Source organism: Manis pentadactyla, chromosome 6 (genome assembly GCF_030020395.1).
Source record: "Manis pentadactyla isolate mManPen7 chromosome 6, mManPen7.hap1, whole genome shotgun sequence".
Lineage (NCBI taxonomy): Eukaryota > Metazoa > Chordata > Mammalia > Pholidota > Manidae > Manis > Manis pentadactyla.
In genome coordinates this window covers 8,978,231-9,554,946 of record NC_080024.1, presented here as the reverse complement: position 1 = coordinate 9,554,946, position 576,716 = coordinate 8,978,231, and the positions used below count along the sequence as shown (strand labels likewise).

At 42.3% G+C, this 576,716-nt stretch overlaps 2 protein-coding genes across 2 annotated transcripts in view; both read right to left on the bottom strand.

The window, feature by feature from the left end:
- The window catches only part of PID1 (phosphotyrosine interaction domain containing 1), a 225,872-nt gene extending 28,477 nt beyond the window's left edge, over positions 1-197,395 (bottom strand). Inside the window, exons 1-2 of the mRNA XM_036913027.2 lie at positions 197,056-197,395; positions 84,940-85,086 (exon numbers count right to left, since the gene is read on the bottom strand). Coding sequence (XP_036768922.1) covers positions 84,940-85,086; positions 197,056-197,085 — 177 coding nt within the window. The 5' untranslated portion in view covers positions 197,086-197,395. The remainder of the gene's footprint in view (positions 1-84,939; positions 85,087-197,055) is intronic.
- Positions 197,396-255,358: 57,963 nt separating this feature from the next.
- On the bottom strand, positions 255,359-540,901 carry DNER (delta/notch like EGF repeat containing). The gene is made up of 13 exons (XM_036913020.2): positions 540,514-540,901; positions 411,915-412,214; positions 409,602-409,696; positions 407,243-407,409; positions 384,087-384,232; positions 351,970-352,123; positions 330,300-330,413; positions 312,113-312,337; positions 289,274-289,396; positions 279,105-279,218; positions 270,254-270,385; positions 262,118-262,364; positions 255,359-256,369 (listed from the first exon to the last, which is right to left on the bottom strand). Exons 1-13 carry the CDS (start codon positions 540,787-540,789, stop codon positions 256,258-256,260), a joined length of 2,205 nt encoding a protein of 734 aa, XP_036768915.2. The 5' UTR covers positions 540,790-540,901; the 3' UTR covers positions 255,359-256,257.
- Between the last annotated feature and the right edge of the window lie 35,815 nt (positions 540,902-576,716).

The window sequence follows — 576,716 nt, the reverse complement described above, 5'->3', positions numbered from 1 at the left end:
TTTTAATTATAAAGCATATCTATTCATAAATAAAATACTGTTCTTTATTCTCAAATGAAATCTCTGTGGCTACTCTCTCAGCTTCAACCTTCTCTGGGGGAAGAAGAGGATAAGAGAAACAAGGGTAATGTCACATGTTTTAAAGGCCTTCCTGTGCCCCACTAAGCCACAATTTAAAAGAAGGAATTAGAAAATAAGCAGACGAGAGAATATTATCAGGAAAAAGATAAAAGGCAGAGTTGCTTAGGTTTGTTCCTATTTGATTGATCTATATTTGGATAATTAGAAATTGACCAAAACTATGGCTTCTCCTAGTCACTGATTCCAACTAAAAGAAAACCACATACTGGTGTCTTTAGGTTATCTGTATATCTAGTGTATTTTGGGTTTGATACACAAAATATAGCTTATGATAAATTGAAAACAACATTGTGCTCATATCTAAACAAACTTATCAACACATCTACCAATGTTCTAAAAACCAGAATAGAGCCTGCGAATCCAACCACAGATTTGAACTCTTCCAGACATATAGCCTGACTTCAGTAATGGTAACCCATTTGCAGCACTTTTGCAAAGCATTTCCATGTAGGGTGTTATATTCAACTCCCACCTTGTGAGTCAAGATTCTTATTTCACAAAAGAGCAAGTTGAGGCTGAGAGGTTGGATGGCTTGCTCAAGTGGACAAAACTAGCTATTAAGAACTGGAATTCAAATCTAGAAAATCTCAAATTTCAGTGAACTCTTAATAAACCAGAAACTTGGTTATTTCTGTACTGTACACAATCTGGTTATTCTGAGTGGTAAAGCATATCTATTCATAGATATTGTTCTTTGTTCTCAAATGAAACCTCAAGTGGGTGCTCTCAGGAATCCTTTCAAAGCTCTTGAATCCCGATTAGCCAAACGATGTTATGGGAAGACAAAAGCCACAGAGAAAGACCCACCGTGAGGGAAACTGATTCATGGCCCCAACTAATGGCTAAATCCTTTGCCATGTATGTCCATGATATTGCTGCATAACCCGCCACTGAGTTTTAGGTGATTTGTTATGCCACAGGGTTGTGGCTACAGGTAACTGATACCTCTGCCTTTTGTAAGGCACACTATCTACCTGCCTTTGAACTCCGAACGTATCTTTCTGGGAAGAAGGAGTAATTTAGATGATTAATTCATCTCTCTTTAGGACACTGGACCTTGCAAAGTGAAATGTAGTACATTAATAAGGCGTCAGCATGATCTAATGTAAATGAGCCTCATTAAAAAAATAAAAATCCAGCCTTGACTCCAGCCCAGAGCAGAATTAATCCTTCTCACCTGATTTGCTTTTGCTATTTCTTTCTCAATAAAACCAACAACCAATCTGAGAATCAAGAGATGTTCACACACTTCTTGCTAAAATCGATTTCTAGGCTAATAAATTACAGCGTGGCATGATTAAATACATTTGCATAAGTGTCCCTCGTGGTCCATCCTCTAAAATATTCTGATCTTAGAGCCCCATATTTCCTGATTGCTCATGAGTTAATGTGAAGAAAAGAGAAAATTGCCTGCTCCCTATGTAATAGAAGAGGAGCTTTTCTTTCCTTTTGAAGAAGAAGAGACAAAGTTGTCTATTTAGCCAAAGGTTCAATGCTTCACTGGACATGGTATTTTTCCAAGATTTTTTTTCCAACTGGAAAGCAATAGCCACAACTTAACATATCAGACAGAAATTATTATTTTTGCTGTCCCCAAGATGTGCTGAACACCGCTGTGGCAACACCAGAAACAGACAAACAAAAACAAACCAGAAGACAAAAGCTATTAAAAACACTCATTTTTCATCTCCGGTCTGGCCAGGGCTCTTTCCTCCTGCAAACAAGCCATTGCTTTTTGCTTCATCTAAATAAAAGCAAATATTGAAAATGGAATTAAATGGAGTGAAATATGCTTGACAGGTAAAATCAGCAATAGGAAAAAAATCAGAATTTAGCAAGTAAAATACCTAAACACCCTATTAGAAATAGTGCCAGTAAGTGAGAGTCTGGTTAAAATGATATTGCTCATTCTGTTAGTCAGTGGAATTTGGAATTGGTCAGCCTCAAGAACTATCTGTGGACCTTCGTCTCAGTTTTCCAGAGAGAGAGGGTGAGGACGCATTGGAGAATTCACACACAGAATAATGCTTTTCTCAAAGTTGTCATTGCATCGAGAATGGGCATGGCCTTTTCTACCCACATTAATTAAGAGCTGGATAGGAGCAGAAAATACTTAAAATCAGTATTCAGCATGTATCAGAAATGGGGCAATGATGCTTTGCTGACTTAAGTTGACAAAAGAATTACAAGGCAATTAGAAATGTGAAGCCTTTCTGCCTTGGTGAATGGCTACGTGTCCCCTCGGGAAGGGGCAGCCAGAATAAACTGAATTCCCACGGGCTTGGGCGGGTTGCTCCTCTGCACGGACACCTGAATACTAGGGAACTATTTCCGGGCCCCACTCTACATCATCTCAGGATGAATACACACTAGAATATTGTTCAGCGTCTCCTTAGGAATCAATAAAAGCACCTCTAGCATCGTTACCCACCACATTCAGAGTGTTCTATTTCTTCAGTGGAAAATACCACATTCTGAAAAGGAGAAAGAGATGAGTTCACAGCAGAAAAAACCCCCCAGTGGAATTCCTTTGGTGCTTTGGGCTGGTTCCTGAAAATAGCTGTTTGTTTTCCACAGAAAGGGCACCTAGCAGTATTACTGACTGTAACTCAGGTGAGCGCTGGCGTGGAGAAGATAAGTTCTCTCCTGATTGTATGGATGTTCCCTGAACTGGGTCACACTGTGACGATGGCCCTATCCCTATGGCAGAGGCTCCTGCTGACCGGCTCTCCAGAAGGCTCCTGGTGGTTCTCTTGAGTGTGTATTTTAGAACTACATCTCTTTGCCAGTCACTCCTCTTCATCCTACCTCAGTGCCATTGCACTTTCAAAGAGACTTGATAAGAATGCCAAGTCAATAGATGTGCCTTTGATCACATTCATTCATTAAATAGAAAGTTTTTTAAAAAAGAAGTAAGCTCCATGAAGGCAAGGACAGAATGTCTTTTTTTCCTACCATTGACTGTGTCATATCCTTAAGATATTTTTCAATCATGAATGAAATACGCCTGCAGAGATAAAGCTCCATTACAACACTTTAAAACTCCATGAACAGCCAAGTAGCCAAAAAAAAAAAGGGGAGATAATACTTCAAAAAGGGAATATGTGAAATTACTGTATAGGTAACAACACTATTGTTTTTCTTCAGTGTCAATGTAATTTTTAAATATGAATTTGAAGTTGTTTTAAGATTCCTTAGCTCAAAACAAAGCACACAAAACTAAACTAAACTAATTTAGGAGCAGTTTTTCCCTTCCTTGAGGCTAAACTGTGCATTGTCTGTAGCATAAACTACAAAGGGAGAAATGAATGAGAAATGAGGTCAAGTGGATAAACAAAACAGAATTGATGAAAACAGTGGGACTATACATGTGGGTAACTTTGTTAACGTTGTATTACTAATTTTTAAAGTACAATGAGGACAGCAAGACAGGATTGGGAAATTATATCACACACAGTGACTAGAATTTGTGAAATAAATACCAAAACATACTGATCAACATAAATGTCAGTATCTCTTAACTGTCGCTCATGACAATACATGAAACTCACATTTATTGGACATCTACTATGTCCTACGCTCCAGGATAGGTATTTTCTCGTATGATCACAGTGTACATTTCAGAATCATTATCATCTCCATTTAACAGAGGAGGAAACTGAGTCTCAGAACAGTCAATTAATTTGCCCAGTCCCATAGTCTAAGGGATATCTCTAGGGCATGGACCCAAGCATTTTCTGAATCCAATTTCAGTATGTCTTACAACTGAAGGACTTAAGAACTGAGCACTAAATCAAATCAACAAGTTAATGTAAGTGGCATGATGCTTTCACTTCACATAGGGAGTCTAACAAATATAATCTGATAAGCCCACTCAAAATCTTTTGAACATTTTTATCTCACCTCGTAACATCACCAAAAGTGAGATTGCCTTCATTCAACAGATATTTGCTGAGTGAATACCATGTACCAGGCATTTTCCCAGGTATTAGGGATGTAACGGGGAGCAGAGTCCCTGGTTCCATGGAGCTTCTGGTCTAGAGGATATACAGAGATGCCAACACACACTTACAATCACTGTGTTAGGTGTTGTGCTAGGAGAAACACTGGGTGCCAAGGGGCTCAGAGGAGGGCTCAGACTCACACTCAAGAAATCAAGAAGGCAGCCCCATGAAGAGATCCAAAGCAGGGACCTGAAGACCTGAAAAGGGTCAAGGAAATGTCGGGGCTGGAGAAGAAATCAGCGTGCACATCACGTAGAGAAGTCTGCACTCGATCCTGAACTCCGTGTACAGCCATTCAAGAGTTCCATGCAGGGAAACAGCCTTTACAGATCTTCTTACTTGAGAAGGATCCTTCCAACTGCAATGGGGTGAACTGACTAGGAGATTGGCAGCAGGCAGGCAAGGTCAGAGGCTACTGCACTAGGTAGAGCAGTGGTATGAATTCAGGAGGATGAGAAATTGATGGGAAGTCAAATCAAGCTGACTTATGATTGACTAGATATTGGCAGTCATGGGATGATGGCATCGGGTGAGATGTTCTCTAGGGCACTTGACTGAGTTGGGGCATGTATAGTGCCACACAACAGAAAAAAGAACAATCTGGGAAGGAAAATGATGAATTAAGTCTTGGATAAATTGACTTTGAGTATCTACCAGGCAGTTTAGGGGACAAGGGGATGGTCTGGGCTGCACATAAGTTATTATACTTTTCAAGAAACTCTTTTGAACAGCAGTAAACATTGAACTTTCTTTCAGCTTCTGCAAAGCATGAGTAATTGTCTTAGGAGTGATTCATTAAATCTGCAAATTCTCTGATTTTTAACAAAAGAAAGTTGTGATGTCAGCAGGAGAAAAAAAGCTACATATTCGGTGTTTTCCAAGAGCCACATAGCAACAGCCCACTACCATTAATGGCTTGAAACTATTTAAACTGTGATCTTTCTTGCTCTGATAAAGAGAAATTTTGGAAAGTCATGGGATGCGATCATACTAGAATCCTCTACACTAATCTTTTACTTCTTGGAGTAAAAACATAACTAGAGAAGAATAAAACCTACTATACTTGGATGCTGATGGCAAAGACAGCCTATAATCTAGACTTTATAAAGCCAGCATAATGGAAAACATGCAAGAGTCATGGAATGGTGCGGCAGCTCCATGCAGTGAACAGATGATGGCCACGAAAACTGAAATGTCATGAGTCTAGAGTTGCCTTTTAAGCGATCCAGGCTCCAGAAAGCATAACCAGATGCCAATCACTGGCCCCATATTGATAATTTGCTTTTTACTTTAATAGCTTGCACAGAATAACAGCACATTCTCAAGGTGCTCAGGAAAAAAAGACATTGGCTGACTGGTAAGTACCCAAACTTTCAGAGACTTTGCTTTCAATTTAACTACTCCTTTGAGGGGAACATGACTGCCAGCAAGAATCCACGATTCTAGAGCTGCCTTCCTTTGCAAATAGTAAGTTGCCCTCATTACAAATAGTAAGACCTAGTCTAGTCTTTAGGTCAGGCAGGAAAAAAAATATTTTTCCAAAGCAGAGAGCTACAACATATTCATGGTTGGTGACTATTTTTCCTACTTTTGTGACCGATTAGATCTTGCACCAAGATTCTGAGAAAAGTAGAAAGATGTACTGAACGTACATGTTGTCACAAGGAATATTAACTCTAGTATGTTACAGTTTCTTAAATCCTTCCCCACTTTACACCCCCATCCAAGTAAAATCCAAAAACATGTACATGCAATGAAGGCAAACAGATGCACACTTGCCCAGCAATTTTTATATTAGAAGAATTAAAGCCATAAGGAGACTTTTTTCAAGTTTTACTGTGGTCATAATTTCCTCTTGAGAAAAGATTTTTTTCATGATATGTCTTTTTATGAAGCTACAAATAGATCATTTGTGATGAAAACAAAACTGAACAGCAGAAAAAAATTCAGAGAATCACGTAAGGCATTAACCTGGATGGTAAATTCAGCAGGCTGTGGCTACCATCCTGACCCTCATAGTCTCTTCCAAAACATTTCCAAGGGTTCTGCTCCCATGGTCACATGTAGTCGCCACTGGTTGATGCAAGTAATATGTATGCTTGACAGTGAGCTATTAACGTAGGCATAGGCCCCAACTAAAGTATTTCATGAATACAGAAACAGTGTAATTTGTACTTTCTCATGTAACTCAAAGAAATTGCACATGGTTCATGAGCAACCTTATTACCTCTAACTAAAGTAGCTTAGCTAAAGGGAACTTCTAACTAAACTAAATTGGCTAAAGGGAAACAAGCATATGTTTTCACACACACACACACACACACACACACACACACATACACAAAGGGGAAGAAAAAAACATAAACAGCACTGGATTGTCCAACTGAGCACAGTAGGAGCTGGCATATGGTAGAACCCAAGGTTCTGTCCATTCATTCACCTAGGGAATGCCTCACCTATGCCAGACACTCTCAGTGGGTCTAGAGAGGTCAAAGGAAGCCACTCAGAGCGGAACCCCCTGACCTGAAATTTGAAGGATATGCAGGAGCTGGCCAAGGACTTAGGAAAGTCACTTTGTGAAAACCATTCCTGTTTTTATATATAAAAGAATAGTCTAAAACACTGGCAAAACGATGGTGGCCTTGGTGCCCTGGCTGAAGCCAGGCAGAGTGACTGCTCCTTTATGCACAGTCCACAAAGTGTGATGACACTCGGGCTGCACTTGAACATAGGCAGAATTTTCCAGCTCTGATCCTCTGGCCCTTCAGAGACAAACACTTGAAAAAGAGCAAGTTTCTATTCTAGGGCTATATTACATGCACATTGAAAACTCCTTGCTGAATATGAAACTCTAATCCCTTCTCCATTAAGTAATCAAATAGCTGAAATTTCACTGCAGCATGCCAGTGAGGAAATCACTGTGGTAGCACTCAGTGTGGTCGGCCCGACCCGCCTGTATCAGGCCCATTAACACCCACAGATCTCTCTGCAGGCTTTCTTCTAACTCCACAGGAACCATTCATAACTGAATTTTACATATATACCATCATCACCTTTAAATAACTCTTTTGGGGGGAGTTTAATATTATTATATGAATGATAAGCTTAAAAAAGACCTGCAAGGGTTTTAATTTGATGTGTCAGGTATCAGATGCGGGGTAGCAGGAAGGGAGGAGTAGCTACGTTAGATTCAGTTCTTCATATGTGAACGTGAGGCCGCCAACCCCCGCCATTGCAACACGTACAGTCTCTCTGCTGCCACGGCCCTATTCCAGGTCCTCAATGGGCCTCATGTGGAGGACAGCCGAGGTTTACTGGTCTCCCTGCCTCCTTCTAACCCCCCGCCTTCCCTAACCAGTCCTCCCCAAAGTCATCAATAAGACAGATCTAAAGTGCCTTCCCACCTAGAGGATAAAGTCTAAGCTCCCTGTATGGCAAACTAGACCTTCCTTAACCTATCCACAACCTACCTCCATTTCCTCTCCAAACCGGGGCCTCATACTGGGAGCTCTGTGATGTTTTCCTACCCCCTCCCCTGCCAGTACAATGCGTGCCATCTGCTGAGCCTTTGACCATGCTGCTCCACATGCTAGAATAGCCTTCCTCACTTTGTGCAACAGGCTTTCTCTACTCATCCTTTTGAAGCAAAGGTCAGTTTCAAGGGCTTATCAAAGGCTTCCCTGAAATCCCCAATGGGACTCAGTTCTCCTTGCCTATGGGCCCTCCTGGGCTCACCGCTCCTACTGCACTTAGCTCATTCTGTGGACAGTCTCTGTCTAGATGCGTTTCTTCCATATTTTACTGGGAGCATTTGTCAGTGTCCAGGCCTTTGTCATCTGCGAGGCCCTCCACCATGACGACCACCCTGCCATGTGCTTACATTGCCATGCCGACTGCTGCGCGGGCTGTGAGATGGGGGCAGCACAGGAGAGGACTCCTGGCAGGGCGTGAGGGGGCCTGGGGCAGGTGCAGAATGTCAGGGAACGTCTCTGTGGTGTCAGGAGCTACAGGGCTTTAGGGCTTGTCATTAATGTTTGGCATGTGAGGGTTCCCTCCACCTGCCACTTTCATTCATAGCAAAACCCAAAATGTTTTACAAAATTACATTGTCCAGCTGTAATGAATACAGCAACTTGTCTCTGACTCAAGATGATTTCCTCTGGAAGTCAAGCTCCTTTATAAAAACTGACAAATAATGAGATCTGGGTGTCTCGTCACCTTTCCACTACATTACTTTGTCAGTTAGAGACAGATGGGATGGGTGTCTTTGTTTCTTTTGTATATGGGTAAACTGAGTAACAGCTTTCTGACTTTGCTGAGATCAAACATGTGTCTAGGTCTGAACACGAGCTGGCCCCCAAGGCATGCAGTCAGGTTTCCCAGACATAGGGACCGGCTCCAGGCGTGGAGGGACTGTTGGCAGAAGGCTGGCTGTGGAGAGCAGGGGCTTTACAGGCACCACTTCTCTTCCTCCTCACAAGCCCCCTGCAGGTGGGAACTAATGTCTCCATTTTGTGAAGACAAAGAGGAGACCCACAGACGTCAAATAACCTGCCCAGAGAAGGGCCTCCGGCTTTCAGTAAAATAAAGGCTGGGACCCAAACCCAGGACACCTGGCTGCTAAGTCTAAACACGTTGTGTGGTGTGGGCAGCCTAAACCAGCACCCCCCTCTCAGAAGGCCTAGAAGTTCTGCCTGGAAGCCCACTGGCTTTGTCCTCTTTCTTTTCAATGAGGAATCTTTCTCATACTAACCAGCCCTATCTACAGTTTTAAATGCCTTTAAAATTTTATCCCCTAAAAAAACCCATAATCAAAATTTCTTTCCTTCCTTGAATGAGAGGGATTTAGATGAGACCAGGGGACAAAGAGGGCCAGGTAAGGAAATGACATGATCTTCTCCACATTCTAATTTTTAAAAACAAAGCATTTTCAGGTAAGTTTATCTTAAAAATGCAGCTGAAACCTTTCAAAATCATTCTCTCCAGGAACAGTAAGGGTTCCAAGACTCCAGCTTTCAGTAGGAAGGCAGAATGGTTTCTGCACAAGCACAGCAGCAGGAATGGGTGTCGATATGAATCTGTTGATGGCTGGGGATGAGCTGCAGCTCTAGAACTCACTGCCTGTGAAACTCCAGGCAATGGGGAAAATAGTCTTATCTCACTGTAAGCACAACATGTTGACATGCATGAAGCAAATGGAACAGGATGGCACCCAGTGGCTATTTCTCTGAGGCACAATCTATGCATGTTAGACATAGTTTGATAATTGTTCAATGACTTAACCAACATTTACTGAAAATGCCCCTGTTATGGGTGATGCAGAACTCAATAAGATGCTGGCTTTGTCTTCATGGAGCTCACCACCCAAATGGGAAATTACACATGTATGCAAGTAGGCGTCATACCAACAGCCAGTAATATAAGCTCTCGTGGGACTAAAATATCATAACTGCTTTCTCAGGCAGATGACATATTCCTTTAAGGACATGATTTTTCTAAATGGCTGCTCTATTATTCAAACTGATTTTTCTAAAAGCAGTTCACCCACAAACATGAATCAATACTTTGACAAGAGAAGTCAAGAGGAGAAAAATACAGAAGACAGGAAGCCCTCATATCTAAACTTCTGCATATCATTTCACTTCAAGAAACATATGTTGGCTGCCTGCTCGGCACAGAACCAGAGTTCACTTGGGAGAAAATGACCTGCTCTCAGTACATGGTGATTTGCTTGAAATTACACTAGAGCTTCAGATATGCGCTATGATCTTTTTTCAATATGTGAGGACTGAAAGGAGGCAATGCAAGGATGACTCCCCCAATGAAGTGCTTTAAAAAATGGAATACTACATTTATACGAAAGGGAATACAACCTAGCAGGTGGTACTGAACCCACACTGCCCAGGTTCAAATCCTAACAGAGCCACTTACTAGTTACGCGGCGTTGAAGTTACATGCTCTTTCTGTGCCTCAGTTTTGTCACTTAAAGTGGGGCAAGAAGGATCACATGGCTGTTGCGGGGATTACGTGAAATAATCCATGTAAAGGCTGAATATCATACTTAGCAGAAAGTAAGGACTTTATTGTTAGGAATATTATTTCCTTCTGACAATACTTAGAACATACAAATAATCTATAAAAGAAGATGAGAAGCTTTGATAATAAACCTGATATCCAATACTGTGGTGGCCTGTCCACAGGATGCGTTAAAAAAATGTGGTCGAAATTTGGTTCGGATGGGCCCCCACACATACCAAGAGGGTATGAAAAGGCTTTGTGGGGAGCAGAGGGCAGGTGTCAAAAGCAGGTCCAATAATGGCTTGAGAGAGTGGGGAAAGGAGACTGGCTTGAGGCTTTTCCAATGGCTAGGGGCTGGGACAGGGGTGAGGATTCTGACTGGTTTTCTGCTGGGCTTTCTTACCAGTTTACCCAGATGTAGGCAGAAGATTTAAAAGCTATCATCAGTCAAACATCAAAAACTGGAGTCAGACCCTTCATTACAAGTATATCCAAACCTTCCCAAACAATCCACAGTGAAAGGATCTCCACTCCAGTACTTTTCATAGGTTGCACGTTTCAGAAATCTACATCTACATTGAGACTCACCAATTCCCCGAAGGGAAGTAAATGCATCTATTAATGATTAATTTCCTTGGGTTCCTCTGTTTGAAAACAAACAAATATTACTAAAACTAAAAAAGAGTGGAAAATTGCGTTCTTTAAATGCTTTTTCCCTGTAACCGGAAACAAAAACTTGGAGCAAGAAGCACCTCTGAGTTGAAGAGTTTCATCAGTGGCCTTTTAGATGGCTTGTTTCTAAACTGACCAGAAAAAAAGTTACAATTCCCATCTGCAACTGTCCATTCTACCAATTCAGAATCCTGGAAGCAACCTGACATTTAAGTGACTATACCACACTTGTTACAAGGGAAGGTACCTATCTCTGTTGGGGTTTTGTTGTTGAAAAACACGTTTTAATTTGTTGCAGTTATTGTTGAATGTTGTCTGATCACTTGCTAAGTACCAGGTCCCCTGTTAAGGACTCTGCATACATTATATCATTTAATAATTACCCTATCAGGTACTTTAACTATCCCACTTTACAGGTGAGGAAAAACAGAGCAGATGGAGTGCCGCGGGCCATTCTCAACAGCACTATATACATAACCATTGATGTTTTATCTTGTTCTTCGAACATATTTCTGCCCTACATTCAGTCTTAGACATGTTAAGTTCTATCTGATGTGATTAAACCCCCAAGGAGGAAATTACAAATCCAGCATTAAAATAACATAGGTAGAAAATTAGAGGGAAGACCAAAGAAAGAGAAAAGTCTTCAACATCTAGTTTATAACCATACACAAGTTTTTGAAACTACTGAAATCTATGCGGAAAAAGATGTTATGATGAAGAATAAATAATGGCCCATTATAAGAAGTCTCTGTTTTATTTCTAAACATTTCTCAAAGAATGGAAATATTTTCCACATCATCCTTAAAAGTAATTCAATTTCTCTAAAAGCTGTAATATTGAAATTTTTCATTTGATATTCTCAGTTGGCTAGGATCACTCTTTATAGTGTTGAACACCCCCAGGATCATATACAATTCTACATAAATAATGATTACATTCTTCTCTTGTCAGTTGAATATATGTTTTCAAAGGCACAATATGACTGAGTGCATCAATCTAGCATTAGGAATGTCAAGGAGTCAAATAGAGCAACTATTTCATTATGAACCAGCCATGTTTTCTACATAAAAGTTCACAAATGGTAATAAGCTAAGAGAAAATAATATATAACTTTTTAATGGGAGGTTTTAAAATATCTTACAAGTTTAACTATTATAACTTCAGTGTCCAGATGTCCACTAACTCTGTAGAAAACTATAAATGCTTGCTCCAAACTAGTGACAGACTTTCAGATTCATCGGTATTTTGCTTGCCTTTTAAGTTGCCACACTAGGAAGATAAATTCTTCTGGATTTGGCAGTTGTGCTTCTGCTATTTTCAAACCAATGTACTCATCCAACTTGATGTGGGCTTTGTACACACCACAAACACTGAGAAAGGAATTTAATCCAGCAGGAAAGATTATAACAGGACACAACAAAGATCTTCTGGGAAAATAAAGAGCTTCTAAAAGGTATCAGAGAGCTTGAAAAATTGGAATCCAAGCATGAAAGATGCTCCATCACCCGGGCGCTGTAATGCGGACATCACAGCTTAGCAGGTGGGTGCTTCAGCCAAATTGCAGGGGCCCCAAATGGGCTCATCTTCACAAAGTGGGTAATTGCTGGCATCTTCAAACAAGTGTTTGATCAAATCACTACAGGCAGCTGAAAAGACCATTTATCGTGAAAACTATACTTCATCCCAAAATGGAAGGACTAGGTTGTGGTTTTGTGCACTGCCCTGCTCTATATTGCTGGAGTTTGGAGTAAAACTTGTCTTCTCACCAGATCCATATTCTCCTCTCTTTGATAGAGGACTTGACTGTCCTAACTTGTAAATATTCAGTAGGAAGTCCAGACATCATGGAACACAACAGAACTGGAATCACCTTTTAAAGAAATCAAAAAACTTCTACTGGGTATTGCAAAATGGAAAATAACCTAACTTTCCCCAAATTGGTGAATAAGTTTTTATCATTTAAGGCAACTTTGAAGGAAGCCAGAGCATTTGAGTTCCTAAAGACTTTGGCTCTTGATAATAGAGCTGAAAGATAATAAGTTTTTCTTAAAACAAGCCTTATTTTCCTATTTTAGGGGCTGCAAAATGACTCAGGGCAATCAGTATGTATAAGTATATACAAACAATAGTATTTCTACACTATTACAAAATAACACCCATTCCTTTGTCACAGGGCTATCTTATCTGCCTGCATCATTGAAATTTAATGTATTGTGGTTAAGCCTCCTCCAAAATAGAAATCATTAAAGCATAAATTAATGGCTGCAGACTGACAAAATAAGATTTACCTTTAAGACTTAAAGGGCTATAAATGGCAAATCTGATGGTAAACTCTGTTTATGAAAACACTGCAAAGAGCTTCAGCAAATGCTACAGTCTGTTCAGTTAATTATGTTTACGATATTTCATTTCCATCAACAACTACTCATTCTTCTAAGTTTTCTGGGACACAGACCATCCCTGAAAATCCAAAGCAAAGTACACCTAAAGAATTACTGAGAAGAGAATTAAAACAACAGAAGAGTGGAATAGCAGCAATAGAATGGACTTAGAATTGGAGACAAGTGGAAGTGTGGAAAAGAGAGGAAGGGAGGAAAGAGAGAATGAGAAGTAAGCGATACAGTATCAGCAAACATGGAAGGTTTTTATAATAATTTTAAAAATATTATGTTTATTGGTAAAACTGACATACATTTGTACAAAAAACTACTGGACTTTGGAGATGATAATTTTCCATATTAAATACAATCTCATGATTTTTCATAATCTGCAGTTAAGTACCTAGATAGGTCCCTAGAGTTAGAAGGCATGTTTACCTATTTTTAATTAGTTAGGGTAGAAGAGACTTGATTCTCCTGGTCTAAAACATGTCCAGGAAGTCAAACACCTTTCAGGAATATAATCTTGATGATAGACTATACATGGATTATGAGAAAAACCAATTAACAACTCTATTTTCAATCAATGACCAATAGTCTGTACATAGACGGTAAAACATAGAGGGATTTTAAGGTGATCTGAGCTTGCTATTGAGAAAATCTAAGAAAAAACAGGGACAAAACTTTTGTTCAACCACTATTTGCTGTTTAAAAATTTTTCTGTCCATGTACTAAAAGTGTAGAATTTGTAATCACATAATATATATGCACTGAGAGATTTTATCTATATTAGTATTCTCATAAAACAGACTAGTATAATGTTTAGTCAATTTCATATTTTTCACAAAAGCCTAGCCCCTCTGTCCTCCCTACCATATATCAGTACACACTGATAGATAGCTTTTATAGGAAAAAACTCATAATTTTCAAATGGACTTCAGAGTATAAATGCAATGAAACTCTAAAAAGTGACTTGAATCACATCTGTAATCAAGACAGCTGCATGGAGTTGGGAAATGTACATAATGAACTCTAGAAAAAAATACATTCATGAGTTCCTCAAGGTATTCCGGAATACCTACTCCATGCAGAGTACCATTCAGCATGCAACCTATCAGCAAAGAGCCTTAGATCTTGACCTTGAAGGCTAAAGGTTAGAGTAGAAGATACGCTAGAAATACAGTATGAAGACAACAGAGATTGGTGCATACTCTGACTAGGACAAACGCTATGCTAGGAACTTCAGAGGCAGAATAAATACAGATCCAATCAAACAGTCCCAATTCATATGGCACAATATGAAAAGTAGTAATACTGAGCCTAAGTTTCCCAGGGAGGTAAAACTTGAAAATCCATCTTACTGGCTGGTTGCTAAATTAAATGTGCATTGATATCAGGCCAGAATGAATTTTTACTCATTTCCCAAATTTTTGCCAAAAAAATGTGTGTGTGTGTGTGTGTGTGTGTGTGTGTGTGTGTGTATAGTTACAGAGAAAAAATGTATGCATATATTTATTTGTTTGTTTGTTTTTACAGAGAATAATGGGGAAAATGCTGCGATAAGTATAGTTCAAATAAAAATTCTTTTATAATATGGATTAAACAAAACAGGCTGTTAAGTTTCCAGGTGGAATTGCTAGCAGTATCAAGGGGAAAAATAAATTGAAAATTACACAAGTGAGTTTATTTAAAGGACCTGTTTCTGGTTCTTTTTTCAAATTTTTATAAATCAAAAACCACAGCGTATTAATAAATCAGAGGCCAGAATGAGCACGAGCCCAAGTGAGGGGCTGTGGAATTCTATTTTAGCTCCAGAAAAGCCTCCTGGGGACGTTTCTTATTTGTCAGACTGCTATAACATTTGCTTTGTTCAAAATATTTATTCATTATATCTATTTTTCCCTATTTCAAAGGACTTTTCAAGGAGATAGGGTGTTTTGTTAATCAAAAAGGAAACATCTCTATTAAATAGTTTCCAACTTGCCAAGAGTACATCCTCCGAGGAGCCGAAGACGGGAAAGCTCTGGAAGGTTCCAGAAAAGGCTTCCTCAAGCCCCTTGCCTCCTGGGCTGACCCTCCGTCATGGCATCTTCTCTGCTTCCAGTTCGGTTTTTATAATTTTTTTTTCCACTGGGCCACAGGCACTTCCAGAGGGCCTATGACACTCCTGGCATGTGAGGGAAGGTTGAGAAGATGCTTCTTGTCCTTCCCTTAAGTTCAAGAACTGTATTTTTCGCATCTCAAGTTGTTCCATTTGAGGAGATAAGTAATGGCGTGGAAAGAAATCAGATGAGACAAATCTTCCTCTCGAATTCTTTCAAGAATCAATAAATTCAGAAGTTGGAAGAACAGAGCCCTGGACCAAGTGATTGAATCTACCAAGTATTTATAGTTCCCCAAATGTACTGTGGGAAAAAACAAGATTTTTAAACAGAAACTGTAGCAGCTATTCCAGAGCGAGGCGGTGAGGTTGAAGCCATGGAGGCTCAGAGGAAGGAGGTGGATAAAAAGTGGGCTGCATGGAAGCTGCAAGGTGGCGGATCCAGGCAGGTGGCTTGCCTAGGATTCTGTGGGCCAGAGGGAGAAGGGAACTGAGAGCAGGAGCTGTGCAGCCCCGGGAGGGCAAGGCAGGACCTGTCTCCAGTCCATCCTCTGTGGGCACAAGGCAGGGGGCACGAAGGAGCAGCGGTGCCTCCAGAAGGCTCCCTGGCCAGCAGTGCACTCAGGCAGATTTTCATCTTCCCGTGGCTCATGTGCAAGAATAAAGAAAGAAAAATAAAACACTAATCTCATCACGTCACTTCCTTCAAACCCTTCATGGCTGTTCAATGTCTACTGGGCATTTGAGGCTTTTTATGATGTGGCTTCCGCCACCCCTGCAGGCCTATTTTCAGCCCTGCCTCTCAGGCCCTAACACATTAAGCATGTGACCTTGCTGCCCCCACCCCCTTACACACCGCTGTGTTCTTGCCCCGAGTGGCGCTCCCATCCTATCTCCATCACTCACTCCGCGAATGCCCTCTCATCCCAAGACATGGTACAAATACCGCCACATCCGAGGGGCTTACCCAGCCTCCCCCTAGCCCGCATGGTGGAGGACGGTGCTTTGACCTCCGTGCGCATGCCTCACACACACCTCGATGAGGGCTCTCATCACAGAATCATCTAGTCCATCTCTGCAGGAACCCACGATCTTCTCAAGAGCAGGAGTCACACCCTCCTCACCTTCAGCGTTCAGCCATCAGCACAGGGATGGAACCCAGTGGGGACTTGATGTACATTTATTAAGTAAACTGTTGGCAGGTGCACTCAAGTCACTTTAGCCATTGTTTTCTGAGTACTTACCACATGGCATCCTTATACAAACCCCAAAGTTATAAAGGGAAGTGAGGCATGGTTACTGTGCCTAAGAAGCTTTGAGTCTTGCAGGGGAGAAGAAACACGATAAGGCATAATTATAATGCAGCATAAGATGCCCAGTGTTAAGGCACTGAACAGACTCAGAGGTAATGCATGAGAGAAAATACTGAGATAGAAGCTGACTGTAGTCGAGGCTTTAATCTAGGAAACAGGGCCAGGAGGCTTTGAGCTGATTTCACAGCCAGCAGAGAGCCACTGAAGGGCACGGCATGCTGATGCGAAGGGTGTTTCAGGAAGAACCATTTGGCAGCAGCATGGTGGAATAACTGGAGCAGGGAGAAGGTGCAATATGAGATCCCCTAAGCTTCCTTGGCCTGAATTGCAAAATAAGACTTTCTACCTGCCATTAAAGATGTTTATTTCACCAAGGTGCACATGTCATACCAGGTTCAATGCTGGACAAACAGAAGGTGGTTGTGTCTGCAGAAGAGGGGGTATATCGGCATTTACTAGGCCATGCAGCTAAAAGCAGGAACATTTGCCAAATAACCCAGGAAAAAAATACCATAGAATTCTCCAAACAAGGAGAGTTCGGTGAGAGCAAAGGGCATCAAATACTACTTTGTGGCTAGTATTTCCACCTGGCTTTTCAGAAAAACTCCTTCACCTCAGCCAATACTTAAGTCAAATGAGAAAAACACAAAATTATCAACTTGACCTAATAGGAAATGTGCATGAAAGCTCAGTATTCTTTAATACACCACAAAATTTTATTTCCAAGTCTAGAGCTTTCACAGAGTTAAGACCAGGAGTTCGTAAAAATGTCACCATAACACTCAGAGTATCTGCTGCACACAGAGGTCACAGCACCGTCCATCGCCATGTGGGCTAAGGGAGGGCTGGGTAAGCCCCTCGGATGTGGGGAGATTTGTACCACGTCTTGGGATGAGAGGGCATTCACAGAGTGTCTGTAAGGACACAGAGACTCTTTTAGACCCTGGAAGCGAAGAGGAAGAGGCAAATGTGGGGACTGTGATACTGAAAAGGAAATGATCCTAGGAATTTACCCTAAGAACGCAGCAATCAAGTTTGAGAAAGACAGATGCACCCCTATGTTTATTGCAGCACTATTTACAATAGCCAAGAATTGGAAGCAACCTAAATGTCCATCAATAGATGAATGGATAAAGAAGATGTGGTACATATACACAATGGAATACTACTCAGCCATAAGAAAAGGGCAAATCCAATCATTTGCAGCAACATGGATGGAGCTGGAGGGTATTATGCTCAGTGAAACAAGCCAAGCGGAGAAAGAGAAATACCAAATGATTTCACTCATCTGTGGAATATAAGAACAAAGGAAAAACTGAAGGAACAAAACAGCAGCAGAATCACAGAACTCAAGAATGGACTAACAGGTACCAAAGGGAAAGGGACTGGGGAGGATGGGTGGGTAGGGAGGGATAAGGGGGGGAGAAGTAGGGGGGTATTAAGATTAGCATGCATGGGGGGTAGGAGAAAAGGGAGGGCTGTACAACACAGAGAAGGCAAGTAGTGATTCTACAACATTTTGCTATGCTGATGGACAATGACTGTAAAGGGGTTTATAGGGGAGACCTGGTATAGGGGAGAGCCTAGTAAACATAATATTCGTCATGTAAGTGTAGATTAGTGATACCAAAAACTAAGCAAAAAAAAAAAAAAAGGGGCAGTTCCTGTGTGGTAACCTCCAACAAGTTCTACACAAGGGTATAAAGGGCATATAAAAGTGTAGGCAAAGGGTCTGTTTGTGTTTATACAGAGGATCAAAGCCTAATTGGGCTACCCCGAAAATGAACTAAGATACGATATGAAAAAGAACTTCCAACATCAGCACTCTCTGGAAGACTCATGCCAGAAGATGATCATCAAAAAACCCCAACAAAGATCCACGCACTGCTACAGCTGTAGATGCACTCATCCCACCGTTCCTGGACTTGCCATGGGAATGAGGAAGGAGATACCTAAGCTGGACTGTGCATACAGTAAAACAACAAATTTGACTGGATCTATACTGTTGGAACTCAACCAAGAATTTGGAGAAGTGCAAATTGTAGCGCTCCAAAATCTTACAACTACAGACTATTTACTGTTAAAAGAACATATGGCATGTGAACAGTCCCCAGGAATGGGTTGTTTTAATTTGTCTGATTTTTCTCAAACTATTCAAATTCAGTTAGATAATAACCATCATATCATTGATAAGTTTTCACAAATGCCTAGGGTGCCTAACTGGTTTTCTTGGTTTCACTGGAGATGGCTGGTAATTACAGATATGCTTTGGTTATGTAACTATACTCCTATTATGTTAATGTGTGTGCGCAATTTAAGTAGTAGCTTAAAACCTATTCATGCTGAAGTTACTCTACAAGAAGATATGTCAAAGAAATAATCAATCTTCCCATGTTTTCTTCCGCCTGCTACTTCTATAGCTTTTCTTCTTCCCTCCTAATTACAACCCTTAAATAGAATTCGTGCCTCGTATCAAATTTATCGAGTATCATAATTCTTCCAAGTGGTAAAGATACCTCAAGACAAATGCTGGGCATAGAAGCCACAGGGCATAAATATGCAAAGATGTAAAAAGCTAACCTTTTCAAAGAATATTGCTTCTCTCTCACTTACCAACTTTACATTTCCCTGTATGGCCCCAGAAGATGGCTGGTTAACCAGAGACGGGTAAGATTCCTCAAGGGAGGAACAACCTAAGATAGGCACAGTCGCAGGGGGGCCATCAGGTGAGAAATTGGGGATCAACAGAGGTGAGGCTTAGAACCTCACCCCCCCTGTTCTGAGAGAAATCTTGTGCATACGTGGATGTTTTATTGCCCTTGTCTAGCTTGGATTAACACATAGTCTACAGGCACACACCTGATCATCTACATTTGCTCTCTTACAACACTAAACTATGTTTTCTACCTTTATCTTGTATCTACCTACCACTTCAGCATTTTATTAAAAATAATAATAATAAAGAGAGAAATGTAGTATCCACACATAAATCAAGTATAAAAACCAAATGAGTATTCATATTTGAACTGACTGTTTAGAGTTCATAATGCATGAGCAAAACTGAAAGTTTCTGTGATGACTGCCCTTGTACTGTTCACTATGTAACTTATTCATTATGTAAGAATTTGTTCTCCATGTAAGAACTTGTTTGTTATGCCTCAGAAGATTGGAGACTGACGAAAATTAGGCTTGGGGTGGACTAATGATTGTGCATTGAGCATTGACTCCCCTATACAGAATTTTATTGTCGTTAACAATCATTTGATCAATAAATATGAGAGATGCCCTCACAAAAAAAAAAAAAAAAAAAAAAAGGACAGACTTCCAATGGTAAAATAAATAAGTAACCGGGATGTAATGTATAGCATAAGGAATATAGTCAAGATATTGTAACAGCTTGGTAGGGTGATAGCTGGAACCTCGAATTATGTATATAAATGTTCTACCACTGTGTTGTACACTTGAAACTAATGTAATGTAATACTGTGCGTCAACTACCCTTCAATAAAAAATAATTAATAAAAAAAAAAAAAAAGGAAATGATACTGTGCAGAGCCACGTACACCACTGCCAGTAAGTTAAATGGAAGCAACTTTCTGTGCAGCTAATCTGGCATTGACTCCACCTCAGCCCCCATGGCAAGCAGAATTCTAATTCCAAGATAGACCCTCTGATTTCACTCTTGATGCTGTTCCAGTGATCATGTTACAATACAGGGCAGAGGACTTTGCCAGGGACATTAAGGTTACTTACTAGTTGACCTTAAGAAAGGGAAGGGTCTAGTCGCATGAGCCTTTTAGCAGAAACTTTTCTCCCACTGTGGTGGAAGGGAAAGTCAGGGACATTTGCAGCATGAAAAGGATATCAACACCACTGCTGGCTTGGAGGAGGAGGAGGCTTCATGAGAAGAAATGCAGGTGGCCTCTAGGAGCAGAGAGCAGAGACTGACCTCTGGTTATAGCCAGAGAAGGAATAAGGATCTCAGTCCTACAACCACAAGGAATTGAACTTTGCCAATAACCCAAATGACCTTGGGGTGGACCCTCCTTCAGGTCTTCCCGATGAGAATGAAGCTTAGCCAACACCTTCATTTCAGGTTTGTAAACCTAAGCAGAGGGCCCAGCCAAGCCACCAGAACTTCTAACCTATAAGCCTGTGGGATGATGAATGGGCAGTAATCTGTTATAGCAGCAATGGAAAACTAATAAAGGCCCTCCAAAAATTATTGTTAAATTGATACATACTAATTGGTGTACACAAAGGTCTGGAAACTAAATGAATGCTTCATCCAAATACGATTTCATAAAGCAGGTGAATGGTACAGGAAACAAAAACCCTGGGGTAAGAGAGGGAAAGGGCATTGATGATGGCAAATTTGGAAAAAGCACACTGAGGGAATGTGACCCCACAGGCACAATCTCTGCCCTGCTGTTCAGAGAACCCATTCTTTTCCAGGGCCAATTTAACACCTTGTTTTCTCATAACATGGGCCCATTAGTCAATCATTCATTCCCCCAATCTGCAGTTGAGTGCCTACATTATACCAAGCACTGGAGCGACAACCACACCCGTCCCGAGAGCATCAGGGCAGGGAAATTTACTCTGCCATGCTTCCATTCACCTCTGCCCAGGCAGGTAAGGAAGGGAGCCGATGAGACCCACAAACAGGCATTCAATTCAATAAGAGAAAGGAGTCTTGAAGTCTCTGCCCCAAAACTGAATCAATGCTGGTGTAAACACTAGTATGAAGGTAGAGAGCTTAAGGCAACCAAAATTAATGTGAAAGACAAAAGGGTTATTATTTAAAATATATGTGAAAAGCATGCTACCGGCAAACAAATCCTCGATTCAGAACCATCTCTTTGGTTAAGCAGTCAAAATCTGTGGGTGTTTTGCCAGCCCTCGGTGATTATCAGAAATGATTCTGCTTTGAATGGATTTCCTGGTCCAGTGAAAGTGAACGTGACCCAGGGAAGCTATTAGAACCCGAAGATTATCTGTTCAGACCTAATGCGTTTGTTCCAAGTACAATCGTTGCCTAGAAACCTAAGCAAACAGTCAAAGATAATGCAGATCACAACACCCTTAGGAATGTGCATTAACTCAAAAAGCCAGCAACACATAGGACCTGCCACAGGGGCAACCCTATGACAGAAAGATGTGTTGGGTTGGCTGAATATTGAAGTAGCCAAGGCATTCAACACTGCCAGATTTTTGCATTCTTCATGTTACTTTAGCCAGGCAGTGAAGTTCAGTAACCTACCACATGCTGTCGGTGTAATAGGAAACATTGACTTCAGTGAATGATTTTAAACAGAAGGCTCTTGAAACAGCTCACTGTCAACCAGACCCTTTAAATATTTACATTCTGTTGGCTGACACAGACCCAGTGTTTATTCCTGTGGTCACTCCAAGCAAGCTCTAAACTAGATCTACATACAGTTAGGGTGTCTGGCTTCTCTGCTCATGCCGTCCTATCTCAGGGTAGAGAGAGCACAAAGTCACACTTGAAGCCAAAGAGTACGTATCAAGTATGTTGGCCACCTCCCATGTTATTTATTATTATTTGTTTAATGCCTACATGTCCATCTCTGCAAATGAAGTAGAAATATTATCCTGGCATACCTGTACAGGACATTTTCACTGCTCATCACGCCAGTAAGTGGAGAAAAAAAGGTTTTCTTTCTAACTGGTAATAGTGTTGACAGTTCTCCATTCTGCCTCCAGGTTAACCTAAAATGATTGAGCTGGCATTAATGATTTGACTCAGCTGGGAGGTTTACAGCCATATGAATTGGGACCGTCTCATCCTGGCCTGCCATGATAAATGATTTCTTGTCCTTGCTCCAAATATAATTATGTTCCTGATTAATACCAAATGTGCAGAGACAGACTCTGAAGCAAGTGGAAGGCAACTGATTCTCAACTATCACCACATATGTTTTATAAATAGCACATTTAAAAAAGGATTCACCAAACTCAGAACAGAGATGGCAAACCTTTCAAGAACAAAGAGCAAGATGGAGACTTCGCTGGCAACCTCAAACCTAACATCGCGTGCTCGATGAAGTGCAGACTCAAGTCACTTGAGAAAAGCAGTCTCTCTCTAGTGCATTAAAGCTGCATAATTCACGGCGAGAAAGCAGTTCATTTCTTTCTTAGGACACAGCCCAAGAAAAATATTGCCTTATTTTCCTTAGGAGTTCAAAGGAGATGGCTCGTGCCAGTAGGAAGTCAAGTCCTCTTTTTAAAAAGATGTTTTCTTCTTCCTCTTTCCTTATTGTTTCTGGGTTCTGAGTCTCTCTGTCTTTGAACAACTTAAGACAGAGCTTCCTAGCAAATACAATGAACTAAAATAATGTACCAAATTCTCCCTATAAATAAATTATGATACTTGCATTTTTTATTGTGATCATTTTAATGCTACAGAAAGCTTTTAAAAACTGCAATAAACCTATTGCATACACATTTCTCTCATCTTCACTCTATCCATTTGAAAAGGAAAGATCAAGGACTGTCCCCCTGCAAATAAGAGAAAGAAACCAAATCACCCACATTTGATGTGATTTCCTCAGTCCTTTAGGAAATTCATGAAAGATCTTGATTTTAGATTTTTCTGACCTCCATGAGAATGGGGTCTGGAACATCAGGTAAGCTATCGCATTCATGTTTGCATTCTTGCCATCAATGACACACCCTGTACTTTGAAGAGGTGTTCAGTAAGGTGTGTTAGACTGAATTGAACAAAGATGACCGACCAACCCACCATGGCATTCAGGATCTGAAACATTTTAGAAGCTTTAGGATCATTTGATTGACTTTTGTGGAATATCAGCCAAACGGCAATTAGAGGATACCCGTAAAGAAACATTTGGTTAGAAATATATACTTGTAATATCTTGACATAAATGGAAAAGAAACTTTCACCAACCAACCATGCTCCTTTGTCCTTCAGTTAGTCAGACACATGGTTCCTCAGACCACAAAATTCATTTCGATTCCAGTTGATCTGCATTATACTAAATCGCATTAATCCTTATGCTCCTGTACATCAGGCAAACTTGATATTACTGGGAGCATGATGAGGTTCTCAAAAGAAAACTGATTATAGCTTCTAAAAAGTCAATTAAGGGGAAAACTGTCTTTATTTCAAACACATAAATTATAATCAGATGACAAAAATAAAAATGAGAGCCAGTATTTATAGGCTTTTTCTATCATATACTTTTTGAGCTGCTTAATCATATTTAAATTCAGGACCTATTCAAAAACATAGCAGACATGGAAAAACAATACGTGTTTATGCTTAAAAGATAACTGATTTGGAATGATTTCTTGTATGTATTTTCTATAAGCTCATCTTTCTATTATTTTTAAAGGTTTTGTAAAAGTAAAAGAGAGAAAGAATGAAATGACATACATGGAATGCAGCAGAAACTTAGATTCCACCTCTGTAAAAACTGAACTGAGGTCTTCCTGGGAATAAGATGGAGGTGTAGGTAACAATTTAAAAAGATACAGTAGCTAAAGATGATGAAGTCTCCTGGTACAAGAGACAGCAAGGTATACCCAATATCTGTAGAGCTTACTCTTTTAAACAGAACTGCCATCTTTCAGGGTAGCATACTTCCTATCTGCAGAGCATCTGTGTACACTCACACACACACCCAAAAGCATGCTAAGATGGCAGCTAATGCCATTTCCAACCACAAGCTGTGGTCAGAATGAATACCACATTGTAGCCTTTCAAATGACCTAGAAGTAATACCGGATTAAGTAAGGAAGACAGCTGATGCTTTTAAGGTTTCACAGTCTGAGACACACACATTGAATTCAACACGGATTAAATTCACTAGATGACCACTTATCACATGACATTAGGTATTTTCCCCCTGTGGGCAGAGTCAAAGATCATAATGTGGTTATCACACCAGACATCTGACCTCCCCACTAAAAATGGTTATGATCTAAAAAATGCATGCATTCTTCAAACCAGGCACCGTGGAACCCAGCATAATTGTAAGAGTCACTGCTAAGGACACAGTGCTTCATAGAAGAAACCAGACAAAGAGAGTACGTGCTGTGGTTCCATCTACGTGTGGTTCAAAAATAGATAAAGCCAACGTGTGCTATTAGAAATCAGGATAGTGCCTATCCTCAGGAGGTGGTGACTGGTAGTGACAAGAAGGGACATGAAATGGCTCTTGTAATGTTCTGTTTCGGGATCCCAGTGCTGACTGCTGGGTGTGTTCATTTGGTGAAAATCCATCAGGCTGTACACTTGTAATTTCCATACTTTTCAGTATCTAGTTTTATACCAGTAAAAAGTTCCCCAGAAACACTCACCATGGAGTAACTGAGTTGCTATCTCTTAACTTTCTCATTCTCCTTAAAACACACACACACACACACACACATCTGTATGTTCTCATGAGCACAGAGTAAAGAAAGTAAATACAAAAGCGTTTTGTCCTTTACACCCTGATTCTCAATTTGTCATGGCCTGAAACATTTACAGTGGAGATACATTCAAAAGCCAAGTCTTCACTCCTTATTGAAATTTTGTGAATGTCCTAACAATAGCTGTGCAGCCACAGAAGGCAGACAGGGAGGCCAGGAAAACCGCAGTGGCCTCACCGCCAAGAGGAGGAGGTGGATTTGGACCTCAGATGTTTTGTAGCGTTCTTGACAGCCCACTGGCTACCCAGTGTGAAATTTAACCTCTGCTCAGAAGGGAGAGCTACAGAATCCTGAGGCCAACAGACTAATGTCTCACTCTGTGCAGAAATCCCCAGGTAGAACCTGCTGAGGGCTCTTCTCTTCCAGGAGGTCCAAGACAAGAGCCAAGAGTGAAACAAACCCCCCAGAGACAGTACTGAGCTCCTGTCATAAACAGCTCCTTGCCAACACTTTGGGGAGTTTGTAATCATTATATAATCTGAAGGTTACAGATACTTAGTGAAACAGGTTGGGTCCCTGTGAGAGGAAAGGCAATCTGGGGAAAGTGGGTAAGGATATTTATTTTTCCTCTTGTACATGTCGTCATTTTGAAAATATTTCTTGAGCAACTACTATATGCTAAGTCCCGAGGATGCCATGATGAAGGAGACAACACCCTAGCCACAAGGAATTGTCCCTAATAAGTGGGCGACAGAAATGTAAAGACATCAGATAATAGAGTGCTCCTGAAGAAACAAAGGTACGGACAGACAGAATACAGCCTCCTAGTATAAACAATAGCCCTGAACAGTAAGAAATAGTTTCTTGTTCTCCAGTTTCCAATATTGGAGAAAGGAATTTGATACCATGGAGCTGAAATGAAACCTAAATATATATATATCAGTGATAAAATACATGGGGATTCTTTTATAGTTTTCAAAAACCACATCAAGCCCTTAATTCCAGTTGCTTTCTATTGTCATAACCTATGAAAAATAAAAAAAATCACGGGTAACAAATATGCTGGAGCCCTGTGCGTCCATCAATTACCAAAAGCCAGCTCACTATTTCCCATGAATAGTGCCTGAGATTTTCTTGTTTTTGTAGGAATTTACCTTTCTCCGGGCTCTCTTCAGTTCATGTTTCTAAGCTTCACAGTAGCTTATAATATTAGAGCCATCAAAATAAATTATTTTGTCTTTAAGATCAAAGTGTTGTTGGCAATGGGGACTTCCATAATTTTCTCAGGAAATTCTTAATTTTTGCTCTTGAGACTCTCATATCTCAATTCTAACTTCAAATTAGCATATATTAGACAGACAGGAAAAAGAGTCTTGATTTTCAGACTCTAAGACATTCAAAAGTAAAACAAAGGATCGAAGGGGAACAAGAAGAGCTTTCCTAGCTGTTCATTCTTTCTTAGTTTGTCAATGACCATGGCTGGTCATCAGTGACTTTCTCTTGCTGCTGGCCCACAGCTCTCACTTGACTGACACCAGTAAACCTCCACAAATTCAAAGGTGTCTGAAAGCTATGGCTTATTTATAACCCATGACAGGCACTGTTTAAAATCTATTTTGGTATCTCATGCTCCTCAGAGTTACATTCAGTCCTCAATCATTTAAGCCCTATGTGTTTGGTTCTCCTAACATTTCACTTATATCAACCTTGACTAGATTGGACTCCTTGAGGAAGAAAGGTAATAATCAAGTCACCGGAATAACCTTGATCCCTCGATTCTGGAATTTCCCTCTAGTGAGCGATTCTTACTGTCACACTAGTTAAGTAAAAACATAAAGGCTTTCCCAGTGCTTTCCACAAGGGAACTCTTCTTGCAGATTTTATTTCATGAAATCTGTAAAATGCTAGGAGGCATATTAATTAACAGCAGCAATGCTAAACATAGATGGAATATATAATTAATTACCAACTCTAACACACTTAATACTTGAAATACTAAAGAGCCAGTTCTCAGCAATCTGTCTAAGAAGGGAGTTTTTGTCAGTGAAGAAAGGCAATAGAGATTGGAGACTGCTCTTTAGAGAGGTGATTTCTGCTTTGCCAGCTGGAAAATGTCAGTTAGCAGCAACCAAAAGGTATATTTCTGTCTAGATTCCAGTAAAGCACTCCACAGTGGAAAAATGGGAGCAGAGGGTAGAAAGAAGGGAAATAAATGAGAGAGAGGGAGACTGAAATGGAGATTGATTGTGGCCTGTGGTTCTCGAGGTAAGTCAAAGACCCATTTGGTTAAAACTATTTTGCACCCCAAATATGTAACATGCATGAGTGGTTCCCACTGCTATTTCCTGGCCAAATGTTATTATTTAATTTATCCCAGTTAAATCTGATCTCAACTGTAATTACCATGCAAAGCCAAATGCAGTCCAGACCCTTCAGTTCAAATCTCCCTAAAATAAAGACAATGTCCCCAGATAGTTTTTTCATGTGGGCCCCAATCAGAACACCTAAGTGCTCCCTGACTAGTAATGCATTCCTTGTTGTTATTTGATGTCAACTCAAATAAGTTAATCAACTTAGAAATAAAAGAACAGGATCTATTATAAACAACAGAGTGAGATAAAACTGAATCTGTGGAATAACAGACTAATTTAATTATATTCATTTTAAGCAACTTTTATTCAACACTTGAGTACCTACAGGGACCTGAGGAGCATTAGGTCCCACCACTCATTACCCTCCTGACATGTGGAAGGGAGGTGGAGGTCCTCGAACTGCCTCCATGGCTGTGTCTCCCGGCCAGGTCATGGGAGAGGGTAGCTGTCCAGGGGCGATTATAGTATCAGCAGCCTGTAGCTTCCAGCTTCCAGATCTCTAGCTCAGAGTGTTCTTGAACTCGACAGCGAAGTGGCCTGCTGAGGCTTACACCACCACCCCTTCCAGCAGTTTTTTAAGTACCTAATTCCCCGTATTAAATCCATTTCCACTTAAAATACTTAGTGCTTTTTGTTCTCTGCAAATAACTCTAATGGATGCACAAATGCACTATTTCAGTAAACTAGGGCTGAAATGGAAGCCAGGAAAGGAAGGAGAGAAAAGGCCACGATGGGCTGTCATCACCTATTCCCTCATGCATGCGTTTGCTCCATGACTCATTGGCACAAGCAGTTACTGAGCAGGTACTGCGTGCCAGGCACTGTGTTTCTGCCCAATAGTCTTGACCTTTAAAGGAGCCAGGGTGGTGATGGCAGCGAAAGAGAGAACTGGGAGCATTCACTAGTGCTGAACCCTCCTGCCAAGGCCCTTCTGTTGTGTACCCACTTTGAAAGCTCTGATAACTGATTGGGGCGTCTTCATATCTATATTTTTTTACCCATTCTGTCTTTTAGCTACTGCAGTTTCTCCTGTGCAACATCTCACAAAGCCAAAAGCCCTGTGCAGGACTTCCCAGAGAGCTCTCTCTTCTACCCTGCTTATCTGTAAATAATCACTTACATTACATATTTCATGATACAAACATAAGCATACTCCTATTTGACACAATTAACATAGTATTTTTACTCATTAGGGATAAAATATATCATGTCATTCTAAAATGAGGATTAAATTATTTTCTAAAATCATGCACTAAGATCCATATGAATGATTACTAGCAAAAATGGCATGCAGTTCTCTCTAAAACAGCAAGGTGTTTAGGCCGACATGGATGAGTAAAAGAGAATCTATTCAAAGTATGAATCACAGAAACTCCCTCTGATGAAAAAGAGCTGATGAGTTATTACATTTTCAGGAAATATCAACAAACTCCTCAAAATTTGTCAGATAGTCACATTAATCAGACAGCTTGAACATCAGCCTTGATATTCACAGTGAGTGGCAATCGTAATCCTCTGACTGGAATCCATTTGCACTTTTCATTGGCACCTGTGAGTAGCGAGTGTCTGCTGCCCAGGAATTATCCTTATCTTGCTGACTTGCTCTGTCCCTCATGAACCCATTACTCCTGGTACAAACAACTGTTGGAGAAGCATAATGCCCCAATGCACATGTAGCTAAATTGTATCGAGGCTGGAACGCTCATGCACGTTCAATCTTCTTGAAGCTAATGCCAATTATCTAGGGCAGGACTGATCTCTCGTCGATATGAATGACATGCATTCACAGACAGATCAAACAAGTTTACCAAGAAGTCGTTTCCTCCTTGTTCAAAGTACAGGTTTATAATCCTCAAACCTAGGTTTTTATATTGAAGCATCTATTTCGTGCCTCATCACCTAAGGGTCTCCACTGCAAAGCTGAAGGTACAAGGGTGGAGAGACACAGCACCATGACGTAAGAAGCGCACAAACTAGTAAGGCAGTCGGCCCAGCATAGTTTCTGTCCAAAGTGAAAAACAAGAAAGAGAGAGGCTTTGGGAATTCAACAAACCATGCAACTATTATGTTTCCACACTGCAAACAAGAAACCAAGGGGAACACAGCACAGGAGGGAAGAAAGCCACCACGAGTTCAGGTGACCATCTTTGAGTCCCATCTGCCTCCCGCCCAGCTCCTGAGGAAGGGTGGCACCCTTACCGTGGTCCAAGCTAAAAGGCCGAGTACCCAGCTCCTCTCTCAGCTGAACCACCAGGGGCCGTGTGTGACAGGTAAGACTCCGGAGGGCTGCCAATACACAGGCCAGCCTTCTCTCCCTTCTCCCAGTGCCGAGTGGAGCTCCTGAAGTCGCAGGCAGCTTCAGCTCACGTGCCTCCTGCTGACATGGGTCTCACCAGTGCTCTCGGGAAAGCCCAGAAAGCCCAATCACTTAGACGCAGGCCTAAACGTGTCCTTGGACAAATACAAATCGATTATGTTGCCCATGATACCCTTTCTTTTCTTAGTAACAGCTCTTTGCCTGTGTATCTTTCTGAAATCCTGCTGAAACCACATCACCATTTGTTCTCTCTTTTGTAACCTGACGTTTGCTCCAGCCCCAGGGCTCAACGTCATTAAAAATGATCTCTACCAAGGTTAAAAATGAAACCCCAGTAGCACACCACAGGTCCTCTTCTTATTATCAGCCCCCTTCTGAGGGTTTGTGGCGTTCTCTCTCCCAATTCTCCTTTCTAAATTGTGTTTCTCCCTCTGCTTTCTGGTCTTTTTCTCCTTCCCTTCTTGTATTAGTTCATTTTTGTGGTGTAATAAGAAAGTCAGAAGCACCAGTGGACTGCAATAAGAAATAGTTCTGTCTTGCACGTCAGCTGGGGGTCTGCAGAGCTCAGCTGAGTTCATTCATGTGCCTGTGTGTTGGCTGGGGACCCTGTTCTAGGCCAGGCTTGGCTCGGGCAACTTGGCGAGGCAGCTCTTTGTTCTGTCCCTCCTCCTCTGCTCATCTTTGCATCCCACCACGCTCTGGGCACTCCCTACTGCTTACAGGAGCCACTTGTTCTGGTCATCCTTTTGCGTTATGTAATTGTACCTTCTCCATAAGATGGTTGTGAGTATAAAAAAAAATGGTAGAACAGCAAAGAGGGAAAGAGTAAACAGTAAGCATGAGCTGCTCTAGTGTTTTACTCACATTATTATATGTTTCTGTTGGCATTACAGAAGAAAAGGCCATAAAATTGGCATTACAGAAGAAAACCTATAAAATTACTTTGTTTCAACTTTTTGAAGCACTATCTTTTGAAGAAGATTTTAGTCAGGTCACCATTTACGATGTAAAAGCCCAGGTCGTATATTGCACACATTATGCTACACATGTTATCTGATCAAATCCCCACGACACCCTGATGATAACATCCTACAGACAAAGTCCACGGTGATTAAGTAATTAAGTAAGAAGCCGGAGCCACACAGCTAGCGAGTCACGGAGCTGCAATTCCCTCCACTTTTCCATGATTGGGTATGTAACCCTCATATTAGGTTTTTGTATTTCAAGGTCAAGGGGAGAGAAAAATGCTTGACCCAAAGACAGGAAATGTTAATTTTCTCATAGTGGAACTGAAAGCATCACTGAGTTTACACCGTGTGGTAGGTAATCCTCCCTTAAATTATAATATTTAGGGGAAATGTACCTCTTTGTATTTTAGGACAAAGGCTACGTGTCTTCATTTTTTATTGCACAAATTCGGAGTAATTCTAATTACCATGTTACTCTTAAATTGCTTTCTATGCGTGTTCCTTCAGAAATCCAATTACGGTTCCATTATTGGGAGGGGTGAATTAGAAAGTGAAGAGATGCTTGCATAAAATTAACATACCAATAGTTTCCCTTGCATTGATAGGCAAATTTCCTTTCATATCAAAAACCATTCATACAAAGATGCTCATTATAGACATTAGAATCTGTCAGTACATCACAAACTGCGTACCCATGAAGCACCCAACACCCCCAAACAGACCCATCAGCCCTCTGTGGAAGCCCACAGAATGGAAAATACTTCTTCCAGATGTAGGCACGCTCAAAAAAAAGGCTTTGAGTTATAGCCATAAAGTTACCTCTCACCCTTAAATATGTGAGAATTACGGGGCTTTTCTGATTTATTTGGGCTTTTCTTCAATTTGATTTCCAAGTGTTGAGATTGAGAAGCATAACATCTTTCTATCAGTCCGATATGACAGAAAGTAAATTATAATAGCTCCATCTTAGATGTGACTTTTCATACCCAGGCAAAGTAAAAGTATGTCAAATGATGTTGGAGAAAATTCACGTAAGTACTAGAGAAATTTCTAAAAGTAAAGTCTCTAATTGTGTCTAGAAGCAACACTGTCTAATTATCTACAAGCCCAGTAGCCATATTTGTAGAATTACTAAAATTACTCTAACAAGTTCAAGCAGACATTCATTTAGAGGCTGGATCTAAGGAAATGTGGTGATTTTTCCTCCTTTGCTTTAGAAAAAAAACTGTGATTAATTAAAATTAGGAAGGGAAATCACAATGCCAGCATTTGCTAATATATTCCTTTAGATTCTCACTTTATTGCATAAAGGGGTATGGCACTTTTGGGACAATGTCAGCAGTAGAGTAAATAATTTGTCTTGGAGGCAATATCCCCTGCTAAATGGAGTGAAGATAATTCGTAGTCTTCATTCAAAAGACTCTTCATTCAGCAATTTTCCCTTAACGTATCATCAATAAAGATCTTGATTTCACCTACTTAAGGTCCATGTCATGGGGTAATTCACTAAAAGTTGACCACATGACATAAAGAAGACAGCTTTATGATTACACATCTGACTCATGACTGCATTATGGCTCTTGACTTAGGCTTTAGAATTCTTATTTCTCTCCCACCTAATGGTTCAGCTGGATGAGAATGAAGTGAGGCTCTCGAAAGAGGATCAGACAGGCATATCAAAAGCACCAGAATCCAAAGTACTCAAAGTTTTCAGAAATTCAAGTCTGGGTTGTATCGCCATGGGAGGAAAATAGCATGCATACGTTTGGTCAGAAAAGAAAATAATTTCTAAGCCGTGTCTCTTAACCCCTCACTAAGAACCCCTGTAATGTGCTCTTGTACTAATAAACCACAGTTGGATCTCAAGAAGAGGGTCCTGCTTACAAGAAGACATTCAGATGTGTCATAAAAAATATACAAGTCCAGAGTGGGGCACAGAGAAGGAACACGTGAGAAACACCGTAAATCTCCAGCCCTGGGAGCTCAGCTGTGCAAACAGTTTGCTAAGTCACCCTCTGTGTGATTAAAAAATACGACGTTTCTACAAAAACAATCATGTTTGAAGTCCACCACTGCTGCAAGACAAAATGAAGCCTTGAAGGAGCTTTTGCAAGAGAGAAATACCTCAAGTGTTTGTGAAAACAAAGTTCTGTTGACCTATTGTGCGAAACCTGTCTTGACGCTGCTCTACAAGCGCCAGACTGAAAAGCTCACGTTGACAAGTCTGCTTTGGTGGGAGAGCCATGGAAGTAACAAATGCCCCCTGTCTTGTATATTGTCCACTGTTCTCCATCACCAGTAGAAATATTGAGCTTTGAGGGCACTGAAGAAAGTCGGACTAGACATAAATCAGGGCCTAGAACATTTTTGACTAAACACCTGAGCATATTAACTTCAGGTCTCATTGCCAGCATAGCTGTCTCAGGTTGTTTTTCGGATATGCAGGAAAATATATACCTGGGATTGAAAGTCACTATATTTCTTTCTTTCGCAATTACCTCCACCTAAAGCATCATAATCAGATATTATATGAAACCTACAGTTTATTTTATTTGAGGGGGGTGATTCCCACAAAGAATTAATTTAGTTGACAATGTCAAATACAGTTCTTCTGAAAAAATAAAATAGCATCTTAAAGAAGGCAACACAATTAGGAATGGTTTCTTCTAACGAATTATTCAGTCTCCTTAAGCTCCATCCTGTAGAAGTACCTTCCAGTCACCCTTTCCCCCTACAGGTAACATTTAAAATTTCTTTCTTTTCTTAACCTCATAAGCCTAACACTTTCCCCCTTTATTCTTACTGAAGATGTAATGAATGGGACTTGCCTTGAAACCGTAACGGTCAGATTCTACAGAAAAGAGAAGAAATGGGAAGCCCTTAGATTTGTTTTCAAAAAGCAGAAATTTTGCTATGAGTTGGATGAAACATAAAATTTATCCGAATCTTTCTGAAATGAGAGCTAGAGATTGTGTGAGGTCAGGCTCTCGTTACACTGTCAGGGTTTCTTGGGTTTCTTAGCCCAGGCATGAGCTCTGGGTCCAGGTTTTGCTCAGTGCAAAGCCACCCTTCAGGGCCCATTGAAATGAGTCTGGATTGAATGGCATCCAGGGGTATTCTTGCTGGAGGCATGACTCAGCCTTAGAGCCAACAGCTAACCATGGCTGGGTTCCGTACAGAACGCTGGGATTCTAATCTCAGCTCTCTCCTTCCACAGTGAGGAATCTTGGACAATCACATTTCCTTCTGGCCTATTTCCTCATCTGTGAAATGAGATAGACAGACAAGCATTCCTCTGAAATTTGTTTCCCCACCTAGTGGTTCTGAAAGAGCAAAACATCAAAGGAGGGGAAGGAAGTATCATGGTTAAATAAGAATGAAAAATGTTGTGAAGGGGAACCGTTTCTTTACGACAGGACTTCTCAGAGCCTTTAAATAAAGTTTACGTGTCCCATGTGCTCAGTTACAAAGCACATTCAAACATCCCTAAGTAATTCCCACATCTGAAAGCTGAAGTACCCACTATGTGCTCCGAATTTTCTATTTCTTTCAGACAAAAGCCTTCTTTGTGGCTAAAACATATAGTAAATGTTCTTTCCTGGGGTTGGCAGAAAAGAAACTGGGATAGTAACATATTCCAAAAAAAATTTAATATGCCAGAGTGGAGTTCTTATCTCTGTTCATTCCTCCTACAGCCACCTCCTTGGTCTCCCGATTCTCCCCTGTTCTGAGATCAAGTTCATTTGGCCTTTCAAAGCTCCCCTCCTTCATTCTGTCTGAGACGGCAGCTCCCCCATTATTTCTCCACCGGTTTCCTACTCAAAGTGAGTTAGGAATTAACAGACTATTTTCTCTGGCAGCCTGGGGTACTTTGCACTCACCGTGTTCATGCTTCTTTCCAGTATTCGTTATTCATTTTCCCGACTGAATCTCATTTTTTCGGCTTCTGCTCCACTGCATTTCTCTGATGCCAAAGGGATGCCGAGGACTTGCTCTCTTCCTGCCAGAGCAAACAGCTAGAGGACCACGTCCTGCCCAGGACACCGTGGCCGCACTCAGCAAGTCAGCTTGTGTCTGGGATCTTTCAGGAACTCTTTCCCAATAATTTTTGTATCATTCAACCACGGACACAATTTAAAAGATCAACGTCCCTCTTGACCCACTACCCACTCCCTAAATCGTGCACTATATGATCAATAATTTAGAAACCCAGTGAAGAATTCTTAGAATGTATCTACAAGAGAATAAAAAGTTAATCTTAATTCAAAGAGAAGAAAAGGACCAGGTGAGGGTTCTGGGGTGGGTAAGGGTAGAAACACAAAACTGATTTCTACATTACTCCCCACGTGCCCACATATTAGGAAGCAGATGTGGCGTTTATTAACCACTTTACATGGGCACATTCGCACCCATTGGCTTGACACAGACCGTTCTGAGGCAGGAAATTCAATAGCAGAAGACAGAGCACCAATAGGTTAACTTATTGCAGGATTCCATGAGTACTGAACTGAATGCATATAAAGAAAGATACATAAGAAATTCAGAGAAGTGGGAAAGTGCATTTGGTTAGAGACTTGAATTTAAATCCCATTTGGGAATGGCGCACTGATTGAACATGACTGCCCCACTGTGAATTAAAATCCAGCCCCAAATGAAGTGACGCTGAGCAGCACACCATTTGACCAGAGCTTGAAATGTGAGGTTTCTTTCTAAAAGAGCTGCCTCTTGGCCAGGAAATCCTTTCATTGCCTAAAAGGATAAAATTGAAGACAGTATAAAATGAGATCATCAATCTCATCCACATTTCAAAGTATATAATCATCTCCTTTCCTTTTTATGGAAGTTTTTCTTATATTGTAAAACTAAAATAGCACATGTCCTTGTATTTATTTTATACTCAAACTCAATTTCCATAGGATATAATAGTTTATAATAAGGTCATGTATGTTAACAGTTGAATTAAATGCTTATGTGCAGTGGTTTAACATCGCAGGTAAAGAGAATTAGAAAACTACAAAAGAAATGATGACTCCTTAATGAGCCAGTGCATTTTTTTCAGAGGATAAAAACTAGGTTTCTAATATTTTACAACAGTGCAACTCAGGTAAAAAAAAAAAATCATTGCCTTCTTCTTGCTTCTGGCACATCCAACAATTTAATCTTTAAAGACACACACACACCAGATTCTCTCCTCTTCCACCAACTACTACTATAAAATTTAGAGAAGTCACTTACAAAGAAGTAGATCCATGATCCAAGATCCAAGATCCTCTGCCTCCCCAAGGAGGTTTACTCCAGTAAAAGCACTGGTGCTCCGATAAAATCCATCCCAGGTCTGCTTCGCAGATGAACAATATTAAAATTAGAGGCACAGTCAGGGACCCCTCTGCTAGAGAGTCAGCAACAAAAGGTTCCAAGTAGGAATCCTCTCCCCATACTTTCCTTGCTCCTTGGCAAGCCAGAAGCTCAGGGCAGTCTGACAGCACAGGACAAGGTCTGGCAACTATACACAGCCATTCGTTGCACCAGGTAGACCCACCGCACTAGCCACTCCTCAGAAATACGGCCAATCTCTTCCTACTGAATAAAGCCTCAAGTGGTCTGTTCCTCAAGAGAGAGTCTGTGTTTTGCAAATCCAAGCAACAGATGAAACTGACCAACAAAGGTGTCCTCCCCACACAGAGACTTGGGAGGATGGGGAAGAGACCTCCACCCTGGTGGGAGCACAGGATACTGGACTGGGGTGAAAGGCATCAATCTCCAGTGTCAGGACATGGCAGCAAATACAGTTTCTCCTTCTAAAAGGGCTTTCACGCTCCCTTGTAAGCAAACTTGAAAAACAACTTTGCCTCCACACAGAGAAAGCAAAAGCCAATGGATGCATATGCATAAACAGCCTCACAGGACACAGCCATGTCCTGGTGATCAACAACACTAACTCAGTAAGTACTAAGAGCTAGCATGGTAGGTAGCCTTGACTATGGCCCAAATGCTGCAAAATGCTTGCATGCATCATCTCATTTAAAACCACAGTGACTCTAGGAGAGCAGTTGCATTATCATGTCTATTTGATAATTCAATGAACAGAAGCACAGAGAAGTTAGAGTTTGCCCAAGGTCACAAAGACAGAAACTTATAAAGGCAAGAAATCCCAGGCCCTCTGATGCTAGAGACTGTGCTCTTTCACCAGCTTCCAGCACCCCCTCTTAGTCTCAAACTGGTGCCCTAAGCCCATGAGAAAAGGGGTTGTGGGGCCTATGGTAGGCGGAATAATGGCCTCCGAAGATGTTTGCATCTTACTCTCTGGAACTTTAATTCCATCTGTTAACTCCCCTCTACCACGTAATGTTACATACCTGTAGGTTCTGGATTTATAGGTTGCTAATCATCCAACCTTAAAGTAGGAAGACTACCCAGGATAACATTTATTACACAGGCAAGCCCAGTGTAACCATAAGTGTCCTTTAATGTGGAAGAGGATGGCGGAAAACTGAATGTCAGATGGATGCACTGTGAGGAAGACTGGCTTGGCCATTGCTGGCATAAAGACAGAGGAAGGGGACACACACCCTCAGATGCAGGCAGGCTCTTGAAGCTGGAAAAGGCAAGAAAACAGGTTCTTCCCTAGGTCCTCCAGAAGCACCATCTCTTGCCATCAAGCTAAGATGGCAGGAGCTAAGATGGACCCTGGAAGTAAAGCTCTTATTGACAGACCATAGTGGACTCTGCTGGGTCTAAGAAATAAAGACTCATTATGTTAAGGTACTGGGGTTCCACTGGTTACAGAAATAGCCTGGACTAATAGGCTACATTTTATAAACCAAGGAACTTGTCCAAGATGGATGATTGGGCAATCACTTGAACCACTGCCTACCCTTGGGTCACCAAAGAAAGCAGGCGGCTCTCCTGCATCAGGCTGAGATTTCCTATTAGGATTTTTACTCCATGTTCAAGCAACTCCATCTTAACTGGTTTACTTATCTTGTCTACAAGAGTCTGAGCTCCTAGAGGCAGCTATCTAATTCATCCTTCTACATTCTCCTCTGAAGCAACATTACCAAATGAGCTAGACTTGCTCAATAACACATACTTTATATATCTATGTATATTTATATTTATATATACCCAATACAGGCAGCTCACTCAGAAATGCTCTGCTGAGATTCTGAGGTTCTCATTTTGTCCCTATTCCTTCCTACATATGGAACCAGGGAGACGTCACTTACCTCTCTGAATTGACTTCCTTACCTATGAAATGGGTATAACTGATTAACTCCCCAGGATGGGATGAAAAGAGACAAGCCATGTGCAGCCTTGCACATCCCACCTGGCTAAGGAGGCCATCTGCAAATGCTGGCTGTAACTATTGTGGGTGCCTGGTTGTAAGTGGGTCCCCAACTCTCTATAGGCCTGAATTTCTTCACCTAGAAAAGTAAACAGAGACGCAGACACAAAGGTCTCTTCGGCGTCACAGAACCAAGTGCAGCTCTCTGACAAAATCCCCAGTCAATAAACAGAATTTGTGGAAAGCCAACCAGGTGATCACCATGATGGGGGCCCTCATATTTTGGGTGTATTTTGTAGAACAAAGGCTTTTTTTGTATTGGCCAATAGGCTTTCAAACATCTTTGCACAAGAAAGCCCACATGTTGTAAGGTGTTACTGCCTGATTTATCTCAGTTCCATTAACCAGGGAGATGGGGGCACTTCCTCTGGCCTGGACCCCAGTCTCATCTGGGCCCACTTCACTCCAGCAGCACGAAGTGGAAAGACAGAGTCCAGCCCTCCCACGCGGAGATTCAATCAGCAATCGAGGGTTTCCCCCAAGCTGCCTGCAGTTCAAAGCTGAATAACCAATTCAGGCACACCGAACCCAATCTCTGCCCTCAGGACAGAGGAAACAGTCCATTTGAAAATGGATTAGGCCATTTCTCCTGGGATCTCATATACAGAAAGGGAAAAAGACTTCCTACATAAATGTGTGGGAGAGGAGGCCAAGGAGCGTGGGCTCTGGGGAATGGGTGCTCACACGCCATTGTGATTGTTAAGTCCCACCGCTGCAAGTATTGCCAGTTCCCTGAGTCACCCAGAGCCACACACAGGTAGACTGGCCAGCAGAATGCCTGGGAGGGATGCCAGACCCCAAGCTCCTCACAGAGGCCAGCCATGTACACATCAGGCCAGTTACAGACAAGGAAACCAAGCCGCCGGGAATGCTAGGGAGCAGGTGGAGGTGGGACTAGCCTCTAGTGAATATCACTTCTAGAAACATGCTCTGTCCATTATCCACCCCACCTGGCAAAAAGGGACTTCTCAGTAAACATCAGTTTCAGCAAACAGAAAAAAAAAAAGGTGCCTCCTTTCAAGGAAAAGACAGAAGTTGGAATCAAAGTAAAGACTACATAGATCCTTAATATTTCTCCAGGAGGAGATTTCAGTGGGATTGTCTTCCTGCCATATTTTGGCATAATCACTAATAACTAATAGCTCTTCCCTTCCTGGAGCAGCTTATATAATACATTTCATGATCAGTATCATATTTGATTCTTAGCAGTAAGACTGCACAGTTGTTATTACCGATGTGTGTTTCCATTGGACGGAACTGCCTTAGGGTGAGTCCATGCTTAGCACTTCACATGCATTTCCTTATTTGACCGTCCCGTCTTCCCTATAACATGGAGACTCTAAATAGCACTTTTGACAGAAGAGAGAACTGAGGCACAGAGGCAAAGTACTTTGCCCAGAGCCACAGAGCCCGTGAGAAGTGGAGCCTGGACTAAATTCCAGGCAGAGCCCAGTTTACACTGCATTCTCTTTTTTTGTGTGTGCAATGACATTTCTGTAGGTTGGCTACACAGAGAAGTACCTAAAGAAATAAATGGCTGTCCATTATTTTGCTAAAGGATCTACTACCTAACATATATTCAAGTTCATATATTAGGACCAAATAATCTGAAAACCCAGAGTAACACATTTTCTTTGATGGTGTTGTATTTCAATGGTAGTAAGTCTGGCCTAAGATACATGCTCTGATCTCCAAAGGCAGCCACTTAACATCATTTGATTCTGGTTTAATTCTCATCATCCACCAATGAATAGATGGTATATTCCTTTCTGTGGACACAATGAGAGTCCTGGAATCCTATCTGTGCCATGACATTGATTTGGTTTCAACTGATTCCAGATCCTGAGACGAAGACTGAAATAAACCAGCTAAATCCTGTGGGACGTTCCGGGGCTGCCTGGGGCTCAGTGTATCAGGACACAGTGAACCACCCGAGAGGGAAGGCCCTGGGCTCCTTGGCCTCCATGGTTTTCCAGTAGCTGCTTGTTAACTCATTTGTTAACTAGCCATTGCTTGGAAAGATAAGACCAAACTCCCTATCCATCTAATGGCAAACAGCCAACCAATTATTTATATATACAGGACACTTTAGAGAAATGATACAGTGAAGAATTTACTGTACATCCATTATTGTGTCCTGTAAAACTAGCTAGCCAAGGAGATAGGGGGTGCAATAGGAACCTTAATTTATGCAAGGGGAACACATCATGCTTTGTACAATCAGATGGCAACTGAAAAGCTGTGCATAAACTGTATTTTTGATCAATTATATGATCTTAGTCAGCTGTCTTAGAAACACTTTATTTCACATTAATCAGTGTTGGCTTCTAAATTATTATCTAAGTAATCAATGAACAACAAATTATGACTTACAGACATTGATAATCAACATTCTTGAAAAATGTCTTAATTTACTGGAATGAGATAAAGTAAAAATAACTGAAAAGGTCTTTAGACAGTTGGGTGGACAGTTAGGTAGCATGGTCGATCAGTCACAAAGAAAGAAGAAAAGAGGAATAAAGAGGTTGATACAGAAGCACAGAAACAGATAAAAAGCTGGAAGAGGAAGAAACAAATAAACAAGAGCCAGTTATCTAAAAGGAAACTTCTTATAAATGAAAGAACCCATCTGTAACATCACCCAGTAACAGGTATCTCATAGTTACAAAGATGAAATGAAAACTTGTAAAAAGTCCTACACATGGCCTCTGCCATATATAAAAATCCAATTCCTGTTCATTGTTGTTTCTGCAATTATCATTAAAATTGCTTGGAGGGCTGGAATGACCATGCAGGCACCCTAACTAACCCCCTCCTCTGACACAGGCACAAAGCACCTCCCACTCCCCTCCTCACAGAACAGGGTGTTTGCACCACCTTTACAGCCTGGATGCACAACGGATTCAGGGAACTAGGGTGCAGCTCCCCAAAAGATATGTCCAGGCTTCAACCCCTGGTACCTGTGAACATGATCATATTTGGAAATAGGGTCTTTGCAGATGTAGTAAAGGATCTAGGGACAAGATCATCTTGGATTTAGGTGTGTGCTAAGTCCAGTGATCGGTGTCCTTAGAAGAGACACCAGGGAGAGGGACATTGGAGACGTAGAGACACACAGGGAAGAAGGCCACATGGGGATGAAGGCAGAGACTGGAGTGACTGCCACAAGCCAAGGGATCCCAGGAGCCACCAAGAGCTGAAAGAATCAAAAAAGGATTCTTGCCTGAAGCCTTTGGAGGGAGCATGGCCACATAGCCTTGGCTGCTAACACCTTGATGTCAACTTCTGGCTTCCTACAGAGAATAAATTTCTGTTGTTTAAAGCCACCAACTGTGCAGTATTCTGTTGTGGCAGCTCTAGGAAATTAACACACAGGAGTTTTCTAGAACCAGTGGCTTCCCAATCTCTGGGCACAGGCTTTCTCTCTCCTACAGGGACATTCTACTCCTCGCTTAATGGGAACGGGAGACAATGAATGTGTTTGGGGAACTCCATAAAATGACCAGCTACTCTTAGTAAAATTTTACTAAAGACAATGCTAAGATGTGCCTCCTTTCCCTCGAACACATCTTGATTATGTGACGTCAGCTTGCCCAGACTCCCAAGACACCCTGCACAAGCCTAGACAGATAACACATGAGTTTTGCTCAGGTTTCCTATAACCAAGTCATCTGTGATGCTTTTTAATTTGAGTGCTTTGAAATACAAGGAAACAATTTTGCTTTCAAAGTCTCAGCAGATGAACTGATTGAGACACCATCTGAATGCTACTTCCTCGCTACAACAAATGAGGTCCATGGACAGATGGCACTGACGCTCCCCAGGGAGTTTGCTAGAAATGCACAATGGCAGCCCCCCCTCACCAGATCTACTGAGTCAGAATCTGCATTCTCAATAAGAAGCCCCAAGTGCTTGGCTGGCACATTAAAATCTGAGATACTCTCCTCTAGCATATCTGTTGGACAACTTTTTCAATGGCCATGAAATTAAGTCATCTTAGAACAAGAATGACCGGGAGCTCATGAAACATACCCGCACCCACAGATGCCTTACCCTTCTCAGCTCTTTTCACTTTGGCAAGAAGAACTGTACTCAGTCTTGAGATTAGAAAACAAAAGAAAGAAACAAAGAAAGAAAAAAATAAAAAAAGAATGTCTTAGGTGTTTCACTATATTTATCAAATGCAGTATTTTCTAACTGAGTTAGATTCTGAGGAAAGAGACCCAGAAATCCAAGGGCTCAGAAGCAATACATTTTTTAATGATCTTTTCAGCTATGGCTTTGATCTTTTATTAACTCTGTGTATTAGAAGAGCCCTATGCTCCTGTGATGGGTTGGCGGATGATCACCCTCTGCAGCCACCACTTGGGAGCACACTGTACCCCGTGACAGATGACAGCAGTGCATGGGTGAGCAAATGGTGGCCCCACATCACACAGAGCCGAGGAGACAGGGACACAGCCTGTGTCAGCATGAAGAGGTAAATGCTAGGTAGAGGGAGGCCCTGGGTACAAATAGGGCGCCCACCTGGGGCTACCAGGGCATACTTCCTGGAGGAAATGGTGTCTGTGCAGAGTCTTAGAGCATGAGTCAGAGGGGTCTTGACAAAGAAGGAAAGGAAAGGCAGTCTAGGGAGGAGGGAACAGCATAAGCAAAGACACAGATGTGTGAAAGAATCTAGGGTTCTAGCAACTATGAAGCACAAAATACAAGTCAGAGAATGATGGAAATGGAGCTGGCGAGACAAGCAGAGGCCAGTCCATGGGGGGGCCAGGTTGTCCATGCTTAGAAGCCAGGACATTGTTACATGAGCACTAGGCAGTTTATCGTCCACTCCTGGTGGTGGGAAATAAAAGCTTCTAACAATTACATTTCATGACAACAATGTATAAAACATGGGAAATATTCAGTTCATATCTCATGGCTAATTCAGTGTAATAATAATAATAATTCATTGCAATAAAATGTTATGGGAGGAAGCTAATACCAAAACTTACAGGTCTTGGTGATTGTACAAGAATACATGTGGACAATGGATTTCAATCCTTAAAAACATTGGCTGCTGAAAAATCATCATTATGGTAATTTGGCAGCCAAATCACCTATTTGAGGCGACTCTTTGAACCTTCTTTAAGCTAAGGCCCTGGAGGCCTTATGGGACATGTGCCAGCTCAGATTCTTCAGGCTGCAGAAAACCCTAAGTTCTAATACAGTCTGCATTTGTGTGTTCATGGCAAGGAGTCAGAAAAATAACATGGAATGTTTCAGGCAATTGGGAAGTAGAAAAGCTTGTGTGTCAGCCACACACCGGTTAGTTAGCATGTTAATGTATGGAAGGCTTGGTGCTCAATCCCATGTGGGAGTCCATGGACACAAACTGCTTCATTACGTCCCCCCCAGCTGCCTTACAAATGCATGCTCCCCAACACACAAGGCATCAGGCAGGCGAGGATGGATGATTTAGGACCTCTGTTCGTATCACCCCCATATCACCACTAGGTGAGTTTCTGAGCCACTGGGATAATCCTCATGAGCAGCAAACTGCAGTAGGATCTATTTTTGTTATGATTACTTGAAATACTCATATTTTAACCAGAACACATTCATCCAAAGGACACAGATGTAATACCTGGAATCTTCGACATCATGGCGAGGATTGGCGTCCTGGGCAGGTTACGGCATGGGAAAGCAATCCAAGCCAGCCCTGCCTGGTGCATAAACAGCAGCTGCATGCTAGTCTAGCCAGGGCTGAAATGTACCACTGAAGGCAGATTCAGCCTCTGCAGCTGTCCTATGTTACAAAACAAATTCTTTTCCTCTGAACACCCAAGCTGTTGAAGGTATTCCACCTCTGCCTACAGAACATACCAACAGGGATGCCAGGTAGCTGCCCTATAACTGGGTGAGGAGTCACTCCACCCACTGTGCTCCTGGAAGGATCTGTGGGAGTGTCCACCTCACCCGCTGGGCAGATGCCCGGATCCTCATCCTGCAAGACAACCTCCAACCCGAGCACCTTTGGGACGCAGCAACACTCTCGGACAAGTCAATTTTAAAGGCTTTCTAGCTGCAGCAATAAAGCCTTTGGTTTCACCTGCTCTGTGTCGCTGTTTCTCACACTACGGTATGTGCCAGTGACCTGGCACCTTCCAGGCCAGGGGCGTGGATGAGAACTCAGTTGGGCTGGAGAGCCTGGGATGCTGAGTATGAAAGTGACTGCGGCCCACCGGCCACTGGGAAAGACGGGCTGCCCAGAAGCAAAGGCGGGAGGGGTCGGGACAAGGATGAGCGCCCCATCTAACACGAAGGGTCTGCATCGAGGGAGGCAGGGTGAAGTGAGGTGGAGGCAAGGGTGGTTCCCTGAGAAGATGAGGGTCAGAGGCAAGACCACAGCAGCAGCAGGACATTCTAGAAGGGGGAGACAGGGACAGCTCCACTCACTGGATAAAGCCACAGACCTGAAATCAAAAAAGGCGCCAAACCTTTTTTCTGTTCATTTGTCAGAGATGGCAACACAGCAAAAATCCTTACCCATAGGAGATAAATAAGGAACCCTAAATCCCTGAATGAAATGGCTCTGTTATAATCATTATAAATAATATATGATATATATAATGTTAAATATAAGGTATAATAAGGGGATGGATAATTTCTGTAAGAATTGAACTTTCAACTTTGTCAAAAAATTTCCTAACTAGCCTATCTTGTTTATTGTCTTTGGGAATTAAGAAGAGAACCACCGTAAGTACACTCATGCTAAACACATTTTGGGAGTGGTCTAGTCCTTGCTGGACTATAAGAAGTAATACCAGGGGGACAGTGAGGTGGCCAATGCGCTCCCACCACCCCTTCCGCCCGGCAGCCCCTCCGTCCCCCTCCCCGCGCAGTTCCCCTGAGACTCGCCTGGATAGTCAGGAGGGAGCCCCAGACAGCAAAGGAAGACAGCGGATGGAGCAGCAGATGCCAGCAGCAGGGCCAGAGCCAACTCATCCCAATATTGACACAGATGGGGTTTAATGGAGGTTTCAAATAAAAGTACTGAGGCATCTCCCATGACTCTCCATTACAAAACTGACATCAGATTAGACTGGAATTTTTATTGCCTCAGAAATTAAATCATGAGATGATAGAGTGATATTTTCTGACCCAGAAATCCTCAACTAAAATGAAGTATATTTACTTGGATTCTGCCTTTTAAAAAATAAAAAAAGAATGGAGGAAAAATGCAGGATTAAGGCAAAGGAATTCAAACAGTGCCACTTCGGATTCCTAACTTAAGTAATAGAAAATTAATTCTTATCTTTCTTTTCTGCACAGATGGAATACTTTGCATGGATGAAGCAACAGAAACAATATTCCAAAATGAGACAGAGGCTTAAAATTGTTAATGGATTTATTTAAATCCTTTTAAGCCTTTTAATTAAAAAAAAAAAACATTGAGAAGTAAAATAGATTTAAAGAAGCCTATCTGAGGGCGGCAGTGAGCCTAAGGTCCTAATTATATGATAAATTAAATGACACTGAAATAGGAATGAGAAAGTAATTTGAAATAACTTAGAGATGATCTTTCACAAATTGTCTCAAGATGTCAAGAGACAAAATTCTAGCGAGCTTAGCAAGCAAGCAGAAAATCTGGCTGAATTCTTCAGAGATGAATTTCATGTTTGAATTGCTGTGATTGAAAAAAAAGATTAGTGTCTGAAGGTCCTAAAATCCTTAGAGTTGTATGACAGTAAATGCACATTGCTCCAGCAACTGGGTGGCAAGTGATAACGAATTCAGAAATGTCCACTGGTTGTGTTAAAAGTTTCTCATCTATTATTTCAATGCTAAAACTATTTCATCCATACAAAGCTATCAGCCCATACTGGTCCACATACACGTTTTGCAAAGCAAAAGGAAACAAATTCTCACCGTAGATAGGTAGGAAAGAACCTCTGAGTCCATTCGACACTTAGTTTCTCCGCTAACAAGAACATCCTTCTGATGATTATTTTTCCACTAATGTTAGGGTTCACAGACAACACCTCTAACCCTCCCTAGCAATATGCTCAGCAGTATCAATGCTGTAAACATGTAGAAACGCTCCTCTTAAATAGACGGGGTGAAGCGTTTCTACCATGTTAAGAAAAACAAGCCATTCTGTCCATGTCTGACAGCCTCACACCTGGAGGGGTACAAGAGAACCCTAAAGTCAGGTGCCATGGCTGCACAAGAAGCCCCCCTCCCCTGCAATCAATTGATTCAGCCTCATAGCATGAACAATATTTTGCTTTGTTTGTGGTCTTGGGGGATTCCTTCTCCATATCAAGGATCTCTACCACCCCAAACTCAAATAATGTAGGCTAGTATCTAAAGGCCCACCAGAATCTGGGTGGGGGTCTTTTAAGCAAGAAAGCTTCCTAGCACATTTCAAACATGGTTTAAGCTATGGAGCTGTGATTTCGTGCCCTTAGGCAGAACATATCTACTGTATAACATGGCATCCTGAAATGTATGGAGCCCCCCATTTGTCTGAATTAAGCAAGTCACCCTACATCCTCATCCATTATATGAATGAATTGGCAAAGAAGCCAAAGGTAGCCTACAGATCTAAAACTCTAGATCTTAAAATAAATTAGGCAACACCCATCCTTAACACCATGGCAAAGATAGAATAAAAGTGTTTCATTCAAAGCTAAAATGGATCTTAAATGGGATCTAGTCCAGTGTTATACTTTTATATATGAGGAAGCTGGGAGAGGATCCAGAAATTGAAAATAATTTGCTTAAGGTCACCTAAACCCTTAGTTACTGCGGTGGTGACATCTATATGTCAACTTGGCTGGGCTATGGTACCTAGATATTTGGTCAAACATTATTCTGGATGTTTCTGTAAAGGTATTGTTTTAGATGAGATTAAGATTTAAATCGGTAGGCTTTGAATAAAACAGATTACCCTCCATAATGTGGGTGGGCCTTGTTCAATCAGTCGAAGGCCTTACTAATAAAAGACTGACCTTCCCCAATCAGGAAGCAATTCTGCCAGCAGATTGCCTTTGAACTCAAACTGCAACACCTCCCTTCCCTGGGTCTCCAGCCTGCCTTCCAGCCCACCCTGCAGATTCTGTACTTGCCAGTCTCCACAATCTGTCAGCCAATTCCCTTAATTTCTCTCTCTTTTCTGGGACACTCAAATACCAAATTGAGATTAGAACCCAGATCTTTTTTTCCACTCTTTCGGGGATGCTTCTGAGAGGTGCAGCCATTTTTTTCGCTGCTCATGTTCTCCTGTACTGAGACTTTCTATACTGCACCTGGACCACTGTGATAGTATCTTTTTCACACACACCCCCTCTCTAAACCTGCTCCCTACTCTAAGTCATGACATGGGTGACCTCCCATAAAACATAAATTACCTATCAAGCAACTGCTTGAAATTCTCCCAGCCCCTTAACTTCACTTGCAGGTCCTTCCCAACCTGGGTCCTTTCTACCTTGACATCTCCCTCCATTCCCCTGTCAAACATGCCAAATGATCCCTTCTTCTGGGTCTTTACTCTTTGCTATTGACTGTGCAATGGGACTTAGTTCACATTGTTATGTCTCTGTGAATCTGTCCCTATACTATTGCATGTTCCTCCCAAGTCCCTAAAACACATCTTTGCAAAAGACATTGCCTCCTGTTTCATATTTCAGTATGCTTGTTTTCCCCCCATGGAACTGTGAGCTCTCTGAAATCAGGACCTGTATCTTCTGAATCTCTAGGAACTTGCACAATGGATTTTCCATAAATTTTTGTTACCTCTATAAAAAACAAGTATCCTGACTCTTAGTCAACAATACTTAATTTACCTTGAAAGGTAAAATTTGGTTATTCCCTTCTCTATTATTTTTTATGTGTTATTATTGAGAGAGAAAAAGTACCAGAGTTTAGATTTGCAGCCATCTTAAGTTTTGAAAGGATAATAGATTATCTAGAATTTATAGCCAAGTGAGAATCCAGTTGCTTATTTTATGCTGCTTTTTTATGTGAAGAACTCAAATCAAGCAGAGCAAGCAGCTACACTCTTTTTTCACATGTAAGGACTTTCTTAAAGTAGGTTTTGTAAGATCAACCAAAAAATTTACTGTAAACTACACTTTTCAAAGTAGAAATTAAGAAGATGAAATATATAGTATGAGCCCTACGAGTAGTATTGTTTCTGTATTTTCAAAATTTTTCACCTAAATCTTATTGTTTAGATTCTTCCAGGCCTCAAAAGTCTGTTGGGAAAGCATGGGAACATCAGTTCACATTAACACACCAGACATCTCCCCCCATCATCTGGTGATACTGGAAAGGCTATTTTCAAAACTTTACCTTGTCAAGGTTTTCAACTGAATAATTGAGAAACAGCAGTTGCAAAAAGTTACTACATAGATTTTTCTGCTGGCCCCAAAATCCAGAGGCAAGTCAACTGAGTTCAGTGTTCAATTGCCTCATGTGTTGCGTTCTACCTTCCAACTGGCATCCAAGTGAAATGAAAACAAATAAATCATTTTAATCATTAGAAATATTCAGTAGGGAGTATGTTACATAGCTTTGTAATGAGCCATTGAGTTATTAGAGAAAAATCAGATCCTGAGACTTTGGGCATTAGCCCAGTCTGAGCTGCGTTATCCACTATCCTCATGGTAGCACGTCCTCCCCAAGCACTCAGCGGCATCCATACATGTCTTCACTAATATCAGGCTCTCCTGGCTTTTCGCCTACCACTCTGGTTGCTTGTCCTCAGTTACCTCTTTTAGTTTCTCCCCCTGATCTCTAAACAGTGCTTCTGTGACTGCCGCTCCTGCCCTAGCCCTTGCCAGAGATGATCTCCTGTAACGCACATCTGAACAGAACAAGCAGCTGTTCCTTGAGAAGTGTCCTGGGTCCTTTTCTTTCCTCATCTGTGACCTCATCCTCCCACATGGTTTGATGTACCATCTGTAAGTGGACTACACAGATGTGTATAATTTCAGCCCAGTTCGCTATTCTAAGTCCTGGATCAATACAGCCAAAATTGACGACTCTCATTTTAATGGCCCACATATCAAATTCAGGAGTAGGTCCAAAAGATAACTTTTATATTACTGACTGTCCCACCAAAACAAAACAAAACAAAACAAAAAACTTGTTCTTCTTCTAGTCATCTGCCCTCCAGTAAATGGAGTCATGTGTGTCAACGGTCTCCTGTATGCCAACCCAAGGGGCTATCACCAAACCTTCCTCTCCCTCAGGGCTTACTTCCAGTCAAATCTGCCTTTGCAACAGAGCTCTCATAGGTCACGCCTCTCTCCACTGCCACCTCCCCAGTCAAATGTCACCACTCACATGGATACTGCAAAAACCTCTTAACCAGCCTCTTAGGCAGCCTCATCTTTCTTCCCCCTTGGTGTCTCTGCAGCCAGAGTGCTGAGGACCCTGTCTGCTCAGAACGTCTTAATAATTTCCTGTGCTCTACAGCAGAGGTCAAAACCTTTTGCATCATCACGGAAGCTCTTCCAAGACCAAGATGGAAGATGGTCAGTGGCTCTTACCTGCTTACCTCTGTCATCTCCTTCCACTTGCTCTCCCACTTCAGCCTCTCTGTATCTCAAACATGCCTCCGGATCTTTGCTCACCCCCTTTGCCTGGAATTTTCCCACTCTCCCTGCCACCAAGCCTCCATCACCTGCCACATGCCTACTCAGATTTCTAGTCTCAGCCAACAAGCAGCAGACTTCCTGCACTCCCATGCATAGTTGAGATGCCCTGTTGTGGGTTCATGGTACCTGTTACTCCCCTTTGAAGCATTAACCCTCCCTGCAGTCACAGTTCTTGAGGGTTAATGATGCACTACCTGCCTGTCTCTCTCAATAGACTGCAAGTTCCTTGAGGCTAGAACAGCCCCTATCTTCCTTACCCCTGTACCTTCAGTGACTAATACAAGGCCCCACACATAGTAAGCACTCAACAAATGCTTGATGAGTAAATCAATAAATGGATGATCAATGGGAAGGGAAAGAGAGCTGTTTAATTTCTTTTTCTGTTTCCTTCTACATTCAAACTATCCATCTCTTTTCATCCACCCAATCTAGACACAGTTTAACAAAAAGTACAAGAGGTGGCTTATCTGGAAAGTCTCCCCCACTCAGGCTTGATGGTAACAAATTATTATTTTAGAGGAGCACTAGATTATCATTCTCCATTTCTCCAGGCTTCACACAGGATTCTTTGTTCCTACTTACTCATATGCCTGTGTGTCAGAAGAAAGCAGAAAGGATGTCATTACTAGCATATTAGGGAAGAAAAAAATCGTAGCTCTCTCACTAGCCAGCTCTGAGACCAAGGGTAAGTCATTTAATAGCTCTATACCCCAATCTCTCTTTTGTAAAGGAGAAAGGCAATTCTGCTGATCCCATATTTTAAGATGCTATTTTGGCAATGCTTTGAAATAGCAAAAGAAATAAGGGAGAAAAACCACCATCTACCCAGCACAAATAAGAAATCGAAAGCCACATGTGTGTTTGCTAGCCTATTCGAACAATACTAGCATGTTGTTTCATTGGGAGAAAGTATTAACATAAAAGGATTTCGGGTAAAATATATGCACAAGGCAAACTACATTAATCTAGCAGGAAAGGGCAGCATCTTTGCCAATGAAATGCTGTCTTTTCAAGTCAGTAAAAAATGAAGATCTTGACCAGAGTAAATATGAAAAGAATCTCATTTATCTCAGGGGCAAAAAGAGTGTTGAACACAGGTATTTAGCTAATTTTATAAGACTACACTTACCTGCTCAAAAAAATCCAACTGGGTCAGGCTATTTCTCGAGTTACTTTCTAACTTACTATGCATAATTCATTTTCTTTACCTGAACCACCCTTTTCACCCCAGAGGGAATGTCATTTTTATAGTTTCAGCTATGGAAAAATGTCTTTGGACAGGAAACTTGGGGAACTTGTGTGGTCATTTTCTGAAGAAATAAAACTACCATAAAAATGTGTGCTATGGAATGGTGATACTCTTTGCATGAAGCCTTTTATTTAAAAAAAAACATTCTGACATACATGACTTCATTTAATTCTCCCTGCCCTGTAAAGTATTACTTTCCCCATTTTATAATAAAAAAACTATGACTTAAATACATCAATTAATTTGTCCAAAATTATGTTGTTACTACCTGGCAAGGCCAAGATTGCCAGCAAACTCTGTGTATGTTCCATTGTACCACTCATCTCTATAAGAGGAATGTATTATGTTATCATTAAATAATGATGAACTAAAACTGAAGAGTTTAGCACCCTGAAATAGTACTAAAATAGTAGCGGTCAGTGGGTAAAAATAATTCAAATGCTTAACCTCATGGTTTTTTTTTTTAATTTTGGTATCATTTATATACAATTACATGAGTAACATTGTGGTTACTAGATTCACCCCATTATCAAGTCCCCACCACATACCCCATTACAGTCACTGTCCATCAGCGTAGTAAGATGCTATAGAGTCACTATTTTTCTTCTCTATGTTGTACCGCCTTCCCCATGTACCCCTCCCACATTATGTCTGCTAATCATAATGCCCCTTATTTCCCTTCCCCCTCCCCTCCCACCAATCCTCCCCAGTCCCTTTCCCTTTGGTAACTCTTAGTCCATTCTTGGGTTCTGTGAGTCTGCTGCTGTTTTGTTCCTTCAGTTTTTTTCTTTGTTGTTATACTCCACAGATGAGTGAAATCATTTGATACTTGTCTTTCTCCGCCTGGCTTATTTCACTGAGCATAATACCCTCTAGCTCCATCCATGTTGTTGCATATGGTAGGATTTGTTTTCTTCTTATTTCTATTCCTTACCTAAAGTCATCATTCATGGAAACCACTCTTGCCTCCTGAGAGAATAATATAATTTCTTCCTTGGTTTAGCAAAATACCTAGGGAGGCCACTTGGGAACAAGGTGAGGTGGCAAAGGAACAGCATATACAAGAAAAGTCAATGACCTTGAACTGACTGGGGAGAAGCAGGCATACAGAGCCACCTCTCCCTACACCTACAAATCTCTGAAGAGGGTGCCACACAGGAGACGGGGTCTCAGCCAGTTGGTTTGGAATCTCAAAGGAGCAGGTCCCCAGCTGACTCCTGAGTTGTAGTTATAGTATAAGCTTCATGGTTAGTAAATATTAGAAGGGCTTCAACATTTCAGTGTAACTTAAGTGTTTTTCTGCACCTCCTAACCTCAGGAACCATGCACCCAGGAATACATCATCCAAGGAATAGTCTTTGTTCTGTCACTCACTTTTGTTGAGACCAGTGGATGCCTCTTTAACACTTGGACCCTCAATCTCTTCATCAGGACAAGGAGTTGGATAAGAAGTCCCTTCCAAACTTCTACATTCTCTCTCCTTTTCCCTGCATGGTCCTAGATTTCTGGAAGCTGGGTAATGAGTAGTTACATTTGAGAAATGGGCTTATTCACTTGCTATGTGCTCTGTAAGGCCCTCTTTTCTAAAACTACATTTTGGGGAGAGGAGTGTGTGCATATGCATGTGTGTGTGTGTGTGCATGCTATTTGCTTATTTAGTCAGTAAATATTTACTAAGTATGTACAAGAAGTCACACACTGACCTAGGAGCTAGGGACAGAACAGCAAGCAAGATTAGCAGTCCTACCTAAAGAGGATTACATTCCTCGGAGGAGATAAATGATAAAGAAATAGACATAGTAGAAAACAAGGCACGATTATGGCTACAGAGAAAAACAATAGAGGGCAAATGCCTAGAGAGTAATGGGGACCCTGGGGTTTCTGATGGGGCAGTGAAGGCAGGAGTCTACAGAAGAGAAGGTCCCATTCGAGAAGAGGCCTGAAGGCAGTTAGAGAATGAGCTCTACAAATAGCTGAGCTATCATTTCTAATAAAAGTACATTCCACAAACATCTCTAAGAGAATCATTATTTACTTTCCTTATAGTTTACAGTAAATTCTCATTGAGATAATGAAGAGCTTCTGTAGCTGAAAAGTTAATGGGAAAGTTTACATAATTTATAGCAATTTAGGTCTCTTTTGCATAAAGTTAGGAGAGAGATGGTTTCTACACAATTATTAATTCAAAAAAATGCATCCTATTGTGCCTATAATGTTTAAGTAACTGGAGTCTCTACAGTACATACTTGCATGGCTCTGCTAGGGGAATGTCCAGTGGCATTGCATCGCGAGTACAGCGGCACACAGCGACGGCTGAGTGGTTCTCCACTGGAATCCCAAGCAGGAAGATACTCTTCCCTCTAAAGGGTTTTGCAACTCCTTGCTCCAAGGCCACCACGCCCAGAGAGTTCTGACTGACCTAGGCATGTGTGCCGCCCGACAGAGAAACCAGGTATTGCCAGCATCACATAGCCAGCTTATTCTCTGGGAAAGCAAGCAGCCCAATCAATCCTGGCAAGGAAAGCCAGACTACCACAGTACTAGTGGCTATCCCGATAGTGAGCTTACATACTGTATTTATGTACCGTACTTAAATACTGCTTTTAAACAAGTTCATTAGCAAATTTTATGATCTTTTAGCCAATCTTCTGTCTTGAAGCAAGACACGAGACATCTCAAAGCAGATAGTGTGAAACTGAATCAGAGAGAGGCGCTGAGGTTGTGATCCTTGGAACAGTTAAGGGCTGTTACCAGTTCCTTAGCAGGTGACTTGAAACCAGAAATCGGTACATACCATAGAGCATTATAAACTACTGAGCCAGCAAACCCTCCCAGGCAGGGTTGTTTCAGTTTTGGAGCTGAGGAAATGCACCTTATTTAAAAACAAAAAACAAAAACAAAACCCAGCTTTATTGAGATAAAATTCACATAACATGCAATTTATTTAAAGTGTACAATTCAATGTTTTTTAATATATGCAGAGAATTATGTAACCATCACCAAATACTGATTTTAGAATATTTGTGTCACTCCCAAAAGAAACCCTGTTCCTGTTAGCCATTGCTCCCTACTATCCCCCACCCCACCCCAGGCTGTCTCATCTATCTGTCCATTCAGAACATTTCATATAAATGGAATCATGTAATATATGGTCTTCTGTAACGGGCTTCTTTCACTTACGATGTTTTCAAGATTTATGCATGTTGCAATATGGATCAATGCTTCATTTCTTTGCATTGCCAAATAATTTTCCATTTTATGGCTGTACATTTTGGTTATCCATTCATCGGTTGATGTATATTTGGGTTTGCATTTTGGGCCTATTATAAATAATATTACTCTGAACATTTGTGTACAAGTTTTATGGGGATGTATGTTATGTTTTCATTTTGGGGGGAGCTTTTTCTCTTGGGTATGTATTCCTAGGAATGGAATTGATGAGGGATATGACAGCTCTAAATTTTGAAGGAGTTTCCAGAGCATTTTCCAAAGTGGCTGAACCATTTTACATTCTCACCAGCAATACATGACGGTCCCACCTTCTCCAAATCCTCACCAACACTTGTTTCTATGTGTCTCTTTAATTGCAGCCATCCTAGTGCCTGTGAAGTGGTGTCTCCTGGTAGTTTTGATTTGCATTCCCCAAGCATTGAAAAACTTTGTGCATCTCTTCATGTGCATATTGATCATTTGTAATATTTTCTTGGGAGAAATGTCTATTTAAATCATTTGTCCATTTGTAAAATTGGGCATTAGCTTTTTTTTATTACTTAACTGTAAGATTTCTTTATCCATTACAAATACAAATCCTCTATCAGCTAAATGGTCTGCAAATATTTTCTTCAAGATGAGTGGACAAAGAAGATTGATGCCAGGTAAGGAACACCCCTTAAGGAATGCTGTCCTGGCAGGTCAGACTCTGTCAGGCTCTGCTACATGTTAAATAAAACACAGCCAGATCATGGCAGCGTGAGGCCCTTCCGCTGTACGTGTTTGGTAAATTAAATTCTGAGGCAAAGGTAAAGTAAAAAGAAATGTTTGTTCTTCAGTAATCATGCTGAGTTAATTTTATTATTTTCTTTTTGACCTAATGAGGAGTTTCAAAAGAAGTCTGGAGTTTTGTTTTTCTCGGTGGCTGCATTAGATAGATATTAGCCAGTCTACTTCCCTCCATTAATCTCGCCACCTGTCCTGGCCTCCCACAACCTGGGATGACTCCATTATATTGCTGTGATGTTCCTTTTGACTTTTCCCAGGCAACCAGCATTTTACTTATTTGGAATGAATAAAATTTTTTAAAATTGTAACCAAATAAAGAAAGAAAAAACTGATTTGGCTATGTTAACACTGTGAACAGTTATGAACAAGAAAGAACTGAGGTTTTCATGTGAAAGAGAATTCTGATCACATCACCTTTAATTCTGTACAATTACAGGTTTAAAGTCTTTTTCTCATGCTTCACATTTGCCTTTCGTCTGTCCAACAGACCTTGTAAATAAGATTCAGTGAGTATGTGGCTCACAACTGGGGACATAGTCCTCACTGATATTTGACCTACTGTTTAAAAAGAAAAAGAAAATGGAAAGAAAACCCAAAATTTAGTCTGAGTTGTTTAATTTCATTTTTGAAATGAGATTATTGAATTCAATATTCTCAGTTCAGAGATTATACTGTGTTGATTCAAATTGACTCCAGGATAGAGGAGTAGCCACTGAAAAAAAAATGTCCTTTTAGTCCAGGATTCCTGAATCAGGAAAAGAATGGAACTATTTGTGCATCTCCTATTGTGAAGTATGTTTCTAAAATTGCCCCTGAGACTTCAGTTTTTCCCTTGGAAAGCCAGTTTCATAATTGGGATTAGAATTAAATATCCATATATGTGTGAGTGTATGTCTGTTGGGCAATAAAGTAAATATTACTACTGCTTACTAATATCCAGTTTCTGTTTTTGGTATTCAGGATAATCATAGTTCCCTGTCTCTTTGAAGTTAAGTTTGGCTATAAGACTTGCTCCGGTCAATAAGATTGAGCAAAAGTAATGTATATCTTTTTTCCTGACATATTGAAGAACCCTTGTGTGGTTCTCCATGCTGTACATGCCATTACTGTGACCTGGGAGATTCCACATGGAGAAGCCTCCATCAGGTTGGGTCTCACAGTCGAGATTCCCGGAATCAGAGCCCTCCACCAATGGGTATGTGGTATAAGCAAGAAATAAACCCATACTGTTTTTGGTTACTGATACTTGGGGAATGTCTGTTACTGCAGCATAACATTCCACACCGACTAATACAGGTAGCAAACAAGAGCTGCTTTCATTTTTTGGTCCAGCTCTTCCTCAACACATCTGAAAATTCTCTGTGAATTACTGAGGCAGCCGATAACTCAAATCAAACTTGATCTGATCATGTTGCAGAACCTCTCTTGACCATGAATTTAAACACCAAAAAAAACTGCCTGGAATTTAAGTTCTACTGTACTACAGTATATAAATGGCTCCCCCTTTCCTTCCCCTATCATGCTCCAGAAACATACATTGGAGCCCTATATCCATGAAAATAAAAGAAAAGATAGAGAATAGATAATTTTGCTGAAAATCATCCCATTCCTTCAATATTTAAATGTGGGATACTGAGTATTTACTATGCTTGATATTTACACTCATATGTATTGTATGTGTGCAAGGCTAGTCTTCATGCAGGCAGATGGTATACCATTGAAGGCTTTCTCCATAGACATATATTGAGTGTATTGAGCAAAATTTGAACCTTCTGCCTCTCAGCAACAAAGCCCCTGCTAGGTTCTGAAATGGCTATTGACTGCACATTCTTTGGGTGCTAGTAAGGGAGCAATAGAGGATAATCCACCTTTAATGTGTTTACCAGGTCAATTTTCTGCATAGTTACAAAGCCTAATTTCTCCTTAGAGTCATCTCACAAAGATCTTAAAATATGACTACATCACGAGTTTGAAAGACTCTCAAAAAGAGCCATACCACCTGCCAGATGCAATGGCGAATGTCTCTGAGAAATCACAGAAAAACAAGAAGTTTTCATAAAAAGATGTTCCTGCCCAAAGTTTCTATGAAGTAATGATGATGCAGCCCCAAAGGAGGTAGGATTTTGAAGAGAGAAAAATAAAAGGGAAACACATTTGGAGCCAAAACACTGAGCTTTTCCCGTTGTGCTACATGAAAAAGATGGGTCTGGAGGCAATTTAACAAGTTGAAATTACAACTTGGAAAGCAGTAAGTTTTGGCTCTTGAGACACACAACCAACTGGGAATGTTCTGGCAAAAAGCTTCGTATTCCACATTTCTCAGCTAAATCCCAGACTCACATGCAACACTTAGCATTTAGGGATAGTATGTGAATTTATGAACCTTCACACAGAGTTTAGGAACCCGAAGTCACTAAAATGACTGCCTGAGATAAAAATAATATAAAAATGAGCTTTTGCCCATCATGTAAAATACTGATAAAGGGGTTCTAATGGATGCTTTGATTTTAAAACATGCTTCCGAAGAGAGCATGTACTAATAAGAACACCAATATATTCACAGGCATCATTAATTCTGTACCTTTGTACATTTCAGTTGAGATGAATGTAGTCCCAGACAGGTGGCCACAAGCCAAAGTATCCCTTCAAGTCTGCACTTGTCTGTTTCATTGTTTTATTCATCATAGCACACTAACAACTTCTTTAGTAGCCAACATTTTAGTGGCTTAACAAAACAAAGGTTGATTTTTGCTCATGCAACACCACAGGCTAATCTTCCTGGTCACACAGCTGTCTTCCAAGCCATAGTCCAAGAACCAAGACTCCCTCTTCCTGTGGCTCCATCCTCTCGGAACTTGGAAGCTTCTCCATTTGGGTGGCAGGAGGAGAAGGAGAATGGTAAATTATCTGCACAAATCATGGGCCAGGCTTAGAAAAGGAATGAATCACTTCTGCCCACATTTCAATGGTCAAAACTCAGTCATATGGGACACATCCTGGCAAGGAGACTGGGAAATATAATCTAGCTATGTGTCCAAGTGGGAAAAAAGAAAAGATTTAGTGACTCCTTTTCTCGCTTGCTTGCTAAGACATAACATCTCTGTTTTCTGTTCTATAAAATAGAAACAGAAATTGTACCTATTTATTATTATTCCTACTCCATTTTTTTTTCCCCTGGGACCCAAAACTGGCCAGACTTGGAAGTGACTTGGATTTTAAGAGATAGATGAATGAACAAGATTGCCAGTTTATTTCTATCAGAGGCTAGAACTTATAAGCCACCAATCATCAATTATGACACCCCTGTTATGGACTGAATGCTTTGTCCCCCAAAGTTCATAGGTTAAAATTCCCAATGTGACGGCATGTGGAGGTGGGGCCTTTGGAAGGTAACTAGGCCATGAGGTTGGAGCCCTCATGAATGGGATTAGTGCCCTCTTCTGGAGAAGAGGCCAGGGAGCTAGCTCACTCCTTCCACCAAGTGAGGACTCAGTAGGATGGCAGCCATCTGCACCCAGAAGGAGAGATCTCGTCAGACACCAGATTGGCTGGCAGCTTGACCTTGGAAATATCAGCCTCCAGGATTGTAAGAAATAAATTTCTGTTGTGAATAAGCCACCAAGTTTACGGTATTTTGGTATAGAGTCCGTGCTAAGACAAGACAAGCCCTTTCTTCAGTCAAGGTGTGTAATATGCAAAACAAGCCATCAGAGGAAGACATTCTAAACAGCAGGTAAGAGACAAGGACATGAGCCAATCCAAAGGGGATTTTTGCCTTGGCCTGGTGACCATGGTTCTCAGCCTGGGCACAACTGACATTTTGGGCCCCACAGTTCCTTGCTGTGGGATGTCCCACACATCAGAGGGTATTTAGTGACATTAGCAGACTACCCACTAGAGGCCGTCAACACTTTCCCAGTTGTGAAAACCAAAAATGTGTCTAGACATTGCCATATGTCCCCTGGAGGGCTAAATCACACCCCTCATCTTTGGGAACCACTATTCTAGATCATAACAAGTATACACAATCCACTATGTGGCGGGAAATCTCCTATACTCCAGAGACAGTGTCTGTCTGTCTTTCTGTCTCTCTCTACCTCTCTCTATTGGATAGTCTGGAAAACACTGATCTTCGGGTCCCCTTTGTCTGACCTCTGTGTGTCTCATCTCCTCTGAGGACAGGAGATCCCTTCAAGTGTGTTGGTGCCAGTCCAATTGATGAGGCTATACCTCCTTCCTGTGCAGTGAGGGCTCTGCCTATACCTCCCATTCCTCCAGGACATCAATATTACACCCAAGTCCCTCAGACTCCATTCTCAACAGCTAAAGGTGTTTCCAGTGGGTGACAGAGAGACTCAGCAGTTGCGACCTCATCACAGAGTACTTATTCTAAGTATAATCCAGTTTAGGAAGATGCATTCCCTTTAAATTTCTTATAAAAACTCAATCTTTTTAAAAAGCAGCACTGAATTTCTCCTGTTAACTAGCTGCTGCATTTCAGCTATTAGAGAAAGGCGCTCTGATGCTGGTGTAACTGTACAAAGTTCAAAGTGTTTCAAGCAGAAATGTGCAAAGGGTCTTATTTATTACTTTCATTGCTTAAAGGAGAACCTTTGATAAGGCAAAAAAAATCTGTTCAAAGCCAGAGACTCCTTCTATTTGAATATAGTTGATTTACTCCATGAGGATAAAACGTGGAAAACCCAAGCTATGTAATGAATATGACATCCATGTTGAAATAACAACTGTGAGCTTTTCTTCATTTCAATTTATTTTTAAGCTGAGAACTAAAAATGATAATAATAATCAACACCATGCTTTGAGTGTCTATTTCCCAAGTCACATACGTCCATTATCTCTAATGCTTCAACCCTATAAGTAGATATTTATATCACAGGTTTTAAGGATGAGCAAATTGAGGCTTCCAGAAGGTGAGTGATTTACCCAGGAATGGAAATAGCACAGACTTGATGGGCTTTGGGGTTATGGGGATTTGGGTCCAAGTATAGAGGTGGGACTTGAACCCAAATCCCTGTATGTCTGTGCCATTTCCATCAAGCCATGATGCTTCCATAGGACGTTAATTCATTGAAAACTCCATATTGACAACCACAGGCACTTCTACACACTAAAATCTAAATGTCAGTATAGTACCAGGTATTTCAATTTTCATTTCATTGCCCTCCAAGTCTCCTCAAATGGATGACATCTTGGATTCTGCCTAAGTGTATTAAATTGAATCCAGATCTTTGGAAATATATTCATTACTATCTTGGAATACTAGCTTATGCAAACCGTTTGATTAAGAAGCACATTTCTAACAAAAATCTGACTTGTCTTTATCCCCCCAAAGTGAGTCGTGGTCTCCTCCCCAAGAGCCTGAGCACAGCGCACAGAAGAAAAATCAATGCTTCCCTTCCTCTTGTCACCCGTGCCGTGACTACGCGAGCTAATGAGGGAGGTAGTCCCTCTGAAGAGCGGCACCCACGGCGGGGTGTTCACACTCATTACAATGGAAAACTGTCCCACTGCCCAGTGGGCTCAAGTAACCATGGCAACCTACCAGTAACATCTCTTACACAAACGGCAGCAGAGAGGCTGTGACGGGCTCCACCCGGAGACTGAAGCGGTCACACAAAGAAGGAAATATTTCTCAAGGGCACTCTGCTCTTACAGTGCCATTGGCAATCTTGCATCTGTTTGGCTTTATCAACAAAATAAATGTCAGTTCACTTTTACTGGCTGTGGTTAAAAGTTGTTAAACATGGTACACTTGAACCATAGTTCTAACTGTGCTGTCAGTCAAAGCTCTGAATAACTATGTCATGAGAGGCAGGATAAGGACTCGTCTGCACAGCCCCCAGCCCACAGGGGGTCCTGCAGACACACACACACCCTCATGTTTCCACAGCGGCAGGACTTTCACTACTGAGTGTGCAAGTCCCAGCAATGCACCCCAGGATGAGAAGCGTGGTGTCACAACAAAAAGGGGCAAAGTGACTCTTGTGTGATATTGACAGCAAGAAGAGCAACTCTTGTCTTTCTGCAAGGTTCCCATTTTCTTTCTTGAAATAAAATACAAAATGTCTTTTAAAATGCCATCTTTAAGTGACATCACAGGAGAAGTCGTAGAAAGTTACCTGTTGAGTGGATCTGAGGACAGTGGTGATTGGAACGATCACTGTGGGATGTGGGTAAGTTCATTAGGGAGCTGGTGGGCTTCTTGGGTAATTGCATGGGTCTACGTGAAGTTGGTGACTGTGGACTTAGAGGGACATCAAACTTCTTAATTCATTTCTGGCCTCCTCTCCTATGAGACTGAGTTCCTGGAAGGCTTACTTCCCCTTGTGTCACTAGCACCTAGGTCAGCTTCTGGCACAAAGCAGATGCCCGTAAATGTCAGTGAACCTCAACCAGAAGTGGCAATGCCAGTAAGGTCTGATGCATTCATTTCCTGGAGCTGCCATAATGAAGTCCCATGAATGGAATGGCTGAAACAACAGAAGTTTAGTCCCACATTCAGGAAGCCGTATGTCTGAGATTAAGGTGTCAGCAGGGCCGTGCAAGGGGAGATCTGTCCCAGGTCTCTCTCCTGGCTTCTGGAATGTTCTTGGCCCACAGAAGTATTGATGCCAATAGTCACGAGGCATTTTTCCTCTGTGCACATCTGTGCCTAAGTTCCCCCCTTTTCATAAGGACGTCAGTCATATTTGATAAGAGATTCTCCCTGCTCCATATAACTTCACCTCCACTTAACTAAGGACACTCAGAACAACCCTATTTTCAAAGAGGGCACGTCCAGAGGTACTAGAGGTTAGGAATTCAACATACTAATTTTGGAAGGGGCACATTTCATACCATAATATGTGAACATAAACAAACTTGAAATAAATACTAAGTGTTCTATGAAAATGAAAATAAAACATCTTACAAAAGGCATAAAGAATGCCCATCCACCAAAATACCAAAATTACCATGACAGCCACACTGCAGGAGAGATTTATGTCCTATAAACACCAGCCCAGGCAAAATGTCCACTCTCCGAAAAAGCACCACAAAATACTCATGCCAGACATGAATTCCACTCATGAACCCTGCTTAGCAATTAAAAGCCAAGGCCTCAAGAGTCGACACAGTTCTGAATAAATCACACAGGTCAGGCAGGCACAATTCAGTTCTTAAAGGGGCCCAGTGTTTTCTGAAAGAAGCCACGAAAGTCGGCCCACGTCAGCTTCTATGTGAGAGTGGGGAGAAGGTTAGTTATGATCTTATAACATCATCCTAGGGTCTGGGAGCAAACCCGCTCCGGAGGGAGGTCACACTGCCTTAGAAAAGAACAATTCAGATATTGGCATCTGTACTCTTCTTGGGCCCGGTCCTTGCTCATTAACTTCTGTGCTTCCTGGGATTCCAGATTGTGGCCTGTTTTTCTTCTATTTAATGGCACTTAGTAGGACCCCCTTCATTTAAAGGTGCACAGACTGCTCACTTCTAAGGGAAGGAAGGCGTCAAATCAGCTTTAGGAAAGGAGGGATACATTTCATCTCAGAGAATAAGAGATTCGTGGATGAATAAATCTTTCCCATCTTCTTAGAGTCTTGTCTCTAATAAACGGAGAACCTCACCCCACTACTTCCACATACTTCAGAAAAAGGGAGCCCCCTTTCAGTTCCTGCTCCTCTGTGACTACGTGACAGTCGTCATTCTAGAGAAATCCAGTGAAGAGTCACTGTGATAAAACTGGCTTTTGAACCCACAAGTCAATATAAATAAATAAATATGAGAAATTCAGCCTGCACTGTCGGTGTCACTGCGTATTTTTCCAGACTTGAAAATTGTCCCAAATCCTCATGTTCACTATTGGCATATATAACAACAGCTTTGAAACAAAATGCTAAAAGTTCTTAGTTTCTCCCTGATACATAACATTTTGAATTTTGTATGCATGAGTTTTAGATTCAGGTTACAAATTAGTCCAAGCTCATTATGTAGTTAACTGTTTGATTAGAAGCCAGAATTAACATATTACACAGAGGCATATGAATTTATGAGTCAAACTATTTAATTCCAATAAAGAGTTTTACCATGGAAACAGATTATCTAACCTGTCCAATTCAAGATGTAATTCAAAATGATTTTTCTAGTTATCTAAAAATGTAGTTATTAAATAGTCATATCAAAATTACACACTGCACTGTAGAACTTTTCAAAAATACCTAGGCAGAGGATGAAGGCTTTTAAATGTACATTAAAAATACAGAAAGCAAAGATCAAAGCTGAAATTCAGAAAAAGATGAAACATTGACAATTTGTTGTGGCAAACACCATATGCTTAAAATTTTTTTTTTACACTTGGTAACGTGGAAATGGTACATTTAATGAATTTTAATCTTTCTGATACCTTGGTAAAATGAGACTGGCTTGGTAGCATTCATACTGGAAATGGATTTGTCTTAACTGCCAAATACAATCTCTATTAATCAATCCAAGGTCTTCAACTACAATTTCAAGTGCAAGTTTGCTACTTCGGGAGCTAGATGGCACACCATTGCTCACAGCTGTTTCTAATTACACCTTGATCCAATAATAACTAAATATTGTTTAACATTCTGACATTAACTACTTAAGAAGATGCGCAAGATCAATAATTGAAGGTAACACTCCCAGGCATAAACCTGCATAAACTAAAATCCGTAGAAAAGCCAAATACAATTCAGTAGGTGGCACTATTCCCTCATTCAGAACTCTTCATTACGCCTGACTTGAGCACTCTCAATATGGCAACTACTTTCATTAATTTCTTCCACAGAATTCTGTGACCTAAGTCAGTCAACATATCAACCTCAAATACATTGCCTGGCTTCTCCTCTTTGACATCCACAGCCCATGTGAAAAACACGGCGCTGATAGCAGATGTAAGAGTAGAAAAACTGCGATTTCATCTCAGGTCCTTTGATAATGAGGCCAGGGTATTGTTACTTAAAAGTAAATTAATTCTCTATACCCATTAAAAACAACCCAAGTGACCTGACCTCTTCCACTGATATTGTCTAATGAGCTCATTTGAATTTAAACCAGCCAATGAGCAGGTTTCTCACCTTCAGCACTATTGACATTTGCTCTGGATAATTCTTCCTTGACAGAGGGGAGGTAGGAGGAAAATGTCCTGTACATTTTAGGATGTTTAGCTGCATCCCTGACCTCCACCCACTAGATGTCAGGAGCACCTCCCCGGTTCTGACAGCCAAAAATGTATCCAGACAATGTCAAATGTTCCTGGGGAACAAAGTCATCCCAATTGGGAGCTACCGGCCAATGAGAGTTCTTCCTTTATACTAAAGATAGATCTCTGGCTTCATGGTCCAGGACTGAGCCATTCCTCTAGCATACTTTCAACAACAATGTTTATTTTCCCTTTTACCTGACTTCAAAGGTTGATGCCCATACATTGTTGAAATTTTAAGGAAACTGAAAGCCCTAGTGATTGTCCCATACAAAAGCTGTTACAATTTTAAGTGTATCACCTTTATTTTTCTGCAAAAAGATGCACATATAGTATATGTAATAATTATTTGATTTATTAAAATCCAAGGACCACAGAGTAGTACTATTTTGGAAAAAAAAAAGGTGTTTTTAACCCTAAATATATATACTCTGTCATTAAATACTCAACTAAGCAGGATTTTTCATGGCTATAGGGTATTCTTTCTAAGAGATATGCCATCATATTTTTAACCAAGGTCTTATATTGGACTTTTTATCTGATCCCGAAAAACATCAGTTGCTTTTACTATGTTCTTGGGATAAATCCCCACAAATAGAAATGTGAGGACTAACCTATTTGAGTTCTGCCTTCACGGAAAGAACCTAAGAGGGAATGAAGATATAAAGAAGGTAGAAAATGAAGAGGGGAGAATAAAGAACAGAAGGAAGGGAGAGAGGGAGAAGACAAAAAATGAGAAGAGAAGGGGAAGAAGGGATGGGGAGGTCGGAGAAGGACAGGCGGGAGCAAGGGAGAAAGGAGGGGTGGCTTAAGGGAAGGGCAGCTGCTGCAGAAGCCGATTCAGAAATGGACTTGGCTGGTGTCCTTCCCGCTTTTATCACCTCCCAGGTTTCCGACGGCGCACACAGTCGGTCCTCCGACAGCGCTGATTCCGTTCCTGCCCTCTGTTCAGAGGGCAAACCCTTTCAATTATTTTTCCTCATTCAGTTCTTTCTATGACTAGCATACCCTGGTGAAATGGCCACATGAAATAAAAGTGAGAAACCCTGAAAACGCCATTATGCTCTGTGAAAGATGCCGGACACAAAAGGTCACATACTGTATGATTCCATTGGTATGAACTGTCCATAAAAGGCAGATTCATAAAGACAGAAAGTAGATCATGGGTGGCTGAGGGCTGTGGTGTAGAGAATGGAGAGCAATGACTTAACTGGTTTGAGATTTCCTTTCGGGTGATGACAATGCTCTGGTTCTAGATGGAGGTGATGGTCGTTCAACACTGTGAATATACTAAATGCTGCTGATACACTTCCAAATGGCTAAAATGGACAATTACATGATACGTGTTTTTAAAATGTTCTGAGTGAAACGAATCATAAAAGGATCTCTTTTTTAAAGCATTTGAGTTGAGTTGAAGGGATTTCAAAAAATAAGAAAAATGAAAGCAAGTAAAGGAGTAGCTGCCCTATTGAGCATCTGCTGTTACTCTAACCAGGTTGTCACAATGACCTTGTCAGTTGAAGATTATTCCCATTTTACAGAAGATGTAAGAGACTCAGAAAGTTAAGTTGCTCAAGAATAGGCAACGACTCAAAGTAGAGTTTGAATTTGCTTCTGACTCCAAAACCTGTGACTAGAAAACAAAACCAGGTTAGCTAGGTGGATAAAATCCTTGACTATGGCCTTACACATGCATTAGCCTAGCAAGTTAACTAGACACACAGCATTCACATAAGCAGCATTTAGGAAAGGAGAAAAGTCCCTTCAGTGCCTTGTTGAAATTTTTCGTCTTAAAGGAGGTACTATTTCTCAGCAGAAAAAGAAACAGGATAAAAACAGAGAACACAGTATCAATGATTCCTTCATAAAAATAAAAAAAAGCGAACACAATTCTAAATCCATATCCATGATGATCTCATAAGCACTTTAAAGCCTTAATCTCCCACTTCTGCCAAATGAAATGTAATAAACCAATTAACTAACTAGGTCATCTGGGCTGGGAGCAAATACTTTGAAAAAAATAGGAATTTTATGCATCTATAACTGACTTCGTAAGTCATCTCTTTTCTCTGTTTTTTCCCCAGCTTTACTGATATATAATTAACATACACCATTCTGAAAGTTTAAGGTGTACAAAATGATAACTTGGTACATGTATATATTGCAAAATGTTTACCACAATAAGGTGAGTTAACACATCCTTCACATAATTACCATTTTTGTTGTTGCTGTTATGGTGAGAACATTTAAGAGCCACTCTCAAAGCAACTGTCAGGTCCACGATACAGTTTTGCACTATATAGTCACTACATTAAATCCACAAGACTTATTCATCTTGAAACTAAAAATTTATACTCTTTGACCTACATCTTCCCATTTCTTTCATTCCCCAGCCCCTGATAACCATCCCTCTACTCTCCATCTCTTTGAGTTTAGTTTTTTAAGCTTCCAGATATAAGGGAGATCTGATAGTACTTGTTTTTCTCCGTTTGGCTTATTACACTGAGCATAATGCTCTCTAGGTCCATCCATGTTGTCACAAATGGCAGGATGTCCTTCCTTTTTATGGCTGAGTAATGTACGATTGCATATATACATATCAACCACATTTTATTTATCCATTCAGCTGTCAGTTGACACTTTGGTGGTTCCTGTGTCTTGGCTATTGTGAATAATGCTACAGTGAACATGGGAGAGCAGATACCTCTTCACAAAAGTAAATGCATCATTTTCTAATGATATTCACAGCCAAATGGTGGACAGAGAGGAATGACTGATAAGCAAACATACCTCACATGCAAAACTTTTGTTAACATTTCATGAGCATTCATTAGCTCACAATGAGTCATCATCACCTTAGTCATTTGCCTATTTTTTTGTCTTTGTTAACACAGAGAAAGTAATCTAGCCAATTACCCCAGCAGTGACTAGCTAGTTACACACACACCAATATCTGCTTCTCATGATTTGCACAGAGCTCTCCAATGCGGTTCCTGTTGGGTTCAATCCATCAGAAAATACACTGGCACCTCCTTCTAGCCCTTCTGGGGGTGAAGGGAGCTCCACTTATAGGAAAACCTGGCACACTATAGTTTCAGAGGATGAGTTATATGTTTGTGAATTTATACCCAAACAGACTAGCTTATGAAGAGGTGGCATCCTCTCTGGTAGTACCTGACGCAAAAGTACCATACAAAACGCTTAGGATGTAAATACAGAAAAAGCAAGGGCTCTGGTAAGACCAGGCACCAGCACATCCAGCTTCTCAGAACAACACTGAACTGCTGTGACAGTCAGGGAATAGTGCAGACATTAAAGCCTCTCACTGAGTCAAAAAGGAGCCTCAGTGAAGCAAAGAAGACCTGAAGCTAAGGATGAGCATGTTCTCAAGAGAAAGAAGGGCAATCATGTGAAATGCAGAATTCAGATTATTATAATTCAGATTGTGAGCAACAAGCTCAACCTGTGCTTGTTGATTAGTTAGTGGAATGAGGTCTGAAAATTTGGCCAACAAATGTGGTAGGCAGTTTCTAAGATGGCCCCAGCAATCCTCGCCTCCTGGCATTCATACCCTTGTATCATCCTCTCTTCTTGCGTGTGTGCTGGACATTGCTGTGACTGGCTTCTAAGATGCCATTTCCAAGTTAAATTACAAAGAGACTCCATCTTCTGTCTTGCTCATCCTCTCTTTCTCTCTCATTTGCTTGTTCTGATGGAAGTTAGCTGCCCTACGGGGAGGCTCTTGTGTCAAGGAATTGAGGAGGTCTCTAGCGGATATCCAGTGAGGAACTGCAGCCCTCAGTCCGACCACCGTCTGAGTGGGCTTGGCCAGGGAACCTCTCCTGGCTCAGCTTTCAGACGAGCCTGGAGCTCCAGCCAGTGGCTTGCTGGCAAACGCAGGACAGACCCAGAGGCAGAGGCAACCAGCTAAGTTGTACTCATATCCCTGAACCACAGAAACTGAGATAGTAATGCTCATTGCTTTAAGGCACTAATTTGGGGGTAATTTTTATGCAATAGATAATGAGTGGAATAGAGTTTTCTGCTATTTCACTGGTTAACAAGGAGAATCATTTTAAAAATGTAATATTCCTTCCTCTTGGGCTTTGCTATATGTTAATGCCCCCAAACAAATCTACACATGAAAATAGCTGCTTCTCCCTCTTTAAGTGAATTAAGGAAAATGGTCTCTTTACCCTCCATTAAAAAATCGATTAAGGATTGGCACTTATTCTCTTTGATTTCAGTCTATTGGCTGGCTATCATGAACTTCAGGAACATAAATTGACTAAGGAAACTATTAGTACTATTTGACTCCCTGAGAAAATTCAGACAAATATTCCCTGAAAATTCTCAGCCTTATCTTAACCCAAAATTATACACTGCAGTAATGGAGAACATTAAGTAGCAAGCTCATACATCCTATTCCAGAACTTATCACATATCTTTATGATAAACATGTTTCTCTTGTAGAAATGAGCCATAAATTAGTTATAATATAGCAGGGAAGTTCAACTCCCTTAAGACAAATGAGTATTTCCTACTATTAAGCTTTACTTTGCACATAACAGTAAAGGAAAAATGCAAAGGGAAGATGATGATTTTTTTCTTTACATTTAAGAGCTTTAATAAATTAAGTTCATGGTCCTTTTACTTTAATCACAAACCTTTGCATATATCATCAATTTCAAGTAATACACTGCACAAATTAATGCCCTTTTCTGATTCCTCATAAACCATTGTTTTTATTTAATACATTTGAGGAAATGCCAGGAACAAAAGAGCAGAGAGGATAGAATGATTTCTGTTGAATGCACTATGCATATTTGAATGGTTAAGTGGCTTAATCGTGACATATGTGTTTTAATGAAAAGAACTGGGAGTGCTGGGTGTGGAAAATAAACATCATAATTTATCCTTTTATCATTCTTTACCATAAAACATATTTAAGTTAATTTCTAACATTAAAAATGACTTTTATCTCTTATCAGAGGACTAAATTTCAAGTCAAGGACACTAAATACAGTCTGATGTTTCCAATTAGATGTTAATGCCTTAAATATAATATTTCCTGAATGAAGACAGAGAAATGAACAAAGGTTTGAACGCAATTCACTGTAAAGTAAATCAATCTTCAAGTGCTGAAAGACAAAAAGTAAACAAAGTAACAAAAAGATAGCAGACACTTCTATCCAAGATGGATAGAGTAGGTGGACCTACGTCAAATGCATCCGCCTGAATTATGCACACAGTTGAAGCTCCATAAACCAGCGCAAAGAGTTATGCTTTCAATAAATGAAACACTTTACTTGGCTGATTCATAAATATATATAGATATATCTACTTCAAGGCCATTGAAAGCTGTACTGGTCAGTGTCCCCATTATTCTAAGAAACTGGAATAGAGCAAGGACATTTTGGGAGAGCACAAGGAAATGCATCAGCTGCTCTCTACTTAGGGCAGACAAAGCTTTTCCTTTGTGCAGATGTGTAAAGAGGGCCACCGCAAACAAAGGGGCATGCATCTCCCTCACGCGGTACTCCACAGCCAGCATCGGACCTTGGCTGGTAGAAATGAGAAACCATAGGCCTGGAGTAGGGTAAACAAGTTCTCAGAACCTAGAGTATAACTGACAGCAAAAGGCCCATGGCCTCCACTGTCAAGTCACAATGGAAAGTAGTTCCTGCCCTCTCTCCTGGGCCCTTGCAAGGGAGAAGGAAATGGGGGTATGTTTGCACCAGCAGGTGCAAAGACTAGTGCGACTGTTATACAAGCTTTCCAAAACACCGCAACACTTATAAAAATATTATTAAACTTTTCTAGCTTTGTTGAGGTACAGATGACAAATAAAAATTTTATATATTTAACGTATGCAACTTGATGCTTTGATATATGTATGCATTGTAAAATGATCACCACAATGATATGAAATTAACATATTCATCCCCTCACATAGGTTATCTTTTTTTGTCTGTCATGAAAACATTTAAGATCTATTCTTCTGGTAAATTTCAAGTACACAATACGATATTTTTAAGTATAGTTACCAACTGCACATTAGATCCCCAGAACTTACTCATCCTGAGTAAACGAAACTTTGTACCCTTTGACCAACAACTCCTCATTTCCCCCCACCTGCTTAAACCCCACAGCAATCACCAATCTACTTTCTGCTTCAATGAGTTTGGCTATTTTAGATTCCACATATAAGTGAGATCATGCAATATGTGCTGTTCTGTGACTAGCTTATTTCACTTAGCATGGTATTTTCAAGATCCATCCATGTTACAAATTTCTCAAGATTTCTCATGCAGTTTTTCTCCTCTATCTGTCCACCACCAAAACTCAATTGAAATTCCTACTCTTCAAAATAGGTTCCAAGAGCCTTGCAGAATTCTCTGCATATCCCCTCAGCATTCACTAAAATACCCACTGACCATTGAGTGATCACTGAACCAAAACAAAACTGGAGGGGAAACCAGACACCCTGTGGCCAACAGGGGTCTGTGTTGTCATCTTACTGGGTATAATTGTAGACATTGATTTCCTCCTTAGCAAAAAAAAGGATGTTAGGTTATTTGCTGTAGATGTTTATACTGTTCCACAGTGTCCATTTTTCTCTTCCACTGTCCTAACATACCCAATTTCCCTTCGGGAGTCCATGTGGTTCTGACGGAGCTGCACCACCCCCAGCTCCACCACAGGAGAAACACCCAGGCTGGCATATTCCACCCATAGAGTGATTTGTTTGGGCTGGGCAGGTGATCTGAACCTATCTAATCAGAGGACTTCATGCTTTTGCTGGGCAGGTGAGATCTGGGTATAGGAGCAGGAATCAGGGAGCCAGGACACAAGGAGCAGCAGTGGGTCATGGGAAATGGTGAGAAAGAGGAAAGAGGGGGAAGAGACTGAAGAAAAAGGTGGAATGCAGCAAAAAGGGAAGGAGAAGGGGAAAAAAAGAAGGGGGAAGGGCAAATACAGCTTCCCTGTACCATAGACTCCCTGGGAAGACATGTGCCCTCAGTCTTGCTGCAGCATTATTGTCACGGCACTTAGCCTATCTTCAGTCACACTTACAAGAGAAAGGATACAGTGTCCCAAATGCCACCTTCTTCACAGTGATGAAATAATCATCAGTTAACACATCAAATGCTGAAGACTAAAGACAAATCACTCAAGATTAATGAGCAAGGTGTAGAATCCATCTTGAAATACAGTTTGCTCCTTTTATAGAATCTAGAATTTTCCATATTTCAGAGAGGGCTGATCAGGACTTTTCTAGGAACTTGTGCTATGACTTACTGAAAAAGAAAGAGGGAGGGGAGGGGAGGGGAGGGGAAGGAAGGAAGGAAGAATTCCTAAGTCTAATACAACAGGCATTGAGAAACTCTTCTACTTGCAAAAAGAAATCTTGATCTACAAAATGTAGAGTCTTCCCTAGCTAGTGAACCGTCTTGTCTGCAGTAACTGGCTGCTAGATGTCAATAAATGTGAGTTTGGCCAAAGCTAGATGAACTGCATTTCATTTTAATGTCTCTAACGACCACACAAATGATTATGATTTCCTTCCTCATCCCTCCCACGATGCTGTAAGGAGGAGAGCGTTATTGGTCGAGAAGTGAAGAAAGCTAAACGGTCCTCCTGCTTTTCCATCCCTCTGTTAACAGTGTCACTCAGCCTGACAGGTCTAGGCTTTCTCATCCACCACATGGGGTCCAAGAGAGGAATTTGGTTTAATCTAAATATCCGACACTAACCCATCACTTTCTCCTCCAGAAGCAGCAACATACATCAATCAATGATGGTGGCATGCTTTTCTGCAAAGCCAAGAAAATGCTTTAGGTCTGTAGCACAGAACTCCAGGTCCTTTGTCTCCAAAGCTAAGTTTTGTATGCTCCAGGAGGCACACAAGGGAATCCCTCAGTTTGGGGATAGACTACATTAGAATTTCTAGTTACGGTTATTTTTATCTTCAAAACAATGAAATAAATTCAGCATTACTCACTCTTAATGTATAGACTGACACCAGCCCCCTCAGCCAGCCCATATGTCAGGTAATGTTTGATGTGTGGCATCTACAGAACTAGAAGTCCTGTAAAGATGAGAGTTTGGCAGTAAAGAGGGGTTAATGGGGCACCTCACTTACGTGAGTGCTCACTATGACTCACGAGAGTTTTACAGTTCACATTTGCCCACCTCAGTGGATTTGTGGGTTATATAATCTGGTTTTAACAAAACCTAGCTGAGATTCCTACAAATAAATGTGAGACCAAAGATAATGCAAACACAAGCAGACCGTAAGAAACGACAGAGCTGACACATCTTGTCTTCTGGACATGTGGTCTTTTCTGCCTCACTCTGGGGAAACACTGATGATCCCACTGGATATGACAAGACCAGCGGAGCTACACTGACATTGTCAGGGCCGCTTGCAATCCGGGTTCACATCGACCATTACTAAAGAGCCTTGCCTAGACTAATGACAACATGAAGCCATCGTCATCAACAAGATAGACATAAGGTATCATTTCAGATTTAGCTCATTCCTCTAAAATGTCCATTATGTATCTTTCTTAAATATACATGTGTTAGTAACCAGTACATAGATTTAACATATATATGAAAAAATCTGTAGTTATCAGTAGTGAACATTTATTTTGTTTGGGATGTGTGATTTAAAAAGAAAAATGGGTACAGTCCCTGTGAGGAGATTTTAGTGCCATGAATGAATAACATAATTTCTTCTTTGTCCTAACAGTCTCTAAATTCCCTTTGTTTGACTTTTTCTCAGTGACTCACTGGCCAGATGCTCCTGATAGACCAGAACCCTTAGGGAATGGGGCTGTAAGGAAGGGTAAGGAGTGAGAGGACCTTAGGGAACCGCTGGAATGAGATTAAGGAAGACAGAACAAAGAAGGGATGCTCATTCACAAGCAAGGAGGCCTCTGAATGAACTGGTAAGCTATCTGGGGAGAAAAAAACAAAAACCGCCTGTTTTGTACCATCCCACCAACAGACTAATAGTACAATGTCTTTGTGACAATGGACAGCACCTTTCCTGCTCTTAACAAATATTCAAGGCACAACAGCTAGATGGTGACATGAGAGCATTCTAGCACTGCTCATGAGTGTCACAAAACCAAATTTTAAAGAGAATGCATTAATCCATCAATGTGTGTGTTGGGGCTGGGGGGACTAATATCAGTAGGATCTTTAGCTCACAAGGTAGTTTTCATGTTTCCCAGGATGGTAAATTTCATTTGTCCCCCTTATTTCCTGAGTAAATTACTTCCTAATTCCTGGATTTGGCTTACGAAGATGCCTGGTGACTCATAAACGCCAACCTGACTAATGTCTCATTTAAAGATCTCAGTATGCATGGAAGTCCAGGTGGTTCTCTTGCCAAGAAATGAATGTATAATATTTTCAGTAAAAACAGAGAAATGAACAACCAACACACCAAGGAACACATAACTGCACCTGTTTGTCACAGAGGTTTTTAAAATTTACTTGCTGTGTAGTCAGGAGTTGAAACACTCAGAGATATTGTAAGAAATAGCTGTTCATCTTAAGGGAGCAGTTCATAACCTTTTTATGATGTGGGTTATTTATTCTCACTTTAACATCTTTACCTCATTTGCTGCCCTGCCCTTCTGTCTATAGTTCATTGACCTTCCCAGTCAAACCAAGGAAAGCTATATTTGAATAACAATGGTACTTTATTTATACAGCTCTGTGCTTGTGAAAAGTTTAGAGCACTTTATAAATATCTCTTTAAACTTAAAAATAAGTTAAGGATCACCATTCCCATCTTAAATAAAGATATAAAGCAGGGAAAGTTCAGACAGCTAAAATTAGCAATTTAGAGAGACTTTAATAATTCAGAGAGGACTTCTGGATAAAGATGGCAAGGTGACCTTATCTCGTCTCCAAATTGCATGGAATTGATCATAATGGACATTTTTAAGCTATAAGCACAAAAGGATAGAATGAATCGGAGAGGAGACAGAACACACTAGAGGTTTCAACAAAGATTGGGAAGCTTTAGAACACACAGTCAGTCTACACACTTAAGCCACACCCTCCAGAGCAAGTTCTATAAAACTGGTATTTTGATCTAATCTATCTGTATCACATTTTTCATTCCTCAAATGGTTCAAAAATTGGGAGGGGAAATAGGGATTTTAACTAAGGTTCCCTAAAATATCAAGAAACAAGAGTCTCCAAATTGGAAAGATCCATAATTTTCCAACTAAATGGACTGGAGGGAAAATTCATACCAAGGCACATAGTCATGAAATTTCTGAGCACCAAGAATATAAAGAAAATACAAAAAGCTTCTAGAGAGTGGATGGGGAAGAAAGTCACATACAAAGGAACATTAGAATCTAAATCAAATGGGATCAGATTCCTCAACAGTAACATGGGATAGTAAAAGTCAATGGGCAGTGCCATTGCAATAGTAAGTGAAAATCATTTCCAATCTATATTTCTATACCAAGCCAAACTTTCAAAAAGGTGAGGGTAGAATAAAGAAATTTCAGACTTACAAGGTACACAATTTTTACTTCCTGAACATGTTCTCCAGCAAAACAAAGGAGCAAATCAAAAGAAGAGGAAGAAAGAAGAGGCATATTCAGCACTTTCACAGAATTCAGGAAAGAAGTTCCAGAGTTATAGCAATGAAGACAGCCTAGAGCCAAAGAGTCTAGTCAAGGTGCAGAGAACACAGGATTCTGGCAGAGAGAATCCCAGGAGGAGATTAAAAGGAATACACTATCTTGATGATCGAGTAATTGAGTAACTTATTGATAGGTGCACACCAAATCTGAATGTGCATTTGGAAAAAATTAAGTATAAGCATATATAAAACAAATCCAAAAAGAATAAATTATTCATTCAAAAATACATTGAACAGGAAAAGAAACAAAATCATGGTGCATCAATTGATGCTGCAGTAATAATCACACAGGTATTAACTAAAATTTCAGAAGTCACTCTATTAGGATGATGGAGGAGGGAAGGTGGAGAGGGTTATGGAATGAGATAATAGACCTAAATATTTGTCTATCAAAATAGATAAAAGATACTACCTATAATGGGTAAAAGCACAGTATTTGAAATATGAAGGTAAACCTAAGAAGAAACTGCTAAAATAGTGACAATTGTCCCTGTGAGGAGGGCTTGGGTATAAGAAAATGATGAAGGATACAGATAAATATATTTTATGTTTCATTTTTCATTATCATTTGATTTTTTAAAAAATCTGTACAGGTATTGCTTTGATGAAACTTTTTAACTTAAGGCAAAAAGTCACTTGCAAAGAAAGTCTAGGTTTATCTGAGAGTACAGTCATAGTCAATATTGTCGAATACCTCCTTACTTAGTGCAAATTTTTCCATTTAACAATGAATTAAACCAGTCTTATTGTAGCAGGTAGATTGTTGCAGTAATGTGTGATATTTTTCTGTACAGATGGCTCTAATGTAAAAGGTGAATGGAACACCCAAAAAATGAAATAACAAAACCTGTTGAGTAGAAAAATATATATAAACTTGAGAAAGTCTTCTAAATATTAACTTCTTATACTTAAGCACTATACTTGCATGAACCAGGTTTTAGTTTGAAGTCATCATGACCTAGTGACCATCTTTAACAAGTTGTACAACCTGTGGGAAACCATAAAACATCATATTAATGAGTTTTTACCAACTTTATTGGTTTTTGGTCTTCTGTATACTGTTTCTATAGGCTGCCTAACAAATAAAACCTATCACAGAGGAAATATTATTTTACTGTTTTATATTTAGAGGAACTAAATATTTTCCCCACAGAATTAAATTCAGAAAAGAATGCAGAATAATGAACATATTTCATAAACAAGTGATCCCTAAGTTCAGAAAACAATTAAACTCTATTTTCAGAACTAAACCAACAAATTGTTTCAGACAAACTGTCTAAACAGGAAGCCAAGAAGGGAAAATAACTTCAGAACAAGATACTTCTCTCAGAAACACAACACATTATATTCATAATATTTTCCGTATCAGTTTCAAAATTTCAAAGTTGTCCTTAAAGCTTTACTGGGAATAGGGAAAAAACATTATTCACATTCCCAGTGGTAAAATTGTGAGGTTCTTTTTTTTTACAAACATTGTTTTATAGGCCCACTGCATTGCATCATAACAAACTACTAATGCTCATGACTTTGTGGTTCCACTGAAAATTTTAAGATAATGTTACTTTTCCAGAAATTTTGATAAAGTAAATGAAATAAGGAAATTTGGCTCAAAATAAGAGTAAGACAGTTCTACAGACCAATCTTTCTCAATCTATTTTTCAAAATAGTTTTCTGAATTCCAATGAAAGCATTTTTGTAGGCTCAACAAATAATAAGCACAATAAACATAAGCTGACCAATTGATGAACTATGAGCATTGTATTTATTTTTGCTTGGAAATCCTTGCATTTCTAGAATTCTCCACTTATAAAGAAACTATGTACAGAAGGCTGAATAGGAAACCCAAAGTTACGAGGCCCAGGTCGCTGGAACTGGATATATAAAAGGTTTGATTAAACTGAGGGATCTTGAGGTAGGGAGATTATCCTGGATTATCAAATAGGCACTAAATCCAATTGCAAGTGCCTTTCTAAGGGAAAGGTAGAGGAAGAATTGATTCAGACAGAAGAGAAGGCAATGTGGCCAAGTAGGAAGAGATTGGACGGATGAGGCCACGAAATGCCTGCAGACACCATAAGCCAGAAGAGGCAGGGGGCTGAGACTGCCCCAGAGCCTCCAGAGGGAGGGGGCCACCGCTGACACCTCGATCTCTGCCCAGGGACATGGAGTTTGGACTTCGAGCCTCCAGTTCTATGAGACAATAAATTTTTGTTTCAAGCACTAAGACTGCACCATGCAGCCCTCAGGAAATCAGTACCATCCTCGCAAAGGCACTTGAGTAGGTCTACAATTATTATGCTGAGCAGACAGACAAATCTGACCCCAGACAGGTCACATATTGGATGGACAAATGTCACTTTCCCTGGAGCTACAGAAATTCTGATTTGGGCAAAGAGAAGAAACAAAGTCTAAATTGGTGAATTACATGAAGTTATTTCCCAAATGCTACATTTAGAATGGAGAGACTTCCACATAACTTTCCAGTCAAGCTTTCTCATCCAAAGACACTTGTCTTTAATAATTAATTTTAAAATTAAAGTCATATTTGCTCATTGTTGCAAATTTAGAAAATGAAAAAAAAGCAAAAACTAAGAAAATCAGAAGTTTTACCCATAAGCCTACTACTCAAGGATTATTTCTATTCATATTTTAGTATGAGCCTTTTATTATGAATGTTGGCATATAATTAGTTTACTTTTATTTTACAAAAATAGGATCCTAATAACATTTCTAACCAACTTTTTTATTTGTTTAATACATTATGAACATTTTTTGCATCAGTATAATTTCTACAACAGAATCTTAAATGACTGCATGTTGTCCACAGTATCATGGAGAAAAATGCTGTAATATCTCTTTCAGATGTTTAGATTGTTCTCCCATTTCTCACTAATGAATCTTTAGTGATCTCCCAAGAGTCTGTAAAGGCAAGAAATAAAGAGATACAAGAAGATACAGTCTTTGACATTAGCCCAGCGGTTACTCTTTAATGTGAAATCTGGTTCCCCAGAGTAAAATGGCCATTTCAGCCACAGCCTTCCCAGTGTGGGACAATAGGAAATAAATTATTTGAAGGTGTCAAGGATCCCCAGAAAATCCTTCAATGGGGAAAGCAGCTCTACTGGGCCCATCCACATGGGAAAGAATGACTCTATTAAAGAAGGTCAATCTTACTCAACAAGCATTCAGGCAGAATGGTATCCACACTCTCTACAATTTTACTAGTTGAAGTGAAGACAATTTGCAACAGCTAAAGATTTTCATCATCAGATATGAAAAGTGAGCCACAAGGGATAAAGAACTTCAACGAGGCCACCACGGGTGTCAGTGGGAAGACCAACATGTAGAATTCAAAGTCATCATGAGTCAGGACTCATGGCCAGTTTACATAAAAGCCACTAACAGAACACTCCTCCATGCTAGGTAAACAGCAGGAGCATAAGTGGTCTGTATCTCAAATGTATGCACAAAGACCAACCCCAGAACAGCACTCAGGATCCTCAGCTGTCCTCAGAGTTGTACCTGTTTTCTCCCCTTGACGCTTCTGAGACGGGAGCAGGTCCTTGGCAGAGTGGGCCCTGTGAGTTGGAGCAGAGGGAATGAGGCTCAAGGCTGAGGACAGCTCCAGGCCTGGGGGGGTGGAGTCACCTCTGCTCTCCACCACACGCCTTTGCTAATGATGCTTCTTTCTCTGGTGCTTAAATACTAGAGGTGGATCCACGTTTGCATGTGTGAGCTTGTGTGCACGCACGTCTGTCCCAGTCCTTCCTCTTCTCATGCCCTGTTCTCTCTGAGGCACCAGACATCTACGAAACTCCAAACCCATCTGACAAGGTATCCTTTGGGTGGCGCCCAGGGGTGGCCCCACAGACATCTCAAATTTCACTACCCTGAGCTCATTACCTCTTTGGAAATCTTGCTCCTCTTTCTCTATCCTAACCTTGAATACTGGGGTGCCCAAAGAGAAACCCAAAGTGAAAAGCCTTAAAAGGAGGACCCAGGATTTCTCCAGGGAATGAAAACCCCTCCCTACCAGTGAGACAAAGCCCTTTGATGCAGAAAGTCAAACCACATGGTAGGGGATGGCCATTACTGACTGTCCGCACTCGGGCCCTGGAGGGTCACTTGTACTCAAGTGGAGGCTCATCTCATCTGAACAAAAGCATCTCTGGTGCAAATTTCAGGGAATGGTCTGGGTCCAACCCGGAAGGACAGTCCTCCCTCTGCAGCCTGAGGACCCTGCATCTACTTTCACTGTCACTGCTCGTCCTGTGAGGCACATCTGACCCCCCACATCATGAAGCCTACCTTTTCTGCAGTACGCACTCTTTCATTGCCTCTCTGGCATCTCCTTTCCCTTCCCTCCTGTTGGAATTTGCAGATTCAAAGGCAAATAAATTCAATGATTCAAGTCAATGCAAGTTAGGTTTTCTGTTATTTCAACCCAAAGCATCCAGAACCATTGTTAATCTTTGTGTCCTAATTTATTAATACCTGGATCATCCTGAGAGTATGGAACATGTTCTTGTGGTTAAAGAAAGAAATGAAAGAAGAAACTTAGGAAGGGCAGGAGGGGAGGAAAGAAAGGAGAGAGGAAAGGAGGAAGGCAGAAAAGGTAAAAGCCAACAAAAGTAAAAACTGCAGAAAAATAAAAGCTTGTCCCTGAAACAACAGGTGTTAGCTGCTCATATCAACTTTGACCTTCCTACATTTAAAGAGACGGGCAGAATTTGTGGTTTGATTTGTTTATAGAGAAGTCTGAGAAAGAATGAAGAGTAAACAATTAGAATTACGTATCATCCACTGTAAATTTAGAGGAACATAGATAACCAATAGTGAGCATGTACCTGAATCTTAATTTATATATTACTATTCTTTATTTTGTCTGTATTCAGTCTTCATATCTAACTCAGAAACTTACTTTGCAAGGGAAAAGTCTGCATAATTAGATTCATGCAATCCCCAAATGACCTACACCAAGAAAGGGCTGCAAAATGCATTTGATAAGAATGACAACATAATACATTGTTTCTCCCTTCTGTTAATGGGTGGGAAAAAAAATGGACTCAAATGAGAAAACATGACTATATTTCTAATTAAATACATAACTGGTCAAATAAACACACAGATATAAATGTAGAAAACAGATACGTGTGATGCTAATTTTAAATACATTTAAATTCAAATCAGGAGCTCTTCTGAGAAGGGGTGTTGGTGAAATCCACTTCTAAGCCTGGCCATTTTACATGCACGTGACGTGGTAGGATGAGGGTTGCCTCAAAGCTTTCAGCTCAGAGATTTCTCTTCTCAGTCCTAAGAAACTGGAAATCAACCACATCCTTCCTGAGAGCTAACAGACTCCTAGTGCCACCCCTGGGTGCCGAAGTTCTCCAAAAGAGTAATATAAAAATTGTGATGGTTTATGAGTCATGAATTCCTTCTTGGCAACAAGATTGTTGCAAGGTTTCTGGCTTCACAAATGGGAAGAGGAGAGCAAGGGTCTTAGATGGAACTGACACCAGGCCTAGTACCCCTCTTGGGGAGGTGGGATCTGGGAGCTCAAGCCTCCTGAGTGAGACAGGCCCAGGCGAGGTGCTGGTGGGCCCACAGTGAAGGCAGCTGGGTGCCCACCAAGCTGCATTAGGGAGACAAGGGCACCCGCAGCTTGAGCAAGGAGGGAACCAAAAGGGAGGCCACGGAAGGAAAAACCACGTCTCAATTGGCCCTATCGGCCCCCATCTCCCACAGGCTGCAGACGGCCAGGAAGAGTGTCACTCCCAGGCACCATCCTTTAAGGCCTGCCTCGGCTTGGCCCAGTTATGCTGGAGGGTGTGGAGGAAGGACCACCCCATGAATCCAGCATAAAGGCCCACAGAGCCAGGCCCAGGCGGGAGGCCTATATACGTAACTGCCAATTACCCTGTTTGGGTTCCCACATCTTTTCCTATATATTATCCTTTGGCCTTTCTCCTCCATGTTACATTTCTTCAATTCATTGAAATCCTGACCCTCAGAGATTACCTCCAGTCACACACTTTATAAAAGGTTTTAAATAAAAAACTATATGTTCTAAGATGTGCCAGACTCCCAACTGTGTGTCGGTTTGTTATAGTAGTGCTGTTATTTTGCTTTAAAACTATGAACACCATGAGCCTGGGGACCATCTCTGCTGAACGGGTTTTCTACAGTGCCCATGTGGGCATACAGGAACCCACTGGACATGCCATGCTTTGTTTCATACACAGTTTTCACAAGGCATGACTTTTCATTGTAGACTGCCCCTCTTTATTTAAAAAAAAACAAATTTGAGCACATGAGTGGAATATCTGGTATAATATTAGATGATACTTTTAGTATACTCCCCCATGCCTCCTGGTGTTTGTAAGCAAAGACAAAATTCTAACCCAATAAAACAAGGTAAATCCTTGACTTGGACTTTTAGACGAGAGAGGGCCTGAAATACACGACTATGAAAGGCACAGACGTGAGGCTTGCAGAAGCAAAACCACTTGCTACCATCACATGACACAGCCAGTTTTCTGAGCTGTCTCTGGACACATGTGGGAGCCACTCAGTGGGGACTGAGAGATGGGGCAGTCTAGTGGAGACAGCACAGACCACGGGGCCAGACCTCTGAAGTTCAAATCCAGGCTCTGCCAATTACTCAAGGGGGTGCCCCGGGACAGGAAGGAACCTCTCTATGCCTCAACTAGCCCAACTGTGAAATGGCACTACAGGTGGCATTTATGTCACTAATGTTGCTCTTCTTACACACCACTCTAGTTCAGGTCCTCACGTTCACAGCACGGCCTGGCCCCTCTGTCATGGAAATTACAGTCTACTTTAAAGTACCCAACACTAAACTAAGTGCCTGAATCAAAATTTCTGGAAAGAAGGTCCAGAAAACTGCCTCCCAGGAGGTTTCTGATACATAAACTAATTTCAGCAGCACTTGCAATTTATCTATTTGGGCATTCATCTTACATTCCTTCTGCTGAGCTCTAAGTTGCATTCCCACAATACTTACTTGATTCCTTTCTCCCCAATTCCCTGTAAACAGAAGGTTTTTGGTGGCTGTTAATTAAATAAATCTTTGCTAAACAGCCAAAGCCATCTAGGATCCCATCGTGCTGGGCAGGAAAACTTCAGTGTGACAAGCCATTATTGCCTTGCAAAATCAAACACAGCCTCTGATACTCCAAACATCTTCAAAAAGAATACTGGTGGGCACATAATAAATGATATGCAGTGGGTTTGTACAGTTAAATAACTACACTCCAGGGGGAAAAAAACAATGGCAGCAGTAGAGGAAAACAGCACAAAGACCCAGCTGCCCACGACATGAATAGCCTGGCAGGGCAAGCCCGTCGGGACCCACAGAGAATACAGATCAGAGGAAAGCGGGAAGTCTGAGATCAGCCAGGGCCTCGATGGTGCTAACCGTCACGCATTCTCAAGCCCCTTGTCCTTTGCCTCCTCCTGCCTCTCTCCCTCCCAAATCCAAAGCGATGCAAGCACAACTTGAGGGCTGTTAGGCAAAAAGAACGGGCACTGTGTGAAGCGGAGGGTCCCCGGGCGCTGGCCCTGCAGCTGGGCCCCGCTACATTGTGCCCATTATTCCCGGCAGGCAGGAGTCCGAGAGCGAGCTCCTTCTGCAGCTGCCATTTTGTGAGCTAAGTTACTTGCAAGAATCAGAGAGGAAACACTGCACTTTGTTCCTGGGGATGCTCGGGGGAAAAAAAGGGGGGGAAGTCTGGAGATTCTAAACAGAAATCTCAAGGCTCAAAAACCTAACTCTGTTTTTTAACAAAACAATAGGACCCTGGACACAAATGTGACATTGTCCTTGAGAATTAAAGACTGTGACTCCAGTCCCTTTAAGTTAAAATTTAAATGTACAAAGTGTAATGTAGTATACAATGTGAAGAATGACACATTAGACATTTTTCCCCCTCACAGAGAATCATAAAGCTGGAAAGTTCCTGAAGAGCTGTTGGCCCCAATTGCTGATTCCAGGATTATGATTATGTATGCCTAAAATCTCCTCTCCAAGATTTCCAGGGAGGGAGAGTTCATACACTTTGTAGAGCCCGGTGGGATGCGTTTTTCACCTTGAATGCAGAAGCTCTTCCCTGTGTCCAGCTGAAATCTTTGCACCTTTCCCTTTGTCCAGCCCCAAGATTGACGCCAGGACAACCCTCGCTCACTCTGGTGTGTGCTTCTGAATTTCTTCTACGTTTTTCAATATCCTTTTAGAAGAAAAATAAATGAACACAACCTAAGGTGGCACACAGAGAACAAAATTACTCATGAGTTTTGAACCCTATTCTCCTTTTCAGAAACATGATGGTTTTAATTCTTTTAGTAAATACCTCTCTCTCTCTGTACACACACACCTTTTATAACCAGATTGGAAGATTGGATTGCTAGGTTTTTTTTTTTCTGTTATTGCTTTTTCCCCTCCCATTTACTCTGTAGACTCCATCAAAGTAAACTCTCCTCCTGCCTTTCCCACGGACTTAATCTTGCTTTCTGAGGGATCATTTATCCTACAGGAGCAGAATTCAAAATGATTAGGAAATCTCAAAAGGATGGATCACCCAATTTGATCTCATATCACTTTCAAATGTCATGAGCATTTGTGTAATTCCTTTCTACCTTGAATTCACCAAAAGCCCGAGATACAACGGGCCCCAGGGCCAGGTCTGTGGGTCCCCTTCTCTAAAACTGAAGTGGGGACACAGCAACTACTCTTTGGAAGCTGGAAGCTCACCTCAGCAGTTACCATCAATATCTCTTTTTACAATGGAGTCATATAACTGGCTTGCTTAAACCTCTCTGAGGTTTCCCTAGTAATTAGGACAAACCTAAACTCTTTGCCATGATGACAAGATTCTTTCTATATCTGGACTCACACCCAGCCCCATCAACACATCCTTCTCAACTTCCTGGTTACACAGGCCCCATTCCTTTCCATTCCAAACTACACCAAGATCATTTCCACGTCAGAGAATTAGCCCTCCTTTTCCACAAGAAAATTCTTCTGGCTTTCTCACCAGCCAATGCTTGTTTGCTTATATTTTCTCCTCTTTCCTCCCCCAACTACCAGTGAAGCCCCAGAAAGATGCTGGTGGGTTTTGCTCACACTCTCCCCAGTCCCGGGCAGCCAGCGAGCACCCAGTATTTGTGGAATGAATGGGCCTGTGTGAGGCTCCATGCAAACGGCCATCACTCAAGATTGCTATAGGCTCCAGTCTGGCCGCAGCTATGCAGGAACTGGGAAGGGGATGGAATACCCCAGCCAGAGAGATCAGTGGACCTTTACTTCCCCAACCCGGAAAGCGAGAAGGAAAGGAGAGTATCTACAAGGTTATAAAAGAAACCCACATGCAAATGAGCATTTTATTTTATTTTCACTACTCGAGACAAATCTCTGATGACAAAGTATTCAAAAAAACATATTTTCTTTGTTACCTCTAAACCAAGTATTATATTCATCAACTCTCATAGAAAAGAATATCACGTGAGAAGGAATTCAGGAGTTCACCAAACTGTACATTTCACGTCTAGTTTTCTTTCCATGTCGGCCTTAGAGTTTACAAAAGATAAAAAATGTTTTATAGTGGATTCTGAAGCATGAATATTAGTATACATTTGGTGAGCTGAAGGAAAACAAGATGCAAAATTACCCCCAAAGGGCTCAAAATAACACCACTGATAAACTTGTTTGATTTTTAATTTTTTAAGATATACATTTTATTTAGATTGCAAATACAAAAGGAAGAATTGTCATAAAAGACAGAAATTTTCTTGCAAAGCTCAAAGTTCCATCGGGCCACAGAAAATACGGTGAGAATACTGTTCTCTTCACACCTACTAAAACTGATGTCTTTAATGTGTCCCCCAAATGAGAAAGTGCTATAGCATTAAGAAAAATAAAGCAGGGTCTGGAGTCATACTACCTTCATTCAACAAGCTTATTATTTGTCACTCATTTTACATTTTCATTCTTAAAAAGTTACTACTGTGAAACAATTGTCTTAAGGCTACAGGTTCCTTTGTCTGCCCCTCCCAGGGGGCCCCAGCTGGCCATGTGCCACGTACCTTGCAGCCACCGTGAGTCCTGGTCTTCATCAGGGGCATGGTGGTGCACAGCTCGATGGCCTCGGGCTCGTGGAAGATGACCGCTGGGAGAGGTTCCTTTTTCAGTGTTAGGACATTCAATTTCGACTTCAGCATGGTCTGAAAGTGCTAAAAAACAACAACAAAAAAAAAAAATGTCAAATATAGTTAGATCATTTGGAATTGTACATGGTACAACTGTACGTCAAACCTTGTAGCACCATCTCTATTTTATTAATTCTACTTTCCTAGGAAGGCCACGAAATATTTAGTAAAATCGAGGGAAAGAACTGTCAGGACTCCACTAAAATGAAACAAAGAAAGCCGGCCATGCCCCAAGACCATGAAAACATGGGGTGGGGGGCGTAGGGCCACCCAGGACCTTGTTCCGAGAAGTTCTTCCAAGGTGATACGTACAGATGAAATCCTATGTTGGAACCCATGCTATATTCCACTATATAAGTGAGGGTGTTCAGAAGAGGATGTCATAGGAGCTTTCTGGGGAAAAGTCTAGAGATATCGGGAAAGGCGAAGAACTGATGATAATGAAAACAACAAGACTTCTCTGCCCTCCCCAGCTCGGCCATGCATCACTGGCTGTAGAACTTTAGGAAATCCTCTACTTCTCAAGGGCCATTTTATCTGCTGTCTCAGATCAGGACTCTAAGTAAATGTCCATCCAATATGCAACTCCTGGTGGCACTGGTTTTGAAATATGCCCAGAAACCAACCATATTGAATCACTATTATCTATACACCCAGTCCGGGGTCCACCTTGTTTGGTTTATTATAGCAGCTAATCCTACCACTCCCAACCCTCATGCGATGCAGAGAACTGCCACATGCAACCAGAGGGATCCTTCAAATATCTAATCATGGTGTGTCATTCCTCTGCTCAAACTCTCCCAAGTCTTCACCTCTTCTCATGAAACACCTCAAGTATTTGCCTTGGCCTTTGAATCCATGCGCAATTCATGGACAGCTGCCTCTCTGATCCTGTCTCTCCCACCTTCCCCTCTCCCCTACTTGGATTCAACCACAGGGGCCTCTTTCCTCTTCTGAGAATAAGGCAAAGACACGTGTGCCTGGTACCTTTGAACGTGCCAGTCCTGCCAGATTTCTGCAAGTCTTGCTTCCTCACCTTCTTGAGGACCCTGATCAAATGTTCCCTTATGAGACAGTCCTTTCTTATCTACATTATTTAAAATAGCATGTACACACACACACACACACACACACACACACACACACACCTGGCTTCATGGGCATGCAGCCTGTGCAATCACATCGGGTCCCATGCCCAGGGGGGTTCCATGCTTGGTTTAATGTCACCATTTTGAATCCTTAACAACTTTATCTTTGAACTTGAGTTTTGAAAGCTAAGTCTGATGGACAGTGGAGACATGCATGAGAGGATATATGCACAATATGTGCATCCCCTGATGGGGTGGAAGTGAGCAAGACACAGAGCAAGTACAAGCATGTTAAGTCTATGACACAGCAGCAGGTGTGCGAACAGCCCCAAGAGCCTACGCTCTAGACCTGGGGCTTGCTTTAAATGCAGAAAGAAGTCGGTTGTGTTCAGAGAAACATGAATGATCAAGGCACTCTATCACATCCTGTTCCCTTGTACGACTTCCCTGTACCAGGCGACTATTTACACTGAAGAGGACAATGCAGAAGGAAAGGGACAGAAGGAGAACCACAGTTCCTCCACCCTTCAGTCCCTCTCCACCAACCAGTAAAACGTCAGGAGAGTGTGCATTCAGTAGAAGTGAAATTAAAACAGGTGCGCTCGTTTTCTGGAGTGTTTCTACTGTTCTGGTAAGAAGAAAATTCAGGTGCACGTATGAACTAGGAAATGCCAGTTGTGTCACTTCAGTGATTCCACACTTACCCTTGTGTTTAAAGTGGGCATTGCACAATATAATGGTGAGTTATAATCATAATCAGTTGAACTGAAGTAAGGGGAGATTATCCCAGACAAACTGGGTGGGCTTGATGCAGTCAGCTGAAAGGCCTCACCAGGTAAACTGAGGCTCTGCCAAAGAAGAAATCCAATCCTTGGGCAGAAGCTTCAGTCCACACCTGAGCATCTAGCTCGCCCTTCCCGGCAGCCCGCCCTGAGGATTTCAGACCTGCCTGGCCAGTCCCCATCATCGCGTAAGCCAATCCCTTGAATGAATCTCAATGTCTGCCTCCTGCTAGTTCTGCCTCTTGGACTTAACCCTGACTGACAGAGCCACCCTGTGGGATACAAGGTCACTGGCCCTGACACTTTGTTAAATGGGGGAGAGACTTGCCCTTACATTTCCAGTGTTCACTGATTAGTATTTTTTTTTAAGTGTAAGGGCAAGTCTCCATATTAATCTGGAAGTTTGGCTTTTTTCTTAATTGATTCCAGTCTAACAGAATCTGGGGGTGTCAATAGTCTGGGGGGTCACAAAAAGGTCTGGGAGGGGCAACATGGATCTCTGACAGCGTGAGCCACAGTTGAGTTGCTCTGTGGGAAAGCAACTGAGGCCACAGGATGCAGAGGATACAGAGCTCAGAAGACGAGGTAATGAACAAGTGGGGACACTCCCCCACCTGCCATGTTGCTGGGGCTCTTTGAGACACAGCTCGACTCAGCCACACAGTACGCTCCTGAAGGTGGCCCTGGAAGGGACTCTATCTCATGAGGGCTGGATAACCACACCGCCCAGGGGTTCTGAGACTGCCTTCCTGTCCCATGTGGGGCCAACCACCATCGCTACTGGTTCAGTCGCTAAGCACAGAGAGCGACTGGGAAGTTGCAGACCGACACACACAGCCTGGGGAGCCAGTAAAAAAAAGAAAGAAAGAAACATATTAAAAACCCTAAATTGGGGACAGGAAGAGAACGGAGTTCAAATTCCAACTTGAACCCCGTGTGCTGTGTAACTTCCGCTACCTAACTCTTCAAAGGCTTGGCATCTCCAGCCAGGCAGGCGTGCGCCATTCATGCACCTGCCAGTCCTACCCACACACCTCTGCTGAACACCTGCATTCAGCCAGACACAGAACAGAAATAAAACATTAGTCTCTGCTTGAAGGGCTTTCTCTCTGTAGGAGGAGAATGGTAAATCAACGACCACACAGATCTACATGCGAGGTTTGTTAGAAGAGCCAGAGAGAGGCTAAGACAATATTTGAAAGAGCAAATGATTCCTTTTTTTTAAATAACCTTTTTTCCTTTAATGGTTTTGTCCTTCTGCCGCTGTGAAAGGATGAAGATAAAGAAGGAAATAAAACGTGGATTATTTGATGGATCGTTGAGTCTACAATAATACATCCTTTTATAGAAAATTAACATTTTTATGTAGCCCTGAGTTGCTCTTGTAAATCTTGAGGTGGTGGCACTGTGACAGCTGTAGCCGCTTCTGACAAAAACACTCTTCTGTCCCTTTCCCTGGGGCGACTTCTCCAGTACTTTACGCTGCTTCGTGGAATGGGGTTGCCGTCACCGTTCCCCGCCCCTTGACACTGGGAGAGGCTATGTGACATAGGCTGACCATCTGAGTATTGCATGTCCCCAGCCAAACACACTGGTTCAGAGAAAATAGGCCAAACAGATTCTCTTGGGAGATCGACCTACAGGGTTGCTAGGCAGGGTGACATGAGTATAGAGCTACTACTGACCTTCTTAGCCATCCAGATATGAGAAAGAGACCACAGAGACCAGGAGGGCAGAGAGATGGGGAATCATCTTGCCCCTGACATCACAGAGCCCCTGAATCCAGTTGCATCTGGCTCAGACCCATCACGGACTTACCAGAGACATCCCGGAGAATATGAGCGAATGGATTCCCTTTCCTGCTTAAGCAAGCTTGGGAGAGGTGTGTGATCCCAGCCACTCAAAGAGTCCTGCCAGTGCACACTACTTCATAGCGGAAAACCTCCCGTGCAAATAAAACAGAGCCACTAACAAAAATTCTAAAAGGACTTCATAAATGTTAAATGCCAGAAATGAACAGCAATAGTACCTTTGAAGCAAAGTAAATCATGTACTTGGTTATTTAAACAGGCTGAGCCTTATTGACAAAGCACCAAATAATAATCTAGAGAAGGTATTAGAGTCCCCAGGTTATTTGTGTCTGTGATAAAGCCTCTGAGCTCCCTCCAAAATGAGATGAATTCCAAGTCTCAAGAGATCACCAAACAGTGTACGAGCAATGACACCCAGTTTGGGTGGCAAGCTATCTTGCTGGGCACCAAAGCCCAGATGCCATAGCCAGCCCTCGCAGACTGCATGGCCTTGTCCTCCCTGGGCCTCCGTTTTCTCTTATCAAGTTTACAATGCTATGTTACACCATGTCAAAAATGATATTGCTTGTTCTTTGCAGGGACAAGCGAGTGTAATAAAGACAATGCAATTTAACATAATCCAGTGGCATTATAGCAAGGCAACAAAAGAAGAATCTAATAGAGGAGCTTGGAAAAGCAATTGCTCTCAAGTGAAGGATGCACAGAGTTCCATAAAGAAAATGTGTTATTCATTCTTAAAGAAGGGAAATGGATAGTGTGGAAAATTAGGGCACTGTCCTGGACAAATTAAACAAAGCTCGGCTTTCTGCATTTGGTTCTTTATGTGCAATCCTAAAATAGAGCCTCTAAATCAAGCCCCATTATGCAGATGGGGTAATCGCCGTGCCCTGTATAATTTTACAGTTGGCGCTTCCTACTCCTATTCAGACATTAATCTCTGAGTTTAGCAGGCAAGGATTTACATATTTTACCAATTCAAATTGGGTGTATCTCACCTTTGTATTGATTCTGTATCCACAATATAAAGCGTCTTTGGAAAGCAAATCCTGCTTCCTCGTTTTCTAAACTATTTGGAGCACTATCCTCACTCAAATTAAAGGGAAGGCTTTAAAGTTTTAATCCCCAGGTTCATCCTTGCATTTTGAAGGCGGGCTACAATGATCAGTTTTAACTTGCAAATTACTGATTCAGGAATGCCCTAATCAGGCTCTAAAAATATTGCAAATGTCCTTAAGAGAACAAGGAACAAGTGGGTGAATCAAATGAATGGAAAACTTTAGTACCCTAAACACATGTTAATTTCTACAGTGTGCAAAATTCAGTAGGGCTTTGAAATTTCACTCATATCCACACTTCACTTTATTGCTTTGGGGCTATGTAAGAATAAATGGAACTCAGTTGTGGTTTCCTTATATTTTATGCCACTTATTTTTAAAAAGTTATGTTCTGGCCCAAATAAGAGAAAAGAAACAATTTTGATATACTAATGCAACCTTTAAAATCATCCACTTATCATTTTTAATGTAAATTCTTAGATTTCTGCTTTTAAATATTTATTCTAACATTTTCAGGAAAAAATATATATAAAAGCAAGAAAAATACTTTCCTGCTAAATAAATAGCAAATGATTTGTCATATAAGAATAATTCTATGAATGAATAAAATACAATTTTAATTCAATTCAACTTTCATTTAAACATGCTTTAATGCAAAAGGGTTTCTGTTTTGGTCCCTTTTTAAAGCAAACCAGGGTTGGATAATCTCCCCAATCTAGCAAATAAATGCAAAATTGCACTATTTGATTTCAAGGATTAATTTTTTTAACACAGTTTATGTTGATCTGATATTTCAAGAAAAGAAAAGACTTACACCAATTTGCCATTTACCTTCTTGTTGTAAGTTACCCTAGTAACTGCCTTATTCAAAAAAGTTCCAGCTTCATTTTAGAGGCCTCCATCCAGACACTCAAAAATTCAAAAGGCTGTCTATACCTGTTAAAATGATAACTATTATTAAACTTAACTGAAAATACTCATGTTCACACACCCATATTTATTCATGCAGTTTTAATTATGGAAGCATTTCTTCTGAACATCACGGATTCTCTCAAAAGATTATGTGGGAGAAGAACAAAAGTAACTTCATGCCCACAGGGTATGCAGAAAGCCCCCCAGGCTTGTGAAAGTCTAATGCAGGGGAGTGTATGTGTGCATATGTATTACACACACACAAGTACAAAGGTCAGCAAAGCTGAAATGGAAGTATAGTCTTGTAAGGATGTAGCCGTGTATGTGACACAGTTCAATAGCATTTGAAGGTAGATTGTGATAAGTCAAAGATGTGTACTATAAACCACAAATCAATGATGAGACAACAAACCAAAGAGTATCTATACTAACAGAAGATAAAATCGAATCCTAAAAAAGAAGGAAGAAATAGAGGGAAAAGTTAACAACAACAACAACAACAAAAAAAAAACCGATGATAGATTTAAAAATCTACAAAATTAATCTGTTAGTGGTATTAAAAATAACCCTAATGAAAGACAGATATGGTGAGATTTGATTTTAAAAAGACCCAATTCTATATTGCCTATAAGAAATTCACTGTGAATATAAAGAAGCAAATAAAAACTGGAAGACCACAAGGATAAACAGACTGAAACTACAAATATGGCTGGAGATTTCAATATCACTTTCTCCAAAACTGATAGAAAGAGAAAATCAGCAAATGTATAGGCAGTTTGAACACCACCAACCAACCCAACATAACTGACGTTTAGAGACCAATGCACTCAAAAACAAAAGAATTCAAGTATACATAAAATTTACCAAGTACACATAAAAATTACCAAATTCTGGGCCATAAAAAGACTCAGTACATTTAGGATTCAAGTCATATAAAGTAACAACAGAAAAACCTCTGTAAAATTTCCAAATATATGGAGATAAATAAATAACACACTTCTAAAACAAAAATCCCATAGATGAAAGAATAAATCAAAAGTTAAAATGGAAAGATTTGAAACTTAATTAAAATGAAAACCTAACATCAGAAATTCTGGGATGCCACTCAAACAACATTGAAGGGAAACTTTATAGCATAAAATGTCAATATTAGAAGAGAAGAATGTTCTCTATTCAATAAGACTCAGCTTTAACCTTAAAAAAAAAGGAAGGAAGAATAAATGAAACCCAAAGTGAGAAACCAAATAATAAAGATCATAGGAAAGCTCAGTGAAATAGAACATAGGATATCAATACAACCATCAATCAATACGGTGGCCTGTCTTCTAGTTCACTTATTTTTCCTCTGGCTGTGTTGAGTCTACTGATGACCTCATTAGAGGCTGTCTCCATCTCTGCTACTCTGTTGTTTTTATTTTTTGTTCTTGTTTCCCTTAGCAATTGTATTTGCTTCTTTCTTGTGGTCTCTCTCTCTTTGCTGCAATTCCCCATCTGCTTATGCTTGCTCTCCACTTTTTCCACTAGAGCCTTTAATATATTAATCTATATATTTTTAATTCCATATCTGAGTCATTTCTAAAACTGGTTCTGTTAAGCGTTTTGTCTCCTCACAATGAATTGTTTGTCTCTTGATTTTTTTATGTTTTGTATTTTTTTTTATTGAATTTTGAACATCACGTGCAGAAGAATCTGAGATAAGGAGCATTTACACCTGAAATGGACCACTGCCTTCTGCTCAGCCGTCAGGGTGGTGCGTCAGGTTGATCTAGCACCGTTCTGGTCCAGGTTTGGGCTTCATTGCTGTTCCACAGATTTCATTTCCTCTAGAACTGCCTTGTCTTTAGGGTGGAGTCTGGTTTCCTCAGTATTCCTGTTCCAACCTCAGTTTTCGAACTTCTCTGCACACCTGAGACTCACAGGTGGCGTCTCTCCTCACTCCTTCCCAGCCCCCAGAGGTTGGCAGCCGTTGCTTGGTACTTAATGCTTTCCAGCCTGGAAGTGTGGGGGGCAAGGCAGGGAAGGGCTCTTTCCTCTTGTTCCACCTCAATCAGGCAAGTCCCGTGTCCTTGGGTCTTAGAAGTCAGGTTTGCTTGGTGACCTTGACTTTGCCTAGCTATAAGAGACCTCTTCTTGTCTGGATCCAGGGTGGTTTCCTGCATGTCCTCCAGCGGTAGATAGTTTTTTTCTTTACTTTTCTGCAAGTTACAATGAGTCTTCACCTATGCCCAGAGAGCCACAGGACTTTTTGACTCTTTTAGCTGTCAAGCCTTATGTTCCTTAAGAGAGCAAAGCCCAGGTGGGGCTTTGTGCAAGGTGACCACACTCCTTCTCCAGGCCTATAACGTCAAAGGAAGCTTGCTCTGGCCTCAGGCCTGGCTCTCAATCTTTCTCCTGAGCCCAAGCAGTGGTCTTCTTAGAACGGCCTGTGTTAGTATGAATTCCCCTGGGGTATACAGTAATCATGGGCTCTATACTCTCGTGCTAGCCCACAATTGACCTTTTAAATTTTGTTAATAGTTTATAGCTGAATTTCTCTTACCCTCTTGCATTGCAGGCCCTCTGTTTCCCACGCTGCACCACAGGTGAACCATAACTCTCATGTGATCCCTTTTTGGAAGCCTTGTTTTTTGTATCTTTCAGGCTAGTTGGATGAACTATGGCCCTGGCTCTTTGATGGGTTCATGAGATGGTTTGATTTCATGAACTGTCTGGCTTTTCTCATGGATAGGATGAAAATGAAGCTCTTTCCAGCTAATTGTATCCTTGGCAGAAGTCAGAAGTCAAATTCATATTTTTAATCAGTTAACAACGAAATGTGCTAAGCAATGCTTTGTGTTTGGGAGAGACACACAAAACATTATAAAGTACACATTAAGCATTATCTATAATTTTCAAAGGTCCTTTTCCCCAAAACCCTGTTTCTTCCCAGCCCAAGTATTTATGTCTTCTTGGATGCTGAGGACTATCTGGTTGTGCTATGTCAAGTCAATCTATATCCTCTTATAAATATTTCGGCCCTATTCTCCCTCAGAAATAATTTGTGGAAACATGAATTCTGAGACCCTCTGTGGGAGGAACTATGCAGAAATGCAGAATATTAAGAATAGAAACCTTCCAGATAAACTAAAATAACTCCCTTATTTTGTAAAGAAGTGAAGCCCAAAGAAGTGAAATAACTTTGCCCAAGGTAACCCCAAGCTTCGGGCTTCAAGGACAACCAGGCCCAGAAGCCCAGCCACCTGATGATGTCTGGTTCAGTTCTTGGCCCAGCATGCTACCCCAGATCACATCCACACCACCCACTAGAGACGATAAGGTAGCTGCCATATCATCTTTTAGAAACTGCACAATGAGCCTAATTTTGTAACAAATAATATAAGGCATATAATGAAATGAATGACTTTAGAGTCAGAAAAGTCTAAGTTCAATCATGAGTCTAAATATATGACTCATCATAAAATAGGATCAATCATTGATATCAGTGCCTGTATGACAGAGAGAGAGAAAGATTGAGATCTATACCTCTCATCAAATGCCAGGTACTTTATGAGTATTATCTCATTTACCTTCCAATAGTCTGAAAAAAGCAGACAGATTCACTCTAAGTCATTCTGATGTCAAAGCCCACGTTCTCTGACACCCTGCAGCATGTCCCCCCAGGAGGTATTCAGTACCTAGAAGAGTACCTGGCACCCACATGCACACACACACACACACACACACACGCACGCACACATACACACATACGCATGCACATGTGTGCACACACACACATCTTTAGTCTTTTCCCTTCCTATTTCTGCATTTAAATTTAGACACCCATTTTAAAATGTCTGGAAGCATATACACAGAAGTATTAACAGTGTCCATTTGCAGGTTGTTGAATTACATGTGATTTTTTAAATCTTTTTTCCTTTGTTCTCTTTTTGCTCATTTGTGTTTTCTATCATTTGAAAAGTCAACTTCTATGAATTGTATGTAAAGTTTCATGTAAGTTATTTGTGATTAAATAGATGAGACATGGTTCCAGTGATGTGCACGTGAACATGAGCAAAACACACGGGAGCCTTTAAAAACCTGCCCGAAACAAGTGGGTGGCAAGAAACCCCCCCGAGTGCTTATCTTCCTCCTCAGCAACACATGAGGGCACAGGGCAGAAAAAAAAAAACAAAAATGGTGAGAACACACTTCTAAAAGATTGAAAAGAAAACAAAACGATGTAACATCTGAAAATCAAACTCAATGTCACAAGTTGAAGATTCCAAAGACTGTTTCTCCTATTCCCCCATGAGACTTCATTCAGTCCCTGAGAACAGTCCAGGGGCACCTTCAAGTTCTAGTTTGAAAAGCTTGGCATGATGGTGCAGTGAACACCCTGCTCATCAGGACACAGCAGATATAGGTTAGGAACACACATGTGTTTATATCCACACACCTTCGGTTTTATTTTCGCTTCACTTGCATTAGAAAGTTCCTCTGCAGGACTATGTTTTGGTTGATGCAGGATTGAACATTATCTTGGCAGGTTGGAAGGAAACTAAAAATAATTTTGTCCCCAGGCTTCAAGTGGTCAGAAAGGTAACATGTTAGAGCTTCGGCAAGTTCACTTTGATCAGAGCTAAGCAGAGAGCGTTCTGCTGCAAAGTCATCCACAAAGGAAAGAGAATTCATTTGGTATGCAGGATACTTTCAGGAGAACTTTTTAAATAGACAATAAAAAGTCTGCATCAAGAGAGACAGCAACTCTAAATCTCTGTTGATGTGCCTCTCAATTATGATCATACCTATAAAGGTTTTTCTGAAATTCCTCACCTCCCAGCCCTGGGAGAACTGCCTGCTTTATGCCTGAATAATACTGTGTACAATAATCAGTATTTTCACACACCCTGAATGTACAGTGCATAAGTCATCTCTTTGTATCCCTAGTCCCAAGCAAAGTGCCCAACACAGAGTAGTCATTAAGTAGAAGTTTAAGAGAAAATGAATGATTGAGTGCAGAAAAACAGCATCCCTGGAATTAAAAACCAGTTCTTCCAATCTAAACACATGCCTGAGTCACCGTTCTCATCTTACCTCACTCCCTTCCATTCCTTGACCCCCCACCACTACCCACTGCCATCAGCCAGACAGCTCCATTTTGTAAATCACCTTGGCAACAGTCTCTGGTCCAAGTCCACAACCAGAAAAATATCCAACCTTGCTGGTAGGGTACAAACAACTCTCAGCCACAGGATGAATGGCCACACATGGGTCCACTGAAATCCCACAAGTTTCCTTGGCAAGAAGGGCTTTGTGCCTGCAGCCCACAGGAAGCAGCATGTAGGAGACGGAGGCCATCACCAGCGACGACAGTAGAAAAGGCTCCTTCCCACCTGATCCTGGCATAGATGGCAAACCATTTCAATGAGGAGAATGACTCCCTTTGGAGTAACAGGCAAGGGGTCCAAACATCAGAAAAAAGACTTATCTGCTGTCCCCCAAATGGCTGAAGAATGGAATACTCTTCTTAACCTGAAGGAACCCACGGGTAAATGTCACCGAGTAAGAAACACAGCTATGTATCTAAATACATAAGAAAACAAGCAAAGAGTAGGAAGAAGGGAGGGAGAGACGGGATAATCGTTTGGACAAAGTCCATCAAGAAACAAATAAAAGAAAGTGCACTATTTTCCTAGGGCTGCAGTAACAAAGCACCAAAATCAGGGTGGCTCAAAACAACAGAAATGTACTGCCTGGCAGTTCTGGAGTCTTGAAGTCCAAATGCAAGGTGTCAGCACACCCATGCTCTCTTTGATGGCTCTAGAGGAGGATCCTTCCTTGCCCCTTCTAGTTCTGGTGTCTGCCTGCAAGACAGGAGTTTCTAGCTTACAGATACATCACTTCAGGCACATGGCTATCTTCTCTCTGTGTGTCTTCACACTCTTTCCTCTGTGTATATCCGTCTCTGAGTCCAAATATCCCATTTTCATAAGGACACCATATTGGATTAGTCATTGGAATGACTTCGTTTTAACTAGATTACCTTTACGAAGACTCTATTTCTAAATAAGTTTACATTCTAGGACACAGGGAGTTAGCACTTCAACATATCTTTACTTTGGGGGTGGCGGATGCACAACATAGCACATAATGGAGAGGAAAGGTATTCACCATGTGAACCCTCCATGGCTGCAAGCTCATCTGAGCACAGACATTGCATCAACATTACTTGTTTTCATTGCACCTGAACCCAAGAATGTTAAATGACCCAAGAGTAGACACCAAAGCAAGTAGGCAGGACCTGGACTGGGCCTGCTGAGTTCAGTAGACCTGGATCTGAAACCATGCTGCACAGGCACAAAAATGCCAGTGCTCCAGTTAGCAACTCCCCAAGCCACTACCAGGAACAAATCTACCTTGTGGTTAATCTACTTGTTTCCTAAGGGCTCTTGAAGGCAAACCAACCTGAAAGTTGTCAGTTTTCATTACCAGCTTATGTATGACCTGCTCTCACATCCCTTGAAATGCGACACAATAAAAACACATCTCTTTAATCCTAGTGCTGGTTTACCCAGCTATTTGTTCATTAATCCTCTTACACATTGAGTCAAGGACTCTGTTGCATATACAATGTTGGATAAGACAGACATGCTTCCTGTTTCATGGACCAGTCATCCTCTTTCTTCTCTCTCAGTTATAAAGTGCATTATAACTCAATTCACTAGATATTAATTATAGGCATTCTACAGGTACATGCATGACATTATGCATCTAAGAAGCTCACCATAAGTTAATGGAGAAAAGGGCATCATACCAGCTTAAACACATTACAGATATACAATGACATGTTTACAAGTGTTTAAAAGGTAACAGTTAAGTTTGCTGGGGTTGTGTTGGGATAGGTTTTCTGGAAGAAAGGATAACAGATCTAGGCTGGAAGCAAGGCAGTGTTTCTCTAAGTTTTTGACATTCTCTCTTCTCCAAGGAGACTTTAGCCTTTTTTTTCCCTAACTGGCTCTCTAATCTCCATGAAATTTTAATACCACAGATATACTGTGTATCTGAATGTCCTGTGGTATAGATATTCTCATTGTAATATCTAAGAATTTTCTGCCACTCCAAGAACCAATTTACCCCCATTGAAAATGGATGGAACAAATTTTTTTTTTTAAGTTCAGACAGCACAAGTAAAGAAACACCTTGACAAATGGCAAAAGATATGAAAGTGAACAGTTTATAGAAGCAAAATAAGTAGTCTAATATGGTCTGTGGTAGATTAAGATGGCTACAAATTCTTTGACACCCCTCATATCAAGAAGAAGGGTGGCCCTTTCAACTCAACAAACAGTCTTGGACTCAGTGCTAAATCTTAGAATCCAGCCACCATGTTGTGAGGAGGCTCAAACAGCCCCAAAGAGAGATGCATGTGGAGAAGAAACAGAACACCACCACTCAGCTCCTGGGTGACAATCAGCACCAGCTTGCCAGCCACATGAACAAGCCATCCTGAAGTGGATCCTTCAGCCCCTGTTGGCTGCCTCAGCTGATCCAACGGAGCCCTGTCCAAATTGCATATTTGTGAGCAAAATAAACTATTGTTATTGTTTTACACAGCCAATTTTGGAGGTGATTTGTTATATAGCAATAAATAACTGGAACACTGTGCTTGTAGACACAGTATAGCCACAAACCTACCAAATCTTACAGCAAAATCACTACAAATTCACACTCCACAGTCTTATCCAACCTTTATTCATTGCTTTTGATGGTGTCACATGTGAAGAAATTCAAGCAAACACTGGGTAAACAAGGAGTTAAGTGGCTGAGTCATTAATAGGATCAGAGGTCTTATTTGCTTGTCAAATTTTTTTTTATTTAAGCAATGCTGTTCTTTTGTGTGAGTCAATTAGCTTGTCAATAAAAACTATCACAAGTCTCTATGAACAACATTATTGTGTTTCCAAGAAGTAGAAAGGTACTTAGTAAATACTTTCAAATAATAAAGAAAATAACCAGGCAGCCCTAAAAGAGTAGTTTAGAACAGAACAGAATCAAGTGGAAAGCGTTTCAAATACTTTCGGTAAGCGAACTCTCCCACTCCCATCCTGCAATATAGCATAAGGAGTGACGGGGCGAGGAGGAAACAGGCAATACTGACACACTCCCCCCCTTGCCATGCTGATCTCTCTCTGAGGATCAATTGTCTTCAATTCTCTTTTGAGCTAAAACAAATAAGACCATTTCTTATCATTGCTTCCACTCACCACCTTCAACCAAATATTGACTTAAATACAGGCCACTCAATATTATGATTTACGATTATTAGAAAAGAAATTTTTACAGTGTTAACATGAATAACAATGATATTACAACCACAAGGTACTATGGCACACATTTCATTCATTTTCTCTCTTAGGAAACAGATCCAAATGGACTTTGCTGTACCCGTAGTCACAAAGGTAAATTTGGGAAAGTCCAGTGCAATTTTTCCCATAAAATCTACTGACGCCCAACTGGACTTTCAGGGTCGGGGGAATACTGTGATTGTGTAAGATCAATTTCACTATCCTCACGCCTGCTGCCTTTCATCATCTGCCTCAAGTACAACACAAGCTCCCTGCATGTATTCCAAGAAGTATCATCTATTAAAGCTACAAATTCAAAACAGGTGCATATTTAGCATGTAAATTTAGAACTTTATATTTCCTTAGTTGCATTCAACATGCTCATAAAATCTGAATTTTTGCAATTTCATCCAAAAGTTCTTACAACCTTTTTTTTAAAAAGACAATTAGCATATTAAATTACAAACAAGAAGGATAAAGAAACTTGACTCTCCACCAGTGAACAGACGTGGTAAACAACCATAGATCCACATCCCAGTGCACATTAATTGGTTCCATTTGGCTCAGAGCTCCCCTGTTTTGCTCAGCTCACAGTCACACACCCAGTGGAGCCTGCCCTGGGGGCACATGAATTTTAGTTCCTGGATTCTGCATACATTCCAATACAGCCTGTGCTATATGTTGTTTCTATTAGGTAACTAGACCCCCAAATTCAAAGGCCTATATTTTGGCAAGTTTCAAAAATTCTAGTTGACACTGATGGTGCTGATGACACTTAATATAAAACCTTCTCGTGTACAGATTAGCCATGCCTCATTCCAAGGATTCTTGATGGATATCTACATTTACTATGTCATCTGTTGCCATTAATGGTTTTTTTCAAACCTATCATGAAAAAGATAAAGGAGTTAAAAGCACCTAAATGTTTCATTTGTAGGATAGGTTCATATGCTTTCTTCTAATCATGCAATTAACAAAAGGAAGCTAAACAAACTCTTATGGGACAGGAAGAGTCCACCAGTAGGGCAAGAATGCATTTAAGAGGCTCCACTACTTCCACAACAGCAAGGGTTACTTGAATTTGACTCCTGGTTCCACCTCATATGAGATGCATGAACTTGGGAGTTCACTTAAAGTCTCAAGCCACAGTTTGCTCATCTGTAGATGGAGACAGAGGACTTTCGCTTCATGGGGCTGCATAAGGATTAACTCATAAATCTGGTACAAGCAGCGAGAGCAGGTCCTGACACAGGCCGTAACTGTCATGCACATTATTGCTACACAGTGAGTGACATTCATTCCTAGAATTGTTATTTTCTTCTTTTCTTCCTTGGCTTTTGTTTCGTCTGTTTTGGTTTTTGCTTTTCTCCTCCTCCCATTTACCACCTTCCTTTTCCTCTCTTCCTTATTGCACTGATTTCAACATTTCTTCTTTTTATCTCTGAACTACTAACTGACCTATTTCCAGTAGAGACCTGTTTACTGATGGGTGAATTCTGCAGATGACTGTGTTTGACTTCTGATGAGGAAAGGATTAACATGAAAAGATACTGATGAGACGGACCAGGGGGAACCGCCAGTCAGTCAATCCCCTGGCAGCTGACATCACTGTCATCATCACCACTGCCATTTTCTCTTCTAACATGTATTCAGCTGTGTCTCAGTATTTCAGGTGTAAAGACTCAGGAGACGCTCACAACAGCCCCCTAAAGTGGAAACCACAACGGAATCCACTTCGCAGAGCTCAAAACTAAGGAACAAAGAGGCTCAATCACTTAGCCCACAGGCAGCCCAAAGTCAAAAATGTCCAAAATGGGCTACTTGTCTTTCCCAGGGCCCCACCCCAGGAACTTCCCCTCCCTCTAGGTGCCCATCTCAGCCCCAGCCTCAAGGTAGACTACGGTCAATGTCAGATGCTGGGGCTGCATTTTTACTTCTCCTTCTTTGTTAAACTGCATATCCACTGAATCAAAATATCTAACCAATCCTTTTTATCAAATCCCTCCACAACTATATATGCTTTAATATTACCAGAAGCCAAGGAAAAATGCAGAGGCCCTCCTAGTGGAGGTGATCATGAATTCACATTGTGATTCCCCCTCAGGGTTCTCTAACTGCAGGGGAATGGCCACAATGAATCACAACCTCAAAGCAAGGAAGGCCGGTCCTAAGGCTGAGCATGAGGGGCCGTCCCTTGTGTCATGCCCCCTTGGCAGTGACTAGCCCCTTGTCTAGCCCAAATGTGAGCTGATGATCTTGACAAACATCTTGATGAAACGGTGGTATAGAAATTTTCTAGCGTATTTTTTCAATTACTTCTTTTGAGAAAATACATAGGTAAAAGTTCTTGTGTTCTGATCACTCTATTTTCTCACCTTTAATTTTTACTGTCCATCCACCTTTCTCGGCGACTCAAATCCTCCTTGAAATCACGCCCTAAATTCCACACTTCATTTTCTATAATTGGCCATGAAGAAAACATTCCATTCATTTCTTATGTATGCTTATTAATTATATTAAGTTAAGTGGATTTTATTATTCATAAAGGCATTTTGATTGCCCACACTGAAATTAATTTTTACCATTTCAGTTTCAACTATACAGAGCCAACTATGTGCTGAGACTGCATGTCTAAAAAATCAGCAGAGGGAAGGACCTCTTGTGGTCTGAAGGCATCGGAAAGTGATGTGAAAGAGAAATAGACCATCCATGTGCACGGGCAGGAATCAGGAGATGGAGAGACAGCGGGAGACGTGCACTGACCGTGCAAAGAAATGAGCCAACTCAGGGTGAGGCTCAATGTGACTTTACAGAGACGAAAACCCCATCCCAAAGTTAGACCTTCTCTGTAAAAGTCACATGCAAAAACTCTACCCAAAGAAATTTCATGGAATCCCTTGAGCCCCTGGATCACTCACACCCTTCCTCCTCTGGTTTGCACATGTTTGGAAAAAGAGGGTGAAAATTCACTCCTCACTTGGTCCCAAGACCTTCAGGGACTATTGCATCCCCTGATCTCAATCCTGCTTCCCCTCAGGTCAGGCTCTGTGTCCCACCCTATTCCCACAGGGAAGATCTGCAAGTCCTGAGTTTCCTACGAACTAAGGCAAATAGTGGGGAGCAGAGAAACTGATAAAGAATAGTTGGCCCTCGAAGATAGAGCTGGCAGACAGGGACCCTCAGGGCTCCTGTCAGCCCCCACCAGCCCTTCAGAAACAGTTAATTCACTTCTATTTCTTCTGAGACATTAGCAGAAGTCTGGGCTCCTTGGGCTGCTGATCTTATGCTCCATTAGAAAAACATTCTCATTCAAAACTATGAAGCCAAACTGCTAAAATGGAGCAATGAATAGGAAGCAGCCAGGAGAGAGAAGTTGAGGGAGGCAAACGACTCAAAAGGAAGTTTTAAGTAAAAGACACCCTTACATTTTTACACCATTTCTATATACTGATGACAGCATCCCTTTTAAAACTGAACCATTCCCATCACTGATCTATTGGACATTGTATTTCCCTTTAATGCAACATTATTATCAAACTCAATCATGCAAGATTCCCAGCTTTTGTTTTTAACTCTCCTAAAAGCAAAGGTCGCTAGATACAAAGTAAATGCCAGATTTCATCTGGCTGTATGAGAACAGTCCGCTGAGCCTATTTAAGCAAAGGCAGCTGTGTGTGGATCATTTGTTTGTCCTGGACTTAGGCCTGAACAGAAAAGCACAAAGCCACAAAAGAGGCGGGACTTTTGCTCAGACACAGCCTGATCTGCCCAGGCTTAACCTGTCCCTTTTCTCATCAACAGAGCCCCTCAGAGGACATGCCCCCCAACCAGCCCAAGTCCAAATCTGCACCAAACACAAGAGCCACAGGGTCTGAAGGATCGGCTAAATCTCCTGTAGTTCTACTAAATGCCATTAATTACATCCACATGCACTGTGTATACACAGTCCAAATCTGAAGTCTCCTTCGTCTTTTAGATCTCTGCTTTATGAGCTTTTGCAGAAATTTCAAATGACCTAATATTTCCTAGTGTACCATAAAACTGGGATTGACATGTATAATGATACACCTTAAGCAATGCATGGAACAGAGGTACCTCTTAACTTACCCAAGATTGAATTACATTCAATGTAATTTCAAGTGTTGTAAATAAGGTAGTTTACTGGAAATGAGTAACCCATCCAATGTGCATAATTTATGTGCACATGGACAGCATTAGATAAATAATTATTGCTTAATAACTGTGTGCTAATATTGTTTGCAATGTGACAGAAGGAAACTTTAGAGGAAAAACATCTCAAAAATGTCACGGTCTCTAAGAGAAGACTTTAAACTTTAAGCACGGTGGTTTTCAAAGTGTGGCTGCCAGACCTGCAGCATCCCTTGGGAATTCATAGGAACTACAGGTTCCTATGCCGCCCCTCAGACAGTGAATCAGAAATTCTGGCGATGGGGTCAGGTCGTCTGCCTTTTAGCAGCCCAGCCGGGTGATTCTGATATGCACTAATGGTTGAGACTGACAAGGCTAAAAGGAAGCCTCAGGAAAGCGGAATCCTCTGATCAGGGCTTTGAAGGTCAGATGAGGTAAAATAGACAAGGTCAAGGACAGGAAGAGGTAAAACCCAGTGGCAAGAGGCAAACCTTGCATTTAGGAACCAGCAGGTAGACTAGTTTGGCTGAAATGCATGATACCAAAGGTGAACAGAAGATGATGCTGCTGAAAAAAATAGATGAGTCAGGTCAGAAAAGACTCTATTTTGTAGGTCCTGAGAAGCCAGTGAGAATCTGGGGGGAAGGGGATGGCAAGATCGAATCTACCCGTCAGTAAATTTCTCTGGAAATCAGATTTGCTACCACATTGTAAGTAACAAAAAAATGTCAGTGAACCCAGGAAGTTCTGCTGATGCCTCATCTCCAAATACTCCTCCAAGGAAGGCTCCTCCAAGGATAGTCAAAGGATCCCAATTCATAATTACAATATCCTTTGCAGCTTACCTTTTACATTTAGAAGTCATGAACCATTGAACTGCAATAGAACATCTCAAAAGAGATTCTCTCCCCTAAATGATGCAGACGAGAAATCCAGCAAGCACCGCCAGTACGAACAGACTGCTTTGTTATAATGACAATTAATAACCCTCTGAATGTGCCGAGGGCAAGGAGATTGAATGCCATAGTTAAAAGTAATAAAAGAAGCTTCCTAGAAGAGTAGTGGAATGATTTTAGGAAGTTCATTTAAAGTCTTAAGTATGTGGAGACCACCAGTCCATGGCTCCATTTTTAAACACAGAACTTTCTAACCCCAATCTCTTATTTTTTTTAGCTCATTCAGATGAATACCTTGGACTCCCATCATCTTCAAGCAGACAAGGACCTCCGCCCATTCATCTACCTCCTGTTCCCTGTAATCCACCCTTTCATAAACTCTCAGCCTTCCTTACCCAGCTTCATATCTAAGGTCAGTCATTACAATTCCTTTTCATACACCTTTAATGACCACTTCATCAAACTCCCTTGGGAAACTAAACCTAGTAAAACTAACTTTCTGCTCAAATCGAGGCTGTATGCGCAGAGATGCATGAGGCTTGAAAAGCCCGCAAGATCACGCTGGGTGGTGTCACATGCAGCTCATGGTCATGAACCTCAAGCAGGCATTTCAGGCGGCTTGGTATTCTCTCTGGATTTCATTAATTACTCACTCTCTCACTCTCTTATGATTTTATACCTTCTCTCCTCTTCTCTAGCCCCGTCCTCAGCTGAGGGTCTTGCTTTCTGTTATATTTTGAATTCTGTCCCCCCAAAGATATGAAGTCCTAATCCTGGAACCTGTGGATGTGACTTCATTTGGAAATAGTCTTTGTAAATATAATTGGGCTAAGGTGAGGTTACAACGGATTAACGTGGGCCCTGATCCCATGACTGGCATCCTTCTAAGAAGAGGGAAATTCAGACACAGATACACATGGCAGTATGCCACATGGCAACAGAGGCAGTTTGGAGTGATGTGTCTACAAGCCAAGAAATGCCAAAGATTGCCAGCAACCACCAGGAGCGAGGGAAGGAAGAGGCATGGAGGAGCTTCTCCCTCAGGAACCAATCCTGCTGACACCTGGATTTCACACTTCCAGCCCCCAGAACTGTGAGAGAATAAATTTCTATTGTTTTAAGCCACTGTGGTGGTTAATTTCATGTGCCTATGTAACTGGCCATGGGATGCCCAGATATACAGTCAGACATTATTCTGTGTGTTTCCAAATGAAATTATTACTTAAATTGGTGAGACCAAGTAGAGCAGATTGGCCTCCCCAGTGTGGGTGGGCCTCATCCAATCAGTTGGCCTTAATAGAACAAAAATGCTGAACTTCCCTCAAGTCAGGGGGAATTCCTTCTGGGTGACTTTCTTGAGCTAAGACATCAATCTTTTTCCACCCTTAGACTAAGGTCAGTCATTAAACTCCCTTGGGAAACCAAATCTAGTAAAACTAGCTTTCTGCTCAAATCGAAGCTGTTTGCACAGAGACTCAAACTGAAACACCAGTTCTTCTTGGGTCTGGAGCCTCCCAGCTTTCAAACTGAAACATAAACCATCGGCTCTCCTGAATCTCCAGTTTGCCAAATAAATAAGTAAATCATAAATACATACACATAAATATATTCACACACACACCTATACACGCACATCCTATTGGTTCTGTTTCCCCGAAGAACCCTAACACAGCCACCTAGTCTGTGGTTCCTTGTTACAACAGCCCTAGAGAATCAGTACACTTCCCACCTCCCCAGAGAAGTTGATGCACAGCAAAATCAAAATATTGGTAATTATCAGCAAGTGTAATACTGCTTTGAACTTACAAACCTTTATCTGAAGCATACTAAGTCACACAGAAAATACACATATACCCAAGAAAAGTCCAAATATTTTAATGTATTTTCATGTATATGTGTGCAATCATGTTTTTAATCAATAAAAATGGAATTTCTCATAAAAGTGAAAAAAAAAAAAAGCACCTCTCTAAGCTCAGATCCCTCAGCATCCATCCTGTGAAGCACGTGTTTCCATAGATGCCCACCTACACCCCCAGGCAGGGCTCATCAGTGCACTGACCAGCACACCGACCCCACCCCCTCCTGTCCACTCAGGGATGTCATTCCAGCAATCCTCCCCCCTTTACATCATAGACGTTCTCCTCTCTACACGATCATTTCCATAAGCTCTGATGTCCTCTGGCAAAAGAAAAACCCTCTGAACGCACCCCAACAGCTGTTTTCCCATTTTTCTCATCTCCTCTACAGCAAACCTGAGTTCCCTCAATTCACCCTCCCCTCCAGTTCTTCTCTGTCCATTCTCTCTCAGGCCTACTCTGTGTGTGATTTTGTCCATCTCTCTATTGAAATGGCTCAGAAAATATTTGCTGAGTGACAAACTGATACTGTGTCATCCCTGGGAAGATTTTTACCCTTCAAGTTCCTATTCCGACTTATGTCCATTAGCTTTTAGAAATATACTTACATCAGTCATGATACATGCCACAAAATACACATGATCACAGCCACGAGAGCTGTGTGGCTGAGGGGAGTCATCTATCTGCTCTCTCCAGGTTTCTTCATATTTAAAACAGAGACATCAAGAGCAGACGCTGAGCCCTTCCTACTTCAACTACATTCATCACCTGGGGGTCAGCGATGGTCTATCAGTGGCCCTGGCCCAACAGGGAAACAGCTGCACAATTGGAGACTTGGGGGTACATTTACTGCTCCCCTGAAAGGGAAGGGAAGGGGAGGCAAGGGGAGGAAAGGGGACGGGAAGGAGGGAAAGAGGGCAGCACCACTCACAACACTCTTCTGTTAAAGACATGATTTTTACATGCTCCTCCCACAACAGGAGGTGACTGTATGAAATGATTGCTTCCTAAATTGTCTTGGTCTTTGGGAAGCATGCTTTTAAATATTTATGTAAAGTCTATTGCTCTCCCATATCAGATTTCTCCCAATGACAACCACTAGTAACCGTCCCTTCAGTGCTCCTGAGAACAAACAGAATACACCTAAGGTAGACCTGGGAGAGTTAGCTTCTGTTTACCCCTTCAGCATGAGAAGAACCTGCGAAGGTCCCCTCCTCACCTCTCAGCCCGGATTTCCTCTCACTCTGTACAAGCAGCTGGGTGGGGTTGTGCGATGCTCCTGCACGAGAGCACCTCTCAGGCGACGGCAGGTGGAGGCGGAAATCCACCCGAAGCTCACGCACACCTAGGGAGCCACACTCACCCCCACCCTGCAGCGCCACCACCAGTGGACTACCTGGGGCCGTGCAAAGTCAGTGAGGACACAACTTCGTTCAATCATGACAGTGGCGGGTAAACATCCAGCTGCTGCTCTGTGCCAGGCATGTGCTTGTTACTAAGAACACAAAGGAAAATCGGAAACTGCTGTTGGTGATCCTGCATGGGGCAACAGTCAAGGGGCAGAAAGGGAGGGGTACAGAGTTAACTGGGCTGAGCCTGACAAGTGTCCCCCAAATGTGAGAGACCCTTTCAGCACATGCAATGATTTTAGGTAACACACAGGTACAACATTCCATAGAATTCAAATAGTATCAGGATGGGTCTCAGCTTGGTACCATCTTGAGCACCTTTCTTACTATAAATTTTCCTTCTTAGACCAAAGGGTACTGGTTCTGAGCTCAGAGCCTTCACATAGTAATAATATCACATGACTTTTTGCCTACTTTATTTGTTTGCATTGTTTTGGGGTTTTTTTGGTATTTATGGCAGTGACCCTGATTTCCCATGCAAGGCAATGGCCTAAATATTCTTTTTAAACAAATTTATTCCCTAATAAGGTGTGTCAATGTAATGACAATAGAGAGTGAATACTTCAGTTAGCATCCATTCATGTAATAATCGTGGAGGCAGCATTAGTTGTCAAAGTGCTGTCGACTGCAGTTTGGAAATGACTAGAGTGGGGCCAGCGCGGCCCGACATCACAGGCTGCAGGTGGCGCAGGCCCACGTCTGTCTGCCCCGGCGGCACCCTCAGCATCAGGCACACTGCCAGACAACCAATAGCCGTCACTGAGTACAGGCGAGATGAATTCAGGGAAACAGGGCCGTTCACTCATTGACCAGCTAACTACAGGGGAGGTGGGCACATCGAGAGATTGAACATCGAATTCCCGTCTGTAGATGGTGTGGAGGGCATGTACTCTCAATGGGGACCATATTACTCCCATAGGGCCAAAACTGATTTTGGGGGCTGAAAAAAAGTCTTACTTTTTATATATAAAGCAAAAATATAACTATAGTATCTAAACTATTATATAGCATAATATATTAAAATTCATTGAAGAAGGTGTTAAGGAACAATTGTCTAAAATGTCTCCTCGGCAGAGAAATTTTTTTCAAAAGGGTCTCCTCTCAACCTTGGTACTACTGACACCTGGACTGCAGAGTTCTTAGCTGCTGGGCTGTCCTGGGGTTGCTGGGTGTTCGGGAGCATCCCTGGCCACTGCCCACGAGACAGTAATTGCATCTCCCAGTTGTCTCCAGACATTGCCACATACCTCCAGAGAGCAGGGCAAAACTGCCCCCAGTAGAGAAAACAACTGGGCAAGACAGAACAGTTCATATGTACCAAATGAAGGTGGCCAACCACTCAGCCACAGGGCCCAGCGCTCTGAGAAGAGGGAGCTTCCAAGGATGTGAACATCCTCACTTAATACAACAGAAGAAAATTCTTCTATAAGCAGGTTTCTCTCCCAGAGCTTGTTTGGCGTGGTGCAGAGCCCAGCTCCACATGCAAAGTAATTCCCACTAGATCACATGGAAGGATACATCCATTGGTGCACCTGAGAGATCTTCCCCATGAATAAACAGGAGCTCAGGAGCTAACACCCACCCTGAAACTGAGGCCCGGAAGGCTTTCGGGTACTCTGCAGTGCACTCGGCACGTTCATTCATGTGCTGGTACTCTGACACTCTCAATACTTCAGCTGAAATTACTAGGTTCAGAGCATCTGTGATATGTGCATGCTCTGCGATACATGAATCAGCAGTCTTAAATTGGATTAAGATTTTTGAAAGAATTTGTAAGTCAAATGTAAGCAAAATAAATCTCACCAGCTAAAGAGGAGGCTAAGGAGAGATGATGTAGTATATTGTGGATCAGAAAAAAAGGATTTAGAAGATGGATTCAAAATCTAGCTCCACCTTTTACTAGCTATGTGGCTTTGGAAAACCAAATCAGTCTCAAGAATTTAAATGTTAGATGCTTTAAACTTGAAACCTGGTAGAACATATGAGGCACGCTAGCGGCACAGGGGCTAACTCCTGAGAATGCCTGACAAATTAGAGGCACCAGTGAATATGAGTGGCTTCCCTAGTTTCCCTCCTTCCTTCCCTCTTCTTTCCTTCCTTTCTCCTCACTCCTTCCCTCCATCCTTTCCTTCTTTCAAAGAGGATGAACACACATTATATAACTATGAATATAAAGAAAAAGAAAAAATATTAGAAGAAAATTATGGACATAAAAAATGAAACAGAAAATGTAGGGACATCTAGTTTTTTACTAATACGTAAGATGAAGACATAGCTCTTCCTATACACAAACCAGTTGACTGTCCCAGGAATACTCTATTTATCCTCTCTGCTAAGATCCATTTCAATAGACTATGTGTCAACTGCTGTAGCCAGTGTGTTTCCATGTGTAAGGTGTGCCTCTCACTTTCTAGGGTGACTTCCTCACAACATGAACAAAGACCAAAAGAAAGAACTTCTTGACATTTCTGGTTCTTTCTATTGTCCCAACCTATCAACAGTATGGGGACAAATTGCACTGCAGACTCTTACAGTTGCTTTACATAACTGATTGTGTACTACTTTATAACTATGGCATTTCAATAAAAAAGAAATTATTGGTGCAATAAAAAAGAAATTGTTTTTGAACTACCCAAACATGAAACTAATCCATAACCAAATTTGAAGAATCTTAGAATATGGAAGACTAGAAGTTAAAAAATACAGAGCATATATGGGCAGTTTCCTGATTTATCTAAGCCTCATTTCCCTATCTGTAAACTGGTATTAATAATAATAATAATAATACCTATAAGTGACAGGCTTGATCTGGGGATTAAATTAGTTAATGCATTAAAACATAATTTAGTGCCTTGCACAATTCCATCTAATAAGTGTTTGCTTTTATTATTACATCGAGTTACATTGAGATTTATTCTTGTCATTATTGTCATTGTCAGTTCTCTTGTTTTATATCTGAAAAAATAAAGTTCACAGAAATCAGATAATTTGCTCACAGCCCTACAGGCAAGGAAGAAAACTGGAACTTAAACCTGCATCTCCAACTTCCTAATTCTATGCTGCTTCTTTAACATGCCCTTTATTCATCATATTCAAACTGTATTAAGAGATGGGTGTATAATATTTTATTCAGGTTTCTCTTACTGTATAACAAGTCACTCTAAAATTTAGTGGCTTAAAAGATCCATTTTTTATTAAATCTCATGATTTTGTTGAGTAGGAATTTGGTTCAGGGTTCAGCTGGCTGATTCTTGTGCCCTACCAGTTGCTGCCTTGGGGAGCTCGGTGACGCTCAGCTGGTGTGGAGGGGCTGGTTGAAAGGCTTCCTTCACGTGTCTGGTGCCTGGGCAGGGATGACAGGAAGGCTGGCTTCAAGTGGGACTGTTGGCTAGAACCCCTGCACATGGCTCCTCCAGGGTGGACTTAGTGTAGTGAGACCTCTTATCTGGGGGTTCAGAGCTCCCAGAATGTTCAGGAAGGCCTGGGCAGAAGCTGCCACTGCATGGCTTCTTCTTACCTAGCCTCAGAAGTCTCAGAAAGTTCTCTGCCACATCCTGTGAGTCGAGTCTCTGAAGCCAACCCAGATGCATAAGGAGTGGAATTAGGCTCCATCTACCAATGGGAGAAGAAGCAACAAATGAGCAGCCATGGTTAGTCTACCCTACAGACTACATGCAAGCACAAGTGATAATATCGCCGCTCTTTAAGTCAAATCTCTGGGTTTTTACAGAAAAGGACCACGTTTTGTTATTTGTCATGTCACATGTGAATGTGTGTGTGTGAACTTAACATATGATACTTAAAGAGTATGCACTTAATAAAATTATATGGTAGCCTTACTGGTGTGAAAATTGATTAAGGGAAGCCTCACAGACGTGGAGTTGGGAGGCCTGCAGGGGAGCTCCCAGGCCCTACCACTCCCACTTCCGGTCCGTTGCAGACCCCACAGGAAGGAAAAGGCCTACAGTTTACAGCACATACTGTTTTGGCCAGTTTATCACCCAGTAGGAAGAGGGAAGAGTTTCTGCTTTTCCCAGCAACAGCTTCGCAGCAGCTCAGCCAATGAGCAGCCACGACACATGGGACTCCCAGTGTCCTCTATGGACTCTTTGCTTAGGACAGTCCCCCAACTCTCCCTGTTCATTCTATAAAGGAGCCTCCTCTCCTTGTTGTCTGAACATGCTTGTGGTTTCTCCATGCTTGTTTGTCCTGAATTGCAATTCTCTGCTGCTCCTGAATAAACCCATTTTGCTGGAAAAATAACTGACAGCTCTATTTTTAAGGTTAACATTGGAAAATAACCTTTCCAAGTCATTTTTCCAGAAATAAAAACAAGTAAAATTAATGTCAAGTACAATTTGTTCCCAGCCAAATGAAACACTAGTTTTACAAATGAAAGGGAAGCCACATGTTATTTTCAAAACGGCTTCCCAAGAGGCCATGCAATAGCATGAGGAAGGACTGAAGCTGCAAATGGAAAGGCACTGTCAAAGGGGACTTATTACCTCCATGCATAACAAGAATAATCTCCAGTCCCTTGCCACTGAGCTATGGTCCAGAAAATCTAATGAAAATTCTGGGAGGGAATTAATTTAATTTGTTGTTCTGGGCTTAGAACAGGCCCACAGCTATTCCAAGAGAATAGTGAACCTTCTGCAGTTTTCAAACAATAATTTCAAAGTGGCTAGTTAATCTCAAGGTTAGAAGAGGAAAAGAAATGACACACACACAAAAAACTAATTGCTTTAAAGCAACCGAAGACCTAAGATTTATCACTAGCTCAATCTTTATGAATTTAGGCGTTTCTCTTAAAAAAAGAATAAACCAACACAGATCCTTTGAGAAATATCCCAGAGCAAGAGAAAGAGAATGTCATTCTAAAAACTTAGACGAAAAGGCAAGCTTTCATGTATTGCTTACTATTGGAACTTCAAGAAATGTTTAGAAAACCGTTTTGTTAGTTCAATAGTAGATAAGATGACATCACTTCTAAGAAACAGAGAATTTAAAAACTTAGAAGAGTATGAATTGAAATGACAATAGGATTACATCAAATACAGAGCTATCTCAATTCAAATTTAGGATTACAGGCTTTACATTTATTCTTGGAATGTGTTTTTAGTAAAATTTTGGTTCCTTAGTGACATTAACCATATCACAAAGTAACTTTATTTTATAATGTATATAGAATCTATATAATAGAATATAACACATGTCCTACTACATATCTGTTAGTGTATGTGAGGGTGAGTGTGTGACACACAGGAAAAAGTAAATGAGTAACACAGGATATATCTATAATATATATATATATATAATATAATACAGGATAAGGTATTATATAATAGAATATATTAGAATAAAATAACAATGACATATATGCATTATGAATATATGCATATACACTACACTGTAGATATATACTTATGTATTATACACACTCATATATACATATATACATGGAATCAGCTCAGAATAACTACGTAATTTCATTACTATAAAAAAAGAAAATGATTACCAAAAACATTTTAAGATATCCTTGCAGATTTCTTTGTTTTTATGTTATATCTCACTAGTGATGAACAGTCAGGTGAATGTGTCGTACAGTCATTTGAAATTAATCTTCTTCACAAGGTTAAATCACCCACTTGACACAGCATTACCTTCACTGCTTAAATTCTGCTGTCATTTTTTAGAGATCATACATATTATTGTGCTTTAATTTTACATATAATGATGTAAAATATTTACATGGTTGCACAAAATTTTTCTGTATTTAGAAAATTCTAGTTTCTATCCCTGATTCCTCGACCCTACCCTCTTTCCCCCAAAGTAACCCCATCTTTTTAGTTCTTTGGTTTATACACACACACATATAGTAACTATATATACATATATATACAACATATGCATATATACATATATAAATACATAAACACACATGTATTCATATTTCTCCATTACTTTTTTAAACAATGGGATACTATATCCCTAGAGATAATTCTTCATTTCTTTTCATAAATGCATAGTACTCAGAGCATAGGTGTTCCATAGTTTGTTAAACTGGTCCCCTCCTTGTGGATTTTGAGATATTCCCAGGCTTTTGCTAATACAGTTTTATGATTTAACAGCCCTAAGATTATGTCTTTTTACATTTTCACCCAGAACATTACAGATAAAAACAATAAAGAATCCATCCAAGAGGCAATTTATATAGATTGCAAATGTTTAGAATATATTTCACTCACATATCCTCCTTTTCAAACATATGTACTAAAAGATAAAAACTGAGAAAAGTACCAAATAAGAATCAAGGATAGCAAAGCTGTAACACAGGAGGACTGAATAAACCAAATAAACATCCATGTGAATCTAAAGACTTAGTAGGATATAGATATAACACTGAAAATAAAATCCAAAACTGTATCTTGAAAGTAAAGATGTGCAATGCAAAAATAAGAATTCAATAATAAAAGCCTGGGTATAAAACCCTGGGTATAAAAGTAGAAGAGGAGAAGAAAATAGAAGTTTGCTGAATTCCATTTTAGACTTGGAGGAAAAACATAGTTTCATTTTTTTTTTTTTTTTCCCACGCAAGAGACTTTATTATCTGAAGGAGAGAGTGGCTGCCCCAGATGGGGGTGGGGAGAGAGAGAGAGGGAGCAGCAGAGAGAGCAGTGGGACAGAGAGAGGGGGTGGAGAGAGAGAGAGCGCGCGCAGGGGACAGAGAGACAGAGACAAAGAGAGAGAGGACAGCAGAGAGACAGAGAGACAGAGAGAGGCAGAGAGAGCAGACAGAGACAGAGAGGGAGCAGCGAGTGAGAGGGACAGAGAGCCATAGTTTCATTTTAACTTTGATAAGAAAAGAACTGTAGGTTAAGCTTCTCAAAAACCCTCTTCAAAGATAACCAAAGGATTTATACCTTCAAAGATAAAAAGTGATCTATATTTCCAAATCACTGGAGAAAACAAAATTAAACATAATTAATTAAAATGTGCCGCATAAGAAAGGATGTAAAAAACAAAGCTCAAAATAAAATGATCAAGATGGTTATGAATACCTCAGTTGTAAGAATAAATGTAAGTGAGTCAAAGTACCTTGTTAGAGTATCTTGCACTGGGCTACATACAGCTCAGTCATACTGCTTATAAAATACCTGAAGAGACAATGCAGGGAAGACTTTGAGGTCAGACAGACCTAGTTTAAAACCCTATTATTAATTATTTAATTCTGTGTAAGTCACATTCACTTTGGGGTTCACTTCCTTTACCCATATAATGGATTACCTACCTTCCAAAGTTTTGGAGGGATTCGGATGTGTATTATGGGCCTTGTTTATGGCTAGCAGAGATCGTTTATTGAATCCTTATTATTAGAATGACATAGTAAATAACACTGATATGCTATTATACAAGTGAGTTAAAAACACAAGGATGGGAAAGCAGACAAAAAGTAAGATAATATAATAAAAAGTAAGTAGAACACAAGACAAAAACATCTATTATTCCACATTGATTTAAAGAGCACACTTTTCGGCTCTTGGCAGAAGATGGCGGCATGAGTAGAGCAGCGGAAATCTCCTCCCAAAACAACATATATCTAGGAAAATATAACAAAGACAACCCTTCCCAGAATAAAGACCAGAGGACACAGGACAATATCCAGACCACATCCGCACCTGAGAGAACCCAGCGCCTCGCGAAGGGGGTAAGATACAAGCGCCGGCCCCGCGGGAGCCGAGCGCCCCTCCCCCCAGCTCCCGGCGGGAGAAGAGCAGGCAGAGCGGGAGGGAGACGGAGCCCAGGACTGCCGAACACCCAGCCCCCGCCATCCGGGACAGAGTGCAGGGCCCTCGATACTGGGAAAACAGGGCAGCAAGAACAGTGAGCAGGCACTGGAGGCTGGGCGACAGAGGGCATAAGAAAAGCGCGCGACCATTTTTTTCTTGCTTTTTTGCTGTTTTGTTTTGGCGAGCGCTTTTTGGAAGTCTTAAAGGGATAGGGACCCCAATACTAGGGAAACAGGGCAGCAAGACCGGTGAGCAGAGGCCTGAGGCTGGCACCGGAGAATAAAGAAAAATGAACGACCACCTTTTTTTTTTTTTTTTTTTAATTAAAAAAATTTTTTTTTCTTTTTTTTGGTGGGCGTTGTTTTGTTTTGGCGGGTGCTTTTTGGAAGTCTTAAAGGGGCAGGGCGGGACACTTAATCCAGAGGTAGGGAATCCGGGGATCTCTGGGCACCCTAACCCCTGGGCTGCAGGGAGCAGGGAGGCCCCTTACGGAGATAAATAGCCTCCCAGCAGCTCCTGCTCCAACGCGACTCCACCACTTTGGAGCAGCTGCCCGAGCCAGGCCACGCCCACAGCAACAGCGGAGATTAACTCCATAGCAGCCGGGCAGGAAGCAGAAGCCCTGACTGCGCGCAGCTGCCCAGCACAAGCCACTAGAGGTCGCTGTTCTCCCAGGAGAGGAGGGCCACAAACCAACAAGAAAGGAAGTCCTTCCAGCCGTCACTCGTCCCAGGTCTGCAGACTATTCCTATCACCATGAAAAGGCAAAGCTACAGGCAGACAAAGATCACAGAGAGAACACCAGAGACGGAGACAGACCTAACCAGTCTTCCTGACAAAGAATTCAAAATAAAAATCATAAACATGCTGACAGAGATGCAGAGAAATACGCAAGATAAATGGGATGAAGTCCGGAGGGAGATCACAGATGCCAGAAAGGAGATTACAGAAATGAAACAAACTCTGGAAGGGTTTATAAGCAAAATGGATAGGATGCAAGAGGCCACTGATGGAATTGCAACCAGAGAACAGGAACGCATAGAAGCTGACATAGAGAGAGATAAAAGGATCTACAGCAATGAAACAAAATTAAGAGAACTGTGTGACCAATCCAAAGGAACAATATCCATATTATAGGGGTACCAGAAGAAGAAGAGAGAGGAAAAGAGATGGAAAGTATCTTGGAAGAAATAATTGCTGAAAACTTCCCCAAACTGGGGGAGGAAATAATCGAACAGACCACGGAAATACACAGAACCCCCAACAGAAAGGATCCAAGGAGGACAACACCAAGACACATAATAATTAAAATGGCAAAGATCAAGGACAAGGCAAGAGTTTTAAAGGCAGCTAGAGAGAAAAAGGTCACCTATAAAGGAAAACCCATCAGGCTAACATCAGACTTCTCGACAGAAACCCTACAGGCCAGAAGAGAATGGCATGATATACTTAATGCAATGAAACAGAAGGGCCTTGAACCAAGGATACTGTATCCAGCACGACTATCATTCAAATATGATGGTGGGATTAAACAATTCCCAGACAAACAAAAGCTGAGGGAATTTGCTTCCCACAAACCACCTCTACAGAACATCTTACAGGGACTGCTCTAGATGGGAGCACCCCTAGAAAGAGCACAGCACAAAACACCCAACATATGAAGAATCGAGGAGGGGGAACAAGAAGGGAGAGAAGAAAAGAATCTCCAGACAGTGTATATAACAGCTCAATAAGCGAGCCAAGTTAGGCAGTAAGATACTAAAGAGGCTAACCTTGAACCTTTGGTAACCACGAACTTAAAGCCTGCAATGGCAATAAGTACATATCTTTCAATAGTCACCCTAAATGTTAATGGGCTGAGTGCACCAATCAAAAGACACAGAGTAATAGAATGGATAAAAAAGCAAGACCCATCTATATGCTGCTTACAAGAAACTCACCTCAAACCCAAAGACATGTACAGACTAAAAGTCAAGGGATGGAAAAACATATTTCAAGCAAACAACAGTGAGAAGAAAGCAGGGGTTGCAGTACTAATATCAGACAAAATAGACTTCAAAACAAAGAAAGTAACAAGAGATAAAGAAGGACACTACATAATGATAAAGGGCTCAGTCAAACAAGAGGATATAACCATTCTAAATATATATGCACCCAACACAGGAGCACCAGCATATGTGAAACAAATACTAACAGAACTAAAGGGGGATATAGACTGCAATGCATTCATTCTAGGAGACTTCAACACACCACTCACCCCAAAGGATAGATCCACCGGGCAGAAAATAAGTAAGGACACGGAAGCACTGAACAACACAGTAGAGCAGATGGACCTAATAGACATCTATAGAACTCTACATCCAAAAGCACCGGGATATACATTCTTCTCGAGTGCACATGGAACATTCTCCAGAATAGACCACATACTAGGCCACAAAAAGAGCCTCAGAAAATTCCAAAAGATTGAAATCCTACCAACCAACTTTTCAGACCACAAAGGCATAAAACTAGAAATAAACTGTACAAAGAAAGCAAAGAGGCTCACAAACACATGGAGGCTTAACAACACGCTCCTAAATAATCAATGGATCAATGAGCAAATCAAAATGGAGATCCAGCAATATATGGAAACAAATGACAACAACAACACTAAGCCCCAACTTCTGTGGGACACAGCAAAAGCAGTCTTAAGAGGAAAGTATATAGCAATCCAAGCATATTTAAAAAAGGAAGAGCAATCCCAAATGAATGGTCTAATGTCACAATTATCGAAATTGGAAAAAGAAGAACAGATGAGGCCTAAGGTCAGCAGAAGGAGGGACATAATAAAGATCAGAGAAGAAATAAATAAAATTGAGAAGAATAAAACAATAGCAAAAATCAATGAAACCAAGAGCTGGTTCTTCGAGAAAATAAACAAAATCGATAAGCCTCTAGCCAGACTTATTAAGAAGAAAAGAGAGTCAACACAAATCAACAGTATCAGAAACGAGAAAGGAAAAATTACGACGGACCACACGGAAATGCAAAGAATTATTGGAGAATACTATGAAAACCTATATGCTAACAAGCTGGGAAACCTAGGAGAAATGGACAACTTCCTAGAAAAATATAACCTTCCAAGATTGACCCAGGAAGAAACAGAAAATCTAAACAGACCAATTACCAGCAACGAAATTGAAGCGGTAATCAAAAAACTACCAAAGAACAAAACCCCCGGGCCAGATGGATTTACCTCGGAATTTTATCAGACATACAGGGAAGACATAATACCCATTCTCCTTAAAGTTTTCCAAAAAATAGAGGAGGAGGGGATACTCCCAAACTCATTCTATGAAGCTAACATCACCCTAATACCAAAACCAGGCAAAGACCCCACCAAAAAAGAAAACTACAGACCAATATCCCTGATGAATGTAGATGCAAAAATACTCAACAAAATATTAGCAAACCGAATTCAAAAATACATCAAAAGGATCATACACCATGACCAAGTGGGATTCATCCCAGGGATGCAAGGATGGTACAACATTCGAAAGTCCATCAACATCATCCACCACATCAACAAAAAGAAAGACAAAAACCACATGATCATCTCCATAGATGCTGAAAAAGCATTTGACAAAGTTCAACATCCATTCATGTTAAAAACTCTCAGCAAAATGGGAATAGAGGGCAAGTACCTCAACATAATAAAAGCCATCTATGATAAACCCACAGCCAACATTATATTGAACAGCGAGAAGCTGAAAGCATTTCCGCTGAGATCGGGAACTAGACAGGGATGCCCACTCTCTCCACTGTTATTTAACATAGTACTGGAGGTCCTAGCCACGGCAATCAGACAAAATAAAGAAATACAAGGAATCCAGATTGGTAAAGAAGAAGTTAAACTGTCACTATTTGCAGATGACATGATACTGTACATAAAAAACCCTAAAGACTCCACCCCAAAACTACTAGAACTGATATCGGAATACAGCAAAGTTGCAGGATACAAAATCAACACACAGAAATCTGTGGCTTTCCTATATACTAACAACGAACCAACAGAAAGAGAAATCAGGGAAACAACTCCATTCACAATTGCATCCAAAAAAATAAAATACCTAGGAATAAACCTAACCAAAGAAGTGAAAGACTTATACTCTGAAAACTACAAGTCACTCTTAAGAGAAATTAAAGGGGACACTAACAGATGGAAACTCATCCCATGCTCCTGGCTAGGAAGAATTAATATCGTCAAAATGGCCATCCTGCCCAAAGCAATATACAGATTTGATGCAATCCCTATGAAACTACAAGCAACATTCTTCAATGAACTGGAACAAATAATTCAAAAATTCATATGGAAACACCAAAGACCCCGAATAGCCAAAGCAATCCTGAGAAAGAAGAATAAAGTAGGGGGGATCTCACTCCCCAACTTCAAGCTCTACTATAAAGCCATAGTAATCAAGACAATTTGGTACTGGCACAAGAGCAGAGCCACAGACCAATGGAACAGACTAGAGAATCCAGACATTAACCCAGACATATATGGTCAATTAATATTTGATAAAGGAGCCATGGACATACAATGGCGAAATGACAGTCTCTTCAACAGGTGGTGCTGGCAAAACTGGACAGCTACATGTAGGAGAATGAAACTGGACCATTGTCTAACCCCATATACAAAAGTAAACTCAAAATGGATCAAAGACCTGAATGTAAGCCATGAAACCATTAAACTCTTGGAAGAAAACATAGGCGAAAACCTCTTAGACATAAACATGAGTGACCTCTTCTTGAACATATCTCCCCGGGCAAGGAAAACAACAGCAAAAATGAGTAAGTGGGAGTATGTTAAGCTGAAAAGCTTCTGTACAGCAAAAGACACCATCAATAGAACAAGAAGGATCCCTACAGTATGGGAGAATATATTTGAAAATGACACATCCGATAAAGGCTTGACGTCCAGAATATATAAGGAGCTCACACGCCTCAACAAACAAAAAACAAATAACCCAATTAAAAAATGGGCAGAGGAACTGAACAGACAGTTCTCCAAAAAAGAAATACAGATGGCCAACAGACACATGAAAAGATGCTCCACATCGCTAATTATCAGAGAAATGCAAATTAAAACTACAATGAGGTATCACCTCACACCAGTAAGGATGGCTGCCATCCAAAAGACAAACAACAACAAATGTTGGCGAGGCTGTGGAGAAAGGGGAACCCTCCTACACTGCTGGTGGGAATGTAAGTTAGTTCAACCATTGTGGAAAGCAGTATGGAGGTACATCAAAATGCTCAAAACAGACTTACCATTTGACCCAGGAATTCCACTCCTAGGAATTTACCCTAAGAATGCAGCAATCAAGTTTGAGAAAGACAGATGCACCCCTATGTTTATTGCAGCACTATTTACAATAGCCAAGAATTGGAAGCAACCTAAATGTCCATCAATAGATGAATGGCTAAAGAAGATGTGGTACATATACACAATGGAATACTACTCAGCCATAAGAAAAGGGCAAATCCAATCATTTGCAGCAACATGGATGGAGCTGGAGGGTATTATGCTCAGTGAAACAAGCCAAGCAGAGAAAGAGAAATACCAAATGATTTCACTTATCTGTGGAATATAAGAACAAAGGAAAAACTGAAGGAACAAAACAGCACCAGAATCACAGAACTCAACAATGGACTAAAAGGTACCAAAGGGAAAGGGACTGGGGAGGATGGGTGGGTAGGGAGGGATAAGGGGGGGAGAAGTAGGGGGGTATTAAGATTAACATACATGGGGGGGTAGGAGAAAAGGGAGGGCTGTACAACACAGAGAAGGCAAGTAGTGATTCTACAACAGTTTGCTATACTGATGGACAGTGACTGTAAAGGGGTTTATAGGGGAGACCTGGTATAGGGGAGAGCCTAGTAAACATAATATTCGTCATGTAAGTGTAGATTAGTGATACCAAAAACAAAGCAAAAAAAAAACAAAAAACAAAAAAAAGGGCAGTTCCTGTGTGGTAACCTCCAACGAGTTCTACACAAGGGTATAAAGGGCATATAAAAGTGTAGGCAAAGGGTCTGTTTGTGTTTATACAGAGGATCAAAGCCTAATTGGGCTACCCCGAAAATGAACTAAGATATGATATGAAAAAGAACTTCCAACATCTGCACTCTCTGGAAGACTCATGCCAGAAGATGATCATCAAAAAACCCCAACAAAGATCCACGCACTGCTACAGCAGTAGATGCACTCATCCCACCAGTTCCTGGACTTGCCATGGGAATGAGGAAGGAGATATCTAAGCTGGCCTGTGCATACAGTAAAACAACAAATTTGACTGGATCTATACTGTTGGAACTCAACCAAGAATTTGGAGAAGTGCAAATTGTAGCGCTCCAAACTCTTACAACTACAGACTATTTACTGTTAAAAGAACATATGGCATGTGAACAGTCCCCAGGAATGGGTTGTTTTAATTTGTCTGATTTCTCTCAGACTGTTCAAGTTCAGTTGGACAATATCCACCATATCATAGATAAGTTTTCACAAATGCCTAAGGTGCCTAACTGGTTTTCTTGGTTTCACTGGAGATGGCTGGTAATTACAGATATGCTTTGGTTATGTAACTATACTCCTATTATGTTAATGTGTGTGCGCAATTTAAGTAGTAGCTTAAAACCTATATATGCTGAAGTTACTCTACAAGAAGATATGTCAAAGAAATAATCAATCTTCCCATGTTTTCTTCCGCCTGCTACTTCTATAGCTTTTCTTCTTCCTTCCTAATTACAACCCTTAAATAGAATTCGTGCCTCATATCAAATTTACCGAGTATCATAACTCCTCCAAGTGGTAAAGATACCTCAAGACAAATGCTGGGCATAGAAGCCACAGGGCATAAATATGCAAAGAAGTAAAAAGCTAACCTTTTCAAACGATAAGGCTTCTCTCTCACTTACCAACTTCACATTTCCCTGTATGGCCCCGGAAGATGACTGGTTAGCCAGAGACGGGTAAGATTCCTCAAGGGAGGAACAACCTAAGACAGGCACAGTCGCAGGGGGGCCATCAGGTGAGAAATTGGGGATCAACAGAGGTGAGGCTTAGAACCTCACCCCCCCTGTTCTGAGAGAAATCTTGTGCATACGTGGATGTTTTATTGCCCTGGTCTAGCTTGGATTAACACATAGTCTACAGGCACACACCTGATCATCTACATTTGCTCTCTTCCAACACTAAACTATGTTTTCTACCTTTATCTTGTATCTACCTACCACTTCAGCATTTTATTAAAAATAATAATAATAAAGAGAGAAATGTGGTATCCACATATAAATCAAGTATAAAAACCAAATGAGTATTCATATTTGAACTGACTGTTTATAGTCCATAATGCATGAGCAAAACCGAAAGTTTCTGTGATGACTGCCCTTGTACTGTTCACCATGTAACTTATTCATTATGTAAGAATTTGTTCTACATGTAAGAACTTGTTTGTTATGCCTCAGAAGATTGGAGACTGAGGAAAATTAGGCTTGGGGTGGATTAATGATTGTTCATTGAGCATTGACTCCCCTATACAGAATTTTATTGTCGTTAACAACCATTTGATCAATAAATATGAGAGATGCCCTCACAAAAAAAAAAAAAAACAGACTTCTAATGGTAAAATAAATAAGTAACCGGGATGTAATGTATAGCATAAGGAATATAGTCAAGATATTGTAACAGCTTGGTAGGGTGATAGCTGGAACCTAGAATTATGTATATAAATGTTCTACCACTGTGTTGTACACTTGAAACTAATGTAATGTAATACTGTGTGTCAACTACCCTTCAATAAAAAATAATTATTAAAAAAAAAAAAAAAAAAAAAGAGCACACTTTTCGATTCAACTGTAAATATATGTGTCTTTGTGTGTCAAATAATATATAATCAAGAGGTATTTTTAATATTCAAAATGATTAGAATGCAAAGGAAAAATGACAGATAAATAATACTATGAGACACTATCAAGTCACTTTCAGAAACTAAGTAAGTAGAAAAAAAGGTACACAAAGAATTTGACTTATATAGTTAATAATGTGTATTTAATTGATACAAATCAAGATTGGTAGCCTTTGAGGGTACATGGAAATTTTGCAAAAAAATTTTAATACAATTCCTAAGGAAAAGAAAAAAGGGTTTTGGACATTATTTTTGTTTTAAAGTCCCCTGGGAATTACACCCAGTATCCAGTGAAAAACCATTAAGTATTAATATGCTAATCTGACACTAACAAACTCAAAAAGAAAAGATGTATTATAAGAATGTGGCACCACTCAACAACGATAATTAGGGGTTATGCTTTACCTATCTTATGTAATTCTATACTATGAATCATATATTTCTTTTTTTAGGGAACAGATAAAACAAAGTTTGTTATTTGATACATGTCAAAAGCAACACAATTAAAATTATAGAAACAATGCACACTTAGTGTTAAATATATTGTATTGGGAGGTATTCCCTTACAACCTGATACCATGACAAGATGAAAATTTCCTACCATAACAGCATATAACCAATATAACTGTTGCTTTTATTTCTGAGATTCACATAGTGAGGTATGAGAACACCGGTGCCTCACCTAAGCTATACATTTTCTTTGTAATTCTTCAAATAGTGGAATGTTGGTATTTATTAAATCATTGCTTTTCTTTTTATGACTCTTTTACTGCCATTTCAAATGCATTTCATTCTTTTATTAAAAACAAAAAGACAACTCTGAAAAACTCAATCACTTCAACATCTAGTATTCTGGCTCACAACCCAGGGTTATAAAGTGGTGGTAGCACTGAACAACTGAAATGAAATATTTCTAAGTTCGTGGTAGAAATCCAACCTTTTACAGATAAGAATCATGATAGCATTCAGGTTTAAAGTAACAGCAGGCTATAAAACACTAGCACAATGAGAAGGTAATCTTAGATTTTCAAAACAAATATTTCTGGGAAACTATATGTACAAATCCTCCCCAAGTTCCTTATCTTTCCCATTGTACTAGGAAGATACAAAGTCAAACATATGAGGATTTTGCATGAGGATTTCACAATTTATTAGGGATTCATATGTGCAACATGAAAAGCTTTCAAAAATTTGCAAAGTGTAAGGCAATAATCTGTTCTCAACATCTGTCCTCAGCAGCATTTGATATGGTAGTACCACATTTCAAGGTCTAATAAGGAGTAGCCAGCCAGCAAAGGAACTCTGTTCTCTGCCCACCTCTCTGCTCTCACCCTCCTGGGTAATATCATTCTGCTCTATGGTTTTAAATCCAATAGCTCTCAAACCCATATGCCCAGACAAGCCCTCTCCCCTGTGATCTACATTGGTTTATACACTCACCTTCTCAGTATCTTTCATTTGATGTCTGAATGAGTATCTCAAAATCAGTACGATCAAAAAAGAATACACAGTTCTTTCTGCAAAAAATATGCCATCTCCTCCCTGGAACCTTTCCCATCTCAGTGAATGGTACCACCATTCACCTTTGTTTAAGCTAAAAATCTGAGGAGACACTCTTGATTTTTCTTTTTCTCTGAGAGTCCACTCCCTATCTCTTGATAATTCTACTGGATCTATACACTCCAAATAGATCCCAAACCCACCCATTGCTCATCAAGTTCCCTGACACCATATCATCCCTCCCCTAGATTTAGTGCTACAGCCTCAAAACTGCCCCCACTGCCTTCACTTCAGTTTGCTACAATCCATCCTTCAAAACAACAGACAATGCTTTCTGAAAGACTAGATCACAGGTCAACTCTGTTTAAGCCCCCCCCGCCCACCTCCCCATCACTCATGGGATGAAATTCCACACACCCTGCCATGCTGACAAGGGCGAACTCCTGACTGCTTCTCCAACCTCATTTTCCTCTTCTGCCCTGTTCCCTCACCATATTCCAGACACAGTGTCCAAGCCTGCTCCTAGCCTAAAAGTCTTTGCGGGTGCAGTTCCTTCTGCCCATAAAGCAGCCCCTAAAATATTCATGAGACCACCGCCTTCTCATTACTCAAGTGTCAAAGCACGCCTTGCCGGAGGCCCTGGCTTCTCCTCCAGAGCAGGCCCCCGGCCAGCTAGCACGTCGTCACCTCATTTTACCTCCTACACAGTACGGGCACTATGTGACGCTAGGTTACATTGTATTGTCATGCTACATTCTATTACATTTTCAGTCTTCGTTGGTACAGTTATTGTATGTCTCCCAATGTGGGAACAGCAGGAAGTCTCTTGCTCTCCATCACAATTGTAGGGGAACCAATGTTCTGGTACCTAGAACAGTCCTGGCTTATAACAGACTTCTAATAAATGTGCATTTTTGTAGTTGACAATAATAAAACAACAAAGTTAAGGTTTTTAAAGACACAGATAATAAAAATAAAAACTAAGGTTAATTAGGGTATACTTCCTTAACCAGGCAGGTTTCAGGTTTATGAATTCTATAGCTCCATGACCGAATTTAAAGAAAGATACTTAATGTTCTAAAGAATATATCTCTTTAAGATGAATGGGACATTTCTAATTAAAAATAAGTAAGTCTCAAAAATCAGGATTATTTTCATGAAAGCTGATCAATTCTAACAGTAATCCAACGATATTTCAGTATTCTGCAAGTCAAACTTGTTGTCTGTATAATGAAACACAGATCATGTATCAAAGAAATGTAATTTTGACATCAAGTAGCAAAATGTGCCTATATATGCTATACACACCCACACACACACACACACATAATTTTAAGGGAATTGTACTGTTATCAAGACTTCTAGGAGGTCAGCTTGAAACCCAGGCTGGCTTCTCCCCATGCTAGCTGGAGGCACAGACTTTAACACTAAGGAGAACTTGGAGAAGGGAATTTGGTTCATTTGTGAAGGTATTTAGCTAGGTGGTTTCTCTTCTGCATCACTCCAACTCATCCAGGGTCCAGCAGGAGGCGAGGCCATGGCCATCTGTGAAGTTATTATAAATCCTTCTTAGGTAAGCACATCTGCCTGCACCTCCCTTCTTTACAGGGACCAAATAATCCAATGAATATATATAAAGAGCTCCTTTAGGGATGTTCATGTCAAACTTTTTTTTTCTTTTTAGCAAAAAGACACTAAGAAAATAGTAGATGGCTAAATTAATATCAATATGGGTCCCAAACCACATAGACACTATAAAGGAACACTTCCTTGTCTTATATCTGTTGAGTTAGCTATTGAGAAGCAGGTCCAAATCTCTGTCTGTGGTATATCCACTGTAGCATGACTGTGAGGGACTGTATCTGTGTCCCCCCACTACAATAGCAGCTCCATTGAGAAAAGGAAAAGGTCTTTTCAATTCAGAACCATCAGACACTAGCACACTGCTCAGCACATGATAGGTGCTCAAGGCATGCTTGTCCAGTGAATATAAACAATTCAGATCCAGACTCTCTGACAAGGCTCAGCACCAAAGAAGAATACAAGGCCTCTGCTAGGTCTCCTGCATTTCCCAAATTTCCCATATTTATCAGCTGCGCCTGCTTCTGTCTCTGCTACCAGCCAGAGCTCCAGCACCCACCACAGAGCTCCCACTTGGCTATGTGTCTGTTCAGCACCTCCATCTCCTTGCATTTCAACCACCCTGCTTCTTTTTCATGATTGCATTTACCGCCACCATCAGAATAACACAATATTCATTGAAACATCTAACAACCTCTTAACTATCTCCTCAGCCATTAAAAATACAGTCATATTATCATGGAATTATGTCCAATGACGGCTCCATATAACCCAATGAGCAGTTCACAAAGCAGAATGCCTCCGTTTTGCAAACAGTTGTGTGTGCCTATGTATGTATGTATAAAAACCAGAATGTAGACTAAACACCAAAGCATTAACAGCAGAGTCAGCAGAGTCATGAGTTTTTCTTTTCTTTACCTTCCTGTATCATGAAATCTCTTACTATGCAAATACCACTATTGTCAACAAAAAATCAAAACAAAAACAAAATGAAAACTACTTCAATTACTTCAATTATTTGAACAAAAGGCATCTTTAACCTAGTAGAACTGTCAGGTTCAAAGAGAAGAAGCAATGGATCTGGTTGGAGGGCTGCACCATCCTCCACACCTTAGCTGACATCCTGTGGGGGTGGGGGGACACCGAACAAGTATGTGTTACATAAATGCAGTCACCATTTCCCTACGTTGATGCTCACCGAGGCGTCTCCATGGAAGACCCCGGCATGACCTGAATCTCTGCACCTTGCATTCTCATGTAAAGGGGTCTCCGGCCCATAGGAGACAGAGAACTAAGAAAGACATGCTTTAAAACTGTGTGAAAACACCTTTAAATCATTTCTTCACAATGTTCTGTTTACCATTTTTAAGTGTACAATTCAGTGATATTAAGTACTTCGACATACATGGTCATGCCCTCATCACCACCATCCATCCCCAGAATGCTTTTCATCCTGCAAAACTGAAGTTCTGTGCCCATTAAACAATTACTCTTCATCTTTCCCTCCCTCCCAGCCTCTGGCAACCACCATTCTACTTTCTGTCTATACTTTTGACTATTCTACGTACCTTCTACAAATGGACTCATGCAAAATTTCTTGTTTTGTGATTGACTGACTTCACTAGTACAATGTCCTCCAGGTCCATCCAAGTTGAACCATGTGTCAGAATTTCCTTCCTTTTTAAGGCTGAGTAACACTCCATATGTACATGGCACATTTTGTTTATCCATCCACCCATCAATGGACAATTAGATTGCTTCCACTTTTTAGCTATTGTGAATGATGTTACAATAAAAATGGGTGTACAGATATCTCCTCAAGACTCTGCTTTCAATTCTTTTGGGGTATATATGCAGAAATGGAATTGCTGGATGATACGGTAATTCTATTTTTAATTTTTTGAGAACTGTCACAGTGTTTTCCATAGCAGCTGTATCATTTTACATTCCCACAAAAAGTGCACAAGGATTCCAATTTCTCCAAATCTTTGGCAACACTAGCTGTTTTCTGGATTTTGACAGTAGCCATCCTAATGGGTGTGAGGTTGGTAGGCATCTCATTGTAGTTTGTATTTGTATCTCCCCTACTGATAAATCATATTCATCTTTGTTTCAATGGCATTTTTTTCTGACTCCAAAGATGAAAAATCTTTCTGTCATAACCAGCCAAAACCACATTACTGCGGTTCCCACAATATTTTTAGGCCTGTGCTTCCTCCCTGCCACCTGCTATTTTGTGAAGAGACATAGAAGTGAAGCTAGTACTTAAATTATTTGTTTCTTCACTCACAGAGGGTCCCCTGACAATTCCAGGGAACAACTGTCAAATATTTCTTAAAGAGAAAAGCACACCTAATCCCTAAAGAAAAGCTACTGATTATTTTGATTGTCTGGAAGCATAGAAAACATGTCTGAGGAATATAAGGTTATCACCACTCTGCAAAAAAACCTTCATTATCAAGAGGTCGTAGAGAACTGGCAAAGCTACACATACAGGGTGGGCATCAATTCGGCTTCTATTCACCTCTCTCTTTGAAACTCAGAAGCGAATTGTTCTTGGAATTCAAGTCAATTACTTTGAGATCACGATGATTTCATCTATACGAGAACCACATCTTCCCTGAGTTATCAATGCCTTCACACCATTCTATTCCTACGAAAATGAATGGCAGCTGAGGATTTGACATGAACTCAAAACTTCCCAGGATACTGTCCGAAAGGGTTTTCAGGTTGCCTGGTCTATTGTAAGAACATAAGATGCCATCACATTCCACCACACCTGGCTCAAGTAAGGTATCAGGAATACACTTCTACATCTATAACATAAGTTTGATCTTCCTGTAACTGTCACCTGGTCATCAATGATTTGCCTTTTAAGTGGTATTGACAAAGGACATAAAATGGTATCGTAAAAGTAGTGCTTCTGAGTTTGAAAGAAAAAAATGGTTTCTTCTAATAGTGTTCCAATTACAATAGGATTTCATCATACTGCCTGTGAATTCAATCCATCTACCTCCTGAGTTCAAAAAGTAACTGGTATATAGTTACAATGAATGTCCTCCACACCAGCCACAAGAATGAAGTTCATAAACTCTCTGGATTTCAGACTCCTTTAAGATTTTAAATAAAACTAGGGATCCTGTCCCCAGAAAAAATAAGCCCCATCCTAATTTAGAAAACACTTACAGGGGTTTATGGTCATCCCTCTATAAAGTCCATACACAAAGCCCATTCTGCAACAGAATCATTTGGGGTGCTAGTTACAGCAGGAGGCCCCTGAGTTGGAGAAGGGTATCTCCATTTTAATAAAAGCCCCATTGATCCTAATGAACACAGGATTGGAGAGCCAGTATCCTTAGAGAAGGACCAACCTGGAGGTGGACAGAGCCAGGTGAAAACTCCTGATACAAAATGTAGGCCTACAGGTAGTGGGATGGGTTTTAGCTCTCTGCAGAATCAACCTATTATAATCACATCTAAGGAGGGTATTATGGGAGGAGAAAATCTAAAGCCAAGATATATGAATATAAGAAAAATAAATAAGTATGTATATATGTCTATACCACATATCATAGTGTGCTATACTACAATTTAGCCTTTCTAATAAAGTGTGCTTGCCTTGAAATGTTTCATGTTCTAACTTTCAGTGGATGCAAACGTGAGCAGTAGAACATGAAGGAGCTGTACACCCAGGTGAACTGTCATCACAGTCTGTGTGTGGGTGGGTATACCTGGCTCCTTGGGCATCCTGCCCAGGCCTCATATATCTTCTTGTCCTCAAGCCTGGAGAACAATGCCTTGTTCACTGAATCTCAACACAAACCCTTTGGATTTAATTTTAATCTGTCTCTGCTAATAACTATTCCAAATCCCACCACTTGCTTAATGGTAACAGACCTTGTTGAGGTTAATTACAGCATTAAAACAGAACTTAGTAAAACTGAAAATTTGACAAACCATACTGCTCTCTTTAATTCTGGTAGACCCCCAATCAACACACTTGCCTGTGCTCAGTCTCTTCTAGGGTGATGAACTTTATTTTTTTTCCTGTTGTTTTTCTTTTTCTATATTGAGGTAGATACAATAGAATGTACAAATCTTAATGTACAGTTTGATGGATTTTCACATATATGTATACACATGTAACTATCACCCAGATCAAGATATCAAGCATTCTCACTAATTTATCTTCCCCCTTCATCTATTTCACCCAACCTTCCATCTCCCCCAATTATGGCAACGACCGATCTGTTCTCTGTGCCTATGAGTTTATTTCTCTTTTGTTTGTTCATTCATTTTGTTTTTTAGATTCCATATATAAGTGAAATCACATGGTATCTGCCTTTCACTGTCTGGCTTATGTCACTTAGCATAATACCCTCTAGGTCCATCATGTTGCCACAGATGGCAAGATCTCCTTTTTTATGGTTGAGTAATATTCCATTGCATATATGTATAATACATAATGAACTTGAGAATGCTCAGAAGAGGTCAAGTCTATGTATCTCTTGCTTAGTGCCAGTGCCACAGTTTAGGGATAGAGTAGAATTTATATAGGGTATAACTGAAAGGGATGAGAGCAACTTGTAAGTAAATACTTAGGAAGATCAGTTTCCTAACTTCAGATTCATGTTTACTATACCCAAAAACATGATGGTGATGATGATGTTGATAAACAACACATGTTCATCCATTCCAGCTTGCTTAGACCTGCACTGAGTTAATCATGTGGTATATGAACAATGACCTCTTGGGAGATCACAGACCCCTTGAAGAATCAGAGAAAACCCAACAAGCACAAGATTTACACAACTTTCAAATTATGTCAAGCAGTTCTCTCATCCCTGGAAGCCTATCTGTGCCCACAGTTTTTTTTCAACGGCATTTGGTAAGTGCGTCCATTTACCTGGACAAGCATGATGGCAGCACAGAGAGGGGAGAGTAACACGAGAAGTGAGGTCACATGGTGTGTGATCCTGTGATATTTCACAATAGAAAAAACACGAAATCTGGACCCAAATGGTCCTGATTTAAGTCTTGATTCCATGACTTTATGTACAAATAGACTGAACTGCTAAGAGGATCAAGTGAATTAATCATTATGGATGCTCCCTGGCTACTTAATGCAGATGTCATTTTATTAAACAAACATATTTTTATGATTATATATGACCTTGAAGTTAATATCCTTTAGATCACATTTGTGGTATGAAAACCTCTCAGATTACAATTAGAACTTTATATAAAGTTACTTTGCTATTTGTTATTAAGACCCTCTGACTATAAGTCAAGAAAAACTTAACTATATTAATTCTATCCCAAAGCAAAAAGAAGAAATTAATCTTTTTTTTTTTATTTTATTTTGGTATCATCAATCTACAATTACATGAAGGGCATTATGTTTACTAGGCACCCCCCTTCACCAAGTCCCCCCCACATCCCTGTTCACAGTCACTGTCCATCAACATAGTAAGATGCTGTAAAATCACTACTTGTCTTCTCTGTGTTGCACAGCCCTCCCCGTGCCCCCCCACACACTATACATGCTAATCTTAATGCCCCCTTTCTTTTTTTCCCACCCTTATCCCTCCCTTCCCACCCGTCCTCCTCACTCCCTTTCCCTTTGGTAACTATTAGTCCATTCTTGGGTTCTGTGCTTCTGCTGCTGTTTTGTTCCTTCAGTGTTCTTTTGTTCTTATACTCCACATATGAGTGAAATCATTTGGTACTTGTCTTTCTCTGCCTGGCTTATTTCACTGAGCATAATACCCTCTAGCTCCATCCATGTTATTGCGAATGGTAGGATTTGTTTTCTTCTTATGGCTGAATAATATTCCATTGTGTATATTACCACATCATCTTCATCCATTCATCTACTGATGGACACTTAGGTTGCTTCCATTTCTTGGCTATTGTAAATAGTGCTGCGATAAACATAGGGGTGTATCTGTCTTTTTCAAACTTGAGTGCTGTGTTCTTAGGGTAAATTCCTAGGAGTGCAATTCCTGGGTCAAATGGTAAGTCTGTTTTGAGCATTTTGAGGAACCATCGTATTGCTTTCCACAATGGTTGAACTAATTTACATTCCTACCAGCAGTGTAGGAGGGTTCCCATTTCTCCACAACTTCGCCAACATTAGTTGTTGTTTGTCTTTTGGATGGTGGCCATCCTTACTTGTGTGAGGTGTTACCTCATTGGGGTTTTAATTTACATTTCTCTGATAATTAGAGATGTGGAGCATCTTTTCATGTGTCTGTTGGCTATCTGTATTTATTTTTTGGAGAACTGTCTGTTCAGTTCCTCTGCCCATTTTTTAATTGGATTATTTGTTTTTTGTTTGTTGAGGTGTGTGAGCTCTTTATATATTTTGGAGGTCAAGCCTTTATCGGATGTGTCATTTTCAAATATATTCTCCCATACTGTATGGTACCTTTTTGTTCTATTGATGGTGTCTTTTGCTGTACAGAAGCTTTTCAGCTTAATATAGTCCTACTTGTTCATTTTTGCTTTTGTTTCCCTTGCCCGGGGAGATATGTTCAAGAAGAGGTCACTCATGTTTATGTCTAAGAGATTTTTGCCTATGTTTTTTTCTAAGAGTTTTATGGTTTCATGCCTTACATTCAAGTCTTTGATCCATTTTGAATTTGCTTTTGTGTATGGGGTTAGACAGTGATCCAGTTTCATTCTCTTACATGTAGCTGTCCAGTTTTGCCAGCACCATCTGTTGAAGAGACTTTCATTTCCCCATCGTATGTCCATGGCTCCTTTATCAAATATTAATTGACCATATATGTCTGGGTTAATGTCTGGATTCTCTAGTCTGTTCCATTGGTCTGTGGCTCTGCTCTTGTGCCAGTACCAAACTGTCTTGATTACTGTGGCTTTGTAGTAGAGTTTGAAGTTGGGGAGTGAGATCTCCCCCACTTTATTCTTCCTTCTCAGGATTGCTTTAGCTATTTGGGGTCTTTGGTGTTTCCATATGAATTTTTGAACTATTTGTTCCAGTTCATTGAAGAATGCTGTTGGTAGTTTGATAGGGATTGCATCGAATCTGTATATTGCTTTGGGCAGGATGGCCATTTTGACGATATTAATTCTTCCTAGCCAGGAGCATGGGATGAGTTTCCATCTGTTAGTGTCCCCTTTAATTTCTCTTAAGAGTGTCTTATAGTTTTCAGGGTATAGGTCTTTCACTTCCTTGGTTAGGTTTATTCCTAGGTATTTTATTCTTTTTGATGCTATTGTGAATGGAATTGTTTTCCTGATTTCTCTTTCTATTAGTTCATTGTTAGTGTATAGGAAAGCCACAGATTTCTGTGTGTTAATTTTGTATCCTGCAACTTTGCTGAATTCCGATATCAGTTCTAGTAGTTTTGGAGTGGAGTCTTTGGAGTTTTTTATGTACAATATCATGTCATCTGCAAATAGTGAAAGTTTAACTTCTTCTTTACCAATCTGGATTCCTTGTATTTCTTTGTTTTGTCTAATTGCCATGGCTAGGACCTCCAGTACTAAGTTGAATAACAGTGGGGATAGTGGGCATCCCTGTCTTGTTCCTGATCTCATAGGAAAAGCTTTCAGCTTCTCGCTGTTCAGTATGATGTTGGCCGTGGGTTTATCATATATGGCCTTTATTATGTTGAGGTACTTGCCCTCTATACCCATTTTGTTGAGAGTTTTTATCATGAATTGATGTTGAATTTTATCGAATGCTTTTTCAGCATCTATGCAGATGATCATGTGGTTTTTGTCTTTCTTTTTGTTGATGTGGTGGATGATGTTGATGGACTTTCAAATGTTGTACCATCCTTGCATCCCTGGGATGAATCCCACTTGGTCATGGTGTATGATCCTTTTGATGTATTTTTGAATTCGGTTTGCTAATATTTTGTTGAGTATTTTTGCATCTACGTTCATCAGGGATATTGGTCTGTAGTTTTCTTTTTTGGTGGGGTCTTTGCCTGGTTTTGGTATTAGGGTGATGTTGGCTTCATAGAATGAGTTTGGGAGTATCCCCTCCTCTTCTATTTTTTGGAAAACTTTAAGGAGAATGGCTATTATGTCTTCTCTGTGTGTCTGATAAAATTTTGAGGTAAATCCATCTGGCCCGGGGGTTTTGTTCTTTGGTAGTTTTTTGATTACCGCTTCAATTTTGTTGCTGGTAATTGGTCTGTTTAGATTTGCTGTTTCTTTCTGGGTCAGTCTTGGAAGGTTGTATTTTTCTAGGAAGTTGTCCATTTCTCCTAGGTTTCCCAGCTTGTTAGCATATAGGTTTTCATAGTACTCTCTAATAATTCTTTGTATTTCTGTGGGATCCGTCGTGATTTTTCCTTTCTCATTTCTGATTCTGTTGATGTGTGTTGATTCTCTTTTCCTCTTAATAAGTCTGGCTAGAGGCTAATCTATTTGGTTTATTTTCTCGAAGAACCAGCTCTTGGTTTCATTGATTTTTGCTATTGTTTTATTCTTCTCAATTTTATTTATTTCTTCTCTGATCTTTATTATGTCCCTCCTTCTGCTGACCTTAGGCCTCATTTGTTCTTCTTTTTCCAATTTTGATAGTTGTGACATTAGACCGTTCATTTGGGATTGCTCTTCCTTTCTTAAATATGCTTGGATTGCTATATACTTTCCTCTTAAGACTGCTTTTGCTGTGTCCCACAGAAGTTGGGGCTTAGTGTTGTTGCTGTCGTTTGTTTCCATATATTGCTGGACCTCCATTTTGATTTGGTCATTGATCCATTGATTATTTAGGAGCATGTTGTTAAGCCTCCATGTGTTTGTGAGCCTTTTTGCTTTCTTTGTACAATTTATTTCTAGTTTTATGCCTTTGTGGTCTGAAAAGTTGGTTGGTAGGATTTCAATCTTTTGGAATTTACTGAGGCTCTTTTTGTGTTCTAGTATGTGGTCTATTCTGGAGAATGTTCCATGTGCACTTGAGAAGAATGTGTATCCTGTTGCTTTTGGGTGTAGAGTTCTATAGATGTCTATTAGGTCCATCTGTTCTAGTGTGTTGTTCAGTGCCTCAGTGTCCTTACTTATTTTCTGTCTGGTGGATCTGTCCTTTGGAGTGAGTGGTGTGTTGAAGTCTCCCAGAATGAATGCATTGCATTCTATTTCCTCCTTTAATTCTGTTAGTATTTGTTTCACATATGTTGGTGCTCCTGTATTGGGTGCATATATATTTATAATGGTTATATCCTCTTGTTGGACAGAGCCCTTTATCATTATGTAATGTCCTTCTTTGTCTTTTGTTACTTTCTTTATTTTGAAGTCTGTTTTGTCTGATACTAGTATTGCAACACCTGCTTTTTTCTCTCTGTTGTTTGCATGAAATATCTTTTTCCATCCCTTGACTTTAAGTCTGTGCATGTCTTTGGGTTTGAGGTGAATCTCTTGTAAGCAGCATATGGATGGGTCTTGCGTTTTTATCCATTCTATCACTCTGTGTCATTTGATTGGTGCATTCAGTCCATTTACATTTAGGGTGATTATTGAAAGGTATGTACTTATTGCCATTGCAGGCTTTAAGTATGTGGTTACCAAAGGTTCAAGGTTAGCTTCTTTACTATCTTACTGTCTAACTTAACTAGCTTATTAAGCTATTATAAACACGGTCTGATGATTCTTTATTTCTCTCCCTTCTTATTCCTCCTCCTCCATTCTTCATATGTTGGGTGTTTTGTTCTGTGCTCTTTCTAGGAGTGCTCCCATCTAGAGCAGTCCCTGTAAGATGCCCTGTGGAGGTGGTTTGTGGGAGGCAAATTCCCTCAAGTTTTGCTTGTCTGGGAATTGTTTAATCCCTCCTTCATATTTAAATGATAATCGTGCTGGATACAGTAGTCTTGGTTCGAGGCCCTTCTGTTTCATTGCATTAAGTATATCATGCCATTCTCTTCTGGCCTGTAGGGTTTCTTTTGAGAAGTCTGATGATAGCCTGATGGGTTTTCCTTTGTAAGTGACCTTTTTTTTCTCTCTGGCTGCCTTTAATACTCTGTCCTTGTCTTTGATCTTTGCCATTTTAATTATTATGTGTCTTGGTGTTGCCCTCCTTGGATCCCTTGTCATGGGAGTTCTGTGTACCTCTGTGGTCTGAGAGGCCATTTCCTCCCCTAGTTTGGGGATGTTTTCAGCAATTATTTCTTCAAAGACACTTTCTATCCCTTTTTCTCTCTCTTCTTCTTCTGGTATGCCTATAATACAGATATTGTTCCATTTCGATTGGTCACACAGTTCTCTTAAAATTCTTTCATTCCTGGAGATCCTTTTATCACTCTCTGCATCAGCTTCTCTGCATTCCAGTTCTCTGTTTTCTAGTCCACTAATGGTCTCTTGCATCTCGTCCATTCTGCTTTGAGGTCCTTCCAGAGCTTGTTTTATTTCTGTATTCTCCCTCCTTAGTTCTTGCATATTTCTCTGCAAGTCCATCAGCATGGTTATGACTTTTGTTTTGAATTCTTTTTCAGGAAGACTGGTTAAATCTATCTCCCCAGGTTGCTTCTCAGGGGAAGATGTAGAAGATGTCAAAGCTGTCTGGGTTAGTCTTGTCTGGATGAAATTTTTTTGCCTTTTCATGTTCATAGGTGCAGTGGAGTGCTATTGACATGTCTCTCAGCTTTCCACTTGGCTCCTGGCCTTTCTTTACTGGGACAGCTGCGACCCCCTAGTGGCTTGTGTTGGGCAATTGCGTGTAGACTGGGTCTCTGTATCTTGCCCGGCCGGTATGGAGGAAGCTCCCTTGCTGTGGGCGTGGCCAGCCTCAGGCCGCTACTCTGCTATGGCGGGGCCCCGGAGGGGTAATGAACGGAGGACTGTTTGGCTGTTTCCCTCCGTGAGGGGTCTCAGAGCTGTTGCCCAGGGGGTTAGTGCACCTGGAGTTCCCTGGAATTTCCAGCTTCTGGACTGTGACCTGGGATGCTTCCGTCCAGCTGTGGGGTCCCTGTCCCTTTAAGACTTTCAAAAAGCACTCGCTTTTCTTTGTCACAGGGGCGCCGGCTTCGGGTCCCGCTCACAGGTCCTACTCTCCTGCTTCCCTAGTTTCCAGCACCTCACGCATGCACTGTGTCTGCGCTCTTGTCTGGATGGCTGGGGCTGGGTGTTCGGCAGTCCTGGGCTCCGTCTCCCTCCCACTCTGCCTGCTCTCCTCCCGCCTGGAGCTGGGGGGAGGGGCGCTCGGCTCCCGCGGGGCCGGGGCTTGTATCTCACCCCCTTCGCGAGGCGCTGGGTTCTCGCGGGTGTGGATGTAGTCTGGCTGTTGTCCTGTGTCTTCTGGTCTCTCTTTTAGGATTAGTTGTATTTGTTGTATTTTCAAAAATATATATGTTTTTGGGAGGAGATTCCCACTGTCCTACTCACGCCGCCATCTTGGCTCTGCCCCCAGAAATTAATCTTTTTTACATAAATAAAATAACATTCTTTATATTTCTTAAGAGATATCATCATTCATAAAAAGGTGAATATTTAAAAAGTAGCTGGGGTACACATCATTAAATTACATGATAAACCTTTACAACACAAGCTACATACACACACACACACACTCACATCACACATACTTTATATACAAATATACACTCACATACATATTTTAACACCAATCTGTGTGTGTGAACCATATAATCTTGATTTATTTTTCATTTCCTGGACTAAATCTGGCAATAACTGATTTGTGTCTACCAATGGAAATCTACTGCAAATTCATTTCTTTCACAGATTAACATGCACTTCAAAGAACACATAATCTGAGGGATAGAGGGTAGGGAGATTTCGCTCAATGAGAGATGTAATTAAATCAGCATTTCCTCACAATCTTTTCCAAAAACAAATTAGATTAAAGCCCCAAATCATACCTGTTGCCATACTATATCAAGAGAAAACTTAGAGTTACAAAATCAGCAACAGCAAGCACAGGATTTTATAAGGTAAATGCCACCATTTCAAATTCCAAAGTCAATTCACAGTAGCAATTTAAGAGATGCTAAAGGCCTGGCAAGAATGTTTATTTCCTCCAAGAATATCCTCTGCAAGCAAACTGTCCATTCAGCAGTTCTGCGGGCTCTGTTTCACCATGCGACAGGCCCACTTATTCATAAACAAATCATTAACATTCTTGACATAAATCCATAGTGGACCATTAATCCCAGCTATGATAATGTTTTAGTATATTTGCTCTGCCCATCATGAATGGGGGTGTTGTTTCTCAGAACCCATCTCTGACAAATAAGAGACAAATTATGCCCCGTGAGAAAACTTGGAGAATGAACGGCTTACACACCAATTACTGTTTCATTATCAGGCTGATGCCGAAATAGATCCTGTGTGCTTTGAGGGAAATGTAGATTTATCCTACTTGGACAAAAAAATGCAAGTATATACAAAACCATTTGCCAAGGTGATTTTGATTTCTCAGCTTCATCTGTAAGACACACTCTGGGACATTTCTGATCAAAGCAAACCTAGAAGTTATTGCTTCAGGAAGTACTTATCAGTAATAACTTACCTCTCATATAAGTACAAAAAATACCAAAGATCCTGAGGAACATAAGAAATAATTAGGGCATAAGAAAGTTACTTAAGCTAAATCGACTCTATGACTTGACAAGTCTCTTAAATTCAGTTTATAAATCCTCCCAGAAGGACTTGAACAATAAACCTCTTCACAATCAAAAAGCATGGGATCCACACCCATGCGGACGAAGGGCTCTGCTCTAGGTTTTTATATTCCAAATTAAATGGATCCAATTGTAGCTTTTTGACCCTGACATCATAAGGTAAAAAAAATACAGTGACAGGTGGCAGAAGTGACGAGGCAAACATTTTCGTCTCTGTATCAGAACCCCTAGTTCCACCTCTACACCCTCTGCTGGGCCACCCCCTGGGGCTTGTGCTCCTACAACCAGCACCTCACACATCTGCATGGCAGGGATATGACCGTGAGCCCGGTCCTTTCTCCTGAAGGTATCTGGCTGCCTAGAGCTGTCAGGAGCGTGGTGCTTCTCGAACTTCATGTGTATAGGAATCACCTGGGGATTTTGCTAAAATGCAGATTCTCGGTCAACAGGGGTGGGCTGGCAATGAATGGTCTGCATTTCCATCAGGCTCCCAGGTGAGGCTGACACCGCCCTGCTCCCGATACTTTGAGAAGCAAGGTGGAAGATGACCATGTTTTAACTAGGGCTTGGTAGACTAAGAGCTTGGTTTTCTTTAGGCATGAAATAGGAAATATTCTGTTTACTTTTGCTTTCCATATTACTAATATAATTATTACTGTAAATCAGTACATAGAAAATGTCACCTGACTCTTAATTTAGAATAGATTTAAAGTGCAGAAATCTTGTACGGCATTGGTATGGGGCCACCCTGCTGATGACCTGGATTTGAATCTTACTCTACTCTTCCATTAAACAAACCATGGGGCCATAAACATGCTACTGAACTTCTTTTGGCCTGAGCATCCTGATCTCAAAATGTGAATGGAAAATATTCACCTTGCACCATTAGCACAGGATGAAATAAAGACATAAGAATAATGCTTTTAGCATAGGGGGTTCTCAACAAATATGAGTTTCTTTTCTTATTGTCTTTGATTATTATTAGACATTACCAAGCAGTCTCACCTTGGCTCCAGCTGAACGAGCTCAGTCTGGAGCGAAAGACACAGCTGGGTTTGGACCTGGCTCTCCTACTTATTAGCTATTCACCCTCAGGCAAGTCACTTCGCCCAGCCCTTCTCAGACACGGACTGCCAGACCCATACCAAGTGGGCCACGTAATAATCACTTTATAAAAATGCACGTTCCTCTGCTTTCAAGCCATTCAGAGCTGTTTTCACACAAGAGGCCTGAGTTGGAGCCACGCAATCTGTATTATTAAATACTTCCCTGGTGATTCTCATCTACAGTTCAGCCTGGAAACCACTGCCTGCATCTGCAGAGCCTCAGATACCTCGAGTATGGCAGCCATGCCCGACCACCTACCCCTGGGGCTCTTACAACAGGGAAACTGCTTTGGATATGGGAGGAAGCACCACTACCCTCCCATATAGGCTCAGAGCATTAACCACATGACTCCCCTTAGCTGCGGGTATCACCTGCCCCTAATGTGGCCTCCATTTCACAGTTCTAGCCAGATAAAAAAAAAGCAATTGCAAACTCCAGGTTCTGATGTGTTTCTCTTTTAAGCACCTGCTCAAACTGGGCCGTGATGGGACAGCTTCACTGAGTCTCTGACCTGGTTGCTCAGGGAGTGAGCCCCTGCCTGGTAAGTCTGGATTCTGGCTTTCCTTACACTGCTCTGCAAAGTGGAAGAGAAGCCCCCATCACCACCAATCACTCGGGGCCTCTGGAGAGGAGCCGCCTCAAGAATCCCTATGAACAGTCTTTTCCATTTAGAAGGGACGGGTTTTCTCTCGGCTCACCACTCTGTCTTGTCTGTTTTTACTTCCCATCTGTGGATGTAATTGGTCCTAGTAACAATTATCACAAAAAGAAACATATACTCCTACACTCTGGTTTTAGAGAATAAAGATCCCTTTTCCAGTTACAAATTTAGGTAGACTAGAATAGGGCATATAAAACATATGTATTCAGATGTAGCTAAGTTTTTCCAGAAAGACCTAGAAGGCTTTTTAAATATGGGATGCATTTGCTACTGTCTCCTTCATTTCTCCCCCCCTGCCCCTTCTACCTTCCTTACAGCATTTGCAATTCTATAAACTCCCTAAAGTCTTTCCTAACCAGCCAGAATATTATTTCTGAGACCTATCTAAGTTATAGATGAATGCCTCCTATAACTCTTCTGATATAATGAGAGATATAGGTAGAGGTAGAGATGAAGATAGAGATGGAGATGGGGACGGGGATGGGGGTGATAGAGCTATAGCTAGAACCACATTTCTCCACCTTCCTTGGAGTTAGGTATGAACTGATGGCTGAGTTCTAGCCAACAGAATGTGAGCAGAAAGGATATGAGTCTCTTATGAGCAATAACTTTAAGAAGCAGCAATGCTTCCTCATGTTATCTTTCCGCTTATACAAACAATGAGCCCACAGAGGCAGCGGAATCACAGCAGGTAAGAAAGGAAGAAACCTGGATCCCTGAGTCACCTCATGGAAGACGACCACCAACTGCCAGGAGCACAGCCTCAGACTGTGACTCGGAGAAACAAACTACAGTGCTTCACACATTTTACATGTTAGAGCCTACTAGTTACTGCAACCTAGCCTGACTTAAGACAGCCTCTAGGATGTCTTGTCTTTGGCTTTGGAAAATAGTGATCTTTCACTATCCTTAAGATATCCTTACTTCAAATGTGAATGGAATGCTTCCATTTTTCTCTCCTTCCATGGTTATCTTTAATTCTGACTACAATAGGTCCTCCTCGCCTATTTATATAACTTTAGTTTTTATTTATCAATTGCTTAGGGACAGAAATTTTGATTTTCCAGAGCAAGCAGAAAGGTACTTAGGATCAGATTCAGAAATGGGATTCTCATGACATTTCTATTAAGAAAAGGTTACAGTGGAAAATGCATAAACAATTTGAAAATCTCCTCATATAATCTTTTTTCAAAACAAAACACCTCCTAAGAATAAGGTGATTACTTTTTATAGAGTCCCTTTCTCTAAATTTTTTGCTTACTGCCCCTTTTCTTCCACTTTAGATAATGCCTCTGCAGAAGGTTTAGTATCAGCAAGGGACTAAATGAACTTTTAAAAAATGGTTAACATGTGGACAGACATTGGCAAGATGGGCATTCTCAATTGGAAGGCAGGATTTGCCACAAAAACCCAGGGTCAGAGAAGTCAAAAGACTTCACCGTGCTTGTCCCAACACCTTTTGCTACATAGGTAAAGATAAAATTCTAAGAACATAGCTTTTTATCTTATAATTTCACTTATTTAAGTGCAGATACTTTGTTGGAAAAGTGAGAAAATGGGCTGAACACCATGTGCTGATATGGAGCTAGAAACCAGCAGTGAACCACGGCAGATCAGGAAATAAGATCCACCCCCCAGACAGGCATTTACTTCTGCCAGCAGGAGCAGAGCAGCCCCTCCAGGCAGGGCATTTAAAGCTCCACGAGAACAGTTTAAGAGGGTTAATAACATTTTCCATTTACTTTCAGCCAATAGGATTTAATTAAGTATACTTTAATTAAAATTTAATCATGCTTTTTGTGGCTGCAGATAGCCTCTGTTGAAAATTTCATTAAGCAGTATTTTCTAAAACCCCTTTCCAATAAAGCTGTCTTATAATGAAGAAATATTTATTGTGGCGATGTTGTATTCTCCCCTCAGAAGTGGGAGAAGGAACTGGGGGGAGGCAGTGAAACAATTCTATAAAAGAGATTATATAACAAAATATGGGAAAAATATGGGAGGCTGGTGTTGGGGAAAAGGGTCATACATAAATCAGACGGTTGAGCAAAGGAGCATTTGCTAGATTCAAAGTTATAGTAAGACTTCCTTTAAGCGAGTACTGAGAAATGAAGTGTTCAGCATAACCTAATGTCTATAATCTTCCTGTCCTTCATTCATTTATCCATTCAGTACATTTTTGGACAGGAACTGTTCAGGAGACAGAGGTCTAAATACCAAGCTGATGTCTCCAAGTTGCCAAATCTTTAGCTGACTCTTAATGAACAAAAAATCTTTGTTTGCACACTCATGATTTTCTTAAACAGAATATATGAGTAAAATGTGGCTGCTTATTGATCATGTTTATAACCTATATGAACAGAAATTACATTACTCGACTTAAATGAAGAAATGCTCTCATGGGCCAACGCACGATTCTCTGCAAAGGCAAATAGTACCATGTAACATTTTCAATATACATTTGTAAGCTCTCCACTGTGTCCACAGAATATGTTGGGTGCACACTGGGGCAGCTGTTGAAGTCCCAGGAAGTTTTCTCACTGCTTCTGGCCAGACCTGGTTGTATTCTGGATGGATGAGGTTGTGAGAAAAGTAACCTTTCAAGAAAGAAAGCATCCTAATGTAACATTTATACATATCTTCCCATGGCAACACACACTAAAAAGTTTTGCAGTATTGCCAAGCTTCAGTTAATCAGAATTTTAAGAAAATTATTTCTTAGTTAAACCTTGAGGTTGAATCTCAAATTCAGAATTGTTTCTGAAAATAAGTATTTCTCTTAATGAATAAGAAACATAGAGGGTCTGAAGGTCATTCTTTGGTAACCAGTTTTAATTTTATAGTTTCTCAAATAAAAAAGGTGTCAGACTGCCTTAATGTATAACAATCCCAGACCCACTACATTTGTGTTTTAAACTTTAGCCTTTTCTACTGCTTCTTTTTCTTAGAATTTGGATTTCCTAGGGTGGGTGGGTGGGAAACAAAGAAGAAATACCTAGTTAAGAGTTCCATCCTATTTGGTTTCCTCTTTCTTATGATGGCGTTCCCTAAGTCATGTTTAAAATGGATTTGTCCTCAATGCCTTTGACTCAGATGTCCAAAAGTTTCTTCTGAAATTTGTAATTCCTTTTCAAATGACAACTTTTTGAAGTTCACCCAGAGACTAAGTAGTAAACCATCACAGAGAGATGTTTTATAGCTGTCACACGTTGTATGATTTCTTTATCTTCCCCTCTTCCATCAAAAGAAACCAGCTCAGGTTCCCACATAGCAGAATAGTTCTCTGTGTTCTACCAAGAGCCAGAAAAGAGGCTTAATTTGGAGAAGTGTCCTTTCCAAATGTGCTATTTTAAGTCCATTCCCATGCAGAGATATCCTTTGAAAAATGCTAATAGGAATAGACCGCAAAGATATACCAACAGGTTTCTTTTTCAAGGGCTGGACGTCATGGTCATTGCTGCCATGTGAAGGTTTATAAAGAATGGGGACACATGTATTCTGAATTTTAGAGGCTTTTGCTGTAAATTTGCCTTTTCACATAAATCCTGCCACACTGGTGATATTATTCCCATCTTATGTATGAGAAAACTGACACTTTTATTTTCAAATATGAGGAAACTGCGTTACTTTCCCCAAAGCACAACAAGGCAAATGGGAGAGACAGAATCAGAGGCAGTATCTCCAGCCACAGTCCACAGTGTTCCCAGCTGCCAGGGCCTCCCAGCTGACCCACCCTAAGTACAGACCCTCACCCTGGCCCAGCCATGTGGCGCTGAGTTCTTTTCCCAAATTCACTCTGAAATCTAATCCCCTTTGTAACCAACAACACAAATTAATGATGCCAGAGGAAGGGATTAAGCATATCCTCTGTGAAATAAAACAAAGCTAACCAAGGAGACCCGAGAGAGAAAGAGAAAATACATGAGTTAAGGGCTCCATCCGATCCAGGCCCTGTGACTTCCCGATTTTGTAACTCTGAGCGGGTAAACTACCCCCCTCTAAGCCTCCACTTTTCCTGGTAAAATGCCCAACTCCCAGGTTGTCTGTGAGCATTAAGTGAGAAAAATCAGCCAAGATCGGAGCCCAGCACAAACCCTGCTCCCCATCCTCAGCCCCTGACCCTATCGCAGCCTTCACTGAGCTCACCAGACCTCAGACTGTCATTCTCAAGGGCTGCAGCCATCCATACCATCCACCTGCCTCCTGGGCTGGCTTTTTTCAATTAGGAAAATTAAACTCAGAGCCGAACACAAAGGCAAAAGTTAGAATCCAGAAAGGGAGGGAAAATGTTGACTCAGGGAAGGGCAATTTCAGCATCTTGAGCTTAGGGCTCTTGCAAGAGTATCAACCTGCTCACAATTTTCCTCCAACCACCTTCTTAGGCAACTTGTTGATTGACAGTCCATTCTATGGGCAGCCTCCCGCCGAAACTCTACAAGTCATATGCCTTTGGAGGGTCAACACTAAATCTTGCTTCTATTCTTAATCCTCAGCACAACAAATACTTGACGCTACTAACTACAAAACATGATTTTTATCAATGAAAAAAACCATAAACTTTGTAATATGTTGTCTTCATTAAAGTAGCCAGGAACCCCTGATCAAAAAAATCAAGTCAGAAGTAAATTCACTATCAAACACCACAAACAACTATACAGAATCTTAAGCCACAGGGGACTTACTAAAGAATATGCCAAAATACAGGTATCAAGTCATCAAATTTTGAACTGGAAGAGGCATTCCATTTTATCCTGTCCGAACACCTTAAATTAAAGGTAAAGAAACTTAAAGACTACAGTGAAGTGGACATGTCTATAAACATAAAATGAAAGGACAATATCCCCTGTGATTAGGATTGTGTTCCATACTCCCTTCAAAGTGTAGTATGACTTTTCATCCACACAACCCAGGGCCATTGGCGTTATCAACAGCCCCACTTTACAGATGCAGAACCGAGGCTGAAAGAGGCTAAATCATCCGCTCAATGGCATTTCCCTAGCAAGTAGTGCGGCCAAGACTTAAGCCCACGTCCCCTGACTCAGGTGCACTCGAGTCCATTGCTCCTGACTGAGAACCCGAGTGTGGATTCTCCACCCAGGCATGATGACCTCAAGGTGATCACGCCCCAACAAATCCTCCTGCTGAGAGTCTCGTGAGCTGCCGCTAAGCCTTGGTCAATTATCAACAAATCTGCAAGTTATTAGATCTTAAAAAATAGAATTATAGAAACAGATACGGAGAAGAACTGGAGCATTAGTAGAGAATGATTGAGAAAGAATGGAGGGCTTACTAAGCAGTTTTCCTATCACTAAAGATCCACAAGCTCAGTGTGAAAAAGGAAATTGAATTAACACAGAAAGGTGTATAGTGAAGTATAAAAAGACCTTTCCTCATTCTCTGAACTTCAGTGTCAAACCCCAGCATCAGTCATATCAGCAGGGTTTTTATTGTTTTGTTGTATTTTTGTGGTTTTTTTGTTTCTCTTTTGTGTCTCTTCCCAGAAATCTTCAATGCAGTTACAAGCACACAGAGATTTTTGTACTGTATATTGAACCTTATCCCCTGACAGCAGCCCACAGCACACCTGCCCACCCTTTCCTGGTCTCTCTTCTCTCCCCTCTTTCTCTCTTCTTTAAACTCTACAGTGTTGCCTTAAATCGTGGCATCATAATTTCATTAATTATGTATGGATATTTAGGTTGTTTCTAGCAGTTTGGGTATATCGTTACTAATACAAACAAGGGAGAAAAGTACAGTAATATTTGGGGCAACTATGAAATAAATTTATAGAAGGGAAACTGCTGTGTCCATCCTTGTCTTTGACACACGTCACCCAAACCCTCCAAAAAGGGATCACGGCAGCAATTCACACTCCTAGAATTAACACGGCATCAGGTGAACAAGCACCTCCTACCCCTTGCTCCAACAGCACCCACCTTTATCTTACTTTGTAGCCACTATCTACCTGATAGCTGGGGGAAAAGGACTCTTACTACTGCTACATTTTCCAGTTCTTTAACTGTACAAGGCTGAACATCTTTTTGTTTGTTTACTGAAAAGGTATACTTTCTTTCTGTTACCCTATTTACGTTTTTTTTGTCCATTTATCTACTGGATTGCTTGTCTTTTCATATTGATTGTGAAAGTGCTTTGAGTATTAACAACATAGATCTTTTATTGGTCAAATGTTTTGCACAACATTTTCCTCAGTATGTCATTTATCTTGTGGTGGTGTTTAAAGTAATTCTGCCTTCAAGTTTTAGGTGCCTACTTAATCAAACATACCAGATTACAGTTTGCTTCTTTATTCTCACAAAACCATGTACCATGAGCAGAGCGTGGACCAGGCAGGCGCATCTGGGCTCTCTGAGCACGCGACTGAGCACTCCATCATGCCAGCCAGGTGTTCGTGTGACAAGGTAATGTTTACGGACAGGTGCAGGTTTGAATTCAAAACCAGACTGTATAGATCTAACTTCTAATCAGGGACATACATATTCTATCATTAATTCCAAATATGTGCATCTACAGAACAGATGAAATTCACTGAAAACTCAAAAGCAATTAAATCTGTACTCAACAGACTCCAACCTATTAAAATGTAACCCTTAGTAACACAGTCAACCATTTGTACTACCCTGTTACTACGGTTTCTTAACAGTGAAAATATACTTTAAAAATATAATCCAAGTCAAGATCATCTGTGGGACCCCTGACCCACTCCTGCTAACAGGGCTTGGAAGCCACTGGACACAGGGAAGAAGTCAAGAGAACACTACTTCTCCTGTGGGAGAGGATGTGCCCCTCAACAACCCATCTTTTTTCAGTTTTGACAGCCAGACGCTTGACTTTAAAAAGAAGAGCTCTCAAAAGACAAAGTCTTTAAAACTTGGCCTTGTGACCCTGATCACAGCATCCTAGGCAGCAGAAGAACAAAATACAAAGACAGCTTTTCAAAACGCTAACAGCAAATATGTTGTCCGTCGTGTCATTCGGCTCAGCTTCCCTGGGACCCGGCGCACAGCGGCTGCATAGGAGAAGCAGGCCCTCATGCTCATCTGAAGGTTTCTCCTCCACGTTCAGAGGAGTCTGCTCCCCAACCCCTACACCCAGCGTCCTTGCACCACATGGATCCTTGTGGCTTTAGCTCTAAAAACGATGGGCTGAGAAAACAGGGACTCAGGAAAGAATGCTGCCCCACCGCAACAGCCGGTGTCCAAAACTCACATCGCCCAGGGGAAAGACCAGAAAACTGCTGGCGGTGCCATGAACTGCACATTAAGGCCTCAGACTTCGATCTTTCAAAAAATGTGTGGGTAACCCTCCAGTTGTCAAGTTCTAAAAAAAGTAAATTATAATGCCTCCTGCTGTCAACATTGTAAACTGTTTTTTAAAGTACTAATTAAACATTATTCCACTGTAGAGGAAAAATAAACCAAAGACCCGGAAATAAGAGTGAATCCCTAGCATGCCACTTTCAAATGAAGAAACCGATACACAGAGAATAGAAGAAACTGACCCAAAGCCACAGTGATATTATTGTCATTGTCTCTTTGATTTTTAAAATCCTCTCCTGAAAAATGCACCTCAAAGTTCCCCTTTTAAAAACAGTAAGATAGCATAAACAAACAACTTTTTTACTTAGAACTTTTTGAGTTATAATTTACAAAGAATGAAATATACAGACACAAGTTTTAAATAAAGAAAAGCACACTACAACCGAGGCCCATATTCCAGTGTCCTGGGACAGGCTGCTCACAAGAGTCCTTTACGTCCTTTAGCCTCTCTGATAAAGCAGCCCCTGGGGACAGAGCCCCCCATCTCTACCCAAGCTCTACAGAGCTCTGGGGTGACTTCAGAACACTCCATTCCCGACAGTAAAGCAAAGTGTGGACCACTCCATCAAAGCGAACATCTTATACTAGGAAAGCTCCAAATTTAATTTATTTTATGCTGATGAGGTTTATGAGGCTTTGGAAATATGAAGCTCAGCTGTTTAGGATCTCCTTTATTTATTTGGCTTTAATTAATGATAGTGCCTTTCTGGAGAGAAAATAGCACCAAGAAGAAATACAATCAGAAATGATCTATTCAAAGCCTGTCCCTTGGCTCTGAAGTGAACAAAACTGCGTAATCCCCCTGGGAGCCAGAGGATGGGGGAGGAGGCAGCAAGTGGCGCCACCTGAGAACAGGGGGGAAGGGGGGGCTGTGAAAGAGACAGTGAGGCCAGCCCGACAGCCCACCAGGAGGAGAAGGTCAGTGCCCGGTTGATGATTGTGGAGGGGAGCCAGGATGACTTACAAGCAAGACCTCTGAAAGCTTTAAACAATACAGACGTACAACATGAAAAATACCAATAATTAGTCCCGAGCAACTCACAGTCAAATCTCATTAATTTAGACATTATTCATTCAGAATTTTTCAGTGATTCCCTATCGCCACCAAGTTCCTTATGCTAGCCTTCTAAGGCACTCTAAACATGGCCCTGGCTCTGTCTTTGTAGCGTCACCTTCCATTTCTCCTCATGTACCTTCCAGTCACCCTAAACCAGTTCATTTTCTAAACATGCTAGGCAGTCGTGCACTGCTCCAAGCCTTTGCCTACATCATTTCCTCTATCTAGAATGTCTTTCAGGATTCACTCCCCCACCTGGGAATCCTCCTCAAGCCTTGCTAAGTACTAGGTCCTTTGCAGTGGCCAAAAGGAAGCCTGAGACCGTGCCTGGAATATAACAGGTGCTCAACAAACCAATATTAATATGAAAGTTCACAACATACACTAGTACAGATTCTCCCATGACATGTTTACACTTGAAATGAACTTCTTCACAATTTTGTTTTCTGAGCAAAAATTTTTTTAAAAATCATGACAATAGGAAAAACATAAAAAAGAAAAACCACTGACCATCTTCTCCTGTCTCATTCGCTTCTGTCCCCATTCACCTCATGTCCACACATTGTCAAGTTGTGCAAGTTGTGATCACAGCTTTGGCTGTGCACACTTAAGAAGTCAAGCTGAACCAAGCTGAAGCTCAGGCAGTGACAGAACCAGGCAGGCAGAGGCCAAGACCGGTGTCACCAATAACCTGGAGGACAGAAACATTAGCTAAAGCCAGGATGGTGCAGACAGGTCTCGGAGGACGGATGAGCAGGCAGGCAGGACATCCGGGATTTGGCGTAGAGGGGAGGGTCCAGTACGGAAACAGGTTCCACACACAGAAGCCAGGTTTGGAGCCCTGGGACTTAGGGAAGAAGGGAGGAATGGACAGACAGCTGAGATCCAAATGCACAGGCCAGATTCAGCAGTGGGGGGGCGGGGAGAAGGAGCCACAGTAACAGTGGAAAGATGGGCAGCAGGGATACAGGCCAGAAGCCCACATTTTGCCCAATATGTAGGTTTGCTCAACAGAAGCTCTCTGTATGGCTCTCCACAGAGTCAGATTAACATACATGATTCACACTCCTTTCTTTGCAGCTTTCTTAAAGGCTTTCTTCCTCACTAAATTCTCATTTTCATATGTCAGGATGTGTTAAACTGAAACCTTCTCTTGAAGTCAGTCTTTCAAATCACTTTATAAATATGCAATTATTAATCCTCAGTGCAAGCTTCAAGCCATGCTGGAGAGAAGGACTTACTCAAGAATTACACAGGACCTCCGAGATCATCTAGTTCAGGCGTTTTTTTGTAGATCAGGCAATGGAGAGACCTGTCCTATGGTCATGTGGCTGAGAAGTGGTTGGGCCACAACTAACAATAATAAAAATGTGAGACAGACACTGTGCAAATCCTTCTGTCTACATGGTCAACCCTAAACCCTGCAATGTCTTAAAACCTCTTTAACAGAGAAAACTGAGGTCTAGAAACACTGTACAGAACCAGCAAATGACAAGAGCCAGATGGAGGGGCATCTTTGCCTCACCCACACTGTATTTAATTCTAACAGTAGGATTCTACAATGGATGAGGAAAATGAGGCAGAGAGCCAGAGCTGGGCCCAAGCCCTCAGGGACTCAGTGGCCCATGCTGTCCAGTGGACCAGCAGGCAGAGAGGCTGGGAGCTGGACACCAATACCCAGGAGGTGGCAGTAGTCAGGGCCCAGCCTGGGCACAGGAATGCCTTACGTACAGCCGGCTTCACTACATGATGCAGATCCTTTCTAGGACCAAGGCCCTATTAGCCCTCCTTCTTTAAACTCAGCGTTTTCTCTTATCAAACAGCACAGCACTTACCCATGAATGCAAATTAATGAGGTGGTATTATAGGCTTTTTTATTCTCCTTGGTTTAAAATTAAAACTAAATAAATAAAACAGCAATTGGAAAACTCAAAGGAGGAAGCCATTTAGTTTAAAACTGTCCGTGTTTACACTAAAGCTACCTATGGGTTTATTGCACCACTCTGACTTCATTTTTTAATGATAAATTAAAAAGCAAAACAACTTAATTTTTCCCCAAATTTCACCAGACTGCTTCCTCTAAAATAGGTTCAAAGACAGTCCCAAACTCTCCATCCCAATAAACTGGCAGCTCTGTGTAGACCTGTGCCCCTGTGTCCCCACTGAACTGCACTTTGTAGAAGCATCTGGTAACCCCGGTTGGCTCCGGTCTCTCTTAGGGAACAGACATTTTAGCTTACACATTGCTTAATAGGGTGCCCGGCTTGTCCTGGTGGCCCAGTGCTTACCCGAATGGCTCGCTGCAGCCTGAGAATGCAAGTCGCAGGCAAACTGGGATGGCAGGACAAGCTACCTGGGAGCCTCTGGAAGCCCTGAGCACCTCAGGGTCACCACGTCCCTCAGTGCCTCACCCTGCGGTCATCTGGGCCTGTGCCCTCTCCCTCCCCGGCCCGCGCTCCACTGCAAACTGTACTGTCCAAGGCCCAGTGGCCCGGCCAAAGGCCTCCTGTGGGGCTTGGGCCGGAAGCCCTGTTCAGCTCCTTACGCCTCTCTGCTCCTTCTGTTTCCACATTTACCTCCACCTGCTTCAATTCCTCTTTCTATCCTCCTCCAAACCTCAGACGCTCCCAGTCATCTGCCCTCAGCCGCTCTCTTCTCTCCTGAGCCAAGGGCTCCCTGGGCATCGCCCAGTCTTCCAGCTCCAGCCAGGCCACAAGCCCAGGGGCCCCAGTTCCTTCACCAGCCGCGACCCTCCCAGAGGGGCTCTGCCTCCCACACTCCCCTCGGGCTGCTCCCTCCCCACCCTGCCAGGCCCCGGGGAGGCGCCTCACCTCCTGCCAGCCCTGAACCATTGCACGTTCCCAGAAGGCCCTCCCCGCACTCAGAAGCCCTCGGCCCTGTCGGAGTTCCCCAAGCGTAAATTCAGTTATGACATTTTCAATGGCTTTCCAGTGACTCTAAGGACAAAGTTCAAACCCTAGAGATGGCATCTGAAACTTTTCCCAACATGGCTTCAACTTCGTTAGTCAGCCTGACCTTGGGACTGTCCCCTTCGCACATTGGGAACGCCACAGGGCCACCAACCCCCACGCGCACAGCCCTGAGACGGGCCCCCAACCTCCCCATTCTGCTACACCCATTATTTTTATTTTTCTGTATTTCTCTCAGTGCTTATCCACATGTGGACTTTTTTTTGCAGTTAAGGGCTTGGTACAAATATAATTTTTCATTCCTTTTTCAATTAACATCACTAGTATTGTTAGATTATCACATGGCTTCCATAATTAATTTGATGGCTATACAGACCCATAGTTTTCTGACTCATTTCCCTATTGTGGGGCCTTGAAGTGGCTTCCAACTTTTTACTATTATAAACATTACTGCAATGAATATTTTCTTACCCATGGATTTCTTCATCTTTTTAATAATTACCTCAGGATAAATTCCCAGGAGTGGGGTGGCTGGGTCAAACGGTATGGAAATTTTATGACTTCTTTATAATTGTTGCCAAATTGCTTTTCCAAAAAGGCGAGAGAAATTCCACTGCCACCACACCAACGACATACTAATTTCCCCAGCTTTGGTCTTAAAAGACAAACTAACCAAGAAAACTATTATTCATTTGAAACATGTAAAATACCACCTCATTATTATTTTAATTTGCATTTCTTTTATTATTAATAAGCTTTATTTTTTACAAATTTGTTTACTAAGCAGATTCCGATGTTTATTCATACCCCTTGTTCCCTGATCTACATGGTGTTCCTTAGGCATCTGTTAAAATATTTGTTATAAAATTTAACCCTTTGCCTGTCATCTTTGATGGAAACATTTTCCTGGTTGGTTTTACTGTTTGCTTTTTGTTCATTTTATGGACATCTCATAGGTTTTCTAGAAAAGAAACTGCTCTCTTCTTCCTTCATGGTGTCCTAATGGTCAGGGTGAAAATGATGCTAAGACCCCACAGTGGTTAACTGCAGCAAACCTGGAGCCTCCTACCAGGCTGCACCATCAGGTCTGGCCATGGGCCACAGGGAGGTTTCTGGACCTTGGTTTTCTCCTCTGGTAAATGGGAGTAACACTTTTAAAGCCCCAACACTTCACCTGACAGGCAGAACGCCTACGAGCCAACACTAGTCACTTCTAGAGGATGAAGTCATCTCTTCATCTTCTTTCCATAAATTAAGCATTTGTCTCAAACTCTGGAGCCTATCTGGAATTCATTTCAGTACTTGATATACTGTATGCATTTCAAATTAACTTTTTTTAGCAACTGGTATTCATTTATTAAAACATTATTTTCCTTCCTTTTGATTCACACATTATTTATCCACTTCTTTTATGATGGACCATCACCGTTGGCGGGCTTTCCAGTATGAGCAAAATGAAGTAGTGACCCATTAGGCAAAACAGAGACGAATATTTAAGCAGAATATCTATATAACATGGTTTTTGTTTTATCTTGGCTTCATGTAATTAAACTTCCCTGCTTGCCAACATTTTCTAATTAGCAATGTAGTATACTTGCCTCACTAGCAAATTCAGGATCAAAAAAACCTATATTCAAATGCCAGTTCTAAGGTGTTGTTTTGTAGCAAACCTTTTGGCCCAAACCTTGGCTATTTTTCATTAGTAAAGTAAGAAAATAGTACCAAACTTTTTATCTCCCGAATATTGTGAGGGTCAAGTGCAATAGAGTCCAGAATGTAAGGTAGGGACCTCTTCCCGTTATTACGGCTATGATTGCTACCATAAAGTTTGGTTTCCATATTTTTTCAACTTTTGCTACATCTCCATAGTCCCCGTCATAGTGTAGAAGTTGCTGGATTGCCAGCGTCTGAGAGCAAACAGCTCAGGCTCATGACTTGGTCACTGACCAACTGCTGGATTTCTGGAAATCTGCACAACTTCCTAAGCTTCAGTTTTCTCTTTAGTAAAATGCAGATGGGAGTAACGGCGTTAGCACGTGTGTGCACAAGTGTTTAGCAGCCTGTATGCACCTAGCAGCACAGGGAAATTACAGTAACGTGTTGGTTATTCTCATTGGCCCTCAAGAGTCTCCATCCTCTATGAATTATGTTCTTCACTTGCCCTTCATGCTTCTGCAAAGCACCAGGTAAAGGGAAGCATAGGTGCAGAATATCAATATAACATAGTCTTGATTATGACAGAAGCAACTGGAGAAAGATATAAAGCATTACTTATCCTCTCACCACCCTTCCAGTACCAGGACTTTCACAGTGGCTGCTCTCCTCCACCCCAGGGACGTAGCTCCTATCTGGCAGCCTCTCCTCTGAGGCCAGGGCTCCATTGGGCCCCTTCCAGGACTAGAGCTGTCACACCATCCCGCTGGTGCTGTGCTCTGGTGCTTCCTTCTCTCCTGTCATCCCCTTAACTCTGTCCTGTTCATGCATCTGTTTTCAGCCAGGACACTAACACAGATCTTAGTTCTTGCTTTAATTGTTGAGCGAACTCATCAAAATACTTCAAGTACTAGAGGCCTGACATCTAGGTGACCGTGTCCACATCCCAACCAGGTCTGTGGCCCAGACAAAAATTAGTGCTTCTCATACTTTCCAACTTTTTAGAATTAGTTTAACAGTTGCTTTTAAGAATATAGAATTTCACATCTGAGAATTCCATTACTTTTGTCCTGAATATCTCAGAAAGCAAAGAACACATCGTTGCTGAACCTCAAAGAAACATGAACATTCTAATTCAGAGGATAAACTCTCCTATCTCTGACAAATAGTAACACGGATGATACTTACCCAATTCAAAAGGTCCCACCCAAGATTCTAGACCTCCAAGCACCAGGGATGTTTCCCATTAGCGCATTTGAGGTCTGTACTCTTCCAGCCTGGACATGTTCACTCCATCAGAGCTTCGGCCAAATAGCACTGCCAGAAAATTCACCAACACCCACACGTACAAGAAAATCAGAACCAGGAGGACTCCTAATACTGAAAATTCCCTGGTCTTCTCTGATATTTCTTTCTCATGAAATTTACCAGGAATAAAATGCAATCCAACATAAGCTTACACATTTTAGAAGCTAGGACCATTTACATTTAGGGGGAAGACATATTTACAGTTTATACACAGCAGAGAACAGGAGCTAAGCTGTCAGAATGACCCCTTTAAGCATCATGTTTTTACACTGTTACTGCAATAGTGCTGATGTCATGAAAACACGGTGTTGAGGATTTTTTTCTTTTTTATTTGCAATGGTGTTATATGTCGTTAACTACAAAAGAGCAATCTCCGGAGTAAAAATTTTCTTTCAAAGAAATCTCTGCTTGGTCAGAGAAACTGATCCATGAGCTGATTTTATAAAAAAGAAATTAAAAAATACATATATACATACAAAATATGACAACTACATGAGGAAATAACCATTTTGTGATATGCATTTTTTTAAATAACATCACACTTGTCCGCAAAAGGGCTTGATTGATATTCAATATTTTTCCTCAAAATTATTCAAATAGGTTTGATGGTCAAACTTGTGTTGCCCAACTTGGTAGCCTTGCCACCTATGACTGTCTACACTGAAATTCATTAAAGTCAAACAAAATTGATAACAATAGTTCCTCAGCACTCCAGAGTCACATGTGGCCAGTAACTACCATGTTGGACAACAGAGATGATTGAAGATTTTTATCACCAGAGGAAGTTCTTTTGGATAGCATTGGGTCAAATTGCTTCATTCAAGGTCCTAGGCACATGTACCTCTTCACTGATGGCAGATTAGTAGCTGCAATTACAATTTATTGATGTTGCAGACCTGTGTGTGGCAGACATTATCTGTTCCTCCTTACTGCAGCCTTCCTCTGCAGAGGTTAGAAATGCCAAATGGGCTTGGTAGGCTTGTGATGCAATGCTAACCAGTAAGACAAAAACAGAACTCTACAGGGGACACCTTTTATCTTCCTCATAAAGGTACTGCACCTTGCACCTTCTTCATCTTTGAACATAAAAATGATGACCAGAGCTGCAGCAGCCATCTTTCAACCGAAAGGAAGCCCATGAGGAGGAAGTTCAAGACACCAAATTCAATAGCGTAGGAAAGGACAGACAGACTTTGTAATTTTGATGGCACAGTTGAGGAACTAATCAAACCAACACCAGCAATCACTCATCTCTGTACTTGTTACTTGAGGAATAGTATTCCTCTTTAAGACGCTGTTAGAAATAGTCATTTTCCTATTACAACTGTCAATCTACAATGGTGACATTCTGTGAATTAAATAGCCTAAGAGCTTAGAGAGTCCAAGTTGTCGAAATCATTAAGTCCAGAACAATCCAACTGCTAATAACAATTTTTAAGTTTACTTTCAGGTCAAGGCTCACATACACTTCGATAGATAACATAATCACAAAAAGATCTGATTAATTAAATTTTACACTTACTATTTAATATGTGCACATACATACCAAATATAAAAACATATTTTTTTAAAGTATGATGATAGATTATAGATTGAATGACAATACACAGAGCATTTTAACAAATATCTGTGAGTATAACTGTATGGATAAGATCTCTGATTTAAAAATATTCTTTAATGATTATATACCCCTTTTGTGTATGTATATGATCTTAGAAATAAATGGTAAGACCTCTACACCGAAATACAATTTGTTGGTGCCTAAATCTCACCATGAGAAATATCTTAGGTTTAAGCAAAACAAGAGTCTAAAGTCTGTTTAAAATATAATTCTCCTTGAAGAGAGAACATATCCCTTGTTGGTCCTTTGCATTATTTGCATGAGAAATATACCTTATCTCAAAGAAACACCAGCGCTCTGGAGGGCAATGACTCGGAGTCTCTCTCATCCAAGCAGAAAAGTGGAGAAATGGTCTGCTGACGTCCTGTTTCAACCTGGTCTCAGTGTCACCTGGGAGGGCCTAGAGCCATCGCTAATGCTCTGCATTTAGTAAAGTCAGACTCACAGTGGGAGCTGAATAACGGTTTGTAAGAGAATGACTGAAGGACCAGCATAAGCCCCACCCTCTGCTCTAGAACAGTTTCTCCAACAGTCCCACCTCGTCTTGGAACACTGGTAGCAAGCTGACCTTACAGCCACTATGGCCTCCCAGACGTCACACAGCATTCATTTTCTGAAGCCACACATACTTATTTTTACCCCAACTTGAAGGGTGATTAGATGTCCTTGCATTGTCTCAGTCAAAAGAAATTGTTTCAAAGCAATGTCACAGTCAGTTTTTGGTGATCAATAAATTGTTATATAATTTTCCTCATATCAAAATGTTCTGCCACACAGACAATTTGAATGTAGGGTACCCACAGATTTTCAAGCAGCCATCTCTTATTTACCACTTGACTTCTCCCATATGTACCTCTTTCTTGGTGAATTTATATTTTACCTTCAAAATTTCAAAACTAAGAAGCCGTCTTTGATTCCTATAGCCTAAATCATGACATAATGATTCTACAAAGAGCACATCTGAACTTGGCTCAAAGCATATGTTTTATTCGATAATGTCACCCAGGTGATCTATTAAGTTTTATTTAACTCTTCTATTTGCACACATGGTACATATTAAGACCTTTTTATAAAGACACAAGACATGCTGGGAGAAGACTCAGCTAAGATTTTATGAAGGAAAACAACAATCTCAGTGCTCCAAATCATTTGGTAATTTTTGTTATTTTAATTCATTGCTTATACACTTCTCTGAGTAATTGCCATGTTTTAACCTTAGCCTGGAAAAGGGTGTCAATCTAAGACAAAGTAAACTTTTCTAATACATGGTCAAGGAATGTTTAAGGCATCTGCAGGTAAATTAAAGGTGTGTGGAATTGTGATTTGGTGCCAAAAGCAAGTACCATATTGCACTCTACAGTCAGAAAGAAAAAAGAGGGTGGGGAGGGAGGAAATCAGGCAAGCAGACTAAAATAATAAACCTTGGTCAGCGAAGCAGAGAGCACTGGGGTTGTAAAGGGCTGAATTCCTTTAGTAAGTCCTGGGTTCTGCAATATGAACCTTTCTTGGCCCTTCCTGCACTCAAATTAAACACCCCACAGATCCAAAGCTTGTTTATCTCTCTGACAATTGGAAGTTTTTCTGTGAAGAACTTCTCTAAGTCCCTTTGGTATAAACCCCCCTTAAGTTGTCTGGTTGCTCAGCTCTAGTACTTCAATGTTTGTTTCACAAACTTGGACTCTAATTGGATTTAAATCAATAAGAGGAATTTATTGCTGCCTTTGGGGCTTTTGTAATATCTGCTCATGAAGCCTTGTGTGAGTTACTGGGAATGAAAAAGTTCCGATCTTTCATTTTTTATATCAAATCAAAATATAGGACACTGTAATTTCCAAAAGGATATATTTTACACAAACATGTACACTCTAGAAACATAAATTCAAATATATATATGTGTGTGTGTGTGTGTGTATATGTATATATATACATTTTCCTGTGTATATATATATATATATATATACTACCATTTCTGTTGATGCATTTCTCTCTGTTTCAATTAACACTTAGCAATGTTAATTAAACTGAAAAGTCTTACCAATATCTCTTTGAAAGACAGTTGTGGAAATCAGTCAACTCCTCTTACCCTGAGTTTTATTGATAAGGTAGGTGTTCAGAAGGGAAGTACTAAAATACTCTTAAGAATAGGAAGGGCAAGAGAGAAAGACAGTGGATTTCTTCATGGACCACAATCCTTCCATTAACTTTTTGAAATAAGATCTTTGTTTCAAAACAAAAATACGAAATGGTTAATACTGCCATCAGTTTTTCATAATATAATATGAATTATTTTAATCCAATTACTTGTTCAAAGCTGGAATGGGAGGCTAGGGATCTGCAGGGAGAGAGAGAGAAGATGAGAATACATGGGGACCAGCTGGCACACCCCCACAAGGGTTTCTGAACCACGTACTAATTCTAGATGAGCATGAACAGGGTGGGTGTGTGGGTAACAGAGACAGGGACCAAGATGGGAGAAGAGTTATAGAAATGGAGTGTTTTGAAGTCCTGGTAACCAAAAGTACCCGGTATGCTAGATATTTGATAATTACTATAGAATGAGGGAAGCTCTACCACCAAGCCTGGGTCTCATTTACTTTTACAGAATCACTTTTAGTTGGTAAATCAGCAAATATTTACTACTGACTATGCACATCATGTTGTGAGATCTATAAAAATGTCTTTACTCTCAATATGTGTTTACCTTTGAGGATGAAGACTTATGCAAGAAACATCCAGAAGATAATGCATGGTGCCTAAAATATAAGTTGAACAGTATATGTCAAAGATTATAAATGCTATGGGGAGAGAGCAGCATATTGGCCAGAGCTGCCAGAGCTTTGTGAAAAAGGTGTGACTCGAGTTGAACTTTGAAAGAGAAGGAGGAATTTGAGACACTGAGGAGCAAAAGGCAGAGAACAGAGCAAGAACATCGAGCCTCAGAGGGCCCTGAAAGAAACCCCAGGAGGCTGGCGACACTCGGGTATGGAATGCAGAGTTGGACAGATGAGCTCTGACTTCTAAACTTTGAAGGTGAACTCTGGGCTTACAAGAAGAATAAAAGATGGCCATGGTAGTCCTTGGGTGAAAAAAAGATGGAATAAAGACAGAAAGATTCACCAACAGTATCATGCAAGTTGAATCAAAAGCCATATTCGTCACTAAACACCTTCCCTCCTGCCACATCTCTCTGACTCTGGCCAGAGAAAGTCTTCTGCTTTTAAGGGCTCTTTTGATTTGGTTGGCTCCATCTAGAAGATCCAAGATAATCTCCCTATGTTAAGGTTCATTACCTTTTATATCTGCAAAGTTCCTTTTACAGTGTAATGTAATGTGATAGACAGAATAATGCCCCCAAAAGGTGTCCACATCCTAAACCCCAGAATGTGTGGATATGTTGTATTACGATAAAAGGGAGAATTATGGTTGCAGGTAGAATTAAGGTTGCCCATCCGCTGACCTTAAAAAACAGAGATTACCCTGGATTACCCACATGGGCTCAAAGCAATTACAGGGGTCTTTTAAATGGAAGAGAGAGGAAGGAAAGTTGGTCCAGAGTGATGCAAGGTGAGACAGACATGGCCGGTTTTGAAGATGGAAAGGAGCTGTGAGCCAAGGACATGTGGGCACCTCCAGAAGCTGAAAAAAGCCAAGAAAACAGATTCTCCCCATGAACGTCCAGAAGGAAGTCAGCCCTACAAACACCTTAATGTAAGCCTGGAGAGACCCCTTTTTGGACATTTCATCACCAAAACCATATGATAATAGCCCTGCTGCTTTAAGCCACAAAATGCATGGTAATATATTAGCACCTGAAGAGGAAACCAACACTATGATGTTCTCAAGTCCTAGGTACCGGGGTGTGCACACCTCTGAGGGGGCCAGTTGGCCTACTACAGGTGTGGGCTCATCTCTTTTACTGAACAGCAAACCAACAGGACCCAGTGGGCAAGTCTGGAATTTCTGATGGCCATGGTATTGTCAAACAAGAACCTAGTTTGAAGGCCACTATTACTGTAACAGATTGAGTATTTTGAGCACTTCGCACGGTGCCTGACACATAACAATCCTCAATAAATATTAACTATTGTTTTCACATTATTAGTGATTGCAAGACCAGTTTTTGCATCTTAGTCATCCCGGACACTTGTGCTTTATTTCAAGTACTGAAATGCCCGTTGTCATACGGGTACTTCTGACCAACAGCATTCTTCCACCTGCCGCTTGTCGCTCGCCAGGCTTCCTTCCCAGCCTCCACACCCTCCCTCTAAGCCTCCTCCGCTCCTCTTGACCCCCAGCAGTTCTCCAGCCCCTGTGTCAAAGGTTGACACAGGTGGCAGGAGGAGCCCTTGGAAGCAATGACTCTGTCCACTGGAGAAACAAGAAACGAGACGGAATTCAGGAGGAGAAATAAATCAGACCCGCCACTAGGCTACTCAGAGCAGCAGGCAGAGCAGAGGAGCTGCGCAGAGGTTGTGGGCCTGAAAGTTACACTCAGGGGAGCAAAACCTCAGGAAACCTGACGTCTGCTGACCAAGATGTCAGCAGGTAGCAGCTCCACGGCAATATGGAAGGAGGGACGGATACAGTGGAGCCAACAGCAGCCAGATGTATGTTTTCTGATAGATTTATCATTTTTTGCCATTTAAGATTTATTTTCACTGATTTTTCCTGACTTTTGAACACTTCTCTTTTTAAATGACAGTATTAATCCTTGAAAATCACCAGAACACTGGCATTGCCATTTGCCTCCACTGTTGGGATGACTGATCAGTATTATCATGTTCTAGAGCAAGGGGATAAGGTCACGACAGCGACACTATCATCTTATTATGTGCTTCAAATGGCTGGGTCAGAGGGATGAGAGATTAAAGTCATTCAAGGACACAGGCTAACTGCCACTGCAGCTGAAAGTGAGGAAGCCCAGAGCAGAAGGATGTCCGTGAACAGAGGGCCAACCTGATGGCCTCCAGGCATCTGGAGGGCAAGAGAAAGAGGGACTCATGGTTGAAAGGACACAGAAGCAGTGAATGGTAAAGCTGGCAGAATACATGAGGACACTTCTTGAAGAAGCAATTCTTCAGTGGAGTGGAAAACCAAAGCCTGTATTTTGGGGGAAAAATAGGTCATCTTGGAGCAAGACTCTGTGAGAACTGGTGACAACACCTCACCCCAAAGATGACCTGCACGAGGCTGCACACTGTTGCTCTGTGAGCATGTCAGTAACGGGTGTGTCAGCTTCCAGGGAAGTGTGCACATATAAGTAGCCACTGAGGGGCTGACTCAGGTATAAACTTTCAAGAAAGAGTCCCTCTTGGAGAACAGACGTCTCCCTAACATAAACTTGTCCCCACAAAAATCAAGTACCTGAAGGAAGAGGAGGGAGAAGCAGGAGGCACTTCATGATGGTAGGTCCAGAAACTTCCAGGGGATGCAGAAAGTCAGGGGGGCGCCGTTTGCAGATAGAGTGGTCAGTCGGGGCCTCCCAGAGGTGGTTCTCTCATTAGCCCTGCTGTGTTAGGGAGAAAACACTGCTTCTCACCTTAACAAGAAATAGCCTCCTTTATCCGAAAAGGTCATCCTTTTCTGCTGGCAGTTAACTTCAGGAGGGACCTTCCCGGAATGGTAAAGGAGGAAGAAGTTTGGTTTAGATGGTTAGACCACCTGAATAAACTGAATAAACCAATAAGCTTGGTTATCAGTGGGGACCAGAGGCTGCAGCCAGGTCACCTTCATGCCCCAGGAAGCTTCAGGGAGCAGCATTCTCCGTGACCAGGTAAGAAAGCACTCGAAGGTGGGGCAGCAGCTTGAACAGATAGGGAAAGAACGGGATCCTCTTCCGTAGAAGGAATGGGCCAGTTGGCTTAAATGCGGGAAGGCAGATCACAGAGAACAGATAAATCTACAACTATTAATATAGGGCAGGGGCCATCCCGGAACAAAGCAACCCATCATTTGTTGTGATACATAAAGTTTTATTGAAACACCATGTCTGTTTGTTTACATATTGTCTATGGCTGTTTTCTACAACATCTACACTACAACATCAGAGCAGACTTACAGCAGGGTGTGTTCCACAAGGCCTAAAATACCACATGGCTCTTTGCAAATACACACACAAATGGCTGATCCCTGAAGTAGATGATGTTCTCGATGTTTCTGAAATACTGTAATCTTAAGACATGTTTCTGAAAAACTCACCATGATATGAAGAAATTAAAACAAATAGAGGAACTTGGTGTTAGGTCATGTGTAAGCAGGACAACAATCCACTGTGGGAACTAAGGAATTACTTTACATCCAGAGAATAGTATTAGAAACTCAGTCCAAACTTCTACTCATTCTGCGAATCCATTAAAGGACTTAGGGGAGAACATGCAGTCATCCACACTTGTCAGTGTGGCCGAATGAGCAGCCGATCCATAAGAAGAGCACAGCCCCTCTGAATTACTTGGGTGGAAAAGAAGATAAGTCAACAAATGTTATATGAACACTTCCCCTTACCGTTTTTATTCATGTAAGACTGTCCCCTAAACATACTGCCATAATAAACATGATTCTCTAGGCAGCACACAGGTTTGATTGCAGATGTAGAAATAATTGGCAATGACCCACTTTGTGCAATAGAAGAAAAGAACAGTCTTTGAATCTCAGGCAAGTGCCAAGCCATTCATTTGTTTCCACCTGTACGCAGGGTGCAAGTGAGAGAGGGAAACAGACGTGGGTACAGAGGGAGAGGAAGATGGAGAAATGTTCATCATTCTAAATAGATCTTTGGCTTCAAATTGAAGGCTACCCTAACATTAATAAGAGTTTGGAGTGTAAACAACATTTCTTAAGTAACTATACATTGTCATGCCCTTCACCCCAACCCCGTGCACACAAAATCTTTTCTGAATTCCTAGGAATGTTGTCAGACAAACTCTCAGTTACTGAAGCAAACCTTGGAAAGGAGGTCTATGGAATTATTAACACTGGAGTTGATTTATACTGACATTGGAATTAATTTATTCTGACTTACACATAATAAAGTTAATCATTCCAATTTTAATTAATGTCCCTCTTTTAAATTCCTCTCCTCAATGGAATCTCCATGGTGGGAGGGGTGGTGCTAGCATTAAATTAATTAGTAACTTTGAAGGTTCACTTATGTTCTTACTTTCGTTTCCCCCAAAATACTTAAAAAAAAGAAGATATTAAATTTCAATTTAGACAGCCCTTTCTCTCCATTTAATATGGATTTCTTACTTCTTTAAGATACTCTATTTCCTTGTTGGTCAAGAAAATAAAACTATCATGGAGGTAAAATAAATCCCTTAATTACCAGGAATGGAATTTGATAGCCTGCCTCTAATCACCCAATAAAGTTTTTTTGAAAGGAGGGAACATAACTCAGTAGGATAAGGACTTCATTCAAGCATTCATTGCTTTCAGAATCACCCAGCTTGATACCATATTAAACTGCTTAAATTGCCAAACCACACCATTGCTCAGTTGATCTTGGAAAGCTTCAAAAACCACAAACTAAAGTCCAAAGATAAAAGGTCAGTGAAAATTCGTTACTTCCAGAGTGAAATAAACTTTTAAAAGAAAATAGACTATAAAAATTTGCTTGCCCAGGACATAAAGTGTAACAGTCACCCTACTTGACCAAAGTAGCTTTGCATATTAATTTGGGAGAAAAGGCAAATCACAAGTGAGTAAGACACGAGCTTATCTGCAACAACATGAACTTTGGCTCCACTTCTTGTGATTCCAAATAGGTTTCCCGCCTCCCGGGGGAGAAATGGGCAGGAATGAGAGGAGACGGGCATCCTCTGAAGCCTCCGATAGCATTACCAAATGAGTCGTGACATTGCTAGTAAGAGTCTGACCAGCACCACGATCCTGGCTGCCCTACTATACATCTTGACTTCAGCCAGCTCCTTCCCTAAGTCTGTTTCCTCACTGTAAAACAACAATCACATTAGTACTGACTTCAGGAACATTATAAGAATGAATGGAGACAGGGCATGCAAAGGACTTGACCCACACAAAAAAAAAGGTACTGTAAATATTAGGATCTATTATTTCTTTAATATTACAATTAACTATTGTTACTCTTATTTAAAATACTTCATTTGGTTGCAAAGGGACTCATCATTCCCCTGCCATTCCCTCCACCAAGATCTCAGATTCTGCTTTACCTTTGCTGCTGAATAATAGGCAGGATAGAAAAACTATTCAAAAGTGTTTCCTTTTTGTAAGGCAGTGGTTCTCAAACTCGAGTGAGGCTCAGCATCACTGGGAAAGTTTGTCAAAGCACAGATTTGCTGGGCCTCCTTCCAGAGTTTCAGATTCAGTACCTCAGAGGGAGGGGGTCAATAATTTGCATTTCTAATAAGTTTCTAAGTGATTGATGCTGAAGGTCAAGGGATCACCAATCAAAAAACCACTGCCATTGAAGACATTGATAGTCTTTAGTTAGGAATCTTTCATTTAGAGCAAAAGAGGCTGAGACTCAGAAATTCCTGGAGGAAATGAGAGAAAGGGAGACAGAGAGATGAATTTCCATCATATACTTAACAGCCCCAAGCAAGAAAACAAGTACAACCCCCCATCTGTCAATCAATGTTAATGCAATGGGGGCCTCAATGCAGTCTATGTGGAGAGTTCAAAGTCAGCCATGGAAAGGGAAAATGTTAGACTCCTCAGGGAGCTGTGACTGGATTTAGGAATAGGAAATGAGGGCAATAAACTAATTCAAAGCAAACCTTTTGAATGATGATCTCTTAAACTCCATTTTCTAATATACTCAAAGACAAGGTGGTGTCATTCAGTAGCAATGAAATTTAAGGCACTTAATCCTTCACTGAATTATTTTAAGAAGTTGAAACTTTTTTTAAAAAGCTGACAGATTATTTATAATGTAGTTCTGGACTGCCTTCACAACTTCATTTTTTGTTGTATTAATTTATGACACTGAATGTTGAAACTACATGGATACCCATAAACACACATAAATACCCATAAAACAGAGACATAAAAGAAAAGATAATGATGTCATTGTAATCCACAACCTGTATTCCCGACACAGTTATACTCTGAAAACATGCGTTGAGAACTCTACATGGAAGTTCTATTTTCATCTATACTTAACAGTCTAAAGAAGCAACACTAAATAATTTAGCCTTGCTGGAAAAATTTCACCTGGCAACTCAAAGTGATTTAATCCTAAAAATGTGTTGTTAGAAGGAAGAAAATATAAGGTAGGTGACACTGCACTTTTTCATTATTACAGATACAATTTTTCCCCCAAATCACTTCATCCTTGAGATATCCTGAACATAAAAATGAAAAGGAAACAATATCAAATTACATTCCTACAGTTCAGTATTTCAGAAGGGTTTTACAGATAAAACTAATCTCCTGGGACATTCTGTGAAGAACTGATTTATGATTTTAAAAAAATTTTTTTAATTGGTGAATGTGATATCCTTTTCAGAGAACATCTGAATTTACTGAGAAAATATAAAATAAAGAAATCTGTTTAACTTTGTGTGATTCAGAGCTTCCCAAACTAAGCAAGCAGAAAATCCTGTTTTCATGTACATAGTGTAACTTCCCAGAATATAATAGAGTTCTGGGTTGACAGTGGGTTCTTTTCTTTCAGCATTTAAGTCACTCCCATTGTCTCCTGCTCCTCATTATTCTTGGTGAGAAGTCAGTGATCACTCACATCACTGTTCCGTTTGTAGGGAATTGTTTTCCTCTAGCTGTTCTTGTGATTTTTGATTTCCTACATTTTGACTGCAATTTATTTAAGCATATTTTTCTCTAGGTTTCCCCTATGTGGGGTTTGCTAAGGTTCTTGGATCTCTAAGTTGGTATTTTTCACTAAATTTAGGGACCTTTTAAACATTATTTGTTAAAACTTCTTCTCGGCCCCTGTCTCTTCTCTTTTTAGAACTGCAATTACATATATCTTATACTGCTTGATGTGTCCCCACAAGTAGCTGAGACTTTGTTAATTTAATTTTTTTTCTTCTGTGTTCTTCAATTGGATTGATTTCTATTGATCAGTTTTCAAGTTCACTGGCCCTTTCTTCTCTCTTCTACAATCTGATGTTACATCTATACAGCAAAATACCCATTTAGCTATTTTGCTTCTCAATTCTCAAGTCTCTATTGGTTCTTTTGTATGGTTTCCACTTGTTTCTCTGTTGAGATTCTCCATCTGTTCACTCCTTATAATAAAAACTTTAGTTCCTTAAACATAGTTATAATAGCTCCTTTAAAGTCTTTCCTAATATTCCAACATCTGTGTCTTCTTAGGGTCTGTTTTTATTGACTCCTTTTCTCTTGGCTATATGTTAAATTTCCTGCCAGAATTTTTTATTTTGCACTGAACATAGTAAATTATACATTTTAAGACTCCAAATTCTGTTGTCATTTTATGATAACAGGAATATTGGTGTTTGCTTTAAAAATCAGTTAAGTTAGGCTGATCACCTTGAATGTGTGGAAGCTTGGTTTTTATACTTGGTAAAATGGTTATGTTTCACTTTGCCCTCAGTCCAAGGAAAAATTTTATTTTACCCAGGAAAAAAAAGCCAATAAAATACTGTTTATAGCCACAGGATATCTGAGTGTTACACAAATAAAACAGAAGAAAAAAGCATTCTTTATGTGAACACAGGTTTTTAAGGTGGCCAGTTCTTCCACTATAATTCTGAAAGATCCTCAAACTATATTCTGAAAATTGGCAAGCTCTCAAGTGGTGCAAAATTCACAACATGCATAAATCAAGCTTTATTTTCTCCATATGGGCAGAAAAGTTTTAGTGACTAGCCTAAATGACCAAATAAGAACCAAAATACTTTACAATGTATCTGTTGCAGTTAAAAATAAAATCTTTTATTTTTTCATAAAAGTTCTCATTTTTCAAGTATCAGATACAGGAATATCCTTGCATATAATGATTTAAATACATCCTCACCACTTTTGGCAAGTGTCAACCTCTATAAGCACATGGGTCCTTGGCTGTAAAATACGTGTAACAACAGGTACGTCATAAGCACAACAGCAGATACACAGCTATCATTCAGTAAATAGTTATTTTTAAAAACAGAGGTCTCTGCCTTTAGATCATGAGGTGGAAAGAAATTTAAACCAAAACTAAAATACAGGTTTCCTTTTCTGCCTAATTAGAGGCCAGCTAAAATCAAAACTCACACCACTTTTGGTGACTCCGTATACTCCACATAACAACTAAAGCTGCACACCCACAAGCTAAAATAGTTAGTTATAGGTCTGAAAGGAAAACATGTGATTCTGCCCTCACCCTATTCACTGCCACCTAAAATCTACTCCTTCTACTACAAAACCCAGCTGGCTCCATATGGAACATGACATTCCACTCGGCTGCCAAGACTAGGAGCCTCAACATCATCCTTCACATTCCCTCCCCTCCCTGCGCTGCTATCAGTCGGTTCTACCTTCACTCAAACCCCTGCCACCTCCTGCCCCCCACCAATCACTGCTTTATATGATATCTTCATCCCCTTTATTCTGCACCATTTTCAACAGCCTCTTCATTTTCCCTGATTTTAATTGCTTTCTATGCTACCACCAGATTGATCTTCCTAAAACCAATGCACCTGAGCCCTTTGTGCCTTATAAGCCACCAAGGGTTTCTGGATGCCTAGAAGACGATGGCCATGCTCAGAAGTATCCCCCAGCCTCGGCTACACTTTCACTTCTATACTCCACCCTAGCCTCCCTCCAGCCTCCAGCCCCATGTGGTACACTCACTCTTATCTAGACACACCTGCATTCACAGCTTTGTACACTTTCTTACTTCTGCCTAGGGCACTCTTCTCTATCTAGCAAATGCCTGTGCATCCTTAAAGAGCGTACATCCCCTCTTCTGTGAAGGGTTCCTGTTTAGAATAGAGTTCACAGCTGCCCCCTCTCTCTCTGTATTCCAGCACTTAATCCACTGTGCTGTAATTACATGTTTATACGTCTATTACATTCTCAAGACTATGAGCTCCCAGAAGACAAAGACAATGCCTAGAATAATACCTGGCTCTTTGTAAGTGCTTAATAAACATTTGTTGAACTAATAAATTAATAATATATTTTCCTTTCTGTAGCTAACATTCTACAGTATGTGGCATTTGGATATTAAAACCCCAAAATGAAAGACAACAAGGGAATAAAATTTGCCTCACAGCAAATCCTATCACACAAAGACAAGAATCAAAGAAAATAAACAAGCAGACTTAGTATTAGTCACCATCATCTTTAACTTCATTCTTCCAGAACCAAGAGAAATGAAAATCTTTTTTTTTTTTACAAGACGAAGGTCATATCTGTACCGATCAAAGCCCACTTTAGTAACTCTCAACTTTTCCTATATTTCAGTTATAATGCTTTCTTTTCACATAATGTAAAGTAAAAAGAAATTAAATTCTAATTTGCTTTTTGTCAAGCAAAGATTAATGTTGGGTACTTTAATCACAAAACTCACATTTGGCATTGGGTCTTGGCAGAAAGCCCCATGTGTGCTTTCTCTGGGACTAAATTATGCATTTCTAATAGAAACATAAAAATACAGCAAAAACCAGCATTGTATAAACAGAATATGTTACTTTCTGGTTTTCAAAAGAAAATTGCAACCTCATTTAACCACTATTTCAATGAGACTTGGGATTTTAATGTAAAGCAGAGAAACCAGGATTCTTTGTCAAGCATGCTAAATAGTCCAAGAGAACCTCATACTTGTAGCCTTTTTCCAATCAAATGCTGAAGCCGTCTGGCATCATTTTTTTCCAAAGACAGAACCAAGTATTCCTTATTCTTCTCATCATTCAAACAACTGCACCCAGCTGTTAAGACCAGAACAAGGAGGCAAGTCTGTGTGTAGGGAGTCCCCTCAAAGCCACCAAGCGCAACTGTTCTCATCAACTATTCACGACCCTCTTTCCCAAAATTCCAAGTCTGCAGACACCCCATTAAAAACAAAAAACCCTTCATTTTTCTTTATTACAACTCAAAATTATGCATAAGATTCCACTGCCTAAGAAGACTATTTTATCTCCTTTTAATTTGTATTTTGTATTCCCCAAATAATGTATTTATGTAAAATGTGATATATCTCTTTTTTATCCCTGTAATCTCAGCATATTGTCTCATCAGCAAAAGCAAATCTCCATTCCTTTAAAAGTAAAACTACATACTCTTCTTTTCTCACTTCCTTTTCATAAGAGCCTCATTTCACAGACTTTGCTCTTGGAATTCCCATTACAAGATTCTTACAAAATCATCTTCAACCTGTATTTTACTTCTGACAGTATCAGGTATGAGATCTGCCATGGCATTAACCACTTTAGCCCTTACAGAGGAAGGGAAACCATTCTGCAGACTTTCAAATCTCCACAACCACAAGCTCCAGGTAATAAAAACAGAATGTTACTCGCTTTCCAATTGTCTACATTCCAAACCCCTCATATAGACAGGCCATGTAACAAAGCCCATCTCTGCCAGCAGGCATGTTTTTATTTGCACTCAAAAGAGCGTCCAAACTAATTATGGCATTTGCAACTTCTCTTTGACAACTCTGAACAACCCACCTGCTGTTCAAAAATTTGTTGCATGACTAAGTCTCTTGCATTCAACTTTCTCTACATTCCGTTTGGAACACACTTCATAAAGCTTCTTTCTTGGACATTCGCCCCTCTATTTCAAGCAGAGCCGAGATGAAAATGCTGCTTCTTGTAACACCCAAGCCCCTGGTAAACACCACAGTTGTCTACATATGTTCAAGTACAGGAAGAAAGGCAACTTGTTTTACTCAGGCTAATTTTCCTCTCAAAAGTTTTAACTAACAGTGATAATTGTGAAGATATGGAAATGTTTCTCCTCTTAACCTGAGTATATTTTTGCACATTACATAAAAATTTTGACAAATTCTTAACAGTTGCTATTACGTAGAGCGCAAACTAGAGTGCTCTGTACCAGGACAACCAGCACTAGAGGGCTGGAGGGGGGCAACACCACTCCATCAATCAGCTGACTGCTAAAAATACTTGAACGTATTTCCAAGTTTACAAAACACTTTTATGTACATGATCTCACTTCACATTCAAAAGAACTCTACTATTAGACATTTCACTGAATGGGGAAACTAAGACTCAGAAGTTTGTATGACTTGCCCAAGGTCATGCAGAGAATACCTAGAAGGGCTGAAATTTCTGTGAAAAGCCCCTGATCCCTAGCCCCGCCCTGGCCATTGTACCAGGTTCCCTTAGGCGAGGGGGGGCGGGGACACAGTCATTCTTAACAAGGGGCCCTACACATGTTGGTGCTAGTTTGGCTGCAGGTTTCCTTTGGTGTTTTGTTTGTTTTATTTGTTTTGTTTTGCAAACCAAACTGTGGCAAGGGCTTCCTCAGTTGACCCTTGGACAAATAGGTTATTGGGTTCTCTTTTCTATAGGAATAAAATCAAAATTTACATACAATAGCAATCAGTAATTCCTGTCTGGGCTGGAGTTCAAAGCGCTGGAAGACATCACTCATGGCAATTCCAAATATAATCCTTTATAGCCAAGTGATTTTCAGTTGTCTTTAAGCTTCATATTAGCCAGGGCCCCAGCAGTAACCATAGCCAACCAGGCAGAAATTATGCTCCAAGCTACAAAGTCACCAGGTCATGAAGTAACATGACTGTGGGAACTGGGCAAATACATACAATCTCCATTCATGTAACATTTTAAAAATAAATACTTTAAAGGGAATAACTGGACACTATGCAATATCCTTACAAGGTTCATTTTCAAGTTCCTGAATTTCACTGTGCAGAAACACACACAGATGGAATTGAGGAATTAAGCCTTATTGCTTACATACCAGTCTAACAGTAAACGAGCTGGAAGTCAGTTCCTCTATTTATGTTGTGCTGTGGGCACATACACCCATTTATTATCAGTGGGACTAAATGTTCCACAAACCTTAGTGGCAATAAATAGTCCCAGAGGAAGAACCATCCTCTGAACTAGTAAAAACAGGAGTGGATTCTGAAAAGTACAAAGGTTTGCTAAACAAACATCACCAGGCAGAAGGAGTATGTTCCAGATCTGCTCCGAATCCTTCAACTGAAGTAAAATGTTTTTGGCAACTGGAACTAGTTAAAATTCCCTATTTTCTGATTACTCCAAGTGCTTACCTCTGCACGCCCGGTTTCCAGCTGGGTCTGTCAGGACAAGAAAGCTCCTAAGGAAAGCTCTTCTCACGATCTTTTCAGACTAGTTTAGCAATTTGCAAAATGGAGACGATTCGCCATGGCAGAGGACAAAGGAGGGTGCCCTCCACTTGAGAAGTACCCCAAACCACAGATACTAACCCACCAACCCAAGGACAGAAACAGAATACCTGCCACAGGAAGAAAAATTCTACTCTGGGAAAACAGAAAGGAGGGGAAAAAAGCTAGGGACTATCTATATTTCAGCTATATATGGGACAAAGTAAAAACAAAACTCCCAGAGGAACAAAAATTCAGTGACTCTTAGAAAGTACAGTGTATCATCTGAATAAGCTTCAGTAGCAAAGGAAATTAAAAAACAAAGTAACAGTGATTTAAAGAAGACAAGACATTTATTTCCCTCCTGCCTAAGTGAAGTCTGGGGTTAGCAGCACCAGGCTAGTGTGGCAGTTCCCTGGCAGCAAGGTGCCAGCCACCTACCTTTCTGTTCTACCATCCCTACACAATTTCCTCCCCAGATGGTCTAAAAGGGCCTCTCAGCCTTCAGCCATTATATTATCCTCCCCCCAGAATAGAGGAAGAAGAGCCAGAGAAGCAGGATCCTTCCTTCAAGATCTCTTCTGCTTACACCCTACTGGCCACAACTAACGTTACACAGCCATGACTAGCTGCAAGGGAACCTGAAAAGAGCAAACTATATACTTACAACTGGCATTTGCGATTGTGGAAAGATTGATATTCTGCAGTGCAAGAGAATTCATGGTCCTGGGGTCCGTGCAACTGTCAAACAAATATTTACGAACTGCCTACTGTCTCCAGGCTGTGGGCTCTGCACTGGCTATGTGGCAAGAACAAAACAGAACAGACCCTGCTTTCATGCTTCAGACAGTTCAGTGGCCCGTCCCCAAAACTACTAGAAATGATATTTCAGAACAAGTATACATAATGTGTTTTTCTTTAACATTTATTTTTAAATAATTTCTAATTCACCGAAACGTAGCAAGAATAGTTATACCCTTTAGCATGTCTACCCACCACCAACACTTAACCACATTTGCTTAACACTATATTCTTGTTCCTATTTACTTTCCCCCTCCTGCCCTTCCTCCCCTTCCTGTCACCCTCCTGTCTCTCTCCTCCCTCCCTCTGGTCCTCCTCTTCCCTCTCTCCCTCCCTCCCTGCCCTTCCCTTTTCCCTCCCTTTCCCACTCCTCCTTTCACATTCTTTTGAGAGTAAGATACAAACTACAGATGTCATTCCCCCTTCACACCTAAAAATTTCAATATATGCTTCCGAAGAACAAGAACACTCTCTTGCAAACCCTAGTAAAGTTATATCACCAACCATGTCAGTGAAGTCCTTCATAGCAATGGTTTCCCTTATCAAAAATCCAGTTCAATGCCATACACTGCATTTGGCTGCCATGTATGGAACAGCATCTTAGCCTTTCTTTGTCTTTCTTGTCATTGATATTGTTTAAGAGTATGAGCCAGTTGTTTTGCAGAATATATGCTCCTGTGACAGGAATACCATGCACATGGTCCTTCTCAGTGCACTATCAGGAGACACATGAAAATGTCCCATTCTGGGTGATGCTAACTTTATTTGTTTAAGGGAATACCCACCTGATTCCTCCACTGAAAAGTTACTCTTTTCTCTGTTTTGATTCATTATTTATAGGGAGATACTTTGACATTATGTAAACATCTTGTTCCATATCCAACATCCTTCTACTAGCTTTAATATTCACTCATGATTCTCACCTGGACCAATTATTATTATGATGGTTGCAAAGTGTTGGTTTTCTAAATCCACCAACCGTGCCTTATATTTGACATCACATAGGAAGGAAGAGCTTTCCTTCCTCACCTATGTTTTTATTTGTTTCTATCAGTAGCACCTCATAGATTCTTATGTTATTCAACACGATAATCTACAATGCTTGTTACTTATATTGAAGCTCAACATGTACAGTATTTGGCCAATGGAAGCCAACCTAACTTCTGTATCCTTTTAAAAGAATCCCTTTTTTTGAAAACGATCTTCTTTATGTGCTTAGCAATCCTGGAGGTCTCCAGCTTTCTTGATGATACCCAATTGGAGTTGATTTTATCTTACATAAGAAAAAGCAACCTAAAAATGTATCCCTTCTAAAACTCTACCAAGAAACAGATTAACTCTAAACCAGACAGATTCAACATTTTACATTTTAGTTAATTATGCTTTTTTATGAATAGCTCTGACTGTTGACATCTCTTACATTCCTGAAACTAAATATAATAAAGACAATGTCTGCATGAAGCAGGCAATAACTTGGGGGTACACGATATGCATGACATCCTGACTTAAATGTCAAGGACATCCAGGGCACTTTCCCAAGAGCCTCAGGTAGACACATAGAATTATGTGCTTCCCACTAATAGCTGGTTCTAAGGATAAATACAAGAAATCCTCTCTCCTTCAATGTAAAAGTCAAATTTTACTCAAACAATCCTCAGTGATTGGCAATGGCATGCATGCCATACTACTACCTATCATTCTTTCTTCCACAGAAATTAGGAGAAATGACAGATAAATTATATAATATCATTAGTTCACTAAAGCACTATACAAATAAATATATTTACTGGGCTTGAATCATGTTCCTGGCTTTTATGGCTTGTATGGTTCCCAGAATATACCAAGCATTATGCCAGATGGAATGAGACATACAAGGAAAACTAAAGACTCCAGATCCCCTCCTCTAGGACTTAGAATATTTTAGGAGATGGTAGTCCACAATAATTCTAATAAAAAGAAAAACTAGAATGAGCTAAGTGGCATAATTGTGACATAAGAAAACACTGTAGGCACCCTGAAGGAAGAGGTGATTCGTTACAACCAGAAGTCAGGAAAAACAGGAGAAAGGCCGTGGCATTCGCTGTGTGAGGAGTAGGAGCCCCTAGCCAGGGCTCGCAGGTAATGAAAAAGGATATTTCAAACTTAGCAAACAACATCAGCAAAGATATCAAACATCAAAACACACGAAAGTGCAGGAAATGGTCCAGGGTGCATTAAAAGATCTGGAGAGAGATGAAAAGGTCGTATGAGTGGGAACCCAAGCATCAGATCAGCTCCTTAGCACCTGATGACGCTTCCTTATGAACACTGACCCCAGAAGGCAGGAATGGAAATCTGCCGAAATCACCAACAGTTTAGTTTACCTAGCCTTGTTCCATACAATCTTTGCAGAAAGAGGAGAAACAAGAACAAGAAATATACCTTAAATAACATTTTCCCAAATAAGAAATTAGATAGCATCTGTCCAAACAAACATACAAATTCTAAACTTCTGAACACTCAGATGCGATTTTTATTTTAATCACAGAGAAAGTCTGCCTTTCTGAGTACTCTTCACAATTCTCAACACATGCCACTGGACAAAATGCTTTTATTGAAAGATGGGCTGGAAAACCACCTGCTCCTGTATCAGACCAGCACCACCTGATTGTTCATGTCAGGGGACTGTGTCAGTTTCAACGTGATTGCACCAGAGGTGGGGCAGGGAGGGGCAGAAAGGATCTAAGGCAAGTAAAGAAACTCACAGCAGAATCTGGGGATACCATATTGCCCACGTCTGCCATGTTTTTAAACCTGGCACCTGTGGTAGAGATGGTGTGATGCCTTTCCCTTTGGCCTTACTAACAGAACCCAACTCATTTTAGTGCAAAAATATGTCCAGTTAAAATATTTCCTCCCCCAAGCTGTATATAGCCACATGCCGTAGCCCTTGTCCCGAAGACGTTGGAATGTCCCCGGGTAGGTCTTGAGGGAAGGCTTCCATGTTCCTAATAAAAAAGAACAGATCACAAAGGCTCTCCTCTTTTGCCCTTCATGGCAAAAGGATGAAAGTTTCATCCAAGACAGCAACAGTAGGCTTCATATTTAACTGATTGAAACCTTCCTGCAGCGTCACTTATTTAGACCCACCTTATAGTTTAAGTTCGGCTCCTCACCCAAAAATAAAAAGGCAAAACCATTGTAGGAAAGAGACCTGAGGAGAAGCATTGTAACAAATCTCAACCAGTCCCTGTATTTTTACTGCCCCCTCCTATAATCAGCATAATTAAATCTATGGTGCCCAACGCTTTCAATACCACGATTCTTTTAAAGTACAAAGTGCTGCCAACCCACACACACTACTTGATGCTCACTGATTGACAATATATGCACAAAGTCCAAAAGCCACTATGAATCAATAATGATTTTAATCAAATATTTATTTCAGTGAAGCATGCGAGATTTGAAAAGTAGTTGATATATTTGCAAGGTATACACTTTTAGTTTGTCTACAGGAAATGCATAATGCACATAGGGTTCATAGGTATCCTGAAATAATTCCATGACCCTCTTGAGTTCCAAGATCCATAGGTCAAGAACTATTAATCTATAATAAGAGCATTTCAGTTGAGTCTATTCCACTGTCAGGATACCTCTCAGAACCCCAAGACTGTAAGTTGTAACAGAGCCATGACTTTGTCTTCTGTCCTAGCCAACCTTAATCTACTTTTAAATTTCTGAACCTGGCTTCTGCTCCTACTTATAATGTGAAATTTAAAAGAAGAAAACCACATACATTAACACTTATGAAATTGTTATGCTACAAATAATTCCCCTGAGTCTGAAATACCCACAGAAATGTAAGAGATGAAAAACAATTCGTTCTATCACACATTTTCTTATTTAGCAGTGGACATTAATAGCTTCAAATCAAACTTAAATACCCTGTTTAGAGGGGCCAATGATTGAAATAAGAAAGATAAATAACATCAATTCCTTAACATAATGAAAGCAGGCCTCTGCTAAGTTCTGACATAGACTTTTTAAACTATGCTTTTTACAAGAAATCAACAATGTATCAATTTCTTCCAGTCCTTAGGGCAAAATCCATTTGGTTCTCCTCATCCACAACCCAAGAAATGCATTTTGATGACCATCTAATGCAAAGATAATGCCCTCTTAACCATAAGCCAAAAAACAAAGAACAGAGAAGAAAGAAATAATTTTTCAAAGCCCCCCAAAAAACAATGGCTTTGAAGCAACAGTCAAATTTGTCTGTGTCCAATTCAGCTGTGACTTCCAGCCCACCCAGATCCTACAGCCACTGAAAAGGAAAATGGGAGGAAAGAAACAGGGCGATCACCCCCCGGAAAGCTATCACAAATGCCTAAAACCCTCAGCAGTTAGCAAGAGTTCAAAAAAAGGAGAAAACGCAGAAAGGGCCCAAAATTGCACGGCAAGTCTACCTTACGTGAAGAGATCCCTGCAAATTAACTTTTATTTTCAGAAGACTCCCTCCAAGTGCTCGCTGAACGCTTGCCCTGCTGCAAGGTACCCTGCCAGCACGCATCCCCTCCTGTTCAGAGTACACACGTATCTCACGGGTCAGCCTCTGTTCAACAAGGGCATTAAATTACATTATGAAGAAAAATGCCAGTTTTCTGGGCCAACAAATAAAGAGACCAGCACTGAGTCTACTATTTACCATTAACACAACGGAGAGAAGGACATACCAATCAGCAGGTTTTCTGGACTGCATTCTTCATTCTCTAGACTGCCTTCCTCCCAGAAAACCACGAGCTGCATCATTCAGTGTGTCAACATCCTAAAACAGACATCGGCTGTACTCTGTACATGAATATTTAAATATAATTTCAGTTTCCCTAAGAGGATTCCCACAGGGGGAACACTACTTGGCATTTTCTTTGGTGGTATGACACTCCCAAATTTGCACTTTTGCAAAGCCATTCATTTTCTACGAAGCATTAGGCTCCTAGAGGAAAGACAAGGAGGTGGGCGGCAAAGGGGGCGGGGGGCTGCCCAAACTAACCAATGCCAGATGAACTTTCCTGGATCCAGAGGGCTTTGTTTTGAAGATTTCTGCCTTGTATTCAATCAAAGTGGCAAAGCAGGTCTTGAGCGCTAGAAAACTACATTCTCTACCCAGAAAGTCAGGACTGCCAAAGTTGGAGGTCTTTAACTTTCTGGGCTAAAAAACCCACATTGTCCTAGAGTGAACTTAGGGAGCCATTCACATTTTTACCAATAACTACAAATGTTTCTCAAGAACTAAAGTTCAGACAGCCTGAGACCATGTCTTTTCAGCTCTGTTGCCCAAACAGCTGCTTGCATCGCTAACACTATCTCTACTGGAGGCTCAAGAACAAGAGGGATTCATTTCCAAATGTGTACCAAAATGACTTTATTTGTTTTGGATGCAGGAAAAGCATCATTACTTAAAATGACACTGTGCTTTTTCAGGACAGAGATTTGGCAGGAGGGTGAGGGTGACATCCAAGTTATAAAAAAAACCTTAAGATTTATAGCAGATGCCAATAGCAGGGCTACACCCTTATAAACAAGGAGGACAAGAACCATTCTCCAACAATGGGCCGGAACACGGAAGCTGTGGATCAGGACAGCAGGAAATTAGGATTATTTCTGTCCGGTGGCACTAAGTAAGGAAGGGTATCTGCATAAAAATTCCAGGGGAAAAAAAAAAAGGTTCTCATCCTTCTTCATCTGCCAGTTAGGCATGAATACTTTTTACAAGCCACGTGTAGCCATAAGGAAGGACGTGCATGCATGCATGGGTTCCTGGTTCGTATCCTGGAGATCCTTCAAGCATCAATTTCTCACTCTTCTCCAAACATATGCTCTGCTCCACACATTACAGTTTGTGAAATAGAATTTGAAGACTGAACATCAATGGGGTCAAGGAAAATTCTACCTGTCTATCAACCAGAGTTTGTGGTTGCAAACAGCAGACACCAACTCCAGGCCACCTGAGCAGGAAAAAACAATAACTCGTTGTAATGACACTGGATTGAAAGGGGAACAGAGGGACTAAATTCAGAAAGGACAGGAACCAAGCAGCTCCTGGGGTCTATGCAGCTGGACTACAGTTTCTTCAGATCAAGGTAGGGAAAATTATTAGTTTGGCTACTTTTAGCCTTTTTGCCACCTTGCTCAGGATTTCAACTTGTGAGAGAAAGTATCTGATGAATCTAGACATTTGGAGCACACATCAACCCCACAGCTAAAGGAAGGAGCTGACTGACAGTCCCCTCTCAAACCCAAGCGAGGTCCCCCACTAGAGAGGGGGAAGAATAGTTCCCAAAAATGAAATGAGGATACTATTACTAGAAGATGAAAATGAGGAAGGCAGAAAATAAAAAACACAGATGTCTACTTCTACTGCAACATAGCAGTCTTACATTCCTATTGAACTGTTTGTTTTCTTCAGCTTTGGCAAAAACTACAATTAATACTATTGCTCTATTGTCTGTTACAATGTCCCAGAGAGAACCAGAGTCTTCAAATTTAGGAAAAAATCTGGGGCTCCGGCTAAGCTGATGTATGTTCTCCTATAAGGAGAGCTAAGTAATTCATCATGTTTCTCTTCCTACTTAGGCTGCCAGGAAGCTCAGAGCTAAAAGTTTCAATTACAGTAGGATCCTGAGCCTAGGTTTTCAGGTACAATTGATCCTTCATTATATGACTGGGATTTGAGGGGTTTAATTGCAGTCTTCTTTTAATGTTTCAATGGCTATTTCTTTTACTGAGAAGTACTTCAAAAGCATTTAAATTTTTCTCCATACTAACCAAAAGCCAATCTTTTCAGAACTATATGAGGATCTAACATATATATATTCTCTGAGCTTTGAGATTGGCCAGGACCTTTGTATTCCCCAGCCAACATCATCTCTTCCCTTTTTTTGGTACTGGAGAGTTAACCTTATGCAGCAGAAACTGTTTCCAATGAATTTCTGATTTTAAATGGTGTTCCAGGAAAAACAGATTAAGTTAGATGGATACATAATAATAGGTAGACCTAACTCTGAGTCTGCTTATAGTGTGCAGTAATTTTTAGAACAGTTATCAATAAAGTTCATAAACTTTTATGGGAAACGGGAGAAGCAAGAGAGAACTGGTCCAAACTTGTAATTAGACAACCCAGCTCAGAGGGGTGATGGAAATCTGGGGAGCCAAGAAGGGTACAGCATTTGCACCTTTGGGAACCTCATAGATTTGTTGGCTGGGTGGGGGGGTTGAGGGGAGGTCTGATTCATTGTCTTAAAGCTCAAGTCACTTTCTGATAAATTCCATGTACCTTTAATACTAAAAATAATCAGAATCCCATAATTTCTGCTGGAAGGGGCAGAATTAAGTAGAATAGTAGGATATCTGGGATGGTAAGCAAAAGGTGCAGATCTGCTCCCAGGATGATCAGAAAAATCTACAGCGTGCTTTTTGCATGTTCTTTTGGTGGAAACAGGGATTCTCAAATGTGAAAGTGCTGCCACTACGACAGATGTCTTTCAAGTTGGGTTTCCTGAAATAGCATTAGAACGGTTCTTCATAGGCTGATAATCTGTGAGGAAAATGTGGAAATCCATTAAATTAAAAAACTACTCTCCACCCTCTCAATTTTCCCCTTTTTGGAAAGCAATCTGTTCCAGTGTTTGGCAGTAAAAATGCCCAAAATGAGCCAATACCCTAAGAATGAGAAATTTTCATTGCCTGTTGTGGCATACATAGGAAACAGTGATCTGCATTTAGTGAGACATGGGAGAGGCCCTCCACTTTGGCCCGGAAGCCCTCCCATGTGCTCAAGATTATAAAATAGGTTATGCAGTGGTGTTTCTACTTCCCACGTCCTTTCGCCCAGGAGAGAAGAAAGTGTCTCTCCACTGCAATCACACAAAGTCCAACACACAGCTTCTGAAAAAGGGGAGAATTGGCCTCCAAGTAGCTGAAGGTGGCCTACGCCCAGGCCTTTACGAGTTAGGAGACCAATAATTTGGACCTGATTCCAAGGACTGCAGGAATTGGGGATTCAGAATTAATTAAGTTCTCCCCCAACCAAATGAAGGAGCTAAACTAGAAGGGAGTCCTAACCCAAGTACCCGCAGGGCCCATCAGGTTATGTGAATTAGTGGCACGTGCTCTGGAAGGCCTGGGACAAGCCAGAGGACACATCCCATCCACATGGAACAGCAGCTGGTCAGTGGTCACTATGAGAGAATCCAGGCCCACTGTGGTCTGACCTTCTCATGTGGGGAAGAGAATCCAGATTTCCTTATAAATTCCTCTAATTTTTCAATCCTGGACACTAATTTGTAAAAGTTTTTATATACACTTAAAGTGCCAAAGGAAACACTTTTATAAGGTAGAGCCAAACCTCAGGCCCACAGTTTGTCAACCTAAAGGAGGTCAGGCTCTATATTGAAGGGCCCTGGACTGCGGTGCCCCTGTACCAAGGGCCTGCTCACCTCCCATGGAGATTCACGGGCTTTTGGGGTGCTGAAGGTACAAGTCCTGGAGCAAACCAGCTCAGTGTGTCCCACCTACCGCTCCCAAACCTATGCAAAGACTGAACCCTTTGTGGCAAGATTCGTGTGAGCAGTTCATCGAACGTGTGCTCCTCAGAGAACACTCTAGCCGACACTAAACCTCTGTTATCCACCTGGCCTAAAACGCCACATGGCCATCCTCCTTTACCCTTGTCTGAAGCAGAGGAGGAAATTAGCATCTACTGACTCCCAATAATGTGCCAGTCACCATGCTCAGCTCTTTGTATTCCATTTCTCAGTTAACAGGCAGGAGTTAAATATTATTTTCCCCAATTTAAAGCTGAGAAAACATAAATCAGAGGCCCTGAAGTAACCACTAACAAGTGAGGCAACCAAGAGTTGTGTCCACGGCTGCTGATTAAAAGCCCATGGTCTCACCAATATTCAGTAACTTAATGGGCTGCCAGAAGGCTAACTTGTAGCCTAAAGAAATATTCTCTTGTCACCTCCCATTTCCTCCAAACTGCTCACCTTGGTGGCTTTTGGTCTACTTTTTTTTTCCCCTCAGAGTTCCCAGACTCTTCATCTGAGAACTGCCCTTGCTCAAAGGAATAACGTATCAGTAGCTAACAGCCACGCTGAACTTGTGACAGACCCGTGACTTGCATGGTGCACACGTACAAGCCAGGGACAGCGCTAACTGCCTGTGGGACTTCCCCACCTTCCGTTCTTCCTCTTTTTTTGCCTGCACATCCTGTACCCTTCCACTCCCCAGTTTCCCCTCTTCCTGGCTTCCCTGCCCACCTGCAATCCCTTGCCTCTACCTATTTCCTTCACCCCCAAAGTGAATACAGGTAGGAACAGAAGTCTAGCATTTTATGTGCCATACTTAGGGGTGACCACACATCCTAGTTTGCCAGGAGACTGGAGGTTTATGCCTGCTATTCTAGTTAACTATTAACGGTAGCCCCATCCCCTCAGTAGGACCTCAGATTGGACAATATGCCTCATGATCTCCTTGCATGTTTATTAAACAAAACAATACTTTTGTTTAAAAGAGTATGGGTCAAATGCCTCGAATTTTCCTCCTTGAGCCTGTCTCAACTTTTTCATTGCCATATTCTTGAGAAAAATACCTGTTTCATAAGAATTCCAGACCCCATATCTGCTAGGCATATTACCTACACAGACTAGAACCAACACCCGCTCATGGTTTCACATGATGTATTGTCTCTTGTTTTCCGTGGCAGGTGGAAGAATGGCAAGAAGGTGGCCCCGCTAGCCACAGGGATCACAATCCTGGAAATTCACCCTTCCAACTGCAAACACTCCCAAGTCTACTGGCCTCTAGGGCTGGAGCAAGGCGCTGGAACACAGCTCTAAAAGAAGACCTCAGGGAACTGAGCCCGAGGGAAATTCGGCTAGAAAACCAACTTAGAAAGAGGTCTGAAACACACCACTAGGAGGAAGGATCCACAAGGCACCAGCTGGAACTTTCCACCCTTTGGTCTGGATTCCTTCTCTTGCTCAACTGCTAGTTTCACTAAGATCTTTAGGCAAACTGAGATTGACAGAAAATGTCATTTCGAGAACTAAATGATGAAATATTTTTAAAGAGGTGAATGGAACTCTAAGAAAAACACAGAGGGCATAATTTACATTCTGGATTAGAGTTTAAGTATCCAGTCAAGAGAAGACAAAAGCTACTGAGAATCCACAAAGTAAGGACAGAAACTGTGTATCACTTAGTTCTCCAAACATCTAGCACTAAGCCCAGGAAGACAAAAGAATATTTCACATGCACTTTTTTCTTACAACTGTAAAACTATAAAATAGGTATAGTGGATATATATAATAAACCATGCAATTTCAAAAGTTTTGCCATATGTATAAGCCCATGAAATCATCACCATAATCAAGATGTTGCACAAATCCATCACCCCCAAAGCTTTGTTCAAGCTCTTTTTGAATCCTTTCCTCCCATCCCATCCTCAGGCAGCTAGTCAGTTATCTGCTTTCAACCACTTTACATCCCCATCAGCAGTACAGGAGTTCCAGTTCCTCCATATCCTCACCAACACTTAGTATGGTTGAGGTCTGTTTAATCATAGCTATTCTATAGTTGTGTGGTGGTATTTCATTGCGGTTTTAATTTGCATTTACCTAATGATTAATGATGTTCAACATCCTTTCATATGCTTATTTCCTGTGCATATAACTTTTTTGTTCAAATAATTTGCTTATTTTTTTAATTGAGTTATTTTGTGTTCTTATTATTGAGTTTTGACAATTCTTTATACATCCTTGGACACAAGCCCTTCACTGCAGATATAGGATTTTCAAGTATTTTCTCCTAATCTGTGTCTTATTTTTTCTTTTTCTGGTAAATATCTTTCAAAAGGCAGAAGTTTTTACCTTTGATGAAGTACAATATATCAAATTTTTCTTTTATCAACTGTGTTTTTGTTATTGTTCTAGAAAATCTTTGCCCATCCAAAGAAACTTTTGGCGGAGTTATGGATCTGCTCATTACCTTGATTGTAGTAATGTTCACCCTGATATACATACATATACAAAGATTTTCTGCTGTTTCGGATAAAAAGTTTCATGGTTTCAGCTTTTAAATTTAGGTTTATGATGAAACTATGAGTGAATTTTTGTATCTAGTACGGATTGCAGTTTTGGGTTTTTGTTGTTTTGTATTTGGATATCCAATTGTTCCAGCACCATTTGTTGAAGAGTATCCTTTCTCCAGCAATCTGTCTTCTTTGCACCTTTGTCAGAATTATACAAACCTCTAGGGAAAAAGCAGAACTCTCAAAAAAAGGCCCTGATTGACAGCTGCTGAAGTTTAAAATGTGCATAGTCTTTGATTCAGCAATTCAAACCATGGAAGTCCAGTCTAAAGAAATACAAGCACAAGGATGTGAGAATATGCCTAAATACTTGTAACAGCATTATTTACAACAAGGTAAAAACAAAAGGACATGGACATACTCCCTGATAGAAGGACTGAATAAATCCCAGGCCAACTCCAGCACAAAATCAATCTAGGTATTAAAAATAGTGAGTTGAAGCTACATACAGTTGAAGGTACCAGAAGAATACCTATGAAACATGTTAAAAAGTGCAAATGAGAACTGCAGATTAATATATCTATTATACAGATTAGGTAGTCTCTGATTATATTCTTGAAATACATGACAAAAACCTAAATATGTATCCATATGTTCATATATGTTTGCAAAAACCTGGGGAAAGTTGTATAAAAATAACTACCAGACTCATGATATTGCATTTCCTCCATGCACAGATTTTGGAATAGGGAAAGGGGCAAGATTACTACCTTCTTTACCTATTTCTAAACTGTCTGATTTGTTGCCTTGTTACCTTAAGCAGATATTATTTTGTAATTTTTAATCAAATCAAGTATAAAATAGTAGCCATGACATGCAGCAGATCTGCCACTCCATTTCACATCCACGCCACCAGTTGGAAAGAATTCTTACTGCCTTTTTTTTTTCTTTTTGGTGGTTGAAGTAGGGAGAAATATATTGGTGCATGGGAAATTCCACACTAAGTGTTAAGGGCTGAATATTATCCCCCCAGAAATTCAAATATTGAGATCCAAACCCCGATCACCTTAGAATGTGATTTTATTTAGAAATAGAATCATTGCAGATGTAATTTGTTAGGCTGAGAGCATACCAGATTAGGGTGGGCCCTTCATCCAGTATGACTGGTGTCTTTGTAAAAGCGTAAATTTGGATAGAGACACACACACAGGGAGACCGCCACACGACAGTGGAGTGGTACTGCCAAAACCCAGGAATGCCTCTGCTTGCCAGCAAACCACAGAAGTCAGGAGGGAGGCACAAAACAGTCTCCCTCCAAGCCCTCAGAAGGAACCAACCCTGTTCACACCTTGATTTAGATTTCAGCCTCCAGATATGTGAGACAATACATTTCTGTTGCTTAAGCCACCCAGCCTGTGGCACTTTGCTAGGACAGCCCTAGGAAATTAATGCACTAAGCTACCAAGAATTTAAGTCCCAAGCCAAATAGCTACCATCAGTACAATCACAGCCCCCTGCTCAGTTCCCAGGGAACAGCCTCAGGAGACCTGGAAAGTACAGTGTGGGGAAGTTGGGGGTTCCTATGGCCAGGATCCTCACTGAACTTAAACCACCTGATGATGTAACTGGCCTGTTGCTAGGCTACCACCTCCACACCTTTAGGCAATAAGCTTTATTGCACTACGTAGAGAGCTCGGCCCAGTGCCCCGAGCTGAGACAGAGATGCTAGTGCTCCACCTACCACTGGGAGAACAAGCCTGGTAATAAACCCTTTCACCCCAAAGAACGTTTTGCTATCAATTTCTTTGGTCACATTGAATCCATAGCGAACTTGCCCGGGGCTGAAACCCATTGACAAGACAATTGGTAAAGTTGGTAGGGATCATTGTTGACCGAAGAAAAAGACAGGCTGCCCTTATGGGAGGGGTGCTTCAGCGGGCTGCCCCTGTGAATGGGGAGACAGTAAACTATCCCCCAATGGGTATATGGTCTGAGGTGTCTTGCCTCCTAGAGGCCTGGGCCCCACCCCAGGACTGGAGGCAAGTGGAGGTGACACCTGAGGCAGTAGGGGTGGCCCTTGGTATAGTAAGTAGGTCTTTTGAGAGACAGAGCACCCTTGAGGCAGCGGGGGCTGGGGGTTGGCTGCTTCTCACAGTATTAAAAAAGTCTACAGAAGAGAAGGACATACTCCTGATAAAGACCCAGCAGCTGAAAGTTCCCCCAGGAGAGGAGCAGCCCCCTCCCCAGGTCGTGGAGCCCTCTATGCTCCACCCTACACTCAGGCTGAGCTGGTGGATTTGGGTCCCGGTTTAGGCAGAAGCCCTCTGAGTCAATATCAGCTTGGCTCCTGCATCTGTGGGACTCAGGGGTGAGTGGAAGTGTTCTGTTGGGATGAGACATGGGAAAGCTGTCTTCCCTGACAGTGCAGCCCACCTGAGGCAGTGATTACAAAATGCATATCAGACCCCAGGGAGTCACTCCCTCCTCGATTGGCTTATGGCTGCACTTTGTGCTGTGTGGCCCCATCAGGGTGATCTACCATCCTCTCCCATTAGATGGCAGATGTATGCTGATCTCCAACAGGTGTTACAAGAGCTAGGCATAAGAAATGCCATCTAAAGCCCAGAAAATTATGGCCCAGATGAAGAGACTTTCACTACTGGTATGAGAAATATCGTGCTTCCAATGGCTCCCACATCCCTCTTTGGGTCTCTAGTGACCATTCTTTCCCCTCACTTATGGCATCCCATAAGCAAGGTGACGCATACAGTAGCAGACTTAAGAGAGGCTGAAGCAATGAGAATCGGGAAGGAAAATAAGGTCTGCTACTCATAAGAAGAATTTAAAGGGCCCCATGAAGGTTACCAGGACCCAGATGTGGGTTGATTTAATACAAGCAGGAGCAGATGGAAGGAAATTAGATGGGAAGTCAAATAGGATCTTACTGGAGCTATGGCAACAACTGAAACCAGAGCAGCAGTTCCAGCCATTAAGACCAAAGAGGCAGAGGTCAGAGACAGAGCCACAAGTCCAGCCTGGGTGTTTGCAAGACTTCCTTCTGGAGAGTGAGCCAACCTCACTTGAGCCCACACAGGAAGATGATAAGGGAACACAGTTTGACTGAGGGGAAGGTCGAGGTATCTTCCCTGAGGGACCAGGGGTGACTGGAGGCCACATGTTGAAATAGCTATCCATTGTTCCCCAGTGAACATACCATGTGTCCTGGCCCTGGTGGACACTGATTCATGGTAACCCTGGGGATTCTGGTCACAACTCTGGAATCTGGTCACAACTCTGGAAAGGGGCAGAGCTATAATACACTTTGATAGAAAAACTGGCTGCTGTGTATCACACCTTGCGGGCCACAAACCCATCACTGGAATGGCCCTGATAAAGGCAATAACCACCTATCCCATCTTGGGGTGGGTACAAGACTGGACCCAAAAGCCAAGGAATGGTGTGGCACAAACGCCCACACTGGCCAAGTAGGGTGCCTACCTACAGCAGTGCAGTGCTCTCTCTAGTAGCCCCTTGAGTGAAGAACTCCAATGCTTATTGGGGCTGGTGTCATATACTAGTGAAAAGCAGGAAGAACTTGCTTTTGAACCATTAGTAACAGAGAGTCCCCATCAGGAGGGAAGAGCCCCTATACCCAAAGATGCATGGTGCACAGATGGCTCCAGCCATGGGCAGCCCCCAAAATGGAGGGCCACAGCTTTCCATCCTAAGACTGAGACAATATGGATGGAAGATGGTGAGGGGAAGAGCAGCCAATGGGCAGAGTTGCAGGCCGTGTGGCTTGTGATCAGCAAGGAGCCCTCCCCTATAGTTGTACTGACAGCTGGGCTGTCTATCAGGGCTTGACCCTGTGGCTACCAACCTGGTACCATGCCAACTGGCTGGTTGGTCACCGACTCCTTTGGGGGCAAGAGTTGTGGCAAGACTTATGGGCTTGTGGTCAGAATAAAATAATTCCAGTATACCATGTGACAGGTAATTTGCCACTGGCATTCCCAGGAAATGATGAAGCAGATAAATTGGTCCAGATACATTGGTTAGAAGGAAAGCCTGACTCTGATGTAGCCCAATGGTTCCATCAGCATTTGTTGCATGCAGGGAAAAAGACAATGTGGGCTGTAGCCCGTCAGTGGGGCTTGCCTTTGACCTTTGAAGAAGTTAGTAGAGTCCAGAAGGAGTGTGTCTTGTGCTCCAAAAAGGACTTACACTGAGTTCCACAGCAACATGGGACAATAGCTAAGGGGCCTATACCCCTCATTAGGTGGCAGATAGTCTACATTGGGCCTCTACCTGTGTCAGAAAGACATCAGTAAGCCATGACTTGTGTGGACACAGTTACTGGACTTCTGGTTGCTTTTCCTACCCGTTGTGCAGACCAGCAGATGACCAAAAGAGGCCTGAAGCATCTCTTTGCTGCCTATGGCTGACCACAGGTAATTGAGTGTGATCAGGGCACCCATTTTACTGGACATACACTGCAAGAATGGGTGTGACAGCTAGTAATCATATGGCAGCTTCATGTGCTATACAATCCTACCACAGCAGAGGCATGATAGAGAGGCACAATGGCTTGTTAAAGTCCAGACTAAAGTCAGATACCAGTAGTCTGCAGGGATGGTCAGTCCACTTATGGACTGTGCTATGGCATTTGAACGAGAGACCCTGAAAGGGAGCCCTGAGCCCCCTAGACAGGTTAAGACTTATGGCTGCCTCCCTTACAAAACTGCAAGTACAAACCAAGGAAGAATCACTGAAGCTGAGGTTCGGCCACCAGAATAACATCTTGCTGTCAGCACCAACTGCACTGAACCCCGGAGACTCCATTGAGTGGACATGGCCTTGGACCTTTCGACACATAGACCAATGATGGCTGGCTCTCCTGGCACCTTTGGGACAAGGCCGGGAAGCTAGCCTCCTGTGTATTCCTGGAATAACAGCAGAGTGGCCCCCAAAGGTCACAGTAGTATATCCTGAATGGCCAGAAGGTTGGAGCATCTTAATGGAGAGTTTTGTTTTATATTTATGGCCAGTGTGTGCACCTCCAGTAGCATATAGACCCTTCAGTAACCCCTACAGGGAAAGAAGTAAAAGTATGGTATACTAGACCTGGAAGGGACCCCCTTCCTCCTATAGTCCTATCACAGGACCACTCTCTTGCATGCATCCTACCTGATGGACAAGATGACAAGATCTGCTTATGTTGGTGTCATTAAAACATGTGTCTTATTGCCCCTAAAGTCTTTGTGGATTGGGAACTTCCTCTGGCTTGAGGCTTATTATAATCTTTGTTACCTGTATCAAAATCTTGTTGTATCTTAATTTTTGTTATTATCTCTTAGTTGTTGTTATCCTCTGTTACTATTGTGGAATCTGGTTACAGTGTTCCAGCTTTCTCACACAGGGACCACTGCCGAAGATTGAAAGCATGTAGATTGTAAGGCGAGAATCCTGGAGGGATGGAGTGTGGAGAAGTTGGGGTTCCTATGGCCAGGATCCTCACTGAACTTAAACCACCTGATGATGTAACTGGCCTGTTGCTAGGCTACCGCTCCACACCTTTAGGCAATAAGCTGTTATTGCACTATATAGAGAGCTCAGTCCAGTGCTCTGGGTGGAGGCAGAGACACTAGTGCTTGACCTACCACTGGGAGAACAAGCCAGGTAATAAACCCTTTCACCCCAAAGAACGTTTTGCTGTCAATTTCTTTGGTCACATTGAATTCATAGTGAACTTGCCCAGGGCTAAAACCCATTGGCAAGACACACAGGCAGTCCCACTCCCCCTCGTTACAGGTGGTTTGTACACCAGGGTGTCATGCACAACTAGGAAAAAGCATGCAGCAGGCAGAAGGGACTACGGAATCTGCGTCTTTCTCCTCAAATGCACAATTACAAAGAAACTGTGAGGAAGGACTTGTCAGGAAAAGATCAGGACAGATCTATTCTTGCAGACAAATAAGGAGCCAGTTCTCCTGGCAACTCTCCACTTGTCTCCCTTCTTAGGCACACAGGCGGTAATCCCTCTCTCTTAAGAAAGAGAATGAGAAGGAAATTAGCATTTTAAAACTTGAGAGAGGCTTTACTCTTATAAATGCAAACTCAAAGAGCAGCTCCACAGTAATCCAGCCTCTTTGCCTTCGTTGGGATTGGAAACCTCTGTGCCATTGTGGCCACTGCAATAAGAAAGGAACCTGCCTGGGAAAGCCTGTGTTGTGACTCCTCATGACACTAATTTTTCATCATGAAAGTGAGTTCCACGACAGCAATAGGTTCTTCATTAAGATAATTTATACAGTTAGTTAACAAGCATTCAGAAACAAATCAAAATATCCCCAGATACAAATAATCAACCAGACAATCTGAGGCTCTCCTGGAGGCCAATTTGAAATGGATTCTGAAGTCAACTTACACTGTTGTCCTTGTTGGAAAGAAGCAAGTCCCAGAGGCTGGCTACCCAAAGATCCTGCAGAAACCCTGATATCCGATTGTTGCAAGGATGAAACCCTCGTCTGCCCTTGGTCTCTGGAAAAGTGTCACTGAGATCTGTCTTAACGCAACTATCTTTCACATCGCAGCCCATAATTTCAATTCTCACAGTCAACTGTGAAGCACATTTCCTGTGTTTTAGAGAGGCCTCCCTTTAGCCATGCAGCACACAAGGTGCTCAATGTTGGCTGCCCTTGCCTAGGACATTGACCAGAAGTAGAGGAGGCAGAAAGAAGCCATTGTTCAGGTGTTCTCTAAGGTTGGTTTTCATTTTTTTCAAACCCACTGTTAAATAGGTTCAGACTCAGCATAAAAAGAACATGCTATGTAGACACAATCATTTGGTCCCAGTTTATGAAAGGCAGGCATACCCAGCCCTCTGGAAATACAGAGATAGAACAAGTCAAAAGGCAATATGGTTTCAGTAGTGTATGAGTTTCATGCAGCTGCTATAACAAAGTACTGCAGACTGGGTGGTTTAAAACAACAGAAATTTATTCTCTTACAGTTCTAGAGGGTGAAATCTAGAATCAAGATGTTGGCAGGGCCACGTTCCCTCCAAAGGCCCTAAGGAAGGAAACTTCCTTAATTCTTCTAACTTCTGGTGGTTGCCAGCAGCCTTGGCCTCCCTTGGCTGTCTTCCCTGCCTCTATCTTCACATGGCTTTCTTTCCTATGTCTTCAAATCCCTCCTCATAAGGACACCAGTCACTGAATTTAGGGTTTACCCTAATCCACTATGACCTCATCTTAATTCAATTACATCTGCACAGACCCTATTTCCAAATAAGGCAACATTCACAGGTTACAAGGTTAGGGCTTCAATACATCCTTTGGGGGGCTACAACTCAACCCACAACGGTGCATAAGACATGGAGGCCAGGAAGTGAGCCTGAATCTTGGTCCCTTAGCAGCCATGTCAGTTAGGAAGGCCAAAGGTGCAAGCAATAAAATACTCCACTAATGCACAGGCTTCAACAAGCAGAAAGAGGTGGTCTTTTCCTCACTACTGGAACCTCCCTTATCAAAGCACAACCTCAGCTGCAACAAATGAAGGGAGAGGGAGAAGGCCTAGGCCATTGGGCATGGGAAAGACGACCTCGGCAAGATGAGGGACCCACGTGACATCAGCATTAAGTGACAGAGCCAGCTGAGATTTTGGAAGCACCAAAATATGCTAAAGGCACAAAAAAAGTCTGTGCCTGACTCCCAACACTGTCCTTTTCCAGTCCTTGGCCTGAGGGTTTAGACCGGGTGATAAATTTGATGCTTTATCACCAGTTAGCAGCTAAATTGGGATCAGACATTTTTTTTTAAGTTAACATAAAATGATAGTAACTAATTCTACTAGACTCTAAGGAGATCTTTAGACAAACATCTCAACTATTTCTTCTTGCTTCACTTAAACAAAGCCTCCGTTTAGATTTGTGCCCAAGGGGACCAAGGGAAGCACACTGCAGTCATTGAGTGTTTCTGGACTAATTTTGTTTGCTGACCACTGAGAGTCCCTGAACTGCTGCTGTTCCAGGCGTCAAACAGCCCTAGGGAGGCGAGCCTGCTCTCCAGTGGCCTTGGGGTTGTCCAGGGCTGACTCTTCCAGGGTCCAGATTATAGGACTAATTTACATGGTAGAGTCCATGCAGAGAGAAGGGGGGAGGAGAAGGCTTATCTGGAACATGTAACAAAATGCAAAAGTTGCCTAACACTCCAAGATAAGCCAGTAGAGTCAACTTTAAACATACCCATTAGGCAATGGATACCCAGGGGGCAGAGAGTTTTCCCCAAGGCTCACATTTTGCAAGTCACTTGGTAGAGATTTTGCTGACAAATTGCTGAGAAAGACCCAATGATGTAAGGTAACATTTTGCTACTGAGAGACCCCCAAATTAAGGATAACTCCAAGTTTTCTTTATGAACAATAAGGCCCAATGCTTTGTGCTTGCTTACTCAACTATGAGAGACGGAAAGAATAGAAAAATCTAGAATTAATTTAAGGAGAAACCTGTGCCCAGGTAAGAATAGCTATGGCTTATTTCTAACCAATTGCTCTTGAGCTCTCCAACCTTATCCCTCCCTTTCCCCCATTTTTGTTCTAAACGTGGAATGAATACAGATGTGATCAGACTTGATTACCAGCATTCAACATCTCTATAGTTTGGATGAATGCCATGGGCTCCAGTTGAAGAGACTCTTAAATGGCACTTGGGAAGTTCAATTTAAGGACGACATTGCAGCCTACTTCCCACAGATATGTGGACCACCAAAAAGAAGGTATCCCTAGGTCAACACAGGCAACCACTGCACTTCAACAAAACACATGACAGCATGTCTGAGCCAATGGGGCCACTTGCTCTAATTCTATTGATTAATAACAACAGCACCAGTAAGTGAAGAGCTTCCTGCATTCTCATCTTCTGCACTACAGAGAAGCAGGTAAGAAGTAAGCTCAGGAGTCAAACCACCTGGTTCAAATTCTAGCTCAGCTCACTTCTAACTGTCCAGCCTTGGCCAAATCATTTACCCTCTCTAGCTTTATCTACAAAATGTGAATAAACGTGGTTACAGGAGGTAAATGAGCTAGATAATTAAAATAAAACTCCTTAGCACAGAGCCACGCACACAGCACATACTCCATAAAAGCAGACTGCTGTCATTATCCTCCCTGCTCTGTGTCCCTTATGTCAGTTTGCTCTGCTTGGAAAGTGTCATATTTGCCAAGGTTATCCCCCTGCCTGGTGGGACTGGTCTAGTGGTCTCCAACTGACCTTCTAGAGGGTTCTGCTGTCTCACATCTAAGAGAAAATGTGGAAGTGGCATAATGACAGAGAAATAAGTCCAGAACAATCCCCACTCCAAGTCAAAGTGAAATCTACCAGCTACGGCAACACAGTGAAAGTACAAGATCATCCTGGGGAGGGAGTACTCTGACCTCCTAAAATCTCCAAATATTATTCAGTTAAAAACTTAAACTTTTTTCTACGCTGATGGACAGTGACTGTGAAGGGGTATGTGGAGGACTTGGTGAAGGGGGGAGCCTAGTAAACATAATGTTCTTCATGTAATTGTAGATTAATGATACTAAAAATAAAAAAAAGAACTGCTTCTAAAAAAAAAAAAAAACCTTAAACTTTTTTACCAGCCCAGAATTTAACAAGAAACCAGAAAGATTCCTAGGATCTGGCTTTCTCTCTACCCTTCCTCATTCCACCCTTTTTTGGAAATGCTAATGCACAGGTATCAGACAAAAATGAGAGTGAAAAAAATGTGGTAAAGCAAACAGAATGGTCCAAGCTGGGAAGCCAAGAGCCAGCTGATGGATAAAAGTTCTGTACTTTCTAGATCTGTCCTGGAGAAATGTTAGTCTCAGGAAAGACCGGCAGATGATTAAATTGGAACCTTTATAGAAAGCCTTATAAGAAGATGGTTACACACAGACTCTACCATTAGAATTTGCTAGAATTTGTTTCCCATACTCCTACTATCACATTCCACTCCATCCTTATAATAACTATACCACAGGCAAGGGTGTGTGGGCCTCCTTTGTTTCAAACTCTGTCTCATTCATCTTTCTCCTGCTCTCCTCCTTTCCTAGCCTCCAGAAAAATGAATCTGGTGGCCCACTGAAGACATACGGTCTGAAGAAGTACACATTCCGTATGGCCAAGTGTGTCCCCACTCTCATACGCATAAGAGTCACTCTGATGGACACACGCAGCCCAGTAATTAACACAGTCAGGAAACCCATGAAAAATTTAAAATATCGAGGCCAGAAGTAATCTCATTGCTATTTAAAAAAAAACACCACCACTTAGCCTTTTTCTACTGAAAAGTCCCCTTTGCTTTCCTGAAAGAGCCTGTTTCAAATCTGCTTCTTTAAAAATTTGCAACTCGTCTGAGTCCCTCCAAGAAAAAAAAAAAGTCCACTGTGCAGAGGAGAATGGGAAGAGGGAAGGATTCATATTTGCTCATTTCAAAAAGCAGGGGTGGTCGTTTAAACCTTCCTATCCCTTCGGATCCTATTATATTTTTAACTGCAGAAGCTCCCAGCCAGGGCTCGAGTGGGATGCAACAGCAGTTTTAACATTCAAGGGAGCAGATGAACTTGCCGCCGTTTGTGTGACTGAATGAGAAATTACCCAGCTCAGCCCTGCTTGGGGCAACGCGTCGCTCGCTTCGCCAGTGCTGGATTTGGGTCAAACAGCTAAATCTCAAACCAGAGAATATCAGCATCATTTTGTTTTGCAAAGCAGCAGGTATTGGTAATGATGCTCAAACCTGACCAAAGATGCCATTTCCTGAGCAAGGGAGTTGGTTGCTGGACTCAGACGAGAGAGTGACTGGATTCAGTCCTGCCACATTCCCAGGGCCACAGGCCCTCTGGATGGGCATCATCTGATAGGGGCTTGTAAAATCGATTAAGAAAAGATACTGGGCTTTCCTTGCCTTGCCTCTTTTGTTTCTGGATATTTGTACAATAAACTGACTCCTCAGTCCTATTAGGAACCTCTGGGAAGGCTTCTCTGATGCATTTTCTTCATTCCAGCTCATCTAAATTGAATGTTTGCATTAAAAATTAATGAGGTTGTATGAGAAGGTTAAAAAGATTTGTGCCAGGAGGGTGGGGCTTCGACTTCATTCATTACTGCCCCACGAACATGATTTCCATGGCGACCTCCATGGCCACAGAATCTAGGCATCGTAAAGCATCCCATTCCCTCAGAAATCGGAAACGTCCTTCCTATACGGTGGTGTCCTGAGGGCAAAAAGGGGAAGAAGAAATCCCAGACAGCAAACAGAAACCATGACAAAGATAACCACAAGGAATGTAAATAAAATATTAGAGGCAGCTCACTCACCACCTCACCCGCACCAGCCACCTTCCCCCGAAGCAGAAAGTGAAAACATATTAGTTGTGTTTTTATTTAAAAAGAGTAGAGCTGCTACTGGGGAAAGAAGGCATGAATATGGAAAAGATTTTTCTTCCCTTGGCTCACTTTCATAATGGCAAGGTTTGAGACATACTTTTAAAAGAGAATCGGGACTGTTTACCAATTTAAACGTGGGGAGTATGAAGTTGAACCCCGTGTTGATAAGTACATCCCAACAGAGGTTTGATCTCAGTGATAAGCCCTGTTCACCTGAGCTTTCAAACACCCAAAGCCCAGGCTCTCTCAACGTGACACCTCAAAATGAAATAAATGCATTGCAAATGCAGACTGTAATAAGCTAGACTCAAGCCAAGTGCACATGTGTACATTTCACTGAAGAGCCAGGACATTTCCAGCAAGGAACGATCGCCACGCAGGACGCAAGCCAGAGCTCTCGCCTGCCAAGGGTCACGTGCTCTGGAGCGCACAGGAGTCCCTACACGAAACAGGCCAATAGAAACAGCGTCAGGAGACAAAATCCACAAACTCCACAAAGGAATGGATCACCAGACCATAAAAGCCACCTCAAGGAACTCTGCCCTCATCTCTCTAAGGACTTCCAAGAGCCACTCTCCTTCCCTGAATGGGGAACGCTCCACTCGCACCTCAGTCACTCTCCCCTCTAGAAGGGAACCCAAGCCCTGAGCTGAAGGAGGAATACAAATGCACAACTGGTGACTGGTGCTACCACCAAAATACATTAACATCACCTTTGGCCAATCATTCAGAGCCTGCTGTTGATATTCTCTTAGACAAGGAGGCAGTTAGAGGCTGGTCACCCACCACCCCATCTCCAAGGCTAAAGGGCCCTTTTCTTGTTTAGTCTGTTTGAGACCCAAGGGAATTGGCCCTGTGTCAGGTCCTGTTAATGTTAACCCATTCCCGTAAATTTCAGGCCCAGGGAGGCTTGCAAAGCGCCTGTGGAGCACGTGTTTCTGCTAAACGCAATGCCCTCTGCAGGTGAATCCTCAGTATGAGCATTTACAGGCAAAGGTGAGCCTCTCCCAGCACCTGAGGGATCATCTGTGTGGAGCTTTCGATTTTCATTGAGAAACTTCCCAAGCCAGCCAGGGCTCCCAGCCTCCACTGTCCTAAGTCTTCAGACAGGCTCTGCCTCCAGCAGCTCTCTATTTTACTACTAAAACACTTCTTCAAAGTTCACTATGAAACAATATGGCTCTGAGCCTGCCAAAAGCGTAACTGCAGGTTTCAGTGGATTTTATCTGGCTGGGTAGCTGCCCTCCCCCTTGAGAAAATCTGCAGGCAAAGGCAGTCCTCAAACCTTGCAGTCAGAGCTATTCCAGGGTCCCAGGCGTCACTGAATGATCTCCCCTTGGAAAAAGTCCCTCTTTCTCACTTGGACTCTCTTCCCCAATCCCTAGCTTCAGAATCAACATGAAAAGGCAGTTTGGCATCTCAGTAGACAGCACTAAAAAACTTGTGATGGGATGACCCGGACATAACTATTCCTGAACTTAATTTTTGATTTTCAAATATCTGGGGTAGCTTGGGTTCAGGGGAGATGAAGGGAGAGTGCCAGCAAATAGGAAAAAAATGAAATAAAATAAGTAGCATACCATGACCAAGCCAAACCAAGCTTAATATTTCCAAATTATATTGGCAAATGGACGCCTTCACAAATCATTTGTTCTGTCTTCCCTGGAGACAAAAAAAAAAAAAATCTGGATGCAAAAACCTTAACCCCAGACCAGTAAACTGTGTCAGTGCAATACAATCTAAAATTGCTGGTCAGAAAAGTCCAACCATACTTAGACCAACATGCACACAAACACCCCAAGCCGAAAGTTGTCCCGCCCGAAGCGATGCGTTCGTCAATTTCATCGCCCCCCTCGCCCCGCCAGGGTGCCCCGCGCTGGGCTGAGCCGACGGCACCAGGCTCTCACTCGTGCGTGGTACACGACCGCTTCGGGCAAATCCCTCCCAGTGGGCAGACGCGCCACCTCGGCTCCCCGGCCCGGACACCTCCTCCTCCAGGCTGGCCCCCCGCCATCCCGGTGCCCCTTACCTGCAGGCGCTCGGTGGCCGGCTGCCACATCTTCCAGCCGCGGGGTTTGGCAGGGGAGACGCTGGAGTGACTCTGGAGGGCGCCGGGGTACGAGGGGCTGCGGTCCCGCTTTACATGTGGGTGGGGGTCCGCGCGACGTGCGTCCTGGAGCCGGTGACCGCCGCCGGGTGGGCGCGGGGGGCCGCGAGCAGGAGGAGGCGGCGCGGCGCACGGCTGCCGGCAACTTGTGGGCACGGCCGCGCCGGCTGTCCTGGCGCAGCTGCGAGAGGACTGCGCAGCTCCGCCCGGCCCGCGAGCGCACGGCGGCGGCGGCGGCCGCTCCCTCCTCCTCCCCCGCCGCCGCCGCCCGGACCTGCGCGCTCTGAGCATGCCCGGGGCCCGCACCCGCTCGAGGCCCGCTCCCGGGGCCGCAGATCCCCGCCCGGGCCGCGGCCAAGCCCAGCCGGCGGCCCGCTGCCCGCGGCGCCCGGGCGGGATGAGGTTCGGGAGAGGGGACGGGCGGGCCCTGAGAGCGGGTCTGCCTGAAGGAGAAGCCGTAGCCCCCTGGGGGCTCCAGCCTCGGTTCAGCTGGAGGCTCTGAATCCCCCGTGTCTTGCCAGGCACTGCGCTGCGTTACACACTTCCATTCATTTGTCCCACTCGCGTTAACTGAGCACCTATTACATTTCAGCCCCCATGCTGGCTTCTGAGGATACCGCGTGCAGAGGACAAGAGAATAATCCTCCTCTCCTGAGCTGGTTCTGGTTGGGGGTGGGGACAACCAATGACCAAAAAACACATGAATGGGTGCTGGGTCAGGGTGATAAAAGTTAAGAAGGAAATAGAAGGGGAGAGAAGAGCTTCATAGGGGAACTTCCGTAAGACCCCCAAAATGGGCATGATAAGCAGCAACACTTGGCGGTGAACTAGGGCGCCTGTACCTGTGTGAAGGCCCCCATCCCACAGCCCTCCGGAGGCCTGCAGGAGCTGCAGGGAGCTCTGAATACCCCAGATAAGACGGGGGCCATGGGGGATTCCAAGCCTGGAGGTTGGCAAGTGTTGGCCACCGCAGAATCACTAGTCCTAAAAAGGCCTGGCTCTTGCCATTCTCTTGACAACTGGACAAGTATTAATATCCCATCACGTGGATGAAATAAAGGAGGCCTGCAGAGTTCAAGGCACTGTCGGGTGACACCGCCAGTGAGTGGCTTGGGGAGCGCACCTCAGATGACTTGGAGGCTGGTGCGCCTGCCACGTGCCTCTAACTGCTCTGACCATGGAAACACCTGAGGAAAAGAGGGACCATGTGGGGCTGGGAGTAGGGGGCACTTGGCAGGATGGCGGATGCCAAGCGGAGTCTGGAAGGCTGCTGACGAGTGTGGGAGGAAATGCTGAGGGATGGAAGTAGTGATAGTGGGAAAGGGGAACAGTGTATGGGGACCCAAGGCTCCTGGGAGTCAGGGTCCAGGTGGCAGAGGGGCTGGCAGGGGAAGAGTCCTGATACCATATGGCCCTGGGGCGGGTGCATGTGCACAGACCGGGCCCTGCACTGCTGCTGCGCTGTCAAAGTTAACTCCCTAGATCCAGAAGGCTCTGTCCATTACCATGCACAGGTGTGTCCGTGACCACAGCCCTCTGGACCTGCCAGAAAACCACCGAGAAGATTTACATTCTCGCTTACTTCCCCAGGCCCTACCACCTGCTCTGGGCCAATAAAGAAATCCCTTCTGACGAGGTGTGTGTGCTCCAGCTCTGTGCAGAAATACATCTCAGATGCTTTGTCAGGTGGTCTCCCTTTTGAGATGATATTTTTACTTTTCCAATAACTCATCCTGCATACCTCCTACACCTAGAAAATTCTTAATGACAATAATAGACTTTCCCAGCCTCCTAGTACTCTCTTATCAAATCCCAAAGCAGAAAGAGGTTCATTACAGAAATCTAGAAAATCCAAATATGCATATTAAACCTCTCAGGAAGTTTTAAAACAGGAATATTCAGTTGCCAGGGATGTCTTCAGACTTGAGCTTTGAAACCATCCTCAGCTGCAGATGCTTCTGTAGAAAAGTGATTTTGTTTTAAATAGCAGCGGGATGAGATAACAGCCTAAATTCAAATCGCATTAGAGCGTTAAATCCTGTCTTCTCACCTCTGAGTGTAATTAATTGTTATGACTCAGTAATACAGCTTTGAGTTCAGAGTATGGTGCTATTTAAAGAGAAAAGGCTTCATCTCTGTAAAGATCGCTTTCAGTTACCAGTCCCACTATGCAAACAGATTCTGTAAGGTAGAGAATGTGTTTAAACTTAAACGACACTCCTGTTTCAATTGCCTTTATACCATGAATCAGGAGACTGGGGGGTGGGAGGCGGGTAGAAGGGAGAGTGTAGGTGGAGGCCCCACTCGTGAGTTTTGTTCCCAAGTCTTCCCCAGCAGGAGGACCCTGCAATAGAGGGTGAGTGAAATAGAGACACCTACTGGCTAGAGCAGGGATGTGCATGCCCATCTCTCCTAGGGCGGCTCCCGGGCCGTCACAACCTCACCCTCCTGATGAGTCTGAAAGTGCTTTTTGCAATGTAAACGAGACTTTCTTAGCAGAGGACCATTCTTTAAATAAGCAGAAAATGTTTGGGTACAATGAGTAGAAATATTAGGCACATGAGTAAGTGCCTAATTTCATATATGAGTCAATAACTAAGCAGTGCTTATCTTAATAAATATCATTTCAAGGAAAATACAAAAAAAAAAGGAAAAAAGATTAACAAGGTTCAGAAGAGTTATAAATGTTTTGTCCAGAAAAAGAATCACAATGATCCCCTGAAATTTTTGTAAGCAGATTAAATCGAGTTCATGATTCTGAGCCCTAAGGCAAGAATCCTAGAAGTCCACATCAGAATAGTGAATTAAATTATGGTCCAGCATATCAAAGAAATATTAAAATATCATGTAGCCATTAAAGAGGATAATTATAAAGCTGTATCATCCATGAAAAATGCTTATGGTGTAATTATAGATTTTTAAAAGGCTAAAATGTGCGTAATATGAATACCTGTATAAAATGTATGTCGATCTGAATAAATAACCGGAAAGAAGCTAGGATGATGGGGGGACTCAGGTTGAATTTCCAGCTTTCAAGCTATCTCGGTGATGCCTTCTGGCAAGTCATTTGCCTTGCTGAATCTCAGATTCTCCATCTATAAAAGGTGATAACAGTACTTTAATATATTAAGATTATTGGGAGCCATGAATGAGTTAATGGGTGCAACGTACCTGGCACATGGTGGGTGTGTGGAATACACTAGTCTTCATCCCAGTACTTTTCTCCCTCTACTTATTATTGAAATGACTAAATTTTCACAAAGAGTCACGTGTTAAGTCTTTTCCACTTAGAATATTTGTGGATTTCAATGATTTGGTTTAGCTTCTCACACAAAAGTGATAACTATATTAAAACTCATTTACATTTCCAATTTAATCAGATGGCCTGCAAAATTTGTTATAGCTTTAAGTTTAGTAGAGCAAGATTTGGAAGGTCCTTCTTATGGTATCATTAACTTTATTTAAAAATCACAAAAACAGCAGTAGATGAGCAATATGGACAAGTCTGAAAATTCTTTAAACCTCCCTGTAGTGATGGAGCCTGGCTCTTATCCTTGCACAGTGAGTGACAGGTGTTTATTGGGGTATCAAGATAATCTTTTTCCTCCCTTAAAAGGAAACCATCACAGTTTGTCTTTGCAACTTGGTTAAAAGGCTTATGATGGTGCAGGATGGGATGACACTCAGGATTCGTGTTGTCATTCTCCTAGGCACGATTTTCTCACACTCTCACCAGCCCTAGAGATGTGGTAGGTCAAAGACAGTCACAAACGTCTTCCTCCTTCCCCCAGAAGTTGTGCCTTTTGCACTGTGGCTTGTCTGTCTCTGCCATCATGAGATGGAAATTATCTGCAACCCTGGAAAGAGGCTGGCCACTCCAGAATAGTAGGCGGCAGGTTTACTAAGGAAGGGGAATTACCTGCAAGGCTTGTCTTGGGGGTGGGCAATAAGAGTAGTTCCACCCATCTGCCAGAATCTTAAAATTTATATAGAGGCCTTAGCCACTTTCAGTCATGAATACCATCCAGATGGTCTCATCAACACAATGCTTTCTCAAGTCTGTGTTCTTGAAACCAGCTCCCACTATAGGATCAGTGGCCAGAACTTATATTCCAAGGATAGGGGAGGGGTTGAGGCCTCTGACTGCCCAAGTCCAGCTCTCAGGTGAACCTGCAGTCATGTTCTCTTGATGACCTCCTCCAACAGCCCTGTGACTTGCTTTGATGAACACAATGTAATAGATGTGACATCATAGAATTGCAAGTTTAAGCTACAAAGACCTTTCAGCTTCTACTGTCAACTCTTAGCACATGAGATCGTGGCAGGATGCAGCCCAGACTAGTCTCCTTGAAGACCATGTAAAGAGAGGCCAAACAGACAGCATGTGAGCAAGCTCATCGTAGAACACCCAGTTCAGTGACACCGCTCAAGGACAGCAGCCACAGGGGTGACCCAGGTGAGACCAGGAGAAGAACCACCCAGCTAAGACCAGCGCAAATTGTTGACCCATATTATTATGAGTAAATAATAAGTTGCTTTTTAAGCCTTAAATTTTGGGGCGGCTTGTTAGGTAGTGTAGATAACTGGTATACAAAACATCAGTAATGAGTGTTAGTTTTTCCCACTAAACCCCACATCCTTCTCAGTATTTCCTAACAATCCATTTATCAGAGTTGGCGCTAACGGAAAGCCTAGTGGTCTGACAAAGATATTTCCTGTCCTTGTTTCATTGTCATTCTCCCTATTCCCTTATGCTTGCCTCTGTCATCGCCTAGACTGTGTGATCCATGCTGCCAACTCATGCCTGCTCAATATTCTAAGTCCTTCTCAATAGAAGATGGGACGTGGGCTGTGCTCCAGGCATATAACAATCCAGGCAGGTTTCTCCTAACGCAGTTTGCAATGAATGTGAAGGTGTCTGCTCCTTCACAGCCCTTCTCATTCCCTCTGAAACACGGTGCATGCAGACAAAATGCTGCCTGCCCAGCCCTTCGGATGGGGAAATATGGCTCCAATTCCAGCGGGAGCCTGGGGAAGTGAGACAGGAATGGAGGGTGGTGCTTGGCTCTGCTTTCAGCACATTAGGCCAGACATGGGCATCCTGGTGCTACTGTCTTCTGCATGGACTTGTTTCTAAGGGTCCTTGCTGTGATCTACCGTACTCCAACTAAACATTAGCAGCATGATTCCCAAACCCCAGGGCTGTGTGGAACCACCCAGATGCTCTCATTCCACTTCACCACTTCTCAACTGAACTGACTTTGCACAAAACCAATCGTTTTTTTCTTTGCTTTCTATTTCTTCACTCTTTTTCCCCCACTTCCATTATCAAATAAGAATTACTTCTCCTAAAGCCTATGGGAAATGTGCTGGACATAACTTGTATAAATTAGGTCATCTAAGAAAGAACATCCATGACAACAAAGATGCTTCCTGATCTACCTTGACATTGGCTTAACTCAAAGCTTGCAGGTACAGTTCTGCAATGTGAAACCTGCTCTGTTGGACAGCACAGCCCTTCCTTCAGACGTTACCAGGTCTGTCCCAATAAAACCATAAGGGAGTGGCTTATGGGTGGAGAAACTGGGAAAGAAGTAAGGAGAGAACCGAATTTCATCCTTAATAAACTCTACCTGGGGTTGCAGGTAGACTACTACAGAAAAGTATGATTATGTATTCCATGTTCCTCCTTTACTGGTCATACTGTAGGTGGCCGAAAAAAGGAAAAGGACATCATCAGTGACCTCTCTGAAGTGTACATGACATTCAGGAATTATCAGTTAGTAGTGTGCAATGGACGATGTAATGCGCAGCTCCTGACCCCCCTTCAGGACCACTGCTCACACTGCCTCAGCAGCCAGCAGCACCGGCCACTGTCGGCAGGTGAGCCAGTGGCCCACAGCTGAGACCCACTCTCAGCATCACCTTCAGCCGAGGACTGAGTTACCCAAAGCGATGCTCCCTCCCTGGGGGCAGCCCAGTTCCAAAGACTGGCCGATGCCAGGGTGCAGAGGCCTTCACAGGGGACAATTGCCGAGAGCCACCCCAGCTCGAGAGCCTCCCACCGGGTCAGCCGAAGCCTTGGTTGCAATTGCCTCACAATCCAACTTCTCTTCTTGTCCTAACCTGCTTCCCTAACTATATTCCAGACTCTACTACAGTGGGGATTTGGGAGCCAGGCCACTTTCTGGACGGTGGTAGACAGAGGAATGAGCATCTCTAGAATGTTCATTCTCTAGCAGGGCGATTGTTATAACTTCACTGGCAGTGAATCAAATCAGGATTCAAATGGAAGGGAAGGTGCTGATGGGTGCAGTGGCCTGGGCCTTAGAGAGATTTAGGGGAAATGGTGACTAGGAGGCTTATGGAATCAAGTGACTAGTGCTGAACACTGTGGATGCATCAGGAAAAAACTGAGAAATGCAGCTAGTGATTATGGCAAGGCGAGAAAGCCAGGGGAACTCCTTCCCAGCGTCTAGAGAGACTCACACCTTCTGCATCTAAATGGTGGGAAAAGCTGAGGACCAGGCCCAGGAATTTGTTATATGGGGAGCGGAGCTCCAGAGAAGATTGAATTCTCCACTCCGGAAAGTGCTGAGCCAAGTTCAGGACCCTGACTGGAAAGGAATGTGACCCTGAGGCTTGGATTGGGAACACAGGTGATGCCCTTGGAAATCTTGAATCCCCAGATTCCGTGCCCCCTCCAAACCAAGAGAAACATTGCTCTCCTTGCTCAAGATGTTGAACTATGCTTTGCAAAGTAACTCTTTTAATGTAATCGACTTTTATAGAACACTGCATGCAACAAAAGCAGGTACATATTCAAGTGCACGTGAATATTTACCCATATAGACCATACACTGCTCCATAACACATTAAATTAATTGAACTTTAAAAGAACTGAAACCATACAGAATATGTTTTCTGGCCACATTAGAACTAACTCAGAAATCAGTAACAGAGAAATGTCTGGAAAAATCTACAAATATTTAGAAATTAAGCAACACACTGTTAAATAACCTGTGGATCAAAGAAGAAATTACAAAGGAAATTTTTTTAACAATTTAATTAAATAATAATAAACATCAGCCTCTCATAATTGTTGCATGAAGCTAGACCAGTCTGTAGAGAAGAGTTCATAGTTTTAAATACTCAAATTTTAAAAAGAAAAGATGTCTAGAATCAATGATCAGTTTCTTCCTCAAAAATCTATGGAAAAATAGTGGGATAAATAGAACTCTTTAACATTCCTGCCTGGGATATAAAATGGCTTCACTTTCAGAACACAGTGTGGCAGTTTCTTATAAAGTTAAACATGCATGTATCATGTGACCCAGCAATTCCAGTTCTAGATATATACCCAAGAAAAAATGAGGACATGTGTCCATACAAACACTTGGACTCAAGTGTATTTATAGCAGCTGTATTCACCTTAGGCCATACTGAAAACAATCCAAATATCAATCAACAAGTAAATGGTTAAACACATTTTGGTATATCCTTAACAGTTGGACACTTCTCAGCAGCAAGAGGGAACAAACTATTAGTACATGCAATAACACAAGTAGATCTTTAAAACATTTTACTGAGCAAAAGAAGCCAGACACAAAAGACAATATATCATTCCATTTACATTACATTCTAGAAAAAGCAGTGTTTATATGCAGAATTATAGTGGCAAGAAGTGGCAAGAAGTGGCAAGAAGATCAGTAGTTTCTTAATGCTGGAGTGGGGGCAGTAATTGAAGTCAAATGGGTGAGGGAAATTTCTGGCATGACGGAAATAATGTATTTTTTGATTGTGGTGATAATGAGTCAAAACCATCAAACTGTACTCTTAAGACACATGCATTTAATTCCCTTAATGCTATGTGCTTTGCATGTGTAAGTACTATTCAGCTGAAATGCCATGGAGGGTAAGTGTACACAGGCAAATTGAACAGCCACTCTTTGCTTACAGAACTTGCCCTGAAGGTGTGAGATTACAATCCCATTCTAGACATCACAGATGGATAAGCATGGTGTCAGAACTTTAACTTACAATAATATTTTCCCAACATTATTCTACTTATCTTTTCCAAAATGTTTGTGTTTATTTCTCCTAACTAAAACTAAATTCATACTTGATGTAAAAAAACGTAAAAAAAAAAATTGAACATACCATTCTATCACCATTAAGGTCAGAAACAGAGCTGCTGAGGGGACTTTTGGGTCCAGGCTTGTCCACCACCCACACTGTTCAGAAAAGACACACATGAAATGAGGGAGTGCCCTTTGACCGCCCTTTTCACATCTGACCAGTCAGGTTTCTATAATTCCCCTAACTCAAGGTTTTTGACCCATTTTGTGTAGGTTTTTGAAATCGGATTAGTGAATTATGATCAGCACTGTAAAAAAATTAATGAGACAGGAAAGAGAAGAACAGAAAACATCAGAGTGTATCACACATAATAAAGTAGGTATCACTTCAGGAAACATTTGTTTAAGCTGTGTGGGTACATATTCTTACTGGGTGTCATGAAAGAATTCGCTAACATCTTTCCCCCATTCTCTGCACAACTGTTGAAAGGCACCACATTCAAAAAAGTGTTCAGGTTTGTCTAAGACTCCCGTCGTCCCCCAAGTCCTCTTTTTCCCCCTCAGTCCCCCAAAACGCACACACACACACACGCAGACCATCTATCTCTATCCCAGCTTCACTTCTATCTATGGTTTTAAAAACCATGTAAGAATTGTGACAAGGATGGGGATAAAGATAGATAAAAAGTTTTAAGGCAAGGAAAAAATAACCAAAGAAGCAAATCCAGCAAACTGTGGGTCACAGCTGTCTCTGGATGATGATTTGATAGGTGATTCTTGATTTTGTTTTTTACTTGTTTTATTATTTTCTCAACTTTCTTCATCAGGTGAAAACTCAGAAGCCATAGTCAGACAGAACAGGGCTCAGTTATGATTCCAAGAACTAGCCAGAGACTAAAACCATAGAAACATGCCCATGACATCTGTAAATAGATATACACCAACTTAAATAAACACAATGATCCATCATTTTTATAATTTTTTAATATTTTTACTTAAGGTCACATTCTCTCCCACCAGCAATATATAAATTTAAGCCCCTCATCCATGTTCCGTTGAGACTGTTACAGTCAGAGAGTTATTTGTGCTTCTCCCAGGCTGCCTAGAGTGAGTCAACTTTTTCGTCTTCCTTCTCCAATCTGTAATTTTTCAATGCAGCTCAAAAATCAGATTTTGGAAAATTGTGTTGAATTAACAGATAGAGTGGGAACATATCTATGGTTTTAGTCTCTGGTGAGTTATCAAGTTTTACAATATTAAGCTTCTGGCCTGACAACCATCATTCCACAATTTTCAGATATTTTTCTCCAAAAGCCTCTTTAATAATGGCAAGCGTGTATAACAAGAGAGCCCTGCCTTTTTTTTTCCTACAGTAAATTGCACATGAATTTGTAAATTTCATAGACATCTTTGGCTTTCTTTGATAATCAGCACACTGTGATATCATCAAGAAATGCAGAAAAGCTTCAGGTCTTCAAACATCATTAGGACTCCAATGTGCTACACGGCCCAGGACTGAGTACTACGCCAGCCCTGCCATCATGTGACTTTGAGAAAGTCACTGCACCTCGTCTAGCCTCCCATCTCTCATCTGTAAAATAAGTGATCTGGATCAGTTTACCTCTAAGCTTTGTTCCAGCTTTAAAATTTTATAATTCTCTTCTTTGGTTAATGATCCCATTAAAATTGTGTAATGTGGTACATCAATAACACTAATGGAATTCTTTAAGACCCATGCCTGTTTTAAATTTTTTCACCATCATTCAAATCTATTTTTAGAGCAGGAATAGCTGTGTGATTTGCCCTTTGGGGATCCTTAACATCAAATATGGTGGGGAAGGGTGGGACACGGTAGGGTACGTAAGAGGAGTGGGATTAGAAGTTAGTTTGCATTCTAATGTATTGGCTAAAGCCCAAAACCTTATCCCATAAAACAATGATCCCTTGGATTGCTAAGAACATGGCGTCATACTGTTAGTGGTTGTAGTATCAGTTCCACCCAGTTCCCTAGAATTAGCTAATTCCAGACACAGGATTCCACTGCAATGGCATTCCACCTGATAATTTTAACTAGTGAGCTCACTTCCATTTATTCTGCAGTATTTCCCAAAGGACTGATTACACTTGAACTTCATTGATGACCAGTGTCCTTCAACCCCTCCTCCAACAAAGTGAGTGATTTCTAAGAACAGTAATTTCATTTTCTGTGCCAAAAATCAAGGTATACTAGGTTTATTCAGAATTCTGAACCTTTCTAGTAGCTAGAAATTTAACTATAAAATATTTGTATTCCCACCACAAATTATAATTTACTGTGGACAATGGATAAAATATTTGAAATCAGAATGCTTGCCATATTTCTAATATCCCCACCAATGCCAAAATACTGCGACAGTGTGACTCTAACCCTGCTAGGATCACCGTAACAATAACGGTTTTCTATTGAACCCTTATCTTTGCCAGCCTCTCTGCTCTGAGCCTTGGAATTTACCATTTCTAGGATCTTCTCAGCAACCTTAGAAGTAGGTACTCTTGTTAGCCCCATTTCACAAATGAGGAAACTGAGTCAAAGACGGGTTGAATATTATGCCCCAAGTCACATCGCTGGAAATAGGCATAGCTGGGATTTATACCTAGGTGTATCTGGAGTCAATAGTTAAAGCTATTTGGCATGATGCTACACAGGACTGTCTCCTAATAGATCTCTTAGGCTGGAGGTACCCGAAAGATCATCTACTCAAGCCCCATTCTCTGAGAAATTAGCTGGTGTATCCAACCTCACCCAGGCAGCTAGCGATCTCCAGAATCTCCAGCAGATACATCACAACTAATGAAAGCCAAAATTTAGTTTATGATCAGAATGTGCGAGGCACTGAGCTGGGCACAGCTGATGTGTATTATCTCATTCGTTCTATTGATAACTTCAGGAACTATTTTTATCTCTACTTTATGAAAGAGTTTACACAAAGTCATACAGCTAATCAGCCAGGGTTCTAACTTTGCCAGTCTGTCTCCAAAGCATGTGCCCATGACTACCACCTAGAAAGTGCCTGGGATGGAAACTGGCTCACTGTGGAGATTTTAGAGGCCCCTCTGCTCCCAGGACTCTGCCCACCCCGTCCCTGGGCTGAGGCTCGGCGGCGACCTCCCTTTCATCATGGTCTGACCTCACTCTCTCTCTGTGGTTGGCACTGACCACAGACAATCCTCTGAGCCAGTTCCCGAGTGCCCAGAATCCCTTGTCCCCTTAAGAAATTCCAGAACAACCTTGACATAAATGTAGCAAAGAGTGCAAGAATAATCATTCCCCAGTTCCCCAACATGTCTTAGTCTTATAAAATATTTCCTGATTGAGAATTATACATAGATGTGAACAATTTTATGATTCTTGGTACATGTTGCCAAATTGTCTCCAAAAAGAACCGAGAAAATATGCAGTCAACAACAAAGTATGAGAATATCGTATCACCATTAGCATTGGGTATTTTCATTAGACTCTTTCTATTAACAACTTAAAACACAAACCAAAAAGCCTTATTTTAGTTTGCATTTCTTTAGCTATAATAAACTTGATCATTTTCCTGTTCATAGCCTCTTTTCTTATAATTGTCCACTTCATAAACATTTTGAAATTTATTGTTTCTTTTTTATTTTGTTACAATCAGACAATATTATAACTCTGTATATTATAATAAATTACAATCTAATATCATTTCACTTATGTGTGAATATATGGTCTATTTTGAAGATGTTCCATATATACTTCAAGAGAAATATATTCTTGCTTTTGGGAGAACAGCACTTAATTTGCCTTTTAACCTTACTTTGCAATCATTCAACTTTTGTGTGTCCTTATTTTATCTTCTAGAATGACTTCTATAATTAAAATATCTCATTGCCATGATGTTTTTGCCATTTTTCCTTATGTTTCAAACTATTTATGACATGAATTTGTTGCTGTATTATTTGGAGCATCCAGTTTCAGTGCTGTAGTTTTTTGGTATTCTAATTTTATAAATATAAAAGAACTCTCTTTTCATTTTAACATTTTTCTCTATTTGATACTATTTATATTGATTTTTTTTGCTCTTATTATTTATAGTTCACTGACACATTACATACTTGTATTGTTAATAGTTCAACATCATTGTTATTTTCTTGCTTTTTCCTTAAATCTGAAATCAGTTTTTTATGGTAGATTTACTAGCAAATAAATATTCCATATTATAGTAGTTATATTTGCTCATCTTCTGAACTCTTCTCATCTTCTTTTATTGATATTTAATTTTTTCATTCAAACTTTGTTATACAGATTTGAATTAATTTTTACCTTCTTGATTTCTAAAAATAGAAATATATTGCTTTTTGATTCTGCTTGTTATTTCATGGCAGTTTTTGGTATACATTCCCAAACCATATTTATCCCATTTTTAAATTAATGATTTTCATTCCATCTGTAAAGGACAAGAAATATAATGTTCAGGTTTACAATTCTCATTCTGATTTCCATTAGATAGTAAAATACCTAGTCTAAATGATAAAATTTTTTTGAAGGAATAAAACAAGAATAATCAGAAAAACCCTGGGAAAATAAAAAACAATGAGGGGGTCGAGCCCTAGCACAGATTTTAAAATGTTACAAAGCTTCATAGCCTTGACTTTTAAAAAGACAAAAATACCAATAGTAGAAAACACTAAATTCAAAAGCAGACTAAAATGCGTATAGAAATTTTGTTTACAATAAGGGTGGCTTCTCAGATCAGTAGGAAAACAGTGGACATTTTAAAAAGTGGTGTTGGAATAATTTAATAGTCATATGGACAAAACTTTAAACTGGATTTATTCCTTCACAGAACATCAAGATAAATTCAAAATACATGAGATATTTAAATGTATAAAACATGAATACATATAAGTAAACAAAAAAATAGATGAACTCCACTATAGGAAAACTTCTACTTATGATTCAAAATTGGGAAAATAAAAGGAAATTTTGATGAATTTGACAATATAAATTTTTAAAAACTTTTCACACCAAAAACATTATAAGCAAAGTAAAAATGACAAATAAAATCTGGGAAACATATTGGAAAATTAAAAACAGAAAACATAGTACTATCCCTAACATATAAAGAACTTACAAAATAAAAGAAAAATCTAACAACCCAAAGAAAATTAGACAAGAGATAAGAACAAACTCTTCACAGAAAAAGAAATGCAAATAGCCCTTAAAATATGAAGAGATACTCAACCTTGCTCAAATAAGTAAAAATCAAATTAGAACTACATAAAGACATCATTTCTCACCTGTTAGATTGACAAAATAGAACACATTTCGACTGCATGGCCCATTAATGACATTGTAGGGAAACAACTGTTTTTATGTTTCACTGGTGGAAATGCAGATGGCACAACCCCCGTGGACAGGAACTTGATAACATCTGCCAAAATTGTAGATGTGTATACCCATTGACCCAGTAATCCTACCCCTACTGGGAAAGTATGCACAGGCTATTTATGGAAGTACTTTTGTAATAGTAAAAGAGAGGAAGCAATTCAAATGTTCATTAAGATGAGACTAGGCAATAAACTATGATACGTCCACACAATGCAATACTGACGTGTACAAGGTAATGGAGACTCTCTCTACATGCTATGGAGTTCTCCTAGATACATCATTAAATAAGAGAGCAAGGCAGGGAGAAGAGCAATAAAAATAGTATAATACGACTTACATAAAAAGGGATTGGGAAATACACACATACACACACATACATATGTGCTTACATGTTTTAATGGAAGATATATCAGAACTTAGGTTACCAACAGGAAGAGTGAAAAAACAGAGATAAAATAAGCAAAGTTTCACTGAATATAGTTTCCTTTGCATATCTGACTTTAGAACCATGTAGTCTACATAAATACTTATAAAACAAACATAGCAAATGAAAAAGCAATGTCTACATATTAAACACAAAATAAAAGGAACACAACCATATATCACATTGGTGCTCAATCATACGATGACAAATCACTGCATGTGACATTTAAGCACAGTAATTTTATTGTACATCCCTAGTGGGATTTCACTAAAGACAAAAAGAGGTACAAAGAAATCTTTAATAAGAATGATAATGTTCATAATAATGTTTTACACTTACATATTAACAATTAGTTACATTAATGCCATTGGAAACTAGGACTTCTATCCTAAAAAAGATAAAAACATGATATCAAAGAGTTTAAGTTAAAGCCCTGGAACCTTACATCTGAACTGGAAGTAATTTGTATTGATTTGTAAGGTATTTCTGTGAGCGTGGGCTCACCTTGTCCACAAGAGTTCAGAGGTTTGATGAGGTGCTAACTTGCATGGAAACCATGAGATACTGATTACTTGAGGCAGGTACTGACTCTCTGAATTTGAAGTGATTGACTTCTGTGGCCAATTCTCTGATTTGTTTAGGATGGTGGGGGCCCATTTAGGCTGGGAGTACTGGTGCACACGTGACTCCAGTGCAGAAAAGATGGGGAGATTCTCCTTCCAACCACTGCTTAACAATAGCTAACTTCCTCTTGTGAAGGTAGGAATCAATCACTGTGTGTAAATTATTTCTGTAACTATAGTGCAATAGGATGATTCGACAACCCCATGCCGGGTGGCAGCGGACCTAGTGTACCAAACATGTCTGCACATCTCCAAGCACTAAAACTGAAACTGGGATGTGAAGCAGATGAATGTGAGAATAGCCAGCCCTACCCACTGTAGGCTACAAAGATTTACATATCTATCTATCTATCTATCTATCTATCTATCTATCTATCTATCTATCTATCTATCATCTATCTATCATCTATCTCTCTCTCTCTATATATATATATATATATATAATAAACTCAGATAAGCAAAGCATTACTATTCAGTGGTTTTCAAGGTAAACAAGGAAAAGGCACAAAGTGAAAAGAATATGGGAATTAATATGCTGAGAAAAAGTTTTTAAAGTACTGTTTCACATTGAATTTACTAGAAATAGTACTGTGGAAGTTTCCAAAAGCTTCCAATTCTAGCCTTCTCATATTAGCTTTTCTTTTCATCACTCTGAGATTTGTAAATCAGACCTTGTAAAGAGAATTTGTGAAGGCAGAAAAAAGTTGAGAAGGTAAAGGTAGAAAGGATCTTCCAGAAAATTTTTATGTAATTTGTGCCCCATTCCCTCACTGAACCTTCCCAAGGACACGTTCAGGTAGCTATTACTAGTCCTACTTTCAGACAAAGAAATTCCACTTAGACCAGATAGACTAAAAAATTGGTGTGCAACTTTTTCAGAAACGTGTGCAGAAGTGCAAATCAACGCTGTTTCCTTTATTGAGAAAATCCAACTATGAAAAACATATCCAATAAACTGAACAGTGTGCTCAGAGATGTGATTTGTTCACAAGCCCCTTATCTCACTCACAGTTGAAATAAACTGTTCCTAGAGGAGTGGTCTTCTCTTCTCCGGCCACAGAGAGTAGAAGGCACACTGTAGACGGTATGAGAGGGTGTCTAAGTCCACACCCTCTGGCATTAGGCCACCTGGGCTTACCCAGGTGCTGCCACCTAAGATCTGTGTGACCTAGGGCAGGTCAGGGATGCTCTATGAATGTTCTCTTATTTTATACAAAGGCAGTCAAGGTATTCTATACCTTTTTTGGATTGTTGTATGGGTAAATGAGATTATACACACACACACACACACACACACACACGCACAATGAATGACTGGCACATAGAAAATGCTAAATAAATATCAACAATTTTTATTATTACACAGTCTGCTGAGGGTTACATTGTTTGTTAGATTCACAAACCTGTCTTCTAACCCTGTGCTCTTAACAACTGAACACACCTGCCTCTTAGAAGGCCCTCACTGCTTCTCTAAGACACTGGCTCTGTAGTGGCCACCCTCAGGGTTCTGAACGTGGACATTGCTTCCTGCACCCAGCCAGATGCTGCAGGACAGGGAAACACCAGCCTTCTTCTGAATTTCTTCTGTGAAAGGAACCAAGACCCCTAGCTCCTAAGCCAGCACCCACAGTCTGTGCAGATGTAGCTTTGGGGCACTGCTGCAGTCTTAGGAGCATCTGTTCTAGAAAGCTCAACATTTCAAAATAGTCAAATTAGAGAGCTGGCAATCACATTAGGAAAGAATTCTTTTGAACAGTCTTCCAGCTTGCATCCATAAACAACAGCCGTCTAGCCACAGGCTTTCAAAATTTGTGCTTAAATCAAAACCACAATGAGATAACACCTAACACCAATCAGAGTGGCTACTATCCAAAAGACAAGAAATAGTAAGTGCTGGCGAGGATGTGGAGAAAAGGGAACGCTCTTACCCTGTTGGTGGGAACGTCGATTGGTACAGCCTCTGTGGTAAGCAGTAGGGAGGTTCCTCAGAAAACTAAAAGCAGAAATGCCATTTGACCCAGTAATTCTACTTCTAGGAATTTATCCAAAGGGAAAAAAAAATCACTGATTCAAAGCATCCCTATGCTTACTGCCACATTATTTACAACAGTCAAGATACAGAAGCAACCAAAGTGTCCATCAATAGATGATGTAACTGTCAAATCACTATGTTGTGTACTTGAAACCAATATAATATTGTATATGACTTTACTTCAATAAACAGGTAGTTTTAAAAAACAAAATTCATTAACAGAGTTGTGTAGAAAAAACATGAAGCATTTATGCATAAGGGAAAAAGCCACAGGTTCCGATTGGTTAGATGCCAAAGACTCTTTGGGGCATCGTAACACAGAACAAGGGCAAGCCAGTGCTTTCATTCTTGCCATACACCTTCCTGATGGCATTTTCCAGGGTGCAAGGACATTGATCCTTTCAATCATAGTTGAGTGGGTTGGCTTTGCAGTGCCTCTGGGAAGAACTGCCCCCCTTTACTTTGGCAATGAGCAGAGGAAGCAGGCTGACATCAACTTCCCTAAGTTGCATTTGACAATTATTTTGAAAAGTGAACTTCCCATCCCAAATGAAAAAGCCAAGTAGGAAAAGAAAGCAGAAGGCCATGGCCCGGCCAAATCTCCCAGCTATGTCTCAAAACTTGGCTGAAAGGTGAGCGTAGCACAAGACCCTGGGGTATCATCACAGTAAATTCCCTGGGGAGGAGGACTGTCTTTATTTCACACACTGGGTTCTGGAGGTGACACTGTTATGCATGTTGTCTCTTTGGGAAAGGATGCTACATTTAAAGGCCACATTTCCATCATCACCTACTGCAGCTTTTCCTAAATCTTTGTTGGACAGCACAGGCCTTGAGTTTACTTCAATCCAAACAGATGTAAATAACTTGAAAAACAAACTATTTTCCTCATCTATTTTCATTGTCCAAAAGTTCAGCATTTTACATGTCATTCTTTCCCTTCAGACACCAGTAATGTGTCTACTATGTTCCATTTTCTAGAATTAGCTGCACTTTACATGCGAGCTGTCCTGCTCAAATGAAGACTGGCTGTGTACTTTCCTTTGATTCAAATAACAGCAATTTGTTTCTCTTAACAAGCATATTTTTCCTTTTCGAAATTTTCTTTCGTTACACTGGAGAAAATGCTGGTTAAAAGAATGTTTAAAAGCGGTTTGAGGCTGCTCTGCCCAGGCTGGTGTGTCAGCAGATCAGCTCCCCTTCTCTGATGAGGTCTCCTCTGTGGCTTCAGGGCCTGAGGTCTCAGAAGGAAGCAGTGGGGCTCACAGAGCCGGAGCAGCAAGGCGGTGAAATGACGTGCGAGGAAATGAAACAGGAACGAGCCCCCCAAGTGTTCCAATGAAGCCGTGGTGGTGACTCTTTGAAGGGCATCCTGCCAGGTTCCTAGCAAACACCTGTGGGCTTCCTTTTGTTATGACAACAACTGTATTATCACAGTTCCATGTAAATCATGTCCTTTAGTATTTTTGAACTAAAAATAAAAAAGTTTGCCCTCCCTTAGAGTCACTGGAAAACTGGAAGTGGCAGAACCCAGGGATAGAATTTGGAGAATTATATTCCTCATATTGAGCAAAACTATCTGGGGAGATGTACTTTCACCCAGTTCAACAAAGGATCTGGGACAAGCTAGAGGATTGACTCAACACAGGTAGGGTGAGGACCCTGTATGACTGGCCTTGGGGTTCACTTACCTCCCAGACCTCAATTTCCCATCAATAAATGCGTGGCAAGTGGATGAAATCGCTTCCCAGCCATTCTTTCGAAAGGCCATTTTTATTTGCATGTTTCCTGAGGAATATTTACTTGAAAATATTTTTAACACCAGAGAACTGCTTATGAAATCATAAGACAAATTCAATTGTCTTCTCCTATCTTCCTTCAAAGACATATGCAACTGCTAATCAGAACCTCCAGTGAGCAAGAGACGAACAGGGTTAGCACATCAAGTTGGCAATATACTTACCAAAAGTAAAAATTTCAGCCCACGTGATCTTATCGTAGAAAAATACATGGCTTCTGTTAAGTTTTTAGAGAAAGTGAAATCAGCTTTGGACTCCTGTTACAGTCCAGGCAGACCTTGGAGCTGGGAGGCTCTGGGCCATGTTTCTGCCGCAGCAGTGATTTCTGGGGCTCTGTGCTTCTTCTAGCTAAACTGGGCAAGATGAATGAATGGAGACTGGAAGAAAACATCGCGGTGGAGAAATAAATATGTTATATAAGGAAACATATGAAACCCCTCCCTTCTCCTAATGGCCAGAATAATAATCTTTATTATCCATTGGCAGCCAATCATTTCTTTTTTGTGGGAAGTTCATTTGTAATAATAACAATGTTCCTCAGATGTTTCATAAGCAGTGTTGCACTTGTGTTCATTTTGATACCAAACAACAGACACCTCAGAGAGAAACTTCAGCTTCCGGATACCACTTGGGCTCACCTTTAACTAATCGTTGACATTATAGCCAATCACCAAAAATAATGTGTCAAGAAAAATAACGTGTTCATGCCAGATACAGTACTGTGTCAATTTGAGCTTTATGATGTAACTCTTTCCTGCTGGAGGCTTATAAGCCAAGGCAATTAGAATATTTCATTGATCAAAAAACATCCATGCTCTTGGTCCACTCTGTCATGTCCCCAACAGAGGAAATACAAACTTGGTCTGTCAGTTAAGGCTCTACAATCTAGTTTCAATCTATGTCTTCAATCTTATCTCCTCAGTTCAGTTGACTGGCAAACTATTCAGGAGTACTTTCTATGTGCCTGACCCATAAATAAAACACACCTCTGCCTGTGAGAGGCTCACAGCCTCTTATCTAGTGAGGCAGGCTATTGACACAGATTTAACAGAAACCACACTAGTGCTGCCTCATTGAATTAAATGAGGATTAAATGAGATGATACATATAAAGGGTTTAGCATGGTGCCAGGCACAGTGACAGCTGGCTAAAATGGTGCCATCAGCTGTGGAAGGTCCCTCACAGTGGCTTTGGCCACCCCCACACCTTCACACTTGCATGCACACACACACACACCACAGCCCAGCACCCCATTTTCCAGATTCAACTGCACAGCACACTGGCAAGTTCTTTAGGTTATACTGAAATTTTCACAAAGAAATGGGGAAGAGAATTAGGAAAAAAATTTAATAAAATTCTCTGTTAGGTACTTTCGCGCTTCCTCTGAACATTTCCTCTACCAGTCCTGCCACTTCATTTCTCTACCCACGCCCTTGCCCTCACCCTGGACGAAAGCTGTTCTTGTTCTGAGCTCCCCAGGGAGGAAAACCAGCCTGGCAGTTTAGACGCTCAGGTCCTGGGGAATTATTTGGACTTCTTCGTACTGTGGAAGCATGTCCCTTTGTTCTTGGAGGGAGTGGTTGTACAGGAGCTTCTCTCCCTTGTCAAATTTTCCACCCCAAAAATAGAAAATATGTTATAGGGAAAGGGGTCAATGGGTCAATATTGGCCTTCTGAGAAAATAATACTTCCTCCAGATTTTTGGACTCAAAAACAATGAGCACCAAATTTGCCTGGAATTGGAAATCTCACCAGACAGTCTCTGTAAATGTCAACCAAGCTCTGGAGACAGAGGAAGTGTTGGGCAGTACGGAATTTCCTTTTGTGGATTTGCACCCCTGACCTGTGCTGTGGGCACTGCCTCCAAGAGCAATGGCTCAGTCTTTCCGGTGTGCCTAGGACCTGCTCTCTGAGCCATCCTGACCTCTGAGATCCTCCCTGGATGCACCCCCCCGCCCACGGGCGTTACTCCACTCCCATGGTTTGCAGCCAGGCAGAGCCACGCTGCTTAGAGCAGAAAAGATTATAGTCTCAGAGGCACCTGGTGATCCTCTCCTGGGACCTGCTACGGATACTCTCCCTTCCTCTTCATGGAATCAGGAAGTTATACAGGTGCTACCTGGAACTCCCAGGCACACCTCTATCTGCCAAGTACACCCATTTCCATGAGTCCAGCCATGAGGCTCTTAGTTCCATTCACAACTTTCTCAGCAGAGGGAGGGTTAAACTGCCATGGATGCAACACCACCCCAAGTATTATGGCTTTGTTTCATGCTCTTGTGGTCAATATAACTCCATTTCTTCGAGTGTTGATGCTTTCAGCATTATGCAACAATACAATAACTAAGGAGGTTTTCTATTGCAACAGTTGACTGGATTTTGTGATTGGTGCATTCTTAATATGAAAGATCACTTTGTTGTGCTTTTAGATGATTATCACTCCCAAATGGACCTTCCTCCATTTGTACTCCACCTCTCTGGACCTTTGGGGTACCAGAGGAGGAGACACAGGGACCCAAGATCCAAGGGGAGCCCATAGACCCAAGGAGGGCTGAAATATTCTGCCTTGGGAACACATATGCCTATTTGGAAGCCTCAGAAGGACAGAATGTGTTCGCCACTGTCCTAGGTTTTGCAAATACAGTCATCCTAAGGAAAACCCTTGCTTTGCCTTAAAGCACATGGATTCATGTTCCAACACCTAGAAACCTCCTAGGGCTTCTGCCATGCCACCTCCTGGGAAATTCTACTAAAATCCAAACAAGAGTGAGGAGCAATTCTCTAGCGTGTCTAGCAGCTCAGAGCTCCATGCCTGCTACACACAGCTGCTTGGCTTGGCACCCAACCAGAGCCGGTTCCTCTTTTTCTCATGCTATCAAGATGTTCCTTATTTCTAATAATGATTATTCATAATAATATTTATACACACTAGCATTTCACTCTGCCAAAGGATCTCAAAGTGCTTTAGAACCAGTCTGCCACAAATTCAGGGCCAAATGTACCAGAGCAGAGCGTCCAGAGCGGTCCTGAGAGCAGCCAACTGATACCTTGTAGCGAGAGCACAGCGAAGGGCCCCTTCCTGTCCGCAGGAGTGCGTGGACCGGCTGCCAGCGGGAAAGGAGCATCTAGAACACTGCCGGGGACGTGCACCGGTTAAAGTGCACACAAACCAAAAACGTGATGCTCAAACGCAGTTCCCTGTGGTAATGAAGCTCTGGGTGGCTGTTTATTGCCTCTTGGTGGCCACTCTGCCACCCCACCTTCTTCTGAAATTTACATGTCATGTTCTTTGGGGGATGGGCTCTGCCTCACTGAGCACAGCGGGGTGGGGCCTTACCAACGTGGTTGCCCTCTCCAGCCAAGGAGAGCAGAGGCCCAGTCCCTTCCTCCAGCTAGAATCACATGAGAGGGACCATGACACCGAAGCTAGTGGAAGCAGATTCATTCGGGGGTCAAAGCCCGGCAAACCCCAGTATCGCTCCTACCAACACTCTCTGGCGTTTCTCTTTGCTCTTCTTTTTCTGTCTGTTTCTTTAGCTCTTAGCTGTTGGTGTCTCTTTGTTTTTGTTCATTTCATTTTGGAACCTCCCCGCCATATATCTACACACGGCAGCTGGCAGCTCCACGTCTGCTCCACAGTTTTTTGCTTAGTTTAGCCAGAGTACATTTGCTTGCATCAGAAAGCTCTAACTGAGGTAAGAGAGTTAAATACTTTCAGAAACACATGGGAGATGCTTTATCCCTTCTTACTCTGGACTGTATCGACACGATCCGGTATGCAGTTAAAAGTCGGGATGGATGTGGAGTCGGTAGAGGGAGCAGGTTCAGAGCGCAGGTCACCTGGGTCAGCTGACCACGTGCCGGAGACGGTGGCTGGTTTCACCCAACCTGCAAATGGTTGATAGCTGCAGAAAAACCTCCTTGGGTTTCACACGCCTTTAGATACACACTAGATCAAAATACAAATTAGAGACCAAAAATACACTTTGCCATTTATTTGGAATACAGGCGAACTCCAACCCGGCACTTGAACCACCATGGCTGATGATGACAGAGGCAAAAGGACTGAAGCAGCAGTTTGATGCACTGGCGTCCATGATGTCATTTGCCCCCGCACTGTCCCATCCATGCCCACATGCCACACTGCTGGCTGGCAATGGCACCAGGACATTTCACACAGTGGAGCCTCTGGCTAACAAGAGTCCTAAGCAGAGAGCAACCAATTCCAGGTATGCATACAGTGAACTCTATAAAACAAAGAAGCCTGGTGCTTCAAACTTATAACGTAACTGAACACAAACCAACTTCTACAAACAAGGATTTTTGATTCTTCTCAAAAGGAAATGTATAGAGGTGGAATTGGAGGTTTGCTTCAGTGAAAAGAAGCACCTCAACCACTGTCATATCGCTGGGTATTCTTTCCTGTAGACTGCTTAGTGCAAATAAAATTTCTAGTCCAAAATGTCCAGTTCATTCTAGGTATGGAAATTCAGCTCGGGCTAAATTTATTGCATACTAATCCTAATCCAGCACATTCTAATTTATGGAAAAGACCAGTCAACAGCTGTTAGGGGTAGTGTAGTAGTTCACTAGGGTGGCTAAAACAAGAAACCACAAACTGGGTGGTTTAAACACAGATTCATTTTCTTGCAGTTAGAAGTCCAAGATCTAAGTGTTGGCAGTTTTGATTTCCTTCTGAGGCCCCTCCCCTTGGCTTGCAAAAAAATTCCTTGTTGTGTCCTCTTACGGTCTTTCTCTGGGCTCACACACCCCTAATGTCTCTCTGTGTGTCCTCATCTCTCTTCTAAAGACACCAGTCAGATTGGAGGAGGACCTACCTTAACTCATTTTAACTTAATGATCTCTTTAAAGGCCTTTTCTTCAAATACAGTCACATCCGAAGTACTAGAGGTTAGGACTTCAATATATAAACTGGGGGAACAACATGATTAGACCCATAACACTATATGAGATGTTAAAAAAGTTCAGTATCATAAACTAAAATGTAGCATACTGAAATTCAAACAGACTTTGGTCAAAAAAAATGTTTGAATGATCATTCATGGGTCAATCACATTGATATATTGCTAGGATGTAATAAACAAGTAAATGATCCAGAAGAGAAATTTGTAGATCTTGTCATTTATCACTGGTTAGCTCTTTGGGTTCTGTCAAAATCCAGAGAATCTTTAGTCATTATAAAAATCATGTAAAATAAGAGCTGATTTTTTAAGTGAGCCTAGAGTTCTGCAAATATAAACTCCTCTAAACATTTAAACCATGTCCTCTAAAAACACTTACAAGCAGTTAGGCTTGATAGTCTTTACTGTGAATATTCCAAAACCCAGAAAAGAAAGGTATTTTGAATTAGTTATCACTTGGATGGAGATTCTTCTGTTTAAGTAAAATAACAACCTAATAATTTTTAACAGCCATCAGTGGATCTTCATAGGCTCTTTACTAAGGAATTTACATAATAGGATTTCAAATTTTACATAACAAATTTTTAGTTACTAACCATCCCCCCCCCAGATTTTGCCTTCTAGAATCAGACCTAATTCAGTGCCTGAAGAAAGACTTAGCTAAGAAAATCAAAAGACAAATAAACAAAAAACTTAATCCTCCTAATAAAATAAAAAAGAAGTAGAAAATATATTTTCTCTGACTTGGAAACATTGAGTAGATCAGCAGGGATAATCAGAGCTCCCAAGAGATGGGAACCAGAAATAGAGACCAAAACAGACTCAAGGAGATATATTTTCTAGCTAATATGGCCTGAGTGAGATTTTAATTTACCCAACGCATGTACAATTATGGTGACAGAAAAGGCAATATTAATCATCAGAAATAAAATGAAAGCCTAAGTTATCTGCTTACTGTATTAAATTTTTGTATGAGGTATAATACATCAACTTTGGAAGTTACATTCTATATATTTAATTTTTGGTTGGTGTTAACAAAGATGTACATGTACATTCATTATATTAGTAAATACCCAAACACAAGGAAATGAATTCTAACTGATTCCTACACCTGGCGCAGTGCCTCTAAAGTAAGAGACAGAGAAAGAAGTCGCTCAGGTCAAACGTCATATGTGGGACGATTTTGTGACAAACCTCCACATTTCTACAAGCAAAAGCACAAAAGAAGAATTACACATTGACAAATAAGTATAATTGTGGTGGGTCATGAGTCATGTGGGTTTTATTACTTCTTCTGGCAAATCAGAAACAGCCTTCTAGAAAGGGAAACAGGGTGGAGTGGGAGTGGCATTAGTGACCAGGCCACAGGCCTTCAATATCCATCAGCTTAAACCAAACAAACACGGAGTCATGTAACATGACCTCATAATCATTTTTAGTTACTGACCAATCCCCCGGATTTTGCCTTCTAGAATCAGGCGAAACCATTTGCCTGTGAGCACTCTGTGCACAGCCCACATGGTCCGTAAGTGTGATGGTAGAAAGGGATCAAACGTGACCAAGACACTTTCTGATTAATTTTTACTCTTCACCTAGAATGATTGAGTATAGAGCAATCTGCTTTCCAATGGTTTTAATTTGATTTGGCTGCTATGAGGCTTGCAATGTGGCTTTCTCAGACACAGAAAGTTTGTGCATCGTGCTTTAATGCTGAAATTGCTGTTGCTCTAACAAATCCTCTTGGAAGTTTTAGAGAATGGTGGTGAAGAGAGACAAATATCAAGTTGTGTCTTTTTCTTGTTTCATCTTAAGCTTTTGAAAAGGGCAAAGTGAGCATTATCATTATGGGTACAGTTTCTTCATCTTCATTTCAGCACCATAGCACATCTGGTGCCTCGGTCTGATTCTTCTTCTAAGTGTGCTTTTACTAAACTGTTTGCAGGAATTGATACTTTGAGAACTTAACTGATTAAAGACTAATGCAGTACTTAACATTGAAATCAGAAAATTAAACAAGATGAGTCTTGATCAATTTGGTGAGGGCAAAGGGAAGCATAACAAATCAGTCAAGCCAGTACGTGCACGGAAAGGACACTAGGTGAATGGATAGGTTAGCCACAGAAATTACAGCTAATTTTAATTGTTTTTCTCACATAGATGCTTGTTTCCGGCACACGAACATGGTTTTGCCAAAGTCTTTGTTGCTGAAAACAAAATAGAAAGCAATTCCTTTAAGGACAAAAATTTGCGGAATTTGAAAATATTTTTTGTAACATTTACTCCCAAAGATCATGACAGCAGCAGAGTTGTGAATGCCAGTTGGGGAAGTGAACTGGAGAGCTGGCTCTCTTCCCCCTCCAAAAAGAGAAATGGCCAGATTGCTCTTATGTACAGTCAGACTCTCTGTCTCACCTCCAAATATTCTGGCCAGCCTAGAGCTCACATATCACAATGCGTAGGGTCAGAATAGTACTAGGTAAAGGGTGCAATACAATTCTGCACTAATAGTGAGAATGGAAATATGCTCTGCCAGGTGCTTCTATAGACTGAGCCTATAGACCCATAACAATCATTATACAAGTCTTGGCCAGCTGCACTATCGGAAGAACAAAGAGTCGGCAAAAAGTCAAAAGGTAATGGCCATGAGGATTCTTGGGTCTTTTCTCCTACTACGTACTCCTTCATAGATTGATGGGAAGCCATATGCAGTTCTCCTCCCGGTGCACACATTGACGGAGCCATGAAGTGTGGTCTGTTCTGCATTCCCCACAATGGTCATCAGTGATGACAAACTTATAAAGCAAGGACTCAATAAATATGTGCTGAATGAATAAAGCATAAATGCAATTCATCATTATTGGACAAAGGCATAAAAGGGAATCAGGCCTCCAAGCTAGTAATAATTTTAATAAAAAAGTAAAATAGCACTCACACTGGCTATTTAAAAAATGGCATAAATTCCATAAAAATCACACTAAAAATATCATATTTTCTTTATTATCAGAACTTCCAGACCCAGGAGTGGAGGGGCATGGAGGAGAAAAAGGGAGGGCATTGGGAAAAGTGGGGCACCTTCTCACTCCCCCTCAGCTGTGCCACTTTGTGCCATCTCACCTCATGATATACGTTGTTTTGGGTTCTGAGAGACCAAGGGGAGGAAAGAAGAGATGAATTGCAAGGAGGATAAAATGAAAAGAGAGGGGTAAAGGCATGTGGGGAGGGCAAATTTACCAGCCAACCTTCAAGGAAGCAAAATGTAGTGTTTAAAAAGAACCACTTCTTAATGCTCCTTCTGAACCTTCAGCTTGGGGACTCATTCCAAATCAGGACAATGTCCCAGAGAACACTACTGCCATGTGCACTTGCCAGGTGGCTTCCCAAGATCTATTTTCCCATTTCTCCTTCCCCAAAGCTGCTTGATGTAGGGCTCCCTATGGTTGGGGTAAAGACAAAGCCAGGGATGGAACCTGTGACCCAAGATCTTGATGACTAGTCTGTTCCATTTCCCTAGAATGGACAGGTGACCTAGGTCATCCAGAAAGAGTATTATCAGGACTTTTGCTGGAAATTTTTAGGAAAGAACTTAAAAGCCATCTTGGGACTAAGAGGAGTCATTGCTACCTGGTGCAAGGCCCCCTGGCTCAAGCTTCTAGCAACAGTAAGGAAACAGTTCGGAGGATGCTCACGGAAGTTCTTCCCAACCTCACACTAACTCCAGTTTCACGGAACTGGTGTGCCTGGGTCCTCACGTTTGCCCTCAGAGAAACAAGCAACAAGTCTGTTCTGCCTTCCTCCCTCCATCTGCTCTCTTTCTGAGCTAAACACCCAGGTCCTCTGAAGTATCCACATGTGACATAGCTCCCAGAAACTCATCCATCTGGATGTTATCTTTGACTTAAAGTACACCCCAGTTAGCACACCCCTTGAAATATCTGGTTAGTGTCTGACGCAAAGAACAGTGACTAGTTTCTTCTCTATAATTCTGTCACTAGCGTGCATTGTGAGCAGCCCCTATTTACCATTAATTTACACCTCTTTTCAGGCATGGCATATCCTGGAGCCCAGTCAAGGACGGAGACTGCGAGGATACTGACGTAAATACAGAAAATACAAACTGTGGTCCCTGACCTCCGATGCAAAAGGGACGGAGAGAGGAACAGAAGGACCCAGAGAGGAAGAAAGGATAAGAGGGAAAAGAAAAGGAAAGGAGGTGGGGGAAGAGATACAAGACATATAGACAGACCTGTAGGGATTTTTCTCCATCAAAAAACATATTTTCTTTATGAATCTTCCATCTTTCTTCCTAATGACCTTTTCCCTGCCACATACATAAACAACAGTGAACACATACATTTTCCCCCATCTAACCACTGACCCCTTTCCAGCCACAGCTCCATCACTCTTGCTCTTACTCAAGTGTGCAGATGAGCCTCACCATCTCCATTTCTCCAGACCTCTTCCCTCTTAACCTTTGACAATCAGCCTTTTCTTCCATTTCTCCCCCAGACATTTCCTTTCCTAATGTCATCGGTGACTTTGCTCTTGCTAAATCCAGTTGAAATATTTTGGGTATCGTATCCTGTCTGACATGTTGGTGGTATGTAGCACTATTGATCAAATCCCTTCGCCTGAAAACCGGCCACGCCTTTGCCTTCTGTGGTGTTAATGTTCTTGGTTTACCTCCCACCGTTCTGGCTGTTCTCCATTTCCTTTGCCATCTTTCTTTGCTCTAAACACAGTAACTCCCCTGGTTTCCTCAGACTTCACTTCTTAGCTCTCTCCTTCATTTACTCTCCACCTGCTTCCTTGGAGACCATGATCACATCTTTGGCTTCAACATCCACCTAGTTGACTGCTTTCATGCTTTGGCCCTGAATCAATATTTCCAGCTAGTCTATGGGAGGAAAGAGCTTGAAGTGCATTCAAATCTGGCATCAAACTTAGAATTATACACTGCAAACAAAAGCCCAGTCAGAACCCAAGATAAAGGGCAATTACTGAAGTAGGGCCAGTTCAGGAGTCAACTACCATGAAGATCTATGAAGATCCAAATGAGCAAGTGTTGAGCAGCTGATTTGGGACACGACCAAAGAAAGATTGGAAATTGGGGCCACAGAATCCTGGATAACAAGAAGGGTCTCTGTGGTTGTAAACACTGTATGGAAGTAAGAATTGCAATAATAACTTCTGTGCTAGTCCAACAGCATAGCTGGAAATACTGCAAAAAGGTTTTTTATATTCCCACCTAAGGCCAGGGAAATTCAAGGGGCATGCCAGTGGGCGAACAGCAGAGACACATGGATTCCCTAGTCAGAATTAGAGCCTGAGGGGTCAAAAATTTGGGCCAGTAATTCATATTCTCCATCCATGAAGTCCTAAGAAGAGAATTTTATATTTGTCCTAATTAAATTTTATCTCATTGTCTTCTGCCTAGAGTTCTAGATGTCAAAATGATTTTGAATCTCAATACCTGCATCTGTCATATTAGCTCTTTTTGTCACTCATCTTCGTATCATCTGAAAATTCTATGTGGCCTTCTGTGTCCTTAGCCAAGCAGCTGATGAAATGTTGGTGTCAGCCAAGAATGGAGCCATGTGACCTTTCTCTTCAGCATTTCCTCCAGTTGACATTAACCTATTAATCAACACTTTTTAGAGGTTACTGCATCCAGCTGATAGTCATTATTGCGCTTACCAAGCTATCATGAGAGTCTCTGGCAAACGCTCTTTTGAAATCAAAGCAGGCTTTTCTAAAGGTTTTCCCCAATTTTTCCTGTTCCACCAATTGAGGAGTGTGATTAAAAAGAGAAGGATTATGAGTTTGGCATGAATGTCCCCAGTGAGTCACCGCTTCCTCTTCTCTGTGCTCACGAGCCATCTGTTTAATATTCTATTTTAAAAGCGTTCCCTGGAATAAAATCAGATTTGCCAGTGTGTAGTTTACAGAATCCCTCTTTTTCAAAGCTGGAGGAGCATTTGTTCATCACTAATCTCCTGGCCCTGACCATTCTTCACGGTCAAGTGGTTCAAAGATTCCTGACAGTGACTCTGAGCTCAAACACAGGTTTTGCTCACTTTAGTCCTTATACAATGAAATCATCTGGAATTCTTAAATGCTCTTCATACATAGCTAGCTACCTTCAAATTTTGTTCCCATCTTATGATGAGAGCATAGAACAGTTTTATTGCCATTCTTCTTGTTAGAGAAGATAGAAACAACAGTGTCCCTCCCTTTTCCTTATCACAGTTGGAATCTCATCGTCTACCCTCATGGACTTAGTCCATCCTACTGGCTCTGCACATAACATAAATACCCTCAACCTTTATTCATTTACTCAGACCTCAGCTAATCCTGGGCTTTAGTCTCGGTATTCTTCCCATGTTCTGGTAGCTCCACTTATTTCTCAAACAAGTCCGTTTTAAAGTACAGTTTCGCTCCAAGTCTTTATGTGCAGCTCCACCAATTTGTGCTCCTCAACTCTTCTGAATGCTACAAATCCCTTGTTAAAGATCTCTGCTTCCCTAAAATAAGATTACAGTGTTGGCCTAATACACATGATCTTATTTAACGCTCTTGGATCCCCTTCTATCCAAAGAAATGCAAGACAAGCCAGAAATCCACTGGGCTCATTTGTGTTGGTGAGTGATGAGATAAACAGCACTCACATGTCATTCCCAAGATGCTCTTCAGTAGAAAGGACTATGTCCTTTATTTCTAACCCTGTTCCCATAGTCTCTTCTCAAACCCCTTTCAAGATTCACCCCAAATTTCATCTCCAAAGTGGAAATGTGCAGGGTTTTGCTTTGTTCTTAACAACTTTGTAATTCATTTGCTGATAGTTCTGCTCTTTATAATCATTAGCCTAAGGAGAAAACTCCATTCCCAGGCCAGAAAGAATAACTCTGATGTTGCCTGGTTTTTAACTGAGATCTCTGACCACTTGTTCTGACTCATACTAAGTTCCTAGCTCGCTTGTATGCTGTCATCTCAAGAACACAGAATCTTGACAGTCTCTTTTTCTTTCTCTTACCTGTGTCTTCACATACCTCAATGACCTGCACACATTCCTTTAAATCTGCAAATTTAGTATATTCTGTTTCTCTGAACTCAATCTACAGAACATTCTCAAGTTTATAGAAACATATCAGTTTAGCATTATAAACCTTCCAACCAAATAAAATTTACATAAATATTTTAATACATTTCCCTCTTCCAGCTTGGTGGATTTTTTTCCTGTCAGTACTATCCTTTCCATCAAGTTTGAGCCAGATTGGGAGGCCTGAATATTTTCTAGAATGTTCTTTTTTAACAAAGAACCATTTTTTTTCTGAAAACTTTTTTATGTCTGATTGTAGTAATTGCCTTTGCACTTATTTCCTACATGCCACCCTGTTGAATGTGAGAAAATGATGGTATTTTGTCTGGTTTATTAGCTGGGTTTCAGCCATACCTTTCTTGGCCTGCTCTACAGAGCTTGGACTTGTGAGCACACACACACACACACACACACACACACACACACACACACACACACGTACTTATCATCTCCTACCGGTTCTCTTTCTCTGAGAACTCTGACTGATACTGATGTTTATACAGCCATAAGTCTAGATCCTTGAGATTTTTTTTCTTTCAGTGAAAATTCCTGAAGAATTAAAATATGCCTTATTTTCTATCAGAAGATGGTCCAGAGTTACACACAAGCACTGCTACAAGGCATGCTGGGAACTCCAGAGCTTGAGTGAGGGAGACAGGAGTAGCCACTAGGAGAGAAAGGCCGGCGGCCCATGACAAACCCTTTGAGCTGGCCTGGCTCCTTCTGGGGCGGCAGGGGTGGGAGCTGTAGGGCTTCTGGGATGTGTCCTAGTTGAACACTGGGAGGCCACACAAGTCGCGGGAAGAGCCCTGGAAGCTGGGTTCACTTAAGCAAGCGCCTCACAGGGGCAGTTGGAGGGGGCAGTCCAGGGCTATTTTCAGAGCTGAGGTAGAATAGGACCAAAATCACAGAGACAAGGAGAAGTGACTCAGTGCAGACTAGCCTCCCCAGTGGGGGGCAGGTAGGGAGCTTGGGGCCGAGAGCTAGCACGGGTATCATGACACAGGACAGGAGACTGTTTCTGAATTACTAGCCACTGTCCCTAACCCCTGACCTTACCACCTCATCCCTTAATAAAGGAAATAATAACACAGTCCCAATCAGGTTCTCAGTGGTTCAGGCTGGGCAGGCCTGAGCCCGCTGGTAGCAGGTTAGCATAGCTGGGGCAGGGGCTGGGGCAGGGGCTGGGGCAGGAGCCGGGGCAGGAGCCGGGGTAGGGGCTGGGGCAGGAGCCGGGGCAGGAGCCGGGGCAGCTGATGGTGTCTCTGATGCTGCACATGCAGTCCAGATACCCAATTTGAGTGGGAACAGAACTATTTGAGATTGAGTGTTTTTAGAAATAGCTTCAAATTCAAAATTATAATAAACCTCAAAGTCATATGATTTAGCTTTTTGGCTGTGAATAAACTCAATGGTTTTCTTTATTGAATTATTATACTGATAGTTCTCTATCTTCAAGCTTTTCCATTTTCATTTTAAAAACTGCACAAACATACTTAAACTTTCTCGTTCTTCTTTTCTTTGCAGATTTTTAAAACAAAATAAGCACATATTCAAATGTTCTTGTGTCTCCCTGGATTAATGCTGAGATATTTCTCACTCAAATATTTATTCATTTGTACAGACATGTGTGAACTCCCTGCTGGTCCCAGACACTGCATCAGCTGTTGAGGGTGACAATTAGGAAACTGCAAACAGTGTCCCTCCCTAACATTAAATGTCCCCTACTCACCATTCCCCGATCTCCTTAGTAAAATGTGTTTGTAAAGGCATTACTCTTTAATCCTCAGGAACTGTGGGTATCGCTGCCTTTGAATTACATTATCCCTACTGCTATAAAAACACATTTTTAAAAGTCTCCAAGAAAGATACCACATACCCAGTGGGCGTCATGCATGTATAGCTGTGGCCAGACTGCTCACATCCCCTCCATCCTAGAGCTTCTCTCTCTCTCCATTCTTCACCTTTCTTTCCTCTCATTTGTCATTGCAGTTTTGTATTGGCCTTTTAATGGGTGTTTGTAATATCCACAATTTTTACCACTTTCCTCCCCAAATTACTCTCTTTCCTCCCCAGATTACTCTCGTGCTGAACTATACTGAATGTATCTCTCCATCACCCTTGAATGTGCAGCTGTGTTTTGCAGTTGCCACCATGGTATGTGACCACCCACATCAGTGTCTTATAATACCTATCGCCTCCTGCTAGTGATTATCCTGGACTGTTTTGGAGACCTGGCCTTTCACTGATATGATCCCAACTTCCTTTCTCAAACCCCCAAGCTGAAAGCCAGGCTCACAGTCCTCACTGTGGGCCGCACCCCGCCTGCCCCTGGACGAGACCCTCTTCTGATTCTGCTGGAGGAGGCGGCATGCCAGCCCCCAGGCCCTGTGGCCCCTCCCCCAGCTACCCAAAGAAGGCCTTCGAGCAGCCTGCCTTCCCCCAGTCATTTATTGCCTCAGTGGGCCATGGGCTTCATTCTGCCAGCTAGCCTTCCTGGTTTGAGGGCAATAAATGCTGGCAAATATTTTTATAGTCCAAATCCACCATAGTTAAAGAGCCTGTAGTTTTTTCCTAAATAAAGTGAGCAATACTTATTTTACTACAAACTGTAATTTCCTCTTCTCCAAAATTTCATTAAAATCTGTTAACAAAGGCCAGTTTTCCCCTCCAGGGAGCCTTCACCACCTGGCGGTGAGCCCAGGTCCAGGAGCCAGAAGTCTTAGGAAGCTTTTCAACCAGCCAGATGCTGATTTCCTGGTGAGCCCTTCATTTCTTCTATGGTCAGAAACAGTTCAAGGGACCCCAGATCTGAGAAACATCACCAGGTTTATTTCTCATTTTTATTTTGAGATAGTTCCCCATTGTCTTAACCACGCTGACACTCTCTGTTTGTCCACACATTCTTGTATATCTACAGGTAAAGCGTCTTCAGTGAGTGATCACAGGGGATAATGTCTGCCAGATGCTCAGGGACTCAGTCTGGCTCACAATGTGGTTATTGGCATCATCAGATGGCAGAATTCCAGGAAGGAATCTTGAAGATCAGCCACATTGGAAGGCTTTGCATTTTGAATATAAGGTATGCATTGTTCTGTATATCTTTAACCCTGTGCTACTTGTGCAGTTTTCTGATAGCAAAAAAAATATTTTATGTGCAGCATCTTTTCAGTCCTTTAGCTCCGCTCTCTTCTCAATGGTCCTACCTGTTCTTATTCTTAGTGTGTTCATCACCACGGTGTGCAAGTTTCTATAGCCAGATTTAACAAAGACCCATCTATAGCTGGGATTTGAATCCCAGCTCTGACTCTTACCAGCTCGTGAACTGGGATGACCTCTGGGCCTCAGCTTCCTCATCTATAAAGTGGGATCATGATAGTACCTACCCCAGGAAGGGCTTTGAGGAGGCTTAAAGGAATTAGTCTCTGTAAAACACTTAAAACAGTACATTGAACATGTTCAATAATATGAGTAACTATAGTTATTCTTTTCAATATCTCTTAAAATTCCTGTGCATACTGAAAGCTAACCAAAGCTTGTGCTCTTATTTAACTGCCTATGAATTGTTGTTTCATGTGCTAAACATGGTCTCTGTCTTTGTGAAACCCCCATAGGCATTCCAAAGAGAAATCAATACTTAATATTAAACAATGTGAAAACTACAGCTTCTTTCTTTACATTTCATAAAGTCAACATGTTCTTGCAGTAGCACACTAGCATTTCAGTGGAGCATCTTTCTCTGCCTTTGTATAAGTACTTACAGTAAGTGCTTATATACATTTTTATATAAGCAGATAGAATGACCATAAATATTGGAGACAACTAGAATTTAAGAAGATGAAACTCTAACCTTGTGAGCTGACCTCATGGAGCCTAAGAATTCATCCTGTCTCACTGGGAGAGGCGGGAAACTGAAATGACAATGGCCTAATCCAGAAGTATAGTACTCGTATTCTTATGAGATTATGTCTTATTAAGAAAGATACTTGCATTGCTGATTTCTTATATAGATCATCCTAATATTTAAAAGTACCAGCAGTTTGTCCCCTCCTCCTATCATTTCTTACATAATTACCACCACCTCCAAAATGTCTTTTTTCTTGAAGCTTGAGGATAGAGTCTATTTCCACTACAAACTTTTTCTGTCATTTCATGTTACAGATCTGTTTACTAACTTCATATCTAGCACCTTCCACCTGATATCCAATGCCAGACACGTTCCAGCTTGAATTCTCAAGATTTCACATACCTTTTGTATGTGAGAGTGAAAATACCAGAGGAAAACCCTATATATCCAATTTCTTCTTGCTCTTTAAGTCAGGGTACTTTTCTGACTCAAGAATCCATTGTGGGACTTGTTAATGCAGGATCTTGGTCCTGCTGGCAGCCAGGAATCTGCTAACTTTATTCAGCACTGCAGGTGAGTCTGATGCAGATGGTCCATTGCCACACACTTTGACAGGTTCTATATTACTACAAGAGACAGTGAGTGTCCTCAAGCTATTTGAATAAATTTTTCCATGGATGCCAGAATGATTGCCAATAACCCACAATGGATCGTAAAACTTGCATTGCGTCCAGGCAGTCTAGAGTCTGTGAGACAGCACTAAAAGCCTTCCAGGGGCTGGTTACTCCCATCTTTCACCTAACTTCCCACCAACCCTTCCCAAAGACCCACTGTTAAAACCACGACCTTTGAAACCACATAGAAATTTGGAACTATACAAAGGAATGAGGAAAGCCAGACATGGGAAACACATGGCTAAATATAAATGAATTTGTCCCATTTTTAAGTTCTTTAAAAAGTAGTTCACTGCTTAAACCAACAAAAAATATATTTTGGTTTTAACATATGTGGAAATAAAATGCATGGCAACAAGAGCACAAAGCTTGGGAAGAGCAGACCAGAAATACCCTGTTTGAAGTCTCTTTCATGAAGCGAAGTGATGTAACACATTTGAAGGTAGACTATGACTTTTAAAAAAGCAAGGGTAAACTTTAAAATAAAATGAAGAAGTATAAGCCAATGGACTAGACTAAATGTAATACAAAAAGTAACAATAATCAAAAAAACATAGGAAAAAGGGGAAAAGAGGACAAATTAGACAAGTATAACACAAATAGCAAGATGGTAAATATCAACACATCTGTATTGATCATTAAATTGAATATGAACAATTGAAATGCTCCAATGAAGTGGTAGGTTGTCATAACAGCTAAAAGAGCAAGACCAAAATATATATACTGCCTAGAAATTCACTTAAACTGTAATTGCATAGATAAGAAAAAGGATGGAAATAGATATATAATGAAAACACTAATAGAAAGAAAGCTAGAGTGATGCTATTAATAGTGAACATAGCAGACTGTAGAAAGAAGAATATTATCAGGACTATGAGTGGTTTCATAGTGATAAACAAAATCAGTTTGTCAAGCAGACAGAACAATTCTAACAGCGTATGCACCTAATTAAAGAGATTTCATATAAATGAAGCGAAATCTGCCGTAAAAGGAGAAATAGAGAAATCCACAATTATAGTTGGAGATTTCAATACTGCTCTCTCAGTAATTGAAAGAACAAGTAACCAGAAAATCAGCACAATCTTATCAAGCATCTTGACCTAATTGGCATTTATAGAACATTCCAGCCAACATGGCAGAATACACATTCTTTCCAACTACCTAAGGAAAATTCAAGAGTGTAGACCATATGCTGAACCATTAAAAAATTCTGAACAAATGTAAAAGGTCTGAAATCATAAAGATTATATGTCTGACCACAGAGGACTTAGATTAGAAACCAACAACAGATAAGATTTCTAGAGAACGAATCTCAAAATATGTGAAAATTAAACAGTACCGGGGCCAAAGAAGAAATATCATATAAGCCTAAAAAATACTGTGAATTAAATAAAAATGCAAATAAATCCTATCAAATATTATGGAATATAGTTAAATCAGTGTTTAGAATGAAATTTATGGCTTTTAAGTGCACACATTGGAAAGGAACAGATATCAAAAATGAACTAGTTTACACTAAGAAAATTTTAAAAGATGAGCAAACTAAACCAGACACAGACAGAAAGAATAAAGAGCAGAGCAGAAATCAATGAAATATAAAATGGACAAATGATAGGAAAATTCAATTAAACCAAAGAAAATGTTTTAAGGTCAATGAAACTCATAAACTTCTACCTGAAGAACTGGATCTCTAAACCAAGTGTGTATTAGAATCACCAGGAATACTTGTTAAAACATAGATTGCTGGAATTTAACCCCACAGTTCCTAGCTCAGCAGGTCTGGAGTCCAAGAATGTTCATTTTTAATAAGTTTCCAGATGATTCTAGTGCTTCTGGGGATTACATTTGAAGTAGCAGATAGTTAGACTGATCAAGGAAAAAAAAATGGAGAAAATACAAATTGCTAAAATCAGGAATACAAAAGGGAACACCACTAAAAACTCTTACAGGTATTAAAATAATAACAAGAGATAATAAAATAATACTATTTTCAACTTTATGACAGAAATTTGACAATTTAGATGACATTGTGACAAGATTATGTGTACAGAAAATTCTAAGAAATCTTCAAGAAAGCTACCATAACTAATAAGCAAATAAAGAAGTTCTACATATAATAATCAAAAGGCAAGTGACCCAGTTTTCAAAATGGGCAGAAGATTTGATCAGATATTTCACAAAACAATATGTATACAAATCACCAAGAAAATGGAAAAGATGCTCAATGTCATTCGCCAAATTAAAATAATCATGAGATACCACAGTTCCGTACCCAGTAGAATGGTCACGATTCAGAAGACTGGCAAAAACAAATTTTGGTGAGCTGTAAGAGTGATTGGAACCTCTGTGCATTTCTTGTGGGAATGTAAAATTGTACAACTTCTTTGGAAAACAGTTTGATTTCTCATAAAACTAAATACACATGCACCCGACAACTCAATAATTCCATTTCTAGGTAAGCACCTATTTCAGAGGAGAAAAAATGTATTTCCATACAAAGTCTTGTGCACCTATGTTCATAGTATCATTTATAATAGTCAAAAAGGAGAAAGACTCAAACGTCCATTTGCAGGTGAATATACAAATTATAGCACATTTGTCCAATGAAATTAAACCTCATGATTATAGAGCCATAGACACCAAAAAATACATCCTGTATGTTCCAATTTGTGCAGTACAAAAAAGCCAAACCTAAGTAGAATGGCCTAACGCAGATCCGTGATTGCGTGGAGACAGGTAGGAAACATGCTGACTGCAAACGGGTATGGGCAGACTTTTTGGATGATAGCTATGTTCCATATCTTGATTGGGTTGGTTAGATGGGTTCATACTTTTGTTAAAACCCATCAAACTGTATTCTTAAAATGGGTACATTGTATTGTATATATACCTCATTAAAACTGATTTTTAAGGAAACAATGGGCATGAATTGATAAAATGATCAAGCAACATAGAGGAAAGCCAGAACCTTCTGCAAAGGATGGCCGTGAAGAACTGCCACAGAGGATGGCTGAAAGCCCTTTAAGACAGTACTGGGTAATATTAGGGAAAGAATTATTTAAATGTAAAACCCAGGTCTACGTACATTCATTAAAATCAACTGTACCTACAATTGCTTTGTGTGGAGAGCGGATGTTGAACCAGGAGCCACATGAGAGTTTACAGCCAATGTCCACTCCAACTGGTGACTGCTCATTTCTGTTCTTCAGTGTCCATCTGTTTACCACTGTTTTGTAATGTGACCCCAGCTTGTGTGAAATATTTTTGTAGAAAAAGGATGAGTTCCATGCCTGGGTCAGAGAGAGTAGAAAAAGAAAAGCTATAGAAAATGAGACATAGGTTGTTTTGCAAGTCTGACATCTGTCAGGTTCCCCGAGTCAGAAGCAACCATGAGCCCGTGAAACTCTGGAAATAGAACTTTTGGAGAAGGTACTGGCTGTCCCCTAATACGAGCTAAGGGGCTGGAATCAATCTGATGCAAATTTCAAAGGACCACTGATATGGGGGCTACACGTTCACCGACCCCGTGAGCTATGAAATCACTCTGTTTCTAAAGCCGCTGTACATTGTACAGACGCCTGTAGTTGAATCTACTGCCCTGAATGGACTGGGCATGTCAGGCAGTCCCTGGATGAGGCAGTGAACCCCAGGTCTAGTGAACCTGAGGTCTAACTTATCTTTATATCCCCAATACCCTTCAGAGGGCTTGGCACGGAGGAGTTGTTCAATGAACGCTTGTCGAAATAACCTTTGGGTTCTTACTACAACCAAGACTTCATCACGGATCCTCTCGTGGCCCCACAAAACCGTCACGGTACCCGGATCAGAGGTCATTTCGACTCTTCCTCCTCCTGGCTTCCTCATTTCTTTGTTTTTTCACTTACAGATGGTTCTGTGGTTTCACTTCCTATTTGGTTTCTGAACTCTGAGCACGACACTTGGGGACGGGGAGCTTTTCACCTCAGCTTTCGTGACCTTTCCTAGGGCTGATGAGCCCAAGGCTGGCACCGCATGGTTGCTGCATGGGCATGCGGCCATGCCTCCCCGGACCTGCTGAGAACCGCTGTCCTGGGAATGGTGCTGGCACGTGACGGGGGACGGAGGGCAAGTGACCTGGGTCAGAAATGCCATGTGCAAGCCTGTCTCTCATCTGCTGAGACTTTGGGTAAATCATCTGGTCTCTCCCATCCTTTATCTTCCGAGGGAGCACTTTCTGCCCTGTCTCCTGAGTAGCTCGGAGGCCACCACAGAGCTGAGGATCTTCCTCAGGGGCTCAGGATTGTGGATGTCCTGGCTTTTTGTAGCTTATTGACGGAGAAGGCTGAGCCCTAAGCCAGGCTAAATTTGATTCAGAAATACAAATGTGGCACTTTGTGCCTGAGTACCGAGGACAGAGGCATGCCGTCCACTCTCCCCCAAGAGCTGGCTTTCCTGTCTGTCCACAACCCCCACTGCCAGCTGGTCCCTGCGCAGGCGGTGTGTCTCCCCGTGGGCCTGATCTCATCCGGGGTCTGCCTCTCCCAGCGCCGGGAGCCCTCTGTCAGCCTGCACCTTGGTGTGTGGAAAGACCAGCAATGCTCCCGGGTCATCCCCACATTCTTTCCAGCCCCTCCCATGTGCTGCACTCAGGGAAAGGCCTTCTCCCAACACAAGACTGGTTGGGTAGGGCAGCAGATCTCCTGACCCCACAGAGTAGCTTCCATGCAGGGTTGTCACTGGGTATATTTTAACTAAAGCCTAGCTCTTAATAGCTGTGGTTCCAAAGAAGCGCCCCCACCGTTCCCTCTAGCTCCAGTCAAATTTAGTCAGAGAGAGGAGTTTGTATAAAATGGGGCACTCGATACACAATCTCAGAGGGGCTGAAGAGCAGAATAAATGCTTATCCAACTTCAGGTTTTTGTTGGCAGTGATTGGTCTGTTGTTATTTTTAAATGAGTCACATTCATTTGAAGAGATAAACGGAGTAAGGCTCCCAGGCTGCCACAGGCCCTGTGCCAAGCGTTTCAAACACTTATGAATGTCATTAGATAATTATCATATTTACTGTCAATAGCACTCATTAATCTCATGTTCCAGGAAAGGAGCCCTTCAGAGCATAATTGCTGCAGGCTGGAGAGTCTCTACCTCCAGCAGGAAGCAATTCTATGCAACGTGCCCCTCCGGGTTGATGATGAGACAACTCTGTACCCTTCCTCGTCACCATCCTCTGTAGCCCCCAAAGTTCATAACACCACTGCCTTCCCCCAGGTAATGAAAGGTCTCATTTGATTGCAGCTAAGCAACTTGACTCAGCTCCTCCTGCGTACCAAATACCACGGTCATGGCGGAAAGAGGGATAAGACACAGTCCCTGCCCTCACAGGATTCCATAGTTGAATGGTGCAGGTAGAGAGACAAGCAAATAACGCTGACTCTGTGTAGTATGTGCAGTCGTAGGAAGATGTGCAAATGTGGCTCGGGAAAGGGAAGGAGGATGAACAGAGTTCACGGAGGCAACAATGCCTGGGTTTTAAAGGACGAATAGAAGCTTAACATGCAGATGTACTGGAGAGAAAGTATTGCTACATGAGGATCCATTGCCTCTTGTCCTCCTCATTTCTGCACCCCTGCTTAGGCAGGAAGACCTTGGGATTGCGGAGGTGGAAAGTAGGAAGGTAGGACGGCTCAGGAGTTTTACTTTGAAAAAATGCAATAGATTGGAGGGAGGTCAGGTGAATAATAATCAATAACAATAGTAAACACGTACTAAGCACCTACTATGTGCCAGGCATAGTTCTAAGTACTTTACGTATACTACTCACATAACATTGCCCCTATTTCATAGACATGGAAAAACACGAAGTAACTTTCCCAGAAATACATAGCTACAAACAGAAAAGCAGAGGCCGGAACCCAGGCAGGCCGGCTCCCCGCCTGGGAACTATGAACCTGCCAAGCCACAGAATTGTCAGGCCGAGTTTGGGCTGTGTTCTCACTGGGTGCTGAGGTGGAGGGGGAACCGGTGAAATCCAAGCAGAGATATCAAACATGAGAAAGGACCAAGAGGGGATCCCAAAGGGACCCTGTCATTCCTTGGCCCCCACGTCACCTCACTGGTCTCATCACACTCAGCTGGAGGGATCTTCTTACCAGGCAAAGATTAAACTTGCCTCTTAGGATTTTGTTTTCTGCAGGACTACTTTTTCTTTAAATGGGACTCCCTGTTGTGATCAGTACTTGTTGGGAGCCAAGTATTATGAGGATAACACAAACCTTTCAGACAGAGGTGGCCAGATCAGGGGGGAGAGAGTGACAAAGAAGGGCCGGGTGCTCAGGGCGGAGGGCCAGGCTGGAGCCTGGGGGGACTCATCTGCAGCAGATGATAACAGAGTTGATTTAATTTTCAGTCTCTTCCAGATACAACCCAGCAACTTGATGTCCAAACAAAACCCCATCTGACCCTCAAGTGGGACAAGAGTTTGAAGACACCCCCTGTGACACTGTCTCCATTCAGTGCCTCTTTGCCCTGCATAAACCCTTGATTCACACAAGGGCAAGATTACATCCATTAGTTCTCTTTTCACACTTTAGAAAGCATGGCTTGTTGCCAGACAATAAATCAGAGGAAAACAGACCTCTACTTTGCTGGGGCTGGAGGGGAGAAACACAACTTTCTGATATGAAAAGACCATTTGGGTTTAAATGAAGATTATTCAGATCATAAGCCATGGGATAAAAATAAACCCCGCAGAAGCAGAGAGACCAGTGGCTCTCAATGCAGGGGTCCATTTGGTTTTCCGCAGATCCTAGGAGCAGACCGGTCATTCCTGGGATCTGTGCTGCTCCTGCAGTTGTGCTGGCACACTGGTTTCTGGCAAGGCTCGAGTGTTTGCATACGACCTTTGGTTAAATGCAGACATCATCTCATTGGGTCTCATCAAAAGCAGAATTTGTCCCCCATTCATCTTTGTCAGATGAGCAGGAACAGCCCGCTGAGGTCATCCGGGGCCACTGTTTCTCTCCCAGCGGAGGCGCAGATCTCACCCTTCCTTCTGCTGATTAGCCGTGGGCTGACTTTAACACCGGGAGCTGGCAGAGCTCCATTAAACCCCAGCAGCTCCCTTAGGATCACTTCTCACTGACCAGGGAGTCACGTGGGCCACTGGGCTAAGCCTGGAGTTCGTTCTCGACTCAAAGGCTACAGCCCTGGGTTCCTTTTATAATAGTCCATTATTCTCCTTGGTGACCCCTTTTCTTTCTTTAAAAGTGAAGTTCCTGCCAGAGATTCCAGCTTACAGATTTTCTGGTCCCACACTGTGGCCTTACCAACAGCATTTTCTACCTCTCCCAAAGGATGGCTTATTAGGACACTGAAATGTCCAGGGAGAGAGTCCTGTGGGGCCGCTGCCAATCTGCAAGTCAGAGGAGAACTGTTTCTCCTATTAGCAAAACCAACAGAGCCTCACTTCATCCTCCACTGAAAATTCCCCCCAAGGCACTGAGCAGGCTATGAAAGCCTGTTTTGGAAACTGCTAGAAGAAGGGATCTGTTCAACATTATTTATAATTCAATAAACCATAGCATTTTCCTGGTCTAGCCAGTTTCCTAAGGAACCAGACCAAGCCCTGCAAAGCTTTTCTAGAACTGCAAATACAGTCAGCTCTCGGAAAGGCTGACTGTTCCCCAGGCCAGCATCTGAGCCCTAATACACAGCCACCACAGCCCCAGATGACAGGCACACATCTGCAGCCACACTCAGTCCTGATTCTGTGGCACAGACTGAGAAGGACTGGCAGACACAGGGCGCAGTCCAGTCCAGAATGGGACCAATGTGGGTCAGGGAAACTACTGGACTCAGAGTGCGTGTGGCCTGCTCCGTCGGGTCCAACCTGATTCCAGGGCTCTGCAGAGAGATAGTGCAAATGGTATAAATATGCTTAGATGAAAATACCAGTTACAACAAATATTATGTAGATAATCTTACACATTGTCAAAAAAATCTTAAATCTCATTCATGTGCTGCAAGAGTGTTACATCGTTATAACATTTTTATCAACGTGGAGTTGTGTAAAGCAGTGCTTTTCAAAATTGACTGTGTATTTGAAACACCTGAGGATCTTGTTAAACAACAGATTCCAAGAGGAGGTCTAAGTTAAAGCCTGGGATTCTGCATCTCAGCCAGCTCCCAGGTGACATAGATGGTGCTCCAAAGCGTCTAGGAAATCCGGGTCTAGTAAATGTAAGTCTCCCTCTATCCCCAACCCATTCAAACCCATCTCTTTGTGTATTTTTCAGGCTATCTTATTCTATTACCTGTTTTCTTCACCAACTACAGAGAATGAGCATCCTTCCAGGTCAACAGCAAAAATATAACTCACTCATTTTCCTACTTTCACAGAATTCGGCAGGTGAAATGCCATGATTTATGCACCTTGCCTCTTACAGATGGAGAGTCAGGATGTTTCAAAGTTTGGGGCCACTTTTAAGCTTGTCTCTATTCAACTTCTCTGTTCCAGAGCCAGAAGGAGACTTGGGTGATTGGCAAGCTCCCCTAGGGCCTAACACCAAGCTCTGTATTTCTCCAAGTGAGGAAAGGTAGTGAACTGTCATCACCTTTGATGTAGAACTAAACTCCGTGGCAGAGAGGAGCGTAACTCAGCACGTGTCTCCTGTAAGGGAGTGTGCAGTAGCAGGAGGCCATGATATTGTGGGATAAAGAGAGTTTATCTTTCTTTATAGTCAATTTTATATGAACATTGTAGAGGAAAAACCATTCCTTCCCTTTATATTAAGACACACACATGTGCAATTTAGAGGAAAATGCAAAATGCACAGGAATGTTTAAGATTAAATCATGAGAGCTAAAAAATGTTTTCTTGTTTGTGCCTAATTGCTTTCGATGTTTCGGGATACAGCTGATGCTTCTCTGTACTTAGGAGCTGTCTGACGGATAATGTTGAGGACCAGGCGTCAACCCGGATCCACACCCCAAGGACCGCTGAGATGCTGAAGCTCACTGCATCAGATTAAGCAAAGCAGATCATTAAAGGAGTCTAGATCATTAAGATGAAAAGCATGGGAAGCTCTGCAAAGTTGACAACAATTTAGAAGTTACTATTTTAGCCTAGTGACTGTCAACCCTTTCTGCATATTAAAATCAGCAGAAAAGCTGTTAAAATCTCTAATATTCAGACTCAATCAAAGCCAACTAAATTAGAATTTTCAGAAGTAGGACCCATCCATCAGTATTTTCTGAAACTACCAGATGGTTCCAATATTAAGCCTACAATTGCCAGATCTAGCAAATAAAATAGAGGAGGCCTGGTTAAATTAGAATTTCAGATAAATAATTATTTCAGATAAATATTTATTTTCAGATAAATAATATTTTTCATATAAATGTCACAAATATTGCATGAAATATACTGTGAATTATTCATTGTTTATCTATCATCAAATTTGACTGGGCGCCCTGAATTGCATCTGGCCACCCTAGGGCAGCCAAGTTTGTAAGCAGGGCTTTAGGAACAGTCTCCAACTGCAAGGACTCCCTTCAAGGTCAAGCTGCCAAGCTGTGCACTGATTGGCAACCCTCAATCCCAAACTTGTCCAGTCTCAGACAGGATTCAGGAGCCTCAATCCCAAATGTGTCCAGTCCCAAATGGGATTCAGAAGCCAAGTAGCAGGCATCTTTTGGATTATCCGGGCTCTGGGCCTGACACGACTTTTGCTATCAATTAGAAGAGGAAACAAGATGAATAGCAAGTGAAGCCGGTGGCAGATACTAGTGGTCCATGATGCTCTGCTGTGGGTAGCTTACCAGAGCATTCTTTCATCTTGTTCTGTACACATATACACAGAATAAAGAGTTAGGCCCCTCATCAGACCCTGACAAAGGTCTACAGGCTCCCAGCAAGAGCAAATCCCTTCCCATTACCATTAATGTCCTTTCCTTGGAGCAGCTCACTATCTTCTGAAAGTGATGCATATAGGTTCTTGCTGCAGCCCCCCTCCTGTCCACCAGCTTCTTGTCTGCCAGACCTGCTGAGCAGGGAGAAGGCAAACCCTGTCCACTTTTGCAAAAGCACCTCAGATTTAAAATACACCCAAACCAGCAAGAAACAAAATACCCGTATCCCAGTCCAAATGGCAACCAACGAAATGGTGAAAAGAGAAAGGCCAGCCTTGGGGCCCAGTCACTTTCCTCCTGGGCTGGGGAGGAATGCTGACAAGTGGCTGTGGGAAGCATCTCGGACCAGCAGCCACAGCAATGCAGGAATGGTCTAAGGAAGTGCCCAGGAGGGCCTGACCTCCCAGAGCACAAGAACTTCTAGACTCATCTGTGATTCTCAAACTATGAACTTATTACAGGGAATGAGACCTGGGAGCTGCCCAGTCTGCAGAAGTGCTAATGTCCTGGCCAGCTTCACGGCTCCTCAGTGGATGGTCCTCCCTTACACACTTTTTCCCATTTTGCTACCCATAGAAATGGGAAAAGGCGCCCACAGAAAATACGGGGCTCAGCTCTGCATGTTCAAACCAAGACCGACTCTCATTCAAACAGACCCCAAATCCAAGGCAGGCAATATGTTAGTGAGGGAGAAAAAAAAAATGACAACAGGACTTTGAGAAGAGCAGAGTAATGTGGGGAGGAAGGCTGGCTTTCTCCTGCATGGTGGGCCAGGTTCCCAGGCCAGGGAGCAAGTGCCACCTGGCCAGCCTGGTTTCCAGCCAGTGGTCAGAGATTTCAGCTCCCACCAGATACACGCACAACCCATCAGCCCACGTCCAGCCTCCTTGCCAGCGCCCCGAGGGCCTCTCCCAGGATGCTTCTGTGGGCTTGCTCCAAACATGGTCGGTTCCAGCCCAGAAAGCACTGGAAGGCATTTGTCCCCTCTTCAGTTAAGACTATGAAATCCCATTTCTTCACCAAGGTCCCCTCTGATCTTTGGAACCCACAAAATGCTTCCTGGAGCAAAAAGCCCATTCCATTAAGCTGCCCGAGCTCCCTGGCAGGTCTTGGTGGCCACAATAACTCGTGTGGTAGCTGTCCACCCACAGGCCTCCAAGGGCAAGGAAACCCCTGGCCACCTAGGTGCAGGGCATATGGTGACAGGCGGCCTTGGGCCTGGGGCTCCTGGAGGCCCGTAGGACAGGCCCCAGTCCCATGGCTGCAGAGACTCCTCTGGGTACCCTGGCTGCTTAGTTATCATTCACCAAACATTTCTTGAGCCCCTGAGATATTGTGATTTATTCTAGACCCTTGCTAGACAATGGGAACACCAAACGAAGGAGGTGGGGTCTCTGCCTTAAGAGACAGCTCCTTTGCAAGACCCTTCACACACTTACCCAGAAGGCCACAGCCAGTGATCTGGCCAAAGGAAACCCTCAGTAAAACTGATGAACGTTTATGTATAGAGATGATCATTGGAGTTTTACTGACAGAAGTGAAAAGTTGGAAATCCCTTGAATGTCCAGCCATAAACATATGATTTTTTAGAAAGTGACAATTTTAGAAAGTGACCATTTTGATAGTCTCTCTCAGAGCATTCATTCATTCATTCATTTATTCAATATATACTCACTGAGTCTCATCTCTGTGCCTGTCTGAAGTTTTGGCCCTGAGGTATGAACAAAAGAGAGGACGCGGGCTTCCCAGTTTGCAGTGTAGCGGAATACACGTGTGTATTCACATATTTGGTAGAGGTTAGTGCTGGGGATCAAGGAAGGAGGAAAGGTGCCCTGGAAGTGACAGGGGTTTCTCTTTAATACAGGTGCTGACTGGTCTCTCTGGGGAAGAAACATTTGCACAAAGACTTTAAAAACTATGTTTAATGAAGGGAAAATGCTCCTGAAAGGATGTTAAATTTAAAGAAATAACAGGTTAAAAAACAGGAGCCAGCAGGCTTCCAGTTTTGTTTTTAAAGTGTATTTACCCTACCCACACATATACGCACACACGCTGGGCCAAGCCTGGGAGGGAAACGAAATTACCTTTGGCACAGCCCCTTTTCTGTTCCCTGGGCCCTGTCTGGCTCCTCAGCCACCAAAGGCAGCCTCTGGCCTCCCTGCGGGGAGGCTTCCCAACTCCCCTCACCCCTTGTTCTCAGTCTGTCCTTTGCTTCAGAGAATTGTGAGCCATGGGCAGGCAGAGACCCCACCTCACCCATTAGGCACATGAGACATTGTACAATCTGCACACCTCCTGGCAGAAAAGGCCCTAGGATGGCTTTATTCTTTTAGAGGCCAAAGGGTAGCCTAACACCTCCTTCCCATCCTCATTCTCTAATTGGGCTAATTAATCTTTTCTGCTCAATCTGGACAGTCACCAACCAAACCTAACTTTACAGGAAGATTCCTGAAACCCCACCTTCCCCCTCTGTGCCCCATCTAACCATTGCCCTTCCTCGGTGGAGATTTCCCACCCTCTGCAGGACAGGACACACTTCAAAGCGCCGGCGATGTTACCGTAGCACTTTGCGCTTTGCTATTTTCAGAGCAAAATATCAAACATACACAGAAAAATGTCAAACATGTACAGAAAAATACATACATATTTTAAGTTTAAAAAATAGGAAAACAGGAAAAACAATCCCCATCTGGGAGCTGTCCCATCGCCAGCTGAGTCTGACCCTTCTCACCCACCCCACATGACTCTCCTCACCAAGGGCCGGGGACCTGCAGCGGGATGGGGGACCATTATTTTACTGACAAAAGGGAAAAGTTGGAAATCCCTTGAATATCCAACAATAAACATATGATTACAATTTTAGAGAGTGACCATTCTGGTAGAGAGAAGACAGAAACAGAGAGAGAGAGAGAGAAGTGGCACTTCATTGTTTTACTTGTACTTAGCATTCCCTTACTGATGAATTAGAACTTTTTCCCATCTTTTTTAGTCATTTCTGTTTCTTACGTTTATCGTCTATGTCCTTTCCCTACTACTCCATTGAATTTTAGGACTTTTCACACTGACTTTTCTAAGCTTTTTATATAACAAGAATCTTATTGGTGCTCTAAGGACATTCTGAAAGGATGGGTAATGGACCAAAGCACAAAGGGTGAAGTATTTGTGTAAAATGTGAGGACTGCTGCATCCTAAAGGAAAATCACCTAACAGCTAAAATGCAAATACATTCGGAAAATACGTCTGCTGAAACCAATTCTTTTAAAGTACTTGTGTATCACCTGGCAATGGGCTGGGAATTTCTGGACATTTTGGACAACAAACTGAAAGCAAATCTTAGAACTCAAGGTCTGCAAGGGCTGGAAGGGCCACCTCCTTTTACAGAGGAGGCACTGAGAATTAGGGGGATGTGCAGCCTGGACTCAATCACCAGACAGGGGGTGACCGTGCAGCGACAAGCACCAAGGCCTCTCCATGAGGAGCAAAATGCAATATATTAACAAAGGGGAAATGGCCCAAAAGCAGCTTCTGCAACCTACACGGTCTATGAAACCACAAAACAGGATACTTATGAAAATGCCGAACCGTCCACAGGAGCTTAAAATGCCTGCATTGCTGCCAGAGAGGAATCCAAATAGGGAAAAGCCTTGCCACTTTAGTTAAGGCAAGCAGAGTGGCCTGTGACTAACAGCTGTTAAAGACCTGCGTCGGAAACAGACGGAATGTCCAGCAGAAGGGTTTTGTAAGGACACAGAGGACACGAAGCACAGGACAGAAGCCCTCATCAAGGTCCCGCTGATGAATTTCAAGCTCTATGTATGGCGAAGGGTTGGTATGTCTTGACTTTGGAGAAGCAGAACTCATGTAAATACACCAGCATAGATTAATAATATGAAGCTGGAGACAGAAGGTCAGTTCCCTGAAGAATATGATTATCTGGACAAGTTAGAGCTTGCTGGCTAACAAGAAGAAAATGGTTCTCCAGAAGTCACCTCTACTCTGAAGTGTCCTCTGGGGACATGGCTGAATCCTGTGCAGTCCACCCAAGCATGCACAGTGTGTCCATTTCCATCACCTTTCAGGAAGGAGAATACTTTCTCCTGGAAGTAAGAGCAAAAAAAAAAAGGATGCTTCGCTCTGTGGAGCAAAGGCAAGACCCAGAGCCATGGATCCCAGCACCTTCCATTCAATGAACAGGGTAAAAATAGACTCACTTTGAGTGCAAGGCTCCGAGAAGCCAAGTGGGGCAGAGTTCAAAGGCCCATTTGATTGCCAGATCCCCCCACTCTATCCTCATGTCCCTTAGAGAGTCAGCCAGCCACAATTACCTGGAGGGACCCCAAAAGTCTGATGGAAGCAAACCTCGGCAAGCCTCTTTCCTCCTGCCAGCTTCCCTAGACCCATTCCCTTGCCACAGAGGGATCTGAGATTAGTTCTTTCAGTGTGAGAAAGCACTTTGAGCAGCAAGATCGATGTTTCTAATACAAGTAAATGAAAGGTACACTCTGTAGATTAAAATTCTGAGGTCCTCAGAAACTTAGAGATTAGGGTTATTTTCTGTCACAACTAGATTTAGATGTACAAATGTGCTGACAAAATTTCCCGCTTTGTTGAACGTGGTCCTTGGCACTCGCAAGGTCCCTGCAAGCCCAAGAGGACCTTTCAAAATGTCTTGAGGGCAAACTGCTCAGCATGAGTTTTTGGGCCAATCCTTCGGCAGTAGCTAAATTGATGAGTGGGGTGTAAGGAGGGCAGTCAGGGCTGGAGCAGAAATAACTGGCCTCATTTGTTTTATTACTCCCTCCCTAAAGATAGAAGCCTTCCCACTTTGAGCTGCCCCAGAGGCCCTGCTAGGCTGCAGGCCCAGCCCTGAGCACATAGAACGTTGTGTCTGCCTCTTCTGCGTTCTCCACCCTCCACCCACCTCCTCCCCAGTGTAGTTTTTTGAACACAATAGACAGGCATCAATAGTTCACCCAAAGCTATCAGAACGTGGGCCACAGCAGTCCCAGCCAGGTGTTTATTGGATCACTCTCCACTGAAGATCATTTTCACAAGCATGGCAGCAATTCCCATAATCGGGAAAGCTTGGGAAATGGATTCGATACAAGCACATTCATTTGGAATAATGAAGATAAAGGAGTCAGGGGATCGGTAGAGGCTGGGCAAGGGTCACGGCAGCTTCAGCCACCTCAACTCCACGACGGGGTGGGAGAGACGCGGGGGGGCAGTGTGCAAAGATAACCGCTCAACCGACAGTGGCTACCTTGGATGAGTGGGACAAGAAAAAAAGATGCAGTTTCCACCCAGAAGGACCACACAAGCTGCTCAAGTAGGCACCTGAACAAAAAAGGGCTAAAGGAAAAGCTGTTTGGTGCCTTGGAAGCAATGGATCTGGGAATGCGTTTTCCTTGGAAGAAAACAGCTGGTCATTGGTCCTGCCTGTGTTGAGTGGTGATTGCCTTTAAGAGAAGTACGATGACAAATGGCATGGAGGTCACCTATCCTTTATGGGGAGAAAATAGTCATAGCCTTTCAATGAAGGCTGACTCTGCAAGGCAAACACCCTAGTTGTACAGTGATCAACTTAACTGTGGGGCTTCAGACATATCCGCTAGCTCCAAAATAGACAATTCCACATTGAAAACTGTTTGCACTGAAGTTCGTATTCTATTGCACAATTATGTCTCGTAAGTAGCATCTGGAGCTTTTGAGAATTAAGTTTAATCCATTTGCAGCACACCTTAAAATTCATACAAAGAACAAAGCCTATGAGTCATGTCCCCGGATGCCGGATTTGAGGAAAGGAAGCCTTTCCACGTGAATATTATCCTGCACGGAAAGCTAGCTGCACTTGAGCCACTGAGTTAAGAGCTGAAGTACTCAGGAGTCCTCTGTAAGTGGAGCTGTGCTGACATGTCCATGTGGTAAGCAAGCAGAGCTATGTGAAGCGATACTTCCTGAAGCCAGCTCCTGACCCCTTGTCTTCTGTGCATACAGCTGGGCCTCAGGATGGCCAATGGAGACAAAAGCCCTTTAGGAATGATAATGGGTTACTAGTCATTGAATGTGTTCAATGTTCCAGGAAATGTGCAGCTTGTCCTCCCAGCCACATGAGCCCATCTTCTGCTTCTTAGTAGTGCTGATGTCCCACTGACCTTAGGGAGGTCACTGCCCAGTCTTTCTCAGTCACATCATCTGTAGAGTAATTTCCACACACTCTTCACTTCTCCACCACGGGAAGCCTGAGTCAGCACACGGAGCTCGGCTGTCTCTCTGAAAGTGCCTTCATATCCACTGCCCTTCTCGCGCAGCCCAAGGTCAGCAGCCAGGAGCAGCCCAGTGGGGAAAGTGAAAAGATAGCAGCAAAGGCCCAATATCCCCCTGCCCTGGGGGAGCGTCACTCCCAAGCACAAAGCTCAGAGCCAACTCTTGTTTTTTGCCTTTTGAACTGAGCCTCAGAAGAGAGCTTCCCTGCACCCAGTACAGTTAGAGACACAGACACAGCATCCTCGAGGAAGCTCACGGTGTCCCAGATTGTGAAGAAATCCCGCCCCATCTGCAGTCATGGCACATCTCTTCTTCCTTTCACAACGCAAGCTTGGAAAGCTGTAAGGGAAGAGCTTACTGCACACAACAGACATTTAGTGACTACTTGCCCAATGAACTAATGAAGGTCTAATGAATTAATGATGGATGGGTGGCTGGATGGTGATTGTGAACAGGAGCTCTGGTTCCATGTCTTAAAAACTGTCGGACCTTGGAAAACTAAACTCTCTAGGATTTTGTTTCTCCACCTAAAATGGCGATAAAAAAAGTTCCTACCTCATTAGATTGTTGTGTTGATAAAAGTAGATAATTTGGACAAATCGATTAACACTTGGCCAGCTATTTTTATTGGACTATTGAGTACAAGCCAACTTACTATAAAGAAAACCTTGAATGATTTTAAATAACAAAAAAGCAAGACATTTACAGAATTCAGTACTTTGAATTAGTAGTACATTGTTGGCTGCACACCCCCAAACTTATCATGAAACACGAGGAGGTCGTGAGGAGGTGTTTGAGCACACCACCTACACCACACGTAACAGATGCCCGGTGACAATCTGTAGATGAACAGAAGGAAGGAACTGAATAGGTGAAAGAATGTATAGACAGACGAAAAAATGAAAAGGAATGAGAGATTGTCTAATTCACTGAATCTCAACCATGGATGATTTTGTCCCCCCAACCACGGATGACAATATCTGGAGACATTTTTGGTTGTCATAATTGGAAGGTGCTACTGGCTTCTAGTGGGTAGAGGTCAGGGATGCTGCCAAACATCCAACACAGCACAGGACAGCCCCACAAGGAATAATCCAGACCAAAATGTGAACAGCACAGAGCTTGAGAAACCCTAGTCTCGTTCATTGGCTTTAAAACTATGCTCCTCCACAGAATGTGTGTATGTCCGTGTGTGTGTGTGTGTGTGTGTGTGTGTGTGTGTGTGTGTGTATGTCTGTTTTGGAATAGGTCTGTCTGCCTAAAATTAAGCTTGATCTAAGGACTACTTTATATGTGTATTATTCTGTCCTTGAGGGATTTCCAGTCATCTCAATGCAAGAAACATCATGTAATATGCATTGAGTCAAGCTGAAATTCCCCATCAAGCCATATTTCTGAAAAAATTACAAGAGTTGCTTGGCTCCAATGTAAGGAAACCACAATATCAGAATTTCAAATTGTTAAAGGGCCTTTTGACTTAGGAAAGTAGGAAATCACATTATTAAAAGATCATTTGTCCATGGTGTATTTCCACACGGACTAGTTTAATAATAAAGGGATTTCAGTTTTGTGAACATCCTCTTTAGCAATTTGGAGGTTTGCAAATAAGCCAACTAAAAGGTGTCAACAATTTATTGTTTACTGGTCTCTACAGCCACACAGCATTCTGGGAATGTGTCTGTGGGTTAAATTTTAATCTGTGGATTAGAAAATTTTAATAACTAGCATGGAAATGCATCTGAGCAAAAACCTACATTACAGAGTCATGGAACTGCTGATTCAGTCTATTAGCTGAGGTGTAGAATGCACTAACTGAAGTTCATCTCCACTTGAATCCCTGTGGTAGGATCCCGCCCCACCAGCACGTGACTTCCGCTTCCTTCCTGTCCTGGCAAACAGCAACCCAGTCCTCCAGCCCGGAAGTCTTCAGGTCCCTGCACCTCCCCATCTGAAGTCCACCCACTTTCACTCTTGTACTCTTTCCTAGTGATCTTATTGTTTACATATATATTTTTTAATTTATATGCAGTAAAATGTGTGAATTTTCAGTGTGCATTCTGATGAGTTATAACAAATGTATACTCTCTTGTTACCATCACTCAAATCAAGATACAGACTATTTCCATAACCCCAGAAATGCCCTTCTAGGCCCTTTCCAGTCACGCCCCACTCCCTTCATCCACAGGCAAGTGCTGTTTGGATTCTAGCACCATAAATTGGTTTTGCCTGAAGTGGAATCTCACATAAATGGACTCATGCATCCATCCTCCGCGGGACCTGATTTTTGGCCCAAGATCTATGCCTGCAAGATTCAGACATGTCGCTGCATATTTCAGTGCCTCTTTCCTTTTTATTTTTTAGTGGTTTTCCCCAGTAGTGGACTGGGAACCATTATGAATAACATTGCTATAAACATTCTTGTACAAGAGTTTTTCTCTTTAACACATGCTTGCATTGCTCTTGTGCATTTACCTGTGTGAAAAGGAATAAAGGAAACCTAATTCAAAGCACAGTCAGGAAGCAATGAAGGGCGGGTTGTCGCTCACGGATACTCGCAGGTTATGTGAAGTGCCCCAGAAGGGAGAAGGAAAAGTCTCTCCTTGTCCCCCAACAACCCAGTGAGAAGCCCCCACAACCTCAACTCTCACTTTCCTCCCATGAACTCTATTCACAACCACGGCTCCCAGCCGCCTCCTCCCCTCTGTGAAGGCAAGCCCCTCCCCTTCGCTCTCCAGACTTGTCTGCGGCTCGCCACAGTTTTCACGTCCCAAATGACAATTCTTCTGCTATTCCTGAACCAACCCATGTTTGCAGGTTAAATAACCAACCGTTTTATTTTGAAGGTTGGCACCTAGGAGTCAACTTGCAGGGTCACAGAGCAGTGCATCTGATCCCGACCCGGCACACGGATCCTCCAGCCTGACTCGATTTTCAGTTCCTCAGAGGGGCCAGCTCTCACCCTGAGGCTCCACATACTTCGCCAGCATAATTCCTGCCCTTCCTTCAGGTCCTGACGTACGTGTTATATAATCAAGCTGCCTTCCCAACACTGGCCTCACACATACTGAGTGTTCCGTTAACACCTGTTGGACTGATGGGTGGACTAACACACGGGAAATGAAGTGTCTTGGAAATACATCAGCTAGTCCAGTGGCTTCCAAACTGTCCTCTGCGGGAGCCTTATAGCCCCTCCATCAGCTCAGACCGTTGGGGTCAAAGGTGAGGCCAAAGGGCCTGGCACCAGGGCCCCTCACCCTGGTTCAACTCAATCATCTTTATTTTAATCTGACATCAGATTTCATTCTAAGACAATATACTTTAAAAAAAAAACTTGAAAAACCACTGATCCAGTCCTGGGCTTCCAAATATCCTTGAAAGATAATTAAGGTTTAAATCTAATCAGCTGCATGTGGTGAATGGCACTAATCACTAGGCAAATGCAAATCAAAACCACACCAAGATGCCACCTCATGACTCTTAGGATGTCTATTATCAAAAAGACAACAGCAAGTGCAGACAAGGATATGGAGAAAAAGGCACCCTTGTACACTGCTGGTGGGAATGTAAACTGATAGAGCCATCGTGGAAAACAGTGTGGAGATTCCTCATGAAATTAAAACTAGAACCACCATACTAGCCAGCAATCCTACTTCTGGGCATACACACAAAGGAAACAAAATCACTATCTCATGTTCACTGCAGCACTATTCACAATGGCCAAGGAATGGAAACGACTGCAGCGTCCACCAGTGGATGAATGGATAAAGACAGTGTGGTACAGAAGTTAACCCTTGTCCACAGGGGATACATTCTAACACCCCCACAGAGAGCACTGAAGCCTGTGTCTGCTGTGTACTTTTATACTATATACCTATGATAAAGTTTACTTTATAAATAAAGTGATTAACAATGACTAATAAAATAGAACAATTATAATAACAACATACTATAATAAAAGTTATATAAATATGGTCTCTCTCAAAATATCTTACTGTACTGTACTCACCCTTCTTGTGACGATGTGAGATGCAAAGTGCCCACGTGACAAGAGGAAATGAGGTGAATGACAGCAGCCACTGTGACACAGAGCTGGGCTGCTAATGACCTGAGGATATGCAGGAGGAGGTTCATCGGCTTCTGGGCCACAGCACGCTGAGGGTAACTGAAACCAAGAAAAATACAACCGTGGATGAGGGGGGACTGCTGTGTGTGTGTGTGTGTGTGTGTGTGTGTGTGTGTGTGTGTGTGTGCGTGTATGAAGGAATACTACCCAGCCTTTAAAAAGAAGGAAATCCTATCATTGATGTCAACATGGATAAACCTGGAGGCTACTATACTAAGTGAACTAAACCAAACAGGAAAATGTGCATGGTGTCACTTATATGTGGAATCTTAAAAAAAAAAAAAAAAAAAAAAGCCAAACTCATAGAATGGAGAGTAGAAAAATGGTTGCCAGAAGTTGGGGCTGGAGGTGGGAGAAATAGGGAGAAGTAGGTAAAAGGGTACAAACTTCCAGATAAATAAGGTCTGAGAATCTAATATACAACCTGGTGACTAGATTTGATTAAGACTGTATTGTATACTTGAAATTTGCTAAGAGAGTAGGACTTAAATGTTCTCACCAAGAAAAAAAGTAAATTTGAATGTGTTAATTAATTCAGTAGGGGGAATCTTTTCCCAGTGTAAACATGTAACAAATCAGCACATTGTATACCTTAAATGTCTTGTAATTTTGTCAATTATACCTAAATAAAGCTGGAAAAAAAATAAAGTACTATTTTAAGAAAATTCCCCACTAGAAGAAAAAAAAGGTTCAGTTTCATCACTAAGCACCATCTCTTTCCTTCTTTCCCCTCTACCATCCTCATAATTGGGCAAAGCTCCTCCTCTCACAGTTGGGAAAGGTTTACAGCCATTACAAGCCCTAGGTCTTTACGTAAACGTACACAAAGCAGGAAGCAACAACAGGAAGTCTATGTTCAGTCTTCTCTCTTATCAGGGAGGAACAGAATTTTAGAAAGCTCCAGATTTCCTCAAAACTCCTGCTGACCAACCCTGAGGCATATGCTCACCCCTGAAAGCAAAGGATGCTGGGAATGCTGGCATCAGCATTTTCAGCTACATGGGTTGGAAAGTGCAGAGAAATGGCTGTTGTGGAGGAAGCTAACAGTGTCAGCCAGGGTTGTTTGGAGCAGTTACTTAAAATTTTATAATTAGCTGTGTACATCTTTCATATAGTTTTTCTGTTTAATCCCTTAAAATAAACTCAAAATTCCTTTAACAATAAAACTTGTAACCTAAACTTATTTGTAGGCATTAAGTTATAAGACTATCACCAGTTCAACAAGTCCTGGCCAGTAGTTTATGCTTACTAAACAAATGCTTTTTTCACAAATTAATGCAAAGTAACAACTGAACATGACAATGGAGTGTTTGAAACCCATTCAGAGAAAGTGCCCCATGCTTGAGGACTAGTAACTCACCAGCATCCATGACGCATGAACTGCAGATCACAGACATTAACCATCATTGCAAGCTTATTAACCTGCTTTGCGATACAGTCTGTACCTAAAATATAACCACACCCAGAAATGGGTCAGCTAACATGTGCCGAATGCTTAACATGTGCTGAGGTGGGCTAAAGGATCCACACACATTCTGGCATCTAATTCTCACCATGGCCTCCCAAGAAAGGACTACCTCATCCTCACTTCCCAAACTACAAAGCACAGGCCCAGACAGTTACTTGCCCAAAGTTGTTAGCAAGCAAACCACTGAAAACAAGATTCCCGTCCACTCTGCTACAAATATTAGCTGCCAAATGGCAGTGTTTAACTGTCATTCATTGTGCCCTTCGAAGTGTAATTCTGTATTTATTTGGTTACTACATGAAGGCTGGTTCAAAACAACCCATGGGCTCGGGAGCCAGGATCCTTTGGTGAGGGGCTTGTTGCTCACCATCTGCCCGACACAGAACAAGTGTCCAGTGAGACGTGTTATTCCCAAATGAATCAGCGAAGGTCTTTAAATGTGTTTGGTGTTGGTGCTGAGAGTGTCAGAAGGAGATGTGTCAGCTCAGAGTCTGAATTAGTCGGTCCATTAATTTGCTTTAAAAAGACAAACTATGACCGGTAAAAGTCTATTTAGTTTCCAAACAAGTCCGCTAAGGGGCATCACATCTAATGAGCTTAAGAATTTGGAAGATTGAAAAGTGTTTGAGACAGTATGATCAAAACAGCTTCCAAGTGAAGACCCCACATCCCAGATGCTGCCCTCAAGCATGAGGGGGAGTCAACAGGAAGATAGAGTGAACACCCTCCACCCTGCAGATGGAGGTGTCTGGGCAACCAAGTCTTCCTCAGGAAGATGGAAGTAAGCAGGGTCTGTGTGTGTTCCCATGGATGCTCAACCAACCATGTCCACATTTTGTTCTCACATCACTTCCCAACATTCAAATGAACTAAAAATATTAATATATTGCACTACATCATTTGAAGATTGGACTGTGGGTGTATTACTATGTCATTTGTAGGATTAGGGGCTAATGCATGGAGGGAAGAGAGGGAAGGAAAAGCATCTTAAAGACTCCTTTTTGCTTAAAACCCTCCATTGTACCTGGTTTCAAAGCTTCTCTTGGCCTTACCAAATGTTCCCAGGTGAAGTTGAACAGGTTTTTAAAAAGTGACTTTGGGATTCCAGCTCAGCATTTGAATGCAAAATGGAATTGAACACAGGGTGGCTCTAAGCTGCCTCCGAGTTTCTAAGGACCAAGCTGCTGTTTGCTAGGGCAATTTTCATTTGACCTCCACAGGACAGTAGCATAGGTAAGATGTTTCTTGAGGCCCCAGGAGCCCTCACATCACGCCTGGAAGCATTTCTGGATTTCAGTGCACCTCAGTAGTCATGTGTGCTGCATTTCACTGGCAATTTCTGATGTAAAAGTTAAAATGAGATTTCTTGTTAATTTTTTTCCACCTCTTATGTTTACAAGAAGGGAGGGATGGTTCACTGATAATTATGTCAGGAGGGCTCCCAGAAGGCACCGGAACATTCTGGCAGCCTTGAAGGGTACTCCTTAGAATATTTAAAATGTAAAAAACAGTGATGTTGTGTGTCTGACAATCAATATCAAATTCAAAATGTTTATGTCATTTGAAAAAGGACAGAGACCAGTGCATACTTGACTTGGTAACATTTATTCAATTTTCTTTGAAATTAGAAGAATCAGAAGAAGCACATATCAATCAAACACAGCCACAGGAATGTCCTGGATATAAATAAAGATGCACTATGAGAAATACTCACTACTGAAGGGACCAGTACTTTCTTATGCTTACTACCTCTTAGCAACAGAGAGCTCCAACGTAAACTTAATTTACTCACAATATAAAAACTCTGACTTTCTAAAGGAACTATAGATTCAGTTTGATCATAATTTGCCTCACTAGGCCCTTTCACCACGTATGTTTTCCAGGCCTAGCTTGACGGCTGTTACAAAAATGACAGAAACAAACTCAAAAGAATGTTCCCACGAAGTTCATCAGAACAGAGCAGAAAGAAGTTCCTTACCCATGCACAGAATAAAGGCTAATTTCACTCGGGTTAGGAATAATAAATGCAACTAGTTTCTTTTTCACAAAACATGTCAGGCTTCTTTTTAAGTAACGGATATACTGTATTATGCATCATACTCTACGTGTTTCCTACCTCTACTCAGAAAGCCGGCACTCACACATCAAACAGGAACTTCTCCTCGATGAGACTTATTCTGCAATGACCACAGAAACTATCTGGGTTTCATGACAGTGTCTACCATGAAAAGCGCACACACGAGGCGAAGAGCACAGTTCAGAGCGCTGAAAGTACATTAAAACGTTGTCTATGGGTTTCACAAATTCTGTTTTTAAAATACTTTTTTCAAACTAAAAGCTGCAGAAAATTAGTTCTTAAATATTCTACCGAAAACTCTTGAGCAGCTAACATTTTTAATTTCTTAAGCTTTTTATTTTCTTAAAAATATTTAAATGAGTGTAGTATCCCATCTTTTTGAAAAATAATCCAAAAAAAAAAAAAAGATTACAAATCTTTTGTTTTAATCAGTGTGACCAAAGGTTTGTCGTCGGGGCTGTAATCCTCATAGGCGATGGGGGTCACATCATACATCGCAGGCCGAGATTTCTTTCCAAACCTGAAATCACAGGGAAAGAGGACTCCGGTTAGATAAATACTGGATCTTAAGTCCTGTTAAAGGCAAATGATGAGAATAACTTACATTCAAGAATCAAGCAGAACTATAAAAATTTTATGTTCTCTAGCGAGGACATAAATTTAAGATATCCTGGGAGAAATACGAATGAGTATAAATATTAGTCTTCAATGCAGGAGGCAAAAAATGGATTTTGCAAAACGTGGAGTCCAAATTAATGCTGAAGCTTCTAGGTTAAATCTTGGCAAAGCAGTCAGGGGTGACAGCTCTACAATAGGTTTCAAGAAAATGTGTATTGATTTGTCTTTTTCTTCTGTGACCCGTAACCATTTGGCAAGGCAAGTTTATTTACATCCACGGTAGTGCCTGGAATACAGAGTGGCAGGGTGGTCTTCCCTGGACTGTGGACAGCCAGCCTCTCCCGTGGGACTTGCAGAAGAGCTGTGACGGCTCAGAGGCCATGTGAGGTCCCGGCACACAGAGACGGGCAGAGGGAAGAACGGACTGCAAGTAAGGAGGTGTCTGTCCACAAACTGTGCTGACACCCACCGTCCAGCCCCCTCCACCTATTACTCCCACATACAAAAAAGCCATTGTTTTTTCCCTGAACACAAAGCCACGGTCCCAACAGACTCATATACATCAAAATCCCCCTGATGTCAGGACTGACTCCCAGAAACCAAGGGTGTCAGAATCCAGTTTTAGGAATTCCTGCCAAACCAGTCTTAAGATGGCAATTATTAAAATAAGGCCAATTCAGCTTCTGGGTGGTCTCTTCCCATTCAAGACCTCACCTTCCCCAAAGTCCCTGGACTGCAGTATGGTTTAAACAATCTTCCACACTAACCCACTCCTCCTTCTCCTTTATATAGACAGCATTTTTTAACTGTTTCAAGTCCAACAGAGCTTACTGAAAAATAAATTTTTGAAGAGCCTTAACTGTTAGGAACATTGCTAGGATAGGCTCTCTGAGATATTAAGGGATTTATTTACTACGCTCACACCCCATCTCCCTCCTTTCCTAGGCCTTCCTCTGATCCCTTGGGAAATCTGACCTCTCACATACAGCAATGAGAAGTAGAATCAAGAGAGAAATGAGCAAACACTGCATTCTTCATATCATCTTTCATTTTTAAACATTCATCAATCTTAAACATTCATAGATTATTCCAATTCACCCCAAGATTTACTGGCTTTCAGGTGCACAAAGGCACAAACCATACCGCACGGGCACCAAGGCAAAATGCAGAGTCAAAGAGCTGATGCATTCTGCCACCAAGAAACCTACAGATGCTACTGCAACATTAGAAAGACTTCAGGAAAATCGTGTCTAAAATGTGAAGCCTCAGCAAAGGCCCGGGGTTGTGCATGTACACATGTGGGTCGGGTTCCAGCCCGCACCTGTGTATCGAAACTGAGTGAGGCCTGCGTGATCTGGAATTGGAAAAGGGGCAACCATGTAAAAGCCAACTGGATCTTGTCCTTTCCCCCAAGTCTGAAAATTTCAGATGCTGCTTTAAGATGCAAATATTTTGATAATAGCTAGATACATTGGTAACATGTACCACTAATAATATTGTGAAAAGCTCTCCATCCTAGAATAGTAGCTTTTGGATGATTTCCTGTGAGAACTCTGACAGAAGGGTGAGTGAATCATATTACTCATTGATATTAATTATTAATAACTGATTAGCCGATTGGTCAAGAGGAAAAATCCAAGCAACTTCATAGGCTGAATATATGTTTATTTTATTTTTATATGATTTCATAGTTGAAGAAGAATTTGTTTCCCCCAAATCTGGAGTTAAACACCTCTCTCTATATATATTTTTTTGGAATAAACACCTCTATATTATGTAGTCTATCCATAAACTATAGTTCAAAGGGCTGTAATCTTAAATTGTTGTCATGGAGCTGAATATTGACAAGGGAGGTTTGAGAATAAGTGTTTCAGATCCACAGAATATAAGAAGGCAAGGCTAAAACCACTCAAGAGCAGCCACGTACCCAGCGCACATGCTCAAAGGCGACCCACCAACGAGGAGCATGGCTTCATGGCGAGACAGCTAACTCAGCTGTGTGGACGGTGCCAATGAGGCCGACCCCAAGCTGGTACAGGTCTTACAGGGTAATGCCGGTTACAAGGTAACATGGTTAAAGGCGGACCAACAGCCCCGGCATTATCTTAGAGCTGGAATCCCTGCACCGTGACGTCACCAGCTGCGGAGAAGCCTGTGCGGATTCCTTAGATGCTACAGAGATCTATACCCAAAGGGCAGTGCCTACCATGTGGAAGTTAAAATGGTTTAAAAAACACTACAAAGTGTAACCAAATTTTCCTTGATTCTCCCACGCTTATCACCGTGGTGAGCTCACACTGAAAAAGAATCTGCATTCATACTTAAATTTGCAATACTAGTAGCTTTTTTATATTTCCTTTGTTTCTCAGAATTGGGTGGATGTTAGGAAAGAAGGTGACACCTACAGGATTCCATTTTAAGCATGAAACCGGTATAAGAGCTTGCCTGTGTAACGGCAGGAATTTGTAAAAAAGAAAAAAAAAATTGGAAGCTAGAGAAAATTATAATGTAGTCCAGGGGCTAGCAAACTACTGCCTACAAGCCAACTACAGCCTGTTGCCTATTTTTTTTAATAAAGTTTTATTGGAACACAGTTGCTCCTGTTCATAATGCCTGTGCTGCTTTCACACTAGAAAGGCAGAGCTGAGTAGTAGCAGAAACTCAAGAGGATGTATAGCCTGCCAAGTTACAGATATTTTGTAGGCCCTTGGCAAAGACTGTAAGAATCACCCACAGCCCCTCTCTCCAAAGGATCTGGCATAGTGTCTGGCCATATTAACTGCCATAGAAACAGGAACAGAAGTTTGGCACCCATAGGGTCAATGTTAATGACATCTCAAACATATTTAGTGACAAATCTTGTATACTTGATTTTACTAAAGGAACAAAAGATAGAGCTACCGGTTATAAGGCAGACCAAAGAGTGTACATCATTCTAGTCTATAGTTCCCTGAAAGTCAACAGCTAAAACAATACCACGGACAAACAAAGTCAGGTGGATCTGACCGTGAAAAAGGCCCAAACTGGGAGATGCTATTTGAGAAAAGGTGGCTGTGTCCTGCCACAGCTCTCCTGTTTTTGTCTGTGATCAGGCACTCAGAGCTGATGGGGAAGTGGGTGATCAACACCTGAGATGGGACTTCAGCTCCAGAACCTGGAATGCCCATTTGCTGGTCAGTTGCAGACTCCTTCCAGCCTGAGTGTAAACAAAGCAGCAATAGAAAATATGACTCTTAGCAAGAGAGAGGGGACTCCTTCTCAACCCAGCTCCAGCACCACGGGCTGACATCAGAATCAGCAGACACTTGTGAGGGTCACAGGTGACCCACTCAGTATGTGTCTGTGTGGCTGCCGAGCTGCAGTCATTGCGATTCAATGTCACCTACAGGCTAGCAGCAGGGGCCCAGGCTGTGAAATGGACATTAGCTACCAGACCTGAAAACTGGGGCCAGGTGAACATCAAAAGGTATAATTTTCTTCAATGCCTTTCAAGGATTTCTGGGAAAAGGGGGCAAAAAGGGCCAACCAGCCAGGACCCCTAGAGAGCCGTACTGTAGAACCACAGGTCAGAGCTGAATAAATGTTTAGAAGGGAATGTTTCCAGATATTTGGGAAAGTATTGTATTAACTTCAGTGGTTTTATCTGCAGTCACTGGGGCATGTAGGAGCTTGTTGGTTAGGAATTCTGCAGTAAATATTTTTGATAAAAATCAGTACCAAATCAAGAACAGGTTTGTAAGTACTTTGAAGTTCATTCTTCCCTTCCAAGTGTATTCAGTTAAAAATCTTCCAACTGGGCTATATGAGCAGGAAGCTCAAAAGAATCTATCTTAAACTATTCTGGGGCTGAAATAAAATACTCTTCCTCTTGAATGCAAAAAGATCTTAGCCAGAGATTCCTCTAGAGCTGGAGGGGATCTGATTCCTAGGATCTCCCAATATATCCCAGTATAGAACCACAGATTCTGCTCCCTCCTGCTGACTCAGCCCCTCCAGGAATGGAGAGCAGAAAGAGGACTCCGGAGCAACAAAGGCACTTATGTATTCTCTCCTTTTTACATCCTCTACCTCCCACCCAATGAGCTCAGAGTGCTGCGAATGCCCCTGCTGGCTGGCTCCGCCCACTAAGCCAGTGCCCTGGGGTGAGTCTGCTCTCAGGGAAATCGACATCCTAGGCCAACCCTTCATCAAGACTGTCCACTCGTTTCAGACCTCAAATGTTAGTAAGGTCCACTATGGGCCAGGACCCGCTGGAGATACTGAAGTAAAAGCCACTGACTTTTATGTGCAGGCTCGTGGAGAAGTCAAATAAACAACTAAGGTGAGACTTTCAGGGGCTTCCCGGAAGCTGTGTTGCCAGGTTGACCCTTAAAGGAAGGAATCAATCATGAGCAGCTGTGTATGGCCTGACTTAGAAGAGAAAACTCTTTTCTCTCATGGTTACAGAGGCAAAGGCTAGTGCAGTTCCCACAGAGAAGTCCCCCTTGCCCCCCCCTAGGCCCTGGGGCAGATGCTCTGTGACTCCCAGCTTCCCTCTTTCCCTGGCTCCTATCCCTGGAAGCTCGGTCTGGCTTTCGCTTCTGTTGGAGTGGCAAGATCACTAGAAGGTCTGAATCTCAAGTTTGGGGTTTCCTTTTGAAGAAAGCAAACTTTCTGAACCTCTTAGCTTCTATGCCATTTGGATCTGCTTGCGTCTTGATCGATACCAACATTCAACATCCCAGCAAACACTACACAGCAAAGGGTCTTCTTGAGGCCTAGTCCTGAGGCGCTGAGCTCAGCCACCTTCTACCACAGTACCGACTTTCTGAATTATGTTTCAGATTGTTCTATCAATTTTAAAAAGATAGCTTGCTTTAACAAGAAATACCACTATTATTTTTGTAGTAAGTATTCTTTGAAAAACAACAAAATGTTAGAGTTACTGTTCTTTTAGTATTATAATAGATTTGCATAAGTAATTATGGTGTTACCTGTTTTTGCAAGTCTTTAATATTTGTAATTTAATTTGATTGCCCTGACTCTGTAAGGAGATGGAGTTATCCCTTTTTACAGTTGAGGGAACTTATTTGTGGAAGGTTAAATGATCTAAATTCCAGAGCCAGGTAAATGCAGTAGTTGGGACTCAATGTTGTACCTCAGACATCTAAACTCATACTCATTCTCTGCTACCACACCAACTCCTTGCCTCTCCAGGAGTCTTTCCTCCATAAAAAAAACATACTGTTTTATGTAATATGAACCCTAACAGCAGAGTGATAGCTGTCTGTCATTCTTTAAGCAAGCCCTTAAATCAAATGGAATAATTTATATCCATGCTGACTGTTTAAAGAACAACAGAGCTAAAGACATTCACAGAAGAAATCATCAAAGAGTACTGTGAACACAGTGACTAAGAATCAGATACTTATAGCACAAATACAAATTAAATGAATAAATGTAGTCAATGAAAACAGAAAGCTAGCAGCAAATTTAAAAAGGTTTGCTCATAAAGCAGCCTAATTATTTGTCCCCTTGATACTACCTTGAACCTATGCTTTCTAAGAAATCCTGTTTGTGGAGGCAATGTCCTGTTTATAATACAGCCCTGGTACCAGGAGTGCTCCGGTGGAAGCACCCCCCCCCTCCTCCCCAGCCTCGAGCAGCCCACCTGGCATGCCGGATGGACGCGATCGCGTTGCTGAACTCGCTGTCGATGCTGCGGCAGTTGTAGAACTCCTCATAGGCCGGCCTGGAGGAGCCCTGGTACTCGATGCGGCTGATGCGGCAAATCCCCACAATGAGGATGATCAGCATGAGGATGAAGGCGACACACAGGGCTCCGATGATGATGTACAGGGAGTGCCGAGGCATGCTGGTGAGACTCTCTGCCATGTGCCCGGACTTCCACCGCAGGTCTGAAGGCAACAGCAAGCATGAGGCTGGACGTGAGCTGTGGCCTTTAGAAGGGAAAGGTCTTTCCTGTCCTTACATCAGTAACTTAAAATAGAAGGGCCGTCCAAACGAGGAAGAATTATTTTCTATGTATAATCTAGATCAAGGGCTAATATCAAGGGCTTTTATATATAAAGACCTCTTACAAATTACTAAGAAAAACCATAAACAATAGAAAAATGGGCAAATGACATAAAAAAGGAACTCACTGCAGAAATACAGGTAGAAAATTGTTTAGTTTCCTAATTATTTTTAAATGCAATTCCTCTATCAGTTCCCAGATATTACTTTCAAATTTTGATAACTACAGTTGACAATTATTGTAGGGAAATGTGTCAGGACTAAATGATATACCCTTTGTCCCAGAAATTCTAATCTTTTGAATTTATGCTGAGGAAATGGTCCTATAAAGGCATAAAACCCTATGTACAATTTCATCTCAGAACCACAATTTTAAATGTTAAATATCAACGATTACACATTTAGAAAAAGGCAGCCATGTGCTCACTGCTCAAAGTTAATAAATGTTCATATTTGACCACTTTTGCTTTAGATTTTTTTCAGGTCTTTTTTAAAGGAATAAAATGTTCCAGATATAACTAGAGCCCCCACCACACCCCCATATTCTCTCTCCACCCCACCAGGAGACAACACAATTTATAAAAGTGAAAAAATGGGAAACAACCTACATAGTCAACTCTTAGTAACATGGAGAGATGTTCATCAAATAGCAAAAGAATAAAAGAAGGTTACCAAACAGGACCCAGTTGTACCATTCAATCATGTGTGAGCTTAAAGTATCTGTCAACATGCCAAAAAGCTCAGGATACAATGATAGTAATGATGAACATTTGCTGTCTTCTCACTGTGCTAAGCTTTCATTTAATCATTTCTACCAACAGAAGACATATTATTCTCTCTCTCCACTGTCCAGGAAACTGACATCACCTGCTGGGTGAGGGCAAGCCTCGGTCCAAGCTCTTAGCCTCTGCTTCACACAGCAACGTGCAAATAAATGCGATCTCTGGAAGGCACGATTACAAGTGCTTTTTATTTCCTTCCTCACACTTGTTGGTCTTTTCCAGAATTTTTCAAAAGAATAATGTATTTCTTTCACAATAATTTAAAAATAAGAAATAAGTTATTTGAAGAAAACATCCATGGGATTACCTTCCAACATAACTAGTAGAAAAAGTGTGGGCCTTGGGATCACACCAACCTTGCTTTCAATCCTGGCTGCAACATTTACTTCATCTCCCTGAGCCTCATTTTCTTCATTTATTAGAAGAAAAAAGCAACGTATTCCCCATGGGCTTGCTGGGAGTATAAATTAGAAAACACATAAGAAAAATAAGGAAGTCCATGACTGGGCGTGTGGTGGGTGGTCCCTGGGGAGGAGCAGCGGTGGGGGTAGAGGAGGGAGGGCTAAAGAGGAAGAGGATGCTGTCCGCTGAGGCTCAAGCTCTGAGCTGAGGATTATCAAGCATTGCCTGAACCCTTTCAAAATACACCAACCTGTATGAGTGGGAGAAAAACGGAAGAATGCGACATAATCTCTGTGTCTGGCACAGGTCAAGGGTGTCAAATTATGTCCTGTTTAGAGACCTGCACACAAATGGAATGTACAGGGTAACGTGAACAGGATTTGAAAGGAATCTGCGAAAATTTAAAAGGGTTAAAGAAGCTAAATTCACATGGAAAAGAAGATGCTTCTCTCCTCTCACCACCAGCACACCTCCAGGCCATCATGTTCTCAGTAGGACTCTTGGTGCCCGGAAATGGCATGCGGGGGGAGGGCAAGAATGTCTTCCCATGAAGTCCTCTGGACTCTTCTCACTGTTCCATTTTAGGTGAGAGAATTTGTGGTTTCTGGGTACTTACACCGTTATCTTAGCTATATATTCAGTGATCATGTGGTCCAAGAATCAGATATTCTTTGCCTTGAAAAGTTTTAGTCCAAAGTTCGGACAGAAGTAGATACTCAAATGAAAGCTAAGCATGCAGACCTCTTACCTAGAAGTCTAATGGGAAAAGGACCCACACCCAGGCCTAGATGGTTTCTGAGAGCCTGAGAAGAATAGAATGAATGAGGTGACTTTTGTGTTTGTGTCCAGATCTTGGGACTCCCGGATTTTTACCCTAGAGGTTGGGTTTTGCCATTGGGCCTGCCTGCCTGAGCTCACAAAGCCCATGGAACAGTACAGAGGGACCGTCAGCTCACTCACTGCCCCATCTGAACCAGCTCACATACAGGCACATGGTCATAAATAACTGCAAATAAATGGTTGCAATGGAGGGGAGAAGGTGTTTTGTGAAATCAGAACTAAGGCTGTCTTCAAACTGGCAGCCTTTTCATTTGTCAATACCTGATGCACACTGAGGGAGGCACTCACTCTTCTGGCTGAAAGGGAAGCATGTCTTACTTGATTTCCAAGTATTTCTTGAATACATTCTCTGAAAAATTCAGCTGTGGGCAGGAGCCCAAAGCTCACAATATGCGAAACACACACCCATGTAGCATCAACTCAAGGGCAGCCCAAACTCTCGCTACCCCAAGGGGGCAGAGGGCTCAAATATGACCACTGTGGCAGGGCCACACAAGTTCTTGATGATTGTTATAGTTGATGCATAATTGATGGGATGTGGGCAGCTTACACATCATATCAACTGTATACACACAGCAGGTGCAAACATGGCCACTACAGTGGAAAGACAACAGCCCTGGGTTACATGCTCAGCACAATGTCTCAGGCCTGACAAGCTGCCCAACCTGCCTGCATATGGGACCATCTGCTCTATTTCCCCAAACTCTGCATTCCAAGCCTTTTGGACTTCGGGGAGAACTTTCTTGAAATTTCTCCTAAAAGTTCCATTTTCTCCCTCCCCTTTTCTCTTTCCACCTTATTGTCATCTCAAACTTCCCTGAGAGAAGTGGATGTGGCTGCTTTAGATGCTAACTGGGTGAGTAGACAGGCGAATCTGAATAAATCCAACACTTGGTCTGAGAAGCACCAGATTCATCTGCACCAGGTGGCTGCAGCTGCCATTTCCCGGTCCAGGCGCAGCCCTCATAAGTCATTGCTTTGCTGCATCCTGGGAGTTTCACGGCATGAATCATTTACTATGTCAGCGGCAGCTCAGCTCGGTGAAGAGTTGTGTGCCAGCACGTGCTGACGGGAGACCCTCGTCAGCCCCAGCAGGTGCCTGCCTGGGAGTGCATGCACACGAACTGCTCAGGAAAAATGTCCCACTTCGGAGCCTAAGAGACCATTTGTATTTCAGGTCAAACTAAATTTGTTTGAGGTATTGTATTTTCTAAAGTTCTTTTGCCTTTAACATGTCAGTTGGTGCTAAAAACATCACCATGAGATACATAGAGAAGCTGGGCTTGGAGCAGCTGCTCAAGGTAAACAGGCAGTCGTGGCCAAACTGAGAATAAAATCAGACTCACCAACAACCTCCCCTCCACCAAAAACAGACTTCATTAGATTTATTAACTTAATTCTAAAACACATTGCCCATATCTGTTTCTTAATTTACTTACATGAATGTAGCTAGACTAGTTAATGTGCCCACCTATGCTATTTAAAAAGACAGTGAGAGTGTCCTTTGTGTAGATGTCACTTAGATAGCTAGATAATTTTTGAGACCATCTGCTATCTAGAACAATTGTAAGGAGGATTTCAAATTACCTCATGTTTTTTACAGCTATAAGTTATTTGGACAATCAAAGCAGTCAATGAGATTGGAAAATACCAACAGCTCTCACTAAATCTTCAGAAGAGGAAGGCATGGGAAACGGAATGGAAGGAATAGCTTATTTCTTTTGTAGGGATCCACTCGCTGGTCAAACATTAATTAAGCACCTACTATGTGCCAGACATTGCACTGGTTGCTGGGAATAAAAGTAGGGAAGGCAGAGAGAAAGTGGGCTCCAGGGCCCCCAGTCTTTTGAAGCACCTAGAGATCAAACAAATGATCACAGAGTAAACGTGGACATACAGCATGAAAAGCCATTGGAGACAAACTCCACGGGGCTCCTAGAGAGGACAAGGAGAAGCTCCACCTAACTGGAGAATCGGGGGAGTGTTTGCGATGGGAGCCCACAGGGAGCTGGGCTCTAAGGGTGAGCAGGTGTCCACCAGGGATGGGGGAGAGACAGGGAAGCCTGTTCCAGGCAAAAGCCTGGGAGGAGGCAGAGAGCAGAGAGAGGTGCTCGACGGGGAGAATGTGGCCGCCCAAGGGAGCAAGGTGGGGCAGAGCTGGGTAAGGAGGGTTACCCCTGAGGCATCCCAGAGGAGTAGTGTGGCCCTTGGTTTTCAGTTATTTATTTATTGTAATAAGAGTGTGGCCTGCACAGGGATAGAAACTGCAGTGGGAGGGAGGGTCTGAGTCTTCAGATTTGCACTTTGAAGAGATGCCTCTGCCACTTGCAACCACCTGGAAGATGTTCACGCCAAGTGAAATAGGTCAGGCACACAAAGACAAATATGGCATGATCTCACTTCAATGTGGCATCTGAAGAAAAAATGGAAGCGGAACTCATAGTATGAGAGAGTAGAATCATGGTTACTAGAGGCTGGGGTGAGGGAAAAGGGGAGATTTTGCAAAGAAAGAAGAGTAGAATGGTTGTTGCAAGGGTCAGGGAGGAGGGGGTCATGGGGAGTTAATGCTTAACAGGTACCAGGTTTCAGTTTTGCAGGATGAAAGGGGTTCACACAACCATGTGAACCCCTGAACTGCACACTTAAAATGGTTAAGGCAGCAAGCCCAAAACAACATAGTAAAAACAGGAAGGATTCCTTCTTGAAAATAAGATTGCATTTTTAAAACCCACTTTGTTAAAAAGTAACTTTAACATCCTCTTGAACAAACAGACAACTCAGCCCACCTTGGGAGCAAAGCAGGCAGCCTTGAGCGATAGGCTCCCAGACCAGGAAGCTGCTATCCTGGGAGGAAATCAGAGCAGTAAATTTCTTGTAAATAACCAGGAAGACTAATAAGAAACTTAATGTCTCTTCAAAGATAAACATTTTGGGACCACTTAGCAGGTGTACATCCCTAGCCCTTTGTCTCTCACTGCCTATAAAACCCCTAGACAACACCCCAGCCTGGGACTCTCTTGTCCCTTCCTGGCATGAGCCAGGAGCTCTGTCCTCTCACTTTATCTCTAAATAAAAGTCTCTCAATTGCTCTCCTAAAAAAAATGGTTAAGGTGTTTTCATGTTAAATGCGCTCTACCATAATAAAAAAATGGAAAACAATTTAAAAAGGAAAAAAGGCCACATGCTTTTAGAAAACTATAAGGAAAGATGATTCTGGCTGCATGTGAAGATAGGGCAGGGTTTGAGGAACTACGGTAGAAGCCATGTGATGTCTAAAAAATTAGGTAGACCTGCATAAGCCAACATGGATAAACATTCAGTATATTATAAATATCAATTCATTATTAAGCATAAAAGCCAGATACTGAATAGCATGTACAGAATGGTCCCACTTACAAGTAGGAGAAAATGACTGAATACATCTGGAAAAATACACAATAATGGTTAATAGTTGTTACCGTTGAAGAGTGAAGTGAAGGTCCAGATGGAGAGTAAGAATAATTAATTTTATTTTTAAAAATCCCAACTGTTTATGCAAATGTACCATCATACTCCTTATGATGGATGAGGGACGCGGGAAGGTTGGAGACACGGCAGAGTTGGTGAAGGAGATACGGGAATGGAAACAGAGGTCACAGTGACATGACTGCTGGCTCTGCAGACGGAGGAAGGGGCCTTGAGCCACTGAATGTGGGCAGCCTTGAGAAGTCACTCAGTCCAGGATGGAAGCATCCAACACTGGAACCTGGCAGAGCCTAATCTGTGATGACATTTACTTTCATGCCTTTGGCCTAATGGTGCAAATGAAATCCTCAAATTGAAAGCACTCCTCTGGGTGAACAGAGAGCTCAAATGTGGTCCAAGATGTACAGTGGATCCCATCGAATCCAGCTACTCAGGGTGGCCTGTGAACTAGGCATGCATCATCGAAAAAGACAACTGCTAGAGGTTAGTCTCCCCTGAGAGCAGTTCATGGAATAAGACCTACCATAAACTAGCATTTATTTAGTGCCTACTGCATAGCATTTGCCTCCTTTTATCCTTATAGCAAACTTCCTATTGCCGTCTTAAAAGTGAGAAAGACAAAGCTCCGAGAGGTACACTTGTCTGTCCAAGCCACATAGGGAGAATATGGTGGAGCTAGGATTTGAAGCTGACTTTTAACTTTTTAATATTCCATCCTTCTATATCTTTGCCTATATTATTATCTATATTATCATCACTGGATTCAAGTAAAACTTAGACTTTTTATAACTATAGGATGTTACTTTAAAATTTGAGGGCATCTTGCATGTTCTTGACTTATTATCCATACCCTCCTGCATATTTATCTTCACAATTAAGACCTAAAAGATATAAACAGATATTACTCTGCTCCAAAACACAAAATTTGTCATTGCACAGAATTGCCATTCCCACTTTATGGGCAAGTAAACTGAGGCTCAGCACAATTAAATACAAGGAGTGCCATGGCCAGGGCAACAACCAACATCCTGCTGACCCACATCTGGGGATCCTTTCCACCAACAGACTCCAGCAGACTGGACTTAATACACCTACCTTAGTCTTAACTTCCTACACCAAGTCACAGCCAGTAACACTTGGACCATTGGAATCCCTTTCTGTATCTTTCTTTAACAGGAGAGTAATTCTCCCCATCTTCAGCAAGGACAGGTGGTCCTAAGACCATTCTTTATATGAGCATCTTCCCCTCTCAAGCTCTGAGCCAAAAGCAGAGAGCCCAGACGGCACCTTGTGTCACCAGTCAAGCCAATGCTGGAGAATGTGGTCCATATTTGTGGATAAGAAGGTCTTCTAGTACTGCCGCTCCCCTCCCCACTGCACCTGAGATGCGCATGAAGAATTAGACAAGACCCTGCTTGCAGCCATGGGCAGTGCCAGACCACCTGTAGGAACACCTCCAGCATGGAGGGGAAGAGGCCAGCCAAGCAAGGAGACAGACAGACAGACAGGGCTGCAGGTTGTATTTGCCTCCTTTCAAAGTTATACAGCAGATAAGCTGTGTTGACCTAATAAAGAGGTGGAGGCCCAGGAGGCAGATTTAGGAACAATCCAATCTCCTCACTAATTTAAATGGGAGGAAAACATCTTTCAAAGTCTAACTTTTTGCATTTCCCAGAACAATTCCACATCAGTTCTTATTTCTACCTCAACCCTGGTAATCCATTACTGTAATATATACAAATGTTGACTATGAGATTTCAAACTCCTGTCATTTCATCTTTAAGGAATGCTTAGGTCTAAGTGGCTCAAGGTGTTTTTCAGATTTTTTGATATACTCATTCTCACTGGACTTCTTTCCAGGCAACTGATGGAAACCAATACGTTTGAAGACACTTGAAGACATAAATGTGAAGTGAATTTACATTCTGTGTGCTCTTTCATGTTTCATCACAAAGACTCTATTTTTTGATACGATTCTAATGCTTTTCTGTTAAACACATTTTTTGGCTGTATTAGCGGCAGTGAACTCCGGATGACACTGGCACATTTTCATCCCAGTGGAAGGGTGGATTCAGACTCAGGAAGGAGTGGGAGCAGCATCATATGGTGAGCAAAAATATGCCCCTGGGACTCAGGAGGCACGGGTGACCCAGGCTGGACCTCTCTGGGCCTCACTGCCACACCTGTTAGTGACAAGGGGCTAGCTGGGCAAAGTCAGATCGTCTTCTTGTGGATGACAATGTGACATTGGAAAGCAGTGGCTGAGCTGCAGAAACACTTACGGATTTCACAGTTTGCTCCCACCCAGCCATGGGGGCAGTGGCAGGTATAGCCGTTGGGCTGGTCCAGGCAGGTGCCGGCGTGATGGCAGGGGTTACTGTCACACTCGTTTATGTCGATGTCACACTCTTCACCTAGGAGATTAAGAGGAGCAGCCATGAGATGCTGTACCAGTGGCTCTGTCAGCCAGCACTTCTCTGGCAAATCAAAGATCCGAGGCTGGGGTCGTGACCTCTAGCAACAGAGCCAGATTTGCTGTTTGTATGAAGTGCAAAACTCTCCCAAAATCCCAGACAAGAGATCTTTTACTTATGTAAAATAAAAAATAAAAAAAAAGCTCTAGTGAAAGGAATCTCCTTTAGTCTACTGAAATAGTTCACTGATGCTGACTCCCACGTCTAAATAAACCTTTCAAGATCTATAGGAAAAGTGAAAAGTGAATTTGGGTTCTTGATTTTCTTAAAGGTGTCTATTTTATTCTGGATTTCATCAGCTGAACCATATATATTTTTCTGAAAATCCAGAAAGCTGAAAACTCACAGTTGTGATTTTTTGCAGCCAAGTGTTTGAGTAACTCTGGACATCTGAGTATTCTTCTGGATAGTTCTAGGGCACAGCTGTGTGCCTCGCCTGAGCCAATTAGGAAAATGTATCCTACTTTCCAAGTCCTTGGATATGCTTCTGTGAGGGACCGAGACGCTCAGGAAGAGCATCAGGGCCTCCTGAGGAAAGACAGCTGTGCAGTTGGGGTTAGCCTAGCCCTGACATATTCTTGCCTGGGAAATGGTGGCTCAAGGGAAGATTCACATTCACTCCAGTCCATCCTTACTCCAGAATGAAAAAAAAAAAGACCTTGAACTCTTGACCCTGCTTAGACCCAGTATTGTAGGGCATCCTTGCCCCCCTCATAGATAGCCTGACTTAAATTCACAAACAAGAGCAGGGGCATACGGCACTATGGCCCAAACACCAACTTAACAGGAAATACCTTGTTAGGAGAAGTTACACAATCACAGCCATCTTCATGTGATTTTAAAGCCATACTAGGAGTCAAAACAAAATGGGTATGCTTGTTAAACTCAAAGGCATTTTATGAAAGCAAAATAGAAGAGGAAACTTCAAATCAAGGTAGTCCCTCATAAAAGTTTGAAAATGAGAAAAAGAAATTTTCAAAATATACCTCTATTTGCTTAGACAAATATAAAAAGTAGTATTTTTAAAAACCCCTTACCACTGCCAAGTCATAGACTTAGCAAAGGAGGAAATCAAATATTTTGTCCATTTTCAAAGGTAATGTTTCAGGATAATTACTTCCGGGCTTACTTAATTAGTATTAAAGTGCATTTCTACCTGCTATTGCTTTATCTTGCATTCATAAAACCACCATATGTCACTCACAGACATTTTAAGGGAGAAATCTCACACTAAGGTACTTCATGTCTATTTCATTTCATACTTTTTCATACCTGGCATCTGACTATTTTATTTTTAAAGTAAAATTTGTTGAATGACACATTTACTACTTCTAGGTCCTACTTGGTTGATTATAGTTCACCAGTCTAAGTGAATTTGTTTCCTGCAATAAATACAGTCATTTACATCAATAGGAAATACATGAAATTGATTGCCTCTCACTAACCTATTTCAAAGGTTGTCTTTCTATTAATGGGGCCATCACTCTGATGGGAAAGGGCACAGCCTAAACTACTGCAAATGGCATTACATGGTAGACTAGTTGAAGAGAGAGATAAATAAGAACATGCTGAGAAGTGCTAAAAGGATAAAATCAAAGGCCTGGACAAACATATACATCAGTACTACTTTCTAAGCATTTAGGAAGACAAGCTTAATTGAAGCATTTACTAAAACAATAGCTTTCTTTAGCCAGCACTCTGAATACAGCAAATTCTGAAATAAGATGCTCTATCACCTTTGCAGCAATAGCTACACAAATGGCTGGTTTCTCCATACTTCCACAGCCTCAAAAAACTCAAAAGCCTCACTTTGCTCCAGAAATTTAATGTCAATATCAAACATTTCTAATTCCCTAAATTCTGGGCAGTCCTCGAGCCATTGGTTCAGATCATCTGGTCCTGCTTCAGTCCAGAGTTCCCCCAGGGAGGTAAACGCCAAATTCAGGGTTGACAGCAGCCCAAACGCAATCTCCGACGGGATCTAATACAGTGGGGAGAAGTCCAAAATCCATAGATTTGTCTGTTCTTGGAACCCACATGATTGGAAGGATGTGGTAGGAATAGAGAACAGCAGGAGAAAATAGGATGAACTCTTTCTGTAGACATTCATCAAGTATCTAAGACCCAGAACCCAAAGGACTAGGGCCCAGAGAGAGTCCCAAACCTATCCCAACATGGCTTTCCCAACCACAGTGTTCTAGAGCTCTACTAGGGATTTAATGACATTAGTTAAAGATATAAATTCCATGCCAGGCTGAGGCCCAAACAGCTAGCAGCTCTTTCTCTAGCAAATGTGCTCTGACAGAACTCTGGAGTGATACAGAGGGTTTAGTTATTTCTAAGTAAATACCTTTAGATTTACTCTGACTTATTTTACAGACCAACACTGCTACACTTATAGCTGAATCAGTTATCTCCACTGTGTCACATGCTGGGGGTAGGAATATAGGGTGATTCTGATGATGGAGGAGGCATTTCAACCAGAAGACTCCCAAAGATGACCTAGTCTTGACTTATAGTGATCATGTTTTTGCCATCAGTTTTATACAAGATATTTAAAGTTGTATTATGAATTAGAGAGAGCAAGTTTGGTTTCATTTATATTTCCCCATATTAAGAGTACTTTGCTTTTGTACACATTTCAACACCCCACCAATTCATTTCCAAGCAATATGCATTGCAGTAATTACAGTAGAAGAGTTCTTAGGGCATTATAACTCATAGTTGACTTAATAAATCTTTATGCTTTTGCTGACTTGAGCCAGATGACGCTTTTGTTGACTTGCTTGCTTTATTTTTTATCTGATTGGAAGAAAGTAAGTCAATCACTGTTGTGCTTGAATAACATTTGTAAAGAGAATACAAAAAATGAAATTTCTACTTGATGGAGGCTGAAAATCAGAGTCTAAACTTCAATCTTGTATCATTGCTTTTCAGTCTATGACTTTCTAAGAAGCAATATACATATACTAGGTATCAAATTTGATAGTATTTATGCTAATCTACAAGTGTACTGTTTAATTCTGTATGCTTTCTTCCAGATAATTTAAAATAAATACTTTGAAAAACCAAAAGTCACTACTGTTAGTAAGTTCTTGGGTGAATAGGGCCCATACTCAATGAAATCAATGAAAATCATTATCATAGTAATACTAGTATTAAATACAAGCCTACCATGTGCCAAGCACTGGACTGAGTAAGTATAACACCTTCATGCTTCATGAGCATTTTATTCTAGATGAAAAAAATCTAAAAAAATTATTTGGTGCTTCTGCCATGATGGAGTAACTGAAGCCTGTCTTGCTCTCCCCACTGCAAATAAGTAGACAAGCAGATGAGACATACATTTTTAAAAACACACTTTTAAGACATTGGACAACAGGCAGTGCATGACTGTGACTGCTGAAAAATGGGAAATACCCTGGCTTTCTGCCTAGAGCCAATTTAGAGCAGAATGTTTCACTGAACTGAGAATTAGAATTGGTGGAGGCCAAGAAGACCACAGACGACCACAGAAGATGGAGCCCAGCATGAAAAGAGCATCAGAAATGTGCTGCATCCCCTGGAGTTTGTTGCTGAATACTATGCGTGAGTAAGTCGAAACTCTAAAGGCCTGGCAAACAAGATGAAAGGCAAGTAGTTCCCAAAGCTCACGGAGTACTGGGAAGTATTCAGATCTTAAAAGTCCAAAGGCAGATATTTCATTGATCACCCAGTGCACACAGTAAGGAAAAGGTCACCTTAGTAGTTCAGCTTAACTATCCCTAGAGTAAAGGCTACTATAGATTCACCCCCAAAATGTAAAAACAAACCTTGAAAGGAAGGAATAGGTTGGCAAGTAACTTACCTACCTGCCACAAAGAAGAGACACTTTTAAAAGAAAGACAATAATACAATCACTGAACACCTCAATTTACAATGACCAGCATCCAAACGAAAATTATTAGATAGGCAAAGAATTAGGAATATTTAATCCATAACCAGAAGAAAAATCAGTCAAAAGATACAGGTCCAGAAATAGCAGGTGATGATGAGTAAACAAGGAATTTGCTCAAATATGAAGGAAAATATGGGAAAAAAATTTAAAAAAGGATTGAAATGGAAAATATTTTAAAAAAACCTGAATGGAACTTCTAGATAGAAATTAAAAACTAAACAAAACTACATTGACTGGTCTTAACAGATTATGTTCTAAAGAATAAAAGGTTAATACATTTAAAAACAGTAATAGAAGCTAGACAAACTGAAGCTCAGGGGAAAAAAAAACTGAACTGGGACTCAGTGACCTGTTGTATGATTTTAAGTAGCCTAACATAGATGTAATTTCGGTCCCAGGAAATGGAGGGTGACACATAATATTTGGTGCAATAATGGGTAAGTTTTTTCCAAACTTGATGAAACCACAGACCCAAAAAATGCAATGAACCCTGAGCAGGATAAACAGCAACAAAATCACACTTAGGCATGTTATAATCAATTTGCTAAAAGCCAGTGATAAAGAAACCATTTTGAAAACAACCAGAGTGAGACTTCTGCTTCTGAAAAGGTGGAGAATGAGTATTTTTCCTCCTCTTCCAAGTACAAGCAAAAACCCTAGGCATTATATATAAAGCAAACATGACAGGATTCTGAAAGGTCAGAGCAGACCATCAGGCTGAGGAACCTCAGGTCCCAAGGGTGAGCTCCCTGAGCTTTCTTTCAGCCTCATATATTCCAGACTAGGTGCTGGCAAAGTCAGCAACCCAGAAATGCCAAAAAGTGCAAGGAAAAGCAAGGAAAAAAAGCCCCAACTACATGGAGTATAAATATTCCATGGATCAAAGAGAAAATCTAAAGGAATGTTAAAAAAAACTGAATTGAATGAAAAAGAAAATATGACATAAAATTTGTGGGACATAGCCAAAAGCACGCTGAGGGGAGAATTTACAGTACTAACTGCATACATTATAAACGAGGCAAAGTCTCAGATCAATAATATAAGGTCCCACTGGAAAAACCTAGAAAAACAAGAGCAAAATAAACCCAAACTGAAAAAGTCAGTCTCTTAAGGGAAATGTGACAGTGGATTGACTGTCTAATTACATAACAGTGACTGGCCTAATTCACTCCACTCAGCCAATTAGGGGGCTTTTGAGCACTTAATAGTTGGCCTCAGTGAATTTTGCTAAACCTCAGGTATAAGGAAAGAGTATTTAGTAAAGTAGCAACTCAAAGAGGAGAGGCGTCTTTATTCTTTACATGGTGGTAGTTAATGTTTTATTAGCTTTGCCCATGGGATCCCAGTTCTCAGAATACAATATATTCTTTTTTAGGGAAAAAAAGTTTCTATGATCAAAAATATTTGGAAAGTAAGGCAAATAAGATTCTTTACGGTAAGCCCTCTCAGGACCTTTCCTATGCAGACATCCTTATGGATCACCATGTCCCAGATTTGTTTGGCTACAGATGCTTTCTCCAAGGAGCATCTCACGGGATGAGTGTTCTGTAAAACACAGTATCAGCACAGCTCTCTCACCAGCTTTAGGAACTCTTCCATGGTCCTTGGCAGTCTGAAAAATCACCAGAGCTGAGTAGACATGAGCATGTATTTTCAATGACCAGTGAGAGTGATGTGTGAGCCACTTTAGCCGAGGAGTACTGCTCCCCGTGGGTAGGAAGGGGGGCCATGGAGAAATGCCCCGGGGCTGCGGGGCCGTGAGCAGAGGGGTCTTGGAAGGAAGACAGAACATACTGAGAAGGGTCCCTGATGTAGGATGTTCAGGAACCACACAAACAGAGGGGCACAAGACAAGGCCTGAAGATGCTGAATGGGGCCAGACCACTGGGGACTTGACAATCAAGTTAAGGGCTCTGATCTTTTTCTTAAAGACAATGCAATGCCAGTGGAAGTTTATAAGTAGGGAGCAACAAGATCAAATTTCCATTTATTAAGGTCTCTACAGTGTGGAGAATGTATAAGGGTGCAGGGGAATGCATGTGTGGAGACTAGCTGGGAGGACTGCACTCCTGCAGGCAGGAGGGGGGTGCTGCCTGGCTCTGGGAAGAAGTGAGAGGATCTAAGAGGTTTGTAGGGCTCCCTGGGAGTTGGCAGGTAAGAGGGCATAATCTTCCCCAATTTCTGGGCAGAGCGACTTGAGGTAGTAGTAATACCATTTAATAAGCTAGCCAATATTTAAAGAAGGAAAGGAGAAGAAAATCTATAAGTCTGAGGTATCGTCAGGAGACATCTAAGGGTGATGCTGAGTAGGCAGTTGGAGATTTGCTAAATATTCTGGAGAAAAGATTACATTTTATCTCCCCTAAGATACCAAGGTAAATTTCAAATGGATTAGAGATTTGCATGCATAAAATTAACTCATACATGCTTAGAATAATATAGGAGAACATGTATAAAATCTTGACATATAGGATCTTCCTAGTATGAAAAAAGACAAAAGGAAATAAGAGGATTTAATTATATAAAATTAAAATATGATATATAGAAAACAAAACAAAATACTCTGTATACATCTAAAAGGAAAATGACAGTAGAAAAATACTTGCAACCTATAGCATATGAAATATACTTATTATAAAGGGCTATTTCAAATCAAGAATTAAGATTAACGTCAGTGGTTTGGTAGGAAAGCAAACAAAGGATATGAATGAGTTCATAAAAGAAGAAACACAAATGACCATAAATATACTATAAAGTGTTCAATCTCACTAGGAATCAAAGATTCACAAATTAAACCAACACATAAATGGCATTTTTGGCCACCAGAATGAGAACTCTCAGTGTGCGTATGAAGACGAGAAAGTGCTCCTGTGCACACTTGGTAAGAGTGAGTGTTGGTACGATGTCTTTTCCTGAAGAGCAACATGGAAATGTGTATTCTTTTGGATTCTGGGATTCCATTCCTGGGACATTAGCTCAAAGAAATAATCAGGTAAGTACACAAAGAGGTACATACATGAATGTGCAGAGCAGCCAATAAAAACGACAGAACAGAAGCATACTTCTTGATGTGCAAACACATTTATGATATATATATATTTTTAAGTGAGAAGTAGGTTATAACATAGAATGAGCAGTGTGATTCCTTTTATATTCAAATATATGTGCATATCATCCACTCCTTTTTATATACACACAGACCTTCAGGAAAATCCCTGGATATAGGTATCAAGATATTAACAATGGTTATTCCCTACCGGTGTGGTTTTAAGTGGTGTTATTTTTTCCTATAGCCCTATATACTCTGATCTTTCTTCCATGCTTTTTTATTTGTGAGAGTAAAATGTCTGGATGAAAAAAAAACAGGATGCTTCCCCAATATTATTTTTGCATCCATTGATGAGTATAAATGACTGTGTGTGTTTATAAACCAGTCAGCAAAACAAAACCATCTGGGAATCATTTTCTGGAATGAGCCCACTTCTCAGTCCCAGGAAAGTCTGAAAGGAAAACAGGATGTGACACAGATAAATAGAAGGAAGATCAGAAGTTGCTTCTCCCCATCCTGACTGTGGGCATCTTCCCCGGAAGCACAGATGAGACTCCCCGGGGATGGAGTCCGGGCCCGGCTCTGTGAAATTCTCCAGGGGTGGGGAGGGGGCCGGGGTGGCTTAGCAGGGGCGGGGGGAGCCCTGGGAGGCGCCCTCCAGCCCTTGGCAGCACGTGTCTTCCTGCAGCTTAAATACCCACCTTCTTCTACAGCACTTAGTGTCCATTTTTCCCAGCTTGCAAACCAGAGCAACCCTTATCTTCTGTTGGTTGAGCAAGTTCTGAAAACACAGGCTTGCCCAGCGCTCGACGTTGCTGGTCTCCTGGACCCAGTGGGAAAAACCAGGGACGGAACCTTTCCGACCCCAGGGGTTCACGGCTCCTTTTGAGAGTCTGATGAAACTCTGAGAGCCTCCCTTCAGCATCCACTCATCTGTACAACATTCTGCATCTGGTTTCGGGGATTTACACACTCCCTGAAGACCACGTGGGGTGACTTAGAAGGACCTGGAGTCCAGCAGCAACTCTTCCTACTCAGAGCTCGGCGGCCGCCAGGGCTGCCCTCGAACCCAGCCCCCCTCCAGCCCTGCTCTGCCCTCGGGCCGCCGCCTCTCCTCTCCCCTCTCCAGCCCCCCACGCCTGCAGCGTCTGTACCTCACTAACAATCAACCCTGAGCCCAGAGCAGCTCCCCCTTATTTCCTACCACCACCGCTACACCTCTTTGTTTTTCAAATCCTGGTCACTGTTTACACGTTTTAGCAAAAATTTTAGTAAAAATTAAGGCAGTAGCTGAATGCAATTTCTATAGAAGACCCATTTCCTCCTTCCTTTCCCCTTCTTCCATGAACACTTAAGCTCTTTTAAGTGTTAGTGTAACAGCTCATTTCTCATATTTCAAAGCTACAGCTCAGCTCCGGAAATGTGTAGCAGTGGCAGCCTCCACAAGCACCAAACGCTGACTTCAGAAGAGCCCCGTTAATGACAACAGTCAACTGTTTTAAAATAGACCTTCATCCAAGCAATGCCTAGTTACATTTTGCATTGGTATTCATATTTTGCAATATAATGTATGCATAGAGGCTTCTGAGTTGTTTTGTTTTGGTTTTTTTTGAACAGCTGCAATTGCAGGGATTTTATGGTGAATTTGAAAACTCAGTTCCCAGATCACTTACCTGTAAACCCTGGTGTGCAGACACACGTGCCGTTTACGGCTTCACTGTCACAGGTGCCTCCATTCAGACAGCTGACGTTAGCGCAGGGGTCCTTGTACGACTCACAGTGTATTCCTGCGAAGAAACCGATGCCAAAGGGGTAACTTGCTAAGGACTTGCCAAGGGGTTCGAACAGCCTGAGCAATGTGAAGGCAGACTCCCAGGGACGCTGGGGAGCACCCCATGTGTGTGTATGTGCATGAGCGTATATGTGCGCACATGTGCATGTGTCTGTGTGCCTGAATACATGCCCACTCTGAGCTTCAAGTTGTCGTAAAGACAGACCTTAAGGGAAAACAACAAATACAATCCTTGCTCAGAGGTCTTACCGTAACGTCTTTTATACTTTCTTTCTCTGACCACATCCCCTTGCCTACTTTGGGGAACAGCAGGACAGAGAGGGAGCCACTTCATACTTAGCCTTCATTCTTGAAGGCCAGATCAGCTCACCATGTACTAAAGTTAATATGTGCTGTGCACATACCATGCTCCAGGCTGCATGCTGTGCTTTATATCTTATTCGAGCCTTACAATAATATCAGAAGACAAATAGTCCTACTCCCCCATTTCACAGCTGAGGGAACTGAGGACAGAATGCAAGGTGGTCGGTGAGGGAGCTGGGATTGGATACCCCAACAATGGTGAGTCGCTCACTGAAAGTAAGCTCAGGCTGACCATGGAAATACACAAAATTCTATGGAGCTCAGAACCCACTTAACAAAAAACGGACACCTAAAAATTCTTTATAGCAGAGCAGCTTCTCATTAGTGTAAAAGAAAAAGTCTATGTTTGCATGTATCTATGCAAATCTGAATGGAACCCAGAGAATGGATTTTGGATTTCACTTCATGTATTTCTGTATTGCTGAATTTTTTTTTTACAGTGAGTAAATATTATTTTATAATTTTGTGAGAGACTTTAAAAATCCAGTGCTATGCTATTTGAAAGGTAGGATTTCTGCTCTTGTTTTACTAAAGTGCCAAGGTGGATGAATAGATTAATCTTTCTCATTTCCCGCCCCTGTGGAGGGGGAAGATAAATTACATCATACTCTGAATAGGAATGTGTATGGTGGGTGATACACTCACACACACTTCCCACAGCCTCAAGAAACATAAGCATAAAGCAAACAGTAACTGAATGGGATTTACTTAATTTGCTCTCCGCTTTATTATTTAACTCATGTTGTGCAAGACTGCCACACCCAGTGACTCATCACTTAGTCACTGGAATTATTCCTGCTGGGGTTTTTTTCTCATTTCTTTTTCAATGTCTTAGAGCTCAAGAAGGAGAAAAAAAAAATGTAAGAGAAAATAGAACTACCTATCTATGTTTATCTCTCAACTTATCAATGAACCAAAACCTACATTCTAGAATGGATGGTGTTTCATTCTTTGTTATCCTTTGCCCCTCATATCCAACCCATGAACAATACTCTGACAGATATTTAGGTAAACATACTTTTCTACCTGTAACTACCTTACTGATCCCACTGCCTTGTGTCTGGTGGGATATGGCCCTTGAAGGCCTGTCTTAGCTCCCTCCCTGTCTCCACTGATTTGAGTGCCCCTCCTCGACTTACATCATCTTTAACAAATCCAGGATTCATGGCAATATACAAAATAAAACTAACGTAACTTCACTTGGGTAGGTATGGCCTCTGTGCCCAGAAGTCCATTTCTATCTCCTGCGTCCCCAAATAGCATGGGCTCCACCGAAGGAATAAAATGCAGAAGAACCATTTCTACTTCAAAATGCTTCTCAGAAAACAGACTCACATATTTATAAGTTCCCATGGGGCTGATCAATGGGAACCAGGTAACAAAAAAAAAAACATTTTCAAGTATAATGGGAAATACAGCCATACCAAAGTTCTGAGATGTTTGAAACCTAAAAAAAAATGTTCCATTAGATCTAAAGTAAGCACAATCAAGGATGAGCTTACTGAGTTTCTGGTAATAGGTTAGTCAATCAAGCCTGTATAATATTATTACATCAACACACAAATTAGTTTTTTCAAATAAGGCTAAAAAGCAAATTTTAGGCTAGATACTATCTTTAACCTTAAAAGCCTTCGATAAGATAGTTTTAATGAAAACACCCAAGACAATAAGCAGTTTCGATCTTTTGGGTGTTTTTCTTAGGGGTGGGCAATAATTTTTTATCCTTTGTTGTTTCTCTTTTTCGAAAGACATTTGGTCACTTGAGATCCACAGAGTTTTCCGGCACTAAGATCGGACAAAAGCTAATCTTCCCAGAAACATGATGCCTACGAAGCAAGATGGGCTTAAAAGTTCCCAGTGGGCCCTTTGGCTTCTCGTATTTCTAGACTCTAAGCCTTGCTAACCCATATAAAAAATATTTGTCATGATGCTCAGCTTGTCAATTAGAGCTCAACAACTACGAGCTAGAAATGTAATATATGGAGAACAGACAACCATGTCCCCACAGTGCCTCCACCCAAACCCTCTTCCTGAGGCCTCAGCCCCCTGCCCTGCATTCCCCCCCGGGGCCCTAGGCACACGCTCACTGCTGTTCCCTCTGATGAGGACGCCATCTTTTCCCCTCCCCCAAGCTGGTCTTCACCTGGCACGTTCTATCTGTCAAAGCCCAACTCCATTGTTCTCTCCCTGGAAAGTTGAACCCCACTGTCCCAAGACAGAATTCCATTCTCCTGCCAACGTGCAGGGAGAGAGCATGCTGAGCTCCACGCTGTTACAGTTTGCTGTGTTAAATCACACATTATCTGTTCTGTCTGAAATTCCCACAAATCTCTGAGGTCCCTTAAAGTAGAGGCCATATCTTAATGCATGCAAGAAATTATGGATATACCACGAAAATCCTGTCTTTTCAGAGAGGCAATAGCCAGTGTACTTTGGCTGACACACAGGTAGGATTGCCAGAGGAGTGAGAAGCCATTCCAGATCTGCCTCAAAAACACCCTATTTTGTCAGGGAAAACCAGGTCCACACTTCAGACTAAGTCTGTGGAATGACACATGCATCACCCATTGGCAAAGGCCATAGCACGCACTATTACAAAACTTGTGTTTAGTCTCAAGCAAAAATAAACTGTAATTCAGTCAAAACTAATAAAAATTCATACTTTTCATATTAAGGGATAGAGAGGCAATGTTTCTAAAAAGATCTCTATTCCAACAAGGCTCTTTATAGAGAAGTTAATTTTAGAATCAAAACGAGCAAAAATTCAAAAGACTCATGTGCCGATTATCAATCTTTGTTGCCATCACTGTTTGGTCATGGTTAATGTTTTGAAAACTGAAAATCATTACTTTATCTCCAGGAAAATTAAGCCAGGTATAGAAAATTAACTTGAAGTGTTCTTTGAAGTAAATACTCACTTTAAGACACCATCTGATTTTATTCAAACTTCTTTCCTCCATGAAAACTTTTCCAGTATTTCAACCCTCACCCAACTCAACCTTTTTTCTAAACTATTTCAGAAATTAAAACTGACATCTCAATCTTCGTCTCATTATTCGTTGTGTGATGCCATCTCAGTCTGCTCTTCTGGTTAAATAAAAGTCTAAAAAGGGAAAAAAACCTGACTTACCCATTTTTGTATCTATCTCACTACCAGAGAAGGGCCACAAAATAGCTAGAAATTCTTGTTCTCTGGCTACAAAGAAGTAATGACTCTAGCCAGCCAAGAAAGGTCTCTCATCTTTCCAATTACAAATTTCTGTAGACTTTAAAAATAAACAATGAGGCACAATGTGCTCAAAGCCATAACCCAGTGACCTCATTTCTGAGACCCTATTCCCCCGCTCCAAAAATCCAGGAAGTAAAAAAATTATGTAAATAAAGATGTTCGTCCCAGAATTATAATAGCCTCTCATCAGATGCAATGAGAATATGAAAAAATATCCCCCATAGGAATATTACATCATTCTTTAAAATAGAACTAGTAAGACTTCCTAGAAATATCTTAATCAAACATAACACAGTTTTGAAGCAAGTGTGAGCGTTTCCGTCTATCTGAAGGGAGCTTACCCTGAGTCCCTCCTGAATCTTGTTTCTAACAATTTCATGATCCACAGCGGAAATTGACTGGGAAAGTATTCAAGTTGGTTTCCTTTATTTAATTATTGTGTTAAGCCACAGTTTCAATTCAAGTAAAGATAGTTATTGAGCCTTTGCTTTGTGCAATCCACCATATCAAGAATTAAAGAAAAAAAAAAGCTACATTGACCCTTCCTGTCAGGAGATTATGATTTAGTGTAAGGGAGAGGCGAGCCTAATGCCAGAAAGAATTGACTACAGGGCTGACCATAACTGTCATAGCAAACCTAGAGAAAATGCTGGAAGAGTACGGGGAGGGAGAAACCACATGTGTTTGGGGATCGATGGTTCAGACAGTGGGTGTGGTCCGAAGACTGGATAAGGGCCAAGAGGAGGTCAGAAAGAAAGAAGCCTCACTCTGGGGACCAAGGGCACTGATGGTGTCCAGAGGGCAAGGATTCAGTGAGAGCAGGGAGAAAAGAGTCAGGGGACAGGAACGGAGCTGCAGAAGCTACCGCAGGGTGAGACTCGGGGGAACCCAGAGGTCAATGGGGTGAAGGGGCAGGAACACGGAGTGGGAAGCTGGAGGGGAGGGCTTCGGGATTTCACTGAAAAGGCGTCGGTTAAGTCACTGCTACATCCGTTTTAGTGGAATGGTGTGGCCAAGATCCAAACAGAAAGAAATAGAGGTGTTGTCTGTATCAACTCTAGGGAAACTGAGTTGTAAGAGAGGAAGAAAGTGGGCAGTAAGTAGAGGAGGTCAAAGCAAAATCAAAGAAAAGTGGGTTTTCTCCAATTCGTATGGGATTTATCTAGAAGTATAAGGACATTTCATTGTTATGTTTAGCAGCCCAATTTTTTCTAGCACATTTATTAAGAAAGAATTCCCTTCCCATTCAGAGCAATTCCTTTGTTTTAAGAGTCAGACATTATTACAGACAATGGTTTCTGGGCCACTGTCCAGTTTTGGTTAGCTAGCCATTCTTGCCCCCATACGTGGGAGCATAATGGTAACTAGCACCGTGATGGGTTTTAACATCTCGCAATTCCTCCGCATTGCTTTCCTTTTTCAGAATGTTCTTAGCTGCACTTGCCTTCAAATCCCTATCACACTCATTCTTCTTAAGAAGTTAGTTATATTCATTTATTTAAGTTTTATTTTAACATAAAACAGTAAAAATGACCGCTGGAAAAAATATATATCTAAAAAGAAGTCCCAATTCTCCCTGCAACACACCACCTAAGTCCTAACTCTAGAGGTAAGTACCAGTTAGCCATTGGTGCCCACCCACCTGATGGTTTCCTGTTTATACATACATCCTATATGTAAATATACGTTGGGAGAAATGTTTCCAAAGAAAGGCTGTCCATCCCGCAGGGAAAGGCAGAGCATCGTGTGGCCTCTCTCCTACCCTCCCTCATTCTTTCTGGACTGGAGAGCATCATTTAGCTCCTCTGCCTCTCTTTTAATCCCTTCTGCCTCTGCCCCCCCCCCACCACCACCACCTCCCTATCACTCTTAGTTTAGAAGCTCTACCATTTATTGCTATTTTCCTAGGGTTTACCTTCCTGTTTTCAGAGGTTGTATTTAAACCTAAACCTACATGTCCCTATAAATATATCAAAATTAAATAACCGCTTTACCTGCCCTCTTTAACTCACTGACATAGCTTCCAGTTCTTCCCACCTCCAACCCCTCCAACTCATGGATTTGATTAAAATGACATGGAACTTTAGTGTGGTCATTTAAACTTTCCTTAAGAACAAGTATGGTAGACACACCCTAGGATGTCCCCAGTGACTAGTGTAATTCCCTCCTCTTGAGTGTGAGCTTGTAACTAATAGCATTTGTCAAAAGTTCAGGGACTTGGAGATGCAGGTAAGGTCTCTAAATCAGTTGACTGTGAGTTAATCTTAGGTGAGCCTGACCTAACCAGGTGAGACATTTAAGAGGCTGCAGGCCTCTCCTGAAGTTAGAGATGTGAAACAGCAGAGGCTGTCTCTCATGGCTGCCTTTCAAGAAGCAAGCTATCGTGAATTTACAGCCACAAGGATATGAATTCTGCCAACAACCTGATGGGATGTGGAAGTTGATCCTTCCCTAGTCAAGCCTCAGATGAGAACTCAGCCCTGCCAACACCTTGATTACAGCCTTGTGAGACTCTGAGCGGGGAATCTATTAAGCCATGTCTGGACCAACAGAACTGTGAGGTAATAAAAGGGTGTTGTTCAAACCATGATCTTGCATTAATTTATTTTGCAGCAACATTAACTCTTCACCATTAAACTGCCATTCACAATCACTTTAATATCATCCATTTAGGCCCATCCCTATATTTAAGGAAGTTCACTCAACTGTCTTCCTCCTGTTCTCTATCTTCCCCTACCTGGCTGTCTTTGTTCTGGTTTTAGTTCCGATTTGGTGAGAATACTTTCTAAAATAATTTTCTTAGAATTAAGTTTTCTGTATCCCTAAAGGTACAAAATGTCTTTTTTTGCCCTCAAATATAAAGGATCCTTTAACTATCAGTCCTTTTCATTGAAAAGTCTGAAACATGGTTCCACTATTGTATAGTTTTGCTATAGAGAAGAACAGTTCAGTCTGGTTTGGTTCTCTTTCTCTGACATGTAACCTGTGAAGAATCCTCTAAAAAAAAAAAAATTATTTTTATCCTTGGATTTGGCAATTTGATGAAGAAATCTCAAATTCTATATTGTATCCTTCATTAATCCACCTAACACTCTGTATGACTATTTACTCTATTTGAAAACTTAAATTCTCTTCAGCTCACAGCCTTCCTTCTAGCAATTAGTTGATTCTGGTTTTTATTTCCATGTGTTCCTTTTTCATCTGGAACATCCATCATTCAGATGGAAATAGATCCCTTGGATCTTTTCTCCACATTTCCTATCTTTTTGTTCATGGTTTCTATTTCCTCATTACTTTCACTTCTATCATGAAATAGTTCCTTCTTTTGCTTTTCCAGACCCACACTGAATTTTGAGTAGCATACATCACTTTTCTACTTCCTCTCTTGAGTGTTCAGATTTTCTGGTTGTTGCAATTTTGTTTTTATCCCCTAGATTTTTTTCCCTCTTTGAGTTGCTTGTGCAGGCCCTCTCTGAAGACAGTGGGGGTTGACAACCTCAGGCAGACACAGATGACCCTGGAGATCTCCTCCATGGCTGGACAGGCCAGCCTGCCAGGCCCAGTCAACAAAGGCACACAGGGGAGGCCTCCAAGTTTGGGGTTCTCAGGGCTTTCTAGATGTGAGCAGAGACCATCCTCTCCCAGCCACTCAGAAAATAAAGGCTCTGCCCAACTGTGCAATTGTCTTAGAGATCAGCCAGTATCCATGAGATCAGAACAGTCCTCTGCCTGGCGGAGTCCCATGTGGCACATTCACAGCATGTACTTCCTCTCCATAAGCTGAGGGGCCCTTTGGGCTCAGCTAGCCATTGACTCGGTTCTCCCCTTAACCCCATCCCTCAACTCTGTTGTATGCAAAGGCTCCCTGCACCTGCACCCTTTTCCTGAGAGCCTAACCCCTCAGATGTGTTTGAGATCCCTTCCACGGTCATTTACCTTCTTGAATCATCCCCAGCAGACAGTCAGTAACTGATGGCTGAACATCCCAGGAAGATAGAGGGGGTGGACTTTAGAGCATCTATGGAAGGGTTAACCTTGAGCAGGATGAGGAGCTCACAACAGCTAACATAGAAGAGAATAAAGTCTTAGCAGCTGTGATTGCAGATGAGTTTGTAGGGTGGGCTCTCAAAGGGTGGGGCACCAACTTCACCTGAGAACTTACCAGAAACTTAAATTCTTGGGCCCCACCCCAGATATACTGAATCAGAAACTCTAGGGCCGGGGCCCAGTCATCTGTGCTTTAACAACAACCCACCGGCAGATTCTGATGCATGCTGGCCTTTGAGAAGCATAGCTGCAGAATGTGGAAAAGGAGATAAATTTGAAAATGTTTGCAGATAACTTCTCTCTCATTCCATGAAGATGGAGCTGAAGTCAGCTATATTCTAAGGGAGTCTGATGTAATAGGAGGATCAGGGGAAGGGGCAAAATGTGGGAAAACCCACTGAGAAAAATGGAAGAGGGAAGTGAAAAAGGCTAGGATCACAGTCTACGTATTTGTGGAGACACTAGTGGGTCTCACGTGCAACCGTACTTTGTGTTACTTAGTCATGGTAGTGTAAGCAAAGCCCCAAAGACAGGAACATGGGGGCACAGTCATATTGATTCATATTCATGATGACTTTATCATTTACAAGGATAAAATTTACTTCCAAAACTTTTATCATAAACTACAGAATTTTGGAGTTTTGAATTTTTGAAGCATATCCACTCCTATTAATCATCTCAGTGAAGAATCTCAAAATCTCAGTAAGCATCTCTGACAAAACAAAGAGCAATCAGTATACAGCTGTATACCAATCCAGGCTCAACCAATCCAGGCTCAACAGGAAGCCAGGGACATGATTAGGATGAGCCATTTAGATATCCTGATCCATTGCTCCTTTATTCTTTCCAGAATTGAGCAAACTCCCTTTTTCTCAATGCAGACATACATCATTTTATTGCACTTTGCTTTACTGAGATACTGCTGTTTTTACAAATTGAAGGTTTATGGCAATCCTGAATCCAGTCAGTCTAACAGCACCGTTTTTCCAACAGCATTGCTCACCCTGTGTCACATTTTGGTAATTGTTGAAATAGCTCAAAGTTTTTCATTACTATTATATTTGTGATGGTGATCAGTGATCATGGCTTGCCAAAAGCTCAGATGATGGTTAGTGTTTTTCAGCCATATTTTTGAATTAAGGTGTCTATTTTTTTAGACAGAATGCTATTGCACACTTAATAGAACTACAGCATAGTATAAACATAATGTTTATGTGCACTGGCAAACCAAAACTTTCATTCGACTCACTGTATTGCAATATTCATTTTATCGCAGTGGTCTGGAACCAAAGCCCTCACATCACTGCCATCTGCCTGCACTCTAGAACTGAAGTCCACGTAGAGGAGGGCAGCACACCTGCCCTCATGGAAGCTGTTTGGCTCTAACTGGGCACCACACTCTGAAAGAAGCATCAGATGATAACATAAAACAAAGACTTGGCCCAGCCTCAGCCCCTCCATCCAGAGGTTAGACCAAGTTCATGCATGTGGCCTACAAACCCTTGAGGCTCACCCGAAAGACCACTAATGAAAGGCGGGTCCACTCACACAGAAGCTACTGCTGGGGCGACACAAGGTCACCAGGCAGATGGATGGTGTCAAGCAAGCAGTGACGGGAGCTTGTGAAGAGGTTAAGTGAAATGACTGTAAGCAGAGCCCACGAAGGCATTACAAAAATCTAAACCCAGCCCTGAAGTCGTGGCTTAGAGAAATGTGCAGAGCAGCCATTCTCCTGGCACAGGACCGTCTGAGGGCATCCTGGGAACCGGTGAGCCCACGGTGGGCAGATGAAAGGGCTTCAGGGACCGTTACCACCTCACGCGGTCACCATGGGAATGTCAGGAGTTAGTGCACATGAGGGCTGAGGACGAGGTCGGCACATTATAAATGTTCCACCAGTGTCGGCTGTCTTTCCAGAGTGAGTTGATACACGTCCACTCAGATGAACTAGCATTTCCCTCCCAACTGACTCCTTTAATGAGAATTAACTTTTTTGCCAGTGTGTCAGATTCCACCCGCCTCCCCAGCCAAAGAGCGCGGCATCCTGCTTTGCCCAGCAAGCCCTGCAGCTCAGCACGCGTCCCTCTCTCGTGGTTCCCACAGGCACGTCCCCTGATCCACATCTGGCAGCCTCCCGAACACCGCTTTTGATCATCAGCCTTTTACAGACACACTCAACAGAGAAGAGCGACAGGGAGGAAAGGGCAGGAGAGAGATCGTTCAGTTTATCAGGAGGAAGCCTGAGACTTGCCAATTGGTTTCCTCGCCCCATAAATCATCCCACCTCCAGCATTTGATTTTTATTCTAAATAATTTCATGCTCCAATTAGAGATGTATGCATTTAAATTTAGAAATGCATCCGCTCCTATAGGCCACTCTGTCACAAGAAGGCCAAGTGGCGCTCACTCACCTTTGTATTCTGCCAGGCACACACACTCGTAGCCATTAACGAGGTCCCTGCAGGTGGCAGCATTCAGGCAGGGAGCAGAGAGGCACTCATTATACTCCTCCTCACAGTAGAGGCCGTGGTAACCTAAGGGACAGAGAGAAAGGCTGCCATTAAACGCGTTGCATTTAAACCCACACCAGACCAGCCTGCAAGGAAGGCAGCTGGCTACTCATGGGAAAGTACGGCACAGACGGATGGATTTAAGGGGCTGGGTCTTTAGGGTATAACTGAAATGTGGATTTCCAAGAAGGTATGAAGAGTTTGTTCCTATCACCCTTTTTCATGATCCCAAGTATAAAAGAAGTGACCCCATTTATCCACCAGATGGTCTCATTATTACATAATGACCAATGGTGCTAGACCCGGAGAACTGAGTTATTGAGTTTATCTGTTGTGACTACAGGAGACAGTGATGGCAGCAGGACTCACAGATGGGAGGGACACCTCCTTTCAAGGGCGTGGACCACTTTTTTCCTCCCGTCAATTAGAAAAATAGATACAGTAACTAAAGAGGATTTTATTAAAGTAGAAAGGATCAAGGTATTTCTGTGGCTTTTCAAGCCAGGAAAGAAACTCAGATTTAAAAAAAAAAGCTTAACTGAAATTCCTCATGAAATGTGAGTATTTTTTTGTTTATTTAAGACTATGATTACTAAGTAATAATATCTTAAATTGTACTTAAAGTTTTTAGTTGTTAAAAATAGAATAATAACAATGAAGGAAAAGAAACCAACAGTTTCTCAACAAAGATGGTGTTTTCTCTTTGCAAAACAGGTGTTTATTCTAAAGGATAAGAAGACAACATTCTTTGAGATTCACTCATGAATGTTATGCTGTTTTTAACTTTCAAAAACATGTGTTACTGCCAATTTGCAGTGCAGCCGGGCCATTTTTTTTTTTTTTTTGTCTAGCCCTGTCCAAACAATGAGAAACATGTGAGCACTTTCATAATTCACCCGGCCTGTGCAGTTCTCAATTCAGATAAGCAGAAAAAATAAACCCTTGCTCAAGAGGGAACTAGAAAAACTGGCTTTTTTCCAGATTTCCAATGCATAGCCAACCCTCAAACTCAGAAAGTCCCATTAGGACCTGCTAATGCACTGAACTGTTTTGTTTCTCGTGCCTATCACCAAAGTAGGTTAACTCATATTTGCATTATGAACAGAGGACTTTTCAAGTATGTTGCCATTTCAGTTGTTTTTGAACTGCTTTCCAAGTTTAGACAGTGATAATGGCCCCTTTGAGGAGATCTCAACCTACCTGAGACAAACATCCTATGGTTTACAAGTCGGTCTTACCCTACTTTTTGTCATCTTAGGGAACTACTTCCTATTCCTCTTCATCAGAGGAGTCCAATCATCTAGATCAAAACTTCTCGACTAACAGCAATGTTGTCCCCAGAAGACATTTGGCAGTGTCTGGAGACATATTTTTGCTTGTCACAACTAGCATGGAGGAGAAGGAATTATCACTGGCCTCTAGTCTAAGGATGCCACTGAACCTCCTCCAATCAACAGGACAGCACCCTCCTACAAGACAGAAATCCAGCTAAAATGTTAGTAAAGCCAAATGGGAGAACCCTGCTCTAGACCAGGGATCAGCACACTACTGCCCACAGGCCAAATCCATCCCAGTCTGGTTTTGTAAATAAAGTTTTGTTGGGACACAGCCACACCCTGTTATCTATGTCTGTCTATGGATACCTTTTGCAGTAGAACGGCAGATCGAGTCGCTGTAACCAAGACCAGTTGGCTCTCTGGCCCTTTACAGAACAAACGTGCTGACTCCTGATCTAGATTCAACAGAAAGTATCTCTTTTTACAGTATTAATATTTGGATATGACCCCTTATCAGATACATGGCTCACAAACATTTTATCCCATTTTGTTGCCTTTTACGCAGTCGATCGCTTCCTTTGCTGATGCAGCCCCCGCCCCGTCTACTTTTGCTTTCATTGACTGCGCTTCTGGGGGCATATCCAAGAAATCATTACCAAGACCAACGTTAGGAAGATTTCCCCCTATGTTTTCTTCCAGGAGTTTTATAGCTTCAGGTCTTACATTTGAGACTTTAATCCATTTTGAGTTGTTTCCTGTGAATGGTATAAGATAATACAACTGGCCAACAGGTATTGCTGTGCTACATCGAAAAGATGCTCAACATCACAAATTGCCAGGAAATGCAAGTTAAAACCACAATGAGCTACCACACCACACCTGTTAAGATGACCATTATCCAGCAACAAAAACAAAAACAAAAACCAGGAAATAACAAGTTTGGCAAGGATGTGGAAAACTTGCAACCCTTGCGGGAAACAGTATAGAAAGTCCTCAAAAAATTAAAAACAGAACTACCATGTGAGTTACAATCCCACTTGTGTGTATTTATCCAAATAATTGAAAACAGAATCTCAAAGACATATGTGGATTGCTACATTCACTGCAACATTATTCACAATAGCCAAGAGGCAGAAAAAATATAAATGCCCATCAATGGAGTATTATTCAGTCTTTTAAAGAAAGGAAATCCTGTCATGTGCTATAACATGGATGTACCTTGAGGCCATAGGCTAAGTGAAATAAGCCAGTCACAGACGGACGAATATTTCCTGATTCTACTTCTATGAGGGATCTAAAATAGTTAAACTCTCACAAGAATAGAACGGTGGTTGCCAGGGGCTGAAGGAAGGGGAAATCTGGGAGTTGCTGTTCAAAGAATGTAGAGTTTCAGTAATGCAAAATTAGAATGTTCTAGAGATGACCTATATGACAATGTGCACATAGTCAACAATACTGTGCACTTAAAAATTTGTCAATGGTAGATTTCATGCTATATGATTTTTATCACAAGATTAAAAATTTTTATGTATAAAGAGAGAGTTACATGCTTTCGGCTTCTTCTCAGTGTGAACCCACAGTCACAAACAGCATCTTTTCAATTGTATTTGTTCTCCTGACAGATTTTTTCAAAATCAACTTAGGATAATATATAACCCTACAAGCACCTTTGACCTCTGAATTGAGGTGTTATTTACATAGATAAAAATCAAAAGCAAATTTCATGAAATCATCCATAACTGTTTTCATTTTTTGAAAACTGTATGATTATCTTTTTTCCACTAGAAACATGAAAAGCAAATGAAGAAATTATTTTACAGAGATAATTAAGCTGGTGATGTTTTGCTTCCTTAGGGGAAAAAAAATATAAGGATTTCATATTCTAAAACTGTGTCTTCAGAGACAGTAACATTTAAATGCCTTTATGGAAATGTCAAGGCACCCTTTATACTTGGTGCCAAAGAACCTAAATCAGACTGTTGGAACAGAAAGTTGTTCCTTCCAAAAGAGAAGGCTTCTGTGAAAATGAGGCTGCCACCCCCTGCTGGTAATTAATTTGGGCAAACAAATTAACTCAGGGCAGTGTGCCCAGGTCTAGGATATCTGGGCTAGAACAAAGAATTTTTTTAAAAAATAGAAGATCAGAACGGTGGGACTCAACAGGACCCCTCCCAGGGCACTGATCTTCATCACCCCTGATCTTTGCATGACTTGCTCCTGAATATTCAACTCCAATCACTTCTTTGGAGCCGGCAGAACACAGCAACCGGCTGGGTGTGGGCAGTGAGAAGGGCAGTCAGGGTGGCTGCCTTGTTGAGGCTGAGTGGACGGTGTAGCCGTTACACAAATGGCTCTGACCAAAGGAACAGCGGGCTTTAGGGGAAGCTGACCAGTTGGATTTGGGGCATGTTTAACTGGGGGCTCATTCAGGGAGGTCCAGGTAGCATTTTGGGTGCTGGTTATTGAGCAATAACCGAGAACTAAGTTAAAAATAGGATTTCAGACAGTTGTAAGTGTTATGAAGGAAATCAACTCAGTTTCGATGAGTAACTGGTGGGGGAAGCTCCTTCAGAGAGCGTTGTCATAAAATTATCTGCAGAAGAATTTTTCACTTCGTTTTGCTTTTGTTCACAGCTACAGGTGTGCTTTATTGGTGACTTAAATTCCCCAAGAGCTCTTGCTCTTGTGAAGTGATTTTCCAGAATGGTGAACAACTCTTGGTACAGCCTTCTCTTGGTTTACCTGGCAGGTGCATTCCAGGAAAACTCAGTGTATCTTAAAAACTGTGCTGCACGTGTGAAGAAGGCGGTTAGGTTCTAGGCCTGGGAAATTATGATCAGAGTTCTCACCTACGCAAATTACCAGCGGGACAGTCCAAAGTTTTGAAGGATGCCAGGCCATTCTTTGCTATGCGCAGTCATCCTACACATCACAAGATGTTTGATATCTCTGGCCCATACCCACTCAATCCCAATAGAACCCTTCGGTCCTCGTGAGAAGAATCCCCTCCACCACCAATTTCTAAGTCTCCCTCTAAAGGGCATTACAGCCCACACTGAGAGCCTGACGTTGAGGGTCCCCAGCAACCCCCTCAACTTCTAATCCATGGTCACTGTCACTTGCTATAGCCTCTGACACTGCCAACCAGCCCTCCTTGATTCGCTTTCCTCTCTTGGCTCTGGCCACCGCCCTCCGTGGGCTCGCCTGCCCCTCTCCTCCATCCCACCCCTGCCCACTGCCCTCATCCGGCTTCTCCTTCCCCATCTGCCCATCCACGTAGATCGGAGCTTGGCCCATTTTTTTCCCTTTCCAAAGATTTTCTTCAACGAAAACTTCATCAACTTCCAGGCAACTAACTCCCGAAATGCAGTTCATTCAAGCCCATTTTTCCAACTGCTGCCGGGACCTCCCTGAGCCACAGCTGGTCCTTCTCTGACTACCAAGAGCCTGGAGCGCCCGACGTTCTGCCATTCGGTGGGACTCCTCTGCGTCCTCCCGGGAAGGCCAAGGTCCTGGGGGACGGACTCCGCAAAGGGGTGCGGAGGCAGGAGGCCGGCCCGTGGGGGGCCGAGCCGATCAGAGCGCGCTGCTGCCTCCCAGTTTCAGGAGGCACCTGACTCCCACCTTCCCACTGAAAGCAAGGCCTTCCACCGCCTCTTGGGGGTCTTCTCTCCCAACACCGTCCCAAAGCGACATCATGTAAACACGACCATCAAGAAACATAACACAGCTCGACCCCTCGCAGCGGCCACCCTCCGGCCCCTTCCTCCCCTCGCCCGTCACACCCCCTCGGAGAAATCCCGAGCTCTAGGCCCCGGCTGTGACCCGACGGCAGACCCTGCAGCTCACCCTCTGTACCACCTCTGGGGGCGGCCTGCGCTTCCTGCCGCCTCAGGAAAAGCAAACCAGCAGGGTCTCCAAAGCACACCGACCACGCGCTCAGGACCACCGGAGAAGCCCCCACTCACTGCCCCGGGGCCGGGCATTCAAGGCAATAGGGTGAATTTCGAGTGTTCTGGGGTTTTGTTTTTCTGCTTCACTGAACAGGTCAGACTGCAGTTAAGTGGGGGGGATGTGGATGGTTCCTTTAAGGGTGTGTTGCAAATCAAAGGGTGTCTTCCTCTCCTTTTTGGGTTGAATGGAGGAAATGGGAAAACCCAAGATTCCCTGATTTAAGTCCAGGCTAGTTCCCAGGAGATAAATCTTCCCAACGTATCACCCACTGGAGTTAAAGACGTGAGCAAAGAAACAATAATCCTATTATATTCATATGACTGTGAACTTTCAAATTCTGGCTAAACTCACCGGTCACCATAGAAGCCTTCAGTACGGCAACGCATTCATTGTACTGTGCAGAGAGGTCTGCTTCAAGGGGGGGGGGGGGTGGAGAGAGAGAGAGAGAGAGAGAGAGAGAGAGAGTCGTTCTCTCGCGCTATGTTCACAAAAGAAATCCTTTTAAGAATAGAAAAATAGGTCTGTTCACATTCATCCTAACAAGTGTTCAGATGCTAATCAGATCTGCTGATATTGACATTTGTGCAGACCTCATGCAGTAATTATGCTCCTGTTATATGAACACACACATGCACACACACCAAAGAAAAATAAAATAGCTGTAAATGTGGAAGTAATCGTGTAAATACAGAGCGTTAGCTGGTGTGTGGACAGTGGCTGCTGATATCACTTCTTTCTTTTACTCCCTAATTTCTTATCCTTTCATTGCTCGAGGCACCTGAGCCACAGAGAAAATAGATGAGAAAAGATGCAGATCAGTCCATGTCGCCATTATTGTCGCTCTTATTCACATTAAATTGGAAGGGCTGTAGATGGAGGCTTCATTACAGTTTTAGATTCTGAAACCTCCCTATTATTTATATGTTTCTGAGCCATCTATAAATTTATACCTCCCTCCCTAGATTTCTGAAAGGATGGGTAAAGGAGGGCCCACTCTGCGTCACAGCCTAACTATTCGTGCAATGAGTTTAGGTCCCCCATCACTGCAAGCTGCTGCTGCCTTGAAGAGTCGTGGGGTGAAGCTGGGAATTCTCTGAATCTCTTGTTTGCCTCCTCAATTAATTCATTCTTTAATCAGTGTGAAGAAATTAGTTCGGAGGCCACTGCAATACTCCTGGAGAACACAGGGCTGGGGTGAGTGAGGGCCGTGGCAGGGCCAGCTGGAGAATAAATGTTAAGAGCCAGTAAACAGAAATAACTTTGTAATGAGTAAGATGGGAAAGAGGGAGACGACAAGGCGAGCCCTCGGTTCCTGGCAAGTCCTATCCAGGAGCTGCAAGTGCTTCAGAAGGAACGGAGGAACTGACATTTACTGAGACCCCTGCTACGAGCCAGTTTTGTTCCAGGCACTGTCAAACACAACAGAATCTCATTAACAGGTGGGGCTGGGCATGGGGAATGGATGAAAGGGCATGTGGAATCACTTTCTAGAAGTAGATCTTAACTGAACTAAAGAAACTGACAGTTTCTCCCAGGAAAACAGAAGCAATTTGAAGAAAAAAACATCAGTTCGTTTTAACAAATATTTGCTGAATTCTGGCCATATTGCCAAGCACTGAACAAGACACTGAGGTGACCTGTTGTGTTGTACTTGAAAAAGAAAGGTTTTCAGTTAGAAGAGACAAGAAGTCAGAGGGGAGATAGGGAGACAGAGTAGAAAGAGGAGGAGACATGGGAGAAGAAAAGAGAGAGGAAAAGGGAGACGGACCCCAGAAGGATCCAAATGAGACTGGGGAATAAAAGGCAGAGAGAAAGAAACACATGAAAAGAGAAGAGAAACTGGTCCAGACATGATGGAATTACACTGAGCAGAGAGTCCCTGCCACAGAAGTCCTGGGTCCCCTGTGCAGCCATATCACCACCTGGTCTAACGGCCTTGGGTGGTGCCCTTAAAAGGGTCAACAAGGTGGTGGGGCATGGGGGCTGAGGAAGGATTTGAACATTGGAAGACAAAGTAGGATCCTTGCTTCTCAAGTTATCTTTTATTAAAATAAAGTGTATTTGGCACCATGTTCTTTTCACTAACCTCTTTTTGCAACCCAGCATTGTTGAGAGGGTCTGCAGGTGGGGAGCTCTGGGCCATCCGGGTATCACCGCCCCAATGGCAGTGTGTGACATCTTGCATAGAGGTACTTCATGGGCACTTGTGGCCCCAAGATCACTTATACAAGAAGGGGCCCCTGCCCCCCTCCCAGCATGATGTGCACTTGGTGTTGCACAGGAGGCGGTAGCGCAGGAAACATCGCGCACAGTGCCTGGCATATAATATGTACCTAGTAAATGTGACACTCGGTCACCTGGTCTGCTGACTGCACTGCAAACCTGATTTAAAACATCAACGCAGGTACTATAGTTCTTAAATAGGTGCCCTGTGTCACTTGTGCAGCAAAGGCCCTGAGCACCATAACCCTGAAGGGCGGGCACCATCAGCCTGAGTCACTGCTTCATATGGGCAGCGAAGACCACTTACAGGAAAAACCCAGACAGCACCAGCTCGGCGCTGGTACAGATTGGTTAGCCCTGACTTCGCCAGTCAGATGCTCAAATGCCTGGGTGTTTCTAGTATGAGAAAGGGTCTGTTTGTGGTCTGGCTTTTAAAAACCTACCCCTTATTCTTCTTCAGCCTCATCCCCTGAACTAACCTGTGTGCTGTGGCTGCTTCCCTGCTAGGCAGCAAAACTGGCTCACAGCTCAATCTTTGATCTCAAACTCTGTATTTTCTCCACAACTGTCTGCTCCGTTCTCATTTCTTCAGCACCCAGGTTGGGGAATGTAGGAGGTGCTCAGTCACAGTGAGTGAACGGACTTTGCTAGGCAAATGGAAGCAGAGAGCAAGTTAACCTTCCCACAAATAAATATGGCAAGAGTTCTTTACAAATGTCTGATTTGGACAAATATCATAAAAATGCCTGGAAAAATATATTCCCAAACTGTGTCAGTGGTTTTGTTGGCTGGAGAGAAGGAAGGGTTTTTTAAAAAATATTTTAAATACGCATATTCAAATTTTCTAATTTTCTACCATGGGAAGGTGTTGCCTCAGTAACACAAAGGATAACATAGATGCTTTATCAGTATTTGATTTGTAGGTCCGCAGCTCCAAATCACGCTGCTGACTACCAAGGGAAATGATAACCAGGCTCCATTTCTAACACTTGACCGGACAGTAGGAGAACTGGCAACATCAGAAAAAGGCTGACTTTATGAAGGGTATTTTTGTGGGGTGGAGAGGAAGGTGATGAGGGTAATTCTTGGTGTTAGAGGGAAAAGATCCGATCTTATTAGAAGGGGACACTTTCTAAGGCACAAGGAACCACCATCATAATAAGTTGCATTGCTAACAAAGAAACCTTTTTAAAAGGAGAATTGCATCTTTCAAGATGTAGGAAAGAAAAATCTCTGGAGATGTTAAAAATTCTGAATGATCTCTAGATTTATTCAAATGGTGTAAATCATGCATTTGAAGGGGAAAAATCTTAAATATATGGCAGAAAAGCAAACGGGTTTGAGTTATGTCCTTACAAATAGTTAGCATTCTCCTCACACTTAAGAACAAATGACATAATATATTAGATGACACAGCTGCTTTGTGTCTACGCTTACGAAGGGCCTCAGAAGTCAGTAGCACTCAACAGTGAGCCTGATAAACAAAAGTACTTGCGTATCCACAGGGTGTTTTGATCTTAAAGTTGCCCATCTTGGGATTCTTTTCTATGTTGATCTAAACAGTTCTGGAACTCTCCTCTTGGATTTGCCTTCAGAACTAGGTTACATGAAAAAATCAATTTCTTCCTAATTTTTTTAGCCTTGTCCTGTCTTTAATTTTTTTCGTGATGATTTTGGCCACTAGAGGGTGGATTATACCTGTGGTCTATGCCATCTACAAGAAAAAAATGTTGCTCAGTTTAACAAAGGAGGAGGCCAAGAGAAATATATGGCACAAGGGGATGAGGGTATTTAAAGAAGAAACATCATTTCCTTTAACAATAAAGCTTAACATTCATATGCTTCCTTACTATTTACAAACAAATCCACCAATATGTCCTCTAAACATATGGCAGCTACAGTTAAAATCGTCCATTATGAAGTAGCCTATTTTTTTTTATGGACCTTCTATAAAAATTATTTTTTTAAATGCAAATGCTTATAATACTAAGGCACCAAGATTCAAGATTAAATATAATGATAATATTTTACAACTTGATTTTAAAGATTGTTGTGGTGTGTGTTTGTTTATAAACAAGTAAAATGTTTTAAAGAAATATTCCCACAACCTCATTTGACTATCTAGATTGTTTATAAATACATGTAAAAAGGGTTTGGCTTATACTTGAGGTGAGGGGGATGTAGGAGAGATCTGGGGGGGTGGGCACTGTGGGCATCGGGCCCTCACATTCTAGAGGTGTTTCCACATGGGGGGCACCAACACAGACACAGGACCCAGCAGAGGCAACAGAGGAGCGTTAGGGTCAATCCAGGATTCAGGTTCTATTGCAGTACTTTGGAGAAAAAAATAAAACCTAGACAACTATTTTCATTCAACTATGTGTATTTACAAAGAGGAATTTTAAAAGGTTTAAGTAAAGGGAAGTTTTTTAAATGGCCCATTCTTTTTAATTTATTTCACAAACTATTGGTTAAATTTGATTTTAAGTTGCCGCTTGCCCAGTTATCATTAAATATTGTTTTGAGGTGTTTGCCCTCAGAAGGGCTGGTGTCTGCGTTCATCACAGGAGGCAGTGGTTCTCGCAGTGTGGTCCCCAGACCAGCAGCAGGAGCATCCCTGGGAGCTTGTTAGAAAACCCCATGAACTTCCACAGGCCCCACCCAAGACCTACTGAGGCAGACACTCTGTGGCTGGGCCCAGAATCTGGCTTAATGAGCCCTCTACATGATTCTGATGCATGATGAGCTGTCGAACAGCAAAGCACATAACATCTACAACTCTGATTCTCAACAATGCAGGGAAATGGTAGGAATTATCTACAGCAAGTGCTTTAGTAGCCACAGCTTCCCCTCAACGTATCAGTAAACCAACCATAAAACACACAGTCAGAACATGTATCAGTCACAGGCAAATAAATAAACCGACAGTGGAACATACAGTCAAATCATCTAAATGAAATGACACTCCTTGCGACTTGCTTGAGGGAAGAAAGTAATGCGAAGGAATCCCAAGCTGACAGCAAATGCCAAATTTGAAAAGGAAGGCCAAAATGAGGTACAATAATAAGGTTATAGAAATGGCAAACATTTATAGTGTCTCACTGTCTGACCGGAAGTCATATATACTTAATCAGCATGAGGAGAAACAAGTATTAATTCAGATCAGTGAGTGCAATATTTTTTCCCCACATCTGTATTCAGCTCCCTAAACCCACGGGAACAACATTTTAGCTGAAAGGAATACCGTCAGAAAATGGCAGAACTCATAGAAACAGAGTAAAGTGGTGGTTGCCAGGGGCTGGAGGTGGGGTAAAGGGGAGGTGCTGGTCAAAGGGGACAAACTTCCAGCTCTAAAATGAACAAGTTCTGGGGATCTGATGTACAGCATGGTGATTATAGCCAATAATACTGCACTACAGATTTCAAAGTTGCTGAGAGTGTAGATCCTAAGTGTTCTCACCACACAAAAAAATTGGTGATTATGTGACATGGTGGAGATATTAACTAATGCTGTGGTGGTGATCAGTTAGCAATATATACGTGTACCAAATGAACTCACTGTACACCCCACACAATGCTGTATGTCAATTAGATCCCAGAAAAGCTGGGGAAGACATTTTCATTAAAAAGAAAATTTTAAGTGGCAGACAATCTGTAACAATAATTTTTACAAACCAAAAATTGAGAAACAGGATCTCACAAAGTTATGCACCTTCTACCAAAGTGCCTTCATGGATATGTAGTTTGGAACCAAAGTGATGTGTGTGATAGAAAAAAAAAAAAACACTGTGATTGGGATTATTCCAGAAAATTGTGGCATATGGGATCCCACGATGCAGACTGTAGATTTTTTACCAGGTGTATTTGCTTCCATTCTCATATCACTAGGGACACAGAAAGGCACAACACACAGGAGGAATCCTCTAACCTGCCTGCGAGTCACTGCCATTCTCAAGGAATTATGCTAAATCCTAACAGCCATGAAACCCCAAGGAAATTTCTCACAGTCAATCACGAACATTTTCAGGGCCACACCCCTCCCACCTGACCACCCTCACTGAGGGCTGTAAACTCACAGGAGCTGGAGGTGAGTGACTCCTGCGGTCACGACTTCAGCTAAAGAACTTCACGGAGAAAATTGACGACCAGAACTGTACCTTCAGGCAATTGGATTACAAAGAAAACTTCAAAATGCAAATAAATTGGAACATTTACTTGAGTTATCAGTTATTTGAATAATTCCTAACTTTTGTTACTATTGCCTCTACTGAATACATATTAAAGATGCCTAAAAATAAGGCACTCATTCACTGAAGAGGCCATAAAGCTGTTTAAAATCAAAAATGGGTGTTTTATTTGGTGACTAAAGGCCCTAGTAGAATATGGACAATAGTCAAAAGTGGAAAATGAAACTCCTCTAAATAGAGCAAGGATGAGGCTCAGTCTATACAGACTTGGGAAGAAATTGTGAAGTAGGAGAAGCAGCACCTGAGGCACTTCTGACCACAGCACGGCAAGCGCAGTGGGGCCCAGCTTGTCCCTCAAGCAACCGGTGACCACGCGCTCCCTCTGCTCAAATCTGCTCTTATGTTTTTATATAGTAAACTCATTCACATTCTTTATGTATTTAGGTTTAAGATTTGGGCAGATAGCAAAAAAAGGCCACAATCTCTTTGCAGCAATTCCATCAAGAAGTGGAGTCTAGGGACTTGGCCCTGTGATATGCACATGGCAAGGAGACATTAACACCCATCAAAGAAGAATCTTTAAAAAGTGTTTGTGCATTGCTGCTTTTGGAACTCAGCTGCCATTTGAAAAGCCCAGACTGGTCTGATGGATGAGAAATGCATGACCCCATTGCCCTCATCAGCTTAGCCAACTGCCAGATGTGTGAGTGACGTCATCATCCAGCTCCAGGCAATCCCCAGCTAACTTGCTGGATGACCACAAATGCGTGAGTGAACACACCCAACACCACATGGAGCACAGAAGAGACACTCCAGCTAAGCCCTGCCCAGATCATCAACCACAGAATTAGAAGCAATAAATGGCTGTATTGAACCACCAAGTTTTGGAGTGGTTTGTTACACAGCAGTAACTAATTGATACAACGGCTTAATTGCCAGGGACAACGCCTAGCTCAAAGGAATAAAACTGCAAGCATAAACTTTTAGGCAGCAGAAAACTGATAGGAAAGGTAATTTTAGGAGTAATGGATGAAGGGGAGTTGTCCTAAGATCATACCACCAGATACGATTTCCACATTTAACCCACACTTATTTCCAGTTGGGCTTTTCCAACCTAAAAGAAACACTTTTACTAATGAATCAGACCTAGGACATTCACTCTGATCTGCACTATCAGAAACCATCTGGTATAGAAAAAAAATGAAACATGATCCTGGTAATCATCAGCCTATCATTAAGACTTCAGTCCAATCAGCAAAGGCTCTCTCTACGCAATCCCTATAAAGCCAAATGGGATTTTAAATGGAGCACTAAAGCATTCCATAAAGAAGCGCTTAGGTGATGTGGGCGAGGACATGCTGTTCTGCAAAATCAGTAAGTGCCCTGAGTGGACAATGTGCTGAAATAAAGAAAGAGGTCATGTACCAATCTGGTTCAGGCAACCCTAAGAGCTCTGAGTCTTCATTAAAACAAGCAGTTTTATAAAAGCGTTCTGTATATGCAGCAACTTTCATCCTGTGCTTTCAAATTGAAAATTAATGACTGTGATAGAAAACCAGTGGAAGAAATACAGGGTACTCTCCAGGTTTTACACAAATCCAAATCAGTGAAGAATGTAAAAGCACACTGAAAGCTGAAAAGCCAGAAAAAAGTCTAACATGAAGACAAAGCTCCTCTGGGTTGTCTCACTGGGACTCAGGGTGCAGGTCACCATCTGTCAAGTATCTCAGACATCACCTCTAAGAGGACATTGTCACAGGGGTTCCACCCCAGCTGATCCTCCATTACTGACACTGATGACAAATCACTGTCACTGAGCCAATCTTGTGGGTGGAAGTGGTCCTGGAAGTGCAGGCCATTAGAACAATTTGGAGGCAGAGAACTACAAAAACAAAAGTCAAATATGAAGAGGAAAGAATGCTTAGGGATATTACCAGGGTCAGGTGAAAAGCAGCAGCATCAAAGGCGTCCGTGGTGCACAATAATCAATGCGGGAGGCTCTCAGAGACCCAGGTGGTAAGAAGAGAGGTCAAACGGCTAGTAGACATCAGGGACCCCAGAAGTGACAAGTACCAATGAAGAAACAGCACCGAGGCTGAAGGGTGACACATCTGTCATGTGGCTCTGTCTGCCTTTCTCATCTGAGTCACAGGAAGAGCAGTTTCTTTAATTAGGCGCATCCAGCAGACATCGGGTCAAACGAAATCATGTTTTAGTCACGAGGAGCCCTCAGCACCCATTTTGAAGCAGCTCAATTTGCACTGTAACAAAGCAGAAGGGGCCCACCCAGAAGTAGTGCAACTTCCTCAGAAGTTAGAATTGTGCTTCTCTGTGCTGGGAAGCAAGAAACTATTGTTCAAGGGACACCCACTGGACCACAGGCAAGGCCACTTTCCCAGCCTGGCTTGGAGGAGTTCACTTAGCTGTGCTAAGGGGAGTCTGGAAGCTTCTTCTTGTGATTGGCTCAAACATAAGCAAGCACCCAGGTTCACACACAACGAGGCTTCTGCTAAGTCTAGCCTATTGGTCAAGAGCTTTAATTTAGGTGAATCAAGATTAAATTGGGAGCTCTGTCACCTCCACCTCATGTTGTTTAGACTCTCAGCGCCTCAGTTTCCTCATCCTTAAATAAGAGAACAGGATTACTGTAAGCTGGGGCTCGTAAGAGAGCATACGTGGCCGAGTGCTTGGCAGAGTCTCGATGCAGGAGGTTGTCACAGACGGAAGCTGCTCCAGGAGAAGCTGGCCTGGATAAAGTGGCCTACTGGGCCACTGAGCTCAGTCATGTCCTGGCGAATCCCAATTCGATGTGTTCACTTCAGGTGGCTGTTAAGACGCCTACACTTAGAAAATCTGGTTAAATGGTTCATTTTCACTCAGTTATTTATCACTGGTGAGTCCGGGTCACAATTTGACCCCATTTCCTGTTTATTCTGAGAGTCTTTAGCTCCCAAATGCCCAGGTTCAATACCAGGTTCATCCTTAACTCACTCCATAGTCACGGGCCAAGAAACAGCAACGACCGCAGGTCCCCTTCCTGAGGACTCCCTTTACTGGAGCAGTCATTCCAGCTGAGAGCTCTGCCCTGCGCCTGGCGCTTAACACTTACCAGTGCAGTGACAAAGGGCCAAGGCAGCAGGCAGCCCCTTAGTCCCACAGGAGGCTGGACTTCATGCATTATTCAAGAAGGCCCACTGTGGTCACAAAAATCGGTTCCCCGCTCCAGTCCAACTCTAACCTTAAACCTCGTATGAAGAGAATCAGTGCACAGATTCAGTGATCTCACCAGTCCTCCCCAGGAAAAGGTTTATCTGACATTTCACTACTGCTCCAGCATTTTATAGATTCCAAATGCATGGTCATATTCATCGTTTCATTGAGGCTCCATTATGTTTATCCCCATTTTAAAGAGGAGCAACCAAGTCCAATTGCACAGCTGTTCCGTGATAAAGCTGGGACTGAAACCCAGCTCTGCTCAGTTCTAAGCCCAGTCCCCTGCCCACCACACCTGGCAGGAGGAACGAGCCACGCTGGACTTCAATCCTAAATTCCAGATTCCCAGACATTCTCAGCAAGCTGAAAAATGCTAGTGATCAGATCATCGTAATTTCCAACCACAAGCAAAATAAGAGTTAATGGCTTAGTTATAAGATAATTTTAAATAAGTCCCTATCTGACCTCCTTGGCCATGAGCTTGATGAGAATTTCCTGGAATCCCATGCCTGTGTGCTCCAAACGGATCTGTCCTCAGAAATGCCCTAGTCAGTGACGCAAGCTGTTATTAGGCACCATTCCCCACCTTCACTGCAGGTAAGATGACATAAATGACGTCTGCTGTCCTCACAGACCGTGCTGACTCCCACCGCCAGCAGGTAAATCTCACACCTTTTCCACTGTAGTTCAGCCAAGAAAGAGTTCTCAACTATTTGAATTTTAAAGGGAGCGGTGGGAGCAGAGGGAACAGAAGTCCCTTATAATTAAAGGCCAGTTTGTTAACACTTGCGTACATGTGAATTAGCCATTAAAAGCAGCCTTGTGAACAGATTTTAACATCAAGAATCTCATAAAAATTCCGTAGGCTGCACCAGCAAGTGACCTTCACTCAGTACGGGGGTCGTTCCTCCACTTGTGTTAATCCCGCAGCTCACTAGCCTAAAGAAGGTGACTATTAAGGTGACTATTACTAACTCTCCCTGCACGCCACCCAAAATCAGAATCAAAACAAAATGGGGGTGAAGAACGGCTGCTGCGGCAGCTCTGAACACCAGTAGGTGTTCCGCCGTCTGGGCAAGTCTGCCTCGGCTCCTCACACCCTGGCAGTGCCCTCTCCTCTCTTGCCCTCCCCCAACTCCCACACACCACTCTCTCTTCTTCCATTCAATGCAAGAACGCAGCAGCACACCGCCCCCCAACTATTTTCCTCTTCACTTTGATACTCTCACCCCATGTACTTTAATAGCCCCTTTGACTTTCCCTACCAGACATACACCAGGAAGTCCACCCTTGTTTCTCCAGTTTCGGCTTCTTCACCCAGTTCTGCTCTCAAGTCACAACGGCCCAATGGCACATCTGGCCTTGGACGGCCTGCTGCACCCCAAAGCTTCCAAGGCTCTTCTTGCACACCTCCTCACTTCTCTGAGTTCTCCAGTGAAAGCCTTGGAGATGCCTGTGACCTCACCTTTGTTTCCCACATTCAAGTGGCAACCAAACCCTACTGATTCCACTCCTTGAACAGGTTTTAGGTCCATCCTTTCTTTCCCGTGGCTACAAGTTCACACCCTCATTTCCACTTGCCCAGGCTTTGTGACTGTTTCCCTGGACTATCATCTCTTCTTGACTGTAATACCTAATAGATCAGAATAATCTTGATAAAAATCACCTAGTATTTCTAGAAATCATCCAATTGTATCAGAATTTTTCTAAAAAGCAGATCAGTTCACATACACCACTAACGTAAAAAGTCTTCCTTTTCCAAACTCAGCACATAGATTCTCCCCAGTGTGCCCCAGTGAGCACTCCCAGCCTCACTACCCATTAGTGCGTCCAGTGCATCTTATCCTGCAGCCAACTGGGTCTATTGTTCCCCACCCTACCCCCAACTAGGACTTTCATTCCATAGCACCTTTCTCCCATGTTTAAATCCAGACAGTATTTCCCTGTCCAACCTGGAAATTCTGATCAAACTATAGTTAATACAAAACTACAGTCAAGTGGAACCCTCAGTATCTTGAGCACTTTAATCAATTAAGTCCTGTCAATACTCTCCAATCAAAGCCACCAGGGACACACTTAGAGTTGAACAAATCGGATTTATTATTCTTTGCCATGAGAACACACACCATGGAGGGACATCAGGTGTCTCAGTAAGAGTGTGTTAGATGGGATTTATTATAGGATTTGAACTCTGGTTGGGTAATGGAGAGGATGCACTCTAGAGTGGAGGCTGTCAGAAAGCAGGAGCAATTCTACGGGCAATTCTTGAGTAGCTCAATAAATCTCATCTATATGGATGGCAGGCTACAGCAACACTAAAGCTGCAACTGATAAAGAAGCGGCCAGCCAGCAACTTACGTGTAAGAGAAAAGAATGTCTGGTACTTCGTGGGCTGGACAATGAATGACCTTGCTTGTGTCTGTCCTTAGACAGAATCATGAAATGGTCTTGTCTGTCTCACTCTGCCATGGCCAACGAGCCCCTGTCTTGTGTTGGATTTCCATGAGATTGTTTCTGTCTTGTGTCCAGCAGGAGACACCATGGGCCAGCAAGGAGCACCAGGCCAACCCCAAGGCCCACCTGTAAGCTCCCAACAAGCTCTCAGACGTCAGGGGCTGCTCTTCCCTTCCTCAGTTCTTAGGGGCATCATGACATCAGTGCAGACATTTAAACCTCTTAGGTAGGGTACAGATTACAAAGGGTTGCTAAAGCTTTAGGTAGGCAGACAGGATTCTATTTGGGGTGTCAATGCTAAGGGGATGGCAGATATCATACTTTGGAATATGAGAAAGGAAGGGCATAGTAACAGGATCAGGATGTGGCAAAAGAAAACAATATATTCTATACAAGCTACAATTCTCAAGAAAAATGTGATACACAGATCAGGAATCCCCTAGGGCATATTAAACGTAAGAACTGTCTTCATCCTAGTGAACCTGATAAGGTTTTCTGGTTAATAAAAGATGAAAGTTGTCCACTGTACTTATCCAAGAATCTAAATGCAATTAGGCATTTGTTACCGAGATAAATGCCTTCATATCTTTTTAGGTATACTTTTTTCTTCATTGCTGTTGAATTGCTATTAAAACCCTGATCTTAGTCTTATCTTAGATCCTGTTCCCAGCATACACTGTCAGGGTGCTGACTCTGCCAACTCCAAGCAGAAGGAAGGAACACCAGCTGTGTCTTTCAGGCCACACAGACCAGAAATGCAGCTTACATGCAAAGCATACGTAAAAATAAGAAAAAAAACAACAACAGCATCTGAAATTCTTATAATCTCCTTTAAAAAACATTTCACTTGGGAAAGGTCTAAACTTATTCCTTGTAATGTGGGTGATCTAATCAAGTCACCAGCCCTATGGTGGAGAAGAAAGAGAGAGATACATAGTCGGCAACTTGTCCCAGGTCTAGCCTGTGGGAACTGATGAGCACCTAAAGTCATTCATGAAAATAAAAACAGACATTTGTATTTCCATGTAAAAGTCCTCTAATGGCTTATATTTTAAATCCCTTAAATAGTAACTCAAGGCACATTCTGTAATGGTGGGGTTAATTCATGTCAGCAAGCAAGGTTAGAGTAACACCTCAGGAGCATGAAGCAGGGGCCATGTCAGGTGAAATCAGGAAAACCATTTCCCCTCTTACCAGGGATTCTTTCCAGTATTGGTCACCACCCAGTGGCATTTCCAGATGCCAGCACTGCATTGAGGACACGTGATCCAGCCCCAGGGCCACGGCGTGCGCCCTGCAAGCTCCTTCCCACAGTGTTGGAGGGCTCCAGGCTCTTGCTTTCTCCAGTCTTCAGGAGATTGAAATCTGCAGGTTTCGCAGAAGTACCTGTGGCCTATCACTTAACACTGTCACTGAAGGATAACATTTCAGTGATTACTCAGAGCTGACATTTGATTATTTAGTATTAAAATCCCATCAGAAATCCCTAGCCTGATAAGCTGAAAGTGAGGTTTGAAAGTAAAGCACCTGGCAAATCTGATTTGCAGTCATCCAAATGGCATTTGTCAGATGGGAACTAATTATCAACCTGACATGGTTTCAATCTGCTGCCAGTTATGAAATGGGATCGGTTTGCTCTCTATAAACATGATCAGGCTTGCTGCTCTTCAGCTAGACACCCAATTTCACCTCTTCTCAGGAGATTCTTCTACTATGCAAACTAGCGGTAAAGCAATTAATTATATGGTCCAAAAGATTAAGACTAGAAAGTCTGCATTCAGAGAATTGTCATTTTCACCTCTTAAAATGTAAATTCTTGCCAGATGTTAAGATGCCTTTCTCATTTCATACAATGCCACCTGAAGATCTGAGGCAGCAACTCCTCTGAAAGCAATTCTATCTTCCAAGATCAATGGGAGGGCTCTGACGGAGTTCCAACGCTCTGTCTGGGGGAACTGCCTAATAAACGAAGGTAATATGGGATGGAAATCGCATTTCCTCAGGCTTTGCAAGGCTCCTCAGAGGCCAGACATTGGCCATTACCAAGCTAGGTGCTCCAAACGGACATGAGTGCGGTTTGCATAGAGAAGAGCAGGAGGAGAAAGTGCCACTCAAACGGAGGTACTGCACCCCTCTGCAGCTTGGGGAGGAAGGCTGGCATCTCCACGGACGGAAGGAAAGGGGACCGGCTCTGCTGCCTGCCAGGCAGTGTGCTACACGCCTCTCCAGTGCTTTCACACACAGCAGAAGAACGTGGTCAGCGATGTGTCCCAGGCCTGGTCTGTGACTCCAACTGCATTTAACCGACGACCATCTACGATGCTGTTCATGAAAATGAAGCCTGAGGCCCACCCGCCCTGGTGTTCCTTGGTGATGGCCAGTGGGGATCTCACGGACGGGGCCTTTACCACCCTGGGCTCCTGCTCCCAGTGTGGACGGAGAAGCAGCAGGCAGGATGTTTTCTACTGAGGACGCCGTGAGCCTCCTCACACGTGTTGAAAACCTTTACTTGATATTATTAAACAATAACTTAATAACATTAAACCATGCAAAGCAACATTTACCTTTAAAAAAACTACATTCCATTTAAGGTTTTAAAAACAAACTAACTAAATATAAGGAAAACGTTACTGTGCCTGAGAGAGGAAGGTGGAGACGGAGGGAGGAGAGAGGACCACGTGTCATCCTCCTTTCGGTCGGGCTTCGCCGAAGGAAGCGCAGCTCTCGGGGGACGGGCCATGAAGACGGAGGAAGCTCCTGACAGCAGGAGTTTGCCTCAGACGCTGCTGGGGGGCGGGGGGCAGTTACCCCCCCGTGGTGACATCCACAGCAGAGCGGGGCAGCGGCGAGCTCGTGAGCCAGGACGCAAGGAGGGCTGTGTTCTCCCCGGCCCAGGTGCAGCCTGTTTAGTTTGCCAACACAAAGTGGGCCTAGGGCCCGGGGTCCCGATGGGCAAGGGCACCACGCTGCACTGTCCCCCCGCCTCGGCGAGCCCAGCCCCGCGGCCCACACAGCCCCTGCACGTGCAAGCTGGCCCGCGGGAGGGGCAGCCACTTCCGTCTCCACTACGGCTCTGACGGGACCGGACAGGTGTACACCCAGAAAAGTCTCCTCAGGTCATATGTAAAGGTAGACAGACTTCACCTCGAGGCTTAAAGAAAAACCCAAAAATGTTACTACAATAGTTAATTTCATGGGTCAACTTGGCTAAGCGATCGTCTATTAAACACTACTCTGATGTTGCTGTGAAAGTGCTTTTTAGATGGGACTGACATTTAAATAGGTAGACTTTAAGTGAGTGCCCTCCAAAATGTGGGTGGGCCTCATGCAATCAGTTGAAGGCCTCAAGAGCAAGGACTCAGGCTGCCCGAAGAAGAGAGTCAGGCTCAAAACTGTAACACAGAAACCCTGCCCGAGCTTCCAGCCTGCCAGCTTGCACTGCGGATTTTGAACTTGCCGTTTCTCACAACTACATGAGCTGATTCCTTAAAATCAATCTCTCTCTATTTATTTATAAATATCAATTCCATGATTGCTTGGAAAACCAGGGAGTTAAAAGTCTAGATGAAAAAGGCTTTCCCACACTCTTCATGCTTAGTTGTATTCCCCACTAAGTCCTTTAACCGATTCATAAATACGAGATGAGTTCCTTGAAAGTTGGGGGCAGTGGAAACAGGGGACTGGGTTGCAACCTGGGTGCAGCCTCTACTGGGTGTGGCCACAGGCCCGGCAAAACCAGGCACGAGGCATTTCAATCCTCGGTATAAAACCAACAATATCTACCCTGCGCGGAGGGGGCAAAAAGGTCCAGAGATATGAAAAGCCAGCTCAAAACCTAGAAGGATCAATGCTCACTACATGGTGGCTTGGGCTATTATTGTTATGCAAAAGTCACTAATAAAACACACTTCTGCCTACCCCCAAGGAGGAGAGACCCATACAGGATAATCAATATAATGCTTTAAGGACCAGGCAAGTGACACAGTGGGTGACTGTGGGTACTCCAAGAAAGGGGAGCTGATGTACCCCCCAAAGGCAGATGAGAGGGAGCGGCAGGGGAGCAGGCATCCAGTTGGAGGACGTTGCAGAACCAGGAGTCAAGCAAATCCAGGGAGCTGGGCAGCCAAGCTAACAAGTCAGGGACACGTGGGGAAATCGCTGGGCTGGGAAGCATTCTAAAGAGCTAGCTTATGCATGGACAGAGACATCGGCAGAACAGAAGCAAGAGTAAAGAAGGAGCCGCCCCCATGCACTCTTTCAGACCACACCAGTAGGTTGTGCAGAGACACATTCTGACTACTAACCACTCTGATGTCTAAGTATCAAAACTTACACAATAAAAAATTAGTAAAATGCAGAAGGCACTTGGAAAACAAGTGATGGAACTCTTGAACATTTACACTGAAGTCCCAGGTCCTGTAACACATACTGTTCACAGAGTAAGAATTTTAATAGGTGGTAAAATTCTGAATGGATTGCATTCTGTTTCTTATGCACACTAAAATGAAAACATATTCCATTAACCTAAGAACACAGTATTAAAACACACGCAATACAGTAAGAGCTCTGCAATGACCTATAGTCAATTGGTAAAAAATAATTACGTTGTTATAAGATTAAGCCTGTTTTTAATTTTCTTCATCTTCTTACTTGTATTTTCTTACTTTTCCACCATGACTGTGAACTGCTCATGGAAAGGGGGAAGGGGACTTTTGAAACCCTGACAAGAGTAAGTGCAAAGAGAGAGTGTGCCAAACGAGGGGCGCTCACGTATATACGTACAAATGAACACATTCAGCAAGCCAACAACTTTGCCCAGATGCAAAATAAGTTAAAAGAGTCTTTCAGATCAAGGGAAGAAAGGATTTGTGGTCCATGACCACGTGGGGCCACGAGCAGGCTGTCCCAAGAGGCACCGCTGTGACAGGCAGATTATTTCAAGCTGGAAATAATCCAGGCCCAGAAGACTCAGGAAGAAACTCTGACCACTCCCCTGACTGCCTAAAAAGAACTTGGATGGAGGACCTGCTCCAGGAAGAGCTCTCACCAAAGACATGCACATCATAATGTGAACTCGGGGAGGTGGACCCCACGCAGGAAGTCAGGGAAATCTGTTAAAATGCCGGTCTCTGCCCCATTGTTTCTTGGTCCAGCAAACATCTGTTTACCAAACGTCTTACTCTTTTTCCTCTGCCTGTGATTTGCCTTCTTTCCCTTTAGTCCCAGACCCCACCCCCCTCTCCTTCGGTTGGGATGACACAGACACCTCGTTTTGCCTGCCTGTCCCTGGACTCGCACGTCGATGCGGATCCCATACGTACGAAGTCTGATTTTCTCCTGTTCTCAACCTGTCTCGCGTCGGTGTAACTCTTGGCCCACGCAGAACCCTGACGAACAGAGGGATGGGTTTCCTCCCCAAGCACGGTGCGCACCTGGGTCACAGAGGCACTTATAGCTGTTGCCCACGCCGCGGCAGGTGCCGTGAGCGCAGGGGCTGAGGGCGCAGAAGTCGACGAGCTGGGCGCAGGCGGGGCCCGTGAAGCCGGCGCTGCAGCTGCAGCGGAAGCGCAGGCCGGCCGCGTAGCAGGTCCCGTTGTTCTGGCAGGGCGACGAGGCGCACGGGTCCACCTTTTCCTCGCAGGCAGGTCCGTAGTAGCCTCCCGGAAAACAGAGAGAGCAAAAATATAAGGCCATGTTTACATATAATACCGAATACACTGGGTCTGCAGTTCTTAAGTTTTCTCCATTGTGAACTGATTGACCAATTATTTCATAAATAATTTCCAGATATGCACAGCCCAACAATATGGGTGAGCCAGGTTTTCCTAGCTTTGGTAACTGTAGGTTAAAATACTAAGCCCTGAACTTCCAACTTGGTGAAATATGAAACATGTGACTACTTAGATGTCCAGACATACAGGGGCATGAATGTATTTATAGGTATATAAGTGTGTGTGTGTGTGTGTGTGTGTGTGTGTGTGTGTGTGTGTGTGTGTGTAGTCTAGAAAGATGCCAAAAATAAATTAATGGTGGTGACCTTCAAGAAGGTGGGACTGAAATCAGTTGGGGGCTTTCACCTCTTATTTTATACACATTGCTGGGGGAAGACATTCCTTATTTTGCCTTAATAGATAAAGATGTAACATTGAATTTACAACTTTAAACCCATATAAATAGGAAACAATGAAATAAACCTGTCTCCCACCCTTATAAACCTTTGTCCCCTATTCCCTTCCCTATAAGTGGCTTCTGTTAGAAGTTTCTTGAATACATACTTTTTTAGAAGTTGATTATTGCAATGGATGAACAAACAGTGGTGCATCTATACAGTACGGTCTGGCAATAAAAAGAAATTAAGTTGACTTATGCTATGACATGGACGCACCTCAAAAAAAGGAAGGCAATTACAAAATAACATATATTGTGTAATTCCATTTATATAAAATGTCCTGAAAAGGCAACTCTATAGATAAAGTAGATTAGTAGTTGCCTAGGACTGGGGTTGGAAGAGGCATCACCTTTGAATGGCCATGAGGAGCCCTCTAGGGTTGAAGTAAATGTTCTAATATTGGATGGAGTGATATGGCACAACTCTGTATATTTGCTAAAAAGCACTAAGTTGTACTCTTAAAATGAATGAAATTTATGATATGTAAATTATATCTTAATAAAGCCTAAAACATTAAAAAATTTTAAAGGTGTTTATTGTATAGGTGATATTTTATTTTGTTTTGTGTCTGTGTGTTTCAATATTTCTCAGTTTTAAAAATTGTATGTACATATACATGTGACTCTTTAGGTCTATGTGTCCAGAAAAGTATTTATTTACCAATTATTATTTACCAGTGCTTTGGTAAAACCTATTCTTCTTTTAACAGTTCAAGAATAGCTTGAAATTAAATAAAGATTATTCAAATTTTAGAAACAAAAGTTAATTTTACAAATATAGTTTTAATTCCAATATTCTCTTTAACTTTTATTTAATCTATATATTTACCCATCTTCACACAGAACTCCTAGCAATATTGGCTGTATTTGTTGTTATTGTTAAGAGCATTGTGAGTATATAAAACAAACAAAAATAGCTACCAGACTTAATTATCTGTAGCATCGGTCATAAACCGACATAATCGACTTGGTGTTTTCCTGTACGGAAATAGAAAACTTTAAAAAAATCCAACACTACTGAACGTTTTATGAACTTTCTGGTAGTTTTTAAATTTTAGAAATCGTACTAAAAATTTACCACATCAGGTTTAATAACAATTGAATTCTCCAAAGGGTGGTCCTTCACAGCCTGGAACGGAATATAATTCTATCCCTCACAAAATGTATTCCATTTCACTATGACTGAAAAGATGACACTTATTACCTTATGACAAACTGAGCCGCCACGGCAAGTCCTGACCTCTCTAGTCCACTGCCTCATCCAGAAAAGAGGGCTGTAATTATTTTCTTTATAAAGTTGTTGTGGGCTTCAAAAAGATACATATCAAAATTCCTAGAACAGCTCCCAGTCCAGTGCTGAAGGAAGGAGGGAAGGAGGGAGGGAATGAATGAATGAAAAAGGGAGGGAGGGAGGGAAGGTAATAAAACAGCAAAGCCCAGATTCACTGGAGGCTGATACGTGCCAGACAGTTCTGAGCCTTTACAAGCATTATTTCATTTAACCCCATACAGTATGATATAAGAACTATTGGTAACCCTACTTTACAGATGAGAAAATGGAGACAGAAATGTGAGGTAGCCTATTCACATCTGTGGAGCTGGTAGATGGCAGAGCTGGCATACAAAGTCCAAGCTCTTAACACGCTGCAGTGCTGCACAGGAGAGAAGTCAGTGACAGACCAATTAAGATGTTATGATGTGTAAACATACCCAAGACTTATGTTTCTATTCTGTTTGTTGATGAAAGAGTAAATAGGAGACTTAGCAATCAAGTCAAAGGCACAAAAATCACTCTAGATTCATGTTGAGATACTCAGTTACAAATATTAATATAATCCACACAGAACATTCCAAGTAGAAAGGAAGATGGATAAAAAGGCAAGGACAGGTTAAAGATCATGACTTTGGGGAAAGATAATATTTCAATAAGACCAAGGGGAGCATGGACAGTGAATATAAATGAAGGCACTGGTCAGAGGCCAGATCGTGAATAGCCTTATAAACCACACTAAGGAGTTTGTTACTGGACATCCTCTATTTGGGAACATACTTTATGGAGATGCATGCGATGTAGGGCAATTATAGGATAATTTTCCTGGCTTCCAAGATTAGTAATGACCATTAAAAAAGAGATTCAAAGATGTAAACGCTGAATCAATTTTGAAAATGCTTTTTGTTATGGATTGAATGTGTCCCCCCAAAGTTCTTATGTTGAAGCCCTACCCTTCCCCCAGTGTGATGGCATCAGGTGGTGAGGCCTTTGGGATATAATTAGGATTAGATGAGGTCATGCAGGTAGAGCCCCCGTGATAGGACTAATGTCCTTAAAAGAAGAAGAAGAGACCCCAAATCTTCCCTTCTCTACCATGTGAGGACACAGCCACCAGGCAGCTGCCTGTAAGCCAGGAAGAAGGCCCTCACTTGAACTTGACCATGCTGACACCCTGATCTCAGAATTCCCAGCCTCTGAAACCATGAGAAATAAATGTCTGTTGTTTAAGCCACCCATCAATGGCATTTTGTGATAGAAGACTGAGATGACTAAGACACTATTATTTTGACCAGTAAATTCTCCATTTTCTTCTATTATCTAAGCAATTGCTATCCTATTTATATGACGTCCTTTGTAAATGACACATCTTCCACAGCCACCACCTCTTAAGTGACCTTCCTAAGGAACAAAGTTTTATAACACAAAGAATGAGGAGCCAGCAAACTGAAGTTTGAATCTCCTTACTAACTGTGGGATCATGAGCAAAGTACTTAATCATTTTGTGTTTTAATTTCCTTATAAACAGTGGGTTGATCTCTGCTGAGTAGGATTAAGTAATATTGCACATGATGATGCTCAGTAAATGTTGGATCCCCTTCCTTTTAGCAGAGGTTCTAGGGTAATTCCACGGGCCCATACACCCAGAGTTTGTGGCAAGAGAAACTGGAAGGAAGCTGGACTGTCAGCCAATCTCTGGAACATAATCAAATTTCACATCTTTATCACAACCTCTGGTTACATCTCGATTACTTATTTATTTTACAATTGGAAGTGTGTACTTTTTTTTTTTGAGAGGGCATCTCTCATATTTATTGAACAAATGGTTGTTAACAACAAAAAAATTCTGTATAGGGGAGTCAATGCTCAATGTACAATCATTAATCCACCCCAAGCCTAATTCTCGTCAGTCTCCAATCTTCTGAAGCATAACGAACAAGTTCTTACATGGTGAACAAATTCTTACACAGTGAATAAGTTACATGGTGAACAGTACAAGGGCAGTCATCACAGAAACTTTCGGTTTTGATCATACATTATGAACTATAAACAATCAGTTCAAATATGAATATTTGTTTGATTTTTATACTTGATTTATATGTGGATACCACATTTCTCTCTTTATTATTATTATTTTTAATAAAATGCTGAAGTGGTAGGTAGATACAAGATAAAGGTAGAAAACATAGTTTAGTGTTGTAAGAGAGCAAATGTAGATGATCAGGTGTGTGCCTGTAGACTATGTGTTAATCCAAGCTAGACAAGGGCAATAAAACATCCACAGATGCAGACGATTTTTCTCAGAACAGGGGGGGTGAGGTTCTAAGCCTCACCTCTGTTGATCCCCAATTTCTCACCTGATGGCCCCCCTGCGACTGTGCCTGTCTTAGGTTGTTCCTCCCTTGAGGAATCTTACCCGTCTCTGGCTAACCAGTCATCTTCCGGGGCCATACAGGGAAATGTGAAGTTGGTAAGTGAGAGAGAAGCCTTATTGTTTGAAAAGGTTAGCTTTTTACTTCTTTACAGATTTATGCCCTGTGGCTTCTACGCCCAGCATTTGTCTTGAGGTATCTTTACCACTTGGAGGAATTATGATACTCGGTAAATTCGATATGAGGCACAAATTCTATTTAAGGGTTGTAATTAGGAAGGAAGAAGAAAAGCTATAGAAGTAGCAGGCGGAAGAAAACATGGGAAGATTGATTATTTCTTTGACATATCTTCTCGTAGAGTAACTTCAGCATGTATAGGTTTTAAACTACTAATTAAATTGCGCACACACATTAACATAATAGGAGTACAGTTACATAACCAAAGCAGACCTAGAATTACCAGCCATCTCCAGTGCTGTTGCCCACTTTTATAGAGGACGTCTTAGAGACTTGATAGCAGAGAACTAGCCCGGGACACTCAATTAGTAAGTGGAAAATCAAGCTTTAAACTGAGGTCTGTGTAACTACACATCTGTGCCCTTAAACATCATGCTAGGCTGCCTCACATAAGAGAGTTTGTGTAAAAGCATTTGAGAAGTTGAAGGTGTTATGCTAGCATAAGGAATCACAACCAGATAGACCCATCAGTATCATAAATTCTTTAAGATAGCTTTAGAAAACAGAAGTCACTTGGCAATTACAAATCTGAACTCTGTGCTTTTGAATATCTGGGGCCTAACTGGTTCTCAGTATTTCTAATACCACATGAAGGATATTTTTAAAATACAATTGTGAAATTTGAGTGCTAAGGAGTAAACATATCACATGTACTGCCAACTCCTTATAAAATCAGAAGTCATCTTTAAAATAATCCAAATATCAAATTTAGAGCCAAGATACCAACCAGTGCAGGCAGAGCCTACCGATCCAACCAGGCCGGGTGTTGGCCAGTCTATGCTCTGCTTTAATGCATGTTACAGGGACGCTGCAAAACCTTTTGAACTTCTGAATCAAAACTGGCTTCTAATCATGATACTGATCATATGAAGGTTACCTGAAAGTAGTTTCAAAAACTAAGCTGTAGCCAAGATGATAAACTGTACATATTCAGTATCTAGATATATGAGCGCCTGTGTAAGTGACCCCAAGCACAGAGTGGTAGGAGTCTGACTACCCTGTGTAAAAAAAGAAGTCTGTGACTCAGATAAGGCACAGATTGCTATAAAGTGCACCTCTGTGTTGAATTTATAGAGTGCAGGGCAGTTCTATGAGTTAGCAGAAAGATATTTTACACTGCAAGGTAGAAAAGGCCTTGAGTTACCTATAGCTGAGACTCAGCCAAAACAGATTTCATCTTTCCAAGAAACATTTTAAAAATGAACAAAGATTCTCCTTCCCTCAGTTTTCTTTTCTCAACACACACACACACACACACACACACACACACACACATCACATATAAGGGGTTTTCAACTCCACCCTCAGTAAGAGGAACCTATAACGCTCTTGCCTGCATTCATGATGTTACAACCCTAAAAGCAATTATTTTTACATGGCCTTTGGTAGTTTCCCTTTTTATTAACATAACTCTTTAAGAGATTTGACTGGTCACTCTATCTCTTAAGGTAAAAATGTTTTCAAAGTCCTCTTGCAGAATATGCAAACCAGATTAGTTATGATGACACAGGCAAGAAGATTGGAAAACAAAATTTAAAACTCTTGGTTCAACCACATTCATACACACATTCAAACTCTAGAACATGAAGGACTGCATAGGAGAACGTGGAATTTATACAACTGCTTTGTGGGATATTACAATGTAAATAATCAAATAATAATAGTAGTGTTTCTGAAATGACTGCTAGATTAGTTAACTAGGAGAGGAATACAATAGTTCTAACTGGAAGCTAACAAGCTAATATATTTAATAGATTTACAACCCTACATGAAGGGCAGAAAATGAAAATCTCCCTGATACTGTCAACCAGCAGGTACAGAGAGAATAATAAAGGCAGTGGTTGATCTCGTTTGGAATCTTATTTCCTGTCACATGAACCTCATGTGATGGACATTAGGAAATGCTAGAAAGAAAACACAATAGCCTCAGAGGAAAACTCAAACACTGGAAACAAGGCCAGCAGTCAACAGATTTAAAACAACTCATTGCAACAAGAAGTTTAGAAAACGATGAAAGATTAAAGGATTAAAATGGAAAATAAAACAGAACTATGGAAGAGCTCTAAGGAATGAAGGGCTAATACAAAAAAAACAAATTTAGCTAATTGCTGCTTCAAATTTTGTATATGAACCAGTATTTATATAAATATGCTCACTGAACATTTATTATGTAAATAAAAAAGAAATCAATACCCTTGAGATATGCACATTATGGAAATCAGGTATTTAAGACCAAAAGAAAGCATTTTTGGATGGTTTTAAGTTGCTAGTCAATGAAGTCACTCCATCTAGAAAGCTATCTAGATGTCACAAGTTCCTGCAATATTAATAAGGGGAAATATGGAATAAAGTGAGACTGGCATTTTTGCTGACAGTGTAAAGACTGTTTATATAGAGGAAATGATTTGTGTAGGCACCTAAAACTGAACTCATGATTTCACCGTCTGCGCAAATGGTTCAAGTCTAAAACGTGGAAGTTGCACCTGGTTGCATCCTCTCCCTTAACCCCCATCTCTAACAAATCCGTGGCTATTAACAGATTCTACCTACAAAGGCTTCCTGAGCCTGAATGGCTTGTTTGTCTCTGCCTCCTCCATTGCTGTCAAAGCCACAATTACTTCTCCCCCTGCTTATTACAATAGCTTCCTCTGATGAGATTCCCGACTCAATTTCATCCCTATAACCAACTTTCCAAACAGCAATGAAATTCATTTTCTTAAAATGGAAATATTATTATCACTTCCAATTGCTCTCGGAATAAGATCTGAGCTCCCTTCTGTGGGCAATCTTAAGCCCGGCAGCTCTGACCCGGCTGACCAGGCTGGCCCCTCTTTCTCCAGCAGCCGGCTTCCATGCAGTACCGGGAACAAGCCACTGCCCACCTCCAGCTGGGCTCATGCCACTTCCACTGCCTAGAAGCCCCTGTTCCTGCTGCTTACGCAGCTTCAGTTCTTGGCTTCAGTGTTAGACGGACAGGCCTCCGTGGCCACCCCATTCTAGGCACATACCCCTTTTCTCACCCTGTTTCACAGTACCTTGCTCACTACCCTCCTAGCACTTTCTTGAATTGTCAATGACACAACTGCCTGGTGCACCTGCCTCTCATCTCTCTCCCACTCCCAACAAGACCACAGGCTTTGGGGGGTGGGGGGTGGGGGGTGGGGAAGGGGAACGAGTCCTTTGGTCCCTCTCACCCTCGAGCCTCGGCCCGCAGCACAGTGGCCACTGAGTAAACATCTGTGGATGAATGGACAGATGAGGGAATGGATGAGGGGCAGAGGACATATTCTAACAGATTTGTTACACAATAGGGTAATTAGTTAAAGTAGGTTGATAAGTATGTATTAGGTTTGGGGAGTTACAAAGAGGGAATATGAGAAGGATGAATATTAGTCACCAGCTGATTTGATTACAGATACATAAATGAATAATCATTGAATCAAGATAAAGGTAAAAAATTTAGTTCACCTAGGTGTGAGAGAACAACTCGAGGGCATTTTTTCTTTCTGCAAACATTTATGGAATGATCCCAGCATGGTGTGAGGTTGGAGGGACAGGCCGGCTTTCAGTATGAGATCTGGGTATGGGGCCCAAACCGCAGGAGCAGCAGTGATCCAAAGAAAGGCAGGGTTGTGGCGGGAGGGGTGGCCCGGGGAAACCCACGGGAGAACTGGGTTTTGCTCCGGGCCTCAAAGAAAGCCTGAGATTTGGGTGGGCAGACAAGGGAGAGGACCGGTATCAGAATCAGAGGAGAGGTTTTGGCTAATGTTTATGGAAAACTTAATTGGGACCACATTTATTCTGGTTGCAAGAAAGCAGACAGTTATGCAAGATAAAGAGGAGAAGGGGGAATATCTAGGAAAAGCAATTACAAACCCATCAGAGGTAAGAGACCCAAGGTGATTACATTTAAAATGTGACTTTTCATTTTTAAGAAAATCCATTTGAGAGAGTAAAAACCACCTTCAGGACTTTTTCTTTAGCAGAACAAAAAGACAAATTTAGATCTAAGAAAGGAAAATGAATAATAACGAGGAAATAGTCAGAGGACTATTAAATCAACTCTTAGTTTAGACTAAATAGAGAAAAGGCAGAAGAGACAAAACTTATTTAAAGTAGATGGGTTATATGAGCAAAAATAATTGGCTATTAACAATGGAAATTTAGGTTTGGTCAGAAAGTTCTGCATTTTCCTTTGGGTATTTGTTTCCCTAACTGATACTAATTGAGACCAACCAGACACTGCTTCGAGACCTCCCATTTTAGTGAAACAGACCATAGAGAGACAGTAAGTAGGAATCAGCTAGGGCTACACGCTGCAGAAGCGGCGAGCCCCGGAGAGCAGTGCCTGCCGCAGGGACTCGGGGAGACCTGCACGACCCGAGGCAATGAGCCATATTCCGGTCCAGGGGAAGGTTTCCCAAACAGGGAGCATCAGGTGCAAAGGCCCCAGAGAACACTGTGTTCTGAGTGAATGGCGCCCCCTGCGGGTCCCACACCCTTGGTGTGTTGAAAATCAAGGCGGTGGCTAGAAAGAAGAGGGGAAAGCAAGGTAGGAAGAAATGAGGCTGCGGGAGGCAGCTGGGGCTCTGCTGGTCCAGGACCACACTTTGGGTGGCAAACTACTGAGGTCTGAGAGGCAGGAAGTGAAGATGTGAGGTCTAGATCGTACCAGGATCGCTTCGGCTACCGTGTGGAGAACGGGCTGCAGGGCACAAGGGTGAATCTGAAAAGGAACCCGCTGCCGTGGGTTCCAGACAGGGGCCTGGAGGAGGCTGGGGATCCAGGCGACCCACCGAGCCATTCCCCTGATGTGAACAAGAAGAAATGTGGCCTGTAAGAGAGCCAGAGGGTTGCCTTACGACCTTGGTGTTTTGACTCACTGTGGGAAGTCGGAGCCTGGAGAAAAATGGAGGAAATGAAAGCCAGGAACTAAGAAATGGGAAAAAGAAGGAAGACACAGGTCCTGAATACCTGCCCCAAGTTACCCAACAACTCCGCAAGGCAGGTATCATCTTTCACCTGTTGGGAAACTGAGGCCCAGACGGTTAAGATGCTTAACCCTGGTTACTGAACCACCTAGTGATCGAGTGAAGTGAAATTCAGCACAGATTTGTGCCTCTCCAGTGACTTTTGAATTTGGAGCCTCAGTTCCTTCATGAATTTTAAGCATGAGGACTTGTGGAAACACCGGCCTAGTGCAGTTTCTTCCATTTCCATACAGAGGTGTACAAGGGGGTGCCCAGGCTCTGGCGTGAGGTTGACGGTATTGAGACCATGCCAGGAACAAGCCCATTAGCCCCTTGTGGAGATCAAGATTTCCACTGCTAATGAAGGTTTTCCAGAAACCTTCTTGGTCTGCTGGGTATAATTAATCCCTGAGAGGACTCCCTAATTGCACTCTTCAATCACAGTGGTTTTGAACCCCAGCTGAACACTGGAACCACCTAGAGAGATTTAAAAAATTCAGTGTCTGGCTCTCACCTCTGGAGATACTAACTTAATTGGCCTGGGGTGTGGCCTGACATCCAGATTTTTTTTCAAGAGAATACATCTTTCCTTCACACAGATTTTTCTCTGCTAGTAGTCCCCAGGTTTCTTTCATTTGGTTCTGAGGAAGAAAACGTACAAACTATTGTTCAATTTCATAAAGTTGTTTTTTTCTCCCAGTCAGTACAGATATATCTGTGCACCCAGTAGAATCACACTCAACTGCTGCAGTATTAACTTGCTACATTTAGCCTCCCAACTTCCACTACCCTTTATTTTGACAACTGGGCACTGATTTTCCTCATGCTTATTTTCCCAGCACTTACCTTTGAGTTGGGAGGGAACTGACTCTAAATGCCAGCTCCAAGGGTGACCTTGTGTCTGAGACCCGGCGGCCAAAGCAGCCCCTGCCGTGGCCACAGGGAGTGGTTCAGGGTGGGTAAATGTCTCAATTCAGAACCATCCAAGTCAGCTGCAGGGCTTTCTATTTGTTGGGAGAAGATAAGCTGTGCCTCAGCCATCTTAAGAATGGAGCCACATAGGAAAGCAGAGGAAAGATTGCTGGGGAGATAAAAAAAACTCGGGCTTGAGGACATTATTTGAGCCCCTGGATCAAGCCATGCCTGAATTCATCATGGATATTTGTTACATGAACCAGAACACTCCCTTTTTCCCCCCTTCTTAGTCTTTTATAGTTGGGTTATCTGTTACTTAAAAATCAAGGTTTTGAATGGATACAGAGATGCTATAAAAGTTCCTTTGCATAAAAAACAAAGTACTCCTGTATTCTGTTTTTTGTATAAAAAACAAAGACTACTGTACTCACCTAGTCAAGTGTCCTAATTTAAAAAATTAATTAAAAATAATAAATGGATGATAAAAACAAGGGTAAAGACACTCAGGAGCTGAAGAAACAGGGTAGGACAAAGAAAAGCCCTTCACAAGTGTGTCTATTATGAGTCAAATATAATTTAGACCCTTCGGACATTCTCAAAGACCTCAAAAAGAAGAGGATGGCTAGTTTTTTAGTTGCTTTCACAGCTTTAAGTTTGTCCTGCTTCTCTTCAGCCTGGTCTCTCTGTGAGTCCCACCTTAAAGATGCTTGTAGGTCTCAGGCCTAGATCTGAATAGTTCAGAATTAGGCCCAGGATCATATCACATGGTATTTTGGCCCAAAATAGACACAAATTTCACTGTAGCCTCCTTCAATTCTGTGGTCTAAAGAGGGGTATGTATGAGGTGATAAATTCTGCTGCAGGGAAAATAAAAATTATATTTGCTTCTAGGATATCTGTGTTTCTATGGTAAAGGATCTTTGTTGTTTTTAAGAACAATTGTATGGACATTTTGCTTCCAGTATGGAGAGGTTAAGTTTTTAACAGACTGTCCCACAAATAATAATTGTAAACTCCTGACCAGGAAACCCCACAATTATCCCTTGGCTCTGGTTAGTGAACAAAAACAGGCAGGCGGCAGCCGACACAGGGTGAGTCTCATACTCGGGGCGCTCCAGCCTGCACACACACACACGCGCTACTTCTTTTTTAAAAGAAAAGCACCAAGATATGATTAATTTCCCCATTCATTCATCACACTGTAACTTCCAACTGCCATCTGCCAGCACTCACTGGGCACCAGAATGGTCTCCAAAGGGGAAATGGACATAAAGGTGAGTGAGGCACAAGACCCTGTCATTCCCTAGAGTGAATGCAGCTGCCCCACTGCCAACAGGAGAAGCAAGCAAACAAAATTCCTTGCGTTATTTTTATTTAAACAGTCTCGGAGAAACTGTGCTATGTGAAATAAATAAATAAATAAACAAACAAACAAACAAACAGAAAACTGAAATTAGCCATAAATCAAAAATTAATCAGCAGGCAATCAAAGACAGAAATAAAATTTTACCCACACTTCATAAGTCTTAATACCCTGCTTTGTTTACAAAAGGTAAAGTTATATACTGCTTGGAACTCCAAGGATCTCAGCTGCTATAATTCCTAAATGAAATGGTGATTTAGGAATAATGCCAAATTTTAAAAGAGTAAGAAAAGGATTTTATGTAGGCCTGACAATTTTATGAGGACATGTTGCCCATTTCTTATGTAAATACATGCAGTTTATTGAGGTCCTAACAGAGTGCTTTTACCAAAATCATACACATCAGGAAACTGGAAAAAAACCACCACCAAATCCCAGAACTATGTAACCCTTAAGTCCTTATTGGATAACATACCCAGTTCCTGAACAATACACATTATCTCAGAGATAATTTTTATGACATGTGTGGCTATTGCCTGTAAATCCCTTTAAGATGAAAGGTATTACCACCGACATTTAAGTCAGACAAAAGGATTTATGTGGCTAGATTACACAAGGCAATAAAATGTAGAAAAACAAAAATAGTTTGGATAAATCCTTGAAGCATGTTGCAGTGGGATTTAACCTACAGGGCCTTTGGGCCAACATTAAGTTTTAGACCTAGAGTCGTTCAGAGGTTATGAAATTTTTCTCTACAAACATTACTTGACACCAGCTGGATTTATTGAAGCAGAGGCTCTTTAACTGAGACATTTGAATCAAAGACTTTCAGGAATAGATACTCTAGAAGGTATAGTCAATGTTGATGGTTTTATAACAAGGAAACAAAGGCTGGAAGAGAAAAAAATTGTGCAACTCACGCCTGGTGATGTGACTAGCTCCCCAACCTCATCATGATAGCTAACATTTATTTGGCACTTACTGTTTGCGGAGCACAGTGCTAAAGGCTTTCTCTGTTCCTCTAGCCTATGAAGGGCATACTAATATCATCCCCATTTTCTAAATGACGAAAATAAGCCTCGGAGAACCAGAGAGCTGTAGAAGAGGTGGGTCCAGACTTTCAAACCCAACAATGTGACCCCAAAATCCCATCAGGAAGCACTCTCCTCCTGCTTCATGACCAAGCCCAGACTCAGGTCCACTGACCTCCAGGCTGGAGAAGGACACCCACTCCGCAAACCAGACAATGAAGTTTCCAAATTACAGGATCTGTGGTGTCTGAGACTAAAACCCAGTGCTGCGTTCTGACAGTTCCAGGACTGAAAGAGACGAGTCTGTACCTGGTTGCCTTCATAACCACAGCACAGATTTTATGTGTTATAATCCTACCAGAAGGTGTGATGCCAGAAAATATCTTTACATTAATGTTTTTAAAATACATTGGATAAAAATATATTTTCTCAAACTAGTGCCTAAAGCCCCGTTTCTCACTTTGGTGTCTCATTTGCTGTACTTTCTGTACAGGTAGATGCCGAGAAGGTCATCAGATTCCACGGGACGTACCCTGTAGAACCAACAGGTGTGCTTTACTGCTGAATGCTTTATTCTCCACTGATTTTTTTAATGCTTATTAATTTATGTGGTATTCTACTTCAAATTCCCAGGGGAAAATAAAAATTGAGATGCTAAAGCAAAGATGATGGCTAGACAATAATATCCAGATTTTATTTATCTAGTTAAATATATTCATATATATATTTAAATACCAAGAGGCAGCAATGGGAAGCATATCTTAGACATCTTCAGAATCAAAATGCATTTAGTGTAAAAATCTAAGGATCCCAAATTTCTAAAACAAACACAAGGACACGATCAATGTAAAGAGGAAATTATACAGGCAATAAAATTAGCTTCTATTTACCTACTTTGTTGTTGTTATTACTCAGTAAGGCATGTATAAGAAAACGCACATGGCGTTTTTGCTTTGTCTCTTATTGCTGCCACTGTAACCAGAATCTGAAACTGCACTTTTCCAATATGGACCTAATGAAAGTTAAGTCAGAATTCAAAGACAAGACAGAACCCATTGCTGAAGGATAAAAACCTACATGCAGAAGAGCAGACTCCTTCTAGAAGGGCAGCTGATGTCAGAATTACTGCACAAGCTGGCCCTCAGGCCCACTTGACTTTGAACTTCTGGGAAGAGGTTAAAAAGAAGGCATGAGTCAAAGAGACAGGTATCCAAGAAGTAATTCATCCTCTGAAGACTTGGCCCAGATCAGCTGGGAAAGGATCCTTGAAGGACACAGGATAAGGATGAAAAGGATGGGAAAGAGCAAGGACATGAACATGTGGTGCTGGAAGCTCTATCCAGAGGGAAGGCGCAGCATGAACAGCTCTCTGGACTGGGAGGGATTGGTGTAAAAGCATTTCACTGGAACAAAGAAAAAATGAAATAGAGGAGAAAAGTTCCAGCCTCTTCCAGACTGAAGCACTTTTATCAAGGACTAAACTTAGAAGCTCTAGAACCCAACAAACTTTGTATTTAGTTTACTCATGACTATGGTTACAAACATAATCTTTTAAAATAAACAAAATGGAATCTATTTTAAAGAATATATTCAGAGATGGCATAGGACAATGGTTAGGAATGCTGGTGCCCAGTTGTCTGGGTGCAAATTTCTAGCCATGTGATCTCAGGCCAGTTATTTATCCTCCTGTGCTGCAGTCTCCTGATCTGTTCAGTGGGAACATAACAGGACCCACTTTGTAGGATTTTTGTGATGACCAATGAGTTGGTAGACATATCGAGTGATATCTAAAGGCTGACTTTAATTGAAGTATTTAACAAATTTTATTAACCTCCTACTAACATAAAGTATGGACCTAAAGGCTCCTCAGCAGGGTGTTGGAAGCAGGCAGGAGGGAGAAGATGAATAAAATACATTTCCCACCGTCAAAGGATAACACAGGGAAATAGGCAGGCAGAATTAACACTAAATGAAAAGAGGGCAGATAGCAAGTAACAGTAGGAAATAACTATTAATTTTCTTAGTGAGACAATGGTACTGTATTTATGAAGGAGGATGGTCTTATTCTCAGAAAACACAAACTGATTTATTTGGGGACAAGTGCCATGATGTCTGTAATTAACTTTCAAATTACTTTGCACAAAAACAAACTACATGCACAGCTACATACATATAAAGCTAAAGCAAACATGCCAAAATGTAATCACTGGGGGGAATGGGGGTGGGTGGGTAACAGAAAGAAATGGAGGCGGCTAGAGTCAAGGGTTGTCCCCAAACTCCAGAACGTTCTATGGACTTGAGACACTTTCCAAACTTGTTTTCACAGGGTGGCCGATCTGAGAAGAAGGCTGGGGACACAGGCTCTTTATAAAGTGCAAAGTGCTTTATAAACAGTAGTTTCTCTGACAACCACCCTAAGAATGAGCCAGTGGGAGGGACTGTCACCAGTTAGGTGCCCCTGCAGGGAGTCCTCCAGAACCATCACGGAGTCCCCTCCCTGGTCAGCCTTCAAAGGCAAGGCACTAAATGAAAGTCTCCACACAAAGACTGCTGGGAAATCCGCCTTCACCCTCTCAAGTCTAGACCACTGCAGTTCCTCTAGGCCTTATCTAGACAGCACGGAGGGATGGACAGGCCGCTGGTAAAGGAGAAGGTCCCCGGATGGTTTCTATGGAAACCCAGGTTTAAACTGCGATCCAGAGGCTGTCTCTGTGTTTGGACTTGGCCTGGAACCACCCACTTCCAGACTCACACGGCAAATGCCCAGCTGACATCACTTGATGCATGGGGCCCTTCTAACTCACCACGTCCAAACAGAGCCCTTCTCCGCGGCCAGCCATATGGTGAAGAAGCCGCGGACTCGCCCTCACCCTTCCCCACCCTCCACATCCCATCCACCTCCATTTCCATCCCCTCATTCTCTCAAGTCCCTGGGCTTCCCTCCTTTCCAAATTCTACCCTTCTCTTCCTAGCAGCCAACATCTATTTCCTGGACTCCTGCAATAATCCCCACTTTTCTCCTTATTCCCACTCTTGTATCTCTCCACTCTACATTCCACCCTGTTCCAAAATGAGAATTCCAGATGCCCATCTAATCAATGGCTTGACAGTAATCATTATTAGGAAAACAACGATTATAAAGCAGCTAATATTTAATAAGCACTTAGCCATGCACTGTGCTGAGTACTTTTTCATCTCCTTCCTCCTCACTGATCCTAGTACGTGGGCGTTATCATGACTCCAGTTTTACAGATTAAAAAACTGTGACACAAGAGTGCGAACTCACTTGCCATGGGACAGAGCTGGAAAGGAAGTGGTGGAATGGGCTACCATCCCTGAGCTCAGCCTCTCCTTCTTCTAGGATGAGGATGAAATGCCCCACCCCGGCTCCAGAGCCCTGTGCAGCCGGACACACCTCAGCCCCATCCCCACCTTCCCCCTCATTCTCTCTGCTCCTGGCTGAGGCTCTCAGCTTCGCCATCCCCCCCTCTCCTCACGCAGGGGCTGCACACGGGGGCCGCCCTCGCGGCTCCCCAGCAGATCCTGTTCAGACGTCTTCAGGTCCTGCCAGTAATTCCGCACTCATCTGTGTGTGCACCGCGGGAGGGACCAGCTCAGCTTTGTCAGACTTACACCCCAGCACCCAGCCCAGAGCCTGGCACATTCGAGGTGCTCGGTGTATCTTTATCAACTAGAAACATGAAGAATGAATGAGAGTAAGAATCCTGGGTTCTAGTTCAAGGGCCATCTTTTATTACTGGTGCGATTATGTGCGAGTCACTACTCTCTGAGCCTCTGGGGTCTCATTTTAATTTCTGGTATCAATCAAAGCTATAAAAACAAAGCATTTTGATGTTTTCAAAGCTCTTTCATGAAAACCCCATTTGATCCAGAACGGCCCTGTTAAAGGAGTCAGTATCATCCTCGCAGCCCACACTTAGGAGGACTGGGTGGGGAAGGGAATTATGATTGGCCAGCCAGCAGCCAATAGCAGGTGGCCCTGACGCCCACTGTTGACCATAAGCACAGCGGACAAGCAGAGTCAGGAGGCACCTGGCAAACCCAGGCTGCGGCCAAGCTGGGAAACTCAAGCGCTCTGGATGCAAGTGAGGCCGGTGCCTCTCGGTCCTCAGTCCTTCCAGTGTTTCCAGGTTTTCCCATTTGCTTAAGAGACTCAAGGAAAGGGTGAAGAGTGGGGCTTGGTAAGCATGTTAAACTCCATCGTCGTGGTAGACACACGCATTACACATACACGCTAGAATGGGGTAACTAGGCTGGCCGCAGTCAGCCCACTCCTGCCCCAGCCCAGGGAGCAGAGGCTGGGAGGCGGGATTTGCTTCTTTGGTCTGATGTTCAGGTCCTCAAAGGATTCCAGAGCGTGAGGTGCTGCTCCTGGCAGCCCTGAGCCGTTGGTTAGAGGGGTGCTCAGAGGCCTTTCATCAACACCCACCCGGTTCCACTGCACCACCCAGCCCCTCAGCCAGGGGCACATTAGGGTGGCGTTAGGTACTGAGATGCTCAGACTCTACATCTAATCTCTGCAGAGGATGTCATTCTACTTTATGTGGTGGTCAGTGTCACTTCTGTGGCTCAGAAGCTTACATGCTGGTTTTTAAGGGGAAAAAAAAAAAACCCTCTGATACCATGTGATTTTTACAACACTGAAGTTTAAAGTAATCCCTCAATAACATCCCTCCAAGAAGAAATGGGGACAAAACTTCCTCTGTGTACAGAAACCGTTCCTTCAACACTAGCTCAATAGCTGTGATTATCTGCCAGCTTCTGCAGGTCAAACAACTCCAACAGGAAAACTATTTTTTCAAATAAAAGTAGCTTGAAAGATGTGGCTTTCCAGGTGACTTGAAGTTTTTAAGATGTTATAAAGCTGATTAAAAAATAAAAGCAGGTAAACTTTATGTTGGGATTTTTTCATGTGAACTGGCCAAACTATGTTAAAAACTGAATAATTTAACAAAATAGGAATCTTAACCAAGTAAAATTTAGGAAATTTTAGCAAGTGAAATTTTAAATCCATTTTATTACAGTTATTTTCAATGTATAAATAAAAAAGCATAGAAATTCCTAGATTATGTTTAATATTCAAATATAATTTTCAAGCTATTCTAGCATAGAGCTAGAAAAAAGGGCCATCTTATATTTTGTTGTATAAATGGAACAAATAGGAAGTTCTCTTGTATAGAGTCTGTCAGAAATTTAAAGTACAAAGCTGATCAAATTAGCTTATGATTTTTAAATGGAAAATGAAAGGTACTTCTGGGACAACAATATTTACCTTCTGGACACTGGCAGGTGAACCCACTCAGATTAGAAACACATGTTGCTCCATTTCTGCAGGGGTCCAGGACACAGTAATCAATCTTGGACTGGCAAAGCTCTCCGGTATAACCTGAATAAAAAAAGATAAGACACTGTTGCTCCAAAACTACCATCAACCATCCATGAATGATGAAGTCAACAGTTACCTACCCATTGAGCTAAAAGGCCCTCAGCCACCCCTTGGTTTACTTTGGTTTTACAGTGAGAAACAATCATAGCAGTTTGGGATCATAGCTCAAAAATCATTTATTTTGTAAAAATCTTTATTGCAAAGACAGGCTTTTCTTCAGCATTAGCTCTGCACTTTATTTTGAACTGCTAGAACCTACAGAGGCTGAGACTGAATACCACTGCCCCTGTTGACAGCTTCCTTCCGACACAGAGCAAAACACAATCTACAATGTTCTACTTGACCTAAGAGGATGGTCACTTTCCCTAGGTCATCCCAATATGTATTTTTTTTTAAAAGCATTAGGAAAATGTCTAGGTATTAAAATTATTTAGATATAATATTAGAAAAATATTTAGATAAAATATTTTAGAGCTAGAAGAAACTTTTTGTGATAATTTGATGCCCTACTCCTTCATTTTAAAAGTAGAGCCTGAGATACATATGTTAATCACGTTAATATATTAATATTCACTCTTTTTTGAATCACAAATCCAACGTAGTAAATTCTCTGTAAGGCAGGCTTCCAATGGTGATTTGGTTGAATAGTGTGGCATCAGCTTGCACATGGGATTAGGAACTAAGGACTTTAGTCTATTGGAATACTGTGCAGCCAAAATATTTTAAGTAAATTTCAAATGCTTTATTAACTTTGTAAACAAAGCCCCTCCAGAGAGCTAAGTTTGAAAAAAAAAAAAAACATGCCAATATGTTCATTTTGAAGTGAAAAGTGGTGATGAAAGAAAACTTGGAAAATTCAAGATGAAAAGTAGAGAAAAAATTGCGTTTAGTTCTGTTGAGTGACAGCATTATTAATATTTTGGAGATAATTCCTATTTGAAATTTTTACACATAGATATTTTCTACCCAACTATAATCACACTGTAACATTTTGTATCTTTCTAAGATATACATGAAATGCATAAAAACTTGTATTTCTGAATTATTAGTTTGAAAAGACTGTCATTAGCTCCTGAATCTGAGATTTATAAAAATCAATGATACTTAAAAAAAAGACGATTTGCCTGAGCCCCAATTACCTGCCAAACTAGTATAAATTATAGACTATGAATATAGAGGCATTTATTTGTAACTCTATCCTTCCTTACATGCTTTAAACAGCCCAGGAGATCCTAGCTAATTTCTGGGTATGAGAAGATGAATAAGATGATCATGTAAACTAAAAATACAAACACTAGGACAGAAAGCTATTTTAAAATTCCAGAACAGAGTATCTTCATATGATACTATTATGTTGAGAATGTATTTTCAAACGGCAGCTCTCAATTCAGAATGAGGAAGAGTGAATTATTTTTAAGAGTACTGCTAATAACTTTTTGGCTAAAAATAAGGCTAATATTTATAGTAGAACACTCATCTTTTCTCTCCCATACATTCAGGTCACTACTTATAGGGTCAGTACCATCAAAATCATGCCCATTTTACAAACAAGGAAACTGAGGATTATAAATGTTAAGTAATTTGCACAAAGTCACACAGGGAGTCAAACTCCTAAGTCCAAACACTTCAATGGATCATTATGCCTAAAGCAATGTATACCACATCATTAACATACACATATTTATATTAAGGAAAAATGACAGGGATAATAGATTAGAAAAAACATAGATATACACAGACACAGAGAAAGATATAAAGTAAACACTGTGGGTATTCTTGGGCTGGAGGTGCCAAGAATTACTTTTTGAAACCCTTGCCTTCAAAGATTCTACAATAAGGCTAGAAAAGTACATTTATGAGACAGCCAATTACTAGTATCTTCTTTAAAGAATATAGCACCATGAATCCTGCCATCAGAAAGACCTTAAAACTGTGGCCACAGAATCACACAAAACCACGAAAAATAGCTAGGAGCCAAAGAGATATCAGTTGTAGGAAGTGCACATACCCCGACCAGACAGAAAGGACATGAGAAGAATGCAGGATTCTGTGAACTTCCAAGTTCTTTGGAGAAAACGTTAACAATTGCTTCCTTCAAACTTTTTATTTGGGCTTTTTAAACCCACTTAAATGTAGACAGACCAGTAAATTAGCCCCACATATCCATCCCCTAGCTTCAACAATCATTAGCATTTTGTCCATTTAGTGTCAGCTAGTCCCCTCATATTTTATTCTTTTCCCTATGGGGGTATCTTAAAGCAAATTTCATTTCACCTGTGAAGACTTCAACATGCATTCCTACCTAAAGCAACTGGTTTAAACATCACTTTTAATAGCTTCTTTAATTAATGTTTGGTCTCATTTACAAATTTAATTAAATACTTTAAACCGTATTTATTAATTTCAACAATTTCTTTTTAAGAACCACAATTGTCTGGTACTATACAGATCTTCCCATGCACCTAATTTGTTCTTATCTAATAGATCTAATAAATTAAATCTAAAAGACGAATATTAGGTGCTGTTAAAAGTTCCAGTACTGTATCCAAGTTTAGTAAGATTTCAACCTAAGAGGCTATTCCACATTTGCACTGTGTGAGGTGTTTGGGATTGTCAGAAATGGTTGGGGGGAGGTGGTGTCCCACTGGCACTTAGTGGTGGAGATTCTGAAGCGTTGCACTGTGTGAGATGATCTGATATAACACATTTTTCTCACTCAAATGCCAACAGTCCCCTACAATGAGGAACAGTGGTCAGGGACCAGTCACTATATCACTGTTCTTTGTTCCTGAGCTTTAAAGCTTTCTATTAAAGATTTTTTAAATATGGGGAACATGGAAGTTTAAAGAAACAGATCATGTGTAGTTAGCTAGGCCTGTCAAGTATGCGTATGTTGGCACGTCTATGGCTGCAGTGGAACTGGAGATGAAATGCAATGGCAGAGGGTCGGGGGGAGGCGGGGACCAGGGCTGGGATTATGGGATTACAGGATTACCAAACCTCCTTAGTTCCAGGTGGCTGGTTGACCAGCTCCTGGCAATACCAGCCTGTGGATCTGCTGAGCTGTACTTCAGGACCTGATGCTCGTCCCCACCAGGCCACGAATTACTGTTGCCTCAAGGGAGCAGCTAGCTGCAGGAGTCCCACGGGGACTGCCCCACTCCTGCTGGGAGCGGCCGCCCGAGGCCAGCTCTGGGAGAGGAAGGCAGAGCGCAAGCAACCGCAAGCATCCTTCAGCTCCTCCCTGAAGGGGCTCCCAAACACCAGGGGGTCATTTCATAGGCCCTCATAGAGAAGACTCAACTGCAGTTGTCAGATAAATTACTGATACTCACCTGCATGTAATACTCTGAACTGGGTGTCTAAAGCTTATACAAATCACCAGTCCTATGTCTTTTGGTTTTTTATTCGATGTCATAACTAAGGTGTCAAAACTGAGTGACTGGTAGGAATTTAGATTTTAAAAGATCATTAAAGCTTTGCCTGGTTCTTTCTGCCATGCTGCTGAAAGTTAGCCTCTTCTCTGGGGAACGAAGTCACCACACTAATCATGAATATTTTCTTAAGCCACGAAAGCAGTGACAAACACCCAGAGGGCTGCAGAGAGGGTCAAGCGAGGCAGCGATCACATCAACACAGTGCATAGGAAAGGCAACGTGTGGCCATTTGGTGTGCATTATGGGAGAATTTTCTGTAGCACATACACACAAATGGGCATCCAGGCCTTACAGATCTCTGCCGTAAGTGCCCAGGGGGAATGCTGGCAAGGTGTGAAGCAAAGCCCACACAAAGGCACAGGGGCACACAGGGAAGGTGTAGGTGCTGTTCAGACGGTCCTAAAAATGCATAACATGATGAACATCCACCATTCTTGTTCCCAAGTGACAAAAGTCTATACCTAACTACTGAGGTGAGTATCAGTAATTATTCACGTTCCTTTCCTTCTAACTAGTGCTGCGGCCCCTCCTTACAGCCAAACCATGAGCATGCATGGACCACCTTCCAAGTTAGTGTCACAGCCACAGGACACCTTCCAAATCATCTGGTTCCAGGCATCACTGCCTCCCACCAGGACTCAAGCCCACGGTCCCCATCCATTCTCTTCCCTGCTACTCTTGGGGCCTTACAATCCATTCTACAATCCACATGGGAGTAGCCAGAGAGGTCTTTTAAGACACAGTTTATATCCTCTTACTCTCACACTTAAATCCCTCCAGCAGCTTCCCAAAGGGCTTGAAATAAAACCCAAACACTTTACCACATGGCTAAAGGTGCAGCACGACCAGGCCCTTGCCCCTCCCTGCGCCCCCTCACCCCACTGACCACCGTGCTGCAGACGCCCTTGCCTCGGTCTCTCCTACGCTCAGTAAGCTCCTTCTCACAGTCTTGAGAATTGTTTTCATGCTGTGGCCTCAGGACCACACACAAAAGACACGAGACACATGTGGGATACAACAAGAACAGTTACGGTCCTGCCCAAGAAAGAAGAGGATGGCATGAATTTAAAACTGTCTTTGACAGAGAAACTACTGAAGAAAATTAGCAACAGACTTTTGGAGGAGAGAGTGCTAGAGGAGATGCGGTGGAATTCCACCTGTGAGATCGGGAAATACGATAGGACAGGTTAAAAATGCATTATGTAAAGCAGTGGAGTGCCCAGTAGAACGGCATTACAGCCATCTCCAGGACCAGAAAGGGAGACATAAAAATGTCTTAAGGAGGTAAAGAAATGCAGAACCCAACTGTATGGGGAAGGAAGTTAGCTACGAACTTAATGGACGTTATAAGCAAAATCAGACCAATTAGGCCTAGATGTCCCTTGAACCCAGAGGCTGTGCATGGTGAAACCAACCCCTTCAGACAGTACAGACTGGAGTTTATGGCAGGCGGAGGCAATAAAGAAGAAGGGTGGCCTCTGTGTGTTCATCAGTGGCAGGAGAAGAGCCCTGCCCGGGTCTCCTGAGACGGCCAAACATCTCTCCAGAAACAACCTTCATCTTCTGAGTGCCAATTGTAATTCACTTGGGTCAAGAACTGCTATTAGCTTAGGATAATAAAGCTCTTCCCTTCGTGTCTGCGTCTCTTGGCCCAGAAAGTGATAGAGTCAAACACGGAGATGAGGACATGATGAGGAGATCGGCCCTGGTATTGCCAGTGTTTGGTTTCTCACTGGTGTGCAAAGCTGTCATGACTGGGGAAGTGTGGTGCATAAGAGACTCTATCAGACTAATGATTCCAATTAGAATTTTAGTTGCATAATGGAGTTTTGATTAATGAATTTAAGTTAAAACATAACGCTAAACCAATATACCCTGAGATGTTTAATGGAGCTGTAGAATCACTATAACTTAGGTTTAATTCTTGCAAGAGAACAAACAAAAGATAATTTCAGTCTTCACTGTGCACAAAAGCCACCCTAGGACATCAAAACATCAGCCCTGGAGTCCCACCATCACTTTGCAAGGACTGTTCCCTCTGACTCTGTGCCCTTCCATGGCTGACTCCTCCCATTAGTCAGGTCTCTGCTCTGAGGTCACCTGTTCAGCCCTCGGGCCTCATGCCTTCTTTACCCTTCATCTTGGCACCTACCTCCACTCAGCAGCACGCACATACACTTGGTGCCTCTGCACCGAGAAAGTGACCACAGGGGAGCAGGACTCTGTCGCCTGGAGTCTCCTGTTGTGCCCCCAAAGTTCCTTCATGCTCCATCACTTATCACTACACTTATCACTGCCTGAAATGATTTTCTTTATTGGTTCCCTTGCAAGAAACTAAACTCCCTGAGATTCAGGACTTGGTCTCGTTAACACTTAATCCTCAACATTTACAAACATTTCCTGGCACAAATGTATGAACTTGCTTAAAACTTTTGCCCTCAAATCGACTATATTTTTCAAGTTAGATTTAGCCCCTCCTCCCTACCCAGGTGTAATACCCAGAACACCATGGGTGAAATGTGCTAGTTACTGTTTTTCCTGGAACACATTAAAATAAATACATAGCTGTTAAAGTAAACATCCGTTCTCTCAAAAATGTGCTATCTGCAATCACCTTGTGTTCCACGAGGGTCTGGGCTTCGACTCTGGGGAAAGGCATGTGGAGCACCTGCCCTGCTAGAGGGCTCCTCCGTCTCTAGCCAGACTGGGACGGGTGGAGAATTATGCCGACCCTATTCTGAACTTCAGACTTGCTCCTCTAACTAGTGTCCGGCACCTTCCACAGGTATCTGCAACCCAGGAATCGGCTGGTCCCCACCCAGGTTTAATTCCTGAGGCCAGCAGTGCTCCACCAGGGCGGTTCTGACCCAGGGGAACACCTGTCAATGTCTGGAGACATGGTTCACTGTCACACCTCTGGGGGAGCGACGGCATCTACTGAGAAGAAGCCAGGGACGCTGCTGGGCATCCTGCACCACACAAGACAGCCTTCTACGACAACAAATCACCCAGGCCGAAACTGCCCTGTGGCTGGAGTTGAGAAACCCGGGTGGGGTCAAGGAGACCTTGGTCCTTCACACTAAAAACCCTTGTTTTTATCCCAATGCATCTTCTTGTTCCTTAAACAGAAACTGATCCTTTACAAAGCAGAGAAACAGCACCCTCAGAGCATTTTTAAAAATTCAGCTTCCTTAGGAGTATCTATAACCTCTAGCAAGTTAAAGACCACTTTAAAATAAATTACTTGACTCTAAAACCCTTAAGTCGCTGAGAAATTTACAATTGTGCTATTCAATGAACAAGTCAAATAATGGGCTCAAAGTAGATGACTTGGAAATACTCATCTCTCCTTTTTAGGGAATCACAGGGGTTTTACTGTTTCTTAAGTGAACATCCTGGCATAACAAAAAAAAAGATATAAAAAAAATTTTTCCCTGGGATATATATATGAAGTATGCCGTTCACGGACATATGCGATGATTGGGAAAGCTCTAAACTAAGGCTGAGTGTTTGTAAAGCAGTCTGACCATGAGAAATGATGTCGGATGAAATAAAGCACCTGTACTGCTATGTGAAGCCTGGCAGATGGCAGCAGATGACCAAACGCACACCTTTAGGGAAGTGCAGTGAACTGAGTGATCCACTGGGTGCATGCATTCCCCAATTACATTTGGTCTAATGTAGACGTAAAGTATTGCATTTTATACCATTTTGCATTTAAGTATAAAATAGAACTTAGAATGTATCAGTGTATGGAGAGAGAAAAATAGCTCAGTTTCCCTGTGAATATCAGAATGGTTTGAAGAAACTACATCCTAGTGGCATCGTTTGATTGCCAGAAACAACCAAAAACTTGCATCCCTCAGCAGCCCCCGAATCACTGTCTACACTGGCTGTACTCTCCTGGTGAAGGAGAACCTTCTAGAGTTCAATGGCAAATTACAAAAGGTGTAAGCAAAGCTAACTAAATGAGGCAGGCTGGGGAGAAACAAGGCAATCAATTGTGTTTTTCTAAACATCCTCCTCCTGTGCACAATTGTTTTTGTGAACAATGTGCACTTCATGATTCCTCTACTGAAATAAAAATATTCTTTTGTGTTTCTTTGGTTCTGTGAGGTAGAGTCTAATTGCTTCTTTGCGGAGCTGTCCTGAAAGCTTCTAAGGTGGGAATCGTGGTGACAGTTATTTTTAACATTCCTGGTCTTTTAATAACCTGGCCTGTGCAGTGAGGTGAAACTGCTGGATCTGTACTGAAAGCCTGATGCCACCGAGACAAGCCACCAGCGTCAGTTCTTGCCCTCGGGGGATCAGAGCAGCTGGCGGGCACCTCAGCCGCGGCTGCAGAGACAGAGTGCCTAATATTAGCACACTGAAGCACAAAATAAATAGCAGGGATCTGTGCACCATCTAGACAGTCAATCTCAGAGGCCTCCAATTTCAGAGTCAGAAGGCAAAAATTATCAAACAGAAAAAACAAGTAAGATCCACTGGCAGGGGACAAACACATTAGAACAAAGGCAAACAGGATTTAAAAACCAAAGGCAAAAAAAGGAAGGTACAGGAGGCCCACCTGTGAAAGGCAATCAATATCATATAACCAAAATGGGGATATGCAATAGAAAGAAAAGCATGAAAGAAAGCTGACATTCAGCAGAATTAGAATAATTAACCTCAAGGTTAGAAAAAACAGTAACCACATCTAATAAGTACAGAGGCAAGAGGCACAGCAGAAAGGACAGTGGTTTGGAGTCAAAGATCTGGGATGGTGACGCCAAGATCAGCTGAGTGAGCACATTAAAGGAATGACTTTGACCTTCACTGCCCTCAGTGAAATGGGTGAAATGGGGCTAATGACAGTACTGGCTCCCAGAACAGTGGTAATGTCTGAACGAGACCAGTCCCTAGCAGCAGGCGCCATTTCCATAGAGTGCACCCTTTGAATGGACAACAGCTTGCACCATGCCTGGCACATCGTAGATAGATCAATAGCGTTGAATGAATGAATAATTTACAGGTTTTAACACCGCCAAGCAATATGCCAGTGCTGCTCGATCTCTCAGTTTTTATCAGGCAGTTTAGACGGGTGGTTCTCCGAATGTGGTCCCCAGACCAGCAGCAGCACCTTCTCCTGGGCACTTCCTACTAATGCGACTTCGCCAGCACCATCCCCGACCTGGGGAAGCAGAGCCTCAGAGGACAAACCCAGGCATTTGAGTTTGAAGAAGCCCTCCAGGCGATTCTGATACAAGGCACATGCTAATGTTTGAGAGCCAGTGAACTGGAAAACTAGCAGCAGTTCTTTTTAATATCAAATATTAATATTATTCATATGAGTTACACATGTGATGCAGATTACAAAGGGAAAGATCAGAGAGTTAAAGTCCAATATTATATGACATCAAGAAGCCTTCGCTGGCTGCACTGCTGACACTTGTTTTTTCTTCTCATGAGTGGGAGTCTCCCTGTACCTGTCAGGTATATGCCCTATTCATTAAAGCTGGTGTTGGTGATTTTTGCCCCTAGCCCCTAGCACTGAGCCAGAGACACTGAAGGTACTCATTGTAAAGTAACTGATGGCTGCATAAGCACAATGTGTTGTTATTTTTAAAATAATCCCTTTTATTCCAATTCCCTAGAACTCAAATAAGAAACTGTGGTATTGCCATAGCCCAGACTATGTGTGACACTGCGTCTCCACATCTGGTGATTACAAAAGGGCAATAAGGAAAGTTCCCTTCTTTAAGTATGTCCTGATGACTCCCCCTGAAAAGCTGAAATAAAAAGGCAGAAAACTTTAAGAATTTATGTCATGGGACAGACAAGTTAAGGGTTTGACTTAAAGATATATTTATCAGTTGAATTCCAAGCTTGTGTCATAGATCAAAGTGTACAGGAGGATTCCTTCTTTCAGAAAGAATTGTTTGAGAGTGAAAATCACAATCAGGGACTCTAAAAGACATTGAGAAACAGCTGCTGCCTGCAGGGGGCTCACACTCCAGAGAGGAGAGAAGGCACGTTCCTATGAACTAACGTAGCATAAGCCAAAACAGGGAAGCATGCCAAATTGGGCACAGGCACAGGACGGTGACGTGGCTGTCACAGTGAGGTGCTGGGGAAGAAGGCCGGGCCCAGCCTCAAACCCACAGGCCAAGGAGCTGGGGTCACCAACACGCCGGCTGTGCAGGTTTCTGAACAGAGTGCCACCTCGGGGAGGTGTGCTACAGACTGGTCAGTTCCTGTTCTCACTTACTTCAGTTTATGGGGAGACCTTACGTCTCTCCTTCCTTCTCCCTGGGAACTGGTGCTGTTTGGGACAAAATGAGGGAACTCCAAGGTGGCCCTCAAAACCAGGCATGGCGGTGGAGGCGGGAGGTGGGCACAGCTCAAGGAAGAGAAAGAGATGAACGCTCCAATCCTTCTCATCTGTTTTCTCCTTTAATATTTAGAGGCTACAAACAGGTGCCCTTTATGGATCGCCTATCCTGTCGGTGAGCCTGTGTATGTGTGCTTATGTGAGTGTACTTTGTGTGTGTGTGTGTGTGTGTGTGTGTGTGTGTGTGCGCGCGCGTGCATGCGCACATGCACGTGTGTGCTGTGGGCGTGTGGGGGTGCATGTGTGAGTGCGTGTTTGTGTGTGGGTGTGTTCTCTTCAACTCTTCCAAGCTCAGTACCATTATTCCATTTCACAAATAAGAAAACGGGGGCTCAGAGGAGCAAGGCAGAGTTGGTGAGTGATGTGGCCTGGAATCACACGCAGAAGCCCAGACTCCACACCCCACCCTCTCTACTCCTCATGGGCCTCTTCTTCCCTTTGCATGAGGCTTGTTTGGAGAGACAATGGGAGCCAAGCAAGGCCAGCCCCGAGGCAGGAAGCACGGGCAGGGGTGGCCTGCTCAGGCCCGGCTCTCCCTGGCAGAGGAGAAAAGCACGCGCTGAGGCCCCACATGGTCCAAGCCGGCTCAGCAGAGAGGGGGCTGGGGCCCCGCCTCCGTCCAGAGGGAGGAGCCGCAGGGTGCGCATCAAATAACTGGCTCAGCAACCCTAACGACCGTAATAGCAGCTGACATTTGCTGAGGGCTTACTGGGTACCAGGCACCCTCCTAACCACACCACACGCATCACCTTATTCAGTTTTCACAGCCACCACTAGGCTGTGGTGCTGTGGCCTCGGCCAGCCACTCCAGTCTACAGACAGCAAGTTGAGACCCAGGGAGATTAAGCAACTTCCCCACAGTCCCACAGACACGGGTGGTGGGAGCGGGCTCCGCGCTGGGCTCTCCCACCCTGGGCTGCCGACACCGGGCCCGGCTGTAAGCAAAGCCAGGGGGACACGGGGAGGGTGGCGACGCCTACGGTGGCCCTGCAGGCAGCAGGTGACAACCACGCGGCTCAGGGCATAGGGGATGGAAGGGGAAGCGCGGGGCAGATGGGGAATCATGGCAAACAGAGCGAACCTGGTGACGATCCGGAAATAAATGAGGTCAGGGAGTGGATTGTGAGGCCTGAGCGTCCAGCCTGAGGGACGAGGGCGGTGATGACTGGACTGACAGACACTAGAGCCTTCGGACAAAGCCAGCCTGAAAGTGTGTGGGAGGCAGAGGGAGAGGACACCGTGGGGTGGGGCTGGGGAGAGGATGAGGTGTCAGCAGACACACCAGTGCCAAGTCCAGTGAAGGGGCGGCTGGAGTTGAGGTGACAGGCTGGAAAGAAGGGTCTGGAAGCCATCCACTTGGAGGCGGCAGCTCAGAATGAGGGACGGCTGCCAAAGGCAGACAAAGGCACCTGATGAGGGGGTGAGCACCGCGCCCCAGAGACAGAGAGGGAGGAGGGGTACGGAGGCTCAGGGGAAGGGCACAGTGCCGCGCCCTCTGAGCCGGGGGAGAAAGCCTTCCAAAGAGATGAGGCCAAGGGCGAGCCCTGGAAATCAGAAGGAAGGACACCACCCAGGGCCTTGGAGACGCAGTTTCGTGACATGAAGAGAAAGGAGTGGGTAGAAAGTCATGAATTGGATGTAGATCAACGTGTGCCCGTGATGAAAGAGATGGGGGGAGGGGGAGGGCGAGGAGGGGAAGGAAGAGGGGGAGGTGCAGGGAAGGGGGAACGAGGGGAGGAGGCAGAGAAGGCGAGAGCATTCGGGCAGCAGCAAAGACTTAACTGAATTCTTGCTTGTTTGAAGGACTAGTTTTAAGATGAGGCCTTGTAATCCTTGCAGACAAGAAGCCAGGAGGAGAATGGGGATGGAGGATGGAGAGAAGAAGACAGAAAATGTTGGAAGCATACGATCCTGGAGGGGCAGAACAGGGAGAGCACCCCGAGGGTGGGGCTCGTGGCAGGACTAGTCACAACCGCTGAAAGGCGCAACGAACCCAGTGTCCTCAGTGGATGACTGGATGACACAATGCGGCGCATCCACCCAGCGGAGTGCGCGGCAGGCGCAGAAGGGAGTGAAGTACCGACGCATCCGCACTGTGGATGAACTTGGGAAACACGGCGGGAAGTGAAAGAAGCCAGACACAAACGGCCACGTAGCATATGATCCCTTTATATGAAGTGTCCACAGGAAGCGCATCCATGGAGACAGAAAGATACATGGTTGCCTAGGATGGGGAAGGGGAATGGCAGGATCAGGGGTGACAGCTAAAGGGAAGAGGACCACTTTTGGGGGTGATGAAAATGTTCTAAAATTGACTGTGGTGATGGTCACACAACTCTGTGGATAAACCTGCAAATTGCACACGTCCACGGTGTGTGGACTGTGTTATTTTTCTTTAAATCTCTGGAGTCAACCACAACTCCCCATTTCCACTCACACCTCCCATTCATCCCACCAGCAAGGGTTATCAGCAAGAGCTTCAAATACATCCCAGATCCACAACTTCCCGCCACTGCCAGGACAATGGTGCTCAGGCCGTCATTAGCTCTTGCCTGGATGGTAAATGGCCAAGCTGGCTTCCCAATTTTCCCTCCCTATTTTATGCTTCACCAGGTTCCAAAGTGGTCCTTTCAAGAGGGAAATCTGATGCACACCTGTCCTGGTGCACACCCGTCCCAGTGCACACCCTCCAATGGCTTCCTGTCACTTTCAGGATAAAATTCCTGTCCTCCTCCAAGGCCTGGTCCAGCCTCCTTCCCAGGGCCCAGTCTCATTACTGGTTCTCAAGCTCTGTGCTCTTCAAATGTTCTAGGCACATTCCTGCCTCAGGACCTTTGCACATGCTATTCATGCTGCTTGAAATGCTCTTCCCCCCGACATTCACATTGTTTACAGGCTTGTTTTATTCATGTCTTTACACAAGTATTTCCCCTTCAGAGAAGCCTCTCCTTGCCACCCTATCTACAATCATGCTCCCATTTCTCTGTATCTCTTCACCCAGTTTCATTTTTCTTCATAGCACCTGTCACTACCTGCCCCTTTCCCTTGACTACACACACATATATGCAAACATACACACCCCCCAGAGAACACACTTGTGCTTGCTGTTGATTCATCACCTGCACTAAAACAGGACCTCCATGAGCACAAGGACTTCACTATTTTACAGCTATACTCTAAGCACCTAGAAAATGCCTGCATATAGATATTCAAAACATAATTGCTGAGTGAATGCGTGATCCCCACAGCAATGCCTTTTTCTAACGACGAAAGCTCTCTCCTGAGCTTTTAGACCTCAGTCAAGCCCTTCAGCCTCACGGAGCCAGCACTGCTTCCCACACTTCACACACTGAGGCTGTTTCTGAGGTTCCTGCCATTCTGAAACTGAAGCTTATTGGGGCAACATTCAGCATTTAAAACAGTAAAGCTGGCATTGGAAACACACCCTATATTCCCCCTTGCCTCAGAAATGATGAGTTTTTAAAAACAGGCTGAAACAACCAATATGCTGAAGCAATGAAGTGTTCCAATGCTGAGAAATGCTTTGCACAGTGCTGATAATATTTTGGCAGTGGTGGTTCTGATGTGCATCACTGCTATTCTTTTCAGAAAAAGTAATAGCTCCTTTGGGGAAAAATTATATTCTTGAAATTAGAAGGCTTTTAAAAAAATAAATTCTGATTAAAGAAGTTAAATTTCAACTTAAGCAGGTATTCCTAGTCTACTGTGTGCAAGGCACATGGCTTGGCACTGACAGGGGTGAAGATATATAAAGAGTAATATAACACATTACCCCCAGGCCAGCCACAGTCTGAAGTGGGAGGCAAAAAATGCAACATGGCCACAGGGAGCAAGAGCAGAGAGAGGAGAGGAAAGGGGCTCGAACCCCTACTGCTGTATATCCATGTGCCTCGCCTGCAATTTCATCTCAGCAAATGTTCACCCAGCAAATCTTCATTCAGCACCTACTCTGAGCCAGGCACCAGGCTAGGCACTGGAGATATGTGTCCAAAGAACAGACCAGGAGATGCGTTCTTGCTCAATATTCAGACCCAGCCATGATGGGGTTGCTGTAATCTCCCCGAAGAGTCAAAGAAGCAGGCCCAGAGAGGTCTTATGACTTGCCCAAGGAGCCCAGCTAGACAACAGTGGGGATGGAAGCAGGATTTAGACTGCTGGCTCCAGAGGCTGCGTCAAGTAGGCTAGGTTGAGGTCTAGATGCCAGGGCAGGCGGCACCAGACCTCCCGACCCCGGCACACAGGGTTTCTGTAACCTCAGGTGACAAGCAGGGAGGGTCTCAAGGAAACCCGTTCTGAAGCAGACAGTATGACACTAGAGCTAGACAGGAAACAAGCAGGGGAAATAGTCCACATTTAAGGTCTGATCGTGTGGGTTTATGATTGTAATCTGAGAATTATGACTCCAGAGCCTGTGCTCTTAGACAGATGCTGTAATTTTAAACAATAAAGTAACAGGCCCATCTGATTCTGTCCCTCACATTAATTTCACCCCTAAACTTGTCTTCAGAGCAGTCTATGTGTGCTGTTCACAAATTCTCATCCCCTACTCATCCTGTTCATCACTGCCAACCAGTGCCACCTGGGGATGTTCACAGCTTCTTGGCCACATGAAAACCAAGTGGCTGTGGCTATTTCCAAATAGTACTGCCCATCAGAGCATTTGGTAACTTCTAGCTACCTCTCTTGCTTCTGTCCCTGTTTGTAGTCCTTCAGAGAGGCTCAGAACTCCCAATGCAGCGCATCTCACATCAGCATCAACAGAAAGCTGCCGATGGCTTGGACAAACCCTGTTGCCAAAGTCCTCCTAGATTCTCCTGCAGTATTTGATGCTGTTGACAATCCCCTTCTTTTTTAAAGTATTGCAAGAAAGTTTTAAGAAAAATAATCACACTTGATAAAATTTCCCCCAAAAAACAGAAATCCTTTTGACCATAATCTATAATTCATCTTAAAGCATACCCACATGTAGGTGACACTTATCAATGTTTGACTATTTAGAAAATCATCTCCGGCTTCCAAGAAAGTGTAGTAAAAATCAAAATGAAAACTAAAACAGAAAGTTTATTACTTAATCGACTCAACATGCAATCCACTATATTCTTATATTTGCATATTACCATGATTGAAAAAATTCTATTTGTACTGGCAGTTGATTAAAAATTAAAGCAAAATGGCAAATATTAGCAAATGCTGAGCTGAAGCATCTTTACTGAAAGTAACATTTTCAGTTACCAAGAAATGTGCTCTGTCGAGAAATGAGCATTGCATTGAGACAGCAATATCTCCATGAAGAGACTTTGCTGGGAGTTTTGTCCTCCGATGACAAGAACCTGGTTTGAGTTCATTCACACATCAAGCAGGGTGATTCTCATGATCCAGCTTGCGTCAATGAGAGCACAGCAGGATAAGTTTTCAAAAGGAAAACATGTTTCCCACTGTTGGACAGTTCATATGCATATATCTGGAGTTTCAGAGGTCAATCAATTGATGATAATTAACCTGAAAATAATACTTCCACAAAGGAAATGTAGATTTCTTAGGGAAAAATAAGTTTTTCAAGGATGTTCAGAACAAAATTCAGTTGAAAACTCCTCATTTTGAGCAACTAGACCCCTTTTATGGATAGAACAGTCTAACATTTCTTCTCTTAAAAAGAGACCATTTGATATGAGAAAGCTGAAAGAATGACACTGTCTTGAGTCACACATCTGTACAGGAAAATACTCAGCACCCTGCATGGTTGCATGCACAGTAAGACAATCATACAGGAACCTGGGCTGTGGAGGTAGGCACAAAGACCTGGATTCAAATCCCAGCTCCAACAGTCATTGGCGTGTGCACCTGGCATGCCAGAGACCATGAGAATGTCCCCCACATTGTCTCCTTGCCAGAGCCTCTGAGGACTAAGTGACTGAATTCTGGGACATGACATGTGGTGGAAGTGATCTAACACTTGCTGGCACAGCTCTGACAACTCACACCCTTCCAGCTCCCCCTTCTCTTCATCAGCAGCTGTGAAGGCCACCTCTTGAGGGTGACACCTTCATAACACAAAGGTACCTAGATCCCTGAGTTACCACCTGGAGGAAGTACCTTCATCAGAGTATGACACAGCAGAAAATAGTCTTTTCTTGGAAGCCACTGAGCTCTGGGGATTGATGTACTATTGTAGTATACTTGAGTGTTGCCCTAATATTCTTGGCCAAGTTACAAAATTCCCTGTGCCTCAGTTTTCTATAAAATTGGTATGATTAAGAATGCTTAACTCAAAGATTATCCTAAGAGCAACCTTGAAAAGCACTTAGCTAAACACTCAATGAACATTAGCTAAAGTGTGTGTGTATGTGTGTGTGTGTGTGTGTTACCAACAGTAACAGGCTTACTGAGAGGTAGAGCTAGAGGCTGGCAGGGGAAGGGAGTCATTCCTACAGGGAAGGGTAGCTGACAAAGTAGAAAACTGCTTCAGAGAACTGCAGAAGCAAGCGAGAAAGTGTGAGCAGAGAGCATTAGGATGCCAGGGTATCACTTCCTAAACCCCTTCTCGCTCGGGTTAGGGCTGGTTCTCAAGTGAGGAATACCAGAGGCCATGGTGGCAGGGATCCCACAGACCCAGCTCAGGGAGGCCCTGGTGGAGACAGGAAGACACCCCAGCCTCAGACAGCGAGGACAAAGGTTACAGATTCAAAGAGAGCAGAGGACTTAAATAGCCACTGTGGATCTGAGCTGCTTTATACCAGATGAAATGGGAAATAACTGCCTTCATAAGGAGGGGTTTGCTCAAAGGTGGACAACTCCAAGCAAACTACATGCCTTTCAAGAACCATGGGAAATAATATGATGTCAGTGTCAGTGGAGATTATTTATATTATTTTTTAAAGTTGTTTGAACTTGACCAATGCACAAAGGTATCTCTACCCATCATAAAAATGTATATTAGTTCATGAACATTGGGTAGTTTTAATTCTGTGATAGTCAGGAAATGGGATAACTATTATTTACAAATGTGGTTTTATAAGGGAGTTTTGTTGTTTTAATAGAAGAAATAAAAGGTGACCACTTTGTAAATCAAGATCAATTTGCCACAATTCCCATGAATTTACTGGCAATTGCCAACCTGTCCTTGAATCTGTCTAAGTAGAATTGATAAAGTTCATATTCTTGTAACGCAACTCTCTGGCCCTGATGCCAAATGAAGTCAAAATATTATTTTTTATTGTTATTAGAAGTTGCAAGGAGGATCCTATATATCTATATGTGCCATGACGTGCTGCTAACATAGAAATTAAGTCATCTTAGATGAAAGAAGTGAAACTCTTTCCCTTACTAATAAGCAAAAATAATTAGCTATGCTTCTGGAAGTTTTAAATCAATAGTTTAACCATGAGAGTGCAGAAATGCCTAAGATAAGCACAATTAAAAAATGTATGAGGTATTCAGTCATTCCAAATTCTATCAGGAGCTTTGAAGAGAAAAGGACACAATATAAAGTTTCATATACTATATACTTAGAGAAATGGATATTCTGAAGAAGAAAAAAAAGTTATAATAACAGATGAAATTAGACCCTGTCTCAAACAATATATACAAAAATAAAATTTATATTAATTAAAGACTGATGAAAACCAAATTTTTTAAATGCTTAGTAGAAAACATAGGTTAATACCTTTTAGATCTTCAGTCAGGGGAATATTTTCTTAAATAAGAAATAAAATGTAACTAGAAAGTAAAGTTTGTGAAATATAATAAGAATGTCCATTCATCAAAATGTCGCTTAAAGTGAAAAGTCAAACTACAAACTTGAAGAAAATATCTGCAATCCATACAACTGACAAATGATTAGTATCAAAAAGAAACAACTCTTAAAAGCCAACAAGGGCATGTGCATGCACACACATACACACACAAACACACACACACACACACACACACACACACACACACACAGAAAGAGGGGCAAGAGATAGGGAAACAAATACTTCATAGAAAGGAATCACATCTGTCTAAAAACATGAAGAGGTGCTCAGCATCATTAGTAAACCACAAAATGCAAACACCACAACGAGATACCTTTTTACACCCATTCAGCTGCAAAAAACAAAACTTCTGACACTATAATATACTGACGATGATGCAAATTCGCATCACAGGTGGGCGTGTATATTAGTGCAACCACTTTGGAAAAAGGTCTGGCATGGCCTCCTATTTCTGATCAATCACTTGAACAAATCAATTTGTTCCAGCAATTCTGCTCCTAGGGATATACCTAAAACAACCTCCAGCACAAATATAGTAAAACTCACACACAAGAATGTGCACATCACCCCTACCACAGGAAAAAAAATGAATGGAACTTTTACCATCAGTCCCAAAAGAACGAACTCCAACAATACGGATGCATCTAGTGAAAGGAAGCACCAAAGAATTACATGCATGATACCATAGGGGCCAAGGGCAGGCCACCCAAAATGTACCACAATGGCCTAGTGATTACTCTGCATTAAAATAACTAGAGAAAGGGCCAGTGCAAAAGGGACACTCTGACCCTTCTCTGATCTCCCCCTTAAGCCAGGAAATAAATCTCCCATGTGAAAGGTCCCCTCCCTGTATCAGGAGGTAGAGAGGCATCCTTATCAGCAGAGATAGGGAATTCAGAGCAGAGAAGCCTGCATGAACAAATCTCATTACCCTTTTACTAATTTACTACCCCAGCCCAAATGCTATTTAGAAGTCCTTACTAACTGATGTTCCAAAACACAAGTCTTCTTTGTCCTGTTAATTCCTCAGATTTATTGTCTCTTTGTCTAAAATGTATTAAAAATGCCTGTCTTGCTTATTTCTTGGGTCTTTAAGGTTTTTTTTTCTCCTGTTAATCTGTCTCATGTCAATATGATCTTAGATCAATCAGAAGAACTTTGAAAGGCAGAGGAAAATTCTTCCTCTCCAATGATACCGTAACATGACTCATGTATGACACTGTCTTTATGAATTTGAAAACAATTAAAATTAAATGCTTGTAAATACTAAAACATTATAAAAAAAAGAAAACAAAGGACTGATCAACTCAAGATTCAGAATGATTATTACCTCTGGATGGGAAGTGTCAAGGGATGGCCTGCTGAGGGGACTGTATGATTAGTTATCAGGTCTAACTTCCGGCGTGGGTGGTGGTTTCACCAGTGATTATTATATTGTTAAAATAGCTAAGCAAATATGCAAAAGGACAAAATGACAGTGTCACAAGCCCAGCATTACAATCATTCCAATTCTGTGCACATAAGTTCCTTTAAAAAAAAATGGAGACATCCTCTTTGAGAACAGATGTGGATAAAATATCAACTGAAATTATTTCAGTCCAAACAGTGACAAACTCCACCTACCAGTGCTGATTGAGACTCTTAATTTGTTCTAACATAACTTATAAAGGAGAAATGGAAAACATATTGAAAAGCCATCAATAGAGGAATGGTTTAGAACATAAGGCCACGCTCACACCGTTTGACTGACTCATCTCCAACAGATGAGCGTCTGGATTTGTCAGACATTGTGGGACACAAAGATGAACAGAACCGATTCGGTCCCGCTCCCAGGGGTAACTCCGGTGGGGAAGATGGGCAGTAAACAAAGAATCACCCGTGTGTGTGTGCGCGCGCACTGAACACGGACAGGGGATGGGAAGGGAAGGTGACCCAGCCAGGCAGAGAGACAGGGAGGGAGACCGCACAGGAAGCACTTCGCTGAGACTTCCCGAGGGAGTCTGGAAGATACACCTGGGGCCGTTACCCAGGCAAAAGGCAGGCAGGGGAAGGGCTACCCAGGCACAAAGAAGAGAGGGTGGCCCTGTGGCAGAAGGGAGCTCCAGCCATCAGGGAGATGAGAGGCCGTAGTGCCTGACCCAGAGCCTGGTGTGCGGTGTGGGAAGGTGGACTAGAAAGGCAGGTGAGCGAAAGATCATGGAAAATGAGGTGGAGGATTTTGATCTTCATCCAAAGGGCTGCAAGTAAAGGGGTTTAAGTAGGAAAGCAACCGCATGAGATGTGCACTCTGACCACCTGCTGCCATGTGCAGAATGGGGGGCGGGGTGCTCACTTTGGGTGACCACTCTGTTTCCAGGGGCAGCACGGCTGAGAGTAGATGGGAGAATAGCACAAAGGGCCAAGGCAGCTCGCCCAGGGGTGGTGGCAGGGGGCTGCAGGGAGGTGGCAGATCTGAGAGGTCCTTGGGTGGTAAATGAGAACACGTGGAGGTAGAAGGGATGTGGACAGAGGGAGAGGCAGGCACCTAGGATGACTGGTCGACATCTGCCTTATAGAAACAGATGGAACACTGGAAGCTGAGCCGGGTGGGATAGGGGACATGGTGAGCTCAGGTTTGGAGTGACGGAGTTAAGGTGGCCTGGGACACCTAGATGACGATGCCAAGCGGGCAGTGATAAATGTGTGTGGAGGGTTGTCTGACCTGGAGATACAAATTTAAAAGATACACTACAGAATTATTAAAATGAATGAGGTAGCTTCCTACATACTGCCTGGAAGGCTGTCCATGATCTACTGCTAAATATGCACTGAGAAAAGCAAAATATAAAACAATATGTATACTATAATCACTTTTTAAAAACATACAGAAAAAACTTAACTATCTAATCTGCAAGAGAAATACAAACAAACATGAAGATAGATACACACATACACACACTAGTCTGGGATGAATACACTAAACTGTTAAGCTGCTCCTATGATTTGGTGAAGTTTAGGTTGAAATAGATGAGTGAAGGACTTTCACATCTTCATTTATAAACTCCTGCATTGTGGGTCTTGTTTCGTACAATGAGCATTGAATCATCCTGTCTCTCTCTTCACTCCATCCCCAACTCCTACCTCATCCTGAATCCTCACCCAGTGACAGACATTGGCAACAGGGTGAAATGGAAGAGAAAAGATGTCAGTTTTGCACATTATTCAGTAATAAAAAGGGAGTAATTTGGCATTTTCTTTGAAGCTGCTTGAAAACACCTGTCTCAAAATGTTCATGGGTAAAATGTCAGTCCTCCTCCAGGAGGGCTCATCATCGAGTTGGCTGAGCAGTGTGTCAGTTGAGCTCTTCACCAGAGCCGACAAGTCTGGGCGCACCGCCTGCCAACCTCTCCCAGGAGCCACACGTCGGGCTCCGAGGATTTGAAAATCTCCGTGTAATACCCACGAATCCCTCATACTAATCAAGGAATAAGACGACTTGCCCCACTGTGGGCAACAGTGCACCAAGAACACGGGCTAATGGGACATATATGACAAAAACATAATTAACCGGAGTGGGGAGATTAGGTGGCTTTAGGTGACAACCTGCATGGCCATCCTAGATTCTACTTCAGTTACTGCAGTTATTCATCACCCAGGGCAGCACAGCCCACAGTCAGTACATACTTGCAGAATTGTTTTTGAAAATCTAGGCCTCTGACCAAGAAAATTAGTATGCCAGAATAAAAAATTGTGGACTCTTAAGATGGAACCATCCTGAGGTCAGAAAGCCAGCCGTGGGACATGAGGTTTAAACCCGTGCGGACTCCCTTCTTCCATTGCCTAGTATACAAAGCACAGTCTGATGGATCGAGCTTAAAGTTTCCTTGTCCAACAGCTGGCAGTGGATTGTGTAAGCAGGCTTAATTAATAAGTGTACATTCTTAACCCTGCATAAGAGAGATATTACTAACTATTAGCTAAGGAAACCCTACCAGCAAGGCAGGTGCAGGTGAAATTGCTCGCATCTTGCTTTTCATTCGCATCCACACAGGTCCCGTTGTTCCGGCAGGGTTTCCCCCAGCAGGCATCAAACTCTTCACAGAAAGCACCCACGTATTGTTCATCACAGTCGCAGGAAAAAGTTGCCTAGAACAAAAAACACACAGTGTGTGTTACTTGATTCGTCTAAAATGTATGCTTTGGCTGTGAAACTCAAAATTCATAAGCACCACTTCTTTTTAGAATTATACCAGCAGAGTGTTTTAATCACATTACTTAGATCATGATCTAATTGAAATCACAGCTTTAAAAGAAATGGTATATATTTCTCTACAGTTTAATTTCAAACATCCATTTTTCTCATTCTATCTTTATGAATATTTCCCCCAACCATTTTCAATCTTACTAAAATAGAAATGGAATGGATATGTGTGTTGTAAGCATGCGTTTTTGCTGACCTAACATGGAAACAGCAGTGCTTCTAAAGCAGGTATTTTGTCCTACAGCCATTAACCTAGGTGTCCCTCCGACCAACCAAAAGCCCTCAGCACAGGACAGCACTGGAGCACTGGCAACAAAGGTGTCATCCGATGTCCCCCTCAGGCACCCTTCCAAGCACTGAGAAAATTCTCTGAATCACCCTGGAAATTAGCCTCAATGTGGATCCCTGCAAATGATCTGAGTGCAATGGAAAATAAAAACAGTATAATTCAAGTAACCTTTTCGTTTGGTTTATGATATTAACATTATCTTAGTGAAAGATCATGGCTCAGACCCAGAGGACTGCATGTAATCGGAAGCTTCCTTGTTGATGTAGTCGAAAAGTCCAAATAAAACTGAGCCTTACTGTTCCCTTCTTCATACGGGCCTGAGGGAGGTAACATGTCTAAGAGAAACACTAACCTGGCTCCAAAGCTTGTGGGAAGCAACATGGATGATTATTGCAGATTTTCATGAAGAGAGGAGGTGGCAAAGGAGATTGGCATAAGCAAACCTTACTACATTAAAAAAAAAATCAAACAAAACAGACAAAAGCATTTTTCCATTTCTCTGCCAAGCCTCATACACCTGGCAGGTGTTTTAATCTCTACCGTCCCAAAGCCCCACCCACAGTACCCTGAGCCCACCCTCCCACCCCCTCGAGGCCCAGCCTCCTGCCCCTAATCTTGGAGACCGACTCCCCCTGACTCTCCACGTGTTGTCAGCTCAGGCCCCCCACCCAGTACCGCCCCAAGCACACAAGAGCCTTTCTTTCTCCTGGAAGAGGAAAAACTTGTCCGTTCTTCTCTTTAATATTATATTGTCTTTCAACAAGTTTAATAATTCTTGTCCATTTCTTGATAAATTTGCTACTGCATATTTAGATTTCTTTGGAGCTATTGTGAATGAGATATTTTCCTCAAACCTTTCTTGTAATATCTGTTATACTGTTAGTGGTTATGACTGATACATAAAATGCTAGTTACATTACCCGTCATCACACTGAGCTCTCAGTACAGGGCAGAGTTTTTAGTGGATTCCAGCAGTTATCTAGATAAAACAAAGCCCCCCAAAACTGCATATCAATTGCAAAGAATGATAATGTCACCTTCCCTTCTCCAGTCCTTTGAGTCACTCACACTAGCATCTCTTACAGAGTGACTTTGGTTTCAAAGGTTGGTTTGTAGAATTTACCAGTAAGTAGAATGCTAAAATGATGACTGAACTTGGCCAAATGCCATTTCTATTAAAAAATTTTTTATTTTTATTTTATCTTTGACCTATCCATATGTGAATTTAATGTTTAAATTTCCTACTACTGACTTAAACTTTCATTCCTGGAAAGAACACTCACAGAGGTCATTATGCAAAATTGTTTTGTGGCTGAGTTCTGTTTGTAGTTAACAATTCTAGTGCCTTCCACCTAACGTGGCCCACCCCTAACAGACTCCTTTTCTAAGAAAAACTGTCCCCTGCACAGTGAAATCATAGTTTATACTATAATAGGATGCCTCTTGACTGTGATTAAGCCAGAAGTAAATGGACCCCTGGTCTCAGCAGCCAAGCAAGAGGCCAGACAAACATGACATTTAACTTAACCAAACCACAAGATTTTATGTAGTTGTGTTTCTATTGTTTTCTGACTACATTTCAATTGTTAATTGAACATGCTAATTGAATATTAATATTAATTTGTATTAATATAATCTGTTAACTGAACGTTAATTGAATGTTGTTAATTTAATATTTTAATTGAACACAAGGGGAATATGACATATCCTTGTAATCTGTATGACCTCTTCTTTAGTTCAAGAACACATTCTTTAATTTTATTTAGAAACTTGAACAACTAGAATAAAAGAAATGGCTTTTTCTTCTTAAGCTAGACTTAAACTTTCTGCCTTCTATTTCTATCATCTCTTATACCCTTGTGGCAAATGGAAATTCCCTCTGCATCTTACCAATAGTTGATTTCCTATCTGCTTTTCATATGTTGTGAGTTTTTTCCTTTTGTGTGTGTTTGCATAGATTATGTAGTTGAAAACTGGGAGAAACAGCATCAGGGACAGTCAGAAAGGCAGCCTTGAAATAGGAAACTCCTTTTCCAGAACTGTCCTCTAAGGAAAATCTTGTTTTTGTTCAAATGTACAACTGAGTACACCTTCGATATTTGCAGACGTGTCTGGAGCCCTCTGGGCTTCTGCAGATTGGTGATCATCTTTGAGCCTGCCCAGGGCATATAATTCCAAAGTGGGCCACAGCATCACAATAATTACTACATTTCATTATTTTTGGCAGCTGTCCTCTAAAATTGACTTGGTTTGTATCCAGACATTCCATATTACAGATAAATTCCTTGGTCATCTGGGGGATAGACTTTGCATATAATTCATCTGTTGAGTTCCATGGAAAATATGTTCCTTGTGAAAAGAAATTATTAAAAGCCCCAAATCAAAGATCTTTGAGTCACGTTTGATTAAATATAAAGCGAAAACAGAAGCCACACATTTGGTTTTGATTAGTTTTAAGCAGGAAGCCTGAAATAAACTTTAAGAAGCTCTTGAAACAATTGCTTTTGACCAAGCAAAACACTGGATTGATTCTAAGACTTCGATAGGTGGATGTGGAAAAAGGTTAATGAATATTTACATACCCAGGACCAAAAAATTTTAGTTAAGTAATCCATAAAGTTAGATTTCTTCCTAAGTCTATTTTCTAAGAACTAAGAGTTTGCTATAAGATTTAAAGGTTTATTTTAATAGTTTCAAGACTGTTGACTTATTAAGAGGTCATGAATCTTTATTAGGAAACTATGTTGTTAGCCTATTTGCTGTGAAAAACTGTGGTTGATCACTGAAAGTTGTAAACTGTTATACCAACCTTGGGATATTTAATTTATTATGATATCACTAATCTAGGTCTGATGGACTTACTTAAAAGTAGAAGCTTAGCTAAGTTACAGAAAGACATTTCCTTGCAAAATTATTCTATATTTATATGTAAAAGTATTTTTCAAGTAAAATGAAAAAAGACTGCCAGAGCTTAATTTCAACACCCAATGCAGAAACTCAATTTTCAACAGCTTGAAGTCAAATATTCCATGTATATATTAATGAAACCTTCTCAGACAGTACTTTGGAAAGTTCTAGGTTAAAAAACTTCGGTCATACCTGCATTCATTATTTACTGAGTACTTATTGTGTATCAGGTCCTGTTCTGGGAGTTGGAACACAAACGTGAACACAATTCTCCCATCGAGACACATTCTCCAGGAAATACAGTGAAAGTGGCTGGCGAAACACAAAGTGGACGAGCAGATGATGCAGTCAACTAGGGATAAATGCTGCTGGGAAATGAAGTGGGCAAGGGGAAGAGAAGGTCCCTATAATAAACATCCCTATTAAACATACTGTATTTACCACAAGGATGGTGGTGACAACTTTATATATGTTATTTTGTGCTTCTCTGATAAAGTCCTACTCAAGAAAATTCCGTCATTTATGCACCAGGAACGGTTTTGCCATGGTGAGAACCGATGCTGTGCGCTCCCGAGCAGGGCGCTGGTGTGACCGGCAGGTTCACCCTCCTCTGTGTGGCTGCGGTTCACTCAGATTCTGTGGGAAATCCAACTTCAACAACGATCTAGGGCTCTGCGACCTGTATGACTTTTCTTCTTCCTAACTTGGATATTGCTTTCTGATTTATATCTTCTGAGTCTGTCTTTTATTTTTTGTATTTTTATGTTTCAACACTTTATGAAATAGGGAACCAAATGCATGAATAAATAAGGCTAAATTCCCCAGCGAACTGCACAAGACCCTTGGCAATCTAGCCCCAACTTCCATTTTCTGTCTCATTCTTTGCTTTCACCCGTCAGTAAGGCCTGACTGTCACGAATAGACCTTCCCTGGGAGAGAAGCTTCTGAGGGGCTTTACTTCTCCCTTTCAAAGTCAGAATTTATCCATTTTATTTTACTTTCTCCCTTAAAGTGTAGAAAACACGAGTATCTCTTTTGGTGTCCCAGTGACATCAGCATGAATGTACAAACCCCAGCTGCCTAGACCTGAATCTCACCGTTTATAGAGCTTGCCTGCATTGAGGTATCTCATTAATCATCACCACACCTGTCAGGCGGGTGTTATCAAATCCACTAGGAACTGAGAACACATGCAACAGAGGTCAAGTAAGTTACTTAAGGTGTCCCGGACAGCAAGTATAAGGTCAAGGCTTAAACCCCTATCATCCAATCCCAAATCCGTTTCCACTCACGGCTACATATTGTCCTATAATCACTGTGATGGTCTCTGGGTACCACAGATGCATGTGAGGGGGCCCTTCACCCTTCCTCTAAAATACCCTCCCAACTACTGTAGTATTTTAGCTTTTGCTCCAGATTGTATAGTTTTTCTATGTCCTCCCTGCTGTCTGGCTGCCTTCCTTATCTGCGTCATAGACTGTCCTTTTGCCTCACTGATTCTAATCTCCTTTAGTCTTAAAAATAATGCCAAATGTATTCAAATAAGGCCTCACAATAGAGTAAAAATATCCTTTCTGGGAGTTGAAAGCATCTCTTGTACATATAGCACCTAATCATTTATGAACAGACTTGAAAACTTTGGGTGATTCTTCACCAGAATTGAAGGTCCTTGACATCTGGGACTTTAGGTACTCATACATACTAGGTGTTTGAGTGTTCATGGAATTAAGCTGACCTATAATAGGCTGCTTAAAGGTACACTTATAGTAGAGTCCTGTGCAGGTAAGGAGGCTACTTCTTGTCTGTCTCTGAGGATCTTGTGTCTTGTTAAGTTAACATCATAGCCTCTTTAACGTTCTTCGACCACACATTCGTATGAAAGGGGTTACTGAAGCAAGAATTAGGACAATCCAAGCCAAAAGGTGATAAACGGGCCTCTAAATCTCTAAAAATGGAAAGGAGATTATTTAAGCCACCCCTGGCAAAGGGACTGTCTGGATATCAATTTCAGTTTCCATCATGGGCCAGCCTGGTTGCAAGCAACATCTGGGCTATTCATAGTGAAATGTCTAAACATGGGCAAGGTCAAAACTCTAGCTAATTGGTTGATAACTGTTCAAACTGGGTGACGCAGACATGGTGGTTTGCCAAATGAATCTCTTTATCTTTATATGTTTGAAATTTTCATAATTAAAAATGTGTTGTTTTTTTTAAGAGTCTGGCTAAGTATAAGTACCCAAAAAGGAAAGATAAACTTTGGCACATTAGAATCATATTGCAGTGCCCTGTGTCCAGCTCCTCTGTGAGGTCTCTGCTGTGTATTTGCTGCAGGGATGTTGTGGTACACACTGTGTGCACATCACCAAGTCCCCGTATGTAAAGTCCCAGCCCAGAAATTTATTTCATACACAAATGTTGGGAAGAGCTCTGCTTGCCCTAAGGGACTGACGTGTATTCTTCTGTAAACACCTTGAATCATGTAACTGAGCATATTTCCCTCTAAATGATCAAGTCTTCTTGAATAAAAGGCTCAGCCATTCCCATGCCAAGGGGAGGCATGGCTGCCTCAGTATCCCTAGCACACTGGGCTCACAAGCAGGGAACACCTAGCCCAGACATTAGCTGGGTGAGTGTAATTCCTGCTTATGGAGCCTGTGGGTAAAAATTTGTAAGATTTCTCAAACTAGTTCTTTATACACTGGCAGGGTCCAAAAGTAGGTCTGTTTCCTAGCAATGAAAAGCTCTGGAATCTTTCTGAACACAGTTCAGGAAGAGCTCCAGCTGCAACTGTCCATGAGGATAATTCACCAAGTTAAGGCCTTTTGCAGACTCTTTTGCAGAGAGCTTATACTGCCCTAAGCAGACATTAGGAAAGGAAGGTAATAAGTCCCGACTAACCCCTGTAACCCTGTAGCGACAGTCAGCTTCTAGCCCGAGCTGTATCACCGCCCCAAATGCAGTGACCCTGAATCTGTGGCGACGAGACCACAGAAGCCTCATCCGGATGATTCTCAGCAAGGACCTGCTATTCCAGCTCCCAGGAACCACACCAGGTAGTCATTCGGATCTGAAATCATACACTTGACAAGCACAGAAATCTAGATAAAAGCAGTAACCCCAGCATACATTTTTATTTGATGAAGCAAAGGTGACCTCTATCAGTCTAGCATGTTCTTTCAGACAGGTAGAATTTAGCCTTTTACTAAACCCAGATTTAGTATTTCAAGAGACAGGATTATTTGAACATAAAATTTAAGAGACTATCAGATAAATCTATTTATAATGTTAAAGTCCCTATAAATGCCTTTCCCTGAGCCCAGGCCACACAAGAACACCTGGAACGGAGCCATAAAGACAAATTGTTGCCTCTTGCTGGGAACACAGGGAACCATCTCAACAGAAAACTCACTATGAATTACATTTTTAAAATTCTTATTTCTTGTCTGGATCTTACTATTCATTCATTACACATGTAATTTAAACAACACACTCACACTGCTTATAGCTCATAACCTTATTTCCCCACTAGTCACAGGCATACTATTCCTCTTCTTTGGGTTCATTAATCATTAATGTAGTAGCATTTTTTTTTTAAGTAAGCTTAGAAACATGCAGTTATCTAAACATTAAATTCAAGGCTTGACATTCATGAATTCCTAGAATTCATTTCTTTGGTTTAAATGTTAAATTATAAATAATAAAAGTAATAATGGATGAGAACCTTGCTCTTTCTTTCCAAAGGACACTGAGGTTTACTTTACTACTCAAGGGAGCAGAAAGTAAATGTTTTTCAAGTAATTTTGTATAAGTCTTTCTTCCTAAAACTGGATGCATGGATTGGCAGAACGGAGAAGTTCAAAAGCAATTTCCCAACCATATCCTAGCAACTGATGTGTTCTCAGCGCTCTGAGCACGGCCATAATTAGACATTAGATTTCCATGTAATCAGCCCTGATCTTCAATTCACCAACACCCACATATTTTGTTGCTGCGATGTTCTAATCCATTAAAAGTAAAATTTGACTTAAAAAAAATGAATGTCATTGAAAATTCATCCTGTATTTAATTCTACCCTCCAAAAAATAGCCTGACCCCACAAGGAAATCACATACCATTCTATCTTCTTATTTTAAAATTCCACTTAGCCTTCTAGTTATTGTCTTTGCTACAGCAAAGAAAATGGTAAAGAAGCTGCTTTAATAGACATTTTGATGTATAAATTACTGATGAGCAGGACTCACTGAAGAATAGACATCCTTCCAACATCCTCCTCAAATTACTCAGATGGAAAACTCACTATGAATTACATTCTTCAATATAGAGCAAAGGCGATAAACCAGTGGTAACTTTTCTAATGGAGGGAAGCAGGTAGGGACAGAGCAGGGTACAAAACTAACATCTACAGAAGAAAGCTCCTGCCATATGCCTAGTGCCACGCAAGGATTCACTTAATCCTCCCAACAGTCTTACAATATCAGTATTAGTTTTCTATTTTACAAATGAAGAAACAGATCAAAGAATTTAAGTAGCCGGCTCAAGTCACACAGCTAGTCAGAGGCAGAAGGAGGCAGGTTTGGTTTCACTGTAAAGACATTCTTACAATTTAAGATTCAGAAATGCAAAGAATTAAGTTACCAAGTATGAGCAGCAAGGTTCAAACAACATTCTGAGGAGGGGCTGATGGGAGCATCTGTGCACCGAGAGGGAACTTACAGGGGATGATGACCTCCAAACGCCTCTTCTTTGAGCTGGTGGACCCTGGTTTCAGTTCCATCTAGGCCACAAATCCCCACTGTCGCTCTCCTAGTCCAAGTGGTTTCATGCCCTCTGAGGTGCTAACAACTACCTCTTGGGTTTCTTTCCTACTCTCCCCATGCTAGTGTGCTAGGACTGCCATACTGAAGTACCACAGACGGTGGCTTGGAAACAAACGTACTGTCTCATGGTTCTGGAGGCTGGGAAAGCCCAGATTAAGGTAGCAGCAAGGTTGGTTTCTTGGGAGGCCTCATAGATAACCATCTCCTCTGACTCTCCACAAAGCCTTCCTGTGTCCTAGGCTCCTCTTCTTACAGGGACACCAGATATATTGGATTAGAGGCCATCCTAAGTCCCTAAATTAAATGACCTCATTTTAACTTAATTACCTCTTTAAAGGCTCACTCTCCAAATACAATCACATTCTGAAGTACTCAGGGGTTAGGACTTCGACATAATGACTTTTGCAGGAATACAGGTCAGCCCATAACACTCACCCACCCTCCGCTCTGGCTTATTCCTCCAACTATTTTCAGAGTGGTCTTCCTCAAATGCTGCTTTCAGTCTTTCACAAATAACTGGTGCTTTTTTATATTCAAATCATTATCCTAAAGCACAGCCATTACTCACTGAACAACAGTTGTGTGGAGAGAATGGTGCTGCACTTACAGAGACACATAAGGTAGAGTTCATGTGCTCCAGGGATTGACAATCCAGTTGGAGAAATAAATCTGTGTCATTGTCATCCTCACCCTCGACTTCACTGTAAACATTTATAGAACACTCTGCAAATGCCAGGCACTGTTATTAGGGCTTTGCAAAATGTGGGTATCCTCATTGTTATCGTTATTCCAATTTTATATTTGAGGAAACTGAGGCACAGAGAGGATGAGTAAATTGACCAACATCTGCTAGCTAATAAATTGAAAAGTTGAAGTTTGAACCCAGGTAATCTGATTCTAGTACCTGCTCTAGACATTAAAAGTGAACCACAGACAACCAGGCAGCATAGTAACGGAAAATACTACGTTGTTTGCAGAGATCCTATTCCTGGTCCTTCCACCTCTTTGACCTTGGGCCCATAATTTATATTATTTGTTACCTTGTTTCCTGTTGGACCTCAATTCAGTAACAGGAGAAAATTAACGGGGAAGTGCTGTAACTCAAAGAGTCTATTATTTATGTTGTCATTTAAAATATATAACTGTTTAAAGATCTAAAATGCTACAACAGACATTCAAGAGCACCAACCCCACAGCACAGGGGTTCAGTACAGCCACTTACAATGGTTGTATTAGCGACACAGGATGAGTGGTTGACTGAGCCCTCTCCCCAGTTCCTGAGCCAGGTAATGAAAACCAAGAAATCAACTCACAGGTTAGATTAGAAATTAGGCTTGGATAAAATCATCAAAGCCCCAATCTTTTTTTTTTCCCACTAAGATGTACTGACCTGTCAAATCATGCAGACAGGGACTGCTGCAGTCAAGTCCTCAAACAGACATGGAAACCATGCCGGAGCTGCATGTGAACCAGGTGCAGGAGAAGGTACAGCACCTGCCCCTCACAGAGAGGCCCAGGGCCCCGCCCTGGCGCGAGACACTCCAGCTGCTCTGGGTCTATCCTGGGGTCGGTCCCGAGGCGGGCAGCTCCTGGCTTTTGGGGATGAAGCCCTGTCGCCACCTGATGCTCTCACCCCAGAGACGGGGGGGTGCACACCTGAAGAGCTCCACCTGTGGGTCGGCTGCTCTCGGGACGCAGCTCCTCTCACAGCATCCCTCAGGTGTGCGGTTCTTCCTTCTTCTGCCTTCCCTGCCCCCTGTTCCTCCTCATTCCCTTTCGACTCCTTCATATATGTGGTCAACTACATTCACGGGCCACAGCTAACCCACGGGGGTGATGTCCCCAACTGCAATCTTGAGCCAGTATGCGGGTCTCTCTCTGTCCATGTATGACTTTAACCTAGCTTTACTCTCCCTTTGAACCTATAATCCTCCTTCGCTTCAATCTTCACATCTGTTTGCCTCTTAATAGGTTGTTTTATAGTTTATATACTTCTGCAGACAGTCTCAAATCCTATCCGAGAGACGCTGTAAATAAGTAAAAAAGTAAAACAGCACCAAGTTGATATAAAGAATCGATTCAACCTTCCTTATGGAGAATGAATGCAATTTTTCAGCTCTTTGCCTACTAAAATAAGAATACACATTTAAATCTAGAATATTAATATCATAGACTAAATTCTAAGAGGTTTGTCTTGATTATATCATCCCTGAGACTATGGAATTTGACTGAAAACATTTCCTCAGTATTTGGAGGGCAAAAAAAACTATTCTTTGGTTTTATTGAGAAATATTTTATTCATACAGAGTCCCTGATCTGACAGATGCATTTCTTACTTTGCTGAATTCACACTCACACAAACCAAAATAACACGAGCATAGGTGGGAAGGTCTTATCGTTCATTTTAATTAAATCTTATCTCATTAAGTGTTTGTGGCTTTCATCATTTTAATATTGAACAAAAGGCAGGTTATATCTAATAAATGTGTTTCTCCAGGATAATTAGAGAAGATTCATTGTAATAATTTCCAGAAGAAAGTCATCAAACATCTAACTCAGGGCAGCAAAAGAAATAGGTAAGTTCACAGGCAAAGTGACTCTTGCTTACCTTCAAACTGTTTCTATTAATCTGTAATATTCACATGAAACAATGTCCTTCATGTGATAATTTAATCCTCCCATTCTGAGTAAGAGAGAAAAATCTGCACACAAATTTTAAATATAAGAACCTGAACGCTGCTCATGTCTTCCTTTCATTTTGATGCTGGTAGTTTCTTGTCTAACTCATGTAGAACTCTTAAAATTGGATATTGGACTTAGGTTCTTTATTTGGGGAAAAAAAGGAAATGCATACTTAATTCCCCAGAGCCTCAGGATCAGATGCGGATGGCGAAATGTCCATGTCACAGGGCTGTGGGGAGGTGGAAGTCACTGGGCCAGCACAGATCATGAAAGTGCTGGAAAAGCATTCAGCTCACGTCCTCTTTCACGTACACAGCCTCTGACAAAGGCCAGTACACTTGCACTGTGGCTGTGGTATCTGACAGCCCTCAGTTGGGAAGCCAATCACAAATAACTGTTTCTAATTATAATCTTTACATGCTCATGTTGGAAAGAAAAAAAAAGTCCTCAGAGCTGGCCCAGATTCCCGCCTTCTCGGAGGACTGCATAAATGGGCTTTTGCTATAGAAAAGGCTCAAGGCCACTCCTGTCATCAGTTGAGCACTTCCAGAGCCTCTCAGGCTCCTCCGAAATAAAACTACTCTTTTTGGCATAACATCTGTCTCAGACGGATGGACCCTGTTCCTAAATGAGGGAGAAGTGAGAGCGAAACACAAGGCTCAGGCTTGCAGACAGACCTCACCTCTGCGAACGCAGTCCCTCTTCTCCGCACACCTCCAGACGGCATCTGCCTTGTAGTATTATCTGCTATTCTCTCTCCTACTAGAATCAACCCCTGGCTAAACTAAGTTATCCCACTTTTAGTGATAGATAATACCTTAATGTGATACCATTTTAGGGACATTTACATTTAAATAGGAAATCATGCCTTTATTCCATAGGAATTAAATTCAACTAGCAGGACTGTAGGCATCCCTCCAGGCTGGTGTGTCAAAGAAATTTGGAATGAAGGGACCTCCCCGGATATCCTTGACTCTCACACCAAGTAGGCGCCCCCAGCCCACTGCCTTCTGTCCAACAGCACAGGCAGTGAGATGGAACCAATGTCAAATTACTTTTATTTCTTAAAAGCATTTTTTTTAAAAAGGAACTTTCAGTTCAAAAGTAAAGAACTTCATAATAAAAATCAAAAAATAAATTTATCTCCTACCACTGTTGGACGGCAACCAATAGTTTTGCTATTTTTTAGAAGACCCTTTAATCTTGGGGAACAATTATAAATTCATGAGTAATCCTGGCTCAAATTAATATTTGTCAATAATTTTAATTTTTAACTGCAAAATTAAAAGTACATTTAGCTGAGCAGCACTTCAAAACTATGGGTAAGAAGTAAGGCAAACAGCTGATGGCCCATTTCTGCAGCCAACTGCGCCCATTCTTACCACAGAACAGGTCTTAAAAACAAAACCAAAGAAATGCTAGTATACAGAGCCTATGCTGGTGACTTGGATTCAGAAACTCAGGTATCAACTTCTTCCCAACAACTACCCTTTAAAATTAGAACTCTGAGAAGGAAATTAAATGTGAATCTAGCCCCAAATGATTTCCACTAAAGTCAAATGAATCGTGCAGGCCAGAGCATTCTTAGGTAGTTCAAGAGAGAATTGAGTGGAAGCAGAAACTCCAAGGTGAACAAGTTTGGAAGGCCAAGTGCAACAAGGGCCACTGCAAGGTAGCGCTCCCTGGAGGCAACAGATGCCATTTCTATTGGTTTGCCTATCATCTGTGCACCTTCTATTTGTAAAGCACTTTACAAAAATACGTCCACATATATGATCTCATTTCAAGTTCCACTCAGATTTTTTCCAGCACTTATATGGATCTGTGCTAGCTCTAGGCCTTGCACATGCCACAATCCTGAGACACAGGCATTTTCATCGTGTCCATCATCACGTGGGGAGACTGAGGCTCTCGGGAATTAAGTGACACAATTTCAGTAAATACCAGAGTTCAGATCTTGAGTCCTGATCTCTCCCGATGTCCACCCTCTACTATTCTCTGGACCACAAAGCCTCATAGTTCATCAGAATGGTCTGTACAAATGTGGAAGCCCACATTGTCTGGACCAAGTACAGGAACAGCTCTCGTTAAACACGTGGTTATTTGCTACAGCCTCAAGTTCTCTCTCCAACTAGATGACAGAACTAATAAGGCCTTTGTATGCTTTTTACTGACCTGAACAAAACTAAAAATGTTAGTACCTTTGGAAGTACTATACAATTTAAAAATTTCAACCCTCACTGAAATCATGTCATCTAATTCCTGAGAGACTCAGTATCCTCAGCCAATAATTTAGGGGAAGAAAATGGCCCTGTCACAGGGCTGCGGTGAGTGGAGATCCTTTCTTCCAGGATTAGTGATAAAACTGATGTCTCCTTAGCATTCTGTGAATTTAAACCAAGCAGAATTTAATGAAAGACATTTGATTAAATTGCAAAATGAGCTGTTCTTACTGTAGAAAATAGAAGTCTATTACACTAATCTAAATATGGAAGCCATATTTTTTGTTTATTGGTTTTAGCAACCTGAAAAGGCCCTGTAGGCAAAAGTCAAATCTGGCTGCTGCTTCTGATTTTAGATATCACAACATAATATCCTATTTTTATCCCCAAAACATTCTACATGTGGAGAAACCCTAAAAATAGACGAGCAAGCTTTGGTTGAAAAATCAATGAAAATAATTCAAGCTGGAAGAAAAGTGGCCAGATTCCAGGACAAGTTTCCATAGTCTGTGACCCTGGCCTGTGGGGCAGCCCTGTCCCTAACCTAATCCAAGTCCAAACCAACAGGGACTTCTGCCACTGTTCACCTTCCACAGGCTTTTTTTCCCCCACTCCAGACCCCTAGAAAACTTCCTCAGCAGCCTGTTTCATCATCACCTTAACGGATGCTCTCATGAGATGCAATTCATTCTTGTGATATTTTAGTCTCCACTGACCATTAACACCTCTTCTATCAACATTTAATTTGCTTGATTTATCTGACCCTGTTCAGCTCTGTTCCTGATGCCATTGAATGGCAACTACCAAGTATACTTTGCTTACCAGCACTTCAATACATACTAAACCAAACGGAGAGCAGAGAATGACAAGAAAAAGGAGAAGGCAAAACGGAATGAAGGAAGCATGTAAAGAACTGAAAATGGTTAGCAGAAAACAAAAACCAAAAACAGCCTAGTGAAGTTAGGAAGGCAGTTACTGCATTAGAATGTAGAGATAGAATTAAGAGAGAAAAAGCAAAATCTTAATATATAAATATATTTATATTAATATATAAATCCATAAATATAAACCTAAACACACATGCATAATTATTTGTGGAATGTGTAAGTGGTATTGTATAAACTGCTATGGTATTTCCTCTGTTCATGAGCTTCCCTTTCTCAGTTTCCTGCCAAAATGTTGTGACTGTGCAAAAACAGGATGTATAAACGGCAGATCTGATGTCCTACCTAATTTATGACCTTTGAAATCTGTGAACAGCTCTAGAACTTTCCACAATGGTTAGGGCCTCTGCTGACTTCCGGATGACTATCACACTCAGCACCCTTCCCTCCACGCTCAACCCCCAAATGATATGCCCCTACACCTATCACATAGTCAGCTCTGTCTTAGGTTAAGACACAGCTTGAATTTGCCACCCAGGATTGTGTGGAAACCAACTAAAGTTGTGTCAACTGCTTCACAGCTGTGGCCCAAGAGGGCCTGCTGTAACCTTGTTCCATTTATCCATTACTGAGCAGATGTTGGATTCCAGAGAGCGCTTTGTCATTCCCTTCTGAAGCCAGTTTCTCTGGTACTTACTGACTTGGAAATATCCTGTTTAACTGCAGAATCATCATTAAACGAAATTCTCTTCCAGTGTGAACTAGGAAAAGACTAATGCTTGTGGCTCAACTAAATGCTGATCTTAAGCCTCAAAATGTCCATCATGTGAAAGGAAGCCGAGTACAGAATGACTTGCCTGTTACTGATGAGCAACAGACATGCAGGTTTGGGCCAAGTTTCTTGGGATTGTTCTTGGAGCACAAGAAAGGCAGTCCAAAGGAAGAAACCCACACGATAGCTCATGGCTGTCTGAGGGCTGCTGGGTCATGTCTGTCTGCCTTTCCCCATAGGGGGTGGGCTCCTGGGCAGTTTCTGGTCAAGACAATATTAGGGTGTCTTCTCTGAATCTCCTTAGCTCACATGCCCCAGAAATAAACAAGCTTCTAAACAGTTTCCCAGAAGGATAACCTGGGATAGAGCAGACAGCACAGGGCTGACCTAGCCTAGACCAGGGCTCACACTGAAGCAAGCTCAATTAATGCCCCCATCCAGAGGCAGAACAATCTGGAATCTGCTGCATCTGAGCAATGTGATGTGGGACCCTGCCTCCATTTTATGTCCCCCATCTTGAATAATTATGTGCCTCCATTTTGTGTCCTCCATCTTGAATAATTACATGACCCCCTGCCTCCATTTTGTGTCTGCCATCTTGAATAGCTGTGTCCCCTACATGACCCCTGCCTCCATTTTGTGTCTTCCATTTTGAATAACTATGCCCCTCCATTTTGTTTTGTGTCCCCCGTTTTGAGTTTTCCGCTCAAGCCACACCCATTCCCACGGAAACCCTGCCCAGCAACCCTCCTCAGCCAATCAGCTAAGGTCACAATAAACCACCCCCCTTGGAAAGCCCCTACCTGTTTTTTGCTACAGTATAAAAGCAAAAAGGAAACTTTGTTTAGGGTCTCAGACAGAGTCCTGTGTTTTGATGGGCCACTGGGACCCTAGTTTGAACTAGCAATAAAGACCTGTTTTGCTCTTACATCTCGCAATGGAGGCTGGTGACTGCGGCTCCACACAGGGACTCAAGGAAATGGGGCACAACATTTGGGGGCTCGTCCGGGATCCCCGTGAGGAGCAGCAGCCGCAGCCACCGGGTAAGGTCTTTATTGAATCTGGGAAGTGACTGGTCACGCCAGCCGCAGGCCGGCTGGAATAGAGGGGGCAGAAGTCCTAGCAGGACCTGCCTCCGTCTGGTTCAGGGCAACGTAAGGCCGGGGCCGGCGAGCGCGCCGGGAGGCTGTTGCAGGCTCAGGACCGTAGCGCACAGTCCTGGGTCTCTGGGGTCAGTCTTCTCGAGAGAGAAGACTAACTGAAAGATATTTCTGTCAGACTTCTGGAAGGATTTGTTTTTTGGTTGGTTTTGTTAGTCTTATTGTCCTGATTTGTGTTGTCATCATTTACTTTTGTTAGTGATATTGTCCTGTTTTGTGTTGTCATTGTTGTCTGGCTAGTTCTGACTTCTTCCCTCTATCACTCTTACTCTCTCAGCCATCATCCAACTATGGGGCAAGGGCCATCTTGGCCACTGACCCTCATGACTGACCATTTTTCTGATTTCAGAACCAAGGCTCGTAACCTTAGTCTGGAAGTCCAGAAGAGCAAACTCATAACCTTTTGCTCCGCAGAATGGCTGCCCTCGGGGTGGGATGGCCCCGAGAGGCATCTTTCACCCTCTCTGTGATTCAGGCAGTTTGAGACAGAGTCATGGACCCAGGGTCCGGAGGCCACCCCAACCAGGTCCCCTACATACTCACCTGGCAGTCCCTTGTTGAGAACCCCCCTCGCTGGCTAACACCTTTCCTCTCTCCACCCGCTCCCACGGCACCTACCCCCCCGGGGCCACCTCCCCCAGCAGTCCAAGCCATGATAGCAACCACCTCGGCGACAAGAAGCCGGCAGGCGCCAAGGTCCTCTCAGAGTCGGCCCCCTATCCTACTGCTCTTGATTTGGAGGCTGAAGCGTCCAACCCACTGCGCCAGCGTTACCGCCTCTCCCTCCCCCATATCCGCGGGCCGGCAGTCCGCCTCCGGAGGACCCTGAGCCCAATCGGGCCTGCCCCACCCAGAGACAGCTACCAGGGGGGCCAGCTTTCGGCACCAGGGGTAGACACCGGACTAGCAAATCCTCTGCCTCCACGGACACGGATTCAGACAACTCCAACGTCCAAGCCCTTCTGGTCCAAGCAATCGGGCCCCGGAGGCCCGATGGGGGTCTTAATTATCAATACTGGCCTTTCTCCTCCAGTGATCTCTATAACTGGAAAACCCAAAATGCCCCTTTCTCTGAGAAACCCCAGGGTCTTATTGACCTGGTAGAGTCTATCCTTTTTACCCACAGGCCTACTGGGGAGGACTGCCAGCAGCTCCTCCAAGTACTTTTCACCACCGAGGAAAAGGAGAGGATCTTCACGGAGGCTCACAAACTGGTGCCAGGCATCGACGGCCGTCCCACCATGCAGCCCCACCTCATCGATGAAGGATTCCCCTTAACACGCCCCGACTGGGATTTTGAAACTGCAGAAGGTAGGGAGCGTCTCCGAGTCTACCGCCAGACTCTGATAACCGGTCTCCGGGTGGCCGCCAGGAAGCCCACTAATTTGGCCAAGGTAAATTCCGTTAGACAGGAACCCCACGAGAGCCCAGCTTCTTTCCTCAAGAGATTAATGGAAGCATTTAGACAATAAACTCCCCTAGACCCTTCAGCAGATGAGACAAGGGCTGCCTTAGTCTTAGCTTTTGTCAACCAGGCAGCCCCTGATATCAGGAGAAAGTTACAGAAGATAGATAGACTCGGGGAACAGACTATACAAGACCTACTCTGAATAGCAGAGCGGGTCTGCAACAACCGAGAGACCCCCGAGGAGAGAGAGGACAGGATCTGGATAGAAGAGAGGAAAGTTAGGGCAGAAGAGAGGAAAGTTAGGGCAGAAGAAAACCGTAAGAATCAAAAGGAACTAGCCTGCATCTTCCACTTGGGGGTCCAGGATGGCTGTCCGCCCTGAGGCTCCTCAGGCCCCTTAAAGGGAGAGAGACAGGAGAAAGGAAGAGGGGTTTACAGCTGCACCTGCCCAGGAAATGGCAGCTTAGTTTGGAATAAAGAAAAAGAAGGGCCTTTCCCCAGAAACCTAAAGTCCACCCAGTGTGCCTACTGCAAAGAAATGGGGCACTGGAAGAATGAGTGCCCCCGTCTGCATCGCCCTCACGCCCTGCGAGAAGGGCAAAAACCCGATGAGGCCCCTAGACATCGGGTGATGTATGCAGGAGAAGACAGTGACTGAGGGGGTCGGGACTCAAGCCAATACCACCGCCAGGTATGGGACCCTTCCCCACACCCCAGAGTACTCCTCCTCAGACACGCAGTGGATCGAGAGACAGCCTGGGATAGAGAAAACGGACTCCGGATGGTACCGAGACCAAGGTGGACGGCTAATATTACCCGAGGCCTTGGGGAACCAGATACTAATTTGCACTCCTCTACCCACCTGGGTGAGAAGAAGACTCAAGTGCTCTTAGAAAAAGCCAAGATCCGGATCCCGGGGGCCAAGGCCCACGTACAGGCTCTCTTGAGATCATGCACTGCATGCCAGGTAATGCAACCGGGCCGAGTTAAAGAGACACACACAGGACTTCGCCTTCGGGGCCACGCGCCAGGGCAACATTGGGAAGTAGACTTCACTGAGGTGAGACCTGGCCGATATGGGTACCGGTACCTGCTAGTGATGGTAGACGCTTTTTCCGGGTGGGTGGAGGCATTCCCTACAAAGAGAGAAACGGCACTAGTAGTGGGCAAGAAATTGCTAGAAGAAATCCTGCCTAGATATGGCCTGCCCCTGACCACAGGATCAGACAATGGACCAGTGTTCTCCGCAGAGGCTATACAGAGGGTGGCTGCCCACATGGGGGTAAATTGGAAATTGCATTGTGGGTACACCCCCCAGAGTTCAGGACAAGTAGAGAGGGTGAATTGGACCCTAAAGGAGACCCTCACTAAATTGGCACTAGACACTGGCGGAGATTGGGTGACCCTCCTTCCCTTTGCCCTGTTCCAAGCTCGGAACACCCCTTATCGGTTAGGACTGACCCCTTTTGAAATCATGTTTGGGGCTCCCCCTCCTATCTTACCCTGCTCAGCCTCAACTCCTGAATCCCTGGGACACCCGGCCCTTCGGGAAGCCTTGGAGAGGCTGCAGGAAGTACACCAGGAGGTGTGGCCCCTCTTATGAGCTGTTGGGGGGAGCCCCGGCCACCAGGAGGCACAACATGACCTCAAACCAGGAGAAGAAGTATGGGTAAAACGTCACCATTCCAAAACTTTGGAACCTAGATGGAAAGGGCCTTATGCTGTGCTCCTTACCACCCCTACAGCCCTTATGGTAGACGGCATTGGGCCGTGGATCCAGTACTCGCATGTCCAGTGAGCCAACCCAGAGAAGACACCCGCACCTGCTGGGGAACAGTGGACAGTGAAAGCGCACCCGCAGAACCCCCATAAGCTGAAGCTGCATCGCCACCAATGTCACCAACTGAATGCAGACCCATAGTGGGACAAGAATGCCCACTCAGGCACAAAAGAAAAGGGGGGAATGTGGCACCCTGCCTCCATTTTGTGTCCCCCATCTTGAATAACTATGTGCCTCCATTTTGTGTCCTCCATCTTGAATAATTACATGACCCCCTGCCTCCATTTTGTGTCTGCCATCTTGAATAGCTGTGTCCCCTACATGACCCCTGCCTCCATTTTGTGTCTTCCATTTTGAATAACTATGTCCCTCCATTTTGTTTTGTGTCCCCCATTTTGAGTTTCCTGCTCAAGCCACGCCCATTCCCACGGAAACCCTGCCCAGCAACCCTCCTCAGCCAATCAGCTAAGGTCACAATAAACCACCCCCCTTGGAAAGCCCCTGCCTGTTTTTTGCTACAGTATAAAAGCAAAAAGGGAACTTTGTTCAGGGTCTCAGACCAAGTCCTGTGTTTTGACGGGCCACTGGGACCCTAGTTCGAAGTAGCAATAAAGACCTGTTTTGCTCTTACATCTCACGACTGAGGCTGGTGACTGCGGCTCCGCACGGGGGACTCAAGGAAACGGGGCACAACAGTGACCATGTGATATCTGCAATTATTTCGCTTTCTGTACCCAAGATTGGGCCTTCTATAATCTCCTGCACAAAAGGGCTATAACTTCAAGATGTTTTTCTCAAAGACATAAAACACATAACATGACTGGAAACCAAACCAAACCAAACAGCTGTCTGGTCAACATCATTAGTCATCAGGAAAATGCAAATCAAAGCCACAGTAAGATACCACTTCACGCACATCAGGATGGCAAGAAGAAAAACCAAAAAACAAAAAAACAGAAAATAGGAAGTATTGGTGAGTATGTGGAGAAATTTGAATCCTCATTCATTGCTAGTAGGAATATAAGATGGTTCAGCCACTGTGGAAAAGTTTGACAATTCCTCAGAAAACTGAGCACAAAATTACCATATAACCTAGCAATTTCATTAGTTGACACTTTCTGTGACATGGGTGAACCTTGAAAACATTCCGCTAAGTGAAAGAAGCCGGTCACAAAAGGCTGCATACGGCATGATTCCATTTCTATGAAATGTCCAGAATAGGTAAATCTATGGAGACAGGGAGCAAACTGACCTGGGATAGAGCAGATACCCCAGGGCTGACCTAGCCTAGACCAGGGCTCACCCTGAAGCAAGCTGAATCTTCTGCCTCCATCCAGAGGAATGGGGAGCAACTGCTTAACAGGAACAGCATTTCTTTTTAATGTGATAAAAATGTTCTGGAACTAAAGGTGCTAGTTACACAATATTGTGAATATACTAAATGCCATTGTTCACCTTAAAATGAGTAGTTTTGTGTTATATGAATTTCACCCCAATAAGAAGTGTTTTAAAGCATCTGTCACACCTCTGACATCACTTGCCTGGGAGAAGGAAGCTTGGGTCCCCTTTTCTGCAGCCCTCTGCACCTCGCGTGAATCCACCTCCTCCACAGCCTTCGTCAGTTACACCCAGGCACCCGCCCACTCTGTCCTATCTGCCAGTTTCCTTCCTTCGGCCTATTTCAGTGTGATGTATCCACAGCTCCAGAAGCAAGATTCTTCTTTTGACCCAGTTTCCCATGCAGAGTACCATCTCCCTCTCTCCCCATCTTTGGCACCAAATTTACCAATAAGGCGAGGCAGGGCGGGCTCTTCCTTGCTCCCTGTAACCCGGCTTCCTCTGCGTCGCCATCCCTGCCATCATCCCAACAGCAAGACCTGGGGGTGAACTGTGAATTCTCTCCCCCCCAGGGAAGCAGGCAGCTTTTCTGACAGGCAATGGGCTCCAGTTCCTTGTTCCTCCTTCGTGTCTACAGAGCTTGACGCAACACTTAACAAAAAGGTTGGTTTTAACCAACCTTTAGAAGATTTCTGTAACTGTAATTTCCAGCTTTCACTGATCCTTTTAACAGGATTTTAGGGAATGTTCTGTTTGTTTCTGATTTGGCTTTTTGACACCTGCTGGCAGAGAAGGAAGCAAGGGAAGGGCCTCTGTCCGGGGACCATAAGGGAGGGCGGGCTGCTGGTCCCAAGGCGGGTGTGCGTCAGGGAGCAAAGATGGAGAGCCTGTCAAACTGGCTTTTAGCAAACTGACCCAGAGCTATTACAAAGAAGCCATTCAGAGAATCACCACACAGGAGAGACAAAAGCTGCAAAGTGGTTTTCAAGGTCAAAGAGAGAAAAAACTCCGTTGTTCAAAACTGAAATGGAGGTGTTTAGAAAACTAGGTTAAATGTGCAGAAAGTAAAACAAAAGGATGTCCAGAGAAAAAGGTGAGAGGGCAGGCCTGGACCAGGACTGGGGTTCTCAAAGTGTGGATTCCGGACCTCTGGCAGGGAAGGCCTGAGACCCTTTCAGCGGGTCCGAGAGATCAAAACTACCTTATAATATTATAAAACATGATGCATCTTTTTCACTCTGCTGACCCTGGCACCAAAGATGCAAAAACAGTGGTGGGAGACACGGCTGACAGCCCCACACACATCAAAGCCGGGCTCTGCAGCAGTCATCTCTGGGTCTTCACATCAGGAACGTGCAGGAAAAAGACACCAGTTTCACTTAGAATGTCCCTGATGAAGCTTTGTAAAAATTAACATTTTATGAAATCTCAACCCTTGAGTGCATATCTTTTTAACATTCTCTGTGACAAAATGGGACACTTGCATAAAGCGCTGTGAGGGCAGCGGCTGTCCAGGGAAACTCCCGGCGCCCGTGTCGGAGTCGTGACCTAACCCACCGGCCTGCTGTTCACGGAACCCCCCTTTTTCCTTGAAAGGACCAACAAACTCTGGCTATGCAGACTTGGCTTTTCAGGAGACAGTTCCTCTCCACTGAATAAAGTAAGCCTTCCACTTCAAGGAAAATGGTCAGCAGTTTTTGTTACCAGAGACAAAATTTGGAGATTTTAAGGAAAAATTAGAATTTGGAAAATTTTTATCTGCCATTACGAGCTTAACAGCTCCCCAGTACTTATACTTCAACCAAAACAACATATTGCAATAGAGGAAATGTACACGCAAATGCAAGAATCCAGCAGCCTCCTTTTCGGCCAAATATTAAAGAGATTTGTAAAAATGAAAACAGCATTTCTCACTGCATTCTTTTTGCTTTGGGAAATATAGTTACTTTTCATTAAAACAGTGTTACTTATATTAAGATGGGATACATTTATTAATTAAATGAAAAATACTTTTACATTCCTCAGTTTTGATTTAATGTGATAACTATCAGTAGATAAAGCCCAATAAACAAAAGTTCTTTGCCGTCTTCAATAATTCCTAAGAATGTAAAGGAGTCCTGAGACCAAAGTCAGAAAACTACCGGGTTGGATGAAGCTAAACAGTTTTGTAAATCAAAGTACAAACGCTGTTTTCAGGGGGAAAATCCTCAAATGAGCTTGCCGCTCATGAGGCAGAAAATGGGACCATGCTCTAAAGAAAAAAGCACAAGGCAGACCACAGGGAACCATGTCGGGACAGGAGGCCCAGAAGGTCTCAACTGACACCACGAAGAGACCCCCCCACTCTGCCCATTAGGACATGTTAGTGACACGTGCCCGGAGCCCGCTGGCGTCTCTGCTCGGTCTGGGGAAAGCCAGGCTGTACCATCCCCTAACACACCACTTTCATTCCAAAGCCACCTAATACTCCGCAGCGTAGAAAGATAAGCTGCAAAGCCAGAACTGGATGCTTAAAATCTAAGAGGATGTCACAGAAGGAGCGGGGCAAATTCCATAATGAAACTAAAGCTGTGGTCTCCTCAGACGTCAAGGAAGCGTTGGGTCCATCTACACACTGAATGCCGTGGGGCCTGGGGGTGGGGCTACATAGGGGAAGACGATAAAGAGGGATAAAGTTCCAATTGTAAAATAAATAAGTTACAGGGATGAAAAGCACAGCAGGGAGTAATACTGTAATATCTTTACTAGTACAGGGAATAATATTGTAATGTCTTTGTATGGTGACAGATGGTAACTACACTTGCGGTGAGCATTTCGCAATGCATATAACTGCTGGATCACTAATTTGTGCACCTGAAACCAATATAATACTGTCTATCAACTCTATTTTCTGAAAAAGAAAAGGAAAGGAAGCCATACTTGGAGTAGCTGCCGAGAACAGGAGACTGTGGTGGGGAAACAAGAGAAGGGGTTCTCCCCCATCCTGGCCCAAATGGGCACTGGCTAGGTATTTAATTAGAGGCCGAGGAGCTTCATGTTGCAGAGGAGATTTGGGGTCAATTCCAATGATTTCCAGTGTCGGCTTACTGACCCTTAGCACCAGGGGAGCAGGGCCCCTGCTCGTGTTCTTCACCCTTGATTTGACAGAGTAAAGCCCTGTAGGCCTGACACACAGAGGGACTCACAAAACATTAGATGAGAGAATGAAAATGTGGAAAAATAAGTGAATATCCAAGATGGTAAGTGGAATAAACTCCTTGTGAGCAAGCACAACTGGGGGTTTTAGGCCCCTAAAGGGAGTAACATGTGCTGCCCACCAGGACGCCTTCTGTAGGCACAGCCACGTAGCCACCTGCCCCCAGCAGCTCGTACTGGGCTCGCTGATCTGTGGACTGAAAAATGGTACGAAAGGATCTGTGTCTTAGGGAGAGGAAAGCAAGCCCACCAATCCCAGTGACGGTTTTCTTCTCTCAGTCATAAAGTTCTAGTTAGAGCCTTATTTCTGTTTTCTAAAAGTAATTAATTAAAATCTAAGAATGACAGAGTTATAAAATGAGTGTCTCTCCTCTTTATAATGGCCAACGGCTGTATTGAAGAAAGTGAAAAAGTCAGCGGCTGCAGAAGAACAGTTCATGTATCTTCCGTACCTTATAACTGAAGGCTTCTAAGTCCCATACAGCATGGTGACTATAGCTAATACTGTATCGTATATTTGACATGCATTAAGAGAGCTCTTCAAAGTTCTCATCACAAGAAAAAAAAAGTGTGCTCAAGTGAAGAGATGGATTTTAACTAAACTCACTGTGGTAATCATTTCACAATAGAAACCTGTATAGAATCATTACATTGGATGCCTTAAACTAATGCAATGTTACATGTCAGTCACATCTCAACAAAACTGGAGTGGAACAAGTAATGTAAAATAAACAGTTCCTGCTCTATGCAGAAGACTGCATGCCACACCCATAGGGGCTTTCTCTTTGGCACATTCCTCAATTCACTTGCACTGTGATTTTCTCAGACTTTGCTCTGGAATAAGAGAGTCCCAGAGAGCTTAATCCCCTAGTGTAATAAATGCCGAAGAAAACCATGGAACCGAAGCTGCTGGATATCCTGTCTCTCTGAAAGGTTCTGAGGACAGCGGCCTCTAATGTCAGGGTCTGATATTCACGGCATTGCATAATGCTCCTGGTTTCTCATCTCATGCTGAGCCCCAGGGTCTGCATTTCGGCAAGATCCCCACGTGATTCATGGGCACGTTGAAGTTGGAGAAGTGCTGCTTCCCAAGATCATAAGGCCCAATCATCTGAGAAGTTGTCAGTGACGTTTGCCTGATGATGTCTGGTTTTCCTTGTGATAAAGAGTGAAACTTCACATGAAGACATGAAACAAGCCCTCAGGCTCACGCTCAGGAGGAAGGACTAGCGGCGGTGCTGCCCAGAAGGGGGCGCCCAGGAGCAAGTCCAGAAATCTCCATTCTTGTCCCTGCCTCGACCATGAGCTAACTCTTAGGCTTTGGGCTAATAGCTTAAACAAGCTCTTAACACCTGGGTCTCCTAGTGTTTAAAATAAAAAAGGTGGAGAGGCCTCTAAAATCACCCTAAATTCTATGACTCTGGAAATATCACCAGTGATAAAACCCTTACCCTAGTATATTTGGAATGCCACCAGCAGGCAATGCCTCTAACACTGCCTGCTAGCATGGGAAGATGCATTTCAACCTTCTGGAAAATGCTGATGCCAAATAGAAGCATGGCAAAACATAGATCCTTTGGGACATGATTTTACAATTATTTCTCTAATTAATTTGTAATAAATGGCTAAAATATGTTGTCAGATTTTGGTGCAATTAACAATATGATCATCCTGTAACATAAAAGGCTGCAATAGCTTTTTAATTACATTACTACCAAAAATTATAATTCCATGAAATCCTACACAGGTTATCCTTTACCGCCACAAAGGCAACAGCTGGACTACACTTAGTTTTATGATCCCTATGCCTACTCAGTATGTTTCTAATAATTATTATCCTATTTTTATTACCCATAAAAGTACTTTCTCATAGGTCCACAAAGCAGTTTCTGCAAGCAAAATCTGTGGAAGAGATCACCCATCTTTTATTAGCAAATAAATGCATCTCTGACACCTTCATTTCGGCATTAAGTCCAAAGCACCTATCCTCTGGCTCAAAGTTTTTAATGAGCATTGTCAGTCAGCTGTTTATTCAGTCAAGAGAAAGTACCCTCCCCCGAAGAACAATTTCTTTGACTCATTAGTCTCTTTTCTCTGAGTGCCACTAACCCCTGGTTCACCCAGTATTTTCCCACCCGCTACACCGCTCCGACCCTCTCTTGTTGTGTTTCCTTTGCTACTTAAAGAAAAGTTCCTCTCCATTGCTGGCAGAACCAGGGGGTGCCTACTGTACCACGCACCGCACAAAGCCATTCAAAAGCACCCCGACAGCCTGTGTGCCAGTGGCTATTCTGATGCTGAGCATACGTCGTGAACGCCTTTCCTTTCATTCTTTCTTTGGGGCGTCTTCGTCTGCCCCTGCCCTTTTTTTTGTCATGACCCTACCACATTACAGTCCCTTTTCAAGGTCTCAGGAGGGCCTTTATGTTCACACTAATGATGGTAAGAAAAATTAGTTTTCAGAGAAGCAATGGATGAAAGAACATGACATCTGCTCCTGCCTCGGGCACACTGCTACTTCCGAACCTACGGAGGAGTTTGCTGACAGCTTCAAACCAACGGAAGGAGGCATCAAAGATTCCACTGGTTCAAATTATTCTGACCTGTTTCTTTCTGAAATGTTAGGGAGAGGATGGCATCATTGCTTCAGATGTTCCCGAGGGGTTGTTACAACATTCTGGGTCACACTGTCTGTGAGAATGCCTTAGGTCAGAGAATATTTTCCAACTTGTTAGTTTATAAAACTAAATTTACCATGTCCTCCCCTTGCTCCCATAGTTCCCAAACTTGTCATTCAAATTATATCTCTAGCTCAAACTCAGAGAACTGGCCTCCCATCATATTTTTGTTCTTTTATTTATTTTGTTCGTTCAGTTCAGGACAGTTTTTGAGCATCTCCTGTGCAGAAGCACCTGCTTTGTTACAATGGATAAAAGAAACCAGACACGGATCCTAACATCAGGTAACTCACCATCCGAGGTGGCCCGGAAGCCCACAGCTGAGTCGCATGTCCCTGTGGACGCCGAGAACACACCTGTGAGCCTCTGCGACGGCCCGCAGCACACCGTGCTCTCATCCATGATTCCCTCGGCCAGCACCCGACCTCCGCGACCTCCCAACTCCTCAGCAGACCGAACGTGTATCCCCCAGAGCCTATGACAGTACCAGGCGCATAAAACGCAATTCCTCTGCCCTGAAGTGCATACAAATAATAATGGGCATGAAGAAATATAAGCATAAATAAAAGTCATGTGTCTCATAAGAAAAATAAAATGCAACAAGGCTTGAGAGGAGGGAGCTTGCACTGGGGTGTCAGGGACAGCTTCCGGAAGCCAGCAGATTTGGAGCTGAACCTGAAACAGGAAGGCGGGAGGGCAGGGGCAGAGGGCTGAGGAAGGGCGGCAGGGCAGCCAAGCATTCCAGGCGGAGGGCGCAGCACGAGCAAGACCATGGAGATCTGGAGGAGGAATCAGGGAGATGCAGGGGCACTGGCGGAACTGAGGCCGAAGCCGGAAAGGCTGCTCGTGCACCCGGCTTATGGGATGTTCCTCACTCTGCCCTGGGAATGAGAGCCGAAATAAACAACAGAAATGGGAGGTTCCTGGGAGGCTCAGCAAAGAGGCACGTGATTTCTTTCCAATAAGCCAAACCTAACCAGAAGAACTCAGCTGTAGGAAGACTGGGACTTCCTAGTGTAAGCCTTTCCCTTCCAAGGGCAGGGAAGGAGGTGACAGAAGGCAGGAATCTTCAGAAGCAAACGTGCTAGTGCTTCTCTCCTGTACAGACCCAGAGACAGAACCACGACACAGGCTCTAGAAGGGGTTGAGAATGGCTCCTAGCTATGATGCCAGCTCCATTCCCTCAGAAAAAAGTCTGAGCCGTCAGCTCTCGTTCTCAGTCCAAACGGCCTAAGGATGACAGGTTCCTAAAGCAAGAGCAGGAGAGATAGCTAAGGAAGCATCTAAGAATGCCCTGGGGCCTGACGCCACTTACCTATCAATGTAGACAAGGGCCAGCACAGGGGAAAGCTTTGGGATATGTACTGAACTACGACAGTACTCATCAGCATTATCTTTTTTTATTAAATAGATAAATTTATTTCATTATTAACGATGGAATCCTTGAATAAGATGCTGCATATCTGCGGTAGGGAATCAGCAAGAATGAGACGATCAGGACCGCTCCTGGGCCTTCCCCTCCCAGTCACGGTCCCCAGTCCCCTTTGGCCTCAGAATCACCTGGCTGCCCAAGGAAAGGCACCAGAAGCCGAGCGAGGGCCTAGAACGTGACTTTTTGGCAAGGGTCCCAGGCAGAGCTTAGGCAATCTAAAATTTTAAAACTACTCCTTTAACTTTGCAGGTAAGGGATGCAATTAAGTAGAAAGGCAGAAACATTGAATTAGGCAAAAAAAAAGAATTCTGTTGATGGTCATGTCATCTGTCAACTTGGCTGAGCCATGGTGCCTACATATCTGAACAAACGTTATTCTGGATGTTTCTGTGAGAATGCTTTTGAATGAGAGTTACATTTAAATCAGCGGACTTTGAAAAGAGCAGATGGGCCTCATCCAATCAGCTGAAGGTCTGAACAGAGCAAAAGGCTGACCTCCCCTAAGCAAGAGGGAATTCTGCGGCAGCCAGCCTTTGGACTTGAACCACAGCATCATCTCTTCTTGCATCACCAGCAGCCTAGACCGTCTTTGTACTACAACAACCATTCTTTCCTGTGTCTCCAGCCCACCTGCCTCCCCTGTCAGATTCTGGAGTCACCAAGACTCCACAATGAGTAGAGACACAGTGAGACAATTCCTTAAATTAAAAAAATGTATATGTATATATAGAAACCAACCTTGAGGTGTCAGAGTTCAAAAAGAAGTAGTGACCAATAATAGTCAAATTTTCTTTCATGAGGAGAACAAAAGTTTAGAATGAAAACAAAAACAGTTTTCCAAAACAGAGAGCTCCTAGGTCTTAGAGTAAACATTTAAAAAGAGCTTCCCAGGGTGGTGGGCTATCTAAGAACAGCAAGCTGAAGCTTTATCACTAACCAGCCATCACCTTGGAAGTGGGAGGCATCCTCTAGCCAAAGTACATCTGACAGAAAAGAAATGAGCTCCATTACCAAATAAGAGTGGTGTGGCAATCACAGAATTGCTTTTATTTTGATGGATGATCTAAGATATAAAAATGATTAGAAACAATAAAATTATACCACCAAATATAGTTCTTTTTGTTTTGTTACTATGGAGTAGATTCTTAAGTTAGGTGAAAGGTTGGACTATGTTACTTGTAATTTTAGGCAACAGTGAAAGGAAAGAAACTTGGTAACAGCGGTCTTTTACTGCTAGTAAACCACCCCTGAGTCACTGCGACAGCCATGCCGACAGTAACAAAGGCCACGGGAACTCAGAGAGATGCAAAAAAGAGGAGCCACCTTTCCATTCCACTCCATCATGGGTAGTTCAACTCCCACCATCATTTTGTGAACTGCAAGACTGGCTTCCAGACGTTTCTCTCCAAGATAACAATGTGATGGGTCTATAAATGGACATGATAATTCCAGCTTAATCACTTGTTTAGAGTCACTAATTATAATGGCTTAAATAAGATGACTGGCCACAATTTCCTTAAATTCACTAAAGGTAAATGCAGGCTTCTACAGAATCAACAACAGCAGAGGCTACGCTTCAGAAGCAGCCCATGTGGAACGGGGTGGGCGGGCACAGAGGGAGCAGGAGTTATTTTGGGGTGGAGTACCCAGAGCTCCTCAAAGAGGCTGACACCATAAGGAGGCCAGGCTTCCTCTGCAGCCACCTGCTAAAATCAGCACGGGCTCTTCACTAAGGCTTTTGAGTCCTTTTTGCATAGGAAACAAAGCACTTTGGCAAGGTTTGCCAAGTTACCTGCCAGGTGCTAAATACTCCCAACTGCCTTTTCAATGAGTCAATTCTCAACCACCAGGCACAGCCTCTTAGCTACAGCTTTCATGCAGATGAGGCCTCACAGAAGAGCATTTCAGGCCAGTAATATGCGTGTTTTAAGATAACATGGTGACTGCTTTACGGATGAAAAGCTTCCCCAGTGGGTCGTCCATTGTAAGAGAACGCTCACAAAGAAACGGAACCATTGCGTCAGCCCCAAATTCCAAGAACAGCCCTCCCTTCCTTGTTTCAGAAATTCTCTTTCACCAATGTTATCTTTTTCAGGGCTAGTCAAGCCTCAGAACTGTCACTGGGAATAGTAACAATGAATCCGGGGAAGACGGGTGTGCCTCCTCTTTGCAGCATCATCTGGAAGGTCTGACCCTCTGCCTCCTCAAGCATTGGGCTTTCCACAGTCTACATACTTTACCTCTTCTGGAACCTTCTTATTAAAGAAATTCCCCACTGCTTCCTCCTCTTTTCTCAAGTTCACGTACCCCTCCCTAGCCTTGATTGCCATAGAAGAAGACTCACTATCCTCTGCTTTTTTTCCTTTCCATAAAATAAATTGATAAATGACGCTTCCCCTCAGGAGAGAGAAGAGATAGACCAAGTTGGCAGAGACAGAAGAAAACAGGCTCTACAGTTTGAAAAAGAAACTCCCGCTTCACCTCCTAGCTACACACCAGTCACCCTCCCCTGCCCCTGCCCTTCGGATTTTATTTTGGCTTTGGTTTACCTTTGTGTTCCTTTTCAAAGATTTAGCAGAAATGATTATTCCTGCTACTTGCTGGGGTTCCTGACCACATTCTGCCCCCTACAGGGCATGTCCTACAGGACAGTGGCATATTTAAGCCACTGCAATACTACACCTAACACATTAAAGTCACAGGTTTTCCAAGATGACACGAACAGCCTCTCCAAATACCTTTTATCAGTTACCCTTCCTCTCTCTTGCCCAAGGTTCATGCCTCTATTACTGCGTGTGCCGACATTGCCACAAAGTGGTGTCACCAAAGAAAATTTACCCGTGCTACCCTTCAAATTGGCCTAAAACAAATTATACTGTCTGGGGATTTGGGGGGAACTCACTCTCACTTCATGTGAACTGCAGTGGAAAAATGCGCAGAACTGGGGAGAGGGACGTGGAGGCAAGGACGCTGGAGAGGGGACACAGCATCAGGCGAGAGGGGTGAATGTGCCCTAATGGGCAGCTCCCTGAGGGTGTAGCGTCTCCTTCCCTTGGGATGCTCACATGCAGCCCAGAGGCCACAGGCAAAAACCGTGTTTCAGGAGCCCTGTAGTAACGGAGACAGGCCTCGGGGCTGCTAGGGTCCTTTGCTGGTCTGACTCCTGGGCTCCCGTCCCTCGCCGGAGAACAGGAGGAGGAGGAGGACCTGTAGGCAGCTCAGCCGCACATGCCAGGCCCACGTGATCCGAGCTGCTAAAGAACAAGGGGGGCGGGCTCAGGCCTCCCAGATAACTGCTGACACTGGTCCACAGAGATCAAAAATGACGTCAGCCTTCTCATCCCTTCCTCACGTCCATTCCTTCTCATACTTTTCTCTGACTTCTGCAGCTCTGTTATTGATGAGGAAATATTCAGAATGTTCTCAAATCCCTACCCTCCCTCCAGTTTGGTAGGAAGCCAGAAAAGCCAAGAAAGTCAAGGAAACAAAGTTTCTGTTAAGGCTTCCAGAAATATAGAGGCATCACAAGGTGCTTGGGATTAAAACAATGTAGCAATGTATCCTTCCCCACCCCCACCCCACTGGGACTCGGGTATGGAACAGCTTGTTTATCATAGTCATGGAAGCCCGTTAGTTTATAATACGGTATCCAGGTAACCTCTACAGAAATGGATTAAAATAGAACTAGCATCCTGAATATACCTATAGTGACCTAATAGTTCCTACTGCAGCAGTTTCTGAGTGCTGACTCCTCCCTTAGCTTTGTAGTAAATGTGGAAAAGGCATGGCCCTGCTGTACTCGCGGCGCAGACCTTCGGAGATGGCTCTCCTCTGCGCCCAGCGGCGTAAAATAAACCTCCGCCCTCCAAGACCTCCGAGTGCCGCTTGGTTCTTCCGTCAGTGATCCAATCCAGGCTTTCCAGTTTTCTGCAACATTATCAGCACTAGAAAAATGCAAAAGTCTAAGGAGGGAATTATGTGATAACGGGGTTATCTGCTTACTTTTTCTTTCTTCCATTTCTCTTGCCTCTGCTACCAGATATGATGCCTACTTCCTCTCATAAAGTCTCTGTTTCACAGCAAAGCAAAATCTAGCACTGTGCAAATTTATTATAATTACTTTAAAAACGACATGGGGATGTATATATCTATATGTTGCATCCTAATATGTAACCGAAACCAGAAATTTGGGGGACTTTTTTCAGCAAATTTACTTGTTCTCTCCCCATTTTCAACATATGTTTTGTAAATATGTATTTTAAAAGCTACCAGGCGTCCACTTACCTCGGATGGCTTTGTGATACACTGTCCTTTTCCCGAACACTCGAAGCCACTGGCATGGCTGTCCTCTGGCACACAGGTGCTGGTCTTCACCACCAGAGTTAAGCGCAGGGCCACAATAGATTTAGTAACAGAATCGTTCACAAAACCTAAAGGAAAATGTGATAATAGGAAATGTGAATTATTACTGTACTGATATTCTTTCTCCATATTTGATTCTTTCATCAAATATGAATTTAATTACACAGCATTCAAGTCTGACAAACAAACAAAATGCAGTAAGTTAGCCAAGGGGATACGGCCCACTGAACAGCCACCGGCCATTCAGACCTCAGGCCTTTGGACAGGCGGCTCTCCCCAGGCAGCATGGGAAACACCCAAGGCCCGGGCAAAGGAGAGCCGGGTGTTCGGCTCACCACCCGAGGCCCTCTCGCTCTGTTCCTGCCCTGCCCCCCTCTGGCGGCCACTTGGTCTGTTCCAGCCCTGCATTAGCATCTTGGCATTCACTGTGCTTCTGATCCCGTCATACCCGTCTTCTCCCAGGAAGCCATCTTCCTGTGCCTGCCAACTTTTCCTCCCCCGCCTACCCCGGACTATCACGAGCACATGTTGGGTTTATTAATAAATGTACTACTTGATAACCAATCGGACTGCACAGCATCAGTTTAAGATAACCATCCTTACCATCTAATAAAACAGGACCATCATAGCTAAATATGATTGTAGTATCATCGATGTGTTGGGTTTATCACTGAATGACCTTTAGGTCTAGGGCAGCTATTTCCACATACTAGGGAGCAGTAAATATGGAATAAATATAGCCTCCTACTGGAATGAAGAAATAACATGGTAAGCGTTTTGGATCAGTGATATAATTATCTCACTAAGAGAGTCTCTTTTCCTAATAAGAATATTTATTTATTTATAATTTTTCATTTCAAAACGAACAATTTACAATTAACAGCCCCGTCATCCAGGAAAGACTCCTTCGTTACCCATAAAGGCGCTTAAGACAAAGTGGTGAAAATGATTCCCAACAGCCATGCCTCACTGAGCCCGATTTTCTCAGGTGTTGAGGATGATAACCCCAAAATAGGGTGACCACAGAATTTATCATCAGAACTGGTACTGTTTTCAGGTCGAAATGATGACAGCAGGACACAGGCACAAAGTGAGGCTTTCTCGGGCAAGGGGACACGGTGATTACCCTGCCCCTCATGTCCTGAGGAGCATCCATGGAACAGGAACGTGCAAAGTGCCAAGTACCCCATTGACGGGAGGGATGTTCTTAACAGGCAGAAGATGGGTTGAAAACAGCAATACAAGATTTAGTTCAGTTCACAAGCATTCAGGTTATGATGGGAAGTTAACAAGAAAGGAACCACTCCTCGGCCTCCAGTTTGGGATTAATTAGGAGACAAATGTTTGGAATCAGGAGACAAATGATGGGAGTTAGAAGAAAGGTCCTGGAGGTCTGACACAGAGTGGTCTTTCACTTCCACAGATAACTAGCTGCTTTCTTCCTAGGATTCCCTACTGAAAACTTTACTGCACATTTCCTTTGAGACAGAAAGGAAAGGGTGGGTAAGCCAAAGTGCACCCCCTCTGGAGGGCTTTCTGCACCCTCCACGGTGGCCCCACCCTCTACAGACCCCTCCCACCTTCCAGCAGCCTTGGCATGCCCTGCTCACCCCAACTCTGCACATGTTTCCTGTGCACATGATGCCCCTGTGGCCTGGAATCCTTCCCCTCCTCCCAATCTCACCTTATTCCTGAGCTTTTCTGCAGTATCCCAGCCCCCTCCAAGTTCTACCGTGTCCCTCTGTGCTTGAGCAAATACTCTCATGTCCAGGTCGCCGCCTGTTTTATGTCTTGGATGGTTTCCTGTCTCACCACCTTTACCGAAGCTTCCTTAAGGGCAAGGAACAAGTGCTGAGAAGAGGCGAGTAGGAAGTCAGGATACAGGTACCTACAGGGCCAGAGCAGCAAAGGCAGTTCCCTAGGAGTTTCCAGCATGTCTTGTCATCCAACATGCCCAGCAACATGCTGTTTGAAGAACAGCAATCATGTGAATGAAAATATTAACTCTAGTTCACTAAAAAAATTTTTTGCTTATCAACTTATAGATTAGACTTGATAGAGAAACAGAGGTGGGTAGACCGGTGGGATGCTACCAGAGTTCTTATCAAAGAGACATTTTTACATATAAATTAATGAACGTAAAATCAGATTATCAGTAGTTAGAAGGTATTTTTCATACCTTTGCTTTGTTCTCTGATTTCATATTAAATTATATGAAAAATCTGTATCTGTCTGCTTACTGAGCATTTAGACCACAGAATACCCTATAATTCTGCATGAGGCCTTCCTTCAAAGGTTATTTTTAAAATTCTATTCAACTATTAAATTTACTTAGCCAGTAGTAATTCAAATGAACTAGTTAAAAATATACATGTATACAGTTGTCTAGGTAATTTGCTTCCATTTCCTCAATGAATGTGTATGGTGCTCACATCTACAAACCAGGCACCATATTAGATTCTTGGGTTAGAGATGACTCACGACCGGTTTCTGCTGCTCCAAGCTTTTGGTCCAGAACAGTGGTCCTTAACGAGTTTTGAAACCAGAATTTCACTTCATAATTTCGCAGGGTCTTTTTCCAAGTACATATTGCCAGGCTCCAACACAAGGGATTCAGAATCAAGTCTGGCATGACCCGCAGCAGGAATGTATTTGAAAAAGACTCCCTAAGCAATCAGGACATGTACTTCCAGTTAAGAACCAATGGTCTGGCAGAAAAGCTAACTTGTCATATAAGCAGTATTATTCTTCAGGTAACAATCACCTTAAATTAGAAGCATGTGTTCGAGCTTCTGGAGGCAGATTTCACACACCTATTTTTAAAAGTGTAGGTGACTCTGATGTTTAGACAATATTTATATTCCCTTGCTCATCATAAGTCTCTGAAATTCTTGGAGACATCTCTAATAAAAGTTTCTGTATTTGCTTTATTTGCTTAATAACACTGTGAGTATTTTGGCCCTAAAATCCCTTGGCAAATTATTAAAGAAATCAGTCTTTGCAACAGGGTGTCACATATTACTACATAATTCCTAATTATACCACTGAATCCCCCCAAAGTAAGTCAAGAGTCTAAGCATGTTATTTTCAGCAAACAAGATGAGACCAGTGCCTGGTGTCTCTTTCCAGATGAGACTGTGACTTCACTGAGTTGTTTGCACCTCTCTTTGATCACAACTAGGGAAAAATACTCAGAGTTCCCCATAATGCAAAGCAATACCATCCGATCTAACTTTCATCAAACTGCAGCTGGATTAGAGCAGAGCAGCCCTCAGGAAATCTCACACGCCACGAGCAGGAGCTGTGCTCTTTACAAAGGGGCAGCAAGAAGAATCTGAAATGAAATAGAATTGATTTTTTTAAGAAGTACTTTGAGGCTTTATAAGTGGTCATTTGAGAGTTGTTGAAAGCTAGTGTGATTCCTCCGACATAGCACTCAAACTGATAGGCACGTCTAACACATTTATAAGAAAAGCAGAGCAAAGAGTCCCCATTTTTTTCTCTTCCTTCACGGTATGAAATCAGGAGAGGTAACCTAACTCCGGTTACGGTCCTGGAAAAAAAGGCTTGTCCTCATATTCAAAATTCTAAGGCTCAGAGGCCAACTGCTCCACTGGACGCAGAAACTGGCCAAGCAGGAGTGAGAAAGACAATCTGGCCCTGTTTACGGAGCTATTTTAGAATGGGCTTTGGTCAGCTCCCACATTTGCTATGGTCTTTTCAAAAATGAAAGCGCTGATGTCACATAGGAAGCTGGAAAGTTGCTCCAACTAAAGCCTGGTTTAAATTAAAAATGAGAAAGGGAAATAGAAAGAGGAGATTTATAAAAGAAAGGAGAAGAAGAAGGAAGGAGGGAGGGAGAGGAGAAGGCTGAAAAAGAAAACAAACATGTATGACAGAAGCTGCAAGACTGAAGAATATGAAACACTCAGACAGAAAAACACAGCAGAAACAGAACAAGAAAATGGGGGCTTTCCGTCAAGTTTGGGGGGCTCTCACATCTTTTACTACAGAACATTTTATCATCTTCTCATTTTCATGGCCTAATATTCCTCATTCCAACAACAACAAAGGTAAAATAAGGGTTCTTTGAAAATTTCCATAAACAAACATTTGCTGAAATCACAATTATGTATGGTCCAAGCCTATGATTCTGATTAGGAGGCCGAAATATTGAATCACCTTCAATGGACAGATCATGCATTCCAGGGGAGTAAATGGGTATTATAGGATGGGGAGAGATGGAGAGGGTAGAGGGACGGGGCTGAACACATTTACTCAATATTCAGCAGATGTTCATTGACCTCCAAGTAGGAGGCAACTGTAGGTTGAGTTCTAGAGTCTGAGAAAGAGCAAGTGAAGAGAGTTAGGGAGGTCAGCATGTCACATGGGTTAGGAGGTCAGCATATCCCAGGGATGAGGCGGTCAGCTTGTCATGCAGATGAAGTTAATGTCATGTGGATGAGGAGGTGACCATGTCACGTGGGCAAGAAGGGCAGTGTATCAGTGGCCAGACTTTGATGAGGATAGAGAGGAAGGGCCAGATCGGAGTGGGTCTTGTAAACCTTTGTGCAATGGGAATCCACTGAAGTTTTAATCAGTGGAAAAATTCATCATTTACACTTTTTTCAAAAATCACATTTTGGAGGAAGAACCAATAAGATTTTCATATACATTGGATGTGAGATATGAGGGAAAGGAAGAAATCATGCACAGAGTAAGAAACTTTATGTGTATATGTCAGGGTTCGTGGGGTGGGGAGGGTGCTAGGGAAGTGAATCAAGATTTCCACTGTGAACAGATTAAATTTGGGATTCTGATGAGGCCCCTGGTGGTCACACATAGGACATGGGTAGTTAGAAACATCAGGGCTGATGAGTAAATTTGGGCCCCGTCTGAAGATGGGTGGTATTACACCACTGGGGCAAGGAAAGAGGGAGGGGAGAAAGAGAAAGAACAAGACCCAGAATCAAGCTTTACTGGCAAACGGTCATGATATAAAGCTAGCTTTGCATAGATCTATTAGATCACAATAGAATCATACTGGAAAAAATAACTAATACTGATAACCATAGGTTTTTCCATAGCGGAGCTGATAAAAATGGGCAAGGTTTCCATAACACAAAGAACCCCAAGAATTCCATAATAGTGACTTTGACATCTTTAGCACGAAGGGGTAGTCTATGGTGGTCCATAACCAAAAACGTCTCAAGAACACCACACAATTCACCTTGACATTCCAGATGCTGGGAAAGGAAGAGGGGGGCGGGGGGGACAGAGGGAGATCCCACTCAACTGAGAGCCCACCTCTACTTGCCCCACAGCTGGGTGATTTCCATAATTAGTTTTAAAACTGTAATGAGGGAAAACTTTCTCTACAGGTTATCCAGGGATCTGTTAATGCCCTCAAGTAACTAGTTACAATGACAAATAAAAGTTGGGTTTCCTCCTGCCCTACATTCCCCCCCCCAGACAACCTTCCCACAAAAACACACCAACACCCTGCCCTGCCCACCAGCCCACACTGTGCTCATTAACACAGTAATAAAATGTTCTGCCATCATTACAGTCCTTTTCAAACATTGATTTTACCCAACTCGCCTCCCTTGGTGCCAATGAGAATTAAGAGTGACTGAAAGGGGGTCCAGCCATTATCCTTGGGATGGAGTGACCGAGCGTCAGCCAGAGCACACACGATGGCGGGCTCCAGGCCATTAACTGTTTATTCTACCACTTGTCTTCTTTAATATTAACACTAAAGAGTTTTAAATGGACTTTGTAGTTAATACCTCATTGGGATTAATAGCAAATGAGATTTGCATTTCTTACTTCAGTGGTTTGGCTAAAGACCATTTTCTTTCCTGTTAAAAGGAAAGCATACATGCAAAATAAAAATTCTGCCCGTAAATACTTGGGCAGCGGGTGTTGGAAACAAACTGCCGAGTTTTCCTATAAAGGCTCAGCGAGTTGTTTGGCACAAACATATAACCTATAAAAACTGCACAGCCCAGGAAGTCCCATGGCTGACACCACACAGGCATGAAAGGTTTGAAATGTTGCAGGTTCCAGCTCCAGCTGGAGACCCGGGTTTTTGCATTAACTTAGGCACTGGGAAGGCAAATACCCCCAATTCCCACATCTCATTCCACAGAAGCAGGGATGAGATGGTGTACCTGCGCTGACCTTTGAGAAGGTGGGATGGAGGTTAGTGCAAAGCTTGATGAGCCAGTCAGGATCCCCTGGGTTTAGGACTCAATACCTGTGAGTTAGGAAGCAAAATCTGAGAATTGTCTTTGGAAAAATGTCAGGCCAGAGGCAAAAACAGAGCTTGATACAAGAAGCAAACTTGAACCTAGACCAAGTCCAGGGCTGCATGATACTAAAACAAGGCTTACTAACACACATCACCACAGGAACAGAGCTGTCTTTCCATCACAGGCACGCAGAATGCCCGCAGACTAGGAATGAAGGGGGAAAGCGCAATGAGCCTCCAGGCTGCCACTGCACCCATGCGCTCACACTAGGCTGCCTCGCTGCTGAGGAGCCTGCCTGGCCACACTGAGGACCCGGGCATGACATTCAAGGACTTCTTACCTTTTCTAAACAAAGCTTTCTGTACGTTTCCACATGAAGCTGACTTCTGTTGTTTACTTGCTTGCTTTTAAGTTTTGATGCTTAGAGCAGTAAACTTTTTAGAAAATTTACCCATACAGAGTATCTCATTTTCTGTGGGTTCCTAAGTAAAGTATAGCCAAAAATACTTTCGGAATTAGAAGACACAATGTCATGTAACAGCAACGAACTAAGCTTTCCGTTGCCACTCATCTAAGTCATGGGTAGCTTACACCCGACTGACTGACCATGAAAAGTATATGTTAAGTATATCATTTGCTCTAAAGAAAAAGTAATTGTAAAGATAAAGGGAAGATATTATAGAAAAAATACAATCAACTTGCTACTACTTGAAGATAGATTGATTGATTCTCAATATATCTTACGATCAGATACAGCGACACTGAGCAACTGTCTCCTGACTGTCAGCATGTCAGCAGTGCCTTCTGTCTGTTTGTCCTACAGAGAAAAGCTTGAATTTCAATATCAAAGCACAGGCTTACCTGCTAGTATCTATTCTCCCCATGTTCCTTTAATAATAGAGTTTGGAGTTTTTGCTGGGAATGGGGCCACCCCGCTAAAGAGCTCACCTCTCACCAGTGACTCAGTGACAGGGCACGCAGCACTTCTGTGATGTAAATCTAAGACTGAGAAGTGCTGGCCCAGCCCCCACCCCTTCCCACTGGCGGACATGCCAAAGTGACGGTGACAGCTGGGTAACCAGTTTGAATCCAGACATGGAATCTGGGTGTTCAGGGTATGGAACTGCCCTCTCAGCCCTGGCCCAGCTGCCTCCAGACTATAACGAGGGAGAGAAATGAACTCGGAACTTGCCTCAGCTGATGTATTTGAGGTCTCTCTATTACATCAGCTTAGACTGTGCCCCAACCAACAGGCAGGCCCGCAAAGGAACTGTGTCAAGCTCCTCCTCCTCTGCCACAGCCATCATGTCTACCATGCGACTCAGAAACCATCACCATTCGGCTAGTACCCAGTGCCACAAACTCACAAAGCACTCCTCCCATCACTGCCTGCCTCTCCTTCCTCTTCCCTAGCATTTATAAGCACAACTGGCCATCAGACGGGCTCACCTTATACAGAGGGGGAGGAGTGGGAGGGAACTGAGCACCAGCTTAGGAAAAATATTTACTGTGGTTCCTCTTAGCATATAGGGAAATGTAAAATATACACATTAACAGGTGGGTATATTCTGTAATTTGATGTTGACATTTCATGTATCCTGTACATAGTGTATGTTCCACATTATAGAAGCAGTAACTGCTCACAATATCCGTTCAGTAATTCTGAATGAATGCCTCCTGACGGGTGAGCGGCTTCATTGTGAATACTGCGGTGAGTAGCCACAGCCACGTGCTGACAAGGGTGGAGGGAGATGATACCAATCTCCACACCAGATGGTCTCTCCAGCTCTCTGGCTTTGGAAGAGTTATTTACACCTTTCAGCCCTTGGATTCTTTCTCTCTTAAATGGATATAATAACACTACCTATTTTCTGAGATGGTGGTTATGATTAAAGCTCTTAATATGACCAAAGCTTTTAGTACACGACAAGCATATGGTAAGGACTCTGTACATCATCACCATCACCACCGCCACCACCATCCCTACCTTCAGCTCCCCATTGTCTCAGTCGGTACTGGTTGCTATAATACCACAGGCTGGATGGCTTAAACAAGTATTTATTTCTTACAGTTCTGGAGGCTGTAAGTCTGAAATCAAGGTGCCAGCACAGTCAGGTTCTTTATGAAGACCCCCTTCCTGGCTTACAGACAGTTGCCCTTTCCTGAACCTTCACATAGTGGAGAGAAAGCTCTGGTCCTTTCATCTCAGAAGGACACTAATCTCATAATGGGGATACACCCTAATGACCTAATCTAACCCTAATTACCTCCACAGGCTCCACCTCCAAATAATATGACACTGAGGATTAGGGTTTCAACATATGAGTTGGTTGGTGGGGGGCGGCGTGAAGAGCAGGAGGAAAAACAAACATTCAGTCCGTGGCAGCCATTACCACCACAATCACCACCACCACTACCACAATCACCACCGCCGCCACCATCACCACCACCAGTACCACCACCATCACCATCACCACCACCGTCACCATCACTATCGCCATCACCATCACCATGACCGTCACTATCACCACTACCACCACCATCATCAGTACCATCACCATCACCATCATCACTACCATTATTACTACCAGCATAATTATCACCATCATCCCTACCATCCCCCATCACCACCACTATTATCATCGCCCCCATCATTATAACCATCACCCTCAGTATCATCAGTACCCAACATCTACTTACAGTGGGGTCCTGAATGGAACTCAGACTTACACAGATCTGAGGACAAAGCTCTGGGAAACTGTGTCCCCTGAAAAATCAGCAGTGCCAGGATGCAAATAAGGTCATTTAGAGTCTCCTGACTCAGCCCCCCTCATGTCAGACCTTTTAAGTGGAATTTTTTTAATTACTGCTGCTTTTTAAAATTATTGCTAGAAGTCAAAAAAAACGTGCAACTAAAAGTACATCACACATTCATAATAATGTGGTTTATATTATCTGCCATTTTGAATAATTCATGCCTAGGTTCTACTTTTAAAAGCTTGGCTCTAAGCTATATTTGAAGTTGTAAAAAAAAAAAAAAAAGCAAAGAAATGAGGTATGGCTATAATTCATAGGATTAAAGACTTTTTTAAAGTATAACCATACAAAAGACACTGGCCAATATAATGGGCATAATGGTATAAAAATATTCAAATTATAAAATCTACTTTTGAAGCAGAATTTATGACTAGGCCTGTCAAATCTCTCCATGTGCCTATTTCTGGCATTAAGTAATCTCCATTCAGCACAAAGTTCTCCTTACATATGAAAACCACATCCTAATTGGACACATTTTTTAATGCCAGCTCCTGTATAGCCATTGGTAGAACATGAAAATTAATTTTCACTTTCCTTTGAAATTTTGTTGGTTCACATGGAACATACAATTGGAATTCTTCATTTATTGAATCTTTTTCAATGTCTGTTTTGATCACCTTTTCATAATCAGTTAAAATTGTATCACTCAATCTTCCATTAGTACAACCTCCACTCATCAAATACTAGTAAATCAATTGCTAAATTACTGCAGAACTCATACACAATTGCCCACCATGTCCAGTCATTAGTACCCAATGAATGCATCCTGACTAATGGCATTACTATAAATGCCAAAATAATTCATCACTCCTCTGCGTTGATGTGAGGGTAATGGGAGATTATAATGCACAGCTAATTGGGCTGTGGATGACTTCATACACGTTAGGGAGTCAGAGAATCAGGCCCTGAGATGAGTGAACATGAAAAGCTGGTGATTGACATGTTTACCTTCCTGGCTGTTGCAAACACTGTGAACGTGATCTTTAGACTGCCTTTGTTCTGTTACATCTCTTTGTTCTGCACCGATTCAAAATTCCACATTTAAGTGGCCACCAACAAGACTGGTAACTTCAAGGTCATATGAAAGAAGTTACCTGAATTTACAAGTATTTGGTGGAAGTTCTAACTTGAGATGCACTTGCTTCTTGAATTATACATAACAACTTTATTTTTCAGTACAATGTATTTATTGCACTAAAAATAGAAGTAGCCAATGTACTGCCATGAAGCCCCAGTGGGGTGCCCTGACTTGAAGGAAAACAATTGGGAGGCATGGAGTGGCTGACTCAGGTTCAGCCTGTTAGGCGGGGGCTGTTTTTAGCTCACATGAGCATTCACATCACAAGAACAGCCACACCCAAGCCTCAGTCCTGAGATGCTCAGAGGAGTCACACCTATATGCTCCCCTTTCTGGAGTTCCAGAAAGGTCTCCACCTCTGAACCCTTTCCTATCTGGCCCACAAATGCCTAAAATCAGAAGTATTATTATAAACTACATTTTTTTTTAACAAATTGTTATTTTGGCTCCAGCTTGACTCAGTGAATCAGAACCTCTGGGAGTGTGGCCAAAGGCTCCTGTAGGTTTATCAACTCCTCCAGGTGTCTTACTGCCACGTATGCTGTCTTAAGGATGACTTCTTTTCTGACAAGTTAAAATGCATATATTTCAGTAGGGACCTTATGCAGGATGAATGGGTGTATCAGCAACTTCCATTCCACGGCTCCTCATTGCCACTAGGATCTTAAGGTGCCTCCACAGCCCAGCAGTCTGACCCAGCCTACTTCTCCACCATATCTGTGCCTCTCCTGCCCTCACTGTCTAAGCTCCAGCCTTGCAGCCTTTTAGCAGTTCCTCTGATATTCTTCATTCTCTCCACCACGGGTCCTTTGACATGCAGCTCCAGCCTTATGTCTGGAAGGGTTTCCCCATTGCCTAGTTAATACCTCAGCTTAATCCTCTTTTGTCAAGGTAGTCATCTCCAATGCCCCAAAGCTATGTCAGATTTTTATTATCAGCTACGATCATAGCACAGTGTGCTTATCACAGTTGCAATTTTCTACTAATCTGTGGAATTATTTATTACCTATCATCCCACCAAAACATAAGATTCATGAGGGCAAAGATTTTTGTTTGTTTTGTTCATTGCTCCATTGCCAGGGCCAACCACATGCCTAGCTCATAGTAGGTGTTCAATAAATATTTGGGGGACAGAGGACAAGTGACCTGAGTGTGGTACCAGCAAATACAAGGACACAAAAAGGACAACGTTGCAAAAAGAAACAAGGAACCCAGAATAGAAACCTGGTGGTAATGAGAACAAACTTCTACGACCTCCTACTCTAGCTACCACCTCAGCAGATGCAGTAATCAGTAACAGTTCTGACCACAGAGCCGCTTCAGTCTCAGCCAGGGGCTACCCTGAGCACACAGACCCCAACCAATTTTGGTTGCAGGCCTCATTATGAACCATGCTCTGCTTTAGACCGCGAACACCACCACCAATCCTGCTTCCAGGTCTTACTGAGAAGAACGAATTACAGATCGTCCCTGTTACCAGTCAGCCCTCTCCCGAAAATAAATTCTTTAATTCAGTGTGACCATCAGCTCAGTGGGCTGAAAAAGGCTTCCTTTATCTGTTCAGAACAGGCTTTATTTATGCTTCAGTTTTTATAAAGTTCTGGGAATGCTATCTGATCATTGATTTTTTTCTGTAATAGTCAATGTAGCAAATTAGAAATTCTAGCAGTCTCCTTTACAGCTTTTACTGTCCCAAATCCCAGTCTCACTTTGAGCACACAGCCTTCACGATTGGAAAACAATCACAGTTTGTAAGGCGGAGGTCCAAAGACCAAATAAAATGATGTCATTTATGAAACAAAAAATGATCGAACACGTCAAGTGGTCTGGTCTTTTCTAGCTTCCATTTCTAATGCTCATTGTAGGCTCCTGCCTTGGTAAAGGGCTGTCTGCCACCACAGGAGATCTGGATCCCCAGTGTGAAATGCAAACTTTGGAATCAGGCTTCTTTGTAGAATCACACTGTAATACTCTAAAGGAAATGCTTCTTAAAATACAACTCTCACGTTAATAGAAAATAACTGAATTTGTGTACTTTATTCATGAATATGAGCTATATACTAGATCCTCCACATAAATACTACCACTATTTCCAGCTCTAAAAACTGTTTCTTTCCAAACTGCCAGTCTTATGCATCCTTACACTCCAAGCTATATACCTATCAAGTTTACAGTTATCAGCCTATCAAGTTCTTTAAGCTAAATGTATGTGTATACATGTTTGTGCATCTCTGTATGTGTAAATCTATAGATGTATGTGTATATGCATAATGGCATCCATGTGTGGGCATGTGCAACTATGTGTGTCTATATATACATATGTGCACCTATGTGTGTGATCCATATATGATGGATAGATGTAGGCATGCATATCTATGTTTCTCAACAATGTATTCTATAAAATAAGATCAGAGCCACAAAATCTAAACGAAGCCAAAACAAAATGCTTCAGAGGGCTATAATTTTCTTGGCAGGAGACGGGTCTGATTACGTTTCTGTGATGTTTATTGAATCCAAATCCACCTGGACTTGCAGCTGCATGGGACTCTCACCCACTACTTTTGCTTGCTGGGATTTTTGTTTGTTTTGCATAAGCAAGTTTGAATTGGGTTTCCACACTTTCAAAATAATCCTGCTCTGATTATTTACCAGAAAGTCAACATTCATTGGGTTTGTTCATTTAGTAAATATTTATTGAGTGCCTATCAGGCACTGCATTAAGGGCCTGTGATACAATAGTGAACAGGCATACATAGTCTACTGTCTTCTCCATGTTTCTTTCATTCTAGCCGGAGAGACAGTCAATAAATATATAAATCACATTCTCTGTTAGAAAGTGCTAAATTCACTGCTCCAGCCAAACTGATCTCCCTCCCATGCTGTTGCTCATTCCACCCCTCTTCCCCTGAGCATCTTTGTGTCTCATACCTTCCCTTCAGTTCACGGCCAAGCTCAAGATACACAAGTCTAAAGCCTGACTTTCTCCTGCATAATTACTCATTCCTTCTGAATTCATGTAGTCCATAAATTGTACAACTCATTTAATACTTCATACATATTCCTTTATCTTCTCACTTATATGCAACATCATCTCAAATATCTAACAACAGAAACAATTACTTATTATGTGAATATTGACAATCTTCCTCTTCCTTCAGCTTCTAAGGAGGAAGGACTCTTGCAGGCTGGGTCAGTTCCCAGGCAAGTTCTTTGTAGTGGAGAGCCCGGTAATGGACAAGACACAGAGAAGAACTAAAAACAGACAGAGAGGCGACACTACTATATCAAATAAAGAGCTGAGAGAACAGGAAGAGAAAGGAAGGAAAAACCTCAAAGGCTAGATGCTGGGCTGAGATTTAGAGGAGTAGACCTGGAGAGTGGGAGAGAGAATTTTACAAAGTAAGTGCTAAACACATAGAGACTACTAAGAGAACAGTGAGGAGATCAGATTGGTAAGATTTTTGCTGCACAACAGGAATACCTTTTTCCCCACTCAGATTCATATTTCCTCAAAAAGATGAATAAAGATTTACAGTGTTTAAATTCATGTATTGGCTACTGGCCTGTGTTTATTTGAATGTGACTCTATGAATAAGACTGAGCCATGGGGTATCTGGGCTATGTAATGAGCATGTCGTCTGCCTGGAGAATACAATTTCTCAAATTCCAGAATTGGGATCTCATATTTCTTTGTATCCCCCTCCCCTAGTACTGAGCGTAGTGTCCTATACATAATAGTCAATAAATGTGTTTTGATGATAAACAGGTTTGTGAATGGATAAGCAGATGATGCAGATCCTATTTGTTCAAATGGTGATGTTTCAGAGGCTGTCGTCTGATATTAGCAATGTACCCAACAGTATTTGCCAGTGTATTTATTTAAGGAGATTTTCCATTTGTCTACCAAGCAAATATAACTTTTGTAGGTCAAACTCCCAATCACAGCATAAAACAGGATAGTCATGAGTACATCGCCAGTTAAGGATGCATGTGAATACCAAAAATATCCTAACATTCAAAACCCAAATGTCAGAGAGAGTAGTAGAGGGGAGAGAAAGGAAGAGTTTTTGAGTGCAATCCTCATTATTTATACTCCTTATCAAAAACTGGAAAATTGTCTTCTGCCTACATGCCCTACTTGGTCCATTTCGCTTGTGCTCTGAGTTTTATACCCAAGCTCTTTCTGAAAAACAATCACAACTAAAATGATTTTTGTGTCAAACTCAAAAGAACATCTTTAAAGCATTTTTCCTGGTAGACTTTCAAAATATGTTTCTTTTCTAGAAAATCCTTTGCCCCATTCTCATGGAATGATTCTGACCTCTGAAAAAGCATATGATAAATGAAATTTAAATATCTCCCTTCAGAATGTTGAAATGGGAAAGCAAAAGAATCTAAGAGAAGGACATGGGAATGGAGTTGGAGTTGTAGACCTTCTGAAAAATGAATGTTCTTGATATAACATTAAATGGGAGAAATGTCACTAGAAATTAACATTGTGATAGGGACCATGACAACAGCAACCTCTTGTTCACACCCCCGCCCCTCCCTCATCATTTTACATGTACTCTAATGTGCCAAGGCAGTAGTGTTATCAAACCATTACATTTACTATTACTCTGATGTGTAAATACCTTAGATATCTCTGCCTGAAAAGATTTGTACTGTCCTTTCTCGAGAAACTGTCAATGACCACTTTTCTCCTTGAGGAGATCTATAAACATTTCAGATTGTTAAGGAAGCTGCTAAAAGGTATGTGTGAACTTTAAGTTGAATCTGCTTAACAGCATCCAGCCAAAAGTCAACGGAAGGGGAACAGTGCAGAGGTGCAAAGATACATTGGCTGCCCTGAGTGAAAATTGGAAGACAGCTAAGGACAATCTGATACTGTGTCTCAAATATGTCATTGAATTATACAAGCCCTTTCACCCAGAAAATTCCATATCTGGGCATTTAACCCAAATAAATCATGAGAAAAGAAACAAAGATGAGGTTATAACTGATAAAGAAAAGGCAAAAGAAAGGAAGGAGCTGTTCAACAATAGTATATTGATGGAATAGATTATAGTACATGGAATCAATGAAACACTATACATTGTTTACCACCATCAGTAGGCACCGATAAATCAGAGATGATGACATCACAATACTTAGGAAGATGGCAGAGAGGCAGCAAGGCCAACTGATAAAGAAAAGATCCTAATAGTCACTTCCAAAAAATAAAAAGAACATCAGAAAGAATGAGCCTGAAATACAGAAATGTGGTTTCAATTTAAGTTTCAATTTAAGTAAAATTTAATTGAATAGAAATCTTCCAACTACGTAAACGTGGACTGTAAGAATTTTATCTAAATTATGCTGTTCAGGGCAGCTTTTCAATTCCTTTGCTTTTGTTCTTTTCCAACTATTGCTTCTTATTTGAACATTCCAAAGTTTTTTTTCCCCCTATTGCACAGAGTTCAGGAGGCCATATTCAACTGTGGTTTTAAGGTGACCGTGAATAGGTGAAATATTTGCATTTTCTTTGTTAAATCTTAAGCTTTTAGAAAAAGATGTTAATGATTCTATAGCTGGTATCCTCTCCAAACTTTCTTTGACTATTCTACCTCTGGTCCCCAGAGCAGGATATCTTAAACGACAAAATGCAAATTTTAGCATTCCCAAAAGGAAGAAGGAAAGTTTCCTTTTTTTTTTTTTTTTTTGCATTTTATCCTCAAATACTTTTAATGTAATAAACGGGGGAAAGTTTAAATGTCACAGAGATGGGTTATGGAAATCGACCAAGAAGTCTTAAGATTAACATTTGCAGCTTGAAAGTTTCTTCGCATGGCATTTATAGGCAGAATAACTTTACATATGAACAAAATGCAAACCACTCAGGCGACTACCATGTGGCCGCAGTCAGATGCTAAGCTGTGTGATGCTGGCTGAAAACACAGTTGTCAGAAGGAAAAGTGAGATGGAAACAGCTGGTAAAGCCAAGATTTTCTCAAAGAGGTGGAAGAAGGGGAAGGAGACAGAGCTGGGGAAGATGACGCCAGCTGTACAGGGAGGAAAGCAAACAGGCAGCTTGGAGCGCTGGGGTGAGCTGAACATCTGGAAAGGCTGACCAGCCACCCAAACCACAAGATTCGGAGGCAGGGGAAACCCAGCCCCGCTACAGGCTGGCATCAGCGTATGAGAGCTGGGCAGATCTCCCGGGGGTGCCATGAAGACAGGGTCCAAACCTGAGCCGGGGCTGCCCCAGCACAGCAGCAGCCACACAGAGTGACAGTCATGACGGGACTCAGACAGTGGGACCTTATGCTTGCAGGGAATTAGGTTTCCCCTAGGAAGCTGGAGGAGTGCCTGTGGGCTTGGAGGGGAAGGGTCCAGCTCAATGTACAGCCAAAGGGCAGGGGCCTCAGAAACCCAGATTTGGATGACACGTTCTATACTTGACCCACCTCCACCAGTAAGAGCTAAGAGATAAGCAGGCCATAAAACCTTCACGATTGCAAGAGCTGATTGCCAGTTTGGACCTGCATCTCCCAGTGGCGTTTTCCAATGAGAGGAAAACATGCTAAGCATCTTTCACTCCACACGAGACGCCTTTCCTCTGACGTGTCCTGACCTATCCTGGACCTTTTTCTCTTCCCATGCCTTCCCTGCCACTCCCAGCCTTCCCCAGGGAGCCAGGTCCTGGCTGCCCACACGGTCCTCATGGCCGGAGGGCAGTCACAAGGAGCTGGAAGCCAGCCTGTCACGAGGTGGAGAAAACATCGCCGGTGGGGAGGGGTAGTATCTAGCCTATTTATCTTGTGGTTCCTTTTAACTCCTGACTAAGAAACAAAAGAATTCGTTCAAGAAATGACTGAGATAGAGTAAGACGCATCTAGAGATCTGATGCCTAAATCGTTAAAACAGGCACATACAAAAAAATTAACATAGGCCACTCTGCATGGTTTCAAGGAGTTCTCCAGCCAAAATATAATGTTAAAAAATCTCCTGTCCTTGCTTTTCTACTGTAACTTTTCCCTTTTGAATACTGCCCACCACCCTTATGCCAACCAGTATACTCCTGGTGGTGTCCCCTGGCTTTTCAGAGCACTTTTGCCCAAACCACACTCTTTACCAAATTTACCCAGCTCCAGGTAAATTACTTTTGAAACTTACATTTTAAAGGATAAATTTCAGAGGAATGGTTTACCTAGAAGGGAGGGAAGGGATATAATTCAGGGATAAGAAAATAGAGTTTTACCGAAGGAACCCGAAGGACAACCTGAAAATTCATGTCAAAGACTAGAAGGTCTCTCCTTTGCTTGTTGAAGATAAACAGAGAACCCAGAAATAAAATTCACACCTTGAACTACATAAAAATGTGTTCATCTCCATGATGAGAGTATGTGGCAGAATGGATAGGATTTTCAAAGGTCTGTCATATGCTTGCTGAAATTAAATTCTATTTCCAGATGGCCATTAGTCAATTTATAGCACTACTATTAAATTATCTTAATGACCCAGACTCCCAGGCTATCAAAATGCCTCCACCGCCCTTCGTATACTTGGCCTGTCCCACCTGCCTCCGCACTTAGCTGCTCCTTCCTCTGCATCCTATGGCACTTTGTCAGTCCTTCGCCAATGCCACTTGTCACTTTGTTGCCACATTCGCTCAGAGACCACACCCAAATCACGTTTGCATTGCCAGGCTAGCACAGTGCCTGGGAAATAACAGCCATGCAACACATGTGTTCTACACCACTACAGAACTGAGTATTCCCCACAGCCCAGCTGCTTAAAACTGTAACTACAGAAAATAGTTAAGTTTCTTGATGGAAAGCCTTGGGAGGCAGAGAAATCTGGCAAAGGAAACATTGTCGAATGAGCAGAGAATGTTGACAAACACATGCATTCTCCCATGACCACTCACAAAGCTTAACGTGGTCACGCTAAAATGTTTAAAGATTCAGCTGTCTCTGAGAGTCCAGTGAACTTCTGAATCCTCCCTACAGGGGACGCACAAACAAGAAAGTCTGCAGTGTGCTTTCCGGAGTTGCAGGATTTGTGAATGTCCTTTAACATGCCACAACTGCCACAAAACCAGGGGCCGGCTGAGCCAATTAGGATTTTGCCTAAGAATAATGGCATCAGTTGGCTGTGTATAGAAAATTCCACTTTAAAAAAAAACTTGCCAGCATAAACTGTTAGACTTCAAAAGGGTCTGTCTCCAAAAACATCATGATACCACTGAGGTAAATGCAGCAGGCTGAGTCCCTAGTGATCCAAAGCCCTGGGCTGTGAAGGTCCACTGCACCAGCAGGGGCTGCTCCCTTGGTAAAAGAAGAGTCCTAACCTCCACTGTACCTGTTAAAGTGTCACATTTATACCTCATCTCTCAAGAGAAGAAAATTAAAAGTATGCACTGCTTTAGAAATCATTTGGCAAGACAAGAGTCTTTTTCAACTGATAATTTAGAATCGAAGCATAAAGCATTCTATAGCTCCCAGGAGGCAGAACAGGGTTATAGGCAGACTGGAGAAAACTTCTAATCCAGCTAAGACATCAGTTACAAAGTCCTGGACGTCACTGATTTCCTGGGATCTGTAGCTAATTTAGCAGCTATACTCCTGAAGAAGTGACCCCAGCTCCTACAAGGACAGTCCTACGGGCCCCGAGCTGCACCATTCATTCCTTTGTGAAATCAAAATGGATCTAAAATTAGAAGAGCAGCTTTTGAGTAGGCCATAAGCAAAATAGCACTTGTCTGGATTAAACATAAATATGCATATATTTTATGAGATAAATCAACATCAAAAATGTACTAAAACTGTAAGAAAGAATGGCACAAATGCGGTAAAAGTGATAGAAAAAATAATGGACTATGGGCAGGAGAATACAAGAAGGCAGGAGGAAAAGGCAAATATGAGTAGCCCAACCACCAGAGAGAGTATTCAGAGAGGCAGGAGTTGGGTCAAAACAAAAATAACTTCAAAGAAGAGGAAAGAGAAAAAGTATCAGATTGAGGTAACAACAAACATGGGCCACAAAAGAGAAAAGTGTGAAGGAAAAAGTGGGCTTTCTCTGAGCAAGTAGGGAGAGAGGAAGCATGGGCAAAAGAGAGGTGCTCTGCCTGGTCTCTGATCACCAAGTGAACTGACCGTGAGACTATCCAGGCTTGTCTGTGTATCTGTTAGAATTTTTAAGACCTTAAGGAGGGTCAAGCGCCCAAGGAGAGCTGACTCTCTGGCTGGCTGCTTTTCTCCTGAATCACTCCAAGTGAGAAGAGCCGACAGGAGGTCTTGCAGAAGAAGGGGTCCAGGGTCTGCGGCATGGAGAGGATGGGGAGGTCCATCTGAGGATGGAACAGGAGCAGGGGGCCACAGCAGAGGTCCACCATGTACAAGGGAGGGGAAATATGCCGAGGGCAAGTGACAAGGGGAAACAGTCTAGAGAAAGAGCCCCATGGGGCTGTCGCCTAGTAACGGTGACCACCAGCAGCTTTCTACCCAGAGGCCACACGGCAACAGTTGCTTCTGCCCTCACCCCTGAGAGGGTCCACCACAGCAATGTCTATAAGCAGCCCAAAGTTAAAAAAAAATTATCTTGCATAAGACAGGCAAGCCTCAACTGCTTTTCATGGAAATGCAACTGGAACAACACATCTTTCCTATCTGGGAATACAAACTATCTGCGAATGAATCACTTGGCAAGCTAATGAGTACCCTGGCTGCTTCCCATGGAGTACACAATGCTAAACAAAGGTCAATTTAGTTATTTACCTCAAAACATTGCATTAAAAAAGCAAATAACATATTTGGAAGAGACATATTTGGGAAAAGCAGAAGGGATAATTAAGGAGAGGGCAGAAGAGGTGGAATTAGGTGACAGCACAGGAGGAAAGAAGGTAGAGAACTGAGGCACAGAAGCCAGCACTACACACTTTGTGAAATGTTTCATCATTCCTATCTATGAAGGAGCAGAAACATTCACAAAGTTATGGTAATGAAGGAAAACTAAAAAAAAAATTAAATGCAGTAGCACTGAAATCAGTCAAAAATTATCTAGTGCATCTAGAATGTGTAGAACATTAACATTAGGCTCTTAGCAATCAACTTTAAAAAAGAGCATTTTTGTAAAGCTGGTGCCAGCAGCCAAGTCAAAGTCCCCCAAGACACGAAGGGACTCCTCTGCTTGGCTGCAAAGAACTATTAGAATGAATAGAATACCTTTGGTTATGTACGGAGAATCTATGGAGCACAAGGGCAGAGACTGTCAGCTCCTGAAAGTGCCCACGTTTCCTTCCAAAAAGCACGAGTAGTGACTAAAACACAGCAACACAAGTCTGGAACTTCACTCTGCCTCGAGCACAGAAGTTTTCTCCCTCCTACACGGGCATCGGTTTGTTCCTTCATCAAATGACGGCCATCATACTCTTCAAAATAGTCTTTTTTTATTCTTAACTAAAATGTGTTCATATCTAGAGAGCCCGGTATTGTAAAAAGGAATCATTTTAGAAGCCACTTTTTTTTAAACAAAAAGTGTTAAACAAATGTCAATGTAGTAAGCTTAAGGCTTCGGCAATGATGACAAAAGATAAATCTAGCTTAGGATAAAAAGATTTTGTTGAAGAACTAGCTGGCAGTGTGAGGGGGTAGCCAACTTATCATTGTGAGGAAGTTGGCCATTCTTCCTCAGAAGGAGCTTGTGACAAGACTGTCTGCCATCTTTAAAAAGAATAATACTAAAAGACTGAACTCCATTACAAAGCCACCTGAACCACTTAGAAAGCTCCAGTTGGGAGATTTAAAAAGAAATTAGATGATAAATTTTCAAAATAGAAACTACTGGTTTATAGAAATAAAGCATATCACTCAAAATCATCATCTCCCATCATAACCTAAAGTATAATTGTTGAGAAAGAATTCCTGAATTTAGTTATTAATATGTATTAAATTAAATTTTTAAAAATAATTCCTCTAAGGGGCAATACATTTCAACCAAAGGCAAATTTTTTCCATGGAAGTTTTTTGTTGGCAAAATGAGCTCAAATTTTGTTGGAGCTCATAAAATTCCTTGTCTCAAAAGAATAAATTTATATTAATGCTGGAAAAGCCTTCTCTATTAATCTGCACTCTCACTCCCAACATGAGTCTAAAGTTACAGTTATGTTACAACCAAAAGTAATATAAAATATAAGCCAACATTTCAAATGGATGTCTCCTGGTAGCATTAGTGACATTTGAAAGAGCATCTTGATAACTCATATATTTTTGCAAAATATTAGTTCCATGCCATAGCAGGGAAGTTAGTCTAATAAAAGAAAAAACTTTAAAAGATCAATATAAAATAAAATTCAAACTATTTATCAAAATATACAAACTATTTCCTTCTAGATGAGTTGTTACAACAGACACAGAAATAATAGTTACTAAGAATGTTTGTGGGAGTAAAATTTTGATTTGACGCTTGACAATACTACATCATACAATTTCTAACTGATAATCTACTATCCATCTTAACAGGCAAATGCTAGTATGAAGCTAAATTCCCTCCCTTTTTTGCAGCACATCCCTTTCCCAAGCTGATTTCTCCTTACCTTCCCCCCAGTAACATCGCTGCTCCCCGCCATGTGATTTCCAAAGATTGGAAAATGGCCTTCTCATCAGAAGGGTGTCAGTCAAATACAAAATGCAATACAAATTATAATGAGCTGTGCAATTCACTTTATCCACTTAGCTTTATTATAATAGTTGCACCAAATATATATCTTGGAGAATATCTTAATATATATTTTCCACTTAATTTAGCAAAATATTTAGTGTACCTCAGGAAAAAAAAAAGGCAAAGTACCCTAGACTCATCCCTAACATTTGTGATTAATACTTTCACATGCACTACCTCATTTAAGCCCCGCAAACCCCTGAGAGGCAGGTCGCCCCTGCCCCCCCCATCCTCCAGGTGAGGACTATTGGACTGCATGAGTGACAGAAGCAGGTACAACAGCAGGATGCAAGGGGCTGCTTGGGTGCCTGGGACAGGGACAGAGAGAGTCAAGATTTGAGCTGGTGTCTTTGAGTTGAGGCCACACCATGCCAGCAGCTCTAATAAAGTAGCTGATGATATCCACACGCTAAAGGGCTAGAGTTACAGTTCGGGCCCCAAAGAAACCCTATGCTGGGTGAGGGGTAAGACAATGGCTGGACAGTCAGAACGCAGACGGAGGAGAGCGGTGGTCCTCGGCAGACTGCCCAAGTGTGGCCCAGGCGGGGAGCAGGAGGCTCAGGGTGCGGGGGTCACATGTTATGAAGGCCATTTCTACCCAGGGGAAGGAATTTGAAAACAGCTCACTGGGCATGTGCTAGTTCAGAGGAGGTTAAATTACAGATTTAACCATGTCTGAGTAAGAGTGAAAAGTCGGAAGTACCCCAGAGGAGAGAGGTGGGTGTGGGGAAGAAGAATTGCAAAAAGAGCTGTAATGGCTGAGTTCCTTCTGAGGCGGGCCCGGGAGCAGTGAACAGCTTGCTGAGCAGCTGCTCACGGCCCTGGTCAGGCCTCAATCAAGTGAGAACGGGGTTCTTCTGAGAGACCAACAGTCAATGCCTCAAGCTGCCCACAATTTCTGGAGAAAGCAGACTGAGAAATCAAAAAGAAAACAGATTCAGAGCCCTAAGTGCCAAAGATCACACACCCGTGATGCTTTTCTAGGGCTGGGATACAGGCTCAGGATTCCAGGGCCCATGCTTTCTCCACATTGGAATTCGAGCCACATTGGAAATGTTTCTTTAGAAACTACTTTTGATGATAAGCGAAATCTCACCTAAAAATGGAGGAATAGTGTTAACGGCTAGAACTCAGGTTATCTGAGCAAAATTCCCTATGCACTGCCTCTAAGTACCCAACCATGGTTGGGGTGAATCAGATGTAGCATTGGGTAGATTTTCTCAACTCACCGATGAAGTGATTGGGCCCCAAGGCGAGCATCTCCTCCAAGAGGACGAGAGCCCCGGGGGCCTGCAGCAGGGTCACGCTGCGGCCGTCTATCAGGGAGCACTGCTGAAATCCCGCGGCCGTGACCTTCCACAGCAAGATCAGCGAAGCAGTGGCATCCTGCCGAATTCTGAAAATAGGAATGAGGTAAACAAAAAGCACCTTTAAGAAAAATTCATCTTGAAACCATCCCATCATATTAAAAACAAAAATAACGAAGACACGTACATCCACAAAGGCATCAGGAACCTGATGAAATGACCTAAGGGATCTATAAACGAGCACCCACTTCATGCACACTTCCTGTCGTCATGTCCCACATTCATGAGAAATGCCTGCCACCATTGGTTTAAAAATATACCACAAAATCACTGAAGATTACTCACCGCTGGGTGATGATTTTAATCAATAATAAAGGGGTATATTGAGTTCTTTTAGAGACAGATCCTTCCATATCCGCACAATTTAAAGAGTCCTGTTTGACTTGATCAACATGTGATGCTCCCAAAACAGCCCCCTAAACCGGCTGCCAACATACACAAAACTGTGTCACCTCCCAGGCTTCAGGCCTCCCCTGGCTTTTTCTCGTTTTCAGGGTAAAAGCCACAGAATGAGATGCCACAGACGGCGAACCAACCCCAGCCTCAGTTTCTGACTCAGCCTCAAATCCTGCCCTTCCATCCTGCAGCACAGGGCCCCCACAGGGAGGAGCTGCTGTCTCTCCCCAAGCAGGCTGTGTCCCAGCTGCCAGCCACGGCCTCCTCCTCTACCTGAGCCCACATGCCACCTCTTCTCTGAGGCTTCCCCGGCCACCTTCCCACCCCCAGCAGCTGCCCATCCCTTCCTCCAGGCTCCCGGAGATCCGGGTCTCCACCCTGGATGGCAAGCAGCCAGGTGCTCAATAAAGGTTCAATGAAAGACTGAATTCATGAATAAATGAAGGATGGGGGCCAAAATCCTCACAAGCGGATTCAGAGCACCCAGAGATCATGGCACTCCCGCCTCACTCGGCTACAGCCAGACTGCAGCTTCTGACCAGTTCCGCAGCATAAGAGGGTCTTGGAGAATTTCAGGTTTTTTGAGAGGATAAAAACCAAAAAGCATTTAAAGGCATAGAAGATCAGAACTATTCAAAAGGGCTGAAGATAATGTGCCCTAGGCAAGAAAGGGCTAGGAGAGTGTCATAAACAGAAAGGGAACAACTAATCGTCCTTATTTCCCTAAAAAACAGCTCTGGATGGCAGGGGCTTCATCAGGATTATGAGCCACGAAACCCTTAGGACCGGGGTCCCCCTGCTGGTAGAACTTGGAGCTGCCTCGGACGCCACACCTTTCTCCCTGTGGGGACTTCGCTGTGCCCAGACCTCACTGCCCATCCCGGCTTTTCCCCCACCAGAGTCAGCTCAAGGCTGAGGGCAGGCAATGCAGGGGCAATGCAACAGAGTCCCTCTCCCAGACATGTACAGGGACTCCACTGTTTCAAAGGCAAGATGGGCAAAAATGACGCCGTACAGATGGAAAAGGTCTACAGAGCCCAGTGCCCCCTTATGAGGGAGCCCACGCAGCACACTGGTTAACCAGGGTCACATGTCCCTCCATCTTCTAAAGTCCCCAAAGACTGGACAGCAAATGCCCCTTTGGTTGCATGGGGGTAGGGTGGTGGGGTGGCAGTTCATCTCAACAGAGGAGGATGGACGGGCAGTGGGTTGCCAGACAGGCCTGGGAGCTCGAACGCCGGCCCCACCCCATTGCCCAGCAGCGTAAAGCCCCTGCCGCCCACACGTGCCCAGCCCGTGCTGCGGCTTCCCTCTGCGCTTCCCCATCCCCACAGGTGACCAGGGGCAGTATGCAAGCTGGACGAGCTTGAGTTTAAAACAAAACAAAACACTATCTTCTCAGATGGTTGGGTTTTTTTTAAAGGGAAAAGTATAATGTTTGGATTTTAAATTTGGGGCAAATTATGCATATGAATTTAATCAATGGCTCATTAAAATCATAGGAGGCCAAAGAATTTGGGGAGCAAAAATCCTTTGGGAGAAAAAAGGATCTCGTCAAACCTCAGGGCTTCTCGTCTCACAACTGACTCATCCACATCCCATCCACTTCCACAATCCCACATCTCCAGCCTGACTGGATCCTCACTGGAATGTTTTCTGATTTAGCTCCCTCTAGGTTTTGAGAGATACAGGCCACATCTACACATGAAACTCCACTCAGGATTCTCCCTTGACCGACCAGTTACGGAACAGGTGCACGGACAGATGCCACCCAGCACACAGTCACAGTGCCATCTGAAACATTTTCAACTGAGAGTTTTCTTACTTGACTGAAGTGTTCTGTGGCACTTCAAAGGATACCAGGCGGCCACCGGCAGAGCTGTTAGAGCTAGCATTCCCACAGGCAATATCTGGGATCACCTGGGAAAAAAAACAAAAGAACAGAAGAAGACAAGTGGTTGGTGTTGACCACCACACTAGATAATCCTGCAAAGCAAAGCCCCCTGAGCTGCTCTCCCCGTTCCTCTGGATGAGCCTGGGGTGGGGCCAGAGAGGACAAGCGAAACCTTATAAGCCCAGAGGAAATTGACAGCTTTGCCATGTGACTTTCTGAAACGCAAAAGCTTTCCTGAGAGCACCCCGACAATGCCTGTGTTGCAAAAACCAATAAATAGGATGCTGCAGGGAAGGGCACAGGATTCACCCCGTTCTCTTTTATTTAGCAAGTAGCCATTAGCCTCTGCTCTACAACCAGTCTGGGGTGACAAGGACTAAATGCTTACATAACAAGGAGATGGCCCCTCAGGACTGAGGAGGCGAGCCTTCAAATGAGCAATAGGCAAGAAGGCCCTGCCTCTGCAGACGTGAGTCTCAGGAGCATACGCTAAGGTCAGCTTGCTGGAAGCTGCCCTTTCCTCCCCTGTGGACTGCACTGCATTTTTTAAGTGACACATCCCAAAAGTATTACATAGATGTGCACAAAAAAGGAGCTCACAAGCGGAAGGTTTGTGTTCATCAGAAGCATATGGTGACCACTTGAGATGCTTTTGACCAGTTTATGCATTTATTCCTCCTGCCATGATCACTGTCCTCACCCATGAGAGTCAAAACAAAAGGGTATTAGAAATATCCCTCATCACTGAATTGAGAACAATACAGAAATTCCCAGCACTTTCCACCCTGCACCCAACACTAGAAGTCAAATGCTCTAGAGAAAGCCTAGAGTGGCCATTCAAAGACATTGAGTCCAGTGTGTTAACTCTGTGTAACAGGCAAGTAACTAACTGTTAGCTGTTCAGTCCCCTAAGACTCCAAACAGCCTTGTGTTTCCAAAGCACCATTACTTCACAAAAAAGAGAAGCTCAAAATTTCACATCTTCCTCTGGTACTGCCAACCCACTTCTTGAACAGCTAAGAAATAACAGTGTGACAGGAAGATGAGGCATTTCTTGTTAACATTTACCAATTGTAGGACAGCATGTCTTTAAATACATGGATTGCAATGGCTGTTTGGGGAGAAACTTTCTTTAAAGGACACATCCTTGTTAAACATGGAACCCATTCTAGTTCACAGCGGAGAAGTGAGTCATTCAGCAAAGAGGTATTAAAATCATAGCTTTCAAAGCTTTTATTAGAAGTCTGAAATCAGAACAAGTTCACAGCTTTTTTAGGTTGGCTAACAACACTGCCCTGCAGTCTGATGTGGCCTTCATAAATTGTGTGGCAATGAAAAAAAAAGTGGGTCAGTGGAAATGCTGCCTTACCTCTTTTGCAACGATAACAGAAATTTCTAGACATAATCTTTGATTCTAAAGATGGTGCACAAAGATCTATGTGGGTTTTTTTTTAATTTATGCTACAAAACCTATAATAATATACAACCACAGGTCTATATGGATGTCATATAAAATATACGATATGGAACGGCATTACACTACTGATGTCACCACAAAGTCAGGATCTGAATTTTTTCCCCAGCTCTTCTAGCTAGCAAATTCATATTTTACATTGACTTTTGGAGGTCTGCTGAAAATTCTTCAGAATGGGATTTTTGATGAGCTGGAAAATACAAGCCAAACCCAGACTGGACAAGACTCAAAACACAGAATTTGCTATTGCCAAAATAAATAAAACTCAGAAATTTCATTCTTAAATGCATTCTCAAAATATTTTAAAAAGCAATCACAGCTTCTTTTTTCTAAATCCCCTCAAAGTCCTGGAAGGTACCAAAATAGAACCTACATGAGAACAAACAAACAGTTAATATTCCATGAAGGAAATAATATTCCATGAAGGAAAACAAGGTCAACAGTGGAGGGTCTGTGGCATGTTCATTTATATCTAGGATGATCTCACAGAAATGTATATGGATATCATTCCAGAAAATAATTTCATTCATATTGTTTTCTTGCTTACTCTTTTTATGCTCACAAAGCTATCATAATGGAAACATCTCATCAGTGTAACCAGTAGAGATTTCCTACACCCAAGTGCAGCTGGCAGTAAGGTTAGACACATGGTTTAGGTCAATGGGTAATTTAAAGGTCTTCCATTGTTACTGCTGATGTTAGAACCACTGGATTCTATTTTAACTTTATGGGTTTCTTACATAAAAATGTGGGTAATAAAACCTTCTCACCTCCACTTGATCCCATTTCATTTCTACAACTTTCTGCCCGGTTTTTGGCTGCCAAGTCGGCAGGGTCGCCGTCGCCTGAGAGCGGGGCAGGATTCCATCAGGCTCCTGGGTAGCAGGGACGGGCTGAAGCTGCCTGGGTGCTGTGGACTCTGTCCAGCCAGAGGCTGGGAGGCTGGGACGCGCCTGCTCGCAGCTGGGGCCTTCCGAGCCTTCGTTGCAAACGCAGATGTAGCCGTCGCCGTGGCTGCTGCTGCAGTGGCTGTGGTGGCACGGGTTGCTGGCACAAGGATCCACAACAAGCTGAAAAGAGACCATAAATGGGTCAATTATCCCCCCATAAGGAAAGCGATGCCATTGCTGGCAAATGAGCCCCGAGTCTCAGAGCTGCTGCTCTAAGGGCGCGATACAGGTTCTTCACCATGCGCTGCAGGGGGAGCTGCCTTGGGCCAGGCCCACCTGAACCCTCCCAGCGAGGAGCCTCCCCAGGCCCGAGCCCCTCTGTAAGGTTGATTTCAGGAGCGCATTACTTGGAGGAATTTTTTAAGGCAAAATAGGTAAAACTGATAGTGAGGAGAGTCTAGTAACCATAATGTTGCTCATGTAATTGTATATTAATGATACCAAAAAAAAAAAAAAAGTTAAAACTGAGGCTCATTAAGAAGATACCAACTTTGACATTTGTAGCTGTCGGTTATGACAAATGATACTGGGGGTCTAGACTGGAATCTTCTTTTTCACATCCTGGACCGCTGCGAGGATTCCTCATGAGAAATGACTTCCCTATTTATCTCCCTTACAGATGTGCTTACCTATGCCTCCCAATTTCCCATCTGATGAACAACCCTTCTCAAGGGGATGTTATTTAATGAAAGTCTTCCACAATCAGCAGCTTACATGACAATTGCTAGCAAGAAGAAAGTGCTGGCAACTTACATAAAGCAGAATCTTATGAAAGTTTGTACCTCATTATTTTGGAGGGTGATAAAGAGCAATGTAACCCTGCCGGATATGGAAGATAAAAATTCAATTGCAAGTCTTTAAATTGTGCTCATGTTCTAAATAAAGTGTTTCTCTCTAAGTCCTTTGCTGCCCTTTGAATAATTTGTTATTACTTCGAGGCATGCTACAAAACAATGTGACGCTATCACGTGGCTTCTTTCAAGACAGCTCAAGGGTTCAGGCATGTTCTCAGTGCCCATTCAATTATCATTTGCTTCTGTGATAAAAGAAAATTAGACCTCTATCTGATGCACCCCTGGCTTCTCAGGGCAGATAATAAAATAGTATTCAGTAAAGAACAGATTGCAGAAAAATGAGATACCCCCCCCTCGTTTCTCTTGGTGGAATAAGTTCACGCACAAACACTCATGAACAAAATCCCGCATGGCCAGGCAGCTACTTATTCACTAATTACCCTCATCAGACAATTTCCAACAAACTCCTTAAAGAATATTAAAGGATTTTGGATTTAATAAAACAAAGCTTCCGAAATACCACATTGTTCATTTTCTGCTATCACTTGGTGATTCTCACAGAATCTCAGATGAAAGTAGATGGATTGGTATCTGAATATTTAGACCATACGTAATTTAATATATGTACAATCTTTGTCAACTCGCAGTACAGCTCAGATTGTTCCTGGGCAGACAAAGCTCTCCCTGATCTGGCCCCTTCCCACCCTGATGTCCTCTCTTCCCACACATATTCCTCCTTCCCTGCTTTCCCCCCTCCTGGCATTCTTTCTGTCCCTGCACTATGCCAAGGTCATGCCCACCTCAGGCCCTTTGCACCTGCTGGGCCCTCTGCCTGGAATGATTTTCTCCCAGACTTTGCATCACTCTCTACCTCATTTCACGAACTTCCCTACTCAAATGTCACCTTCTCAGGAAGCCTTCCCTCACTAAAAAATCTAAATAATCTCTGTTTTCCTCTCCCACAAGCATGTGACATCTGTGCATGCAGGAACTTTATCTGCCATGGTCACAGCTCTATTCCCAGCATGTTAAGAAACACAGAAAACATAATGGGACTTTTTTAAAATGTTGAAAAAATAAAGACAGATCGATTAGCATTTGGAAAGCAGTGCATGATGAGGGACAGAGGTGAATTGCTTATTTAGTCATGATATTGTTATCCCGTTTCTGATTTAATTTTTGGAAAGTTTCATGAAATGGATATCACCTCAATAATTATTTGATGGGAAAGAAAAAGAATTAAATTAACTAGGATAAAGCAGACATGTAAGTATGTTTCTGAAATCAACTTTTATAATGCCTTAGGTTGACCTAGCTGCAAATTAAGATGTTTAACACACGCCTAAAAACATAGAAATACATTTAAATCATTTTAACACATTGTAGAGATCATCACAAAAATTAATTCTGGAAGTCCAAACCTCCACTGTGCAGCTTAGAGAATGGCATTCTTAAGACAGAAACCATCACCTGATGGCCGGAGAGACCGCGGCTTCTGGTCTATCACCACAGCCCACTGCTGGCGACAGGTGGCCCTCAGAAAGTCACCAAGGTGCAGCGTGAGCCATCACCTCCTCCAGAGGAGGAATTCAAAGCACCGGTGTCCACCCTCTCCCAGTGAAGGCTACCGGGCATGATACTGACGGCTTCCCCTCAGACGGCCAGTAGTCTTCTCAAAGAACCTCACCATATAGTTTCTCATTTGTGCTCATACCAACCCTGACATAGAGAAGAAGGGTTTTTCAGAGCCCGTATCACTGTTGGGAAACAGAAGGGCAGAGGAATTGAATGACGCATTACATTCACTACAAAAGAAAGCCAGGACTATGCCACATCTTCTGACTTCCAGCCCAGAGTTCTGGCCACAACCCATGGGAGTTGCTGAATGAATGAATGAGTGAATGAGTGCTGTCATACGTAAGCAGCTGCCAGAGTCTGTGAGGTGTACTGCTATGTCAAATGAAATTAGGATTCTCCAAGGCCCAGCTCCAGGTCTTGAGAACATAAGTCAAGGAATACCTTAGATGTCCCCTCTACCATGTTTTTAAAGTGGTTTAAATAACTATAAATCAGCTGTAAAAGGAGGAAAGTGTCTATCAACCCAAGATGGAAGGCAGCACCAGCCCACGCAGTCCATGCCCTGATGGGGGCAAAAAGCGGGAGGGCCAGCTGGGGGTCATGGATGGCTCCCAGCTCCGGTGCATCGAGCCATCTTCTGTGGCCCTCGGAGACCACCTAGCTGAGCCACGGCATGAAGGCCGGTGCCCCAGGGGCAGTACTGGGGTGCTGGTGGATAAGGCTGGGTGGAAAGAGCAGTCCCCACAGCAGTGCCCAATTCAGCATCCCAGGAGCAAGTCCCACCAGCAGAGGGAATGACGGGCTGCAAGGAAAGCATGAGGAGGATCAACAAAACCGTTGAAAAGTGCTGCTGCCTTCATGGATGAGGGGGATGCACGACAGCACATGAGATGCGGGATGAACGAGAGGCAAGGCAGGAGAGATGATTCCAGTAAAGAAGGTAAAAGCTAAAAGTTAAACTGTCAACTGTACAGTACAGATTTCTAAATGGATTCAAGATAATGAATGTGACAAAGCATGCGCACACACGTGCTCACACACACTCGCACACTGGGATACAAAGCACAATTAAGTCTGCTATAAGGTCATCAATCCCTTCTTTAAAACAGTCATTTCATATTAATGCTACTTCCTTGGATTCTTATTAGTTGTTTCAATAACCATGACAACTACCTGCCATCATATTCTCTAACACTTCTGATTGGTTTCATTTAGAAAACCAATCTGCTTCAATTGCATAATAGCAAATATAAGATAAAATGTGATCATGAGCCTTTAAGCAAAATCCTGGCATCATAAATATTTATGGGAAGTCCTGTCTTCCTGTATACAACTTGCTGAACTTTTATAGTTTGTATGTGTATTTCATCTCATAGGAAAAACAGTCCTGTTCTAGAGGGCACTGGTCTCCTTGAATCCCATTACATTTGAATATATAAGCAGGAAATAACCAAACTGCCAAAATGCAAATGAGGCAAAATATTATAACTAACAGAACTGATGCTGGGGATTCTCAAAATATAACAGGTGATATTTTCTTGGCTGTACTTTCTAGCTTCTAATGATGGGAGGGAAAATAATTAAGTCTTTATAATACCAGCTGTAGGAAAGAATAAAGAGAGAGCCCATGGGTTAATGCTTTTTTGTTCATAATATACCAACAAGCTCATTTATTAAATGCTGTTTGCTACATTATATGAATTCATCTATTTAAGTCAAAATTTTCACATCATAGAACTAATCTGCAACTATTCACAATTTATCTTAGAATTTTCACCCGTGTCAAATAATTTATACTGCAACCAAGAGCATTCTGGGAGTGCACAGGGTGAGATGGGAGGCCAGGCCAGAGCAGAGGCGCCTGCCAAGCCAGAATTTCAGCCAGGACCCATTTTCCTCCCTTAAACTGTCTGCTGCTCATGTTTTTGGTGATTCTAATGCCTTCTGCATCTTATAAACAGAAGGATGAGACGTCAAACTTAAAACAAGTATAAGAGATGCCCATTTACGGGGTCATTAGATACAGTAAGTCATAGCTGGTAGGGTGGCTGCAAAGTGTGATGTGAACACCATCCGCATTACCTGGCTGATGGGGCCTGAGGGGGTGCACAGGTAACTACCTTCCCAAATGGTCCTTTCACCACAGTCTAGAGCATCTGTGAGCTTCATTCCTACTCAATATGGTTGACCAGTAATTCATGCGACATTTATCAAGCACCAGGTAGAGCACCTAGAGTTTATGGGCCAAATAGGTACCTAGAAGAGGAGTCAGGAGCATGATTAAAGCCCAGACCTGGGCCTCAAAAGCTCCCAGTCCAGGAAGAGTCAGACACATTAACTTGGACTCCCCCAAACAGTCTGGTGGGCAATTTATACCCTGCTTATATGCATGGTGACCCTCGTGACCCTGTGTTTGATTGAGGTCAAATCCCTAATACTGGGACAGAGGATGGGTTTGGTAACTGCAGGTCTAAAATGAGCAGGTCACAGGCAGATCTCAGAGCTGGTCTCTTAGGTGACAGTGGCAGCTTTCAACAAAACAAAGGCAGCAGGAAGGAGTTTTCTAATGGAAAATGGGCTGACTGGGCAGAGCTGCGGTGTGCCAGCCTCCGTCTACACAGGCAGCCGAGAGGCTCTGGACAAGTCACTTGCCTGCTCTGGACACACACCCCTCATGCATTAAGCGAGGAGCTGGGGAAGAGCATCTCAAGGTTTCCTCCAGCTCTAGGATCTTGGGTTCTACTGGTGGATGCTCAGCTTTTATTGACACTGTTTTCAGAATGTCTGGAGAGGCAAGCGTGAGGTCACCGTCCTCCCTCATTTACAGCCATGCTCCGTGGTGGAGGCGTCCTGGGGAAAGGGAAGGGTGTCTGAGGAACCCACCCCAGTGAAGCCCTGGAGCACGGCAAACGTGGGTGGAGCACCGTACAGGGCCCAGGCCACACGCGCCACTGCAGGGACACGGGGACCCGTGGTGCCTGCAGAGGAGTGAGGACTGAGATGTAGGCACAGGAGCGAAACAATGGAGGGGAATTTGTGTGGTATTAATAAGCAGAATGGGCCATTGTTTCAGTAATTTTTCTAAGCAGAAACATCAGTGAAGGAATTTCTTAATACAACTTCCGACACAGATGTCAGTGTATAGGAAGAAGGGGCGCCTTGCTAAGCAAAGACAGAAGCCTTAAAGCAGGATTTCCCAGCCTCAGCACTGCTGATTGCTGGGATGGACAGCCTTCTGCTGGGGTGTTGGGGCACTTGCCCTGCACATTGTAGGAAGCTCAGCAGCATCTCTGCTGACCAGATGCCGTCCACTCCTCCCTCCGGCAATGACAGTGTGACAACCAAAAACGTCTCCTGGGGCAAAATCACCCCCAGCTCAGAACCACTGTCTTACAGAAACACACTGATGCCTTTTACTCCATCAAAATGTTTTAAAAATCTGCATGACTCCCTAAGTCAACAGGCAGCGAAGTAATGGAGGAAAATATGAACAACATGTTATAAAGCACTGAACCCTTCCTACATAGATTCCTAGATATCAATAAGAGAGAGCCACTTCCAAAAATGGCAAAGAAATAAACAATATGCAGAACCATTTGTACAGAATCATGCCATTCATTTTTTTTTTTTTTTTTTAACCCAAAATGCAATGTCATATATTTACTTGTGCAAGTACACACACACATTTTTTAAAGCAGAATGGGCCATTGTTTTAGTCATTTGCCTGAGCACCAGAATCAGTCAAGGAACTTTTTAAAATACAGATTCCCCCACCCCAAACTGTTAATCAAAAACTCTGAGGGAGAGGCCTCAAAACCTTTATCTCTCAACACTGCCCAGAAGATCTGTTGCACCTGGCCCAAAGACAAAATTTAGAGCGTGTTCGGATAAATCAAGGCTTGGCAAAGTGCAACCACAGGCCAAATCCAGTTTGTTTTTGCAAATAAAGTTTTATTGGAATATGGCCATTGCCATCTGTTTATGTTTCACTGCTTTTACACTACACCAGCTGTTGAGTAATGATGCAGAAACTATCTGGCCCATAAATCCTATACAATATTTGTTACCTGGCCCTTTAGTTTGCCAAGACCTCATCTAGACAACACTGAGTTTAGGTTCACAAAAGGAAGAAAACAGGTAAGTGGCTCATTTGGTAAAACTTCAAGGAAGACAAGTTTGAAGAAGGTCATTATAAAGTTGATAGCGATTATACCTATTTTTAATCCCCTCCAACTCCCTTGCTGGGCTAGCAGCACCAAGTAATTACATAACAGAAGGACATTTTGCAATACAACTTAAGGCAGAGAAGGGACGAATCTTTTAATCATAATTATGTATGAGAATGTGGCAGGATAAATCTTGGCACTGTGAAAGGAATGTTTATATAGATAATCCCCCATGAAGTGAAACCACAATAAAGGATCATACTCCCACCTTTCCTTCACTGAAGAGACATGGAAATTCTCCCCCTGCCCTCCCACCCACCAAATGAACCTAATGGAGATGGATGACGGACAGCCCACTGCAGAGGCTACACATGGAAATGGGGAACACTGTAGGAAGGTGGGTGGGGAAAAGCCTCACACCCCAAGGGGCCTCACAGTAGCTGGACAGTGTCTACATTTGCCAACTGCGAGGGTGAGATCGCAACAAAGATGACTCCAGAACTTGAAGGTTAGGGTTTCTGGGAAAATGGTAAGAAGCAATTGTGATGTGATACAGTAGAGAAAGGGCGTTTCTACTCCCACTTGTGGGTGATCTTAGGAAGCAAGGACATTTCCTGAGACTCAAGGAAGGGATGGGACTAGATGGCTCTGACATACTTTCACTTCCTAACATTGTGTTTCTCCGCCCAAAACAGGAATTACACTGGTTATAGAAATGTCATCTTCATGCTGAAAAACGAACACTGTTGGGGTCCAACTGTCACAGTATTTTTGTCTCAAAAATGAATTTTTCCTACTTTGTTCAGTGACGATCTCAATTATATTCCAACACCAACTGCTTACCCACTAGGTACAAAGATGTGGGGCGGGTGGGGGAAATCACTATAGTGTTTATGCCAGTAGCAGACTTGGCCAAGAAATGCATCCCATTAATTTATTTTCCCAAATCTAAACAACAAAAATGCCCATTCACTTTACTGAATCAAGAACTACATATCTTAGTGAAATACGCACTTCCATGTTTGGATATTTCTTTACTTCTATATTAAAGACTCTAGACCCACTTGAAAAATTATTCTAATACGTATCTGGGCAGTCCATGTTTCCCTTCAGTTCTGAGTTGACTTTCTTGAAATGAGCCTGTCCTGATGTTTGCATGTGGACTGAGTCATATCTGTGAGTAGGCTAAAAGGCAGTTACAAGCAGAACTCAAACTTCTGACTATGAAAGGAATCCATTAAAAATAAACGACTATGTGTCTAATTATTTACCTACTTTTTCCTAATTAATTTCATGCTACATCTGGAAATTATCTTGCCATTGCTCTACTTTTGCTTTATTCTAACACACAGAGTCAATAGTTATACTTATGAAACTGTAAGCTCTTCTCAGTTGCACATGTAACAAGAATTAAATAAATCTTCGAAAACCTGGCAAGCCCTCTGTCCTTTGGTTTCCACAGTCCCTAAATTCTAAGGGACAACACTCAGCCGCATTTATCAGCATAGGCACGCCAGCCACAAATGAAATGCCTTTTTCCCCCTTTCCCTTTTAATCATTCAAAGACAAATTTCTTGAACCAGAAACTTACAAAACAATTCCAGGGCACACATTTCTTGTTTTGCATCTCATCATAGACACTCATACATGCTAGCAAACTCAGTTTACAAAACGGCAAAGCCATGAATACAGGAAATATGTCAACATCTCTCTCTCTGCCTACTCAGAAGAAGCAGCCTGAAGCCCACTGGGAATTAAACTTCCTATGAAGAGCAAATGATCATCTCAACTGATACAGAAAAAATATTTTATTAAAGTCAACATCCACTCAGGCTAAAGACTTTTAGAAAACTGAAGGGAACTTCTTTAATCTGATTAAGAGTACCTACAAAAAAAATAACAAAATATTTAGCGAAGTGCTGAAGTACTGAAAAGTTTCCCTCTGAAATTGAGAACAAAGCTATAGGATATTTGCTCTCACCACTACCACTGAACACTGCACTAAAGGTCCTAGATAGTGCAGAGGCAAGAAAAAAAAGAAGGTGTAAGCATGGAATAGAAAAAAAACTGTCATGATTCACATACTATATATGTAGATAAATTCCTAGAATATGGAACTTCAGAAAGTTTGTTAGATATAAGACCAAAATTAAAAAAATAACTCCATCTCCATGTGCCAGAAACAAAAAATAAAAATTTTTAAAGGTGGTGTTGACAGTATATCAAAAAACTTCAAATACCTAAATGAAATGATATTAAATGAAAAAAGTACATGGCCTCAACAAAGAGGACTGTGAAATAGTGAAATAGTATTGATAAAAATTAACAAACATATTATAAATGGTGGGAGATTATAGTAATGTTTTAGAAAACTCAATATTACAAAGATTCATATTTTCCCCAAAGTGATCTACAGATTCAATGTAACTGCAACAAAAATCACAAGTGGTTTTTTTGTTGTTCATTTGTAAAATGGCTCCAAATAGCCCTGTCATAGTCTTGAATAATTAACAATGTGGGTAGACTTGTTCTGTAAGAAATCAGGAACACTGAAGCTACAGTAATTGGAACAATGGAATAGAGAGTCAAGAACGAGAATGGTCACATATGGGTACTTCATTTTCAGAATAAGGTAGTGTAATAAATATAGTCTTTTCAATAAATTGATATCCATAAGAGAAAAAAAATAAGCTTGACTCCTCCCTCACACCATACACAAAAATAAATTGCAAGAGGATTATAAATCTAAAATAAAATGCAAAAAAAAATAAAGCTTCAGAACAATAACAGAAAAGAATTATCTCCATGGCATTGGAATAAATAAATACTTAATAAACAGGACACAGAGCACTAAGTATGAAGAAAAAATATTAATGATTTGTACTACAGCAGAATTACTAACTTCATTTCATTAAACACACCAATAAGAAAGCTGAAATGCAAGTTATAGAATGAGGATATCTGCAATATATGTAAACCACAAAATTACATGTATTGTAAATCCCAAACCCTCATTTCTATTATAAAGAACTCTTTACATTAATGAAGGCAGCAGTGAGTAGGGAGACAACGCCAAAGAAAAATGGGCAAGAAACTTGAACAGGCACTTCACAAAAAATGATATCCAAGTGGCCAATAAATATAACAAAGTTCTTGAACTTCAGAGAGAGGCAAATTAAAATCATAATAAGAGATTACTACACATTTATAAGAATGACTAAAATCAAAACACTGACAAGGTCAGGTGTTAATGAGGAGGAAGAATAAATTGGTGGTGGAAGCTATATTGTACAACTGCTTTGGAAACCATTGGGCATTATGTAATAAGGTTGAATGAATATTTATTCTCTGACCCAGCAATCCATCCCTAGATATATGCCTAATAGAAAAGCAAGTACATGAACACAAACAGACATATACAAAACATGCACAGCGTCACTATTCATAATCATCAACAAGTAGAAACCACTCACATAGCAATTAAGAATAGAATATTTAAGTAAATTCTAGTGTATCATACTGAAGAATACTATACAGCCATGAAAAAGAGCTATAGTCTCACACAACAATATGAATGAGTTCCTCGGACATAACATTGTTTTCAATGGTTACAAACAGCAAAACTAAACCCAGAAATCAGGAGAGTGGTTACCTTTGGGGAGAAGGGAGAGGTGGGCGTCAGGAAGAGTCTGGAGGGACCCATCTTACCTTGACCTTGGTAGTAGTTACACAGGTGATGGTTTTATAACACATTGAGCTATGCACATTCGTTCTGTGCACTCTTCTGCATGTGTTATATATATCACATACAGAAAACATATATTCTTTAAAATTGTTTTTAAATACCTGCCATATACGCACATAGGTTTATTTGAACCATGAAGCAGTTAAAAACAAGCCCCACCTTTAGCAGCCTACTTATCCTTAATTTGTGCTGAGTTTTCCCATTCAGTCAGTTGTGCTGTCATCCAACACACCCAAAAAACTATACCCAGCATAGTGAAGATCTTAATTTTTAGCATGCCAATCATAGGAATTCTGTTATGAAGTTTAGAATTTTCTTTCCTCAAATAAAGTTTAATTTTTCAAAATAATAATAACTGTACATTTAGCAATGATATGAAGGAGCAAATCTCATATGATTGTTATAGCCATTATGGAAAAAGTTTGGCAACATATCTAGAAATACAGGTGGATGGCTCATGCCCCAGAATTTGTGGTTAATGGGAGAACAGGTGAATAGACTATGACTTTATCACAGTGAAATCAGAGCCAGGAAATATGCTACGACACACAGGGAGTGGGGTACTGAACTCACCAGGGAACTCAAGAAGTCATCCGGTGTAATGTATGTCTCAAGGGTCAAGGAGGAGCTATCCAAGGAAAGAAGAGTTATCCAAGGAAACGTGTCAGGGAGTTTGAAAAGGAGATTTGCTTAAAAAGGTGAAGATGAGTTCATACCATGGGATGCTAAGGAGTTTGACTTTCGCTGTGAAGGTAAGTAAGAATTTTAAGCAGGAATATGACAGATGAAACATTTTAGAAAAAGCCTTCTAGCAACAATGGGATGGTCCTTTGAGGAGGTCGACCTGGAGACTGGATGTATTAGGAAACCACTGCAGTTATCCAGGTGAGAAGTGATGTTGGCCATATCCGAGGCTGGGACACCACTCAGGACACAGTGAGATGGGGGAATCTTGGTCCATTCAGCTGTGGCTTCAGGTAAAACAGACCCCAAACCTTGGGCAGCTCATCAGACCTGAAAGAATCTGAGCCAAGCTCAGTCAGCTCGAGGAGAGGAGGTGCCTGCCCAGAGGGCTCTGTGGCAGGATCGTGAGAGGCCTAAAGACATGGCCAGGAGAACGGGGCCCATCGGAACATGGAGCCCTAGGGGGGTCTGGGCAGGGTGAAGAGCTGTGGAACATCAGATCTCCTTCCAACCCCATTCAGACAAGCACTGCCCAAGAAAACACAACTTCTAAGAACAAGTATCTGCTTTATGAACCACACGCTGATCAAGTTTCAGGAATGTACAGCAGAGCAAAGACTGAGCCTAAAGAACACAGGAAAACAGAGCTCCTCTCTGCAGACAAACTAGGAGAGAGCAAAGTATACACGGTGGCGCGCCCTTAGCTAAAGGCAAACAGCAGAGGTGAAAGGGCCCCAGGTATTCAACCCAGACAGGCCATGCTGACAGTCAGAGAGGATGGAGGAGAAGGCGACTTATCCTGGGAAAAGCTAGTTCATTAAAGTCTTTAAAATCTGGCCTTGGACTCTCCACGCATGAGAAAGTTGTGACTACACCTTTCTGGGTGACAGTTCCCACCAGTCACGTGAAAGCAGCATATTTTGTTTATGCCTTTTTCTTTTTTTTTAATTTTCTAGGAAATGTCTGCTGTCTACCAACTCTGTAACCAGTAGCACAACTTGAGTGAAGCAGGTAGGCAGCTGTCCTTGGCAGGAGGCCTTGGGTGAACTGTCTGGTCAGGGGCAGTGTCAGCTGCACCCCGACTCTGAGAGTTTCTGACACAGAGCTCCCCTTCCTGAAAGAGCCCTGGAGCTGCTGGCAAAGGCCACCATCATCAACTAACTTGCCTTTGCCCAAAAGTAACCATGGGACTCTTCTCCCAGAGGGTGGACACTGTGAGGGCTCCTGGGTTCCAGAGACGCTCCTGCAGCCCAGTGGCCACACGAGGCCACAGGGGCGAGAGCAGTCAGCAGGTGTCAGGATACAGTGGCCTCTGTGTTATCTCCGTGGTTTGGCCTCCATCCTGGAAGCTTCAGGAAGCCAGCAAAACACATTAAACCAGGATGGAGATTCCAGTCAGTCTCCCGCTTTTACAAGAGCCTTTTAATTCTTGTTGGGACCTCAAAGGTAGTGCAAATCTTAAAATGTGATCAGTTCTTCACCTTTTAAAATAGATGTAAATGATAAATGACACCTATATAGAGCAGCAGGGAGCTGCAAAACCAGGCACATAGTGGGCCCTCAATCAGTATTTATTGTCTGAAACAAAGAGGGCACTGCCTTCTTTTAGAACATTCTTCACTCAGAGCATTTCCCATCAGGCAGGGTGTTCCACACCTGCTAGGCTTGGTAGCCCAGGTTCCTTAAGACAAGTTAGGAGAGAACCTGTGGATGTCTGTGAAACCAGGTAAAAGAGCAGAAAAACCAAGGTCACCTTATCGGGAAAGGCATCTTTTTCAAGCTGTAAAGTGCTTCGTTTGCTTGTGTACCTGCCTGGCTCCTGACTACTTTGACGTGTGTTTTTCTCTCTGCAGGCACAAAAATTCCCTCTGCTCATTTTTCAGTTTTTCTAACCTTAGGTGGAAACAGCTGCTCTCATTTTAATGCCCATCTGCTCCTGAAGACAAGGATAAGAATCAGTGGCTCTGCAGATAAATCTAAAGTCTTCATGTTGTCCAACCTCATTTACCTGAAGATAAGCCTTCTGGAACCAGCTGGCTCTGTATCAGCCGCTTCACTAAAATAAAAGCTAAAAAGGAAAATAATAAAATTCATGCCACCAAAGGGGCAGGCCCTGGATATCCTGTACCAATTGTTTTTAAATCAACAAAAGCAAGAGACTCCCAAACTGCATGCATGCTCGGATTAATCATCTCATAACATGGCCTGAAAGCAGCTCTCTGATTAGCTAGCACAACATCTCCTAAAAGGCCAGGGTTTTTTTCCCATGAGGAAGCTGACAGGACTTTCAAAGTTACAAAAAAAGAAGCAAAAGCAAAGTAATAAAGGAAAAGAAAAGCAGGGCTGTGAGTGGAATAGGTCATCCACAAATGCCCAACCAACTAGAAACAGCCACAGGCTGTGAAGCACAGAAACAAGGATGGTCAGTGACAGAGACTGAAGTCTCCGCCACCTAGGAGGCAGGGCAGGAAGTGGAGTGATGAAATAAAGAAAACCGCCTCACCTTAATTTTGCAGCCTTGTGGACATGGGACAGCTCTACAGGGAAGCAGAAAAGAGAACATTCTAGCTGCACTTCAGTGCCTTGTCTTTTCAGACGCAGAGAGGCTTCCCTCACTATGACAAGCTGAACCTTACATCAGCAGAGAGCTGGCACCTGTGTAATTTTGTCCACAGGAGCAGCACAACAGAGGTTCTGCAGCTTAGAGGTACTCTACAATACTGATCACCCAAATTATCACTTTTAAAACACAAATACTTAGCATTTCCAAATAAGGTATGAAATTAGAAGGGTTAGAAAACTGTCAGTAAAGCACAACCATGTTGAATTAAGGAGTTTTCAGCAAATTAATTTTTGAGCCCAGAGCATTCCTCTGAACTGTTTTAGAATGTTGATGAAACCAATCCCATGTAATGATGCTTGCCGACTGGGACTATGTGAGCTACCTTCCATGTATAAAGAGCAGAGACATCGTGGCTTTTCTTTTCTGCATTAGTAAATGCTGTAGGCACCCCGAAAAAAAAAAAGCTTTATTGATGGAAAATTTCATTATTCAGGACTTTATTGTAACAGACTGGCCTGACAGGCAGGCCTTTCTCCAGCTAAAACCACACAATACTAGATACAATAGAAAGTGCTTTAATTCAAAGGTGAGCTTTAAAAGGGACAGGGGTGGGAAAGAGAGAATCAGACCCCTCAAGTTTCAGAAATGATAAGAGCACTCACGGCACAGCCATTAGTAGGTGACAGTGCATTGACCACAGAGGTTATGGACCTGGAAATTAGACCCAAGGGCTGGGGGGCTGGGTTCTAGAAATCACACGGGGATGGGAAATGTGGCCCTGAGTCTAGGAGAAGGAGGGGAACAACTCAGCACACACATAGGCTCTTAAAGCTACCCTGTTTAAAAAATAGGTGGCAGGGGGCACTGGATATAAATCTACCATCAGGCCTTCTAGGGAAACAGCAGAAAAACTGACATCTCTCCAGGGTCTTTAAATGAGAAAAGAGTACCCATGAGTAATCAAAACTGCTCATGTGAATGTCCCATATGATTGACATCCCCTTGATGTGGAAATCCTAAACTAAAAAATGAACATAAAAAACTTGTCCAGGACCAGAAGCGTGAAGGAGTGCCATGGAGTGCCACTTTCACAGCACAGAGCACATGAGACACACACACGCACATACACACACAGTTATCCCGATGAGCTCACAATACAAAATTACAAACCACAGGTGGAAACTTACCACCATCAACATGTGGAACTTTGAGTGGAGTCAACAAAACCCCTTTCACCTGGTGCATAAATACCCAGTTACATATTTTAAGATAAAATAAGATACAGTATATTTGAGACTTTTTTATGATTCCCAATTTAAATTAACTTCTTTGATTAATTGACCTGATTAACTGTTGATACCTTTGATAAGGGTCTACCAAAAACTACTTCTAGCTGGTAACAGCTGAGATTCCTGAGTGCTGACCCTGTGTATGGCACAGTTCCCACTGCTCGCCATGAGTTAACTCGTTTCATCTTCACTCTAGCCCTATGCAGTATTCTTGTCTGCAGGTCATCTGAGGCTCAGAGAATCAGAGCAACTCGTCCATGTATCATCAACTTGTCCATGAATACTAATCAAGACAGAAAGACAGAATTCCAAGTAAAATCCTGTTTTTAGCTCCTAATTTATCAAATTGATCCAAAAACTCAAAATATATTTTTTTGAAAATAGAATTGGAAAGGACCAAGTATTTGCAAGACAATTTGAAGAAAAATAAGAACATATTTTCCCCATGAGGTAGAAAATTTTATGTAGAGGTGTAATCATTGTAACAGTATATATAGTACCTACATAAGTACAGACAAATGGAATTTTCTATCAGAAAACAGAGCACAGAGATATACCATATAAAGAAACTTGGTATATAACAGGAAAAGCATTAAAAATTAGTGCAGAGAGGATGAACTATTTAGTAAGTGGTACTTAAATAATTGCTGATCCCTGTGGTTAAAATAAATATTCAACTCATGCCATACATACTCATACAAAAATGAATTTCAGGTGGATTTTGTATCATAATGTTAAAAATATAACCTCAAAACTTTTAAATCAGTGATCTGTAAACTACCACTCATAGACGAAATCTGGCCCATCATCTGATTTTATAAGTAAAGTTTTATTGGAACGCAGTCATACCCATATTGTCAATTGCTGCTTTCACAGAGTCGAGTATTTGCAACAAAGAAGGAGTGGCTGGAAAAGCCAAAAATATTTACTCTCTGGTCCTATACAGAAAAATTTGCAGATTCCTGCCCTAGATGAAAATATAGGAGATTATCTTTATGACATCAAGTTTGGAAAGAATCTCTTGAGTAAGACTCATAAAATAAAAGATGAATATATTAAATTACATGAAAATTTAAATGAATGAACTAGAGTTACATCTGATAGCCACAGACAAAACTCAATAGTGAGTGAGTGAGGGGGGGAAAGCAAATTACAAAAGAATACGCACAGTATGCCTCTTTTATGTACCTTGCATGTAAAGATACAAAAACATGAAACACTTGTATACCAACTCAGAATAACAATTATTTCTGTGTAGAGAGGGAAGGAAATGGGACCAGGGAGGAGTAAGGGAGTGGAGGTGGGAGGTGGGCTTTAAGATAAATGGCTGTTTTATTTAAAAATCTGAAAGCAAATATGACAGAATAATGTTTGTTGAATCTCAGTGATAGATGCTAATTATATTATTTTCTGTATGTTTGAAAAGTTTTACAATAAAAATTTTAAATGTAGTCTTCATCATTGAAAAAGTGTTTCTTGAGCACCTTCTGCATGCCAGCAATCACTCTAGGGCAGAGGTCAGCACACTGTGGCCCCATGCCAAATCCGGCCCACCATCTGTGTCTGTATACAGCCTGTGAGGTAAGAATGATTATTACATTTGTAAAATGCTGACAAAATCCAAAGATTAATCTTTCACATCATGTGAAAATTATATGAGATGTCAATTTCAGTGTCCATCAATAAAGTTTTATTGGGACACAACCACAATTTTTCATTTACTTATTGTTTGGCTGCTGTCCCTCTGTATCAGCAGAGCAATCTTAACAGAAACCATGTGACCCCCAAAGCCAAAAATATTTACTGTCTGGACTTTGCAAAAAAAATTTGCTGACTCCTGAACCCCACGTGGGATCAGCAGAACCTCTGTCCCCACAGGGCTGGTGGAGGGACGCAGATGACAGACTCTCAAACATATCAACAGTGTCACACATGGTGGCTTATCTGGGTCATCTAATACAGGAAAAGATAATGACAATTTTCTTGCATGGATTATACAATCGACTTTTTATAGTTTTAATTTTAAGAGCTAAATAATTGTAGAGCTCCCCAATGACGCAGAAGTAATGTCTGGAAATATTTTTACTATCTTCTCCATCCCCAGAATTACATCACTGATTCAGTGCAACAGCCAGAAATATTCAGAACATGAAATTGTATCAAATAAGTTTCATGAGAAAAATCAACCCATTTTGAAAAACCACTAAAAGGAATGAAAATAACTGCATAATTGTATAGACGATTCTTTTAAAAGTTGTTTGTGCTTGCAGTTCTGTTCAGGTTAAAATTATTAAAGTTGTGAGCTGGTACCATTTGCTTTGATGATGCAAAGTTCCAGACTTTGGAATATGCCACAGCCAATAAACCAAGCACAAGTTCTAGAAATAAACATGAAGGACGTGTGCCCTTTATCAACTGGTATTCCCATCTGCCTTGTCCAGTTTTGGCAAAAATCCTGTTAAGTCAGCTTAGAATCCCCCACCCTCCATATCTGATCAACCTCAGTATCTAATTGGGTTCCTCACTTTCCACCATCCCCCAGGTGATGTCTGATCACCCTGGCCTGCCTTCAGCAAGAATCCTATGAAGTTGGCTTAGCCACAATCCCCTCTTATCCCTGATATTTCCTACTCCCAATTTTCCATCCACTCACCCCTACCTTCTCCCTGGCTATAAATCCCCACTTGTTCTCATTGTATTCAGAATTGGGCCCAGTTCTATACAGAGATCTCTTTTCCCCTATTGCAATTTTCCTAAAGAAAGTCTGCCTTTACCACTTTAACTCCTGTCCAGCTCTGATTTTCCTTTAACATTACTTCATAAATGGAACCATTAGCTCTTTCTTTGGGGTCTAGGATGCTGTAAAAATTTATTGTTGACTCTATAAGGCCACCAGGAACCAAGAAAGTTTGGAAACCTCTGGCTTATATGCAAATGACTGTTGCGAGGTGCTACACAGAAAGCTCTGCATCATGTGTGCTGCTTTATAAATGACTTTCATACAAAGCAAATTTCCAAAGTGCTGTCACTTAAAACCGTAGAAAGCTCAACAATCTGGAAGCTCAGCTGCCCATTAGTCTTCATCTCCCAAGGAGGCCAAATGGCTGAAAGTTCAGGAGAGCAGCACACCGACCACAGAGAGAACAAGCTTACTGACCAATGCTGAAATCAAGTGGGTAGGCAAGGCATGCAACTGACTGCTCTGAGACTTCCCTTGAGAGGCAGGCAGGCCAGAAGGGTTCAACCCCATTTATAAAGAAGCAAACCAAGGACTTATGAGGTTACACAGATCTGCAGGGTCCCTAAGTGATAAAGCACAGTTCGAACCCAGTTCCCTGAACCTGTCCCCACCACCCCTTCCTCCAAGGTGTGTTGGCAGGAAACATAAATAACCCAGGTGGCCAGTCACACAGTCTACAGACTGATAGGCCCATTTGAGGCCCTTGCTTCACCACGCAGGTAAAGACTGTGAAAATTTAGCATCACTAACCTGCCTTTTTTGTTATCCTGTCATTCTTACATTTTCACAGCTGATCAATGACAATGTGGGTAAGTCATACATCAGTTTCAAAATGAAGTCAATTGCACTACAGAGTTCCCGCGACTAGGTTCAAACCCCAGCACAGCCACATAATACCTCTTACTCCTTGGGGAGTTAAAGTAACTTCTCAACACCTCACTTGTTCCATATTTGAAATGGGACAACATTTTTCTTTGAGGGACCTGGTGAGGATTCTCAGGGACAATCTGAGTCTCACATACAGGAGTCTGGTCAGAGGAGTTGGGGGTCCTGGTTGTGCCCATATATATATGTGTGTATATATATATATATATATATATATATATATATATATATATATACCCACTTGCCAGGTCAGGAAGACCTGAACTCTCCATTGTTGGGGTTTTCAGATGTTACTGGCATTTTAGATGCCCTGCAGGCCCCTGACAGAAGCCTAACTGCTAACAGGAACAAACTAACAAACTGGCCTTGAGAGAGATTTACCTTAAGGAAAAGGTGTCTGTTAGGGCAGGCCACAGCCAGCAGGGGTGCCTGAGGTCAAGAAGATCGGGGTTCTAGGAATAAAACATCATCAGAATCTGGATTCAGGATGACCCAGTTGTCCATGAAGGGTGATTGCTAAGAAAGCTGCTCTGTTGAAGGTTGCAGGTCTGTGGCTCCTGCAACCTAGCTGTGTGCCCAGAGCTGATGGAACATTCTGGACTCACTCTCCTTTGCACTTTGCAAGAATGGCCTGGAGATGGGGGTTGCCAGCACCAATATGCTCAGCGATTCCATTTCAACCAGTATTAGGCATGACGAGCTCCAAACCAGTTATCTTTGCTCTTCTGTGCCAATCTCTAGATCTTGTGGATAATTCTATAAAGGACTCAGGTAATTTATGCTCATTATCACATCTGTGCACATATGGGGGAGGAATTGGGTGAACTAAAGAAAGTTTAAAGTGTCCCAAGCTACACATTATATACTGTGTGTTATAAAGCAAGAATCTTATCTAATATACAAAATTATTTTAGACCAAAATATGTGTTTGCATATTTAAGACGAAAGAGCAAGTGACTTTCTAGAATAAAACAATGCCTTGGCTCTATTTAAAATCCAGTCACATTTGTGTCTTCCTTACATTTGCATTGCAAAATGCTGTCATGAGACCCAGTTACCAGAATCTATTGTCTCCAGCTTTGCACGGAAGATTTTTGGCAAACAAAAAAAAACCTGAACTTGCTGAATACAATATAGACTGAATAGCCAGTTCATTCTATAAACATTACTTCCAAAAACAGACTTTTTTTGGGAAAGGGAAGAAATAAAATCCAAACAGCATTACCAATTACTAGAGTAGCCTTTTTAGTAGTTTGGCAATAATTAGTGCATTCTATTGCAAAAAGCAAAACCAAGTATTCACATATATGACTGCAAAGGAGGCAAATCACCTGAATTATAGTCACATCACACTCAGTTTATGAGCCATGACCCACTCAGCGAATTGTATTGTATAGAAAATAAAGTTCATAGCAGCCCTCATACACGGGGGGGTGCTCTGCAGCAGTGCTGAGTGCTGCAAACTTATTTCAAAGCCTAAAAATAATCCTGCCAGGCAAATATTATCAACTCCATTACAGATGAGATATCCGAGACTCAGAGAAGTTAATATACACCACAAGCTTAATATATGATACAGCGCAGAATCAAACCCAGGTTGTTTTCGGTATATTTTGCCTTTCCAAAAAAAGTGAGGAGCTACCAAGTTTACTGCTTATTTTTCCTCTTTTAATCCTTCACCTTTCCAAAGGACTGTTTGAACTAGGTGAATCTGAGCACACGTTCAGAAATAAATGAACTACACATACTACTCGTCCAAAAATCATTTGTCTTCGTTTCAGCCACTCTTCCCAACTGCTGAGCCCAAAATTCCTAATTATGCCTGCTAACTGCAGGACTCTATGGCATAGACACAGCAAGAAAGGAGCAAAGCAAAATTTTGTTTGGCACTAAAAGGAGTTTGCAACTTACACTTGAAGATGAGTATCTTGGAATTCAAGATAATCTGAAAAACACATGAAATGCACTAGACGGACTGTTGGCATTTCCCTTACCCAGCCTCTCCCAAGGGCACTGCCCCTCCAGCAAGAGCGCTGCCCGCTCGGTCCGCTCCCGGCCTGGACTCGTCCTCCTCCCTAACCTCCTTCCAGACTCTGCTAGGGACGTTTCATTAGAGTCACAATTTCTTGGGCCACTGGAGGTAGCCCTGCAGGCCCAAAAGACTTCCTTGAGGTTCTCTGGGGCGAGCCCGGGGTCATCCCTAAGCCAGAGAAGGCGAGGCAGACAGAGCCGGGCCTGGACTCAGGGCCTGGCACCAGCCCCGCAGCCCCTGCTAACCAGACAGCGGCTCTGAATTACAGTTCCCCTTCGACAACATCGGGAGACCAATCCCCACCTTCCTCACGGCTGACTGGTGAAGTCAAATGCACAATGTAACGTGATTCTAAATGACTCCATGAAGCCGTATTTACCTCCCGTCGCCCAAGATACAGTCACTTGAAGTCAAACACTCTGCATGCATATACAGTTAAGGCTTTATCTACTATGATCAGGACCAGCAGTAACACTGATTACAAAGCCTCCTTCTTGGGGTGGCACCTAAGAATCACACAGGACTGTCCCATCAAACTCATGTCCCAGTGATCTAGAGAGGCACCATGTGTTGGTCATTCTTTAGACATGGATCTCAAACCGGCTTCTCACCCCTCTTACAGCTTATGCTCCCCTTGCTGAAAACGTTCCTGATGTTCTTTTCAATTCCCCCTGAACATCAGGAGAGCTGATGCTCTTTGAGAGCAGAATGGATACCTCAGAAACATTCCTGAGAAAGTGGCAGCCTTTTATGAGGAAGGTACTTTTGCAAAGAGTCACCGGGAGCTGCTTCTGGGCGTCACAGTGAGTGCAGGCAGGGGACCCGCGCAGCTTCTGTACCTCACCAGGTCTGACCGCATCGGCTCTTCCTGCACAGCCGGTGACACGGCCACATCTATCACTCAGTTCCAAGCCAAAGGAAGTGGTTTAAACAAGCAGGAAAGGAGGAGCACAGGGCCCACAGCCCTCATCGTCAATAAGACAGGATGGTTAGCGACACTTGCCCGCTATGCGGCATTTCCTGATGGTCCAGTGCAAGGGTTTAGAATGGTTCCCTAGGGGACAAAGTGCAGGGTTTCTCCAGGCGCATCCCTGCACCGTGACACTGATACCAGAAGGGAATTTCTCCTAGTCACTACAATGCAAGCTGCTCCAGGAAAAGCAGGCAGGTGAGATCCAGTTAAGTCTGGGTTTCTGAGCCTTGAATTCTGTGGATGGATCTGGCCCTGCTTATGGGAATCTGAATCAGAAAGTCAGCACAGAGCACAGTACTTTATCAAACCTCAAAGACAAGGGGACTCCTGTTACCGGAAAACAAGTCACACAGACATTCAATGCTGACATACATTGAAACTGTTACTCAAATTCATACAAAAAATACAAAATAAAAATAAAATATTCTATTAGAAATTAAAAACTAATCAAGTTTTAATTTAATGTGGCAGAGAATATTGTTTTGTTCTGGCCAGCTGATTATTTGTGATGTGTCCATGCTCCATAGAGGTTCTCTTGAGCTCGCTCACTATGGGCCACCACGGGCTCCTTGGGCCACCGTCGGCCACGTGATGCTACTCGGCCCACATTCTCTCCTCATTCAAGCCATGTTAAAACCTCTGTCATACTGTGTCATAGTGATTTGGGCCCTTGCTTAAAGCAAATACATTATTTATTTACTACTGACTTTTTTTCTCAATAGCCACCTCTATAGTAAACACAAACAAGCCCTGATTCTTGGAGTGATACTCAATAATAAAGAGGTCATCTATGATCCAGGGTGATGCTATCTATCAAAATGAGAATACAAGCATTACACACCCTCTCAGTCAACTCACAGGCTTCCCTGAAAATACACTCATGGATGGTGTGTGTCCCTCTTTCCCTTGTTGTGCCCAGAAACACTGCCGTAGGAGAGAGAGCACCATGCAGGGAATCAAGAGAACAACGGTCATCTCCATCCATGTACAGGAGTCACCGCCCAATCAGGGCATCATGGGTAAAGTGAGGGAGTTGTCTCGAATCTAGATAATGTCCAGGTCCTTGGAAGGTCTGCCATCTACACTGCCTTTAATTCCACAATGCTATCACCTCTAATACCCTGGGGTGATGCCAGAACCAAGGGAGCATTCCTAATGGGCCTCAACTCGTAGGGTTTACCTGGACATCTGTCCCTTCCTGGTCACTGGGCAGAGGACTCTGGCGCAGTTATGTAGATGGGAGGATCTGGTGCAGGTGGCTCCAGCCATGGTGTGACAACCTGTCACAGAAAGGTCCTGAATTTGACTGATACTTGATGGAGCACATCCACCAGAGAGAGAGCAAAAGAAAAGGAGGCATTTCAACCTCACGCTAATTTCAAAATATGCAAATCTAACTCAGTAAATAAGAAATCCTTTAACTCTCTGGACCTTATTTATTGAAGCTCAATATTAGCTTTATGATAAATAAAAATCAGGATAGAGAGAATGGCAAATAAAAAAGGAGCTCCCTTTCATGGTTTTACAACAATAAATTTGCATTCTAGAATGGAGATGATGACATAGTTACAGTTTCCAGGATTTAGATCCAGTTTATTCAAATAATTGCAACCTAATTATAAAGAACTATTTAAAATATAATTTGTAACTTGCTTGCCATTTGATTTAAAACTTTGTCACTTCTATTATCCCAAATAAGTTCCTCACAATTTAGACAATGATAAATTAATTTTTATTTTTTTAATTAGTTTTTCTTAGCTATAATTGTTTCAACGACTTAGAGTCCCTCTAAAGGGCTGTTAAAGACAGAAGTATCTCTTTGTACTTCCAATTTTTAACAAAAATAGTTTGAATTTCTTCTAATATTTTAAGTAACTTATTTCTATACTTTACAAAGAATCCAGAGAAAAGATTGTGTTGTAATCATAGAAAGGGTCCCAATCAGAAATCCAGCCCCTAGTCACCTGAATCTTGGACAAGTCACCTGATTGCAGGGTTTAGGGTTTAGTTTCTGCATCTGTCAAACAGAGACAACCCCACTTTTCCTGCATGAAGCAGGGCTGTCAGAGCCCACCAGCCCTATATTCTAACAAATAGATATATAACATATGTGAAAAGAGCATGACAATGCTATTTTTTTTTAAATCACATGTACTACTGGCAAGGAAATGTGGATCCAAAATTCTCCAAAATTCTGGAGGTAGTTGGAAATATTTAGTGTTGTTACCTAAATAGCTACAGGGTATGAAGGAGACAAAGGAAAAAACATCTTCAGTCTAGAAAGGAGATAACACGAGACCAAAACAATTCATCTAGGAAGAGTTCTTACCACCTCCTCCCTAAGAAAAACAGTGATGAAAAATGGAGCTACACTAAATATTTTTTTCATTGTGCGACTCCACAACGTCAACTCAGCAATTCTCAATGCAACCTCTGATTTCTTCATGAAGACCCATTTCCAAGGACCCGAACATCAAGTGAAAATGCAGTTCACCACATATAGCATCACAAAGCTGGCGCCCAATGACCGAAACGGGACAGGCCGCCCATCTCACTGAATTCTGACTTAACAAGGCTTAGTTCTCCTGCCCTGGAACCAGGCTCCTGGTGCCTTTCAAATTTTTATGTTGCATATTTTATACTCTCTTTGTGAGCAGACTAAAGCTAACAGAATTAGTATATTTGCTTACTTTAGTTATTTGGAGGTATGCCAATTCCATAACTGTCACACAAGCTACATGAAATGATGTTTCCCTTTTTAAATTCTTTTGTATTTTTGTTCTAACACCTCTCAGTGGGCTCATGATCCAATCAAAATTTTATGTAATAATTCACCTACCTCTCATATGCCATGAACACAGCTGAAAATCCTAACATAATTTTAAATTCCTTGAAGAACTTCTTGCACTGTACTCACAAACTTTTGATTCAAATATTTTATTCTAATTTTGAAGACAAACCTAACAAAATTAGTTATCTGGTTACACGGTCCTACATTATTAAGGAGACAAGCTTCATTTATCTGGAAACTTCACTTTGGTAGAAATAATCCTTTCTCAACAATGTTCGGTACTTTTTTACAGTTCAAGTTCCAAACTCCTTTTTCCCACCCTCCAGAAAAATCCTGAATGTCTCCATGTTTACGAAGATACAAAACTTTTTTTTAAGGAAAGCAAATAAACTCAAAGCTTTTTAAAATACGTCAAAAAAAAGAAAAAAGTTACCATGTCCATTAAACATGTAAGCCTCTGCCCCCTGAGGCTGATTGCCATGACATATGATTTCTCTAACTGTAGTGAGGGAAAGCAGCACTTTTTATTGGCTATATAAAACATCACACAAGTGTGATTTTTTATAATTAAGGTGTTAGTGACAACAACATAATCCATAGCCACAACACTCCAATATTAAAACTGAATCAAATTCATGAGGATTTCTAATCGGAATTTCATATTCATAACCAAATATATTTAAATCCTTGCCCCAAAGTGACATTGAGATTAGCTAAAATTTTAATTAGGTAAAAGAACAAATATCCTATACCTTGATTTGCAATAACGTTACTCAGCAATGGCCAGTTTGATTGTTTCCAGATCCTTCCGTGCAGCCTTTGGAAGTCCCAGGGCTTGTTTGTTCAGGGTGAGCCACTCACAAAGGACAAGTTAATTCATGGTCAGTCGAAGGGCAGCTCTCCCAGGAAGCCATCAAAGCCGCCTGGGTGCCCAAGCAGGGCAACACCACCCTAGGTTTCTGAAGGCGTGATGGCCCCAGGGGAGATGTGGCAGTGGACACTGCTAAGAGCTGCGACTGAAACAGGCGTCATTCACAGAGCATCTCACTGAATGAAGTGAGCTGGACACCGCTCAACCTTTGAAATGTGGTGCTTCACAAAACCTTACCTTCTCCTTCAGCAACTTCGAAGAAAGTCTAATATGAAAATGGGGATTATTGACAATGATTTTACATTGATTATTAGCAATTAATAAAGTTACTTCTCAGCAGTCTGATTGCTAGGTGGTCTTTCATGCAGGTCTCTTAGAAATGGCAGCCATAGTGCTGGACAGACAGAGTTGGTTCGCTCTCCATTTGACGGGCAAATCTGGTCCAAAAGAGTAGAACCAGGTTCTAAGCAAGAGAAGTGGTCCAGGTTTTGAAATCTGGCAGTCTTGGGTTCAAGTCCTGCCCCTGTTCCTTTCTAGGTGTATAAAGCTTGGCAAGTTTCCTACATCTCCAAGCCTTAAAATGTAGCTACTCCCAAAATTTAACTCATAGGGCTGTTTGGGATTGTATGAGGGAATGCATAAAAGGCACTTTGCAGAGTGCCGAGTACAGAGCAAACGCTTAAATATGGCAGCCAACGTTAACAGCATTTTGAATTCTAAGAATGCCTGGATTCAATGTCAGTGAGTTCACAGATAAGTAAATTAACTTCCTTTTCTACTCTCTCACCCCACGGGTCCTAGCAGATGTACTGCTATTCTCCATCCTCACTATGGTTTCTGAACAAGGAAAAACCTGTGAGATGAAGTAATTAGGGGTTCTTTTATTACTATGAAATTGAGAGGCAGAGAAAAATATCCAGGGTGAAGTTTCTTCACACTTGAGGAAGCAGACGATGGAGCTGACGTGGGTTCAATGGAACACGAGTGACTGGGAGGGGCGCTCTGACCTGTGGTGGTGCTGAAGAAGGGGGTCGCTGACTCCTCCTGGGCCCGAATGGGGCACGAGAAGGGTGTTGCTCCCAAGAGACGTATGAGGAGAAATAATCATGGAACAGCAATAAATCCATAAAGCAATTAAGAAACTGTCAACAGGAAGGACTGAGCAAAACCAAACATTAATATTGTCAATTTAATTTTTAATTTTTTTCATGTACCTCCAACAGGGCTGACACAGACCTTACAAATTCCTATTCTTTGTCTCAAAATGATTAGCTGAACTGAATTGTCCCCAATGATGCATCTGGACAAAATAACTGTTCACCTGACTTGACCAGTGTGGGTAAAATTGCAGTATTTCCAGAATCTCTCGCCTGGCCTTAGTGCATCTCCATATCAATAGGTGTTTCAAAGGGGTAGAGAAAAGTAGTCCATCTCCTTATCAGTAGGTGATTACAAGGGTGGGGGGAGCGAGGGTATATCTGGACCGGAGAGTTCGGATGGGGTCCCTTTTTGCAGCCAGTTGGTGAGAGACACAGGTGAGCAGAAGTGAATGACTGCTTGTAGGCAATAAACAAGTTTCTCCCACTTTATTTCTTCCTCTAACTGACTTTGGTTTCAAAGATAATTTGCCCCAGGCTGGGAGAAAGATGTCCTGCACCCCACTCCATCCCGCACCCGCACCCCCACCTGAGTTACAACCAGACTTTAGTCAAGCTTTTCTTCCCTGCAGACCTTTGGTGCATCTGGTCACAGAGGGCAGAACAATCTCTTGAAGGGCCTGCCTGCCAGTGTTGTGGGTTGAACTGTGTTTCCCTAAAAAGACATTTTGAGACCCAAAGCCCCAAGACTTCAGAATGTGACCTTGTTTGAAATAGGGTCTTTGTAGATGTAATTAGATAAAACGAGGCCACACTAATGAGTGTGGGCCCTGATCCAGTATTCATGGCATCCTTATAAGAGGAGGAGGGGAGACAACAGACACACAGGGAGACCAGGTGACCGTGGGCAGAGACCCGACTGCTGCGTCTATGAGCCAGGGAACCCCAGGGATTCCCCGAAAGCTAGGAGAGGGGCATGGACCAGATTCTCCCTCACAGTCTCCAGAAGGAACCAACCCTGCTGACGCCTTGCTTTGGGACTCTGAGCCCTCTGAGCTGTAAGAGAATACATTTCGGTCATTTCAAGCTGCACAGTCTGTGGCACTTTGTTACCTCAGCCGCAACAAACACACAGCAAGGGAAGATCCCACTACCTGCACAGCCTCCTCCCTCACAGGCAGCCTTCCCAGCCTTCTTACTCCGCTCCATAAGAGAACGCTCCTTTTTTTTTTATAACTTTTTTTTATTAAGGTATGATTGATATACACTCTTATAAAGGTTTCACATGAAAAAACAATGTGGCATTTTACCCGTATTATTGAGTCCCCACCCATACCCCAGTGCAGTCACTGCCCATCAGTGTAGCAAGTTGCCAGAGATCCACTATTTGCCTTCTCTGTGCTACACTGTTCTCCCCGTGACCCCCCACACCATGTGTACTAAACATAATACCCTTCAGTCCCCTTCTCCCTCCCTCCCCACTTGTCCTCCCCTTTGGTAACCACTAGTTCATTCTTGGAGTCTGTGAGTCTGCTGCTATTTTGTTCCTTCAGTTCTGCTTTATTGTTATACTCCACAAATGGGGGAAATCATTTGGTACTTGTCCTTCTCCACCTGGCTTATTTCACTGAGCATAATGTCCTCCAGCTCCATCCATGTTGTTGCAAATGATAGGATTTGTTGTCTTTTTTTTTTCTTATGGCTGAATAATATTCCATTGTGTATATGTACCACATCTTCTTTATCCATTCATCTACTGATGGACACTTAGGTTGCTTCCATATCTTGGCTATTGTAAAAAGTGAGAACGCTCCTTTTTTCTGCCTGGCCTGTGAGATGCCTGCAGTGCTTGCAGCGCTGTCCCCTTATTGCAGCGGCCCTCTCTTCTTACTGCAGCAATTCATCCTCCCCTAGTGGAAGAGGCCTTTCAAGTAAAGTCTCTCCTAACTTAAGCCCAGGTTTGTTTTTCACCTGACAAGCTCCATGGCCCACGAATGGTGAGGACCCAGCGATCCTTCTGGACTAATCTCCATCCTCCCTCCCAGCAACTCGCCTAAGCAGCAGCCATCCCACAAACCCATTCCCCCACAAATCCATGCCAGCCTCCTCTCCCACCAGGAGAACGGCAAGTCTACCTTTGGAAGTGAGACCACTGGGTCTCTGCTCCCAAACCTCCTTCATTCCCAAGATCTGTGTCCCCAGCCCAGGCACCTGGGCCTGAGCCTCCCACCCCGACGGGAGGGCCGCTCCTGGGAGCCAGGGAAGGGAGGTGCCAAAGCATGGCATTCGGGTTTCAAAAGCCACAATAAGGAAGAAGGCAGAAAGTGCTGGACAAGTGCTGACCACTCCTTCTACGGCAGATTACAGTGAGACTCCACGGTGCGGGGCAGGGAGATGGGCGCAGAGTTGCTCTCGCTTCAGTGAGCACCATCAGGCCCCAGTGTCGGAGGTCGAGCCAGGCCCTGGGATGTCCAGTTGCACTGCAGTGAGCGCAGCCTTAGCGCGCTGCTCCGTTACAGTCCCCGGGCGGCAGCCAGCTCCTCCACCCGCAGAAATCAGGGAGGCGGCGCTGGTCGCCGTCGTCCCTGCCCCATGCAGTCAGCCCTCACTGCCAGTGGCCTAGACCCCTCATAACACCCACCCTGATCCCACACCCAGAAGGAGAGAACCTCACAAGGCTGGGTGGGAGGCGGAGGTGTGAAAGGAAAGCTGAGGCCTGGACAGGGAAGGCCTGAAAGAGACCAGTATGCAACCTAACAGGCAGCATACGCACCCTCACCCGGGCCGGGGAGGGCACCCCCACACTCCCTGTCCATTCGACTTGGATTCTGGCACATTCACTTCTCGGAAATCCATCTTTGCTGCTTTCTGGTATTGTGGGGAAACTATATGGTCCTAAGTTCATCTCGGTGACTGCGATATTTTGTCATCAGAGAGACCAAATCAAACCATGCCGTCCATCCACCGAATCTCACCAGCCAAGTCTCTGAGTAAAGCAAGGGCACCCACACACTATAGCTAAGACTCTACCAAAGCCAGGGATGCCTCTGCAAAGAGTAACCTGCCCTGGCATTCGTAAACCCTCTACTCTTAAATGCACACTTGCAATTTGGGGTCCACTAAAGGAACAGATACGAGGCAGAACTAGTATACAGCTAATAGCTCTAATATTACAATAAGGAGCTGATTATTTAGCTGACTCTACCAATAATAGAAAATAATTGGGGGAAAAAACAGGAAAGTTGTGGATGCAGAGCTATTTACTATACTGGTCACTCAACTTTTTGTTATTTGTAAATACCTTACATTTAAAATGAATGAAGAAAAATCCAGGTAATAAAAGGAGTCAGTGTCCACTCCTCCGTAGGCTGGCAACAAAAAAATCCAAATTCAAATTCTTCTTGGTAATATTACAAAATCTCACATGGGAAGCCTTCATGAAGGAATAGCAGGCAGCAATGTATTAGAGGAAATAACCTGAACTGGGAGAAAATATTAATTTTGGAGTACTTGAGAAATACAGTTTTCAGACTTACCGATTACGTAACAATAATATAAATAAATGGCTAACAATGTGTGCTCACAAAGAAATCCGAATGTTCAATACACTGAAAACACCTGGGATAAGCAACATACCAAAAATCAGCAATCATGCCCCAAATTAAATATATGAATTGTAGGGAATTGCTGAGGTCTTTCAAGAATGATCCAGTTTATTTTTGCAAATTGCCCAGATAATCCCCTTACAGTAGGGGAAACACTATTAATCTCAGCAAACTTTTTCTCGTAGCATATACAACTATAAACTTCACCCTGGTCTGTATTGGGATCACTATAATGAAGTCCAAGTCATGTCAGCATTCCACTAGCCGACGGCCCTACTCCGGATGAGCGGGGCTTCTCGGCCTCCACTGCACATCAGATCACCTAGCATCTCTGGGGTGGGGCCCGGACTTGGTATTTTCCAAGCTTCCCAAGCGGTTCCAGGGTGCAGCCCCAGGAGAGAGCAACAATGCAGAGACGCTTGTGCCCTACCATTTGTCAATGCCTAGTGAGGAAAATCACCTGAACGAGAATCATCTGGAATGGATATTGAAAACATGGATTTCTGAATCCCACTTCAACCTGCTAAACCAGAATCTCTGAGGATGGTTCCTGAAAACCTGCATTTTACCAACTGCCCACTGCTCCACCCCTTCGCATTCCTGGAGCTTCCGAATGTCCTGCTGTCCTCCGTCCAACAGAGACCCAGTTCTGGGAAGCAAAGCCCTGGTGTGCCCTGCAGCTATCAAGAGCTTCCAGTTAACCTGGATATTGCACTACTGACATGTTTTACCCAGAATATACCTAATCTTCACTTTTCTGGCCTAGTTTTTTTTTTTAATGTAGAATTTTTCTAAACGTGTTAAGAGGATTGTTTTCTTCCCATCAATCCCATCATTAACCCATTTAGACAAGACAAAGACTTGAAAATGGACTTGATAGGCAAATGGGAAGAAAAGAAATCTACAGGCTTCCTTTCCACCCCTGTCCCTCATCCAACTTCCTATGTTCATCTCCAGGCATCAGGCACCCCAGGGCAGAAAGGCAAACCCCTAAGCAGATGTCTGCCTTGGGCATTACTATCCATTAGCCTGAACAACTAACTGCGCTGATGGGGCTGCACAGAATCACAGAGGTTCTGGCTGGGAACAGACTTTAAATCTTTACAATCCAACTCCCAAGCCATCCCAGCTGCTTCACAAATGTTCTTCAGACAGTGTTTTAAAAGTCTCTTGAGGGGCTGAAAGAGCCTGTTGCAGAAGGCCGGTCGCCATGAGCTGCCCTCCTGGGCACCTGGTAAAGAGGAAGATGGGGAAAATGATAAGTAGCAGAGGAAGGAAGAACGCAACAAAAAGGAAAACACAAACATAAGTTAGAAGTACACTTAAGAAAGAGAAAAAAAAGCAGAAAAATGGAGTAAAGGCTGAGTGACCTGAGAGGACCTGAATCCTATGGTAGTAGCCCTGGTCTTCCACTGATGGGAGACAGCAAGGGGATTTCTTGTCTAGGACGCCTCATCCTAGAAAAACATTTTGGGAATCTAAGTCTTTTCTCTCCTCAACAACATTTTACAATTTTTCCTTCTTTGCACTAAGAAAAAAAAGGACAATAGTCTCTGGAACAATAAACTAAAAAAAAATGATTAAATAACCTCTTTAAGAGAATTTTCAAAATTTTTTCCATAACCAAAACTATGATAATGTCTTTCCTTATCTCTAGCAAATTAATAGAGCATCAAATAGTCCCTGTCTTAAATACAATAGCGTGTCCTGATTTCAACAAGATCAGGTATTATTTGCCTGCATGCAATCAGCAGTTTCCACTAATACTGAAATAACCTAAAATCGTTTTCTCTCTGCATTTTTTAGGCTGCGACATTCAGCCCTCACTTCCAGGCAGCCTTGACAGAGCCAGAGCATAACACCTCTGTCTGTATTTGTGTTCATTTCTGGAGGGTACACAAAAGTATCATTTCAAATCATGCCCCTTAATTTTATTCCTGCTGAGTTTAGCTCAATGTACTCTGGGACTCCAGTTTCTATCTCTTACTTTTTAGTCTATTGCCTTAGATTTCCAATATGTAAGCAAATCTCCTAAAGTCTTTCAATGTGAGGGTAAGAAATTCACTATTATTTCATTTTACTATATTGAGGATAACAAAACTGTATAAGAAGTTTTCTAGGATGATGGCATTTCTTTAAAATAGGACCCTAAGCCCAAGGCTAAATAGATAGTGCAACCAAAGCAAAGAAAATGCTATAAAGCAAACTCAGAAAAATCTGCTTTCCCGACATAGTTCTCTTTTATTTCATTTTTGTGGAAAATCGATGAGGGCTGGGAAGGGGTGGGAAGAGTGACGGAGAGCAGACAGAGCATGAATAATTGAATGCAGGCTGAGATGAGCTGTTCCTCCCCCCAAGCGATCCTCTCCCCGTCCTCATCCCACACTTCTTCTCCTAATACCCTGGGCTTCCCCACCCTCTTCTCTTATCGCCACCTTCTCCCATTCTCACCAACATAGCCCCTTATCAACCCAGCCTCCTCCACAGCCCAGAGAGAACAGAACTGTAGGCCAGAAGGGAGTGGGAAGGTCAGTTATTGGGTTATATGACAAAGGAGATGGAGGGACAGGCGCTTAAAAGCCAGAGGCAAAATCCATTTACTGCCTATGTAGGATTCAAACTCAAGAACCAATACAGAGCCCCTGTGTTATCAGTAGGAAACACAAATTATTGAAGAAATGAATCTGAGTTTGAATCAAGAGGACAGCTTATAGGGTATGGCAGGAAAGCTTTCCCTAGTATAGAAGCAAGTAAGGTTGGAAACAGAAATGCATAAGGCAGCACCAAAGACCAGCAAAAGAATTCCAGTTTGATTACACTGGAAGGAGAGAGCTGAAACATTAATGGAGATGCCAGGCTCACCGGCATGGGAAGCTGGGAGGGCTGTCTACTCTGGAACTCTGAGGACAACGGGTGGACCAGAAGTTTCTGTTTAATCCACGCGCTGAGAGGGAAATACTGAGAACCAGAGGGGACTAACTACATCAGCTGTTCAAACCATTACCTTCAACTCCATAAAATTGATCTGCAGCTAATACATGTTTTGTGAGCAAAGCAAAATATGTGTAGACTGGTTTTTAAAATTACATGGACAAGAGAGCTAGACAAAGCACAACTTTAACAGTTTCTCCAATTTGCTTGTACAACCATTATTTAAAGCCTTTTCTTCAGACCTTTTAAAAAATTCAAACACATTATCCAAAGGAGTTAAAGAGCATCAAGGGATTATAGAGAAGCAGTGCTACTTGTATTGCAAAGTCTAACGATAGGGAAGGATCCTGTTGTGACTATAAGAGAAGCAGCATTTCCCCTTCGCACCCTCGCCTGTTTGGGAGACAGTATCTGCCTCTCATGAATGAAGATAAATCAGTAAACCCATACGTTCAACAAAAAGACATGCATTCTTTAGATTTTTTTTTACTGAACTATATTTGTTAGATATCTTAATTGGTTAGTCATGATGTCTGAACTTGTTCTAAGTTGTCATTCACTTTAAGTAAACACTGAGAAATGGAAGTATTGAAACTGTCTCTGAATATGGTACATATATTTTCTCCCCATTAATAAGGAAGTGATCATGTAGAAACGTCCATTGGAGATTAAGAGAAAAACCTACCCAACTCTAGCCACCTTTTAAAATAGGAGAGCATTTTAGAGCTGATGGGAACCGCAGAGATCCTTGGACAAACCCCATTACAATCAGGTTGGAAAGCTGAAGTCATGAGAGGTTAACTAACTCATGCAGAAACTCCGAGAAGGCAATGCCTTTGTTTTCTTTTTACTACAGCCCACTGCCCCGGTGGATTTACCAGAATGTCTCTTTGTGTGCAGAGTAAATCTTACAGGTACCTCGATTTGGACTTACTCTCCCCTTCAAACTAACCATCAGAAACAATGCCTGCTCCCAACTTCAGACAGAAATTATTTTTATTGTTGATTATATTGCCATTATTATTGATTCTATATCAACCAATAAAATATTTCTGGCAGTATTTTCCCTATCTCGATGAACATAGGCACTACAGAACATTCTGAACTAATATAAATTATTCAGTCAGTATACATAGCTATGATTAAGTATAGCTCTCTGATTAAAACATTAGCATCCAAGGCAATGTCACTGAACACAAGACAGTGCTTTTAGCTGATAAGATGAAGAGTCAAACACTGCATAACTTCAATATCAATGTAATATTAAAGAGAGCATTCCAACATCCAAGAGCTCTCTTAAAGAGGTGATACAACTCACAACTACTCATGTTTTCTATTAAAATAGTATAAAACCTTGAGGAGGATGCTCTGACACATGCAGTCTAAAGCTAAACAAACACTAATGACAATACGGCACTTGCATACTAAATCCAGCGGCTCAGAGCAAATCTGGAATTGAGACCGAATGAGCGAAGCATCTAAAGACTCAATTCCACAAACATTTACCAAGGCTCATCTCCTTGAAAAACGACTAATGGACAGTATACATTCAAAGTCAATGTGCAGATTTCACTCATGTAACACCAAATCAAAACTCAAGCAATTTTTGGAGGCAGTGGGGGTGGGGGGGGCTAGGGGCAATTCACCAAACAATTACCACTTTCATTGAAAAAATGGAGGACAAGAACATTAAGTTCTGAAAGAATTACAAAGAAGCACCATTTGAATTGTGGTGTTAACACAGAAGTTTGGATCATTGAAATAGAGTACCAGTCCGGAAAAGATGTTCAATAGGAAACAAACCAGTACTTGCAGCAAAGTGCTAACATTGCTAACATTTTTCTTATCTAAAGCAATTAGAAAAATGTTAGGCCCAATTACTCATAGAACCTGATAAGATAATTCACAAAATGAAAGCTCTAAAAAGTGAGCAACTAGGGGGAAAAGTTCAAGCCTCCCAGTAATTAAAAATGCAAAGTGAAATAATATATTCCTTGTTCCTACTTAATCAGCAAAAGTAAAAAAATTAGTAATAATTATTATATAAATGTCAGCAAGAGTTCAATGAAATGGCTATTCTCAACACTGTGTATGTCAGTGTAAATCGGTAAAATCCTTTGGAAAATCTTTCAGGCAATAAGTAAACAAGTGGCATAAAGTAGCTTTAATTTAATATGGGAAAAGCTGTAAGTTCAATGTTGAACATCAGAAACATGTCTTAATAGTAAATTTGGAGAAAACAAAAAGTGTGACATAGAGAGAATAGGCCAATTATGGCCCAATCACCACACAGAATATTACAACCATTAAAAGTAATAAACTATCTGAAACAATATGGAAAAATGTGAACAATGGCAGGTTAAGTGAAGAATCAGGATACAGAATTATTCATACACCATGTTGACGACTTTGCTAAGCACATAGAACATTAATGGGGAACAAACTTGGCAACAGTTGTGTTTGCATTATGGATATTTTTCTCTTTTTTGTTAATCTTCTTATAATGGTATTAACCCACCTTGGTAATGCAAAAATAGGTAAATAAGACACTTTTTAAGGACTGAGCAATTAAAAGACTACAATTTCTTTAGAAAAGCCAAAATTAATTCAAAGCAATAAAAACAATGATTTAACAGGTCAGGACATTAAAAGTAAACCCCAAATTTTAAGGTGAAACAAAGACACCAGGTGAGATGTGAAGCTATGTAAGATGGCACCTAAACCAGCCAGGCGGCATCCAAGCTGGGTACGCCTGTCTGCACAGCCGCCTCCCATTCGATGCCTTTCCCCCACGGTGTGGGCAGAGCGGGCAGTATGCACCCAAGCCACCCTAGTTTCTGGCCCTACTGGGTGCAAGCATCCCATATCCCACAGAGTGCGCTCCATCCATGAGTACAGGACCTCTCTGCACAAGGATGGTCCTCCCCCTAGACTCCTCCTCTCAGGACACAGGAGGCCCAGGGACAATTTCTTACCTGTATATCCAGCAGAGCACCTGAAGCAAATAGGGCCTGAAGTCAAGCACCCTGGCAACTGCCTTTAAAACAGGCCACCAGGATATCTGTCCAGCTATAAACTATGAAGACGGTGAATTTAAGGAGTAAATTATAAACAGCAATGCTCAGCAAGCTGTGACTTCGCCCTCTAACAAGGGGCAATACCAGCCATATGGAGCCTATGAAAAATGTAAACAGTGGCAGGTGAAGTGAGGAAGCAGGTTTTAAAATTAAATGTAGACTATGTTTACAACTTTGTTTAAAAAATTTGAACAAGAATGAGAATAAGCAATAAAATCATAAGAGCTGTGTTTGAGTTCTGGATTTTTTTCTTTTTCTTGTTGTGTAAACTTTCTCTGAAATACAATGTTATCTCACTTGGCAAGGAAGCAACCGAGAGCCTGGAGGTAAAATGTCCCAAGTTGCACACTAGGGAGAGGAAACGAGAATGGAACTCAAAATCTTCTCACTCCCCATCTAAAATACTTTCTACTCTCCCCCCACCACTGCAGTATTTCTTCATACATTTGGAGTAATGATTTTTCTTGAGGAGCTAGGTTGTATTCAGGTTAATTTTGAAATTAGTATGATTCTACTTTTAAATACCAGAAACAGGTACCCCAAAAAGAGAAAAATCAAAAGCAAGTATTTTGTAATGATGTAATTACATTTGTTTTTCATTAGTTATTTTCTCTTTAGAAGTTATGATGAAAAGCTCAAAGAGAAACCACTTTTTCTAGAAGAAAACAGATTGGCATTTACTGCCATTTCACAGTCTGGACAGAAACGGGAACTGGGGTATCGCCCACCTTTTCTGCTCTGATGGTTTAACACCACTGCCCGCCCAAAGGCGTCTGCCGTCACCACGGCAACCTGGCACAGCCTCCTCCGGTAGGCCGGGAAGAGGGGCCTGCCTCCCTGGTCAGGCTCACGCTGGCCTGTTTCCGTACCTGAAACACCGCCACCCCTTCTGCCCACGGACACCCTTCAGGGCCCAACCCAAACCTTTCCTCTCCAAGGCCTTTTTCTCTGTAACTTTTACAACAGCAGCCACCCTCTTCTGTGAACCACACAGTGTAAGGCTTGATTGTCAGCTGAGTTGCCTCTCAAGCTCCAGTGTGGCCCCGGCAGCGGAGGTTTTGAAAACAATTCTGTGCACAGTCCATTTATACAAACAAGGACAGCTCTTCCGATTGTCAACACAGTGAAATACTGCTATTCTTCCACAATGCCCTGAACACTACCCACCTCCCCCAGGTCTTCCCCTCCCCATACCACCCCCTTCCCCTGGATGCCCTGGCCTTTTTTCCTGTGAGCCCCTTCATCTCCACACAATCCAGCAGCTATGGGGTTAATGCCTGGCAGGCAGGGGACCTCCAGCCCTCTGGCCAGGGTCAGCACTGGTTGGTCAAACACTACCAGATGTTAAGTGTTGTGTCTATACCCCTTTTATCTGGATGCACTGAGCTTCAGCCAGAAAAAACTCCCATGTAGATCAGCAATGTCTGCCAAGAGTAGAGAAGTGGGAAGCAGGGAAGACATGCTGAAAGATGCTGATCCTATTCAAACTTCTGCAGCACTCGGTCTGGCCCATTCGCACACCTGAGTCCCACTGTCTTCACTTCCCTTCTTCTCTACAGAAGAGAAGGGGTTGAAGAAACGACGCAGGAAGATGAGGACAGGAGGCAGGAAGAGACTAACGGTAGTAAGGAAGAGAAGAGAAAGTCTGCTCACTGCATAAGGGGACAGATTTGTATGTTTGGTGAACAATCTGCACTGTGCAATCTATTTCACCAACAGCCAGCTTTAAAATAAACAGATCTTGACACTTTGTTTCCTATTCACAATGCCTATAAAAGCACCATTTCCTTAAGTACTCTGCAATAATTATATTAGTAACACCACCACCAGAAACAATACCTTTTATTGAATTTACCAGGCAGTGGACACTGTTCTGTGTAGTTTACATGTATTAGCTTACTCAGTCCTCAAAAATACACACTGAGGGTTATTTTATATAAAAATATTTTTAAATTATGTTTTATATTTCTATTTTACTTTAAACAACAATTACAAAGAAGGAAACTGAGGCACAAAGAACTTAAGGCATTTGGCCTCAGTTATACACCACGGAAAGGCAGAGCCCGGACCTGAACCCAGACAGTGTGCCTCCAGAGGCTCCGTGCCTCCAGGCGCACCATAGCTCTTCCCAGACATTGTTTGCTGGAGCAAAATAGAACTTGTTTGCTGTGCACTGAACTTGGCGTTTCCCTGAGTGAAGCAAATGAGGACAGTTTCCTAACAAATCATGCAGGGTCCTCCCCAGACAGAACAGCTGTGCTCAGTCCCTCAGAACCCCTGAGTCAGAAGTGCCCTGTGCGCCCTGGCCCTGGTGCCAAGCCACGCAGGTGGACGGAGCTGCTGACTCATAGGAAAGACCAGTTTCCACCGGCAGAAAGGGGTTAATGTCAGGACCAGCGGACAAACAAAGGCCACGCCCCAGGAGAGTAGGAAGAAGAGAAGAACAGGAAGGATGAGCAGGGAGGAGAGAGTAGACTAATAATAGAGTCACAGAACTGGGAGGGACCTAGTTCAAGCCCTGAATTTTACAATGAAGAAACTGAGACCCAGAGAGGGGACTGGGCTCGTCCAAGGGCACAGATAATTAATGATAGAACTTATCTATATTCAGGGCTCCTATCTCCATGCCAACACTCCCCCTAATGGTGCTGCATCAGGACAGCTAGTAAAGTGTGGAAGAATCACATGGCAGGAACTATACTGCCGGTCACTCTACAAATATCTTCCTCCTCTCCCCAGGCACACGACAAGCTCCCTTGTGGGTGGGTGTGGTCAGGTGACTGAGTGCAGCCAATGGAAGGGAAGAGGAGGGCACAGGTGGGACTTCCAGGCCTGGCCACGTGGTCCTCCCCTCCTGCTCGGTGCTCAGCTCCTTCCTGCTGACCGGAATGAACCGCCGTGTGATCCTGGATAAAGCCGCAGAGCTGTCTTTAAGGGGTCCCTGAATGGCTGACTGGAGCAGGCATCACTCTGCCAAAAAAAGAAACTAAATCAACCATCCTCACCCAGCACTGGCCTGGACTATTACTATGAGTAAGAAATAAACTTCTATGAGGAGCCATTACATATTTGGGTCAATTTGTTACCAAGTTCCAGCAGATTATCCCTGACCTTTAAAACACACACACACACACACACACACACACACACAGTTGCACCAATTTACAAAATGGTAATATAATGTCCACACAACCCCATCAGTTCAGAATTGTTGAATCAAGGATTTAAAGTTACAAAACATAAGAAGCCTCCTTTTATTTTGACAATTAACTCAACAGCCATTAGCTCATTTTAATATTTCAAAATGCTTTACTCTACTCTTGGCCCATAGTGTGCTAGGACCAGCTCATACCGTTCTGCCAATTGAGAAATTCTCAGGAATTTTGTGAGCCAGTGGCTAAACACAGCCATTACTAAAAGTTATATCAAACACTTACAATTAAATATATAAAAACAGAGGTAATAAATACTCAAACCCCATCTTCTTCCTAATTATTTTACTACATTTTATTATTATCTATGCTCTTGAAGTTATTTACATCTATTGCATGTGCATGATGGAAATTCTAGATGACGGCATGCTAGTGTGCATCTCTTCCCCACTCTGCATTCAGAGATGTCACTTTGGGAATTTGTAATCAGCTGCAATGGGAGTATTTCCAACACAGAAACTGGCCAATGCTACCAATCAGTGCTTTTTTTTTTTTCTGGAGAGTCAGTTGTTAAATACTTATTACTGCTCTTAAGAGGAAGAATCAGGCTTGACCACCATGCTTTTAATTATTTTGAATAGACATGGAGGCATTTGACCTTTTGGTTAAGATGGAATAGCATCATTTTAATTTGTACATTTTATTTAATGTAGCATCTTTCAAAAATTACTAAGTTGCTTGAAAAAAAATGATTTAATGTTCCATGACAATGGAAATAATTAGGATTGATGCCACGTAAGGTATCAGTGGAAATTTGAACTCGTTGATTTTTCTATTCATTTACTAGCCAGGATATCTCTTCCTTAAATTATCAGCAATCTAGTCATCAGAGAAATGCAAATTAAAACCACAATGAGATATCACCTCACACCAGTAAGAATCGCCACCATCCAAAAGACAAACAACAACAAATGTTGGAGAGGTTGTGGAGAAAGGGGAACCCTCCTACACTGCTGGTGGGAATGTAAATTAGTTCAACCATTGTGGAAAGCAGTATGGAGGTTCCTCAAAATGCTCAAAATAGAAATACCATTTGACCCAGGAATTCCACTCCTAGGAATTTGCCCTAAGAATGCAGCAGCCCAACTTGAAAAATACATAAGCAACCCTATTGTATTGCAGCATTATTTACAATAGCCAAGAATTGGAAGCAAACTAAGTGTCCATCGGTAGATGAATGGATAAAGAAGAGGTGGTACATAAACATGGAATATTATTCAGCCATAAGAAGAAAACAAATCCTACCATTTGCAACAACATGGATGGAGCTAGAGGGTATTCTGCTCAGTGAAATAAGCCAGGTAGAGAAAGACAAGTACCAAATGATTTCACTCATCCATGGAGTATAAGAACAAAGAAAAAACTGAAGGAGCAAAACAGCAGCAGACACACAGAACCCAAGAATGGACTAACAGTTACCAAAGAGAAAGAGACTGGGGAGGATGGGTGGGAAGGGAGGGATAAGGGGGGGAGAAGTAGGGGGCATTATGATTAGCATGTATAATGAGGGGGGGGCATGGGGAGGGCTGTGCAACACAGAGAAGACAAGTAGTGACTCTGTAGCATCTTACTACACTGATGGACAGAGACTGTAATGGGGTATGGGGGGGAGACTTGGTGATGGGGGCAGTCTCGTAAACATAATGTTCCTCATGTAATTGTAGATTAATGTTACCAAAATAAAAAAAAAGTTATCAGCAATCGTTTAAAACAAAATCTAAGATGATGGCAGTGGGGGGAGGAGTGTTAATGGTTTATATGTCAATTTTTTCCCACTTGATCTACAGTTTCCAAGCAATACTAGTTACAATCCTATCAGGCTTTTGTTTTTTTATAGCTATTGAAAAAACTCTAAAATTTATATGGAAACATATAAAGGGCTAAAAGAACTAACTGATTTTGAAAAAGAATGAAATCAAAGGATTAACACTATCTGATTTCAAAATTACTGTGTAAGCAGATTCCCCACAGCAATCAAGGCAGTGGATACAGCACTGGCCCAAAAACAGACAAACAGGTCAATGGAAAAGAGAGTCCAGAAACAGACACAAAAACATATGGTCAATTGATTTTTGGCAAAGATGTCAAAGTCATTTAATAGGGAAAGAATGCTCTTTCCAGCAAATGGTACAGGACAATTGGCCAGCCGTATGGAAACATTGGCTGGGTGCTCAACTCTCCTTTATAGTCTGCCTCTGTGATGTACAATATGTATGAATGGAAGGGCAAAAAGAGAAGCATACGGTGTGTTTCTCCTCTGTGATATGAATTTAATTTCGATCAGAATATGCAGAGATATTTCCTGTTCTATTCCAATAAACTGATCAAATGCAGGACTTACTTATCTACTGGGACCTGCTAAACCTGTGGCCAAAAGTCTAAAATGAAATAAGAATACCTGTAAAAATTATACCCTTTCCCTACTCAGCCATACAGTCATTTCTTTGAAACAAACTATCAGAGACTATCTACAAAATTGTGTTGGGGAAATAATCTAATACAACCCACTTCACAGATGAAAAATAAATTCCAAAGCAATTAAGTCACTAACGCAAGGAACCGGAAGCCTTGGGGCCAGGTCTCCAGGCTTCGGCCCCAGGGCTAGATTCCGGAGGGTTTCTCAAGGGTGTCTGTGATCACCTTGACCCGCCTACAGCACAGCAACCTGGGGAAGCCCTGTGAAGTGTGGGTCCCTGGGCCTCATCCCAGCCTTGTGAATGGCAGTCACTGGACGTGGCCTAGCATTACCACTGAACATGCTCTCCAAGACGTACTGATGCTGCTGAATGCAGGGCCCTCACCGACCACAGCACAGAGGCTCCAGGAAAAGGACACAGAAATGAGACAAGGCAAGGCTGTGGGAAAGCAGCCTTTAGGAATGACAAACAGCTTATTAGTACAGCAAAGTTATCTTAGGCTGCACTTGCTCTGACAGCCCTTCACAGTCTGAAATGTCTTGTTTGAATGTCCAAGGACACTCAGTGAAGAATGAGAACATTAAAGCTTATTCCTAAGTACATTATACAATTAAAAACAAGCTTTGGGGGTTTATATTGACATCTGGAAAGTTGGCTAAGAGCAAAGTGCCAATAAAGGTTGGGGCTTCAGGTTCAGTTCCCATAAAAACCAAGCAGTTAGCTGCCAAAGACGGATCCAGAAGCAAGGTAAGTGTTCAAACCTCCCAGGGCTCCAGGGGCAAGCCTCCGACGGCAAAACCAGGTTGGACTACGAGTTCACAGGACATACCTATGTCACTGATCAAGTAACCTCAACAGCAAGCTCTGGCTTCCTCCTCCTAGGGACAGCCTCCACCTGAACTTTGATCTTAACTGCCAATATATATCCCTAAAAGAGGCCAGGAAGAAAGATTACATCAAGAGAAACATCAGCAGAAGCCCTCACCCACAGCCCCAGCCTCCAATTTCCTTTCAGAGCTTACACAGGCACTCTTCCAACGTACCTCTTTTTATTTTGAAAATAAAAAGGCTATTTTAAAAGACCACGAGACAAAAAAATAAAAAACATAAAAGGCTAATATCAGCCCAGGTGTACTTGCACAAAGGAAGGTCAGCGCAACTTGGATTCTACTGCAGTAGGTCCTTGTCTCCTTGTTCTAGGCTCTGATTTGCATGTTTCAAGATTACACTCTAATGTGAGACTTCCCACTCACAAAATCATAGCTTTGTTGAAAGGATATATATAGAATACTGCCAAATTATTTAAAGACGTGTGAATAGTGAGCAAAACATTTTCATCAGCTGACACACGAAGAGAAGGTTAGCTCAGCACACCGTGCATGAAAGCCTTTATAGAAACCCCCCCTTTCTCTGCTCGTGTTGTACAAGGAGTTTGCATATTTGAGGCAATTTGAAACACCTGTGATAATTTCTGGAATCAAGAAACATTTCAAATCAGATTATTTTTACTTTACTTCTTCTAAATCTAAATGGAGAGAAAGATAAAGACATTAAAACATGCTCTAAGCGTCTAGGGTGGTAATTTTCTTGGAACAATGTGTGCACGATGGAACGGAGTCAATACCAGGAACTGAATGACACAGTTAGTTCTTTGGAGCTTTGAAAGGCTCCCTGGGCAAAGCAGAAGTTGGAGACCATGAATACGCAGCGGCACCAGTCTGCAGCACGGGTGACTTCCCCTGGCACAGCGTGGCAACCTGGGTTTGGGGCCAAGAAGGTCAATACCCGAACAGATTTGGGTTACAGTTCCACTGAGCTGGTGCAGCCGAAATGTCTGAGGGGGAAAAGAGAGCTGAGGGTATTGGCAAGAGACTGGCTCAAGGACGGATCAGGTGATTTGAACCAGCAAGCAGGAAGGAAAGGTAAGAGAGTCGTCTTGGGTGTGAGAGGAGCTGGGTGGGAAGAAATGAAGCCTTAGAGGCCCTGGAGGTCTTGACAAAGCTGAAGGACAGGTGTGGTGGGAATGAGTGACAAGGTGGAGAATGCACAGCAATGGTGTGGACGGGACACTGGACTGGGAGATTCCAGGAGTCCAGAGTTCCAAGGCTGCCCCCGTCTGGGACATGGTCATGGGTGAGAGTGGCTGAAATGGGTCAGGTGTGAAGGCAGATGCAGCTGGAGGCAGACACAGTGAGGTGCAAGGGCTCATGGATTCCCACAAGGACATTACATCAAGTCCAGTGACACTGCAACTGAGGGGTGGAAAAGGAAACTAAGTCACACAGGAAAGACTAAGGAACATGGGTATGTGACAGGTGGGTTGATACAAGAAAAAGCCTCCAGGAATACAACTTTGTATACATATGTGAGAGAGCATTGTTTTCAAGTTACTTTGCAAATCTAGGAGAATGTTCTCTCTCCTTCTGTCTCTCTCACACACACACATACGAACACATGCACGCACACTCACACACATGCACACATTCTTACTCACTTACCATGTTAATATCCTGTAATCCTCAGGGCTTAGTTTTCCAGCTTTATGGAGGTATAATTGACAAATAAAATGACATATATTTAAGGCATACAACATGATGGGCCTGTGAAATGATTACCATAACCAAGCTGATTAACCCATCCACCACTTCACATTGTTACCTTTCTTTTTGTGATAACGTTTAAGACCCAATCTCTTAGCAATTTCAAGCACACAATACAGTATTGTTAACTATAGTCATCTTGCTGTACCTTAGATCTCCAAAATGCATTCATTTTATAACTGGAAGTTTGTGCCCTTTGACTAACCTCTCCCCATTTCCCCCTTGGCAACCATCATTCTACTCTGTTTCTACAAGTTTTTTTAGATTCCACATACAAGGGAAATCTTACAGTATTTTTCTTCTCTGTCCATCTTATTTCACTGAACATAATGACCCTCATGTTCATCCATGTTGTCACAAATGGCAGGATTTCCTTCTTTCATATGACTAAGTAATATTCCATGATAGACAGACAGATAGATAGATAGATAGATAGATAGATAGATAGATAGATAGATAGATAGATAGATAGATAGATAGATATGACATTTTCTTTATCCATTCACCTGTCGACAGACACTTAGGCTGTTCCATACCTTGGGCATTGTGAATAAGGCTACAGTGAACATGGGTGCAGATGTCTCTTTCAGATACTGATTTTGTTTCCTTTGGATATACTTCAGAACTTTATAAATCAAACACCACCACAAGACAGGCAACAGAGAACTACAGTGTTGGTCTAATCCACTAGCGGATGACACCCTTCATATTGTGGACCATGAAGCAGATAGATTTATGCCATATGAATGGTCCTCCAAGAAAAGAAACAAAATCAAAAAGGAAAATATGAAGATGTTCTCCCGGGACATTTAATTTTTCTTTTAATGGAAATTGCAAAAGATGTAAAATTCTGCATTTCCGTGAAGAAAGTAAACTGGCCTCCTCTTTGGTACTCAGCTCCCTCTGGTGGAATACTGGCTTTGATGGCATGCCCAGTGAGATCCACAGACCCCAGTGGCCTGGCCAACCTTCCAGACACTGAGAGATGATGTCAGCGCAACAGGAAAGAAAAGAAAAGTAACTGGAGAAGTGAGAAAAAAGGAGCACAGCTGAGGAAGAAGTAGGAAAAAACATGAAGAAATATGATTACAAAAATCTCATTTCTACCACTTTTTAGGTTTTTATGAAACACAGTTTATACATTATGTTGAAATGCTAACTATTAAATTACAAACTTGTCTTTAAATGAACTTTCCTAGTATTGGGAATAGGATTCGATTCAAAGGTGAAAAGTACTTGAAACATTTTGCTGTAGTTTTTATAGAAATCACTAACATTTCCCTAAATTCTGCTTTTTTAATCTAAAAATCATTTGCATATTTACCTCAAGAACAAGTCACCTAAGGGGAACACCTTCTACCAATGAGAAAGCCACTTTGTAGGGCTTCTACTAAGTTCTGCAAAGTACACCAATCTGTCTGCACAGTAACAGACCCCAGTTGAAAACATGATGAGAAAAAGAGCAGAGGCAACCGGTTCAGACCGGCCCACTGGGCATAAACGTCATGGTTCCGCAAGGTCAGCAACTTCAGAAAACACAAGACATGGCAAACTTCCCAGCAGTCACACATTACACGGCAGTGGCCAACCCTTGTCTCCTAACCAAAGAATAGGGAAGCCCTTCCCTCGAGCCCATTTAATCCAGTAGAGGCAGACCCTGCATGAGCCGCCACCCCTCCTGTGAGCGGACCGTGTAAAAATTGCCCAAGGCATTGGGTTTTCTGGGGACAGAACTTCCAGTCTTCCTCCGTTGATTTTTGCAATAAAATCAAAAGTCTCTCCCTTCATGGCACCAAATCCTCTCCAGGGTATAAACACACCCTATGAATGCGGAGAAATGGGTAGGATGGAATAGTCCACCACAGTGGTCTGAGTAGGATCTAGTATAGTGAGAGCTTTACCGACATATTACCTGAGGCCATGGAGGGCCATGGAAGCACACAAAATGCAGAAGTTCTTTAAAAAATAAATAAATAAGGAATTTGCATAGTGGATTCAAGACTTATTAGCTGTACAGTCCTGGGCGAGTTATAACCTCCGAGGGCCTTAGTTTTGCAGTGAAGAATGTAACGGTACCTTTATCTTGAGGTTGTCTTTCAGAATCAGAGGGGATGTGTGTGAGGGGTCTTTGGAGTCGGAAAGCATCCCACATTTAGAATTATCCCGTGGGCTTGTAGTCTGACCTCTGACAGGCCTTGAGCCGGGGGAGGAGGGCAGCACAGCAGGCAGGACCATGGGACCAGCCTGCGCAGGCTTGAGGCCCAGTTCTGTAGCTTGTCTAACCTTGCACAGGTTACCTATGCTCCCCATGCCCCATTCCCTCACTGATAAAATGAGGATCGTGGTGATGCCAGTAATAGTGCCCACTTGGTAGGATTAAAATTGATTTGCAATAAAATTGCAATTAAAATTGATTTGCAATAAAATCAAAAGTCTCTCATCTAATCAAAAGTTACATGCCTAAGAGCCTGGAGAACAGTTGGGAATCCGTAAATGTTGGCTGTATGTCATCACAGTACCTGTAAGTGTCATTTTTGCACTATTTAGCCATTTTCCTACATTTTGTCTCTACATCACTGTTCACCTACTTCATTTTGTGATTATTTTCCTAATTTCTCAATGTCAATTATCTTCTACCTTCCCAGCTGACATCTGCCTAACCTCATCTCAAAGTCCCCTGAAGGGTAAGAGCCGTGTGAGTGACCCTCACGTCCCACTCAGCAAAGGCCTCACTGGCCTGAATAACCTGAGCCTCAGGCCATTCCGTGCGGACTGCTGAAAACCCAAACGAGGCCAACCCAAGGGGCAACCCTGAACTTGCCTTCAGTTTCCCAAATGGCACTGATCACCAGGCTTTGCCATCAAGTATGATGATTGTCTTGATTGCTGAAGAGAGCTTATTTTTTCAGTATTGATCACTCCAGACTCAGTGACAGCTCCGGGGGCTCTCTGGCCCTGACCGCTAGGACAAGAATGGACTATTAGTTGATTCATCAGAAATAACTACAGAGATGCTTCTGTGGAATTTATGGCTCTGATATTTAAAGTGTAATAGGCTTTTAATAGTAACACTACCCCAGGTCCTATTAGGGACTCCTTATCAAGTGTGAATATTATTCTATGAAATGAGGATGAGTGAACAATTAATGTTGGGATCTGCAGATGATGTTTGCTGCTGGGAACAGAGCTAAACCCAGACCCTCACTGTATCAGAGCTGAAGAAGCCACAGCATTAGAGCCCACAGGCAGGAAGAACTTCTAAAGCAGTTAGCACTGGACTGGATATTGTACGAGCAAGAAGCCCATTTGCTACCAAAGTAGCAAGCTCTTGTTAATAGGACAGGAAGGAAGTGTGCAGAACCACACCGTACGGCCCTCTCAGCCTGTCCATTCAGGATCACTGAAGCACTAGGCCCTAGAAACAGGCCATACATTTTGTACAAATGGAACTGCTCTGGATTTTAGCTACTTCAAATCTGTGCACCATTCTCTCAATATTTAAATGTACTACAATGTAGATAACGATCTAGTTTATCATCCAAACCAGAAACCAGGATATTTTTAGAATAAAACGGGAGCTATTAATAATTACCAGGAGACAAGTCAGGAAGCGTGGTCAGCTGTGTAAATGCCTCTGGAGAGTTAACCCAATCCAACCCCCTGGAACACTTTGGGATTTGGGGGGATTGAGCTTCTCTAATTCATTCAAGTATTTTCTACGTGCTGACCTTATGCCAGGCCTGGGCAAGGCACAAAAGAGGAATGAATGAGCGATCACTCTTAATTCTGCCAAGCCCCCATTAGCATGCAGAGGGAGCCGTCCTGAAGCTTTGGTGACACCATGTGCCACGGGCAGTCAGAGCTGGCACAAACAACAGTTCTGCCAGACATGGTTGGGAAAAAGGGGGCTGGTCCTCCCCAAAGTAATCAGCCAGAAACAAATTATCAGGGGAGCCTAGTCTTTTAGACACTTTATAGGTAGACCAAGTGGTGGACCAAATCCTTGGCAATGTGGATTCTAATCCTTTCTCTGCCACTGCCTGAATCTGTAACTAGGCCCCCTCCCCCTACTTCCTTTCCTTTCCATGCCTTCTACAAAATCTGAAGAGGATAAATAACAGCCAGGGGTATGCACCGAAAATCCCACCCTGAGTGTGGTTTATTTTCACCTTCTAATTTTAAGACATTATTACAGGAAGTTGTGATGACTAAACAAGCCCAAGCAAGTGCAGTATGTTGCTAAAAGAAAAAAAGGCTAAGAAAAATCTGCAATAAATAATAAAATAGCCCAAAATATATATATATGACTTGGAAAAGCACTATAAACACAGATGGCTGACAATGCAAAATAAATAATGCCATCTTGGTTTAATTCAGAATCCAAAACATCAGAACTGAGATGTAAAATAACCATAAATTTTTATTCGTGTTTTGCTGATTCCAACCAAGTGCAATATGCTTATCCATGCAATTGTGCAGTTGACATAATTTATGGAGGGAAAGGCCTGAGCCAGCCATTTCTGAATTACTAAGAGGATGTACTAAATATCTGACAGTTGCTTTTTTACATAACATTACCCTTGGGTTTTCTGAAAGAATAAAAATAAACATAAAAGCAACCAAATTCCACTTTGGCACAGCCATTCAACATGTGCTTGCTGAAAGCGCACTCCGCCTAGGCACAGTCCACAGCAAAGTGGACACGCTCTCTGCCCTCCTGGAGCCTACATCAGTCAGCCAGAAACAACAGGTAAGTAAATCAGAAATATTTAATACCAAGTAATGCCTGGAAGAAAACTAAAACAGGATAAGAAGTGGTCAGAGGTTCCAGAATGGTCTGTCACAGGGGGGTGGTATGTGAAGACAGAGGCTAACGTTGGCCGGGGAGGCAGTCTGCCGCCATCTGGGGAACAGCGTACCAGGCAGTGGGAACGGCAAGGACAACATTTCTTTCACCTCTGTAAAAACGAATCATTACAAAATATTTTTTCAGAACGCAACTTCCCCACTTGTAACCATGTACACAAATATTAAAGCATACTTTTGAGAATATTCACATCATTGCAGATGGAAATATAAACTAGGCCTGTGTTAGAAATGTTGGGGAAACTCAGTGTATATTTTAGCGTAATGGGGAGGCACTGAGTTTTTCAACTTCATTTATTGTGCTTGTATTTTTCTCTGCCCACTTACTGCCATGGCTGCTTTCCCATCAACCTAGATCCAGGACTGTATCGTAACCACGTGTGCATCCCGAGGGTCTACCACAGAACACATACAAAGTAGGTGTTCAATAAATGCCAACTAAATCATATAAAGTTATAAGTTCAAGGTAATTAGTCCTTCTAATTAGGATCTTCTATCTACTGGGTAAATGGAGATTATTATTTTTTTATTTAAGTCAAAGCATATACTATTCTTAGAGTAATGCTTAAGTTGTTCTGCATTCTGGTTCAGTATTTAGGCTTTCTCTTTCCAAAAATCTTTGAATCCTTGAAATAACTAAGCTTTAATTTGTGCTTTTAAGTGTTGTATTGAACCTGTCCAAAGTTGCTGTAGTTATTCCATTTCTGTGCATCTTCTTTCAAACTTCACCTCAAAGATGTCAAATGACCTAGATGTTTAGAATATCCAGTTTTCTAAAGAATTTTATTTTTTGAGTCTTTATTCTTCTACTGGGAATTCATGCACACGCATAATAGTCCTTATGATATTAAGAGTACATTATAACAGATACTAAATGGTAAACATCTCTGTGTTCCCATTATCTATGACCTGATACACTGTTTCTGATTAAAACACAAAGGCTAATAGATGTTTCTTTGAATAGTGCACTTTGCCCCAGAATAATTCATCTCCCATATAATCTTTTCTTTTTTTAATTTGCAAAACCATGTACACATGCTCTTCCTCTGTTGAACATGTGCTTGCAATTACAGTAAGCTCATCCCACCAGGAGACAAAGTGTCTGCTAACCTGTGTCAGGAGGCCAAGTTCCAGGGACAAAGCATATGCTGTCCTGAACTTATTAGATTTAACAGGTCAGGACACTTGTAATTCTTTCCTGTAACAGAGACCTGGAGAGAGGAGGCGGCGAGAAAAGGCTGGGCGACAACAGCAGGTTAGCAGGGTCTTGGCTAGCACTGGACTTTCCAGTGACTCCTCTAGACGAGTCATTTCAGGATGCATTCCTATTACAATCAGAAGAAAACAGCATTTTCTTTTCTTTGGTTAAGGTAAAAAGCTAATATCAAAGGCTGATTACAAAGATGCTTTGGAAGGTTTAACTATACATGTCTATGCTTCTCAGTATTGCTTATTAAAAAATGTTATCTCCAGAGGAGGAAGAACCCCGAGGGTGTGAAAGCATTCCTTCAGAATGAGCTATATCCAGTGTATATGGATATATGTTTAACGGCCAACTCGAGAAAAAAATTCCTGCTTTACAGCATGTCCAGTTTCTGTGGTGTAAATACTTCCAACATGTCTACTTGTCAGCTGCCAGTGTGAGGTCACTGTATGCCAAGCTGGGAAAAGCTGCCCAGGGTCAATTCTCACAAGCCCGTAGGAGCCGGCTCCAGCACACCACTGATTTCAGCTCAGAGCACCATGGAACATACCAGAACTACAGCAACTGAGGTCATCACAAGGAGGGTTATCCTTACATCCTACAACGTGATGACAGAAAATTTCTGACACCTGGGGCCATTACACTTTAAAGAGAGTGGAGGCAAATTCTCCTTAGCCCATCCTTTCCTGCCCTCTCTTTTCACGGCTTTTCTTAAGGGCATCAAAATCACGAGCTTCAGTCCTGGGTGAACCCCACACCCCACAAGCAAATTCAGCTGTTACCATGAATCCTAAGGAGATTCCAATCCACTAGAGATTCAACTCTTCTAGGAGCTTCTACTCCTAGTGAAAAAGACAAAAATCCCCCACTGAGCTATTCCTATTTACTCATCCCACGGTGTTAATGAAGCATCTGAGCCCAGGCTTTGAAGGCAGCTCAGAGGAGACACAACTGAGTGTCTTCTACTCTGTACCTTAATGGGGACAGTCAACATCAAGGGAAGGGAAAGGGCTTTGCAAACAAAAATGCATTTCATTTCCCCTATTTGGCAATCCTGCCCAGAGGTTGTTGTGAAGAGTAGCCTTCAGCCCAGACTGTCAGTAGAGAACTTCTTGGGGAGAATACTAGACTGGCAACACCTGATCCTCTCCCTTGAAAAGAAGGGCATCTTTGTGCTAAATCCCATCCCTCCCAAACGGACCTCCTCCCCACTGGCCTACACACCACACGCTTTCACGCTTCCCTTTTGTGGTGTTTGCATAACCTGGTACCCCTCGCCTGCCAGAACATGCTCTCCTGCCTGCCTGGAGTTACCCAATCCGGTCCACCAGTACTTCCAAGCTTGTCTCCCCCACAGTGTCCGTCTGCCTCTGAGCACCTTCCTGTCTAGGGACACTTCACCACTGGTTCTGCAGGCTCTGAAGACCGATCACACAGACAGCTGCGGTGCCTGTCTACAGAATCTCTGAAGCCTGGGATAAACACAGAGTTTGGGGACATATGTTGGGCACTTTTACCCTCTCCTCCATTACCTATTCATCTGGGTGAGCACCAAGATTTCTCTTGGGAAGGCTTAGGGGATCTGTCAATGTGGCCCCTAAGATAGGCCCCTGACACAGCTGCGCCACTCACTCCAGTTCAAGTAGGAGCCAAGGGACTGGAGGGCAGAGGCTGAGTCACCTGAGTGTGGCTGCAGGAAAGGCCCGCTCTCCTTCCCACAGCCACCGCGGCCCCCACCTCTTCCCAGGGCTGCCTGCTCAGCTTCATCTTCAATTCTGGGAGCGGCAGCTTCCAATGGAGTCCCTTTTTGCCCTGGAGTGTTTCTGTTGCTTGCAACTAAAGGACTCTCTTCGGCAGAAGCCCATTTACAGATGGCTCATGGGCAGACGGGGTACCAGGAGCAAAGTCTGTGTCTGTGTCTTCCGTTTTCCCTGGAGGACATTGGAGCTTCTTCTCCAAAGCTCTGGCCATGAGCAAGTCCTGGAATCACTCTCTCAAGGCAGGGTCTCAAGATATTACCTGGGTCCCAGAGAAGGCAGAAGCATTGGAGGAAAAGCACTCTTTGGGAAATGGGGGTGGAGAAGGACCTGCCCTGCCTGGGTCCCCGTCTGTTCTCAAGCCGAGAGTCCCTCCTTAGGCTGCTCTCTGGGCTCCGTTTTAGGTAACCCAGCAAGGGGCAAGTAAGGATAGAAGAGAGCACATTTGAACAGGATACAGATGAAGGATTCTTCTATTCCTGAACAATGAATTAGCACAATATTCGCCAAGGGGACCTCAAGGACCTTCTGCAGGTGACATCTCAGAGTAAGTCAGCGACATTCAAAAGGGATCATAAGGAAGCAATGAGCAAGCAAAAGGAGGCTGGACGAAGAGCAGCCTGCAGGCCGTATCATCCGCTGGAACAACCCACGCATCCAAGTGCCAGCAGCCACGGCGCTGTTAAGATTCAGCACCACAGCCGTAAAGCAGCCGTGGGGGCAGCTCAGTCAGGCACCCCAATGGCAGAGAGAGAGCCGGTGGGGAACGGAATGTATTTGTCTCGATTAGAAAAGGAGAGATGACAGACATTTGACATCCTAGCTATTACTGGCCATTACTGTAGCATTTCCAAACAAAAAAAAAGAAGAAAACTGCACTCAAAAGAGATTTACTTAATGACAGAATCAAAGAACTAGAAGAAACATCAAAGGAAAAATGAAGTCCCACCCCCTGCAGTCAAGAGCAGTTTGAAATTCAATCAGTGAAAAGGTCCGCAGGGAAAATGAGAGGAGCTTGAGGTCTTGAGTCAGAAACACCTGGGTTCAGGCTCCAGTTCTGCCGTGGCCTGCGAGGTCGGCAGAGCAGGCATCTCAGTCTCTCCGAGTTCTTGTTGTCTTATACTTCCTCTGGGAAATTTAGTTTGCAGATTTATTTTGCAGAATGAATGAGATCACATGTGAAACCGACATATTATTCTCAATGTGAAAAGGCAAGTCACCTAGAAGCAGAGATGGGGATGCTGCAGGGGGGAATGAACTGTGGACCACAGACACATCAATACACAGCAAGCATCTCTCTTCAACAGCATGTTAGAGACAGGTGGAAGAGAAGAGGAGCAGTGACTGTCACAACACGCAACCAGGTGAGCGTGGACGAGGTGCGTGAAGAGGGGCCCTGACCTCTGTCCCTTCAGCATCTCCAGGGAAAGAAGGAAATGTCATTCCTAATTACAACCCTTAAATAGAATTCGTGCCTCATATCAAATTTACCGAGTATCATAATTCTTCCAAGTGGTAAAGATACCTCAAGACAAATGCTGGGCATAGAAACCACAGGACATAAATATGCAAAGAAGTAAAAAGCTAACCTTTTCAAACAATAAGGCTTCCCTCTCACTTACCAACTTCACATTTCCCTGTATGGCCCCGGAAGATGACTGGTTAGCCAGAGACGGGTAAGATTCCTCAAGGGAGGAACAACCTAAGACAGGCACAGTCGCAGGGGGGCCATCAGGTGAGAAATTGGGGATCAACAGAGGTGAGGCTTAGAACCTCACCCCCCCTGTTCTGAGAGAAATCTTCTGCATACCTGGATGTTTTATTGCCCTGGTCTAGCTTGGATTAACACATAGTCTACAGGCACACACCTGATCATCTACATTTGCTCTCTTACAACACTAAACTATGTTTTCTACCTTTATCTTGTATCTACCTACCACTTCAGCATTTTATTAAAAATAATAATAATAAAGAGAAATGTGGTATCCACATATAAATCAAGTATAAAAACCAAATGAGTATTCATATTTGAACTGACTGTTTAGAGTTCATAATGCATGAGCAAAACTGAAAGTTTCTGTGATGACTGCCCTTGTACTGTTCACTATGTAACTTATTCACTATGTAAGAATTTGTTCTACATGTAAGAACTTGTTTGTTATGCCTCAGAAGATTGGAGACTGACGAAAATTAGGCTTGGGGTGAATTAATGATTGTGCATTGAGCACTGACTCCCCAATACAGAATTTTATTGTCGTTAACAACCATTTGATCAATAAATATGAGAGATGCCCTCACAAAAAAAAAAAAAAAAAAAGGACAGACTTCCAATAGTAAAATTAATAAGTAACCGGGATGTAATGTATAGCATAAGGAATATAGTCAAGATATTGTAACAGCTTGGTAGGGTGATAGCTGGAACCTCGAATTATGTATATAAATGTTTTATCACTGTGTTGTACACTTGAAACTAATGTAATGTAATACTGTGCGTCAACTACCCTTCAATAAAAAATAATTATTAAAAAAAAAAAAAAAAAGGAAATGTCAGGCAGGAGACAGCATGTGAAAGACAGATATGATGGGCTCAGAAGTAGGTGAAAATCCTTTGTTTCTAGCCTCGCATCATGTGTGTTTCAGGCGTGAAAATACAGGAGTCAACACTGAGCTTTCAAACCCCTCTAAAAATAGTTCCTCACCTGCTGCTACACCTCCCATTGGTTACAAAGGCTATTGTTTATTTCAGCAGATGGAACAGAAGCTGGGAAAAGCCGTTCACACTGTGCGGAGGGAGCGCAGAGAGGTGGCGGTAGGGTTGTATGTTAATGATGGGGTCAAGGATGATGAGCTCAGTTGCTAACCCAAGATCTCTCTTCTCCCCGGAATTTGTTAGAACTCTGCTCTGTCAGCTTGGGCGCCGGCGTGCAAATCTGGACCTGTGTCCCAGTGGGCATGGCAGCAGGCATTTCCATTAAGCAGAGCCTCCATTAGCTTCTGTAGCCCTCCCTACTGCACTCTGACGGCCCCAGGTTTCCTTTCACAGGTAATACAGTACCTTAGCATCACTTAGATCCCGGGTCAGAGGTTTACAGAGAAATCATCTGCCATTTTTGGCTTTGGGAGGCAGCACTCCTGACGTTGACAGCTGCTTACCCCACTCACTGGAAATGAACAGAAGCGCCTTCTGAGAAGAGCAAAGGGAAAGGTGTTAGCTCTCTGGGACCCATAGAGTCAGCCATGGAATTAAAATCAGGTTTGCATTTTAGTGGAGTTGAAACCCAATGGCCCCAAGCCAGCTGGGAACTCACTGCTTCTCCTGAGCCACTTGACACAAAAATTAAAAGTAAGCACATTCTCCTCTCGACAGTTATTTTTCTCTGTGGATGGCCACAGTTCATTTTGTAAATATATGAACTGAGCCACAGCTAGATTCTGGACAGTTGCAACTATTACTCACCTTCAAAAGCTCCCTGCCTGATCCCAATTTTTTTGCTCCTTTTCCCACTACACCTGAGCAGTTCAAATTGATGAGAAAAATATTAATCAAGGCTCGTTTTACACTAAATAAGCTCATTAACCCCCCACAACCAAGCAAGAGACAATGGAAGGAGACCAGCTCCTGTTCAGTTTCCACACATCCATCTCCTAAGGCTGGGACTCCCTTCCCTGTTCATGCAGGTCTTGGCATTCATGCTCACACACATGCTTCATAGGCCTTACGGCACCTCGCCAGCCCACGGGGAAGTACACAACACAGGGAAAATATGGGGGGTTAGGGCCGGCTAATGTGCAAAAATCCTTAGTGCCCCATTAACCATTGCCTTAAAATGCCAGAGAAAAATACAAAAGTCATGAAGTTTTGCAAGGTTGTCTTAAATTTGCATTTAGTTGGAGGTTTAGACAAAGGGTATGGGAGGGGTTTGGTCTTATTTCAGTATGTGTTTATGACAAAGATAATAATAATGCCTAAGAATAAAAGTAACCATTTTGGAAATCCCATCCCTAGGGCATATTTTTTCTTGTTCATTACCAGGTCGTGATAGTTGAACCCTTGCTCAGGAAAGTCCTAAATTCCAAGTCCCTGGTCCTTGAGTGATGCTGAATCTACATGTCAGACAAGGCTCAGAGTTTGGACTGGAAAGAAGTTTCCAATCCCTACAACAGTAAGACCAAGTAGTTCTTAGCCACAGAAACTACCATCAGCTTAACACATTCTACATCTTTGATGTCAAATCAGGACATCCTAGGAAGACACCTGAAATTCAGCCTGGACACATTACTGAGGTCACATGAACCAAAGCACCATGTCACTTTGAACAAGTGAAAAGTTTAATTTTGACCCAATTGGAAGTGTTGACTTTATAGTCTCAAACTCTGCAAGGAAAGACAAAAAGCTACATAAACAAATACCAGAAGCATCATCGAAATAGCATCTGGCAGTTAACATCTTCCAAATACTAATGCTAGACAAAGCTAAGAGAATGAACAATTTACTGGCCTAATTTTTAAAACATTGCCCAAATCCCAGGAGATGTCCTCAGAATGCTGTGGACCTCACTGAATTGTATGGCGGACCCATTATCACCATCAAAAACCCACAACGTCACACGATATCTTTATTCAAACATAGGTGGGCCATGCACAGTCAGGAAAAATCAAAAAGAATGGAATCAAATCTACAAATAAACAACAAAAAGAATTCTTAAGTAAAAAAATTAATAAAAACAGGAAGCAAGCACAATGAAATTGAAGAAGGTACTAGCAGATATAGGCAACAGACTGTTAATAACTAGAACCAGAAAAGCATTTTAAAAGAATGTCATGGGGGAGAGAAGGAACAGCCATTAAACACCATCAGATCCAATAAAAAGTAAGTTTCCTCAAGTTTCCCAACCTCACATCCAGGAGTACGGACGCAAAGGGAGACAGTTCAGAAGGCCTAGATGATTAAAACAAAGAATATTTTACAGCAAAGAGCACATTTGGTGAGCATTTTTGTTCCTCCAAAAAAAGTAATTGGTTTAACTGGGGTTACACAAAAAGAACTAAGAGGTGTGCTGCGGTGGACTGAATGGTGGTCCCCAAAGTGCTGTGTCCATGTCCTAGTCCCAGAACCTTTAAACTGTGACCTTATTTGGAAAAAGGGTGTTTGCAAATATAATTAAATTAAGGTTCTGGAGATGAAATAATCTGGATTAAAGTGGGTCCTAAATCCAATGGCAAGTCCTGAGAAAATAGGAGAAGGGGAGGGGACAGGAGGGGACAGGAGGCAGACACAGAGGCCAGGTGCGGCACCATGTGAAGATGAAGGCAGAGCTAAGTCAGCTGATGCAAACCGAGGAACCACCGGTAACTGGTACAGGCAAAGGAGGGCCCGCTCCCCGAGTGTGTGGAGGGAGCATGACCCTGTCTGCACCTTGATTCCGGGCCTCCAGAACAGTAAGAGAATAAATTCCTGTTGTTTATAGTAGAATAAATTTCTACAGCAGACCTAGGAAACTAATCCAGGCACATGGCCATTAATGAAAATTGCGAAAAGCCATCCTATGCCTGTGGTTACTATGCATGGCCTCCAGTCTGGTGGGAAGCAGGTATTTTAGTGGCTGGAAGCAGAATCCTTCAGTTTAAAAGACCTAGCATAGCTCCAGGCCAAAGGAGGGTTCAGCTCCAGGCAAGTTCACGCTGGATTCATTGGGACCCAGTAATGAGGACGGAACATTGTGGGTAAAAGGGGGGCTTATACCGAGCTTTATTCTCACAGCAGGAGGTCGAGCGCTAGAATCCCGTCCAACTCGGTCCAGTCTCTGCCCCAGGCTCCGTTTCCGCTCCAGTCTCTGCCCTCCTCCCTCCTGCTCTCTCTAGGCTCTGCTCTTAGCACCGGGAGCTCTTTCCAGCAACACAGGCAATAGTGGCTTATCATCAACAGGTATACACGCATGCCCCTGCACTGTAGGCTAAGTAGTATATAATCACATGTACACAATGAGCAGATTAGGATCAGGTGAGGATCCTGGTCAGGGAACTACCATTTTCCCTACACCTAGGATGAATCCAGATTCTATCAAGTACTCACTGTGCGACCCTGGACATGTTTCTTAACCTCTCTGTGCCTCAGTATCATCACTAAAATGGTAGGTGGTAAAAACCGTCCCTATCTCACAGTGTCGTTGGGAACAAAAGTGTGTGGTACAGAGGCAAATGGGGATATACATTCCCTACCACCAAGCAAGCGCTGAGGTATTGAAGGAGTAAGAGGAAAGTTCACCGATGATGGCATCTAGCTCTTTGAACCTGCTCTTCTCGGTAAACTTCTTGTCAATAATTAAAATAACTCTGATGTCTTGATAACCACACTTCTATTTATACTTAAAATTAGCTTTCTTCTCACTGTCACACCTAAGCACTTATTCATTAATTCTCACAGGAGGAGTATAATTTCAGCAAATGTGTTTTTGAGATATTTTGATGTCCTGGAGCTATGAAACTATAATGCAATTCACTTGCTTTCTGAAAAACATGAAGGCAACGATTTTTCAATTTCAACATTACATTACATAAGTAACAAAATAAAAGTCATTGTAAAATTCTGAAGATGTTTACCCCCATGACGTTTTATCATACTTAGCTAAGTAACAGTCATCATTCATTCAAAAGTTTGCTTAGTACCTACTATGTGACAAGATAACAGTAAGACCTAGACAACTCACCCTTTTTGGAAACATGCCCAATGGTGCAGAAAAACATCACACACAGGCCAACTATCACCTTTCCAAAATTCAGAGGGAAGGAAAAATTCATTCAAGAGTACACTGATGGGGTCAGGTTTGCTATTCCTTAATTTTGAGGCATACCTATTATACTAGAGGTTTCCAGAGAAACAAAACCAATAGGATAGATGTAAGAGGAGATTTATAGCAGGAATTGGCTATGCAGTTTTGGAGGCCAAGAGGTCCCACGATCAGCCATCTGCAAGCCAGAGAATAAGGAAAGCGAGCAGTATTACTCAATCTAAGCCTTAAGGCCCAAGAACCAGAGAAGCCAGTAGTGTAAATCTTATTCCAAAGGCTCAAGAATAGGGTAGGAACAGCAAGATGGGGTAACAATGGTATGACCTCTGGTCTGAGTCCGAAGGCCCACAAACCAGCGGCACAGATGTCCCAGCCAAGAGAAGCTCACTCACCCAGCCTCAGCAGACAGCAGATTCACCCTGCCTCTTTCTTTTTGTTCTATTCAGCCCTCAGGGATTTGATGACACCCAACCCACTGGTGGGGGCAATCTCCTTTACTCAGTTACTGATTCTTCCAGAAACACCTCATAGACACACCCAGAAAACATGTTTATCAGCTATCTGGGTGTCCCTTAGCCCAGTCCAGTTGACAGATAAAATTAACCACCACATCTGCATTTCAAGGGCATTTCATAGGAATTGATAAAAACCAGTTCTGCCTTAAAGGCCTTAGAAACATTTAAAAATTCCCTTAGCCAACAATCAAGGGGCAAGAAGAGAAAGGACACAGTGAATTAAGCTGGAATTAAACAGGATGCTGCTGAAGTCAAACACAAATCAGTCAAAGTTCTAGAAAAACATCTACCTCTACAGCTGGGAAGGCATGTCCAAGAGCCCTCACAAGCACACCAGCCACCTGACTTTCTTCAAAAAGATTTCCCTACTTGCCTTCTCTCACCTGACTATATGACATTAACACATGCAAATTTATCCAGGTGTCTTCTGAAGTAATGTTTTATTTTTCCTGAAGACAAAAGTACATCCAACGGGCACCAATGGTCCTGTTTCCTCTGGTTGAGGATGCAAGTTGCTCAGGGGCCTTTGGTTTGGGTGTTAGCTGACAGGCCTTTCCAGAAGAGCCTTGAGGTACACCACTATGGACCCACCATCCTCACAGTTCTGTGAGTCCCAAGCAGGACTTCCCCATGGAACCCTACCTGAATCTTGGAATGGGGCTTCCAGTGATTCACACACATTAAAAATGAAGATTTTCCATCCATTCAACATGAATTCATTCGGTAGCACTTGATTAAGTATTAACAATGTGCCTGTTATTTAAGGATACTTGGTTGGGGGGAGGGGGAGATGTTTGTATTTTTTATTTGCCAACGGCCCATCAGAAAGACTTTAGATAAATGGATGTATTTTACTTCTTAATCTGACAATCAATTCAAAGAATCAGTACCCAGACACCAAAAATCTAACCAGAAAATATCCTGCCTTGATCCCGTAGTTTTCTAGATTTAGGAACCATCGGAAACATTCCAGCTGATTTCTAAAGCCATTCAGGTTGCAAACAAAACAGACATAACTTTTGTGGTTCAAACTGTATAAAACATCATTAACAATGAAATTATAATGGAAGGTTTAAAAAGTAGACCTTTAGAGGGGCGGAAGATGGCGGCGTGAGTAGAGCAGCGGAAATCTCCTCCCAAAACAACATATATCTATGAAAATATAACAAAGACAACCCTTCCTAGAATAAAGACCAGAGGACACAGGACAATATCCAGACCACATCCGCACCTGAGAGAACCCAGCGTCTCGCGAAGGGGGTAAGATACAAGCCCCGGCCCCGCGGGAGCCGAGCGCCCCTCCCCCCAGCTCCCGGCGGGAGAAGAGCAGGCAGAGCGGGAGGGAGACGGAGCCCAGGACTGCCGAGCACCCAGCCCCCGCCATCCGGGCCAGAGTGCAGGGCGCTCGATACTAGGAAAACAGGGCAGCAAGAACAGTGAGCAGGCACTGGAGGCTGGGCGACAGAGGACATAAGAAAAGCGCGCGACCATTTTTTTTTGCTTTTTTGCTGTTTTGATTTGGCGAGCGCTTTTTGGAAGTCTTAAAGGGATAGGGACCCCAATACTAGGGAAACAGGGCAGAAAGACCGGTGAGCAGAGGCCTGAGGCTGGCACCGGAGAATAAAGAAAAACGACCGACCACCCTTTTTTTTTTTTTTTTAATTAAAAACTTTTTTTTTTTTTTAATTAAAAAATTTTTTTTTCTTTTTTTTTTTTGGTGGTCATTGTTTTGTTTTGGCGGGTGCTTTCTGGAAGTCTTAAAGGGGCAGGGCGGGTCACTTAATCCAGAGGTAGGGAATCCGGGATCTCTGGGCACCCTAACCCCTGGGCTGCAGGGAGCAGGGAGGCCCCCTACGGAGATAAATAGCCTCCCAGCAGCTCCTGCTCCAATGCGACTCCACCATTTTGGAGTAGCTGCCCGAGCCAGGCCACGCCCACAGCAACAGCGGAGATTAACTCCATAGCAGCCGGGCAGGAAGCAGAAACCCTGTCTGCGTGCAGCTGCGCAGCACAAGCCACTAGAGGCCGCTGTTCTCCCAGGAGAGGAGGGCCACAAACCAACAAGAAGGGAAGTCCTTCCAGCCGTCACTCGTCCCAGTTCTGCAGACTATTCCTATCACCATGAAAAGGCAAAGCTACAGGCAGACAAAGATCACAGAGACAACACCAGAGAAGGAGACAGACCTAACCAGTCTCCCTGAAAAAGAATTCAAAATAAGAATCATAAACATGCTGACAGAGATGCAGAGAAATACGCAAGAGAAATGGGATGAAGTCCGGAAGGAGATCACAGATGCCAGAAAGGAGATCGCAGAAATGAAACAAACTCTGGAAGGGTTTATAAGCAGAATGGATAGAATGCAAGAGGCCATTGGTGGAATTGAAATCAGAGAACAGTAACGCATAGAAGCTGACATAGAGAGAGACAAAAGGATCTCCAGGAATGAAACAATATTAAGAGAACTGTGTGACCAATCCAAAAGGAACAATATCCGTATTATAGGGGTCCCAGAAGAAGAAGAGAGAGGAAAAGAGATGGAAAGTATCTTAGAACAAATAATTGCTGAAAACTTCCCCACACTGGGGGAGGAAATAATTGAACAGACCATGGAAATACACAGAACCCCCAACAGAAAGGATCCAAGGAGGACAACACCAAGACACATAATAATTAAAATGGCAAAGATCAAGGACAAAGAAAGAGTTTTAAAGGCAGCTAGAGAGAAAAAGGTCACCTATAAAGGAAAACCCATCAGGCTAACATCAGACTTCTCGACAGAAACCCTACAGGCCAGAAGAGAATGGCATGATATATTTAATACAATGAAACAGAAGGGCCTTGAACCAAGGATACTGTATCCAGCACGACTATCATTCAAATATGATGGTGGGATTAAACAACTCCCAGACAGACAAAAGCTGAGGGAATTTGCTTTCCACAAACCACCTCTACAGAACATCTTACAGGGACTGCTCTAGATGGGAGCACTCCTAGAAAGAGCACAGCACAAAACACCCAACATATGAAGAATCGAGGAGGAGGAACAAGAAGGGAGAGAGGAAAAGAATCTCCAGATAGTGTATATAACAGCTCAATAAGCGAGCTAAGTTAGGCAGTAAGATACTAAAGAGGCTAACCTTGAACCTTTGGTAACCACGAATTTAAAGCCTGCAATGGCAATAAGTACATATCTTTCAATAGTCACCCTAAATGTTAATGGGTTGAATGCACCAATCAAAAGACACAGAGTAACAGAATGGATAAAAAAGCAAGACCCATCTATATGCTGCTTACAAGAAACTCACCTCAAACCCAAAGACATGTACAGACTAAAAGTCAAGGGATGGAAAAACATATTTCAAGCAAACAACAGTGAGAAGAAAGCAGGGGTTGCAGTACTAATATCAGACAAAATAGACTTCAAAACAAAGAAAGTAACAAGAGATAAAGAAGGACACTACATAATGATAAAGGGCTCAGTCCAACAAGAGGATATAACCATTCTAAATATATATGCACCCAACACAGGAGCACCAGCATATGTGAAACAAATACTAACAGAACTAAAGGGGGATATAGACTGCAATGCATTCATTCTAGGAGACTTCAACACACCACTCACCCCAAAGGATAGATCCACTGGGCAGAAAATAAGTAAGGACACGGAAGCACTGAACAACACAGTAGAGCAGATGGACCTAATAGACATCTATAGAACTCTACATCCAAAAGCAGCAGGATATACATTCTTCTCAAGTGCACATGGAACATTCTCCAGAATAGACCACATACTAGGCCACAAAAAGAGCCTCAGAAAATTCCAAAAGATTGAAATCCTACCAACCAACTTTTCAGACCACAAAGGCATAAAACTAGAAATAAACTGTACAAAGAAAGCAAAGAGGCTCACAAACACATGGACGCTTAACAACACGCTCCTAAATAATCAATGGATCAATGACCAAATCAAAATGGAGATCCAGCAATATATGGAAACAAATGACAACAACAACACTAAGCCCCAACTTCTGTGGGACACAGCAAAAGCAGTCTTAAGAGGAAAGTATATAGCAATCCAAGCATATTTAAAAAAGGAAGAGCAATCCCAAATGAATGGTCTAATGTCACAATTATCGAAATTGGAAAAAGAAGAACAGATGAGGCCTAAGGTCAGCAGAAGGAGGGACATAATAAAGATCAGAGAAGAAATAAATAAAATTGAGAAGAATAAAACAATAGCAAAAATCAATGAAACCAAGAGCTGGTTCTTCGAGAAAATAAACAAAATAGATAAGCCTCTAGCCAGACTTATTAAGAAGAAAAGAGAGTCAACACAAATCAACAGTATCAGAAACGAGAAAGGAAAAATCACGACGGACCCCACGGAAATGCAAAGAATTATTGGAGAATACTATGAAAACCTATATGCTAACAAGCTGGGAAACCTAGGAGAAATGGACAACTTCCTAGAAAAATATAACCTTCCAAGATTGACCCAGGAAGAAACAGAAAATCTAAACAGACCAATTACCAGCAGCGAAATTGAAGCGGTAATCAAAAAACTACCAAAGAACAAAACCCCCGGGCCAGATGGATTTACCTCGGAATTTTATCAGACATACAGGGAAGACATAATACCCATTCTCCTTAAAGTTTTCCAAAAAATAGAGGAGGAGGGGATACTCCCAAACTCATTCTATGAAGCTAACATCACCCTAATACCAAAACCAGGCAAAGACCCCACCAAAAAAGAAAACTACAGACCAATATCCCTGATGAACGTAGATGCAAAAATACTCAACAAAATATTAGCAAACTACATCAAAAGGATCATACACCATGACCAAGTGGGATTCATCCCAGGGATGCAAGGATGGTACAACATTCGAAAGTCCATCAACATCATCCACCACATCAACAAACAGAAGGACAAAAACCACATGATCATCTCCATAGATGCTGAAAAAGCATTTGACAAAGTTCAACATCCATTCATGATAAAAACTCTCAGCAAAATGGGAATAGAGGGCAAGTACCTCAACATAATAAAGGCCATCTATGATAAACCCACAGCCAACATTATATTGAACAGCGAGAAGCTGAAAGCATTTCCGCTGAGATGGGAACTAGACAGGGATGCCCACTCTCCCCACTGTTATTTAACATAGTACTGGAGGTCCTAGCCACGGCAATCAGACAAAATAAAGAAATACAAGGAATCCAGATTGGTAAAGAAGAAGTTAAACTGTCACTATTTGCAGATGACATGATACTGTACATAAAAAACCCTAAAGACTCCACCCCAAAACTACTAGAAATGATATCGGAATACAGCAAAGTTGCAGGATACAAAATCAACACACAGAAATCTGTGGCTTTCCTATATACTAACAATGAACCAACAGAAAGAGAAATCAGGAAAACAACTCCATTCACAATTGCATCAAAAAAAATAAAATACCTAGGAATAAACCTAACCAAAGAAGTGAAAGACTTATACTCTGAAAACTACAAGTCACTCTTAAGAGAAATTAAAGGGGACACTAACAGATGGAAACTCATCCCATGCTCGTGGCTAGGAAGAATTAATATCATTAAAATGGCCATCCTGCCCAAAGCAATATACAGATTTGATGCAATCCCTATGAAACTACCAGCAACATTCTTCAATGAACCGGAACAAATAATTCAAAAATTCATATGGAAACACCAAAGACCCCGAATAGCCAAAGCAATCCTGAGAAAGAAGAATAAAGTAGGGGGGAATCTCACTCCCCAACTTCAAGCTCTACTATAAAGCCATAGTAATCAAGACAATTTGGTACTGGCACAAGAGCAGAGCCACAGACCAATGGAACAGACTAGACAATCCAGACATTAACCCAGACATATATGGTCAATTAATATTTGATAAAGGAGCCATGGACATACAATGGCGAAATGACAGTCTCTTCAACAGGTGGTGCTGGCAAAACTGGACAGCTACATGTAGGAGAATAAAACTGGACCATTGTCTAACCCCATATACAAAAGTAAACTCAAAATGGATCAAAGACCTGAATGTAAGCCATGAAACCATTAAACTCTTGGAAGAAAACATAGGCAAAAACCTCTTAGACATAAACATGAGTGACCTCTTCCTGAACATATCTCCCCGGGCAAGGAAAACAACAGCAAAAATGAGTAAGTGGGACTATATTAAGCTGAAAAGCTTCTGTACAGCAAAAGACACCATCAATAGAACAAGAAGGATCCCTACAGTATGGGAGAATATATTTGAAAATGACACATCCGATAAAGGCTTGACGTCCAGAATATATAAGGAGCTCACACGCCTCAACAAACAAAAAACAAATAACCCAATTAAAAAATGGGCAGAGGAACTGAACAGACAGTTCTCCAAAAAAGAAATACAGATGGCCAACAGACACATGAAAAGATGCTCCACATTGCTAATTATCAGAGAAATGCAAATTAAAACTACAATGAGGTATCACCTCACACCAGTAAGGATGGCTGCCATCCAAAAGACAAACAACAAATGTTGGCGAGGCTGTGGAGAAAGGGGAACCCTCCTACACTGCTGGTGGGAATGTAAGTTAGTTCAACCATTGTGGAAAGCAGTATGGAGGTTCCTCAAAATGCTCAAAACAGACTTACCATTTGACCCAGGAATTGCACTCCTAGGAATTTACCCTAAGAACGCAGCAATCAAGTTTGAGAAAGACAGATGCACCCCTATGTTTATCACAGCACTATTTACAATAGCCAAGAATTGGAAGCAACCTAAATGTCCATCAATAGATGAATGGATAAAGAAGATGTGGTACATATACACAATGGAATACTACTCAGCCATAAGAAAAGGGCAAATCCAATCATTTGCAGCAACATGGATGGAGCTGGAGGGTATTATGCTCAGTGAAACAAGCCAAGCAGAGAAAGAGAAATACCAAATGATTTCACTCATCTGTGGAATATAAGAACAAAGGAAAAACTGAAGGAACAAAACAGCAGCAGAATCACAGAACTCAAGAATGGACTAACAGGTACCAAAGGGAAAGGGACTGGGGAGGATGGGTGGGTAGGGAGGGATAAGGGGGGGAGAAGTAGGGGGGTATTAAGATTAACATGCATGGGGGGGTAGGAGAAAAGGGAGGGCTGTACAACACAGAGAAGACAAGTAGTGATTCTACAACATTTTGCTATGCTGATGGACAGTGACTGTAAAGGGGTTTATAGGGGAGACCTGGTATAGGGGAGAGCCTAGTAAACATAATATTCGTCATGTAAGTGTAGATTAGTGATACCAAAAACAAAGCCAAAAAAAAAAAAAAAGGGCAGTTCCTGTGTGGTAACCTCCAACGAGTTCTGCACAAGGGTATAAAGGGCATATAAAAGTGTAGGCAAAGGGTCTGTTTGTGTTTATACAGAGGATCAAAGCCTAATTGGGCTACCACGAAAATGAACTAAGATACGATATGAAAAAGAACTTCCAACATCTGCACTCTCTGGAAGACTCATGCCAGAAGATGATCATCAAAAAACCCCAACAAAGATCCACGCACTGCTACAGCTGTAGATGCACTCATCCCACCAGTTCCTGGACTTGCCATGGGAATGAAGAAGGAGATATCTAAGCTGGCCTGTGCATACAGTAAAACAACAAATTTGACTGGATCTATACTGTTGGAACTCAATCAAGAATTAGGAGAAGTGCAAATTGTAGCGCTCCAAAATCTTACAACTACAGACTATTTACTGTTAAAAGAACATATGGCATGTGAACAGTCCCCAGGAATGGGTTGTTTTAATTTGTCTGATTTCTCTCAGACTGTTCAAGTTCAGTTGGACAATATCCACCATATCATAGATAAGTTTTCACAAATGCATAAGGTGTCTAACTGGTTTTCTTGGTTTCACTGGAGATGGCTGGTAATTACAGATATGCTTTGGTTATGTAACTATACTCCTATTATGTTAATGTGTGTGTGCAATTTAAGTAGTAGCTTAAAACCTATGTATGCTGAAGTTACTCTACAAGAAGATATGTCAAAGAAATAATCAATCTTCCCATGTTTTCTTCCGCCTGCTACTTCTATAGCTTTTCTTCTTCCTTCCTAATTACAACCCTTAAATAGAATTCGTGCCTCATATCAAATTTACCGAGTATCATAATTCTTCCAAGTGGTAAAGATACCTCAAGACAAATGCTGGGCATAGAAGCCACAGGACATAAATATGCAAAGAAGTAAAAAGCTAACCTTTTCAAACAATAAGGCTTCTCTCTCACTTACCAACTTTACATTTCCCTGTATGGCCCCGGAAGATGACTGGTTAGCCAGAGACGGGTAAGATTCCTCAAGGGAGGAACAACCTAAGACAGGCACAGTCACAGGGGGGCCATCAGGTGAGAAAAAGGGGGATCAACAGAGGTGAGGCTTAGAACCTCACCCCCCCTGTTCTGAGAGAAATCTTCTGCATACCTGGATGTTTTATTGCCCTTGTCTAGCTTGGATTAACACATAGTCTACAGGCACACACCTGATCATCTACATTTGCTCTCTTACAACACTAAACTATGTTTTCTACCTTTATCTTGTATCTACCTACCACTTCAGCATTTTATTAAAAATAATAATAATAAAGAGAGAAATGTGGTATCCACATATAAATCAAGTATAAAAACCAAATGAGTATTCATATTTGAACTGACTGTTTAGAGTTCATAATGCAGGAGCAAAACCGAATGTTTCTGTGATGACTTCCCTTGTACTGTTCACTATGTAACTTATTCATTATGTAAGAATTTGTTCTACATGTAAGAACTTGTTTGTTATGCCTCAGAAGATTGGAGACTGACGAAAATTAGGCCTGGGGTGGATTAATGATTGTGCATTGAGCATTGACTCCCCTATACAGAATTTTATTGTTGTTAACAACCATTTGATCAATAGATATGAGAGGTGCCCTCACAAAAAAAAAAAAAGAAAAAAAAAAAAAAAAAAGGACAGACTTCCAATGGTAAAATAAATAAGTAACCGGGATGTAATGTATAGCATAAGGAATATAGTCAAGATATTGTAACAGCTTGGTAGGGTGATAGCTGGAACCTAGAATTATGTATATAAATGTTCTACCACTGTGTTGAACACTTGAAACTTATGTAATGTAATACTGTGCGTCAACTACCCTTCAATAAAAAATAATTATTAAAAAAAAAAAAACAACAATACAAACAAAAAAAAAAAGTAGACCTTTAAAAAAAAATAGAAGTTACAAAATTAACCAGCTTCCTATTGAAAGAAATGTGGTACTTGTCTTTTTTTTTAGTTATCAAGTCTCTACATCTGAATTTTGTCCTGAAGGATGGGGCGATCTATACGGAACTGACACGCTCATTATCAGAATTCTGCAGCACCCAGAAATGGCAGCCACCGATGAAGAAAAGCCAGAGCTGCAGAGGCGCCCTGCACTTTCAAAGCTAAACAAGAGTGTCTCTTGGTCCTGAGACAAGGATGGGGTGGCCTTTCAAAGAATCTGAAACTAGACTTTAGTAAACATCGGAAATGAGGGACTATACAGAAGAACTAGATTTTTAAGCCTTTAAACCTTTTTTAAACAGTATATTTATTCCTCTCAATATTCACCATAGACGTGCCTACAAATTAGGAAAACTTTCCACAAGATTCTGAAAAGCTCTGCTAACAGCTTAAACACTGGCAAAAAGGATCACTTCCCACCCCACTCAGTCACAAGAGCCAGCTCCTCACACTCACAAGCCTTTGATATTTATAAAGGACAGAAACGTTTGGCCTAATTTAACCTCACAGTGATATAAATATTTCTAATTTGTAGTTTGGTCACAAGATCCGAACTGTAGGACTTGGACAGGGGCTGCCAGAACCGGTGTGACCTTGAGCAAGACGGCTTCTCTGAGTCTCAGTTTTCCTGCTGCTAAGATCTGGTCTCAGTGAGTATCTCTTACCCACTTCGAGAGTCTGATGTAAGTCATGGATCATCTCCACATAAACACTGCAGTGTGATCCATTTGATGATGTTCAAAAGCAGCAATGTTATCTCAGGTTAAAAACGACTGGTCTAAGGAATTTCTATGATCCCTCCAGGAGTTTTCCTATTGTTCAGTCGAGTAACCTATATCATATGTTTCTGTATATGTTATATGTTACATATTACATGTTATGTATGCACTCTATAACATATTGTATTTTATGGTTATATTAATGTGATTACTATATTACACCTGCACCTTACTGTATTTATTATACCTGTGCTTGTGCCTTAGATAATAGACACAGAACTCAAAGTAGTCAGGCTCTGCTCTGACCCATCTTTTAGAACAGCTGACATTTTTAAATGAAATTATTTTAATGGAAAATAAATGTGCTCCTTAAGTGACTGAGAATTTGACCTCTCATTTGTACAAGCTTTTCTAAGGCCCTGCTCCCCAAGCCCGGTGGAAAGGTGGTCACATTACAGACATAGCTGGACAGAAAAGGAAGTTAATGAAAACAAAACCCAAAACCACCCTAATCTACGATTCAACTGCTACATGTGATACTAATGAATTCACCCACATAGCTGAAGCTAGGCCCTAGGATGATTAGCAAAACGTTAAAACGTGGTGATCGGTTCTACCCTCTAATCATCTGGGGATTGGGGGATAGGATGGCAAATCTATTAGATCTGACCTAGAGAAATCCTGTGTTCAGCAATTTCCAGAACTCAATCCCAAAAAAGAAGATACGTCTTAAAACTGTTTGTATGGTGTTTGTTGAAGATTGTCAGGAGAAAGACTACTATATTAAAAAAATAATTTAAATTGAGAGAAATCAATAATATGCTAGAATGCAGATGCTCCTGGCAAACCTAATTATTTTGCTTTTTGCTGTTCTCCACCCCAAACCTCAACCCTTCTGCAACAAAAGTTCCCTCAGGGAAGGAACTCCTATCTGTCGGATTTATTGATGAGTCCTAAGCATGTAGAATATTGCCTTGCACAGCGAATACTTCTTGAAAGAATGAAAAAAATCCTTTATTATGCTAAAGACATTATGGTGGTTATGAGTAGCTCATAATTATATACACACACACACACACACACACACACACACACATCTAGATTTCATAACCATGTACAAAATGGCTCCCCAAACCGTCTGCATTTCAGCCTGGAAAAAAAACTCATCATTGTGTACAGGCTTCACTGCAGGAGAGTAGTATGTGCTAAGGCTTTCTGTCAAACCCAAGAGCCATCACATACTGGACCCTAAAGTTACAAGATCACAAACTAACAAAAGCTGAAAATGATATCTGATTTTAACTGGCTATTCAGAATTAAGCCTTTTATGGACTGCCCTAAGATGACCTGGACCATGGTCCTCAGTTTAACATAAATTATCAAAGAGACTAAATAAAAGACTTCATAAGAAAGGCAATCATGGAAAGAAATCAAGTGTTAAGAAAACAACCAAATATTTGATTTATAGTGTAGCATAAAGTCAAACCTACCAAAAGCAACCTTAAAATCAGAGCAACTAACATAAGCTAGCAGGAGGGCAAACCTAGTTTTTAATTAAATGCTTACATGGAACATCCAGATGCCACCATTCCCTAGTGACCCCTTTGAGAAAAGTGGAGGAAATGCCATCCCACTATACAATTTATTGGCGTTAGGACTCGTTATTCATAATTGAGAGAGAAATGAAATGCCATGGCTGTATTCTCATGATGCCAATACCAAGAGCTAGAAATGGGAAAACTCTGGGTTTTCTTGTGCATAACTCAAATAATTTGACTGATTTTTAATTCAATTAGTATTTGGTATAGCAGGATATAGTTATAGCCAAAGACTTGTAACAATCTATAGCACTAAATTTGGTCTTATTTGTGTCAATTTTGCAAGAGTATGCTATACCCCAGTGTGTTAGGTTGACAAAGAAAATCAATACTCACACTGGTTCAAGAAGAGCATGATGCCATCAGAGGAACTAGGACAGGACATTCAGGGCCAGCACAGCAAAGATGTCCAAGGTCACCTTGCCCAGTGGAGATGCAGGCTGTACTAGTTCACAGGCCCTGTGACCCAGACCAGCATTAGCCAAGAGGGTGCACTTTTTGACAGACAAAGGTAGAAGCAAGGAGAATAATCAACTCTAATGGAGTGCTCATTATCTGTCAGGCACTGTTGCAAGGGTTTTATATGTAATAAGTTACTAACAATGCTGCTCCCATTTTCTAGATGAGGAAACTGAAGCATCAAGAAGCAAAACAACTTGCTCAAAGCCACCCCCAGCTAGTAAGTGGCAGAGCCAAGACATGGACAAGGAGGTCTGGGGACAAAGGTCATGCTCTCATACTACATGCATGGGCTCTAAGGAGGGAACAGTACCTATTGTGTCTCCTCTCCCACCTCAGGGCCTCCAAGCTAAGGTTACTTCCTAATCTAGAACCAGCCCAGCCTCCTGACAAGCCAAGGACAGTAAAGATCTCTCACACCTCTGCCGTCCAGAACAGACACACCAGATTCATCAGGTCCAAAGAGCTAAACCAAACCCGTCTTCGAGCAACCAAGCTTTAAAACCTGCTAAAAGTGAATTAACCTATGAAACTGAGGAGCTCTGCCAGAGTGGGAGAAGAAGAAAGACTGATGCGTTGACACTGGACTGAACTAAATAAGAAGGCTGGGCTGTCTCTGCAGCTGACTTCCCTTGGGACCTTGCACAGGCCTGTTCTGTCTATTCTTAACCTTTGTTTATTAGCTTGTACCATGAGAGGTCAGACCAGACAACCGCCGAGGTCCCCTCCGACTCTAGACTCCGTGCTCCTGGCGTTCTTCTCGTCGGGCCACCGCAGCGCTTCACTCCAGGCAGAAGCCGGAGCGATCCAGCTGCACTGAAAGCGACCGTCAGTCGCTCTTTTCTCTATTAGAGTATTTAGCTTTCAAGGAAAAATGCAAAAAACAAAGATTCACAACAGCTTGATTCTTAGCTCCTTCTTTGAGCCACTGAAAAAAATATATATAGTGGAAAAGGTATTAGATGTGGGGTCTTGTAAGCATAAACTTCCTCCCAATTAAAGCACCATTTTATGTTCTAAGTTAATCAAAAATAAGAGAGTTTTCACATGATGCAAATCTTCCCAAAGTCAACTGTTTCCTACTGCCTGATTCAATCCCAGGACCTATCGTGGAGTTCATTTCCTGAGCACATGACCAAACCAAAACCATCACTTATCTCAACAAAATGGTTTGCACATTTCATTCTTGAAGGAATTATATTTGACATACTTGGATCCTGCACAACCTAAATGAGTACAAAATCAAGCATCCATTTCACAGAGATTTCAGTTCTCAGTCTCATTTTTATATAAAATTTTTATAAGCAATAACAGTAAGATTAAACCTGTTGTATTATGCAAAGCAGAAGTGCCATCTGTTTACATCTTACATTGTTATCTGGCCTCTTCACTAATGCCCCCAGTAGAGTAAGTGGAAATGTGTCACGAGTCATTCATTTGCAGAGAGGAATTAAGATTTAAGGAACGTGTTGGCACACTAGGAGAGACGCTTGGGTTTTTAATTTCTTCCTTTGACTTACAGGAAATAGAAAGATAGGTGTACATTTCTTTAGTGATCTGTAATAGTCGGCTTCCGTTTCCTGCTACATGAATTCCACAGAGGATCCATCTTGTATTCTACAGCAGCACAAGAGGGACTGGGGGTCAGTACCGGGTGCCTATTTGAAACACAATGTCAACTATAAGGAAGTTTCAAAGAATAAACTACCAAGAGATTTCACAAGAGTTCTGGGATAAGATAAAGATCTTTATCTCCATTTTAACCTCTATGCTCAAGATGAATCTGACATTCAAAATAAGTCCTTGAAGTTAACTGGTATTGCACAAGCAACTGCTTCATTACCTCTGCTCACGTTACAGTTCTTAACTTGCATTGATTTTGAGAGGATTCATAAAATCTTGTGCATTTGTCTTTCCAACTGCAAAGATTTTTATTCAATACTGGTTTTTTTATTCCAAACTGAATAGGAATTTCTTCCCAGTCTATACTATACTTTGAGTAAGCAATTTGCCCAACTTTGACAGAAAAATTGCTAAAATAGAGAGAGTTTTTACTGAGGGCCATTTAGCAAACACTGGCAGGATGCAAGCAGCAGCCAGGGCATCAAAAATGGTGAGGTCAGGAACCCAGTAGATGAGTCCTCTGGCAAGGGCCCCTTTAGGAACATCATGAAAAACTGACCAAAGGGACTAGTGAGCTATGCCCCTCCCCAGCCCCCAGATGAGCCCAAGGACAAAGAAGCTCAATAATTCAACTGGAAAGTGATAAATCAAGGAACTAGGATTTGATCCCAAAGTCCATGATAAGTCTATTTCACACTGCCTTCCTTCAAAAAAAAAAAAAGAAAACAAAACATGGCATCTGAAGTGAAATCAAGGCATTCTGTTACTGTACTCCTTTACCTGGGTAGGAGAAAAGCGCTTGGAGGGCACAGTGACCTCAGGCCACAATGCACTGTGATGAAAAAGCAACTGTCCTTGGTCAGGACACCTGGTTTCTCACTCTTTTAGCAGCTTCTTGACATCAGTTCTTTTTCAGTATAATCATCTGTTGAATTCTTTGGATTTAATTTGTCTTTAAACTCTAGTAATATGTAATTCTAAATTTATAGAGAAATGAAAAGAAATAATATTGGACCCTGTGCAAAAAAAAAAAAGTTACATTTACTATTTATTCCACTGAGCAAACTTCAGAATTCTTTATCAGAAGTAGTACAATGACCCCTCTTTAGTTGAATAACTCAGGCAGGTTCAGAGCAGGCCCTTTAACTTATGGAAGAGCTCCGAAGACCCCGTTGACCAGGTCCCATGTTATCGAGCAATGTGAACCTTAATAAGGTGAATTTTCTCTTGCAGGAAGGACAATAGCTAAGTCTAATGCCCGACTAGACCTGATTCTGAAAGCCTGTGAAAACTAAGAAAGAAGCCATCGCAGATGGCCAAAGTGGAGATGCTATGAAAAGTCATCAAAGTAAGAAAATGAATCCCAGAGAGCAAATCTTGCCAGATTTAAGAAAGATCCAAAAGAAAGTAAGTCATAGCGCCAGGGACTTCCAGGAAAGCCAGTGGTTGTTCCAAGGGTTGATCACCAACTCCACTACTGAGAGACCAAGTTGGCCAGCCCCATAGCTCCATTCTTGCTGAGGAAATGGGCAAGCAACCAAAAACAGAATTAAAACAGCCAATAACTCTAACAATTTTTAGGTGATTCTCTCCTAAGCATCCATTAGAAAATATAATATTGGGAGGATATATAATTAAGAGGTATAATTATTAATTTTTTAATATATAATTAAATGTTGACTTCAAATACTTATCATGCATGTAAATAATAATGTAAAGCAATAACAAAGAATGCCCAAATGTCAGTGTTTAATATTTTTACCCTACTCAGTGTTAGATAGAAATAGTCTACCAAAGCAATGCTTAGCTGGATTAAAACCTACATTAGGGTCTAATATAAATTTCTGACACTGTTAGCTCTGGAATCATCTTTGACATAGGGTTGAATGAGAGTCAAAATGTTCAGGGTCTTTCTCTTTTTTAATATCATAGCTCAGAGTTCTTTCCTTCTCCATCTCTACAAATTTAGGGCTTTATTAGGTGTGCCTAAATTTCTGCAACCTCCTATCAGCTGATCTTGACATTCTAACCTCAACTCAGTTCTAATCATTGTGCATGTCAAACAAATAATCTCCACCACGCTTTCATCTTATCCCTGCTCTATTCAAAAACCTGAATTTCTCAGAGCCCACCTAACCTAGTCTTAAATGCACTCAGTCTCCAAGCCTGGGCTCCCAGACCCTGCCCTATCTCCGCTGAGCAGGGGTTCCCATCTTCTCATTACTCTCCCTCATGGCCCAAGTGATCACCTCACAGCTGCCTGAAGTCTCGCCCCCTTCCTTGGCTCATATTGTCCTTTAATTAGGTTGTATCCTCTTCCTTTCCCTACTCAAAACTCCTCCACTCTTTACCTCCCCTTCTCTCCTTAACTAATGGTGATTCCAAACCATAAGCAACTGGGGAAATTCTAGAGCAAATCATTGGTACCACTCCCATCCCCACTTCCCAAAACAATTTGATATGGTGCATTATCAGAAGCACAACAGAAGCAAAATTAATCCCCCAAAATATTTTATCAGTAAGCCAAAGACAATAAACAAATAATAGAAGGTGAAAGAGGATGGGAATCATATTTTAAAAACTAATCTTAGCAAGAGAAGTGGCTGATTATAAAAATAAAAAAATAATAAAAACTAAACTTAGATCTAAGTTCTACAATTGAGCACAAAATTATATCTGAGCTTCACAGCAACCAAGCAAAAGATGAAACATTATATATTAACTAGTCCTTACCTGAGTTTAATTTTATGAAGTCATCAATGGAGATACAATTTCCCCAGCTTGAACAAACAGGCAAGACCCATGTGTATCTTAGGATTCCTGGACGCAATTCTAATGTTGATGGGGTTTCCGCACACACACCAAGCAATTCTTGGACACCAGAAGGGTGACCAAACATTTAACTCAATTCTGACTCTACCTACTCAGAGGTCGCATCAGATTCCACAGGTTAAGGGTTCAGTCCTGCAAGACTGCTCCCCACCCCCCACTTCAGATGCCAGCCACAGGCCCCAGGCTGTTACCTGGTCTACAGACTGGAGGTTCCAACAACCTCCTCTTTAGGTTTGGTTGATTTGCAAGGGCAGAACTCAGGGAAACACTCACAACTAACCGCTTATTAAAGGAAACAAATCAACAGCCAGATGAAGGGACACATAGAACCCTCGAGGTCCAGAACAAGGGAGCTTCTGCCCTCATGGAGCCCGGGGCCTGGCACAATGGCCCGAGGAATCCAGGTTCCCAAGCACGGAAGCTCTCCAAAAAAAAAAAAAAGAGGGACTGAAACACTGCCCTCTTGGGGATTTATGGAGGCTTCATGTACATAGTCGTGATTGGCTATATCCTTGGCCATTAGCCGATTCAACCTCCCACTCGCCCTCCCCTCCTGGAGGCAGGGAGGGGAGAAGTGGGACTGGAGGTCCCAGCCCTCTAATCACATGGTTGGTCCCCCTCCCAGCCCCTGCCCTCGGGGTGGGGTCCAAAAGTCGCCTTCATGGATCACAAGACACCCATTGCACCTTTATGACTCTGAAGTATTTTCAGGTACTACAGGTGAAGACCAAATATACCTGGTCATTCAGATGACCAAATATATATTTCTTCTAAATCATTCTATGATAGTATCACTATATTAAAGATATTTAACATGGTGGATCATATCCTGAACAGATGTTTTACGCAAAGTCCAAGCCCATGTTGCCATTTCTTACCATGACCCTCAAAAAAATTATAATACTAATCTTATTCTATTGATTCAATTCTGTTGGGAGGTAGAAAAATACAGCCCAGGCGTGCAGCTTTGTTTCTATGACTCAGTACAGGAACAGCTTCCTCTAACAATGGCTGTTCTGCATGGAGTTATACATGAGAGAATTCAAAACAGAGGCCACAGCAAACATCTGGAAGGAACTAAGCCAAGGCCATTCCTCTAAGAATGAAGCCAGTAAAGCCCTTGTTTGGGCAGGAAAATACGAGAATCAGGGTTGATGGAGGGCCTCCTGATGTCCTTGGGAAGATGCTACCCAAGAAAAGCCTGAAGATTTAAAGTAAGGCTGTCTCCAGAGCTACTCTGTGTCACGTCAGGTGCTCAAATGAGTAGTCATCTGCCCCTGTCTTCTCTTCTGCACCAAAGGCATGGAAAAGACTGAGCAGGCAGGATTATCCAAACATCAGCTCTGTCACAAATGACCCAGATGATGGCTCCTGTACAACATTTCTTTTCAGCAGGACTGTAGCTTCTGGAGGGACCCACCTTCAACTGTACAACATTGTCCATCTAGATGCAGAAATGCCTGTGCACAAAATAGCATTTTGGTTTGAGCACTCTGCAAAGCAACACATAGAAAAGTGAACAAAGGAAGAACTATATCAGGCTGCAGAGAACTTCTGACAGACCAATGCCTTTGGGAATGTTGATCCTAGTATTTTAATCTGAAAGTCATTGGGAGCCAACCAACATCTTAAATGACTCTTCTGCAAATTGCCCAGGGTCATGTGTACCTAAGGGCACTAGTGTTCACCACTAGTACTTTTATTCTTTAAATTTTTTTGGCTTTATGCTTCCAAAACTAGGAGGACAGTTATGCCATAGCATGTGCCCCAATAAATGACAGACTTTTAAAAGCTGTGGGTCCCCTATGCTTGTCACTACCCTCCAGTAAACTTTCTGACATGACTGTTGTCTATTAAAGTGAAAGCTGACACAGACACGCAGCAAGGCTACATTAATTTTATAATTTTATAAAAAAGAGAAAATAAAAATGTGATGTAATAAGGAAGCATGTAGGAAAGGAGGGAGGGAGACAGGAAGGAGGCAGGTAGGTAGGTAGATGGGTCAGTGCTGACAACAGCAGCAAGTGATCATTTTCTTTCAAATAGTCACGCTAACAACACGTTCCAGCCTCCCTCGGGGAACACGAACAGACCCGCTCGTTAACGTGGCCGTGGAGGAGCCCGACAGAGATTACATGCTTTCTGGGGTTCAGGCACTCAGAGAATTTAGGCCATTGTGTAGCTAACAAAACAGATGTGTTAAAGCACTGAGAGTTTTTTAAGCCCAAACACATGCCAAATGGAGCCCGTCCCTTCATCTGGATTTCGCCCATGTTGCAGAACTGAGAGAACCGTGAGGTCGCACTCTCCTGACTGTCCACCACCGCGCAGACCAGATGAGCCAGCTGGCGGGGGTGCCGCTGCCTCACCTGCCCCGGCCTCCTAAGCAGAGGCCTTCCTGAAGGCTGCCCTGCGCAGAGAAGCAGGCTTGTGATGCTCTCACACGGCCTTCACCGAATCTGCCTCTTACATTTGCCCAAGGAAAGATCATCGCCAGGGACACATGGGCATCACTTGGCATCTCAGGAAGTAAAGCGGCAGCTTCTAACATCTTGACCTGGGAAAGGTGCACATTCTCAATACAAAACAAGAATCCGCCCAAGAAGGAAATGAGCGTATTACGCAGGTGGCTGCATGAGGACGCGGGCGATGCCCACTCCAGGACGGGCGGGATCGGCTCGGGCACGGCAGTCCTTGTGCAGGCTCCGGAGAGCTGCCTGAACCTTATTCTGCCTTCAGGTCAAAGCTTCCAAGCCAGATCCGGGTGGAGGGAGGGCCCCTGGGGACCCTACGCCACGAAGAACCCACTGAAGTTCTGAATTAGGTGTTGCAGCGATCCTTGCCAGGCATCAGGAAATCCTGGTTATTTATGGACAGAAAAGCCTGAGGTAATCTGAAGGATGCAGGCCCGATTCCCGGGCATAGGTGCCCGTCACGGCGAACAGCCAGTCATTCAGAGCGGAGGCTGAGTCCAGTTCGGTTCCGTCAGGGACGGGCCTGCCCGAAATCTCCCAGGAGGCCAAGGGTGAAGCCGCTCCTGGTCCTCAGGATGACACCTGCGTACTTGGGATTCGTGCTGGAAGAGGCTGCGTGTGGGAACGCTGTAAAAGCAACCCCGGCTAAGCCCGTTTACCGTAGGGCGACCGGCAAAGACTGGGGAAGGAGCTGGTTTGCAGCCCTCGGAAAATACACCGAAGTGTTCCAAACATCAGGTGAACTAGACTGAAGAACAGACCGTATCTCCTATGGGGTTCCCCAAGGAACTGCAACCTTACAAAGGGAAGCTGAGGTTCCTGCTTGAGCCACTGAGATCTAAATAAACAGTAGGCGACATCGATTCTGCAGTAAATCAAAACTTTGTACGAACCACAAATGCACTAAGAAAAAGCACTTAAACACACAGGAGAGGGATTGTGTCTAGCACTGTGCTGTCCCATAGGTCTTTCTGTGACGAAGGAAATATTCTGTTCTGCACTGTCTATACGTAACCACCAGCCCATGTGGCTATGGGGCACTTGAAATGTGACTACTGTGACTGAGGAACTGAATTTTTAATTTTATTTTTTTGCAACTAATTTAATAGTAATGTACACAGCCACATGTGGCTACTGGTACCATATTGGACAGCACGTATCTGACCACAACTATGAAAAAAAGGCATAGCAAAAAGACTGACAAAACATGTGAAATGTTCATGGTTATTGTCTGTGAGCGAATTTTTTTAATACTTTTTCTCTATTTCCAAATTTTTTAATAATAAGCATGTTACTTTTATTAGAGAAATTACACAAATGTATGCTAAAAATATTAAATGAAGGACAAACAATGACAGCTTCCACAGATCCTGTATCCAGTGCCATTCTAGCTGAGAAGACTATTGTGAAGTTGGGGCTTGCTCAAGCTCATCAGCGACCAATAAATGATGAAACCACTGCTGGTGTCCAAACAACCATCACTCTCGAAGAGGTTCCAGGCTCAAATCCGCCTGCAGTTGACTCTGCTCCAGCCATACTGGCTTCCTATGAGTCCTTGAATCTGCTGCGCTGGTTTTCACATTGAGGCCACCACAGCTGTTTCCTTTACGGTGGTCAGTCTTTCCAGATCTTCTCTCTCTGACTCTTTAAAACTCACTTCTCACATTAAATGTTGTTCCCTATCTGACGTAGTCAACCAGTCAGCTTCTATATTGTCACTCCATTTACTTCTCTGCATGGCGCTTCTTACTATCTGCTATTTATTTACTTGTTTATTAACTGTCTTCCCTGAACTAGAATATAAGCATCAAGAGGACAAATATCTTGTCTGTTTTATTCACTGCTTTATGCCCACTACCAAGCATAATGTCTACAATTTATTGGTGCTTAATAAATACCCAGGGAATGAGCAGTTACAGTCTTGAAGCTTCACAGAGAACTCTGCTTTTTAAGATTCTACATGCAAGAAATGAATGGGCTCTAAAGTCAAGTTGCCAGGTTCAATCTGAGTCGATAATAACTACTCTCTTCTCTACATAAGCTCCCTTGGGCGCCAGTCAAGGCAGCAGTAATAGGAGACCCCATGAAGCCGTGAGAATTCGTATGTGATAACAGAGGTGAAGCACTGAATACATTACCTGGAACATAGAAATGCTCAAGAATTATTAGCTGTTATGTTTTGAAGTTCTCTGGTTTGTGGAAGGAGAGTAGGACAAATTTGCATAAATGTATCATTGAGATAAGAGAAAAGGAAATCAAAACTCAACTAGCAGCTTCTTGGGCTACTGCTTGTTATCTACTGCTGCCCAACAACCATGCCCAAACTTCGAGGCTTAAGATAATGACGACATTGATTTTGCCCACAAATCCATCATTCAGGCGGGGCTGAGCAGGAACAGCTCGTCTATGCTCCACTTGGCATCGAGAGGGGATCAAATCTGGGGCTTGAATTATTCAAAGCTTCCTTCAGTCTCCTGTCTGGGGCGGCTGGAGGGGGGAGAGTCCAATAGCTGGGGGCCAGGACCACTGGGCCCTCGGCGGCCCGTGTCTGTGGGGTCTCCCTAGCCCGGCAGCCGCAGAGGAGCCAGACTTCCTAGATGGCAGCTCAGGGCTCTGCAGTTGCATGGGGGGACAGAGAGACAGAGACAGAGAGACTGAGAGACTGAGAGAGAGAGAGAGAGAGAGAGAGAGAGAGGGATTACGAGAGTGAGATTGAGAGAGAGGGGGAAGCTTCTCTAACCTAGCCTCCAAAGTCGCACCATATGTCTGCACCGCATTCTCTTCATGGGAGCCGTCACAAGGCTTGCACGTGTTTAAGGGGAAGGGACACAGATTCAACCTATCAGTGGAAGAATGGAAGAATGGCAAGTTTCTAGAAGAGTCTGTAAGATGGGAAATACTGTTGCAGCCACTTTTAAAAAAGACCATCTCCCAGGACCACCAGCGATTCACTGACGCTCCAGAGAGCAGCACCGCACAGCTCCCCAAACACGTGGCCACTGGGATAGTGACCTTTTGGGGGCACCCATCACTGACCACTCCTTGGCTCGGAATGCCAGGGCACTGCTTAGCCACACTGCAGAGGAGACAGGCACCACATGTCAGCTGCACAAATCCATCAGCAGCAGAAGAAAGCTGCACACAAACAGAGACAGACAGTGCAGGAACCTCTGCATCCTCCCCCACCTGCTCTAAGCCCTGGGGGCTGGCCTGGGTGGACCTGTCCACAGGCTCCCACGCCTCAGGCCACTGGGTGGGCTCAGCCCACAGGGGGCACTGGCCAGAGACCACAGGGAGGCAGGAGGGGTGGGGAAACGGTGTGTCTCCCCAGCACCTCCCTGCAGGTCACTCCTAGCTGGCTGCATCCCTCCACTGAAGGTCTCTGCTCCTGTCCTCTAACACAATCTCCTTGGTCCCCGGGTTCCAAGAACAGCCCTTCAGACTGATGGCAATAAAGGAGATGCTATGAGACCTGGAGAAGAGCGGCAGCCCTTATTGGTTTTCTATGCCCTGCCTGCTCCCATGTAAACAGTTCCTTTATTAAGTTCTCCTCAAATTACACAAACTTGGCAACGTCATCTGTTTCTGGATAGGGCCTGACCTGGTCCAGAACCTTTGCTCTTATGAACAAATAAGTGGCACAGACCCCTCCTACCACCTTTATGCTCTGCTCTCCTTGAGGACTGTTCCCCAGGGTCATGCCTTAATCAGGTCACCATTCATTCATGTATCCACACATAACCATGAGCTCTAACACTGATGACACTAGCTACATTCGGTGGTAAGGACAACCTCCAGGGATCCCTGCTTTCACAGAGCTGACTGTCCATCTCCTGTACTGAATTTCACTCGGCAAGAAGCCAGAAGCAGTGTTTACGTCTAAGACACAGAGACCTGAGGCTATGCAGATTGCGGCTTCTGTCTGCACTGTCTCCTGAAGGGCCACAGAGTGCTGGGAGGTGTTCTTCAGAAGGAAGCTCTCTAAGAAATGAAGGACATTCGCAAGCCATCAGCATTAGTCATCTACCCAAGAAGGTCATCATTTATATAAAAATCATATTATGCTGGAAGGTGTCAATCCCATTACCTTATTCAAAACAAAGGCAGCACACGGGGGAACTGCTGGCACAGAGATAGGTCGACACGTGTGTGGCTGTCCAGGGGGGCGGGGGAAGAATCACCTGCTGGTAATTCTAACGGGAAGCACACTGGAGAGTAAGGCACATGGCACGCCGCCCAGCCTGAGCCTCCAAACACCTTCCTCCCTTGAGGACAAGTCGCAAACCCTGCTGAAGGTGCCGTACTGGTTTCGCAGGACTGACCAGAAGGGAGCGGCTGGGGCGGCCGAGGTCAGGCCTCATTCTGCCTCCTGCGCAGCCACCCCCCTTCTCTGCCACCCTCAACTGTCAGGCGATGTCAGCTCCCACCCTGGGCTTGCATGCACTCTGGTTCAGAGACACTGTGGGCAGCAAGCCCATCTGAGCTGTCATGTTTACACCTCATTATTGTCCAGAAGATAGTTAGACTTAAAAATGGCAAAAGGCACAAAGAATGGGCAAAAGTGGATCATGCAGATACAGGCTCTCCAGACTTCTCATTGCTCAGTGTGTCCCTCTAGGCTAATAACAGGAAGCGATCTTGTTATTCTACCAAAGGGCAAAGGGACCGTGCTCAAAACCTACCTCGGCCACCACAGCTCCCACCTGAGAGAGGAGGTGACCAGTAGGCCCTTTGCCAGCCACGGCTCCATCTGCATCTCCTCTTCCCTCTTTCGTAGGATCGGTTGGGGTGGGGGCAGCACGGCTGGAGGTGGGAACCATACACAGCTCCTTTGGACCTGACAAGTTCCCAGCCTGCAAATGGGCCAGGGAGGTCCCAGAGTGCTGGAGAGCTGTGACCCCATCTCTCAGGAGGGACTGATGTGGCAGGCTTCCAAGAAGCACGACTTCCTGGGCTGCCTTCCCGGGATTTCAGGCACATCTCAGGAGAGTTACAAAGGAAGGAAGCCACAGTTCTCTTTTGGGAGTGCTGCAGCGGATGTGAAATCCCATTTTGCACACTAACCGGTACCACCACAGGGACGGTCTCAAAAACCAGTGCCCTTGATTATTAAAAGGAAGAACTGGCGAAGCTGTGAAGAATGGCGGAAAGCTCAAACTCCACTCAGAAGGTCCAGGCTCCATTCAGTCCCGTCGCTAAAATGTACCTACAGCAAGATCCCAGGCAAGTGAGTCGCCTTTCTGAGCTGTAGCCCTTTCAGTGGGTGTATCTGCCACTTCAAAAAGTTGCTGTGAGGATTAAGTTCTTCTGAAAATATATCTGATTTGGTGAATGATAGTTTAATAAAGTTAGATGAGCATGAAAAAAATAGCCACATAGTTATATATGCTGAATGGTGTGATGTTACTACTTTAGATCCTACACTTACACGCTGCTATGATTCTTCAGAGGCTCCTGTTTGCTCCAATGCAGGAATGTTCTTTTAGGTCACCATCCCTCCCCTGTTTCCAGCCTCTCTCTAAGCAATAAAATTGGATGCAAGATATTTTTGCACAGGACCTACAGACATTTATCTCCCAAGAAGAACTCCTGAAATGGTCCCAAGAATTTGAAAATCCTAAATGGATTTCCAAGTCACGTGTGTGTGTGATTAATGAAGAACTGGGTGATGTCTGCAGATGCAGCCATCTGGGGCTAGGGTGGGGGCAGGACTGGGTCTATTTTTTTTTGCAGAAGTCACTGCCAGGACAGACATGAAATTCTCACACAGAAATGTTGTCCCCTGCATTTCATGAATGATCACAGAGCTGTAATGACATGGGAAGGACACATTACACCTTCCCCTCACCCCAATGTAGTGTCAGGGGCCATGTTCACAATAATTCACAGCCCGCAGGTGCAGCCACCCTTTGATTCAAGTGGGTGTGCAGGTGTGAGCCTCACTTCCCTTTTCCTGGCATCGTTTCCAATGCAATCTCAATTCTGGTCTTCTTGGACATAGTCACCTACAGAACTCTTGTTCTTCCCTTCTCTGCTTCCTCTGTGCCTCGTGGCACCAGCCCGTCTTCTTCCTCGCCTTCCTCCAGAGGCCATGGTGCACCTTCTCTACAGGTCCGCCATCCTGTCCACCTAATCTGGTCTCTGAAACGTCAGCCTCTGTTTCTGTTGGCCTTCTGCCCTCCAGGTGACTTCTTCCACTGGCACTGCCTCCCTTCCTGGGTCCCTGTCACATCTGAGGCATGTCCGTCTGGCTCGCCAGGCCGGGAATAGCTTCTGCGGCTGGTAGACTGGGACTTGCATCTCCAACACCACACGTCCCACTCCTGTCTTCCTGCAGGCATCTGAACTAAATCATCTGGTACCAGAAAACCCAAGACCGGGGATGCCAGTTCGAGTCTCCCATCATCACAGATGATGGGATTCTTTTGTAAGGTTCCAAATCCCTCCCCTGACTCTCATTTTACACAAAACATGGAAAATCAGAACTGCAAGAGGGAGAGAGTAGCAGTCAGGTATAATATTCCCACAGCTCTGGGAAGCTACGCTTTGAAGAGCAGAGCCACTCACTCTTCATACACAGGGGAGACAAGCGATTTTTTTTTTTTTTTGGTCTACATTGGCTGTATATTCGAAGAAAGGGTCTACGTGTTTCAGTGTTATTGTCTTCAAGACACAATGAAAGCAAAGATGTGCTTCTTTGGGTTGAAGCTACTTCATCGCCAAGCTCATGCTATCAACATTTTTTTTTAATTTTGGAGGGATGAAAGTGATAACTAGGTGTCCATGATCTCATCATGATTGTTCCCTGACAGATGGAAAAATGCCTTAACTGTGATTTAAAGTCTATGTAGGCTTGGGATTGAGGGGACTTGGTCTCCTTCTCAATCTAAAGGGTAATTTAACCAACAGTCATCCTTCACAGCTCTCAGTGCCTGGGAAAGGGGCTCATGGATCCCGGCAAGGCACAGCTGGGCTTGTATTTACTCTTGCGCTCAGGTCAGTTTGAGAACTGAGTGAAACAGCTTCATAATGAGCTTTGCACACAAAAAGGCATGTATCAAAACCCAAGCATGATGGGAGTCCTCATCCCAAACCAGGCGTGACAGTGACCAAGTTTGAGGCATGCAGTCATTCAACACAGTGACAGCCATTCACTCTTATCCAATTCTTTCCTTAAAAACCGTGGGTACATGATCCCTCCATTCTCAGTCACTCCTGGATTCCTCCTACCACATAATGGAAATACTCCAAACAGTTCCTTTAGCCTTGGTATTACTATAATCGGGAAGGTATTATGCGTTGCACTATGTCTCCCAAAAACAACATGTTGAAGTCCTAACCTCAGAACCTAACAATGTGACCTTATTCAGAAACAAGGTCATTGCAGACGTAATCAAGTTAATATGAGGTCACTAAGGTGGGCCTCAATCCAGTATGACTGGTCTCCTTATAAAAAGGGGGAAATCGGACACAGAAATAGACATTCGCAGAAGGAAGGGGACACAGGGAGAACGCCATGTGAAGGCAGAAGGCTGGAGTAATGCATCTGCAAGCCCAGGAATGCCAAAGAAGCCAGGCACGGGCCTGGGATCCTGAATTCCAGACTTTTGGCCTCCAGAATGGTGAGACAATAAACATCTGCTACTTTAAGCCACTCGGTGCGATCACGCAGCCCTGGGAAAAGGGCAGGTTTATCATTCTGGTTTTGGTCTTGCTTCCAATATTTAAGAAGCAAAAAACTGTCAACAGCTGCACAGTGAGTCCATCCTGAGCAGCAGGGCAGGGCTGTGGCTGCCCATTAGAATGCCCAGGACCTACATGTGGCACTGGCAGGGCCTCCACCCCCACCTGTTCGTCAAACCTCTGCTCCTCCATTTCTGGGGCTGACGGCCCCACTGAATCCTTCACCTGCCCCCGGCAGCCCGTGTGCGGGTTCTTCTCGTGCCGCCTCCTCTTGGGCCTTTACTACTTCCACAGTACTTCGTAGTGATGCCATTTCAGTCAGAAACAAATTTTCTTTCTCTTGGGAGGGACCCCAGTCCTCCACCCCTTCACAGTACCACATGTCCACTGGGGGACACTTGAATGTCTCCCCATCCACAGGTGCAGCCACTGAAACACTCCTCCCATGGGGGCAGCCTGTTCTTTTTCCTTGGTCACCAATGAGCCCTGCCAACATTGTCTTGCCAATGGGTTTCAGCCTCAGGCAAGTTCACTATGAATTCAACGAGACCAAAGAAATGACAGTGGAACATTCTTGGGGTAAAAGGGTTTATATCCTACTTTATGCCCATGGTGGCAGGTCAGTCACTAGAACCCCATGCACTCAGAACAAGTCTGCAGGCAGCAAGCCGGCCTCTGCCTCTGGGCCTCTCTGCCTACACAGCCATCTCTGTCTCTGTCCTTGGCACCTGCCACCACTCCAGCCTCTGCTCCCCTGCAGCCATGCCACCATGTCGCCCAGAGCACTGGGCAGAGCTCTTTATATAGAGTCAATAACAACGTATTGCCCACACGTGTGTAGTGAGCTAGCCAACCAGGGCCAGGTGAGAATCCTGACCACAGGAACCTTCACTGTATCCACTGACAAGATTCCAATATGCCAGGCTACTGGGGAAAATTGCACACACTGTGAATTCTTTGGGAAAGCAACATTGCATCTGGAGATTCCCCCAAGTTATCTTGTGATTCTTCCTTATAAAAAATATTTCTTGATAAAGAAATTAGCTGCATATCAAGTGAGTGAATAAAAAAGAGTCCTGTGACTAAAGGAAACTTGGAGAGGTCAGGTAGATGCAATCAAAAAGATCTGGCAACTGAGGCTGAGGAAACCAGGTCATCCAAGACGCGCTAATGAGCACCGTGTGTGTTTTAAAAGCTAAACCAGCATTCTTCAACCACGAGGCATCAGATTCTCCGGCCCCTCCCTACACGACCTCGCGCAGAGTGGACACCTCGGTACGCTAAACCAGACCCCGTTCCCTCCGGAGCTTAGAGCCTTGGAAGAAACGGCAGTAGCCTCTCTCCACCCTTTTCAGCAGGCTGTCACCACACAAGTGCTCTGTACTGACACTGAGTGGGGAGCTCATAACAAAAGGGGGAAGTGATGGACAGAAAGATATCAACAGACACAGGAGAACATAAAATGCGTTCGATGGGAAGTGATGTGGAAATGCATCCACATCTCTTCTAGGACAGATCCACAAAGCAGGAGCCCACTGGCTTGTTCTCAAGTGGGGTTGAGGTTGAGAACAGGTTCCAGGTTCCAGAAGGCCCCCTCCACGCATGTGACAGGAGAAAGATTCCCCCACACGTGAGGAGCACCCCTCTTTTTTTAACTTGCCTGCCCATGCTCCCCGTAGCAGTCCTGCAGACACTGGTTATGTCCCTGTCTGCACACTAGGTGCAGAGAGCCTGCCTGAAGTTTATTCCTGAACAAGGATACTGGAGGGGAAAAGAGGGAAAAATCACTATGGTATTTAGGAATCCAAATCACCTTAAACCATCATTTCCAATACAGTCCAAGAATTAATCTTCACCTTTTGCCTAAACAATAACGTACATAATGGGGGTTGGGGGGGAATGTACTAAGGACATTTCTAAACACGCTTAATACCAAAACACTGCTGCAAAAGGACTGCATAGCTTTTCAGCTTCACTCCGTGCACCTGTCGACTATCCTCTGGCACCTGTTTTGCTTTTAAGATTGAAACAGAAATACAACCACCTGCCATAGCTCCTAGCACATCCGACCTTGACAGGCAATCGTCTCAACAGGCATAGCGAGCAGCGCATCAAGACTGCCTTATTGTCTGGCTGTTTGTCTCAGCAGAAATGTCAGGATCCACAAAAAACTCTCATGCCTTGTTCTACACGTCTAATGGTCCATCTGGTTTTTGATAACATTTTGCAATTCTGTCTCCACATTTTTTGCTTTTCTGCATTTGCTGGCCCACCTGTCATTCACTCTAAACTGAGCTTCATTTCATGGCAAATAAATAAGTTGACCACCTGTACCAACATCATTCACATCAAACACGAGGCCAATCCCATCATTCCTCAGAAGCACCGTGAGCCCAAGCCCTCTCACATGGAAAACGGGATGATTCGCTTCCACTCCAGAGAGCCGTGCTGTGCAACTGCATGTACTTACATGCAGCAAAAGCAACTTGACTCTAAAACTTAGGTCTCCCCCAATTGTAAAGAATTAGCAGATATCTAACTCAAACCTATACAATCATCAAGTGATGGTTTTGGATTCATTCACCAAATCCTAAAATGCTACAATAAGGGAGCCCCTTTTAAAACTCAAAGTATAAGACAAATAAAAGGAAACCCAATGCTCACAGAGAGTGTCTTGCCAATGGGTCCCAGCCCCGGGCAAGTTCACTATGGATTCAATGTGACCAAAGAAATGACAGTAGAACGTTCTTGCGGTGAAAGGGTTTATTACCCAGCTTGTTCTCCCAGCAGTAGGTCGAGCACTAGCGTCTCTGCCCCTACCCAGAGCACGGGGCCGAGCTCTCAGTATACTGCAGTAATAGCTTATTGCCTACGAGTATGGAAGCGGTAGCCTAGCAACAGGCCAGTTACATCATCAGGTGGTTTAAGTTCAGTGAAGATCCTGGCCATAGGAAACCCCAACTTTCCCACAGTATGAAATTCATCTCAAGATATGGTCCTAGGTACGTAAGAGAAAGGGGTTCGCAAAGAGTCTGGACACGATATGCCGCTGTGTTGTGGACGGCTTCTCGGAAAGACCTGACTGTAAAGCTGCGTCCGAAAAGAGAGCCCCCCTCCCGTGGTGCATCCTTCGGGGCCCCCGCTGGCCGACTCCTGCATCAACTGGACCATGGATCTCACTTTTCTTGGTGATTCCCACGTTCCCACATGGCAGACTGGATGCACCGGGTAACCAGTAACACCCAGAGAAGAACCAGAGCCCTCCAGATGCCCATGGAATTGCTAATTTCACCCTTCCCCAGAGCGCAGGTACCACACAGGAGCAGAATCCGAGGGGCTGGCGACTTGGTCCCCACCCTGGGGCGCTAACGTTAGGGAAGAGCCTGCACCTGCCCCACCAGGGCAAATAAGCAGGCTTTACACGCCCCCAGCAATACTGTGTATTGGCAAAATTAGAGTCAGAGGACTCACTTTTTAAAATGATGATAAACTAACAACTTTTTATATAACTTATCTTTCTCAGCAATATCATTTCTCTTGAAAGTAATGTTCACATAAATTCTCTTTCCAACAAGAGTCTAGTTTGGAGAATACGTAGATGACTTGCCAGTGGTTTCAGCCCCAGGCAAGTTCACTATGGATTCAATGTGACCAAAGGAATGACAGGAGAACATTCTTGGGGTGAAAGGGTTACACCCAACTTTATTCCCACGGTGGCAGGTCAATCACTGAAATCTCATTCACTCAGAGCAAGTCTGCAGGCAGCAGGCCGGTCTCTGCTTCTGGGCCTCTCTGCCCGCACAGCTGTCCCAGTCTCTGTCCTCGGCGCTGCCACCACTCCAGCCTCTGCTCTGCTCTCCTGCAGCCGTGCCACCATGTCACCCAGAGCACTGGGCAGAGCTCTTTATATAGAGTCAATAGCAATATATTGCCCACACGTGTGTAGTGAGCTAGCCAACCAGGGCTAGGTGAGAATCCTGGCCACAGGAACCTTCACTTTATCCACAGTAGAGAATAAAGAATGGTTCCAAAAGACATGTATGTAGTCAGCCAACGAATATCCATTAAACACCTACTATGTGCCAGGACCCTGTGTTCGAAGCTAAGCATACACCGAGGTAGACCGCCTTCATGAAGGGCGAGCTTGGGCAGGGGGTGGAGAGTGGCGAGGACGAGCAGTTATCAAGGAACCGAAGAGAATACTAAGCCACGATGTGTGGGCTCTCCAAAGGAGAGGTATGCACGGTGGTGTGCTGGGAAAGTCTCCCAGCTCTCTGGGAGGAATGAACTTGATGGGGAGCCTCTGCTCCTTCCTGTGGTACAAACATTCCCACCATGGCCGGTTTCAGGTCGCCAACAGGACATCAAGTGACTTGAAAAATAACTAAAAAATTTAACCACCAGCTCTCGCAGGTACAAGCTGGCTCCAGAAAACCACTGACAAAATAGTAAGAGGAAAAGGACACAGACAAGGATATCGAATGCTTAAAAAACAATAGCAGCCCCAGGTTGTAACAGTGAGTCATGAATCCCAGACATCCCATTCCTGGCCCCATAACAGCGTAACTGCTGACTGGATGCACCTGGTAACTGATACTAACCAGGAAAGAACCTCTGACCCGCAGGTACGTAGCTAGTCATGGTAAAGAATAAAATGACAAATCAAGGCCAGGCTTCATCAACCCTCGTGTTACTCCCTTAAGTCAGAAAAAGGAGTTTGACCCCTCGTAGAGGAAAGTAACCAAACTCACAAACTCAGATACCCTGTAGAATTCATGATTTAGTCTCCCTCAAAGACTACATTCCTTCCTAGTCATTCATAACACCAAAAATCATCACCACTTTCAGTCATTTTTTAAGTAAATCCTACATCCTTTCCTGTGGTTACCCAGCTCAGTTCTGGAGTTCCGGGGAAGCCACGTAACACCATCCAAAGGGAATGAGAAAGGAAAGACTTAACAAGGTTTCTTCAGGAAGCATGATTCATTCAAATTCAGTGCAGTTCATTGAGCAGGTTATGGAATCTCATACCTCCACTAAAAAATCATGTATCATGTAATACATTTATAATTATAGAAACATAATTATATATATTTTTTAGTTTAGTAAATGTCATCTCAAAGAATCAGAGACAGACACAGCAGATTGCTAGGGGCTTTGCACACACTCCAGAGAAAGCCATATTAGAGGGGAACAGAAATCATTCAAAATGCAAGCAAGATGCAGGGTGGGGAGATGGCACACAAGCGGAAAGGAGAATGTTATGAGAACTGCAAATCTAAAGGCCACCACTGAAGCCTACATTCCATTTTTAGAATCATAATGACATTTGAACAAGTGACAACATATTACAAGACTAGCCTGCAAATTCATCCCACACTCTTCCCCCCAATCCGAGTATAAAATTTAGCACACTACAGGCCGAAATTTCCTAAAACACCTCATACACAGGATCTTTAAATTAAAACTGGTTAGTATTTATTCAGCTCTCAAGAACTTCAGCATAAAATTCAGTATTCTCTAATTACTATAACTAAGGGCAACTTTCATTTGCCTGATAAGTTTGTTTATCTAACTGTAGTCAAATCTTTCACTGAGTTTATTAAAATACTCATGAAGATTCCACTCATCTTATTTCTTAATACTTCTTACTGATATAATCAGCGAAGCAAGTGGTATTTTAAAAAGTTAACACCTGGGGGGAGTCTAGTACCATAATGTTGCTCATGTAACTGTAGATGAATGATACCAAAATAAAAAAACAAAAAACAAAAAAAAAGTTAACACCTGTCACTTCATCTCAAAATCACAAAGCAGGATAGAGAAGATAGCGAAGGAATACGAGGGTGATGACAGCAAAGGTCAGCCACAAGGAAAGTGCAAGACTGGTTATCAACAAGAATGGGAGAGGGTTACAAAATACTTTCCATAAGATTGAACCAGAAAACTGCAAAGATGGGCAACAATTTCCAGGCAAATGAGGTAAATAAATCTCTTTTTAGCTGTTTATTTACCATCTTAATTGTAAGATATAATAACATGAAGTTTTACTCTTAGCATGGGTAACCAGATACCAAAGAAAGGAAAAAATCTAGACCAACGACGATAGCTCCATCGACTGGACATGTGCTAGGTGGTCCGTTTGGTGGTTTCTCCACATTATTTATTTAATCCTCAAGCCACCTCCCAGATGTACAGTTACCCTTTCTTATGGGTGAGGAAACAGGCTCTGCATGTTTAATAGTTTGTCTAAGATGAGGCCACTGTGATTCTGAGACCTGAACTTCAAAGTGGGTACTCTTGACCTTGACACTCTGCTACCTTCCCACTAATTAGAGCTCTTATCATGAATAGCTAGCTATCCAGCATTCATCAAGAAATTATACATGCATAAGCTATGAATGTCAAAGAGAGTGCAAGATAAAGAAATCTACATTTTCCTCAATTTGCAAATTGGCTGTGTTTAAAATGTTAAGTTGGTTGTTAAGAAATGAAAGCATATTTTCCTGAAGAAAAAAGGACAGGAAAGGAAAGGAAAATAATTGGGTTTTCAGGTCAGCCCGGAAAAGCTAAATTCTTGATGGTGATGATAACGGCGATGATACAACCATGTATGGGCACCCTACCTGTGCCAGGCTCTCTGCTAAGCACCCTTTACGGCCACAGTGCCTATCCTGAGCCCTTCCTACACTAGAACACGACCCACGGTTCTCAATCAGAGGCATTTTGTAATGTGTACGTATGATCTTTAACTGCCACGACGTGTGCGTGTTGGGAGGGAGATGGAGGCATTTAATGCCCAGAGACCCGTAAGCTGAACCCCGGCAACACCCAGGATGCTTCTGGTGGGCTGTTACTCTGGAGGCACTCAGTGAACTGCGTCTCCCACGCCCAAGCCCTCGGGGACACCCCTCCTCTTGAAGCTGGACCGGAGCCCTGACACGCCTTAACCTACAGCCTGCGGGGGAAGTGACACTAAGCTAGTTCTGGGCTTACACTTTAAGAAGCCCTGGAGCCTTCTGCTTTTGTGCTCTGGAGGGAGCCAGCTGCAGAAAGTCCACCTACCCCGAGACGTCCTTGCTGTGAAAAGCCCGACCCAGCCACACGGAGAAGTCACGTGGAAGAAAACAGGAGTCCTGGCCTTCAGCCGGAAGCCAGCACCAAATCGCCTTTCCTGTCAGGCACAGAACCCCCTTCATGTCAGTCAATCTTCCAGCCCAGTCACACGGTCCCAGCTGATGTCTCTGGCCCCTCTTGAGCCCTGCCCAAGTTAGAGATTCGTAAGCAAAGAAATACCATGATTGTTGATTTAAGCTACTATATTCTGGGGTAGTTTATCAACGACAGATAACCACAACAGCGGTCAGTGAGCCTCAGGGCCAAACCGAGGCTCCATTCACGCACAGGGGCAGAGGTGGGGGAAGAAAAGGGGTCTCTGTAAATGCTCCCAAATCTCCCCAGTGCCCTTAGGCTGAAACAAAACATCTGACCACACTACACAAAGCTTCCATCATCTGGCCACATCCCGTTTCTCTGACAGTGTCTATTACAGAAGTTCCCCACACAAGGGAGATGTTATTGTTTTTTCATTTTATATATGAGAAAACTGAGGCTTAGAGAGTTTAAGCACCTGCCCAAAGTTTCCCAGATAGTGACAAAGTTGCACTGGGCTCTGTCTGACTCCAAGCGTACTGCCCCCTGACCCAATTTTCCTGGGCCATGATCTGTGCTTAAAAAAAATCTCCTATCAAGTCTGGTCTTCATGATTATGACCTACTTACAGTCCACAGTTCAGCACAATTCAAAGCAGTGTGGACTATTTTCCAACTAAAACTAATTTAAAATAATTTGCTTTTCTGAAGAATTATAATGAGAATCCACAGTTAAATATAATTTAGATGAAAGTTGTTCTCATGACCTAGTAAAAATACAGAGACTGAGCATATGGTTTGGAATAAATGTGGTTCTCTAGAATGTAATCGGGATAATCACTGAATTATTATAATCATTCTGGGGCATGTTTTTACCTTTGTTGATGTTTTTTCCTGCCCACTAGGGCTATGGTTGTATAATAATAGCCCAACAAGTTTAGAAAACTCTGGTCTTTGGTTGCTTAGCAACCCACAGCTTTGAAGAGAATGAAGGATAAAGGGTCCATTGGCAAACTAATGCTGTTTGCAATTTAACGATTATTTAAAAATTTTAGAATTATTAAAACTGTTCTAACTACAAATATACAAATGAATATTTCATAGGATCAGTCAACAGTTTTATTTTTATCATCCCCAAATTTGCAGTCAATCACTGAATGGATTGATACTAATTTGAAACAAAAATGTGATGAGAAAGATGTTTAACACGAGTTTCAAAGGCATAATGTCACTGTTCCCTTCTGTAGCAGAGCTCTTAAGGTTGGTGGGGAGAGTAAATGGAAAAATACATGTAAATTACAAAGGACAGTGCCCACCCAACAAACGTTAACTGTGTCATCACCATCATTATCACCACCAAAGAGGAATGGATAAACCGGCAGGTGCAGAGAATTTAGCAAACAACGGACATTCCACAATGAGCACTTTTCTGTTCATTTCAGTAACTGGAAATGTAAAAGTCAGGTTACATGTTCCTCATTCATGCATTTATGGTTTATTTATTCAACAAATGGTCACTGAGCAACTCCAGATGCCAGGCACCAGACCAGGCACAGAGGCAACAACAGGAACCCTGCCGACAGGAGATTGTCCCTCCCAGGCTCTCCAGGATGTGCAGACAGGAAACAAGCAGACAAACAGGCAACTGTAAGTCACAGCAAGAACTCAGAAGAAGGGATGCAGAGGGTAAGATCGGCATGGGGTGGCCAGAGGAGGAACCTTTCAGGAGGTGATATCAGTGAATATCTGAAGGAAGAGGGGAGCCAGCCATGTGCAGAACCAGGGGAAGAGGCACTTTCTGGGGGATCTTCATGCTCAAAGGACCTATGGCAGAACAGAGCCTGTATGTTTGTGTTGTGAGTCTCTCCTGGGATGGTACACATGATAAACTGAGCTAAGAGGGAGACTGGAGAGAGATGGACCCGCATCCTTAGGAAATGACCGTTTCAACAGTGCCGGGACCGCCAAAAGTCACACTGTATCAGGGAAATGCACACACAGTGTCACTCAGCTCCAGATGGGGGCCTAATGATGGGCTGTTGCATTCAGTCGTTCATCTAGCACAGCAGCTGTCCTGCCTGCCCTGCCCTTCCCCTCCAGGTAACCTGGGGCCCTCCTCCCTGGGTCTAAGCCAGCATTCAAGGCCATTACCACACCCCCACCTGGGGACGGAGTCGTCCTGGGGGTGCTGCAGCTCAGTGTCCTCAGGGGTGGGCCATGGAGAACACAGGTCTGGGCCAGGTCAAGCTGGCCTGGGGTCCAGGGGCAGGCAGAAGTTCCAGAAATTCAAAGATACCAACAGAGGGAAATCCCAGGCACATTCTGCCCTGGCACGTCGTTCCGACCCTGCTTGCTCAGGGACCACCAGACCTGTGCTAACCTACTTACCAAGAAACCTGGCTCGGGCCTGCCCTCTCCTGCTGCCTCGGTGCAAACTGCAGGCTCTCACAGGCCCGCCTCCCAGCAAAAACCCAGCTAGAAAACAGAGCCCCATTAGTGGGGCAATGATTACAGATGGCTTCCTGCCAAGTCCTTACCCCACCAACCTAGATGCGGACCTTCTGGATATCCTCATTAGCTTAATACCCTTTGAATCACAATGAAATATGGACAGACACACCGCAAATAAGGCCAAATTTTTAAATAAAGTAAATAATTCAAAGGTATAGGATCCAGTTGTTTTTAACACCACTCTGCCAAAGGATGGAGCATATTTCTTCCTAATTTTATTTCTGTGCCTCAACCTAATTGTGATTATAGCGCTGGTCAGTTAATCCTTTTTTTCTTTTCATTTAATTTCATAAAAAGAAATTTGTCTTTAAGACCATCTTTTGAAACAGCTCTATAAAATCCTATCACAAAGCTATGCCATTATTTAAGCATTCTCCTGCTTGGGGACACTCAGGTGTTTTCCAATTTTGGACTATTGTAAATAATGTTATAATGACTATCTCTGTCTACAGAATTTTATTCAGATTTCCAACAACTTTCTAAGGACAAAGTCCTGAAAGATTCAAAAGATTTTAAGGATCTTAATCCATACTGTCCACTTGCTTTCCAGAAAAGTAAACCAATTTTCACATCTAACATTGATACAAGTGCCCATTTCACTTCAAGGGCACTTGAAAAAATATTTAGTCATAATATTTTATATCACTAGCTGCCAAATCTAATCCTTAAGCTAATAGAGTAATTTCACATAATATTTATACATCTGGCACTGCTTTGGGCCACCATGATCTCCAGATGGATTCTCAGTCAACTTTATCTTAACTGTCATTTCTTTCTGTCCTCCCAGTCTGGCTGGTAATTAAAATTGGCCAGCAAGAGTTGGCAAGTTTTAGCTGTGATGTAGAATCCCTGCCAGTCCTCTGCCATGTTAAACTCACAGAAGCAAACACATTGGCTGGAAACCGTTCATCTCTAATCAAACTCACTTAAATAATAGTTTTCCCTAACATATTTCACCAGAATAGCACATCTGGGTGTTGGGAGCACCTGCCGCGACAGAAAGCTTTTCTGGAAAACTCTGGTCCTGTCCACGTGGGCACAGTTATGTCAATTCACTACTAAATCCAAACATCTCTCACATCACTGTGGGTGCCTCCACCGGCACGTAATCCCACCCACCCTGGACTTCTCTGAGGCAATCATCAGGTGGGCCCACGCCACTCATGAAACTGTATTTTTGCATCCACAGAAACATTTGTCCCATTTGGAATACTCTTCTCCCATTTGGAAATTCATGGAGAGGAAGTTCCCCCGGCATCGACTTGAAGACTGAGATGCAATGAAATGTGGGCTAGAACTGCCAGACACGTCTAGGAACCATCTTTGGGTTCCCGGGATCCTGTGTCTGTAGTTCGCCGCAGTTGCCACTAGGGGGTAGACTTGATTCTCTTTAGGACCTTGACCCTCTAGGTTTCAGGGTGAAACCTTAACGAAACATCTTGTTTCTAAGACTATGACCTTTAATAACATATAAGCGGATTTAATCTACAAGACTAGGTTCTGGAAGATAAGGAAGACACCAAGCACATATGTAAAAGAGGTTCAAGAATCTAAGTTTAACATACACCCTGTTAGCCTTTGATATCTGTGGTCCAGCTCCACCTCCCTGCTTGTCCCTGGTCTCCTTATGCCTGAGGGCAGATGTCTTTTTCCACCCTGTAAGGAGCTAGCTGATTCCTACCTTGTTTCTACCAAAGCCACTGAGGGGGTGGATTTGGCAGAACCATGACTTTCTAATGATGCAGAAGTTTAGACATATTTCTCTTGTTAAAACCCATTTAAACATATGCAAAGTTTAAAGCCATTTAAAAATGTGTTTCTTCACACCATTTATCTTAGTCTTAAAGTGCACTTTAGGAAAGGCACCAACATGACAGCGTTCACATCAGCATCCTGGGAAGCCCTGGAGATGTAACCTGGCAGGATAACAAGCCAGAAAAAGACATGTTGGGCCCACTGAACTGAAATTGGATGAAGAGGAAATGCCGCCACCCACCAGCGTGAAAATCCCTTGGCACTTCCTGCATTCTAAAAACATAGACACACGAATGAGAATGAATGCATCATCCCTTTATTTGGGGGTACAGGGAGAGGAGAGAGGAGCAGACACCACCAAAGGCCCTCTCTAGCTCCGTGGAACAAATGTAAGAGCTCCTCCACTGGAATGATCAGAGCCTTCCCAGGGACCACAAGAAGCTGAAAGCCAGTCTTCCATCACTGAGGTGATGCAACCTAACCAGAAAGGTCAGGTGATTTGTCCCAGTTTCTGCTGCAAGCTAATGACAGTGTCTGGCCTCCTAATTTCCCACCTCGCAAACCACCCCAATACCAAGACTTAAGTCCATGCTACAGTTCAAACACAAGATTCCTCCTAAATGCAACAAGCTTTGGCAAGAATAATTTGAGTAATTGTATTTTAAGGCTGCAATTATTTTCCTTCAGTGGGTCACTGTAGTCTCAGAACACTTATGAGTAAATCTTCCAAGTGATTAACCCCATGTTAAAGTTTCTTTTCTATGCTCAGGTAGCAACTAAGCAGCAACCTCACAGCTAACTGACTCCAGTGATTTCTCCAAAGAAACATGCAGGCAAGAATGTGTCATGTTTATTAATCATCTGTCAAGTTCTACAGAAAATAATGCAAAGAGGGAATTATCAGGCAAAGCCCAACTGATCTGATTCGGGCAACATAAGAAATTTCTTGCTTTCTCTCTAGCAACAAAAACTGAAATTTGGAACACAATAGAGCAATGGATACAATCTTGAGTCTTGAGGGAAATCATTACAAGTCACAGAGACCCCAGCAAAATGCTTCCTTCGGGCTATAATACTGGCCCTTATGACACATCATAATGTACCAATGACACCAGAACAGCTCTCATTAGTGGGATCAGTGAACCACAAGGAACACATCCAGGATTTGGTGTGACAACTGACCTTCCACTATAATGATTCTCATTTAAAGTCAACACAAGGGTGACAGTGACAAACAAAAGCCACCTTCAGGAACCTATTCCAGTGACCCCCCCTGAAGAGCAAAATGAGTAAAAATAAATTTCTTTTCTAGTTGCTCTTAAAGGGGCCCAGAATGAAGGAACCAGGAAAAGTCTATCCTTAGATGCCTTATAGAAAATATAACAAATGATTCTATAAATATTTGAGTGCACTTCATACAGGCTTTAGAGCAAAATATGCAGGGTTATTTATAATAAGAAACAACAATAATAACTTTGGGGGAATTCTTCCCTGGGAAGATGGAAAGGTCCTGGTGGGCAGAAAGGAGATAGCAATCGACTCGTCAGAGCCTTCCACGTGTTCACACGGTACCTGCGCTGCCGTCCCCCCCACAGCACCCGAAGAGAGACGCTTTGTTAGGCCCAATGCAAGAGGAGAGAAATGAGGCTCAGAGATGTTAAGTAAATTGCTCAAGGGTCACAGAACCAAGATTCAAATCCCTGGGTCCGATCAGGGAGGGGACTGAATAAGTAACATAGAATCCCAAGAGTGGACCAATATGAAGACAGGAAACACAATCACCAGCTTTGATTTGACAGTTGCTGACCATAACCAGCCACACTCTTTAGGTATGGCATACTTTTCCTGCAGCAGACCAATATTTGCACAAGAAACCAACCAAGCTCCCAACCAAGACAGCAGAAGGAAGGTGACTGACATTACAAATAACACAAAATGTGCTGTGTGACCTACACGAATAAGCTGGGCCAGAGGTCCTGGGGCTCCTTTGTTAATATGCTGCTCAGACACCAGCCTCAAAGATGCTGGCGTAATAGGGCTGGAGTGAGGCCCAGGCATCCACATTTTCAAAGCTCACCCAGACCTCATCTAACACATAGCCAGGGTTCAGAACCACTAATGGAGGGGATGGGATGTTTTTTCCCCTTTTGCCTATAAAACAAAATGTCTTGCAGATTTCAACTTCAGTGTCTGAAAGAGTGACAGGACATTTGCTCTCCTACAATCTGAGTAGCTCTGGACAAGTCATTTCACCTCCCTGAGCCTGCTTTCCCATCTACCTAACAACAACAGTGTGCAGAGGACACGCCTAATTCATCTTAGCTTGCCCGGTGCCAGGGCCTGGATGGAACCAATATTTGATAAACTGTTTGTTGTTAAAGTGTGTGAAGTTAAGTGAACTCAGTCTCTCTTCCAACATCACAGTTGTTCCAGGACTACTCATTTATTCACTCAACAACCATTAATATTTGGTTGTTAACCATGTGCAAGCATTGTGCCAAGGGCTGGATTACACCTGTGAAAAGCAAAGATCCCTACCCTCATGGAGGTTAAGTTCCCACAGTGAAAGACAGACTATAAACAATGGACCCAATGCAAGAGAAAACTTAAAGTAGGCGGCAGCTCGTAAGTGTCACGGAAAAGTAAGTAAAGAGACAGGGTTACACTCTTCCCGTGTTTGTCTTTTTTATGACTGGCTTATTCCATTTAGCATAATGTCTTCAATGTTCATTCATGTAGCATGTGCCAGAATTTCCTTCCTTTTTAAGGCAGAATAATTTTCCACTGTGGTTTTGATTTGCATTTCCCTCACGACTCGTGATGTTGAGCACCGTTTCATGTGCTTATTGGCCATTTGTATATCTTCTTTGGAGAAATGTCTATTCAAGTCTTTTGCCCATTTTTTAATTTGGTTGTTTGGGGTTTTTTGTCATTGAGTTTCAGGAGTTCTTTGTGTATTCTGGATATCAATCTCTTATCAGATACATGATTTGCAAATATTTCTTCCAAAGGGTTGCCTTTTAACTCTGTTGATAGTGTTCTTTGATGCATCAAGGTTTTAAATCTTAATGATGTTCAACTTTTCTATTTCTTTTTTGTTGTCATATCCATAAATGGATGGTGTCCATATCCAAAAATCTTTTGGTGTCGTATCCATAAATCATTAAGTCCAGGATCATGAATTTTTCCTCTATGTTTTCTCCTACGAATTTTATAGTTTTAGCTTACATTTACATTGATTCATTTTGAGTTAATTTTTCTTGTGCAGTATAAGGTAAGAGTCCAACTTCACTTTTTTTGCATGTAGACATTCAGTTTTCCCAATACCATTTGTTGAACCAATTTACTTTTGAACTAATTACTAGTCTCAGTTTTTCCTAGGCTCAAGACATGAAGCCTATTAAAGATTAGTGCTGTAGTATGAGTCTCAAGGGACAGATCGGCAAAGAACTCAAGCATGCCTGTCAGTCTGAGGGGCTTCCTCCTATCCTAAATTTCACAAGATGACTAGGAACCAGGCCATGGTGATCCTGATACACACACACACACACACACACACACACACACACACACACACACACCTTTCTGTTCTTCATTTTCATCTAAAAAATTAGAGTTAGGTGCAGAAATAATGGCAATAACAGAAACTTACTTTGTTGTGTAAAAAGATGACATCAATTAATAGACATACAATATACGTAAAGTGCTTAGAAGAGTGCCTGGCACAGAGTAAACATTAGCTATTATTACTGTAATTTAGTCACCATAAAATTATTATGCATGTCTAGCAGATTTATTTCTCCATCTTTTTAAACTAAAAAGTCAACTCTGGATTATCCATAGTAACACAAAACTATCAAAGCATTGGACAAATTCCTCATTTTCTTTTAGTAAACTTTTCTATTTTAAATAGTTTCAGATTTGCGGAGAAGTTGTAAAATAGTACCGAGAGCTTCCATATACCCCCTACCTTGTTTCTCTTACTATTAACATCTTACATTAGTATAGTATATTTTTAACAATTAATGAATCAACATTGACATATTATTATCAATAAGGCCTATTCTTTCCTCAGATTTCCTTAGTTTTTCCCCAAGATCCTTATTCTACTACGGGATTCCATATTACAGTTAGCTATCACGGCTTCTTAGGCTTTTCTTAGCTATGATAGATTCTTTCTCAGACTTTCCTTGTTCTTGATGATTCTAACAGTTTTGAATTGTGCTGGTGAGGTATTTTGTAGAATGTCCGTCAATTAGAATTTGTCTGCTGTTTTTCTCCTAATTAGGCTGCAGGTTTGGAGGAAGAAAATCACAGGGCTAAAGTACCATTTTCATCACATCACGTTATCCCTATTGATGCTGACCCCGGTCACCTGGCTGAGGTGGTATTTGTCTGGCTTCTCCACTGTGAGATTACTCCCCTTTACACATTGGATTCTTTGGAAGGAAATCAACGCATACTCCATAGTTAGGCTCCCCTCCTTGAAGGAAGAGTATATTCATAAATTACTTGGGATTCTTCTGCACACGAGAGTTGTCTAATCTCCCCCACTGACTAGATGGTTGATTTGAACCTTCATTTCTAGACAGTTGGGTGAATTTCTCTCCTGCAAAAGAATAAACTCTCTCCTCATCCTAATAAGTGGCTAATCTAGAACCTGGATCTTCAGATTCCAAGTCTCATCCCACCTCCTACATTAACCACCGAATGGATTCCAAACCCCGGAATAATCTTTCACTTCAGAGTCCCTTAACTGATGAGGAAACTTCAGCCCATTATCACCTGTGATTCTTTAATAAATTTAAATGTCTATTGTCATTAAGACAAAATACCTATCAAATAATTCTGAAGAATTGTGAATATTGTTCAGATATTGAAACACAAATGCATATTCTAAAATGAGGCCAGTGTGCGTGTATGTGAGAGAGAGAGAAATAGATGTTTAGAGCCCTCCTAAAAATATATTACAATTTTTGGAACTATCTTATCCTGATATGCTTGCCAATGTAAGATATTATCACTTAAAATCAGAATAGAGATGAATATGGGCAAAGAAATTTACACACAGCTGCCATAAAAAGTGACCCTCTAGACCTCATGTGCGGGATCTCCTTGCGGGTGCCTAGGGATCCTGTGGGAGCAGATGTTGATTCTGAGGACCTGACCTGCAAAGAAGGCTGCTCAAGAATTCATTTATCATTCTTCATGTATGGATTGATTCCTAATCAAAACTATATGATGGTAGATTCCACTGAAGAGCGGTGTTAACCAACTGAGGGAGCCAAGATGGCGGCATGAATAGAGCAGTGGAAATCTCCTCCCAAAACCACATATATCTATGAAAATATAACAAAGACAACTCTTCCTAGAATAAAGACCAGAGGACACAGGACAATATCCAGACCACATCCGCACCTGAGAGAACCCAGCGCCTTGAGAAGGGGGTAAGATACAAGCCCCGGCCCGGCGGGAGCCGAGCGCCCATCCCCCCAGCTCCTGGCGGGAGAAGAGGAGGCAGAGCGGGAGGGAGACGGAGCCCAGGGCTGCCGAGCACCCAGCCCCCGCCATCCGGGCCAGAGCGCAGACACAGTACGTGCCCAGGGGGCCCTGGATGCTAGGGAAACAGGGCAGCAGAACAGTGAGCAGGTACTGGAGGCCTGGCGCCAGAGGACATAAGAAAAGTGAGCGGCCATTTTTTTTGTTTTGCTGTTTTGTTTTGGCAAGCGCTTTTTGGAAGTCTTAAAGGGATAGGGACCCCAATACTAGGGAAACAGGGCAGCAACACTGGTGAGCAGATGCCTGAGGCTGGCGCCGGAGAATAAAGAAAAACGAGTGGCCAATTTTTTTTTTTTTAATTAAAAAAATTTTTTTTTTGTGGTCGTTGTTTTGTTTTGGTGGGTGCTTTTTGGAAGTCTAAAAAGGGCAGGGCGGGTCACTTAATCCAGAGGTAGGGAATCCGAGATCTCTGGGCACCCTAACCCCTGGGCTGCAGGGAGCAGGGAGGCCCCTTACGGAGATAAATAGCCTCCCAGCAGCTCCTGCTCCAACGCAACTCCACCATTTTGGAGTAGCTGCCCGAGCCAGGCCACACCCACAGCAACAGCGGAGATTAACTCCATAGCAGCCGGGCAGGAAGCAGAAACCCTGTCTGCGCGCAGCTGCCCAGCACAAGCCACTAGAGGTCGCTGTTCTCCCAGGAGAGGAGGGCCACAAACCAACAAGAAAGGAAGTCCTTCCAGCCGTCACTCATCCCAGTTCTGCAGACTATTCCTATCACCATGAAAAGGCAAAGCTACAGGCAGACAAAGATCACAGAGACAACACCAGAGAAGGAGACAGACCTAACCAGTCTTCCTGACAAAGAATTCAAAATAAAAATCATAAACATGCTGACAGAGATGCAGAGAAATACGCAAGAGAGATGGGATGAAGTCCGGAGGGAGATCGCAGATGCCAGAAAGGAGATTACAGAAATGAAACAAACTCTGGAAGGGTTTATAAGCAGAATGGATAGGATGCAAGAGGCCATTGATGGAATTGGAACCAGAGAACAGAAACGCATAGAAGCTGACATAGAGATAAAAGGATCTACAGCAATGAAACAATATTAAGAGAACTGTGTGACCAATCCAAAAGGAACAATACCCATATTATAGGGGTACCAGAAGAAGAAGAGAGAGGAAAAGGGATGGAAAGTATCTTGGAAGAAATAATTGCTGAAAACTTCCCCAAACTGGGGGAGGAAATAATCGAACAGACCACGGAAATACACAGAACCCCCAACAGAAAGGATCCAAGGAGGACAACACCAAGACACATAATAATTAAAATGGCAAAGATCAAGGACAAAGAAAGAGTTTTAAAGGCAGCTAGAGAGAAAAAGGTCACCTATAAAGGAAAACCCATCAGGCTAACTTCAGACTTCTCGACAGAAACCCTACAGGCCAGAAGAGAATGGCATGATATACTTAATGCAATGAAACAGAAGGGCCTTGAACCAAGGATACTGTATCCAGCACGACTATCATTCAAATATGATGGTGGGATTAAACAATTCCCAGACAAACAAAAGCTGAGGGAATTTGCTTCCCACAAACCACCTCTACAGAACATCTTACAGGGACTGCTCTAGATGGGAGCACTCCTAGAAAGAGCACAGCACAAAACACCCAACATATGAAGAATCGAGGAGGGGGAACAAGAAGGCAGAGAGGGAAAGAATCTCCAGACAGTGTATATAACAGCTCAATAAGTGAGCTAAGTTAGGCAGTAAGATACTAAAGAGGCTAACCTTGAATCTTTGGTAACCACGAACTTAAAGCCTGCAATGGCAATAAGTACATATCTTTCAATAGTCACCCTAAATGTTAATGGGCTGAGTGCACCAATCAAAAGACACAGAGTAATAGAATGGATAAAAAAGCAAGACCCATCTATATGCTGCTTACAAGAAACTCACCTCAAACCCAAAGACATGTACAGACTAAAAGTCAAGGGATGGAAAAACATATTTCAAGCAAACAACAGCCAGAAGAAAGCAGGGGTTGCAGTACTGATATCGGACAAAATAGACTTCAAAACAAAGAAAGTAACAAGAGATAGAGAAGGACACTACATAATGATAAAGGGCTCAGTCCAACAAGAGGATATAACCATTCTAAATATATATGCACCCAACACAGGAGCACCAGCATATGTGAAACAAATACTAACAGAACTAAAGGGGGAAATAGACTGCAATGCATTCATTCTAGGAGACTTCAACACACCACTCACCCCAAAGGATAGATCCACCGGGCAGAAAATAAGTAAGGACACAGAGGCACTGAACAACACACTAGAACAGATGGACCTAATAGACATCTATAGAACTCTACATCCAAAAGCAACAGGATATACATTCTTCTCAAGTGCACATGGAACATTCTCCAGAATAGACCACATACTAGGCCACAAAAAGAGCCTCAGTAAATTCCAAAAGACTGAAATCCTACCAACCAACTTTTCAGACCAAAAAGGCATAAGACTAAAAATAAACTGTACAAAGAAAGCAAAAAGGCTCACAAACACATGGAGGCTTAACAACATGCTCCTAAATAATCAATGGATCAATGCGCAAATCAAAGTGGAGATCCAGCAATATATGGAAACAAATGACAACAACAACACTAAGCCCCAGCTTCTGTGGGACACAGCAAAAGCAGTCTTAAGAGGAAAGTATATAGCAATCCAAGCATATTTAAAAAAGGAAGAACAATCCCAAATGAATGGTCTAATGTCACCATTACCGAAACTGGAAAAAGAAGAACAAATGAGACCTAAGGTCAGCAGAAGGAGGGACATAATAAAGATCAGAGAAGAAATAAATAAAATTGAGAAGAATAAAACAATAGCAAAAATCAATGAAACCAAGAGCTCTGGTTCTTCGAGAAAATAAACAAAATAGATAAGCCTCTAGCCAGACTTATTAAGAGGAAAAGAGAGTCAACACAAATCAACAGTATCAGAAACGAGAAAGGAAAAATCACGACAGACCCCACAGAAATACAAAGAATTATCGGAGAATACTATGAAAACCTATATGCTAACAAGCTGGGAAACCTAGGAGAAATGGACAACTTCCTAGAAAAATACAACCTTCCAAGACTGACCCAGAAAGAAATAGAAAATCTAAACAGACCAATTACCAGCAATGAAATTGAAGCGGTAATCAAAAAACTACCAAAGAACAAAACACCCGGGTCAGATGAATTTACCTTGGAATTTTATCAGACATACAGGGAAGACATAATACCCATTCTCCTTAAAGTTTTCCAAAAAATAGAGGAGGAGGGGATACTCCCAAATTCATTCTATGAAACTAACATCACCCTAATACCAAAACCAGGCAAAGACCCCACCAAAAAAGAAAACTACAGACCAATATCCCTGATGAACGTAGATGCAAAAATACTCAACAAAATATTAGCAAACCGAATTCAAAAATACATCAAAAGGATCGTACACCATGACCAAGTGGAATTCATCCCAGGGATGCAAGGATGGTACAACATTCGAAAGTCCATCAACATCATCTACCACATCAACAAAAAGAAAGACAAAAACCACATGATCATCTCCATAGATGCTGAAAAAGCATTTGACAAAGTTCAACATCCATTCATGACAAAAACTCTCAGCAAAATGGGAATAGAGGGCAAGTACCTCAACATAATAAAGGCCATATATCATAAACCCACAGCCAACATTATACTGAACAGTGAGAAGCTGAAAGCTTTTCCTCTGAGATCGGGAACTAGACAGGGATGCCCACTCTCCCCACTGCTATTTAACGTAGTACTGGAGGTCCTAGCCACGGCAATCAGACAAAACAAAGAAATACAAGGAACCCAGATTGGTAAAGAAGAAGTTAAACTGTCACTATTTGCAGATGACATGATACTGTACATAAAAAAACCCTAAAGACTCCACCTCAAAACTACTAGAACTGATATCGGAACACAGCAAAGTTGCAGGATACAAAACCAACACACAGAAATCTGTGGCTTTCCTATACACTAACAATGAACCAATAGAAAGAGAAATCAGGAAAACAACTCCATTCACAATTGCATCAAAAAAAAATAAAATACTTAGGAATAAACCTAACCAAAGAAGTGAAAGACTTATACTCTGAAAACTACAAGTCACTCTTAAGAGAAATTAAAGGGGACACTAACAGATGGAAACTCATCCCATGCTCGTGGCTAGGAAGAATTAATATCGTCAAAATGGCCATCCTGCCCAAAGCAATATACAGATTTGATGCAATCCCTATGAAACTACCAGCAACATTCTTCAATGAACTGGAACAAATAATTCAAAAATTCATATGGAAACACCAAAGACCCCAAATAGCCAAAGCAATCCTGAGAAAGAAAAATAAAGTGGGGAGGATCTCACTCCCCAACTTCAAGCTCCACTATAAAGCCATAGTAATCAAGACAATTTGGTACTGGCACAGGAGCAGAGCCACAGACCAATGGAACAGACTAGAGAATCCAGACATTAACCCAGACATATATGGTCAATTAATATTTGATAAAGGAGCCATGGACATACAATGGCGAAATGACAGTCTCTTCAACAGATGGTGCTGGCAAAACTGGACAGCTACATGTAGGAGAATGAAACTGGACCATTGTCTAACCCCATACACAAAAGTAAACTCAAAATGGATCAAAGACCTGAATGTAAGTCATGAAACCATTAAACTCTTGGAAGAAAATATAGGCAAAACCTCTTAGACATAAACATGAGTGACCTCTTTTTGAACATATCTCCCTGTACAAGGAAAACAATAGCAAAAATGAACAAGTGGGGCTATATTAAGCTGAAAAGCTTCTGTACAGCAAAAGACACCATCAATAGAACAAAAAGGAACCCTACAGCATGGGAGAATATATTTGAAAATGACAGATCCGATAAAGGCTTGACGTCCAGAATATATAAAGAGCTCACACACCTCAACAAACAAAAAACAAATAACCCAGTTAAAAAATGGGCAGAGGAACTGAACAGACGGTTCTCCAAAAAAGAAATACAGATGGCCAACAGACACATGAAAAGATGCTCCACATCGCTAATTATCAGAGAAATGCAAATTAAAACTACAATGAGGTATCACCTCACACCAGTAAGGATGGCTGCCATCCAAAAGACAAACAACAACAAATGTTGGCGAGGCTGTGGAGAAAGGGGAACCCTCCTACACTGCTGGTGGGAATGTAAGTTAGTTCAACCATTGTGGAAAGCAGTATGGAGGTACATCAAAATGCTCAAACAGACTTACCATTTGACCCAGGAATTACACTCCTAGGAATTTACCCTAAGAATGCAGCAATCAAGTATGAGAAAGACCAATGCACCCCTATGTTTATCGCAGCACTATTTACAATAGCCAAGAATTGGAAGCAACCTAAATGTCCATCGATAGATGAATGGATAAAGAAGAGGTGGTACATATACACAATGGAATACTACTCAGCCATAAGAAAAGGGCAAATCCTACCATTTGCAGCAACATGGATGGAGCTGGAGGGTATTATGCTCAGTGAAACAAGCCAAGCGGAGAAAGAGAAATACCAAATGATTTCACTCATCTGTGGAGTATAAGAACAAAGGAAAAACTGAAGGAACAAAACAGCAGCAGAATCACAGAACTCAAGAATGGACTAACAGGTACCAAAGGGAAAAGGACTGGGGAGGATGGGTGGGTAGGGAGGGATAAGGGGGGGAGAAGTAGGGGGGTATTAAGATTAACATGCATGGGGGGGTAGGAGAAAAGGGAGGGCTGTACAACACAGAGAAGACAAGTAGTGATTCTACAACATTTTGCTATGCTGATGGACAGTGACTGTAAAGGGGTTTATAGGGGGGACCTGGTATAGGGGAGAGCCTACTAAACATAATATTTGTCATGTAAGTGTAGATTAGTGATACCAAAAAAAAAAAAAAAAGGGCAGTTCCTGTGTGGTAACCTCCAATGAATTCTACACAAGAGTATAAAGGGCATATAAAAGTGTAGGCAAAGGGTCTGTTTGTGTTTATACAGAGGATCAAAGCCTAATTGGGCTACCCTGAAAATGAACTAAGATACGATATGAAAAAGAACTTCCAACATCAGCACTCTCTGGAAGACTCATGCCAGAAGATGATCAGCAAAAAACCCCAACAAAGATCCACGCACTGCTACAGCTGTAGATGCACTCATCCCACCAGCTCCTGGACTTGCCATGGGAATGAGGAAGGAGATATCTAAGCTGGCCTGTGCATACAGTAAAACAACAAATTTGACTGGATCTATACTGTTGGACCTCAACCAAGAATTAGGAGAAGTGCAAATTGTAGCGCTCCAAAATCTTACAACTACAGACTATTTACTGTTAAAAGAACATAAGGGATGTGAACACTCCCCAGGAAGGGGTTGTTTTAATTTGTCTGATTTCTCTCAGACTGTTCAAGTTCAGTTGGACAATATCCACCATATCATAGATAAGTTTTCACAAATGCCTAAGGTGTCTAACTGGTTTTCTTGGTTTCACTGGAGATGGCTGGTAATTACAGGTATGCTTTGGTTATGTAACTGTACTCCTATTATGTTAATGTGTGTGCGCAATTTAAGTAGTAGCTTAAAACCTATACATGCTGAAGTTACTCTACAAGAAGATATGTCAAAGAAATAATCAATCTTCCCATGTTTTCTTCCGCCTGCTACTTCTATAGCTTTTCTTCTTCCTTCTTAATTACAACCCTTAAATAGAATTCGTGCCTCATATCAAATTTACCGAGTATCATAATTCTTCCAAGTGGTAAAGATACCTCAAGACAAATGCTGGGCATAGAAGCTACAGGGCATAAATATGCAAAGAAGTAAAAAGCTAACCTTTTCAAACAATAAGGCTTCTCTCTCACTTACCAACTTTACATTTCCCTGTATGGCCCCGGAAGATGACTGGTTAGCCAGAGACGGGTAAGATTCCTCAAGGGAGGAACAACCTAAGACAGGCACAGTCGCAGGGGGGTCATCAGGTGAGAAATTGGGGATCAACAGAGGTGAGGCTTAGAACCTCACCCCCCCTGTTCTGAGAGAAATCTTCTGCATATGTGGATGTTTTATTGCCCTTGTCTAGCTTGGATTAACACATAGTCTACAGGCACACACCTGATCATCTACATTTGCTCTCTTACAACGCTAAACTATGTTTTCTACCTTTATCTTGCATCTACCTACCACTTCAGCATTTTATTAAAAATAACAATAAAGAGAGAAATGTGGTATCCACATATAAATCAAGTATAAAAATCAAATGAGTATTCATATTTGAACTGACTGTTTATAGTTCATAATGCATGAGCAAAACCAAAAGTTTCTGTGATGACTGCCCTTGTACTGTTCAACATGTAACTTTTACACTATGTAAGAATTTGTTCTCCATGTAAGAACTTGTTCATTATGCTTCAGAAGATTGGAGACTGATGAAAATTAGGCTTGGGACAGGGCATAAATATGCAAAGAAGTAAAAAGCTAACCTTTTCAAACGATAAGGCTTCTCTCTCACTTACCAACTTAACATTTCCCTGTATGGCCCCGGAAGATGACTGGTTAGCCAGAGACGGGTAAGATTCCTCAAGGGAGGAACAACCTAAGACAGGCACAGTCGCAGGGGGCCATCTGGTGAGAAAATGGGGAGCAGCAGAGGTGAGGCTTAGAACCTCCCCCCTCATGTTCTGAGAGAAATCTTCTGCATACATGGATGTTTATTGCCCTCGTCTAGCGCGGATTAACACATAGTCTACAGGCACACACCTGATCATCTACATTTGCTCTCTTACAACACTAAACTCTGTTTTCTACCTTTATCTCGTATCTACCTACCACTTCAGCATTTTATTAAAAATAATAATAATAGAGAAATGTGGTATCCACATATAAATCAAGTTTAAAAATCAAATGAATATTCATATTTGAACTGACTGTGTATAGTTCATAATGCAATAACAAAACCGAAAGCTTCTGTGATGACTGCCCTTGCACTGTTCACCATGTAACTTATTCACTATGTAAGAATTTGTTCTCCATGTAAGAATTTGTTCGTTATGCATCAGAAGATTGGAGACTGACGAAAATTAGGCTTGGGGTGGATTAATGATTGTGCATTGAGTATTGACCCCCCTATACAGAAATTTATTGTGGTTAACAACTATTTGATCAATAAATATGAGAGATGCCCTCACAATATATATATATGTATATATATATATATACATATATATATATATATAAACACACTTCCAATTGTAAAATAAATAAGTAACCGGGATGTAATGTATAGCATAAGGAATATAGTCAAAATATTGTAACAACTAGGTATGGTGATACCTGGTACCTAGAATTATCATGTATATAAATGTTGAGTCGCTGTGTTGTACACCTGAAACTAATGTAATGCAATGCTGTTGTCAACTACCCTTCAATAAAAAAAATAAAAAAAAAAAAAAAAGAAAATTAGGCTTGGGGTGGATTAATGATTGTGCATTGAACATTGACTCCCCTATACAGAATTTTATTGTTGTTAACAACCATTTGAGCATTAAATATGAGAGATGCCCTCACAACAAAATAAAAAAAAAAAAGAAAGAAAGTACACACTTCCAATTGTAAAATAAATAAGTAACCGGGATGTAATGTATAGCATAAGGAATATAGTCAAAATATTGTAACAACTTGGTATGGTGATAGCTGGTACCTAGAATTATCATGTATATAAATGTTGAATCACTGTGTTGTACACCTGAAACTAATGTAATGTAATACTGTGTGTCAACTACCCTTCAATAAATAATTATCTACAAAAAAAAAAAAAGTGACCCTCTAAGAAGTCTCAAGGGGATAGATCAATGGCTGCAAAGAGGCAAACAAAAAGAACTCATTTTTGGTGAAACACCATTCAAATATGAAGAATAGCCACAAAGAGAAAGGCAGTAGGAATATTGAGAATCTGTTGTCTTCACTTTGAACAGCTATTTCCTCTTGTTCTAAGAACGATATCCAAACTTCCCTAAGGAAAGACTTCCTTCCAATCTTGGTCCATGTGCCTTAATTGTGGCTTAATAATCCAGTGGTGGACACATGACCCAGGCCTGGCCAATCAGCAGAATCCAACCCCGTAGCCACAGTGATTGGTTCAGAGAATCACATGGGACCCAAGTCAGTCCAACCAGAGCTAATCTCAGGATTTTCTAGAGCAACTGGAAAAGGGAGGCTCTCTGTTCCCTTGGCATTGCTGGCAGTAAGGATGGTGTGAACCTGGCACTGCCAGGGGTCACCATCTGAAATCTCAGATGCAACTAATACAGAGGAAAGGTAGGGCTGAGAAATAGAGAGCCCTGTGGCTCAAGGGATATTGGTTAAGCCTCCTGACACCACAGTGCCTATACTTTTCAGTCACATGAACCTGCAGACTTCCTCTCCTGTTGAAGCTGTTTGAAGTGAGTTTTCTGTTGCTTGAACCCCAAAGAGTTCTAGTACGTACACTGTGGAAGAGCCCTGATCGGCCTGGTCTTCAAACCTCTCTGGCCTTCATTTCTCTCATCCATAAGGTAAGAAAATTAGACATCACTTAATAAGAACATCTTTATAGGAATACTTAATGCTTTCATATTTAAGATACTATTTATCTATTTGACAAAAACTCAAATACCTCATTGTTTTCTTGGCCTGTTCATACTCATGCAATCACAAAGAAATCTTAAAATCAGTACTTCTATTGGCTTTTAGCTATGGTTAATCAAACTACTGAATTTTATACTACAAGTGCTTCTACAAGTTAATTACCATCTTAATAATATTTATTTATTAATATATTATAAACACAAATAACAAATATATTCTGTCTTAGAAATAAAGTCTTCTATTTTGATACATTTAGAAGTTTTCTGTAAATTAAAATGTAAAAATCACACAAAACAGTTATTTCTGAAGGTATTAAGCAAAAGCATTGTCATGCAGAAAAATTGCTTCTGATCCAAAAGAAAATGGTTTTATATTGAGTCCTACTTGAAACAATTGCCTGCCCATCTAAGCTATCTCTTCATTGCCAAAAAAAACAAAATGATGCAATGATTATAGTTAATAATTGCACCATTCCAATTCATTCCTCATAGACTTCCACTGAATCAAACATATTTGAGAACTGTGCTCAACATCTTGTATAAAGAATGTTTCATATATAAAGATGAGCAGAGAGCTGTGATAATGGGAAGACAGCACTGCATCTGTAGACAGAGGACCCCAGTCTCAACCCACCTGCTGTGTGACCTCAAGCAAGTCAACAAGAACCTCTGTTCCAGCCTCCTCATCTATCAAGTAGAGAAAATGCCTCCTCCAAAGAAACATGAAGCAGTAAAAAAACATAACCTAAGGGAAGGAATCTCACCCACAGCCAGGCATGTAAGAAACTGAATATTTAATTTGAATCTGAATACCCAAAAGAACATTTACCTTGTAAATCCCCACCTATTCCCACCTCCCAGAGGCCTCTCTTCAGTGTTCGGACATGTCTGAGTCTAGGTGCTTCTGGGAAAAGAGCCGAGGACAGGGAGTCGGCAGCACTGCACTCCTGACGCTGCCTTGCATCTCCTCGGCTCTCACTTTCTTCTGCAAAATGAGAACCGACCAGGATGAGTTCCAGGACCCCGCCAGCTCTGAAACTCTATGGAATGTGTTGTCATTTGTGGGCTCAAAACCTTGGGAGCCTCCCCAGTGCAATCTGAAACTTGCCCATATGTGGAGGGCAAGGGAAGATCGGAGAAAGAGGCAGGCCACTCCAGATTGATAGGTGGGTACTTTTAATAAGCAAGGAAACTTACCTACAAGCCTCACCTTGGGCGGCCACAAGACAAGTAGATCTCTGCACCTGCCCACCAGAATCTTAAAAGTTTATGTAGAGCCCTTAGCTGGCTTCAGTCACATATACCATCCACATGGTCTCAACAGCACGTTGCTCTCTCAAGGCTGCATCCTTGAAAATGGCTCCCACTGTGGGACTGGTGGCCAGGACATAGATTCCAAGGACAAGGATGGGCGTGAGGAGCCTCCAATTGCTAAGCCAACCTAAAGTCAGCGCTAAGGCCAACCTAAAGTCATGTCCTTTCAGTGACCTCCTCCAACACCGTTTTAATCTGTTCTCAGGAGCTTCCAGTGGAAGGATGCGCTCCCTGTATTAGAACGACATCTCCTCCGCTCGCCCAGTATTCTACAGAAAAGCTCTTCAGGGTCAGGCTGTGGGTTGGACAAGCCTGGAAGACTCCAAGTCATGGGAATGGAGGAATGGGTGGTAAGCAGAGGTTCTCAATGAGCTCTTGATCTGAGGATTCAATTGTTTTCTGAGTTTCTCCGGGCCTCAAGCTGCCCAGACTTGCCAGAACGGCCAGCTCCCTGAGGGTGGCTTGTTTTTCCGTTTGTCCTGTGGGAGGTGCAGGGGGTAGTCTGCGCATTAGAGGCCATGCCGAGCCTACAAACACCGATTCTCACTCCCTTCTAAACCTCACTGCCAAACCGCAGTCCCTGAGGGCATTACAGGTTCAGATCCTCCAACGAAGTAGCCTGGTAGTGGTTGCTAAGCAACAAGTGATCTCCAGGCCTGGCTCCCTGCTCGGCTCGTCAGCAAGTACAGGGGGTCCCGTTCCCCAGCCCACTGGGACTTCTCGTTTATACTGAGCTTGTTAGAAACTAGCAACGTAAGTGCTCTCCATCAACCCACATGAGCTAGTTTGTTAACAAACGAGTCCTTTCAGATGGTATCACAGCACACAAGGATTACTGGGGATGCTACATTTCTCCTCTTAACATGTTGAAAGTGCCAGACGGGTGCCAGATCCTCGGAGAAGGGGGCTGTAGTTCTGGAGGTCACCCAACCAGATGCCCAAGACCTTCCTCGAGCTCCGCACAGCCACTTATGATCTAGACGTCCTTGCATAGTTTTTCAACTTGTTGGCCTCAGTTTCCTCCTTAATGAAATGAGGCAATCTGACAAATGCCATGTAGGGCCACTTATTCACAATGGTTCAAGTGCCCTGGCAAGCTCTCTGTTTCTCCCAAAGGAGCTCAGCAGACAACAGGAACTAGAATAAGGCATGAACTGGCTGAGGTGGAACCAGAGCTCCCCAGTGGGCAGGCCGTCGTGGGTGGGAGCCACAGGAGGCTGCCCCCCTGCAGGAAAAGACCGTGGAGTTGGGCAAACAGAGTGTCATGGAACTGGGGCCACAGACCAGGCTGGGAATGGAACTTGGGGAATGCTGTGTACACAGGTAAGGACTCCAGGAAACAGATGTTGGTCTGGCACGTGAGTAGAGGCTACAAGTAACCATCCCGGGAGGATCCTGGGCCTCAGTTTGGGTAAGAAGATGACACATATGAAAATAGCATTTGGTAGTTCCTCAAAAAGTTAAATATGAAATTGTCATATGACCCAACAATTCCATTCCTAGACATAGTCCCATAAGAATTGAAAAAGATACTCAAACCATTACATGTACGGACATGTTCATAGCAGCAGTAGCCACAATGGCCAAGAGGTGGGAACCCTAGTGTGTCCATCAACTGATGAATGGGGAAACATCATATATATATATATATATATATTAGAATATTATTCAGCCATTAAAAGGAATGAAGTACTGACACATGCTACAACACAGATGAATCTCAGAAACATGCTGACAGAAGCCACACACAAAAGGTCATATATTGTTTGACTCCATTTATATGAAGTATTGACAAGAGTTTAATCCAGAGACAGAATAGAGATTGGTGGTTGCCAGGGACTGGTGGGAGAGTTAGAAATGGGGAGTAAGTGCTTATGGGCACAGCATTTCCTTTGCAGTGATAAAAATATTTTGAACGAGGTAGAAATATTGATTGCACCACATGACTAAAGGCTGAAATGTTCACCTTAAAATGCTTACTTTTATATTATGTGGAGTCACCTCAATAAAAGAAATTTTTAAGATAACACAGATTCCATGGGTGTCCCTGGGATGGTACATGACACAGGCCATTTGGGATTATGAGCAGCCACAGGACATTTCAGAGACATTACTTTCTATCTACAGCAACACATACAACATCCATTGACATTCCTTTCTGTGAATAAAGTTTCTTTCTAAGGCACTGTGGTCAGAACCTTAAGAAGAGAATGCTAGAATTCTCCAGTAAGATGTGCTGCTTCCCAGGTTTCTGGTTAATTTATGTCAAGAGACGAGCAGTCCTTTGTTCAGAGGACCTACAAAGGCAGCAGGTCTGTTAGTGAGCCCTGACAAGAATGAGGACTCTCCTTCCTGGGAAAGAAAACGCATCTTCACTGAGCAGGCTGTGTTTCAGGGAACCACAGACACACTCAGATAAGAAGGATCTAGGTTAAGAGAACAGCTCTTGACTTCTAAAAGCTCACAGGCTCTGCTTGGAAAAACCCTCTTCTAAGGGTCCATTAAAGGTGGGAAGCTAGGGAAACCATATAGAATTCAATTGTGATTTTTACAAAGGTGTCAGCATCATTTTTAGCATCATTTTTTTACACTATTAGGGCTGATCATAACGATAACGATATTCTTTCCTTAGGAAACAAAAAGAAGAGTGACTTCCTTTCACTCAGTATATCCCCCAAGTCCCCACTCCACATTCTGTCCTGCCCTCCCTTTCTGAAAAAAAATAATAATAATATTAAATTTACTTCTCTCCAGCTGAGAGTTTATTTTAGGCCTCATAGAAATGCTAATATTAGTCCCATTTCTGTCTCTCTTATTATTTCTCTCATTATGAGGCTTTTCTACAGAAATAAAAGAATTCCCTTTTGCATAACTGAAAAAGCCAATGGCCAATTTTAAAGAATGAAAATGAAGACAGAGGACCACAAAAACCCCTGGTCAGGAGAAATGAGATTGTTCTCAAGGGGGAAAGTGCTCCAAATATAATAAGGGGATGAAAGCATAAGGGAAATTTGCATTTTGCTGAATATTAAAATGAGTCTTTTTCTGCCCAAGCCTAGATGAAGAACACTTTTTGAAATCAGACCATTACACCATCAATAACTTTTACGACATACTCTATTGTCCAATAATGCCCTTAAAATTAACTTAATGATTTTAGCAAAATACTAAGGAACCCATGGCAATTATTAAAGGAAAAATGTGCTGATACTTAAAAATAAATAAATGAAGAATCTGAAGACAATGGTTGCAGTGATCTAGCCTCAAAAAGAAAGTCAAGATAAATTGCAATTATTTAAATATAATTTAGAAAATCTATGCCAACTTTTCTTAAAATAGGCATAAACTGGACTATATTTAATTGCGCTTTCTAAAGTGGCAGTAGATCAGTCCTGTTCATATAAATCTTGGCCAAAATAGAATCCTGCAAAAGCAAACTCCTGGCTCAACTCAGGTAATTTTCAAAATATTGCACAGAACAGGATTAACATCAAACATTAGTGATCTAATTAAAATGTATCAACCACTCCATTGTCAGTTTGGCTAAATAAGAGCCAAAAATTATGAACTTCCGAGGGGCAAGACAGTGAGCATAAGCAGTCAGAAGAAAAATGATAAATGGGGAAAACGTATTTTCAACACAAAGGATAAAGGGCTAATTTCTTTCATTAGCAACAGGCTATTGCAAACCAGTGATAAAAAATGAGCAGCCCAAAAGAAAGTTACGTAAAAATAAGAGCAGGCAATTCATAAGCAATGTTCTCTCTCATTCATAATTTTTAAAATGCAAAGAGAACTAATGAGATACCATGTTTTACCTATCAGTTCATACAAAAATAAAATAAAAACTTTAATACCAGTATTGACAAAAATGGACTTGAACAGGCATTCTCATATGCTCTTAAGAAATATGCAAAATCGTCCAACCTTTTTGGATGGCAATTTAATATATTTAATGTACATAACTTTGACACATATACATATTCATACATGTGTGTGTGTGTATACAATCTATGGTTATTGCAACATTATTTATAATGTAAAATGGAAACAATGTGCTTCAATAAAGACTGAAAGCATAAATATTCACACAATGTAACACTATTCAGCCATCAAAAAGAACTAATTTTCTTTGTGTTTTAAGATACGGTAACATATTCAAAATAGGTGAAGGAAAAAGTTGCAGAACAGTATGCATAGGATGATTTACTTTTTATACATGAGTATTTACATATGCTTCATATATGTTTATACCTACAGAGAGGAAAATACAAAGCTACACACTAAAGTGTAAACAACAATTAATGCAGAAACATACTAGCAGAAAAGGTAGAAAGAGGGTAAACCATTTACCAATAGGTCTTTTTCACTGTATTTTCACAGGTCTTTAATGCTCTACCACAGCTTTGACAGTTGCTCTTAAAAGGGCCCATGTAGATGTAAAACTATGGGCTAATATTTTAAATGCAAATGAATAAAATTTGCTTATATAAGTATTTCACAAAAATTGAAAGTGCTACTGATGAACTCACCAGAAAAAATCTGGGAACTGGAGCAAGGATTAGTCAGGCCTTTGGGGTAAGGTGACAGATTTAGCAAATTAAAAGTGTAGGACTCCCAGTTGAAACTGAATTTCAGAAAAACAAATGTGCAATATTTGAGGGACAGGGAGAACAAATTTAAAGGACTCACACAACCTGATTTCAATACTTAGTATAAAAGTACAGTAATCAGACAGTGTGGAATTGGCAAAAAGGTAGATATATAAAACAATGGAATAGATCAGAGTCTAGAAACAGACCCACATACTATGGTCAAATGATTTCCAACAAAGGTGCCAAGATAATTCAGTGAAGACAGTTTGTAAATAAATGTTTCTAGAACAACTGGATATCCATGTGCTAAAAATGAATAAAAATTACCCATACATTGCACCACATACATATATCTCAAAATGGATCCGAGACCTAAACGTAGGAGCTAAAACAATACGATTCTAAGAGGAAATTTTTGTGATCTTGGGTTAGGCCAAGAATTCTTAGGATACGAAAAACAAAAACCATAAAAGAAAAAACTGATAAATTAGACTTCACCAATATTTAATGCCTACCCTTTGAAAGACACTGTTAAGTAAATGAAAAGCCACAGGCTAGGAGAAAGTATTTGCAAATCATATATCAAATAAAGGATTCATATCCAAAATATAGAAATAATTTGCACAACTCATTTGAACAGATACTTCATCAAAGAAGAGATGTGGATGGCAAATAGTACATTCAAAAATGTCCAACATCTTTAATCATTATGAAAATGCAAATAAAAATCAGTGTAATACCACTACACACCTGTTAGAATAGCTAAAATCAAAATCACCAACAACATCAAGAACTAACAAGGATGCAAGCAGTTGGAACTCTCAGTCATTACTGATGGGAATGCAAAATGGTACAGCCATCTGAAGAACAGTTTGGCAGCTTGTTATAAAGTTGAACCTGCACTTACCATATGACCCAGCAGTACCACTCCTAGGTATTTACCCAAGAGAAATGAAAGCATATGTCCACTTACAGACCTCTACATGAATGTTTATGGCGGCTTTATTCATAATTGTCAAAAACTAGAGGAACCCAAATATCATCAATTGGTGAAAAGATAAATTGTGGTACATCCATACAGTGGAATACTATTCAACATTAAAAATAAGTTAATGTTACACAACTTTAAATCAAAACTTATAGAATGGAATGTGTGAAAGAGTGAATTTTACTGTTTGTAAATTATACCTTAATAAAAGAAAAATCTGAAAGTTCTTTGTCTAAGAAACAATAGAGGAAGTCAGTTTGAAGTTAGAGGTTTCAGTTTCTTTTCATGGTTCCTATATAAAGTCTTCCCTTCCTAAGGTAAAATACTGAGGATATATTTAACACTTTTCCTATTCTAATATATTCCATTTTGCCTAAAAATTAAGCACGGGATTTTGCTTCAAATAACATATTTCAGAAGTCCAACCTGAATGCTGTGGAAAACTGGCAATCACCCTTACTGGGCTGTCCTTCCACTGGTGGTAACAGCCCATTTACTATAGATGCTGATTTCCTATAGAAAAGATTAGATCCTTTTTGTCTCTTGTGATTACTTCAAACACAGAATGTCTTCCATAAAGGAGTCTCAATCTGCCTTGAAACCCAAAAGTAATTACAAATGCTCCTTTAAATTAACTACAAGCAGCAGATAAGTACCAGTGTTGAAATTCTAAAAGACGTGCCGGCTTTCAGGAACTGTTAGCAAAAGATAACTGACATGTTTCTCTTTCCAAGCACCTTCTTTCAAGTATACTTATTTCATTTCTCAAATCCTCACTCTTTTTCAAAAGACTTACACCTTTTCTCTCTTTAAGAAAAAACCCTTAACATAAGCCGGAACCATCCCCACAGAAGGTAAGACTACCAGAACTGGGGCGCTACCCCATTTCCCACTACCATCCCCCCAGGGCTCCCACTTTGGAAGTCCTGAACTCGGAGCAGTTTGAGGCGAATGCAGAACAGTAATATGAGCACTACTCAGAGCACAATGCCAGGGCCCAGATCCCCAGCTCTGTCACTGAGCTGTGTGACCCCGAGAAGTGGAGAATTGGATCCACTTCTATAAAAACAGCAGTTTGTGTGAATATAATAAGGCCAACTCTGGGCAGGGGCCAACAAGCTACTGCCGTCAGCCCTTCCAACCATCCTATTTATGGTTAAGGAACTGGAGCTAAGAAAGCTAATAAGCTGGTAATAACTGAGCTTGCAATAACTCTAAACCTCTAAATTCACACTCCAAAGCCTGACAGCAACTCTTTTCCCTCCTGCACACTCTCCCTGGAAACAGACACACCGACAGTGTTGGAACACATTAAACCAAGGCCTGATGTACAATGAAAAGCTAGTCTGCCTAGGATGGCTTTTGAGATTTACGCAATTTGAAGATAACACAGGCTCTGTTTATCTGTCCGTGTATCTCCCGCAGTGCTCAGCCCAGGAGCAGGTCCTAGGGACTGTCCTTCCACTGGGTGATACCCAGTTTTCCATAAGAGACACCCTTCAAGAAGAAGGGAGGGAGGCCAGAAGAGACAGGTGGAGCAGGGGGCCTAGCCTTAGCTAAGTCAAATAAATACAAGTGGAAAAATAGGCTCCATAAACTCTTCTCTGCGTTTATGGAAATAGCCAGCACACTTCTTCCTTTGTCAAGGGCCAGATAATAAATACATTCAGCTTTTTGGGCCATACCATCTATCACAACTAACTCCGCTCCTGAGCTCATAATGAGTCAGGACTTAACCAATGGGTGTGGCCATGTTCAACAAAACCTGCTTGACGGACATTTAAAACCTTAATCTCTCAATTTTCATGCATCACAAAATATTATCCTTATTTTGATTTTTTTCCCCCCAATCATTTAAAAATGTTAAAGCCATTCTTAGCTGGGGGAATTGTGGGGGAGGCAGGGAGAGGGGATGTGGACTGTCCTTTACCTGGCCCTGAATTAGGTCATCAGAAAACTATTTTGAAAAGAAGCTTTATTACAAGACTGAAAAGCCAAGGTCACTGCAAAGAATTTATGGAAAACTATCATGTGCTCGCCGGAACAGACCTGGCACTAGGGAAATTATCAAACAGGCCAAAGCTGTCTTCACGTGCTTTTCTCCTGCTAAACAGCACCCCTCCCCGACTCACAGCTCCCAGTACCACAGCTGTATCCCACTGAAGCCGGTCATCTGCTGAGCAATGTTTATGCGGCACCTACAATGTGCAGCCCCTGTGGGCGCCTGGCGGCTGTCAGGGTGCCTGGTGCCCCTGCCGTCCTGGAGTGTGCAGCCCTGCGGTCCTGCCTGCCCTCACTCACCCTGGGGAGCGGGGAGGGTGACTCAGAGAAGCCGCTCCTCTTGAAGACACAGCCCTAAAACTCCCATCATGACTGCCGACTGAGGACTGTTTACTGATCAAATAAAGCAATGAATGATTCCAGAAAAGGCTGGGCTGCCGACGCACACTCGGTTCGCACTGTTCTCCTATTGCCCTTGGCACCCACCTGGTAAGGGCGGGTAAGGAAGGAGGAGCAGCTAACAGAAGCGAAAGCTATGAGGAATAGCACCAGGATCTTATTATTCTAGCATCTGATACATCACAACCAAAGAAATGAAATGGTGGGATTTCAGTCTCTTTGGAAGCCAGGTAAGATAGAAAAAAAATGTGGGGGTGCTCCAAGGGAAGGGGCTTTCTAGGCCCCCCACTTTTGTAAAGGAAAGAATGAAATAAATTAGATTCCACTGTGAGTATGCACAATAGCTGCCTTTTATTTTATCTCCTCTGGGCCAGGCACTGGGCTATAAACTTTTCTAAGACACCACAACCTGCAAGGTCGGCGTGAAGATCCCAGTTCTACAGACGTGAAAACAAAGCACAGGAAAGTGAGGTGCTTGCCTAAGGGCTCTGAGCGCTGCGTTCCAATCCGTGCCTGGGCCCTTCCCACGCCAGCTCACACCGCCCCTCGGGCTCCTCGTGGAGACGTCCAGCCCACTTTGGGATGCACACCGATCGCTGTTTGGGGAGGGTGTGGGCCAGGACCACCAGGCCCTGCGAAGCTCGGCGCCCTTCCAGGGACAATGCCCCCAGAGCGCGCGCAGCTGCCTTCTCTTTCTCTGCCACGTGCTACATGCTGGGCAGGCTGTGGGGGGAGATGACGAGAGCCTAGCAGGGGCTTCTCAACCCTGGTCCCGCAGTAGAACCACCTGGAGGGCATTTAAAAGTTACCAGTGCGCAGGCACCACCCCAGACTATTAAGTCAGAGTCTGGGGGATGAGGGGACCACAGGACCCTGGCGCCCCTGCTTGTTCAAGCAGCCAGGGTAGCGCACCAGCAGCAGGTGAAGGAAGTGTAGGTGAAGGGGAAACGGGGTAAATATAAAGAAGTTCTGTCAACAAAACTTGACTGGGCTGTTGGATTTTCTGTTTGGGGGTGAGATTCTGCAGTCCCTGCCTTTGCGTTAAGCGGCTCCGAGCACAGCTGCCTACGGCGTTAGTAAGGAGATGTAGACGTACAACTCAGACATTCTGCGTGTGACTCAAACACCCTTCGGCTGCAGACTAGGTTGTTCTTTCCTGTTTGATGCTCGTGAAATGAGGGCAGATACAAAACCATTTGGGGTGGTACCATGTCACATAAAAAGCTTAAGCAAACAAGCCAAAGACAATGCATTTTTGTTGGGTGGCCAAGCTGAGCAGAGTCATGTCTCCTGAGAAGGCACCAGCTTACCAACAACAACAAAAAGTCACTTCATTATAATGCCAAGAAAAACAACTATGTCCTTCTTTATTAAAATTGTTACAAGAATTCAACAAGCTTTCTTCTTCAAAGGAAAACTTGAAGTCACTGAGGATTTTCTGAGAAATTATTTATTTCTCAGAATAAGAAAAACTACACATTTATCAAAATGTTAATATAATGAATGTTTTATTTCTTTATATTTCTGTTGTAACATAACTCATCCTGGTAGGGAGAAAGAAGCTGAGTCTGTTCATTGAAGGAAAACAATCACAGACACTAAAAAAGTAGGTGTAATCATATTTTCATATGGGAAATTTATAATCTCTTACTGTACCTTATATTTGTCTAATAGTTTACTTTTTAAAAAAACATTTTAAATGTCATGCTCCCGTAATTCTTTATACTTACTGAAAAAGCCTTACTATGTTTCCATTTGTGAATTGCATTTTTTTCTATTAAGAAAATAAGACAAGCATATTAGTCCACTTTAGAGATATGAAATTTAAAGTTCAAGATGTTCAATTATTCTCCCAAGGTCACAAAAAATTAATACAAAAGCCAGAAAAAGAAGCAATGAGCTGTTTCTTGACATTTCAGCTAATATTAGATATTTTGCACATATCACAATGCAAGTTTGTGTGTCTGTGTGCATGTAAAAAGTCCATTGGGGAAGACTGGTGCTGGGCAAAGAACTAGAATTCTTTGTTGTTTATTAGCACATGTCAATCAAAAATGGACTCATCAGAAGCAGACCACTGTTTCAGGTTAGTGTGTTTAATCAGAAGAACAGGTTATAGAATCAGCTTAGTGAGTAAAATTAATTTGCAGCTACACAAACCCCCTCTTTATTTACGTGCAGAAATTGAGACATTTTCATTACAGTCCCAAAAGATAAGATTTTTAAGGAACATGAAAGGAGTAAACAAACAGGTGTCTAATTGTGTGGATATTTGGCAAAGAATTATTTCATTAAAATAAAAAAGTTTTACAAACAAAATATTACAAATGCAAATAATCCCTCATGGACGGAGAGCCCAGTAGAAGGGAGGAGTTCCTGTACCACTCACCAGGAGAGAAAAACTGGCCCGGCAGCTGCCGTCTCTGATCCCGGCCTGCCTCTCCAAATGGGCCAGAACAGCAAGATCAGCCTCAATTTTTTAAAAGTTGACTATTTTTCAGACCCATCAAAAATACTTGTATTTCTTCTATTTAGTGTCCATTTGCTTATCATCGTGGTAAAAATAACTTCAGCTAGACCCCAGAATTTTAACTTTGAAGTGAAGGTCCTGGTTAGTATGTGGCACAAGGAAAATTTCTGTGTCCTTGTCATTCCTGTGGCCTTTAACCCAACTGAGCAGAGCCATACAAGCTCAGTGTTTTAGAGCCAAGCTGGACTCAAAAATCACTTCATCCCCTTTTTACTAAGACTCACAGAGATTATAGCTATTGCCTAAGGTCACATAGCTAAAAATGACGAGGCCAGGGCTGGACTTTCATCACAACGCTCTTTGGACTATATTTCTTCATCAAGCCAGCTACCTGCTAGCAGGTAGCAGTGTGACCTTAGGCCAGTCATTCGACTTTTTCTGCACTGTATCTATATAATGGGGATGGTTACAGCACCCAGCTCAGTGGACACTGTGAGGGTTAGTGAGCTGTATAGCAATCCCCTGAAACAATGCTGGCACATGGCAAATGCTTGAGAAATAAGTTTGCAGCCACCACTACCATCATCATTATCTCTGTAAGATAAATTTCATACACATTTTTATAATCCATTGAATTTTCAGGACTTAGTGTTTATAAGTATGTTAGAGGACTTAGAAAACATGTATTATAAGTGTTTTATGTTTTCAGGGCTATCAAAATGTTAGATCTTGGATTAGTCACTCAATCAAAATGAGCTTCAATTTCTACATTTGACAAAAGGAGATGATGATACTTGTTCTACCTTCCTCATAGAGTTAGATAATGAGTTTATGTAATGTGTGTGAAAGTTAGGAAGGAAAGAAAAGTGATAGTCGGGGATGCACCACAGGTGCTCAGCGATTTGCAACATTTAATTTAATCCTCCCAAAAGCCCTGTTGTGGATATTTCACAAAGACAAAACGGTCACCCACTCAAAATCTGGTTTGGAAGTCAAGACCGAAAGTGTCACACACACATCAACAGGGTATGAAATGGTTTCTTGCTCACATAATGAGGCTTTCTGGGGAGAGCAAGCAGCTCCCCAGGAGGTCCACAATGGCTGAGAGAGCAGGAAAAGTAGAATGGCTTGGGAGGTTTACTGCAGGTAAGAGATGGGGCCAGGTCAGCAAGGGCTGGGGCTTCTATGTCTTGAACCTCCACCAGCACGGAAGGAAGGAGCGCTCAGGCTTCCCTGACAGTTTGCCTACATGTGAGACAGCGGGGCAAAAGGAAGAGATGAGCCTTAAAAACTATCAGCAGTCAAACCTCAAAAACTGGAATCCGACTCTCTATTACAAGCCCTGTGAGGTAGAGCCCATCCTCCAAGATGAACATCCTGAGATGCAGTCAGTGTAGACCACCTGCCACAGCAGATTCAACTGCGGAAGCTGCGTTTCAAGCACACACAGCCTCTCTTCACACCACGCAATCCCAGATCCTGTGAGCTTCTGTCACTGGGTGACCCAAGAAGCACTGCCTGGATTCACAGTCTTGCCCAGAGTCATCAGCTGACCAGGGAAAACCTGAAAACAGCCTTAATCCATTTTAATCCTAATTAGTGATATAAGCTTTTTCTAAGGAAGCAAAGGGAAGGGAAGGAATAAAAAACAAAACAAAACTTCAGAGCTAGGTTCGATAGTTTCCGTTGCTAACATTATTGTCTTTGTAGTTGGCAGAGGGGTAACACTCTCTGTTTAAAGGATTCTCTTCACAGACAGGCAAAATTCCACTTTCAGTTTAGTAGGCATTAGGTTCTGTTTCAGCAACCACGCTGTCTGCAGTGGCTAACCTCCATTTCTCTTATCTGATGGAGTATGTGTAGGGTTTTTCTCCTCTGTTTATCTTCTCTATTGGGGTTGCCTTTTAACCCCCATAGAAAATAAGACCCCCAAGTATTTCTGCAAGATCATGAAAGATTAAGTTAAAATTATCAGGAATCAATTTTCTACAGGCTATAGAACTCTGAATCATCTCAGTTAAGTTCTTCTGGGTAACCAAGCCAGATCAGGTTCCCAATTTGCTAAGCTTTCCTGTTAGAACTGGTTACTTTCCACTCTCTTCAGCTTGGAACTCGGAACATCCCGTTGCGTCTCAGGTGGGTGGCGTTCACACAGCGAAGGCATCCTGGAATGGGAGCTATACAGGGAACCTGTCTTGAATCTGTCTTGAATCATTTGGTTCTGCAGTATTTATGTATTATATAGTTCATGATTCTTTTCTGAATGAATTGTACTCATCAAACTACTACTTAGGACAAAAAATATGTATGTTTCTTTGTTAGTCATCATCAGGAAGCACTAAAGAGGTCTTTCAGTTTCTTGAAGATTTCTAGTACCTATTTTTAGAGTCACCAAAAAAAAAAAAAGCTCAGGTTAAATTCCTCCCGTTCCGTCTTTCCTCCCAATTACTTAAGCCGATGTTCATTCTAACCTACCTTCTTCTGTCTTTCCCTGCTACACTCTGAGTCCAAATCAACTATTTATTTCACGGATGGAATCCAGATATATAAATAAAAGAGCAGTTTGATAGAACCATGCAGGCAACTCATTTCTTCAGGAAAAGGAATATAAATCATCAATCAACAAGGGAAATTAGCAAACAAGATTTTGTCCTAATGGATAGAATGGCTCCAACAGGCACCTCCCCGAAGAGTCATCATGTCCCAAATTGACTCAGGATGGTCATGTCACACACGCTGTCATCGTGGTGGGCATGCCCTTTGGGGGAATTAAAGCTCTTGGAACCAGTTAACAAAGAAAAGAGCACAACATTGAAAAGACAAGATTCACGGTGATAATTTGCTACTACAGAAAAAAAAAAAAGATTCTAGGAAATAACAAAAAATTTCTGGCTATCAAAGTCAAGCTTCTCAATCCCATTTAATTCTCTATTTAAAGAAAAATTGACATCATATGACATCAGATCATACGTGGCCTTTCTTCCTCCTCAGAAAGAAATAAGAGCACATTTGAGCATTCTCAGAGTAACTCTTGGAGCATTTTACCAAATTTATATGAAACTCTCTACTTCAAATGTAAGAAAGAAACCATTTGATTCCAAATATGTCCCGCATTCACTTTTAATTTTATCATTTCAGACAAGATCGCTATTCGCCCCTGTCCTGGAATAGAGACGTGGGGATTTTCTACCTGCACACATAGGCCTACCAAATCGCCTATTGAAAATGTTGGTGCAAATAGGTTTCACCGAGCTTTAGCACACTTGTAATCTAGCCTCATGTATTATTTTCTGCCAAATTCTCTTGGAAATCCCAAATCCTCAGCGGCCGCTGGTCATCTCCGATCCCTCCAAGCGCCCCGCGCTTCCTCGAAGCTTCCCAGCGACCTGCTGGCGCCCTGGCCGCGTCGCCAAGCGTGAGCCTCGAGGAGTGTCCAGCCCGGAGGGCGACACACCACGCCCCACGCGCAATGTCCCTTCCAATGTCTCCGACAGTTCTAACACCCCCTCCTAAGAGCTCAAAAAGGGTAGGGCGGGCCGCGGGGAGGCAGCTGCCCTCTCGGCCTCGGGCTGCCTTCTCAGAGCCCTAGAAAGTGGAGGAAGGGAAGGTAGTGGCCGATCGCCTGGCGGCGGAGCCCGCCATCACCTGCCTCCCGCACCGCACACCCTCGGCACACGCAGGTCCCGCGGGACCGGGAGCAGGGGCTGCCTGGAGCGCCTCGCCGGGGGCGCTCGGAGCAGGCGCCTCCGCGCTGCCACAGCTGGCACCGATTCCGCGCTCCGGCGGAGCGTGGCTCGGCCCGGGTCAGCAGGGGCGCGCCACTCGGTGGCCAGCGGTCGTGCCAGGACCGGGGCTAGGGGGACTGCCAGGCCCGGGAGCAGAGCGCCCCAAGAGCCTGGTGCTGGCACCGCCAGAGAACCAGGGTGGGCAGGCAAGTGGCACTTGCAAGGTCGGACAGGGGGTCCGCATCCACGCGGGCCAGAGGCCGTATCCATTCCCTTCCCGAAAGGGGAGAGGCCAGCGCCAGGCATGCTGGAGCCCCGCGCGGAGCAGCGCGGAGCTGCGGGCGGGGAGAAGCCGCGGGTCCCGGGCCGGCGCCGCGCCCCGCGCCCGCCGCGTCCACTCACCTGGCAGTTGGCGCCGAAGACTCCGGCAGGGCAGGCGCAGCGGTAGCCGGTCTCATCGGCCGAGTCCGGGGACTGCGGGCCAGGCGCGGGGCGCGGGGTGCACACGCCCCCGTTCCCGCAGGGCTGCGAGGCGCATGGCCCTGGCGCGGGCAGGGGCGCGGCAGGCACCGGGCTGGCCCGGCAGCCGCCGTGGGGCCCGGCGCCGAGCAGCAGGAGAAGCAGGACGGACGCGGGCAGCAGCTGCGCACCGGGCGCCGGGGCGCGGCGGGGCTGCATGGCCGACGGGGTGGGCACGAGAGCAGAGCCGGGCTGGGGCGCGGCGGCGGCGGCGAGGGCTGCCGGGCTGGCTGGGCCGGGCGCCTCCTGCAGCGGCGAGATCCGCGGTTCCCGGGGCAACGGCGGGCGGGGCCTGGGGGCGGGGCTCCAGGCGGGACTTCGGCCGCGCTCCGGCGGGGCGGGCGAGGGGCGCGGCGAGCCGCCCACCGCTGTAGTTGGGGCCGGAGCCCTGGGAGCCCAGGCCCGAGGGGGCGGTCAGAGTGGCTGGTGTGTCCAGAACAGCCCCGAGGGGTCCGGGGCTCGGCGCCGGCCTGGCGGGGCAGCAGGCTGTGCCGGGAGGGAAAAGGGACAATGGGGTCAGCGCGGGAGGCGGACGACTTTACCGGGTCTCAGGCACCGGGCGCCGGAGGTCGGGCCGGGCTGGCGGCCCAGACTTGCAGCAGCCACCCGCGGCCTCTTGGCGCAAAATCTGTGAGGCAGCTGCGGGCACCGGCCTCGCCCCGTCCCCGGGCCGCTCCTCCGCTCCCACAGCACCCCCAGCGCACACAGCCCCGCCCGCTGCGCCCCCGGGTCCCGGAGCCCGCAGCTCGCCGACCGGCCGGGCTTGCTAGGAAGTGACCTTGCGCCTGCTCGGTCAGCCCCGAGGCCCTTGTCCTTGGTGCTGAAGGAGGAGCGTCCCTTCTCCGGGGGGCGGAGCCGACCGCGCCGCTCGGAAATGTCTGGCTGGCGCGTGAGAACTGAAGGAAGCCTTGGGGGCAGAACATCCAACTCCGCTTGAACAGAGATGGAAACTGAGGCCCAGACAGGCCGGACGGGAACCCAGTGGGCCACTTGACTCCCAGCCCAGAAAGCTGTCAGTCTTCTGAAAGAGCAGTTCAGAAGTGCAGGTTCCCAAAGGCCATGCCGGATTTTTTACAGAGCGCTGCATAAAAGGCACGTTCACCGTGACCTACTTCGGGGGCTCTTCTAAACGTCCCGGTTAGGCTGGCTCTCGCTTTGACACCCAGGGAAGTCAAGCTCCGCTGAGTAAAGCAACCCGTCTTGCCTGGGCCGCCTGACCTTGCACAACCCCTACCGTGTATGGGCTCCCACATATTTGGTACCTTGTCTTTAAAATGGTCACGTGAGAAAAGAAAAGCTGACTCTCTTGGATTGACAGTCTGGGCAAATTTTTTAGGGCACACAAAAATTGTTTTGTAAAAGCTGGGCAAATAAGAAAGCGGAGACTCCCTATGAACCCATGCATGGAGGAGCCGCAAGTGAGCAGCCAGAGACTGCAAATCTGCTGAGAAAGTAGGAGGCGGCCTGCGGAGTTCCACTCAGACACAGGAGCAAATGCCAGACGTTTGTGCTAGAAGATGCGTACCATCTATGTGTCCGTTACAGGAAAGCGCTGAGACCCAGACGGATCTGCCTGCGGCGGGGGCATTCATACGTCCAAGTGGATCCCAACAGTTACTACATTTTCCCACACCCACTGTCTTTTATCTGAAACCTCCTCTTTAAAAAGAAAAACTTAATTTTGCGCCACGCCAGCACCCTCTGCTGGTACTAACCTCATCATTCAGGTGTTTCTTTCACTTCTGTGCCCCTGGAATATGCAGTCTTTCCTGAAACTAATGCCTCTTACCTTAAATCCTGGAACAATGGACTAGTGCTGCTGCTCACTGCCTTCCATCAACACACACACACACACAAATGAAGTGTAAGAACGTTTGTGATCTAATTAAAACCACGCTTCGGTTTACTATATTTTTGCCAAAGCAACCCTTTCTGTGTGGATTTCTCATTTTGAAATATTGAAGAACTGACAGTGGTTTTATTTTCTGGATGCTGATTTCTGAATATTCAATAATATGTTCAGTATTTTTTAAAGTACTCCGTCTTCTTTAAAATAGTCTGGACAAAACAAGACCATTTCATTTTTCTCTGAGCTAAAAAGGAAGACTAAATCTCCCAGCCCCGTTGCTTACAAGTGGAGCCATGTGAATAGTTCTGGACAGTAGAACGTGTGTTGCGTGCCTTGGCCCAAAACATCCATGCACTAAATACCAGGCAAGTGCTTACTATTATTATTACTATTATCACTTTCAGGGAAGTGGGTCTTTTTTTGGTTCTGAGGCTGATTTGGTATTTGGCTGACAGTTTCCAGACATCTGCAAAACCCCCAAATACACAACTATAGAGTCTAAGTAACATATTACCTTGTCTTATTAATAGACATTATTAAAAAAATTTGGCTTTATGTTTAAATGAAAGCTAAAAACAAGTCAATGATCCAGACCTTTGGTTTATATTATTTCAGACTTACAGAATATCAAATCTTCATCCTAAACCATCTCATTTCTTTTTTTTATTAAAGACCCTACATTAATAAGTCAAGGGCAAAATAGCCAATGTCTATTGATGTCTGCAAAGAATGTGATAGAATTTCTCATGATCACCTTATGGAGAAATGGACTTGAAACCACTGAACAACTGTAGTCTGAACATACTAGTCAATTGATCACTACCATGCTAGAGGATGTTTTAGGGAAATGCCATCAACTCTCAAAATTGGGCAGCTAATACAATTCACACCAGAATAAAGATGTAAAATTACCACAGCCAGTAAAAATGCAGAGCTAAGACAAATAAAATGGAATACAAAGTGAATGATAGCACATTTAGCCTTACTGCTATTTGCCAATATTTTTACCTCTTTCTCCTTAAGAACTTCTCTGTAGGGACTGTTCTTTCCTGCCCCCTTGAAGTTAGGTGTGGTCATATGACACTTGACCAATGACATGTGAGTGGAAATAGCATGCACCACTTCCACTGGAAGCCTTTGACTCACGTGACCGCGGAGAACAGCAAGATTCCAAGAGGCAGAGGCTCCTCCAGCCTGTGTCCCTGAGGGAAGGACACTACGGTGACTCAATGGGAACCTGCAGTGGGCCTATCATGTAAGACACAAACCACTGTGGTTTTAAGTCATTGATAACGATGTTAAATAGCTCCAGGTCACACATTAGTGTCAGGGCAGGAATGATTATTCTCAGTGAGCCATGCAGCATGACCAGCTATCTCTGGTGGGCTATTCCTGTGAGATCCAATTAGGGATTCCAAGGCCTCTGGATTTGATGAAACAGGAAAATTTCATGACACAATTTGGCCCACTTCTTTTCATAGATCTACACCAGAGTTATAACTCAACTGCATTATACTATAGGGTGTTATAAAAATGTTATAAACAAAGGCAAATACAATTGTCTTCATTTTTTTTTGCGTTTTATCATAACAGGAGACAAATATCTTCCCAGGCCAGCACAGGTTTACAAATAGGCATTTGGGAACCCCTGATGTCATTGAGAACAACACTACTATTAACAGTGAGGTTCTCACACTCTGTGTCCTATAGAGCATTCTAGAATGCCCAGCTGGATGCACAGGGCGATGATCCATAGACTTAGAATCTCATATTTAGAAACAAACTGCAAAGGTTACCGGGTACGATCTCCTGGGGTTTGAACTAAGTTCCAGACTGGAACCTTACATGGTATGATAACTACTGTCAGCTTACCTGGAGTTCTACAGGTCCTGATACATGCATCTCTCATGATATAGCTCCCTTCTGCCCTGGAGCATCTGAGTTTTCTGCCACCACTGTCTCCCTCTGCATCCAGAACCTGTAGACAGTGAGATCACTGCTGCCTCTCCCCACATTCAGTTACTGTTTAAGGACATACAGGAACATGCCTGCCCTGCAGGATGGGCCAGGACGCTGGATTGAGGCTAGAGTTAACTTGAAAGAAAATGCCAGCCACACAGTCAAGAAAGAAGAGACACATCACCTGGCAGTTTTCTGAACTGAAGAGCCTGCTGTGACCATAAGTTATATTAGGACCCAGGGTCATGTTGGGCAAATGACTCAGCCTCTTGGACCATCAGGTGCCATATTATATGGAGGCAGAAATCCCTATGTGAGGACTTGATCTCCAGAACTGCAAGCCAGACCTGAGCAATTGGACGCTTCTCACCCCCGTCCCTGTCCTTGGAATGTGCACTCCACACACCATTCCGATAGCGGAGCTGTTTCAAGGACCTAACTTGAGAGAGTAAGGTGCTGTTGAGACCATCCGGACTGAATGTGTGACTGAACCCAGCTAAGGCCTCTAAATAAATGTTCAAGATTCTGATGGGCTAGTGACAAGCTCTACTTGGTTTGTGGCTGCCCAAGACAAGCCTCGAATGTCAGTCCTCTTGCTTGTTAAACCTGCCACCTACCAACCTGGGGTGGTCTGCCTCTTTCTTCAGTCCCCCTGTGTCCTCTGTGCAAGGGAGCCAGCTTTAGATTTCCCCTGGGACCCAGGGTGTGAATGGACATTCTACTTTATAGGGATCTCAGGAGGATTAAATGGGATGGTAGTGGTAATCTGTAGAGTATGTACCAGGTACTGGGCACTAATATGAGCATATTTTACATATTATCTCATTTAACCCTAACACCAGCACCAGGGGGTAAAACTATGACTTGTGCCCAATTAAAAGAAGACAAAATTAAGGATCACCTAGCTACACTGGTAACTTCAGAGTGGAAGCAGAGTGGCCAAGACTCAAACACAGAGAGGAGTCTAGCTGAGAGCCCTGTCCTTGAACCTCTACTCTGTATCTGCTGCGCGAATCTCCTCCAGAGCAAACTCTAATATTTAGTAGATACTGTACACATATACATGTATGATACATGCATCATGTCTATATGTATATATGGTATGTGTCATATGTATATGTACACCGAGTGTCATATATGTGTGTGGTGTGTCGTGTGTATAATGCATGCACTGTGTGTGTAATGTATGTATATGTATGAATGAACATATGGCATGATATATATATCATATATATAGATCATAGATAAACCAAAATCCAGCACAGTGCCTGCCAGATTTTGGTTTATTGTGTGGGGGGCACTTGAAGTGTCTACTTTTTTGACTCATTTGCTTTCTTTGTAAGGTGTTCTACTATTCCTGACTTGCAGAATTATAGGATGTGAAAATGGGATGGAACTTGGACCATCTTTTCTGTGGAGGAAGATGAGGCATTGTGGAAGTTAATCACTACTCCAGGCTGAACCAGAATGAAACCCAGTCCTCTCAATCCCATGGTTTGCACTCTTTACACTTCTCCGCAGTATCTTTCCTCTACTACATAAGAGGCAATCAAATCAAAAAACAGTGTAAAAACATAAATACTAAGTCAGGGGAGTTTGAAGTGTCTATAAAGAGTTTTCAGAAAGAATAAATACGATTTGCAAACATTCTAGCCACAAGCACCGGAATTATTATCTTATTCCTTTCATTGGTAGTATTCTTTTTAAAATTAACCACACAGGTGTTGCGGCATATATATCCATGTCATTTTACTCTGAATTTTTTTTAACAGTTTTGAAATTCTGTGTTTAAGATAGGTTCACATTTACCTTATTCCCCCAAGACTTGCTCTGATTTGAATTAAACTACGGTTCCAGCAGCTATTTAAAACAGTTTCATTTTCTTTTTTTTACATTATCACTTAATAGTCATTTGATCTAGGGCAGGTTTAAATGAGAAGTCTTGAATGAAAAGACAGTAAGGAAGCATATCTTCTCTATATAAAGATTTCAAAAAGCACGTGAACTGACAACAAATGAAAACCAGACTGTTTTTCATGGTGACTCCTGACAACATGAGAATTATGTTAAACTACGTAATTGGTTTTAGTTCCAGCTTTTTGCTATTATGAGGAATAACCATACCAGAATATCAGAGTGTTTTCAAGAAGGAATCCACATAAACTGGCTTGAAAATAAGGAGGTTCAATTCAGGGCCTCTCCTTTGCTCCTAAACTCACACCGGGATCTTCAACTAGATTACCATGAAAATAGCTCTACTCCTTGAATTTTCCAATGGTAATGAATATGCTCGCATTGGCCTTACCAAAATGAAAACTATATCATTTTCATTTCCATATGAACGATGTTCCCATTAATGGCTTAAACAATTTAGGAGTTTGTTCTCCCACATTAAAGAAATCTGGAAGTATGGAAGTTCCTCAAGAAATTAATAATAGAACGACCATATGATCCAGCAATCGCTTTCTTGGCTATATATATCCTAATCAATTAAAGTCAAGAACTTAAAGAGATACTAGCACTCCCATATTCCCATATTCATTATAGCCAAGATATAGAAACAACCTACATGTCACTGACAAATGAGTGAATAAGGAAAATGTGATATATACAATGGAACAGTATTCATTCTTTAAAAAGGAAATCCTGCCATTTGCAACATTAAAGATGAACCTAGAGAACGTTTTGCTAAGTGCACTAAGCCAGACACAGAAGGAGAAATACCACATACAACTTCTATGGCGAATCTAAAACAGTCAAGCTCAGAGATGCAGGGAGTGGAACGGTGGTTGCCAGGGGCTGGAGGAGGGAGAAACAGGGCAATATTAGTCAAGACTAGGAGATTCAGTTCTGCAAGATGACTAAGTCCTACAGACCTACTGCACAGTGTAGAGCCTACAGTTAAAAATACTGTATTAGATACTTAATAATTTGCTGAGTAAATGTTATGCTAAATGGTCTTATCACACACATGCACACACACAAAACAATAATAACAAAAAGAGGGTAGCAGGAAATTTCTGGAGATTATGGATGTGTTTATGGCATAGACCATGATGGTGGTTTCAGGCATGTGTACTTATCTCCAAACTCATTAAGTTGTATATCTTAAATATGTGTGTGTGTTGTATGTCAATCATACCTCAACAAAGTGATTTAATAAACAAATAAGAAACTGACCCCACTCCCAGATCCAAGAGTGGTCATGTGACCTTGCCTGAGCATTCCGCTGACGATAGAGATAATCAGACATGGGCATATGACCCTAGTCATGCTGTTGTTTTTATAAAGTATATTAACCATTGACTCCAAACTGCAGCAAAGCTAGCAGACACCTAAAAGAAACTGATGGAAAACCTTTTAAAATTAGCAAAATAACCCAGCAAATGATTCCAAAATTAATATATAATGACCATGTAGGCTTTATCCCTAAAATAAGAGTATGATTAAGTATCAAAAAAATCTGTTTGCTTCTATTAATAGATTTCAGGAGGAACAATCCTATGATCTTCATAGATGCTAAAAAGGCATTTGATAAAACTTGACATACATTCTTGATAAAAAACTCTTAATAAAATGGGGAAAATGGGTACTTCCTTATCATAATACAACATATCTATCTCAACCCAAAGTCAGCATCATGCTTAATTAAGGAATGTTAGAAGCAATCTCATTAAACTTGAAAATCAGATGATACTCACCATCATCATTATCATTTAATATTGTTCTTGACGTGACGTGTTAGCACAAGCCAAGTATTCAAAAGGAAATTTATAGATACAAAATTGGCAAGGAGGTAAAGTTTTCATTGTGTGCAGACACTATGACTGTATAGCTAGAAAACCCAGTTAAAATTGTATTACAAACAATAAGAGAATTCCATATGATGTCTGGGTACAAAATAAGTACCCAGAATCAAAAACCTTTTATCTACAAACAGCAAGCATTTAATAGAAGTGGACATGAGGAGTTTCCATTTACATTAGAAACAAAAAAGAAAAAACCTAGTAATAAACATAATAAGAGTGTGAAATACCTATTGAGGAGAACAATATTACTGAAAGACACAAAATAATCTTGAACAAATATAAAGCCTACCATGAAATTATATAGGAAGACTTAAAACATAAAATATAAATAAATGCCCTTAAGCTAACCCATAAACCGAACCTGGGTGAATAAATTCACCTATGAGATTTTAGACAATGGAATTAGATAAACTGATTTTAAAGATCAGTGAAAAATAAACAATCTAGCAGAGGCAGGAAACTTCTGAACAAAAAGATTGTGGGAGTAACTAATAAGTATTAAAATCTAATACAAAACCACAATAATTAAAAGAAATGCATTAAATGGACAAATTTATGGAACAGAGAGTCCAAAGACAGAAATAAACATCCGAGAATTTAGTATATTTAAGAACTGGATGAATTGCTCAATAAACTGTATTGAAACAAATGAGTCACCACATGGAAAAATACTAATGCTGAGTCCATACCTCACAACTTACACCTAAATAAACTCCAAATGGACCAAAGATTTAAATGTAACCCCCCAAAATGAAGCAAAAAAAAAAATGAAGAAACCCAAGGCAGAATATTTTTGTAATCTCGGAGTGTGACACATATCCAGAAGCCATTAAAAAATATCCAGACACTTGTCAACATAAAACTATAAAATCACCATATGCAAAGGGAAAACACTGAGAAGAACATTTGCAACTTCTGTTGAAATCAAAGGGCTAATTTCTATCCCTTCAAGCAGGGCATCCCCAAGTGCATTCCACAGGACGCTAGTTCCTTTGGATATTAATTAGCAGACTAGTTGGATAAATACCTACAAGTGATCGTTTTCATTCTGCACAGCAGGTGTGTGTGTTTATCATTTTAACAGATATTATCACTTTGCCCTTCTTAGAGATCCTACCAATTCACATTCCCACCAGTAATGTGAAAGATTCCTTGTTTTCCTCTCCAGTGTAAGGTTTTATCAAACTTCTCTGATCTCTGAAAATCTAGTTGGTGAAAAAAGGTACCTCAGTGTAGTTGTCAAATACATTTCTCATTATGAGCACAAGTGAGCTTCTTTTCATATACTTCAGAGGCATTTGTATTTTATTTTCTGTAGACTGATTGCTCTGAGAACCAAAACCATCCACTTCCATACACAATTTGGACCTGTGATACAAACTACCCACTATGTACACACATGTCTACCGTCTACAGTGTATGCTAGGTTATCAGGACTTCACTATTCCATTGTCTTCCCGAGCACCACTTTGCTATTCCAGGACACTCTTGCCCAGGCAAATAACTTGATTGTTCATTACAGAAACTTTCCAAAAGACCCAACTCGATAATAAAAAACCACCAACATTTAAGGTCTAAACACCTTTACCTCCAAATATTCGCCTTCCTGTTTCCACCAATCCAAATCCTGTTGTCATGATTCTCACCCAATTCCTCATCAAGTCCCTGCATAAGAAGACTTGCCTTAAACAAAACTTTAAATTCTCAACAGAATCCAGCTTTGCTTTTCCACCTCTGAGACATTGCCAGCCCTTCGGGAGCAATAAACTCAGTCTCAGAGCCACTGTCCATTTTTCTATTGTGTTATTAGTCTCTCGTCGATTTGTAGGATTTAGTTCATGAAACTGAAATGAAACTCACCCAGCTGCGGGAACATGAGGAAGGGGGAGCCGGGAAGGAGCAGGGCTGTGGACCATCATACAGAGCTTGGGATTTTTTTCCCTTTCAATGGGAAAGTTAGGGAATGATATGATCGAATGAACATTATAAGATCTCTGTGGCTCACTGTGGATGAAATGACTTCTGAGAAGGGTAGAGGAGGGAAGGGATGATGGGCACAGCTTAAACAAGGCTCTTGTTGCTGGAGGTAGAGAGAAGGGGTCAGATTTGGGAGGTGTTTGGGGGATGGAAGTAACAATAGGTGCACGTGATGGACAGCACGGAGTCAAGGACGACCCCTAGATCTGGGTCCTCAGCAACTGGCGACGAGGAGCTGCCATTTCCGGAGACAGGAACGGGAAGGAGCAGTAGGAGGGGAGTGTTTGCCGCGGACAAAGAGAAGTAGTTACTTCAGTAGGGGGAGGGGGAGCTGCATTTACAGGCACGGGTGAGCGACAGGTGACGGGGTTGGGCAAAGTAAGAAAGAAGAGTGACTCACTAGAGATGGAAATGATACTAAAAACAAACATATATTTTAAATCCTATGCATAAAGTAGTTTGTTAGCTACTTGCAATTATTTTATTCGTAAAGATAAATTTGACACCCAAATTGCTATTTTAAACAACAAAATCATTTTCTTTTATTGGTACATCAGCACATTCCCATCACACATCTCCCAAAAGAGTGCCAGTGGTTGGGCTTACGCCCTTTCACAGCAAGCCTTGTGCTCCTACTGAAAGGACAGCGCATCCCTTCACATATTTGCTGTAACTCTTTTCAAAGACACTAACGAAATCAGAGGCTGCTGATTATAAAAAGAAATCTAGAACACGCGAGGCTTAAGTGCTCTCTGAAAGCAATCAGCACCTCAGAAGACAGTTCGTGCGCGTTGACTTTGTGCTGACACACAAGAAAAATCAGCTTTATCGAGTGGAATCTAATTAAATCACAAGGAAAAGCTGAGGAGTTAGTAACAGGCAGCAGCTTTTCCCTGTGCATCTTAAGTGCTTCAGCTTTCCTGGGCTGCCGCATCACCCTGCCTTGTAGATTAACTGAAGCATTGGGTCCCCATCACCCTCAAATGTCATCACACTATCTTGTGACATTTTGTGCCTCAAGGGGTAATGTGCAGTCTGAGCACCGCTCAAAGAACGTTCTGTGACTATTAGAGGACACCTGTGTAACTGTGAGCCGTACCAATTGCAATCATTTATCCCAAGAGTAAGCCGCGTTATCTAGAGGCAGATGTCACAGACTGATTAAAAACTACTCGGTAGCAAACATCCCACTTGCTGCCACTTGAGAATTAATAGACAGAAGCCAGACAACACTTATAGACGCATGACAGCTCAGGGGCACGCAACACATGCTCATTTTTCTGAATGTATAAATTAGTCCAAGGTGAGCCCGCCCCTCCGCTACTGCAAACTGCTGAAGCGAAAGCTCAGCATTTCACCTGTCTTTCTACACTGCATTAAAAGCTATCAGGATTTTGCGTCATCGTCCTGGTTATCAACTACAATACATATTTGAAATCAAATATTTAGGAATGTTCACCACATAACCTGGGGACCACAGGATATTTTTTAATTCCAGAAAAGATAATAGATTTTTTGATGCTGACTCATACTTACATTCTAGGAAAAAAAAATCCCAAAGGACCATGGACGGAACCAAATGCTTTGGAGTGTACAGTCTGTGCAGGGATTGGCAGTGGTAGCAGGGGGCATATGCCAGCCCACAAGCTCTGAGCCAGGAGCTAAAGGTGAGCCAGCAGGCAGTATCCAGGGGCAAACACGCCAGCCACGGGGTGAGCGCAAGGACAGGGCAGGAGGCAGAGTCCAGGCAGGTGCAGGGAACACCAGTGGGACCAGACAGCCTCTGGGCGGGCTCTTCACTGCAAGGTTCTCTCCCATTTCTTGATGCCGCAAAATCTGCACAGCACCTTGATTCTCGCTAGCAGAGAGATGCTCAAAGAAAAGGCAAAATGGCAGACTGGCTCCCACTTGGGCCTTTGCTGTGCAGGAAAATGTTTCCTTTTTTATTTTAAATTTATTTTTAAATACACAATATAATTTATTTGATGGCTACTCCAAAAGGATGAGCTGTCCTTGAAAATAGAGAATGTATAGAAAATATACTTGTGAATACTGATCTTTCTTATTAAAGAAAAGAAATTAGCAAACAAGTTGACCATAGGAGCCCTGAATTTATGGAAACCAAAATTTGGTGACGTCTAGTAAGGACAATCAATGACATATTCATTAAACAATTAAAATCCCAACTGTAGGTCACAGTCTTGAAAAAGAGGAGGAAGACTCAATAAAGAGGAGGATTCAGTGGCTGGCAAATATATGAAAAGGTGGTCATCTGCATTAGTCACCATGGAATTGCTAATTAAAAGCAAAGTAAATAATATGACAGATCCACTAGAAGGGCTAAACTTAAAAAGACTGACAATGACAAGTGTTAACAAGGACACAGAGCAGTGGAGACTTGCAACACCACTGGCAGGAAGGTAAACTGGCACAATCACTTTGGACAACTCAGGTGATATCTACCAACACTGACTATAAACGTAACTTAGGACTTGGCAACTTCACGCCAAGGTTTTACTCACATCCACCAGAAATGTGGGTCAAAAGCACCAAAAAGACACATATGAATCCTTCTTTGTAATCGCCAAAAACTGGAAACAACCCAAATGTCCATCATCAGGTGAACAGATAAACAAATTATTGTGGATTCATATACTGGCATATGATACTTCAATAAAAATGAACTAACAAGTCCATGCAGCAACACAATTGAATCTCACAAACTGTTGAACAAAATTAATATATAATGTTAGAAGTCAGGACAAGGGCTGCTTTGGGTAGAGGAGGAGGGAATGCCAGAATCCTGGGGTTCTAGTTGTTCTTTTATGTGGTTATCCTGTGGTTCTAGTTGTTCTCATATTTATATGATTATATGGGTATATGCAAATTCCCAGAGCTGTGCCCCCTTATGATTTTTGTATTTCTGTGTGTGTGTGTGTGTGTGTGTGTGTTAACTTTAATAATAATTTTTAAGTTTAAAAAAATAGGAGGAAACCCATAAAGGGCCACTCCTCCAGGAATCCAGGAAAGCTCCAGTGACACCCCCACCCCTCCTTAATTCTTCCTTATTTGTTGAGCAAAGTCTTCAAATCCAACCACTAGATTAATTCTTCTAACCTGTTTTTATAAGCAGCACACATTAATCCAACCATGATTTGTGGGGGGCCTATTATGGGCCAGGCACTGTACCAGGATACAAAGATGAGTAAGACAGGTTTGTAACTTCTCAGGGGCTTCACAATCTAGGGAAGCAGAACAGCTTTCTAATCCCATAGTCTACTAAACATCGTCTTCTTGTTTAATTAACATATTTTCATTTAATTCTCTCAGTAACTCACTGCACCGGTCAGTGGCAGGGATCATAATCAAACCCAATTTGGATGAACTGTGGAGCAGGTATCTTCCGTGTACACCAAGCTTGGCAGTGGGTCATGTTTGCCATGGTAGTGCCTGCTGACCCAGGGCAGACATCACTAATCAATCAGCATGCTCTTCTCTCCCTAGCTTTGATGTGACCTCACAATCTTCCCCCTCACAGCACCTTTGACAATCATGATAGAATAGTGATGATCAGCCAATGACGTGCCACTTACCTGCTTTTCTTGAATCACAGCAGCTACCTTTTGAAACCTTTTCCCTCATCATTTGAAAACATCCTTGGGAATAGTTGTAAACTGGTAACTTAAGCACTTACCGGTCATTTGCCTCTAGCTGTGAATGGAGACAGAGTAAATTTGGAGACAAAAGCAGAGCAGAAAGCGTGCAATCAACGCAGGTCTAGAATGTTAAGGGAAAATGGTTAGGGCGCTGCAGGAGACTCACGTATATCACTGTTTTACCTTGAGTAGAACTAGCGGTGGTGATAAAAAGTAAGCCAATAAATTAATCCCCTTGGAAATTAGGGGCAACTGAATGAGATCTTGAGATCATCAGTGAGAATTTCAGCTCATAGTATGTGCAAATATTCTGTTATGTTAAAAACTCAACTCCTGGTCTCAGCGGAACTCGAGATCAGTTCTCAAGTAGGAGGATTGATCAGCATGCTTTATTTGTGCCCTACACAACCATCTATCTTCCATTAGTAATGTTGGGGACAGTGACCCCATCACAACTGTGTGTAATCTGAACTTGGCTGACTGAGCAAGAGGCTGCTTCTTTCCTCTTGATCCACACCATGCTCTGTAGGCCACTTTGTGGCGGGTTCCTGAATTATGGCATTTGTTCAGCTGTTAGCTGGGTCCTTGGTCTCATTGGGAGAAAGGATTTAAGAATGGACACAAAAAGGTGTTGAGCATTTAGAGTTTATTTGGAGAGTAAAAATTCAGTAAATGACAAAATTACAGTTGGAGAGTTGGGGCACAGGCAGACCCAGAGGGCGTCTAGCCGAGGGAACAATAAGGAGCCTTATATGGAGGAAGATGAATATTTACTAAGTGAGATAAGGTTTCAAAGGGAACAGATGGAGTCTTCCTGGAGTTCAGACTTGCTGCACCCTCATGTTGGGGGAAAGGGCAGTTTCTTGACTATTTGGTTCTCCTTGGAACTTCATGGCACTGGGAGGTGTGATTTTTACTGTGTTAATGATGGAGGGACATTAATTTTACTGTGTTAATGAGTGTATAATGTATTTGGAGGTGAAATCAGAGTCGACTTCTCCTCCATGTTGGAACGAGCCAGTTTGGCTGGTCTCTTATCTATACCCTCACTCCCCAGCCCTCAGGAACAGCGGGTACAGAAGGTGCAGGACGTAAACAAGCTTCCAGCTGAGGTCTTCCTCCCTGTCTCTCTGCTTATGTGTAGGTGTCTGCCGACTCCAGCATAGCCACTAGAAGTAAAAAGATGTCACAATTCAGTGTGGGACCCAGTTGTTCTTTTGTTTCACTGTGTATATAAATGGGAAAAATGATAAGTTCAAAAAGTTTCAAATTCTGACCACTTTACTTTAAATGTGTTTTGTTATGTGTTGAATTCATAGAACTATAGAATTTCTAGTCAGAAGTACCTTAGACTAGCTGATCAACATTGTTTGCACTCACATTAAAACTGAAGCAGAAGGAGGGACCCCACTCCAGAGAGACACATGACTGAGACAAAAGAGCACAGTCTTGCCTTCTTTCAGTCCAGAGCAGTCTTCTACTGCTCCTCACCTCTCCCATGATTCCCTAAACATGAAAAAAAACCAATGTGCGTGCACACACACACACACACACACATCACTTGCAATGCACACAAGGAGGGACTTCTAAGGACATGTGGAACATAGGAGATCTCTGTCGTTAGCGCACCCGTCTTCCTTGGCCCTCTACTCTCTAATCCTAACTTCTCACCAACTACCACCTCACTCTGGACAAGTTCTCATTCAGAGTATTTCCTTCCAGCCAAGGAAAGAAGCAATTTGATGAATCCACCCATCTCTCCCATCGTCATGTGCATTTTAAAAAAGAAGTCAGGTAGGGTAGTTTACACACACACACACACACACACACACACACACAATCCCACCATTCCTAAGGGTGGAATATCAGACATAAGCAAGGAAGTTCTTACTTTTATAGTGACGTGAGGGGAACTTTCCACAAACTGTACCTGCCATGGCTACCTTGGTCTGCAAGTTAAACTGGCCTTGCATCCAACCATATCTCATCTCTCTCCGTCTCTCATTTTCACACACACATGTATCTATTACCTAATTACTGTGAGAACAATTCTGAAATGGTAGAGTAAGGATCTCCAAAATTCTACTCCTCATAGTAATGAGAATACTGGCAAAAATTGTAAAAAAATTTAAAAAAAACTTTTTCAGAACTCTGGAAATGAACCAAAAATAGGCAATCATTTGAGGAACACTCATTCAAGAAAATCTTGGGAGTCTCAGTAAAAGGAAAGAGCTCTGTGGTGCTCTTGACTCGTGCTAGTCCCATCCCCACTTCCCTAGCCTCACAGCGGTCTTGAGAACTGACATTTGTCTTGAAAGCACCACAGCTGTGATAGCTGTGAAAATCATGAGTTTAGCAGCCACTGGAGGAGGAAAAATGAGGCTGGGGCCTCCCAAAAGCCTTCCCCAGAACATTGCCACTATTAAACCTTCCCAGTAGCATCCTGAAAAGCTCTTTTTTCAAGATTATCTTTATGACGTTGCTCAGAACTCTATACAAACAATCCTGTCCCTAGGGTGTTTATAAACAAACCAAAAACAATTAAGTACCACTTTTTTTAACATTGTATCTGACCATTAGGGAATGACTAAAAACTCAAAAGAAAAAGCTGGGAAATGAAATGCCCACAGGGCACTTGGTAAAGCTCCAACATATTCCTAGAAATCTAGAAGGCCAAGTACATTCCCTTGTTTATATCTAAAATTCCAACCTTAAGGTTTATAAAGGCCATCATCTCTCACCTCTGGCTGACTTTAAGGCTCTGCACAAGCCAGAAATGAAAGCCCAAGCAGAGCTGTAAACTGCCTGCCAAAGCAGGTCCCAACATATACACTTACTCATAGAGTTCCCCCAGCAAAGGGACTTACTGTGAGGCTTACTGTTTCATAAATTTAAAGAAATATATGACCAATCATTAGCTGTCTATCATACTCACAAAGCAGAGATTGCAGTAGCCACATATAACAAAATATACAGATTATATAGAATTAGTCTACAAGAGCCACAAAACAGACAACACCTAACAGTAACAGAAACGAACCCTGGGAAGAGGGAAAATATGATTCACAGAATTGCTGTATTCTATTATTAAAAATACCCAATTTTCAATAAAAAGTTTCAACTTTCATCTGCATATCCAAATAGCTTAACAAAAGCTAGATATATAAACCAGAGAGTCATACCTAGACACATCAAAGTTAAACTCTCCAAGACCAAAGAAAAAGAGCATGTTAAGCACAGCAAGAGAAAAACAACTCATCATGTACAAGGATTCCTCAATAAGGTTAATAGCAGACTCTATATTAGAAATAATGCAGGCCAGACCCATCAGTGACATTCAAAGTTCTGAAAGAAAAAGGTTGTCGACCAAGAATTCTATATCCAGCAAAATGATCTAGCAAAATCCAAATTAGAAAGTAGTATATTTCTTGATAAACAAAAAGTGAGAGAATTCATTCTTAGCAAATCTCCCAGTAAGAAATACTAACGGGAGTCCTTAGGCTGAAATGAAAGGATACTAGACAGTAATTCAAATCTTTTCAAAGAAATAAAGGGCACTGCTAAAGGTAACTACAGGTTTCTATAGGTAAATATAAAAGTACAAATATATTTTTACTTATAATGTTTTTTCTCAATTTAATGGTTTACTATAATGGAATTCAAATGGATACTAGAAAATTTTTATTTAACACAAAAGAGGGCAGTAATAGAGAAGTACAGGGGGAAAATAAGATATATAAAAAAACTGGAAAAATGGCAGACATAAATCCTACCTTATTGATAATTCTATTAATGTAAGTGGACTAAAGTCTCCAATCAAAAGGCAGTGATTGGCAGAATAACTTAGCAGTTATAAAAGCATGCACCAACTATATGTTATCTATAAGAGACACAACTTAGATTCAAGGACACAAATACATTGGACATAAAAGGATGGAAAAAGTTTTAGCACACAAACAGCAACCAAGAGGGTATACTAACAACAGAAAAAATAAATACTGAGACAAAAATTTATACTAAAGACAAAAGACATTTTATAATGATAAAAGGGTAAATTTATCAGGAAAACAGCAAGTTTTAAACATGCAGAGTCCCAAAATACATGAAACAAAACTGACAAAATTACAGGGAGAACTAAACAACAACAGTTGGAAACTTCAATATCTCACTTCAATAATGGATAGACAATGATGCAGAAGATCATCAAGGAAGAGAAGAGTTCAGTGGTACTACAAACCAATTACATCTAGTAGCTGTCTACAGAACACTCCATGTAACAACGGCAGAATACCAGTTCTTCTGAAGAGCTCATGGACCATTCTTCAAGACAGACCATATGCCAGTCATAAAAGCCACAATGCATTTGAAATTATTGAAATTAAACAAATATGTTCTCTGATCACAATGGAATTAAGTTAGAAGTCAATAACAAAAGGAAATTTGGGAAATTCATGAATATGTGGTAATTAAGCAACACACTACTAAATAGCAAATAGGCCAAAAATGAAATCACAAGGGAAATTAGAAAATGCTTTGAGATTAATAGAAACAAAAACACATCATAGCAAAAGTTTGGTATGGAGGTAAAGTAGCACTTAGAGGGAAATGTGTACTTACTAATACCTATATTAAAGAAAGAAGAAAAATCTCATGTAAATAAACTAACATTCCACTTTAGGAAACTAGAAAAAGAAGATCAGTCTAAATGCCAAGCAAGCAGAAAGAAGGAAATAGTAAAGTTTAGAATGGAAATAGTAGTCACTGTGTGTTATCTCTCAGAAAGTGAGCCCATAAGAGGAGACAGCCATCTTCACAGGCAATGTGTCAGGGCCTTGGTAGCTTATTTCTGAGCCAAGAGTCTGGGGTGTTATGTTTCCACAGAGTATCACTGTTGCAAAGGCACAAGTAATGGGACAGACAGGTAATGTGAGATAAAGACTGACAGTGTACATTTCCTCTCCAGAGACAAGGTCCAGACACCATGCTTTGGATTCTAAGGGCATCACACCTCACAATGTCCTGCCTGCATTCTCCCCGACTCCCATCCACAGACACATTGATTTTTGGCCATTGTAAGAGATGATTTCTTATCCTTTGCAAAACCATCAAGCAACTGGCTGGATCAGCAGAGACAAGGAGACAGGAGACCCTTGACAGAGAAAACTCAGGACCTGCAGGGGCAACAGCAAAAGGTGGGAAAGATCCCAAGGAACACAGGTTGCCGACAGGAATGAAGAATCTGGATGGGAAGAAGGGAGAGGCAAGTGGCTGGCTGTGTCTCTAGCTCTGCACACTAAGTAAGGAGCCCCAGGCTCACAGTCCATTCTCCACAGTCACTCCCTGGGAACATGACCCAAAATCTCTCTGAACCAAGGATAAACAAGTATTTGCATGACTCACTGCTATGCTGAGGACCATCCCACCAACTGGCTACCCGGGAAGACTCTAGAATGTTCTCTGTAGTAGCAGTGACCAGCTTTAACACTTCTTTCTTATTCACCCATTAAGACTCATATTAATTACCTTATTGTCATTGAATATTTCCTCATATTTCCCCCAGACACTCATTTAGGGATTTTTCATTGAAGTTCTATCACTACAGTAATCATATGTCCTGGATGTGATTTTAATAAAGGTGACTTATATCATCTTACCTCATTTAATCCTCACAACAAAACTACAAGACAGATATTATTACTCTTGTTTTCTGCCTGAGGAGGCTGAGGCTCAGAAAATTTCAGTAATAGGATATGAGAGGCAGGCTGGGATAAAAACTCAGGGACAACTCATCACAAAACCTGCAACTTTCTCACCCTAGTGCCCTAAGACTGGTTAACTCAGTCAACAGAGCCCTAGTAATAAAAATGCATTCTCCAAATGGGGGGTGGGGGTGGGGGAGAAGCTCTCATAATCAAGAATGGAATGTGAGAGGTTGGACAAAACCTTCCAAAATAAGAGCTATGTCAAACGAAACTTAAAATGCAAAACACCCTGAGGCTACTAAATGAACAAAACACAATGAAGAGTGCCTTTATTTCTTCCTTTCCAATGTATGTACCTTTTACTTCTTTTTCTTGTCTTATTGCACTAGCTAAGACTTCCAGTATTATGTTGATTAGCAGTGATGAGAGAGTATGTGAGGGACAATGCATCCAGTCTCTCACCATTGAGTATGTTAGGTGAGCATTTTTTTTATAGCTGTTCTTTATTAAGTTGATGAGTTCCACCCCATTTTGGGTGTTCTGAGAGTTTGTATCATGAATGGGCATTGGATTTTATCAAATGCTTTTTCTGCATTAATTGGTGTAACCATTTGAGTTTTCTTCTTTGGCTTTTTGATGTGATGGATTACATTAACTGATTTTTGTATGTTGAACCAGCTTTGCATATCTAGAATAAATCCCCCTTGTCTGTGGTGTATTTTTTAATACATTGTTAAGATTTATACCCAACAAGATAATTTCAATATAGAAAACATTAAGTCATGTTGGGCCTCCAAACTCAGGAGTACCTGTGTGAAAAGATTTGGAGAAAGAATAGTTATAGAAGAAAACAGCAGACTTTTAACATTAGCATTCTAAGGGGTTATGAGGAAGGTAGGGTTAGGGTGAAGAGTTTGTACAGGGATGGAAAGAAGAGGGGGAAAGGAGACAAGGGGAGAAATACAGCAATAATTAGGAGAAAAAAGCCACAGTCTAATGTCGACTAAAAACAATAGGAACTAATATTTGCTGAGCAGTTACTTAAGCTAGACACTGTCCTAAGCACCTTTCAGTATATTTAGATGGCTTCATAACCAGCTTAAATATACTAATCTCCAGAGATAGTTAACAGAAACTATATTTCAACATTTTATCTATTAACAATATCATGAGAGGCCTTATCAAATGTTTTCTAGAAATGCATAATTTGTCTACTGTTAGCTCCTACCTAAATCACCTTATTTGAATTATCTTATTTAATTGTGAAATGTGCATTATCATTCTCAGCTTTCAGGTGAAGAAAGGTAAGAGATCAAGTAACTTGCCCAATTTACCCAGCGACTAAGTGGCTTAGCAAGGTTTTGAGCCCACACATCCACCTTGGAGATCAAGCTCTTGGCCTCCATGAGAATATACTGTCTGCCACAGAGAATAAAACTTATATCTGTTTTATTTATGCAAATTTATGCAAATGTTTACTATGGCCAGGGACCAGGCCTAGAAAGAGACGTGGATGGATGGGAAAGCTGGAAAGATATAGACTGAGAGGTGACATTAACCACATGTTCAATATTAATTAACAATTTGACGTGGTAGCAAGAAAGGGAACACAATGTCAGGCTCCGTGGACACAGGTGAAACGCCTGTAACAGAACATCTCATTCTGGGCCTGTCATCCTGATGCCACAGGACTTCTTTCAGTCTAAGTGCTACCGTCTGAAGAGGGCACATACACCAATAGCAAGATGTCAGGTATCTGAGGGAGAGGAACACTGGCATGGTGTGAAAGGGATGGAGGGGGAAGCCACTGGGGATTTAAGGAAATGTGTGAAGTGTAGCTTTGAGAAGAAAAATACTGGGGCAGGGAAATCAGAAGAAATAAGAGTCCACTCAAGATATTTCAAGGGTTATCTCATGGAAAGGGGATTTGAATATTACATAGAGTGACTTCAAGACAGGACTGGAAGGAAAATCACCAGGAGAAGGAGGCAGATTTCAACTCTGTATCGATGCAAAGATGAGCTTTTCTACCTAACAATACCCTCCACCTTTTCCTAGAACTGAGTCTCAGTGTTAATTAAAGACCATTTAGATAAGAAACCATTATTTGCTATTCCCTTTGATAGTAGCTCAAGAAAAGATTTCTGTGAAATTACTGCTATGAAACTCAGGAAAAAATGGGAGGGAGAGTAGAGAGAAAAACTCCCAAGGAATACTCATTTTCCATCACCCATCCTTTCTTCAAGTAATAATTAAAATAAAAGAGCAAAGAGTTCTATTAAATGTTTTTCTCACTGGATTCAAAAAGTTGGGTACCCTTTTTATAATAAACAGATGATAGATATTGGAGTATGTAATAAAAAATAAAATGACTTTCCAGCAAAAGTCATGAAAATTGGAAGAATCTTTAATAATTAGAGCTTTTAAAGAACGTATTGAAAACCAGGAAGGGTCAATGGGTGAAGAACAGGAGAGTGGTCGAGGACACTGGGAAGCCCATTTTCCGTGGACCAGGAGGAGCAGGGGGTCGCGCGCATGCCCCCCTATCCTGAGCTTTGCAGCATCCAGGTGTAGTAAAGAGAGCCCAGGCTTATGGTCTTGGCTTCTTCTATCGAAAGCTCTGCCACTTACAGCTACATGATCAAGTTCCTGGACCTTTTCTGACCTCTTTTCTTCATCTGAAACATGAGAACCAGATGACGCTAAGAACTTTGCCAACTCCACACGGTACGAGTCATATTCGCCGAACAGAGGCCCACTCCATCCACCTTCCACATTCAATTAACAATTAAACTGGACCAACTTAGTGGCTGACACAACTGCCATGCTATCCATCACAGAAATATTTTAAGAGCAGATAAGCCACAACAAAACACAATATGAAATGCTTGCACACATCCAAAATTGACAGCACCCAAAAAGGGAATGAGACCCACTCAACCAGCTAATGACACCAACCTGAAACTACAAAGATATCCGCACCTTTAGCTGAATAATTTGTTTTTAAGCTATAAGAGAGTCACAGCACGTTTGTCACCTCCACACAGAGAAAAGAAATACCTCTGAATATTTAAATGGGCTTTTAAAATATTTAGCAACCCCGACAGGCAGTGGAAGTGGTACCCGCTCGTTTATCTGGTGCTCGTTGTCTCTTCAGGCACCGCCTGCATCCATTCACAAGCTGCAAACACGAGTTCAATGTCGTCGTAACAGGAGGAGGATTACAGGTCGCGGCTTCATCTCCTCTGCCTGGGGTGCTGCCTGAATCCCCTCGGCCGCAGGCAGCGGATGGGGGAGGAGCCACCTCCACGGGCCTGAGACCCACTGCTTCCCGTTCTAGGCAGACCTGGAGGAAGGAATTGAGATGTGGCTTTGCCTACTGTTTTTTCTGCTTAAGCTCAAAACATTATTTATTTTCCTTTTCTCAATTTCAGTAAACCCCTAAGAGAGGATATTTCCCTTTTTTTTTTTTTTTGGTAGGAAAAATCAGAAGGTATTCATTTTCCAACTTAGATGATGCCACATTTTTCGTTTTGTTTTTAAGTCAGCTAACCAGAAAGCCTCAATGCCTCTGATGGTTAACTTAGCAATGCTTCACACTGTCCAGGTAGAGGGGCCTGTCACTTTGTTTTCTGTGGCTGTGAATTGATTTACTTTCTCCTTATTGTTCCCTTTCACCCACACATATGCACATGTGCGCAGACCTGCACAGAGAAAGTACTGGATAAACACAGCTGCCTATGCACCTCAGAATGTCTGAAGCCACTAACTAGCTCAGGCACACAGGCCAATCACTTAAGTCTTCGCATCTCAATCTTCTTTTTTATTAAATAGAAATGAAAACGTCTACTTCGCAGGTATGTGTTAGAACTAAATGCCACTATACAAGTTAAGTGCATTGCAAAGCAAGAAGCAAGGGGCTGTCTGAGTCCCTTGACTTTGTCACTGCCTGGGACGGGAGGGCAGGGTGGTTTTGCATGTCAAGACCTCCCCTGTAGAGTAAGCCCTGGGTTTAACTCCCAGGCAGCTACTGAGTTGAGGACAGAACTAGGTACGTGGTAAGTGCTCAGATCATTTTAACTATCCACAATGGTCATTGCCGACAGCAAGACGTGAAGCTTTTTTCTTAGGTGATTTAATGTCTATAAAATCAAAGAGAACCGAAACTTGGGTAGCCAACCCAGCAACATCACAGATTTGTAGTTCTGAGTAGAAGTTGCCCCCAGTAAGTGAAAAACATCCTTTCTTTGCCAGTTAACTCTCCATCTTCATTGAGAAATACTGTCAACTGCCTTGAAAACAAAACCCTTCGTCAGGAAATCTTCCCATTGTTAAAATGCAAGAGGATATAATTATATTTGTCATGGTATTCCTCACACTCATAAAGGTGGGTGTACACATCACTAGTGAGCCATGACCTCAGATGAAAAGTTATTAGCATGAAAGCTCAAGATACAGAGAGAGGTTATGCAAAAAAAATTTGAAAAGAAGAAAAATTGTATTTGCCAAGTACCTGTAACAGGCCATGTGCTTCACAAATGTTATCTCATTTAATCCATAAGAAATGGGCACTATTATTGTCCCATTATATAGGGGAGAAAACTGAGGCTCTGAAAGGTTAACTAATAAGCCGTAAGTCCATATTTAGAAAGAAGTGGGATGAACCAGCCACTAAAATCCCTCTCTCTGACTTTCTAAAGTCTGTTTCTTTTGTCTCTATGAAAGTGACATGCATAGTCAAACCTAAGTGTTCATCTGTCTTCTGTTAGAGACTGTAATTTTTTGTAAGTTTGGGAAGACTTGGATTTTATTTTCCAGGTAATCAATAAGGCAGTACTTTGCTTTATTTAATTATATAATTTTTCTCTCTTATTTTGCCTATTTTCCTGGAGAGAAAATTCATTAGATTTTTTTGAGACTTTTTTTTTAATATAAATCACTTTGCTCCCAATATCACTACAGGACAGTCATAAAATTAAATGGATGCTAGTCCTTTTAATTTCATTCCTAGAATTTAATCCAAGAATTGCAATGGAAACATCACATGATGCCTTTAGTGCCTCTGCAATAGAGCCAGAGAGAAATTTTCATTTAGAATTTTCTTTCTTGATGAATAAAAAATGGGAGAAAGGTAATAAGTGGCTCTAGCAAAATAAAAAATAGAAATGGCCTATAAATATTTGAAAAGACACTCTGCCTTCTGGAATGACAACCAAAGACACAAATGGGGGAGGTTTGTTTTTGATTTTTTAATGATAGACAGTGGTGAGGAGGGTGCAGGAAAAAAGGCACTTGTGTGCTCTGCTTGGAGGATATCCATCAGCACAATCTTACTTGAAAGGCAAATCGTACCAAAAACCTTACAATCATGCTTTTTTTTTTTCAGTTTACTTTATTATTTATTTTGTATTTGATTTTTAAATTGAAGCATGGTTGATGTATAATATTATATTGGTTTCAAACATACAACAAAGTGATTCCACAGTTATCTATGTTACTAAATGCTCACCCCAACTAGTGTAGTTACTGTCAACACAGAATACAGAACCACTGACTATATTCTCTATGCTGTGCTTTCATCCCTGTGACTAATTTATATTCTGATTGAGATTTTGAGTCATTTTATCCCCTTCACTATTTCACCCAATCGCCCCAGCCCCTCCCACATGGTAACCACCAGTCACTTCTCATTGTCTATGAGTCTATTGCTGTTTTGTTCATTTTGTTTTGTTTTTAGATTCCACATATAAGCAAGATCATATCGTATTTGTTCCTCTCTGCCTGGCTTATTTCACTTAGCATAATACACTCTGGGTCCGTCCATGTTGCAAATTTCAGAATTTCTTCCTTTTTTATGGCTGAATAATAGTCCATTATATATATGTACTACATCTCCTTTACCCATTTCATCTACTGATGGACACTTAGGTTGCTTCCTTATCTTGGCTATTGTAAATAGTGTGGCAATAAACACAGGGATGCATATATCTTTTTGAATAATGGATTTTGTTTTATTTGGGTAAATTCCCAGAACTGGAGTTACTGGGTCATATGTTGTATCTATTTTTAGTGTTTCGAGGAACCTCTATACTGCTTTCCATAGTTGGCTGTATGAGTTTACATTCCCACCAACAGTGTAGGAGGGTTCCCATTTCTCCACATCCTCACCGACACTTGATATTTCTTATCTCCTGGATAGTGGCCACTCTGACTGGTGTGAGGTGTGTGGTTTTGATTTGCATTTCTCTGATGATTAGCAATATTGAACATCTTTTCATGTGCCTGTTAATGATGCTGAGCATCTTTTCATGTGCCTGTTGGCCATCTGTATGTCTTCTTTGGAAAAATGTCTGTTCAGGTCTTCTGCCCATTTATAAATTGGGTTATTTGTTTTCTTGATTCTGAGGTGTATGAATTCTTTATATATTTTGGATGTTAACCCCTTATCAGATACATCATTTACAAATATATTCTCCCATACTGTAGGCTGCCTTTTTGTGTTATTGATGGTTTCCTTTGCTGCACAGAACAGTCTCACCCTTCCATCTGTCGGAACTCTTCAGGTTGCAAGTAACCAAAACCCAACCCAAACTAGTTTAGTACAGCAAGAAATAGAAATTATGGGCCACCCAAATGGAAGTCCTATAGACTGCAGGCAGAGCGGGAGCCAGGTAGACCATTTCCTCAGGATTTGCTCCTTCCATTTGTCAGTCTACTTTCATCTATCCAGTTTTATTCCCATCACTTCTCGTGTGGTGGCATCTCCAGGTTTGTATCCTATTGGCCACAAGTCCAATGGGAAGAGAGTTATTCTTTTCTAGAAGTTCTAATAAAAGTAAAGGTATTGGGTCCCTTGACTCTGGTCTGTCCTCAGTCATATGCACACTCCACAACTAATCATATGGATCCAGGAAATGCAATATTCTGATTTTGCCTGGCTGAGATCAGATGCTCACATTTGGTGTGCAGCTAGGCTAAACCACTTCCAAACCACATGGACTAGAAGAGAGGGTAGGGTGTTCTTGAAGGAAAGTTGGGTTGATACAACAGATAAAAACAAAACTATCCCAAAGCAACCAAAACCAAACGTTCACCATATTCATTAATTCAATGACTCCTTTTTAGGAAATGTGCAGTATTAGTAACAAGGTAATTAATTGGTGGGCTTATAATATTACAATTTTGAAAGAGAGAACCAACTAAATGACCAACAATAGGCAATGTGTTAAATAAACCAGAATACAGTCATAAAACACAACATTAAAATACTTACAGGAGACTATTTCATGCCATGAACTGGTGGTGGTAACTACTAAGTTCTGCACCTTACATGCATTCTCTCGTTTTACACTTAAAAAATCTTGTGATAGTTATTATTATTTTCACATATTTATTTGCAGGAGAGAAAATTAACAAATTAACAAGGTACTTCCAGTACTTCAAGCAACCACCCTTCCATGGGTGGGCCTGAGTCAGGCCTGTGAGTGCAATGCTGGTGCATTCAATTGTTCCAGGCTAGATTACAGGTCTCCTTCAGAATCTCCCTCTCTCCATTTCCATTTGCCACAGGGTAAGTTGGAAACATAATTCTAATGTTCAAGGTGTAACTGGTTGGCCCAAGGCTACGTAGCCAGTAAGGTAACATCTGGATTCAAGTCTGTGTTTGTCTGCATGCCAATGCCTGCCTGCCCTCTTACATGATACTACAGTTATCTGTTTCAGAAATCTGCAAAGCAGTATGAACCATATGTCCATATTTTAATTTTTTTAAAGTGCGTACACAAAATAGAATCAAAGACGGACTCTAAAACAATAGTTTTGAAAAAAATATTTTATCAAAACCTGTAGTCAGAAGTGCATTTGACACTGTAACTAATTACATACAAATATGAATCTGCAATTGAAATAAAAGTTTCACAGAATAATACCCATATTACCTGTGATACACTCTGGTCTCTTCTATTCTAGTACATTCCATTTCATTTTTTCTTCTTAAATTAAAGGTTATCTCTGGGTGCTGCATTTCTGGCATTTAATATTTCTTTTTTTCTGCTTTTCTATATTTTCTATAGCAAACCCTTTTTGTAGCAAAACAAATCAAAAACTTTTAAGAATCATTTTCTTTCCTTGCAAATAGAACTGAGGCTCAAACAATTTTGTCCAAGGACGAGAAAGACCAGGCTGAGAACTTGATCACTTTTCTAATCTCCCCTGCCACCTTGGAGGTACACTGCAATCTAAAATAAATGCTTCATCTCTGGCTCAGATCTCTGTGGTAGCCAGGCCCCACGGTGGGCTCTGGGGATCCCTACCTCCTGGTATTTGCATCCCCAGATAATCCCCTCCCAACTGTACAGCGTTGGTTTTGAGACAGGGACCCTGGGTTTAGACAGACCAGGCTGAAGGCCTCCGGAAAAACAAAGGAAGATAATCCACTGTGGGATTTGCTCTGGCCTGCTGGGGGGCCCAGCTTGTTTTTCTGACTTTACCCAGGGGCTGCTTTTCTTCCTCCAGCTCTAAACAAATGATTTGCAACCTAGGCAATATAGCAAGCAAGCCCAAAACAATGTAGTAAAAACAGGAAGAATTCCATCTTGAAAATAAGATAAAACCCAATTAGTTAAAAAAGTGTAAGTTTCTTAACAGACAGTAACTCAGCCCACCTTGGGAGCAAAGCAGGCAGTCTTGAGGGATAAGCTCCCAGACCAGGAAGCTGCTATCCTGGGAGGAAATCAGAGCAGTAAATTTCTTGTAAATAACCCAGAAGATTAGTAAGAAACTTAAGTGTTTCTTCAAAGATAAACATTTGGGACCACTTAGCAGGAGTACATCCCTAGAGCCCTTTGTCTCTCAACCATCTAAAAATCCCCTGGACAACGCACCACCCGGGCTCTCCTGTCCCCCCCTGGCATGAGCCAGGGGCTCTGTCCTCTCGCTCTCTCTAAATAAAAGCCTCTGCCTTGCTCTCCTACCTTGAATGTTTGCAAAGTTCATTCTTTGACTCCGCAAACAAGAACCCCAGCATCAGTTTCATACACATTTCCCCTGCCCAAAAGTCTGGTATTTTGTTTTGATTTGTTTTGCTGGAGGGAGGGGGATGCAATGAGAAACTGTAATTATGAGACTGCTATTCATGAGAGATGTTTGATGTAGAATCCAGTAATTCTCTCTAGTTTCTCCATGGCCTTCCTACCTGAGACTCGTGCACAGAGAAAGCTCTTGCCAGTGTTGAGTGTCTGAGGAAGAAAAGGGAACCGGAATGCAGGGATGGAGGGAGAGGTGAGGGCAAATGTGGCTCAAATCCCTCCGCATCATATCCTGTCCCTTTGGGCACTGGGGGAATCCTTACGCCCCTTCCTTTGGGATGAGACTTTTAGTCCCCAGTGCCTCGCCTTTCTCCCCTCCCACAATTTCAGTGAGCTATCATTTCCTCAACTAGGAACGAAGAAAATTGAGAAATGATACTTGAAGTCTCTCTCCAGCATCAGAATTTACGTTATAAATCTCACTCCACCATTAGCATAACAAGTGTGTCAACTTGGGTGAGGTACATCAAGTCAATCACTTTTTAAAATAGAGGGTGGTTTCCCTTTTTAATGACCCTCCCAGCTCTGAGAATCTGCACACCTCTAATTTTGGGGGTAAGAAGAGTCTGTTCAATGGCAATAATTATTGATGTCCCAGTTCTACATAATTCTACTCCCTAACTTGACACATGGTAACTGAATAAACCCACAGAAAACCCACTAGAACTAAACAGAGATGATTTAGGAGACCAAGGCATTGAATCAAAATATTATTTCTTGAGCCATTTTAATACCTGGGTTCACAGAACGCATCTCTGCTCCTGGGGAAGTGACCAAAAGCAACTCAGTATATTTCTAAAAAAGACCTATACTTTTCTTTTGGCAAATTAGAACTATGTAGGAAATAGTTACAATATTTTGTTCAACTTGATTAGAAGAACACCTATGCACACTTTTAAATTAATTGAGCTGATCTGAAAAGGACAGTCTAAGAACTGTGATGGCTGTTAGCAGCTTAGAATTTTAGAGCAGAAAGGGAATCTGGAGTTAATCTCATGTCTCCTGTAATTTTACAGGTAAGAAAATAATCAATGAAAGTTACATAACTTATCCAAAGCCAAATTCAAAAAAGAACCCAGCTCTCAAAATTCAGAGCCCAGCCATCTATCTAAAATACCATGGGCAGTTAATTAGAAATCTTCATAACAAGTTTTATAAATGGTGGGAATGGGTTGAATATGGACCTTTTACAGTACTTTACCAGTATTTGCAAAACTCTGAATTTAAACAAACAGCAGCTTTAAGTTTAAAGAGATCTGGTCATCAAAAAAACAACGTAATTGAAGTTAGAACCAGCCCTTGTAAATGTATTGGCCATCGTAGAAAGTCACTTGGGTGACTCGGCTCTCTCGGGCTGCCTGTACTAAGAAATATGTCATGATTTTCTACTTGTCATCTTCAAATTGATTTTTAAAAAAGGTTACAGAGTGGACTTTTTCTTCCCCTGCAGCACATCTATTGTGATGATAGAAACATTAAGGGTTTTTTTTTTCATTCATTAGTTCTGTTATAATGATGCTTTATTTTAACCAATGCGAAGTCCTAATAATTCCTAGCTTGTCATACTTGGCCATGAATCTGTTTTCTCCCTGAACAACCTCTGATTTTATTGTCTATACTACCCCAAGTGAACTATTACCAAAACAAATACAACTGGACTGTGTCAAGAGCACGTTTTGGCAGAGCATAAAGCATCACCTATCGTTATAGACCTGGTTGTCACTGCTCTTGGTGGTGAGGGTGATGTGAGGAGGTAGGTCTGGGGCAGTGTGATTCTGCTGATGACCCAAACTCTCCTTTGGATTTTTACAAATCCCCATAGTTCAGTACTTAGCTGTATACATGATTGTTTTGGTCCCATTTTGCTTTCTAACTGGACCTTAGAAACTCCTTGAAGTGAAAGAGCACAGACTACCTAACCTCATGGGCAGAGGCAAGAGCATAAATGGAGAACTCCTCTTCTCTGCTTCAGGGGCCACTGAGTACTGTCCTAGGCAGCAGAGGTAAGACTGAAGTTTGGCATCTCCTGCAGATGGTAAGGGGAAGACGGAACCCTGAAATGTTTGTAGAATTGACAATGAGATGATCCTAATGAAAATCTCCAATGGAAAACATTGGAGATAAAAAAAAACAACACTGTATTTTTCTGAATTCATTCACTTTGTAATGAATGTCAAATTGATGAATTTCCCATCTCAACCCCACCATACCCAGGGGTGTTGTGAAATGGGCTAGAAAAATGGTATGTTGGAGAGAACCACAACTATCCCAACTTTTTACTTTTGTCTGTCAAAATACCATTTAATGCTTTGGGAAGAAATGGATTCCATATTCTCTCCATCTTTCTGCAATGTTATATATCCAGACAATGGGAGAAAATCAATCTATTAAACACTAAATTGTCCATGAAGGAAACAAAGCGTATTTTGCCTACTCTAGTAGCTCATAAGGCTAAGAAGACCAACTTACTTTTGATTAAATAGTTCTAGAAAGTTGTAAACACTTAACATCCTCTAACATCAGTTAGAACTACTTAATTTTTTCAATTTATTTAGTTAAGGCTGTTTCTGAATTGGAAAAAGGGATGATTATAATGACATTTTCTGAATTGAAAGCTCTCTTTTGTTATATTTTAAACGAAAAGATGAAATCCTCATTCCAAAAGTGGAAGTTCTCACTTCAGTGGGACATCAGAGCAGTAAGGAAGACAATGTCCCCCAGATGCTTGGAAGGACGGAGAGATGTGTGGCATGCAGAGTGGAGGACAGAACTGTGGCCTTTTCTGACCATGTAATTTTTACATTTCTCTTCTTATCCCTATCTTGTGCCTGCTCCTAAGTTCTGCAAAGTTTTGATTTGTTATTAAGTACAATTATTGGCTGAATACAAAATCAGAATGCTTTCCAAAAGCTGCAACGCACAGTCACTGTTTCTCAATCAGGGGGATAGCACCCTGAGATTTGGGATACGAAAGTATTAGAGGACATTCTGACTTTTCACAATGACTAGAGTGCTGCTGACATTTCGAGCCCAGAGCTGGGGAAACTGAAGGCTTTGTGATGTCCCTGACCATGAATTGTGTCAAGCAAAATGCCTATGATGTCATCCTTGAGAAACACTGGAAGACATCTCAAAGAATCATACCCAAGATTGCAGGAATATTAACATTAAAACATGACTGTCAAGATGACTGACCTGACTTGACAAATGTGGAGAATAAGGACCGTTGAGGTTGGGGGTCATGGCATGACACTAGCTAGGGAGAGGGGCCAGGGCTGTCAGGCGGTCAGGTGCTTTCTGCTCCACCACCTGTAAGTACACAAAGCTCTTTCCACATCCCTGAGCAAGTCGTCATTATTCTGGGGCCTATGCCTTGATTCTAGGAGTGGCGTTTTGTTTCACTCAGTCAAGTCACACTTTGGGAATAAAGAGGGCTGACTGTATGAGCAGGCTTAACAGAGGTCCGCTTCCCTCATTAATAAGCAAACAGCAAATGGAGCACATTGGGCTTTCCCTGCATCACTGCTATTTGTAGACAATCACTTCAAGCAACCACTCCTTCATGGCAACTATTCATGTAACATTAAACGGTGTAAGCACCTGTCCCCTTAGCAATCTCAACAATGTTTTCTGATCTCGTATTTCTTAGCACAATTTTCTTAGTGTAAATTCTTAAGACAGGGTCTCCTATCAGTGTATCGACATACCTTACACAGAGGACATTAAAATCTGAAACCTGAATTCCCAAGGAGAGTGTAATCATCCATTGTGCTTGGACTTTGAAGCCACAACGGGTTAGGTACAAACACCTCAGTTATCCATCAGGGTTTCCTTAAGTCCCAAGGCACATTCTTGGGGGCCAAACAAGCATCTGGGAGTCCAGGCCTGCTCACCCTGCAGTTCCTTGCACAGGGCCGCATCATCTCAGGTATCTGAATGGCCCCTCTTGTGTGTAAAGTGGGAGGGGCAGGAACACAGACCAGGTAACCCAGAGGTCACTAACCTGGCTGAGAGGAAGGAATGGTTTAAGCCTCTGTAAGCATGCACGATTTGGCAAGTTTCATGAAATGCCACCACTCCTCCCATACACACTGATCCCAAGCAGGTGAAGGGACACTGTGTACTTCCTGTTGGAACACTGGCCCACCAACTGCCACTAAGACATGAAACTTATATAACCATTAACATACCAATGCCAATTCAAGAATTACATCAACCAAAAATGTGATTGCCACCCAGCACTGCAGCTCTCTGCCGCCCCAGAACTGGTCAGAGAGCTCTGCGCTGGTTACAAACTTCACACAGATGCCAGTCTTGCGGTTGGCTTGCATTTACTAGCACTGCTTATGTGTGAATTAAAATAACTTTACCACGAGATTCATCAAGGAAGTGTGGTTTTATCCTCAGACAGCTACACCAAAGTGATGTGTGTGCATATACATGTGTGTTGGTACAGATGTGTATGTATTTCGTTCACTTGTCCTCTTAAAGATAGCAACAAAAACTCCTAAAATTTACTACTCAAAATAAAAAAGCTCTCTCGTTTGCTGTCAGGCAGGTCTCCTTTCTTCTTCTGTTACACGGGCATAGTCTAGTCGAGACATCTGTCGAGAGCACAGCAGCCATCATGGAAGCCAAGGAAGCAGCTTCATGCAGTTCCTACCTGGAGGCTCTCGTCTTGTGCAGTCAGTGGCTCCAGTTCCCAAGGCACCACTTCCCAGTGCACAGGAGCATCTTATGAAGCAGGTAACACTCTCCACGACCAAGCAAACACTAGGATTACCCCGTCTGAATGTGTTTGTCTCCTGTGACATTCTCCACGGTCTGCCTCCAGAAAAGGCTGATTACTGTTAAAACAGGAAGCTTTCCAAAAGCCATGCGTTCAGTGTAGCATACCGTTTCTCAGAAAAGCCCTCTACTTGTGCATGATTTAATAAAACTGACCATGTAGGATAATGCTGTTTATTAAAAATATATTCAGGGAGCAGGAAGTCAGTGCATTTATGCAATTTTACATACACATCTGTAGTTTGAGGTTCCATTATTCCAACAGTTCATATAAATCACTGTTTCAATAAGAGAAAAAAATGATTTACACAGGAGATCAGCAATTTGGTTATAGGTTTGGTAATATGAGTAGGCTTGCTGTAAAAATAAAACCACCTCTTCCATTATTAAAGAATGTCTCCTTTATGCAGAACAAGTCTTGAGAATTAAGAACTTTTTCTTGCGTAAGAATTAACTTTAAGTTCTTGGAAAACAGCCAATCCTCTGTTTTCTATAAATATAAATGTATATTTTGTCTGGAATTTTTTTTCTTTTGAGGTAACAAAGGAAGCATTTTCAGCGATTTATGACTAGGCTATCCTTTACCGTGTATGCCAACTACTGTAACGTCAAGCCTATGACTCATACAAACGCAGTTCTCAGAGAATCAGAAACACAGAGTATGACATTTCCAAACAACGTTCTCATTACAGTAGGGAAAATAAAATGGTGGGGAAAAAAAAAAAGCCTAAGATAAATCAATCAAGTAAGTGAAGGCTTGGTCATCTCTGCTCCTGGGGAAGGAACAGCTTCGGAAGGCGCTGTTCTCTTTCCCCAGCAAGTCTCCTTGCTTAAACACATTGCTTTCTTGGTCAACATTCCCATTTCCTGAGTTCAAACGCACTGCCAAGAATCTGGACACAACCTCAACACCTGGAAACTAAGAGGGAAGACAACCTTACAATTTGCTGGCGATTATCCTAACTGTGGACAATCCAGGGTTGGATCTTACTTCTTGGATGCAGAAGCTGGGACACTGTCCCTCAGCCCAGGATGCCGGGCAGTGGCTCCAGAACAGGAAGTGACTGGTCGCAGGCAGGCAGCTACACCGCTCCTCTTCGTGCTACCTACCGAACTTACCAGAACAGCCAGATGTGGCTAATAGGGACGAGTAGGATATACTACCTTCTTTAGCAAACGCTGGGGTTAAAGAAAGTTCTCTTATCGCTGTGAACACAGGCAACCGGAGCTGAGGCTCAGGGAGGCAGTGGACATCCTCAGTGAGGAGTGGCGTGACAGGCTTCCGCCGGGTTTGGCCAAGGCGTGCAGGTCTGTCCCCCAGTTAGACTCCCTGGACTTCCTCGTCACTCTTTGGGGGCTGGGCGCCTGGGAGGCGGCGGCTGCATGAAACAGCTACTTCCTCCTCCAAGTAAAAGTTAAAAAGATGTTCTCACCTACAAAGCAGAACGCATCAGTGACTGTCTACATGACAGCACGGCACAGTTCGTGCCAGGTGTGACTGACGTCTGACGCACCACAGCAAACACTGAAGAACAAACTCTCAGTCACTACCCTGTCGGTGTGTAGCGGATAAAATTCGTGCCTGTCGATAGGATTACTAAGCCAAGAAATGTAAGGCGTAACTGGAGTGATAGCAAACGAAGTCTACTTCTCCCCTACAATGCAGTGATTATGGCCTCTGCCACAACAGACTGCGTTAAGACGGGAAGAGGCTTCCTGCCCCTAATGAAAGGGTCTGCACATTACGGAGTAAGCTAAAGACTGGAAGCATTTAAAAAGGTTAATGACTGACTTTGAAACAATCAAGCTCCAGAGTTTGATTCAAAAACATCTAAGGTATTTGTTAGATGCTCAAATCAGTGAGGCACAAACTGCTAGGACCACAGTATGGATAAAATGTCAAATAAAGCTATGTTAATAGGAAACATTAGTTTTTACTTGTCTAGATTTTAACAATAGAACCCTTTAAAAAACGAGGAACAAAATGCTATGTTCACATCAGTCTTTGTGCTTAGTTTATAAAAAGGTAACAACAGTTTAAAACAAACTGGCTCATTCGTTAACACTAATTCCACTAGATTAACCTGCTCAGTTCCTATGCTGTCAGTGTTAGAACTGCAGAAAAACAACTCTCTTCTCCAATTCCAAGGTAAAGATGCACACTTGGCAGAGCCTCTGCAAGGACCAGGAGACGCAGGCCGGCTCTTACAGCTCCGCCACACTTAGTGGGGCTGCTGCCCAAGTTCACTGTGAAGAGGGGATGCTCTATATAAGGCCATTTAACTACAAAACGACAAAGTAATCTGAATAAAACAAGCCACTATGTTTCTTTTTGGTGGAGGGATAGGAAACAAAGGGGCTTCTACACCAGTTCAGTAAGACTAGCAAACAGTCAGTAAAATAAAATTGATTTCTCAAAGTTCAATACAAAAAAAATTAGCTCATCTCTCATGTTCAAAAAGATCAATTATGGAAATTCAAATTTATGCAACACGCTTAATTTTGAACCTTAGGAGGGAATGAATCTCCTCCCATTTTCTTTCCACATTTTATGCTCTTCATGTTGCTGATATAAGTTCTTTGAATAGCAAAATCAGCCATGATTTGAATCATGGAGACGTGATTTACTTGCACTGGAATACATCTGCACAATTGGAAGTTATGCATACAGCACAGAACTGTAAACAAAACGGTGAAGCAAACTTTTATTTTCAGGTACAAACATTAACCTGATGGATTATTGCAGATTTGAGAAATCAGCACATAAAAAGACTGGACAGAGCATTGCTTACAGGTGCTTTGATCTGTGTCAAGACGAGGACTGAACTGTTCAGCCCTGTGAGCACTGGGAGGAGAGGGGAGTGAAGAAAGAAAGAAGACTGAACAAAACTTAAAACAAGAACAAGGGAGAAAAAAAGTCTTTTACTCCAACAAAGAATGAAAACTGCTAATTTTGTTTGAAACTTTACATCGATGCAAAATGCTCTGGCCACAGCATTATAAATAGGGGCCAGCCCAAGCTGTAGACTTTTCAACCTACACAGAAGAAATAAATGCTCTTTGCAGCCTCCATTCCAGAGGCTGTTTTGCTGGAATCGCCTTGTAAACAGTCCTAGTGTATCACTGGTAAAAGGCCAGTAAGACCTACAACTCTATTAAAACTAAGCTATAAGAAAAGTCTACCTAGTTACAAAGGCTGAATTATATTGACAATATATTTCAATTCAAAGAATTTTAAATTATATCTTAATTGGAGAGAA

Excerpts from the sequence above, each read along its gene's own strand:
- DNER (XM_036913020.2), bottom strand. The coding sequence starts at position 540,789 with ATGCAGCCCCGCCGCGCCCCGGCGCCCGGTGCGCAGCTGCTGCCCGCG. Across the intron at positions 412,215-540,513 it reads TCTTCGGCGCCAACTGCCAG|CTTGTTGTGGATCCTTGTGC; the intron begins GTGAGTGGACGC and ends GTCTCTTTTCAG. Across the intron at positions 312,338-330,299 it reads CACCTGCCAGTGTCCAGAAG|GCTACTACGGACCTGCCTGC; the intron begins GTAAATATTGTT and ends GTTTTCCGGGAG.